This window comes from Oryctolagus cuniculus, chromosome 5 (genome assembly GCF_964237555.1).
Source record: "Oryctolagus cuniculus chromosome 5, mOryCun1.1, whole genome shotgun sequence".
Lineage (NCBI taxonomy): Eukaryota > Metazoa > Chordata > Mammalia > Lagomorpha > Leporidae > Oryctolagus > Oryctolagus cuniculus.
The window spans coordinates 18,784,104-19,360,819 of NC_091436.1; the positions used below are offsets into that span (position 1 = coordinate 18,784,104).

General features: G+C 46.0%; 1 protein-coding gene and 1 pseudogene across 1 annotated transcript; one reads left to right on the forward strand and one right to left on the reverse strand.

Annotated features, from left to right (window-relative positions):
• The first annotated feature begins 118,932 nt into the window (after positions 1–118,932).
• LOC103345498 (trafficking protein particle complex subunit 13 pseudogene) lies at positions 118,933–119,528 on the forward strand (annotated as a pseudogene).
• A 36,755-nt stretch (positions 119,529–156,283) lies between these two features.
• Positions 156,284–468,800, reverse strand: UST (uronyl 2-sulfotransferase). The gene is made up of 8 exons (XM_051836817.2): positions 468,397–468,800; positions 344,313–344,356; positions 286,252–286,407; positions 265,404–265,483; positions 257,068–257,221; positions 209,138–209,235; positions 207,023–207,180; positions 156,284–159,156 (listed from the first exon to the last, which is right to left on the reverse strand). The coding sequence occupies exons 1-8, from the start codon at positions 468,662–468,664 to the stop codon at positions 158,873–158,875; spliced, it is 1,242 nt and encodes a 413-aa protein (XP_051692777.1). The 5' UTR covers positions 468,665–468,800; the 3' UTR covers positions 156,284–158,872.
• Positions 468,801–576,716: the final 107,916 nt, after the last annotated feature.

Below are 576,716 nucleotides of genomic sequence, written 5' to 3' on the forward strand. Positions count from 1 at the left end.
CAGCTTCCCCGAAGGCCTCTGCCTATGGAAAGCTGGTGGGGCTCTAGCAGAGAGGGTCTAACGGAGCAGTCTCCCTGCAGGTGCAGCGAAGTCCTCAATGTTGCATTGCCCCCAGGAATCCTGCCACCTGTCAGGAAGTGTGAGCTGGAAGACAACTGCTTAAGGGATAGCGAGACTGAATTCGGAGTCCCCTTCCCCCTCCTCCTGAGTTAGGCAGGAAGATCCCTGTAAGACAGATAAGCAAGGTCACTGCCCTACCCAGGGTGGGTCCTTGGGGTTCTTAGCCCAAGGCCTGGTCCCTAGGGAACCTTAAAAAAGATGCAGCTATTAGAATTAATAGCAATAACAGAACCAGCACAGTAAGGCAGTTTGACACAAGCACAGGGAGGGTCTGACTGACCATTCTAGACCTCAAACTCCTGCTACGTCCTGCCACTTTCAGCCTTAGGGATGTTTGCACCTGAGCCTTCAGCCCCAGTCATGTGGGTCCTTTTTTAGCTTGGGCCTGCTTCTAGTCCTGTGACTGATGATGGGAGTAAAATGGCCTTGATCTGGTACAGCGAAGCCTGGTTCACAGGCTGGGTTTACCTGTTGGACACACTGTCCTCAGCCTGTGAGGACAGGAGACACCCCTGCTAGGTCCAGCGTGGTGTCCCTAGCAGAGCTCTGGCACATAATAAGTGCTCAATACACGTTCATTGAACGAAGACTCATACTTCGCAGTTGTGAGCTGCGAGGAGACAGCCACGTGCCAAGCTGGGGAGACAACACGCCCCTCGTGAATGCAATTAGAAAAAATAATAATAGGGGCCATCACTGTGGTGTAGTGGGTAAAGCTGCCGCCTGTAGTGCCAGCATCCCATATGGGTGCCGGTTCGAGACCCAGCTGCTCTACTTCCGATCCAGCTCTCTGCTATGGCCTGGGAAAGCAGTAGAAGATGGCCCAAGGCCTTGGGCCCCTGCAGCCATGTGGGAGACCTGGAGGAGACTCCTGGCTCCTGGCTGCAGATGGGCACAGCTCTAGCGTTGCGGCCAATGGGGAGTGAACCAACGGATGGAAGACCTCTCTCTCTCTCTCTGCCTCTCCTTCTCTCTCTGCATAACTGTGACTTTCAAGTAAAATAAATAAATCTTTAAAATAATAATAATAATAAAAATAAATAGCAGTGAGCCAAATTAAGAAGTCTGGAGAAACAGCTTGAATGAGATGCAGCTGGGTTTTTCTCGCCAGCACCCAAGCTCACTAAGTGTAAGTGAACTGTCCCAGGCCCAGGTCCACACATTTACAGACGCTTCTCTAATTGAAAGCCTGGGATTGTGGCAGAGCCTTAGCATGCTCGGAGCACCTTTTGATCACAAATTCCAGGCATGTCCGTGACGTTGTTTTGACGGTGATGTTGCGGCTGGAGCCATGGGCTGCCCAGCAGATGGCTTAGTCTCTGCTTCCTGGATCAGTTCCTGGCTCAGGTGACCTCAGCACATAATCCCAGTAAACTTTGGCCGTGGCAATGCCCGGGTGAGGTCTAAAGTCTCAGAGTGACCAAGAGGCGAGGCCCGCCGTTAGCCTGATCTTGTCTATCAAGCAATCATATGACCATTGCGTTGATAACAGTCAGACATGCCAGTCTCCCCGGATACACAACCGCTCTGTGTGTGTGCTCTCTGCTGTGACCCCTTTCTAAGAGTCACTTGAGTTCGAGACGGAGAAATGCGTTCGGAGCTGGCTCTCAGTGGCAAGGCTCTGACATTCCACAGTCGGTTGAGTTAATCCCTTGAAGAGGTCCCCGAGATATTTCCACTGCTGCTGTCTTCTCTTCTAAACTGGTCATCTGCATATGATAAATGTGAATTTTCCTGCTAAGATTAGACATTCCCTCAGCCCCAGCTCAGGCAAGTGGGCTGCTTTTGAACGTGAACCTTGAAGACAGAAAAGGAAGGCAACTTCTGGCTGTGTCCCTGAAATGGGACCCGGGGAAGTCCAGTTCCCTTGAACAGGAGACGAACCCGTGCTCACAGCGCCCTCACTAGGCTGCAAGGTCAAGAGGACAGGAGCTTGTGGCCCTGGCAGCCTCAGACAGTTCCCGCATGTGTCCGTTTTGCCCTTCAAGGTCTTCTTAGTGAGGAGTCCTCAGAGCACAGAGGGTGGGTGGGGGCTGCTGGGCGCGAGGCTCCACTGCGCTCGGAGGGGCAGGGGCTGTGAGAGTATCTGGGGTGACACGCATCCGTCTGAGCAGTGTCCCTGCTCAGCACTGGGCCCGCTGGGCTGGGCCATGTCGCGTGCATCTCATCTACACTGAGTTCGGACTCAGTCACTTAGCAGTGCCTTGCGCACAGGCACCCAGGTTTGGAGTCCTGGAGGAGCACAGGCCGGAAACCAAGCACATCTGTGACTCCCCTTCAGGGTGAAAGGAAGCGAGAAAGGAAGTGGAGAGCAGAAGCCAGATGCCTCTAACATAGGAGAAAAGAAACGGCAGCGTTAGAGACCCGAGGAGCCTTGGAGACCCAAAGTTTCAGTGCAGACAGAGGCTTAGGGCTGCTCAGCTGCACCTGTGTCTGAGCCCGGCACCCTGCTGGGAGTGGGCAATGCCAAGGTAGGGGGAGAGGAGAAGGGCCCTGCCCCCAAGGAGCTCCCTTGTTAGCAAAGGAGGCGGACAAGCAAACATAAGCCAACGCTCAGAGGCAGCCCTGAATGTGGGGCTGGCACACTGCGGGGCGAGGAGGAGCATGCAAGTGGCATGGAGAGAAATCTTTGAGCTGAGTTTTAGGGAACTGGACATGTGTCAGGCAGACGGCTTTTGGGGGGAGGAGCTCAAGGCAAAAGGACCAGCAGGGGCCCAGAGAATGGGTGGGGCCGCTCACCCCGAGGCCTCCAGGCGGCTGGCATTCGGCTGGGCTCCTGCAGTGTGAGGCTCTTCGGTTTGGCACCCCCTGGGGTGGTTCCAGGAGAGAGTGGTCTCTGTAGCCTGGGTCAAAGGGAGTCTTCGAAGGCTCCTCCCCATCCTGGCACAGGATGTGGTCCGATTCAGCATCAGCCGCAGCTCCATTGCATCTCCAGGAAGCAGGTGGTAGCCCCGGCCATCAGCAGGGGTGCGGGGTGGCTGTAGTGCCTCTCAGAGGGGGCCTGAGCTGGAGTGACAGGGATCTGGTGGTATCATCAGGGCCTCCAGAAATCCATCACGGAAGACTTTGTCACATTAGCAAGTGGGATGAGCACCATAGAGTAAGAAAAAAAGGAATTTCTGTATACATTTACAAAAGAAAGAAAAGGAAGATCACGTATTATGCATGCCTTTGTATGGGACTCTGTTCTCTAAGCCTTGAATGCTTTTCTACTAGGAGTCTTCAAAAAGTCCCTGAAAAGCATGCATTATGAAAAAAACTGCAAAGATTTCAAAAGGTTTTTGCACTGGGGTAAACTTATCTTTTACTTGTAATTTTTAATACACTTTTGGAAGTCCCCCCTTACGTATCATTATTTCCTGCTAAGTTGCAAGGGATTCTTGATGTTCAGAAATTATACCTCAAAGTGCCTAACACGTTCAGCAGATGGGATCTCCATGCAAATAAATTGCAATATTTAACTTAGGTCAACTTAAAAAAACAAAGAGAGTTGGGAAGAGAAATTATTTGGCTCTGCAGTGGCATGTCGGATCAAGTATAACACAGCAAAATATCAGTCGCACAAAAAAAGTCAAAAGAAAAGATTATACTCGGAATTGCTCCTGGCTGACCGGCCTCCTGGTTATTAATTCAAATGTCCCTCCTCTTGGTGTTGTTAATGGCTTCCAACAGCTCTTGTCTCCTTTTATGCAAGGGGAAAGTTGGACCCAGTCCAACCAAAACAGCAGTAGCAGAAGGAAGCCAACATTTGCAGCATTGTTAGATAACTGCAGCTATTAATTTTCTTCCACCAAGTCACTTTTCATTTTTTACAGATATGTCTTACACTACCCAAATCTACAAGTTAGACATTTCTAAAACTTAAAAGGATTTTTCAATAAAAAAAAGAAGTTCCCATTTGATTAGCATCATGTGTCTCTTTCTAAGCTGTTTCACCAACGTAAGGCACTGCAGTGAGACCTCAGATGCAGGGCGGCTCTGATTCTTAGTTGGAGAACTTAGGCAATGAGAGAGGCAAAAGGGCACTGCAACCTTTGGGAACATGGAAGAGAGCCAGACAGGAACAGGTATGTGAGCCCCTCCCATGACACGTCCCCGGGGGTGAAGATTACTTATATGAGTTATATAGTATCTTAGCATTTAAGAGTTCTGCAAATCCAGGGTGGGACCTCTTCTGTTGGATCCCGTGACCTGCGCTTGACTGTCTTGAATGAGGCTGACCTCCGTGGACATCAATCCTGCGAGATGTTAGTGTTTGGGAAGTAGCTCTTCACCTTGAACTCTGTGTAGGGGTTGCTTTTCGTGTGCATTAAATCCATTCTCTCTTCCTGGGAGGATCAGGATTTCTGCTGGGGAGATGACCTGCTTTTCACCGGAGCAGCCTGGGTCGGACAAATAAATCCTGGTGGATGTCATGCCTCTGTGGCAGTCAGAGGCTCTCTGGAAATTTCTCTCTGATAGACTGACTGTTCCTCCCGCTTCCCTGGCACAGTTAAGGGGTCGACATGTGAGCAAGCATGTCTAACAGAACTCACGCTCCTGGGAGTCTTCAGCAGACTGGCAGAAGGACCAAGGACACGGATGGGATTCTCTTATTCTAGGGACGGCGCCAGGCAAGGCGGAGAAGAAGTTCCTCACACCGAGACCTCCGGGGGTCACCTGCTCCTTGGGCTGCTTCTTGTGCATCCTTGTCTGGTCCGTCAGCCTTTCCAGGAGCTGGTGAGCTCTCATGTACATCTAACAGAGTTATCTTTTCCCTCAAGCAGATCAGATGGTTTTTGGTGCTCACAACTGAAGAACGGTGATGGATGCCACCTGCCACCTGCAACTATATGCTGAGGATCAGAGTGCTGGCTGCTGTTACCCAAAGTTCAGCCTACCCCCCCTCAACACGACCCCCCAAAGTTTTAAAGACATCTGTCATGTTCCTCCTAAGATTTCTCTTCCTCGATTGAATATCCCCGCTTCCTTTAACACTTTCTCACTACTATGGTTTATGGAGCCTTCACCATGCTATTTTCCTTGGCACAGAGCCCAGTTTGTCAAGGTCCCTCTTACAGTGTGTCATCTGAGATTGAAACCATAATCTCCACTTCGTGCTTTGACCGGTTCACATTATGGCCAGATGTTTCCTTGCCTTGACCTGAACATTCTGTCGGTACGATTACAAAAAGAATTTGTCCTAGCTTTGAGCAACTTTACATTGCAGCCTTGATTTGGATTGGGTGATAGGGAAGGGGCATTGACATTTTTTGAAAACAATTTATTTGAGAGGGGAGCGAGAGAGAGACGGAGAGAAGCACACAGAGAGAAAGCGAGACTGTTCTCATCCACTGGTTCATTCCACAAATGCCACAACAACTGGGGCTGGGCTGAAGCCAGGAGCTGGGAATTCAATCCAGGTCTTCCACATGGGAGGCAGGAACCCAGCCATTTGAGCCACCGCTGCTGCCTCCCAGGGTCTGTATTAGCAGAAAGCTGGAGCTGGATGTTGAACCCAGGCCCTCTGATGCAGGGTGTCGGTACCTTCCCGCATGGTGGGTACTCAAAAAGTTGTAGTTATTAATAATAATAATAATATACCTCCTGGCTTTTTCTTAAGAATCAGATCTCCCCATTTTGGATTTTTGTCCTTGTTCTTGATCATCTAAGAGTGATACTTTGTATTTATTCCTGTTTGATGTTGTGTCTTTTTTTTTTTTTTTTTTTTGGTCTATTCCTAGGACAATGCCATTAAACAGGTTTTTGGACACTTTTTTTTTTCTTTTTTGACAGGCAGAGTGGACAGTGAGAGAGAGAGACAGAGAGAAAGGTCCTCCTTTTGCCATTGGTTCACCCTCCAATGGCCGCCATGGCCAGCGTGCTGCGGCTGGCACATGGCGCTGATCCAAAGGCAGGAGCCAGGTGTTTCTCCTGGTCTCCCATGTGGGTGCAGGGCCCAAGCACTTGGGCCATCCTCCACTGCCCTCCCGGGCCACAGCAGAGAGCTGGCCTGGAAGAGGTGCAACCGGGACAGAATCTGGCGCCCCGACCGGGACTAGAACCTGGTGTGCCAGCGCTGCAAGGCGGAGGATTAGCCTATTGAGCCACGGCGCCGGCCGGGACACTTTCTAATCTTAGTAGTTCCTCAGATCTTGTTAATCATCTCCTCATTTGCTGAACGTGACTCTGATGCTTCCTTCTAGTCACTAGGGAAACTCAGAGTTCTGTGACAGAACCAGAGACCTCTTTCCAGGTTGAAGTAAATCTGTTCATCATCTCAGCACGGGATAATGTCTCTTAAGAATCCATTAACTACAGCCAGTCCTTGATTTACTATAGTTCTGACCTGTGATTTTCAACTTTATGGTGGTGTGAAAGCAATGCACATTCAGAAGGAATTCAAATTTTGAGTTTTAAGCTTTTCTTGGTCTAGCCTTCTACAGTATAGTACTCTGTCTACTGCAGGCTAATGCAAGCGTCCTGAGAACATTTAAAGTGCTCTAGGCTAAGCTAGGAGGTTTGGGATGTTGGATAGGTTAAGTGTGTCAAAGGCATTTTCCACTTGAGGTTTTCCAACTCAGGATGCAACCCTGGGAATCATCAGTAGAGGACCACTACACTGCATTTGTCCCTTTCGTCCATGGGAGAGGGATGAGTGGCTCTGTGGGACGCCTGGCTGATAGTGCCAACCACGGCGCACACGTGGCAGGTGGGGTAGACATCAGTGAAAAGAGGAGGTTGATTTTTTCCACCTTCTTTTTTTGAACAGGGCATTTCTACTCTCTCCCCCAAATACATAAAACCCCAACACATAAAAGATAGCAGTGGGTAACTCAGGGCTTAGAGGTGGTGTGGGGGGGTCATGGTTGTTCAGGGGCCTGCCAGCTGACTCATCTCCCATCCCTGCCTGGAGCCCCTTAGTAGAAGGGCAATCTCCAGGGACGTACAGTTTCAACATTCGGATTTCAAAGAGCACACAGAGCAAGATTTCCCTTTATTATTTCTTGTGTCTTCAAGTCTCCAACTGTCAGCAGGGCAAGCCAAGACTTTATCAGGTTCTCTGCTCTTATTAAGCTTCCATTTTATCTGAAAATTGTTATTGAAAACGTCCTATGTGAAAAGCTTCATGCTAGGAGCTGTCATTGACTCAGGATCTTGTTCAACATGCTTATTAAAGACTTGGATGAAAGCATACCTGACAAAAGTATGAGTGATTATTATGGTTAAAAGAAAGAACAAAAAAACTTCAAAAGCAGAAGTGAAGATGGGGTGGGATTTCAGGGAGATAAATGTAAAAATTTAGATTTTGTTATTTATTTAATTTTTAAAATATCTATTTATTTGAAAGGAGGGGGAGGGAGAGGAGGAGAGAGATCTTGGGGTTCGCGCTCCCCAAGTGTCAACCACAGCCAGGGCTGGGCCAGCCTGGAGTCAGCAGCTGGGAACTCTGTCTGTGTCTTCCAAGTGGCTCCAGGGACCCGAACACTTGAGCCATCACCTTCGGACTCCCAGTTTGCATATTAGCAGGAAGCTGCAGTGAAAGTAGAACCAGGCCTCAAACCTAGGGACTCTGATATGGGATACAGGTGTCCCAAGGGGGTATCCTAACCAGCATGTCAAATGCCTGCACCCACATTTCGATTTTTAAAATGTTTTAAAAATGCCTTATGCCAAGTATAGGACCGAGAGATCAAACTTAATGGCACGTTGGCTTTTGCCTTTCAGGCAAGGTGCTGGAAGATGGGGTTACCATCCATGAGAGTATTTGTGGATCAAGCATTTGACATGGACAAGGTTAGCTTCAGGCTTTGAGACATTTATAACATTTACATTGTGGTAGTGCAAAGGAAAGTGGAGCTGAGTAGCTGCGGAAGCCTTCTGGAGGGGGTTTTCGTCCAGAGAGCATCGGCGCTGCAGGTCCTCTGGGGAGTGATCACTTCAGTGTGGGACCACAGCTTCACGGTGGTGATTCAGGATTAAACTCCCAGTTCTGGGGGCTGGTGCTGTGGCATAGCGGGTAAAGCTGCCGCCTGCAGTGCCGGCATCCCATATGGGTGCTGGTTCTAGTCCCGGCTGCTCCACTTCCAATCCAGCTCTCTGCTGTGGCCTGGGAAAGCAGCAGAAGATGGCCCAAGTGCTTTGGGCTCATGCACCTGCATAGAAGATCCAGAAGAAGCTCCTGGCTCCTGTACGGCCAACTGGGGAGTGAACCAGCCGATGGAAGACCTCTCTCTCTCTCTCTCTCTCTCTCTCTCTCTCTCTCTGCCTCTCCTTCTTTCTCTGTGTAACTCTTTCAAATAAATAAATAAATAAATCTTAAAACAAAACAAAACAAAACCAAACCCAGTTCTGGACTTTAAGAAGCTCACAGTGCAATGGAGGAGACAGGTAAGTGGCCCAAATGTGAGATTTACCTCCCACTGAGGTAAGAGCAGGCTGCTGGGCTCTGGGCAGCTCTAGGCCAAGGCAGGGGAGAGGGTTCATTTGCTACCCCCTGGGGTGGAACTCCAGGGGAGGTTCCTTGACACAGGGTCTCCCGGTGGAGAAGCAGAACTGGGGGTGGGAGGAATGACACTTGCCGTGGATACCGGGATGACGGTGACACTGCGACACTGTGCTCCGTGGCTCTAATTGTCATTTATGCTGGAAACACTCGGTTGCCACCCCCTGCAAGGGCGTCACTGTTGCAGTCCCTGGGCTCCCTGCTGGGAGCTGCACCGTGACTCCCTTTTGGGCTTCAACTTCCACACAGGTGCAGTGGAGGCTTCTGGAGGCCCTCGGGTGACAGGTGTTCCGTGCTGGTGCCCACCTGGGCCGATGTCTCAGGAGGAAGATTAGTAAAGAAGCAAAAGCAAGGGTGTTTGTTGCAAGGGTTATCAACGGAGTGACCCGGGGCTAGCCCGCTGTTCCAAGCCTCCATTTCCTCACCTGCAAAATGGAATCTATTTCAGTGGATTAAAGAGTTAAGAGAAAGCAACAAGCAGAATGCTTGATGCAGAGTGAGCGCTCAGTGCAGTGGGTTCTTTCTGTAACTGACACGGTGATGCCTCCCACCATGCCAGCTGTTTGAACCAGGCCCATCTTCCCCTAACCATGCTCCCATCAGGGACCTGCTCCCTGGCTCCGAGACCCTGGTGAGGCCCTAATTTGGCGCCAGGGCACGGATGCAGCTCCGTTTGCTTCAGAGTCTGTGCATTGGCGCCCAGGTCTCTGAGGTCAGCCTTGTGTGGTTTCTACTGCACAAACACAGGCTCCTCGCTAGCACACTTCCTGCTCCCTGGGCTGTGGCGCTCACGGCTGCGTTTGGTAGTTTCTCCCTCCGCCTGCTCGGGTCCCTGAGCACCTGCAGACCCTGTCCTTGTCCTTTAGAGGAGCCACTGTTCTGGGGGGGTTCTGGGGTTGCAGAAACCCAAGCCCTGCCCCTTGATACTCCATAGAAGCCAGCTCTCCCCTCCCATCTCTTCTCCTCAAAGTTGGGAAGCTGCAGCTGGAGAGAGATGTAAATTCCTCCCCAAGCCCCCCTCCCCCCAACATTTGCTCTTCCTGTTGGGGACTAGAGAGACACCTGCCAAGGACACCTTGATGTCTGTGATTCGGTGTCACCTTCTAGATGTCTTCCCAACTGTGCGCTTTCCAAAAGACAACTTCACACTCATTTTAAAAATTTAAGTTGTTTTAATATAGGGGCTCCAACTTTGGTTACTTAAAACTTTTTCAAGAGAAATCAGACTCATTTATGATATACACTGATTGTCTTCAGTGTTTTTTCTCCAGATTGTCAGTATTACATAGGAAAGATAATGAATGGATATTCAACTTGCTTTGAATATCATCCTTGCATCAAGTTTAGAATTTAATTTGTAGAGCAATTAGATGAAACAAACCACAAAAGAATGTTAAGCAAATGATTACCACCTTCATACAGGCAATTTACAGAGTGCAATTAAGCACCTCATTGTGTAAGCGTATAACCACAGACGCATGCCTGTTTTCTTACTGCTTTTCCCAGCAATTTCTGTGGAAGAGAAAAGAAAAGTCTTTGGCATTCCCGTTCACAAAGCTCGTGGTAGTTAATCATCGGCTCCATTGCCCTTTTCATATGTAATAAAAAGGGATCATTGTCTACATTTCAGCTCCCCTTCTTAATGTTCCCCGGTTCAGAAGTACAAGAACTGAACTGTGACGTCAAGGCTCCGAGTGCAGCGGGGCAGCCCAGGATTAGGACGTAGGTGTCCGGAGGGTAGCCTGGCCTGCCTCCTGTTCCTCGCAGAAGGCTTTCCTTCCGTGAGCGCCCATGGGCAGTGGACTGACATGCTCAGTGGGTGCCATGGCCCGATTTCTTGCCCAGGGCACTTCTCTTGCAGCAAAACCAAGCACTGCGAGTGCACAAGGATCCCGGGAGCTAAGTGGTCTGTTTTCAGTTGTCCCAAGATGCCAGAGCCCCGGCCCGGCCGTAGCAAACCTCTTCCCATAATTCCCTAGCCAATTATTGTGCTGCATGCCAGTGTGTCAAAAGTGGGCTTGAGTGGCTAGGATGAAAACAGCCTTTCCTTTTCACTACAGCTCACTCTTGTGGCCTCAGCGGGCAAAGAGGCTCTGCCAGCTACTCAGTTTGTAGACTTCCCTGTGCTGTATGGATTATGATGGCTAGAACAGTGGATTAGTTTATCATCTAGAAAATGGAGCCAACCATTGCACGGATCAGTGAGCTTTGCTGTGATCCCTGGCTAGAGAACTTGGTACATCTATTTTTAAACTGTGTATTCCTTGCCCCAGGCACTTGAACTAGCAAATATCTACTATTGATCTACATTGGCTCAGAGGTCATTTATTAGACCCTTTAAGGTAGAATAACTCAAACCCCAATTGGGGGAGCAGGAGGGTAAGAAGTGTGGCCTCACTGGGCAAAAAATACCCAGCTGCAAGGCTTGCCAAGCTTTGGTTTCCAACGTCAATGCTGATAAGATGAGGGCAGAGGGAAATTCACCAGGGTGGATGGCAGGATCCTCTCGCTCTACGTCATGACTAACGAGGGTGGGGCTCCGCATGTGAACACATGCAGAGGTGAATTAATGAATGACTGTGGTCCTTCACACGGGTGATGAAGATATACCTACTGATGCCTGTCAATAGACAATGGCAATGAACACGACAGACCGCAGTCCCTCGGTTTGTCTGCTTCCATCAGTCTCCCCCAGCATGCATTGAGCCTGGAGGAGCAGACAATAAAGCTGGGATTTCATTATGCAAAGTCCATTGAGCCAAAGTGGGGCCTTTTGACATTCAGTTCTGAACTCTGAGCCAAGCCTTTCCGTTACTCTAACTTCTTACCCACGTCTGGGAGAGGTGTTCAAATATATTTCCAGAACTTGAAACCAGCCAATGTCCTGAACAACTGCAATTAGAATTGGGGAAATTCAAAACTCGGGTCCAGATAATAACGGGTCCACTCAAAGAACAAATAAAGCAACGCGACAGCATTCGGCTGGATGCGATGAGAACTTAACCTATAAGGGCCGCCACCCCAGGCCAAGTGTGGCATTTTTGGTCCCCCGTGGTACAGACAAGAAACCTAAGAACCCTGAAGGGCTCCGGACAGCGCCCGACTCAATAGGGGAGGGTGCAGGAAGAGACTATCCCCAGCGGCCACCAAGTCCCTGGACCCGCGCGGCTCCTGAGAGCCGCCCCTCGCCAGGCCTCCTCCCCGTGCCCTGCTGACTCTGTGCGGGCTCCAGTTTCCCTCATGGAACGAAGCCCATGCAGCATTGATGTGGTTCCCGGAGTCCTGGGCAACAAAACAAAGTCTCTGCGTGGGGATGGCCTGCCTGACTCTGCACGGGGCGGCTCTGCAGACTCCAGGGGCAAACGGTTTGCCGGGATCCGGGATCCCTAGGGGCAGAGGCTGCCTGCGGTTGTCAGCAGCCCCGCCCCAACCCCAACACACGTAGAAATACACACTCACGTCTTTCTTCGGAAGCCGGCCCTTCAGAGGCCTGCAGAAGCACACGTTTTCCTTGCTGGCCCGAGCACACGGCCAAGGGCAGGGTTTGCCCTTGGGCCGTGCACAGTCGCATCCTAAGGCTTGAGCTGGGCTCCTGACGCCATGTGCTTTTGCTTCCTGCGCTCGCGGCGTCTCCCGGGTTTCCCTCTTTGCTTGCAATCCCCGCCCGCCCGCGCACACGGCCTCCCCTGAGGATTCGGACAGCTGGCCGGCTGCCTCTGCTGGTGGATTGTGTTCAGAATACCGCCTGAGTGTCATACTTTTGAAGATCCTCCTTTTTGTCACCCTTGACTGTCATCTTTCTAATTGCTGTTTCCCTCTTTATTTTTTTCCGGCCTCTCAAACAAGGAAAACATAGCTCCGTTTGGGGGTCTCTGTGCCCTCCCTTCAAGGGTGCAGCATCTGTGGTCTCTCTCTCTCACACACTCTCTCTCTCTCTCTCTTGCTGGACTAATTGGCCATGGCTATCCTGGGGTTTCTGTGGCTCTTACAGGCCAGTGCGATTGAATTGGCACTTGGGGACTGTTAAAGTGAGTACATTTAAAAGGTTGATTTAGTGGGAGCTTTGACAAAGGCTCTTTTAATGATTTTTTCTTCTGCTTTGCCAATGCACACTGCACTGCTGTAGCCGGTCAGAGGCCGGTCCCTGAGTCGTTAGGGGCCAAGCCATTAGATGTTCCTGCTTACTCTGCAAATATTACAGGCTTATCACGTACAACTCTGTCTCCAGCTGGTTTAAAATGTAGGTGGTGCCAGTGGGCAGCAGCTGTTAGAGGCTGGGGAGCCAGGAGCCAGTGGGGACGTTTTATGGTGCGAAGACGTCAGGGTTGAGAGCTCTGTACAGTACGCTACCCCTCTCTATGGCCAAGGGCGCTGAAGGGCAATCTGCCTCCCCAGGGTCCTCAGATGGCACCCGCGCCCTGCCAGCCAGGGCCCCAGCGAGCTCAGTGCTGCTTTTCAACACGTGGGGCCAACACACTTAGTCACATTGCAAATAGTGAATAATTCATGCATTTGTAATTCAAATAGTCGCGGAGATGCATAATTCAAGGGAAAAGTTGTTATTGCAAATGAGGGGGAAATGGATTCGTTTCAGAGAATTTTTTTAAAATTTCAAATGATTATTTTGCTCAGGTTTCAGAGTTGGGGCAGCTTCTATTTTTGCAGCTGTTTTATCTGAATTGGCCCTGGGCTTAATGGCTTTGCGGTGGGGTGGATCAGATAGGGCAGAGCCACGGTTGGGGCGTTTCACTCAATAACAGGCACTGATTTGCTTTCTTCAACCTGAGAAATGAGCTTAGTATAGACATTCTATTTGTTCTCCCTCTGTGGCTCTGCTGGCTTCCTGCCCCGACTACGTGAGCAGACTTTTAGAAAACACTTTATTATGCAGAGTTTCAAGTATACACACAAATATAGGAAGAGCCCTACGGAGGAGTTTTTGTTCCCATCTTTCCTATAACAAGAGCTATCACGCCTGACAGCCCTGCCCATCCCATCCGCTACCTGCAGAGCAAGCCTCACATTTGAACAAGTTCAAGTGGAAGTACTTTCGCGTGCTAGCAGCTCTCCTTGACTTTTAAGGAAGGATGGCTCCTATCTTACCCACGGCCCAGACAAGACTCCTCATCGGGAATGTGCTTGGGGGGCAGTTGTCGATTCATGGAAGTTGGTGGCGGGGAGCAAATTCCAAGCTGGGCCTTCCCCCAGTGACATCACATAGGAAACCAATCTCTTGAAGGAATGCCCTGAAGTGCCTGCCCTCCCCTTCAGCGGCCTGGCATCATGGGAATTTGCCTTGTCTGCTTGTTGATGGTAACATGATGCGCTTTCTCTTGGAGCCCATATCAAGTGTTTTGGTCTCCGAGACGAGCCTACGGCTGGGACATCCAGGAGCCAGATTTTTCACAAGCGAGCTCCACTCATTTGTCATATTTTCAATGCAGAGTAAACCATGAAAGCTGTAGTTAGGGGGAGTCAGAGTTCACTGAAAAATAAAACTTTGATTTTTATAAATGACCCTAGATGTAATCGCCAGCTGCCCATGGGTGGAAGTTGACGAATTTGTTTACCATTTCTACTTTGTGTAGTTTGGGTAGCATGGCAAGAAAAAAAAAACTTGCATTCTAATATTAAAGGTATTTATTAAAGATGAGCTTGCCTTCTATAATACATATGTTCCTGCAAAAACAATGCATATGCTACACACTTTCATAGCTTTTGTTTTTGTTTTGAGAGGGAGTATAAATAAATTTCTCCACAGGATTTTGAAATAAGTCTGCTTTAGAAGCAAGCAATCCTTTAAACAGTGACTAAATGCCATCTTCACTCCTATAGTCATTCATTTATGAACTCTAAACACTTCATCTATTTGTGCATTTTATACATGGGGGTTTGAGGGCATCCAGCATTGCCTAGAAGGTATTCTGCTTTTCTAAATAGTGGCCTCGTGACAGTCAATAACTGAAACCAATCACGCTGGGATGAAAGTCCATTGGTATCAGGGACACACAAGTGTGTTACATGTAATTTCGCACTTACAGCTTTGTAAGGAAACAGTGTGAAGTGAGCCTACCAGCTCTGTGGCAGGATGCGAAGGGGCCAAACTTCTGTCTGTCTTCCTCTCTGTTTTCTGACTTGTTCCAGCAATGGCTCAATTAAGATAAAACCATAGCAAATATTAGAGATTTCTAGAGGAAAGTCACCAGAGGTGAGCGCGTGAGGGACTGAGGGGAGCCACGGACGTCAGTGAAGTGTTTATGCACGGACACACCCCCGAGCAGTCGGAGGACCCCATTTCTGAGTCACTGAGGAGTGGGAGCGGATGGGGTCTCACACGTCCCCTACCCCCCGGTTCCCTCTCAGCTCACTGCCATGCCTTTGTCCAGTGTCTGGTAAATGGGAGCCCTACTCCAGAGCCGCATGCCTTCACTGTACCAAACAATGGCCTTAACCTTGGATGGCTACAACTTGGGCCCCTCTTTATCCAGCCTGCTGTATCTAAGCCTGATTTAATTAGAACCCCTGTACTCCCCTGCTGGTTGCTGTTCTGCATTCTGGTCAACTGCTTTTGTCCTTTCTGGCAGCTTTCTCGCTTGTTTCAGTTTGGAGCTTTGGAGAGGAAAGGCCTCCGTAGGACCTGAGTCCCATCCGCTTCATCAGCCACCCTGGGCCTCGCGCCTACTTATTGTCCCTGCTTATCCTCCTTGAACTTCTAAAGCTTTGGTCTTGGATTCTTCCCTGTTGATATTCTGCTTCTCAAATTCTGGTTGTTTTTGGAATACTTGAAATGTTATGGTCTATTTTCTCTCAATTCTTAAGCAGTGGGACTAACCTAACACCAAAACATGCCTTTTCATTCATAGACTCCCACAGGAAGAGTGCTTTTTCTGAGTGCGTGGTGACGCCAACAGTAGATCGAGTTCAGCTGGAGTCTGTCCACTTTAACCTCCATATCTCCTGTTGTCAGCTCTGGGACAAGTAAGATTCCCATGAGCGATGTAGCAGGGTGATGGCCCCACAGGGGAGGAGACGCCCAGTGGGAGGCCCCTGCCACCTTGCAGCCCTGCTCTGAGACTGCTTGATGTTTGCCTGGTGTCTTGTTCTGCTTGGCATCCCATGGGTCACATCAGTGAACTCGGGGCCACCTTTAGAATCTGGCAAATTCTGAAAAATTTCCCTTAGATCTTGAATTCCACTTTTTATTCATAGAGCCGTCTTCTTTTCCCTTCTAGTTTGCTGATGCACAGATTGGATTTAATTATTATAACACTTTAAAGCACACATGGATTTTGATGGCCTGTAAGCAATTTCTCACGTTAGTATCTCTGACTTTTCCAAATATTTGTGTCCCTGTTGCCTCCTTTTGGAATAATAACAAATGCTCCATTTCCATTGTCTGGCACAGAAACCCCTGAAAGCAATGACAGTGTCTTTGTCTTCTTGTTATTCTAGTTGGCACTCATGTACGTAGCACATTGCTGTGCCAAATATATTGTAGTTGAAAAGACCAGCTTAAAAAAAGTTTTAAGAGAAATTACAAGCACTTGACCAAAACACAAATTCCAGAAAGAACTGAATTAGCCCCAATATCATATATATGTATATATATACATATATATATATATATGTATATATATAAAACTGAAAATTGGCCAAAGAGCAACATACGCTATCAATTACACTGACACTTGCTAAAAAAATATGCATGTAGGAGAAAATACCTTAATTCCTTTGTCAGCTCTCCTTTTCTTTTTCAAGAGGCGGCTTAACTCCCACACAAAGGTATTCAGGGCAGCATTAATCTATGTATCAACCTGTCCATGGTTTAAAAGGCAAAGCGAAGAATATCCCCGCCCTGCCATTTTAGGACGGGTCGCTTCCTGTCGCTCTTTTGTTCTTGGAGACGTCTGTGTTCTCTCTTACCCCCGTGGCCCTGCAAGCTGGCACGCGTCCCTGGCTCAGCACCAGACTCCTGCAGGATGGATATTTCCTTCGTGTAATCTGAGTGGGAACCACCGTAAGTGGTGCCGCAAGTTACCCTAAACCAAGGATTACCAGGCGCAAGAGGCAAACAGGATCCTCGCTTCAGGGTTCAGCCCGGGAGCCGCTGATACGCATGTCAGTGCTTGGCAGCTCAGATAGGAATATTTACGGGCAACGTCACGCAATTCGACCTGATCCAGGAAAAATTCGCTGGAGTCTCAGAAGGGCAAAATTAGTGAATTTTTTGCTAAAACACAAAAGGCATCCCTTCTCAAAACGGAAACTTTGGTTATCTTCCAAAATGATTGGGTCACCATATTGGAAGATAATACTTAAATGCAATTAGCTCCTTGTACGATCCGAAGTGTGTGCCAGAAATACATGATTGCGTCTCGTTCATTATCACCTTTCCCAGCTCACAGGCTGCTAGAAGCAGCGTTTTCCTCCAAGGTCAGCTGTAGTGACTGCATGGAGGACTGTCTAGGTATATTTAACTTTGGGGATGGGTCCAACATGCCACTTTAAAAGATGGTCGTATTGTTTTTCCTGCTTTCCATTTCTGAAAAGGCAAGACTTTGGCCAGTGACTACTTCACATATCTGGCTGCAAATAGGTTATGAGGAGCCAAGCAATGTGGTGCCTAATTTCAGCATTCACTTGAGTAAAATTATTTATGACAGTCTCTGCAGGTTTTTTTTTTCTTTCTCTTCCTTTTCCTATGGGGAGAGATGTATAGCCTGAGCCAGATTCAAAGAATATTTGCATTCAGTCCCAGCTACTGATGCACTTGAAATATGACCTTGAAGGTTTAAAGTGCGTAGGGTATATAAAAATTGAATTAAGTGCCCAGAAAATGGCAAGCAGTCATTGAAAACATCACTAAATCAAGCTCTCAGATGCTAACCCGGCTTCACTTTTTTCACACTAGCAGCTGAAATAACATCAAAAGTCTCTAAATGATAGGGGCCACCCGTCTGCGCCAGGCTCTTAAGCACCTACTCTGCAGAGAAGCGGCAGAACCTGGGTCTGAGACGAGAGGATTATCCGTCCTGTTCATCCAGGTCTGTGTTACAAAAGAAAGTGTTTTCCCATGGCCTAGCACGGGCCAGGAGTCTGGATCAGACCTGATGAAATGATGAGTTGATAACAGCGAGAGCACAGGCTCCAATTGGGAGATGAAGGGGGTTCTGAGGCCATCACGTGTCAGGGCTGCATGGGACGCACAGAGCAATTGCTTTAAAGTCTCTTCAGCTGCACAGAGTCTGCCGACTCCAACAGACGAAAGGAGGTCCCCCAAAAGGCCGTCTAAGACGTTGTCCTCACGCCCAGGCCAGGAAGCTGTGAGAACCTTGGGATTGTCAAACAGACTCTGTTATCTCCAGTAACACACAGCTGATGAGTTCTCATTTTCTTACCTCAAAAGTTTGTTTGTGAAGAAATACGCCTTTTTGATGAATGAAGCAGCCTTTTGAGTTTATAGTGCCTGTTGCATGCTTGCTGCTACTCGACAAAAAAGAATTTGCTTTTAATTAGACTGACCTTGGGTCAGAGTTTGATATAAGAAATAACGAACCTAAAGGGGCCATGGCCACAGTCTTGCAGCAAGATGGATTTATCCTTTTGTTCACTGTGCTCATTAATTAGTAATTCTTAACAGATGTGATAGGGCTTACTTGGGGAAAAAATGATTCTAAGCAAAATAGCTTTCTAACTGCACAGAAATCTGAGATGAGATAGCAATAGAGAGAGAGGAAAGAGAAAGGGGGGGGGGAACAAGAGCATTGCATTACTGTTTGCAGGAAACTATAGGTTATACCTTCTAATCACCTTGCACTAAGGTCTGGGTTGGCAAAATAGCCCCCAGTTGTCTCAGGTAGCATTTTTAAATTTTTTTTTATTTGAAAGACAGATTACAGAGAGATGTAGAGACACAGAGAGAGGTCTTCCATGCACTGTTTCACTCCCCAGATGGCCACAATGGCTGGAGCTGCTCCGATCCGAAGCCAGGAGCCAGGAGCTTCCTCTAGGTCTCCCATGTGAGTGTAGGGGCTCAAGGACCTGAGCCATCCTCTACTGCTTTCCCAGGCCATATCAGAGAGCTGGATCGGAAGTGGAACATCCAGGACTAGAACTGGCACCCACATGGGATGCCGGTGCTTCAGGCCAGGGTTTTAACCCCCTGTGCCACAGTGCCGGCCCCCAGGTAGGGTTTTAATTGCAAACTAATTTTTCACATTTATTCCTCAACATTCATTTTTTGTCTGCCAAAACCATGTATTAACAACTTTACAAGTGAATTGACACAAAGATGTCTCAACTGTGAGATTACTCAGTTCCTGTGCGTACTTTGAAACTGTTGGCAACCCTAAGAGGGCCACTCCAGATACATCATCATCTTCTCATTTGGTGTGCCAAAGTGTTCCCGGGGACCATTGCAGGGGACATCCATTGGATCGCCTGGCACACGCTCCTCTTCTTTTTCTCATCATAGCTAACAGGAAGCAACCATTGTGTATAACAGAACTCGGTGATTCTGGCCTTGGCTGATTGACCGGACCAGTGACAAACCTTCTCTGAAGTCTCTCATTTTCAAAGGAGGTAACCATTCCATGCTGTATCAGGTTCTCTGGAAATAAAAGCCATTTTATATATATATATATATATATATATATATATATATAGAGAGAGAGAGAGAGAGAGAGAGAGAGAGAGATATTTAGGAAGAGATTTCTAAAAAAGATTTGTTTATTTGAAAGGCAGAGTGATAGAGAGAGGGGGAGAGAGAGAGAGAGAGATGGGTCTTCCACCCAGTGGTTCACTCCACAATTGGCTGCAACAGCTGGGGCTGGGCCAGGGTGAGGCCACATGGGTCTCCCATGCTGGGGGCAGGAACTCAAGTCTGTGAACCATCATCACCCACTGCCTCCTAGATGCATTCACAAGGGCATGGCGCAGAAGCAGAATAGCTAAGACTTTTGAATGAGCACCCCAGTATGGGATGCGGGTGCCCCAAGCAGCAGCTTAACCTGCTGTGCCACAACACTCACCCCACAGGAGGTTTATTACGAGGATCGACTCTTGTGTGCTTTTGAAGGCTGAAGAGCCAGCCGTCTGTTGATGATAGGATGCAGGCCCAGAAAAGTCACCTGTGTAAGTTCCAGCCCAAACCCAAAGGCCCGAGAGCCAGGGCAGCCAGGGTTTAAGTTCCAAACCAGCTTTGGAGGCTGAGAATTGGAGTGCTGCTTTCAGCTCCAGAGAAAGGGATCAGGGCTGGCGCTGTGGCGGAATGGGTTAAGCCACCGCCTACAGCACCGGCATCCCATATGGCGATGATTCGAGTCCTGGCTGCTCCACTTCCACTGCAGCTCCCTGCTAATAACGCCTATGACAGCAGTGGAGGGTGGCCCAAGTGCTTGGGCCCCTGTAACCGTGTGGCAGACTTGAAAGAAGCTCCAGGTGCCTGGTTTTGAATTGGCCCAGCTCTGGTCATTGTGGCCATCTGGGGACTAAACCAGCAGAGGGAAGACCTCTCTCTCTCTTTCCCTCTGCCTTTCTGTAACTCTACCTTTCAAATAAATAAATCTTTAAAAAGAAAAAAAAAAAAAAAGGAAAAGAAAGAGAGAAAAGGAGCACATTGACCCTCCCTCCACCTTTTTGTGTCTGCAGTGGGTTGACAGATGCCACCCCTATCGGTGAGGGTGAGCTTTAGTCAGTCTGCTGATTTGAATGCTAATCCATTCGGGAAAACCCTCACGGACACACCCAGAAATATGTTCTACAAATATCTGAGCATCCCTCAGTCCAGTGAGGTTGACACATGAAATTAACCACCACATATATGCTCATGTGGTCAAGAATGGCTCAGGAACTTTCCCCACGTCTGGGACTGAGAATGGAAACCAGGAATTGTAATCCTGGCTGTTCCGAATGGCAGACCTGGGTTCAGGTAATCTCTCCTGCTTTCACTCTCTCCTGCCTTCACCCAGCAAAGCCCATTCTGCTGGGCCGCATGCAGAGGGGTCTTCCCCAGTTCTTTCTAGAACAAAGGAGAGACTTTCCCACCCAGTAAGGTAAATGCTTCAATCACAGAGTGTGGGAGGGGCAGCGCCAGGAGTCTGGGCTTGGCGGCAGCAGTGTCTCCACCGAGTGTCCCTAAGCCTTTTGACAGGAAACCGTGAGGGCAAAACTATTGTTATAATAACACAGCGATGCGATTTGCCACTTTCACTGGATTGACTTTTTTTTATTTTTATTCATTTATTTATTTGAGAGGCGCACACAGAGAGAAACAACGAAGTGCTGTTCTCTGCTTCTCTACTGGCTCACTTCCAGATGTCTGCAATCGCAGCGGAGGGGACCTGCAGCCAGGAGCCAGGAATTCAGTCCAGGTCTCCCACGTGGAGGACAGGGGTCCAGCCATCCCTGCTGCCTCCCAGGGTCTGCATTAAGAGGAAGCTGGAGTCAGGAGCTGAGCTGGGGATCAGACCCAGGTACTCCCAAGTGGGCCATGTGTGTCCTCACTGATGTTGTAACTGCGAGGCCAAACGTGCGCCACTCTCTGGGCTGGTGTTTGTGCAGATGACCCAACAGCAATGGAAGGCAAAACAGGGAGTGGCTGAGGGCTGGACCAGGCATGGCACCAAACGGCGCTCACAGGCATTGGATTTGTCACTGTTACACACCTGCTTGGAAGATACTGCTCCTGTCACTTAAGAACACCCTTGTAAAGCAGTAACAATTAGGTTACCAGTCGTTTGAATATTTTGATGAAATGAGAAGTGCATACATAGAGTACTTCTCTGGGTCTATGAAGACACTTCAAATGAAGTTCGTGGAAACGAAAACTAAAGCCTTTGCTTATTGTGGTGCAAAAAAGTCTTAAATCCACGCATAGCGTTTTAATACAACGTGTTTCCACGAAGCTTTTGAAAACCCCCTGCATACAAGGATTTCAAATTATTTGCATTCAAATAAACTTATCTTTCAATTCCTTTTTCCATGGACTTTTGGTGGTTACCCCTCCCCTATAGGCTTCAAGGTGGCCCTGAGGAAAAAAAGCACATGCAATGTTGAGTTGTGAGCCTAACCAGCTGTTTTTTCCTTCATTTTGCTTGAAGGAGTGACTGACAGGTGAACTGTAGTTCTTCAGACTTGGGTGCCTGGCAGATGTTATACTGAAAATGAACCAGGTGAGCTTGTTATTTCAAGGGAAATAACTGACAATATTTGTTGCCAGTGATAAAAAGTTTAACTTTGTAGTGCAAGTTAGATGTTTTAAAAACTTGAATTTTCTGCTGTGGGCTTGATAGCTTCTCTCACCACCAGAACTTTTCTGATGAGATTTGTAGCAATAATAACAAATGTAATGGGGGGGGGGTGATGTTATATGATGAAATGTGCCACTTGGGAGATCTGAATAACTCCATAGAGCTTCCAAATGACCAGTACATGATGTTGCAGAACCTTGTATGTGTTCATGGTGAAATATAATCTAAAGGAATTTAAAGTGATGGAGTATGAGAAGCTCATTGATAAGTAGATTCAGATTCCATTTGCAATTAACTTTTAAAAAATGACATTACCCCTTGTTGAGTCTTGGTATGGTGTTAGACAAGACATGCCTATCAGGACAGATTTTGAAAATATTTCTCCTTTACAGCCATCAAGGAGATTTGTAAAAATGCGCATGTCTTAACTAATGTTCAAAAACACCCTTACTATTTGTGAAGACCTTGCTTACGCGAATAAAATAATGTGGTAATTTTTTAAATGAATTGCTCAATTGTTTAAAAATATCTCAGTTTTACATTTAAAAAAGATAAATACCAATAGCTATGACTCATAAAAAGAAAAGCCCTTGGAAGCTCTTAATAATTTTTAAGAGCACAAGGAGGTCCTGAGGTTTTAAAAAATGAAGACTGCTGTTCCGCAGCTAGCAGTGGGGGTCACTGGTCCCTTGGATCTGTTAGAAGCTCATTTTATTGGGTAGCTATCAAAAGTAATGGGAGAGTTTGTGGAGCAGGGAGATAAGGAGGAGCTACTCTGAAACAAGGGTAAACAGCTCCTAGGACCCCACAGCAACGTGTGAGATGCAGGGTGTGAAGCAGCCACTGCTTGAAATCAAAGGCAACATAAAGTAGCGGGTAACTTAAAAAGTCACAGCACTGTTTGTACAGGCTCCTCTCCCCCTAAAGGTTCTGGAAACTTTTTCCTACTCTTCATTTTAAAGACGCAGTGTGGAGTGGGCATTTAGCTTGGCGGTTAAAACCTCAGTTAAGGTGACTGTGTCCCCTGTCAGAACACCTGGGGCTGATTCCTGGCTCTGGCTCCTGATTCCCGCTTAGTGCTAATGCAGACGCTGGGAGGCAGTGATCATGGTTTAAGTACTTGTGATTCTGCCACCTAGGTGGGTACTTTATTGAATTCTTGGTTCTCAGCTCTGGCTGTGGCCTAGCCCTCACCCAGTCCTGGCCCAGCTCTGGCCTTTATGGGTATTTAGGGAGTGAACCAGCAGATGGGGAGAGGGTCTCTCTCTCTCTCTATCTGTGTCTGTCTCTGTGCTTATCAAATAAATAAACAAAAATTTACAAAATAAAATAATAAGGAGTGGTGATTTAAAGAGATGCTTAAAAATTTATTTGAAAGACAAAATGTGGGGGGGGGAGGGAGAGGAAGAGAGAGAAGGAAGGAGAGAAAGAGAAAGAGAGAGAGGGAGGGAAAGAGAAAGAGAGAGAGGGAGGGAGAGGGAAAGAGAGAGAGAGAATGTCTTCTAGTTGCTGGTTAATTCCCCAAATGGCCACAACAGCTGAGGCTGGACCACGGTGGAGCCCGCAGCCAGGAACTCCATCCAGGCCTCCTGTGTGGGTGGCAGAGACTCAAGCACTTGAACCATCATCTGCTGCCTCCCAGGTGCATTAGCAGGAAGCTGAGTCTGAAGCAGAGCAGCTGCGACTCAGACAGGCACTGTTAAGGGATGTGGGCCCGCCAAGTAGTGGCTTCACCCATTGCACCACAATGCGTGCCCTAAAAACAGTTTTAAATGAACAATGTGTCAAATGGGACAATGACACAGAGTTTTTAGGTGCAGAGTGTGGTACTGCATACTTATGTGCTTGTCCCAGTGCCTGGCACATGGTAAGTGATCAATGGATGTTAACAGATTAATTAAACACATGTGTGCATGTGCACACACACACAGACACAGACACACACACAATAGCATCCTAATATCACATTTTGGAAACCGTATGTTAGCTTGGGAAATAGATCTGTCACAGCTAGGGTGAGTGGTGGCCCTGTGTCGTCTAAAACAGACATTTCCCACCATAGAGCTTACGGATCCGAGCGGTTTGAGTTCTGGAAGGGTTCTGGGTGGCCTCTGCCCCTCTGGCTGTCACTGGCAGCCTCCCTCAGAGCTCCCCGGGGACCCCTGTCATTAGTAACTGAGTAAGTGACAATGAAGGATGGTTTATAAAGGAAAGATGTGCGAACCAAGAAGAAAGTTCACAAGTTTCCTGGACGCAGGCTTTCTTTGCTGAATCTGGTTTTTGCTGGCAGGGTGCTAGCGGTCTCTTTCCTTCGCAGTCAGGGATTTTAATGGCATTTTAAAAAGTACTAGGTTTCCCTTCTCTACGCACGAGAGTGCATTTCCCAGGCTCTCTGCTGAAGTGCACCAAAGAGCCTTAGCCCAGGAGATCGCAGAAGGTCCGTTCCACAGGCAAACTGGCTGTTACCTGCCTTCCACGCCTTTCCGGTCGGTGTGCTCTGGAGAAGTAAACTCCGCTGGACCAGACAGGCGGAGGTCTTCTCTGCTGTGTGAGCGCACTTGAGCTAACCTCTTTGAGCATCAGTCTTCGGGAGTGTCCTTCCATCCCTACCCTGACCCTGACGGCGAGGAGGGCTTGTGTGTAAGGCACAGCCCCTTCTGGGGTCACAGCCAGAGACCCAGCTGGAAACGGTGCCAGCCCCAAACTGGGCTGCTCCCTTCATGCTTCACGCCCTCTTCTTTTGTTTGTTCTTTCATCTTTTGAACCTTTATTGAAATTAATTTTGCTTTTCCTGAATAAGCATTTTGATAAATCTTTTTTTCCTTGAATGAGTATGGATCCTTTTTCCTGAATAAATATAAAACTTGTGCTGTGTTATTTTGACTTTCTGTAGGATTAAGTGGTCCTGTGTTGCCAAGAACTAATTTATTCAAGGACCAAATTTACTACCAAGACTTTTAGGTAAAAGCATCCAACAGGAGCCATTGGGGGCTCACGGGGAACTTTCTGGTCGTTTACATAGGCTTGTCTAGTATATTAGTTAGGAGTAATTTAATCGTGGAGTGAAGAAAAGCTGAAATCAGTGATGCAGACAAGATGCATACCAGGTGAGCACCCAGTTCTGCAGCTTGGGGGTCTAGGTTCCTTTGTCTCCCAGCTCTGCTGCCAAAGGCCTCCACCCTCAAGCTCACGTCTCTAGCCCAGCTTCTGCCTGCACACCTAGAGTTTAGGTTCCAGGAAAGAGGCGAAGGAAGAGCTATGGCTTGAATTTGTGTCCTGAACTCAAGAGTTCAGCACTGAGAGTTTGGTTCCCAGAAGGTGGAAACTTAACACAGTTATGGTGTCTAGATTTGGCTAAGTCATGATTTGATGAAGTCAATCAAGTGGGGTCCCCATGATTGAGTCCTGGTAGTTTTATAAGGAAAAGGAAAAAGGCCACATAGACAAAGGGTTAGAGACAGAGAGACAGCCCTGCGATGCCCTGTGCACCTTCAGACTCCTCCAGTGGGAAGGCCGCCACCAGATGAGGTCCCTAGATGTGCCTTTCCAGGGTCAAGAGCCAAAGCAACACTTTTCACAAAATCAACTCACTTCAGGTACTTTGTTATAGTAGCAAAAAGCTGACAAATACAGGAAATCCTGTAAGAACTCTTCCCATGAGTTGAATAAAGCACTTCAAATTACATCCCATTGGCCAGGACTCAGTCACATGATTGCAGCCAGTAACAAGGAAACACAACCTTTGTTGCAATTATGTGCAGGCTAAAAATGGGAGAGGATTCCATTACTCAGGAACAGAGACAAGCAGGTATTGGGAAGGACAATTGGCAGCCTTGGTCACGATTGTTTCTCCATTGGTCTCCTCACCAGGTGAAACCAAGCGTGGCGAACTTGCTCTGTACAGGGCCGGGTAGTCAATATCTCAGGTGATGTGTCCAGACTGTCTCTGTTGCCTTGACCCAACTCCACTATATAGGGAAAACATAAATAGATGACATGCAAATGAGTATGTATGGCTGGATTTGGCATTTGGGCCTTAGTTACCTATTCCTGGGTGAGCAATAATCCAAATATTAAAATTAATGTTTATTTTCCACCTGCTTCTTGTGTGCTAAGCCCTGTGCTGAGCACCACACAGACATTTTCTTAATTCCCTATAGAAACACTGCCACGTAGGTATTTTCATATCATCATCATCGTAATCGTCATTTTCTATGTTGGAAGCTGAGGTTTGGGAAAACTGACTCCATAACGCATAGCGTGAAAGTAGCAGGCAGGTTTTGATGGAGAATGATTCTTTGTGGGTTCTATTCTGTAACAAAGTCTGAGCAAGAAGGTAACCAGAGACTGGTGACCAAGGAATTGCACCAGAACAGTGAATTTAGAGGGCACAAAAATGACAGCAAAGCTTGGCACCTAGTTAGAAAGAGCAGTTGGTTAAAATGGGAAGATGTTGTTACGCAGAGAACATGGGTAAGCAGACTTGCTGTGAGCCACAGCAGGAACCAGGTTGTGGTTTAAGGGCTCCATTAAGTGTCTTGTGGGCACCTGGATTTCCCTGGATCCAGGTAATTGGGGTGGAATCCTGGAACAAGAATGCAGCTGCAGGAGGGTGTGAGCTGCTATACACCACCCCACGACCAGGAGGAGCACGTGTGAGACTGTAGGGGTGGGTGGAGGCAGGAGATGGGATTTCAGGGGCTGGGAAAGGTCTGACTGAGGCAGGGGGGTGAGCAGATGAAGTAAGAGGAGGCCAGAGCCCAGGTGAGCTCTGTTTCAAATGGAGAGAGGGAGCGAGGGGTAGAAAGGCAAGAGAAAATGGGAAAACACTTGAGCCCAGCACCCACCGGTCTTCCCTGCTCTGTAGGTAAGCAGCCAGTCTATGATTCAGCATCCAGCAGATTTGCAAGACACATAAACAGATTTCCCTGGAACAATGCAGTCTCCCGGGAGAGCCCTTCAGCTCCGCAGAGCACGGGCCTCCTTGGCTGGAGCACTGGTGTTGCCAACACAAGGCCTAGAGCTCCCTTCCAGCTCCACTACAACTCCTGGGAAGCCAGCTGGTTTCTCAGGTCAGGGCTCATTTATTATCGATGGAACATCCCCGCTCTGAATCATACACACGATGTACAGAGCAGCTGCCTGTGCCTTATCTCATCTGATCTGCACAGAAACGCCCACGGGAAAGGGTGAGCAAGGCGACCCTGACTTACTGACCTTGGACGCTGAGTGTCGCTGGCTGGATATTTTGCCAGGCACTGTCCTGAGCAGCCCTGTGACCGTCCTGTGTGATGGCTCATCATCATTTGCTGTTTTGCAGAAAGGGAAGACTCAAAGACATTAAACAATATGCCTAGGACCTGGCAACTCACAGCTCTATCATGTGATGTCGCCTGCATTTGAACTCAGCCTGAAATCAGTTTCAGTGCCCCTCTTGGTGGTGGAGTCAGGCATTTTGGAGGAAAAGAGTTTCTACCCAAATCCCAGTGCTACAAGTCCAAGTAACATTGAAAAACAAAGTTCCCAAAGAGAATTAAGCTGGAGAAGAAACCCAAGGGGTCTCATGAGGTGTACAACCTGGACATGTGGCGGTTGCTCAAAAATCTTTCTCGGTACCGTAGATCCGCGTTCATGGTGGAATAGCGAAATCTACCAAGGGACGTTTGTGGATGTCTTCACTTAGACATTCAACTCACATTGATTGAGAGCCCTCTGTTGGAATGCTGGGGACAGGATGGCTTCCTTTTCAGTAAGATCTCTTGAGGTTTAAAGATTGGCAATTAACGTTGAATGAATAGATTCCTGCCCTTCTGGATGAAGGGAGAGAGTCAGTTGAAAACATTTATCTGAGAAGCAAACAATGTGGGTCTTAGACACCATCGTGCAAATAAGCAAGGTGATATGGTGGAGCTTGCTCAGGAAAGGCTATGGGGAGGAGACACAGTGTGGAGAGAACAGCAGCCCACGGAGAAGGGGCAGCCACGTGATGAAGCCTCTGAGGTAGGAAGAAGGTCGATACAGCCCGATAAGGGGCCCAGAGAGAAGGCTGGGGTGGCTGGAGCCCAGTGGGAGGGGGGAGACAGGTGCACACAGGAAGTCAGAAAGGGAGGACAGGGCTGACTGACACAGGGCTCTGGCGAGCGCCCAGGGAGCCGCTGGAGCGTCTTACCCGGGTAGCGACATTCTCTGACCTGTGTTCTGGAAACATGACTCGAGGTATGGTGTCAGAACGGAGTCTTAGGAGATTTAGGGGGGCCTGCTGGGCAGCTGTTTACAGAAGAGTGGAGAATGGTGATGTGGACGATGGGGAGAGCCGTAGAGAAGGAGGGAAGTGCATTGCTTTGGGTCACATCTTGAACATGGACTTGAAAGATAATTGTTAGCCTGCTGCAACAGAGCAGCAGAGATGGAGAATGGCAGCCATACTGGCTGGCCTGCCATCACTATAATGGAATACCTGAGACAGTTGAGCTTTATAAAGAAAAGAGGTTTATTTGAGCTCATAATTCTGGAGGTCCACAGTCCACACAGCATGACACAGGCTGTTTGGAGGACTTCCCTCCCTGCTGCCCTTTGATGACATCACACCCTGGTGTGCCCATCTCTAGCTGTGCGGGCTCTTTCCTTCTCATTACAAAGCCGCAAGGATTCAATAATGGGGGCTCCACTCTAACAAGCTGATTTGATCTCATCACTTTCTAATGACACCCCCCTGCCCCCCGCCACAATAGGTAGATTAAGTTTCTGCTATCTGAATCTCATTAACTCATGACTTTGGGGCTTACACTTCCACATGAGTGTGTGGGCAAACTCATATTGAAGCCATAGCACCCGGGAAGAGGTGACCTTTCTGTTTTAGACAGGGTGTTGAGATGCTTGCTGGGCAGGTCGGTCCATATGCTTTTATGTACAAGGCCCATGGTGTAAAACGCTACCCAGCCCACGGAGAACCAAAGGTGGAAGACAGAATGGGTTTCTCAAGGCTGCTGCTCCAGGAATGCATGCTCAAGGACTCTCAGACATGATGACTAATTTTGGATCCTCAGTTTTGGGTGTGGGAGCCGGGGATGTCTAGGTGAGTCAGGCAAGAGTGAGCTCATGAAAAGCCCTGTCAAGAGGATGGGGAACTATTGAAAGGGCTTAAATGGAGAGCAGTGTGACCACATTGAGTTTTTCAAGGTCAATTCTGGAAGCAATATGCAGGAGCGATTGGAGGGGAGTGAGGCTGGAATCAGGGTGAACAATGAAGATTTATGACCGACAGTCTAGGAGAGAGATGACGAGAGTTGGAACTCAGCCAGCGACCAGGTAGAAGAAGAGGAGGCAGTAGATTCAAACAATTTTCAACAGATAGGGGGGACTGTGGTTGGTGTTCTTTGGCTGGGAGTGTGAGAGGGGAGTCTTCACTAACTCAATTCTTTGTCCTGGGTGCCTGGGTAGGTGTTGGGGTCCTTAACTGAGATGCAGAGCAAGACGTAGGTGCAGGTAAGGGTGGGTCTTGTTCTATCCTGTTCTTCCAGTCCAACTCCAGTGCCTGTTTTCAATCTGAGGAGCTGATTGGCTTTAGAATTTTCACTAAGGGATTTCTCATTCAAGAAGGGTTTGTTCAGTGGGCGAGCAGAGAGCCAAGGGTGGTACATGGGGGGAAGGTGATATTTAGGAGGTAGGCATTCAAGAGCCTTGGCAGGTGGCAGGCGAAGCAGAAATCAGAGGAATCAGAAAGCAGCAGAGTGGAAAGTGAAATAATGCTCACCAGTCATGCTAAATATTACAGGAAAGTGCAGGGAGGTGAGGACCTACAACTGTTAATTGATGGGGGAATCAACATGGGCACTGCCCAGAGCAGCTCCCGTGGTGTGGGGAACGTGGGAGCCAGGGACAAACAGGACAGGAGGTGGAGGGTACTTGGCTGGAAAACTTGTGGGTGGCGCCGACAGAGCTGAGGGATTTCTCACCCATTTCTCAGTGTTCCTTGCGAATCACAAGGAGGAGGAGGATTTGCTGACATGGAGGGAGACCTTGCGGAAGATTTGAAATCAGTACTTAACTGACAAGAGAGAGTTTCAAAAAACTCAGCTTTGAGAAACCGAAGATTTTGATCCTCATCTGTGTGTCATCCTAACTTCTAGAATCGTCCTTCATGGACAAGCTCTCTGCTCAGGAGACTTGACTGACCTCGAGTTGACTGAAGTGTGGAAACATGAACTCTTCTACCCAAGGTCAGAGCAATTCTCTGTCCAAAGTCAGAATTAATCCTTCGAGGGTAGCCCTGCCGGTGTCTGCTTTGGCTTCTTAGCTCAGCGCCACCAGACTTCAGTTCCTGGTAGTGTTCCAGGTCAGGCCAGTGGTTGCTCTCCCTTTGTGGGGAGTTGGTTTGCTATGGCACGTGCATCAGATACAAAAGTGCTTGCACTTGGACTTCTACCCACTGCCGACACTGGAGAGAACTGGGAGGGCTACTAGGCACCCTAAGTGCTGGCCCTTCAGAAAGAGATGTTCGACTCTGGTTTCTTCTGCTAAGTGCTGGTAGCTGTCCAGAGGAAAGTTAAAGTTCCCATTGCTTTTTCCAGAAAGAGTAATGGGGAGCCCTTGTGTTCCAGCCAACAATCCCTCTTCTCAATAAAACAAATAGGTTCTCATGTTGGCAGCTCTCACTGCTGAGGACATAAAGGCTCTCTGTCTTTTCCCGTGGTAAACATACAGCAAGTCTTTAACTCATTACTAGATAAGCCACACTGAGATGCCTCCAAAGAAGATGTGTCTGGTACCAGACTGTAACACGTTTTCTAACCTTGAGTCCTACATTTCTCCCTTCTCAGCTAATTCATTCCCTGAGACATAGGTTGTTAATGTGTTTAACTATAGCAATTTAAACAAGGCAACTAAATCCAGAAAGGGACTGTTTAAAGAAAAGTCGTGGCAGTGATTCCTAACTCTCACCACAGGGCAAGGGCTTCCTTATGGTTTCCAGCCTGCCTGGGCCTGGTGAGGGGTGCTGGACTCATTCCAGCCATGGGAAAGTGGACAGAGGTCAGATGGGCCATTGCACTTAAAACAACCCCATAGATTGTCTAGCTCTCCTTTTCCCTCTGTGATGGCCATGGAGGCCACGTTTTCCTGTTGACACACATTTAAGATGGAGCAGGGCTCCCAATCCACATCAGACATGAGGTGATCAAGAGATAAACTTTGACTGTGTTAAGCCACTGAGATCACTGCATTTTACTGTTATTGTCAAGGTCTATCTTAACCCAACTAACGCACAAATCAAATGATGCCAGCTTCAACAGAGCAGGCTGTGAAATGAGGCAGAAGAGTTTCCTACCTCAGAGCTGTCTAGACAAAGGTGTGCTTTTGGCCTTAACACTCTAGCCAATGTTTCTGCATAAATTTCCAGATGGATTGCATTTAGGCTTTTATTGTGGACTATGGAGTACTCCTTTAAGGCTACAACCTCATGGTAGTCAAAGGAATAACCAGTGGCAAGTGTTTGGCTCAGTGGTTAGAAGATGCCCATCTCTCACATTGGAGTACTTGGAATTAATGCCTGGGTCCAGCTCCCAATTCCAGCTTCCTCTTAATGCGGGTCCTGGGAGCAGTGGTAGTGGCTCAACCAGCTGGGTCTCTGCCAACTGGCTTGCTGTCCCTGTTCCTGGCATTGGCCTGGCCCAATCCCAGCCGTTGTAGGCCTTTGGGGGAGTAAACCAGCAGGTGGGAGAGTTCTGTCTGTCTGTCTGCCTCTCATAATAAAAAGGAATAACTATTTATGTTTAATCTACTCATGTGTTAGAGTTTCCTAAAGCCACACTTGCTTTGTGATCAAAGCCCTCTCCCATTTCTCTTCTTGATGACCCTGTGCAAATCTCTCCTGGTGTTACTGGCAGGTCCCTAGAAGCTACTTCCCGTGAGACAATGAGCACGTCAGATGATCACTAGCTATCAAATGGCACGGCCTGTTTCTTCCTTCTTTCTCACCAGCCCCTCTGTTGTGCAGCACCATTCCTGCCAAGGATTTCTGCCTGCTCATCTTGGGCAGTGCTGCCATCAGGGATCACCTGTGGCAGGGTGTCAGGGATCACCTGTGGCAGGGTGTCACTTCTGTTTTTGTGGGCACAACCAGGGACAATCCTGGTGAGAAAAAAGTTCTGCACCAGAGTCAGCTCCCCGCTTCGATGATTATGGCAAGCAGTCTGTCTCATTTCTCAGCTCACAATAAATGTTACACCGGAGACTACTGCTGGGCCCACCTCTCCGGTTTTCCAGCTGACATGCCAGACACATTGAATTTAGCAGCACTCCCAGGAACCTGTGACACCATAATTATCCTTGCCTTACACATCTTGTTAATGTTGACGTTGAGCGTTTGCTAGGCTGCTCAAGGCAATCTCACTCATTTTTCTTCCCTCACCCCCTTGCCTGCTCACTCACTCTCTGCGTCCTGGGCCCCTCCCGTTTTGCATGGCTCCAGGAGGGTCGGGGTAATGTAGAAATTAGGACGCAGTCTAGGAATGTTGGATCCCCTTATAGGACCACATGTCTTCCCTTCAGATTTATATTACTAATTTATTGGCCAAGAAGATTTCCAAAAGTTCATGGAAAGATGGAATTAAAAGATAAGCTTATTTTGGTGAGAAAAAAATTGTTGAAATCCATGCAAACTTTTCCATAGTATGCATTTCCATGAGCTTCTAACAGTAGCCTCCTGGTTCCTTGTTGATGTGTTTGAGAGCAATATTATTTGGTGTCCCTTGTAAACAATCACTGTTGGATAAAATCTTCTGCTCCTCCTAACTGCTCATCAAACTGGTTTTCTAGAACTTCTGAGAAACAAAAAAAAACAAACCAAACAACAGTAACAAGAGCAGCAGCGAACAATAGGCATTCACGTGGCGCAAACTGCCTGCGACACCAGCACTGGCATTGAGAATGACTGTTATTTGCCTAGGCTCCGAGGGGCTACAGAGGCATACAACCTCTACAACCCTTGCACACTCTTATCATGGGCCCCCAATCAGATATTTAGTAATTGCTCAGGACAATCTTGTTAACCCAGGCTTGTAGTGTTAAAGTTCATGGTTTTTAAGATCTGGAAGAAAAGAGTTTTATCTGTTTTAAATTAGTTTTCTCTCCCTCCAAAGCAGTAAAATGATTTCCAATGGGAACCGTCCTTGCGGGGGTCCCTGCTGCTTCTTTTGCGTGTGGAATCAGGAGAAGCAGGGTCATGGTCTGAGGATGCTCCCAAGAACACTTCATACTCTGGCCCCAGAGAGCTCGCTGTGAATTTGCTCGTCTTCCTCGTCCCATGCGAAATGGACTGGGCCTACTGAGATAATTCCACGCACTTCTCAAGTTGAAGCTGGCAAGATGTGTTGATTTTATTGGAAAGTTGTGATCTTTACAATACTTGGGCGTTTCCTGGGAATGGGAATTATTGTGTGGCTTCTGCAGTGTCTGTCCCTTAAGGCCTGTAATATTTTGGAAATGAGAGCTCTGAGCAGACTTGGCGGTGGGAGGTCCCCAAACAGAGAACTGGTCCCAGTACTGCTGAGGTCACTTTCTAGTTCTTGGAACAAGAGCAGAGATGCAGTGCTCCGTGTGTTCCCTGCGTGTTCTTACAATTGTCCCCAGGTCCCCTTCCCAGGCTGCTAACCTGCTGCGGGAGGGAGGGCTCCAGGTTGCCCTACAGCCCCGTACATGTGCTGATGACAATGCTCTGAACTCGAGTTCCAGAGTGCTGGGACTCTGGCATCAGACTCTCGCTAGCTGAGCCTAGAGGTCAGATCCAGTTTCCCTGGGCTCTGTCCGCACCACCTCCACGACAAGGCGCTGCAGCTGACTCACCTTTGGCTCTAAAGCTTTCTTCACCATTTTCACTTTTTGAAGCTTCAGTGAGTGCTTATCCTGTGTGTTGCTCTTTGCTAAGGCACAGTGAGCGTTGCCAAGAAATATGCGACATGGTCCCTGTGTTGGCACTTATTTGGCTAACCCAGCTTTCCACATCCTTCTTTCATTCTCTGTATCTACTCTGGATACTAGAGAAGCCAAATATTTGCTTCCTTAGCCTCTTTTGCAGCTAACAGTGGCCACGTGACCCAGTTTTAATTGACACAGAAGTACAACCAGGTCATCATTTCTGTAATGCTCCCAGGTCAGACAATATGAACTCGTTCTTTTTTTTAATGTTCACATGATATTTATTAATCTGCATGCACTATGTGTATCCAACCCTTTCCCAAATGATTGCTACATTATTTCTTATTTTTCACTATTCAACCATGCAGCAATAGCTCATCTCAATAACCACTGGGATCTTATATACTGGTGCTTTTATTTCTTTCAGAATAGGGTCCCAAATACTGTATTATTTGGTCAAAATGTACATGTATTTAAATTCCAAAAGATATTGACATATACTTTTTAAAAATTGTAGTAGGTTTCATTCTTAGTAACTATTTATCTCCCTATATTTTTATCAACACTGGAAGTTATTTCTGTTTTCAATTTATTTATTTATTTATTTATTTTTTGACAGGCAGAGTGGGCAGTGAGAGAGAGAGACAGAGAGAAAGGTCTTCCTTTTCCGTTGGTTCACCCCTCAATGGCCGCTGCGGCTGGCGTACCGCACTGCGAAGGCAGGAGCCAGGTGCTTCTCCTGGTCTCCCATGCAGGTGCAGGGCCCAAGGACGTGGGCCATCCTCCACTGCACTCCTGGGCCATAGCAGAGAGCTGGATTAGAAGAAGAGCAGCTGGGACTAGAACCGGCGTCCATATGGGATGTCGGTGCTTCAGGCCAGGGTGTTAACCCTCTGCGCCACAGTGCCAGCCCCAGTATTGTTTTAATATTCATTTCCTTAACTCCTAATGAGATTGTTCATCTTTTTACAGGTTTATTGGCCAGTTGGCTATCCTCTTTCGCATATTGCTTTTTTAATACTCTTTGTTTTTCTAATCTATTTTTAGGAGTTTTTTGCACATTAAAGATGTTACCCAATGACTAGCCTATGTATAACAAACATTTCTTTTTTAGTCTACTATGTGCCCTTTGAATGGCAAGGACATAAATTATATTTAACAATTTTTATGATCAAATATGTTTAATCTTTTTGTTGACTTCTGGACTTCTTGTTTTGCTTAGACAAGTCTGCTCCATTCAAGGAATTTGTTTTCTGAACTTGGTACAACACTTTGGGGCATATTCTTTAGGGAGCCTGTAGCACTACACACACCAACCTTAAATGAATATTTGCAAAAAAAATCTAGTGAAGGTGGGGAACAGTACAGAGTATGCAATTGAAGAGCTCTGCTGTCAGAAGGTCTTGGGTGTGAGATGCATTTCCTGGATATGAATTTGAGTGAGGAAGTATGGAGACTTTCAGCATATTTATAGACTGAATATTTATGTCCCTGTCAATATGCATATGTTGATGACCCAACTCCCTGTTTCAGTCAGCTTCTCATTACTTTCATTGAGAGGAGTATCTTAGGAGGGAGGGTTTATTTTGGTTTACAGTTTTGGAGGCTCACAGTCCAATATCAATCAGCCCCAGTAATCTGATGAGGACAGAGAGCATGTGAAGAGAGGGTCACGTGATGAGCCAGGATGCAGAGGGAAGCTCAGCTGAACTATGCTTCAATACCATCCTCCTTGTGAAAACTCCCTTCCAAGTGAAAGTCCTCAATGACTTAAAAACTTCCCCTGGGCTCACCTCCTAAGCACTATAATGGTCAAGTCTTCACTTTTAATCATCTACCATCATTAATCTATTAACCATAACATAAGACTTTGGGAACCAAACCCTCAATACACACAATCTATTATCTGAATCATAAAATCCCCAATTTGGAGATAGAGCCTTTAAGGAAGTAATTAAGGTTAAAAGAGGTCATAAGGGTGGGGTCCTGAAATATTAGGGTTAGGGACACACTCCTCCCATCCCTCTCTCCCAGCATGCATAGAGGCAAAGCCACATGAGCACACTGAGAAGTGGTGTCCACCTATAAGCCCAGAGAAGAGGCCTCAGAATGAAACTGAATTTGCCAGCACCTGCCATTCAGCGTCAGGAACTGTGTGAAAACAAACATCTGTTGTTTAAGACACTCAGCCTGTGGCATTTGGCCAGGGCAGCCAAAACAGACCAATACGGCGTAGGGTCACACTCTCATTACACATACGGATAACTAGAGCTGTTTCAATCCAAGTCAAAGTTATTGGAACGATGAGATTTCCATTGATCCATTCCTCCCAAACCGAGGTTGTCATTGGCTCTGTGGAGCCCAGGCATAAGGGAATGAGAGAGGAACATTATTCTTACACAGTAGGGTGGTAGGTGGGTCCCAACTGCATGAAACGTGGGAGAAGGCCACATGGTAAGTAAACCAAATACTCATGAGAGTCATACAACACAGGGAAAAACAGATCTAAACCTTAATCCATATTCATGAAATCTCAATCATAGTGTCTTATTAGGACAAACCATGGCTTGACTCACAAGCTGCTGGTCCCCTTGTTTGAGGGTGCTGCTAAGAGGTTGAATATACACATTGAGAATGGCCAGATCATACACAAAAGTAGAACCCTGACCCACAGCCTTCCCAGGAAATCCACCTCTATCCATATAAGGAACCCCGGAAGTCAGGCTGTTTTGAATGAGACTTGCAGGAAGCCACATTGCCATCTCTAGTGGCAATCCAGGAAGAGGCTAACCCAGCAACAATGGACTCCCAGGACCAGGACTTGACTAGTAGCTAGCATCTTCCCGAATCTTTGTTCCTGCTTTCATTTTAGGATCAACCAGAGGAGCCAGCGAAGCTTCCAGTCAGCCCCACAGGGTGCCCTGCTTCCAGGTTGCTGCCTCCAGCTTCTCCATGCCAGTGCCCTTGAACTGGGACACACCTGACGTCTTCCCCTTCTTTCCACTAAAAACTTGCCCATTCCTCTGCCTACTTTTGAGTTTCTGCCAAAATGCAAGCTATGGGGGTTGACTCCCTTGCAATATGAAGCTCTGAATAAATAGCCTTTGTGCTTCTCATCTGCTTGGTTTTCACTCATTTCCACACTGTCTTTTCATCTATCCCCTAGAAGATCTGAGAGATTCTTTTCAACCTTAATTGCTTTCTGAAACATTTTCTCTCATATTTTTGATGAAGAGATAATTTTATTCCGTGATTATCAATTGGTAAGGGGCACACCACATGGTGCAAAAAAAATGATGCCTAAATTTTATGAAAACAGAAAGTTAACTCTTAGCACGAGGAAGAGGCACTTCCAAGCCTCAAAAGGAGAAAATTACCCCCTTCTGTTGGCAAATGTAATCTTTGAATATAGAGTACAAGATCCAGGTCCCAAGAGTAAGTTGTTCCAGGCCAGTGATGTGCTGCAAACAGGGCCCCTGGTCACCTGTTCCTGTTCCCTTTCACCCCTATATCATTTTCTCAAAAGTACTCAGAGTGAGGCGCCTCTGGCTGTGTCTTGAGTTCCTGGATCTGACCGCTGGCAGCCCACATCTCCCTGTCTTCACTGGGGCATTGTTCGTTAAGCCACACTGGTTGCCTGGTCTCCTGGGCATCCCCTGAGGGACTGGGCAGGCAGTCTAGGTGCTTGTTTTGCTCAAGCCAGTGAAAGAGGCATGAGGAACACTTCAAAGGAAGCGTTCCAACTGCTGATATTGGCAATTCTGCTGTTTTGAAAGACAACAGAGCAGTGGGAAGGAGGAAGATTTCATTCCCTGGGAGCTTCTCTGCTTGGCTCCGGAAACAATAGAAGCAGAGTGCATTATGGGAGATTCATTTGAACCAGGTCCTTATCTGTGTTGGTTGGAATACAATTTCAAAAAACCACAAACATCAGCCAAAAAACTCACCACTTAATTCACACTGATTCAACACTCACTGTGGTCTGGTTGGTTTCTCATGGATATAAATGAATGATGAGCTCTGTAAAGTTAGATATTGTTAATAGATAGAAGTCCATTTCAATCAGTTTGGAACCTGTGAGGTTTTCGATTTAATCCTATAATCTACTTCATTGACACAGTTTAAATGACTCAATGGAAAATGGAAGTCCCAAGCTGCCATTTGGTGGTCAGTAGCTTTTTTCTTTGGATGGCAGGCCGGAAGGTAGACTTATCGGGGTTAATCAGTACAGACAAAAGCACCCAACATGGGGTCAACAAAGCACTGTATTTCATTAGTGGTTTTCTAGAACGATATTGCCAATGTTTAAATACCTTAAAGCCATAGAGGGTTGGCCAGAGATGAGTAGACCCAGGCACAATCTACCCACTTATTCTTGTCCATCTGTAGATATGGACTAGGGAACAACTGGGGCCTGGAGAATTTGGGTCATTTGCCAATGACAGTGTGGATTGGATGCCGCGGTTTCTTGTTTTGTGGGCACTTATCTCCTCTGACTCAACGAGGCTGTTTAAAGCTGTCCGCATAGTAGCTTGAAACAGCTGGCAAACTTGTAAGGCAAGGGGTCTGGAGAAAAAGTCTGGAAGTGTAACTAATGGGAAAAAGCAAACAACCTTCCAGGGTCCTACTCCACCACAACACCCAGGGGCAGACGAGAGAGAGCAAAGGATGCCCCTCTGTGGCCCACTGGGAGCCTGTCAGGTATGTGCAGAGCACAAAGTGCGCAAAGCAGGCCTTTCACACTTGCATTGTCTATCCTGCTCCAAGTGTTCCCCCAGCCCATTCCAGCTGTCTTCCCCAGTTTTTCACTGGATTTTCTGGGTGTCCATGTCTCCCCTCTTGGAGCCAGCCACCCCCTCTGACTTTCACCTTCCACCCCTCCCTCCTTTCTTACATCCCTGAGACGTTGGAATCTCCTGTTCCTGACAAGGACTCTCTCTTTGACCACATCTTAGGCTCCTCCAAGTCCTCTTTTCAACTGGGACTTGTCCTAAGCCCTGTACTTGGCCTGCAGAGTGCAGAGAATCTGACCAAGCCAGTCTATCTGGAATCCCCTCACCCTCACTATCCATCTCCCCACCCAGCCTTGATATCTAACCAAGTTCTCCTCAATAGTTTCTCTCTCTCTTTCTTTCTTTCTTTCTTTCTTTCTTTCTTTCTTTCTTTCTTTCTTTCTTTCTTTCTTTCTTTCTTTCTTTCTTTCTTTCTTTCTTTCTTTCTTTCTTTCTTTCACAGGCAGAGTGGACAGTGAGAGAGAGAGAGAGACAGAGAGAAAGGTCTTCCTTTTGCCTTTCACCCTCCAATGGCCGCTGCCGCCGGTGTGCTGCGGCTGGCGCACCGCGCTGATCTGATGGCAGGAGCCAGGTGCTTCTCCTGGTCTCCCATGGGGTGCAGGGCCCAAGTACTTGGGCCATCCTCCACTGTCTTCCTGGGCCACAGCAGAGAGCTGGCCTGGAAGAGGGGAAACCGGGACAGAATCCGGCACCCCGACCAGGACTAGAACCCAGTGTGCCGGTGCCGCAGGTGGAGGATTAGCCTAGTGAGCCGCGATGCTGGTCCCTCAATAGTTTCTTTAGCCACTCTCACCTGGCCGGTGGTTCTAACTCCCTGCTTGTCCCTGTTGTATTTGGAATTGGGTTCAAGCTCTCTTCCTTGTTGCAGTTGTCTTAAGTCTGGCTTTTTAAACCACTGTCAGAATAATTTAACATTCCCCAAACCCAGGGTTCCACCTCTTTGGCGCTGGCACCGGGCGGCATGGAGGGTCAGGTTCTTAATCTCTTCGTCTGCTTCCTCAGATGAGCCTGGTGTCCCACTCTTGGGTGCTGGGGTGTGGACCCTGAGGGGAAAAGAAATAGTCTCCGTGATGTGTTCTCAGGGCCCACTGGGTGGGATAACCAGAGCTTTCCCACTGCTCAGGCTAAGAGTTCTATGGCATCTCTCTCCTTCATTCCCTCGGCTATAAGAAACTTGGGTTCTGAGGAGGGAGAGAAAAAAAGAAGGAAAAAAGAAAACCTCAAATTCTTCATTTGTGATGTTAAAAAGAATTCATCTTGCAACACTGAAAAACCCCATTGTGCCACGAAAGAATGACCCACTGTATGGAATTATAGATAATTAATTTGATTTGAAGTTGCTACAAGGCAAACAACCAAAAGGGTCTGCTGAGTTACTGGTGAGATGAAAATTAGGAGGCTAGGGTCCAGTGGACCTAGATTTTACACCTTGCTCCCCATTGACCTTGCTGGGACATTAAGCAAGCAGGTTAAGAGATCCTGTAAAAATCTCTCCCTCACAATGTCTGTGAATGAACACCTGACAGCTGTGCTTGGCATATGATCCTTTCTCAAAGGCTTACGCCCACTTCCTAGCCCTCATTCTGTTGGATGGACTACAGATTCTATAGGACCCATTTTGGAGAATAGAAAAATACCTGAAACCCTAAACAGTTCAAAAGTGTTCTTGTTATTATAATTTTTTAGCCCAAACAGATTTGAGACAAGATATTGACCTGTGGGACCATGGGTAATGTCGCTCCCCCTCTTCGTGGAGGAACGACACTAAACCCTGCCTAGGCTTCCTATCTGAGTCACGGCACCATTATGTCGCTCCCCCTCTTCATGGAGGAACAACACAGGACCCTGCGCTGTTCTTTCATCTGCTCGGCCCTCCCCGGGTTTGCTGCTGGTTCTTCCCGGGTTGGCTACCTCCCTTCCACCTCCGTGGAAGGGCGGTTCCCCCTGCCACTTTCCCCACTTCCGCGGGGGAGCGGCACACCACCGGCCGGCTCTCTCGGGGGCTGCACAGGTGTTCCTTCAGATAGATGTTCCTGGTGCATGTTGTCTCTCTCCTCCTTTATAGTCCTCTTCCACCAATCCCAACTCGGCTACCCACACGCCAAGTACGCTGCTCTCCTCCAATCAGGAGCAGGTCCTGCTGTTTATTGGTTGAACTGGAGGCAGCTGTGTAGAAGCTGTTTCCTCCTCTCCCAGCGCCATATTGTGGGAGAGCAGATGCATAGAATAAGTCTTAATCCGAGTAACAGTCTAGTCTGAGTTGCTCCCCACAGGTAAGGCATTGTGCGTTATTTTTTCTTGTTGGGTGCTGAATGTTTTTGTTTTCCCATACATATTCTCAAGCCTTGTTCTGGAATCAGCTCAACTACTTGGAGACAGCTTGACCCTTTGGGTCTCATTTTCAGGATTGTTTGATGGGCCCAGAATGGCATTAGTCTAGGGATACTTTAGTGCTGAAGTTCTATTCCCAGCACCCACACATGATGAGGACCTCCCGTCTGGCTGGTGGCCACCGTGGGCACCAGCACCCTCTCATCCTTTAGGGTGATTCTGTGCCCAGCCTCAGGCAGCTTTTCCCACAAATGCACCAATCAGCTGTCTACTGAATTCTCTCTCTGTGAAGCTCTTTCTTCTCTTGTCCTCTACCCTGTAATTTCAAGCTGCCTTGAGTTTCTCAGACTCCTGGTTTTATCTCCTCAATTTAAGGAGTCTTCCTAGATTATCTTTTCCTGTGCAATGGTCTAACCACACAAAGCCATATGCAGGGCAGTCAAAGGACTCCTTTCACTTCCCACCCTCTCCCTCCTCCCATTTCTTAGGAATTGTTTTTATTCATTCCCTGACACTCAACTATCTTGAAAACTATTGTTTCATGTATTTCGCGTCACTTTTAGTTGTTTCCATTTGGAAGAAAATGCTTTCCTAGCTTGGCCAGAAGTGGAGGCTGCCAAATGGACTGATTATATAGTCTGCCAATCCATGAACATGGAATATATCTTCATTTAGTTTAGCTTTGTTTAATTTTTTATAGCAAATCTTTTTCCAGTTTTCAGTACAGAGGCCTTCCAAGTATTTTTTTAGTTTTAATGCTAGGTATTTGAGTTTTAAAACATTTTAAAATTGGTTTTCTGTTGTCTGTTATTTTTTCTAACAGATCTATGCTTCTGTCTGATATCAATTCTGTTAGACCTGGAGACCTTCTTTTTTTTTTAAGATTTTGTTTATTTATTTGAAAGGAAGAGTTATAGAGAGCAAGAGGGAGAGATATATGCAGGGAGATCTTACATTCGCTGATTCATTCCCCAGATGGCTGCAATGGCCAGACCTGGGCCAAGCTGAAGCCAGGAGCCAGAAGCTTCTTCAGAGTCTTCCACGTAGATGTAGGGGCCCAAGCACTTGGGCTGTCTTCCACTGCTTTACTGGGTACATTAGCAAGAAGCTGGATCAGAAGTGGAGCAGCTGGGACTCAAATCGGTGCCCCTATGGAATGTTGGTGCTGCAGGCAGTGGCTTAACCCACTAAGCTACAACACCAACCCCCTGAAGAACTTCTTTTAATGTTTCTTTCTGTGCTGACCATGAATTAATTCAACATTTGTTGGTCTGTGAATGTTCGGCTGTTAGAAACTACGATTTTGTAACCTGTCCTGCTTGTTCTCATTGTTATAGTCAAAATATTAAAAAAAATTTGTTTAGCAACTTGTTCTAAGTTGAAGTCTGATTTGGAACCAGAATGCATAGAACAGATCAGAGTCTTCTAGTTAAAATATATGTTGGTGGGGTGGTGGGTAAAGGGCTGGTGTGCAGAAGACTGTTCCACAGGTTTCTTATAATCCTCTTTGCCATATTCACTTGGAGAAATATTTGAGGTTTTTGAAAATCACTGGCCTGATCATAAAGTATGAATTTCTTGCTTGGGGCTCTGTTGTTTACTGTATGAGTTGATTTTTTCAGTATTTTCAAGGCCAGTCCTCTTTTCCTTTTTCAAGCTACTTGTAATGTTTCCTCTCCATAGTATAACTTCCTCTCTCCTACTTTAAACCCCATACTTGAGGGTCCAGCTCACCCTCAAGGATTCCCTGCACTGTGACTGTACTTTCTGTTCAGCCCACAGAATTTAGACATGCCTACTCTGGGGTGTAGGAACCGTGGTCCTGGCTTGGTGAGTGTTACTCTTGTTTCTCTATCTTTCCAGATACAGACCCTGCTTGAACTTTTTTTTACATTGCATTTGGGGGTGGGGTGATAGGCAAGCTGTGAATATTTGCTCTATGACCACTCTTGAAGTGGAAAAACTGTGCTTTGGTTGATGACTCTGTGTTAGCCAAGATTACCCTGTGTTTATGACTTAACGTCTTTGTCTTAAAGCCCACGCGACTTTCACTTAAAATGAGCCTATTTCAGGTCACGTCACTATCAGTCCTTCTGGGCCAATTGTCTGCCTTTGTTTCCCCAGCTGAGCTATGGGATGCTGTCTCCTTGTGTCTTTGTAGTACCAGTGATGCCTGAAAATGCATCATACAGATATTTTAACTGCCTTACTTCCTCCAGGTCCAGCCACGCTAGCCTGTGCTCCATCAAGTCTTGCCTCAGTGGGGTAGAGTGGCTGTGTTCCAGAACCACACTTCAGTTGGATTAATGTGGCTGCAAGAGGCGCCAACTGAGAGTGTGTCTTTTGCCTGATATGCACTGAGCTGTCAGCGACACAGCTGGCCTGGTACAAGGTGGCACCCAGAGTATCTAGGCAGGCTCTCAGGGTGCAATTGCGAGGATTTAGAATTTGTATGTCACTCTTGATTTAGCCTGATTGCCTTTCCCAGAGGCAGCCATTTCTAGGCACCTCAGATCAGACAGATTTCTGGGAGATGCGATGTTTTCCTCTATCCCTAGGGAAACTGGAGAAGTTTTGCCTTTTCCTTCTCTGGGGTGACTCAGCCGCCTCTTTTCCTCAAGTATTTTCCTTTTGAACCTTCGTGGAGCTGCTATGAAGACTTTTTAATAAGGCATCAGCATGGTTTAAGTTCTACACACGCAATAGGCAATGTTTCAGGCCTTTGGTACACACTGCATGTTTTCTTCATGCATGATCTATGCATGTCTGTCAAGCCTTTTTTATGAGATAATAAGGGGAGGTAAAGCAATAAAGGGAATACATAAAAATCACCGAACAGGCTGCTTTCTTTGGAAGATCCAGACTTTGGGGTGTTCAGCTCCAAGTTCAAGGCCCACAGGCTGACTCTGCCTTCCAGCCTTCACATCAGACCTGTGGCCTGGCATGTCAGGGGCAGGGAGGGACCCTGGCCTGAAGCTGCAGGTGTGCAAAAGCTATGGCGAAAGACCCCAATGTGTGTGCCTCCAACTTGGGAGGCACTTTTCACTACATATTTTTTTAGAAGCCTACAATTGTCTTACAGAGAATTTTCTTCTGTCATATTTGCCTATCTTCCTTCAAGAACAAATCTCCATTGCATCTTTGCGTAGCCTGCACGCCCATGCATTCATTTTGCTTTCATTAAATTGTTTTCCCAGTGAGCATTTGGTACCTCTGAGCTACAGACTGATAAAAGCTGCCATGTAAAATCTGCCCAGTAATCAGGTGGTAGATTGGGGCTGTAGTCAACAACTCAAAATGTAACGTGTTTTGGGATTTGTGGGACTTTAAATCCAGTTTTCATGAACCTGATGAATCCCGTCTTCCGGTGACACGTCTGGGTGCAGATAGTCAACGATTGTGTGGGTCTCCAGGAAGATTACAGCAGGAACTTGTAGTCTCTTCCTTGCTTTGCAAACACGATGGCTGTTGTTAAATTCCCACGGGCTGGGGATTGTGCCATTGGAGCACTTTATCATCTGAGTTCTGAAACGAACCCTCTTGGGGTGAGGAAGAACTCAAGGCTTGGCTAGCAGCAATGGTGGAGCAAACTGGCCCCGTGCCCTGCTCGATGGGTGAGGGGATTTGCTGCTTGTGCAGATAAGATTCCACGCAGTTCGACGTTGTCAACATGCCCTGGTGTGAAAGCAGTGCCCTTCCGTGACTTTCCCAAGGGAAAAGCAGGTCTCATGACACAGATTCCCATTTTTTTCAGCTGCAGCGTCCAAAGCATCTTTTATCATAAAGGGCTCTGAGCCATCGCTCTAAGGCCTCTGTTAGGAACTTCTTGTGATGTGCAGTTTAATCTACATATGAGGAAATGTTTACAAGCACAGGCGTTGTCTTAAATGTAGATTTCCATACAGAGGATTTGGGGTGTATCTGCAGGGTATCAATATTTACTGCTTGATGGTATTTGAGTCAGCTTAGATTATAATGACGGTGGGTCCTGGCAATCTGAAAGGAAGGAGAAAACTTTGCCCCCTCTAGCCATCTTTGTGCCTGGTTTTATTGTCTTTTAGTTGGTTGTTTATTCATTTGATTCTTCATTCATACATCATTTTGTGCAGGCTCTGTGCCGGATGCTGAAGGTGTAGCTTGAACGGCATAGATTTACGAGATTACAGCAGAGTAAGAGAGGCGAAATGAGTGAATAATTGCTATATAGCAGGAAAGGGAGGAGGTGAAGAAGCCCAGTAGAGGGTCTTAGTCTCAGAGCAGGTGGCCTGGGAAGAAGAGAGAGTTTTGGAAGAAATCATGCAGTTAAGATTGCAATATTTGATAGCATAGCACAAGACTCGCTCATGGACCCAACAGCCATTCCTATACTTGAAAACAAAGTCCTGGTTTTTTGTGTGTTTATTCTTCTACATGAACTTTGTATTATTTTTATTAAATTCTAAATTTGGAATACATTGGGTTTATAATTTAGGGAGAATGACTAACTTCATCAGGATTGCATCTTTTTTTTTTAACACAAGAACAAAATCCTTCCCTCCATTTTCCACACCTTTTTAAATGACTGTAGTAGAGTTTCATTGATATGTGTCCTACACTTGTCTTGTTTAGGTTATTCCCAAGTATTTTCCCTGTGTATGCTTTGCTTTTGGGACTGGGATTTTTTTCATTTATTTTTCATCAATCAGTTTTCTATATGATTAATTGTGGTAAATAGGAAGGTTAATGACTTAGATATTTCTTTCTTACCTGTATATGGAGATCCCACTGGAGACAGGTGATCGACCTCTGGTTCACTTGTTGTCTTTTGGGAGAGGGAGAAATTGAGTCACAGAGAGGTTGTAACAGGGACCTCAGCTGCTCCCCTAGGGAACCCCAGAGCCGGGATGGCCCTTCAGGGATGTCCTGAGTTGGGGCAAGGGGCTAGGTCTTTGTACCCCCCACAATGGATGAGGGCTGTCCTTGAAGAGAACGCATAGCATTGGGCCAGGCAGTTCCCTTCTGCAGCGGACAATTCCAGCAACCCTAAGAAGCCAGCCCTACAAGCTTCTGGGGGATTGGGTGCTTCGGCCCTGTGAGGGAGAGCTGGGCCCAACCCCACAGCATCCACTACTCTGCTGTGGAGGTGGTTTGGATCCCCAGTGTCTACTTTCAGGGACACTGACAACCTGGGTAAGTCCCAGAGTTCACAAACACCCAACCTCGGGAGCCACTCCTCCATGGCTACCGGACTTCTCCTTATAAAGACTTGTAAAGGCATTTCACCCTTGAGGATTCTATGGATACTGAAGATGTTTGCAAAGAGGTGACTACTTTGATGTTCCCTGGAGTACTAAATAATCTTTGATATTCCTTAGAGTAGGTGCTGAATAACATTCATGCTTGATACATAGAAATGTACCAAGAATAGGATAGTCGTCCTTTGGGCCAAACACTATTGGACAGAATGTTAAAGTGTCTTGACTAATTTAGACCTGTAGGAAAAAAAAAAAATCCCAATACACACTCAAGGAAGACTTAAATACAGCCCTTATTGGTTTTTCTCCCCTCAGCTGTATTGAGGTATATTTACATTAAATAAGATGTATCTATTTTACGTGTAGAGCTCAACAGTATTGAGAGACGTGTTCACTGCCAGGAAAGCACAGAGAATTTCCACGACTCCCTTCCCTGACCGCCCCCTGCCCTTCCCTACTTCCCAGGCCACCACTGAGCTACTTCCCATCACTGTAGAGTCAGTGTAGGAGTTTCATGTATGTAGACTCATGTAGGACATACTCTTCCTCTTGTTTTATATTTTTTTTTAATTCTGAAAGCAGTTTTATTGATGTATGACTTGTGCACTGTATAACTCACTTTTCTTAAGTGTAGAGTTTAGTGACTTGACAAACATATACAACCTTGTAGTCACTACTACCACTAAGAAAAGGCATAAAACCTTCTTGCCTCTTCCCCAGATTCTCCCACTCTCCTCTGCAGCTAATCCCTTATCTGAACTACCTAACCTGTTGTTAATCTCAGCACATTATATTTTTCATGTCAGATCTTATTTTCTCATCTCCATAAGTTCTCTTTGGATCTTTTTCATTTCACCCACTTCTTTCATCATCAAGTTTATGCTTTCATTTATATCTTTGCATATAAATTTTTAATCTTATAAGGCATTTGCCTATTAACACCATTATGTCTTTAATTTCTGGGTATGTTCCCATGGATTGGTATCTCTCCTGGCTATGGGTCATCATTTCCTGTTTCGTTTTGTGAATTTTGGTTGAACACTGGACACAGTGAATGTGACAATGTTGAGTGCTCATTTTATCGTTTTCCTGTAATGAATGTTCTCCCCTTAGCAGGCAGTTAAGTTACGTGGTATCAGTGATATCTTTTGAAGACTTTCTTGTGAGCTTGTTATGGTGGACCCATCGCAGCCCTTCCTCAGGGCTGATGGAGCCCACAACTCTGGCATCAGGATTCATTGCCACACAGCGTCATTAACTTCACTTTGAAGACTTAGGTTTTTAAAAATTTAAACGTAAGGAAACATTTTTAGTTATTTTTAATAACACACTCACTCTTTCTTATTCTTCATTTTGAGGTGTAGATACAAATTTCCTTCTGATATCAGCTGTTTCCTACTTGAACAATTTCCTTTAACATTTCTTGTATTAAAGATCTTTCAACCTTTGTTTGTCTAAAAAAGCCTTCAATATGCTCTCATTTTTGAAAGGTATTTTTTTCTGGATATATGATTCTAGAATGATGGCTTTTAAGGTGCTGTTTTGTTCTTTTGTGACTTGTCTTTTTTTTTCCGATGAGAAGTCTGCTGTCATTTTAATCCTTGTTCCTAGTCTACACAATGCATATAGTTTTTCAGTAGCTACTTGAAAAATCTTTGGTTGAGAAGGAAAGAGAGACAGATAGAGAATGAGAGGAAGCTCCCCTCTGATAGCTCATCCCCGAACACCTGCAATGGTTGAGACTGAAGCCAGGAGCTGAGAATTCAACCCAGGACTCCCATGTGGATGGCAGAAACCCAATTACTTGAGCCACCACTGTTACCTATCGGGCTGTGTGTTAGCAGGGAGCTGAGATCAGGAGCCAGAGCCAGGAACGAACTGGGGTTCTGCACTGTGAGATTCCGGTGTCTTAAACACTATGCTAAGTGCTTGCCTCTTTTTGTTAATTTTAAGATGCCTTTCTTTATCACCAGTTTTGAGCAGTTTGATTATGATGATGTTTATGTAGTTTTCTTTAGCAGCTGCTGCTGCTGCTTCTTTATCTTCTTTTTCTTTTGAGAGATTTATTTATTTGTTTGAAAGGCAGAGTTACAGAGAGACGGAGAGACAGAGAAAGATCTTTTATCCACTGGCTCACTCCCCAAATGGCCGCAATGGCTGTTTGACTGGGCCAAACCAAAGCCAGGAGTCCAGAGCCTCACCTGGGTCTCCCAGTGGGTGCAGAGGCCCAAGCTCTTGAACCATCTTCCACTGCTGTCCCAGGGACATCAGTAGGGAGCTGGATTGGAAATGGAGCAACTGGGACTCGAACCAGTGCCCGTAGGGGATGCTGGGTCATAGTGCAGCAGCTTAAGCTGGCCCTCTCGTTGCGCTTCTTGAATCTATGGTTTCTAGTTTTTGCTAAATTTGGAAAATTCTTTTTTTTCCTCAAAAATTTTTTCTATTTCTCTTTCTCTGGGACCCTGATCACATATGTTTAAGTCAAGTACATTGTCCAGCTCTGTTCAATTTTTTAAAAAAATTTTCCACTGGGTGCTTCATTTTGAAGAATTTCTACTGCTATATCCAAGTTTACTAAATTTCCACCTGGTATATTTTTTCACTTGAAATTTCATATTGCTGGAATTTTCATAACCTCTATTTATCACTTCATCATGTTATGTTTTCCTTACATCGTGGCCACAATTATACTATTTGTATTCGTAGTTTTAAAATCCTCCACTGCTAATCCCATTTCTGTCTTTTCTCGGTTACTTTCTACAGGTTTGCTGTTTTCCTTAGTTACGAGCTATATTTGCCTCCTTTTCTGCATGCCTGGTAATTTTGGACTAAGAATATGCCTTATGAATTTCACATTGTTAAGGTTTGGCTTCATCATATTCCTTTAAACAGTGTTGCGCTCTCTATGGCGGGCAGCTAAGTTCCTTGCAGTTTGGTCTAATCCCTTTTGGCACAGGCTAAATTAGCCTTTACACTGAGTTGGTCCTATTTTGAATGAGTGTTTACTAAGTGCCTGTGTACTAGTGAGGTCTCTACTGTGTCTCATGAGAACCTAAACTCTTACCAACCCTGTGTGGACCCTGGGAATTGTCTGGGTATAGTTCCTGATGATTGCTTTTCCTTGGAAACTCTTTTCCCTTGCCTTGTGGTTCTCACCTCACACATGCTGCTATTCTGTTAAAAGCTCCAGAGAACCCTACGCAGCTCTCCCGAGTTTTGACTTTGCTGGCTCCCTCCCTTCTGCTACTGCCCCACAGTGTTGCCTTGGGATCCCCTCTCTCTGCATCCCACCATCTTGCACTGAAGTCTGGAAAGTTCCTCTGGACAGAGAGCCTTGCCCACCATAGGGCTCAGGTCACTGGGCTTCCTTTTATCAGGAAGAACAGCCTTTCACTGCTTGCCTTACAATGTCTGGAAATAGTTGTTTCCCACATTTTGTCCAGTTTTCTAATTGGTTATGACTGGGTGGTAGTATTGGATCCTCCCAATATTATACTTTTAAAAGTGTATATAAAGTAGGGGCTGGTGCCGTGGCTCACTTGGTTAATCCTCCGCTTGCGGTACCAGCATCCCATATGGGCGCCGTGTTCTAGTCCTGGTTGCTCCTCTTCCAGTCCAGCTCTCTGCTGTGGCCCGGGAAGGCAATGGAGGATGGCCCAAGTGTTAGGCCTCTGCACCCTCATGGGAGACCAGGAGGAAGCACCTGGCTCCTGGCTTCGGATTGGCACAGCGTGCCAGCCGTAGCGGCCATTTGGAGAATGAACCAACGGAAGGAAGACCTTTCTCTCTGTCTCTGTCTCTCATTGTCTAACTCTATCTGTCAAATAAAAAAAAGTGTATATAAAGTAAGCATTGGTAGGATTTTAAATTCATTTTGTGTGATCAACTTTCTTTTATTATGCTATGAATTTGATGTCAATTATGATAGTCACAATTGCACTTAAGATCATTAGCTTTTGAAAAATATGTATTTATTTATTTGCAAGGCAGAGCAACACAGAAAGAAGGAGAGACAGAGAGAAGAGAGATCTTCCATCCACTGGTTTATTTCCTAAATGGCCACAATAGCCAGGTCTGGGCCAGGCTGAAGCTAGAAGCCATCAAGGTCTTGCACCTGGGTGGTAGGGGCCTGAGTACTTGGACCATCTTCCACTGCCTTCCCAGGCACACTAGCAGGCAGCTGGATCAGAAACAGAGCAGCTGGGACTTGAGCTAGCACTCCAATTTGGGATGCTGGTTGGCAAGTAGCGGCTAAACCCATTGTGTTGTAACACCAGCCTAAAGGTCATTGGCTTTTTTCAGTTTAAAACATACAGCCAGTTAGGTTTTAATTCAGTGGTTAACAGTATGCTTATAATACATTCTGCACCTTGATAGGAATAGCAGTAATTTCAGCATTATTGTGAAAAAGACATTTTGTTTATAACAGTAAATCCAAAGCTTACAGAACAGACCATGGGGCAGGTTTTAGTCATAATTAGAAATCGAACTATGCACGTATTAGAATCTGATTAAGGAAGCTGCTGTTTCTGTTCTTCCTGTCTTTGTGCCTTGGTAGACCTGGTTTGCTTGCTTTACTGACTGGCACACGTGAGCAGTCTCCAGCAAAGGCTCAAGGCAAAGTATGTCCCAGCTGTGTGTAATATACACTCGGTGTCTAAAAAGAAATCAGGCAGCGAGTCTACGTCAGGACAGACATCCAGGCAGCGCTGGGTTCCTGGCACCTCTGGGCAGGAAGGGGCTCTGTCAGGTTTCCTAGCAATGCACATGGCTGCCCCTTTCTTCTTCTTCTTTTTTTAAAAGGATTTATTTATTTATTTGAAAGTTGGAGTTACACAGAGAGAGGAAGACACCCACCCACCCACACACAGATCTTCCGTTCGTTGGTTCACTCCCCAAATGGCTGCAATGGCCAGAGCTGGGAGGATCCAAAGCCTGGAGCCTGGAGCTTCTTCCGGGTCGCTCCTGTGGGTACAGGGGCCCAAGCACTTGAGTGTCTTCCATTGCTTTCCTAGGTGCATTATCAGGGAGCTGGATGGGAAGTAGAGGAGCTGGGTCTTGAACCGGCGCCTATATGGGATGCTGGTGCCACACAGATGGTAGCTTTACCCACTGCACCACAATGCTGGCCCCACTTTCAGTCACCTGGAATGATCCTTAGAGAAGTGCCTTTTGTGGTATAGGTAAGTCACCGGGCCAAGAACCTTTAGGGTAGGGGGAGTTTATCAACAGTGCCTGCATTCATTGATATGTTGTAGAATATACATTTTCAGTTCCTAGGAGGTAGCTGGTGCCTGGGAGGTAGCAGACGCAGCTGTGGCTTTCTGGCTACCAGGCAAGGGACATTCCTGGTACACTCACAACCCAGGATGCGGTTTTCAACAAAGTCATGTGGGTGAAGCACAGACGAGAATGCAGTACAGCTGCTTCCTGGATGTATTAGGCTGGCTTTTGGGCTGGATGAGAAACTGAATTTCTGAGACAATAGGAATTTCAAATTCTAGGGGGTCCTTGTTATCCGCAAATTCATTAGAGGAGTCCCTACAGCTATAAGGTTTCACAATGCACAGGGAAGCCAAAAGTCTGAGACAAACAAAATCATGAAGGCCTGGAAATATTCACTAATGACCTGCGCACTGAGACGCACAACCCTCCCAGCTCAACACTGCAATATTTCTCAGCTCCTAACGTCCAGGCCTTTTGGGGCCGGTCTCTTGCTGACGGTCAGATGTTGTTAAAATTCAACGACAAACCACAAATACAAAAGAGTTAGGAATTCATAAAATTGATGAAAGTATCATTGGAATCATACTCAACGTTTTGGCAAATGAGAGTCTGGCAAAGTTAACCCGAGAGACAGCTGAGGCATAGAGTTTAGTAAAGGAAAATCCAGGACCTGGTCCTAGACAGGAAATGCTTGGACTATCAAAGGATTAAGGGAAGCACTGGGAAAATCAATGAAGTCCTGAAATTTTTTTCCCCAATTATTTTCTTCATGACCATTCTGCAAAAGCCAAATATAGGTGTTAAATGACCTATTTTTCATTGGGCTATCAGGCAGTTTTTTAAAAAAATAATAATCCCCCCCAAAAAAACCCTCTTGTACAATTTGTCTTTTTGAAAGTTAAGGGACAATTGCAATTTAGTCTAGTTTACTAAATATAAACTTATCTTTTATAAATTATAATTTTAATATTTAAGATAAAGTTCCTATCAGATGTTTTTAGATTTTGTATCAGATTTGGTCTCCATTTTAAGAGGATTTATTGTATTTGACATTGATTTTTTCCAATTGACAAGTAAAATTTTGTATATTTATGAGGTACAACACGATGTTTTCATACATTTGTACACATTGTGAAGTGCATTGTTCCATATTTACCTTTTTTTGGTTGTGAGACTACTTAAACTCTGCTCTCAAAGCAATTTTCAAGAATATAATAATAAATAATTATAGGCCGGCACCGCAGCTCACTAGGCTAATCCTCCACCTTGCGGCGCGGGCACACTGGGTTCTAGTCCCAGTCGGGGCGCCGGATTCTGTCCTGGTTGCCCCTCTTCCAGGCCAGCTCTCTGCTGTGGCCAGGGAGTGCAGTGGAGGATGGCCCAGGTGCTTGGGCCCTGCACCCCATGGGAGACCAGGAGAAGCACCTGGCTCCTGCCATCAGATCAGCGCGGTGCGCCGGCCGCGGCGGCCATTGGAGGGTGAACCAACGGCAAAGGAAGACCTTTCTCTCTGTCTCTCTCTCTCACTGTCCACTCTGCCTGTCAAAACAAGTAATTATTAATAGTCATATAATATATAATTAATAAATTATTAAACCTGGGCTGATCAATAACCACTCTTATTACCATAGCCAATTACAAAAGGAACTTGCTGTTACAGTCCTTTAGTAAATGGCAGACTGAAAGGAAACACCCTTGGGTGACTTGTACAGAGGCTTTGACATAACTATCTTTCTGGATCCTACAGAAATGTGTTACCACCAGAGATCACTGCACGGATGCACACTCTTTATAACAGCACTTTCAGGCCCTCCTGGTGGCAAAGAAGCTGGACCGGCGATCCTAGGATGGAGACGGTCTCCCTGCTCTGCCCTGCACACCACACCTGTGTCTCCTTCTGCCTCCCTGGCCAGCCTCTCCTCCCCTCTCTCACTTCCTTTCCTGCCACACAGCACTCTCTTTCCTCCTCCCATCAACAGACTGCTGGGTCCCTGTTGGGGTGCGTCCTCCAGCTTCGGATGTCGACAACCAGCTGAGACTTGCCATGCCATGCTCTTGGGGTACAGAGAGGGCCCCATGCCTTTCCCCCCATTTCTCCAGGTACATGCTACTGCCCCCATTTCCCTCCCTTAGTGGGAGGTTCATAGTTCTCCCCATCCCCACTCCCATGATTAAGCACCCTGGAGCCTTTTTCAGTACGAAGGGTCCGTCTTCACCCCAAAGGCCAGCGGGTGCAGGACTCAGAAGTGTGATAGACTGCCGGTGGCCCTTGTTCATTCCTGGCCTTACCACGGCATCTCTGCTGAAAATGGTCCCTCGTGGGCCAAGGTGTCTTCATCCAGTGCTTTATGGATGCTCTTCCTCATCTTAACCTGCCAGGCCTTGACTGATGGCACCACTGGCATGGACTTCTTATTTTTTGTCTTACGGATTTATTTATTTATTTGAAAGGCAGAGTGACAGACAGAGAGGGAGACAGACAGAAAGAGCTCCTCCATCCACTGGTTCACTCCCCAAATGGCTTCAACAGGCAGTGCCAGGCCAGGCCAAAGCCAGGAGCTTGGAACTCCATCCAGTCTCCCACATGAGTGGCAGGGGCCTAAGCACTTGGACCACCTTCTGTCTCCTTCCCAGGCACCTTAGCAGGGAGCTGGATTGGAAGCAGAGCAGCTGGGAGTGAACTGGAGCTCCAAAATGGAATGCTGGTGTTGCAAGTGGCAGCTTAACCCACTGCACCACAACGCCGGCCCCCCAGCGATTTTGGTTGGTTTGCTCATGTTCACATGCACAATCAGGTGATCGCAGACCATACTCCCTACGCAAGAAGCGCTGCACCATACACTGTGCCAAGACCTCCCCCTGCCCCTCTACCTCCTGTCCCCCACTGATTTGGCACTGAATTTGAACCTGGCCCATCAGTCCAGACTCTCCACTCCTTTGTGGTAAGGGTCCCCTGGGGCTCCTGTCCTACCTTTTTGGTAACTCCCAATAAAATAGATTTTCTAAAAAGGAAAAGGAACCAGGGACACTTGTGCAGACTTGCCTGTTTGTCTCCCTGTGAGGCAGACGTGCACCCCAGTGAGATCTGGCACTGCTCTCCTCCTGTTCTTGAAGCCTCATGCCTTACATTGGCCTAACCAGGGTCCGTAAAGAGCAGGCCATTTAAATGATGTCCCCTCTCTCCGGAAAGCTTGTGCAATCTCTCACCTGCCCTGGTCGGTCACCCTCGACTCTCTTGCTAAAAACTGTCAGGGCAGCTTCACTGTGTACCCTGTTCTCTGATACTTTTTTTTTTTTTTTTTTTTTTAGACTCAGCTCAGTGCCTGGCTTATAACAGGCATTCAGGGAATATTTGTTAACTTAAAAAAAATAATAATAAAATGACCCAGTTGGATGGAGAATTCTGCCTGGGGCAAAAAGGAAAAAAAAAAAAACCAAACAAACCAGGAGGTGGGAGAGGGGGTGGGGAGTAGCAAGGGCTGGGCAGGCCCTGGGTAAATATGAGTGTTGGGAGTGGTTCATGTTGATTTCACAGATGAATTAAAACATTTGATAACCCTGTAAATAGACTACTGTACATTTATATAAATGGTGCACTTAGCTTGTAGTTATAAGGTGCTAAAATTAATGCATGAAAAATGAAAGAGCCCGTGAGCCCAATGGTTGTTTTGCCGACGTGAAAGTCAAGCAAGCAGTTGGGCTGCTTTTTTTCTGCTCTGAATTGACCCTTTGTTTTGTGACCCAGCACAGCGGCACAAGCTGCCAGTTTAAGGCACTGCTGACTGTAGCACTGAGTGCAGAGTTCTGCGGGCTCCGGTGTGGGAAATGGAGCAAAGCAAACTTGCAAAGCCACGGGACCGGCTCGGTAAACATCTACTAAAGTGAGTGATTGCGGTTGTTTAATCACTGAGGTTGTCAGTTATTAGTTCTCCTTCCAGGGCACTAGACAGGCGATTGAAGGAGGGAAAATGTGCAGAGTAAGTTTGCAAAGCAGGTTTCATGTTATGATCTTTCTAATTCAAAGGCACTTCTATGAGGGAACTTCAAGAAATGTATGGGAAATGGAACTTAAAAGATAGGTTTATGTCGGTGCAAAAAAACATTTTTGAAATCCATGCATTTTTTTTCCTACATAAGGATTGCCCATGAACTTTTTGAGGACTTTCCATATTTTCTTGCATAGTAGTAAGGAAATGCACATTTACATACCCATGTGGTAGACTGAATATAATGGCTCCAAAGATACCCAAATTTGAATTGCAGGCACATGTGAATATGCCACACTTCAGAAAAGAAACCTTGCAGATGTGATTAGATTAAGGACTTGGGGGAAGCAGGGCCTGGGTTATCCGTCTGGGCCCAGTGCAGTCACAAGGATCCCTAGGAGAGTCACAGAAGGAGATGTAACAATAGGAGTAGGGGTCACAGTCCCAGAGGAAGAGTGGAAGGAACTACACCGATGCCTCTGAAGACAGAGGCAAAACCCAAGGCCAGGGAACGGTGGCAGCGTCTAAAGGCAGGAGAAGAAGGGAAACAGATTTTCCTCTAGACCTCATGCAAGGAATGCAGGCTACTCACACCCTGGTGCTGGGCTTTCTGTAAGAGAACACATTTGCATGCTTTGAAGCCACTGAGTTAGTATAGCAACTGGTAGAAAATGAATACAGGCCCCTATACCCTGTTTGCTAAGCAGAAAATTCTCGCAACTTTCTTAATATTCTATCCAACATGAACATATTTCATTTCAATGGTCAACTACTAAAAAAAAAAAAAAAGAAAGCAAAGAAAAAAATTAACCCAATCTTATTCAGTTAAAATGCTCCCACAAATATCTCACATTTGCCCTTGTTGGTGTGGGTGTTTGGTTTTGAGCCGAAGAGGAGCCGGAACAACAGGAAGAAGGAACAGCTCTTCTGTCCCTTTGGAATGGACTTGACTTTGCATTATTCATTGTCGTCCATCTGTCCAAGCTGCTCGTCTGTCCTGAGCGGGCTTGCTTAGTTCAGCTTAGGCATGGTCTTCATAGGCATATCTAACTGGATGGAAGTACAGCACCCAATGTCAGATCCAGGAATGCAGCTAGTAAGAGCAGGGGCCGCCCTTAAACCTTCCCTGGAGACACTGCAGGGGAAGTCTCTGGCCTGGGTGACAGATGGAGATTCAGAGGGACGGGGTGGCCCAGATTTGCCGTCTAAACCCTAGAGAAAGCACTTCTAAAGCTGAGAAAAATCTCAAACTTGACCTACAGAAACCCAGAAGGCAGAACTTGCTTCTGAGGTAATATTATTTTAGAGCCGTTCTGAAGCCTTGTCATGCGTGAAAATTCGTGTATGGGAACATTTATCAAAACCATTTGAAGGCGCTGTCAGAATCTCCATTTGGCGTGCAAGGAAGAAATTGCAAACAGGTAGAAGTCTGCTAGGCTGATACTACGTGAGGGCCCAGTGGGAGCATAGGAAGTGGAATTGCTTTGCACCGAGTAAGAAAGCAGGAACATTGTATAAAACAGATCGCGGATTGGTGACTTCAGGTGGACGGCCTTTGCAGAGGTGTCAAGGACTCAAAGGGCACAGCTGTCAGTTTCTTCCAGCAAGGTGGGAGCTTTGTGGACGCTCGGAGGGAGACTCTGAGATGACGTCATGTGCGCCAGTTCCAGGCTGTTGCACTGGCTGCCAGCTCTGCTGTTTCCCCTTCCCTGGTGTGGGTCCAAGCCCCTCACCTCCCACTGGCAATCTCTTTCCTGGCCAATCTCCACGGCTTCCTCAGGACTCAGTTTACCTCTTCCATTCCGTAGAATCTGCCCTGCAAACTCCAGCAGCCAAAGGTTGGCGTGCGAGCCCCTTCCAGCTGCAAGGACTGAACCCCCATTTGCCCTGTGATGCTACGTCTGTTAGATTGACTCGACTGGTTCCTTACTCAGATGGTAATCCGCTTCACGGGAGGGATGGCATCTTGTCTACCTTGGATTCTCTGTGCTGGGTAAGACACGGCACACAGTAGGCATTCAACTGAACTGCGAGCAGTCTCTCTACACATTTGGAGCAAAGAATTCTCCGCCTCGCCATCCTCCCTCTTCTCTTCTTCCCACTTTCTCCTTTGCCTCCGGTATTCACTCATGGAACATTCTGGAAGTTCAGGGGAGGCTCATCAGATGCAGCTCTTGCTCTGAAGCCTCCACTTCCCTCTTTCCTTTGCCTCCCTCACCCAGGCCGGCAAAGCGCATCTTTACAACATTTCTGCATGCAAAATCCCCAGCTACGGAAACTGCACACAGGTCAGTCAACTGGGCGAATTCTGCGTCCACCTGCTTTTTGGGGTGCAAAACCCAGGGCTCAGGGACTCCCCTGAACTCCCTCTCTATGAACACCTACGTCCCTGTGCTCGGTTCTTAGGACTATTGTAGAAATTTACCCAAAACTGGCTGGCTTAAGATACTGATTCTTTCAGGCCAGAAGTCTGAAACCAAGCCACCAGCGGGGCCGTGCGTGCTCTCTCTCTGAAGGCTCTGGGAGAGTCACTTCCATGGCTTTCTCTGTGCTTTGGTGTTTCCCAACAAGCCTTGCTGTTCCTTGGGTTGCAGCGGCATCCCACTATGCCCTCTGCCTTCGTCTTCTTGTGATGGCTTCCCTGCGTCTCTTGTCCTCCTCTTATAAGGATCCCAGTCCCATTGGATGAAGGGCCCACCCTACCCCAGCGTGACTTCTTTTGAACTTCTCTCTCCTTTGCACGTGTACTGTGGTTTGGACTTTAGTTGGAGTGCTCCTTCAAGGCCCGGGCCCCAGGGCTTTGCTATCGGCAGGTGGTGGAACCTTGGGAGATTGGAGGCGGCTCCTAGGAAGGTAGCTGCCTTTTGACTCTGTGAGTCCTTGTGAGAGAGTGGTTACCAAAGTCTGAGTGTGTGTGTGTGTGGGGGGGTCCTACTGATTTTCTGCTTCCTGGCTTGCCACGTGACCCTTCCTCGCATATATGTCCCCATTGTCATCCACTGCCCTCATCAGAGGCCACACCGGTGGGCCATCAGGTCACGAACATACCACAACGGTGAAGTAAATGCACCCTTGCTCTTTTTAGTCAGTTGCCTCCTGTGTTTCATAGCTGACTAATAGAATCTGCAAAGACCATATTTCCCACGAAGGTCCCATTCAACCCTTTGCACAGGGTCCTGGTCTCAGCTTATTCACTCTGGGACAGCTCTGGAGACGTTCTGCTCGGACTTGACTCAGCTGAACTCCGGGAAGGGGAAGATTCTAGTCGGAATACGCCCTGAAAATAAGTCCTTCACCGACATCCTGGGCCTGGAGCCTACTAATGCCAGCCCTCCAGGGGCCTAAAGTAGAGGAGACGCCTGACCTTGGGAGGTGTGGGAGCCTCAGCAGCTGCAGGGCTGGAGATCCTGGAGCAGAGCGCACGCAGCCTGCCTCAGTGGTACCTTTCTCCTGCCTCACAGCAAAATCTCCACTCACCTGTTCTGCAGCCCTCCCCCACCCTGCACCTGCTGTTTCTTTCTAACTTGGCTTTTCCCAGCCTGATTCTGCCTCATGAACTCTCAGCTGTAGACATATTTTTCTTCCTTTTTTTTTTTTTGTCTCCCAAGACCTTTAGTTGAGCTCACACCCAAGGCCTGCCCTGGGTGGCCCGGATGTTACACCCAGGGAGAGGGAGCACAGCCCACACAGATGTTCCTCTTGCTGAACGCTGGCCTGGCTGCCTGGCCCAGCAGACTTGCACCATCACAGAGTCCCCTTGTTATCGAAGGCCCTAGACTGGATACTGACCCTGGGCTTCCCCTCTGTGTAGAGTCTTGAACCTTTTGGAACATGTTGCTGTCACGTATTGGCTGTGGAGCTACTTCTCCTGGTCTGCTGATTTGTTGCTCAGTACAGATGTAAGGAGAAAAGTCCCAGAGACAGTGCAAGAGCAAACGCCAAGTTTATTTGCAGTAAGCCTCAGAAGCCATGGGGCTGGTCTCTTTCATGCTGTTTCTTTTCTCCCTCCTCCTTTATCCCTGATGTACCAGCCCCTCATTGGTGCACATAACAGGGGTTGTATTTGGATTGGCCCTTTCACGTCCGTCCATGAGCCCAGGGGTCAGTTATTGAATCTGCCACCTCTGTTCATGAGCGTGAGGAGGGGGTGGGTAATTGCCTCTGTCCATATGTGAGAAAGGTTGGTAGTTGGTTAATATTTCCCACACCTCTGTCTTGGGCGCCGTATCACCCCTCTTCCTCCCTGTGGTCTATTCTAAATTGTGTTTTCTTGCATTTTGTTTTTCCCTGGAGGGGTGGCATTTTCCAGGAATTTGCCCAAAACCCACTCTTTTCCCTCTGACCCTGCCCTGAGAATCTCGTCTTAAAGGGCTGTGTTGGAAGAGTTGACCACCATGACAAATGTCATCTTGGAGCTGGTCATGGGGCTGTACACCTTATAGTCCCTCCATGGGGTGGAGCAGGCCCAGGAAGAGCCCTCTGGTCCAACAGGGCCTCCCTCACGTGGAGATCTTCATGGAACGGGTATGCCATGTAGCGGAACTTCACCTCATAGTCTGTGGGGGTTCTGAGGGTGTATGGAGGGTAATTCTCCTTAGCAATTGCCACAATGCACGCTGCCATCTTGGAGGCCAGTTCTCGCGTGGTTACAGATGCAGTACAGTGAGCAGGTGGTCACCAGCAAGCCAGGAAGTGGCCCCGAGGCTGACACTGTCATTTTGACCTCCAGCCTCCTGCACGTGAGAGATGACTGCCTGCTGTTGAAGCCACCCAGTTGGCGGTGTTCTGCTATAACCGCCAGAGCTAGGACGCATGTCTACGGAGCGATTCTGGGCGGCTCGGGCCCTCCGAGGCGGGCTCCAGGGCAGCCCTTTTGAAGGTCGGGCCTGGGGTGTCTGCTCAGGCTGCTAATCTCCCCTGGTACCAGGTGGCATTTGTGTTTGTCTGGCATTTAGATAGGAAGCCAAGCTCTTGCCCTTGGGCCCTGCCTCGCCAGTGGTGACATTTGAAGCAGTAGTTAATATTGTTAATATTGTTGACTTTCCAAGGCCTCGCCAAACACAGCAAAATGGCTGCTCTCGCTTCTCCTGGTAGGGAGCACCCACCAGACTAGGGACCGAGTGGGCTCAGAGGAGGTCTTGGCACCCTTCCTGGCAGCTGGCAGCCCTTGCACCGGCACGACCCTCCTGTATACTGCGGGAGAGAGGTTTGTATCGGTCATTGTAGGGTTGGTGCAATTCTGGAGGGAGAGAGTCCTGGATTGGATGAATTCCTGTTTGTCTGTCTGTGAGCTCTGCTTCCAGAGGAGCTGTGGCTACCGATGTGCAGCACACAGACCTCTGCTGCACCTGCCCCCACGCAGGAGGAGCCCCTCCTCCTCAGATGTAAAGAAACCCCGCTGCCCGTGTAACTGAACTTGAACTGTTAAGTACCACTCAGGTCTGGTTTCAAGTCTGGCAAGGAAGCAAAAACCTTTCTTAGCATTTCACAGGTTGGGTCTCCTTGGTATATTTCAAGTTAGGGCGGTGAGCCGGCCCCTCGGATGTTTCTGGCTGTGAAATGGTGAGAGGGAGTCAGCCTCCACCAGCCCAGGAGCTGCTCCCTCACCTTCGTTTAACCACCGCTTTCAGCTTCTCTCAGTTGCGAAGGGAAGCGGAGATAGAAGCTCCCCGGGTTTGAGAAGACCGATTGACTGAGCTGTAACATTCAGCCTTTTCCATTCGCTAAGGTTATCAACGGGGAAGAACCCGCTGACTCAAATCTTCTAACCTGCCCGTTGTACAGAAGGCGGTTCCCAGCACTGGTTGTGTGTGTTCCCGGCTGCAGAACAAACAGAACTCAGGTGACCAGAAAGAAGCAGAGCCCATGGCTTTCACGGTGTTTACGAGGACGCACGGAAGACAGACAGCGCAGGGTGACGTCGTCTCCAGGGGGACTTGGCTGAGGTTCTGGAGGGGCACAACAGATAGAAGTGGTAGAATTAGCTCTCTGGGAGTCTCTGGTCCAGTTGGGGAGATGAGATGTAACTCAGGTAAAATTCCAGTTCCCCCTGTCTACAGGAAATACTTTCCAAGACCCCCTCACTGGATGCCTGAAACCGGATAGCACTAAACCTGATATATCCTGTCTTTTTCCTATTTGTGCATAATTTACAATTCAGGCATAGTAACTGATTCACAATAATAACTAAAGAGAGTAACACTAACAATTATAATAAACACTATAGTATAATAAATATTATGTGAGCGTGACCTCTCAAAATATCTTATTGTACCATTCTCCCCCTTCCCCTGTGGTGCTGTGAAATGATACGACACCCACGTGATGGGAGATGTAGGCATTGTGATGCTGTGTTAGGCTGCTTTGTAAGGGTGACTTCAGCTCAAGCACTGTGACACCATGACAGTTGGTCTCTAACCCAGAGACTGGGGTGACTTAAGGGGCAGGTGGTGTATGCAGCATGGGTACACTGGACAAAGAGCTGGCTCCCATCCTGCCGCGGGATGGCTTGAGAGTTCATCACATTATATAAGATGGCGTGTTGTTTACACCTTATGGGTTGCCTAGTTCTGGAATGTTCAATGTGATATTTCCAGAACATGGTTGACCAGAGGTAACCGAATCTTTGGAAAGTGAAACCAAGGATGGGGCGGGGGCAGTACCATACACAGCACTAAAATGTTTCAGTGTTATTTAGAAGGGAGCGATGGGTGAGCTGTCTCATGGCAATCCCGGGCTGATTGCCAAAGTCGCCCTATCAGCAGGAACTGCCCTGCACTGGAGGGGGACACTGCTTTATGTGTGAGGGTCAAAGGGGCAGAGCTTGACCAAGGGGGTGGGCGGGTGGTTGACAGGAGAAAGAACAGGGATCCTTCTAGGCTGGCAGAATGAGGGCGTGGGCAAAGCTAGGGCATTTGCATTTCATGTTTTACAAATACTTGACAGAAACAAGAGGGCAAGGTCTCTCCTGCAAAGTCTGGATTTTGTAGTAACTGTTGACAATCTGAGCTTACCGCGCAAGTGTTCAAACGCATGCTTCATTGTGAAACTTAATAGAATATTCTACATAGCTGTGCTGAGATAAAACTATAAAAGCCATCAGCTTTTTAAAACAAAGATTTATTTATTTATTTGAAAGACAGAGAGAGAGAGAGAGAGAGAATCTTTCACCTACTGGTTCACTCCCCAAATTGTCACAACCGCCGGGCCTGGGGCCAGGCCAAAGCCGAGAGCCTGGAACTCCATCCTGCTATCCAACATGGATGGCAGGGTCCCAAGGACCGGGGCATCCTCTGGTGCTTTTCCAGGCGTATCAGCAAGGAGCTCATATGAAATGCCTGCGTGGCAGACGGCAGCTTAACCCCCTGTGCCACAAGACCCCCCCCCCCCCCACAAAGAGCAGAATTTTAAGGGTTACTTCTCCTGTAATTTCTGATAGGTCTTTTTTTTTTTTTTTTAAAGTCACAGAAGGAAATGTCGTTGTACTCAAAGCGGCTTGCATGATCTCGCTCGGGAAGACTTCTCGATGGGAAAGCAATTCTGTAATCGCACTTGTGTCCGCTTCACTTTGGCACACGAATTAACGCAGTAGAAGGAAAGCTTCCAGTTGAGGGAACTTCCTCAAACCTCCTCAGTCCTAAGAGGGGACTTCAGAGTGGCACCTTCAGCTAAGCAAGCTGGCGGTTTTACGACAACTTAGGAAGGGTCGCGTGTAGCTGACTTCTAGTATTCGACCCTAGGAAGCTTCCAGAATCTGCAGAACCCGCTTGCTGTCCTGACTTCCCAGGAAACCTTGCTTCCCCTGCAGCCTACCGGCACCACAAAGCGAGGACTACAAATGGTTTTCACAGTTCACACGGCGCAGACATGGCTCAGTGGGGCTCAAGTACACCCAGAAGGCATTTGGGCTATTTGCCCGAAAGCGGAGCCTGGCAGGCTTCCGAGCTCTGCCCTGGCCCTGACCTTGAAGGAGGGCACAGATCACTGGTTTACAAAGTCCATTGAAATAGAAGCCCCTCCCCAGAAGTCCACTTTCCACTGCTGAATGCAGCCCGTTGTGCGTGTGGTATACGTCTTCGCTGCCCGTGGGACTCTGTAAAAGGCCTGTTTGTATATGCTAATTGAAAGGATTTGAGTGTGACACAGTTACTGGGTTCTGGGAACGCAGAGATCAAGAAGCAAGGTTTCCCGGGGCCCAGCCAGAGATGCCTACTGGATAGTCAGTCAGGTGTGTGTGGCAGAAGATGTGAAGAAGTGAGCAGGAGTAGTGAGAGACTGGCCATGGAGGAAGGAGGGCTGGGTGAGTGGACCCACCAGTCCATGGCAATAGAGGGATGTGGGGGCAGGGAGGACATGAGTAAGCCCCTGGGACTGACACAGGTGCTGCCCCCGGACCGACATGGCTGCCTCTGGGGCAGTGGTTCATCTGCGTGCCTTTCTGGATTCTTCCCCTTTTCTCCCACAGGTACCGTTGCACCTGCTTCAGCATTCTAATCCTGTCTTCCATAGTCTAAGGCTTTGACCTCTGGGGGCCTTGCTAACCCTGAAAGACTGAGCCTTGCAGGAACGGCGGATTCCAGGAGATCCAGACTGTCACCTGAACTCGCCCAGGGCCACTGTTTCCAAATCCAAACCAAGCAATCCAGAGTCCACAGCCCCAAGCACCACCTTTATCAAACCCTCATCTTCTGGGCTACTGTGCATCTGCCCGGGCCTCTAGGTGCTAGCTAACTGGGGACAGCGCCTCTAGCCCAGAACCTGCGGACACGGTGCAAACGGTGCAGTCCTGACTTGGTTATCCTGCCTTGCCCATTCCTTCCCTTAGAAACCAGTCCAGGCTCTTGACCACAGCCCTTCCCTCCCAACCTGCCCTGCTGTGTCCCTGGGTGATGCTTGCTCTAGAGGTCTGTGAGACACAAGCTATCTTTTCAGTCTCCTGATCTGTGGGCCTCACCATACCCACCTAATAATACGCCTGGTGAAGTGGCCTGCATTGTGGCGTACTGAGTTAAGCGCTGCCTGTGATGCCGGCATTCTATATCAGCGCCAGCTGGAGTCCCGGCTGCTCCGCTTCTGATCCAGCTCCCTGCGAATGCGCCTGGGAAGGCTGCAAAGGACGGCCCAAGTGCTCGGGCCCCTGACACCCACTGGCCCAACCCTGGTTGTTGTGGTCATCTGGGGAGTGAACCAGCAGATGGAAGATTTCTCTCTCTCTCTCTCCCTTTCTCTCTGTAACTCTACCTTTCAAATAAATTTTTAAGAAACAAAAAACCTGGTAAAACATTCGGTTCTAAAGACTCACAAGCCACTGCCCTACCCAGGCAGGTGCCCCTACTCCATAATCACCCCTCCTACCAGTTCCGTCCTCTCTGTTAGCATTAAAGAGTCATCTAGCTGATAAGCTAGTGAATCAAGTGAAATCCAAGCAAAGTGTAACTTAGAGTTAGCAGATAGCAAAGAACTTAATATTGCCTCTGGAATTTTGTATTTAAGGCTCCAGTAGGCAATATTTGGCCTGGGAGTAGAAATATGTGACATTAAGAAGTAGATTTGAAATCTATTGACCTAGAAAAATTCGGGTCGTGAATTGGTGGGACCTGGGTGGCAGTCCTGAGAGATGGAAGGCCAAAGGCAGTCTAGCCTAGAGCAAGTGCCAAGAGCAGTTCAAGGACGAGAATCATTGAATTCTGAAAAAAAAAATTATGAGCAAAATACCATTGCTTCCATTGTAAACATAGGGAAACTGAGGCACACAGCAGGCACAGGTCCTGGCAGTGTAGCCTCAGTGCCCGTGCTTACCCCCTGCACCATCAAGCACAGGAGACAGAGCCCTTCCTGGGGAGCCAGGCAGACCCGAAGGTGAACTTGGGTTCTGCCAATAACTAGAGGCCAAACAGAAACATAGCTGTGTGACTTTGCACTAGCCCCTTAACCATTTATGAAATAAGAGTCCACATAGGATCAGGACATTTGTCCATTGTGTGTCTCTCTACTGCCCGTATGCAGATACTTCGCCATTAGGGTGGTTCCAAGCGTTAAATACGACGAGGATTAAAACGATGCTGAGCAGCATATTTGGTAAATAAAAATGAAGGCCAGATCAACTTCAGGGTCCCTTTTTATTCCTAAGCAAGGCATAGTGGCTCATGGTATATTTTCTCTGCTTTGGGAGTTCCACAGCTGCCCACACCTGAATTATTCTCCACGGAAACTGGGAAACGTGTCATCAGCAAAGCCTTACTTCAGAGGGGTAAGGAAAGTGGGGCTGATCTTCAGGCAGTCTTAGCCCATTTTGTGTTGCTCCACAGGTACCTCAACAAGCTCATGGAAGATAAGTTTCTGTCATTGCAAAGAAAAAAAAATTGCAATCCATATATAAGAAGTGAACTTCAAAAAGTTTGAGAAAAAATGTGTGTTGTGAAAAAAACCAGACATGGATTTCAAAAAAAGGCTTTGGTTCCAAAACACCTTTTTATTCCATTTCCCGTGACCTTTGGGAAGTTCCTTTGTGTAAGAAAATACCTGAGACTGAGTGCTTTGTGAAGAAAAGAGTGAGTGAGCTCTGAGCTTTTGAAGGCTGACTTCTCCAATGCTGGGCAGCCTCACAGCTGTATCACAACATGGCTGATGGCATCACATAGCTGTGGGCATGCAAGAGGGGTAGGTTCCATGTGCAAGAGAGAGAGACCGAGGAGGGGTAGCGTGCCTGATATCAGCCTGCCCTCCTGCAACCAATCCAGTCCCATGGAACCTAACCCACTCTTGTGAAACGGGCATTCAGCCCTTCCCAGGTGGCGCCCGTGTGACCTAATTACCTTCCACTTGGAGCCCCTCTTCAATGTTCCCCCATCGCCCTCGAAACACCTGTGTGCTGGGGCCCAAGCTCCCAGCACGTGAACCTCTGGGGAACACCCTGAAGCCATACCTGAACCATCACGGCCAGCATGCTCTGGTGTGCTCACAGCCCTTGCTGAAGTACAGAACTAAGTCCACATAGCTTCATAATGAGATTCCATCCTTGGCCTACCCCTGGGTCTCTTGTCACTCTAAGCCCCCAGCCTTCTTGGCAGGGACCCCTGTCCCAGGTGAGCCTCCATGATGTTACTGGACGACGATGGTGGGCTCCCTTCTGGTCAGTCACTGCCTGGGCTGCTTTGTTTGTGAAACATGCAGAATCCCCCCAGTGTAGGCAAAGCAGAGGGGCCGCACTGGGGCTCTCCGCTGACGACCCCACACCCTTGGGTGGTGGCCAGCAAAGGCAGGAAGCATGTGCCGGGCACTTTGCCATCCTTTTACGTGCAGAGGGATCAAAGAGAGAACAAGGACAAGCCGTAGTTTTTCCTCCTTCCTCTCCTCCTCTCTCTTCACCCTCACCTTTGAAAAACGACCTCCTAAGAGGCAGGTTAACATTTCCAGACCTGTAGCAAAAATGAAAACATCCATGTTTATGAAAATATTATTCCAAAGTGGATCTGTGTCACATTAGGCTGGCCCAAGAGATAAAATCGCCTTTCTCTGGGCTTCAGTCAAATTGCCTGTGGACTCTGAACCATAACTGCCTGCAATTACAAAGACCACTTCTTAAAAATACCCTACTACAAATTCCATCTGCATCGGGGACCACCCAGCCTCATTCGCATTTGCTATCAGTCTGGATACAATTGGCTCCGATTAGATCTTTTGCAAACATTGCTACAGTTTCCTTTGAGTTTGGCCATGAAACCGGGCCGGCATCTTAACCATCACGTTGGAGCTGTCACTACGGAGCATGGTTAGGTTACTTTGGAGTTTGAGCCAAGGCTTTATCCACTTTGCTACGGGCATTTGGGAGAAAGCTTCAGAGATCTGGCAAACTCAGCGAAAGACTGTTTATGAATCATATTTATCACACCACTTTCAGAGAGAAGTAACCAAACTGTATTTCCCTTTATACATAAAAACGGCACAGCTAGCCAAGGAATTCCCCATGGATAATCTTAGTCTGCTCTCTCAAAAAATCCTGTAATTATTCCATCTTACAGATAGAGAAAATGAAATTTAAAAAAATATTATTTTTTTTTTCATTTGATTCAAAAGGCAGGGAGACACGAAGAGAGAAAGAGATAGAGAGAAAGAGAGGACTCCTTTATTCACTGATTCACACACCCCACCAAATGCCCACAACGCCAGGACTGACACCAGGAGCTGGGAACTCAGTCCTGGTCTACTACGTGGGTGACGTCACCACCTGCTGCCTCCCAGGAGGCATTAGCAGGAAGCTGGAGTTGGAAGTGAAGCTGAGACTCAGCTCCAAGCACCCCAATACAGGATGCCTCAAGCGCCATCTTAAGCATTGCACCAAAAACCCACTCCAGGGGCCGGTGCTGTGGCACAGTGGGTTAACGCCCTGGCCTGAAGCGCTGGCATTCCATATGGGTGCTGGTTCAAGACTCAGCTGCTCCACTTCCGACCCAGCTCTCTGCTATGGCCTGGGAAAGCAGTAGAAGATGGCCCTAGTCCTTGGGCCCCTGAACCCACGTGGAAGACCTGGAAGAAGCTCCTGGCTCCTGGCTTTGGATGGGCACAGCTCCGGCCATTGTGGCCAACTGGGGAGTGAACTATTGGATGGAAGACCTCTCTCTCTTTCTGCTTCTCCTCTCTCTGTGTAATTCTGACTTTCAAATAAATAAATAAATAAATCTTTAAAAAAAAAACCCACCCCAAAAATGAGAGTTAGAGGCATTGATTTCATTGCTCTAGAATCGAATATTCTATACAATATTCTGCCCTTAACCAAACTGCTTGGAATGCAAGAATCATAAACAGATCAGGCAACAGTTCCCAAGAGGTAGAAATCCTTTTAAATTGTTTTGACTGTTTTTCAAGGGAAGGCTGATTAACCTTATTCACATCTCCAATAAAGAGAAAATCTAAGAAGTGGGGCTGGTAAGTTTGAATGTGAAGGCTGATCATTTATATACGAAGGATTTCCAAAATTTCATGGAAAGTAGAATTAGAAGGTAAATTTATCCTGGTGCAGAGGATTCTAAAATCTGTGCGTGGTCTTTTCCTAATCTGCATTTTCCATAAACGCAGTCAGCTTCATGTGTTATAAGAATTGGAAAGACCCCAGTGAATAGCTAGTCCAGTTTTCCCCAAAGTGTGTTGTGGAGTGTTAATAGATTTTATGCCTGAAAAAGGAATTTGTGTTCAAATAAAGCTGAACGTAGGGACTTAGACCATCACACAGGTAAATTGTAGGGCTATCAGGGGTTTCAATAGGGTGATGTGTTTGTGACCAGGAGTGTGATACTAAATGCTTAACACACACTTCTCCAGAGAAAAAGCCCTGGTTTTCATGGTGTGAATATTCCCACTGTGGTCCAGTTCCCACTGCCAACGTGCTGCCTGTGATGTGGAGTTCAGAACATACATGTAGGCACACATGCTTACACAGCGCTGTCGTTCCATGGGTACAAGGGCACGGTTGTCTTCAGCAATGATCACCTTTGCTCTGAACAGAACAGATTTAATCTTCTATAATTTGATTTTTAATAATGACTGTGTTTAACAATTGGCTCGGGAAATTCCTAAAACTTTAATGCTTGACTTTTGCAAGCTGGAACGAGCTGGCTCTGACACACCAGTGCTTATGTTCCCCCAAAGGGTTGAGTGGGTGGGATTCTATTATGCGGCGCTCTACGAAGTTTTGCCCAGGTCCCTTTCTTCAGGTAGTATTTAATAGGATCTCTGCTGTGCAGAGAACATGTCAGAAACTGCTGATCTAGTTCAACTTTGTCTTATTTCCCCCTCTCATTTTTCTTCATTTTCCAAACTCCTATGGTTTCCTCACTTCTCGCTGGGTGCTTAGCATACCACACCTCCACTAAATCCAATTCAATAAATATTTATTGGGCTCCTGTTATGTAGAAAACATTGTGTTAGCACAGCAGAGATTTCTAGATGCCTAAGACTTAATTCCTGCCCTTTGGGGACAAGCTGTAGGACAAACACACAAAGAACCATGGTGGAAGGCAACGTGAGGCTAGTGCTATATAGAAATACAAGCCGTAAGTTTCAGAGGTCTAAGAAGTGAGGTCACATCCAGGCGTTGATGTGATGGTGGGAGATACTCGAGTCCAGGGGAGCCTAAGAGTCAGCTGTGCCTCTTGCCTGGCACTTCCAGAAGTGCAGAGAGGGAACGCGGCCAACGCGTGCTCCTGCTCCAAGTGTAACTGTTCTCTCATTCATTTCTTCACTCAGCAGACAAGAACCGGGAGGTTTTGGTGCAAGGCCAATCAAGCTTTCCTTTCAAAAACATGTGCATATTTTTATTACCAGCTAAACTGAACATCTATTTACATACTAGTTAGTTATTTTGTTTTTCTCTTCTGTGAATTTCCTATTTGTTTCCTGTGCCCACTTTTCTATAAGATTTCTTTTTTCTTCCCTTGCCAATTTTTACAATGACATTTATTTATTTATTTAAGTAAAAGGCAAAGTGATTGAAAGGGAAAGAGGACATAGAGAAAAAGATAGATGGTAGATAGATAGATAGACAGATAGATAGATAGATAGATAGATAGATAGATAGATAGATAGAAAATCTTCCATCCATTGGTTCACTTCCCAAATAGCCACAACAGCCAAAGCCAAGAACCAGGTACTCCATTTTGATCTCCACGGGTGGTAGGGGTCCAAGTACTTGGACCATCTTCTGCTGCCTTCCCAGGCCCGTTAACAGGAAGCTGGGTCAGAAACAGAGCAGATGGGACTCAAACTGGCACTCTGATATGGGATGTCATTGTCACAAGTGGTGGCTTAACCAACTGTTCCAGAATGCCAGCTCCTTTCCTTTGCCAGTGTGCAGGGATTCCTTGCATACTTGTTTTTCATCATGTAAGTGCAGATATCTTAATCACTTTCTCTCATCTGTTTAATGTGTCTGTGTTGTCTACCAGAAGCAAGGTAGTGTAGTGGTTAAAAACAAGGGCTCTCTGTAGCCCCTATACTCCTGGTGTGACATTGAACAAATGATTTAGCCAATCTGTGCCTGCTTCCTCATCTGTAAAATGGGATAATAATAGGGGTCATAGGAAGTTTACACATTGAATGAATACACTTTAAAAACATAGTTCCAGTAATAAATAGGCTTTATTAGTTGAACCACATTCCTTAATATTTTTTAAGATTTATTTATTTATTTGAAAGTCAGAGTTACTCAGAGAGAGGAGAGGCAGAGAGAGAAAGAGACAGGTCTTCTGTTCGCTGGTTCACTCCCCAGTTGGCCACAATGGCTGGAGCTGTGCAGATCCAAAGCCAGGAGCCAGGAGCTTCTTCTGGGTCTCCCACGCAGGTGCAGTGGCCCAAGCACTTGGGCCATCTTCTACTACTTTCCCAGGCCATAGCAGAGAGCTGGATTGGAAGTGGAGTAGCTGGGACTCAAACCGGCGCCCATATGGGATGCCTTACCTGCTACGCCACAGCGTCGGTCCCTCCATGAACTTTTTTAAATCCTGTCATACCTGTTGGAATTTTGAAAGGCTTGTACCTTTTGACCCAACAGTTCCACTTCCAGGACTATATCCATTGGTTAAGGGTTTTTATTGTAATGTTGTTATAGTAAAAACCCATATTCTTTTCAACCTTCTGTTTCAATTTCTTACTGTATCTATTACTTTTATCATTATAAATGTGCTATATATTAATCCATACACACTTGAAAGGAGTGAAATATGATGTCACAAAGTCAAACAAAGAGTTGCTAATATCAGAAGTTTGGGAATCTCGGGTCTAATGAATCATTTCAATTATTTTCTAAACAATATTGTATTTCCATGAAATAAAAATGAGTTTTTCTCCACGCATATCACATTTCATCTGATTAGTTCACAAATTCAATATGATTTTCCTAATCTGTTTTTGTAGGTGGGTTATCTAAGCAATGGAGAAGTTAAAAGAGCTTGACTAGATTTCCATAGTGAGTTAACAGAGCTGCAAGTAGGGCCTTGAGCCCTGATTCACCGCTGTGATCCCGGGGAGCCAAATTCATCTGGGAGGTGAGAATGATTTTCCTTCTCCAGTGGCCACTCAGCTCTTTGTGTATCTGCCAAGGACCGGAAGGGGGACATCTGACCTTTGAAATCAGTGCACTTATTTTCACTTTAGTAGAAATTTCTTTGTCTGTTTTAGGCAGCTATAACAAAATACCCAGCACCATGGAATCTATAAAGAACAGGAGTTAATTTTTCATATTCTCTAGGTGGGACAGGAGCAGGATTACTGTCTGGTGAGAACCACTCTCTGCTTCCGAGGTGGCGATTCGGGGTTGGCTCCTGCAGAGCAAGGAGCCCTGTGTGGTCACACCGGAGAATCGATGGAGGGCAAGAGATGACTCCTTTAACCTCGATGAAAGTGACGCATAAGGGTGCTAATGCCATTGATGACCCAGGGGCTCTTGTGACTTAATTACATCCTGGAAGCCACACTTCTTTGTGCCACCACAATGGGAATTAAGTTTCTCTTTTTTTTTCTTTCTTTCTTTCTTCCTTTCTTCCTTTCTTCCTTTCTTCCTTTCTTCCTTTCTTCCTTTCTTTCTTTCTTTCTTTCTTTCTTTCTTTCTTTCTTTCTTTCTTTCTTTCTTTCTTTCTTTCTTTCTTTCTTTTTTAAAGATTTATTTATTTATGTGAAAGGCAGAGTTACAGAGAGAAGACTTCCATCCACTAGTTCACTCCCCAAATGGCCACAACAGCTGGAGCTGGGCCGATCTGAAGCCAGGAACCAGGAGCTTCTTCTGGATCTCCCATATGGGTGTGGTGGCCAAAGCACCTGGACCATCCTCCACTGCCTTCCTAGGAGCATTAGCAAGGAGCTGCACTGGAAGTGGAGCAGTCAGGGATACCGTATGGGATGCCAGCACCGCAAGTGCTTCACCAAAACACCCATAGTGCTGGTCCTTAGGGAATTCAGTTTCAACATGAATTTTGGAGGTTATTCAAATATGAAACCATAGAAAAGATCACTCACACTGTAGCCATTGGCTAATCACATGCACGACTTGGTAATCAATGAAATTTGACAATTTTACTGATCTTCTATTAGAAAAAAATTGCATAATATTCCATGAAATTCTAATTCTGCATTGCGTTCTTGACACAGGCCTAGAAGCCACAGAATGAAAGCAATGGGAAACGTGGGTTTGGAATAGGCAGACCTGTTGCAGCAGCCATGTCCTTGAGGTCTGGAAGTAGGGATTTGGAGAGAGAATTCACAGAGCAGGAACCCTTGTTAGCCTCCATTTCTCGCTTTGATTTGTGTTCTGTTCAAACAAAACACCTTGCTTCCTGAATGCTGCTTTAGCTTAATTTCACCAGAGTAGCAATTCTTCATCCAAAGAAATCAAGAGGAATTTGTTCGGTGGTGAAACAGCAGTTTTCAGACTGCTTGGACGTCACGAAGCTCCACTGTTGCACAATATTCGTCAGCAAGCAGGGCAGCCGTGTCTCAGGAAAGGAGAAAGCCAAGTAATGCCCTGGGGCCAGGGTCAGCACAATTCATTTGCAGTCCTTCCAGCCTAGTGCAAAGGTGGCAGATCCGACTTCAGCTAATTCTCCATTTTGCAAGAATATATTGTCCTCTGCCTCTTTCATGCCTTCACAGCATCTTATCCGCATTTCCATCGATGCTCCGCCTCACTGATCATTGATCCACCTAGATTCACAGGTAGACTTTAAATTCTTGACGGTACGCACTGGGTCTTCATCTTTATTTTCAAAGCAAAATGCGATTCCCAGCAAAGGAGGGCACTTCAAAATGTTCATGGAAAACTCCAATTATAAGATGAGTTTGTGTTGGTGCAAAGAATTTTTGGAATCTCTGCATAGTTTTTTTAATGTGCATTTTTCTATGAACTTTCTGAAGTACTTTCTTCTATTAGGCTCTTTATGTTATCTAAACAGTAAATGTATAGAAGTCATGGTACACTTACTCCCCATATAGGACCTCTGTCCCTAATGAGTTGTACCATGAGAATCAACTGCAAATTTTGTTCCCAAACTACTCTATATGTTGTGTGTGTGCATGGGTGCAAACTGTTGAAGTCTATGCTTAACATGGAATTGGTCCTCTGTATATAAAATCAAACTAAAATTGAACCATAATGAAGGAGGAGGTGGGAGAGGGGGAGGGAAGTGGGGTGGGCGTTGTGGGGGGAGGATGGGTATGGGAGAAAGAAGCAGTGTATTCCTAAAGTTGTAGCTATGCAAAAATGCATTCATTAAATTAAAAAAAAAGGAGTAAATGTATAAACCAGTGACTGAAATCTACTTACACATACAATTACAGATACTTTGGGGGGCCGGCGCTGTGGCATAGTGGGTAAAGCTGCCACCTGCAGTGCCTGCATCTCATATGGGCCTCAGTTCCAGCCCCGGCTGCTCCTCTTCCAATCCAGCTCTCTGCTATGGCCTGGGAAAGCAGTAAAAAATATCCCAAGTCCTTGGGCTCCTGCACCCACATGGGAGACCCGGAGGAAGCTTCAGGCTCCTGGCTTCGGATTGGCACAACTCCGGCCATTGTGGCCACTTGGGGAGTGAACCAGTGGGTGGAAGACCTCTCTCTCTCTGTGTCTGCCTCTGTCTTTCTGTAACTCTTTCAAATAAATAAATAAATAAATCTTTAAAAAAAAAAAGATACTTCATAAGAATAAATGTATCATTCACCAACACAAAGATTCAAACAATTGTGTGCTGTAATGCTAAAAGATAAGGTACAGCCAGGGTCTCTTTCTTAAATAGCAAAAGGAAAGAATGTACATTATCATCTTTAGTTGTGAACAGATCAAGGGCAGTTTCCAGTCATTGCCCAATTCCTGGCCAGTAAGGTGGCAGAAATGTTGATGACAGTACAAGTTTTCATTATTTATAAATATATTCCTAAAGCTTGGAGGGATGTTAGTAAGGTCACATAAAAAGCCAGTGTCACCAGTCAAGTTTAATTCCCTCTCAGATTTATTTATTTATTTCAAAGTCAGAGTTAGAGAGAGAGAGAGAGAGAGAGAGAAAGAGAGAGAGCACTTCTATCTGTAGCTTCACTCCCCAGATGGCTGCAATGGCCAGGCCTGGGCCAGGCTGAAGCCAGGAGCCAGGGTCCAGGAGCTCCATCTGGGTCTCCCATGTGGGTAGCAGGGGCCCAGACACTTGGATCATCTTTCCCTGCTTTTCCCAGTCCATTATTGGTGAGTTGGATCGGAAGTGAAGCAGCCAGGACATGAACGAACACCCATATGGGATGCCGGTGTGGCAGGTGGCTTTACCCACTACACCACAATGCTGACCCGTAATTCTCTCTTCTAATTCACAAATTTTTTCAATATGCAAGGAAACTACTTGGATTCTTACCTAGCTGGAACCATTAACCCCAGTAAATTCAGTTTGCTGATTGTACACTTCTTATTTCAAATTATAGCAAACAGAATAGGCAATGCCAATTGTTACCCTAAATTTCAGTTATTTCCACTTTTCATTTGTATAATGGTAACTTACCATCTTGGAAGGTCAAGATGAAGACCTGAGAGAAGTACGTGTAATTGAGATCTTGCTGAGTAAGGGCAGGTATTTCTATTTCTTAGATGCAATGATGGCGTGATTGAAGAGACTGTGTAAGCTTATTCTTTGATACGGACCAGTCCTTGAGGACTCATCAGAGAGGATGTTCTGGCTTGGGAGAATGTGCAGGGAAAAGGAAGCTGTTTCTAGATCAAACGACTGCTCCTCATCCCCAGAGCTGGGGTGGCTTGCTTGAACAGTGGGCTATTCCTGGGAATTCTCAGGAGGGACCAAGGGCCTCAGTGAACAGGAGATGATGCCTGGGGGTACGGTAGGGACTTTGACATTCCCACCACAGTGCCACTCTGTTAAGACGCTTGTCGTCTTTGGCATGGGAACCTCAAGCTGTCTTTCTAGAGTTTGCCTAAAAGATTTCTGTCATTCCATGAGCAAGATGCTGTCCAGCCCAAGACACCATGAAATGTAGGAAACCAACCTCCAGATGTCTAGACAGTTGGAAGAGGAGGGATAAGCCTCCAGGACCTCCTAGCTGGGCACTGGGCTATAACGTGTCCTCACCACAGCCATGGCAAGACCCCAACACCGGGGTATCTAGGATGAGCTCCTTGCAACTGAAGAAATCACAACAAGCATTGTAGTAGGTGGCACATTCCTGTGATCCAAATGACTATTGTTGACTGCAACTTAATTGTCTCTAATGGACTGCCTTTCCTCAAAGGGATGGAACCTACCAGGGAACGTTGCTGCTGCCGCCGGACTACAAGATCCTCTAATTACACAGCTTTTACAAATTGAGTCTTTGCTTTCGCACAACCCACTGTGAGAGAAGGAGGGGGCTCCAGGTGTGTATTTCTGCTTGAACTAACTCCCCAATTCTCAGGAGTTATTTTGGCACTCAAATGAAATTGGGGTGAATGCAAATACACATCTCTGCCATGCTTCGAAGTCCTGCATAGAAAAAAAACTAAAAAGGAAATGAAAGGACTTTTTTTTTTTTTTTTTTTTGACAGGCAGAGTTAGACAGTGAGAGAGAGAGACACAGAGAAAGGTCTTCCTTCCATTGGTTCACTCCCCAAATGGCCGCTATGGCCGACACTACGCCGATCAGATGCCAGGAGCCAGGTGCTTCCTCCTGGTCTCCCATGCAGGTGCAGGGCCCAAGCACTTGGGCCATCCTCCACTGCCTTCCCTTTCCAACTTTCACAGGCTCGTATTCTATACATATCTCTCTGATTTGGGTTCATTCAAGCTAGCAGATTCTTAAATAGCATTTTAGATTACTTCTTGAAATTGACTTTTAAGGTTGGTATTGGTCTAGAACAGAGGCTAACCCTAATTTATGTTTCCCCTGCTCCCGCTGGAGCACAGCCTAGTACCCTCTCACTGTTGGTTGGATGAAAGAATGTTAGCTTTTTTTTTTTTTTTTTTAATGTGCCTGACCTCACAGATCCAAGTGTCCGGTTCAGAGTTGTTAGGCTGGAAGGCAATGCACTTATTCCAGTGACTCTGCCATCATTCTAATCCCTTTTGGAATTCTCTTATTGGAATTCCTGCCTTCGACCAAGGCATGTGGTTTTGAAGGATTTATTGGCAGTAAACTTTGGTTTTGTGAGAGGATCTACTATTTAGAAAATGCAAAAGGCAGCTGGAGCCGAGTCCTGTAAATAAATTGGGTAATCTAGCTTTGTAATCTCATTCACTTGTGATTAGGAAACTAATGAGACTTCTTTTCTGATGCGTTTCATACGTCAACTCCGAGAGCCACTCAGAATAAGTGCATGACCTAGATGGACAGCCACCTTAAACTGGACTCTGTTCCTTTTATGTTTCTGTAAAGGGAAATCATGAAATTTCGTTTCAAAAATTTCCAAATTCCAAGTGGTTTTCATTCTGTATTCATGGGCAATGCTGGTGGGTCATTTGGGGTGTATCCCTTGGAGTAGGGGTGCTGATGGCTATGATGAGCTTGAGTTTGCGGCTATCCGTGCCTGTCCTTCAGGGTAGTGGAGAGGTTGGGGCTGGTAGCCCGACTTCCTTAGCCAATTATGTTTTTACTGGAATTAGAGTAATAAGCTTCTGTCCTACCCATTAACTTCCTCCATGCTGAGAAAAGAATGACTTGAAGCTGTGGAAAAATGCTGATATATTTAAAATAAAGAACCAAAATAGCCATATAAACAAACCTCAGGGAATTTTAACCAAGAAATTACTGCCAAATAAATCTTCAGCCAGTCAAAATGCTGAATATTTTATTTTGAAAAGGAACTATATTTTTAGTCTGTGCCATGCTTGTCAACACTCTACTATAATAATAAATTTGACTGTTCATTAAGAAAAAAGAGGGAAGTGACCATTTTCACAAACACTCTGGGCCATCCAGGCATCAGTAGAGGCAGAAATGCAGAAGCCACTATTGATGACGGCAAGCATAGGCCAGGGCCATATGCAGTTCATATCACCGAACAAACAGCACCTACTGTCAGGTTTCAGTTCCATGAAAAGTACTGGCTCCCGTGAGGTCCTTCCCACAAGAACAGAAAATGAGCTGGTAAATAAAAGCAAGTCACGGTCATGTTTCATGGTAATTCAGTCATCTTCTCTCTCCTCTTTAGTGGTTACTTTATATTGGGCCCACTGCTGTGAGGTAAGAGGCCATTAGAATATGTATTTTTTATAAGAGTAATTTATTTACTTATTTGAAAGGCAGAGAGAGAGAGAGAGAGAGAGAGAGAGAGAGACTTTCATCCCTTGGTTTACTCCTCAAATGGTTGCAAGAACCAGGGCTCCACCAGGCTGGTCTCTCACATGGGTGGCAAGACCCCAAGTACTTGGGGCATCTCCTGCTGCCTTCCCAGTCACATCAGCAGGAAGCTGGATAGTTACTGGAAGAGCTGGGACTCTGTCTGGCACTTCCATAGGTGACGCTGGCATAGGTGGCTTAACCCGCATGGCTACAATGCCAGCCCCTTGGAGCAGGTATTTTAAACATATTCCATGTTATAATGCCATTGCAGACAATTTGGAAGACAAGTCAAGAATAGAGAAGAAAATAGAAGAAACTACCCCTGTGCCCCACCATTCAGGAAAAAGGTAACTGCTCAAATTCGGAAGCATTTCTCCTCGTCTTCTAAGTTTTCCTGTCTTCCTCGTGATTTGAAAATGTCTTCTCTATAATCATGAACAATAAAACACTTCATCCATAAAGCTTGAAAATAAAACATTTTCAAGGACTCATCCTGGCCTAAAGAATGTGGTATACATAAATAACTAAAGGTAAACTTGAGAGTTTATGTATTATAATATATATATTTTATATATATAATTATGTGTTTGCTTTTTTCCTTTATAGTATGAGCCTTTTCCCGTGCTAATAAATAGTCATCAAAAATATGACCTGTAAGGGCTGCATGATAGCCAACTGTATGCATGGAATATAAATTTGTCATTGAAATTGCCTTTGATGGGCATATACCCTTTTTCCTAGCTATACACATCTATAATCAATACCTTTCTCTATGATGCTTTGGAGTCCTGTTATGACTATTTTCTTAGTAGATATTCTGAGAAATGGAATTTTCAGGTCAAAAGAATTTTTCATACTTTTCATTCATGTATTTTGATTTAAAAATAAATGTTGCCCTATTAATATGTTGAAAAAATGCCACAATCATGATCTCTCCCCCATTTATTTTCCTTCAAAAATAAACATTGTGCACCTGACCCTTTGGCTTACTGCTCCCATACCTGTCGGACACTTCCACCTAAGTCCAATCATGGTGCACAAGTTCAGAGAGAAGAATGGTTTGCCTTTCACTTCAGTGACTACCAGAGAGAAGGGAGTAAAGTGGAATTTACCAAGAGGCTCAGATGTTTACCCAAGAATGTGTTGAATGTGTTTGAGGAGCCTGAATAAGACAACCCTCATTCTTCCAGGTGTCTACACGGGCTTTGCTGAAGGGTGAGCTTGGACAACTTTTTTTTTTTTTTAAAGATTTACTTTATTTAATTGAAAGGCAGAGTTACAGGCAGGGGGGAGAGGCAGAGAGAGAGAGAGAGAGAGAAAGAGAGGTCCTTCACCTGTTGATTCACTACCCAATTGGCCACAATGGCTAGGGCTGGACCAGGCCAAAGCCAAGATCCAGGAGCTTCATCTGGGTCTCCCAGATGGGTGCAGGGGCCCAAGCACTTGGGTTATCCTCCACTGCTTTCCCAGGCTCACCAGCCGGGAGCTAGATTGGAAGTGCAGCAGCCAGGACTCAGCTGGGTCCATATGGGATGCTGGCACTGCGGATGGCTGCCCAACCCACTACTATTGTAACAGGTAGCAAGGGGGTATCGGACTCATCCTGGCCCAGATGGAAATCACATACTTTGATTCAAGAGGCAAGAGATGATGTGAGTCCACGGGGGTGATTTCAGCTGTTGCAGTAGCCTTTCTGAGGCATGCGGACCAGTGAGTGAACAGAGTCTGAAAACAGGGGCCAGAGGAAGGAGCAAAGGAACAGAGGAAAGCAGAGAGGGAAGGCATTGGGGTGGTGTGGGGAAGGCAGAGGGAAACAGGTGGCAGGCCTGTGTTCACGTACGGGCGGGCTGGGATGCCCCACGTGCTGGAGACCTTCCAAGTTTCAGGAGCTACCCTTCTTGCAGTAAGCCCGCTTTTACTCAAGCTGACTGAGAGGAGTTTCTCTTTCCTGCTAAAGGAACTATCCCAACTGCCACAGTGGGACTCGTGTAGCTCATCTTCCTCCTGCCATGACAGTCCCAGGCATGTACTCTTTGCTTAAGTAACTACTCCATACGTTGGCTGTCTGCTGGTCCACCCGTTTTTTAAAATAAGGAAAAAGCAAAGCAAGGATGTATATACCTTAATTTGAAATTATGGTTTTTTTCTTTCCTATGGGTAGACCATATTGGTCAGACCACATGCTGACATGTGAATTTGTTCCCATCAATTGAGTCAATTGAGATTAAACACACACACACACACACACACACACACACGAAAACCAATTAAAAAAAAAAAACTCTGAATTGTTCAGAATTAAAAAAAAAAAGATCTAGTGAGTCTTATTGGCTTTAACTAACAAAAAATAACTGAAGAAACCTGGCTTCAATATATTTAAACCAATAATATTAGCTGTTTGTGCTACCCCAGTGGGAGCAGGGTTGCAATAAACTTCACGCTGTCTGGATTGGTGTGATTTTAATTTGGAAGACGGTGAAAAAGAAGTGTTATATAACCCAAAGTTGGAAAGATAGAGTCAAGTTCTCTTTGATTCGCATTTCCCTGAGGCCGTCTCTGTGCACACAGGGGAGCAAACCCATGCGGCAGGTGAGACGCACTTTGGAAGGATGGCAGCCCCTGTTCACTGCTATCTGTGTCATGTGTTTTCTAAAATGAAGGCAAAACTCTGGGGAGACTGGAGTGCCTTTGGTTTTTGCTTCTATATTGGTTCTCCCTCTATCTGGGGTATCACTTTCCATGGTTTCCATCACCCAACTTCCACCATAGTCTGAAAATATTAAACTGAAAATTTCTGAAATTGACAGCTCCTATTTTTTTAACGGTGTGCTGTTCCCATTAGAGTGAGGAAATCTCACTGTGTCCTGCCCCGGATGCAAATCATTGCTTTGCCCAGCATATCCACCCTGGGTATGCTACCTACCCGTAAGCCACTTAGTAGCTGTCTTGGTGATCAGATGGATCATTGAGGGTTTGCAGTGCTTGTAGGTAAGGTTCAGTGTTATACACAACTTGAGGCATCTGCTGGGGGTCTTGGAACATAACCCTGCAGATAAGGGGTGGGGGGCTACAATGTTTTGGAATAGACAAGATATAGGTGAGGAGAGGCTGATGTGAGGAGAGAGTGCAAGGAATTAAGTATAGCCGCCCCTTCTCTCCTATCTGCTCCCCAAACTGCAGTACTGAATGACTTAGCTCTGCTTTCCTTGGGAGAGACAGAGATGGCAACACTCACGTGGGGAGTTTATTAGGGAGGGCTCCTGGAAACCACTTCTGGGAGGGACTGGGAAAGGGAGAAGTCAGGTTTCAATGCAGTTGCAGGAGAGATCGCAGCTGACCCCACAGGGGTCCGGAGCTGGGATGTCCCCATACAGTTATCCCAGATTGAGACAAGGAGAGTGGGTCTGTATACCCCTGCCCCATCAGCTACTCATTGCACGCCGTTTGCTGCTGTGCTGGGGGCCGGGCATAACCTTGGCAAGGCAGCTTTCTTCTGCAGAGGAACTTCCCCAGGGGAGTGTTGGCTGCCAACACTCAGGACAGCTGAGGAATGAACGCCTCAGCCCTCCAGGCGACTTGGGTGGTGTGTGGTGCTATCTATCACGATCCCCCCTTGCACTGTCTGGATTCACTCGCTTCCTGAGGTAAGGTCACCTCAACTGGAACAAGCTTCTCCAGGATTCGGCTTGGGCTCAATTCCTGGACAACAGGGTAAACTATAACTCCTGCTGCTGCTCCTGGTCCCGAGGCTTCAAATCATACACACCGTCCTCCTACCATTCTTACGTTCCCTCATCTAGCCAGCATCTGTCCTGGTCTTTGTGGCTCCTCCGGTGAGGTACCCAGGCTTCGAGGTATTCCAGAAGAGTCGGACCCCTTGGTCACAATACCTCTCTCAAGCTATGGCTGCTGCATTTGCTCATTTGCCATCAAACTGGGCAGGGAAATATATAGAAATGCCTCCATGTATATTCCTTCCTGCTCTTCTGTGTCACTTGTTCCTACCTCTGTGGTCTGGCTCAGTTTCCCCAGATGATTTACCAGGACGATGACACTTTCCTTGCCTGCAGGTCTCACAGGGATCCTGAAGCAGTGGGGTGGCAGCTGGAGTTTAGACTTCAATGTGACTCTTACTGTGTGTTACCTGGTGGAGGCGCTAGCCCTCTGGGGGTCAGGACCTCAGACCTCTGACCCTAATATTGCAGGAATGGGGGCGTCTGGATTTCCCCAACAGGAGTTGTGACTCACAAGGCTGTTCCTGCCTCCACCTCTTGCTTCCTGAACCTGAGTCATGGAATCCAACTGGAGCACAGCCCAATGTCAAGGTTAACTTAAGACGTGTACAATATCCTGGTGACAAGGAATCTTTTCTTGCAGGTTGTCATCTCTAAGCTGATGCTTCAGCTGCATCTTTAAAAGGCTGTCGACCGAGTGGGAGTTCAGCTTAGTACTCGAGATGCCCACGTGCCATTCCGAGTGCCCGGGTCTGGGTGCCCGACTCTGCTTGCGATTCCAGCTTCCTGTTGGTACACTCCCTGTGAGGTAGTGAGAGGTAACTCAAGTGGTTGGGTCCCTCCCATCCATATGGAAGACCTGGATTGCATTCCCAGTTCCCTGCCTCAGCCTGGCCCAGTTCTGGCCATTGCGGGTGTTTGGGAGAGAGCACCAGTGAATGGGAGCCTTGTGTGTTTGTTGCTCTGTCTCTCCTGTTTCTGCCACTAAGTTGAAAAAAAGAGAAAAGAAAAAAAAAACTGTTGGCATCACTTTGTCATGCTGGAAGTTTCTAGGTGGTATGCAATATGATAGGACCAGTGGATCTCATGGTCGTATGACCACTGCTGTACCCCTTTGGCTGTATAAGGGCAGCCTTGTCCAAGATGTTAACTGGGATCCATGTCAGTTGACAGAGCACTCGGTAGGCCTCAGCAGGCAGGAAAGCAGCCTCACTCTTGGAATCCGTCTTTGCTAGCTGTCAGGATGCACCACTGCTCCTTCCTGGATGGACGCGATCCAGCGTCATCAACTTGTCACCAAGTGGCTGATCTCTTTGAGAGATGGTGCCAAAATGGGGGCTCAGTGCTGGCTCGCTCCTGCAAGGTTGGCCGCGGCAGCAGCTGACACAGCCTCATGAGTGGGAGCCTTGCTGTGGGCCTCTGTGTGGCTGCCACGGCTGCCTCCACCGCTGATCGGCTGTGAGCTCATTGTGCCGGCACCAGGGAGGCCGACAACAAGCTGGCTGTTGTCAATGGGTCAACTCTCTCTGGCCCCTTGATTTTTAGTGAGTCTTTGGCAGTTGGAGGTTCTTGGGTGGACATTTACATGGGAAACTAAATCCCTCACACACCCACTCCCAAGTCGTCCACAGGCCCCTCCCCCAGACCTGTCTCTGATGTTCCGACTTTCCTTAGAGATCCAACCAGCCAGTCATGGCATTTACACCGCCCGTGGATAACTAAGAGTCCTACCTAAGGCTATGTCCACCGTCTCTTCTCACTGCCGCTTCTTGGTGTCATTTCTGAGTGAGGCTGTGATGTAGTAACCACCTGTTTTTGGCTCCCTTCTGTGAACCATGCTTGGCCTTTTTCTTCTTCCTTCAGCTGCTCATACGGGATCCCCACCGCCGTGTGGGGAGAGAGTAGTGGACCACTGTTGATGTCCTGGGGAGTTGAGTCATGTTTCCACAGTTTATCTAAGGACTCTGATCCTGGATGTACCACTTCTGTCTTAAGACAGGCTGCTGCTGGGCCTGCCCGACTTTCTGACTGACAGGCTCAGATCACGAGGGGAAGCACTGTGGCCTGGGTACTTGCTAGCTCACCGTCAGGCCTCTGATTCTCCCAGGGTCCAGTGGCGTGTTAGTACCCCTGATCTGATCTGAGTGTTGAATCCTTTGATGCAGAGGTCATGGCTTTGCTCTGGGTCCTTGATGGCTCCACTTTGTAAGCCTCCTCCTGGGACTTGCCATAAGCTCCAACAGCAACTTTTCTCACCCTGGATACCTTCACCTACCCCAAGCTCTGCCTGATCCCACTGCTCAAGCTCAGGGCTGCTTGCCCGGCAGCCTTCAGGAGTTGCATAGCCTCTTCTTCTCCTCTTGGTCTTATTCACCTCTGACAGTCTCCATGTGACCCAGCCAATGACTTTGAGCAGTGTTCCCCAGTGGGCAATACATTGCTTCTGGAATCCAAACTAGGTGTTACGCGTGTGGTGGGAGCTAGAAAATGAATTTGTTTTCTTCCTCCTCCTCCTCCTCCTCCTTCTTCCTTCCCCTCCCCCTGCTTCTGTTTTCTCTTCTTTTTTACATTGAAAATATCCTTGACATGCAGTAGACCACGAAACATGAATATTTTTAGGATTATTCTTTCCCCTCTCTCTCTCTCTCTTTCCCTCTTTCCTTCTTTCCCTTTGACAAGAGCCTTACCAGGGCCTCCAATACCCCAGCCACTTCTTGTCCATCTCACTCATAGTTTCATTGATACAGTTGACCAGTCTGATGTTGTCTAGAATTTTCAGATGTCCCAGGTGACTTTGGGCTATAGTGTAAGAGAGGAGAGTTTACAGCACCCTGGAGTAAATCTGTAAATGCTGTCGTCAGCCCCGTGTGAATGGGAGCTGCGTCTGAGTCTCCTACGTGGTCAGGATGGAAAAGGCTTCGTTCTCCAGACGAATCAATACGTATCTTGTGCCCAAGCCTTTGTCCATTTGTCCATTTGCTCTAACAAAATGCTGCATCTGGCCTAGCAGCTGGATTGCAGGCCACTACTTGGTTGAGTTTGTGGTAGTCTACTGTTGTTCTCCAGGGTTTGTCTGTGTGTGTGTGTGTGTGTGTGTGTGTTTTCCGGTGGGGACCAGAGTAACAAAAAGAATGAGAATATGCTAGAGACCACTGGTCTTGCGTCTGCTAGGTCTTTAATGGAGTACTCATCGCTGACATTTCCCCAGGTGATGCTGCTTTTTATTTACGTCTTGGGCCAGGGTGGAGTGGGCTTGGGAGGCGGTTTGAGAGACTTCCACCTGCCTTTTTCACTATAACGGCTTTCACTGCACATTCCAACGTGCTGACCTGGGCATTATGCCAACTCCCTGGAATGCTCCCCTTCAGTGATTTATTTTGAGACCCAGTGGATTGGTCAGGGTTCTCCAGAGAGACAGACCCAACAGGATGTGTATATTGATAGATGATGGGGGCATTTATTAGAAAATCGACTCACATGATTATGATGGCTAAGAAGTCCCACAGCAGGCTGTCTGCGGGCTGGCGACCTTGTGATGCCGGTAACTTGGCTTGGTACAGTTCTGAAGAGCTCAGACCAGAGAAGCTGATGATGTAGCTCAAGCACTGGGAAGAGTGTGGGTGCACAGGTAAGTCCTAGAGTCCAAGGGCCAGAGTCTCAACTTCTGATGTCCATGGCAAAGGACGGTTGGGTCCCACCTAGTTCTCAGGCGAAGAGACCAATTTGCTTTCTGTGTTGTCGCTCCCCGTCTTCGTGGAGGAGTGACACTGAACCCTGCCTAGGTTTCCTATCCGAGTCACGGCACCATTATGTCGCTCCCCCTCTTCATGGAGGAACGACACAGGACCCTGCGCTGTTCTTTTGTCTGCTCGGCCCTCCCCGGGTTTGCTGCTGGTTCTTCCCGGGTTGGCTACTGTCCCTTCCACCTCCGTGGAAGGGCAGTTCCCCCTGCCACTTTCCCCACTTCCGCAGGGGAGCAGCACACCGCCGGCCGGCTCTCTCGGGGGCTGCTCAGGTGTTCCTTCAGATGTTCCTGGTGCATGTTGTCTCTCTCCTCCTTTATAGTCCTCTTCCACCAATCCCAACTCTGCTACCCACACGCCGAGTACGCTGCTCTCCTCCAATCAGGAGCAGCTCCCACAGCTTGTCAAGTTGGTGAAAGGCAGCTGTGTAGAAGCTGTTTACTCCTCTCCCAGCGCCATATTGTGGGAGAGCAGATGCATAGAATAAGTCTTAATTTCAGTAACAGTCCAGTCCAAGTTGCTCCCCACAGATCCCCCTTTCTTTTTATTTTTTGGCGTTGATACGCGCCTGTCTTCGGTGCCCCGCGGCACACACTCTGCTCTGCTCTGCTAGAACTGCCTGCAGGTGCTTACAAGCCCTACCAATCAGGCAAACCGAATCCGAGCCTTCTCATTGCCGTATTGTGGGGAGACTTATTGATGTTGATAACGTGCCTGTCTTCGGTGACCTGCAGCCGCCCACAGGTGCTTATCGTCTTACTAATCAGGCAGACCAAATCCAAGCTCTCTCATTGCCGTGTTGTGGGGAGGCCTTATTTTTCTCTATTTCTCTATCTCCGGGCATTCCTATTTCTCCTATTTTACTTCTATCTACCAGCATTCCTATTTCTCTCATTTTACTTCTAAACTTCTGTTTCTCTTATCCCCTCAGCTTCCCGGCGCCCGCCCCGAGGCTGCTTCTCGGCGCCTCGCCCCGCGGCGGCTTCCCGGCTCTGCGCGGCTTCCCGGTTTCACGCGCTCCGCGGTCTCCGCGCCCTTTGCGCCCGCACCACGGCCTTCGCGCTAGCCCCACGTTCCCTATCTATTCGCGCCCCGTGCGCTCTCCCTGCTCGTGCCCCGCGCACTCTCTCTGCATGCGGCAGCTTCCGCGAATCACACAGCCTAGCTCACGTTTCTGCCACTGGTTGGTTTAGTTTTCAGTCTAAGTTCCCCGGGCTAACCTGGCGAATTCAACCTAGCTTATGCATCTTCGCCTCTGGTTTTTGCTTTTCGCCTTTAGTTCCCCAGGCTGACTTGAAGAATTCCAACCTGGCTTACGTCTCCGCCTCAGCCTGCCCCCGTGGCTTCAATTTCCCTAACATTTTTCTCTACCCGGTATGTTTCCTAACTTTTCTTCCAACAATATTCCCCTCTCATTTCTCCTGGCTTCTCCCCACAGTCCATATCCAAGTCTAAGTTTCTTCTAGGTTTCACTTTCGCTTTTAATCTCCTAGCTTTTCTCCCACAGTCCGTATCCGAGTCTATGCCTAGGCTTTCGATAGCTTCTTCCGGCACCTTTTCTGTCCAGCTTTTCCCTAGGCTCTTTGCTAGTCTCTCTCTCCGGTATTTTCCCACTTCTTCCCGTTTCTTCCCTCCTAAGTTTCCTATCCGAGTCACGGCACCATTATGTCGCTCCCCCTCTTCGCGGAGGAACGACACAGGACCCTGCGCTGTTCTTTCGTCTGCTCGGCCCTCCCCGGGTTTGCTGCTGGTTCTTCCCGGGTTGGCTACCGACCCTTCCACCTCCGTGGAAGGGCGGTTCCCCCTAGCCACTTTCCCCACTTCCGCAGGGGAGCAGCACACCGCCGGCCGGCTCTCTCGGGGGCTGCACAGGTGTTCCTCTTAGATGTTCCTGGTGCATGTTGTCTCTCTCCTCCTTTATAGTCCTCTTCCACCAATCCCACTCTGCTACCCACACGCCGAGCATGCTGCTCTCCTCCAATCAGGAGCAGGTCCTGCTGTTTATTGGTTGAACTGGAGGCAGCTGTGTAGAAGCTATTTCCTCCTCTCCCAGCGCCATATTGTGGGAGAGCAGATGCATAGAATAAGTCTTAATTCCAGTAACAGTCTAGTCCGAGTTGCTCCCCACACTGTGTTTGTTCTTTCTGGGCCTCTGGTGCCTTCTCATATTGAGTAGAGAGCTTCCCCACCTAGTCCACCAAGACTTGTGGGCTAACCTCCTCTGAACATGCCCTTACAGACACACCTCAAACAATACTTCCCCAGGTTGCTAGGTATTTCTTAATCCTGTCAACTTGACACCTGCATATCACATCCAGGAAGTGACCACTGAGTGGGTCTATGGACCCAGAGAACTAGACCTGGGTGAGGGATGCAGGTATCACCTGACTCCTATGTGCCTACTTTACAAAGGAATCATGATGACATACTGGAGCTTGGCAGGGAATGCCAACTTGGACCCTGTGTCACATAGCTCTCAAAATGTCTGATTATATGTCTTTCTCAGCACAGAGCTACCTACATACAAGAACTGGAGAAATCACTACTAGTATCACTTGTCATGGTGCTGTAGGGTCCTTCTTCCTGGGGACCTAGCCTCACCTCTACCCGATGGGCTCTGGGTCATACCTGGCTCAGCTCTGGAAACTAGGTCCAAGATCATGACTTTTCGTGGGAGTAACTGCCCTCTGTCTCTTGATCAGCCATCTTTGATGCACTCTTGATGGGCAGTTTGAGCGATATCCTTACTGGCTGCCCATCTACTTTGGCCTTTGTGAGCCAGGTTCCGTTACTCACCGCCACTGCTCTAAGTCAGGTCCTCCCGGATGCTTGTTGTAAGAGTTGTGTTCACCTTTCTCCTGATGGGAGACATCACCACCTGACCTCTATTACTGTGATATTCTATCCATGCTGTTGCTCGGAGGAGCCCCGTTATGTAACAGCATTTCCTACTGTCAGTCCTGGCCAACACAGGACAGCTCCCACTGAGCTCTCGAGGAGGCTAACTTCCTTTTAACTACCCTTTCCTCGCTGCTCTGGGGAACAGGCTGCCCAGCTGTGTCGGATCTCCATTCTGGCGTGCGCATGTCCATGAGCTGTGTGATTTTTCTTACCGTTTGCCCCAGCTGCTCTGACGTTTCTCCTACGCTTATTATAAACACATTTCCAAGTGCCTGTGAGGCATCCTTGCAGCCTGGTACCATCCTCTTCTGGGTGCAAGGGTGTTGACTTACAAATGACCAGTGAGTGCTCCCCTATTGATAAATCTTGCCTCCTTTATCCAAGTTTATATTTAGTTTCTCTCTCAATCTAGCCCCGGAGGATCCAGTCCCACAGTTGCCTTCCTAGCTCCTGCCAGCACAGGGTGGTGAGTCCTGTAACTATTTTTGCATGGAAACTGTTGTCTGCCTTAGCAGGTTCAGCACTTCCCGCTCTGGTTTGTGTGACTCGATTCTGGTCAATGCTGTGATGTCCAAGAGGGCAGATGGGAGTGGCCCCTGAGAGGCTCCTGTCTTGGTTTTTAAATTAGAGGATTCAAGAAAGAGACAATTTTAATCTTGGTAGAGAACAGTAGGCCATTCTGCGATCCTAGAAGGCCCAAAGACCTTGGAGTTTTAAGGCTTTGGGTGCAACAAGACAGATGTCCCTATTCCAAGTTTCCAAGTCCCACAAATACTTTCCATTTTTTTTTTTTTTTGGTAAATAGAGTCATATGATTCATGTTATTTCACAACTTCCTTTTTCATGAAAAAATTTCCTTTTAAAAGCTTTTATTTGAAAAGCAGAGAGAGAGAGAGAGAGAGAGATGAACAGTCAGAGACAGAAAAAGAGAGGTCTTCCACCCACTGGTTCTTTCTCCAAATGCCTGCAAAAACAGCTGTAGCTGTGCAAGATCAAAGCCAGGAGCCAGAACTCAATCCAGGTCTCCCACATGGGCGGCAGGTGCTTAAGCCATCACCTGCTGCCTTCCAAGGTGTGCATTAGATGGAGCTGGAATCAAAAACAGAGCTGGGATTTGACCCCAGGCACTCTGCTACGGAATACAGGCAGCAAGTGCTGTCTTAATGGCTCTGCTAAATGCCTGCCCCCCATACAAATGTTTCTAGGATATCTTTCTACATCAATGCAAATGAGAGTCTTCATAAAGTTCACGAAAAATTGAATTAAGGTAAGTTGATTTGGATATAAAAATTTTTGAAATCAGTGCTCAGGCCCAAACCCTTGCAATCCTTTCCACCCTCTCACATTCTACATCTAATATATCGGCGAATTCCATCTATTTTACCTTTCAAGTGTATCTAGACTCTTGTCATATGCTGTCACTTCCACGATCATCACCCTGAGTCACCACTTCTCAGCTGAGAAGTTACAAAAATCTCCTGATGGGCTCCCTTCTTCCACCCTTATCTCCCTTCTATCCACTTTTTTTTTTTTAAAGATTTGTTTATTTATTTGGGAGAAAGAGTTACAGAGAGAGGGAGGGAGAGAAAAGAGAAAGATCTTCCATCTGCTCGTTCACTACCCAAAAGGCTGCAATGACCCAGGCAGAACTACAGCTCCATCGGGGTCTCCCACATGGTGGCAGAGGCCCAAGCACTGGGCCATCCTCTGCTGCTTTACCAGATGCATCAGCAGGGAGCTGGATCAGAAGTGGAGCAGCCGGGACATGAACCCACTCCCGTACCAGATGCTGGTGTCAGGTGGCGGCTTAACCCACTGTGCCACAATGCCAGCCTCGTCTACCCACGCTTAACAAAGGAGCCAGAGTGATCCTGTGCCTCTTAGCTGCTCAAGATCCTCTGGTCATCTCCCACATCACCTAGAACAAAGCCACTTTACAACAAGCTCTGCAAGACCGTGCCTCTCGGATCTCTGTGGTCCTCCAGTTTACAGTCTGTCCCTCATTCTTTCTTCCCCCATCTGACTAGCCTCATTCTTTCTTCTGCCATCTGACTAGCCTCCTTTCTGTGCATTGAACACTTTAGACCTATAAACTTGCTCCTGCCTCGGGCCCTTTGCATCTACTGTTTCATGAGCCCACCCTCGAGGGCTGTTTACTTGGCCACGCACGTGGCTGTCTCTTACCCTGTTTGAGTTTTTACTCAAAGGTCACCTTCTTCCTCCTCTGCCCCTTTCCCCTCCCTGACTTATTTTTGTCCAAAGTGCTTCTCAACATCTAACACCTCCTTTCCTTATTTTGTTTACTGTCTGTCTTTCCCAACTGGAACATAAGCATAGAGAGAGGGCAGAACGTTTTGTCAGCTTTGTTTATTTCTGAAGAAATTAAAGTGGTGCCTGACACTTCGTAATCATGCAAAAATATTTGTCGAATGAAGGATGAATGGTTCATTCACAACCGCTTCCTCATGGTCCGGGGCAGACACTGGCTTCCATTTGTGTCCATAATGAACCATGCCTCCGAGAACTTGGGAAAACCTTTCTGGGGACAACCTAGTAATGCGCTCCACATTGCCCAGAAGAGAAAATGGAATTAAGTAATTGCAACAGCACTGAACAGCAGAATTTCTCTGTTGTGACGTTATCTTAGGGCAACAAAACTTGCTAACAAACCTGGGGAAAGAGGTGTTAACTGAAGAACCACAGATAAATTTTCTTTTCAACAGTAGAGGGGAGGTGTGTGCGTAGGTGCACTGAAGGACCTGAAGGAAGTTAAGAAAAGAACTCTTTTTAAAAAAAGAATTATTTATTGGAAAGGTAGAGTTGCAGAGAGGCAGAGAGAGAGAGGTCTTCCATCCAATGGTTCACTCCCCAATTTGCCACAACAGCTGGAGCTGGGCTGATTCAAAGCCAGGAGTCAGGAGCTTCTTCCGGGTCTCCCATGCGGGTGCAGGGGCCCAAAGGACTTGGGCCATCTTCTACAGCTTTCCCAGGCCATAGCAGAGAGCTGGATCAGAAGTGGAGCAGCCGGGACTTGAACCGGCGCCCATGTGGGATGCCAGCACTGCTGGCAGCGGCTTTACCTGCTAGGCCACAGTGCCGGCTCCAACAAAAAAGTTTTTATCTTTCTCCTGGACTCCATCCACCTCCTCTCATCCTTCTTTAGTATCTTGGCAATGGCTGCAAATGTCCAAGTTGACTTGGTCTTCTCTTCAAGCTCCATCGCTGCCCTCTATAAGGTGTCACCAAGGCTGTGAATTCAGTGCTTATCATTTCTTCCATGTTTTTTCTTTTGTATATTTCCCTTCTCAGCCCCTGGGCTATTCAGGCCTCATCTTGCCTGGATCCTCCAAAAACTCAATGAAAAGTTTACCATTTCCCCAGATTCAATGATCAGAGGGATTCTGACCCGTTGGTGGTGGGGTCCTTCTTGCAGAGTGACACCCATTCATTTGAGGAAGCTAGGGCTGGGTCATTTGGAAATATTTGAATTAGGGGGCAGGTGGTTGGCTCTGCTTCAGGGTGCAGCTTCTCTCCTGCTAAGGCACACCCTGGGAGGCAGCGGGTGATGGCTCCAGTACAGGGGCTTTTGCCACCTACGTGGGAGTTGTGGGTTGAGTTCTGGGCTCCCAGCTTCATCCTGATCCAGCCTTGACTGTTGCAGGCATTGGGGAAGCGACCAACGGATGGAAAATCTCTTTTATCTTTTTCTTTTTGCCTTTCAAATAATAACTTTAAAAAGCTTAAATTAATATTATCTCAGCTGTATGAGAGAATTTGCTTATGAGATCATCTGAGATCTTTGTGGGGGACCCCAAAAATATTTGAGAGGCATTTAGGGGCACTCAGCTCCTGCACTAGCAGGTAGGGGCAATGGCTGGCTATGTTTAGGTGACTGCTGTTAATGTAAGGGCAAGTATGTCCACATAGACACAAGGCCAGCTACCTATCTTAAGCTAATAATGATGGAGTGCTGAAGTATTTCTTATTTACCAACCTCTGCTTATTGTAAACAGTTGGAAACTCCCTAACACATAGTACCAACATTTTCTAATTTTTCTTTCTTTTAGACACTTTATATTCTAAGAATGATTTTTATCTCCAGCTTGCCTTCTGGCCAAGTGCCTGATGCCTTTCTGAATTTATGATTTGGACTGTTAATTCTTCCCTCTGGGTTAGCCTGGGGTAAATAAGTGATTTTCAAAAATGATAAAACAGATGACAAAGTTGAGTGTTAAAAGGGTGCAGAATTTCACAAGTGAAAAGACATAAAAATGTTGCAATCTGGGTGGGGCAGGGAGTTGGAGGGGAGTGTGGGTATGAAGAAAAATATGAAAAGAGCCTTTCAGTTAGTGACTGGGTCAGCAGACAGAGCCTAAGCTTAAACCAGGGCTCAGCTCGTGGGCTGACCTGAGTGGATGGTCCAGGCAGTAGTGGCCAGCCAATGGCAAGAGCTGTAGACTCTAGGACTTTACCTTGCTGGCCAGAGGTTGCCAGTGCTGACCTTTACTGGAGAAGTCTGTGAATCCAGGATAAAAAAGGTTAATGAGATATTAATGCTATGAAAGGTATGTGTTTATAGGAATCCTGTGAATGCAATGTTTTGTCTTTACCATGCTACAGAGTGTGCTTTATCTGATTGTAGGATACTCGTACGTGTGAAATAACAGATTTGGTGTATTTTAAAGTTTATTAAAGTTGGAATACTTGACTAAATACTGGGGGAATATGTACTTCTTAAACTTGCTGAATCGACTTGACAGGTATTTGAGGTATGTGAGAAATCTGGATGTATGAAATATGAAATTGTGGTATGAAATGTCTAAGTCCTCATTTAAGAGAGGAGAATTTAGTCTTTTAACTTATAAGTTAATTTAAACATCACAGAATGTGAAAAATGGCTCTTCTTATTTTTAGACAATTGTATTTCTAAATAAAAAAGAAAATTTGGGTACTAAATTGAAAGTTATAAAAGCTGAAGTTCTTAATGTATGGCTTTAATAAATTGAACACAAATTTTAAGTCCCACTTCAGTAAGCCTTTCTTTCTTCGCACAAAAACACATTTTTTTTTTGTTTTTGACAGGCAGAATGGACAGTGAGAGAGAGAGACAGAGAGAAAGGCCGGCGCACCGTGCTGATCCGAAGGCAGGAGCCAGGTGCTTCTCCTGGTCTCCCATGAGGTGCAGGACCCAAGGACTTGGGCCATCCTCCACTGCACTCCCTGGCCACAGCAGAGAGCTGGCCTGGAAGAGGGGCAACCGGGACAGAATCCGGCGCCCTGACCGGGACTAGAACCCGGTGTGCCGGTGCCGCAAGGCGGAGGATTAGCCTAGTGAGCCGCGGTGCCGGCCTACAAAAACGCATTTTTAAAAACTCAGTTGCTCATTCCCACTGTGATCTCAGGGACATGGAATAACGTTAGCATAGGGGATGTAAAAAGCTCAGGGAAAAGCTCACAAGTTGGTTTGCTGTTGCTGTCCAGGTCAGCACAGTCTTCATCCTGCCTCTAAGATCTTCACTTGGGAATCTGGGGAGGTCGAGGGGGGGAAGCCCATGTCTTTGCCCCTTTGCTCCTTAGGGAAGCTGAGGGCCTGGACATACCCGGCCCACCTGGCTTCCCAGAGAGAGGCGCAACGTAAACATGTCTGTCTCCTTCCATGTCTTTTTTAAATTTTTTTATTTTTATTTATTTATTTTTTGACAGGCAGAGTGGACAGTGAGAGAGAGAGACAGAGAGAAAGGTCTTCCTTTGCCATTGGTTCACCCTCCAGGGCCGCCGTGGCCAGCGCACTGTGGCCAGTGCACCGCGCTGATCCGAGGGCAGGAGCCAGGTGCTTATCCTGGTCTCCCATGAGGTGCAGGGACCCAAGCACTTGGGCCATCCTCCACTGCACTCCCTGGCCACAGCAGAGAGCTGGCCTGGAAGAGGGGCAACCGGGACAGAATCTGGCGCCCCAACCGGGACTAGAACCCGGTGTGCCGGTGCCGCAAGGCGGAGGATTAGCCTAGTGAGCCGCGGCGCTGGCTCCTTCCATGTCTTTTCCCTTTTTATGTTTCACAATGTTTCCCCTTTCTCATTTCACAATTTTCCCCAAAAAGTAATCCGGTAAGCAGAATTTCTCCTCTTTCGTCAAAAGGTGTCCAGAAGTGAATTTAGAGCCAGAGCTCCACACCGGGGCAACATTAGGGAGGGGCCGTGCATTCCCTAAAAGGGTTGCGCTATTCTCGTCTCCAGGATTTCAACGTCCTTTCTTTTCTCACTCCTTCCTCCTTTTTCAGAATCTGACCTTTACAGGAGTGCTTGAATTATTTTTCAGGGAGTTAGGTTTTGTTCCTTTGACATTGTTATTGAGGTTCTTGGATTTTGCTGTACATAGCTGTTTGGTGTTCAGTTCTATGGATATACCACTGTTATTATTCTTTGCACTGTTGATGGGGATTTCAGTCTGTTAAATTTTTGCATATTTATGTAAAGACTGAATGGCTAGAGAGAGACAGAGACAGGAATAGAGACAGACAGAGAGATGGAGATACACACACACACACACAGAGAGAGAGAGAGAGAGAGAGAGAATCTTCCATCCCTTGCTTCACTCTCCAAATGCCTGCAACACCCTAGGGTTGGGCCAGGCTGAAGCCCAGATCCCGGAACTCAATCTGAGCCTCCCACATGGGTGGCAGGGACCCAGCTAACTGAGCAATGACCTGCTGCTTCCCAGGGAGCACATTAGCAGGAAGCTGGACTGGAAGTGGAAGTGGGACTTCATCCCAGGCACTCGGGTATGGGATGCAGGCAAGCATCGTCCCTGTTTTCAGCCTTTTTTTTTTTTTTTTTTTTTTTTTTAATAATCTTGTACTTGTCTCCTGGATACATGTGCCAGACATTTGTTAACATCTCTAAGTCTTCGGGAATGGAGTTGATGGGTCAGCTTTAATAAGTGATGGTGAGGCTATGCTGATTTCCACTGTGCTGCACCACAGGAGGCAGCCTTGTTGTTCCTCGTCTTTACGATCACTTGATACTGCCACGATGTGTAATATTTGCTAGTCACAGAAGCCTGAAGTTATGGACCATTGAGGTTTTATTTTGCATTTTTTTGATTACAAATGAGTTGAAAATCTTTTCATGTTTTTTAATATTTGGTTTTCTTTCTTTGTGAAATATTTAATTTTATGCCCATTTTTCCATTGGGTTACTTGTTATATTTTTAATAGGCATTGGGACATAGGAATGTATGTAACTGATTTATAGGAGTTTATTTACATTCATTCCTGGTCCTGGTCCTTTGTCAGTTTCATGTGTGGTAAATAACTTCTCCAAGTTAATGGCAGGTATTGGTCACCTTCTTACAGTATCTTCTAAAAATGTATTTTTATCTTATAAAAATAAAAAATTTTATTGTAATTGATATTGTCACTATTTCCCTTTATGATTTTTCACCCTTCCATCTGTGTTTAAGAATGGCTTCTGGACCCTGCAGTGATCATTGGTTCTCCTATATTTTTTTCTAAATTTTTTTGTGAAAAATCTTTTGATTTTTTATTTTGAAATAGCTTTAAGTATATGGATAAATTGAAAAGCACAAAAGGCACCCAACACCCAGATGCACTATATTATGACCATCTCACCCCTATTTCCTCTGCCATTCTTTCTGTCTTATTTCCCCTCCCCTCTCTTTCTCCCTTGAAATATTCAAAGATAAGATAAAGTCATGGTCCTGGCGGATTTCCTAAGAATAGGGCTATTCCTCTAAGAGTTTAACATTTTTTCTTTCCTCCTTTAAGTCCTTGCCCTGTTTGAAGGTAATTTTTGAGTAAGTTATGAAGTAGCCATCTGGAAGAATGTTTATGGAGAGAACTCCGGGGCTGGCACTCCCCATGACCTGTGCAACCTTCTCTCGATGTCCCGTGGGCCTGTGGGTCTGGGTCTGGGTCTGTGCTCTTCACCTTGCCCCGGGGGGCTGTGGGTTTGCCGTGTTCGGCTGGACCACACCATGTTTGGCACTCGTCACAGAACGTTGCCGGTAGCCGCGACATCTGGCTGGGGATGACTCTCTACTTTGACTTCTTCCAGACTATTCTGACTACGATGGGCTCTTTGCCCTGTCCATATACATTTGATTTGTTTGCTAATTTCCAAGAGAAAAATCACTTGGGGGTTTTGATTGGAAATTCATTAACCTGTAAATCAATGACATAAGAATTGACATTTTAATAAAATTGACCCTTGTCGTCTATGAAGTAAGTATTTCCCTGGTTTATTTAGATGCTGTTAAATGACTTTTAATACTTGTATTATATATACAGAGAAGATTTTTTAAAAGACTTTTGTGCTTATTGGCAGAGTTATACAGTGAGAGAGATAGATCTTCCGTCCACTAGTTCACTCCCCAAATGGCCAAAGCCAAGAACTAGGAGCTTCATACAGGGCTCGCATGTGGGTACAGGGGCCCAAGCACTTGGACCATCTTCCACTGTTTCTCCAGGCTCATTGGCAGGGAGCTGGATTGGAAGGGGAGCATCCAAGAATCAAACCAGCGCCCATATGGGGTGCTGGTGTTGCAGGCAGAGCCTTCATCCACTGTGTCACAATGTCTGCTCCCAGAGAGAAATTTTTGCAGGACTTTGCACATTTTTTGGGGACTTACTCCTGGCATCTTAACTATTTCTTGATGCTGTAATTGGTAACTTTTTCGAATTTTATACTGTAAAATGTCTGTTATTGGTTTAGAGAATACAATTGACTTATAGATTGGTAACATATCTAGTAACCTTGCTGGAAGCTCTAGTGTTAATAATTTGTAGATTATTTTAGGTTTTCTGTGGAGGCAATCATGTAATTTGCATATATTTAGAAATAATCATTTCTTCCTTTCAATCCTGTATCTTTTATGTATTTTTCTCATTCATCTAAGATGACTGAGGCCTCTAGAAGAATAATGATTCAAAGTGAGAGCAGATGTCCTAAAAATATTCCTGAATAATGTTCAACAGTTCAACCTTAAATACGATATTTGTGCCATTTTAAGGATAATTTTTTCAAATTAAGGAAGCTTTCATCTATTCTTGGTCTATTGCATACTGAACTTCATTAAATGCTTTTTCTGAATCTATTCAGATGATCAAGTTCCCTTTTAATCTTTTATGTCAATTACATTAATAAATTTTCTAAACATGAATTAACTCTGCATTCCCAGACTAAACACAACTTCACTATCATGTAATATATATTTATGTTACAGAATTCAGTTTGTCAATATTTTGTTTAGGATTTTTGCTTCTATTTTCATGGCTGAGATCTTTTCTGGCTTAAGAAAATGGATTCTAAAACTTTGTAAAATTCATTGAGATATTGTTCCCTTTTTTTCTGTTTTCTGAGCGAGCTTGGTAAGATTAAAGTGTCTTTTCATGAGTTTGGCAAGAACTCACCTGAAAGATCATCTGGGCTTGGAGTTTATTGTAGATTATAAAGCGCTGACTTTAGTTACCAAAAATTTAGATTTTCTCTTACTGCTCGGGTCATTTTGGTAATTTATGTTTTTCTAAGAATTTTTTCATTTCATCTTATGTTTTCAAATTTACTTTTATGAGCTTGTTCAGAAATTTTAAATGTTTTTCATCTCTGCTACATCTATAGTTTTGTCCTCTTTCTATCACAGGCCTTAAATTACTTAGTTATACCTTCTCTCTTTTTCTTGATCAGATATGATAGAAATTTATTTGTTTATTAGTCTCTTTAAATAAAGATAGAGCTCTTAAGTGTTGGTGTTTGGCACAGTGAGCAGTTAAGACACTGCTTGGGACATCCACAGAGTCCCTGGGTTCCGGTCTTGGGTTCCAGTGTCCTGCTAATACGCACCCTGGGAGGCAATAGCCATGGCTTAGCGCTCGAGGCCCCGCCTACTACCAAGTGCCCACCTTCTGACTTCAGTCAGGACCACACCTGGCAGGCACTTGGCGGTGAGCAGGCTGCCTCTCTCTGTTTCTCTCGCCTTCAAATTTTATTTTTCTTATTTCCTTTCTTCTTTTGTCTTTATTAATTCTTCTTCCCCATTTTCTTTAGGTGGATTCTGTCATGTTTTTAAAAGTTAACTCCTTGAATTGGATGCGTACTTTGATAATTTTCAATCTTCCTTTTATCAAGCAATACCTTGGTTTTATAGGCTTCTAAAATAACTTTCGTCCTCTGTATTGCTGTTGCTAACTTGGAATGTCTATGCTCTACTTCTGCTCTTCCGGGGATTCTTCAGACATTGTATCACGTACATTTAATGAACAAGTCTGATGTTAATCAGTGCTCCATTTGAGGAATCCAAAGACACCTGTATCACTTACCCCAGTCATCTCTCATAATTCACTCATTTTCACTTTCATTACCAGGTATTTGACTCTGTCTTGTTTTTATTTTCCAAGCCGCCCCCACTAGACATTGTAGGCCCTTACGCTATTCCCTGAGAGGGAAGTCACGACCCCTTTGGATTCCAAGTGCCTGCTTTCACATCCTGAGACCGTCTGCACTCACCCTGGCTTTCAGAACCCTAACGGGTGTGCCCTGTTCATCCAGCTCTGCCTTGGAAGACAGCAGAAAAATCAGATTCACGAAACTATCGCTGTTTCTGAGAACTGTTTACCTACCTCACACAAACTTCCCCTCGACTGAGATGATCAAAAACGGCCACTCTCAGCCTTTCCTGTTTTCTGCGCCGACACATCCTGCGTTTTCTCTCTAATGAAACCGTGTGGGGGAGTTTTCTGCTACCCTTGCAAATCTACTTTTAAAAGTGAAGTTAATGAACTATTTCCCCTCTTCCTGGGATTTCACTAATTCCCATTGGCTCCCTCATCCTTCCCTGTGGCTAAGGTCTTTTTCAAAATTAATTAATTTTATTTGTATTTATTTATTTTTTAGTTTGGTTCACTATAGCCCATAGATTGCAGTTCTGAGAATATAATGAAATCCCCTTTCTCCCTCCCTCACTCCCTCTCCTTTTCCCTTTCTTTCCTTCGCTTTTGATAAAAGTGTAGATGATGTAGATAAACATATCTTTAACCTACATCACAGTCAAGGGCTTAATGCTCCAGTAAATAAAAAGTTTGACAAGTGAAAAACAAAAAGACCCTAGTTTAGCAGAAATCTAGGCAAGGGCTATAAACAACACTCAAATGGAAAAAATGATGATTTCACCCATATACAGTACATTTCAAAGTAATCACAGATCATTAAAACTATAGTAGTATAACATGCTTAATGGTTAGTTTGACAATACAAAACAAAGTTTGACAAAACTACATTTGCAGCAACACTGATAAACACAGACATTTCTTGTTTTGTTCTTGTTTTTTATATTTTTGCTCCAACATATAAGGGAGAACCTGTGGTATTTGCTTTTCTGTGTCCAGCATCCATTTTGCTGCAAATGTGGAATTTCATTCTTTTTTTAGGAGCTGAGTAATATTCCACTGTGCATATACACCTGTAGCTGAAGTTTGAGCCTGTATGGGCAAACAGAGCCGCTAGCTAAGGCGGGAGCCCCTTGGTGCATGAAGCAAGGAGCCTTAGTGCACCCCAGTGCTGGCAACGTGGGCTTTGCTTGTCAGCAGGTGTCTATGTGCTTCCTCAGGGAACATCTCAGAAAGAGCCTTTGGGACAAGGGGCTGCGATCGGGCCAGCCCCGCACAAGAAGGGCTTCATGAAAGCTTAGGATGAGAGGGAAGGATGACTCTTTTCTCCCACAAGAATGTGGCGTTTCTGCAATGATCCCCAGGGTCAAAGCCATCGAATGTCTTTGTCCTCACCACCCTGCTGTGAGGTGAGGAACCACTTGGTTTCTGATCTGGGGCAGGCACAGGGACTCCCGCGGCTTGCTCCATGGACTCCCAGCGCAGGAACTCCTGGGCTCTCTAGGATGTGGGCGGGGTTCTCAAAGCCCATTGTGTGCTGGTTCAGAACGAGGTGTGAGGGAAAGGCAATCTGTGACCAGCTCCCACGGCCGGCCGTGACATCAGTGGCCCACGTGTGGAGGTGCCCAGGAGCAGGGGAGCGGGGCTGGGGTAGGGGAGCTGACTCCACTCTGGACGATGGAACAATCCAGGCATGCAGTTGCCATGATGTCTTCTGGCTGGGAGATAGAAGACTGGCATTTTGAGAAAAGTCGGTATGTGGACAAGAAATTTCATTTACAGAATCTACAGCCAGTAGGGTTTTTCAGTTTTCTAGGAACCGTACAATGGGCTTTCCCAAGATAGCGGGGATGGGTAACGGGGATGGGCTTTCCCATTGATAACGGGGAAATTTCTTCCACAGCTCTGCAGTTACACAGGATTTTTTTCCTCTTTGAGAGTTCACTGCTTGCGCTATCTTCCGAGCTCAATCTCCGAAGATCAGTGCTATTGCAATATTTTGCGTCATCATGAATGTTTTCAGTTTGACTTTTCACATCTTGCACCAGACCTGGTTCACCCTCCCTTCTGGCAGTGCTGTCCGTGAAGTGGAGCCTTCTCAGAATGCTTTTAGAGCTCCACGTGGAGGTTTTAATTTAAATTTGAATTTGAATTTTAAACATACAGGCTTTAATTTTTTTTTTCATTTCCAGTAGAAAATTCACAACTCCTCCCCAAGTACATAGAAGGCATTCTCTTTGAGAGTGGACTTTTTTGCTGTCTTGACACTAATCACCTGGAAAATATTTGTTTTGGGGGCCAGCACTTGCAATGCCATCATTCCCTATCAAAGTGCCGGTTCCGGTCCTAGGTGCTCTCCACGAATGCGCGTAGGGAGGCAGCAGAGGGCGGCCCACATGCTTGGGCCTCTGCTAGCTGTGTGGGGTGACCTGGATGGAGTTCTGGGGTCCTCATTGCTGCCTGGCCATCCCCAGCCATTGCTGTCATTTGGGGAGTGGGCCAGTAGTTGGAAAATATCTTTCTCTTTCCGTCTCTCCCTCTCTCTGTCACTCTGCCTTCCAAATAAATAAAATAAATTCTTAAAAACTATTTGTTTTATAAGCATGTAAACTTTGCAGGCTTACATTTAGATGTATGTTTTTGTATGTCCAGTGCCAGTGGTGTCCCAGGTTTTGTTGTGGTTCGCATACATTAATTTATTATTCTTCACCATAGCCCCACAGGTACAGGCTGTCCCTGTTTCCATTATAGATGTAGGAAACCCAGGCACAGAGAGGTTAGGTGACTTGCCTCCAATCACACAGCTTACATTGCTGGATCCAGGTTTCCAACCCAGGCAGCCTGGCCCAGTGCTGCCTCTCACCATGCCCCTCTGTAATAACTCTCTTAGCCTGATCCCTGTGGAAGCTGCCCTAACTGCTAAACCCCCCTGCACATGATGCCAAAGGCAGATACTGTTAGAGTCCAGTTGCAGGACATACCTAGCACCCTCAGAGCCACAGAGACAGGAAGTGGGCTGGGTTGTGCGGGGTTGGGTGGAGAAGGCGTGGGGAGTTGCTGAGGGTGGTCAGTTTCTTTCTTGCAGGCTGCAGAGAGGTCTGGGAAAGGAGACGGACTCAACACCGCTGCACTGCATGCTTAAAAATGGTCAATTTTATTTTATATGCTTTGACCACAATTTAAAAAAAAATGGACCAAGGGCTCAGTGAACACAGGGAGTCTATTTGTCTCCAGGAATTGCCAAATCACAGAAAAGTTGTGTTCAGTGACTTCAGACCTGGGGCTGTGGGTGAGCTGCTGCCTGGGGTGCTGGCATCCCGTCTGAGCACCGGTTCAAGTCCCAACTGCTCCACTTCTGATTCAGCTCCCTGCTAATGCACCTGAGAAAACAGCAGATGATGATCCAAGCACCTGCGCCTCTGTTAGCCACGTAGGAGACCAGAATGGAGCTCCAGGCTCCTGGTTTGGGCCTGGCCCAGCTGTGGATGTTGCAGCCATTTGAGGGAGTGAAATAAAAAGCAAAAAGAAAACAAAACGAGGCAGAACAAAATTGACTTTTGGTATCTCAGGACCTGACCCGAGATATACTTATGGTTTGGAAAAGTACTCGTGGGCCAGATCCTGCCATGCATGTCTAACGTTGCGGTGTCACAATGGGGCTGTGTGCTGGTGTCAGAGAGACCCGTGCTGTCTGGTGGGGACATCTGGAGAACTGGCCAGCACCACCTCCGCTCCTGGCACTCAGAGGACAGAACTGGCCACTGGCTTGGTGGGTTACCCCCGCTCGGCCCTGTGCCTGCTCCTCCCTGTTCAGGGCTCCAGCTCTTAGATGCTTTTCCTCCTGAGCAAAGCGGTCACCTGGGGAGGCTCCCAGTCTACCTGGGACAGCATGCTCCTCCTCTGTTTTGTTTCTCCTAGCAGAGACAGAGATACAGAGATATAGACTAGACGGCGGACACTGAGAGCCCCTCTCTGCTGGTTCATTCTGTAAATGCCCACGATGACTGGAGCTTGGGCAGGCAGAGACCAAGAGCCAAGATACAAGGCAAGAAAAGGAGAAAAGCAGAAGCAAAAGAACTGCATTTTCCTAAGGGAGGAAGCGTGCAGGGGTAAAGGGCAGCCTTCCGTGCCAGGTCAGAGGTCAGAGAGACTCAGTGCCAGAGGCTCGGCTCCCCGGAAAGGAGCAGAGGCCCTCAGACTGGCAGCCCGCCCTCTCCTGAGCTGTGTCCCGAGTCAGGTTCAACTCTTGTCCAATGTCAGAGCCCACCAAGTGCCCACTGTGTGAAGCTCAGCTCCCCCTTCCCCACTACTACCGCCCCACCCCATTCATACACCCCTGCACAGTGCACATACCCACCTGTGCAGGCTCACACATTAGTTCACATGCTCAGACACATAACTCTCACATGGACCTGCACACACACACACACACATTACACATATGCACTTGCAGACATCAACATACACACCCACACAGATCCACAAGCCACACTCACAGGTGTCTGCACTTATACACACACTGTGATACTCACACCTAGGCACACATACACTACACACACACACACACACACAGAGTCACACACACACTTGCACACGTGTGAGTCAGAATGCAGTGCAAGTTCCCCACATTCCCCAGCCTTTCCCGCTCCCCCGTGCCTCTACCGTCCCCTCTGAAGGGGCAAGTAGGCTCCCAGCCTCCATTCCACTGCTTGCCAAGGAGGCTTGAGCTGGGGCTTGGGCTGGGAACCATCTTTGCTGGTCCACACTGTGTAGGCCTCCCTTTACAGGTACATTCCTGAGAGCTGGCCAACGGCATCAGCCTCCTGTTCACACCTTTGGCAAGCTCACCCAAGCTTTTCTTAATCCACCTGAAGCCTCCCGAACATACGTGTTGAGCCCTCCAACAGCGTGAACCCTTCCAAGCCCTGGTATACCTCCCTTCTGCACATGCCAGCCACATATTAAAGTATCTTACTTACTTCCCTCAGTAAGTTTTTTTTTTAAATGTTATTATTTGAAAAGCAGAGCCAGAGAGAGAAGTAGCTTTTGTCCAGCGATTCACTCCTCAAATGCCTGTGACAGCCAGGGCTGGGCCATGCCAAAGCCAGGGGCTAGAAACTCAATCCAGGTCTCCCATGCGGGTGGCAGGAACTGAGCACCTGAGCCATCATCTTGTCCCCCCACCCCTCATAATGGGCATTAGTGGGAAGCTGGGCTGGCGACAAAGACAGGACTTGAGCCCAGACACTGACATTGGGCTGGGGGTGCCCCAAACAGTGGCCTAATCGTTACACCACAGCGCCTGTCCCACTCCCCCACAGTAAGTCACAAATCCTCAGATGGAGCCTGGGTCCATGTTGTGTTTGTGTGGTTTCAAAGTTCAGCAGGATACCTCACTCGAATCAGGAGCTCAAAAAAAATCACTCAGATCTCTACAATACGAAGGGCTATTACATTTTTCGATCAGTGAATTCTTCAAACTCATAGTTTATTGGTTCCATTGAGGACAGAGTGTGTTGAAATACATCTAAGGCAACCATTTCAGTGTAAACATCTGATAGGGATAAAGCACTAAGCCAGTAATTCCTGCCTGAGGTTGGGTAAGTAGAGTAGCTCTTTTCCCCAGTGCTTTTTTTTTTTTTTTTTTTTTTTTGACAGGCAGAGTGGACAGTGAGAGAGAGAGACAGAGAGAAAGGTCTTCCTTTGCCGTTGGTTCACCCTGCATTGGCTGGCACGCTGCGGCCGGCGCACCGCGCTGATCCGATGGCAGGAGCCAGGTGCTTCTCCTGGTCTCCCATGCGGTTGCAGGGCCCAAGCACTTGGGCCATCCTCCACTGCACTCCGGGGCCACAGCAGAGAGCTGGACTGGAAGAGGGGCAACCGGGACAGAATCCGGTGCCCCGACCGGGACTGGAACCCGGGGTGCCAGTGCCACTAGGCGGAGGATTAGCCTATTGAGCCACGGTGCTGGCCCCAGTGCTTTTAAGTGGACAGTGTCCTGGGGAGACCAGCTGGGCAAGACCAGAGGGCCAGTTTATGGGATCATGTTCTTTGTGGGAAGCAGGAAAAGCCAGCTGGGTCACAAGAGAAAAGTGAGAAAATTCTAGAAAAGGAATGCAGAGAAGGAAGGGGACTGAGAGCAAGAAATAAGCATTTAAAAGACCCATTTTTCTTTTCTTTTTTAATATTTATTTTTTACTTGAAAGTCAGAGTTACACAGAGAGAGAAGGAGAGGCAGAGAGAGAAAGAGGTCTTCCATCTTCTGGTTCATTCCCCAGCTGGCCGCAATGGCTGGAGCTGGGCCAATCCGAAGCCAGGAGCCAGGAGCTTCTTCTGGGTCTCCCACATGGGTGCAGGAACCCAAGGACTTAGGCCATCTTCCACTGCTTTCCCAGACCATAGCATAGAGCTGGATCGGAAGAGGAGCAGCTGGGACTCGAACCAGCACCCACATGGGATGCCAGCCCTTCAGGCAGTGGCTTCACCCGCTAGGCCACAGCGCTGGCCCAAGACCCATTTTTCTTGGTTAAAATTTTTTTGCCTTGGCTCGGCACATCAAGCCAAAGGATTGAAATTGAATTAAGAGTTCACGTACAAGGATTCCCATCACACTTTGGTGCATTTGTTGAAGTGCTACATTCCTCATTGCCACGGTTCAGTGGCTTGACCTTCCACAAGTGCTCATTACTGTTACCATTAGGCTCCCCTATGGCTGGCCTATCAGTTTTATATAAGCTACCAATGAGAGGGAAATGTCTATCGAAGTGGAAAAATATTATTATTGCTACTTTATTGCTTTTGAATTCTACCATAGCTTGACACGGGGGCCCCGGGGACATCTTCCAGGCGCTGCTTTGATCTCTACAGTATTTATTTCCGTATCAGCGTGAGTGCTTTTCCTGGGGAATCTCTTGTTTCTGGCTCAGGGATTCTTTGGCAGCGCAGATAATGTGTCAGAAAGAGCGAGCCCTGGGATTTGCCGTTTCTATCCAACATGAAGATTTACCTTTGACGGCTTAAGAGCTAACTGAAGGGGGGTTGGGGAAGAAAAGCGTGGTGTTTTCCCCCTCCTCCTACCTCTGAGTCCAATTACCTAATAAAGATTCATCATTCCTTTTGTCGGAGGAGCTCTGTGACCTAATTTTGCTCCTTGCCTAGTTTCAGATATCACAACCCATTTTTATGCGTTCGGCTTCCCTAATGAAATCCACATGTCTTAAATCAATAAAGCCATTGTTTAGCTTTCTTTCCTCTTTCTGCCGTGCCTTTTGCCTGGTCTGTTTTGTTTGCGTACTTGTTTGTAGGAAATATGGCTCTTTATCTAGAATTTTCTCCTGGCCCCTCTCCCTCTCCCCTCATTGGGATCTTTTTTCTTATCACTCCTTTTAAAAATTATCAGTTCATTGATGTGTGGCTATGAAGTGCTTTTTAATGGACTGGTCTGAGGGACATGTTGTTTATTCAAGTTTTCTTTCTCCTTAGCTGTTTGTCTTAGATAGGTTAAGAAATTAACAGTAGAAAACCCAATGTCTTTGCTTACTATCTTTGTATATATGTAGGAGAACAGAGCCCCTGTGTAACCTCAGAAACTTGGTTTTTATTGCCTGACCCCAGACTCCCTCGTCTGCCCCTTTTCCCACTTAAAAGCCACCACTAAGCATTACCAAGTGGGAGATGTTGGTATATTGTGTGGCCCCAGATCATGGCAAGGCCCTCTGTTTCGTGGCTTTCAGCTCCTAAGGAACCAAAGATCCGTGAACATTGCCCAGTGCATATTCAGGCTGTTTAATAAAAATAAAATGACTTATCTCAAAATGCAGGCCTTCAAAAGAGAGACCTGCCCCATCCACCCCCTTCCCTCTCCCATTTATCACAGGCAAAATGCCGGGGCAAGCAAGGAGGTGCCTAAACACAGAGAATGGGGAGTGGGTGGGACAGCAGGCCCCTCCGTCAGCCGAAACGCTAGTTAGTGTCTGGGTGTTTCACCCACCGGGGTTTCTTGGCGTCAACCTTGCCACGTGGGAGAGACAGAAGAAGGAATCCGCCAACGGCAGGTCCTAATGTTCTGACATTCGTCGTGGTCCTACTCCTGTTCCCTCTCCATCAACTTCCTGGGCCGTCCTGTGGGCTGCTTATTTCTTGTCCTCATTTTATTTTATTTTATTTATTTTTTTGACAGGCAGAGTGGACAGTGAGAGAGAGACAGAGAGAAAGGTCTTCCTTTGCCGTTGGTTCACCCTCCAATGGCCGCCGCGGCCAGCGAGTTGCAGCTGGCGCACCGCGCTGATCCGATGGCAGGAGCCAGGTACTTCTCCTGGTCTCCCATGGGGTGCAGGGCCCAAGGACCTGTGCCATCCTCCACTGCACTCCCTGGCCACAGCAGAGAGCTGGCCTGGAAGAGGGGCAACCGGGACAGAATCCGGTGCCCCAACCGGGACTAGAACCTGGTGTGCTGGCGCCGCAAGGCGGAGGATTAGCCTAGTGAGCTGCGGCGCCGGCCTCTTGTCCTCATTTTAAGAATCTTGCCAGTCATGGCACTGTTCTCTTCCTACATCACCTTCTTTCTCTGTAGGTTTCTTTAAATCATATCCTGGGGCAGAGGGGAAGTGCCTTTTGTTACCTGAAAAGCTCTATTGTTAGCATCTGGGGTTTCCTGGAAGAGGTGCCCTCAGAATGAAATCCCCACATGCAGCACCCAGAGCCAGCCACTTAGACTCAAACCCACCCACAGCTGCTTCCTCACCATCTTTCCTTGAGGGAAGATAGTCAAAAAGGCAAAGAGCTACACACAAATGCCCAGAAATACCATCGACTCCCAGGGCACCGCTTGTTCTGCAATGCAGACAACAGAAAGAGAGAATCCTGCCATGTTTGGCTTGCTCAGGGGCCTTTGCTCCCTTGGTGCCCGACTGCCACACTCTTCTCCCCATTCTTCTGAGACGTTTCGTCTTCCAGGTCGCGGATTCCTCCTCTCTCACTTCTGCAAACTCGGGCTGCAAATCAGCCTCTGATCTAGGTGCCAGTCACGTGTTTCCAGAGGGCAGGCTGCCTGGGCACTGTGCAATTCCTTTCTTTCGTTGATCCAGGGAGGTAAGACGAAGGCACATCAGGAAGTGGGGAAGCCAAGCTTGGTTTCTTGGTTCCCAGGGTCCCCGCAAAGGGGGGAGCACGGAGCTTGAAAAGTCCAGAGAGTTCTGTGGGGTACAGTTGCAGACATTCTGCCCTCTGGCTGCTGGCAGGACCCTCGGGCTGGCCTGTGGGCTGGGAGTAAGGCTGGGGTGGATGAGTTAGCAACTGTCCCTCAGCTCTAGAATTGGGATAATGAGGTGCATGAAGATGAAATAAGATAAGACATGAAAGACACTGGGCTTCATGAACGTCAGCTGTTGTTATTAAATGATATAGAATGTCTTTATTGTCCCTTGAAAATCTCCTCTTTCCCTGGCGGCTCTGTACTATGTATTCCTGATGATTCCAATGTGTCCTTATCCACATGCAGCCGCCTCCTCTTTGGGGCTGTATGAGTTGCTGTGGGAGGGGCAGTGTGTGGCTTTGGGGGAAATAAAGGCACATGATCAGGGCAGAAATCTAGAAGGAATCTTGACGGACTTCTAATCTGTACCTTAGGCATTCAGAACGCAGAGCCGGAGAGGGCTGGGAGGGGGTCTCTCTGCATTCCTTATAGTTGCTGGGTGATAGAAACCTTGATAACACCATGAAGAGGATGATGAGTGATGGGGTGTGTGTGTGTGTGTGTGTGCCTTCGTGCCCCTCGGCTGCCCTTCTGTCTGGAACAAAGTCCACCCCAGTTGTTTCCAGGATGAGCCAGGGCCTTTCAACCTGAGGTCATTAAACCTTCATCGTGGAGTTGGGGAAATGATCTGATTCTGCTGATGAAGGTGACCACTTGGCTGTAGTTACATTGTTTTTTTTTTTTTTTTTAAGATTTATTTATTTGTTTGAAAGTCAGAGCTACACACAGAGAGAAGGAGAAGCAGAGAGAGAGAGAGGTCTTCCATCTCCTGGTTCACTCCCCAGATGATTGCAATGGCTGGAGCTGCGCCAGTGTGAAGCCAGGAGGCAGGAGCCTCCTCTGGGTCTTCCCACGTGGGTGCAGGGACCCAAGGACTTGGGCCATCTCCTACTGCTGTCCCAGACCATAGCAGAGAGCTGGATCAGAAGTAGAACAGCCAGAACTGGAACCAGTGCCCATATGGGATGCTGGCACTGCAGGCAGCGGCTTTACCTGCTATGCCACAGCGTCAGCTACATTTTTAAGAGTATAGGAGAATGTGGTATATTTAAAAATTTCACTTATTATAGAGGGAGACACACACACACACACATACATGAACTCCCATCTGCTGGCTCACCTCCCGCCCACAACGATGGGATGAGGGTGTAAAGACAGGAACCAGGAACTCAGTCCAGGCCTCCCAGGGGGGTGGCAGGAACCGAACTATTTGAGCCGTCACTGCAGACTCCCCAGGTCTGCATCAGCAGGAAGGTGGAGACAGGAGCCGAAGCCAAGTATCAGACCTTGGACCTTGGCTGTGGAACGTGGGCTCTCAGCTGCGAGGCCAAATCCCTGCCCTATAGTACGTTTTTTTAAAAAAATTTTTTTGACAGGCAGAGTGGACAGTGAGAGAGAGAGACAGAGAGAAAGGTCTTCCTTTGCAGTTGGTTCACCCTCCAATGGCCGCCGCGGCCGGCGCACTGCGGCTGGCGCACCACACTGATCCGATGGCAGGAGCCAGGTACTTCTCCTGGTCTCCCATGGGGTGCAGGGCCCAAGTACTTGGGCCATCCTCCACTGCACTCCCTGGCCACAGCAGAGAGCTGGCCTGGAAGAGGGGCAACCGGGACAGAATCCGGTGCCCCGACCGGGACTAGAACCCGGTGTGCCGGCGCCACAGGCGGAGGATTAGCCTAGTGAGCCGTGGCGCCTGCCCCTATAGTACATTTTTGAGCTTCCTTTTCCATCAATATTTCAGAAATTGAGGCGTTAGGAATCCAGTACTCCTTTTTGGCACCTTTGGCCGCTCATCGCTGGTTCCGAGAGCGAGCGAGCCTTATGCTCCTAAGGCTATGTTGGGGTTTTTGGAAAAGACATCCAGAGACAGGGATGTTAGTGTTCCCCACGCAGCTCTCCTCACTGGTCAGCAATCCTCCCCACCAGGATGTTTTCCCTTTTATCTAAGCTAAATCCCATCTGTGCTGTCTGAGCCATTTTATTTCCCCTGTCCTGCCCTCGGCGGAAACAGAAAACATGTGGTGACTGCTCGTTGCACACAGCGATGGGTTGTGGCTTCTCAGGGTATCTGATGAACGGTAACTCACTAGAGCTGCCGCCCAGGGCAGAGCTGCCAGGCCCTGACTCTGAGGGCTGGGAGGGGCCCTGCACTCCGACCAGGAGCACCATCCTACACCGGCTTCACCGCATGGCCATGTGCGCAACAAATCCTGTGATCAGCTTGGGCGAGCTTCAGATGGTTCTCGTTGCACCACGTCCAACAGAGAGCCTGCCACACAAGGCTCAGGTCTGAACCCTGTTAACCATGGCCATACCTTTCCTGGCTGCCCAATGGGAGCCAATGAAGCAGCCACGGCAGGAGGACATGGGTGGTGTCATCATCGTCGAAACGGAGTATTTACCTACTTCTCCACGAGGGCATGGAGGGTTAACCCCACGGAGCTCCCGGGCCGCCAGCTCGGCATGTTCCCACATTCATCAGTGTTTCATGGAGCCTGAGCCCCCACCCAGCATGGTGCAAACAGGGAGGCAGGCGTGCCTTCAGAATGGATTCTAGATTGTCACTTTAAAGTGTCACGGTACAAGTTGCTGCCAAAACATTCTTGCCACAACAACAGGATCCTTGATCTATCTCTAAATTTGCTATTCTGACGTAGGAATTGTTTCTCAGAGTTTATCCACCTGACAAGTTTATCTCTGCCATGCTAGCCAGTGCTCTCCAAGCAGGCCCTGTGCACGGGGAGTGGCATCATAATAAACACTAACGATATGGAGCAGGTGTGCCAAGTAGTTGAGGCATATTAACTCTTAAACCTCTCAGCGATGTAGGCACTGCTGTGATCTCCATCTCTGTTATATAGGTAAAGAAACTGAGGCACAGAAAGACTAGAACTTGCTCAAGGTTGGCTAGCTAGCAAGTGGCATAGACGCAACTTGAATCCCGATGGTTTGTTTGCAGAGCCTAGACCCTCAGCCTCAGAACAAGATGTCTATGCCCAAGGCTGGGAGTTGACTATGACTACCTGGGCTGGCACTGTGCTGTGACACTGAGGGTAAAGCTGGCATATCATATGGGCACCGGTTCAAGTCCCAGCTGCTCCACTTCCGGTCCAGCTCCCTGCTAATGCCCCTGAGAAAGCAGCAGAATATGGCCTAAGCACTTGGGCCCCTGAACCCACGTTGGAGACCCAGAAGAAGCTCCCAGGATCCAGGCTTCAGCTGTTGTGGCCATCTGGGGGGTGAACCAGTGGAGGGAAGATCTCTCTGCCTACCCCCCACCTTTCTCTGTAACTCTTTCAAATAAATAAATAAATCTTTAAAAAAGGGAGAATATGACTATTTTTCTGAAAGATCAGGAGGTTGCTTAGCCATGAGTGACCCAACACATTGTTTCTTTATTGTTTTATAATGATAAAACAAATATATATGAATTCTTAGGCACACATGCAACCTCAAAGAAATTTTTAGTATGTAGTGGATTGCTTCAGGCTGTCCCATGAGGTCCCCAGGGGACCAAAACCTGGGATGGGCAGCCCTTGGTGAACACTTTAAGAGCTGCAGTGCTGTGCCTTATCTGATTCTCAGTTCACTTCCCCTGTTGTGGAATTGGAGGTCAGACACTAGGTGCTAATTATTATAGGATCGCTCATCATTTATTAGACCCTTGTTCTATCTGCCTCCTTGCCCCTTGTCACAGTCAAGGTTAGTCATGCCAAAAGCCTTACCTTAGCACATTTCCTTAGACTCTGAGGCCAGGATCCCAGAAGTACAGTCTGTGTACTGCCACTTACCAGTCTCCTTGTGCCCCTTCAGGGTCTGAAGCCCTGGGTGCTTTGCCCTTCTTCCCCAGTGCTCTAGACAGCGAGGGGTGGAGTTATTCTGCATATGTAGTCAACTGCATTTCACCTGTCTGCCAACGATGCCATGAAACAGGGCAGAAGTCAAAAAGAAAAGCTCTTTCCAAAATTTGCTAAAGCAAAGTTGGACTCACTGATGGTATAAATGGAATTGTATCTGGTATTGGTCTTTTGCATCCAAAATAATTCTCTGGAGGTCACGGGTATCAATAGTTCCTTCTTTTTTTGTTGTTGCTGAGGAGTTTTCCTTGGTAAGAATGTTCCAGAACTTGTTTTTTAACCATTCACCCAGTGAAAGACATCTAGGTTGTTTGTTTGCAGTTTTTGGCTATCATGAATAAAACTGCTGTAAGAGTTTGTGCTCAGGTTTTGGTGTGAGCATAAATTTTGTTTCTCTGGGATAAACGCCCAGGAATGCAATTGCTGAGTCATATGGTAGTTGTGAGTTTATTTTTTTTTAAGAAATTGACAAATTATTTTCCAAAGTGGCTGTACCAATTTATATTCCCACCAGCAATGTATGCATAATGCAGTTTCTCTGCATCCTGAGGTAGTGTACTGATATCTCGTTGGCATTTTAATTTGTATTTCTCTAATGGCCAAAGATGTTTAACACCTTACTTACATGCTTAGCTTTCATCTGTGTATCTTCTCCTGTAAAATGTCTCTTATATGTTTAGCTCATTTTTTTTTTTTTTTTTTTGGACAGGCAGCATTAGACAGAGAGAGAGAGAGACAGAGAGAAAGGTCTTCCTTCCATTGGTTCACCCCCCAAATGGCCGCTACAGCCGGCACGTTGCGTCAATCTGCAACCAGGAGCCAGGTGCTTCCTCCTGGTCTCCCATGTGGCTGCAGGGGCCAAGCACTTGGGCCATCCTCCACTGCCTTCCTGGGCCACAGCAGAGAGCTGGACTGGAAGAGGAGCAACCAGGACAGAATCCATCGCCCCAACTGGGACTAGAACCTGGGGTACCGGCGCCACAGGTGGAGGATTAGCCTAGTGAGCCGCGGCGCCGGCCTAGCTCATTTTCTAATGGGATTTTTTGCTATTGTTGAGTTTTGAGAATCCTCTATATATTCTAGATACTAGTCCTTTGTCAGATATGTGGTGCTGTGGTTTGAGATTGTCCAACCACAATTCATGTGTTGGCAACTTGACCCCTCAATGCAACAGTGTGGAGAGATGGGGCTTCTTAAAGGAGGTCAGGTCATGAGGGCTATGGAGGGGTGGGTTAGTTAGGGCAGGAGAGGATTCTTGATTAAAGGATGAATTCAGCCTTCTCCTCCCAGCCCCTACCTCTCATGCATATGGGTCTCCTCCCACCCTTATCCCTTCCACCATGGGATGAGGCAGTGTGAGGACCCTCACCAGTGCCAGCGCCATTCTCTTGGGCTCCCCAGTTTCCAGAATTGCAATCCAAATAAACTTCTGTTCTTTATGACTTACCCAGTCCTGGGTATTCTGTTAGAACAGCACAAAACGGATCAAGATACATGGTTTGCAAATATTTTCTCTCAGTCTGTAGTTTGTCTTGCCTTCCTTGTAACAAGGTCTTTTATAGAGCAAAGGGCTTTAATTTTGATAATGTCAAATCTATAAGTTTTTCTTTTCTGAATCATGATTTGGTGCCAAGCCTAAAAGTCTTTATGTAGCCTAGAATCCAAAGGTATTTTTCATACATTTCCTCTAAAAGACTTACTGCTTTATATTGATTTGAGTTGAATTTTTTTTTGTTCTTTATGGATGTCCAAATGGTCCATTACTGTTTGTTGGAAATGGCTAACTTTACTCCATTGAACTGTGTTTCCATCATAATTTGGAGCTATTTGTGTGAGTTTATCTCTGGGCTATCTATCCAGCTCCATGAATATTTGTGTCTAACCTTCTGCTAATACCACAGTCTTCATTAGTTATTATATAATATTACTTATCTCAAAAGTAACATTTAGCATTAATTTATTATATGATGAGTCTTGAATCAGAGGGACTGATTCCTCCCACTTGGTTCTTCTTTTCCAATTTTTAAAGCTATTCTATTGCCTTTAACTTTTCATATGCATTTTAGAATAATATTTTGTCTCTATGTAACAATACCTTGGGGCAGGTATTTGGTATAGAGGTTAAGATGCTGCTTGGGATGCCTACAGCCTAATCAGAGGGCCTGGGTTCAAGTCCTGGCTCTGCTTCCAATTCTAGCTTCCTGCTAACACACACCCTGGAAAGCAGCAGGTGATGGCTCAAGTACCTGGGTACCTGCCAGCTATGTGGGGGACCTGGATTGACTCTTTTTTTTTTTTTTTTCTTTTTTTTTTTTTCTTTTTTTTTTTTTTTTTTGACAGGCAGAATGGACAGTGAGAGAGAGAGACAGAGAGAAAGGTCTTCCTTTGCCGTTGGTTCACCCTCCAATGGCCGCCGCGGCCGGCGCGCTGCGGCCGGCACACCGCGCTGATCCGATGGCAGGAGCCAGGAGCCAGGTGCTTTTCCTGGTCTCCCATGGGGTGCAGGGCCCAAGCACCTGGGCCATCCTCCACTGCACTCCCTGGCCACAGCAGAGAGCTGGCCTGGAAGAGGGCAACCGGGACAGAATCCGGCGCCCCAACCGGGACTAGAACCCGGTGTGCCGGCGCCGCTAGGCGGAGGATTAGCCTAGTGAGCCGCGGCGCCGGCCCTGGATTGACTCTTGACTGCTGGGTTCTGACCAGCCCAGCCCTGACTCCTGTGACATTCGGAAGTGAACCAGGTATGGAAGATGCCTCTCTGTTACCGTCTCTTTGCCTTTCTAATAAAAATAAACAGATAAATAAATTCAATTAATTAAAAAACTCCTGCTAGAATTTTGACAGAAATTGTACTAAACCTGTATATCAGTGAAGAAGGGGAGGAACTTACATATTTACTAAATTGAGTTTTCCAACCCATGAACAAGCATCTCTTCATTCTTTGGATGCAGCATTATTGTAGTTTTCAGCATTCAGCTCCTATACATGGTTTACTAGATTTACAACTAAGTATTTCACTTTTTAGTAATGTTATTATATATCTTTAGAATAAATTTATTGTGCATATTTGAAGTTTACAACATGATATTATGGAAACATATAGATGTTAAAAAGGTTACTATAGAGCAGGCACTGTGGTGCTGTGGGTTAAAGCCCTGTCCTGAACTGCCGGCATCCCGTATGGGCACCGGTTCTAGTCCTGTCTGCTCCTCTTCCCATTTAGCTCTCTGCTATGGCCTGTGATAGCAGTAGAAGATGGCCCAAGTGCTTGGGCCCCTGCACCCATGTGGGAGACCTGGAAGAAGCTCCTGGCTCCTGGTTTCAGATCAGCGCAGCTCTGGCTGTTGCGGCCACCTGGGGAATGAACCAGCAGATGGAAGACCTCTCTCTCTCTCTCTCTGCCACTCTGTAACTCTGTCTTTAAAAAAAAAAGGAGAAAAAAAAGGTTACTATAGTAAAACAAACTAATATATCTATCATCTCACAGGTTTACCATTTTAAAAAGATTTATTATTTGTTTGAAGGTCAGAATTACTGACAAAGAGAAAGACAAACACACACACACACACACACAGAGTGAGATCTTCCATCTGTTGGTTCACTCCCTACATGGCTGCAATGGCTAGGGCTTGGCCAGCCCAAAGCCGGAAGCCAGGAGCTCTGAGTCTCCCATGTGGGTGGCAGGGGCCCAAACACTTGGCTGTCTTCCAGCTGCTTTTCTCAGGTTATTAAGGCGCTGGATCACAAGTGGAGCAGTCAGGAAATAAACCAGCACCCATATGGGATGCTAGAGTTGCAGGCGGTGGCTTTATGTCAGCCCCAGGTGTTCACCCTTTCTATGATAAGAGTAGCTGAAGTCTATGTATTTAACAAAAATCCCTCATACAATTTTTACTGACTATAATCCTCATAGTCTACAGTAGCTCTCTAGTTTTGTTCATTTTATTTATCTGCTACTTTATATCACTTGACCTACATTTCCCCAACTCTTCTTCCCTTGCCACCTGCCCAGGTAACCACTACTTCAGTCTGTCTGTGTGTTTGATCTTTTTTTTCTTGAAGATTTTACCTACAAGTGAGATCATGTAATATTGATCTCTCTGTGCCTGGCTTATCTTACTTAGCATAATGTCCTCACAGTCCATCCATGTTGTGGCAAATGGCAAGACTGTCCTCCTCCTTCTTCTTCTTCTTCTTCTTCTTCTTCTTTTGACAGGCAGAGTTAGACAGTGAGAGAGAGACAGAGAGAAAGGTCTTCCTTCCATTGGTTCACTCCCCTAATGCCGCTACAGCTGGCGCTGTGCCAATCTGAAGCCAGGAGCCAGGTGCTTCCTCCTGGTCTTCCATGTGGGTGCAGGGACCCAAGGACCTGGGCCATCCTCCACTGCCCTCCCGGGCCACAGCAGAGAGCTGGACTGGAAGAAGAGCAACCGGGACAGACTCCAGTGCCCCAGCTGGGACTAGAACCCAGTGTGCTGGCACCGCAGGAGGAGGATTAGCCAAGTGTGCCATGGTGCCGGCCCAAGACTGCCTTCTTTTTTAAGGTTTGATAATATTCAGATGGATAGATAGATAATAGTTGATAGATATATAGAAAGATGATAGATATAGATAGAAGGATAGAGATAACAGGTAGGTAGGTAGGTAGATGATAGATAGATAGATAGATAGATAGATAGATAAATACGTATGGATAGACAGAAGTGGAGCAACCAGAACTTGAACCAGTGCTCACATGGAATGCTGGCACCACAGGCAGAGGCTTAACCTGCTATGGCACAGCGTCAGCCCTGTACCTGGCTTCTATTACTCAATGGAAAATCTATGATATTCATGCATGTTGTGAACATCAGTAGTTCATTGCCAGGTTCATTGTAAGGATGAAGCACACGTTCTTTATCCAGTCTCCTGTTGGTGGACACGTGGGCTAGTTCCATTTTTGGGTTGTTATGAATGAATAAAGTGGCTGCAAACATTCCTGTTTGGTGGCTTTTTGCACAAATTACTCTCAGATATATAAACCCATCAGTAGGATTGCTGGGTCATATCAAAGCTACTTATGAAATTAAATTTGATAAACAGATACAAACAGGTTTAGGTCACCTATTTTTGTTAGATTATTTTTAGGATTGGTTCTATGGCTCCTGTTCACAGCCATCACATACTCTTGTAATATCTAGTTAAATCATAAAATTAATTGAAGGTGCAATGAATTGTGATACATAAGTCTACTTTAGCATATACTGACTGATATTTCACATTATATGTGAGGTCGTAATAAAGGTGAGGGTTATGCGAAACAAAATAGAAGATGTGTCTTGAGCCCTTTACATGGATGTCATAAATTAAAATAAAAACCTTTTTGCCGAAGGCTTCATGAAAGCAGGAGATGAAGTACAAATGCATGCCCAGTGACGGCATGCGTCAGACTAACTGTGCCTTCAGATACTTTCTCTGGCTGTTTGATGGAAACAGAAGTGATCATGTGAGGTCAAAATGACCCTCATGTGCCATCAGAAGTCTGGTGGTGCTGGGGAATTAGACCAAGGTGGGGTTAAGGTGCAGAGAGAGAGGGGTTTAGGAAGCTGTCCCACACACCAAATAGTTGTGTTGGTTTGAGCTGCCCAAGAGAAAGACACACAAGTCAGTACTAACAGGATTGGGCTCTTGTGACCTTTTATCAGACCGTGCTGTTGGCTAGGTCACAGGTTCCCAGTGGAAATACACCTGTATTTCTCAGGTGGATGAGTGGGACCAAAGTTCTAGAGCTTCAGGCCTGATGTATGTTCCATTGTGTGCCTCAGACAGGATCATATTCTCTGTTCACATGACTATATTGGATCCCATTCCAAACTCTTCTGGGATGAGTTCCTAATGATGGCTGGGAGTGGTTACAAGGAGGACTGGAAGATCCCACCTTCCTTTCTTAGAGTAGAGCACTAAGACCACGTGGAAGTCCTTGGCTGGAGAGGATGTTTGGGGTGCAGCCTGCAGACTCTCCCTGCCCCGGTGCCATGTGCAAAGGTGTTGATGTATTCCCCTCTCTGCTGCAATTGCTCCATTTCATTGGCTTCTGATGATTCAACTGAAGTCATTTGAAAAGGAAAAATCTGGAGTAACTTAACGATTAATGACAGTTTCTGATGAGCCCAGGATAACCATGGCAACCACCTGGAGCTGTTGTAACTCTTGCAAGGAGCAAAGCAAGTCAACATTTTTAACCTTATCTACCTAACCTCAGTGCAGATGTAGCTATGATTTCTCCTGGCCCTTATCAGCCATCTAAGGAGTCCTCCATCACGGCCAGCATGGACACAAGCCCTCTGGGGGACTGTTAGCTGTTGAGTAACCACCCCAGCGGTCTGGGTCACAAACAGGCTCCAACAGGTTCCTGGGCAATTCCTTTCGTTAGTATCCAGCCCCTGGCGTCCTGGCCCGATCCCAGGTGCACTTAGGTTAGTGTCTGCTCTGTCTTTTCCTCTCCACCCTGCCCTACCTGTGATGGGAGTATCTAAGGAATGCAGGACACCCTGGAACTTCCAGGACACAGCACAGTATGACTGGAAAGACCGCAGGGTCTTGAACTGGGCCGACCCTTCCTGGCCATATATAAGCTTGTCACTTACCTTTTTGGAAACTGTGTCCTTGGATACTCACTGGCAAGGATAATAGGGCCCAATTCCTGGGTTCTTCTGAGACTTCAAAGAGAAAGTGGGTCAAAAGCGCCAGGATTTCAATAAAGTCCTGTTCTCATGTTCCAGTTTCTCGATGTTCTCATAAGAACCTAGGCCAAGGGGGTATTAGTGCTCCACTGAGGCCAACTTAGAACTAGCCCTGGACCCACACCCTGAACCACTGCCTGTACAGCAGCTTCCCAAGGAAGTTCTTGGTTGGCCGAAAAATGGCCTCAATCCAGTGTGATTAGAATGAACCCAGGCCAGCTAGAGGGAACAAGGTAACTAGAAAAATTGTCTGCCTGTTATGAAAACCAGGCCTTCTCTAGGACAAAAAAATCACAATCTTGGCCAGCACAGTGGCATAGTGAGCTAAGCCACTGCCTGCAGTGCTGGCATCCTATATGGGCGCTGGTTCATGTCCTGGCTGCTCCTCTTCTGATCCAGTTCTCTGCTATGGCCTAGGAAAGCAATAGAAGATGGCCCAAGTGCTTGGGCCCCTGCACACACGTGGGAGACCTGAAAGAAGCTCCTGGCTCCTGGCTTTGGATCAGCCCAGCTCCAGCCAATGAGGCTATTTGGGGAATGAACCAGCGGATGGAGAACCTTTCTCTCTGTCCCTCTCTCTCAGTAACTTTACCTCTCAAATAAATCTTTTCAAAAATATCCTTGAGGCCAAAGGCTGCATTAAATATCCTTCCAGCTAAAGAAGCAATTTATTGATATAATCAACATTTTCACAGTCATGCCAATACTAGCAACTGTCATTAAGAAAATCAAACTGTTTGGGTCGAGAGCATATTTGCAGCCAATGGATACACGCCAGTACTTATACTGCCTAAAGCCAAAAAGGAGTTTGCAGAAAAAGCAGGCATCATTAAAGGAGTAACAGTAATCGGGAAATTGGATATAGTATGGAAAACAAATCTAGGTGAGAGGGGAAGGTTACAGACCAGCCAACTTCAGAGAATGGCTCCAGGTTATGGAGATGTTAGGTTGTCTTTGGAGGCGATCCCAGATACCGTGAACCTAGAAGAACCCTTTCACATTACCTGTAAAATAACAAACTGCAGCAGTGAAAGGACTATGGACCTGGTTTTGGAAATGTGCAATACCGATTCTTTCCACTGGTGTGGGATTTCAGGAAGACAGCTTGGAAAGCTGCATCCAAGTTCCTCTCTCTGCCTCGCCCTTACTCTACTATCTTCGGTACAGGGACTACAAAGCGTCTCTGGCTTAAGACTAACAGACACATTCTTAAAGAGAACATATGAATATGATGACATTGCACGAGTCTGTGTGGTATCTTTGGCCATTAAAGTAGAAAGCTGAAGAAAATTACACTTTTTGTTTCTATATTTCCATCATCTCTGTAAAATAATCAAGTCAATGGCAAAAATAAGTATATTATTTAAATTTCTTGTAAGAAAATATTAAATACTTGTTTTGAACAGAACTATCTACCGATTTTATCTTGTGAGTTACATGCTCAGTGAACATTTGTACATTTTCTACTCCTATTTTGTTTCATTGTAGATATCACTTGGACTTTGTTCTCCAAAATCTCTGTATTTGACGCCATTTGTCTCAAGTTTCTAGAGCTGCAGTCAGTGAAGTTTTTATGTGAAAGAATGGTTTCTACCGCAAATACTAAACTTTGCAGTTGTAGTGCAAGAGCGGCAGTAGGCAGAAAAGTGTACCGGTGTTTACAAGCCAGGAGGCTGGCAGGACTTGGCCTGTAAGCCATGGTTTGCTGACCTCGGCATAGAAGACACAATTGTTTCTTACAACTTTAGAACTCTCTCAGTACCTTATTTAGAAATAGGGAGCTCCAGGTTTTTTTCTTAGGTCCTTAGTCAGCATAAAAGGTTTGTTTACAACTGGGGTAGTCCTCCTGGTACTGGCTAACACAGTATGAGGTTTGCTAATTATTTTCAAAATTATTATATTGGTATGTATGTGTCACCTGCTCATCTAACTTTAAGGTACTAAACAGCAGATCAGAATTGGTTTTCTCTTCTAGGCTGTTGATTATTCAATTAATTTTTAACTGACAGGCCTAGTAATCTTACAATTCAAAGCCAAAAACTACTGGTTTTTTTCCCATTGAAAAATAAGACATTTCTTTTCATAAGGCATATTTGAAGGCCTCCCAGCATCTGATATTTGATTGTAAACTTTAAATCATGTTTTAGTAGTTTGTAGCTTTGTGTCTTTCCATTGAATCACACTAATTTACATATGCTATGAGCAAAACAATGGGAAAGTTAGGTTGTAGCAATGTGAATGTAACAACAAGTTTCAATAGTTTGTGAAGTAAACAAAAGATTATGCTGTTAGATAAAAGCTATCCTGTTTGGTAAGTTGAAATTCAAGAATGTATATATAATTTCTTAAATGTAAAAGCACATCAAGTCAAATACAAAGATTTTTTTCTTAACTGCATAATTATTTATTGCTGTGACAAACTGGTCCCAAATGAAAGCTATGATCAGAAGGGTTGCCCTTCAAATTTGAGTAATAAAGAAATATCTGTGCAAAATAAATTATAAGCAGTGTAAAACTGAAGTCTTTCTTCCAAAATGATTAAGGTTGATCAAATAATGAAATAAGACTTTATAGCCAAAAAAAAAAAAAAGAAAAGAAAATCAAACTTTCTGATTGGCTGAGGCTACTATTTGGTCAGTTTTTCTGTCACCCGGAGGTGAACATAAATCCAGTGGGCCCAGGTTGGGCTGATGGTGAAGAAAGTCCTAGAAAAGGAGGAGCAAAACCAATCCAAGAATCAGGTGGGAAAAGCTAGTTTGGAAGATCTGTAACAGGTGGCAATTTGCATTGGGGGTGGGTGTGTAGGAAGGGGGCAGATCTTATTATAAACAGGACTTATTTGCATAAGACCCTGGGCCAAAGGGCTATCTCAAGGAAAGAGAAGGCCCAGGTAATCTGATTCTCTCAGAGAATCAACCTTGTCTTTGGCCTTATCATTCCATTGATAGTGAATTTAATTTGCCTGAGTTGATTTAGGTTTGATCATACCTAGGGACACATAACGTTGCCAGTTTCCTAATACTTAATTTTAAACATATGACTTATCATTCGGAAGGTAACAACACGCTCTTAGATTTTCTTCCACAATTTCCTGGATGAGTTCCTAAATTAGCCTTCTTGGAACTGAGCCCCAGGAGGGCAGTGGAAAAAACAAGCTCGGAGCCACACCCACTTGCTTAGCCCAGCTTCAGGGCTCAGCAGCTTCGGGATCCTGACCGAGTCACTCCCGAGCTCCGAGCTCCAGGTTCCTTGTTTGTCAAAAGGCGGGAGTAACTCTGCCTTCTCTGGGCTGTCACAAGGTGCTTAGTGCAGTGCTGGGTGTAGTGCAAGCAAAGAGCCAGTGTGGCATCGGCTCTTGCCCTGCCAATCGCCCCGCCCTCCCCCTGTGGCTCGTACTTTTCGCTTTCCCAATTCTGACGTCGAATCAGAATCACCTTGAAACTCTTCCACATGTAGTCTCTGGCTGAACCAGGGCCTGAGATTGCTTTCTTATGGGTCCAATGCCAGAGTGTGGGTCTCTTTCTTCCAACTCCTTGAGTTCCCTGAGCCATTGCTTATGTAGGCCCGGGCTCCCCTATTCTGAGACAGCCTGGAGTTAGGAGCCTGGTCTATTCACAGCCCCAGGAAGGAGTCAGGAGCCTGGTGCATTCACAGCCCCCGGAACGCTTCCTGGGCCATCATCAGTGCTCGCAAATTTGTGAAGGAATGAACTCCGTGAGCATCACGTGCATCCTTGCAGCACAGAAAGAGCCCGCTAAGGCGCTTTGTGCTCGCAAAGGCTCAGCAGTTTTCGTGGAAGCAAAGCCTTCCAGCCCCGCCTCCCCAGCTTTTGGTGACTCGCAAATGGCTCTTAATTCCCATTCCTCTTCCTCACTGTTTGGTAACCAGGGCAGCGCCGCAGCCCGCTGGAGCTATACAGCTCTGTAACTATGGCGTCTAACAGCTCTGTTCTTTTATCGACCTTTCCCTCCTACCCCACTGATGGGACGGAAACTGGGACCCTTGGCAAAATATCATGAGCTTGCTTTTAAAAAAGCCAATTTTTTTTCCACCCCTGAAAAAAAAAAACCCACAATTTTCCCCAGTCCATCAAATTGAGCTTAGCTAGGTACATTTAAGAAATTACAACAGAGCTTGGCATCACACCTTGTGACAGTGACAAGACCACCACAACTGACGTGACAGGCGCTACAGTATGCCAGGCACTGTTCTAAACATTTTCTTTCTCAACTGTTGTCAGCAACCCAGCGGCACAGGCAACACAACAGATGAGGATATCGAGTCGCAAAGTGGCGAAGAAACCTGCCGAAGGTTACTAGCAACTGATGAAGCCGGCATTTTTTTTTTTAAAGATTTATTTATTTATTTGAAAGGTAGTTGCCTCGAGAGAGGCAGAGGCAGAGACAGAGAGAGAGGTCTTCCATCTGTTGGTTCACTCCCCAAGTGGCCGATCTGAAATCAGGAATCAGGAGCTTCTTCCGGGTGTCCTATGCGGGTGCAGGGGCCCAAGGACCTGGGCCATCTTCCGGTGCTTTCCCAGGCCACAGCAGAGAGCTTGGATCGGAAGTGGAGCAGCCGGGACTCGAACCGTTGCCCACATGGGACGCTGGCACTGTAGGCAGCGGCTTTACCCGCTATGCCACAGCGCTGGCCCCGAAGCCGGGATTTGAATCAAGGCTTTCTGAGCCAGAACTGGAACTCCTAACCACAGAGCTATACTTAAATTTATTGCAATTCTTTCAAAGAATTTGGTGACATTGATCCAATCCAAAGACCTCTCAGCTTTGGACTTGTTAAATATAACTCCTGAAAGTACAATCTCACATCCTCATCCCTCTGCTCTCTCCCCCCAAACCCAGTTGGGTCATAAAGATAATATCAAAGCAAAACCCCATATCAGCTTGCCTGATCCCATTATGGCCTCGTCAGCGTTTTCCTATTTCACTTAGAAGAATCTGCAGTCTGGCTGCCTCTCTTCTCTCCCTGCATATTTAGTAGCACGCCTCTTGCTTGCTCTCTAGCACAAACCACACCAGTCTCTTGTTGCACCCACGGTGCCGTGAGCACAGTGCTGCAGTTGGGCCAGGAATGAAAACAACTACACCACAGGAACAATCCGTCATTCTGTCCATCTGCTGCCCAAGAGGGATCTGAAAATAGTTTCAATTCACCTTTAAAATCCACGGCTCTATGAAGGGCTTGTAACACTTGGCGGCCCTGGAAGCCTGCCCGAGAAACAGGATGGCTATTCGGACTACTGGTGTCCAGCTGCAAGCCTCCTTGCAGCGAAACAAGCCGTCCATTCATCAGGGTTGTTGTGAAATTTTCCTTCTCCATGGCCCTTCCAGCCAAGGAGGAGGATACCTGCTCCAGCGGATTCTGGATTCTTGTTCTCCCTGCTGTGGGCCTTGGGTTTTTATTATTCTTTTTTTTTTTTAATTGCCTACTCTTCCTCCCTCCCCCTCCCCTGCCCCCGCTTAGCCCTCTGTTGCTCCAGCTCTCCTATCCTGCAACTTCTCCAGCTGTTTGCTTTTCTTTCTTTAGCCCCAGAGCTGGGGGGCCTGGGCCTGAGATAAGGCTTGCCATCTAGAATTTTAAAATCAGTTAGTGAGCATAGCCATTTCTAATCTTTCACCCAGACCAGGAGACTTTGGAGAATAAGTGCTATTCGCAATGGGAATAGGGATAGAGTGGACCTTCCTACGTGTCACTGCTTATATATTTGTCCCCTTACCCTCAACTCAGGAGTTTAGTCCCCGGGTATTATGGTAGTGATACTGGGAGGGAGGGAAGTGATCAGATTAGACTGAGTCATTGGGTGGAGCCCCGTGATTGCATCCTGGTGGTTTTCTAAGGAGACAGAGACCACATAGGCAGAGACAGACACATGTGTTCCCCCGTCTCTTACCACGTGATGCCCTGCGCCCCCTCAGGACTCCACCAGCATGCACACCATCACCAGAGATGGAACCAATGGGGCCACCCAGCACTGGGGCGTGAACCTCTGGAAACTATTGGCCAAAGTAAACCTTTGTTCTTTATGGCCGGCGCCATGGCTCACTAGGCTAATCCTCTACCTGCGGTGCCGGCACACGGGGTTCTAGTCCCGGTCGGGACGCTGGATTCTGTCCTGGTTGCTCCTCTTCCGGGCCAGCTCTCTGCTGTGGCCTGGGAGGGCAGTGGAGGATGGCCCAGGTCCTTGGGCCCTGCACCCACATGGAAGACCGGGAGGAAGCACCTGGCTCCTGGCTTCGGATCAGCACAGCATGCCAGCTGCAGCGCTGGCTGCAGCGGCCATTGGAGGGTGAACCAAGGAAAAAGGAAGACCTTTCTCTCTGTCTCTCTCTCTCACTGTCCACTCTGCCTGTCAAAAAATAAATAAATAAAAGAAACTTCTGTTCTTTGCAAAGTAACCTACATTGGGCATTTTGTTACAGTGATGAGAAGCAGATACACTTTTCCCTGGGCAAACCCAGACATGCAGTCACCCAGGTTGGCTCTGGCTCCACTGGGCCGCACCAGCATGGGTCGAGATGGTCAACTTGAGCCTCTGGACATAACAGCATCACCTTCTGTTGGCTCTGGGTACTTGTTCTAGACCTGGAACAGAGCTTGGTCAATGGAGCTTATAACAGGACACAGGTTTCCTGCCTGGCTGGACGCATCTTCAGTCCATGAGGATTCCTCTTTGTTCCATTATTATTTTTTAAGACCCCAGTCTCATGATTCAAGTAGCTTAGCTTATTACATCTCTAGTTCGAATTTAAAGTTATATTATAAAATATAAGTCTCATGCAAATTCTCTCCCCTTTTAAATTCCCATTAAGTCTGTGAAAAATGGTTTAAAACGAATTCCCAAGTCTGCGCCTTGAGTATTCTTCAGGAAAGACGTTCTCAGGTTGTGAATGTGCTGTTTGGAGGGTTTTGTGTAACTGCGTATATTCTCACTTAGAACCCACACCAAAGCAGTGAGGCAGGCAGCAGAGCTGAATGTTTTTGAACACTGAACATGTCACTTAGAGCAGCAATTAAGTTAAGGAAACTAGAAACAAAAAGGCGTGGAGAATCGATACTGTCAAATAGATCCTAACCGCCTAGCCCTTTTCATACTTTTGGTTAAAGTATAAACATAAATACATCATTCTAACATCTACCATGTGCTTCGGCTGTTTTTTGTTCTGAATGATTGTGCTATAGTAATTAGTAAGTATTTATTTAAACTGTAGGATTAACATGTGATACCTGTTCATTTTTATGGGTTACCACGTAATATTTCAAAACATGTATATAACATTTACTGATCAAATCGGGCAAGTGGCTTTTCCATTCCTCTTTTCTTCATGTTTGGGGTCTAGCAGCTGCTTTCTCACCATTCTCTCTGCAGCATGTAATGAAGTATCGGGACTCTGTATCACCCCACTGTGCTCAGAGCGCTTCATGGTCCTGGGACAGGGGCTACGCTTACGTCTGTGTCATTCTGATCTTGGAATCTGTGCTGCCCCAGTGAGCACCATAGTAAACAGCTTTGTTTGCAACCAACAGCCATCTCCACCCCCTCTCCCCAACACCTTACCCACATCCTTGTTAGCAGGGCTCACCTGTACCCACCTAAACATGCTGGCTTGTCCGGCTTCCTTCCAGCTGTTGGCAACTAATGAGATCTCAGTGAATTAACGCCAAAGGAAACCTTCCCTGGAGCTTCTAGAAAAAGGTCTTCCTCCGCTAAAAAGATCGATGCAAGGAACAATGACTCTGTGTTGGATACAGACTGAGGGACAGCAGTCCTCTTGCAACCGTGCTGGGATGAGCGTGAGGATAAAGGCCAGCACACTGCAGGTAGCTGCACAGAAAGGTGGAAGCCACCTGGGGTGTTGTCCTTCTCATTAGGCCACACAGCAATCAATGGAACTACGTACCTTGGGCTTCTTGTTATATGAAAAAAGGAATCATTTTTTAAACTGTATTTAGCACGCCAGTCCTTGCAGCTAGAAGCATCATTAATGATCCCACATAAAAACGGTAGTACCAGGTGACATGGCTTCAATAGGGTACGGCTCCTGAGCTCACGCAGATGAGTCACTGGTTGATGACACTGAGAAGGCAGAGGATTGGACCAATCAGAATGTCTAGGAGGTGGGCCCAGTGGGAGGTCCTTAGGTCGTAGCAGGTGTATTCTTGGAAGGTAGTCCTTGGGAAAGCGTTCGTTAGAAAAGCCAAGTTAGGCCTACCATTCTCTCCATTTTCTGGCTTGCCATGAGATCCTTCTTCCACACAATCTCTGCCATTGTGATCCTCCGGCCTCACCAGACAGGTGCCTACCCGGGGGCTCACCCTATCTTGGAATGGGACCCTCCAAAATGGTACATTCATAAGTAGTTTGTCTTGGGTATTTTGTCACAGTAACAAAAGGCTAATATACCATAGTGCAATGTTAGACCTGACACCTCCTTTATTGGCATCACAAACATTTTGTAACTTTACTTTTTTTTCTTTTGAGATTAAATAATAAAACTTACTTATAAACTTAATTTTGAAAATTCAGTAGAATGTCCTTACTTTCTATGTCTTAGACATGTCAAGAACTAATTCAAAAGAGAATGTGCATTTAAATGTGCAAATGCTAGGGCATAACTCTGCTAGAAGACGTGATGAGGTAGTCGGAGCTCACCCGTGCGTGTGGAGTCATCAGTACATAATAGCTCTCACATGCAGGCTGGTGCAGGTGTGCTGCACTGGGGACTCAAAGCCCATCAGAGGTGTAGACAGTGATACTGTGATTTTTTTTTTAAAGCTGAACAAATCTTGGTAAAGTTCCAAACCAAACAATGTACACTCTCCCATGGACTTATTTGGTAGCTGCATTCTTGGAAAATTCAGGGTACATTGTAAGTCATGCCAAAAACACGACTTAGTGATCATTTGTAAAAAATTGAGTTGGGATGTAGGATTGTGGAATTAAAAACATGTTTTCATCTGTGTGAATATGTGGTGGTATGTTTGGAGGTCATGTGAGACTTTGGACAATTCTTGGCAGAATTAACCTGCACATTGCAAAATCTCTGATGGCTCAATGGATACACATTGATGGTGACTCTTAATTATTGTGACAACCAAAGAATGTCTCCGTAGGTTTTCAAAGCGTCCCCTGGAGAGAGGCCTGCAGCATCTCCCCTCAGCATGGAGGACACTGTACTGAGGTCAGACTGGGCCAGGGCTGGTGCTCTGTGCTGTTTGCTGTGCCTGGGTTTCAGGAGCACCCCTTATTCCCTGCTCCCATTTCCTTGGGGCATGGGTGGACAGGTGGAGAGAACGGACAGAAGCTAGTGGTGGGTTGCTTATAATAGATGTTCTCCCTGTCTCAGGCGCCAATGGTTCATTGCTTTCTCACCTAGTGTGCATTTTTCTCACTGTCAGGAACTGTGTTCACGCCCAGTGGGCACTGAGTTGACTGAGATTTCATTTCTGCCCCCAGAGAGGTCGAAGTTTAAAAGAAAAGTGGAGAGGTGGGCAGGGCAGGTGCTTGGGATTTCTACATCCCATACTGGAACGCCTGGGTTTGCATTCCCTACCCTGCTTTCTGCCTAGCTCCCTGCTGATGCACACCTCAGGAAGCAGCAGGTGAATGGCTCAAGTATCTAGGTCCCTGCCACCCATGTGGGAGACCCGGATTGAATTCCTGGGTCTTGGCTTTGCCCTAGACCAGCCCCAGCTATTGCAGGCATTTGGACAGTAAACCAGGGCATGGAAGCTTCTCTCTCTCTCTCTCTCTCTCTCTCTCTCTCTTGCTTTCTCACTTTCTCTCTCTTTGTTGGCCTGTCTTTCAAAGAATTAAGTAAATAAAACTTTAAAATAAGAAATGGAGAGAAGAATGGATTGAAGATGAATCCAAGGATCTTAGCCTGGTGACCCAGGAATGTGCTTGAATGATCCCTTCAACCCCTTGACATTGGAGAAAACATCACGTGTGTGTGTGTGTGTGTGTGTGTGTGTACATGTGGGTGGTGGTGCAGATCTTTCTGTGTCAGGAGTATACAGATTTAATCCCCTTGTCAAATAGCTGCAGGACCCAATAAAGGTCACAAGTAGTGCCCAGGGCAGGCCTGCTCCGTGGGTGGTAGGATATTTGATGGGTTTTCAGAAGCCGCCATCTGCTCCAAACACCTATTTACTCAGGCACGGTTTCCGCTGACATTCTAAGACGCACTCCGCATGTCATGATGGCTAACAGCACGAGTCTCTGTGAGCATTGTCTTTCCAACAGCTTTCGGGCAAAGTCTCTTGGGCCTCTGCAGAAAGCTCGGAACCAAGGACAGGCGCCCAGCAGTGAACAGAGCAGAGCCATCTCCTGGTAGAGGACTGGAGCAGGAATCAGGCAGGCATGGGGGCACCTGGGATGAGTAAGGAACACAGCGGGGTAACTTGGCCTGTTCTGGGGCAGCGGGGTTTTCAGGAGAAGCTAATAAGCCATTCTGGGCTGTGCTGATGTGGCTTTGTGAATCAGCCAGTTGTCTCACGTACACAGAGTGTGCTGGTGCATGAGAACCCTGGGCTGCAGGCATGGAGGGGGCTGCCAAGGCAGGCTGGTGGAAGCTCCCTCCAGAGTCAGGGCTCCGGGTCTCACAGTGCAACTTGGATCAGTGTCTGGGCGAACAGACAGAGGCCTTGCAGGACAGAAGGCTCTGATACCATCGCAGGCATTTTGGTGCATGTCTACAATTCTAATGTATTCGTTCTATTGCTATTTGGTTACAGTGAGGGTATGCTTTTAAAAGTTCATGGATATAGAGCCGGCGCCGCGGCTCACTAGGCTAATCCTCCGCCTTGCGGCGCCGGCACACCGGGTTCTAGTCCCGGTTGGGGCACCGGATTCTGTCCCGGTTGCCCCTCTTCCAGGCCAGCTCTCTGCTGTGGCCAGGGAGTGCAGTGGAGGATGGCCCAAGTGGTTGGGCCCTGCACCCCATGGGAGACCAGGAGAAGCACCTGGCTCCTGCCATCGGATCAGTGTGCTGCGGCGGCCATTGGAGGGTGAACCAACGGCAAAGAAGACCTTTCTCTCTGTCTCTCTCTCTCACTGTCCACTCTGCCTGTCAAAAAAAAAAAAAAAAGTTCATGGATATAGAAAAGCTAAGTTTATTTTGGTGCACAGAAAGGTTGAAATCAATGCACAGTTTTGTCATAACACAGTTTTCCATGAACTTCTTGAAGACCCCTCATATTTGGAAAGTCGACCGCGGACTCTTTGGAACTGGAGAATGAGGGGGAGCGGGTGGTTTATAACCAGGAAACTATGTGCTGACTATCACCACGCTGTGGAGCCGTGTGGTTTCCACGGGGTTCATTCTGGAGCAAGAACATTTCAGCTTCCCCCTGGAACAGGACTCGGCCGAAAAAGAAAACATACCTTGGCTGTGAACATGCGAACACAGTCTCCTCCCACAGCTCTGTGCAGCTCTGCCCGCTGAGGGTTAACTTGTCCGAAGGCCATCTTGTCTTTGGAAACCCCGAAGTAGCAAAGCCTAGCTTCTTTCATGCTTCCCTTCCATTGCACAGAGGCTTGCTAAAAAAGAGAGAGAACAATTGCCAATTCAGTAGGCTCCTTGCTCTTTTGTCCAGTTTAAAGGCATTTGCTGTTTGGGATTTGGAAGCAAATCATGAGAAATGAGAATCTCTCGCAGCCTTGGCTGGAAGCAGGCTCATTGTTTGCGGAGAGAGCTGGTTTCCATGGTTTTGGACTACAGACAGCTGCATTTTTTTAACCAAGTCCTTTCTGTGTCCAGTAGGCTCTCATAAACAGCCAGCGTAGCCCGGCTCGCAGCAGCAGAAGGCCTTTAAGTTAGGTGGAAACACCCCAGTGCGTTATCATTCACCACCAACTCTACATGTTTTTTAGCCATTAGAAGCCACAGGTTCTCTCAGGACAGGCTCTCTGGCCTCAATTCTGCTCTTAGGATGGGGCGGCCAATCAGGTTTCAGGCCTACGGTCCTAGTCTTAAGAGTAAGCACATTCCTCTTCTTTCATCTTCTGGAGACTTGGGGTGGGCTGAGGGAGGAGAGCCTGGGACCTGCCCTATTCGAAGCCTGAGCCACGGGTGCCAGAGTAGCCCCTTGCGGCTGAGACCCTCACCACTGCACTGCGGTCACATGGTCTCCCTACTCCCACCCAGCCACCTCGCAGGAACCATGGGCTGCGCTGTCCATGACCCCACAGGTGCACACTGGCTCTTTTCCCTTCTGTTCCCCAAGCAGGGCATAGGACAAACTTCCTTTCTTCCATGAAAGAAGAACAAGCGTGCCACAATGACAAAAGTACAAAAAGAGTTCTGTCTTGTTGCGACGACGGCTTGGAACTAAGGAGGATCAGGCAAAGCAACTTCCGCGGTCAGTGGCAATACGCAAGCGCTCTGTAGGGTCCCCTGAATCGGGAGCAGTGGCCTTGGCCTTGACTCAGACAGAACAGGGCAACCATGTCAGCAAAACCTGCCGTCCTCATGACCCTTCAGCAAAAATCTGCAGGCTCGTTAAACTACATGGTTGCCATTGAGACTGCTAACATTGCCACAACATTTTTGCTGGATATTATGGTCTTTTCTCCCTTTCCTGAACTTAACTGGGATTCTGGGCAGTACCTGACCCATTTTCCACTTTGGTTGGCTTTCTTGTCATTTGACCCCTGTGTTGTTGTTTGAGTTTCCTTCTGTTTAGATCTTGCCTTCCCAGCTAGGTTTAGTTCTTTGCCATCAGGCACAATTAGATCTTCAATTTTCCAGTGTGTTCTGTTTGCCCAGCTACAGTGGATTTCTGGGTCTCATACAAGACACGGGCTTTCTTTCCAGTGGTATTTTCATCCAATAAAACCAGAACCAACCCTTCCCCCAGGTCCCTGCTCCTTCTCTTAGTGTCACAGTGGCTGTGAGCGGGTTTTGGGGCATCCTTGAAACACACACATCGGATGTACACCAGACAGAATGGGATCCACTGGTAGTTACACTGAAACCAACTAAGCAGTGTTTAGAGAGGGGCTCAGCAAGGTGAGAAAAAGGTGTACTTGGATCTGCGGGGCAAGCATGGCAGTCTCTCCCATAAAGCTATTTTGGGTTCAAGAACACGATTTCTCCCCTAAGCAGCTGTAATGTCCTCACAGCTGAAGACACATCTTGTTCGGGAGCCATTCCTTCCCTTCCCTGGGGACCAGCCTGAGAGTAATAAGTATTTCCTTTCGTGTAACAGAGCACCAGATAGATGCATGCAGAGAAATCTGACTCATGTGCAAAAGAGAATTCCTAGGTGTGGGAGAGACTCAAGGGTGAACGCTTCCCACGCCCCTGGACGTGGGTCCAGGGGCCTCAGGCCCAAGGCCACCCTTGCCCCTACCCCAGCCTCTCTGGTAGAGTTGGCTGATGTGAACCAACCTCAGGAACAGCTTCTCTAACTTAATTTAATCTTATAAAATGAAATAAAAGTCACTCCTCTCCTCTCAAGTATACTTTCAGCTAATCAACACTATTTTCCAAAAAACCATTGAAAATTTCATGGTATCACTTTAAAATGACAGTATTCATATGAAGGTACTTCAACGAGCTTGTGGAAAAATGAGAGTAAAAGGTAAATTTACTTTGGGTGCAGAAATGCTTGTAAATCCACATAAAGCTTTTTCATAATACACATTTTCCATGTACTTTTTTTTTTTTTTTGACAGAGTGGACAGTGAGAGACAGAGACAGGGAGAAATGTCTTCCTTTTTGCTGTTGGTTCACCCTCCAATGGCCGCCGCGGCCGGCGCGCTGTGGCCGGCGCGGCGCGCTGTGGCCAGCGCACTACGTTGATCCGATGGCAGGAGCCAGGTGCTTCTCCTGGTCTCCCATGGGGTGCAGGGTCCAAGCACTTGGGCCATCCTCCACTGTACTCTCGGGCCACAGCAGAGAGCTGGCCTGAAAGAGGGGCAACCGGGACAGAATCCGGCACCCCGACCAGGACTAGAACCCGGTGTGCCAGCGCCGCAAGGCGGAGGACTAGCCTAGTGAGCCGCGGTGCCGGCTTCCATGTACTTTTTGAAGATCTCTCCCCACCCCCACCCCCATATTTTGCTCTCACAAGGAAACTTCCGGCTGTGAGCAATCTGGATAATTGCTATTCTGAACTAGAAGCTTCCCCCTCTGGGGGTGGGCATTTAGCCTATTGGTTAACACGCAGGTTACATATCCCAATTGGAGCATCTGGGTTCAATTCCTGGCTCCAGCTCCTAACTCCAACTTCCTGCCAGTGTACACCCTGAGAGGCAGCAGTGGCGGCTCAAGAAAGTGAGTTCCTGTCACCCACGTGGGAGCCCTGGGTTGAGTTCCTGACTCCTGGTGTCAATAAAGGGTCCAGCTCCAGCCTGGCCAAGCGCCTGCCCAGCCCAGCCTGGCCCAGGCCCTGCAGTTGTAGGCACTTGGGGAATGACCCAGTGGCTGGGAGCTCTCTTTCTCTGCCTTTCAAATACATAAATAAACAAAGACCTCTCCCCCCTGTTGTGTTGTGTCCCCATAGTCTATTCACATTAATAAGAGCAGACAGAGACCGGAGGCAGGAGTGGGAAGAGGAGTGGAGGACTGAGAGCAGAGGGGAAGAGGAAGACAAAGGGGAGATGGAGCAGGTGGGTGCACCCATCTGTGGGACTGGTTGGTGAAAAGCAGCTTCTACCCCATGCTTGGACTTGGGAATTGTTTTAGTCCCCCCTCTTCTGATGTTTGATGTCTTCTGTGCTTCAGGCAGTGAGGAGGAATTATGGTGTTTGGGGTGCAGAATCAGAGGATCTGGGTGGAACTCTAACTCGGCTTCTTTCTAAGCAGCGTGACTTCAGGTAACCCCCTTCACCTCTTGAGCCTGTGTGACCACCATGTGAAATACAGACAATGTCCTCCCCCTTAGAACACTGTGAGGAAGAAGTTAGACAGGGCTCCTTGCAACCATCTGGTTAATACCACATAGAGATTCAGAGCTCTTAAAAGAATCTTGTTGCTTTATAAGCATTTAGCAGCTTTGAACACAAATAATTGACATAGGTACTTTTCAATGTGTGATTAACTCTACAGAGAAACCTGAATACCTGGAAATACCCTGAATAAGCAATTATAGGGGAAAACGTATTTTGAAAAATTTAAACATAAATGTTTTTCTGTGTAATGTGAAAAAACATGTATTCCTTCAATATGGAGGTTTTTTTTTTTTTTTTTTGACTGTTTCCTAATACAAGGGCCCCGTAGCCCTGGAAAGAACATGAAGAACGCGGTGTTGCAGGAGCAGCCAGGCTAACTGGGGGAACCAGACGTGAGCACAGACTCCGAGAGCGTTATTCATGGAGCTGAGGAAGTATCTTCTAGGAGGAGTAGACAATTAGCTAAACCCCTTCTTTCCCCAGTCCTCTCGGATCCGTGGGGATGTGTTATCGGTAGCGTCTGGGCTCTTCACACTGACGCTGTACAGACACCTGGGTGGACACTGGGAGATCTTCAGTTAAGCCACGTATAGCTGAGTCCCCAGCCGGCAGAAATCCTCAGTCGCACTTGGACTTCCACTGGAGCATGCCTTGTTTCTGTGATCTCGGCGAGAGATCTAGCTGTTTCCCCACTGTGTCCTTCAGTCTGGTCAGTCCCTTTCGCTTGCCTGGGAGGTGAATATATCATGAGAAGGTCTCCCGTGTGAGGGCACAGGCAGTTGGGAGAGCATGGGTGGAGGAAGGGAAGATGCCTCCTAAGCCTGGCGGGGACCACACAGACCTAACCCAGCGTGTTTTCAGCCCTCTCCACACTGGGAGCCACCAGCTTTACTCAAAAAGCACCAGCCAGGCTAATCTTGCTGTTTTATAAACTCTTACATATACATCAATAGTCAGCATGCATCTGCTGTAATGAACTCTACTAGGTCTGTCAGGGAACAACAGGAAATCTTTAATCTTCCCATACAACATCTCCAAGCATACAATCGTTGACACTTGGTCCAAAATGGTTCAATCAATTTTCGAACAAATCCTTTTCTCCTTTGTTGGCTTACAATCCAAACAATTTCCAATGAAGTGAAAGCAACCTAAGTCACAGCAGTTTTGCTAGGCAGCTTTCTCTCCTTCTATGGTAACTGGGGTTGGCAACGTGTGGATTCATCGGACTCCCATGGCCTCAATCCTGGAGTAGTGGGGGCTACTCAAGCTGGTATATGTGGGTTTAATGTTCAATTTCCTTTATAGTCTCTTAGCAAGTGGTATTGATCAATGAAGCCCAACAAAACACTTAGGTTCTTGCTTGAGGGTGTCTACATTGTATGTTATTTAGAAATCATAAGTGTTATATGCTTTACACACACACACCCACACAACATGGTTGAGTACTGAGTAACTGATTTAGCTGTCACTCAAAGGGAAGAAGTGTGTTCCTTGGGTCATTTTTCAGGCAGAAAACTAGGTTCCTGAGTTCTGTGCTGTGTTAGTGTTCATTTCAGATTCAGAGCCTTGGGTCTGCCACCAGCCTCACAGCAGTGACATTGCTGGGATATTGGCTTCTTTCCAAGGATTGCTCAGTATGGGCACAAAAAAGTTGAGTTAGCCAACCTTGAAAGGGTAGATGAGGAAGTAGTGCTTTTCAACTTCCGTAACTGCTGCTTGCCTATCAAGGAGATCTAGATTTCCAGCCCTCAGATACTCAGTGGTCTTCAGCTCACTCCAGGAGACAGAATACTGTGTGTGCTGAAGACGGAATATTTCGGTAGTTACCTGCCATGTGACCAGCATAACTGCTTGGGCTTGTTCTGTGCATCCCATGGAATCATGCTTCTGTTTTATTTCTTTAAAATAACCGTGTGGAAGCACTGCCATGAATTACTGATTGTACATTTCACTCGCCACTGCTGCGTTCCACCCATCACTGCCCTCTGTGCCTAAATCTGTGATGATGTCTCCCACAGATAAGATCCACTGACAGTCTAGGTTGTTTGCAGTAATCTCAACTTCAGTTACTGTTTTCTTTTGCAGGCTAGTTTAGGTTATCAGCTTAGTAGATAGAAATACTGTATTTATCTTTAGCAAAAATTCTAATAAAGTTACTTACTAACAATTTTGCAGGGCCCTCCAGAGCTTACAAAGCTATAGTACTGCTGAAAGAGGACCTTTAATGGTGCATGAATGTGTCACCTGCAACTTCTTGGAAAACTCTATAGCTTTCCAACTTCTTGGAAAGCTCTTTTTCTTTCCTTCTTATTCACTGATTTATCACTTATTTATTTATTTGTCAGATTTTGCTGATGGAGGTTTGGTCATAAATGTCACTTTTGGGCTTTATTCTGCCATAGGTTGAATGTTAGTCATTCTTTTCAGAACTGGCCACTTTCACATTCTTTTCCAGGGACTCCCCACATGTTCCAGAGTGCACTTTCTTTGAGGGGGATTGTCCAGGTCTCACTTGGCTTTTTCGCTCCTCCTTGCTCCTACAGGCACACCGCAGGTATAGACTCAAGTCCAAGAGTCCAAGGCTGTGACTTCTTAGAGGGCCCTTTGCTGGCAGTGACACAGAGCTCTGGGTGGGGGATCTTTAACTCAAAGAAATGGGCAAGCTTTGTTGCTGCTGCTGCCCATATCTCCAGGGAGGGATGGACAAGAGAAAGGGGTGGACGTGCCAGAGCAGAGAGCAATGAGAAAGCCAAGAGGCACGTGTGGGTGAAGAGAGAGGGAAACGTCCTTCCCGTTGCCTGAGTGGCAGGGCCAGAGGGACCAGGCACCTGCAGTAGGTCACCCGTGTCACAAGCTAGGCCTGGGTACTGCCAGCACCTTGGCATGGCTGGGTGACTCTGGCTTCCTGCTCTGGGCAAATACAAGTTTAACCTGTGGCTACTAAACAGCTTCCTGCACGTTTCTCTCCCCCATGCCTTGGAGTGTTACCAAGACTGGAAAAGCAAACCCCATAAATCTCTGTTCATCCAGATCTCTCCTGTTCTTCAAAGGGGCCCAGCATCAGCTCCTCAACTCCCCCAACCCACGCTGAGTTCTCCCTGTGAGCCTTAAGAATCAATCATTCATCATCGTCCGCCCCAGAGAGATGTGAGCTGGGAAATCCCAGGGCATCCAGAGGTCTCAGCGCTGGGCGCCGGACCAGCTCTGCTCCCACAAACCTTGGTCAGCTTGTACAGTCTTGGTTTCCTCAACTGCATTATCAGAAACACAGGCTACTCATCTGCAAATGGACTTGTCACTCTAAGACTTCAAGTTCATGTGTTGTTTTTCTCCTTGTTGCTTGTTTCAAGCCATAGGAGCAGAATTTGTATTGTGCTTCTTTCCTTTCTCTGTCACATGGCATCAGGAGTTTGTCCACTCATTTACTGAGCGAGTGTTTGTGGAACCTTCGCTGTCCACCAGGCACTACGCCAGCGTTGCGGGACTGGTAGCAGGGCAGCCAAGCTGCTCATCGGTGAGCCCCACACCACAGCCGGCATCAGAACCTCCTGGGAGCCTGTGTTACAATGCAGACTGCTGCACTGATTCAGTAGGTCTGTGGCTTCTACATTTGCATTTTTTCTTTTACATCTTTTCTTTTTATTTTATTGGAAAGACAGAGACACACAAAGAAACAGAGAAGAGAGAGAGAGAGAGAGAGAGAAGAAGGGAGAGAGAGAGAAAATCTCCCACCTGCTGGTTTACTTCCCAAATGCCCACAACAGCTAGGGCTGGGCCAGGCTGAATGCAGGAACCCGGATTTCAATCTGGGTCTCCTGTGTAGGTGGTAGGGACCAGTGGCTTGAACCATCACCTGCTGCTTCTCAAGAAGTGCATGAACAGAAAGCGAGAGTCGAGTTCCGAGCCTGGACTCAACTCCTGGCTCTCCGGTCAGGGATGCAGATGTCCTTGGTGGCATCTTCTCAGCTGCACCAAGTGTCCTCCCCACACATTCATATTTCTAACCAGTTGCCAGGGCTGCTTACGCTGTTGGTGTGGGGCTGCGGGCCACGTTTCGAGAGCCACCGACCGGTTAGCTCCCGGAGCAGTCAGGGGCAGGGCCGTTTCACTCGGGTGCAATTGCCCCAACAGCTGGCATCGGAGCGCCTCTTGAGGAGGGAGCTGCCCTGGGTTGACCAAACGCCTTGAAGAGCCTGCTTGAGCTGGGTGACACCTTTGGACATCAGCCAGCACCAAGACAGCAGGAAGGGAAAGCCACTCCTCACAGGCAACCGGAGGAGTGGGAGGGGTTTGTACCTGACTAGAAGCAGGGGAGATGGAAGAAGTGGGGGAGAAGCAGGCGGGAGAGAAAGGGAGCAGGTGCAATGAAGGGGCAGCCGCTCAGGGGAAGGCTCTTTCGTAGTGTGCGGTGAAACCTGCCTTTGTGCCTTCCCTGTCTTCTGCCAGGTCCCCAAAACCTCGACACAGAGAAGCAGGAGCCAGGGGAGCCCAGCCCACGAGAAGGCAAGGCTCTCTGGGGAAAGCCAAGAGCCCTGCTGCGGGTCTGGAGCACAAGCAGACTCCACGGGCGCAGGGCCAGCTTTCCAAGGGCGGGCACCTATGAGGGCGTTTGGGGCCACCCTGGCTGGAAGCCAAGGACTCGGTGGACCTGGACTAGGGTTCATTTGGAGTGTTTGACTTTAGACTTAAGACCTTCAGAGCAAGAATGAAGCCGAGACTCTATGAATATTACTCAAAGCAAATAAAAATGATGCCCTGTGGGGCGCCAGCTAAGAGTCCACCATGGGCCACGTTTCTTAAATGAGTAGATTTCTTGGCTCTCTCCCACAGTCTCAGCAGAGAGAAAGGTTGGTATTAGTCGTGTAGTCCCACTGGGAGACAAAAGCTAAATGGATCCACCACGAAGCTGCGCAGGTGCCTGACAGGGGTCTTTGCTCAAGAAGATCCCAGGAAAACCCTTTGTTCTTAGGGTTCTATTTTTCTCTCAAATTAGGGAGCTTCGGTGCTGTAAAAATCTGAGCAACTTGACATCTGCGAGCGTGTTTCAGGATATCCCAGGGAAGAGGCGGAATCATTTGGTCCCTGACTTAGCACCGGACTCTCAAACCCAGAGTCTTAGCTTTTTCCCGTAAAATCTGCACAGCACTCCTGGCAGGAGGGAAACAGGGCGGAGTGTAAGCACATGCACTCGCCTTACATTTCACAGCCCCTCGTTACACTCTGACATAAATCTTGTAACCCAGAAGGTCGGTCTAACATAAGAACCACTCCCAGCCAAATCCTCTGGTTTTTGGCAGCACCTACCCCATCTGTCTTTATGGCTGACAAACAAATCAATTTCATTCTAAATCAAAATGATGGGGTTCCTGGCACTTTTAAGGGGCTTCCAGCACGGGGCCCAGGACACTTCCAGAATGGGCAGAACACAGAGGGTCTCCTGCCCAGGTAACCCATCCTGACAGGTGTCATCATTAGGCAGGTGCGATGGTGTTTAAATAAGACTCCTTAACAGGGAGGAAAAGAAAAAGACCCCACAAAACCCAGGCCTGCAGGGAGTTTGTAGGCTGCAAGGGACAGCCTTCATGTTGGGGTTGGGGGCTCACCGAATGACCTTTGCTCTCCGGCCTTGGGCCAACACCCATGCGTACCCATTCTCCCTCTTCCAAATGATACAAGAAGAAATCATTACCATTTAGTAAGCCCTACCGAGCCTGGCTCATTTTCTTCTTGCAGTGAGAGTGGAAGGAGGCGTTCCTGTTCCAGAGAGGAGTGGCTAAGCCTCAGGGCCCTGCAGGAAATGGCCCCAGTTAGTAGGCAGCAGAGCCGGGACTTGAACCTGTGTTACTACCAAGCCAGCTTTGTCCTCTACTCCATCCAGTGCTTCCCAAAGCCAGCCTGCGAGGAAATGAAAATGAGTGACTCTTCCCACGAATACAAATTCATGCCTTTTAAAATGTGGAGCTTGTGGTCTTTGCTTTCTGGTGTTAAACTGTCCACTCTTCACTCAAAATCATGGTGGCGTAGCAGCCTCTCCCCTACCTCCACCACCCTCCCCCCGCCTCCTCCCTGCCCCTTCTTTGGCTTCTTCAGGTTGTTCCTTCACCGAGGCACAGGCTCAGGGTAAAGCGGACCATCCTGTTTTGGTTCCACATTTCCAGTGAAATTTTCCTCCGGGTCCATAAATCCCAAAGTCTGGGATCTTTGCTTTAACCCAAGTAGCTCCTCATAGGACAGCAATATAGCTGGGGACTCCAGGGTCCTGACCACTTGCTAGGGAACAAGCTGAAAATGTCACGTGGGGTTCACTAGCAGACACGGCACATGGGTTCCAGTTTGAGGATAGACTTTAAGTAGGACCACTAGGGACTTGGTAATAAAGTATCCCCTCTTCTCTCACTGCGCCTTTCCCCCATTCAGAATTTCACTTTCCTTCCAGAATGTGTCCCACATCTGGGTTCCGGTTTCTTGGATCAATGCAATGTGCTAATCCGTTCATGTCCTCCTGAAACTTTTCCTTTTGTGTTCTATCCAGTTGTTTGCTTGATACGGTGCAGCTTGAAGCCGCGCCTTGCTATTTTACTTTGCAGACAGGGTGCAACCGCCGAGCTCTGCTGAGCTTGAGGGCCGCCTGAGCGAAGCCGCCAGCTCGCTCCCCTGCAGACTCTGCATTCCAGCGTGTTAATCAGCCATGCCCCACGGCCGCCCTGAGTCCCTGCTCTTTGGAAGGCCGTCACCGTGGACGCGGGGGCAGCCACAACCCCCGCCCCCCGCTCCCTCAGAGCCACGTCTTCAAATGCAGCTCTGTGTCCACGCCGTCCCGGCCTGCGGCGCGAGGTCCTCTCCTCTCCTTCACGACTGTGCTAAGCCATCCCACACCTCCCACCGCGGAGCCAGGGACCGGCTGACTTAGGAGGCTTCTTTCGCAGGAAGATTCCCATCGCGAAGGAGTTTCCTCTGCAAATCTCTCCCTTTTCACATTTTTAGAAAGCATTTCAATGAAACAGTGTCCCTTAGAAGCTCTTCTGTGGGACTCCAGTCCCAGTGGGGATGCTTTCTGAGGGGTGGCAAGTCCCTGTCACTTTCTTTTCCTCTTTGTCTCCTCTGGTTGCATCACCCTCCTCTTCCTCGCCACCTTCCTTCGCTCAGTGAGACAGAATTCCCTTCATTCATTCAGCCATTCATTCATTTGCACACTCCTTTGCTCTGACTGCCAACATGGCAGAAGGGAACACAGACAAGGTGTCGGCCCCCACAGAGGTGTGGTTCAAGTCTAAGGGAATGGGCGAACGGACTATTGGGCCCGTGCTGCGTAGGGTGAGGGGTACTGCACCAGCCTGGGCCAGGGTCAGGCAGGGCTTCCTGGAGGCCGGACCAAGCCTGAGGCTGAGTGCTGGGCACGGGAAGGGAGCCAGGCAACCAGGCAAATGCTAGTGTGGTTGGCCCTGTGGGACTGACCAGTTGGCCTATGGCTGCCATTTTAAAATGACTTTCACCTGGTTAACTGAGCCACTAGGAGGCAGATGTGATAAGTCGAGCAAAAGTGAGCAGAGCAGAAGCTGGAAGACAATTCCTTCAAGCTGCAGAGGTCCCTGGTTTGAATACAGTTTAAGTCGGTCAAAATGCAAATGGTGAAGGGAGTTGTGTGTGTATGTTTCTGTGCTGTGTGCTCTGTGTGTGTGTGTGTGTGTATGCTCTTTCCTTATTTCTTATAACTAATCAATGCAGTTTTAATCCAAATGAACTCACTCTCATGAATTATAAAGGTCACCTCCTAAAATGAGACTTTCCCAAAAGCCAAAAAAGTGTTTGATTAAGAGTTTAAGAATTTAGGATTCTAGGGGCTGGTGCTGTTGGCGTAATGAGTAAAGCTACCGCTTGTAGTGCCAGCATCCCATATGGGCGCTTGTTCAAGTCCTGGATGCTCCACTTCCCATCCAGCTCTCTGCTACGGCCTAGAAAAGCAGTGGAAGATGGCCCAAGTGCTTGGGTCCCTGCGCCTATGTGGGAGACCCAGAAGAAGCTCCACACTCCTGGCTTTGGATTGTCCAAGCTCTGGCCATTGCAGCTATTTGGGGAGTGAACCAGAGGATGGAAGACTGATTCTCTCTCTCTCTCTCTCTCTCTCTGCCACTCTGTAACTCTGCCTTTCAAATAAATTAATTAATTAAAAAAAGAATTGACTTAATAGATGCTAAACTGATATTCTGTATATAAAGAGAATTGAAAATGAATCTTGATGTGAATGGAAGGGGGAAGGGAGAGGGAAAGGGGAGGGTTGCAGGTGGGAGGGAAGTTATGGGGGGGAAGCCATTGTAATCCATAAGCTGTACTTTGGAAATTTATATTCATTAAATAAAAGTTAAAAAAAATTTAGGATTCTGTGGTTTCCAAATCAAGACCAATAATATCTCCTTCCCTTTGATTTATATTTACTTATCTGAAATGCAGAGTGATGGGGGTAGGGGTGCAGAGAGAGAGAGAGAGAGAGAATCTTTCTTATGGTAGTTCACTCTCCAAAGGGCCACAACAGCCTGGGCTGGGCCATGCTAAAGCCTGGATCCAGGAGCTCCATCCAGATCTCCCACGTGGGTGGCAGGAATCTAAGTACTTGGGCCACCATCTGCTGCCTCTCTGGCACATTAGCAGGAAGTTGGATTGGAAGCCTTGGTGGGGCTGCATCCCAGGCACTGCAGCATGGTAAACTGGCATCCCAAATGCAGCTTAAACCTCTGTGCCACAATACCCACCTCTTGATTTTTCTAATTCTCTTGGGAGGAGCATTATTTTGGTATATTTGCACCACTCAAGTGTTGGTGAGAGACCTCTTGGAAGGCATAAATAAGCCCTTTGAATGAAAGCATAAATTCAGATCAAATTTGCTTTGTTTTGTACTTTCTTTTTCATTCCTTGCACTCATTTTCACAGTGAGGCAGTACAAGGCTGCCCAGGCAAGGTGAAGGGAGACTTCCTAGGACGTGATGAGCACCCATGATCTACGGGAGCTGAGAGCTCCTTCTACTCATGATGGCGTTTATTTAATGGAAGTGAGGCCATTTGAATGAAGAACGGTATTTGAGACTTTGTTCTCCTGGAGGCTGAGTCAGAAAGAGGCTGCGTATCCATCGGTAGCTACTCGGTATAGATGCAATGATCTCTGCTCAAAGATCTTGGTTTTCCTTCATCTCCATAAAGAAATGAATGGGAGTGGGGAGGAAGAGGAGTCTGTCCTCCAGTTAAGTTATGAAAAGCATTAAAATTGCTGTTGGGGGGCTGACACTGTGGTGCAGTGGGCTAAGCCTCCACCTCAGCGCTGGCATCCCATATGGGTGCTAGTTCGAGTCCCGGCAGCTCCTCTTCCCTTCCAGCTCTCTGCTATGCTTATGGCCTGTGAATGCAGTGGAAGATGGTCCAAGTGCCTGGGCCCCTGCTCTTGTATGGAAAACCCAGAAGAAGCTCTTGGCTCCTGGCTTCAGATGGGCTCAGCTCTGGCTGTTGTGGGCCCATTGGAAATCAGTGATTCAAAATCTAACCAAAAAAAGACTTTAAGAATAGCTTAATTGAAACTTATTTTGAAATTTTAAGAATTGCTTTTTAAGATCTATTTATTTATTTATTTAAAAGGCAGAGAGAGAGAGAGAGAGAGAGAGAGAAATCTCTTTGCTGATTTACTTGTCAAATGGCTGCAACAGCCAGGGCTGGGCTAAGTGGAAACCGGGAGTCAGGAACTCCATCCAGGTCTCCCGTGTGAGTGGCAGGGGCCCAAGTACTTGGGCCATCTTCCTCTATGTTGTCAGACACTTTAGCAGGAAGCTGCATTGGACATAGAGCAGCCAGAACTTGAACGGACACTTCAATAAGAGATGGCCTCATGGGAATTGTGCGAATTAGCTGACTAACCAAAACCTACTGAATCCAATAAGCTCTAGTCATGTCGCTTTATTTTCCTTATGCTGTTTTTATTGTCAAAGTATCTTGCTGGTTTGCTTATTATTAGTTTTTTCACCTAGAGTGTTAGCTTCTGAACATCAGAGACTTCTGGTCACTACTGAATCTTTAGCTTCTAGCACAGGTCTTGGCACGGGGTAGAGCCTTCATTGGTGTATGCTGAAGAAATGAATGAATGAATCCTTCTCCATGCAACAGCTTCCCAGGGCAATGATAACTTTTTGCTGTTGTACAATTGAGCTTGCACAGATGATTTGGGCGCTGTGGATACAAGTGGAAGTTGAAGTCCAGTAGGCCCAGAGCTCAGGAGCTCAGCTTAATGACAGCATTTATGAGTAAACACCCACAGTTCTTGCCGAAGGTGAAAGGATGTCCCCGTGGGAAGTCAGAAGGGAGCTGGAAATGAACTCCTAACGTGACTTCCGCAGGTGGAGAGAACTAGGCTGCAGCAGGTGAGCAGGAAGGAGTGCTGCCATCACGTAAGTGTAGCCAGAGCAGCTTCAACAGCGAGCTCTGGGGGGCAAACGCCACTGAAGCCGTGAACACGGACGCACCCAGGAAAGTGGATGGGAGTGGTGGTCGGCTTCTTATTTTAATTTGCATAGCTGAACCTGATAATTTGTCTGAAAAACCCACTTCGAGGATTGCGTGATCTTGCCCTGAAGTCATTGTTTCAAGTTCACTGCTCCTGTCCAATTCCAGGAGCCCCAGTAATCAGACAGTGAAAGAGCCCTCCCCAGTAAAACATGCGCTGTTATGCTTCCATGTAGATGATTTTGCACACACTCATGATGTTTGCAGATCTTCTGATGTGTCCTGGATCTGGTGATCTAAGGGGACTTCCAAGTACAAGATGCTACGATGAGGGGGCGGTGCTGTGGTGTAACAGGTAAAGCTGCTGCCTGCAGCGCTAGCGTCCCATTTGGGGGCTGATTCGAGTCCCGGCTGCTCCACTTCCAATCCAGCTCTCTGCTGTGGCCTGGGAAAGCAGTAGAAGATGGCCCAAGTCCTTGGATCCCTGCATGCACATGGGAGACCTGGAAGAAGCTCTGGGCTGCTGGCTTCAGCCTGGCTTAGGCCTGGCTGTTGCAGCCATTTGGGGAGTGAACCAGTGGATGGAGGACTTTTTCTCTGCCTCTGTAACTTTCTGTCTCCCTCTCTGTAACTCTGACTTTCAAATAAATAAATACATCCTTTTTTTAAAAAAAGAAAAAAGTAAAAATGTTTTAGGAGTATTCTTTTTACATATTAAGTGAACAGTAGCATCTAGAATTGCATATTTAACACAACCTCAAGATACACTAGATACAGAAAAGGATGCAAGCACACACAAAAGACCGCACTAAAATGTAAGTCATGCTTATAATGTGGTGACACGATTGTGGGCAAATTTAATTTTCTTCCCTGATTTTTGTTACATTTTTCCTAACTTAAAAATGATACTATCACCAATTTATCCCCAAAAGTAGCTGTGCCTTCTGACAGGTCATAGAACTGCTGGGCAGAGCTTTTAAAATCAAATCTAAAAACCACCATAGTGGACCCTCTCTGAGTGGCCGATGTGTTTGTGGTGTTTACCAGTGTCTGGGCATCAGGAGAGTCATTCCATGAGGGCCAGACTCTGCCTAAACCAATCAGTATCTTTTCCTGAGATTTTTGTGAGCTCTGACTAGCAAGGAGCCAGTTCCACTGTGGTGACAGAAGTCATCGTGAGGTTTGGGAGCTATTTTTGGGTGGATGTGTTGTGGGGGAGGGAGGCACACTTTCTGCTGATCTACGCAGGAGAGACCAGTCTCTCCGGCGGGATTGGGTTTCCAGTGGCCCTTGAGCCCAGCTACCCCTCATCCGCCCTGCATTTTGGTTCCTCAAGTCCTCCCTACCTTTCCACTGTTAACAATAAATTTCCTTTTTGTGGGAATGAGATTTCTGGCACCTGAAACCAGCAAGAATACACAGTACACAAAATATAAGTAGTCAAGTATGAAATTTAATACTAGCTGTGAAAAACACAAAATCGCTTATATTTTTTGGCACAAAAAAAAAATGGCCAGTTTTGTGTGTCTGGCCGTGTACAGGATGGAGAGAGGATACAAAACAGAGACAAGTCAGTATGATTGGTTACATCTTTAAATCCTCTCTTAAGGACATGGAACTTGTCTTCTTGGCTCCTTGTAGAAACAGACAACCACGGGATTGTTCAAATCCAGGTTATGGCCATAAAAATTACAAGTGTCTTCTCTCATTGATGAAAGTGATGTGCAGGATAACAAAGGTATTTTCTAACTCAGTGAGTTAGAAAACGATGCTTGCATTCATCTGGCTAGGTGGAGCCTTCTGAACCCCACTGGAGAGCAATGCCTCAGCCATCAGTAGAGAAACTTCGCAAGAATTATTCTACATGTGGGTTTGTGCTCTTGATAGCCAAGTCCATTTCAGCAGATGTTCAACTGCAATGAATTTAGTTGGAAGTACTGAGACATGGCTCAATTACTCTAGGAATATTTGACATGGTGAATTTCATCAGAACCTTCTTAATTAAAACATAATACATCCAAGTGAAAAGCTCCAACTTCAAATCCAGTTCTATCTGTATCCATACAGAAAATGTGGACAAATACAACCATTCTAGCAAATGTGTGTTTCTATTGAGCTTAGAAATGGTCTTCCCAGGATAACCTGGTAAGCAGAACAGGGTAGAGCCACTTCTACCGCTGGAGTCTGTTAGGGTAGCACAACTAAGAAAGAGTTGGGGAAATTTACATCCAGAGTAACTACGAATAATGAGACTAGCTCAGATTTTTCTTTTAACAAAACACTGTCACTTTCACCTACTTATTCTAATTCAAATAAAAGCTTCTCATTCACATTTCTTGGAACTTGAGATATTATGATTGCAATATTTTAGATTGCGACTTTGAGTCATTTGATCTTACATGCCCGATATCATTAGATGATTCTAGATTTTGGATTTGACAAAATCAGCAAGTTGGGTGGGACTTTCAAACTAGTTAGAATCTCTTTGTTTGCCGTGGGTTTTGATATGAATGACCAACTAGCTTTTCAGAAATGTACCAATGTTACTCTCCTCACCAGAAATGGACCAATGTTTCCCAAGTGAAAGATGCACTGTTAGCATATACGTAGATGATTCCACACACACACGCTCATCATGTTTGTACCCCACGGCCTGCTAAATACGTTTGCCCTAAAATATCACCAGCAGTGTCACATAGCTTCAATCCAGACGTCTGTGACTGTTAATGATGAACATTTTTCCTGTTTCTACTTCAGAGCACTGATATGTCCTTCGCCCCCTTGTTTTATTGTTTTTACTTATTTCTGTAAATTCCTGACAGGTCAGTAATTCCAGTCTTTCATTTGCTGTATCTTCTGCAAACACTCACCTTATTTGTTTATTTTTTGCTACCCTCTCTCTTTTTTGAAACTTGGAGAGTATATTATTATTTTCTTTGTGATTTTTCCCACTGTGCCTGTGTTAAAAATTTTCTTTCCCTACTTCCAAATCCAATTTGTGCTCACTTGTGTGGGTATAAATAAATCTTGTCTATTCACTGGTGCGTGGAAGCTTATTTAAGGTGGTACGTTTTAGTTGTGCTCTTTAAAAACGAAGAAAAAGACAAGACAAGAAAGCACACAGAGGGCAAATGTCCACACCCCTGAGATGCGAGTGCTCGCTGCGGGGCTCTGTGTACAGGAAGTAGCCCGCAGTGATTGACCCTGACCTTGCAGCATGTATCCTTCTGGGTTTCATATAAGTGTTCTGACAAACAGCTGGAGGCTTGGATTTGCAAAGCACAGGCCAGCGCAAGTTACAATTGAAACAGGATCTCGCCTCTCTCACCTAACCATCCCTGGGATTAAGACAATCCGGAAACCCAGAGATGAAATGAAAGTGAGTCTTCTGGGGAAATGAAGTGAGGAGAGGCTGATTCCAGCCCCACCCATCTTCCCTTCTCACTCAACACCCAGCCCCCAAGCATTGGACGATGCTTTACAACGAGTGGGCATTTTTAGGTTTCCACTCAACCACGCATCTGCCTTCGTCTTAGCCCCACTGCCATTTTTCTATTTCCTTGACTGTGAAATTCTGTGCTAAAAGTGATAGGCAGAAGAGTGTAGCAAGGCTCAAACCAGGTAAAATAGAGGGCTTAGTCCAGTAGAGCCAATATTCCCAGGTCAGGTTTGTGTCTGGAATTAGAGCTTCAAAAAATGTCCTGGGGATGGGTTTTAGCCTAGTGGTTAAGCTGCCAGCTATAAACCCATGTGTCATACTGGAGTGCCTGGCTTTGACTCCTGGCTCTGACTCCTGACTCCAGCTTCCCACTAAAGCAGACCTGGTTGGGGAGTGGGGGTGGGCAGGAGCAGAGATGGCTCAAGTCATTGAGTTCTTGCCATTCATATGGGAGATCTGGTTGAATTTCTGGGTCCTGGCTTATTTCTGGCCCATCCCCAGCCACTACAGGAACTAGAAAGAGTGAGCCAAAGGTTGGGAACTCTTTTCTCTGCCTGTCTCTCTGCCTCAAAAATAAAGAAAACAAAAAAAATGAAAAAACATGTTCTGAATGAGGAGCTGCTGTTTCGATTACATTTAATCAAACTCTCAGGCCAAGACATCAATGACTGAACTCCCATCGGCTCACAGGGAACCCCTGGAGCTAGTATGTGATGACACATGTCCACTGAATAAATAAAAGCAAAAATGATTTCCCGTACATGGGCAATGGCAGCACTAGACAAAGAATTAGAAGGTTCTAGAATCAATTCTGCTACCAGCCATGTGACCGTGAGTACATTGATTTGCTTCTTTTCAGCCTCTGTGTCCCAAGCCACACGACCACCTACATGCAGGGCTGATAAAATGTCTGGGACAGCATTTTAAACCACGAAATGGAGTTGTCCAAATGTGCAGCATAATTATGTGAAACTGAAATAAGAATTTATCTGATTCCTCATCGACCCCATCAAATGAACTACACTTTAGATTTTAATTGATAAATTCTAAGATATTAATTTTAGAATATATGTTTCAGTGCCAAATCTTGCACAGAAAACTCTCTTTGGGGATGAATAGTAAGATTGCATATTGATGTTTGATATCAGGATTTAGTGGTCAGTATTAAAATTTTATTTGTTAATACTATAATTTAAAATTACAGAAATATTTTACTTAAAAAATTAACTTATGTTTATTTTAGTTGACAGGCAATGAGACAAGTGACAGAGAAAGTCTTCCATGTGTTGGTTCACTACCCAAATGTCCATACTACCCAATGCTGAGTCAGGCTGACGCCAGAAGGCAGGAACTCAATCCAGGTCTCCCATATGAATCTGCTCCCTCACCCCACAATATTGTTTAAACCACAGGCATTGCACCCCAGCTGGAAATACTGAGTTAACGTTGCTGATTCCTGTAGTTCCTTTTGGCCCATTCAACTCAACAAATATTTACAAACACTGTTTCCTACTGATTGAAGTCAGTTATGCAGCATCTTCCATTGCTGGCTCCTGCCCTTCAAGTTCTCTGCAACACCCCTGGCCACCCCTAGGGCACGTGCAGCAATGACTGTTGGAGCTGGTCTTGTGTTCCCTCACCCGTTATATCAGTCAGAGGCACAGTTCCACTCAGGTGTGTGCCATCTCCTGAGCACTGGTCATCAGCCAAACCCAGCTGAGAGGCACAGCATGCGGCCCCAGGCATTCGGCCCACAGGGCTCTACCTGTCAAGATACAGCAACTGCAAAGGGAGGGAGAGAAGGTGGGGGTTCATAGGGAGAGTAATCAGCTCACCTACTCCCTAATTTAGAAAATGCTTTCCTTCTATTTCTTTCCTGTTCTGAAATGTCCGTGGGCTCTTCTTCACTCTTAGAACAAAATAAAAATTTCTTCTAAATCCGTAGCAACTGGGCTGCATCTTATCTTGCCTCTTAAAGGCATGGAAAAAGCATAGGTATTAGATTTAGAGATGCCTCCTGGCCATGCCACTTACTGTGCTAAGCCGGTTCATTATTTAGCTCTGTGAAACCAGTGTTTCCTGTTGTGCAAACTGGGACAATGTGCATTTGGAGCAGACCTACTGGGAGGATGGACTGGTGCTTCTGTTTGATAAGATTTGCCCTGCGAATTCCACTGTCCTCCACGTGCAGCCGGAATCCCACCTGAAACCTCCTTGCCAAGGTCTTGAGGATCTGTCAGCTTCTCCTTATTTAGCCCTTGAGGTGTGCCAACAAATTTCTGCATTTTTTTTTTAAATGTAAGCTGAAAGTTTTCGGACTCCATCTGGTTTGTCCTGCCTCCATGGTGTGCAGTCATCAGGGCAAGGTCATCAGACCTTCTTGACATCGCCTACATTCTTGTTTTTTTCCATTGTACTCACTTTCTACTTACCCTCTGGCTGTGGCCTGGGGGTTATCTGGGAGGTCATCACAGGGGTCACCTTCTTGATGAGCAAACCAGAATTTCAAGGGTATTGTGTAATTCTACAACACACTTAAGGTATCTGCTAAAGACTGATTTGTATAATACTAGGGTAATCTAACAATAACAAAACCAATTCAGGTTGCATGGCTTGGGGGCTTGGAGGGGAGAGAATCACCAACTGATCAAATGACAGTGTAGACACACCCAGGAGGAGTGTAGACACACTCAGGAGGAGCTCCTCTGGGCTAGAGCAGTGCAGGAAAACAGCAGTATGGGAGAGAAATGAGGCTGGGAAAGACCTCAGGCTCTCTGGAGGAAAATGTTGTGGACACGGCTCCCCCTAGTGTACATGCGCACTGGCTTAACCCACTTGCTAGCAGTTTCCCCACGGCCTGGTTCCTCCTTGCACAACCAGCCACAGGTCAGGGAGGAGAGAGGAAAAGGACCTTCACGCCACTGGATTTGAGCTCTGGTCATCACGGGAGTAATAAATTGACTTGAGGTACCCTAATGTTTTAAAAGTATTTAAAAATGACTTTAAAAGGAGTTTCTGGCGCTGTGGCTCACTGGGCTAATCCTCCGCCAGTGGCGCCCACACCCTGGGTTCTAGTCCTGGTTGGGGCTCCAGATTCTGTCCCGGTTGCTCCTCTTCCAGTCCAGCTCTCTGCTGTGGCCCAGGAGTGCAGTGGAGGACGGCCCAAGTCCTTGTGCACCTGCACCCGCATGGGAGACCAGGAGGAAGCACCTGGCTCCTGGCTTCGGATCGGTGCAGTGCGTAGGCAGTGGCAGCCATCTGGGGGGTGAACCAACGGAAAGGAGGACCTTTCTCTCTGTTTCTCTCTCTCACTGTCCAACTCTGCCTGTCCAAAAAAAAAAAAAAAAAAAAAAGTTTCTGCATTGTCCTGAGATAGGACACTTTGCAAAGTATGTGGCAAATGGAACTCAAAGATATGTTTATTTTAGTGCCTTTTTGAAATTTGTGCACACAAAGGCTCTTCAAAGAGCTCATAGAAAATGTGTTTTCAAAAAAAACCTTCATGGGTTTCAAATTTTTTTGCACAAAAACAAACTTATCTTTTAAGTATATCTTTCCACGAAGTTTTTGATGTTCCCTTGTGATTAGGGAGAACAAACATATCTGAAAGATGATTCTTCATTATTTGAACAAAAACTGTGATTTCCTGCATCTGCAAATATATCTTCATCAACCAGGACCCATGGGTCCTTTTGAAGCCCTCCACTCCCCACAAACTGCTCTCTTAGTAGAGAGAAAGCAACTCTTGGGGCCGGTGCTGTGCCTTAGCCGGTAAAGCCACCACCTGCCATGCCAGCATCCCATATGGGCGCCGGTTCCAGTCCTGACTGCTCTACTTCTGATCCAGCTCCATGCTAATGGCCTGGGAAAGCAGTGGAAGATGGCCCAAGTGCCTGGGCCCCTGCAACCCATGCAGGAGATCTAGAAGAAGCTCCTGGCTTCTGGCTTAAGCCTGGCCCAGCCTTGGCCATTGAGACCACCTGGGAGTGAACCAGGGAATGGAAGATCTCTATCTCTCTATCTCTCTCTGTCTCTCTCTCTCTCTGTAACTCTACTTCAAACAAACGAACAAAATCTTTAGAAAGCAAGCAAGCAAGCAACAACTCTTGCAACGGAGGGAAATGTAATGAGATGACTCAGAGCAGTGCAATGTTTCTCAAAGTCTGACCTCCAGAACGCCAGTTCCACAGGATATTAATGAGTCTTAGTCAAATAAGAGTTCTGTGACAAATCATTTTGGGAAGAGTGGAGTTTGATCAAGATAAACTGATTTCTTTTTATATTCCAATATGGCTCAAAGCCCTTGGGATGCTCTTACTATATCATTCTTCAGTATGACATCATGGTGTAGACTGCAGCATTTCCCAAATTATTTAATACAATGATTTGTTTTCTTGCCTATGCTGCATGCCTGGTTTGTGAATTATTCTTTGGGAATGGGCATGGGATTAGAATTTCAGTAACTTCCAATCAAAAATAAAGGACAAATAGGAAAGGATGCCCCAAAGAGAAAAGATGATAAATTCGATATGGGTGGCACACAGGGTGACTATCAGAGTTAGACCAGTGTCCTCTCTTCTACATGCGAAAAAATGAGTAACGCGGCAAACTAAAGTCTGAACCCATGGCACTCCTATAGTGGGCTCAGGAGGATCGACCATGCTGAGAGCATTGTCAGCCCACAAAGTCACTACTGTGGGGAGCAACTCAGACTAGACTGTTACTGGAATTCAGACTTATTCTATGCATCTGCTCTCCCACAATATGGCGCTGGGAGAGGAGGAAACAGCTTCTACACAGCTGCCTCCAGTTCAACCAATAAACAGCAGGACCTGCTCCTGATTGGAGGAGAGCAGCGTACTCGGCGTGTGGGCAGCCGAGTTGGAATTGGTGGAAGAGGACTATAAAGGAGGAGAGAGACAACATGCACCAGGAACATCTATCTGAAGGAACACCTGTTCAGCCCCCGAGAGAGCCGGCCGGCGGTGTGCCGCTCCCCCGCGGAAGTGGGGAAAGTGGCAGGGGGAACCGCCCTTCCACGGAGGTGGAAGGGACAGTAGCCAACCCGGGAAGAACCAGCAGCAAACCCGGGGAGGGCCGAGCCGACGAAAGAACAGCGCAGGGTCCTGTGTCGTTCCTCCACGAAGAGGGGGAGCGACAACTACAGTTTTCTCAGGACTGTGATGCTTCCGGGTCCAGTAAGGACAGTCTCCCATCCTGCCAGGTAGTCAGTGCTTTGGGAATTGTCCCTTGTACACAGGGATTCACATGGATGTGTGAGGATCATGATGAACAGGATCTCAGATGCACAGGGGACTTTACAAGGAGCTAAAGGAAGCCTGTATTTAGTGCAGGCTGTAAATTAGAGATGAAGCCTGGAACTCTAACAAAATCCTCCTAAAGAACATTCAAGAAAGATGGAAATCCACAAGCTATTTTTTCTTGGATAGCGCTAGAGCAGAAGCGCAGAAGCTCGGCCAGCAGGTGAAGGGCAGCTGGTTCCCAGGTCAGAGCCTGTGTGATTACTGCAGCTCGGGCTCCTGTTCTGATTGGTGCACTTCACAAGTCGAAGCACTGCCTCCCACGGACCCTTGCGCGTGATGGGAACATTTGCAGACACGAGGGAACAGGGACAACAGACCTGGAATTATGTACCCATTCATGATCCCTGGCTGAGGAGAGAGTGTTTTGTGGAGAGAACAAACCCTTTATGAGCTTAGGAGGGGCTGTGGCTCTTAGTTTCTTAGCATTTTGGGGTGGAGGAGACGGGATATGGTTCATTCCAGAAGCAGCTCTTGGTTCGCAGTGGACGTCCTCTTTCCTCCCTAATGCTTTCCAGCTGGGTTGACTTGAGCCACGGGGAGGTCAAGTGATTTATTCTAACGCCTGGTGAGATGGACCAGCTGGGACTTGAACTCGGGGACTCTGCTATGCACAGCCCTTGCCCTCGTCAGTCAACCGCCCTGCCTCTCTAGCTGCACCAGCAGCCTGCCGCATCTGGCAAGGCCGGCCTCTGGACTATCTCTGCTCAAGACTGGACTCAGAGACGCATTACAGGTCAAGTCTGAATGTTCTGGCAGCACAGCCTAGGGCAGACTGCTCTATGCCTGCTCAAAGCATCCAGCGTCTGCGGAAAGCCAGATTGAACATAGCTGCCTTCGCCCGCCAAGATTCCAAGAGGAAAAACTGAGCTCACATTTTTCCTTTGCAGGGTCATTTTTCTTCCCTTCGCTCTTTCTCTTTCTCTCTCTCCTCTCTCTCTCTCTCTCTCTCTCTCTTTTTTTTCATAAAAGGGAATCCCCATGTTTACAAGTTAAAATCCAAAATGCACAAGTGGTCAGTTCCCAATTCTATGACCCATGGACATCTGTGGGCCTGGGTGTTCCTGGGGAATCGGCAGAGCTGGGAGCAGTGAGCCAAGCCTGCCCTAGGCAGAAAGGAATTCTCCAGTGAGGGAACAGCCCGCGAGCAGGCCTGCGTAGCCTCCAGTGCTGCTCTGCCCGGGCCGCCAGCACTCGACTTCCCCTGGTTTTATGAGCTGCATTTTGACTGCATTGCTTTGAGGCGGGTCCACTGGAAATGTCTCATAAAAATGGGATATGAATCTTCTTCATTTTGTCTTTAAGAGAAATAAGTCTGTTATCTGAGATGGGCAAACCCAGCCCAAACCTGTTCATCAAGAAACAAGAAATTCTCTGTGTCCTTAGAGTAGGGAGAAAGGCCTAGAATAACATACAGCTTTGGCATCTGACCCAGAGAACTTAAGTGAAGGGGTGGATCCAGCGGCCCTGACTCCCAGGTCAGTCTCCAGGTGGCAGGTGGTACTGGGCGGGGCTAGATGTGTCCTCATTTCCGCTCCAGGTGCCAGATCAGTAGATGGACTTTTTCTGTCTCCTTGTCATTTGGAAGTTTTAATTTGGTAGAAGCTCCAAAGTTAAGTGAACCTTCGATGGAAAAAGTTCGCACATGAGATGTGTGTGTCTTCCCTCTGGCTTTTGCCATGACCGCTGAGTTGGCTGCAGCTCCAGGGGTCTGATGGGAGGCTTGCTTTATTCCCAGCTGGAGTTGTCTTTCTTCTGTCACCTGGGTATTATGGGCCGCATCATGTTGCCCCAAATTCGTATACTGAAGTCTCAACCAGTCCCTCAGAATGTGTCTTTGCAGAGAGGAACTCTAATGAGATAATTAAGCTAAAATGAGGTCTTTAGGGTGGGCCCTAATGCTTTTAAGAAGAGTAGGTGGGGCAGAGACAGGTAGACACCCGGAGGAGAGAACCCTGGGAAGACATAGGGAGAAGGCGCCATCCATCGGCAAGCCAAGGAGACTCCACCTGCCAGCAACTTGATCTTGGACTTATAGGGTCAGAAGGGTGAGAACCCAGGTTACTGTTGGTTAAGCGCCCACTCTGTGGTGCCTTGTTACAGCAGCCTGAGTCCCACGACAGCGACTTTTCTGCACTGTGAAACACATGCCCTGTGTTTCTCTTAGTAGACTCTTCATATTGGTTTTAGTTGAAAACAGACTTTTCTGGAGGAAGATATTCAAAATGCTTTTATTTTGTTTTGCAAGTTTCTTTACCATCAGATGTGCAGTCAGTCACTTTCCTGAAATAAACCCTGTGTATGCTGAAGGGCATTGCACAGCTCTGACCCAGGAGGCCGCTGTTCCCTGTGGCTGTGGGCTAACCAGTCTGTCTGGGAGGAAATACTGCCCTAGTCTGTGAAGTTCATCTAGGGCCTGCGGGTCCAACACATTCTTAAAGAGCTTCCAGCCAGACAAACAACATCCTATGTGGGACAGTTTTCGTTTAGGTCTTTTGCCTTTTAAGTTCATTCACAAATATCATTTGATTGGGTCATGGAAGAATAAACTGGATTTTTTTTTTTTTTTTTTTTGACAGGCAGAGTAGACAGTGAGAGAGAGAGACAGAGAGAAACGTCTTCCTTTACTGTTGGTTCACCCCCCAATGGCCGCTGCAGCCGGTGTGCTTTGGCCAGCGCACGGCACTGATCTGAAGCCAGGAGCCAGGTGCTTCTGGTCTCCCATGCGGGTGCAGGGCCCAAGGACATGGGCCATCCTCCACTGTACTCCCAGGCCACAGCAGGGAGCTGGACAGGAAGAGGGGCAACCGGGACAGAATCCGGCGCCCCGATGGGGACTAGGACCCGGTGTGCCGGCACCGCCGCGGCGCCAGCACAAACTGGATCTTAAAAAAGGGCAGCCTCCTGTGGGTGTTTGGTCTGGAGGTGAAGACGTTGCTTGGCAAGCCCACATCCCATCTTGGAGTGCTTGGGATCGAGTCCCGCCTCTGCTCCTGACCCCAGCTTCCTGCCAATGTGCAACCTGGGAGGCAGTGCACAATGGTCCGTGTACTTGGGTCCTTGCCACCCACAAGGGAGGCTCAGACTCAGTTCCTGTCTCCCAGCTCTGGGGCTTGGCCCACGCTGGACTGTTGTGGGTATTGGGCACATCAGGAGATAGGAAATCAATCAATCAATCTCCCCCTCTCAAATAAATAAAATAAAAAAAAAAGAGTCACTAGTCACCACCTGCTGTTTAAGGTTCTCAGATTCTTATGGGGTTTTTCTTTAATATTAAGATTCTGATTGTCTTTCTCACAGTTGCAGGGGGTTGGAATATGGTGTCTGACATCTAGAAAGGGCGGGGATGTGAGTTCCATTTGGCCACAGCAGTGGACTCTCCGAGGGAGGGCTTTTCTGGATCAAGGGCACACACTTGAGGGGTGAGAGTCTTGGAGCCTTTGGGGCTCTCCATGTGCGGGAAGCAGAGCAGCTTACACAGTCAACCCCGTGGCACAGCCTGTGTCTCCTACACTGCTGCCGCCATGGAGTGTGGACCCCTGGTATCACAGACGGGTGACCATCACCCCAAACCAACCCATGGAGCCAACCCAGCGGCAGTTGGCTGCTTGCCATCCCACAGCCACAACAAGAGGAATGAATGAGTAGCTCGTTTTTCCCATCAACTTTGTTGGGTGTCATGTATGTGAAGGAATCAAGGTCAGTGGATGTTTAATCACCCATCTTTTCAAAACCACGTCTGGACCAGAAAAGCCTGGCCAGTTAAGAAGATTCCCAGTTAAGGGGCTCCCAGGCACTGCAGGCACTTTTCGTTCCGGCTATCAATACAATGGAGAGGTTTTCAACTTCTCTGCATTCACTTATTTATATGGGTAAGGAATAAGTTAAGGAACACTTCACCTCAAACACAGATTGTTTTTATTTTAGCTAAGCAAATGTTTCAGTTCCATATATATTTTTGAATTTCCATCAATGTCAAACACGATTTTTTCTTTCTTCTTAAAAAAAAAAAAGGGTTTACAAGCACTTTTACAGCACTCAAGGAAAAGTAGGCTGAGGGCTCCTAATAATAATTTTCCTTTTCAAAAACATCCATCAGACCAAAATAAAATCATTTTAATTAACTCCTTCCTGAGTAACTAAAACCTTGGAATGTGCTGAAAGGTTATAATAAATAAGGCAGTCAGAGATCAACTAGCTTACAATGCATTTTTTTTTAAATTAAACTATGTAAAATGTACAATATATTTCATGAAGTACAAACTGGGTTGGGCTCAGGGCCAAAGCAATGCTGTCACGTGTGCCACAGAAACGGATGAGGTGCCTCGCCTCTCAGGACCTCGAGGCTGCTTGCTGGGACACATCGACCGCCGTCCCCACCAGTCAGTCACTGAGCGCATCTTCTGCTGTGGGGAGGCGTCGATCGCTGCTGGAAAGGAGCAGCTCTGAACACACAGGAGAAAGGGCGCGGCCGGACCTGCAACGGGGGAAGGCGTTTTGGAAGGACCGACCGTCCCGATGTCCTGACAGCAGTGGAGAACGCTTGGCCAACTCTGCGTCCGGTGGGACCGCACGCGAGTCACCGAATCCTCATGCTGTATATGACGTTTCCTGGGAACGACTCACAAGGTACCAGGCAGCAGTTCTTGCATTTGTTTCAAAGGTGACAGCTGTTCTCCAGGTTGTCTTTCAAAGGGTGCCTAAGGATAGGGCCCTGGTCTCCATGAACGGGACAAAGGACTTTGCTCCTCTAGGAACCTTTCCCCTGCTCACTTCCCCACCCCAGGCTGCTGAGGCAACATGGAGGCCCACAAGGGCCCAGGCGCTGGACCTTGTGTCCCTGCGGCCCCAGCCTTCCTGGGACCCCCGAGGGCTGCAGCCGTCCTAACGCATCGCGTGACAAAGGAGCTCTGGCACACATTTGACCGGTTCCAAAGGTCTTGCCTTCTATCTTGGCTACAGTCCCATTTTAGCAAAAGAAGAAAAGATCCTAGAGAGACTTACTGGTATCTGAAAAGTGGCACCTGCGTGGTTTGTGTAAAGCCAATGTCTTCTTTACTATGGGGTGCCCCAACTCAACTCCGCCAGTGCCATAGAAGGGCTGCTTCTAGGGGAAAAACACAGAGTAGACAAAACTGGTTGCCAGTGACTCTCCTGCTGCTGCCATGGCACCACAGCCCCTCAGCTGGCTGCTAAGGAGAACACTTGTTTTCAGGATTTTGTTTTTAAGGTAAAAATCTTTCAGAACGCAAACAAATAGGTTTCTGATGATTGGATCAAGGCATCATTGACCGGTAGAGACAAGAGATATTTTGGGGCAATGGAACTGCCCAACTGCTACTTGGCTTGCACCAGGGGCAGCTTCGGTTTCTTACTTTTGCCCTTCCTCTTTGATGGCCCTGCTCAGGGTTCCTGGGAGTGGGCAGTTTGCATACAGAGGGACTGCGGTTTTGCTGCTTGCACAGAACTCAGGACTGCTGTTTACATAAAGCAGGTGCCTCGTAGGGGACTAGCAGGTACTATAGTCCCCAGTGGCAGTACTGGCCAGGGGTGGCACTGATGGTTTGTGCACCGTTGGTGCTTGCACATCAGACTTCTGCCACAGGTGTCAGATGCCAGAGCTAAACTGGTTCCGGAACTCCCCCTTAAAGCAATGTTGGGGAGGAAGATGTTTTGGATTGAGCACAAAGGTCAAGACCACACCCTTTTCCTGAAGCCACATGCCCCCAGAGTTTATCTGTCTTGCCTACTTTCTTCCTCAACCAGCAAATAAATGCTTTCCACTGCTGTGCTATTTTGATGCCTGTCAGAACGGTGCTTGCAAATGGAAGGTCTCAAGGAGCTTGCCATACACTGACTTTGACCTTGATCGGTCGGGGACACAGCACAAGCCAACTGGCTCTTGTTGAGACAAGAACACTGCTCTTGCTGCGAATGTCCTCTATAGAGGCAAATTCCACCCAGGTCGGGCAACCACTTAACCAGGGCTATCCCCCCTCTTGGTGTCCTTATCTGTCTTACCTTCTCCTCCTAGATCCTTCTAGAATAGACCCCCTGGTCTCTGGAGTGGTTTTGTGGTTCTGCTGAAATATACTAGGCTGGGTGCATCCTATGACCGAGGGAATATTTTTCCAAGTTGTTTTACAAATGCTAAGTTTTAGGGCCCTGGACTGTGAGCTGCATTTGTTCCCCTTCTCACATCAAACTGGGGTAGGGTGGGAAGCTATTCAATGACAAGATGCCTGTGACGGAGCCTTCTAATGTACCCGGGAAAGATCCAAGGAACCAAGGAAAAAAACACAGAATAAAATTAAACAAATAAAACCCGCAAAACCGGGCATCTCCCAATGAGCCCCACAAGTGGGAATGATCTGCTCTGAGAAATGCAGATGAGCAGTAATTTAGTCCCAAGGACTTTTCTTCCCCTAACAAAAGACCTTCTGGAATAGGGAGATGCAACCACGGAGGCCACGCGGTGCTGGCGTCACCTCTTATAAATATCTTCTAGCCACTTCTCATCGTCTTGCTCCTCATCGTCAATCGGCTCCTCGGTTTCCAGTGGAGATGGGATAAAGAACTGTGGTCTCAGAGCGGGCTTGCTGACGTGAGACTTGAGTCCAAACTTGCGCTTCAGCAGGTGGAACTGCTCTTTGATGTAATGGTAGAACTCGTACTCGTATCTCATTCGCTGGTAGAGGATCTGCACAGCCTCGGGAGAGGGCACGGTCTTCTTCACGGTCACAGTCATGTTGCCAAGTTTCCTATGTTCTGGAAAAGAACCAGGGTTGCATATCAGCCATCGTCCGCAATGCTTTAGCTTGGAAGGAATAAGCTGCATTACCTGCACGGTGCTGGCAGCACCCACGAAACAAAACAAGTATCTGAGCAAGAAGGGGAAAGAGAGGGTCTCTGGGAATATTTGGAAAGCTCGGTCCACAGTTTAGGTGTTAATATCGATGTCCATTGACCAAACCTAAACAACCTATTTTTCTTTTTCATGGGGTGTGGACCATGTGATTTGATCATAACTCACTTGCTAACTCTAAGTTATATAAGCTTTTGAATTGCAAAAATATATCCATTTTCCCTCTTTTTTCAGTATCTCTAGTTAGATGAACAAAAGGGTCTTATCTTCAGAAGGGGGAACACAGCACTGTGTCACTACTTTCTAGTGGTCATGGTGTTTGTAAAAAATTTAAAATACTTCACAGAAAGTGTAATTCACTATGCATTTGTCAACAGATAGAGGAAAGATTGTTAGATTTCTTAAATATAATTTTGACTATTGTAAATTTTACAATGTTTTATTTTGTGGTAAAATATATATAATTAAAGCCTGCTAAATTTTATACTAATGCTTAGTCACCTAAAATATTATGTTTTTATATTCAATGCTTATTAACATAAAGTTATATAGATAACATTAACTTACAAGCAAGGGGTGCTAATGACATTCACAATGTTGAACAATCATCACCATCATTTCCAAACCCTTTTTATCAGGGCAAAGACTATGAACCTATTAAATAATAATGCAGTCTTTCCCCTCTCTCCCCAAGTAATGTGTAATACACTTGGTGTCTATGAATTTGCCTACTGTAAGTACCTCCTATAAGTGGAATCATACAATATTTGTCCTTACTGGTCTAGTTTATTTCATTATGCACTGGGTTTTTAATGCCCATCTATGTTATATCAGGACATCATTCCTTTTTATGGCTTGGCCTGTTTCACTTTTTGGCTGTTATGATGGACACTTGCATACAAGTATCTGTTTGCATTCTTATTACCAATTCCTTTGGTATAAGTGGAGGAGTAGAATTGCTCGGTCATAGGATGACTGTATTTAAGAACTTTTTGAGGAACTGCAAACTGTTTTCCATAGTGGTTGCACTATTTTATATTCCTAGCTACAATGCATGAGGATTCCTACTTCTCTACATCTTCTCCTACAACTGTTACTTTCCTCTGTGTGTAGTTACTGCTATCCCAGTGAGTGTGAAGTAATGTCTCCTTCTGGTTTTGATTTGCATTTCCCTAATGACTAATGGTCTTTTTACATGCTTGTTGGCCATGTCTACACGTTCTCTGAGAAATGTCTATTCAGGTCCTTGCCCACTTTTGAATTAGGTTCTTTGCTTTGTGGTAGTTGAGTTGTAGAGGTTCTTTATACATTCTGGAGACTTTGTAAATCTATCAGGAATATGATTTGCTAGTATTTTCCCCACTCCATAGGTGTCTTTGCACTCTGATAGTCTTCTCTGATAGACAAAAGTTTTTAATTTTAATGAAGATAATTTCATCTATTTTCTTCTCTTGCCACTTGCCTTATGGTGTTATTATATAAGAAACCACTGCCAAAGCCAAGACCATGATTTGCCCCTTTATTTTTTTAACTAAAGCTTTTGCCATCAAATTTGAGTAGGTGCATAATTTACGAAATATAGCTCCAAACGGCTGTTTCAAAAATCAGATTCACAAGAAAGTACAAAGAATTTCCTTTTTGAAGATATTTCATACACTTTCTGAAGGCTCCAGTAGCAATTTTAAAGAAGGAATTAAACAAATTGTCTGGGTGGCAGCCTCACTGAAATAAGGGTGCTGGTTTTCAAACTGACTCTCTTGAAAGGCGTAACACACACTTGGTTATACCAGTTCTAGAATTTTTGTTAAGGAACTTGGCAGAGACTCTTCTAAAATGGGTTCACAATGGAACATTTAATCCTGTCTGTCGTCTCTGCAGATATAACCCTTGCTAATCTGGGGTGGGTCACGTTCATGGCCTTAAGTATAGACATTCCTTTGTGTTTTTCTATGAGAGCAAACAAAATCTTTTGAAAGACAAGTCATAAACAGTATCAAGCTAAACACTGAGAGGCAGAGGAAAAATAATTCACTAACTTCCAGTTTTCTACCATCTCTTCCTCTCCAAGCACTGTAAAATATGTGGAGTTTTATCATCTCATACCCCACCCCCCTACCACAAAGAATTTAAGATTCCTGTGATTTTAAAATAAATCCATTCATTAAATTATTTGGCCCTATCTGCTCCAAAAAGATTCTATAGAATTTGACAAAATCTATATGCCACTATTAACTACGAAGCTGGAGAACCGAGCAAAGGGAGGATGTGGGCAGAAAAAGGAGGAGAATGGTCAGTGTTGGGGGGTAATTATTTCTCTCTCCCCACGTGGAAGGATCTCCGTGGGGCTGCACTCTTGGCCTTTTGCCCCAGTCCCTCTTAAGCCAAGCACCAGGGATTGAGCATTTGAGTGTGTCTCTGGGACTGGGGCTGAGAAGGTGTCCCCTCTAGGTGCATGCACCTGTTCTCAGGGAGGGGGCTTACCTAACTCAGGAAGGTGAATTACCAGTGCAGCTCTCCTCACACCCAGGCTGCATCCTCCCACCTCACTTGTTCTGGGGGCGAGGCTCACATTCAGATCTCCATGTCTATGTGTGTATTTCTCAATGGGTTTGGAACCCAGGCAGAGAAAAATGGGTGTTATTTATTAGCCCCCAGACCCTAGAGGCAATAACACAAAACATATGTTGGATGTCCTACCTACTTGGGCAGGAGGTAGGTCAAGAGTTTGACTCCAGCTCTAAAATGTGATGTATTGGAGAGAAATGGACATTGTGAGAGTCGATGATTGTTTATAGCCCTTGTCTCTTCTGTTGAAGAACAGTGGTTTTTTTTTTTTCCTTCATATTATTTGTTGACCATTGTACTTAGTGTAAGGTTAACTATATGATCATTAAGTAAACTGAAAATAGACCTTTGTAAAAATTAAGAGTGGGAATGTGAGAGGGAGGAGAAAGAAGGGTTGGAGCTTGGGTGGGAGGGAGAGTAGAGGGGCAGTTATGTTCTTAAATCTGTACACAGGAAACACATGCAACTTGTATAAAATTTTTAAAAAAATAGTTTGACTCTAGACCTTCTAGAAGCAAAAAAAAAAAAAGGATTTAACAATTTACATGGCTCTTAATGGAAAATAATGTATTCACAAATATTCCTACTTAGGAAATCATAAAGAAATGTCTTGCATTTGTTTTCATAAGAAAAAGCCATGAAACAATGAGAAGCATTTAAATAGCCTCTTTAGAGTAAATTCAGCCATGACTTTCAGGGTGGTAGGCTAATCCTCCACCTGCTGCACTGGCATCCCACACAGGCTCTTATTCATGTCTCGGCCACTCCACTTCGGACCCAGCTCCCTGCTAATGAACCCGGAAAAGCAGTGGAAGATGGCCCAAGTACTTGGGCCTCTGCACTCACATGAGAGACCCAGAAGACGCTCCTGGCTCCTGGCTTTGGCCTGGCCCAGTTTCAGCTGTTGTGGCTATTTGGGGAGTGAATCAGTGGATGGAAGATCTCTCTCTCTCTCTCTCTTTTTCTCTCTCTGTAACTCTGTCTTTCAAATAAACAAATCTTTTAAAAAATGGAATTAAAGGACAAACTTATTTTGGTGTAAAAAATCTTACAATTTAGACATAGTGTTTTTCACAGTATGCATTTCCACAAACTTTTTTTTTAAAGATTTATTTTATTTATTTGAAAGACAGAGTTACAGAGAGAGGTAGAGACAGAGAGTCTTCTATCCACTGGTTCACTCCTTAGATGGCTACAATGGCCTGAGCTGAGCAGATCCGAAGCAGGAGCCAGGAACCAGGAAACTCCCTCTGGGTTCCCCATGTGGGTGCAGGGGTCCAAGGACCCGGGCCATCCTCTACTACCTTCCCAGGCCATAGCAGAGAGCTGGATTGAAGAGGCGCAGCTAGGACTTGAACCGGTGCCCAGATGGGATGTCCGCGCTTCAGGCCAGGGCTTTAACCCACTGTGCCACAGTGCCGGCCCCTCCGCAGACTTTTGAAAGTCCCTGCATACTTTGTTTATTCTGAAAAGGATTGGTCCCAGTGTAATGAGTGAATTCTGGAGTTATTTTATGTGCTGGCCAGGTATGGAGTCACAAAAATTGCAGCAGTGAGAGGGAAGGACTTGGATTTATGTTTTATGAAAGAGAAGGGGCCTAATAGGGCCTGGAACTTCGATGGAATTCCATTCAAACAAGTTATGGAGATGGCCCAAGGGGGCAAGTATAGGGAGCCTGGGTCTTTGAAAAGAAGTCATTTGGTATTGATTGCTTCTACTGCGGGCCTAAGGGCCTGTTGTTTTTAGGTTGCAACAATAATTTCCTAAAAATATAAAAACATACAGCAAGTATAATCAAATAAATGCCATGAACACAAAGCCATCCAAGAAATCGCCATTGACTTTTTAACCCACAGCAAAGTAACCTCCTAAACTAGTCTTCAAGGTAAACAGGTTGAAAATGTTGGTCTATATGATGGGTTATTAGCTTTAAGACAGGTAGGACTTTGAGTAAGATTTTTTAAAGTAAATGCATGACGGACTTATGCATTTTGTTTGATCGTGATTTGGTAATTGGGTCAACTGCTATAAAGCTTTTCCTAGTACACAATAAAACTCTCTTCTGTGCATTGTTCTCTACGGCTGAGGGAGGGGTGTTGGGAGAGGGACAAAGCAAATACTGGGCTCTGTTAAAAGGGATAGCATGTCCTCAAGTACAAGTGCAAGGAACCAGGACATATTTACATGATTAACTGATTTGTCAAGAGGTGGCAACAGTCCCAGCTGAGCCTGACCCTTATCATGTGCTGTACAGTGTCAGCCACGTTTGGTGAGGACTAAGGCGTAGCAAGCAATGAGCTAAGCATTTATACACTGACTCCTCATGACAGCCCCTTGACTGATGGAAGAGCCATCTTACAGATGAGGAAGCTGAGGCTGAGCAGGACGGTGACTGGTTCAAGGTCATGCAGCTAGGATATGGCAGAGGCAGCTGACTGTGGTGCCTGTGCTGTGTTGTTTTTATTTTAAGAAAGGTCAGCAACCTTATTACTGTTCCTTACAGTTGTCTCCACAAGGCAATAGAGCAGCAAGGTCAAGAGCTGGGCCTAGAGCCTCCTCGTTCTTCCTCACGTCCACCAGGAAGCCCTGGCTTACAGCAGATATCACAGGAAATGGGAATACTTCAGAGGTTTACAATCTGGAAGAAGTAAAGGGTTGACTAAAATATTATCAGACTTGACCATCGCAGGGTCAAAGGCCCATCCATACCCCTGGGGCCAAGGCTGAAAACCATTGCTTGGAGAGTTTCTCAGAAGTTCCACCTCAGAGCTGGGTGCTGTGTTTAGTGTGAACCTATGTGTTTCCAATAGGAAACATTATTCCAGTTTGGTTGGAAATTGAGCCAGGACCTACTGAGTTTGGGAAAGTCGGCCTTCTCATGATGACCAGCACTGACACTGCAGTGTCCCCAGGAAGCCTGTCCCTGGACAGCACCGGGAGGGTCCACTCTGGCGATTCCACTCAGACCTTCTTGCATGAACTCAATGCAGCTGAAGTCTATCAAGTTCAAGGTCTCTAGTGACATTTATATTGATAAGCTACTGAGTGGCCTTCCCAGTCACGTTTTAATTACATGCTACCCCAGTTTGCTGCTGCAAGTGTTTCGGCTATTTGATGTCAAAACAAACACCAAAAGGTTGACCCCCACGTTGGCTAGAAAACTATACAGAGAGGACGAACTTTTCAGGTAAGAGGTAGAAAGAAACTTTTCAATTCTGGCTATAAGATGAATGTTTTAAAAAATGCTTTCTTGGAACGCAACATACTGCCAAGTGTATTTCTGTTATTTCAATCCACCTTATTCTTTTTAGTCCCTTCACTAAATCCCTATGTAACAAGGAGAGGGTGGCACTTGGTACAGTGGCTGAGACGCTGCTTGGGTTTGAGAGAAAGAGCCTGGGTTTGAGTCCCGGCTCTGCTCCTGAGTCCAGCTTCCTGCGAATGTGCACCCTGGGAGGCGGCAGGTGACGACTCCAGGAGATGGGCCGCTGCCATCCGCACAGGAGACCTGGATTGAGTTCCTGGCTCCCAGTTTCAGTTTATACCAGCCCCAGCTGTTCTGGAAATTGGGGGGGGGGGGGGGCAGTGGATGGGAGTTGGAATCTCTCTCTTAAATAAATTAAATAATTACATAAGATTATTAAACATGAAGAATAGCACCAGCTGGTTCTGCAGAATCTCATGAGAGCTTTTATTTATTTATTTATTTTTTACCATATTTCTATTCTTGCTTCATCTATCTACCTCCTTCATCCCTTCCTCCACCCTGGTCCTACCTTCTCTTCTTCATGGTCAACCTCTTTCTTGACTGGCACCTTCTCATAAATTCACAAGTGATCCAGCCTTTCTCTTAAAACAAAACAAAACAAAACAACCCTCTCCCTTTTTTCTCATCTTTTTTTTTTTTCTCTCCATCACAGCCAAACTTCTTCAAGAATTGCCTATTCTCTACACTTGTCATCAAACTTTCAACTTACACACACAAGCCTGGATTCTTTCCCTACTGAAATCGCTCTGGCTTCCCTGTGGATGAGTCAGTGGGCACTTCGCAGGCCTTCCCGTGACCTCTGACCTCACCCACGTTTGGCCACACACTCCATCGTGAAGCCCTCCACGGTGAACCTCTCACCTCCCCCGGCGTCTGGAATAGCATTTTCCTGGCTGCCCCTGCTTCTCTGATCCCTCTCTTCTCCCCATTCTCTCCACCCCTCCTCTTTCCCAGCCTGTTATTTAAATGTCAGTGCCTCCCAGGGCTCTGTCCTAGCCCTTCCCTTCTCCCTGATCATCTGGGTGGCATCTTCCAACCCTCCACCTTTAGTTCCCACACCACGGTGGACGACAGAAGCACTGATTTGTGCGAAATGCTTACAGTGTTTCTGCTCTCGTTTTCCACAGAGCTGCCAAATCTAATAAGAAGACTGATGACATCGCCAGGGGTTTTCATGGGCAGAAATAGGAGTGCTCTGTTGTGACAGCTGAAGCAGAGATTCCTATTCAGCCAACACAGGTGGTGAACACCTATGATGGGCTTGGGTTGTGCTCGAATTCATATTATTTCATTTAAATGCTCAACAACCCTGCGAAGTACGTTCACGACCTCTGTTACAGAGAAGTGGACATTCTGGAGGTTAAATGACTTACCCAAGGCTGCACAGTTGGAAAATAAGTGACAGAGCTGGAATTTGAACCTGGGTCCCCACTGAGGTTTTCCCTTACCAAGTACTTGGCCATAACCAACGATGCTTCCATGAACCTGTAGAAAATTATCACCTTCATATGGAAAGACAAGAGGGCAGACTGCCTTGCACAGTAAGTTGAGAATTTTTAAAATCACATTTCAAAGACATAGTTATGTGTCGTGCTGTACAATCATCAGTGCTATGGAAAAGTCATTCCATCACTAAGCGTTCCACATTTTTTGTCAATGCCAGACTTTCCCTCCAAACAAAACAAAGCTACATGAACTATGGAATCAGCTTCTTGCCAGATTGCCATAATAGAAGTTCTAGAGGAAGTTGTTAGGATTCCTTGCTGACTGTTCTGATTTCAGCCACCAAACAGTTACGCTGTAAGAATCCGTCCTTATTATCAGCATCTTTTGCTAAGTGAGGCAGCCTTTGTTAGGTGGGCATGCGCTATAGAATCTATCAGGAAGTGAAGGCCTCCTTGCAACCTTCCAGGATCAGAAGGACAAATTCAAGGGGCTCCTGTCTCTTGAGCCCACCAACACATATTTCAAATGAAGAGACAAAACCAGAATTCTTCCAGGAAGGCAGGGGTGGCAGGAAGGCAGCCTGGGATGGGACTGGCAGGCACTGTGTTGCTTGGCTCATGGGGTGTTTCTTTTAGAAATGGACTTAGCTGGCGTTAGACTTGGTCTATTTCACGTCAAAATCTGGATTTCTGGCTCCTCTTGAAGGAAGGCTACAGAGCTGAGCGTGACCGCCCCCCTGGGAGGCTGGCATTCTCTAGTTTGTCTCGGACCCTAGATGCTGGCTCATTCTTTCATGTTCCTTGGCTGGCTGCTACAGAAATTCAGAATTCCTGTTTCTGTTTCAAGGTTTTGAAATTCTGGGTTTCACAAACCTAGGAAGCAAGTGCTTCAGGTCACAATTAAGGTTTCAATTAGGTCTGCGTATCCACCTTCCTTCCCTCTTTCGGCAAATACTTAGTAACTATTCTGCACCAGGCATAGGCGGTATAAGCAACCACCACCATCATCATCTTCATCATCAGGCACTTTGAGAACTTTTCCTCTGCCAAGTATTGCCAGATCCCTGTACAGGAACTCAATGCTTTCAAACGCCCAGTGCTGTAGGTCTCTTATTATCACCATTTACACTTTAATGTAGTAGCTTGCCCAAATTTGCATAGCTGGTAAGTGGAGAATAAGTTGGGTGAGGGAAGCTCTTAACTTTTCCCATTATGGTGGGATGGAGCTCATAGTCTCTGGGGAGATCTCCCCGCCCAGGACAGAGGCAGAGAGCACATTTCACTCTGCTCTGTTTGCTTTCTTATGTGCGCTCCTAGGTCAGAAACACCCAGTGGAGAGTCCAGGCCCATTAGGTCTGTCTTAAATACTCTAGATGGGTTAGGTCTTTTTTAACTACTGTGAGGATACTTCAAAAGTTTGTGGACAGTAGAACTACAAGATAAGTTTATTTTGGTATACACAATATTTATGAAAAATGTCTATTATGGAGGACAATGCATGGATTTCAAAATTTGGGGGACCCAAATAAATTTAAATTCTATTTTTTCACATGCTTTTTGAATGCCCTTATGTTTGATCATGAAGGTTTGCTGCGTGTGTGTGTGTGTGTGTATGTGTGGGTGTGTGTGCGTCTCCACCAAAAGATGTTATCTGGGGCACTTTCCACCCCTCTGAATCATTTCCCCTGGATTTTGCTCTCAACACCCCCAGCAGGCTTCATTTGGTGCTTCTTCTAAAAGAGGGAGCTCTTTCTGCTGCGTGTGATCAGGATAAGGGTGATGGCCTATTTATCTTTCCATCCACGGCTTAGCACCTGCGCCCCTCTGGGCACGCTCCAACCATCAGAAGGAAGACTTGTCAGACTAGAAGGAGGCTTGGCTGTGTCTGTGGAGTGTGGAGATGCGGCCAGGTGGGGACAAAGGCCGCATCTGAATGTGCTTCACAGAAATTTGCAAGAGACCCGTGCGTGCTGGGTCCTTAGCAGGAAGCAGTCAACCCTCACATCCTGGATTTCGCAGGTCCCACTGGGGTCTGTAAACTCCAGCGCTCAGCTTGTGGTCCGGTTGCCTTCTTGGAACGATCATGCTGTCTGTGTCATGTTTTCTCTCCCTATCCTTTAATTAATAAATGCTGGCAGAGGGAAGCTGTGGTTTCAGGATGCTTTTGATGTTTTCCGTCATTTTTCTTCTTGACCTTTAGGGATTGACCAATTCCTCCCCTTCGCTATGTTCAGGATAATTGCAGGAAACTTCCTCAAAATAGGCACTGGGGATGAGCTGTGACATATTCAGAAGGGAAAAAAGAAAACTATCAACAATGCTTGAGCCCTTTATTTGAACAGCAGAAGAGAATTTCTTTAGAGATGTGTCCAGTCAGCCACAGTCAAGACTAAGTGGGAACAGGTCTTTCCAGGCTCTGTGCCTTCCCCGAGAAGGTCAGGTAGGGGCCCCCCGGAGAAGTCACGGTCCTGAGTGGGTATAAAGTCTGTGGTTGGTCACCCAGTGCTGGAGGAGGAAAGCACCAAGAATAGAACGAGGCCAGCAGGGAGGCTGCTTCACCGACAGTGAGCCGAACCGCTCAAGCCCCAACCACTTCCTCCCAGCCCCTGGGACTAGCAGCTTCTTCATTTCCAGGGCTCCGAGGATTAATGGACCTCCCTATGACTCTGTGTTGCCTTGCCCAGCCTTCACACAAACTCATTTTCCCCACAGGTGCCAGGGGCCTAAGAAGTCTCAAAATAGGCTCAAAGGGGCTGGTGCTGTGGCGCAGCAGGTTAAAGCCCTGGCCTGTAGCACCGGCAAACCCTATGGGTACAGTTCAATCCCCGGTTGCTCCACTTCTGATCCAGCTCTCTGCTATGGTCTGGGAAAGCAGAAGAAAATAGCCCAAGTCCTTGGGTCCCTACCTCCACATGGGAGACCGGAAGAAGCTCCTAGCTTTGGATCAGTGCAGCTCTGGCCATTGCAGCTATTTGGGGAGTGATTTAGCAGATGGAAGACCTTACCCTCCTCCTCCCCATGTCTCTACCTCTCTATGTAACTCTTTCAAATAAATAAATATTTACAAAAGACAAAAAGAAGATAGGCTCAAGGTTGTAAGACAGCGATAGTCCTGAGACTAGAAAGCCACCTCTCTCATTCCCAGTCCAGCACTTGTCCTGCGCCATCACAGGCTGTTAATTTCCAAATTGAGTGGAAATCTATAACCACCCTCTTCTCCTTGCCTGTGTGTATTCTGGCATTAAGGGGATCGGTTGTGAAGAAGGGCTGGAGCATTCTAACCCGAGGGGACTGCTCTGGTAAGTCTGGGGAAAAGCCTGCCAGCCAGAAAAAATGTTTGCACACTGAAAGGGGCTGTGTCTTTTTAATGGTTGGGTCCTCCGCATCCGGCACCATGCCTGGCATGTAACAGTCCTCCATAAATGTGTGTGGATGTGGAACTTGTATGTTAAATCCATCCAGAGGTTGGATTGGCCCAAAGGGCAACTTTCAGTGTTGATGATATATGTGATGTTTTTTTCTAAATTTTGTCCTTAGCGGAGGGTTCTTCTAAGCAAAGCTTCCATTTCAACACATCAGATTTGTTGAAGGTAGGTGGACAGAGAAGGTTTGCATCACAGGTTGGTCTGGGGGGCGTGGCTTTGCTCTTCTTAGGCCCTCCCTGTCTGTTATGTGACAGATTGCTCTTAGTAATTTAGCAAAGCTTAAGAAATACCATAAGGGACAGTCCACCACAACCATAAAGACCTACTAGGAAAACATACGCCATTGCCCACTTGTAGCTCATGAATTTGTGTCAGGTGTGTAATTTACCAGAGCTATAACTAAAGAGATCCACACAGTACTGGGGTAAAAAGATACCTATGTGACCTAACTTTGTTGTATTAATGCTGTTTGATGACTTAATTTGCCATCATTTCTGGTTGCAACTGTTGTGTCTCCATTGACTAGAGGACAATGTTATATTTAGAAGTGAAACATGCATTCAGATCACATCCACCAGACCCAGGTGCCAAGGGCTTTGCCACGGCTGTAATCGTAAGGGTGGCTTTTTGCCCAGTCTTGACCGTCTTTTGGTGGAAGCTCTTAGGCTAGGCAGCTAGGGGTGTTCTCAGAAGGCTGGTGTCTCAGGGAAAGGATTGCCCAGGAGAAGTTCTGCAGGACCTGTGGGGATGTCTGTGTGCTCAGCACCATGCACACTTGCTTGCAGGGGACGCCTAGGCCAGCCGAACACAGGAAGACTGGTTTGCTAATGCACGGGCTCCTCCCAACACACTGCCAAACAACACTGGGACTTCAGCTTTGGAATATGAGGGTGAACATCACCCAACAGTAACCTGTTTGTACACGAGACTGTGCAGTGGTAAGCAAGACCTGAGGCCATGCATGGGTTTTGCTTCCCTGCCCAAGGTCCTGGCACCTCTGCTACCTTGGCTGGTTCGTAATCTTCAGGACTGGTACAAGCCCCTCTCCAGTAAATAAAGAGGACAGCACAGACCTGTCCCTTGGAGGTCCACTCCCCCCCACTTCGTCAGTCAAACACGCTTAATGGAAAAACGATGTTGCCCTGGCTCAGCGCCAGAATAAACAATCTGGAAAGTCTGTGTAAACCCAGCTGCTGCGCCCAAGGATAGAGGCCCCGCTTTATGACCTCGGAGCTGGTTAACCATATGCAAAAGAACCAAACCTCACTGCCTACGTTTTGACGCTGGGCTGGCTTCGGCATGCCTTTCTCTATCGGAGAAACTGCACTGTCCACACTGCCTGGAGCCCCTTCCCCTAAAATCTGCACTTGTTTTAACCTGGGCCAGCACAGAGTACAAGAGACGTTTCATAACAACCAACATGGGACCAAATTTTACCACCAAAAAAAAAAAATAGGGCTGGCATAGTGGCTTGATGGGTTAAGCCTCTGCTAGCAACACTGGCATCCCATGTGGGAGCGGCAGTTCCAGTCCTGGCTTCTCTGTCTCTCATGCAGCTCCCAGAGAATGAGCTTGGTCCAGGTGCTTGGGTTCCTGCCACCCACATGGGAGACCCAGATGAAGCTTCTGGCTCCTGATGTCAGCCTGGCCCAGTCCAGGGCACCGAGGCCATTTGGAGAGTGACCCAGAGGATGGAAGATCTCTCTCTCTCTCTCTCAGCCTCTCTGTGTTACTCCACAGTTTAAGTAAATAATGTAAACAATGTTTAAACAACAAGAGTGGCATAATTCTTCAGCCTGGAGAGAACAGCTGAGTGGTGATCAGCCCAGATGTCTGCTCTTTGAACTGCTCTTCTCTCAAGAACCACGGTTTGCTCATCTCCAGCGCACAGGGAGAGATGAGGCGTACTCTTCAGGTCACAGGTGCGGCGCAGGTCACCCGGTCAGCTGGAGCAGGCAGGGCGGCCGGCAGAGCTGTGCAGGGGGCCGGCTGCTCCCCGAGGCTGTGAACACGATGCTTGTCACATAGAGTAAACTCATTTCCTGAATGAAACAGGGAGGCCACACAGCTTAAACACCCCCTCACCACACACACACACACACACCCCGCCCCCGGCTCCCCTGCAGCTGCCCTGGCGGAAATGAATGTGTGTCACTGAGGCTCGCAGCGATGTGCGGGGCCACGTTTGATGTGCCCCGCGGATGATGGATGGCACGTTCAGACCAGCTTCTCGGAGGTAGGGCAATTAAGGGAGAAAAGAACAAAAAGCGCTTCATGGCGGCCTCAGTGCTTTGGGTTGGTTAAATAAACAGAGTTTCGATTTTTTTTATTCTTTTGCAGTTTTCTTTTTAGATCTGCAAATATACATAATTAAATAATCCACGATCATTCTGCATTTCAAGAGGAACTTTTCTCTCTGCAGCCAAGTGAAAGCTACATGCTGTACTTTTTTTTGCGGGGGTGGGGGGGACTGTCTGGAAGTGCAAGGCTGCTCTGATGAAAGAGAATGAAGGATTCTGATCGCCTCCCCTCTGCTGGACAAACTCCATGTGCAACAAATCCCTGGGGGCCCAGGGCCCTGCAGAGAGGGCGTCACAGGGGCTTGAAGCCCTGTGATGCTGGTGGGCACCCAGCTGGCACAGGGGCGTTCAGCCGTACTCTGAGGTCCCAGGGCTCAGAAGGGAGGCTGTCAGGGTTGGAAGAGGTCGGGGAGCTCCACCCTCCTGGCCCACACACCTGAACTGACAGTGATCAGCCTCAGGACCACCAGGGCCGGCCGAGGTCAGCGGCTCCCGCTCCCTGGCCTTCCCTGCTGTCCCAGGATGGAGGACGGAGGACCACTGGCTCCTGTGTCTACCCCATCACATTTGGCATCACGATCCAACTCCTCAAAAAGCGGATGCAGCTCTTTGAAAGTGCGTCCTACCCTGAACAGACCCCCCTGCTCTCCTAACACAGCAGCGTTCTGCGGTTAAAGTACTGGTGATAAGTAAGGGTTTGTTTACATAGCAACAGCTGAAGCAGACATTTCTCTTTAAAAGATCCCCATTTCTGAGAAAGAAAAAACCAGCTTATTGGAAGACTTACTTAGGCTTTATGGATGAAATGTCTGTTTGGTGGGAAGATATCTTTTATTTAAATTCGTCATTGAGAAATGTGGTTTTGTTTCTTTATTTGGAAACATGGAGACCCAAATCAGTGACTGATGAGGACATTGTGAGCAGATGGATTTCCTACTGGAAGAGTGAAGATCCAGGGGCCGGCGCTGTGGTGTGGTGGGTAAAGCCATCGCCTGCAGTACTGGCATCCCATATGGGTGCTGGTTCGAGTCCTGGCTGCTCCACTTCTGATCCAGCTCTCTGCTATGGCCTGGGAAAGCAGCAGAAGATAGCCCAAGTCCTTGGGTCCCTGCATCCGCGTGGGAGACCCAGAAGAAGCTCCTGGCTCCTGGCTTCAGATTGGCACAGCTCTGGCCATTGTAGCCATCTGGGAAGTGAACCAGTGGATGGAAGACCTCTCTTTCTGCCTGCGCCTCTGCCTTTCTCTAACTCTGCCTTTCAAATTAAATAAATCTTAAAAAAAAAGTGAAGATCCAGAGAAATACTGACACAGTAGTTCTGTCCAAATTCCTTCGCATTTGACAATTTTGTCAGCTCTGTTTTTCCTTCGTATACAAGAATCTTCTCTCTGTTCCTTGTAGTGTGGTATTAGCAGGCCTAGGCTGCCATCTTTGTCTCTCTCTCTCTCTCTCTCTCTCTCTCTCACACACACATACACACACACACTCCTTTGATGGGGAGATGGCTCTCAGCTGTCTCTACCACACCTCACAGTCTGAACCTATCACTGATGATGTAGCCACTCACTGTCACCCTGGGCACTCCACACATGGGGACACCGACACAGGGCAGTTCTTTGTCTCATTTGCCTGGGGGTCTGTTTGTTATTCTCAGCACTGTTTGTGTTCTCAGGTACTTCAAGCTACCTGTCTAGTTATGTATAATATTGTCAGAAAGCAGTTGGGGGAATTTATAGACCTTTAGCTTTAAATCTTAGTTCTTAATTGGAAAGTAATTCACAATTTAAAAATTCATTTTTTGGTTATGATGAACACATACTGTACACATATACGTGAAGTACATTTATACATATATACTCACATATATGTACACATGCATGCAAATATGTGAATGGCAACGTTTTGGGGGAACAAGGAAAAAATCAAGAAAACAAAAAGGCAAGCCACAACTGTTATCATATTTAATATAATTCCTTCTATTCTTTTTATGTATGTGAATCGTAAAGTGAATTATAAAATGTATCTCTGCTGTATTGCTTATTTTTATAGTCTTTTAAGGCATAACTGATCATATGCATTTTCCCATATCATTAATTATTCTGAGTCATATTTGGTAATGTGTTCCATTTTATGGATGCCTTCAGGGTCATATAACCCATCTACTACAGTTAGATAACTCTTTTTCCATTTCTGTGACTATCAATGACATGATACACATCCCTGTCCGCAAGTGATCTTATGCCTTTTTGGCTTGTTTCCCTAAGATATATGGCAACCCAACATTGAGTGTAAATTTTCTCCTTGTGGCTGATCCAGTCTTCAATTCTGCTTGCTCTAAGATACCATGTACTTTCTTTTTTTTTTTTTTTTTAGAGATTCATTTTTATTTATTTGAAAGTCAGAGTTACACAGAGAGGAGAGGCAGAAAGAGAGAGAGAGAGAGAGAGAGAGAGAAAGAGAGAGAGGTCTTACATCCAATGGTTCACTCCCCATATGGCTGCAATGGTCGGAGCTGTGCCGATCCGAAGCTAGGAGCCAGGAGCTTCTTATGGGTCTCCCATGTGGGAGCAGGGGCCCAAGGACTTGGGCCATCCTCTACTGCTTTCCCAGGCCATAGCAGAGAGCTGGATCAGAAGTGGAGCAGCCAGGACTCGAACCAGCACCCATACGGGATGCTGGCGCTTCAGGTCAGGGCATTAACCCACTGTGCCGCAGCGCCGGCCCCCATGTACTTTCTTTTGTCAGAGACCTTGAAAAATCCTCTGCCTACCGACGGTGAGAACAGACAGTACTGCAGCAGTGCCTTGTTCTGGGAGGATGACAGTTTCAAGAACATCTAGTGCACAGGAAATTCTCAGCAAATTATACCATGTGCTGACCACCATGACAAATATTTCATTTTAAAAATTCTATGAACTGGAGACTCACACAGAGTTATCACAGAAGTTTGGGCTTTCTTTTCTTGTTCTTCTAAGTGCATTTTCTTGAATTGCACTATGGTTTTGTTTTAACATTATATTTCTCCCAATCATCAGCCTCAGTGAGTGAATCATGGTGCATCTCAGGAGACAGCAGCCTGGATGTTCTCTCTGGAATTCTAAACGTGGGGAGATTTTGATAAACCTTTGAAGGGCTGCAAATGAAGTAGCTGTTTGTGGTGGCTGAGCCTGTAGATAAGTGAGATATTTAACCTGCTGTCCATGCTTTAAGTAGTTAGGTTAATAAGAGGTGCTACTCAAAATAACCACCCCAAGCCAGGAAGGTGTGAAATAAAGTTGCAAGGATGCTGTCAATTCTCCTGGGAATCTTTGCAATGCTACTTTAAAAATTTTTTTGAAACTTTTTTAAAGCTTTATTTATTTATTTGAAAGGCAGAGTTACACACACACACACACACACACACACAGAGATTCGCCATCTGCTGGCTCACTCCCCAAATGGCCTCAATGGCTGGGGCTGGGCGAGGCTGAAACCAGGAGCCCAAGTACTTGAGCCATCTTTTGCTGCTTTTCCCAGGCGCTTTAATAGGGAGAGGGATCGGAAGAGGAGCAGCCAGGTATTGAAATGGCGTTCATATAGGATGCCGGTGCATCAGGCAGAGACTTAACCTGCAATGCATAATGCTGGCCCTGCAATGTTACTTTAAAATTAAATTCACATTAGCTGGGCAACCTGTAGCATGCTGATATTACCAGGTCTTATGGGGATATAAATGAACAGCCCTCCTTCTCCTTCTCTCCCTGCTAGGTATCAGATGTGCAATTGTACACTGCATAGGCGACTTCAAAGGGTTCAGGGAGAAATGGAATTAAAAGAGAAGTTCATTTTGGTGCAATAAAGTCCTTGAACTTCATGCATAAGTTTATTTATCATAATATTCATGTCCCATGAACTTTCTGAAAATTTTTCTAAGACAATGTGTATATTTAAAAGCCTATTCTGGCAGCTCTCTGCTGTGGCCAGGGAAGGCAGTGGAGGATGGCCCAAGTACTTGGGCCCTGCACCCCATGGGAGACCAGGAGAACTACCTGGCTCCTGTCATCGGATCAGCGCGGTGCGCCGGTCGTAGCGCGCCGGCTGCGGCGGCCATTGGAGGGTGAACCAACGGCAAAAAGGAAGACCTTTCTCTCTGTCTCTCTCTCTCACTGTCCACTCTGCCTGTCAAAAACAAACAAACAAACAAACAAACAAAAAACCCTATTCCAACAGGTTTAACTTCAAGCAAAACTCTAAGAAAGAACAAGATGAAACTGCAACCTGTTTGGTTACCGAAGAAACATCTGAATTTAACACCAAACGACAAGAGATGCCAGAACCATCTAAGGGGCCAGAGCCTGAATGACACAGCTATGACATTGGACAACTGTAGTAAATGTTTGACATTAATGTTGAAGTACTGTAGAAATGTTACAGCCTGAGATTAGCACTGTGGCACAGCAGGTTAAGCTGCTGCCTGTGATGCTGGCACCTCAGATCTAAGCCCCAGTTTGAGCCCTGACTGCTGCCTTCATATCCAGTTCCCTGTCAGTGCACCTGCAGGGGCAGCAGAAGATGGCCCAAGTGCTTCGGCCCCTGACACCCATGTGGAAGATCCAGATGGAGTCCTGGGCTCCTGGCTTTGGCCTGGCTCGGTCCCAGCCATTGAGGCCATTTGGGGGAGTGAACTAGTAGATGGAAGATCTCTCTCTGTCTCTCCCTCTGTCTCTGTCATTCTAGCTTTCAAGTTAATACATTTTTTTTTTTTTTTGACAGGCAGAGTTAGATAGTGAGAGAGACAGAAAGGTCTTTCCTCCGTTGGTTCACCCCCCCAAATGGCCACTACGGCCAGCGCGCTGTGCCAATCTGAAGCCAGGAGCCAGGTGCTTCTCCTGGTCTCCCATGGGGTGCAGGGCCCAAGCACTTGGGCCATCCTCCACTGCACTCCCGGGCCACAGCAGAGAGCTGGACTGAAGAAGAGCAACAGGGACAGAACCGGCGCCCTGACCGGGACTAGAACCCGGAGTGCCAGCGCCGCAGGTGGAGGATTAGCCTAGTGAGCCACGGCACCGGCCCAATACAATAAATCTTAAAGTTATGGACCTATTAAACTTGCAAATGCAATCTGAATAGCAACTATTTTATAAGCTTTCCTAAGATGTTTTTAAAAGGTCTGGTCATAGCACAAACTTGCATTTGTAATAAGAACTTCATCCTAATGAGAGAAATTAGGCTCTTTCAGTGTTCTGACATAGGAAAGAAAAAGATGGGGTGCAGTGCTGATGTGTTGGACGTTAGGTCAACAGCAGGCTCTACATGAGGGCAATCAGGGAGAGTTTTTTGAATTAACCTTTCACGGCCAGCGTCTGGGAGAAGTGCAGAAACCTATGATGTTGGAAGGGAGGGGAAGGCTGCTGTGGCTCCGTGTTTCTCTTAGATAAGAAACAACTTACCAAAGCTAGATGGCCATGCGGGGATTAGAGACAGCCAAGAATGAGCTGTGCGCACTTCTGCAAGAGGTGCTCATAGCAATCACCAGGACTGCCTCACTTTCGAAACTGCTTGCAAGACAGGTGGGGGAGGGGACAGGAGAACTGGATAACTTGAAGGCATTCTTTAAAAATCTCTTCAAAGGATGGAAAATCAAAGATGTCTGAAGGAGCAAAGTCAACAAATGGAAAAGCTGTAACCCATTACATTTGAGTTCTATTGGGGCATGAAATGAAATTTCATGATGTTCTCAAAACAACGACTTAACTGCACAAGACTGAATAAGTCAATTGGCATTAAATCCCTACCATATTTTTATCTCATTTTGATAGTGTAATAATAGGAACTGGTTCGTTATGTCTTCTTGAAATTGTGCACAGTTGAAGAAACATTTAAAACTTTTTCTAATTGCTCCTCCATGCTAGCAAAACCCTACCCAGACATGCTGGGCTGATTTATGAGTTTTCAGTAACCTTTCCTCTCGAATGGCTTTCACCAAATGATTTATTTACTTGGTCTATGCTGAGGTAACCTCCTGGCTGGACCGTCTGCAATCTTTGCAGCTTGAAGTGTAAGGGACTGGATCCCGTTCTAACACGTGGCTGGAGTTTCCACAAGGCCTGCAGGTTCTCTCGCAGGTAAATTGGGAGCCTTGGGTTTGAGATTTTTTTTTCCAATTTTTATTTATTTGAAAGGCAGACAGATACACACACACACGCACACACACACAGAAAGAGACAGATACAGACAAAGAGAGAGAAAGAAAGAGATCTCCAAGTGCTGGTTCACTCTCCAGATGTTTGCAACAGCTGGCGTTGGACCAGGAGCCAGGGACTCAAGCCAGGGCTCCCAAGGGGGTGACAGGGACTCAGCTGGTTGAATCTACTGCCTCTTAGGGTACACATGAGCAAGAAGCTGGAATCAGGAGAGGAGCTGGGACTTGAACCCAGGCACTCTGATATGGGGTGTGGGTATCCCAAGCAGTATCTAGCCACTGTGCCAAATGTCTGTTCTCGGGGTTCTATTGAAAAATCTCTTCTTCCCTGCCATTCCTCTTTGGAAAAAGACAAAATCATTGATAATTTCTGACCCAGTAAATCATGTAAAGTAGCAAAGTTCCATGTCTTATTCCAAGCCTTTGTGAGACCCACAGTGCCGCCTCACCTAGCTTCTTTCTTTCTTTTTCTCTTTTTAAATTTATTTATTTATTTGAAAGGCAGAGTTACAAGAAGAGAGAGAGAGACAGACAGACAGACAGAGGGACAGCGAGGTCTTCCATCTGCTGGTTCACTCCCCAAATGGCTGCAACAGCTGCTGGAGATGGGCCAGGCTGAAGCCAGGAGCGAGGAGCTTCGTCTGGGTCTCCCATGTGGGTGGAGGGGCCCAAGCGCCTGGGCCATTGTCTGCTGCTTTCCCTGGTGCATTAGCAGGGAGATAGGTCAGAGGTGGAGCAGCTGGGATTCTAATCGGCGGCACTCATATGGGATGCTGGCACTGCAGGTGGTGGCTTTACCTGCTATGCCACAGCACTGGCCCCCCTCACCTAGTTCTTGTCTTTACCTGCTAGCTTCCTCTCTGATTCAAAAACCAATGTACCAAATAGCACATAAATTAGAAGAGTTTTTTAAAAATTAGACCTATAGGAAGCCATTAGCTTTCCCAATGAGTATTATTGTTCCTCCTGACCCCAGCATGTGAGACGTCCACACGCAATGGAATCCCAAGCGATGGCCAAGGCAGTGCTGGTGTGCGTACGACCTCTAACTATGAGCTCAAGGCGAGTGGGTTGAACATCAAAGGCTGGGGAACACGCAGCCAGGAACACAAAGTCCTCATTTAAACTTTCACATTCCTGCTACCAAAGCGGATTAGCTTCTGCTTTAATGCTACTTAATCAGCACTCCCCAGGGGGACACGCAAGGCTGAAATGAAGACCCAGCTCACTGGCTAGAAGTGAAAGCTCTCCGGTCCTCCTTCTCCTGGGAGACCTAATCCCACCCTTCATGAACATTGCAAAACCCTCCAGAGCCCGAGAACGGCTTTCTCTAGGGAGGAAGCAGCTATGGAGGGCGGGGGTGAACACAGGCAAGGGACAGCTCTGGTCTCAGATTGTGCGGATGCCTCGCACAGGGGTGACAGACGGCAGCGCGACAGCTACTATTCCTGCTTTTCACTCAGCCCGTGACAGATGTCTCTCAGAGGTCACAGCCAGGCCCGGGCTGACGATTTTTGTGCCAGTGTTTAGGCCCCTCACGATGAATCGTCTAGAGTGGCATTGGAGATGAGCTCCACTCTTGCACTGCGGGCCTAGAGAATGCTGGGGACCATCATGCCTCTGGGTGCCCCCGAGGCATTCAGATGCGGTTCCTTGATAAGTTAATGGTCGAAATCGAGCACAGAATTCTTATTTCCACTTATTTATGAGGGAATTAATTTTAATTTGCATGCAACAACATTAGTTCATCTCTTGATCAAATACACGAGTGATTCTATTTTCCCTAAGGTGTGATAAGTAGGGCTGGAGTTAACTGACATCCATGCTGTTATCCGAGAGCTGCAGGTAGGAAACAAGTCATTTCCAAAACTGCCCTGGAAAACCACAGAACACAGGAGCTCCGGCCTAGAGACAGAAGATGAACAAGCAAGAATGCTAAAACTCCAAGGGAGAAACAGGAGTCTGAGCTTTTGCGTGAAATACATTTAAGCCTACTGACACTCAGGGGCTTTGATCCTAGCATCTCAGTGTCATTCACGGGCAACCAAGGCTTTTGCGAAACATACCTGAATGCCAGTGATTCTTCTGAACAGACCAACAAAACTGAATCACTGTTAAATTGATTTTACTAGCTGGTGGCCATCCTTATTTTTGCTAGACTATATATTTCAATAAACAACTTTCAAAATAAATGCTACCAATTGTCAACTCACTATAAATTCAACCATGAATGCACCATAGGATATTTTTCTGTCTCAACAACCAGAAAAATGATAGGACCTTAGAAATACTTTTTAAAAGTGCTCATTAGTCAACTTTTTGTTCTATACTATAAATTATGTATTCTAAGAATTTTTTAAGACTCCAACATTTGCAGCAGCTAACCTGGAAAGGGTTCCCACTTTGGCTTTGCTTTTTTAGAAAAATAAACAGTTTTCCTTGGATTGCTTGCTTTTTAAATTCCACTCCCTGATTCATTAAAATCCTATGAAAGCCAAAGTTGTTGACATGACTGAAACAAATATCTTCGCTGTTAACCAGACTGAGCCTCTGCAAGTACTTTGTTACAGCAGCCAATTTTAGTACTTTCAACTATTAAAATGTTTCCACCAGGAAAAACACAGAACATAGTAACACATCTAGAATATCAGTGAACAGCGTCTTAACAGAATCGCTCAGCTTTCCGAAAACATTGGCTTCTGAAGAACATGGCAGACGAAAGGTCCCTAGAATCCTATGTTTTCTAACTACCCCTCTCCCTTGCTTGCCATTTTGCTCTTTCCATCAAGAGGGAGTACAGGGGTGAAACTGGGTGGGAGTCACCCAGGCCTGGGTGTCAGTGCTGACCTTGCCAACTCCCTGCTTGGTGAACAAGGAAAGTTAGGAATCTTCTCTGGGTTGGCAGTTTCCTTTTCTATGAAATGGGCATAATAAAAGTATCTACCTCATAGGGCGGTTCCTAGGATTAAATGGCATAATACAACTAAAGGGATTAACAATGTCCCTGGGACAGGGTTAAGTTCACAATGAGCATTAACTACAACACCACAAGTTGTCATTATTATTGTCCATCTCAAAATATGTTCCCTTGAAACATCAATTTTGTGGCACGAAAACAGAAATATGCTGATTTTCCTAGTTGAAATAGAAGGATTTCAGTTGAAATTTAAAAAACTTAGTGGATAAATGACACTTCATGGAATTACAACATTAAGACTTCTAGAAAGTTCTGCCCCTTCACAGTTTTACGAGCTGGTAGTTCAGTGAAAGTAAGCACTCACTGCTACACGGTGGTCATGTGCATTTACGGATAGACTTTCCCCATCCCCCCATTCATTAGCTTCATGAACTTCTCAAAGTGCCCTTTGCTTACTGATACCACAAACCTATAACTGATTATATAATTCTTTAAAAAGGTCAAATACGTTTTGGATGTTTCATGTCTTTTTCTTTCCCTAAAGTTCCATTTGGGTGGGTCTATTCATTTTCTATCTATTTCATCTTCTGCTGCAGCTTGCCTCTAGTAGGCAAACAGTAAGGTTTCAAAACAATAACTCATGACTGCAGAATTTGAAACACTTAAAAAGAAAAAAAATCAAGTTTTATAAGACAGCCCTTCCCCTCACCATTTCTATAACTGGATGGCTTAGGGCAGAGGAAAGGACAATGAAATGATTGAGATTCAAAGGACGCATTAGGAGTGGAGATGAGGTGCTGTATCATTCAACCCAATACTCAGTTCCCTGGGCTATGCAATGTGGTCAAAATCAACCGAGAGTTGCCTTCTAACGGCATGAGAATCTACCAAACTAAGTGGTGAACTACACAGAGGACCAATTTTAGATTGCAGGACAAATGACCCAGTGATGCCCACGAATTGGTCCACTCGCAAGCCCTTCCCTTGTCTGTGTTGGCCTTACCATTTTTTCCCAGAATGCACACCACCATTTGCTGGAGACCCCCAAGTGGTACGGAGGCCTGCCTGACTTTCTAGGTCTTTCCTGGTCAGCTGCATCTACCACAGGGCTGGCTACTGTGTAGCTGTTAGTGATTATGTAGTTCTCTACTCTTGAACGTGGGTGCTTCCCCACGAACACAACTTGCGAGACCTTGCAAGACACAAGAAGAGTCTTGGCTGCAGAGTGTCAGCTGGCAGAATCCATTTTCCACCATGGAGGCTTCTGGTTTATGCTGATCTATGGTCCTCACCCTTACTCATACCCTCCAACCCCACCATCTTTCCCTGGGATGCCTGTGCCTTCTGTCCCAGCCACCATCCCAGCCTGGCTAAATCACCTGCTCAGTAAGCATGTAGGGTTTCATGTAGTGCAGGCTCTGGCTCCTTGACTAGCGCTGATGTGTGGACCCTCACAAACATCCCACATCAAGTGAAAAAGAACTCGGGAGAGACATTCAACCAGTCACACCATGGTCCCAATCAAATGGGAGAGAAGACATACCAAGTCACCTCTCCATTTTCTCACCTCTCTCAACTCCCAACATTTTTGTACAATGAATCATGCATTTAGTAAAAACTCAGAATCCACTTATATTTACCAGGGGTGTGATGCTTATGGCTAATGCATATCCCAAAGAAAAGTCCGTAGCATTTATTTTTGTCCCCTAATTTTGAAGGAGTTTTGAAAAATATACTTTGTTGAAACAATATTAACAGAGCCCAGATTTCACTGCTGAATAATGCTGGTGTTTACTCTCAGAAACAGTCCTCATCCGTCACCAGGAAAAGTAAATAGGCAAATGTCATTCTCACATTCCTTTAGGAGTGTGCTATGGAATGTGAAGTAGGCTGGGCAGATTTTGGAGTGTCCACACCTACCGAACCTAATAAATCAATGATCTCTGGATTATCACAGCATGAGCACTTTACTAGCTGCCAGCTGTGATCACTCAATTAAAAACAAATATGGGACGCATATTTAAACCTCAGTCCCTGACGCGCAGAGAGGTACACAGTGCACATCTGCTTTGGTTAAACTGTGGCCCTGGCATCTATCTTCACACTGAAGTGACCTGCGGGGAGGAGAACGTGGCAGCTACTGCAGTTCAGACAATGTGCTTTCGGATTAAGGGACAGTTATGCTGCAATGGAGAAGATCTTGGGGCTATCCTCATCTTAAATAGTTGCCCCAAACAGTCAAGCATTTCAGGTCTAGGAAGCCAATTCCTGCCTTTAAGAGGGTTTATATCATAGTTCATATGGCAAAATAAAATGTTGATATTATTAAAGAGTTAAGGCCAGAAATCACAGAATTTTAGTATTGCAGGGTTGCAAACCTACACATTCTGTAACTCCCATATACACCCAGAAAGGGTTGTACATGTGTATCTTGAAGGACCTCTGGCTAGAATTTGCCAGGTCAGTTGGTAAAGTTCAAAGGCAAGCTGTTGAAAAGAGGTTGAAGTCTACAGAGGGAGGGGCCGGCACAGTGACAGAGTTGAACCCAGGATTCCATCTGCAAGAATCTGTGCTGCCCCTTAGGGAGGCGTGTTCTTTGTGTGCCCTTCTCAGTCAAGGTTCTTGTGTATGCAGAGTTTAAAGTGCAGGAGAAAGGGCTTACTTACCATTGCTGTGTAGCCCTCACAATGACAAAGTCGTCCAGGGGGCTTTTCTTCTGCTTCCTCTGACCATTCAATTATTTTCCTAAAGTTAATACCCTCTTTCCAAAATTTGAAACCCTACATGCTTACAATATGAATATAATAATGGGGACTTAAAGAAAAAAACATCACCAGTAATTCCACCACCCAGAAATATGACTAATATCATGAAACACTTGAGGCATTTTAATATAATCCTTCTCCATGCTTTTACAGGTTTTCTCATAAAATTGGTATCGTATTGTGAATACTGCTAGCAATTCTTTTACCTTCTATTTCACATCATATCTTCGGCAATCACCTCCCTCATTAAATGTTTTTGGAAACACAATCCTACTAGATCAGCTGTCTGACGTTCACAGTGATGTCCCATTCTCCTCGTTTTAGACAGCTGAGACTGCTCTTGCTCTCCAACTGTAAATTACACTTTGAAGAACATCCTTATAATATTTTATGCACCTGTCTGAGTTTTTTCTGGAGTTGGAATGTATCAAAGGCTATGGACATTTTTTCCTATCAAGAAATAAAGAGGGGCCTGCTGTGGTACAGCAGGTTAAAGTCCTGTCCTGAAGTGCCGGCATCCCATATGGGTGCTGGTTCATGTCCTGGCTGCTCCTCTTCTGATCCAGCTCTCTGCTGTGGCCTGGGAAAGCAGTAGAAGATGGTTCAAGTCCTTGGGCCCCTGCACCCACATGGGAGACCCAGAGGAGGCTCCTGGCTCCTGGCTTCGGATTGGTGCAGCTCCGGCCATTGTGGCCATCTGGGGAGTGAACCAGCAGATGGAGGACCTCTCTCTCTGTCTCTCCCTCTCTCTGTAACCCTGTCTTTCAAATAAATAAAATAAATCTTTAAAAAAATCAAGAAATAACTTGTAATTCACGAACACATCCATTTAAAGTATACAGTCTGAGGGATTCTGACAGTTGTGTATTCTTGTGAAATTATTGCCACAATCAAGATACAGGATTTTCACACCAGTTCCCCAGATGTGGGTGTTTTGAAGGCCCACGTTAGGTTTCATTAAATTACCTTTCTCCGGCTTGCACCCCTTGCTCTCCCTCTAGCTGTGGGCATCTTCTCATCACCAGGAGCTAACACACTGTGTAGTGTTTTTCCATAGGACAGTAATAATTGAATTGAAAATACAGTCTCAACATATATTTCCGAGTTTATTGGTGAAGTTGGGCTTATTTTTTAATGCATTTATTGGCTTGTACTTCATTTTCTCCACATTTTTCTACTAGTGCTTTTCTTATGTATTTATAAAAACTCTTCATCCACCAGTAATTTTATATGAATCATGATATTGTCATTGTGAATATTTTTGTCAACTTACATATATTCTAAGCATGATGGCTTTCTAGTTAAAGTTAGATATATCTATTCTTGACTCTTTCTTTGGATGTGCACATGTTTTATTGCTTTTATATCAAGTAAATCCTTTGCAAAATCCCATCATGACAAAGTCACCTATATTTCCCTCTATTTCTTTTATGTTTTCATTTTTAAGAAATAGACTTTTTAGACCATCTGGAATTTATTAAGGCCTGTGATATAAACTTGAGATTCTATTTTTTCTCTAAATATTTAAGCAACTATTTTACACTATTATTTACCCTTTCTTCCTAATAATGTCTACCACGGAGCACACTGCCTTTTTCACTAGCGCCTCTCTCAGGTCCAGTGATTTGTCTATCAGAACTTGTGCCTCAACACCACTATTTTAAGCCCAAGAGCTTTCCAGTAATTTAGAATCTTGGGGACAAGTCAGTCCCCTCTCATTTCTTTACAAATAAAAAAAGTCACTGTCATCTTCTATGTTTACTTTCCTCTATGAGCTTCAGAATCATTTTAAGTACAAATAAACAAACTGCTGAATTATGTACTCATTTGAGAAAAATGTCATTTTGACAATATTCCATATTGCCATACACGAACATGGGCTGTCTCTTGGTTTGCTCTTGTGTGGCTGTTGTTCCCTCAGTAATGTTTGGTGACCACATTTCAAGTAGAAATTTGGGCTAGAATCTCTCTCCAGGCCCAGAACTATTAAAGAAAGCTTCTGAGCTCATTTAAAGCATACTACTGCAAAAATGGGTTAGGGGTGGGGAGAGCATAAATGATTCGATTTCAGAAAGCCAAGAGGATTTTTAAATTTTGAAATGCTCCGTCAATGATTATGAAAACATGTTTCCCTGACTCTCACGAGCCTCAGTGTGAAAAACCCGAAGGTTACAAGCACAGCACTACCTGCACATGCTCCTTACATCTTCTAAAAACCCTCGTGAACTTGGCATCAGCAGCTACTAGCGAAATATGCCCCAGTATTAGACACCTTTTTTTTTTTTCCATTTGCTTACTTGTGCGATTTCACAGATATGTGAAAACCAAGTCTGGCTTCAATTTGCATCTGAGAAGGGGTGGGGATGTATTTTTACTCTTAGTTTATAGTAAAAATAAACTAGAGCAAGTGGGAAATGGGCCACAGGATGTGGCCGGTCAACTTCATGTGACCTCAACATTTGCATTAGAAAACAACTCCTACCCTTGGCTTCAAAGGTGATTTTCAAAATCGGGTAGAAAGAAAATAATTCCTCCTGAACTCCTAAGAGAGACACATCCAAGAAGTCAAGTCCACTCAGAGCAGTAGGCCGAGATGGGCAGTGGCACTCCCACCGGGGGAGCTGAAGCCAGCTGGGACTTCATGCCACACACCACAGAGAACGACGCCAGGGCATACTGGAACTCACACCGTAGCAAACAGGCTCCCTTGGACTCTGTGACACTGGCCTCACTGGAGCACTTGATGGAAACTTGGCCCTACCAGAGGCTGAAAGGGAATAATCAAATGAGATGATTTGGGAAGCGCCCTGCAAACTTGATCCTCAGCACAGCTCTGTGGGGTTCTACACCATTTTCACAGCTCGGAGAGGAAGAAAATTTTACGAAGAAAATTTTACTAATAGTAAAGAAGTTTTTTGATACAGAGCATCTTTTTAGCTCCCTAGTAGACATCCAGGATAAGGTAAAACAGAGTCGGACCTCAGCGTATCACTGCCAAAGGACAGTGGAGACCCTGGTTGCAGTCAGGGGACTGATTAGGGGACCATCCAATAATGTGAACTGTGTATGACCTGTGCATTCTAAGGCTAATTTTGTTAAACTTCTAGAATGGGGCTAAAGCCATTCTTCTTCTTCTTTTTTTTTTTTTTTTTTTGACAGGCAGAGTAGACAGTGAGAGAGAGAGAAAGGTCTTCCTTTTGCCGCTGGTTCACCCTCCAATGGCCACTGTGGCTGGCGCATCTGGCTGATCCGAAGCCAGGAGCCAGGTGCTTCCTCCTGGTCTCCCATGGGGTGCAGGGCCCAAGCACTTGGGCCATCCTCCATTGCACTCCCTGGCCACAGCAGAGAGCTGGCCTGGAAGAGGGGCAACTGGGACAGAATCCGGTGCCCCGACTGGGACTAGAACCAGGGTGCTGGCGCTGCAGGTGGAGGATTAGCCTATTGAGCCACAGCGCCGGCCTGAAGCCATTCTTGCTCACTAGATTTCCTACCTAAGTCTCCAGGCTCCATAAATGGGGTTGCAATGTTGTACTCCAGACACATGCATGTTCTAAATACATTAAAGGGATGCACAGATTTGAGAGGAAAATCTCTTCCCAATTCTCCGTTGAATAGTTCTTGACTGCAGTTGGGAGAAAATAACAGTTGCGACAGACACATGTCTGGCACCCAGCAATCTGGCATCTGTGCTTGCTATGGTGCCTGGGAAAATTTCCAGAATGTTCTCAAGCAGAATTTTCTAGGGGATGGTTCTTTTTAGGTATAATTGAAAGGATTTCAAGTTTCCAAACTTGGGTGACTTGGCAAAATGGTGGTGTTGTAGGATAATCTGTCTCTCTTTAAATAAATCAAACATGAAATCCAGAATTTAAGTAAACAGAGAACTAGAAGGGGTTGGTTGTCTTGTTCCTGATCTCCCAGTACTTTTTCTCAAAGATTTCTGCTGGCTTTAAGCTCAAGAGAGAGTTGGGCAATGTGTAAGGTGGTGATATTGTGTTAGAATCATCTGGGGCTTATTGGCACCTCCCTGGTACCTCCCTTGTGTAGACAACAGAATCAGAGTCCCACAAACACTTCCTGTTGAGTAACGTCCCCCTCCTCTTTGTCTTTCCTGTGCCTACAGGGCTGGGCACATCACCTTTGCTCAGACACATGTTGACTATGCTAAATGGAGTTTGTAGATTGAATCAATTTCTTTCTCCTTTCTTCTAGGTAGCACTACATCTTCCATAGAAATGGAAGTCACTAAAACATTAGGGAATTTTTTTTTTTTTTTGAAAAATAAGGAACACAGGAGCATCTCTCCAAAGAAACCAGCTTCATACAAAACAATGAACTTCAAATACACAGATTGTTGAGCCACACATGGTGAATGATATCCTTGATCAGCCAGGAACGCCGTCCACGCAGCCACATTTTGGGGACTCAAGTGCAGAATGCTGAAACCTCTCCAGATCTGAAAGCAGTGCTAGGTTATGCAAACAGTGCTAGATTCCTGCACCCCTAGTAAGAAATGGTACTTCAACTCACAGGATCTGGCACATAGTTGAAACATTGATTATTTCAGCAAAGTGTGCTCGCTGTGGGGTAAGATACTTTTCAGTTCCACAGAACAGAACAAAACAAAACACAACACTAAGCCTTTGATGCTGGCATTTTGGCCCTCTTCTTGTGGGTGGATTCCTTTGTGCAAGTGTTTCCTGCCCCAGAATAATCTGATATCCAAAGCACGTGTTATTGGAAGAGGTTTGAGTTATTTGTGCCCAAAAACTTAGACTACTGAGCATATTCTTAAGTAAACTTGAAAATGACTTGGATCTTTCTTAGGAACTCTACAGATGTGTTACTGCCTTTCAAGGTGGGGGGCAGGGGGGCAAGCATTCTTGTATCTGGTGATATTAGCTGGAGCCACAGGCATGTAGCAAATGCCATTTCACCAGTAAATCCACAGCTGAATGAGACGTGGATGGCACCAGTTGTACCAAGTATTCAGTTTGGCCTAGGAGGTGGACATCTGAGTGGCACTCCCTCTGACCCTCACCCCCTTGAGAAAGCAAAAAGTACAAACGATGGAAACTACCCATGGGGATACCATCAACACACACCAGGTTGTTCAGATCACTGTTTGGACACAGCATTCCCTCACTGAAGCTAAGAGCAAAGAGAACGAGAGGGAACGGGAGACCAGGGCCGCAATGCCATAACTGAGGTCACGAGTGAGCTATGTATGTCAGCACAAGTCTCACACTAACAGCAGAATGTTGGTTTTTTTTTTTTTTTTGAATGGAGAAAAACATTGATCTTTAAAAAGAAGATGCTGATATTTAAGGATTAGGAACTAGCACAACCAGGCTGAACAGAGCAAACTGCTTAGCAGAACCCTCATGAAATTGACTTAAGTTTTACGAGGAATTATGTTACAGTTTTTGACTCCGGACCATTAAAACCAACCATTCAGCCAAAAATGTATTTGGGATTTAACATTTTCTTTTGGAAAAACATCTTGAAAGTGACGTACTCTAGTCACTGAAAGGCTGTGAAACTCTATTTTAACAATATGATGGGGCCCATTTTCAACCAAAGCAAAGTTAATAATAATATGGTCTAAGATCAAGACTAATAACATATGTGGTTCAGCATCTACTTATAGACACTCTGGGAGTTGTGTGGTCTTTAGTGATAGCCATTGGGGCTGATTCTGGGTTGGTGAGAGTAAGCTAATCTTCCATGGCTGGTGCCAGGAACCAAGTCATATGCCCTATTATACTTAGGCAAACAATATTCTCTGCTATAATGTGGAAATCTAGAAGTGTGGCAAGGCCAAAAACTCACCCTGAATAAACACAAGACTTCATCCTCATTTGGAGCGTCAGCACTCTAGGCTGGCCCTAAAGAAGATGGCGGACCTCAGTCTACTGGGCCAGTTCTAATGACTGAGGACCAGTTCGAGGCTCCGTCTCTGCTGGGCATTCTCCCCCAGGCCACACCTGTCCATGGCAAGGCTCACACCCAGGGAGCTCTCTCGTCTGCAATGGGGCTCGCTGTCCAGCTGGCTGGGTGTGGTGCCAGTGAGAGGGATTCTTCCAGAAACCAGCCTCAGAAAGGGAGGGCAGATACCGGGCGAGGGTGGGAGGCCTGCAGAGGGGCCTTAAGTATACGCTGTGCTGCTTCCTGTTCTGGGAGCTGCCAATGCCCCTGCAAATCTTGGAGTTCTTTGCTTTCTGGAAAATAAGCAGCCACACAACATTTTTTCCTGCAATTTTTGGGGCAGTCTAAGGAGTCCCTAAAAACCACGTGGTAGACTTTAGGTTAAGAACTTCTGCTGCACGTAGAGCAGATCATTGTATAAATGGAAAAAGTCGTAGCCAGAGGAAAGGACTACCGAGCACCCACTCTTGCACAAACAGTGCTTGCTCTTAGCAGCACGTCTGGACGTCCGCAATTCAGAATTTCTCTTCTTGAAGTGAAGGGCCAGAATGCGGTAGATGGTGAGTAGGTGGCAAGTTGGGGCAATGGCTACACCTGGCGCCAACTCCTGACACTATGTGGCCTAGGGTAAGCTGCTGAGGCACAGGGCGCATCACCGTAGCTCAAGGCAGTCAAGAGTCCACCCCCCGCACAACCGTTAACCTGATGAATGCAAGGGAGCGCCAAGGATGTAGAACGATGCACTCGCTTAAAGGTCAACAGAAATCCACACCACCTCCTTGTGTTTTTAGTGCACCAAATGTAAATGAACAAAGTCGCATATTTCTCCTAAAAATATTCTTTAAAATAATTACAAGTGCACATGTAATACAAAGGACAAAAAATGTTTCTGTTTTTCTGAGGAATGTCATAGAATACAGATGTGTCATACATGTAGTCACCCCCTTAGTACCCACATGGGCGGGGAGTCAGGATCCCCTGCACACACCAAAATCTGTGGACGCTCAGGTTCCTTATACAAGGGGCCGGAGCTGTGGCATAGCGGGTGAAGCCACCGCCTGCAGTGTCAGCATCCCATGTGGGCACTGGCTCGTGTCTCTGCTGCTCCACTTCCAATCCAGCTCTCTGCTATGGCCTGGGAAGGCAGTAGAAGATGGTCCAAATGTTTGGGCCCCTGCACCCACATGGGAGACCCAGAAGAAGCTCCTGGCTCCTGGCTTCGGATCAGCACAGCTCTGGACATTGCAGCCAATTGGGGAGTGAACCACTGGATGGAAGACCTCTCTCTCTCTCTTTCTCTCTCTCTGCCTCTTCCTCTTTGTAACTCTGCCTTTCAAATGAACAAATACATTTTTTTTAACAAAGTTCCTTATGCAAAATGGGGTGGAATTTGCATACAGGCCATGCACATCCTTCTGTATGCCATCCCTAACCACAGGGATGTGGTTTGGGAAATGAGTGGTTGGGTGTTTGTCATCATGTGAACACCCTAGAGCATGCCTATGCCAGCCTGGACTGGACAGACTCAGACACACCGGGGCCATGTGGTATTCCATGGTGGAAGTGTGGTCTGCCATGTTAGTATGCAGCACATGCTGGGAAGTTCAAATCCTCTCTAGATTTCCTACAATATCAATAATCTGACGTACAATAGTTGTTACACTGTATTGTCTAGAGAATAATGACAAGGGAAAAAGGTTGAAGGTGTTCAGTGCACAGGAAATTTTTTCAAAGCTTTTTGATCCATGGTTGGTTGAATCTGTGGATGCAGAACCTGTGGCTACAGAGAGCCAATGTTGTCACTTTAAACTTCCTCACTTGCGAAATGTGAATGATAACAGTATCTACGACATTGGGTTGTTCTGAAGATTGAATTAAGGAGTCAACCAAAAACACTTATCACAGTATACACACTCAATATAAATTGTATATACCCACTAAGTACAAAGCACTATTCTAGGGTTACTATTGTTATTATTAGCAATTGCTGTGGACAAGGCAAATTGCACTGTTACCAGCTGTTAATAACTTCATTGTTCTAGAATGATCGATTAGGGCAAAGGAGTAGACAATTAAATTTAGGGGGATGATGGCTATGATGCCAGGGGCTGATCGCATGGAGAGGGGGGTCCAGGGTATGGAGAAGTCACACAGGGCCATGGACGCTGGAGGCAGAGCTGAACTGGAACAGTCTATCCAGAGAAATGCAGGAGGGAGATACAGAAGAGAAATATTGATTCCAGACAAGTCTGTCCTGGTCATGAGGTCCAGTCGTGGGAGAGAACACACAATGCAGAAGGACCTGAAGCATGGCGTGTGCACGTCACCATGACTAGACACTGCCATCACCTTCTCTGTCATCACAGAAAGAACTGAGGGCCTGGAACAGCGGGACCCCGAGAAGAGAGGGACAAAAGGCAGGGAAGCCCCAGCTCCTCAGCTGTGATCTCAGGCGGGCAGGGGGCACCTGCAGCCAGACTGTGGCTCTGTACTTCTACCTCAGTGCCTTCTCACAGAACATCAGATATTTAAATGAAAATTAAATTCCCTGGTGAAACTAATTATGATATACTAATGGAATAGAACTAGTTTCAATATTCTATGTATTTATTCATTACTTTTTATTTATTTATGAGACAGAGAGAGAAGGAGGGGAGGGAGAGGAAGAGGGAGAAGGAGAGGGAGAGAGAAAGCTCTACTTTGTGTGTTAGGATGTAGATGGGAGCTGGGAATTCAATCCAGGTCTTCCATGTGAGTGGCAGGAATTAATCCTGGTGCCATCACCACTGCCTCCCAGGGTCTGGGTGAGAAACTGGAGTGAGGAGTGGAGCTGGGTTTCGAACCCTGATCCCCTGAAATGGGACATGGGCATTTTCACCGCTAGGCCAAATGCCTGCCCCTCACTACTCCATTAAAGAAGCTACTTAGCTTTGCTACAGCTAAGGTTTGCGTCATTTGATTTGGAAGGACTCAGGGTTGCATAGAAAAGACAACTGTGGCAATTCTTTTTCATGCCCAGCTGGTCTTCAGAGCTGGGGACTGCAGGAACAGGACACCTGGTCACCCAGGCAGGCATCTGCAGGTACCTGTCCCAGGCCTGCTCAGGGAGCAGCTGTGCCTTACATGGCGTCTCCAGTCTCTGCCAGGCAGGGGAGTCAGAAAGGAGAAAGGGTGGGCCGAGAGCCAGCCACAGCTTCTGGTTGAATAGTGTTCTATGGCAGGTGCTGTGGGCATCAGCCAGGATTCCTGTTTCCCAGAAGCCTCTGCGCCAAAAATGATGACTCTTATTTCACAGGCATAGTGGGGAGAGCCAGCCCTACCCATGCAGGTCACAGCAGCAGTTTCTTACTGCCTCGCTGTCACCCTTCCCAGGGGCTTCTTTTTGTTTTGTTTTGTTTTGTTTTTTCCTTCTTCTTTAAATGATGACAAAATAGGAGAAGCCACAAAACATGATGGAAAACACAGAGGGTTTGCAGCAGAATAGCTCTGCCTCTCACTGCCTGTGAGATCCCGGCGGGGACAGACCCCAGCCTCCCCTCTCCTTGTGGAACAGGAATATGCACAGTTGGGGGCGCAACTGGAAACCAAGTGTATTTTGATGCAAAAAAACCCTGAAATCCAAGCATACAAAGGGTCTTCAACATGTTCATGAAAAATACAAACTAGGAAAGCATGGAATTCAAAAGGTTTTTTTTGCACGAAAAATAAACTTGGCTTTTAATTCATTTTCCATGAGTGCCGGAAGTATCCCCATACAGTACAGAGTGTGGTGCCTGGCCATAGCTAGCATTTACTGCCATGTGGCCATGTGCAGCATGTTCATTACAGCAGGGGCAGAAAAATAGAAAAGTCTAAAGGAGAACACAAAATGAGAAGAGTCCACATCTGCAATTAACGGCTGCTATTGCTTCATGTTTTTCCTTCCAGTTTGCTCTTCTAATTGTTTGCGTGTATGTAGATGACAAACACATCTTGGATCTGATTTGTCATTTTCTTTAGTGTTTTCCAATGTCATTAACTTCTTCAGAATGAAACTCCAGGGGCCTCAGATGTCTTTGCATCGCTGTACAATCACTCAGCTTTCCCTGGTGTCGGTCACCTCTTGCCCCAGTTCCTGCCTCTAACAAGACAGGCACAGAGGATGCTGTGGGCCTGTCTTCTGCTCCCAGCCAGCCTCGGCCACTGTGAACACGGCGGAGAGGCTCGGTTGTCCTTGAGCCCCCGCATCTCTGCACATAGGGAGGAAGCGGATTTCCTCCTGCCCACGCTTCCTTGGGCTGCGTGACCACACACTGATGCTCACAGTTCTGGGGATCACAAGGCCAAAATCAGAGAGCGGGCAGGGCCTTGCACCTCTGTAGAGAAGCCCCTGCCTGCCTGGCCCAGCTGTGGGTGGCTGGTGTTCCCTGGCCCGTGGCAGCATCGCTCCAGTCTCTGTCTTCCCGTGGCTTCCTTGTGTCCCCCCAAGGTTCTCACTCCCTAGAAAGCCACTGGTCATTGGTTTAAGATCCACCCTAGACTGGCATGGCCTCATCTTCACATGATGACATCCGTAAAGACCTTATTCCCAGATAAGGTCATGTTCATGGCCACAGGGAATTTCAACTTATTTTGGGGGAAGGGACACAACTCAACCACAACAGCACCTAACAGAGTGGTCAGATTGTGAAGAAGTGAGTTAGGATATGTCTCAGGCACTCTGCTGACTGCCAGCGGGCTCAAGGTCTGGGCAGGAAAGATTCAGGCTTAGGAAGGTACCCCATCTTCACTGTTTGGGGGTTCAGCCAGTGCCACAGAGGAGCCTATGGCTGAGCCTTGAAGCCAAGAAGGCAAAACCACATGGAAGAATCCAGACTCCACCAGGGCCCCACAGGCCTGAGGGGTGCCCTTGGCCTCTGGATGCCGTCGGGCTCACAGCAGGCCCGGTGGGGAGACACTTCAGCAGGCCGGCACCCGTCTGGGGACCACGTACGCGTGGAGTAGCGGTACGCAGCTACGGCCTGGGCCTCCGCAGATACAGGGACCCCTCTCCCCGTCCCCCGCCAGGCTGTGCCTCAGTGTTTTGAGTTTGTTCCTCCCCACCCCCCCGACTTACTCTCCTTTCGGCCTGGGCTTTGGAAACAGTTTTCAGAGCAAACGCGGGCGATCCCAGCGGCCCCAACCCTGCGGCTCATATGGAATGTATTTAGAAAGGGGAAAAACTCAAGCAGAGGGTTATACGATTGTGAACTGGCTTGGACATGGCGCGGCTGGAATTTCAGAGCTGGCTTTTGTTTGCATTCGTCACGAAACATTTGTTATGTAAGCCGCTGCTACTGCTACTAAAGCAGCTGCTGCTTTCAGTGGCGCATCAGTGGACAGGCCACGCTCTCCCGATCCACCACACGCTGCCTTCGCCACTCTGCACGGCTTAGGGAAGACACTTCCCCAGAAGTGAGCCCTGAGAGCCAGGAGAGGGGGATGCCCAGCCCACCAAGTCCATGACCATCTTTAGCTGTCTTTTTTTTTTTTTTTTTTTTTTTTGACAGGCAGAGTGGACAGTGAGAGAGAGAGCAGAGAGAAAGGTCTTCCTTTGCCGTTGGTTCACCCTCCAATGGCCACCACGGCTGGCACGCTGCGGCCGGTGCACCGCACTGATCCGATGGCAGGAGCCAGGTACTTCTCCTGGTCTCCCATGGGGTGCAGGGCCCAAGCACTTGGGCCATCCTCCACTGCACTCCCGGGTCATAGCAGAGAGCTGGCCTGGAAGAGGGGCAAACGGGACAGGATCCGATGCCCCGACCGGGACTAGAACCTGGTGTGCCGGCGTCACTAGGCGGAGGATTAGCCTAGTGAGCCGCGGCGCCGGCCTCTTTAGCTGTCTTTTTAAGCACTGCGCAGCATTTAAATTCTGTCCTGCAAAAGATAGCTCCCGTATAGACAGCCTTCATTTGTGTTCTGGGTAATTAAAAAAAAATTGTAATTTGGAACCCCATCATAACGACAACATCCAGTGAGAATCCACAGGGGTTTCATTGACAAGGTACCCTTTTTGAAGCGTCACCAGTCCTGTAATCCTGTGATATGGATCTGGAGGCAGTGCCAGCGGTTGTTTGAGTCTCCTGATATCCACATGATGGTCATGCAGATATCACATGGAAGCAATGTGTGCGATGGAGCCAGCTAAGAGCTGAAGACACAAAACTGAACCTCAAGTTCAGGCAGTTAGGACATTCTCAGTTAAATGTAGGGAGTTGATCTCATGCCTTCAACTGTGTCTGTCCTTTAAAAACTGTCATTAAAATGACCATAAAGGAATCACAGTTTTATAAAAGATTGCAAAATCCAACAGGATAAAGAGCCAGACAATGTTTGTGGAAGAAAGAGCTCACCCAGAAGGAAGATAAAAAGCAGTTGGAGGTGCCTGACTTAGAGCTATGGAAGTACCCGCAGGAGGAATGTGGATCAGGAGTGCGCCCCCAAGAGGCAGAGAGGTGGCAGCACCAGCCGTCCCTGGTGGAGAGCTGGGCGGGAGGCCGGCAGTCTGGGGAGTTGGGTCCGGACTCCCTCCCCAGCTGCCCGCAGCCAAGGATCAGGGTGAGGCTTCTCCTCCTGTTCCAGGGGGCTCCTCCATTGCCTGAGGCAGCAATGCTAGGCTCCGTTCCCAGATCCTAGGGGGCGAAGGTTCCAGGCCGATTTGCTAACCCAAAGGAGAAAAAGGGGGCAGCACAAGCTACAAGGTGAGCTACTCAGTGACTGCGCACGGAGGGCACTGGACATGGCCCTTCAGCTCCTGTTCCCACACCACAGCCTGATGCGTGCTCCACTCTCCTACCCCACTTCACCTCCCATCCCCAGAGCAGACGTTTGAAGAATTTTCCAGTGGGAAAACTGAATAAGCTCCAGAGAGAAAAAAAAATCGACAGTCATTAACCAATGTTCTTCCCCAGCAAAACTTTTGCTCGATCATTCTGAAGTGACGTCCGCTGGTCAGTGAGCCTCCCAGACCACAGGGTCGCACTTTGGACATCTCTCAGGCTCTGACCCTGAAGTCTAAAGACACACAAAGGCCCCAGGGGGAAAGACTTCAGACCAAAAGAGAAGGGCCCAAGCCAACCAAAACAGCCCAGAGGAGCCTGAGCAAACAGAGATAAGGCAGGGAACAGATAAAAACACTTTTTTAAAATGCATAAATTTTAGGAGATTTAAGGTGATGCTGTATTTAATAACCAAGAACAAGATGTTAGGTGAAAAGGAAAAAAAAAAGACTAGAAAAGAGTTCTTGGGAATAAAAAAAGGACGTTCAATCGAAGGATTGGAATATAAACTGAGAAAGTCTTCCAGAGGGAAAAAGTTGAAGAGATGGACATTAAGAGAGGAAAAAAACGATAAAGCACTCAGAAAGGGAGGACCTGGGGCTCAAACATCTGACCACTGAACACAGTCCACCAATGAGACGGAGAAGATGGCAGCAGAAAAATCACCAACCAAGAAATAAAAACCAGAAAAGTTCCAGGAATGGAAGATGAGAGAGAGGAAATGCAAGCATGGATGAGAAAACTCTGACCGGGCCAACGTTGCTGCCACAAGACAGAACACTGAGCTTTGCAAACACTCAGTGACTCTGAAGAATTCACTTGCTGTGCACCTTGCATCAGAAACTCACCCGGGGCATCCTCAGGAAAAATGGGCTATGTATTCCAGAAATAGGGCCCGTGGGAAGCCAGAGATGCAACACAGACACTGGCAAAGGAGGGCACAGGAGAGCTGTGTGCAGAGCTGCAGCAAGGAATGCAGGTTGGTGTAGGGGGTTGCAGAGCTCCCGGTGGGAAGGAGGGAGCATCCTAGAGAGAGGAGATGGGACTGACTTCTAACGCGGTGATACTAGCAAAGGTAATATATTTTTAAAGATTTTATTTATGTATTTGACAGGTAGATTTACAGACAGTGAGAGAGAGAGACAGAGAGAAAGGTCTTCCTTCCGTTGGTTCACCCTCCAAAGGGCCGCTATGGCCGGCGCTGCACCGATCCGAAGCCAGGAGCCAGGTGCTTCCTCCTGGTCTCCCACGCGGGTGCAGGGCCCAAGCACTTGGGCCATCCTCCACTGCACTCCTGGGCCACAGCAGAGAGCTGGACTGGAAGAGGAGCAACTGGGACTAGAACCTGGTGCCCATATGGGATGCTGGCGCTGCAGGCGGAGGATTAACCTAGTATGTCACTGCGCCGGCCCCAGGCAAAGGTAATAATTGATGTAACTTTGGGGCCGGTGCTGTGGCGCAGTGGGTTACCGCCGTGGCCTGAAGTGTCGGCATCCCATATAGGCGCCGGGTAGTGTCTTGGCTGCTCTACTTCCGATCCAGCTCTCTGCTATGGCCTGGGAAAGCAGTAGAAGATGGCCCAAGTCTTTGGGCCTCTGTATCCATGTGAGAGACCCAGAGGAAGCTCCTGGCTTCTGGCTTCAGATTGACGCAGCCCTGGCCGTTGCAGCCAATTGGGGAATGAACTATCGGATGGAAGACCTTTCTCTCTCTGCCTCTCCTCTCTCTGTGTAACTCTGACTTTCAAATAAATACAATAAAAAAAAATTGATGTCACAGCTCTAATGCCACATAATTTTTAAAATGTATTTGAAAGGAAGAGAGAGACCGAGCTCTTTCATTTGCTGGCTTACTTCCCAAATGCTTGCAACAGCCAGGGCCAAACCCCAGGAGTAGGGGGGGACCTTAACCTGGATCTCGTAGGTGGGTGGCAGAGACTCAGCCACTTGAGCCATCACCATTGTTATCTAGATGGAGCATTAGTAGCAAGTTGTGATCAGAAGCAGAGCTGGGACTTCAACCCAGGCACTCTGATATGGGATAGGGACAACCAAATCAAGAAAACTTAAAAAAAAAAAAAAGGCAATATTTAATTCCAGGAAAAACAATAAGTTGTGCAAGACGTGAGTCAAAACCACAATGAACCACTTGGATCACAATGAATAAAACATATATAGTTATAGTAATGTAAACAGGGACTATATGTCTAAAATGTGGCTGTAATCATGTTAGGGGGCCGAGGGGAGAGGTAGAGGTAAGGGTGATAATAGGACTAAACAGTATCTCAAATAAATTACTCAAGGAACAGTAGTCCATGTACACAGTTATGGATATTACGGTGATTATTGGAAGAAACATTTAACGATGCCAAAAGTGATTGGTTCTGCACAACCAGACTTCATCACAGGCAGGGCTGGAATGGGAGACTGCTGCTTCTTATTACACAACTCTTGGTACTACTTGATTTTAATTATATCTAGCTGTTGCTATAATAAATAGAGTAAAAAACAAGGAGGTCCAGTTCTGGGAGCACATGTTTTGCAAAACAGTTCCAGTGGTCATGTCTGACAAGGCAAATATCTTGAGATCCATGTGAAGATGGGGGAGGTGAGATTTCAACTCCCATTCAACGTGCAAAATCCTCCTCTCCTCATCCGTGGGGAATCATGTTGGATTCCTCCATGGGTTTGTGGGCAACGAAATGAATGTGCTTAATATAGTCCACCAGAAACCACAAAAAAGCCACCATGGTATGAGCCTAGGTATGTTTCAGCTTCTCACTGTATTTTTTCGCCATCTGGCACCATTTGCAAGATGTGAAAAGCTAGGACATTGTTCGCTGATGAAAATGTCTGAGCCATTAAAAAATACAGACTAAGAAATGATATTTTTATTTGAAGAAGATTTAGCATGGCAGAAATAGAAGTTTCCCTGGTAAAATGCTGAATCACGCACAATGGGTAAGGCTTGCACTTCACCCAGCGGGGGGTCCGTTTTATAAGCAAAGAATGTTCACAAGGCAAGGCTATGAGTCAAGGACACACACACAGTCCTGAAACCTGCTGTCCAGCGCTCTTTCCACATCAGCTCATCAATCCCTGGGGTCCAGACCTTGTCGGTACGGGCATGGAAGAGTCGGAAGGCTACAAGTCCTTTTATATAAAGATGAACCTCAGGGGTCAGGTCTCTACTCTTTCCCTAAGTTGTAGAAGCATTTCGGTTTTGTGGAGTTACAGGAAAGTCCAAAGCTTGAAATCTCTGATGACTAATTCCACCCCCTCGTCATATTCTTACTCAGTACCAAGCACATTCCTGTCAATGCAACCGGAAAGTGCGCAGAGGAGTAGTGATGGGATTCTAAAGCAGCAGCAGCCCACAGCTCACCACAGAGGGACGCTGGTACCTGCAGCACTCGGCTAGCTTTCCTTCTGGGAAAGGAACTGTAAGTGAGGAAACCTACAGCCCCCAAGGCTGGCCATGATGTGAAACTCAGGCAGACACCAAGGTGGGGTAGGCGGGGCCCAGGTCCTCACACAGAGGGCAAGGTTGAGATCCAGGAGAGAGGGTCCTTGGGCTTGAGAGGTGGAGCCTGAAGAAGCCATACTGGGCCGCACCCAGAGGGCAGCATCAGGGCACGTGGGCAGTGCCCGACAGCAGGAGGGGAGTCCACCCTGCTGGGCAGGGGCAATCTAGGAGGTCAGGCAGGCATCTAGAGAAGTGGGTGGGACCACGCAGGAGCCAGTGGTCGTCCTGCACAAGGGTGGTGGGATCCTAGAGGGGAGACGGGGAGCAAGAAGGGACCCAGGCTGGAGGAACATGCGGATCTGACACTGCTGGGCAGAGAGGAGGGCTGGGGAGGCAGACGGAGTGAGAGGAGGGCCAGGAAACAGGAGAACTGACACCTGGTCCCCGGGCAGCTGCGGCGTGGCCACTGGTCTGGGATCGGTCTGAGTGGCTCCATGGCAGGCTGTACCATAGATAGCAGAGGTTCTGCCGTGGGCAGGGCCATCTGAGCAGCAGGGACTGGAGCCTAGGAGGAATCTCTGAAAGAAAGGCTAGGGGTCCATGTGAGCTGAACCAGCCCTCAGGCCTCACACCCCCAAGGCCGTATGTGTGTCATCCTTTTGTGCCTACTATGCCCTTTCGCCTGGCCATCTGCAAAGTCCTGTGCACTCTTCAAGGCCCAGCACAAATGTCTCCATTGCCTTCCAGCCACTCTTTCTGGCACCTTTTTAATTTAATTATTATTATTTTTTTATTTTAGGAAAAAACTTAAGAGGCAGACACAGAGAACTCCCACCTGCCTGCAAAGGTCCAGGCTCAAACGGGGAGACGGGAACTCAGTCCAGGTCTCCCAGGAGGGTAGCAAGGATCCACTTGTTTGAGCCATCACCTGCTGCCTCCTACCGATACACTAGTAGGAATTGAGAGTAGAGTTGCAACTTGATCCAAGTGTTGTTTTTTTTTTTTTTTTTGACAGGCAGAGTTAGACAGTGAGAGAGTGAGAGAGTGAGAGAGTGAGAGAGTGAGAGAGAGAGAGAGAGAGAGAGACAGAGACAAAGGTCTTCCTTCCGTTGATTCACCCCTCTAATGGCCGCCATGGCCAGCGCACTGCGCTGACCTGAAGCCAGGAGCCAGGAGCTTCCTCCTCGTCTTCCATTCTGGTGCAGGGCCCAAGGACCTGGGCCATCCTCCACTACCTTCCTGGGCCACAGCAGAGAGCTGGACTGGAAGAGGAGCAACCGGGACAGAATCTGGCACCCCAACCGGGACTGGAACCCCGGGTGCTGGCATCGCAGGTGGAGGATTAGCCTAGTGAGCCGAGGCGCTGGCCAATCCAAGTGTTCTGATACGGGACATGGGTATCCCACACGGTGATTTAATGGCTACGTCAGACTCCTGCCCCGTTTTCTTCATCTTTACACCTCCTTTCCCCAGCCCTGGAGCAGTGCATACACCCACAGAGTTGCTGAATATTTTTTGATTTTTTCTGGTATTTCCAGATCAAACCTGTGACTTAAACATTCATTTTCACAGAAGAGAAATATGTTTGCAAAGTTAGTTTTCCGAAAATTGATGTCTGTGAATTAAGTCCTTTTTTCCCCTCTCTGTTTTAATTGTACATAATAAAATTAGAGAAACTGTCTCTTGGAGGAAGAAGGGTTCCCTAGGCAGTAGCAAATTTATAAGCAAGTAAAAAGTGGGTTTAAAAATAGTACAATTCAAGGCAATTATTATTTCCAATAAAACAAACAGTAAAAGCCGAAGTGGGGCAAAAGCATATGTTTTATGCTGCAATTTAAGCTTCCATAAAATACATTTCACATGTCCAGAGGCTCCGGCCGTGTGAAAAGGTGATGCTTCCGGAAGCTGAGCAGAGCTGTCAGCCGGTGGTTACAAATGTTCTCGAAAACCCCGAGGCGTTCAGGAGTTCACTTACAGGGGTGTTTGCATTATGCCCAACAGCTCTTCTCTAAACAGCTATTTACCTTCAGCTTGCAGTTTCTGACACCTTTCTTTAAAGATCTGGTGCCCCGTTTTGCACCTCCCCTTTTCTGACCAGGTGTTGTCAAGCAGCTCCATGGGCAGAAGCGTGTTCTTCTGTGTGGGTGACCACACACTGGCCTAGGTCAGTGCACCGAGGATCTATGATGATTCTGAATCGTGTTTCTTGGTGAGAAGGCCAGACACTGAATAGAGATAATCTACAGACATTGTTTTTTTAAGCTTTTAGCTTCACCTATGTTACAAGCATATGCCTGCTTATAACGAAGTCTTTATGGAGAATACTGATGGTACACGAACCAATAGTTTAGTGAGGGCGTGATTTTAACAAACAACGAGTGAGTCACTTAACCAGATTCACTGCTTTCTGTAGACAGACACTTCAATTGAATTGCTCCTGCCCATGATGAAATCTTTGAGGTTCCTGAAGACTTCTGAGTTTGTAGCACAAAAGCAATGGGAAGTGGGAAAAAAAACGGGAATGAAAAATCAAAGGCGGCACTTGCTGAATTCAGGCTTTGTAGGATGGACTTTTTTAAATGTGAAAGCAGAGTTAGTAGTTTACATAGCTATATATTTTAACTCACGTAAACTCACTAGGCTGTAAAACTGCCTTGCATCCCCCCATCACAGGGGCACTTGCAAAATGCAGTTTGGACCACGGCAATCAACAGAACTCGGACTCCTTATGACCCTCAACATTCCATTTTTAGGCCCCAGATTGGACATAATTGTACATCTGTGTTCAAATATCGCATAAACTCCTAACTCCAGTCGCAAACTTTTATTTGGAAACCAGTCACTTCCTCGAAAAAATGGAGGGATGCTGCCACCTGCTGGACAGAGGTTAAGTTGGTAACAGCGCTCTGCCTATGGAAAACAAACTGTATTTCAAGAACTGAGTCTCTGGGGTCTTATAAACACTTCATTTCATCTTTGGGCACCCCTGGACATTCTGCAACAATTCAGCACTAGTTAAGGGTAACTGGCCCCAATCACATTTCAATAGTGAGTTTCATTTAAAGTCTCAACGCCCTGATCTGTGTGATAGGAATTCAGGCATAAAAACATGACTTAATAAAGCCCACAGGCTTGTGTTATGTGCGATTTTCAGCTTTTGAGTGTGTCAGGGTCATAATATCCCCAGTTAACTCACTGACCAGAACAGCGCCCTCGTCCTCCAAATCAATAATGCAGATATATTATTTCTCAAAGGTGCACAAAATCGAGTTGAGCATCAGCCTTTACTTATGAAACCAGCTAAAGTTCTCCCCTCCCTCTCTTCTGTTCCTCCCACAGAGGCTGCATAGCCCTGAGGTCCTAGGTGCATCTGCCGGCCCTGGAGAGAGAGGGCTGGCAGTCGTGACCTGAGGGTGAGAGCCCAACGTGAACACAGTCATGGCAGCGTCAGCAGCCATAGAGATGGGGGAGTTCTGAGCAATGAACTCTCTCCCCGGCTCTCTCTGTCCTCCAGGTGGCAACAGCCGTCCAGGCTTACTGGGGGGGGGGGAATGCACCCCATAACTGTTTTGGTTATCCACAAATGGGGCAAGTGGTCCTGATAACCTTCTGTGTGACCCTTTAGGGTCAAAAATACTTCAGAACTTAAAGATCATCCACCAAAGCCTGCATCTTCCCTGGTCCATGGCGGGACCACAGCAGAACTAGGTTCTCAAGGGAGCCCACAAACTTCTAGAAAATTCCCAGGCATGGCTCTAGTGTTTACATGTGAGATGGAAAGAAAGTTGGGAATGATTACTAATACACTGCTAGCTATGGCAAGTATTTGAAGTATAGTAGGTCACACAGTTCCACGTTTGGCTGCTAGGTGGTGCAATTGAACCAGAACAGCTTGGTTATTTGCCAAGTCAAGGTGTATATGATGGTGGGAGGTTCTTAACGGCTGTTCCTATCACAAATATTCACTGTTCTTCATCCTTGATTAATTTGCTTATTTATTTAGGCTTTTAACAAACACTGCAACTTTAGCTCCTAAACATTCAACGTTTTGCTAACTCACAGTCTGGCAGTTTTTAAGAGTGAGGGAGAAAAAGCATTCATGAACCCATCAAGGCTCACGGCTCAGCAGTGTGGGCCTCTTGCCCCGCCCACATTTTGGGGGATGCCTGTGGACTGGACTTTCTACTTCTCTGAGCTGGTTTCCGCTTCTCATCTTTAAAAGGTGATAAGTCATGAGAAAATGTGATAGAGATGAATCATTTCACAAAACAATGAGACTATGTGTTTTAGCAGCAAGGGTGCTCTGACTGCTTGAAGCCTGTTTGGGCCTTGGTTCTCACACTTGGAATTCAAACTTGTACCCAGGGTTGGGTGCGGTTTGCTGTGCACTCACTTCCAAGTTCTTGTCCCCATATCAGCAATAACCAGCCCAGTGAGCACCAGGCCACATCACCAGTCAACGCCTCTCATATGTTAGTCATCAAAGCCCCAAACCGGGAAGCAAGGGTGCCACGTGCTCTCTCCACTGGCCCGTTCCTCCCGTGGAATGTACTGTAACATACTTTGGCTTTGCCATCCCTGCTTTTGTCTCCCTAAACTATAATTCATTACTCTATTGGCGAGAGAGAATCGAGGCCAGCTGGTGACTGCCGGTGACACCGTGGCATTAGTTCCTGATCCCAGGAAGGGTGATGATGTGAGATGTGGCCCCACCTACCGGATTCCTGAATGTGGGGGGCAAGAGTCTGTTTGATTTCTGGGATGACAGCGTGTCACTGGGATTCAAGTGGCTCTTCATCTCACAGTGTGTGTCACACACACACATGCACACGCATGCACAACAGGACAAAGCCATGGGAGAGAAGACGGCAATGAATAATGTGGCCTTAGAGCAGAACTGACACTGATGGACCGACAGTCCTTCGGGGCGGGGCTGTGAGAGTCTTCAGTGCGAATTCTGCTGATTCTTTCAATCGCCTGCACTGGAAAGGGCAAAGGAAGCTCTAGTTTCAAAAACCAACTATTTCAGGTTTATTATGCTCTGAGCTCCTCAAACCACACTTCCTGCCCAGGAGCGGCACCTGCAGGGCCCGCTCTGGGTTTCCGGGCTGGCTCCTGCTGGTAGGGAAGTCGGTTTTATCCTCCAGCACATCCCTGATGGGGGCAGGGCCCCCTGAGAAAGCAGAGCCAGGCTCCCCTGGGCTAAGAGCAGCTCCCTGGGCTCCAGGACCTGCCAATGCACAGATGTGGCTCCAGGTCCCTGGCTAGCTGTTGGCTGTAATCGTCTTTCGTCTGTCCTTTATTTCTATTTTTTTAAACTAATTTTCATTCATTTCATGTGTTTGAAGGGGTGCAGAGAGAGACAAAGATCTCCCACGTGCTAGTTCACTCCCCAAATACCAGCAACAGCTGGGGCTGGGCCAAGCTGAAGCCTGAAGCCGGAACTTGAGCCAGGTCTTCCGTATGGCTGGCTCGGCCACCTGCTGCCTTCCAGGGTGCCCATTAGCAGAAAGCTGGAAGTGGGAGCAGAGCTGAGACTTGAACTGGGGCACCCCGATTTGGGATGCGAGCACCCCAAGTGACATTTTAACCACTGTACCCATTGCCTGCCCCCTGCCCCTTATGTCTGCGAGGCAGAGTGCTCTCCTCCTTCTCTTTTTTTTTTTTTTGACAGGCAGAGTGGACAGTGAGAGAGAGAGAGACAGAGAGAAAGGTCTTCCTTTGCCGTTGGTTCACCCTCCAATGGCCACCACGGCTGGTGCGCTGCGGCCGGCGCACCGTGCCGATCCGAAGCCAGGAGCCAGGTACTTATCCTGGTCTCCCATGGGGTGCAGGGCCCAAGCACTTGGGCCATCCTCCACTGCACTCCCTGGCCACAGCAGAGAGCTGGCCTGGAAGAGGGGCAACCGGGACAGAATCCAGCACCCTGACCAGGACTAGAACCCGGTATGCCAGCGCCGCTAGGTGGAGGATTAGCCTAGTGAGCCGGCTCTCCTCCTTCTCTAAACAACAACAAAAACCCAGTCATAGATGCGTGAGTAAGTACGCAGGCCTGTTAGGGCAGCAGGACATTAGAGGATGTTGCAAAGAAATAAGCAATATTGCTTTACCCTCAAGATAAAATAATAACACGAAGGAATAGACGCAGACTTCTGAAAGCAGTGATGGGTGCCATGGGGTGACGGGCAGCCCGTGTCACTGCTTCCCCGCCTTGTAAGCCTTGCTTCTAACTCAGGTCGTTGCAATGAAACCGCAATCGTGTTTTCCATTTGCGGCTCCAATCTATTATGCTGCTGGAATTTTACACCAGGTGCTTTTCTCGAGTGGTGTGCCAGCCAGGCCAGAGCTCCCTGTCCACGCAGGTAGATCTCACGCACACTCACAGACATTTCCATCAAGGGACTCGCGTGCAGAGCACGTGGGCATTCGGTCACCCCAGCAACACGCCCAGGACAAGGAAGGCAGGGAACACTGACAATTTCAGTCTCTCTGGAGAGAAACCAAAGCATCACGCCTTCACCGCCCGGAGGTTTGTGTTGGGCTCCAAGTTCAAGGTGTTGAAATTCACACCTGGCGCCTCTCACCTTCCTCTCTAAGCTGAGTTCGGGAACAGAAGACATCGGTTCACTCCTGTCATTCCTGAGTGTGTCTGGAGGGAGGCCAGCCCCGAGACACACCTGCCTTGGAGCAGAGCTCGCCGCCAACGGCACTTACCTGGGTCTTTGTAGATGCTGAGCACACCCTTGAAGTAATGAGGTAAAAATCTTTCCAGTAAAAGCAGCACATCTTCCAACTCTTCGAGGATCCCCACGAGCAGGAAGTTTTCATTCACGTTCAGCTTCGCGCGTTCAAGGGCCCACTCGCCAGGCTCCCTTTGTGGAGACAAAAATTATTTCAAACCGGCGATTCACTTTTGAAATGCAGCTGCAGCAGGCACTGCCGAGTTTATCCCTCTGCCCTCCCACAGTGACTGTGCCAGTCCACCTCCGAGTTCCTTCAGGGACAAAGGCAGGTATGGCCTTGTCCAGAGCCATCCCTGGTTCCTCTAGCTCAGGTCTCCTCTTGTCACCCTCACCTGTGCATAGCGCCCCGTCCAGGGCCTTGAACTTGGGGAGCCCTGCCTCAGTATTTGCTGAAAGATGAACACAGGCCGAGGCTGTTAGGACCTAATAGGCATGGATCAAAGGGTGGTTACAGAAGGGCTATTTTTTTTTTTTTTTTTGACAGGCAGAGTTAGACAGTGAGCGAGCAAGAGACAGAGAGAAAAGTCTTCCTTCTGTTGGTTCACCCCCCGAATGGCTGCCACGGCCGGCACACTGCGCCTATCTGAAGCCAGGAGCCAGGTGCTTCCTCCTGGTCTCCCATGTGGGTGCAGGGCCCAAGCACTTGGGCCATCCTCCACTGCCTTCCTGGGCCACAGCAGAGAGCTGGCCTGGAAGAGGAGCAACCGGAAAGAATCCAGCGCCCCGACCAGGACTAGAACCTGGGGTGCCGGCGCCGCAGGCAGAGGATTAGCCTAGTGAGCCGTGGCGCTGGCCAGAAGGGCTATTTAATTACAGGAGGATCAGACCACGCCATCAAATAGGTAAGGTCTGAAATCTGCAACTCAGTGCAGAGCAGTGCTGTGGAGATCAACTCGGCTGGTCATGCCTGCTGATCATATTAGGAGAGATCATATAAAGAGAAGTCTTTTTTTGCCACAATTTATTGAATTACAGAAGGGAGCAGTGTAATCGCCTTCTCTCAATCTCAATCTCTTAGCCAACATTCTGTGAGTGAGAACCAGAACCTCAGGAGCGGGGCTCCCGGCTGGGCAGCCTTTTACCGTCTGGTAGAATTTGGCTCAGCCAAGGTTCTTTTTTTGGGAAATGGTAGGAATCACCCTTGCCAGGCTCAAAGCACTGTTGCAAAGGCTGAACCAGGTGACATTTGGGAAGAGTTCTGAAAATCACCGTAGGGGATCCGAGCTCCGGCATCACGAGTGGGCATGTAAGATTCCAGAAATACTTCAGGGAGTTAGAATCAGGCTTCTTAGAATAAATCTCTTCATTGTGATTGGCAAGAGTCATCTGGCTTCATACCTTTCCAGTATCTGACGCACTGAACGTGAACCAGGAGGTATTTATTAGGGGCCAAGGGTAGGGAGGGGGGAAGCTGCCTGAACTCAGGAAGTCTGTGATGAAGCAGAAGACTGATCGCCCCTGTCCCAGAGTTGGGGCCACAAGCAAGCTCTTGTGTTCGGGTAAGCGAAACAAAACAGCACTGGCCACAGCGCACCTGATCATGAACTGAGCTCACGGCGCAGAGAAGCACGCACAGCGGGTGCTGCAGCTTACACAGCTGCGCCCCGGCCTCTTCAGCACACAACCACCCGCTAATCAACGTTTCCCTAGGAGAAAATGTACTTCTGGAACATTCTTTGTTTTCCACCATGCAAAGCTAGCGATGTGTTGTTGCTGCCATTTCTTGTCTGGGTTTCAGACATTTGTCTAACACAGGGGATTTCAACTGCAGCCACGTGGGACCCCTGGGAGGTTGCCCCAAATGCCCGTGCCCATCTCAGAGACTTAGGGGCCCCCAACATGTTCCGCAGGGATGGTGATGCAGGAGGTGAGCAGACCACACCCTGAGGGCCCCAACGACCCACGTAAGCTACTTCCTGATGAAGGTCATGCACTGAACCAAAGCCGACAGGTGACCCCTGGAAAGCACGTGCCTCTCTTTCTGCTAGGGATGTCTCAGGAGCACCACACAGTGGAATGCTGGGTATGAATTTCCTGTGTCAGACCCAGTGAGAAGAGGGCAGGGCTGAGCCTGCTCAGTCCTTACCTGCACCTGGGATGCTGTCCACAGAAGTATGGGATGATGTAAAATAACCTGGGGTTGGAACATTCCGGATAGTTTTCAAGAATACACTCGTTGATATCCTAGAAGAGAAGGCAGAGCAGTGAGATGCCTGTGGTTGCTGCAGTGTGCTGTCAGGTGCCTACGGTTTAGGCAGACGTAGAACACTTGCTTATGTCCTCCCAACATCCTGGTCCCCTGGCCACGTGCACATGGACCGAGCCCCTTGAGAGCGACTGCTTTGTGGAGTGAGCTGCGTCTCTGCTCCGGCCCACGACACCAAGTTCAATCACAATCAGTTCAATCACAAGAGCAGTTCTGACACTGGGCCTGGTGCTGGCCCCAGCAGCAACCAGCCAGCCCTTGATAAACGTTTGTTGAATGAATTCAGTGTGAGTTACGCTTGTTTTTAAATATTTTACTTGAGAGGCAGAGAATCAGACAGACACACACACACATACACACAGCAAGTGAGCACCAGAGAAATCTATTTATTGATTCACTCCCCCAAAGCCTGCAACAACTGGGGCTGGGCCAGGCTAAAGCCAGGAGCCAGGACTCAATCCAGTCTCCCAGGTTGGAGATAGGGACTCAACGACCGGAATCACTACTTGCTTCTCAGGTCTGGCTTCTCAGGGCGCATTAGCCGGAAGCTAGAATTGGGAAGGGAGCTGGGACTCAAAACCAGGCATTCTGGTGCGGTGTGTGGGCATCCCAGGTGGCTCCTTAGCTACTGCACCCAAATGTCCACCTCTGAGTTCATTCTTAATGAATTCTGACTTCATCAGACACCTGTACGGCCAAGCTGCAGTAATGCCATCCCCCGTGCATCCAGTCACCCAACAGTTATCAAGTACCCACGATGGTCTCATAGAGGGCTGTGCATCTCAGAGGGGCTGCAGCATCCTTTCTAACATGCGACTAGGTTAGAAAGTGGCCAGACGCTTCCCAGGCAGAGCTGTGCTTTCCAGAGGTCCTCTTGCTCTAAGATGAGGCTGAGCAGGGCGTGTCTGTGGTGGGTGGGGCTTTGCAAGGGCTTGCAGTGGTGGGTGGGGCTGAGAGGAGGGCTCAGAACCAACCTGTATTCATGTAGATTACACTGGACAGGCCTCGCTCTGAGGTCATCCCAAGGAGAAAAGACAACCCAACGGACAAACCACCCAAGCCTCTGTGGGATGCTTTCCCAGAGCTGATACTGGCAAGGAGGATCAAGAGTGGCTATAACTCCCAAACATGCTGTATGAAGTTTAGAGGCTGGGGGAAGCCAGTGTAACTGGTATCACTAGGATAGGTTGTCAGCCATTACAATGTTTTTAACTCAAGTTAAGAATGAGAAAAAAATATACCTTGAACTTTTTTTTTTATAATTTTTGCATACTTCTTCAACTCTGTATGCCAACTACATCGCACAATTGAAATAATGAGTTCAACTGCAACCAGAGGAATCAGCAACAGACACACCTGAGGACTGAGTTTCCCGCAGGAGCAGAGGTGCGGTTTCCAGGGGGGGCACACCCAGTGAGGGACACTGGTCCCTGCGGGCTTGTGTTTCCATGAAGGATGGCTAAGGGCACCTTGCTGTATACAGAAACGCATTAAAAATGGAAGATGTTAGGTCGGCGCCACGACTAAATAGGCTAATCCTCCACCTGCAGCGCCAGCACCCCGGGTTCTAGTCCTGGTCGGGGCGACGGATTCTGTCCCAGTTGCCCCTCTTCCAGGCCAGCTCTCTGCTGTGGCCCGGGAAGGCAGTGGAGGATGGCCCAAGTGCTTGGGCCCTGCACCCCATGGGAGACCAGGAGAAGCATCTGGCTCCTGCCTTTGGCTCAGCGCAGTGTGCCGGCTGCAGCGCGCCAGCCGTGGCGGCCATTGGAGGGTGAACCAACGGCAAAAGGAAGACCTTTCTCTCTCTCTCATTGTCTACTCTGCCTGTCAAAAAAAAAAAAAAGGAAGATGTTAGGCCCCAAATACCGTTCTAGGAACAATTTGACACAGGGAGGTGTATGTAGGGATGTGCACTGCAGAAAAGTGCACTGCTGTCACAGCAGCTCCATGTCTTCATTTTGCTGAACTGAAGGTAAATGCTGGCTTTGCCAATAATCAGACTAATTTAAAAAAATGTTTTATTAATGGCACACCCTACTTTATTTGCATTGCACTTGTCTTACTTGTTCTTTCTTTATTTTTAAAGTAAGCCCCTTTAAACAGAATGTTCTGTATGGGCAATTGTAAAGATACATGATGGAGACTTTAATGGTATTCTGATACATGAGTAGAAATTGCATAAGTCAGCTCTTTTCATATATATTTAAAATTTTTTAACTGACACACAAAAATTGTGCACACATATGGGGCACCATGTTAAGCGTTGATAAATGTATATATTGTGTGAAATCCAATCACAGTAAACATATGTATCTCCTGAAATATTTATCATTGATGGTAGAAACATTAAAATCCTTTCTTTTGGCTCTTTTTTTCTCCAATTCTTTTCAGACTAATGTATAACTTAACAGATAACACTTGCATGAAAATTCTAGAAACTGGCCCAGAGCAGGCCAGCTAAAGCTGCAAAGTAGTCTGGTCCCAGTCAGCATGAACAGAGGCCTGGAGTCATGACTACAAACTGGAGACAATGACCGTGACTCTGATCAGCCCCCTCTCGCCTGGCCAGAGGCCAACATACAGCTGGTCCTGTTCTTTGTCCCCCTGTTCCTGATCTCCCTAAATCTCCCGTTTCTGCACCTTTCAAGAGCTCTCCTGCTCTCCTGAAAACCTGAGGTGCTCGTGGGGACAGCTGAGTTCCCCATCTCCCAAGATTTTCAGCATCTTGAATAAATCTGATTTCCTGGCGCCACCTCTTGCCTTGCTTGAGCGTCGGCTTTCAAGGGACAGCATCCTGACCTTGTTTTCCTGATCACTACAACAAACTACAGCAGAACTCTGATGTCCACTGGTTGGGGGCTGGCTGGAAGAGAAGGGATGTGCACTCATACGATGGGCCCTGGATACCCAGAGAGGTTGAGAAGGATTTCTGTGCTGTCCTGAAAGGTGTCTTTGATCAATATTCAAATAAAAACACAGGAGGCTGGTGTTGTAGCATAGCGGGCAAAGCTGCTGCCTGTGACGCTGGCATCCCATATGGGTGCTGGTTTGTGTCCGTGCTGCTCCACTTCTGATCTGCCTTCCTGCTAATGGCCTGGGAGAGCAGAGGAAGATGGCTCAAGTGTGTGGGCCCCTGCCCTGATGTGGGGGACCCAGATGAAGCTACCGGCTCCTGGTTTTAGCTTGGCCCTGCCCTGGCTATTGTAGTCATATGGGGAGTGAACCACTAGATGTAAGACACACAACCCCACTCTGCAAGTCTGTCTTTTAAATAAATAAATAAATAAATAAATGAATAAATAAATCTATATTTTAAAACAAAGTAGACTGGTGCTGTGGTATAGTGGGTTTAGGCGCAGCCTGCAGTGCTGGCATCCCATTTGGGCCCTTGTTCAAGTACCAGCTGCTCTACTTCCTATCCAGCTTCCTGCTGATGGCCTGGGAAAGCAGTGGAGGATGGCCCAAGTGCTTGGGCCTCTGTACCCATATGGGAGACCTGGATGAAGCTCCTGGTTCCTGGCTTTGGTCTGGCCTTGCTCCAGCTGTTGAGGCCATTTGGGAGTGGAAGCAGATGGAAGACCTTTTTCCCCTCTCTCTGTAACTCTGCCTTTCAAGTAAAATAAATAAATCTTAAAAAAAAAGCAGATTATAGGACAACATGAATGTGTCGGACAACATAAAAATAAACATGTTTAAATACAAAAATATCAGGAAGGACACACACCAAACTGTTAACAGTGATTCTTTCTTGTGATAGGCATAATGCGAGCTAGGAATACTTTGAGCTTTCACTTTATTCATTTCTGAAACATTAGTTTTTACTATCATGTGTGCATTTACTTTCTCCATGAGGAAACCAGAGAGACTTCTATACTGGAAACCAATCCCAGCTGTGTGGAAGGGAGGCTGGGCATGGCCATGAGGATCCACTGACCTCCCTCCTCTCCCAGGCGGTCCTATGGCAGGTGGCCTCTCCCCCTCACCACCTGACCTGTTGGTCCAAGGACTCGGGCACCTCCCCATGCAGCCATAGAGCATCCATACGTAAGCAAGAGATTGAGTGGACACAGGGCAGAAGGAAAGAGCCAGGACACATAGCCCCTGGAGCAAGAAAGGAAGCAGCCCTCTTGCCCCTGCTCAGCATGCCAGTATCTGTTCCCAGGACGTCAGCTGCAGCGGGAGCAGAGGAGGTGTGGGGACAGGACAGGAACATTTCCCTACTGGAATCCACAAACACCCTCACAAGGTCAGTTAAAAGGAAGACATAAATTTCTAGTGTAAAATGTGCAGCTGTAGGATTGAAAGTTCTGTAGATATCTGTTAGATCCATTTGGGCAATAGTGTCGATTAAATCTGCTGTTTCCTTGTTGATCTTCTGTCCGGATGATCTATTTCTGAGAGTGGAGTATTGAAGCCCCAAAGTACTATTGTATTGGGGTCTAAGTCTCCCTTTAAGTCCCTTAACATATCTTTTAAATAAACTGGTGCCCTGTAATTAGGTGCATATACATTTATAATAGTTACATCTTCCTGTTGAATTGAACACTTAATCATTATATAGTGTCCCTCTTTGTCTCTCTTAACAGTTTTTGTGTTAAAGTTTATTTTGTATGATATTAATATGGCTACACCTGCTTTTTTTTTGGTTTCTGTTGGTATGGATGCTGGCACTGCAGGCAGCGGCTTTACCTCCTATGCCACAACACCGGCTCCTACAATCACCTTGAATACTTCTCTTTGCACATAAAAAATATATATATATAATGCAAAATAGATATAGAAATGATTGTGCAATATCCTTTTTGCTGTATGCAATGCTTGCAGGGCAAGATTTCATTAAACAGAAAGCTTTAATATGATTTTCAAACTTTTCCCTAAGATCATTACCACAGTGATGACTTGAGCCAAGCCAAGCCACTTGCTTGCATTTGACCTAGGACTTGCCCATCTGTGCACCCTCTTCTTGCCTGAGCCTAGCCCTGTTTGAAGACTGGGTCTTTTTTTTTTTTTTTTTTTCAACAGATAGAGTTAGACAGAGAGAGAGACAGATCTTCCTTCTGCTGGTTCACTCCCCAAATGGCCGCTACTGCCAGTGCTGCGCCGATCCAAAGCCAGGAGCCAGGTGCTTTCTCCTGGTCTCCCATATGGGTGCAGGTCCCAAACACTTGGGACATCCTCCACTGCCTTCCCAAACCACAGCAGGGAGCTGGACTGGAAGAGGAGCAACCGGAACTAGAACCCGGCGCCCACATGGGATGCTGGTGCCACAGGCGGAGGATTAACCTAGTGAGCCACAGTGCTGGCCCTGAAGACTGGGTCTTAGCGGAAGACCCCACTCTGGTCATGGGCTCCTACCAGTAGGCTGATGAGACAGTCTCTCAGTGAGCATTCCAGGTAACTCTGAAAACCCGTTTAAAGACCCAAACTATAAACGAATGAGAGCGCTCGGGCTAGAATTTGTTCTGGCCTGTCCTAGTCGTAAAAGCATGCACTTACTCCTCCTAGCTGTTCTCTGTGGGCTCGTTTTTCACTCTGATCTGACAGGAGAAATCATCTTCATTGATTTATTCCTGCAGCATCTCATGGGCACACTCATCGCACTAAGGGGTGCTGGGGAGCCGCGAGGCTCCAAGCCAATGCCAGTCACCCTCGCAGCTCCCGGAGTTGTGCCTGACTCCTCCTCACTCTGCTGTCCATGCCCAGTCCTGAAATGAAACCAAAACCCTACCATCTCAGAACTGAACCATAAAAATCTGTCTATGAAACTGTGAACGCACGTGTCTCACTTCCTAAACCAGCCAGCTCTCAAGGAGAGTTTTGGGAGCTTCAGACCCAGAAAAGGTGCTGATTTCTTTGATTGCAAAACTTGCAAGTTGCTAGAAGGCTTTTGCTCAGCCTTTACCACTTAAAGTTTTTTCCCCCTTTCAACAGAAGGCGGATGGGGAAAAGCACCAAGGCGGCAACAGACAGATCTCAGCTCAACTCCTGTCTGCACCACCTGCTGGTTGTGGGGGCCCTGACAAGTGTCCATTCTCAGAGGCTCACTCTCGTCCCCTGTAGAGTGGGGACAGTAATACTTGCCTCCTAGACCCGTAACTGAGATTAGAGATCACATATGCCAATTACTTTACCAGCCACTCCAATCCTGATTATACCTTTGTTATCCCTTTAGCATTTTCATTCCTTTTCTTTTGCTTTTATTTTCTACATCAATTCCAATGATTTCCCTAGTTTTCTAACTCATAGAGAAAACAGAGGTGAAAACAATTATGGAAATATGAAATGTGTTCTTCATATTGTTTAAAAAAATCGAATAGAATTTGGTAGGAAATTAACAAATGGTATCTTGCAAAAACAATCAAAATATACCAGTGTGGAATTTTAGACTTATTGTATCTCTTCTTAATCTCCATACAAAACAATGCAATTTTATGACGCAAAAAAAGCCTTCTTTTTCATTGTTCACGTAACCTGCTTGAGAGCCAGTTTTCACACTCAGAATACAGACACTAGGAGGAAGCAGATGAGGGTAAAGGAAGTGGTGAAGAACAGTCCGCTGTGCTGGCTCCAACTCGCGCACCACAGCCGTGACAGAAGTGGGGGAGAGAAAACAAGCATCATTCCCCATCAAGGCAGCGCTTGAGTCCTTGACCTGCAGACGGAGCCTGGTCATCGGAGTGCAACTTTAATGGGCTAGTCGATTTAGACAAGTGGAGTGGAGGTGGCTTAAGTTAGCTTTTATTGCATCACGCTCACCCTCGTAAGCCTTTTGAAAGCCTTGTAAAAAACTTGGAGCCAAAACGGGAAGAGCCAAGCAGGATGTTCCAGAGAGGCCAAGTGGACTTGCAAACGGCAGATGGCCAGACACCACCGTCCTCCCATCCCACGTGCGTCAGGCCTGCATCACGGATGACACATTCTTTCTCGTAAAGATGGAAAGCGCCCTTCAGAATCCTTCCCAACACAGTCCTGCAGGAGGCAGAGTGGCACAGTGCGTGCCGCTGGATGCTAACAAGTATGGCTGTGTGGCCCCTCACACCACAGCTGGATTCATGGCTGTGTGCCCCACAGCAGGAATTTCCGGATAAGTGAGGGATCATTCTAAACCCATTCTGCCCAACATCCTTATTCACTGGGAACCATCCTCCAAAGGAGCATTTAAATCATGAAACAGAAACACACAAGACCAAGTATCTTTTTAAGTTCTTCACTAGGTTTCCAAGATTGTGAATTTCAAATTTCTACTGCGTTAAATAAAATAAAGAAAAAAAGAAGTAGCCACAGTTTGGTCCTGAAATGTCACATCATAAAATGAGGATCAACGTGGTTGCTAGCTCAGTTTTTGTTAGATTTCCGCAGGCCTTTTGTAATGACCTACAACACAGCTCATGGAGCATTCAAGATGACTGTGGGCAGATCCCTTGCAATGGAAGCTGCAAATGTTGCCACCCAGAAGTGTCCTTGGCCTTCTCCTGTAAAACAGTGTTACTAAAAGAAGGAACCATGGTCATTGAGATTAAGGGTTTTTGGTGCTTTTCAGGGACGTGGAGACTGAAACGACAATGATTTGATAGAGAGCTTGGAAAATTTGGGGAGTCTAACCAATAACTAATAACAAATAAAAATAATATCCAGGTGGGGTTGAGCTGGTTAACAGGTTACTTCTATGTTTCTAGCACAATATTTATGAGTATGCTTATAAGATAAAAATTACAAATAATTATACATAATAATAAATTAATAACATTTGATAAATAAAAATTATGCAGAATAATATATCTGATTATAAATACAGTCATTTAAAATGTTCACAGAGGATATGTAAGTTTAAGAAAAATGCATTTTTAAAAACAATGGTAAATGACATATATGTGTATATATAATAATGACTATAACCTATTGGTTATTCTTTTTAAAAGATCAGTGTTTTAAAAGTAGACTGGAAGAAAATAGACCAAAAACCTCAGCAATGGTTTGGTTTAAGAATGGTGGAATTATGGATTTCCCACCCCATTTTCTTTTTAATCTCAAAATCTGATTTGATGTTTCAATGATGCTTGGGGGAAAAAAGCAATTCAAACATTTTTGTCAAAGTAACACATACACATGTCAAAAAGAAAAGGAAGCAACCAAGAGCAAATGTTATAAAGGGGGTCATAATGAAAAACAGCTCTGTCCTGTTCTATTCTCTTCCTCCTCTTGGTGGTGTTTCTCAAAGGTAAGACCCTCATGTAACTGTATTCTATGCCTTACTATTTTGTTTGCTTTACTTCTTTGTTTTGTTGGAGTGCTTCCTCAAGTATCTTTTCACTCTACTCTTTTTTGGCTTACAGTATGACTGACAGGGAGTTTGTGGCCAGTAACATTCTCAATACTTTGAAGGGTGTGTGTGTGTGTGTGTGTGTGTGTTTAAATAGTTTTCTGTTTAAACTGTGCTGTGGCATAGTAGGCTAAGCAAGCCTCCACCTGCAGCACTGGTATCCCATATGGGTCCCGGTTCATAGCCTGGCTGCTCCTCTTCCAACCCAGCTCTCCACTATGGCCTGGGAAATCAGTGGAGGATGACCTGGGTGCTTGGGCCCTTGCACCCATGTGGGAGACCTGGAGATTACTGCCTTCAGATTGGCCCAGCTCCAACCATTGCAGCCATTTGGGGAGTGAATCAACAGGTGGAAGAGCTTTCTCTCTGTCTCACTGCCTTCTCTCTGTAGCTCTCTCTCTCTCAGATAAATAGATAAATCTTTTAAAAAAAAGTTTTCTTTATTCTTTAATTCTAGATTCCCTCGTAATTGGATTTTGGACTTTGATCTGATTCTTATTCTTTCATCGTTTTTTACTCCTCGTCTTTTTGCTCTTTTTCTAAGAGAATTTTTAGTGTCTCCTCCATTGTATTGCATTTTTATCGAGACAATCCTGTTTAAATGTCTAAGGATTCTTTGACACATATGATATCCTTTTCATAGCACCCTGCTGCTTTTATAGATGCAAGGTTCTCTCAAGTCTCTGAGGAAGCTAGCAGAGCTCCTTCTTCCAGTTTCTTCTTTTTCCTGAGATTTCTGCTTCCCTCAGGAACACAGTTTCCATTTGCTTGTTTCAAGCCTTCTCTTTCCAAGTGTAGTCTTCCTTCAAATATTGGCAGACATTTGCTTCTCCATTCATTTGTATTTCATGAGTCAGTGAAAACAGAGGGGGAGCCATACTGGGAGGGCAGGGTTTATCAGCCAGTGGGCTTCAGCATTCTGCTGGTGATTATTTAATCAATAGATTGGGACGTCTTTTCTCTGGGGACATGCAAATGCTTTGGGAATGAACCAATTTTCTATCTGGGAGCCGGCCGCTGGGTGCTGGTTCCACAAAGCGAGCTCTGGTCAATCCTTCCACTATGGGCTTCTTGCCTGATCCCGGCCCTCCAGCCCAAACAACCCCACCCAGCGTGCAGGCAGACGGCATTCTTGTTCACTTGTCCATCCTGGGCTTCTTGGGCTCCCCAGGCTGTGTCTTCTTGGACCTCCTTTATCAATGACCAGCATTCTACTCCTTCTCCCTGGTATTTATTCCGGCAGGTTTGGTCCCTTTGTTGTCCTCACTGCTTTGTGTCTGTGTGAAATTCCTTTATCATCATCGTCACGTGAATGGGGTCTGGATCCCCTGTCTTCGTGCACTGAGATCTGTTCAGCACAGGCTGGCTTTCCCAACCCTCCAAGCACAAGCAGCTTGGCTAATGCCCGGATGAAGCAGTACATAAAACTGATGCAAAAGCAAGCTCAACAGCAGATATATAAGCCCTCGGAAATACCAATTTCAAATCCTTGTTACTTCAATGCTGTGTCTTATGTTTTAACTCAAATGTTAATGCAACACTAATAGGCATGTTAACATGTCCATCAGTGTTAAACATGCTTTTTTATTTACAACATAAACTCCTGGCTTCTGGGAGCTTTTTTTTTTTTTTTTCTCCTTGAAACCTATGGCAACTCGATAAGATAATTCCTCTCACTACTTAAGTCAGTTCATCAACTGCACAGCAAGGCAGCCTAACCAGCAGGAACCTTACTGCATAACCACCTGATCACTTACAGAAGTCAGGAGGCAAAGAGAAACAGAAATTTCTGAGTAAGGCCAAGACGGGAAACAGCAACCAAACAAATGGCCCTGGGTTCTCGCTGGGCCTTCAAAGGGAATGTTAAATACAAAAATGCAAGAAAGCAATGAGGAAGCACCTGGCCTCTGTGTCTTGCCAGTTCCTCTGCTCCAGAGGGCTAGGGACAGATGGACATTTCTCCCCGACAGCCAAGAGAAACCTTCCCGTCTCCCAGGAGACTGGTCATCTTGACTATTTTTTGAAACGGTGACTGCACGAATGCAGCTGAATGTGTGACACCATCATTTTGCAGTAGAACTCCGGTGAGGAGAAATCACTGTCTTCTCTGGGACTTGGAGTCCCTAACAATCACTGAGGAAAAGTGGTAGGAGAATGTTCAAGAAAGACGACCACAGACAAAAGAAGGCGAGCATGCCATAGCAAGACAGATGATGCTGACAGTGGTTATGGAGCCTGGGGAAAGATGGGAGACAGAGGGTTGGTTCAATGCGCACATCTTGGGGTGAGGCAAGACACTCACTGTGAGTGGGCCAGGGGCAGTGGTCTGGACCAGTTGTTTTCAGGTGGTCACAAGGATCTTGTGGGCCACAGCAGGGCTCCTCATAGAGGCAATCCTCTCCAGTGTCTGGCAATGATCAGGTTCAGACAGGGAGACACGCAGGTGCCATGTCACAGGATCCCAGCTGTTTTCAGGTCTGTCTGCTCCCTCCTCCAATTTGCCCCCTTCCTGTGTGTGACCCTGAAGGTTTGTCACTTGCTGTTACTGCCCTCCCAGTTCCTTTGAGACTCCTCCCCTCCCCACAGCCATGCAGAGTTCTCTGGCTCCCCCCTGAGCACTATCCATCAAAATGGACTCTCAACTCAGGGTCTGGTGGAAATGATCTCATAAATTAATGCTCACAGATAGAAATATGCGATGAAGTTACATGTGTTCCTGGAAATGTTTGCATTTTAATAGGGGCCAGTCCTCTAACCCAAAGAGTGAGTTTCTAATGGTGGGGGGAGAGAGAGGAGGCAGGGAAAGACTAACCTTTATTGAACTTCTACCACTTTCTTCCATAAAAGCTTGTGGGATGATGAATAAGGAGTACACTGGAGATGTCACTTATTTTATCTTATCACATGGACAATGTTCAGAGGCCACTGTCAATCTGGTGACAGAGAACATGGCTGCTGTGGAGGCCACAGACCATGCTGTTCAGGTCCTTGCCCTTGGTCTACTAGGAAATCACCTTGAACTTGCTGTCAGATCTTGAATCTTTCTCTCTCTCTCTCTCTTTTTTGACAGGCAGAGTGGACAGTGAGAGAGAGAGACAGAGAGAAAGGTCTTCCTTTTGCCGTTGGTTCACCTTCCAATGGCCGCCGCGGCCGGCATGCTGCGGCTGGCGCACCGTGCTGATCCGAAGGCAGGAGCCAGGTGCTTCTCCTGGTCTCCCATGGGTGCAGGGCCCAAGCACTTGGGCCATCCTCCACTGCACTCCCGGGCCACAGCAGAGAGTTGGCCTGGAAGAGGGGCAACCGGGACAGAATCCGGCGCCCCGACCGGGACTAGAACCCAGTGTGCCGGCACCGCTAGGTGGAGGATTAGCCTATTGAGCCGCGGTGCTGGCCATGAATCTTTCTCCATCATCTGGAGACTTCTCTGCTCAACAGTCGGGGTCACTCAACTCTCTCAACCCTAAAGCCAATCCTGGGCCCAGAAAGGGGAGATTCTAGGAATTCCAGGAAAAGGAGCAGTCGAGGTTCACAGAGGGTCTATGATGGGGGAAGGCGGCACCCGATGGGCAGGGCTCCAGGGTTCCCTGCCTTCCCAAAACCAGAAGAGCTCTGCTTTGCATGGCTTCACACACTGGGCTTTGAATAAAAGTTCACTTGATCAAAGGACTCTCAATCTGAAAATCGTTGCTCATGGCCAGCATGCTGGGGTTCAAGGCTGTGAACAGCTAGCACGACCCACTCCTGTTCCCAAGTCTGGCCATCTTCCTTGCTTTAGAATGACGGGCCCTCTTGTATGTTCACATCTGGTGAGTTATGTGAGTAACAGGGTGTTTTGCTGCCTGTGTCTGGGCCTCTGTCTTAGCAGCTTCCTTAGCACCTTCCCCTGGTTGCTCCCGATTCCAGGAGAAGCTGCTCAGTTTGCTATTGCTAAGTCCTCCTGGGGAACAGTCCTGCTCCTGAGTATGAAGTCAGTTACCGGGCTCACTCATGAGCCTGCATTTTTAACATCTACTCCTAGATTCTGGGCCATTTACTGGGGCATCACTGGCACTTTGTCATGTCATTCCACTTCAGCTTGCCCACTGCCACTCTGGGTTCTGCCCACTCCAACATGGGCATCACGGTCTTGCACTCTATCACTTGGCTTCTCCCCCAGCCCTGTGTAAGCAGGCCCTCATTGTAGTGCCCAGGAAGTCTGATCTCAGTAATGGGTCATGCCTGCTTACTCCCAGCATTAAACAGAGCCTTATGGGGAAAAATGTGAGAAAACCATTTTCCTCTCTCTCTCCTTCAGGCCGTGAACACTTCTGTTCCTCTGCCCACTGTACCTTCAAAGAGGAGACTGGCAAAGCCACGTTAACCAAGGGAAGAGTAGATTTCTAATGAATGTAGTAGTGTTGAATGCTGTACATATTATCCATATTCTAAGTGCCAATGTTATCTGTTAAAACACATGGTAGCTTTTATTGAAATGACATTTAAGTAGCTAATTTTGGTTTATAGTGTCAAGGTCAAGCATTTTTAACAAAGCATGTCAACTCCTTGGTTATTCTGGCTGTCATTCTCCACTGCGAATGAATGGAGTCCCTTTAAGGCTACAAAAAAATTGTGGACATCTGCCTGGCCTTCAGGAAGGCACTGCACAAAGGCGGGGTGCTGGGCTGGCTTCCCTACTTCAACTCCGAGAGCCTCCTGAAAGCCACACCTGCTGGATCCAGCGCTATCCTGGCTGCAGGGCACAGAGGACTGCCAAGTATGCAGAATTTTGCCAGACCGTATGGGCAGTTTATTAGGTGAATAAATGTCTACAGATCCTAGTCTCAAACCACTGGGCCCAACACACTTTTGTCCAAACATTTTCAGCGGCAAAAGTGGAATACATTATCACTCACTGGTTCTTATAATTATAGTTTTCTTGGCTAACAATCATTTTACTTCTGTATATTATGTCTGGAACACTAGTACAAAGGATGCCTTTAAACAGAGGTTAACCTTGGGGCTGGTGCTGTGGGACAGCTGGTTAACGCCCTGGCCTGAAGCGTCGGCATCCCGTATGGGCATCGGTTCAAGTCCTGGCTGCTCCATTTCCGATCCAGCTCTCTGCTATGGCTTGGGAAAGCAATAGAAGATGGCCCAAGTCCTTGGGCCCCTGCACCCATGTAGGAGAGCCGGAAGAATCTTCTGGCTCCTGGCTTCAGATCTGTGTAGCTCTGGCTGTTGCAGCCAACTGGGGAGTGAACCATTGGATAGAAGACCTCTCTCTCTCTCTCTCTCTCTCTCTCTCTCTCTGCCTAGCTCCTCTCTCTGTGTAATTCTGACTTTCAAATAAATAAATAAATCTTAAAAAAAGAGGTTAACCTCACTGGGAGTTACTTACTAAACCAATGGCTACCCTAAATTTTGCACCAAGTGGGACATTAAAATGAAGGGACTTTCTCAGTGAAGGTCCATCTTACAAAAAAATTGGGGACATAAATTTATAGAATCATAATTTGAAAGGATTAAATTCAGTGATTAGTTGAAGGAGCCCAGGAAAAAGAGGTTGAGGAAAGCTGGTATTTCTTTAATGCCATTGATTGGAAATAAAACCCAAGAAAAATTTCATCTGGAATTCTTACTGCATTTCCAACCACAATTTTCTAATGCACCTTATATCTCTAATGTCACAATAAGGTCTAATGCATGTTTACTTCAGAGATTCTTAATTTAGGGTAACAGAAAATCATTTGCTTATTGTGTTTAAAGAATTCAAGCTGAAATCTTAAACTACTGCCAAGATTCTTTAGTTATATTATGATGAATTAGGGCATCTGCTGTACAAAAGATATCACACGAAGTGCCTTGGCCACAAGTCACTGATAAACAACTGTGTCTGTCTTCACTTGTAGTTTATAATATATAATAACACTAACATTTAAATAGAGTATATTCTTTGTAGTTAGTACCTCTTTTCAATATTTTAAAATTTATTTATTTAAAGGAGGTGGGTCAGGTCTATCAGCTGCTGGTTCACTCTGCAAACTACTTGAATCATCACTTGCTGCCTCTAGGGTGTGTATCAGCAGGAGGCTGGAACTGGAGGTGGAGCCAGGACTTGAATCCTGTTGCTCTGCCATGAGACACAGGGTGTCCCACATGCTGTCTTAGTCCCAGGCCAAATGTCCATTCCAGACCTCTTTATTTTTATGTGGTGCTTCCTTCAATGAATGATTTTGCCTTATATTAAAATGCATGTCACATTAATATTCCTACACTAACTTTCTGAGAAGTATCCTGAAGATGTCACTATTTATATACACTAATATTGTCTAATTTTAATCAATTTTAAATACAAAACTTTCAATACTCAACATATTTTAACCAATGGCTCTGTTCACTGTTGCTTCTTAGACCCAATGCCTTCCCTATTTTTCCCAATAATTTATCTTTAAATAGAACTTTTATTGAAATTAATAAGTGGCAAACTCTATCTTCCCATGTTTGAAGGGGTTCTATGGAGTGACTGTTTAGCTGGATATAAAATTCTAGGTTGATAATTATTTTCTCTCAGCACTTTGAGCATATTGCTCTATGTTTATCTGGGATCTGTTTTAGCTGATGGAAAGTCAGCTATCAGCCTAATGATGGTTTTCATTAGCCATCTTATTTTTTTCTTTTTATTTTATAGCCAAAAGCTTCATTCAAAAGTATCTAAGGGCTTATTTATCTTGGTTTATTCTCTTCAGTACTCCTGGAGTATTGTCAGTTTGAAGAACCACATATCCAGTATTCTATCATTAATTACTTCAAATATTGGTTCCTTGTCATTTCTCCATTCTTACATTGAGTCTCTTATGGATGACTGTTGGAACCTTACCATCTCTTTTCTACATCTGCTTGCTCTATTTGCCTGCCATCTAGCTTTGATTCTGAATTGCATTCTTAGTGAATTCTTCATAAATTCACAAATTTTCTCTGTAACTGTTTAGAGTTTATTTCTTAGATTTTTATTTCAATGGTATTTTCACTTCATAATTTATAATTCATTCTTGCAAAATATCTTTATGTTGTTGCTTCACATCTCTGTTTAATAGTTTTCTGCCTTTTTTAAAAAAGATTTATTTTATTTATTTGAAAGAGTTACAGAGAGAGGTGGAGGCAGAGACAAAAGTCTTCCATCTGCTGGTTCACTCCTCAGATGGCCAAAACAGCTGGAGCTGCACCGATCCAAAGTCAGGAGCCAGGAGTTTCTTCCGGGTCTCCCACGCAGGTGCAGGGACCCAAGGACTTGGGCTGTCTTCTACTACTATTCCAGGCCATAGCAGAGAGCTGGATTGGAAGAGGAGCAGCCAGGACTAGAACCGGCGCCCATATGGGATGCTAGCACCGCAGGCCAGGGTGTTAACCTGCTGAGCCACAGTGCTGGCCCTGAGTTTTCTGCTCTTTTTAAGTAGAAGTTAGTCATTCTTTCACCCTTTCATAAATCTTAGGCATACTTAATTTAAGGATTCTGTCAGACTGTTAACACCAGCTGGAGAGAATTTATATTTTGATAGTAGATTCTGCTGCCTGTCTTCCTTGGTATGGGACATTTTCATGTGTCTTAGAATGCTGTTCTGTGACCTCATTTTGAGAGAGATTCACTCTCTCTCCCTGTTTCCCTGGCCTCCTTCTTCTCCTGTCTCTCCCCCTCCCTCTTTCCTTCAGATCTGTCCTAGTGGCTTTGCATGTCTGGGCCCTTAGTCCAGAACCAGGTCTCATTTGTACTTACCCTATAAGAGCAATCAGCATATTATAGATCTGGTAACAAATCAGGAAGTAGCCTGGGTCACTTCCTAGTTGTGAGTGTACTTCTCTAGGCCTTGCCTCTTATCAGGCTGCAGACCCAGGTAGCAGGTGAGCGCTGTTGCTTTCGGCTTCCTTGGTCCGACAGCAGGGGACGTGTGGCTCCTCTGGTCTGGCCCTTGTCATGGGAGGGGCACTTCTAGCCTCCTTTACCTTGCGGGAACCCAGTTCCTGGCTTCCGCCACCTGGTTCTGGACCACAGCCCAGCTGGCCTGCAGCTTCCCCACTGCTCACTAAGCATGGAAATGTTGCTTTTTATTTTCTATCAGTACAGAATGTCTAGGGCAGAGAGAGCTGAAGTCACCACACCATCTTGACTGGGAGTCCTGCATGGCTGTTTAGGCCTCTTTGCTAGAGTGAGCTCCATGAGAAGGAATGCTGAGGGCAGAGGCATGGAAGACCTAGGGTCTGGGGACAGCAATTTGTCAACTCAGAGCAAAGAAGCTCGCTAACAAGTCCAGTCTGTGCCAAAGCAAGGTCACGCGTTTGTTGAAATCTGATCGTTTTTGCTTCGTGAGTGTGTCAGAGAGCAAAGGGCGATGCACTGTATGAGTCAAACATCAAACAGTGTGATCCTAAGAACTCTGTTTACTGATCCAGCAGAACACTGCGACAGCACAGTGGTGACCTTGCCACAGTGATGTTGCTTTGAATCTTTTTGTTATTTATTTGAGAAGCAGAGTGACAGAGTGTGAGACAGGGAGGGAGGGAGAGGGACAGAGAGAGAAGAGTGACTCCCATCCATCACTGTTTCACTCCACAAGTGCTTACAACAGTCAGGACTGGGCAGGCAGAAGCTGGAGCCTGGAACTCAGCAGGATCTCCTGTGTGGGTGGCAGGGAGCCCCTGACTCGAGCCATCACTTGATGCCTCCCGGGGTCTGCATTGGCAGGAAGCTGGAATCAGGAGCCAGAGCCAGGAATTGAATCCAGGCACCTCTTAACCAGGCCTCTTGACTCACAGAGCAAACATCCACCCCATTTTGAATCTTAAAATTGCCTGAAGTGTGTTACCCAAAGTTCTAATATGACAAGTACACCATAATCTTTACATATTTCTTATCAGTAGTACATTCTCAAATTCTGGAAGACTCTCCTCCCTATGCTATGGGACCCACTCACTGCCGGGCAGGTACTCTATTAAAGCTCATAAAAGTGGCTTTCAAAGATCATGAAATTTTTATTTGAGCTGTGCTATGCTTAGCAAATTGCCGTGGGAATCTGGGCTGCTGATAAAAGCTTTCAGATGACTGTACTGTTTTTCAATAAACAACATCATAAAAAATTCACCAGAGAGTGAAGTCCAGAATGTAAGTACTAACACATTTTAAATTAAAAGGACTTAAATGATAATGTAGATGAAGACGCACCCTTGTTGGTGCCTTTTGAAAGGAGCTGTCTGCCCACTGAAATACCATTAAATGACCTATAACCCCTTCCCTACTGGAAGAGCTACATTGCAGAGGAGGGCTCCACTTAGAGGAATAATAAATTCAGGATTTTGCCTCTTGGTATCTGTGATTCTGGTCTCCAAGGCCCAGAAAGGGCCACGTGGCCAGACTTCTGCCACTACCCATCTGCTATGGGCGCAGCAAGTACTGTACTGGTTAGGTGGGGGTACCCACCAGCACCCTGGGCTCCAGTGCTGCACTGTCTGGGACATTCAGACAAGTGGTTGACAGCACCCACAGCTATGCGGCCTGTGCTAATCACATTTGGAAGTGAACAGTGAATGGGACTATCTGTGCTTTGAATATTGACTCATATTGCAATGCTGATTAATAAGCAGGGGCCTGGTTTACAGAGGAGCCCACCTCCCTGGATGCCTCTCCAGTCACCTAGAAAATGAACAAGGTCACTGCTCTGTGGGCTTTGAGTAGGCGCAGCTGTGTGATTGCACTTGAATGCATTGCTCCTGTATCACATGGGCTGTATAGTTTTACCCTTCTCAATCTGACCACGAAGCTGGAAATACATTTTCAGTTTGAACCGCTCTCTACTTAGTACCAGAAAGAGAAGGTGCTCATACAGCTAAGGCCAGACAGCAGAAGACCACCGCGGATCTGACTTCTCAGTTGAATTAAGAAGCAGAGAGGAGTGAAACATTCATCTCAAGTCTGTTCATTTCACCTGTCAAAAGAAGCCCAAGGGGTAGGCCAAGTCTCTACACAAGCTATTATGTCCTGGAAGCAGGACTATCAAGAAAGTCAAGTTCAAATGCATCTTCCCAATCAGGATGGAACCCTGTGAGTGCAAGAATGGCAGGAATTCCTGGAAAACCAAGAAGTTCTTTAAGAGTTTTATACTGTAAAATTTATTTATAACTCCTCTGGGCCATACAAGTTTTTGAAAACCACAGAAACTGTCTTAGTCTCAAATTTTGATGATTTGACCTCTCTGGCTGAAGAGGCTCAGAATTCTCTTCTCTTTATTTCACATCCAGTAGTCTAATAGTTTTGGCCTAAGAATCCAAAACAAACCACAAAAGTCACACTTTTAACTTCTGGGCATCCAGGGTATAAACAGCAGGCTTGTGGACTGTTTTAGGGTCATGGCCTCTCCACTCTATGGTCAGTCCCATAATCCCAACCCAGAAAGTCATTAAGGTCCCATCATAAGTTTCATAAAGAGATGTTGAAACTGGGAATCTCACAGCCCAAGACCATGAGTGACTAAGATTAGCCATCTGTGCAATGGATCTTCACAAAATTATTCTCTTCTAGGAATAATTGAAGTTTTCCATCACACACAGTAAAAAACAAGCAAAAAACAGCTCAGGACAAATGTTGAACACAAACATTAATTGTGCCCACAGACACACGCCTCAGTGTTTTCTTGGTTTTTCCTGGATCCTACCTTTTTTTTTTGAAGCTCATTCATTCACTGGGTAGTGGTCTTTCTCCCATCACTTTAAAGCCTCTTGGACTAGTCCCAGGGGGGAGGTCACCTGCCTAAGTCCTCAGGCTTTCACCCTTTAGAACTCTCCATCCTGAGATTGTTGGGGGACCTCATGTCCAACCCCTATGTTGGCCCTGCTCTCTGGATTCTTTCTGCTTGAGAGAAATAGGACCACGTATGACGTAAGGACAAAAGAGTACAAAATCAAACCCGTTCATCACACTGGTATTGGGACTTTGCTCACAGCTTCTCTATAGGATGTTCTCTCACATGTTCATTGCACATTGCTACGTATGAGGGTGCACACATCTAGATAACGAATGTAAACCCTTAAACGCTGTGTTAGAACAGTGTCTTTTTTGTTGTTTATAGCCTTTACTTTCTCTGTTGAAATTACCTCCCCCTTTAGACAAACTGCCCATGGGCAGCATGGATTGAAACAAGCCCCCATAAATAAATAAAAAATCCAAGTCACTGTAATCATGTCTACATATATAAGTATGGTATTTTTTGAAGACAATGAAACATTAAAGTAGTACCTCAGGCCTTTTTTTTTTTTTTTGTCTCACAAATTAGGAACCAAAGGAAAAGAAAAGCTAAACTTTTTTTGGGCTCAATTTAAAATATTCCCCTGCTGATGAAGAGGTCAGCTCCACGGATGCAGTGTAGAACTGTTCATCACTTCCACACACGCATGGAAGACTCCGGAGGAAGAAAATCAGTCTTCTTTATGAAAAACTGGATTAAGCAGACTTGCTCTTCCTGTTTCTCTGTCTTGTTATGAACAGCTTTCAAGGCCATGGCGGTGGTGGGGTAGGGGGGAACCAATCATTTGTAAGGGCTGGAGAGACTCTTTCTAACACTCAAAATGTATGCCTCACGGCTGTAACAAGATACAGAGCCATCTCTCCACACTGCTCTGCCTGGGCTCCCAGCACTTGTTGGGCGCTGTGTCCTGCGTAGTCCATTCCCTGCCCTGCCCCCAGGAATGCATGACCACAGCCAGGCTAGTAAACACCAAAGCCCACAAGTGTCTGGGGCCCCGTCCTGCACCAGTGTGCCGCAGAGAATCCCGGGGTACCCTGGGAAAGCGCAGTCCACTCTCAGCTGATCAGACATGCTAGCTGCAGCCAATCCCTGCCATGTGCCACCTGTGCTGGCTTGCCTGCTTTTCTGAAATTTTTTTTCCAAGAGAAATTAGAATTTTTTTTTTGAGTGAAATCTAATTTCTCAATGTTCATAGTAACACCAAACAAAACGTGTGAGTCAAACAAAACAAGTCTGCAGGTGAACCTGACCCCAGTGGACCAGTTTATGCCCCACTGGGCTGCCATAAGCATTTCAAATTTGGGCACACACTGAAAAGATTTAATCATTTTCTTACCATGTTTCTGACAATAATAACACCAGGAAGTAAAAAGTAGAGTTTGTGATGAGACCAGAACGCATCAGAGCTGTCTGCAGACTGGCGGAGAAGGCACTGGATTTGTCCTTGGACAATCGAGATTGGATGGAGCCCTGGGCTCTCACCCCTTGCCAGTCCCCCTGGCTGAGGGTCAGGTCTTCCCTCGAAGATGAGGGCAGTGACACCTCTCTCACAAGGCAGCTGTGGGCACCAGGAGAGCACATCCGGAAATGCTTAATGACCTGCAGAGAGTGCTGTGCAGATGGAAGCAGGGATCAGGCAATCTGAGTTTTGAACCCATTGATCAGGGGCTTGGAAGGACCGGGCAACGCTGGACAAGGTGTTTGTGGAAGCCTGAACTGGATGATTCCGCTCAGCCCCAGCAGAAAAACTGCAGTGAGAGGGTGAGGAAACACACTCGGAAGGAAGAGGCTGCTGGTGCGACAGGAAGGAGAGCTGTGGTTTCCTTCGAGAGCAAACTTAGGAGAACTGGAAAGACTAGAAAGACAAGGAGCGCTGTGAGTGCCTGCCTGGCCCATTATTCGTGGCAAATTTAAAATCACAGGTTGGCTTCCTACACTTGGAATATTTTCAAACCACCAACCTGCTTCCCCATCCTGGAGGCACGGAATAAGAATTCCTTTCGATACTAGCTCAAGAAAAACACAATCAGGAAAGATCATGACGCCAGAATACTTTGATTAATCCCAAGACTAAATACAGATGATTTGGGCATCATCAGTGGTTTTCTCCTGCAAAAGTGTAAATAAATAGTTTCCCAATAATTTACAAACCTTTTGCTAGAGCAGTAGAAAGTTTTACTATGGGGTTGTTACTGGCCTTTAGGAAGCCACACTACTCTGCAAACTCTTTGTTTCTTAGTTTGTAGCTCTGAGAGTTCATTTCTCCAAGTGTAAGAAGCCCAAGAAACAGAAAAAGGCAGGCAGGGGTCAGGGGAGGAGGGTGTTTTGGCACAGGGGTTATAATACGACCTGGATACTCAAATCATATAGGAAGTGCCTGGGTTCAAATCCCACTTCTGCTTCCTGCTAATGTGCACCCTGGGAGGCAACAGATAACGGGACCTGGGTTCCTGCTACCCACTGAGAGGCCTAGACTGAGTCCCAGCCTCCTGGCCTCAACCTGGCCCAGCACTGGCTGTTTGGGCATCTGGGGAGCGAACCAACCAGTGGATGGAATGGCTCTCTATCTCTTCCTCTCTCTGCCTTTCAAAGATGAATGAATGAATGAATAAATGAATAAATATTTAAAAATAAACAGGAAAAAAAGTAAATTACTGATGTAATTTGTTTTAGTGAAAAAGTAACCAAAATTTGAGGAAGTCACAGTAGAGAATTCTGGACAGTTCTGACCATCAGGCAACGGTGCTCACCATCTTCCTAATATCTTGCCCAGCCATCCTCTCTCTCTCTCTTTTTCTTTCTTTCTCTCTCTCTCTTTCCCTCCCTCCCTTCCTTCTTTCTTTGAAAGTCATAGTTACCCAGAGAGTGAAGGAGAGGCAGAGAGAGAGAGAGAGACAGAGAGAGAGAGAGGTCTTCCATCCACTGGTTCACTCCCCAATTGACTGCAATGGCCGGACCTGCGCCGATCTGAAGCCAGGAGCCAGGAGCTTCCTCCAGGTCTCTCAAGCAGGTGCAGGTGTCTAACAGCTTGGGCCATCTTCTACTGTTTTCCCAGGCTATAGCAGAGAGTGAGAATGGAAGTGGAGCAGCTGGGACTTGAACCGGCGCCCATATGGAATGCCAGCACTGCAGGTGGTGGCTTTACCCATTATGCCACAGCACCAGCCCTGATCCTCCTTTCTGAGGATTCCGTATTTAGCAAGAGACATGGGTCACTCATTCTTACAGAAGATTTGCCTTGTCAGGTCTAGAAAACTATGCCCCTGACATTCAGAATTTGGGGATTTAAGATGTTAACTGATTTGGAAACACAAACATTAAAAACAAATGCCACCTCCCTTGGTGATTCTATTTGCCAATAGGGATTGAGGGAAACACGTGTTCATTAATCTGGATTGCTGAGCTCCCCAAAGGTAGTTAGAACCGTACTTCAATATAATTTGTTTTCACTGTAATCCAAAGTGTTTGATTATGCGCATCTAGTCTGTAGGTTTCACTAGACTGCTAAGGGCATGCACGCATGATGTAAAAGAAGTTAAGGCTCCTCAGTGTGGAATAATTTTTTTTCTTGCGCAGGAGCCAGAGGTCTGTACCATGTAGTATCATTCCTGACCTGTGCTCCGGGGCTGGGACTCTTCCGAGCCACCAAAAAATGTCAACAGAAGACTGCTTTTTGACTGAGACCTCAAAAATCCTCCTGTACAAGCTCCAGTAAAACTTGCATTTCAAAGAGCTGGACAGCAAACTATAGCAACCACCCACAAAATTTCTATGCAAACAGAGTCCCCTAGATGGTTCCAGTGCCTAAAGGAATTTCTATATTTGCCACTTAAGCTAGCACAGTGGCTTGACAGGCCCCTGGCAGGACCCTGAAACCCTTTCAGACATCCACAAGATGAAAACTATCCTCTTAAGGACTGTGTTGACATTTGTGCTGAAGGAGCGAAGTGAGAGGCGGGGAAATCAGCTCATTCATGGGGGTCAAGACGGGGAGTAAACTTCCCTGCCAGTCATGGTCGTTCTCACTGCCACACCACAGCAGTGAAACAGTTCCAGCTTATTCTGAGAATGCCCTTGATGCAGCAAGACGAACTACTGATGGTGCTAAACCTCAACCCTTGAGTACGCGTGTCTCTCAAGTACGCTATACAGAGAGAGGGAGCGTTTGCATGAAGCATTTCTGCTGTTGACTCCACTGCTTTGATGTAGTCTCAGGGCTTCTGTCTCAGAACAAGACTGCTTAAATATACAAAATAAAATATGCAAGATTACAAAGGAAGCCAGCCCTCTTGAATTATCAAGATGCTCAAAAGTTGTCGTAAGTAACATATCTGTTTATTGAATGTATTGAATAACATTCCTCAATGGTTCTATTACCTACCATAATAACGACCAGGGAATATGCTAGTATGAATAACTATTTTGAGACATCTCCAATAATAGTAATTGATAAGACTGATAAAATTGGGGGCCAGGGCTGTGGCACAGTGCTTGGGCCCCTGCACCCATGTAGGAGACCTGGAATAAGCTCCTGGCTTTAGATTGGCTCCATTCTGCCTGTTGTGGCCATTTGAGGAGTGAACCACGGGTAGAAGACCTCTCGTCTTTGTCTCTGTCTCTGTCTCTACCTTTCTCTGTAACTCTTTCAAAAAAAAAATTGATGAAGTCTATAGGCGACATGATAGGTGCTGCTGCTACAGCTGTGGCTTGCTGAAAACGAAGAAAATGCTAAGTTGGTCAAACAATGATGCCTTTTGTTTCCTCTTTTCCGAGTTCACAGGTCCCTGGAATTTACCCATGGGCCTCTGGGGGAGGGAGGGGATCTGTGGGCACCATCTGAAGAATACCTAAGAACAACTCTGGATTCAGTACCTAACAAAGACTCTCAGCTCCTTGCTGCCCTCTTACTTCACTCTATTTTCCTTCTTAGCTCTCTGTCACCCCTGTATATGGCCTGTCTGTTCGCTCTCTGTCAACTCTCAAGCACATCAGCTCCAGGGGGTTGGTTTTGTCTCCCATGTTCACTGCTGTCCCAGGGCTTAGAGGAGTCCCCAGCCACAGCAGACTCTTGGGTAGTGCTTCCTGAGCTCAAAGAATAGAGAAGATCAGCTTCCAAGTCCTGGAGAGTCTACAGGGAACCCTCTCTCCTCTTCCCACATCTTAATATGCTTAATAGAGCATTGAACATATCTTCCAAAATTTATGGCTCTTATAAATATTGTAGCTTGCAGCTATCTCATTACTCAATCTGAGATGCTTTAGAAAGAAACTGGTGCTTTAAGGGAGCTTCTCAGTCAATGACTACGCAGCCTCAGTGCTGTCTTGGAAGGTCTGGGGGTTGCAGTGCCAACTGCTGTTCCCTACTGGCTACCATGGAGAAATGACAAATGACTGAAGCACAGGCTAGAATCTTCTACACAATCCTTAAAGTAAAGCTTTGGGGACTAAGATGGAAAATAGGAATCGGAAAGTCTAGATATCTGAAAGTCTGTAATTTTACCCAGGAATACATCCTGCCGTCTTGTGAGAGAGGTGGACCAGCTTCCTGGAAACCCACTCTTCATTTAACAGATCTCTGCCTGCATGCCCTCCCTTCTCTGTCTGGACTGAAAAGTAAGAATGATCCCATTGGCTTCAAATTACAGTCTTCTTTCTCTTCAAATCATTTTATTACAAAACCAGTTCATGTATACTATATAGAATATAATTAAACAAAAAAGAAGAAAGTAAATAGCAACTTTAAATCTAACAGAGAATAAATATTTTAAGGAAAAAATATTAAAAATGTAGCAGCTATAAAAATATGCCAGTATAGAACCCCTTTCAGTGTCTTTTAGAGAAAGGCCTGCTTTTCTTACTGTGGGTTGCCTTGATCCTAACGCCAGTTCCAAGTAAAATATTAAAAAGAACCAAAGTAACAGAAAGTCTGGGAACTTTCTTACCCTATACACTTGTCTGGGGTATTTAAATGTGAGATTTCATCACAATGGGGTCGGGGTATTTAAATGTGAGATTTTATCACAGTGGGGTCAGTGTTTTCCTAGCTGGACTTTGATTGATTGAGATGCTCTGGCCTTCGACTTATAAACGGGGAGGGATGGAATTGGCAAAGCAAAACTCATCCAGTTTCTAGGACTCTCAGGCAAGTCTGTTATTTGCTATACCAAAAGGCAACTTCTTATTAACCCTTTCATTACAGGAAGAGGCTTGAAGAGCCACGTGTCCTTCAGATCCTCAAACCCCAAGGGCTATGGACCTGGATTGGCTTTGGTCTCTTGGTTTTGCAGGGCCCCTTCTTGGAAGACTGAATGAGGACGTCTGAATTTACCTGGGGCTCTGCCCACCTGGAGGGGCATATGACGTCCTTGGGAACTCACTGGGCCTCTCTCATCTCTCTCCACTCAGCAGAATAGATTGCTTCTGCTAACTCAATCCAAGTTATTTTCAGTTTATCTGAACGTGGATAAAGGCCAGCCCCTTTTGTTTTCCGTTTATTTTGGTAACAGTCTCATGGGTTACTTTCATTCTTTAAGGTCCTAGCCTCCGTGGGTTCCTTTTTATTTAGTGTCCTAGCCTTCCGTCAAGCTGTGTTGGCAACACACTAATGCAGTCTGTGAACAGTAAATAGAGACCCAGAACCTGGATGTCTGTTGGGCCTTAGCCGCCTCCTTTCCAACCTCTTAATAATCCTCTCTCAGTCCTTGCCTCCTTTTTGAACGCTTTAAACATTTTAACCAAGGTTTTTATCCAGGAGTGGTTGGGGTCAAAGAATTCCACTTTTATGAAGTTCCCACAAAGCCAGAAACAGCTTCGTTCAAGACCCATAGGCCTCAGATGCTAGTAACAAAAACACTATGAATTATACGCTTCTTGCCTTTTCAATGTCTTTGGACATCTATCATTCCATTTTTGCTGGCTGACGGAGGACTGATGAGGTTCCCACATGTCCAGGCAGGGCCATTCCAAAGCAGCAGGTGCAGGGTGTCAAGCTCACTGCTGACTCACTGCTGAGACAACTCCGAACTGCTGCCTGGTGGGGCTGTGAATCACCAGGCACAGGGCAAGGCGGAGGGGCAGCAGAGGAAGGGGTTTGGGAGTGGAAAGCAGTGAAGTCGGATGGCCTCGGGTACGGCTGCGAGGCGGTGGGGAGCACGGGCAGGATTAGGCGTTCTAGGTGTCTCCAGCTTGGGATCAGACACCCAGGAAGGATTCCCCTCTGGCTCCCTGCTGTCTCCCAGAGGAACAGTGGTTGTGGCTGTGGGTGTTGCAGTTGCTGCTTTTTAAACAAATGGAGCAAGCCAGGGGATCGACACATGATGTGGGCCCTGCCCAGCTGTCCAATCTCACGCTTCAGTTCCAGCCACTTCTGCCTCACACGTTCTGCCCTAGCAATGCTCCTGCCTTCGCATCTTTCTCTGCATCAAGCTTTGTAAGTGATGCTTCCTCTGCCTGGTTGCCTTCCACTCACCCTGCCAGGAAACTTAGGGGCCACCTCCTCTAGGAAGTCTCACGGACACGACCCCCTCCCCACCTCCACTGGATCTCCTGCCTAAGGCCCTGATGTTAGAAGCCTGGTTCCATAGCTGCCTCACTGAGCTCCTGGAGGGCAGAGATTATATAGAGTAGACGCCCAATGCCTGCTTGGCTGCATGGATGCACACTGGATGATCAAGAGGTGTAGGTGAGAGACGTGGCTCAAATGTAAGCTGTGCTGCAGTGGCAATTTGTATTCTGGTCACTGATGGCTCCCCAATGCTGAGAAAAGCACCGGCCCCTGGTAGGCCCCCAAAAGGAATTTTAAAAATAAACTAATAGGGAAGAAACAGTTTTGACAGTAGCAATTTGCACATTCCTTGGCCAAGCCAAAACACTTCAAAGGCCCGTTCTTGAGGGCAAGGGGTCCTTTTGTGGGAGGTTTGCTTTCTCATCTGGAAGTAGATGCCCTGGCACAAGTGAGTTATTTACAGCTTGCCCATGAGCAGTAGAAGTAGTGTTAGAAGTTCACAGACTGCAGTTTGAAGTGACCCTAAGTTTCCTAATATCTCGTGGTCACTTGAGCACACCACTTTGGATGGTGGCCACAGTCCCCTGGGCAGCTTCTTTCTATCCTGGTCCTTCCTGGGTTGCTCCCTGCACAGCTGGGCTCGTAGGCACTGGAGGCCATGATGCCACAGAGAAGGGGCTGGATGCTGAAAGTTCTGGGGTGCCTCCTGCTGACAGTAGGATGCATATTTCATTTCTCAGGCTGGGAGCGCTCAGGAAGGCAGGTAATTAATGCATCTCCTGGTTCGTGGGTAGGAGCAGGCAGGAAACAAATTCACCACACTGCTGGGCTATAATGGATATTACAGTTCTTTTAAAAGGTCATGGTAGGGGCCAGCGCTGTGGCATGGCAGGTAAAGCCACCACCTATGGTGCCAGCATCCCATATGGCCGCTGGTTCAAGGCCCAGCTGCTCCACTTCCAATCCAGCTCTCTGCTATGGCCTGGGAAAGCAGCAGAAGATGGCCCAAGTCCTTGGGCCCCTGCACCCATGTGGGAGACCTGGAAGAAGCTCCTGGCTCCTGGCTTTGGATTGGCACAGCTCTGGCCATTGAGGCCAGTTGGGGGAGTGAACCAGAGGATGGAAGATCTCTCTCTCTCTCTGCCTCTCCTCTCTCTCTCTGTAACTCTGACTTTCAAATAAATAAATAAATAAATAAATAAATCTTTTTAAAAAAGGTTATGGTTATATTGAAACATATTTTCCAATAGTGTTTGCCTTTATAAATGTAAGATTCAGGAATAGATACATTGTATCAAGCATAACCTTCCATATTATTCTATTGAGGTTAGTTAGCCCTTATCACTAATTAGATGAGGATCTATACCAATATCACCTTTGACAATGAATATTTTTTGGAGCAGTGTGATGTGCAGGAGCCCAGGAACACAGGGAGAGAAGGACTATTGCTCTCCTCATCCTTAGTTTAGAACATTTCCATCTGGATAGGAAGACAGACCCACAGTGATGGTGGAATGCAAAGAAGGGCAAAACACAGGGCATGACAACCTCTGCTACAGGGATCCCGAGGAAGGGGGTGACTTCAGGAGTTCTGTGAATCAGAAAAACATCAGGGAACATAAAACTACTTGCAAGTAGCAGAGAGGTTGTGTGGCTCTGGGGTCAGATGACTTAGGTTTAAATCAGTGACGTGAGGTCAATACACACACACACACACACACATGCCTGAGTTGCAGCATTTGCAGATCCTGTGTTGTAAATACTCCTATCATGGCCAAAATCAAGCTACCATCTGATGTCACACGGGTTGGATATGGTCTGTCCCTGCCAAAACTCACGTTGAAATTTTACTATCAGGTCGGGCATTTAGCCTAAAGGTTAAGAAACTCATATCCCATACTGATTCCCAGCACTGGCCCCTGACTCCAGCTCCCTACTAATGCAGACCCCAGGAGGCACTGGTGATGATTCAAGTGACTGGGTCTCTGCCACTCACAGAGGAGATCTGGACTGTGTTTCCAGCTCCTGGCTTTGGCCCTGGCCTTGTCCTGGCCACTGCAGGCATTTGAGGAGTGAACCGGTAGATGGGAGATGTCTCTGTTCCTCTGCCTCTCAAAGAAATAAATAAAACTTAAAAAGATTTTGTTTTTCATTGCCAATGTGACAGCACAGAGAGGCATTGTGGATTTTGAGAGGTATTTGGGTTTTGAAGAGATTAATGCTGTTCTTGCCAGACTGGGTTAGTTCTTATAAGAGGGGGTTGATATAAAGCAGCAGTCCCCCTGTCTCCTCTCTTCACATGCACCTGCTTGTAAATCCGACAGTCACATTTCTGTTCTTATTTTGTGTGTCCCTCCTGGAAGCTTCTGTTAAGGAAGAACGGTCTCCGCTTCTCAAACCCTCATCCTCTGGCTCTGTGACACCACATCTCCACACTGTCTCCTTCTTGGGACTCCTGTACTTTCCACTGCTCATTGAGCAGTAAATAATGAGTGACCCCCCAAGTCCTTTAAGCCTCAACCTTGATACACATCCCATGGCTTCAACAACTTCACCCAATCATTACTGATCACCGACACTCTTCCAGACATGACCTCAACCCTCGGGGAATGGAAGAATAAAACACTCCAGTAGATTAATTACCCTCTCTTGGGATTCCGACAATTTCCAGTCCCATATGTCCAGTCTGCTCTCATCTGCTGGCTGTCTCCATTTATATGTACTTCAGGCACCAGAAACTCAGCACATTCAAAGCAGAACTTAGGTTTCCTGTCCCTTCATTCCCGATCCTCCACAGTGCCACCTGTGGACCTGTTCCAACCAGAAAGCTGGAACCGTCCTTAGCTCCTCCTCCTTCAGTCACTCAGGAAGCAACTGTGGATTCAATGTGCCCAGGTGTCTGACCACCTCTGCCAGGTGCTTGTTTAGTGTCTGTTTCCCTGAGAGTTTATCTACTCCATGATAGCTGAACTGCATCTGTGTTTCCCGTTTAGTGCGTCCTCAGTGACTGCTAACGGGCTGGCTACAGAGTAGGTGCTGAGCGCTTGCTTAAAGAAGGCGTGAATGAACTTACCATATCAGAATATAAATCATCCAAACAGTTATGCGCACTATGTACATAACCTGCTGTAGATGGGTAGGTTCATTCAGGACATTGATGACAAATGTCTAGATCTTCCAAGTTTATTTACATTTAAAGAAACTAGGAAGGAGAGTGTTATTTTAAAAAAAGCACCTCGAATTTCAGCCACGGCATCCATGTTAGTGTGAGTGTGTGTGTGTGTGTGTGTGTGTGTGGTGGGGTGGTGGTGACACAGGCCGATCTATGGAGATTCGGTCACTGGAAGTGAGTGCGTCTTCCTTTTCTTGACTGGCATGAGACTGAACTTGAGGCTGAACTTGGCAGACTGAGTAAGTAGTAAGAGTCTGGGAACGTTCAGGAAACAGCCATCACTTCTGGGTTTCATTACTTTTGTTTCAGATGTTAACATCCACCCTTTTTAGGCCTTCTTGAACTGCAAAAATGTATTTGTGACATTTTGTTTCCCAAATCCACTTTCTCTGTTCAGTGCCCAGTGGGCTATGTCAACGGTGTTGGGAGGGTTAATTATCTCCATGTGGAGTTTCCAACCTCAGACTCTGGGTCTAACCACTCACAGAAGCCCTACAGAGGAGAGAACCCCTGTGTTTCTTTTCTGTCCGTGAGTAGTACGGTGGCCAATGTGACTGCATTCAGAGATGAGTCCTGTAAAAGGTGACCAGGCCATGAGGGCTCCTTCCTTATGAATGGCATTGGTGCCCTTATAAAAGGCATTGGCTGGGGCCAGTGCTGTGGCATAGTGGGTAAAGCTGCTGCCTGCAGTGCTGGCATCCCCTATGGGCACCAGTTTGCATCCCTGCTGCTCCACTTCCCATCCAGCTCTCTGCTATGGCCTGGGAAACCAATGGAAGATGGCCCAAGTCCTTGGACCTCTGCACCCACGTGGGAATTGGGGAGTGAACCGGCGGATAGAAGACCTTTTTTTCTTTCTGCCTCTCCTTCTCTCTCTGTGTAACTCTGCCTTTCAAATAAATCTTAAAAAGAATAAATAAAAGGATTGGCAGAAAATGCACATGCGTCCTTCTGCCTTCCACCATGTGGACCATGGGGTCCCTCCCCTCCAGGAGGGCCATCTTGGAAGCAGACAGCTGAACCTGATGGCACCTTATAAACCACACAGTCTCAGGCACTTTGGCATAGCAGCACAAGCAGACTAAGATGCTGACTTTTTCGTCTAGAAAAAGGTCCAGCTTAATCACGTGCAGTGGGCTGGGGACAAATGAGAAGTCTACACTTAAGATACAGACACAGGCCGGTGCCGTGGCTCACTAGGCTAATCCTCCGCCTTGTGGCGCTGGCACACCGGGTTCTAGTCCCGGTCAGGGCACCAGATTCTGTCCCGGTTGCCCCTCTTCCAGGCCAGCTCTCTGCTGTGGCCAGGGAGTGCAGTGGAGGATGGACCAAGTGCTTGGGCCCTGCACCCCATGGGAGACCAGGAGAAGTACCTGGCTCCTGCCATCAGATCAGCGCGGTGCGCCAGCCGCCGCGTACTGGCCGCGGCAGCCATTGGAGGGTGAACCAACGGCAAAGGAAGACCTTTCTCTCTGTCTCTCTCTCTCACTGTCCACTCTGCCTGTCAAAAAAAAAAAAAAAAAAAAAAAAAGATACAGACACAGAACTCTATGTTCTCTCTGTTTTTCAAACCGTGAATCAAATATTCATTCAGTTATTTATTTAACAAATGATCTTTGAACACTTACCCTGTGTCAGACCCTGTTTTTGTTTTGTCTTAGGTGATGTGTTAGTGAGACAGATAGAGTTCCCGGCCACAGGTGAATTCCAGTACCTTCCTATGTGAGCTCCATGGAGGCAACACTGCACAGACAAAGCAATGAGGATGGTACCTGCCCTTGAGGGCAGTGAGGCTGGGAAGGACCAAGAAAACAACCAGAGTCGCACCGGACAAAATGAAGCCACTTTACAAAGTAGTTGAGAACACGGCCCGTGAAGTGGCAGCCTGGGTTTGCGTCCCAGTTCTATTACGTAATGCATGCAGCTCAATACTGAGAGAGTCAGTCAGCCTCCCTGAGCCCCGGGCTTCTCATCTCCACAATGAGATCATAACGATACCTTCCACACAAGGTTGCTAGGAGCATCACAGGAAGGAGTCGGATGCGGAACAGCAGCTCAGAGGCAGGGCAAACTCGAGAGGACGGGACAGGGCAGAGCACAGGAGCCAGTGGGATTCCAGCGCCCCAAAGTGGGGTTATCAAGAGAGAATGGAAGAGGGACAGGACGTGGACAGAGAGAGAGAGCAGCTTGGGACGGCAGCGTAAGGAGACAGATGGCAACAGGAAGGAGCTTTTCTGGGAAGAGGGTGGGAGAAGCTGGTTCGATTAGCAGTTACCTGGGAAAGCAGTACGTCACAGCTAGCAGGTGATTAAGCACCTTGAAGGCCTCAGGAAGGATCAGGATGCATCCCATGGAGCAGGAGTCATCCAGCTCCTGGAACAAGGAAGCAAGTGGCAGGATGCAAAGTGATGCTTTGGAAAACCAATGTGGCAGCGCTGTGCAAGGTGACAAGGAGGGACAGGGACTGGGACATGGGCAGAGGAGTTGGGAGGCAGCTGCAGAGTTGAAGAAAGCTCAAGATTGGGGTGTCAGTGGCACTGGTGGAAGGAGGGCAAGGGAATCCAAGGGAGTTTCTGGGGAAAACAAACAAACAAACAGGGTTTCAGCAGACTGGACAAAGTGGGTGAGGGAGGAGAACTTTCAAGATGAATCAAGATAATGGTAAATAGATGAGGCCTGTGTATATCTCAAAATTTTGAGTAATTATATCAGACAGAATGAGTTGAGGCAGGATGTTTAGGGTTGGCGCTGTGGCATAGTGGGTAAAGCTGCCTGCAGTGCCGGCATCCCATATGTGTGCCAGTTTGAGACCTGGCTGCTCCACTTCCGATCCAGCTCTCTGCCGTAGCCTGGGAAAGCAGTAGAAGATGGCCCAAGTCCTGGGAGACCCAGAAACAGCTCCTGGATCCTGGCTTGGGATTGGCACAGCTCCAACCATTGCGGCCAATTGGGGAGTGAATCAGAGGATAAAAGACCTCTCTCTCTCTCTCTTTCTCTGCCTCTCCTTCTCTCTCTGTGTAACTCTGACTTTCAAATAAATAAATAAATCTTTAAAAAAAAATGTTTGAAATGGACTGCACAAAACTCTTCCAGGCAGCTCAAGAAAGACTGACCATGAGTACTGGATGAGACACGAGGCCAAAGTATTCACAGAAGGAAAGAAACACTGGGAGGAGGGCGGAGCCGGTCAGGGAGGAGCCAGGCACAGAACTCGGCATTTGAAACTAAGTGCACAGGATGTAACACCGGAGCTTGCACATGACGGCAAGAGGCATATTCTAACATATGACAGTAATAATCTAAACGGAATGAGGGGAGCAGCAGGAAGCGACAGAGCTGCAATCTCAGGTATACGTTGTCAAAACAATTCAAGGGTTTATTCTCACACCTCAACTTAGTTTCCAAAGGAACAGGAAAAAGCAGTGGTGACTTGCTAACCACACAGGCTGAGTGTGTACGAGGCAGGAAGTGGGGTGTCACTTTGGAGTGCTCCCCTGTGACTCCCAGGTTCCAAACTTCAAATGTCCACAGGCCTCTGGGGGATCCTGGCTCATCTGCTTCCATACTTGTAGCTAAACGGATGGACCGACAACTGCTCCAAGGTCAGGCCCAAGTGAAAGACTCCTCACCTTTCTAACATCAGGTGCGCTCAGGGTCATCCTGAAGACTTTCCAGCCCTGAGGCAGCAGCCCCCAGGAAGTCGGAGGACAGGGGCCGGCACTGTGCTGCAGCATGTTAAGCCATCGCCTGTGACCCCGGCATCCCTTAACAGGAGTGTCAATTCAAGTCCCAGTTGTTCTACTTCTGAACAAGATCCCTGCTAATGCACCCGGGAAAGCAGCACGAGATGACCCAAGTGCTTGGGTGCACCCACATGGGAGACCTGGATGGAGTTCCGAGCTCCCGGCTTTGGTCTGGCCTAACCCCAGCCATTGTGACCATTTGAGGAGTGAATCAGAGGTGGAAGTTTGAGCTTTCTTGCTCTCGCTCTCTCTCTCTCTCTCTCTCTCTCTCCCTCTCTGTCATTGCATCTTTCAGATAAATAAATAATTTTTTTAAAGAAGGGGGAGGCACGAGGTCTGGTGTCAGAGGTGAGCCCAAGTGCACCTGGACTGGGAGCAAAGCATTTTAATCTGTTCTCTAAGCAAAGTAAAAAGTAAGCCAACCCCAACCTGCCCTTCGGCCTCCAGGTGTTTCTTACCTTCCCTTTGTGTCACAAAACTCGTGAATGATGACTCTATTCTGCACCTGTTAAAATCCACTAAACACCCTCACCAAGGAGCTGACCTCCAGGACAACCACACCCACAGGAATGGAAACAAGATAACACCCAGCCCAGACACCTCGCAGTGGGACCCTGGCACTGAATTTGCTCTGGCCCGTAGCCACTCTGGAGTGGCAGGACCGCAGAAGTGACAGCTAAGGTCCAGGCGGGTGTGGGCAGAGGGGTTTCATGAGATTGTCTCTTTCTCCAGGTTTTTCTGTCATTAGATCTTCATAGGTATGCTGTTTACATTCTCCCTGAAATGAAATTCCCAGAGGTCTGGATCCTAGCCGCTACTTGTACAAAAACGGCTGAAATGAACAAAAGTTTACAACTAGCAGCTTAATTCTACTTCACTCCTTTGACTTCTGAAAGAAACGGATTCCTTCATCATTGCATCCAACTCTATTCTAGAGCTATTAACCAAAGACAGTGTTCTCAACATTGAAGACGGTTACTAAGGACCTGGGGGAGCTCCCAGCTCACTCGGTGGCTGATGGGACACGTCTGTGCCCGGACTCTCATCGGCCTGGCCACTCCTCCCTCTGGCACTGCCACAGCCAGCGGCCTCACACAGAAGGAACTGGACAGCCCCGTGCCTCAGGGGTCTGACGCATCCCTTGCTCTCTCTCTGTCCTCAGTGTGACAGGCACAGAACCCATGTGGCACCTGTGTTGAGTGACACCAAGGCTTCCTGGGAGAACTGGACCAGCAGCGGATGGGAAAGTGGATCCCTGCCTCCCCCTCTGCTCGCCGGGGCACACACATTCTGGGCCACTTTCTTCCGTTCTGCCCTCACATCGCCCACCTGGGACAGCTGCCAGCCTTGCCTCGGCTTCTACTCAATCCCTGCTTTTCCCTCTCTGGTCTCCCATTCCTGCTTCCCTCGATTACTGGCCCCGGCTCCAGCGCCTTCCCACCAGCCTGGCCTCAGGCTCTGCTCTCAGGAAGATCCCAGGCTGAGATGGTGGTGAATATGGTATTGCCCCTTGGAATCATGGGTGAAATTGCCTGCCCGTGGGGCACTGTTGAGAGGCAGGCCTAGGAGAAGGAGTTCAGGTTGTGTGGGTGGAGCCCTCATGAGCGCATTCACGCTTCTCTTGCAGGAACAGGCTGGCTATCACGGGAGAGTGGCTGCTTTTTCTCCTTCCACATGTTTCTCCTCGCTCTCCTGCTCTGCACTGTGGACTGAAGCCGTGGGGACCCTTGGCAGAAGCTGAGCAGAGATCAGCACACACTCCTGCACTGCCCAGTCTCCTGATCCCTGAGCCTGGGAAGCCTTTGCACTTTGTAAGTTACCCTGTGTCGGCATTAGAATAGAAGATGGATTATAAGAGCTGCCAATTGCATCCGGGTTAGAGGGTGGGGGAGAGAAGGCAGGCAGGGAAGACTCCAGAGTATCTCATTTGGGTGCTGAGCAGATGGGGGCGCCATTCATGGATAATGGAATACAGGAGGAATACATGTGAGTGGTAGAGGCAAGAAACAGGAATGTGCCCATCAACCCACAGGTTTCTCTGAGACAGTGCCAGCACACAGCGTGTGCTCACCATCTATTGAGACTGCATAAGCCAGTGCAGCGAGCAGTGTCACTGTTACGCCACCCACACTTGCATCTGGTATTGGGTGTTTAACAGGGACTGGTGATGAGAGCTGAGGTTTAAAAAGATAATTTTCTATCATCAAGTTACGTATTAGCTGAAAACCCAAGACACAAACACAAAATAATCCCAAGGATTTCAGAAGTGACATACACAGAGCAGGTGCTTGGTGCATGGTTAAGCAATCACTTAGGGCGCTGCCATCCCATGGTGGAAAGCCTGGGTTTGCGTCCTGCCTCCACTCTCCCTTCCAGCTTCCTACTAATGTGCAGTCTGGGAGGCAGCAGGTGATGACCCAAGTGCTCAGGTCCCTGCCACCGACATGGGAGATTTTGGTTGAGTTGCCAGTTTCTGGCTTGGCCTGGGCCAGGTTTAGGAGCTACAATGAAGCAGTAGATGGGAGATTTATGTCTGTCTCTCTGCCTTTCAAATAAATAAAATAAATACATTTTAAAAAGAAGGATATATGAGCAAGTAAAAAGAGAAGTATAATCCATGCTAAGTAATGATTACCTAGAGCAATGACGATTGGCAGTAATTAAAGTTGGTTCAAGCTAATCTTACTGTCTTGGTTTAGGTCCATCTTCCTAACCTCACAGATTTTCATTAATAGTGGCCACATATGGGATGCCATCAGCTATATCTGACATCATTTGTCATCAGAGTTCCCTCCTTTTCTTGTTGAACTTGATAATATTCTTTTTTATTATATAGAAAAGATTTATTTTTATTTGAAAGTCAGAGTTACAGAGATACAGGGACAGATAGAGACCGTCCATCCTCTGGTTCACTCCCCAGATGACCACAATGGCCAGAACTGGGCCAGGCTGAAGCTAGGAGCAAGGAGTTTCATCTGGGTCTCTCACGTGGGTGCAGGGTCCCAAACACTTGGGCATCTTCCTCTGCTTTCCCAGGCTATTATCAGGGAGCTGGATTGGAAGTGGAGCAGACAGGATTTGAACTGGTGCCCGTATGGGATACTGGTATCACGGGCAGTGGCTTTATCTGCTACACCACAGCGTCGGCCCCATGATAATATTCTTTTACATAAGTGCTGACTCTATAAGATTCATCCAGGAGGTTAGTTACTTTATAAAATTGTCTAAAACTCTATGGGGTGACAAAGGGGCAGTCATCATACTATAAAGTCACACCAGGGAGACTCTCTTCTTTAATGCAAAAGGAGATGAACACAGGAACCTGCAGCTGAATGCCTGTACAGCTCCATTTAGTTTTACCTACAAAATGAAATGCAGAGCCCTGTGGGGAGGCCAGTGCACACCTGGTTTTAAAATGTTTTGCTTATTATTAGATTATGCAGGCTTTGGTTCAAATTCTGTCATTCAGCCAGGACTATCTGCATGGACTTAAGGTCTGAGAAAATATGGTCTGTTCCTATCAGCTGCATGATTTTGTAGCCAGTGAAGCTCCCACCTGTTCCATTCATTCCTGGCCGCTGTCCAGTAAGAGGAATGAAAACCTCTCTGGGGATAAAAATCAAACTTTCCATTAAAATCCCCACCAAAGCATACTTTGTGGTATCATTTCTACTCAGTCCATGACACTAGTCAATCCAAAAAGGGACTCAAAATGGTCTGTTCAATGTGCTTCGCATCTCTTTTGTGGGGATCCAGGCCATGGCAGTCTCCAGGCTGGACCATGTAAGCAAGGAAGGCACATTTGACTTTTCAGTTGCATTTCAGGAGATCAGGCACCCATCATAGGCATTTCCATAGGAGACTGCCCCGGAGCTCCCGTGCACCTGGCGTGCCGTTAGCCCCCTACCCTAATTGAAGCCACCACCTAGCACCTCCTTTGGAATATGGGGGTAACAACATCTACATCGTGCATCACACTTTGGGGGGAGGCCCTTGTGGTGGCAATGATCAGTCATTCCCTCTTCTTTGCTTCTGTCCTTGTAGTCAAAAGTGTTTGGCCTTGCCCTTCAATTTCCAGCCATTAGAGGGCAAGGCTGCTATAGCAAACGGATGCTGAGACTGGTTTTTGAGTGAGCGGAGCACATATTTTTCCAATTACACACTATCTAATTCAATTTACATTTATTAGAAAGACTGCCAGATATTTCATGTTAATATTGACATTTTCATAAGCACTTGCAATTAGAATTCAAGCTGAGATTCCAATAAATCTCTTAGATGTTTGACACTTATTTTTCCTGCCTTCAAGACTTCACAAAATATTTTTTAAGAACACTTCTGGAGGTCATTCAGCCTTTGGGGAATTTCTACTGTGCACGTAAAACAGTTGGGCAGAGAAAAAAAATGTCACAAGTGGCAAAGCAAATTGAGGACAACTCTAGAGGTGTGCCAATTTGTGTTGAAGAGTGTAGGGTACAAAATTCAAAGTCTTGACACAAGAAGTGGAGCCATTAGTTTTTCACTATATATAGCACATCATCCCACAGCTCCCTGGTTATCTTAAAGAACATTTGTTGCCTGCATTTCAAATAGTGAAATAGAGTTACAGTAACTTTTTCTAAAAAAACTTAGCATGAGTATGTCTCTATGAATTGGCCTGAATTGAAAGAGTGTCACGTGTCTCTTTGAAGAGACAGCAATGAATTCCAAGCACATTGTCAACCTAAATTAAAAAAGTCTGCATGCTAAAATATTTTATTCATCAAAGTGTTCACTCTCTCTGTTTTTTTGTTTTTGTTTTTGTTTTTGCCTACAGCATGGCTCCCTAAAGTAAGCCCCACACTGTAAGCATAACAGGCTTTCTGGATAATAGGTATTATCCACTTGAATGTTTGAAGACTGCCTGATGGAGGACACAGAGTATTCATGAATACCACAAACTCTACACAGCATTGTCAAACGTCTTTAATGGCATTTACTTGCTTGTGCCAATTAAAAGCCTAATGAACATTTTTAAGGGGAAGGCAAATATGGCTTTTTCCGAATGGACAAAGGGATAAAGGGACGCTTCCATGAGATACTCAGGGAGTGTTTCAATGGAAACAGCTCCTGCTCATTCCCTCAAGAAGGGGTGTGGGATTCATTTCAGTTCTCAGCCTTACGTACACGTTGGCATCACTTGTGGAGCTGAAAAAAAAGATCCCAAAGCGCAGGTTGCAGTTAAACTTGACTCCCTGGGAGGGGGAACCCAGGCACGGGAGGTTTTTTAAACAGGTGACTCCCCGGCGTTGTAAGGGTTGAGAAGCACTGTCTCGCTGACCCCTAGCCACCTGCCTCAGCAGAGAGCAGCCCGGAGCGCAGCGAAGGATACAGCTGTGCTGATCCAGCTGGCTCACAGGGGCCTCCCGGAGCACAGGCGCCCAGCTGACAGGTGGCCTGCGGCCGCACCTGGCTGTGCTCAGACAGCCCCAGTCCTTGCAGCTGATGTAGGGTCCTGACGGGACCTTGCGAAGAGTGCCGCTCAGCAGAGCGGCCTCGGCTGCTATCCAATGCACGCTGGATCCCCAGGGGCCATGTGGAGAAAGACTTTCCAGCCTCCAAGCTCCTCTCCTCCCTTATCGCTCCCTCGTGCCAGACGGGTGCTTCACCATGGAGCAAGCTTTGCGCCCAGCCTTCTCATCACGTGAAACAGCCCCTGCTGACGGCCCCTCAGCCTTACCCCACCATATCCGTTTGCACCCTGAAGACCCAGCGCCCACCCTAGCAACGCAACTCCTGCTGCTTTCTTTCTCCGCCTCATTTCTCAGGCTGCTAAGGGCTTTCACGCTTCCTTGGCTGATCGATCCTGCTCCTGCCAATGACAACGCCTGTGTCGCTATGCTGAGCTATGATCGCTGGTAGCTGGTGTTAAGCTTTTCAAGTTTGGTTCTTCTGTCGCTCGCTGGACAGCAGCAACTGGATGGTCAGCGCTGTGTGTTATACTTCTGTGACTGCTCCCCCATCGCCACCCCGCACATGGTACATGGTCCACAAACACCTGCTCCTGGGTTTGTGGCACTCTTGGATCACTGCAGTAGCCTCTGATCAACTGGTCTACCCACATCTACTTGGAGCCCTTCTCCATTCCGTATGTTGTAGCCAAAGTGATACGTTTTTCTTCCAAAATGTAGAAGTTTCAGGATTCCATGTAAACATGTCTCCCTTTAAATCCTTAGTGCTCCCCACCCCCAGGGGCTCTTTACCAGGGTCTTGGAGACTCTCTGGGGGACTCAGCTCTCTGCTTCCCCCCTCAGCTTACCCAGCTCCAGGCAGCCCAGTTCTCCCACTTTGTTCCTGGTGTCCCCTCTTGCTAGAGGACCTTTGCACACGCTGCTCCCATCATCTCCTCTTTCCCTGTGGACCTCAGTTCAACTGCCACTTCTCTGACTTTCAGACTTGCCAATGGCCTCATTCTTGGCATGGACAGCGCCATGTCTATCTGCACTGTAGGGTGTGACACAGTTGCTATCTCACATTCACCTGTGTGGGCCTGGGATTAACACCTGTCTTCCCTGTAGGACTGTGAGCTCCACGAGGGCAGACCCAGTGTCTGTCTTTGCTCAACATTTTGTCTCCCTTTCCTACTGTAGTGCCTATCCCATAAAGGGCACCAAGTCAGTGTTTATGGAACGAAGGACTGCAAATGAGTGAGTGAACGGATGGACGGATGGATGAGTCACTAACAGGAGAAAGACAAACTCTGTGCCTGGTCACTTGCTTTGCAGACCAGGGACAGGAAAGCCAAACATGGATGGCTGCACAGCACAGTGTAGAGCAGACAGGTCAAGTTCAAGGATGCCTGTCCCACCACATCCCCCTCCCCAGTCCTCTGCCCCAATATGGGCCTTGGATCTCAGGCAAGGTAATGGACCCTGAAAACAGCCACACCCCAATTCTTAGCACCTCTGAATATGCTCTCTTACAGGGCAAATGGACCACTGCAAATGGAATTAGGGTTACAGACTTTGAGACGGGGAGAGATGATCCTGGATTACCAGGGTGGGCCAACCTAACGACACAGCAGTGTAAATGTGGAGAACCAGGGGTCAGCGCTGTGGGGGAAGCTGCTGTGTGTTATACCGACATCCCATATCGGAGTGCTGGTTCAATCCTGGCTGCTCCCCTTCCAAACCAGCTCTCAGCTAATGTGCCTGGGAAAGCAGCAGATAATGGCCCAAGTACCGGGGCCCCTGTCAACCGTGTGCGAGACCCAGCTGCTGTTCCGGGTTCCTGGCTTTGGTAAACCAGTGGATGAAAGACCCCTTTCTCTCTCTCGTCTCTCCCTCTTTCTCTGTCACTCTGCCTTGAAAATAAATAAATAAAATGGGTTAGGGAAATGAGAAAAAAAGGAGAGATCTGAAGCATACGAGGGCTGACCCACCACTGGAGGTTTTAAAGATCAAGAAAGGGGGCCACCGTCCAAGGTATGCAGGTAGCCTCCAGAAAAATGGGAATGGCCAGCGAGGACACAGGAGCTCAGGCCTGCACCCCTAAGTGAATGCGGAATGCATCTCCCTTCCTTCTGAGCCTGAGCGAAGGACACAGCCCTGCCAACCCTGATGCTGGCCTGCGGAGACCGAGGTGAGATGCCGACCTGCAGGTTTGGCTGTGCCGTGGCTTACTCTTGCTACGTGGCCTTGTGGCTCCTCACCTTGCTAGAGGGTCGTGGTCTGTCTGTCCTTGTAGCCATACACCTCGTTCTGCTCACTCACATTTCAGCCTCTCCCGGCGCTGTGATGGGAGGCACTCTGAGGGAAGCATAGAACCTTGGGGCTCAGGGAGCCAATACGCCTCCCCTTTGACCTTGTTTGGTCTCAATCAGCCATCTCAGGCCCCCAGAGCCCATGCTGGGAGCAGGGGTGGAAGCGGGGTGCTGAGACCTCCACCAGCAGACGCTGGGCTGGGCCGACGCCTGCATGCAGCACGCGGGCCTGCCGCCATGGCTGCTGCACGCTGGTGGCCTTCCAATCTTTGCTCATGCGAGGGCTGCAAGCTGGCTGCTCCTGTGGCCTCTCCTTTTCTCTAAAATCCCTTTGTGGATTTCTCCTCTCCTCCTTCCCTCTTCACTCGCTCAAACCCTGCAGGGATAAGCATAGGCCTTGCTAACTTGCCTGTGACCTGGCCCAATGCAAACACATCTCCGAGACTGTCCCTGAAGTCGGGGCTCCTCCACCCCCCATCTGCAGCGCAGGGTTCCTCACCCTCCCACCCCCCAACCTCCAGGGAGGGGAGGTGCTGCTTATAGGACTCTGAAACCCCAGGGCAGACGTGAGCTTAGGTTCCCAAGTAAATAAACACGGGGCCAATGTCTGCCAGCAGGCTGGGATCCAAACACATCTCCAGCTGTGGGGAACACAAAGAGAAGCAGTTTCCTTAGAAACGTGCTCCAGGGGAGGGGGAAGGGTTGCATGAGGCCATCTGAGACCTCAGCAGAGGCAGCCCTGACTTTCCGGGCCTGGCCCAGCGTGTCCCGGAGCCCCAGGAAAACAGCAGCCCCTGCTGACTGCCCGAGTTTGTAGGAAAACAGTCCCTTCAGGTCACAGGAAGCTGCTCACTGAGCCCGCGATGCAACCTGGAGATGTGCAGCAGACGAAGCGCTTCTCTGTAGGATGATGTTGTCCCGGGCCATCTCCCATGGCTGCAGCAAAAGATCTGAGGCGGGGGAACTTCCTGGGAAAAGGCGGCTCGCTGAGCTCACGGTTCCAGAGGTTCAAAGGCACGGTAGCAGCGCCTGCTCGGCTTTGGCAGGACGCTTCTTGGCTGCATTACAACTCGGCCAGGGCATCATCATCAGGGCGTAGGAGTGCGTATGAAAGACAGAGTTCCTGGCAAGGTGGGAAGCCACAGGCATTCAGGGCCAGGCCTGCTCTTTTTAACAGCTTTCACTGGAACTAACCAGGCTTCCGTGAGAATTACATTAATCCCTTCCCAGGGCAGTGCCCCGCCCCACCATGACCTAGCCACTTCCCACTAGGCTCCACCTCTGACAGGTTCCAGTGACCTTTGGGGATACACTCAAGCCACACGCAAACCCTAACAACAACGGCGTGAAGCAGGCAAGTTCAGGAACGTGGCCCTATCGTATGCACGAGTCGGGGACAGCTCCCCAAGGCTACATCACCAGCTGAGGCTCCCAGGTCGGGCAACAGAGAAGGGAGCGTAAGTACACTGTGTCCTGTGTCCCCACTAGGGCCTGCACTTGGAAGCCAAACTAGAACTAGAAAGAGAAAAAGAGCATCGCTCTCTAACCTTCGAAGAGTCGGAAAACATAAAGACTTGCTGAACCGCTTAAAAACAATCCAAATCCCATATTCACGTTATTTCTGTAAGAATCAGGCTGCATTAGGGATGGAGGCTGAGTCTGAGTTTTCAGGAGAGTTCCAGCCGGTCGGGACGGAGTGGAAATTTCCACACGCCAGGATTTCACGTGTATACTTGCCGAGCAAAAGGACTTGAGCATCCGAAACTCTCCCGCAGACTCAAATGCACAGCTTTCTGAAACTCCCTGCTCGCCGCGGCCAATATTCAGCCTCCTCCAGCATTCAACCGGGTCAAATGATTCACTGAATTCTTCATGAACTGAGAAGCTGTAAATTACGCGTCTTTTCTTTGAAACATGCATTACTTTCCAGCGCCACAGCCAAGGCGAAGAAATGGGATGGAAGAGGCAGTTTTCTCCCTGGGAACGTGTTCTCCCCTCTCCTCCTGCTCCTCCGAGGGAGGCTGCAGTGAGGTTGGGGAAGGAGCCCACTTGGACGTCTTCTGGAGCGCGGACATGCAAAGTGCTACGGATGCGTGAACGTGTCAAAGCCCAGGTTTTAGGCAAACAGCTCGGGTCACATGTGGAACCACACAGCAAAAAGTACACACAGTGTGCGAGATCCGCTTTCACGGACACGCGGAGACTGGGAAAGGAAATGGCTTCGGCAGGCGTAGGACGCTTGCCCTTGTTGCTTTTCATCAGAAGTCATTCATGCTCTCGGTCAGCGCGTGCGTGTGCCGGGTACTTCCCTGCTCTGGAATTCACGGAGGCGCCTGCACTCCAGTGGGGGCAGAGCCTCGAGTGAGGGGGCGGCTCCGAGTGCGCCTGGGCTCAGCCGACTCAGGAAGCAGCCACCTCTGCCCCTCCTGGCTCTGGGCCAAGAGGCATTTCAAGCTCAAGGTCCGGGATGGCCGCTGATGGTGGAATGTGTATCTATACTGGCAGTAATTTATTTAAAAACCATCTTCTGGGAAATGCAAATAGAAGAGTGGTAAGGATGGGAACAGAGAGGTGGAGACAGCTTGTTCCTAGAAAACACAGGGACCAGCTTTAAGATGCATGCCTGTTAGACAATACATTGTGGTAGCTCTGTAGAGACCCGGATGATGGGACAAAATGATTCTGCTCGAACAGCATGGAAGTGGGGTCAGTGTCGTGGCACAGCAGGGAAAGCTGCTGCAACTGTGATGCCAGCATCCCATATGGACACCGATTTGAGTCCCTGCTGCTCCACTTTCAATCCCGCTCCCTGCCAGTGTGCCTGGGAAAGTAGCAGAAGACGGCCCAGTGCTTGGGCCCCTGCCACCCACATGGGAGACAGAGATGTTGTTCTAGGCTCATGGCTTCAGTCTGGCACGGCCTTTGGCTGTCGTGGCCATTTGGGGAGTGAACCAGTGGATGGAAAATCTCTCCCTTACTCTATCTGGCACTCCACCTTTCAAATAAATTAAATAAATCTTACTCCCCCCCCCCCCCAAAAAAAAAAAACTAGCATGGAACTTGGATAAGCCCTCTTTTCCCTTCGTCATGTGGGAAGTAAATCGGAAGATCTGAGGGGGCAGATGGCACCGCTGGGGGTCCAGGAAGCCTGGCACCTTGAAGCCGAATCTTTCCCCACACCTGTAAAACCCGTGTGCCTCGTCACCTGCAGTGTCCCTTGGTTCCTTCTTCCCTTCCCGATCTCTGGAGAGGCTCCCAACATCCCAGCACTGAATCCCTTCACCTGCAGAGCGAGCTCGGAGGCTGGCTGGGCTCACTCAGCTGTGTGCTAAGCAGCTGTGCCGGGCGTGGAGCCAAGAGCAGAACTGCATGGGGATAAAGCAGGGGTTTTGGGCAGCTGGGATCAGGCCTGCAGCCATGCCCTCGTGCGCCTGGGCGATGCGGGGGTGGGGGGCCTGGCACGTTGCACCCTCAGGCCTGCCCCCTGCAGGGCCTTGCTGCGGGCACAATGTCTCCTCACAGCTGCCGAGGCCCCACGGAGACACAGACAACAGCCTCTTTGGAGCCACACAACCGGCCAGCCAGGCTTGCCAAATTGGGGACAGGCTCTGACAGGGGACAATTTTATTTCAAGGGTCTAATGGGACCAAGGAGATAGAATGAAAAGTTTCAGCGTTAAAAAAAAAAATCCACAGAACATCTTCTTCCAGATAAACAAACCGTCCTTTGAACGGGAAAGCAGCCTCTTAACTGTATCAGGCCAGGGCAGGCTTGTGCAGGAGTCACGCCCCCTCCAGGGCCTTCCCTCCTCCATCCCAGGCCCAGGAGCCTTACCAAGAGATGACCCAAGAGCTCGTGGGGCATGGACCCTTCTGGAACACGGCGCTTACATTTGGAAAAGGTAGAAAATAGAACCCTCAACTGACCTCATTACCAGCTTTAAGCATTTGATGCACTTTGAACAATCTGAAGCATAATGGTTTTTTTCTCTCTTGCGGTCACAATTCGTCTGTCTAATAAGTGCAGGTTACCCTGTGTGCATGTGTGAAGAGTCTGCTGCAGGAATTATCTACAGGACGGCCAGGCCAACACAATCCGGATGAGCAGAAAACCCAGGGATTTCCCATCCTCTCTGAGGAGCTGTATTTATACAACAGGTTTTTGTATTTTTAGTTTTTTTTTTCGCTTTCCCTGATACCATTTGATTCTGATTTCCTTAGCAGCAAGATCGGGTCAGAATTTGAAACTATTATTTAGATTAAATGGAATGTACTCTAAAATATAAAATATGTCTTAACTGGGATGCAATACAAATAAAGATAATCTGAGAAGGCATTATTCCTCTTATAAGTGCTTCTATCCTCAAAATATACTTGTCACACAGTAAAAAACATACAGCCGTATTCATATCAAAGACAAAAGCTAGAGTTTTTGACATCAAAACTTTAAAAAAAAGGTCAAAGTCACTTTGAAAACACATCATTGAAATACTTCACAGAAAGGAACAGTGAGTAGAAAGCCTTGGGTCTGGACTGGGCCTATCTACTAACCAGCCGCATACCTACTAACTAGCTGCATACCTACTAGCTAATTATGTACCTACTAACTAGTTGTGTATCTACTAACTAGCTCCATACCTAACTGTACCTACTAACTAGCTGCATACCTACTAACTAGTTGTGTACCTATTAACTAGCTGTATACCTACTAGCTAATTATGTACCTACTAAGTAGGGGTGTACCTAACTAGTTGCATACCTACTAACTAGCTGCATACTTACTAACTAGTTGTTTACCTACTTACTAGTTGCATACCTACTGTGTACCTATTAACTAGCTGCATAGCTGCATACCTACTAACTAGCTGTGTACCTACTAACTAGTTGTATACACTAGATGAGACACTTTCTGTATCAGCTTTCTCAACTCAAATCATGAATTTGAAGACATGAAAGGGACACAGATCATCCAAAAATGTCCCATACTCACTTTTTTTTTTTTTTTTTTTTGGACAGGCAGAGTTAGATAGAGAGACAAAGAGAAGGGTCTTCCTTCCATTGGTTCACCCCCAAAATGGCCACTACAGCCGGCACGTTGCGCCAATCCGAAGCCAGGAGCCAGGTGCTTCTCCTGGTCTCCCATGCGGGTGCAGGGTCCAAGGACCTGGGCCATCCCCCACTGCCCTCCCAGGCCACAGCAGAGAGCTAGACTGGAAGAGGGGCAACTGGGACTAGAACCTGGCACCCCAACCGGGACTAGAACCGGGGGTACTGGTGCTGCAGGTGGAGGATTAGCCAAGTGAGCCACGGCACTGGCTGCCCCACACCTACTTTCATGACAGTGTTAGAAGACTGCCCGAGACGACAGTAGTGTGGGCTGTGCTGGGGCTGAGGCTGGGCACCCAGCAGCAGCGGGCATGGGGGCTGTGCTACTTCCCAGCCACTGGGGGCCATTGGCAGGGACCTTTCAGAACTTTCTCCTCTTCCTGCCTGTGCCCAAAGGCACAGCATGGGCCTGGGAGGACACAGCGGGCCCTGGCAGACCCAGAAACTTTGATTTCCTCCTTTTGAACATAGGGCTCTCAACTCTTTGCAGGCTTTTGTTACTGTAAGTCATACAGGGGTGGCAACCATACCTTTTATTCTGAGGTTAAAGAAGCACAACTCTGCCCTCCATTTCTGCTGACAACTTTGGTGCTTCTGTCATAATTACTGGGGTCAAGATGAAAAGCCCTTATGGAGCTGGGGGTCATACAACAAGGTCTAGAAAAGTTAGCAATCGGGGCTGGCACTGTGACATAGTAGGCTAAGCTTCTGCCTGCGGCACCAGTATTCCCTGTGGATGCCAGTTCAAATCCCGGGTACTCCTCTTTTGATCCAGCTCTCTGCTAAAGGCCTGGGAAAGCCGTGGAAGATGATCCAAGTGCTTGGACCCCTGCACTCACGTGGGAGACCTGGAAGAAACTCCTGGCTCCTGACTTCGGATCCGCCCAGCTCTGGTTGTTGCGGCCATTTAGGGAGCAAACCAGCATTTGGAAAACCTCTCTCTCTCTGTCTCTCTCTCTGTCTGTAACTCTACCTCTCAAATATATAATAGATAAATCTTTACCAAAGTGAGCAGGTATTGCCATGTGGCATGGTCCTGAGGTGCTGTGGTGCTGAGAATCCTGGGTCATCTCCCGCCCTTGTTGGAGGTGGGATTCCAGCACATCCCACATCCCCATGGCATCTCAGGGTCCTCAGCTGAAATGCCCCGCTTTCATGTGTTGCCATGGGAACTGAGTGGCGTGAGCGATGAGACAGGCGCCCCGCCACCCTCTCAGAGAAGTTCCCAAGCACCTGTGCTCCTCGTCACCACAGCGCTGCCCAGGACCCTGAGATCCGGGACTTAAATCTGACACTGAGAACCCTGGGCAAGGTACACTCAGGAAATCGCTTGAGAAACCGCTAGGATGTGGGGTCTTCTGGAAGCAGCTGTTCCCGCACAAGCTTCCGTGAAGGTGGCACGGACCCGGCCGCGAGGCGGGGGTGAGACTGCAGGCTGCAGTGGCTCACGACTCACCAGGTAGCGCTCCTCCTGCCTCATGCTGGGGGTTCGGATCATGTGATTCTGTTCTCCTCTCCAGTCTCCAAAGCGACGGAAAAAATAGTTGGATAAAAACCGGCTGACGGGGTCTCGGATGATGTTGATGTAGACGGGCTGGTCTCCTCCAAACCTAACAACCGCACACAGACAGGGAGCTCGTTACAAGCGTGCTTGTGGAGTGGCCTTCTGCTATTACCCAGCAGGTGGGGATGAACACCTGCTCCAGGCACCTGTTGAGGGTCTGGGAGGACTGTCCCATAAGGAGTGCTGAAGGACAGATGCTACCTGGTTGTCTCACTGGACAGTGGATACTGTGAGCATGGGGACCACGCTATATTGGGCTTTGTCTCTCCCACTGGCTGGTGCAGAACCCAGTGGTGTGCAGTTGGCCCTCAGTGAATTGGCTGGCCAATCCTGGCTGCCCAGGGGACGAGCTGGTACTTATTACCTTGTCATTCAGACAATCCCAGGAGGGTGTGGATTAACAAGAGCACTTGTTATCTACCTTGTTCCAAACACTTCTGTGTGGCCAGCTTACTGAAACTCCACCACAAAGCGTCATTACCCCCAGGTGTGCCAGGGGAAACTGAGGCAGGAGAGGAGTGAGAACTTGTGCCAGGGTATGAACCCGTGAGCTCTGGATCCAGAATCTGTGCTTTTAACCATGGAAAGAAAGCCCCAGACAAAAGTAATAAAGTCAGGGCTCTCGAGTAAAACAAAAATCAGTGTAATTATCCTCAAGTCATGGCAAGTGGTTCAGTTAAAAGTCAAACAAGTGGCTACATGTTCCATTGTCATTCCTTCCACAAAAGGATTTAGACAACTGCACTGAATGCTGGCTCAAGAGCCAGGCCTCCCCAAGACAAAATGATTGGCTTGGCTGACATTTTCTTAAGGAGCCCTCCCCCTTCTCTTTGAACTCTTTGAAAGCAGTGGCCCTGAATGGTCAGGGGAGAGAGACCCAGGCTCTCAGTAGAAATCAAACCCGGTGAGCTCCCGAAGGGCCCTGTGACCCTGTGACCTTCTGATGAGCAACCCTAGCATTCTGTCAGGGGTCAGAGAGAGGTCACAGGAGACAGACAGGAAGCACCCTGCTTATGGACAATGTCCCTGGGCACAGTGCAGAGCACACAGTAGGTGCTCAACAAGTGCTGACTGAGTGAAGAAATGGACGCTCTGAGCTGCTGTTTCTGCCACTGTCACTGGGCTCTGCTGTCAGGAGAGCAGACATCACAAGCTACAAACCATTTATTATGGATGAGGTCCATAATGTCCCTAGTTCATTTGGATTTGTTCAAAAAGATCTTTAGAGAGAAGAAGCCAATGGAACCGGAAGGACTGACTCCCCAGCCGCGGGACTGCAGGCACCGGGAAGCATGAATTATGTTCTGGACTTCTCAGGTATGGCTGCCTTGGAAAACCTGTGGGTCATGAGAAAGATTAGCCCCGTGGGAATCTGCTGGGCTCCTAGATGTACATAAGGTGACATTCATACAACTGAATGTACCACTAACTGTAGGCGCAGGCGTTTAACTGTGCCAGCTGCCATCTAACACACACACACACACACACACATTCTGGATTTAATATCTTCTTTTAATTAAACTGGATTTCATATTTATTGGCAATGTCTTACATTCTTACAACAAAAGCCATCATGCTAGGAACTAGGAAAACGAAGCATGCCTACCACAGATGAATCCAGTTTGACCCTCAAAAGTCGCATCTGCTTTTCTAAGCCTCAGCCGCACTCTCCATGTGAAAACAACTGTTATGCTCTGGAGCGGGGCCGCCCAGTCATCAGGACACAGTTCTCAGCCTGACCACTGCCAGCTTCCATCAGTGGCCACAGATGGGAAGACTGGCATGGCCTGCTCAGCATGGGTGCCGTGCTCTTCATGGTACCAGGATAATTCCCCCAAACAGATGTTTTAGATGGCATTAAGCATCAGATAATATCACAGCCTCTCTAACTATGAGAGGTGTCTGGTATCTATCCTCCCCTTTCCAAAAGCCAAGAGAAATAATAGTTTCAGGCTGCCAACCCAGATTCCTCGCAAAATGGCAAAGTCTGGGCAGCACTGTCCGTTCTACTAGAAGCCAGAACACCCCTGTGATGGCACCATATGTCCTGGTGCGGGAGAAGGGGAACACATTTCCCCACCCTCATTCCATCCTCCTCCATGATCAGTTTCTCTGAGTATTTTTAATCTCAGGCCATACTTACAAGGGTACAGGTCACTGTCACCTACACATGACTCCATTCCAGGGCTGACAATGGCTTGTCCCCCACCTGAACCCATGCAGCACAACACCAGGCCTTGTCACTGAAGCCCTCGAGATTCCACAACCTCTCTATGGATCCATCCTACTGATCATCCTGACCACTGAGGTGGCTTTGTTAGGCCCAGGCAATAGGCCTTGTCTTCCTTACGCATTCCCTTCTAGTTCACTCCTTAGACAGTAAGGATGCCGTTCTCATGGGCTCTGAAAACTGGGCCTTTTCAGCTTCATTTTAATTTTTTAAAGTTTTTTTTTTGTGTTCTTAAAAAATTCCTCTGGCTTTTGTGATAATTGATAGCTCTAATTTTGTCTTTACTGAGCTTTAAAAAAGCTGTGATGAAGACAGTTGCCCCTAGGTTCACTCTGTGCATACCCAAGCAAGTGGAAGAGTCAGGCCACATTTTGTTGCTTGCTTAACGCACCCTTCTGTGTCTTGGTCACCACAATGACTACTGCATATGTGGAGCTAAGTCATCCTAAACTACTTGGCACTGCCAACTTCTTTGTGACATAGGCCTAGTGTGTTCATAGGTCCTACTGTCAACTCTGTGATCATTCCCTGATTCTCCTTCTAGCTCATCATATTCTTTTCATTTTTATTTATTGTGAGAAAACGATCTTGCAAAATAGGATGTAATTCACTGAGAATATTCACTGAGTGGTTCTCATTTGGGGAGGCATTTCTAGATACCTCATTCTAAGCACTTTCTTCACATCTGCCTCACACTGCTACCTGAATCAACTTATCAACCCAGCAACAGGATCAGTCACTTCTTCAATGGCAACAGAGAGCAATAGGCTAAGACATTCAGGGATACACTCATCAAAATGCTAAAGGTAGTCTTCCTGTAGCAAAAGAATATTGCATATGGGCCAGACAGCAAACTCATTAGAATGAAAAGCGCCCTAAACAGCATTCTGGCCTCAGAATCAGCCGTTAAGGCATTCAGATCTGGATAAAAAGCCCATGAGAGCATTTCAGGCATGGAAAGCCAAGACACTGTGGCAAAAAATGACCTACATGAAAAATCTCTGTGAGTGAGATCCCAGTGGAGAGAAGGGACCATCATAGAAGAAGGTACCCTTACTCTGAAGGGAGGAGAGAACTTCAACTTTGATTATGGCCTTGTCTAAATAAGGTCGGAGTTTGTGGACTTAAAAGGCTTCCATAGTCTTGGCAGCTCATGACAAGAGCCTCGGGTGATCACTGGTGTCATAAAAAAGAGTGTCAATTGTTAAATCAACAACAGGAGTCACTGAGCACCTGCTCCCCATGTAGGATCTTTGTCTTTAATGAGTTGTACTATGAGAATTAATGGTAACACTTGTCTTCAAACAGTACTTTATACTTTGTGCATCTGTGTGGGTGCAAACTGTTTAAATCTTTACTTGGTATAGAGTTGATCTTCTGTATTTAAGAAAATTAAAAATTAAAACTCTGTCCTCAGTTAAACAAAATTCTTCTCCTTCTAAAGTCCTGGTTTGGAGGTGGGGGCTATGTCTGTGCTGCTGCCTACAGTAGAAGACAGTGCAGACTGTAGACCCCAGGCTTGGATCTTTGCCAGGGAGGGAAGGGGTAACTAAGGGCAGGAAGCAACCTGGTGGCAAAGGATGTGGCAGGGCAGGGTGAGGGCTGCAGAGGCAGAAGGGGAGAGGCAGCTGGTCATTGCTTCTTGGCTGGAAGCCGACTGCAGGTACAAGATTCCTTGGCAGTTACTGAACCTCAGCTGGGGGCTGGGCGTGCCCTCCATCTGCAGATCCCATGCAGCGGGCACTGCAGTGTCTGCTGCCCAGGACAGGACCCTATTAGAAAGCAAAGGCAGGAGAAACTGAACCATGCTCTGTCCTCTGGCGAGTCCAAGAGAAGAGATGGGGAAGTGTCCCTGTGAGAAGCTGAGACAAAGGGGCCATGGGGACAGCTGGGGCACTGGAGCCGGGGTTCCTGCTTAGAGAGGAAGATACACAGGTGGTGATGAACAGCAGGGAACCATCAGGAAGTGAGGGGAGTGGGGGCAAGTCCACTTCTTGCCCTCCGCAGGCCCAGGAGTCACTGGAGAGAAGTCAGAGATGGGATGAAGAGAGCTTCAGGGCTGGAGGACGGGTCTTGCCGCAGTCAAGCCAGATAAACGGGGGAGGACTCAGGATAAAATGGAACATGTGGGCTGTCTGAACAAGTGGAGGCAGAACTAGCTGCTCATATCAATCTCTGTGTTGGGGTTCTCTTCCAGGTTGGAGGCTTTTGTTATCAGAAGACTTGAAAGACATGAAGGGTACATAACTAAAGTGGACCACACTGCTAATGGGTATAAAAAGCAAAGGCAACATCTAGGAACAAGATGTGGAAACCAAGCTGGATTATGCAAATAGCTGGATCTGCTTTGTTTTGTTAGATGGTGCCATCAGAGGGCAGGCTCTGTTCACGAAATCTGATATGGAAAACATGGTTCACGTCAATTGAAGGGAAGAGAGAAAATGTCCAAAATATCCCTCTATCCCTACACATCACACCCCACCTGCTTCTCTGGTGGCTGATTGATTTTTAATTTTTTTGTTTTTGCCATTAGTTGGTGTTGGTATTGGAGCCATCCTCTGAGATGAGGACACGGAAATGAAAGTAAAGGAAGCTGAGGGTGAGAAAGGAAGAAGGACATGAAGGCAAGGCCGGGAGAAGAGGGCATCTGAAAGGATTTGGCAAACTGACAGCTCTTCTAATCCCCTTGCACTGTTTTGATAGCAATGGGCTTTGCTACAAGACTCCCTAAGGTCTTCCCTGCAACCATCCAATTGGGGCTCGGGATTTTAGATTGAATAAAAGGATCCTCCCACCCAAAGCTTAGAAAACAGTAAGTGGGGGCCGGCACTGTAGTGTAGTAGGTTGAACAGCCACCTGCAGCACCAGCATCCCTTATGGATTCTGGTTCAGGTTCCGGCTGCTCCTTTTCCGATCTAGCTCCCTGCTGATGGCCTGGGAGAGCAGTAGAAGATGGCCCAAGTGCCTGGGGCCCTGCACCCATGTGGCAGTCCCAGAGGAAGCTCCTGACTCCTGGCTTTGGATTGGCCCAGTTCCAGCCATTGTGGCCATTTGGGGAGTGAACCAGCGAATGGAAGACCTCTCTATCTCTCCCTCTTTCTGCAACTCTGCCTCTCAAGTAAATAAATAAATATATTTTTAAATGAACACAGTAAGTAGAGGCCACGGAAAGACAAATTCAATTGTATCTCTCACAGTGTGTGGATCTAAGACACATGTGGAGGCATACTGTGAAGGCGGGGAAGTGGAAATTTTGAAAATTCTAACTTAAAGGTACTCCAGCAAGTGTGAAGAGGCACACAAACGCACAATGCACAAACGCCAAACATCCTAATGGAACATCATCATCCGGAGTAGTATCTTGTAGGCTCCCATGGTTCTGACTCAATTCTCCAGGTGGTCCAAAGGGAAACACTTGTCTGGCCTGGATTTCCAGGGAATTCCAAGAACAGCTGCAAGAGCCCAGTGCGAATTCCACAAATGCAAACTGAAGCCTGAAGTCTCTGCTGAGCTGGCTGGGGCCTGGTGCTCTGGGAGGAGACCTCCCCAGGGAGCCGCAACACCTGCTTGGCATCACCTTACTGCTTCCCAGAGCTGGATCAACAAAACTGGAAATGGCCAAATTATTCCTTCTGGATAGTGTTATACATCAGCTGTGGAATCACCAAAAACTCATGGAGAATAGTTTTCACCACTCAGAGTGTCTACATTCCATGGTAAAAATACTAGATCTAATGGGAACAAAGAAATTAAGGGCAATTTGTTTGGATATCATCCCACAGCCTTTGAAAGTTCAGCTTGTTCTATGTGCATAAAGGGATTATGGAGAAACAAGCTGGTCTTCTTCTTTAGTTGTTGTTGTTAAGATTTATTTATTTGAAAGGCAAAGTGTGTGTGTGGTCGGAGAGAGAGATAGAGAGAGAATGAGATCTTCTGTCTGCTGGTTCACTCCTCAAAAGGCTGCAATGGCCTTAGGCTGGATCAGACCAAAGTCAAGAGCCAGGAACTCCATCCTGGTCTTCCACATGGCTGGTGTGGGCCCAAGTGCTGGGGCCATCATCATCCGCTGCTTTCCCAGGTGCATTAGCAGGGAGCTGGATAGGAAGCAGAGCAGCTGAGACTCAAACCAGACTCAATCCAATATGGGTGCCAGCGTTGCAAGAGGCAGCTTAACCCGCCGCACCACTGGCCTTTCATTCTTACAGTCTGCTCAGCAGCAGGTGTCTTGCTGCTTGTTAGCCACACTTGGAAGATCAGAAAGATCAACAAAGAAGAGGAGGCTGTAGCACCCACCTCGTGATAACCCCCCTGCTGTGGGACAAGCACCCTCCTCGTCAGGAATTACAGGGAAGTAATTTCAGGGTTGCTCCTCACCTAGGAACACATGGGGCTAACCACACTCAGGAGCCCAACAGCGGGCTCAGAGCGAGGCATCCCCACAAATGCCTGCTCACATGTCACTCTGAGTTTCTACAACACCACCCTTCTCTCACAGAGCCTCCCTGACAAGGTAGCAGTGGGCAGGATTTGCCTTTTGCTTTACAGATGGGAAAATGGAATCCACCCCAGCTCCCGCCTCCAGAGAAGCTGAGAGACTTGCCCAGAACCACGGTCCTGACAGCCAGGACAACACTGTTTTCACAGCCGTGGTGTCTTCCAAAAGGCATTCATCAACTTATTTGTTTGAAAGTGAAAGCAATCAAGATTAAACTCTTGCACATGAACTTGATGGCAGAGGCCACCACGCTGTGTCCCAATGATCCAATTAAGATATCGCCTTGGGCTTCTCATTAGAGTTTTGCGCTGTCCTGAGATAATTATTAAAATTTGTTGCATTGCAGCTTGTTTGGTTGTGATGAGTTGACCTTGGAAGCAAGACGAGTTAATGAGTGAGGGCTAAGGATGTCGGGGTGAAGCAGAAGGAAGCACCCGAGAACACGAGGCTCAGAAGCTCTGTCATAAAACACAATCCTGAAGTCGCTAAGTCCCCCTTGTCTGAGTACATCACATATGTTCGTTCTTAGTCTCCGGCGAGGCATACATCCTGGCCCATCCAGTAAGCAGCCACTATAAGCCTAGCTGGAAACACACTTGAAGCTGCCCAGCACCTGGGCTCGGCCCTGTGGATAACTTGCAGTTGTCCTTGTCACCTCCCGGGGCACCTGCACGCTGGTTATCAAGCAGGAAGGGAGAACTTCAGGGGCAGCTCACTTTGAAAGATACGGCAGTAGCTCCTCTTCTCTGCTTGCTCACCTGCTTTGCTGAATCTCATTCTCTGAACAGTTCATTTGCACAGGGCCTATTCCACAGTGGGGAAGTCCTCAGAAGGCTAAAATCTGTTCCCAGGCAGGTGGGCTGTCAGGACAGAGTCCCGGCTTCCCCCCTGAGCCAGCCTCCCTGGGGCCTGGCTCTCAGCAGCCACTAAGCACCAACTGGAGGAGTCTTCTGGCTCAGGGCTGGGTGCTCTGGTGCTCCCATGTGGACCTGTAAACCCCATGTTAAAATGAGGGACATAGCCCTAGCCTGACCAGGGAGACTGGGGGTTTCCTGGAGGGTCAGCAGATCTGTCCCCAGGACCGGCGATCTGTCAGCCAATAGACACCAACTATGAGAGCAGTGAGGGCCAGATGTGGGGCTTCCAACTTTACAAATATGTACAATAAAATGTTTATGTTAAAATGCCCTCTCTTACCTTCTTATTTGTTTCCATTCAAAAACTGATTTTTTTTAAAAAAAGAACTGTCAAATAAAATGGCTTCTCAGTAAAAATAATTCCAAGTTTTGCTAAGATTGAAGATTCTAGGAAGTAAGGAAGCTTTCTCACCGAGTATTTCTAATTTTGAGCCCTCTTCAGCAAAAATGAATGGATTAAAATGGTCTTTTCAAGGGCAATTGTGCTACCTTGCAAATAAAGGTGGCTTGCAGAAGTTAATTGTTCACTAGGAGGAATCCAAGGACTAGACAGAAACAGAAGAGCCATTAAACTGGGAAATCTTACCTTGAGAAGTTGAGGAAATGAACGTGTCGAGTGAATAAATAGGGTTGTTCGGCAGTACTTATATTTTTAATCAGTTCCATCTATTAAAAAAAAAGTACAAAATTAGCATATATAGGATCTAATTTCCCAGACCATATTAAGCTAAAGGTTACCCATCCAACTCCTTCCCCTTCCGCACCCCTCTCATTGCTCCTGGACCAGGACCAAACAGCTGTGCTTCATGCAACATTTATGGCCTTCACATAAGGGTCCTTAGTGAATAAAATAGCACTATCCAAACTTAGAGCGCCGTATCTAATTTAGTTGATTGGAACCATGAAACAATGTGACAGATTAAGTAATTTCAACAGGGGAAGTCAGTGTGTTGCCATACCGAAACGCAAGTAAGACAATGTCTTCCTACACTCTTGAAAGTTTAAATCACAAAACAAAGTCTTTATTTTGTATTTCCATAATGATAGCATTGGGATATACAGAAATATTTGAAACCAGTGTGGCAGAATTTAAAAGTTGGAATAAAATGAGACATAACCTCATTATTTTTCTCTTTTGATTATAAAACTTTGTCAGGACAATATTTCATGAGAAAGCCAACTTCTGAATTCTTGAAGTTTTGGTGGGTTGTCATCTGGATTATTTATTTGCAGTTATCAGCAAGGCATAAAGCAGTTTATGTTCATATAAACTAACTTTTATGTCTTCTAGAACATGACATGATACAGAAAATGTTTAGGAAAAATCCATTAGAAATTCCAAGCATTCTCAGGACTCCCCGCCTTCCTGAATTTCACTTTCCCCAAGTTTTCTAATTGGCCCATCAACATGGATGCACTGCAGAATTTCAACACACACACACACACACTCACACACACACAAACACACATACTGAATGTTGCTTCTTTTGATGAACGTCCGAAGGGAAGCATTTCACATTTTCTGAAATAGCTCAAGTTGAAAACTAGAAACAAAAGCAGTCATTCACATGTTAACCACAGTAGCAACAGCACATGGAGTCTGGATTTCTAGGTTTGTCCCACACACACGACAGACATCCTGGGCCTGCCTTGCTCCCTGGTGTCTCACCTGGGGGCTGAACAGGCTCAGTACATATTTGTTCAAGGAATTAACTGTGACTAGTGCATACTTCAGAGAGTACAGATTTATAGCCCAGGAGCTTGGTGTCTAAACCTTTTAATTAGATATTTCACAATGGTTGTTTGAAGAAATGAAATTGAATTTTAAAAGTAGATGGCTTGCAGTTCATAAACCTGGGGCTTCTGGTAGGCCGTGGCAGGCACGGGTGAACAATGGTGTGGCTGTACCCAGGCTTGCGCATAAAAGGAAATTGGATCCTGCGTCTTTCCTGTTTATCCTTTACGCACCCCTTGTAGGTGCTGGTTTGGAGCTGCAAAGCTTTGTGCTTGGCCACATTGTTAATTGTGATTTTTGATGGGTGTACCAACAGAATTATTGATTGGGAAGTGTAACCATTTGTTATATCTCTGGGAACAAATGCTTAGAAAAACCAAACTTGACTGTGATATGTCCATACAATATATAAAATAGATCACACCGCCTTGGCCTGTGAACTATTTTAATGCAGATGTTTCTCTGCACACAGAAGAAGTCAGGCAAGGAAGCCCCCGGAGAATTGCCCAAGAAAACTAGAAGAAGAGGTCAGAGGAAAAAAATGCTCTCCCCTCTGCATAGTCAGTATTACATTACATTCTCTAAACACACGTCAACGTGTTAAACTTAATGGAAGAACAGTAGTGGTTAGATTTTGAGAACAGTGTCATAATAGTCATAAAGCTGTCTCTTTCCCAGGGAAAAATAGAACAGCGGTGACAATGCGTAACTCTTTCTAGACGTATCTTTCGACAGAATAAAGGTGCTAATGCTCATGTTTATTGCATTAGTGCAGTGAAGGCAGAGAGTACGTGTCGGCTCTTACACAAGTTGTCACTGCCCACACGGTCGTGTCACTTGGGATGTACGCTAGGCATAGGCATCATGTTCCAGGTGTTGTTCGATCTACATGATCATGCAGACCTCCCCCACTGGTAGTGATAAGTAAGGGGCTCCTGAACTGCTGCTCCCCACCACCTGGGTCCCCCACCTGGTCTTCCCACTGTCGCCAGCAGCTACCTCGTCCCTCACTTTCCTGTATTTCCATGGGGGGTTTCACGACAGCGATGGCACCACCTACCATCACCACCACATCCTCTTCTCCGTTCCCTGGCACCTACAGGACACTCCTGGCCTTTATTCTGCTATGGGTGCAGAGACCTCCACACCAACCACTCAGGAGGCACAGCAGTGAAAACCTGCACCAGGTGAGTGGAGAGACACACGCAGAAGACAACGCCAAGCATCCTACTGGCGCCTCCAAACCTCTATGGGGAGAACTGGATCCTCACCCATCTGCACTCAGGCTGCCCAGGATGCACAGCACTCCCCACAGTCCCGCCTCGGGTCCAGGTTTTTCCTGCACTCCTATTTCCAATCACTGGCTGAGTCTCTCAGCTGGCTCTCAGGCTGCCGTGGCCAGAAAACTACGGCTCTCCTTGCTCCTTCCTCAAACCAAAGTTCAAGCTCCTGCTTCTGTTACTGGAACGTCCTTCCACTATTCTCTGCAAGTGCAAATCCTAACCTCTGTTTCCATTGGCTAAGCTGCCTGACTTCCAAGTAGCCTTCCTGGATCTCCTCTTTCATTCGGCATCCATTGATCTCCAATCCTGGTCCAGGCAGTATACTGCTCAGGGCTGCGGCAACAGAGAGAAACAGATTTGGTTCTTGCTCTCAGAAACTGAGGTCTTGAGGCTAGTAGGCAGCTACAAACATTTGATAACTGCGGGAGACAGAAGACAGATGGGTGAGGCATCCTTGCCTGGAGAGGGGCATCCCCTCAAGGAGATAGTCCTGAGTGTTCTGGAAGGGCCCACAGGTGTTAGCCAGCAAAGGGACTCATGGCATTGCAGAGAGGGAATGGCAGATGCACTGGACAAACCATACAATGACACAGATATTAAGAAATGGCAAGGGCTGGCATTGTGGTGCTGCCTGTGAAACTGGCATCCTATGTGGGCACCGGTTCCTGTCCTGGCTGCTCCACTTCTGATGCAGCTCCCTGCTAATGGCCTTGGAGGAGCAGCCGAAGATGGCCCAAGACTATCTCCTTGGGGGGATGCCCCTCTCCAGGCAAGTGGCTGAGCCCCTGCCACCCACGTAGGAGACCCAGATGAAGCTCCTGGCCTGGTCCTGGCCCAGTCCCAGCTGTTGCGGCCATTTGGGGAGAGAACCAGCAGATGGAACATCTCTCTGTTCCTTCCTCTCACTCTGTGTGACTCTGCCTTTCAAATCAATCAACCTTTAAAAAAATAAATAAATCGGCCAGCGCCATGGCTCACGAGGCTAATCCTCCGCCTTGCGGCGCCGGCACACTGGTTCTAGTCCCGGTCGGGGCGCCAGATTCTTTCCCGGTTGCCCTTCTTCCAGGCCAGCTCTCTGCTGTGGCCAGGGAGTGCAGTGGAGGAAGGCCTAAGTCCTTGGGCCCTGCACCCCATGGGAGACCAGGAGAAGCACCTGGCTCCTGCCATCGGATCAGCGCGGTGTGCCGGCCACGGCGGCCATTGGAGGGTGAACCAATGGCAAAGGAAGACCTTTCTCTCTGTCTCTCTCTCTCACTGTCCACTCTGCCTGTCAGAAAAAAAAAAATAAATCTTTAAAAAAAAAAAAAAAAAGAAATGCAAATTCTCAGGCCCTTCCACAGACCTATGGGAGCAGAAGGAACTCTGCAGTGCGGCCCGGCAGTCTGTGCTGCGAGATGAATGGCAGGAGCTGCTGCGGCACAATGGCCTGAGAAGCACCCAACAAAGCCAATAGAAGGGAAAAGCTTCATGGAGGGTGCGGAGGGGGAACCAGCCGAGCCCCATGACGCCCAGCAGGAGAAGGCTAGGAGAGACGGGGTTCATGAGAGCTTCCTCCTCTGGTTCCTAGATAGGATCCCACACCTGTGGTCGCGTCCATTTGTGGCAAGATGACCTTGATTTTGCACATCATTGCACCCAGGTGTCACAGCTTCTCTGAGCTTTGCAGCCCGTGCTATGAGGACTTTTCAGGTGATGCCTTTTCCACCTCAGCTGTGGCCGAGTTCGTGTGCTGGCTCTGAACAGGTGTGGCTACCTTTGAACCCTGAGGGTTGGGGCTTAACGAGTACTTAACGAGTACAAATTGCAGTCTAGCAACCTGAGGGATGCCCCATAAATGTTTATGGGATGAAGTTTCCAATCACTGAGGCCTCTCTGGGACAGTGCATTGTCCTGGTCTCACACAGAGCTAGCAGGCACCTCACGACAATGCCCAGAACACAGCCACACCAACAACACCCCATCATCTCCCGAGTGCATCCTGGGGGTGCCATGCTGTCCCCAGGAGCTCTCTGCACACACGCTGATCCTCTGCCCTGACAAGGACCCCACGAGGAGAACGTCACCATTCATACTTCCCAGGTTAGGAAACCAAGACTGAGGAAAGCCCCGTGGATTGCTGGCCGTCTCCCCAGAGCCAGGATTCAAATCAAAGTCTATTAAATCCCTGAACCCTGTTCTTCACGCTAGAGCAGCCAAGTGCTCACCGTGCCCACTGTTACTTGGTCTTGGCGCGGGAGGAAGGCATGGGTTTGCACAGTAATGCTGGAGAGTAAGGAAAGTTTATGGGATATAAATTTTCTCCCTTTCGTGTGATGTACTGCAAAACTGAACATGCACAAAAGCATCAACAAACAGTAAAAACAAAAAAACATTAAAACACCCGAGGAAACTTTGTTAAAGTCCTCAGTAGGAAAACAGATTGTTTCCTAAAAGAACTGGAATTAATTTGAAATACTTAAAAAATGTAGTAGGTACTGAAAGACTAACAGAATGGAAGGTAGACCTGTGAGGTGATGTGTCTGTAGGAGGAAGTTTTATGGTGCATCTGAGAGCGCGATGGAATTGAGGTTACAAAAGAAAAAAAGGCAAGAATCAACCCGAAGTGCTCATGCGGAGGTAAGGCAGGAAGTGGCTTCTCTGCACTCTCGAGCCCACCGGCTGCGATGGCGGGGCAGAGGCGGCTCTCCACAGGCCTGTGGGAAACAGCTGGCAGTGCTGCCCAGCCCTACTTCCGTCTGAATTCTTGTGATCCTTGAACAGCTAGATGGCCCTCATTTTGCAAAAATGTTCTAGGTCAAAGAAAGGACATGTCTTTAACTCATCAAAGCAAAATAAGGTGCAGCACAGAGAATTCATTGACTCTAATCTCAGAGGCTAGGAAGATGGCTCGGGGGCTCGGGTTGCCTTTCTCTTTTTCCTGGGTTGTATGTAGAAAAGCCCTCCCTCCATTCTCCCACCTTTAGCTCCAGGCAGAATGTATGCCTGCAGTGCAAAAGAAGTCCACCAGGGGGAGCAATGGCATGCCCCAGGACAGGAGGTTGGGTCCCAACTGCAGAGAAAATCATACAGCCACAAATGCAAAGAGAAAAGAAAGATTTTTTTTTTCAAGCTTTGTTGCTTCCTTCTCTTTGTTTCCTTTTCTTTCTTCCAAGTTTCCATTAGTGGCCTCAGTTTTTGTCTCCAGGACTCCAAGACAAGGCCTTATTTGCAGAGCTGGGAGAACTAACCCCTGTGGCTTACGCTTGGATGGGGCTGAAGTTTCAAGTTTGCTGCCCAGGTCTGGTGGAGCTCCTCAGGCCTGGGCAATGACCCTCCTGTAAAGTCACGAGCCTCTGAGGGTCATTCTACAGGACATGTCCAAGCAAGGGTGAGGTTCCTGGCATAAATGCCCTCTTCAGGAGCCCGGGCGGCTGCCCACTGGGAGGTTCTCCAGTGATATGAGACTTGACCTTGTATAGTGGAGGAGCCCTTTTAATAAAAGAGGAACTTTCTAACTGTTAGAGCTTTTCAGTCGGGTTCTGCAGGGGTCACTTCCTTCCGAGAGACAGGTGCCCTGGGCCCCACCCTCATAGGTCTGAACTCTTTGATTTTGGAAAGCTTTTATTTAATAAATATAAATTTCATAGGTACAGCTTTAGGAATATAGCAGTTCTTTGGGGCCATCAAAGAAGGAGGTACCTTTCTCTGAAGGGAGGAGAGAACTTCCACTTTGACTATGACCCTGTCTGATTAAGATCGAAGTCGGCAAACCCAAAAGGCTTCCATAGCCTTGGCAACTCATGACTAGAGCCTAGGGAGATTACTGATGCCATAAGCAAGAGTGTCAAATTGGTAAGTCAACAACAGGAGTCATTGTGCACTTACTTCTCATGTGGGATCTGTCCTTAATGTCTTGTCCAATGTGAAGTAATGCTATAACTAGTACTGAAACAGTATTTTACACTTTGTGTTTCTGTGTGGGTGCAAACTGATGAAATCTTTACTTAATATATACTAAATCAGTCTTCTGTATATAAGGATAATTGAAAATGAATCTTGGCCGGCGCTGTGGCTCAACAGGCTAATCCTCCGCCTTTTGGCGCTGACACACTGGGTTCTAGTCCCGGTTGGGGCACTGGATTCTGTTCTGGTTGCCCCTCTTCCAGGCCAGCTCTCTGCTGTGGCCCGGGAGTGCAGTGGAGGATGGCCCAAGTCCTTGGGCCCTGCACCCGCATGGGAGACCAGGAAAAACACCTGGCTCCTGGCTACGGATCAGTGCGATGCGCCGGCTGCAGCGCGCCGGCCGCAGCGGCCATTGGAGGGTGAACCAACGGGAAAGGAAGACCTTTCTCTTTGTCTCTCTCTCTCACTGTCCACTCTGCCTGTCAAAAAAAAGTTAAAAAAAAAAAAAAGAAAATGAATCTTGATGTGAATGGAATGGGACAGGGAGCGGGAGATGGGAGGGGTGCGAGTGGGAGGGAAGTTATGGGGGGGGAGCCATTGTAATCCATAAACTGTACTTTGGAAATTTATATTTACTAAATAAAAGTTAAAAAAAAAGGAATATAGTGGTTCTTTACCCCATGCCCACCCTCCCACCCCCACTCACATCCCATTCTTCATTAAAATTCATTTTTAATTATCTTTATATACATAAGATCAATTCTATACTAAGTGAAGATTGAAACAGTTTGCACCCACACAGACGCACAAAGTATAAAGTACTGTTTGAAGACAAGTGTTACTGTTAATTCTCATAGTACAACTCATTAAGGAAAGAGATCCTACATGGGAAGCAAGTGCACAGTGACTCCTGTTGTTGATTTAGCAATTGATCACCCGAGGCTCTTGTAATGAGCTGCCAAGGCTATGAAAGCCTTTTGAGTCCACAAACTCTGACATTATTTAGACCAGGCCATAAGCAAAGTGGAAGTTCTCTCCTCCCCTCGCAGTAAGGTACCTCCTTCTTTGATGGACCCTTCTTTCCACCGGGATCTCACTCACAGAGATTTTTCATGTAGGTATTTTTTGCCACAGTGTCTTGGCTTTCCATGCCTGAAATGCTCTCATGGGCTTTTTATTCAGACCCAAATGCCTTAACGGCTGATTCTGAGGCCAGAGTGCTGTTGAGGGCATTTGTCGTTCCATGAGTCTGCTGTGTGGTTTCCTTCCCATGTTGGATCATTCTCTCTCTTTTAATTCTATCTATTGTTATTAGCAGACACTTGTTCTTATTTATGTGATCCCTTTGACACTTATTCCTATATATATGATCGTTATACACTTAAAATGATCACTTTAACTAGTACGATGGCATTAGTACCTACCAATTTAAGGGGATTTGGAGTCCCATGGCAAGTTTTTAGCTTTACCCTTAGGGGTAAGTCCATGGGAATGTGTGCTGAACTATACATTTCCTCCCTCTCTTATATCCACTCTTATTTTTTTTACAGGGATCAATTTTCAATTGGATTTAAACACCTAAGATTAATTCTGTGTTAAGTAAAGAGTTCAACCAATGGTATTAAGTAGAAAAAGAAAATACTAAAGAGAATAAAATAGTAAGGTGTTCCTCAACAGTCAGGACAAGGGCTGACCAAGTCATTGCTTCTCATAGTGTCCATTTCACTTCTACAGGTTTCCTTTTAGGTGCTCAGTTAGTTGTCATTGATTAGGGAGAACATATGATATTTATCCCTTTGGGACTGGCTTATTTCACTCAGTATGATGTTTTCCATATTCCTCCATTTTGTTGCAAATGATTAGATTTCATTTTTTTTTACTGCTGTGTAGTATTCCATAGGGTACATATCCCATAATTCCTTGATCGAGTCTTCCGTTGATGGACATTTAGGTTGATTCCATATCTTAGCTATTGTGAATTGAGCTGCAACAAACATGGAGGTGCAGACAGCTCTTTTATTTGCCAATTTAATTTCTCTTGGGTAAATTCTGAGGAATGGGATGGCTTGGTTGAATGGTAGGGCTATAATCAGATTTCTGAGGTATGTCCAAACTGTCTTCCATAGTGGCTTTACCAGTTTACATTCCCAACAACAATGGATTAGTGTGCCTTTTCCCCACATCCTCGCCAGCATTTGGTGTTTGTTCATTTCTGTATGAAAGTCATTCTAGCCGGGGTGAGGTAAAACCTTATTGTGGTTTTGATTTGCATTTCCCTTAAGGCTAGTGATCATGAACATTTTTTCATGTGTCTATTAGCCATTTGGATTTCCTCTTTAGAAAAGTGTCTGTTTAAGTCCTTGGCCCATCTCTTAAGTGGGTTTTTGTTTTGTTGTTGTGGAGTTTCTTGATCTCTTTGTAGATTCTGGTTATTAATCCTTTATCAGTTGCATAGTTTGCAAATAATTTCTCCCATCCTGTCAGCTACCTCTTCACTTTCCTGACTGTTTCTTTTGCCATAGAGAAACTTCTCAATTTGATGTAACCCCAGTTGTTAATTTTTGATTTGGCTGCCTGCGCCTCTGGGGTCTTTTCCAAGAAGTCTTTGCCTGTGCTAATATCTTGCAGGGTTTCTCCTATGTTCTCTAATAATTTGATAGTGCTGGGTCATAGGTTTAGATCTTTAATCCATGTTGAGTAGATTTTTGTGTAAGGTAGGTGTCTTGCTTCATACTTCTACATGTGAAAATCCAATTTTCTCAGCACCATTTGTTGAATAGACTGTCCTTGCTCCAGGAATTAGTTTTAGCTCCTTGATCAAATATAAGTTGGCTGAAGATGTTTGGATTCATTTCTGGTGTTTCTATTCTGTTCCATTGGTCTATCCACCTGTTTTTGTACCAGTACCAGGCTATTTTGATTATAACTACCCAGTAATATGTCTTGAAATTTGGTATTGTGATGCCTCCCGCTTTGTTTATGTTGTATAATATTGCTTCAGCTATTCGAGGTCTCCTGTGCCTGCATATGAATTTCAGCATCATTTTTTCCAGATCTGAGAAGAATGTTTTTGGAATTTTGATTGGTAACACATTGAATCTATAAATTACTTTTGGAAGAATGGACATTTTGATGGTATTGATTCTTCCAATCCATGAACATGGAAGATTTTTCCAATTTTTTGTATCTTCTTCTATTTCTTTAATGTTTTGTAATTCTCATCTTTGAGATCTTTGACATCCTTGGCTAAATTTATTCCAAGGTATTTGATTTTTTTTTTGTAGCTAATGTGAATGGGATTGATCTTAGAGGTTCTTTTTCATCCATGGCATTGTCTGTGTATACAAAGGGTGTTGATTTTTGTGTATTGATTTTATATCCTGCTACTTTACCTAGCTCTTCTATGAGTTCCAATAGCCTTTTAGTAGAGTTCTTTGGACCCCCTATATATAGGAATCATGTCATCTGCAAATAGGGATAGTTTGACTTCTTCCTTCCCAATTTTTATCCCTTTCACTTCTTTTTCTTGCCTAATGGCTCTGGCTAAAACTTCCAGTATTATATTGAATAGAAATGGTGAGAATGGGCATCACTGTCTCATACCAGATCTCAGTGGGAATGCTTCCAACTTTTTCATATTCAATATGATGCTGGCTGTGGGTCTGTCATAAATTGCCTTGATTGTGTTGAGGAATGTCCTTCTATACTCAATTTGCTTAGAGTTTTCATCATGAAAGGGTATTGTATTTTATCAAATGCTTTCTCAGCATCTATTGAGATAATTATATGGATTTTCTTCTGCAGTTTGTTAATGTGGTGTATCACATTGTTTGATTTGTAAATGTTGAACCATATCTGCATACCAGGGATAGATCCCATTTGGTCTGGGTAGATGATCTTTCTGATGTGTTGTTGGATTTGATTGGCTAGAATTTTGTTGAGGATTTTTATGTCTATGTTCATTAGGGAGATTGGTCTTTAATTCTGTCTCTGTTTTATCTTTTTCAGGTTTAGGAATTAAGTTGATGCTGCCTTCATAGAAAGAATTTGGTATGATTCCCTCTCTTTCAACTGTTTTGAATAACTTGAGAATAATTTGAGTTAGTTCTTTAAATGTCTGGTAGAATTCAACAGTGAATCCAACCGGTCCTGGGCTTTTCTTTGTTGGGAGGAGCTTTATTACTGATTCAATTTCTGTCTTGGTTATGGGTCTGTTTAGGTTTTCTATGTCTTTATGGCTCAATTTAGATAGGTTGTATGTGTCCAGGAATCTATCCATTTCTGATAGATTTCCCTGTTTGCTGGCATACAACTCTAAGTAGTAATTTTTGATGATTCTTTTTATTTATGTGGTGTCTGTTGTTACATTTCCTTTTTTATCTCTAATTTTATTGATTTGGGTTTGGTTAGTTGGGACAATAACAATGGTGTGTCAATTTTGTTTATTTTTTCAAAAAAAAACAGCTCTTTTTTTGCTGATCTTTTGTAATTTTTTATTCAATTTTTTTGATTTCTTCTCTAATTTTAATTATTTCTTTTCTACTATTAGTTTTGGGTTTGGTTTGCTGTTCGTTTTCTAAAACCTTGAGATGCATTGATAGCTCATTTATTTGGTGCCTTTCCAACTTCTTGATATGGTCACCTATTGCTATAAAATTTCTTCTTAATGCTGAATTTGAAGTATTCCATAAGATTTGATATGTTGTCTTTTCATTTGTTTCCAAGAAGATTTTGATTTCTCCTTTGATTTCTTCTATGACCCACTGTTAATTCAGGAGCATGTTATTCACCTTCCATGTGTTTGCATATGCTCTAGAGATTCCTGAGTTGCTGATTTCCAGCTTCATTCCATCGTGGTCTAAGAAGATGCATGGTATGATTTCAATTTTTTGAATTTGCTGAGACTTGCTTTATGGCTTAGTATGTGGTCAATCCTAGAGAAAGTTACATTTACTGCTGAGAAGAATGTCTGTTCTGCAACTGCAGGATGAAATGTTCTCTAGCTATCTGTTAGGTTCATTTGGTCTAGAGTGTCAACTAAATCTGCTGTTTCCTTGTTGATTTTCTGTCTGGTTGATCTGTCCATTCCTGAAATTGGAGTATTGAAGTCCTCCAATATTGTATTGGAGTCTAAGTCACCTTTAACTCCCTTAACATTTCTTTTAAATATCCAGGTGCCCTGTAATTAGGTGCATATACTTTTATGCACCTAATTATATACATCTTCCTGTTGAGTAAATCCCTTATTCATTATAATGCCCTTATTTGTCTCTTTTTACAGTTTTTGTGTTAAAGTCTATTTCGTCTGATATTAAGATGGCTACACCATGGCCAGCGCCATGGCTCACTAGGCTAATCCTCCGCCTAGTGGCGCTGGCACACTGGGTTCTAGTCCTGGTCGGGGCGCCGGATTCTGTCCCGGTTGCCCCTCTTCCAGGCCAGCTCTCTGCTGTGGCCAGGGAGTAAAGTGGAGGATGGCCCAAGTGCTTGGGTCCTGCACCCCACGGGAGACCAGGATAAGTACCTGGCTCCTGCCATCGGATCAGCGCGGTGCGCTGGCCGCGGCGGCCACTGGAGGGTGAACCAACGGCAAAGGAAGACCTTTCTGTCTGTCTCTCTCTCTCACTGTCCACTCTGCCTGTCAGAAAAAAAAAAAAAAAGATGGCTACACCAGCTCTTATTTGGTATCTGTTGGCATGGAATATCTTTTCTGTCCTTTCACTTTCAGTCTGTGTGTGTCTTTGTTGGTGTGATATGTTTCTTACAGGCAGTAAATAGATGCATTTTGTTTTTAATCCATTCAGCCAGTCTGTGTCTTTTTAACTGGGGAGCTGAGGCCATTTATATTCAATGTGACTATTGATAAGCAATGATCTTGTCTTGCCATTTTTTCCAAAACTAGTCTTAATTTATACTTTGAACTTCCTTTGATCTTTCACTGAGAGATTTTATTCCTTTACCTTCTTTCATATTGATGACCATGTTTCTGTGTTTCTGTGTAGCACATTAAGCATTTTTTGTAGGGCTGGATGGGTGGTGACAAATTCTTACAATTTCTGTTTGTTATGGAAGGTCTTTATTTCACTATCATTCACAAATGAGAGCTTTGCACGGTATAATATTCTGAGATGACAGTTTTTTTCTCTTAAGACTTGGACTATATCTCACCATTCTCTCCTAGCCTGTAGGTTTTCTGATGAGAAGTCTGCTGTGATTCTAATTTGAGATCCTCTGAAATTAATCTGGCATTTCTCTCTTGCACATTTTAGAATCTTCTCTTTATGTTTTACTGTGATGAGTTTGATTAAAATGTGTTGTGGTGAGGATCTTTTCTGGTCATGTCTATTGGGAGTTCTGTATGCTTTCTGTACTTGGATGCCACTTTCTTTTTCCAAACCTGGGAAGTTTTCTGCTATTATTTCACTAATAAGGCCTTCTAATCCTTTCTCTGTGCTGTCAGGAACTCCTAAAATCCATAATTAATGTTTTTTTATAATATCCAGTAGATTCCCAGCAGTATTTTTTAGTTTTCTAATTTCCTCTTCTTGTCTTTGGTTTGAGTGTATACTTTCCTGTGCTTTGTCTTCTAAGTCTGATATTCTTTCTTCTGCTTCACTGATTCTGTTTTTAAGGCTCTCCACTGAATTTTTTATTTGTTCCACTGAATTCTTCATTTCATTTTTATTCTTAAGATCTCAATTTCATGGAAGAAATTTTCTTTCATGTCCTGCATGGATTTCAGTAGTTCGTGCATTTGCTTTTGATTACTTCTATGTATTCTATGATCAATTTTTTGAGTTCCATTTCTTGCATTTCTTCTATTTCCTTGTCTTCACAATCTAGTATTAAGTGTCATGTTCTTTTGGGGATATCATATTGTCTTCCTTATTCTTGTTTCTTGGATTGGTACATTTGTTGTTCAGCATTTGTGGAGATAGCTGTTAGTTTCTTCTTCTTTTTTGCTGTGGTGGCTTTATCATTGTTCTATGACTGTAGATAAGTGGAATGTATGTTTTCAGTGAATCTCTAGAGGCTTGTAGTAGGTATAGCCAGGGAGCTCTGTTCAGTTCTCCAGGGTTAAGGATGTGCTTAAGGTGACACACTCAGGTTTGGCATGGCAAATCTCTCTCTCTCTCTCTCATCAGAAGGGAGGTATATTCTGCTCAGCTGTTCTCTCCTAAATGGAGACCAGAGCCTGAGCACTAGCCTCAGTGGGTATAATATTCATCCACTCCGTCCCAAGGACCACACAAAGGATCTGTGCAGTCCTCAGTGTAAGTTTCGATTCCCCAGCAATGTCTCTCACCAGGTAACCAGGAACCCCTGAGTTTATGGCATCTTCCACTGAGACTGCTCAAAGTCCCAGCCACACTGTGAGTCCTCCCACACACCCTCAGTTTTTCTCACATTCCCAGTTCAGAAGCTTCACACAGTCACAAGCTCCTAGCTCCCTGTTAGTTCTCCCTACCAGAGTCAGGAGTCTGTTCAGCTGGTTGCTGGGTGCAGACACAAGCTGGCACAGCTGCTACGTATGTCCAAAATGGCGCCTGCTCTATCGGTTTGTTATAGTATGCCATTGTAAAGTGATCAGAGAGAGAGAAATGTGTCTGTCCCATCTTTTTTTCCCCCTCTAGTTTGGCTGGTACACTTTCCCCCATGGGGCTCCAAGCCTGGTTCCCTCTAGGCTCTTCCTGCTGTTTTTGCACCAATGGCTCAGGCTGTTGCCATCTGGCCTCACCTATGTAGGTTTTCAGCTGTTGGAGTTCCAAGCCATGGGTGCCCACGTCCTCCACGTAGATCCACTGTGTACTTCTAATTTCAGTAGAGTTTCCTCTGCCGTTTCTTCCCTAACTCTTCTCTGAGACTACACTATCTCCACTTTTTTTTAAACTATCTTCTGGGCTAGAGCAGCAAGCTCCCTCCCTACTCCGCCATCTTGGAATGCCCCTGATTTCTGTCTTCTGTAGTGGGACCCTGAGTGATGCACTGTGACGATGCAATCATGGCTAAGGGCTGGCTTTCAATAAATGTTATGCTTATTTATTTGAAAGGGAGAGAGAGAGAGAGAGAGAGAGAGAGTGAGAGAGAGAAATATGATGTTCCATCTGCTGCTGGTTCATTTCCCAAATACCTGCAACAGCCCAGACTGGGCCAGGCAGAGGATAGATGCTAGAAGCACAATCCAGGCTCCGACATGGGTGACAGTGACCTAAGTACTTGAGCCATCATCTGATAACTTCCCAGATTTCATTAGGAGGAAGCTGGGTTGGGACTGGAGCTGAGACCACATCAGAGGGACTCTGACAGAGGATTTGTGTGCCCCAAGCACTGACTTAAGAGCCCAATGCCCACCCAAGGAACATTTTGTAAATGGCTCCTCCAGTGTCTATAAATAAAGTTCCAGCTCTTAAGCCTGGCACTCACACCTCTCCAGGATTTGACCCCAATTCACTTTTAAGGCTCATTCGTTCATATTCCTCTTGATTTACCTTACATTTGATTCAGTTTCCCGAAAAATTTATTTCTCCCTACAAAATGGGCTGACAATACTTGGAGAAATGGGTTTCAAAGATGAGTGAGTGAAACTGCTGCTGAAACAGAGACCAGGTGACCAGGCCACTGGGAAGCCTTGGAAGGATCCTTGCGGCTTCGAGACGTATTCCAGAAGGGACATGGTTTCTACAGGTGAGGTTGTTTTTGTTTTTGAATCTCATTCCTTTGTGTCACAGTTCAGAGCTTGCAGTGGGCCAGAGCAATGGGAAGGGAAAATTAATAGTTATAGACTACTGCACTGGCTTGCTTTTGACCAAGTGACTAAGGCAACCTAGCTAGGGCTCTTGGGCCCTCTGAATGCCTCCCAAGGCTCAGGTGATTTGAATGGCTGCTGCCCACAGAGCAGATGTGAAGTTTATAGTGAAACAGCAGCCTGTGTTGGTAGGACTGATGGAAGGCAGTCAGGCGAGGCCAGATTTTCCCAAACTGTGACCTGGAATTCTGCAGGACACCAAGGAAGAGGCACAGACGCTCAAAAGGGGTCTCCTGGCCAAGGCAGCCTGCGGAAACCCAGTTAAACAGATTCTTTAATTTTGCTTTCAATTTGCAGAGTCGTTAAAATGCCAATAATTACATGGAGGGAGAGGTGGGCAAAGCAAGCAGCATTTCCCCAATTTATTGAGCCATGGTATCCTCTTGCTGTTATTGTCCTGGGGACTAGGATTTGCAGGAGCATCATTAGGGAAATGCTGACCTGATGGGTTTGACAGGGCTTCTTAACACTGGCTGTGAGGTAGAATCTCCTGTGGTGCTTCATTTAAGAAAAACAAACAAGAAAGTGATTTGCTGGACCCCATGCCAGGACAAGCACTGCATTGAGAGGATGTCTTCTGGATTCTGTAGGGCCTAGGATCAATTACACACAGATGGTGTGTAATTTTTCTTATTTATTTAATCTTGCTGTCTTAACAGTGTCATCCATAAAATAGGGAATCGGACATACATGCTGCTAGATGTTCGGGTCTCAAAGAGTTAAATAAAATTACAAAGTAAAACAATCACAAGCAGAAGGTGTGATTTCTAATTTATAATCTGCGGCAGCTTCAATATAAATGCAAATAGTACAATTACTTGCTTCCTCAATCTTTTAAGCTCATATGCCAATAACTTTTGCTCTCTTCTGACAAGAAAGAAATAGTTGAACATTCTATGTTTCTGATATGTTTGTGAAAGGCACTTTGACCTCTGCTGCACTTTGAACAGAGTTTTGAAAGATACAGCCACACCATCAGCCAAGATGTTACGTCTTTCTGGCAGTCACAGTCCGTGTATTCTGGAAAAAAGTGCTTTATCTTACAAGCTGTATACAATCTCCATTTTCCAAGAGATGGCTGAGCCAGCCAAGGAACTGCAATCTGGCTTCAGAGCATAAACGAAGTGATGTCATCAAGGGTTTGCATGATTCGTTGTGCAATGGGCCAACATTTGGCCAGCAGCAGTTCCACACTCTTCTGTGGAGCAGGAGGTCTTGCAAATAAAAACATCAAAGGTGTTTCCATTTCCATAAGAGCAGATGTAATGGGATTTTTCTAGGCACGCTAACATTTGGTGTCTTCATGCTCCTTTTCCTTTTTTAATAATCCTTTCAGTGTCTTGTTCCATTAAATAGATTTTTAAAATTCACTGCTGAGTGCATGTGAGACTGTGTGTGTGTGTGTGTATGTGTGTGTGTGTGTGTGTGTGTGTGTGTGATGACAGCTACCCTCTAGGGAGAAGGGTGTGTGTGAATTTGACTCTGGACCAGGGAAGCACCTTTGTGTATGAATGAAATGCTATAGGAAGTTCTGGTCGTATAAATGGATAGCATTCCAAAGTTCATTTGTGAGTCAGTAGTTTGGAACTTGGAACACATTTTTCATAAAAGAAATGCTCTACACAGTGGATAGACTCTGAGGCCAGCCCTCGAGAGCCTGTTTAACTCATCCTGCATCTGAAACAGAATTGTTATTAGGTCTAGAAAACAACGTCTCCATGGGAACAAATGTTCATCAGTCTACTGTTTAAGGTGGAAGCCACTGACTACACAATTTTAACTAGTCTCCTAAATCACTTCGCTCTTACTCCTCTAATGAATTACCAAGAAGACAAGCTATTCAAACCACAAATTGTTTCTTAAAGATCATTTTTTCCTCTGCTGGTTTCAGGCACTTTGAAATTTTAGTAAAAGGAATACAGAGAATGAGGGAAAGAATTTCTCTAAACACTGCTGAACCACTTCAAGCTGGGTGTCTTGCCCTGTCCTTTCCCACTGGACTCTCTGCATCCCAGGGCTACCGAGCTGCCTGCAGAGACGACACAGTCAGAGTCACTAGGTTGATTTTCACATCAAAATCGGGTATTTCTTTTTTCTACCTTATCCTTACTTTTTTTTCGGTAGGATTTTACAATTTGCCTTATAATTTGCTAGGGGTCTGCTGTAACTAAGTAACGAACATTTTCGAGGTCACACTGACCACAGGAATCAGAGCTACGGAGTACAGATCCCGCTAGAAGCTGTACACATGGATCACAGAAACACAAGGCTGGGAAGAACCTCAAAGCATCGTCTCGTCTGCTCTCTGGCTTCCCGGCAGGCCGACCATTCCGAGGAGACGAGCACTAACCTATATTTTAGTGGAGGAGGATGACTTTTCCTTTAACCCTTTCTGGATCTAACAGTGTACAGATACCATTAGTGAACGAGGAGAATTGCATTTCACTTCCTCATGTTTGCTCCTACAGAAATCAAAGTATGTTGATGGGGTCGGATTCCTCGGCACATATAAATGTTGTATTTTCTGTTCCCTCTCTTCTAGGACACGCCTGAACATGCCAATGTCTAATCCTTTGGGCATTTGTCTTGTGCAGTGTGCACTGCTTGCACCCTCATCACCAGTGAAAACTCAAATCTAGTAAATGTGTTTTTTTTTTTTTTTGACAGGTAGAGTTAGACAGTGAGAGAGAGAGAGAGAGAGAGAGAGAGAGAAAGGTCTTCACTCCGATGGTTCACTCCCCAAATGGCCACCATGGCCAGCACAGCACCGATCTGAAGCCAGGAGCCAGGTGCTTCCTCCTGGTCTCCCACACGGGTACAGGGGCCCAAGGACCTGGGCCATCCTCCACTGCCTTCCCGAGCCACAGCAGAGAGCTGGACTGGAAGAGGAGCAACAGGGACTAGAACCTTGCACCTACATGGGATGCCAGTGCAGCGCAGTGAGCCATGGTGCCTGCCCCCTTAGCAAATGTGGTTTATAAGGCATCTCAGAAACTGAGCTTGGTAGCATACTAAGGCATTACATAGGCATACTGAAGTGTAATCTAAGAACTAGCCCCTAAAATGTAGACTTAAAGGAAAGCCAGATTTAAGAACCATAGTAAAATAGACTTTTAAAAAATTTTTTTTATTTAGTAAATATAAATTTCCAAAGTACAGTTTATGGATTACAATGGACCCCCCCTTAATTTCCCTCCCACTCGCACCCCTCCCATCTCCCGCTCCCTCTCCCTTTCCATTCATATCAAGAGTCATTTTCAATTATCTTTCTATACAGAAGATCGATTTAGTATATATTAAGTAAAGATTTCATCAGTTTGCACCCACACAGAAACACAAAGTGTAAAATACTGTTTCAGTACTAGTTATAGCATTACTTCACCTTGGACAACACATTAAGGACAGATCCCACATGAGAAGTAAGTACACAGTGACTCCTGTTGTTGACTTAACAATTTGACACTCTTGTTTATGGCATCAGTAATCTCCCTAGGCTCTAGTCATGAGTTGCCAAGGCTATGGAAGCCTTTTGAGTTTGCCGACTTCGATCTTAATCAGACAGGGTCATAGTCAAAGTGGAAGTTCTCTCCTCCTTTCAGAGAAAGGTACCTCCTCCTTCTTTGATGGCCCTGTTCTTTCCCTGGGATCTCACTCACAGAGATCTTTCATTTAGTTGTTTTTTTTTTTTTTTTTTTTTTTTTTTTTTTTGCCAGAGTGTCTTGGCTTTCCATGCCTAAAATACTCTCATGGGCTCTTCAGCCACATCCAAATGCCTTAACGGCTGATTCTGAGGCCAGAGTGGTAGTAAAATAGACTTTATTTATACTTTCTTTCAGGTAGTTAAAAGGGCATAAGCGCCTAATAATACTAGCTTTTCAACCAAGGAAGGAAATCAAACAGAATCAGCCTCTAAGAATTATGAATAAAATGGAATATCTTACATCTTACCAGATATAATTTGTTTGTTTGTTTGTTTGTTTTTCCCTTATGGGAACCTCACTACAGAACTTTCAACAGGTAACTTCAAGATGTTTTTTCCTGGGGCTGTCGCTTGGCCTGGAAGTTAGGATGCCAGCATTCTACTTCAGGGTGCTGGGTTTGCCATGTGGCTCCTCCCCCAGCTCCAGCATCTTGCAAATGCAAACCTTGGAAGGCAAGGCCACAGGTGATGGCTCAAGTAATTGGGTTCCTGACACCCACGTGGGAGACCTGAATTTAGTTCCTGGCTCCTGGCTTCACTTCAGTCTGGCTCTGCAGGCATCAGGGGAGTGGATTAACAGATGGGGGCAGGTGACAGCCCACTCTTTCTCAAACAGACAAATAAACTTTTCAGAGGAATTTCCAAGGGAATGAGTATTTGGATCTTTATAATGTATCTTTATAACATACTAACTGTTTACAACAAACATTGTTGGCTGTGTCATTGTCCAATTTTTTTAAGCATTTATTTATTTGAAAGGCAGAGTGACAGTGGCTAGGGAGAGAGAAAAAGAAACCTCCCATTCATTGATTCACTTCTCAAATGACCACTGTGGCTGGGCTAGGCTAAAGCCAGGAGCCAGGAGCCAGGAACTCCAGGTGGGTGGCAGGAACTCAAAGACTTGGGCCATCTTCTCCTGCCTTCCCAGGCGTGTTAGCAGGGAGCTGGATCAGAAGCAAAGCAGCTGGGACTCGAAATGTGGCTCCCTGGATCTAACTTCAGGGATCCTGGCATTGCAAATGGCGGCTTAACCAACTGCACCACAATGCCAGCTGTTGCGTTGTTCTCTTTAAACAGTTTTACTTTATCTCAAGATAAAAAGAGAAATGTGGGATAAGTAAGTTAGGACTGAGTTCCCTCTGTGTGTGAGGTTCTGAATACCTCCAAGGTGAGGATTTTATCTGAAAGAAATGGTTGTGGCTGGAAACTCTCATAATTATGATCTCAATCCGAGAACAAACCGTGAGCCTTCTTTGCCACACTCATGTCTCATTCGTTGGGTGGCAGTCATTGGTTGCTGCTCACCCTAAGTGTCCAAGGGGACAGAAGTGACTTTTTGAGACCAGCCTGATGAACTTGACCCTGAGGACACTAAACCCAGCTCTTCGACATCAGCAACACCCCTCCATGGAGACTGCTGCCCCATCTCTACATAGCTCCTGGAGGGACTGAGCTCCTACCCTGCCACCAGCATGTCCACTTGCATGACTCAGCTGTACTAGGGTACAACTGTCCCCGTGAAACAGACTAATTCTTTGGGAACCATGAATACTCTACATGCTGCTTCCGAACTCCAAGTTCCTCTGAGTTATCATAGCAGGAAGCAGGTCCCCCATCAACCAGTTTCCTCATCCAAAGAGGATTTCCTTTTACTATAACTGAAGATTTAACGCACAGGTGCAACAATACAAAGAAATATTAGAAGAAACTTTTCTTTGAACATCAGTGTTCCAGTTCAGTGGCATAACTGAGATTGACGTGTTGTTAATTTTAGCTGATGAGATGATGGCAAAGTGTACAACTGACTTCATTGTTCCTAATAAAAGTATGCTTTCTGGAAAACTTCCTGGTTTATAGAGCTCCCATGAGCGTTAACTCAAACTCCCTTCCATCCTCTGGCAAAAATACAGCATCAATGTCACTCTGATACTCATTCACAGGAGTTTGCAGGATGTCCTGGAAGACACCCACAGATTACACAGATGCACTGAAGCGAAATGCAATTAAAGATTGGAAAAGTGAACTTACCTGTTCATTTTTAGTGAGCCTGGTTTTGTTGTGGATGTCTGACGTAACGAGGTTGAACCCATGCTTCTCTGACAAGATTCGCAGAAGCAGGACCACAGTGCGGCTCCCACATTTGCCTACTCTGTTGTACACCACCTGGCTCGGGAATGGCAGCACCTGGGAGAAGCAGAAGAAGCGTGAAACACATGCGTTCAAGTTCTCAGGATTCTTCCCTCAATCCACAAGAACAAATGGTCAACACATCCAGATGAAAAGGACCCGCATCACGTTAAAGAGACAGCAGAAGCAATGAGCTAGTGTTTCTCCTCACAGCTTCCCTTGAGGGAGAATCCCCATCTGCTGACACTTACGATTGGGAAATGTCATGCTGTCTAATTACAAAGCTTCTTTTGATTCTTGCAAATCACAAAATAGATAAGTATGTGCTTTAAAGAAAACTTTTTCATAAATTATGTCTTATAAAACTTAATTTGTAGAGTGATCCAGGAAGCTGGAGTTAGGAGCTGGAGCAGGATGTCAAATCCAGCTTGGTATCACACTCTGATATGAGATGCACGTATTTAACTGCTAGGGTAACCACCAGCTACTGTCACCGTTTCTACAAGTACAATTCAGGGGGTCTTAGTATGTTACAAAATTCTGCAATCATCACCACTAACTCCAGAACACTCTCATCACCACCAAATGGAACCCAAAACTGTTAGCAATCACTTTCCATCTTCTCCTTTACTCCCAACCTCTAGTCCCTGAAGACCACTGATCCGCTGTCTGCCTCACGTTTCAGCCTATCCAATTCCAGATAATTATATAAACTGAATCACAAAACATGTGACATTCTGTGTCTAGCTTCTTTTAGTATAATGTTTCCTAGGTTCATCCATGTTGTAAATATGAATCAATACTACATTACTTTATATGGCTGACAAATATTGCATTCTATGGATGCATTCTGTTTTATCTATACATTCATCAGTGAACATATATGTAGATTATTTCTACTTTTTGGCTATTATGAATAATGTTGCCATGAATGTTTGTGTACAAAATTTTGCAGAGACATGTGTTTTTAATTATCTTATGTATATATTCAGGAGTAGAATTGCTGGATTGAATAGTAATCCAATATTTAATTTTTTGAAGAGCTGCCAAATTGTTTTCAATACAGCTGCACCATTCTACATTCCCACCAGCAATGATTCAGAGCTCCAATTTCTCCACATCCTTGCCAACACTTGCTATTGCCTCTTTTTTGTTTTTTATTATAGCCATCCTGATATTATGAAATGGTATCTCATCATGGCTATGATTTGCATTTCCCTAATGACTAATGTTGTTGAGTAACTTTTATGTGTGTTTTGACCATTTGGGTATTTACTTTAAGCATATGTCTATATAAGTCCTTTGCTCATTTTTAAATTAGGTCTTTTTATTATTGAATTTTATGAGCTGTATACATATGTATTCTGGATTTTCAAGTAAGTAATATTCAAATGTTTTTCTCCAATTCTCTGTGTTGTCTTTTTGTTTTCTTATGTCCTTAGAAGCACAGAAGTTTTCTATTTTGATATAGTTCTATTTACCTAATTTTTCTCTGGTTGCTTGTGCCTTTGTTGTCATATTTAAGAAACCATTGCCTAATTATAAAATAATAAATAATAAAATCTATGTTTTATATGAAGAGTTTTAACAGTTTTAGTTCTCACCCGTAGGTCTTTGAACTATTTTGAGTCAGTTTCAAGTGGGGTGTGAGATAATGGTTTAACTTCATTCTTTTGCATAAGGATACCCAACTGTCCCAGCACTATCTGTTACAGTGACTATTCTTTCCACATTTAACTGTTTGGCACACTCATTGGAAGTCTTAACTTACTTCTGTACTCTCAATTCTATTCCAATGATGTCTCTGGTTATCCTTATATTAATACTACAAAGTCTTTGGTTATTATAGTTTTGTTGTAAGTTTTGAAATCAGAAAGGCGAATCCTTCCAACTTTGATCTCCCTGATTATTCAAGGGTATTTTGGCTATTCTGATTCCCTTGCATTTTCATAGGAATTCTTGTATCAGGTTGTCAATTTCTAAAAAAAAGATAGTTGATATTTTGATAGGGATTGCATTCAATGCATAGATCAATTTGGGGACTATCATTTTAACAATATTAAGGTCTCTAATCCATGAACATGGGATATCTTTGTACTTACATAATTCTCCTTTGTTTTACTGATGTTTTGTACTTTTCAATGCATAAGTCTTTATACACTTTGCACTCCTTTTGTTTAATGTGTTCTTTTTAAAAAAAATTATTTATTTATTTGAAAGATAGAGAGAGAGAGACGGAGAGAGGGAGAGACAGAGAGAAAGGTCTTCTATTCACTGGTTCACTCCCCAAATGGCTGTTATGGCCAGAGCTGGGCTGATCTGAAGCCAGGAGCCAGGAGCTTTCTCTGGGTCTCCCACATGGGTTCAGGGACCCAAGGACTTGGGCCATCTTTCACTGCTTTCCCAGGCCATAGCCAAGAGCCGGATCAGGATAGGAGCAGCCAGGACATGAACCGTCGCCCATATGGGATACTGGTGCTGCAGGCGAAGGCTTAGCCTAGTATGCCACAGCACCAGCCTTGACTGTATTCTTTTTGATGTTATCATAGATGGAACTGTATTCTTAATTTTATTTTTTGATTAATTATTTATAGAAATGCAACTGATTTTTGTATATTGATCATATGTTCTGCAATCTTGTTGAACCATAACAGTTTTTTTAAAAAAATTATTTATGTATTTGAAAGGCCTAGTTACAGAGAAATAGAGAGAGAGAGAGAGAGAGAGAGAGAGAGAGATCTTCCATCCATTGGTTCACTTCCCAAATGGCTGCAACGGTGGGGACTCTTCTAGGCCAAAGCCAGGAGCATGGGTGGAATTCCATCCCTGTCTCCTATGTGGGTGACAGGGATCCAAGCACCTGGGCCATCTTCCGTTGCTCTCCCAGGGCATTAGCAGCAATTGCATCAGAAGTGGAGCAGCTGGGACTCAAACAACTGCTCATATGGGATGCCAGTGTTGAAGGTGGTGGCTTAACCCACTGAGCCACTATGCTGCCCCAGCTCTAACAGATTTTTGTGTGTGGATTCTTTAAGACTTTTTATATACAAGGTCATGTCATCTGGAAATAAAGATAGTTTTATTTCTTCCTTTCCAATACAGATCCCTTTTATTTCTTCCCTAATCACTCAGTGATAATTATTTTGATAGACTAAGAAGCCATTATGAAAAGCATCTATGATTAAACATTTATATTCCAATCAAGATATAATTTCCATTTTGAATGCTCAGCATTGAGCAACAACTGACAAATGATAACTAAAGGATTCTTTCATTTATCACATACCAGTAACAGAAGATTATAAAAAGGCCCAAAGCTAAAGAGTATAATACAGTATAAAAACATATATCTAAAACTTACCTATGGTATGCCTTTTGGATTTTTGCCTTTGTAATTATAGGTTAACTTATTTTCCAGCAATCTTTTATATACAGAGTAGCATTTCACAAATTTGGATCTTGAAAGCTAATCACCATTGGAGTAAAACACAATATCTATACCATTTATTGTACAACCAGCCATGTGCCATTGTGATATATAATTTTTGTATAGGGTGTGTGTGTGTGTGTGTGTGTGCTTTATCTTCAATTATGTATCTTTGTCATGCCTAGAATGTGCATTGGACATAAAAAGCCTCAACAGATACTGATTGGTTCTTGGCTGTTCTCAAAGATCTAATACACTGTTTACCACCAATTAATACAATGATTCTGCCAACATGTGAAGCCAAGAGGATTTTTAAACTCAATTAATCTTTCTGACCAAATGCTAATAAAAGACACCAGGGTAAAAAAATAGCGCTATAAGAGATCACTTTTATTGTGGTTTACTCAGCAAGTACCGCCCAAAAAGTATGTTCTCTGGCAACCTTGGCAAGTCAGACAGACATCAATTTGTTTTCAGTGGAGTTACCAGGGAGGTTGAACTAGCTTCGTGTTTAATGGAATGACATTAACAGTGTTGGTAAGTGGACTTTCTATTACTACCAGGCTAGGTATACAGACTATAGTTATAACAGAACTGCCAACATAAACACAGTTTAATTCCTTCGTAGAAGTAAATTGCTCAATAACTGGAGTGAACACATTTTTTGTTGTCTTGTAGTCTAGCAATGAACATCAAGGGAGAATTTATTTCAACTGAACTGACCTAGAAATGTTGAGTTACCACCTAGGTAAATACTTTATTCTGTAAGTGGAGTGTATCTTAGAAGATTTAAGTGAAGGACTAAGGCAGTAAGGAAACTTAGGTGAAAACACTTGATTTCTCTTGAATTGCTTGGATAACTGATGCATTTGCAGGCTTGGAATTTTCTATATCCTTCTGTTAAAAACCAAGGGTGTTATTTACCTTTAAGTTATTGGCTAATTAGATTGTTAAAATCTTAATTCCAACTCTTCCATTAGTTTTATGGGAAGCTCCCAAATAATAGTTATAAACATTTTAAATTTTAAAAGAACTCTTATATAAGAACAAAGTCCCTGTGTTACACCTGCAGTGGCACCTAGAACAATAATTGGAAAGAAAAGGAGAATGTGACTCCATTTGTACAGTTTCTGTGAACACCAATATACAGCTCCATGGTAGGAATGCAGAGTTAGGGGATGTGCTGTCAAACGCTGCTGCTGGAACCAGACTGACTTTAGACACAGCACACACCACCACAAACAACCCCCCTGGAATTGAGTGTGCAACTTTTAAATGATTTTCTAAACTTACATAATAGCACTGCAAAGTGGCAATTTAGGCTAAGTCAATGGTGTCGATGAAATAGCAGCAAGTGGATTCAGCAATGCTTTTGGTAAAACTATAGATTTGCTTCTCATAGTCTACTTTAAAAATCATTGCCATCTTTTGTTTGAGGTATATTTTCTGGGAAGCAAGCAAAAAATAGGGCTACATTCAATGGAGGGCTGACTCTGTCCTAGGCTCTCTGCTGTGTAAATCCTTTTAACTTTGGTTAATAATAGTGAATCAAACAGTATAATTGTCTTTTGTTTTAGCAGTGCATTTCTCTAAGGTTTAAAGGATCTGATGAGTTCAGCATCATTAATGGAACCCAAGAGACTCTCCTGTCTGCCCCTCCCTTTCCCACAGATTCACAGGACAATGGGGTTTCCAGTCCAGCAGCAACCGAGACTCCTCCAGGCTCTCCAGCGCTCACCCGAGAGAACCACCCTCTATCACCTCCATCCATGTTTCCCACTTGACATCATGTCACCTCATCCTCTCTAAAGCCCTCTGAAGTCAACACCGTGATTACTTACATGAGTACACTGATCTGTTGGTCTTCGCAAGGTCACAGATCTAGAGTGACATGTGATGACGACAGCCCAGCTCTTCACTCTCCCGACACTGTCTTCAGTGCACAGGAAGTCTGACTTCGGTGACAGAGCTACCCTTCCCTTTTTTGTATCTTGCATGTATGCAACCTCATCAAGTATGCTATTTTTTTTAAGATTTATTTGAAAATTAGAGTTACACAGAGAGAGGAGAGAGGTCTTCCATCCAATGGTTCACTTCTCAATTGACTGCAACAGCTGGAGCTGCGTGGATCCAAACCCAGGAGCCAGGAGCTTCTTCTGGGTCTCCCATGCAGCTGCAGGGGCCCAAGGACCTGGACCATCCTCTACTGCCTTCCCAGGCCATAGTAGAGAGCTGGATCAGAAGTAGAGCAGCTGGGACTAGAACCGGCGTGCATATGGGATGCCAGCACTGTAGGCCAGGGCGTTAACCCACTGTGCCACAGTGCCAGCCCCAAGTACGCTATTTTTCAACAGTCAACTACCACAACCAGTATCACCAGCCATTGCTCAGCCATTACCCCAGCTTCTGGAAGGCTTAAGTGGATCCAACAGGAGCTGACGAGCCTCTCTCCCTTCCTGAGGGCGCATGCAAGGCCAGAGTGTAACTCAGCTACTGGGAGAAGAAGGTAGCAAGGCAGACTCTTCCCTCTGCCCCTTCCCTTACTACACCAGAGGTCATCACGGTAGACCAGGTAGGGGGAGCCACTTCCAGGAAGAAAGAGAAAAAAGCAGCAGTGGCTATCTTCTAGGAAATGGACATGGAATCCTATATCCACCTGAATGTCTATAGAGTTGGACAAATGCCCACAGATGCTAAACTTAACAACAGTGAAGAGACTTCTACAGCCCTCGTCTCCCAAGTCTCCCTTTTCTTTGCTAGATATTTGCCAGTGGTAGGCAGAGAGCTTCATCCCCCACTATCACCATTTCTGCAAGAAGTCTGAACACTTTTTTCTTTGGGTGCCCTACAGACACAAACACGCCAGCAGCTCTCCTCCCCCACACCCCGAATGATTCTCCATTCTTGGCAACTATGGCTCTATCAATGTTATGTCTGTGGTTTCTATTTTATGGCCAATTTGTAAAAGTGAAAGGGCCTCCAAAACATTTCACTCTATGAATTATATATTTTTATGTTGCCTGCCTTGTAAGTTCTGCAAATGCCGCAAATCCCCCGAGCCTGACAGGCCTGTGCGGAGCATGCCAAATAAACAGAAGTCTTTCCAAAATCCTGAGTACAACAGTAACCACCACCAGATGACACATACAAGTTCAATAGCACTGCCCTTGTTTGCTGTGGGGAGGGGAGAAGGGCGACTTTCTAGGTAAAAAGCAAACTTGGTCTGGATCAAGGCTCTCACAGTCTACGATTTTAGGACTCTGTTGGGACTAAGGCTGATGGAAGATTGCACATCAGTGCTGCTTTTGAGTTTCTGCAAAATGATATTTAAGGCAGCGCACTACAAGCTATGGTGCCCAAATGAGTGTCAGTTCCAACTCCCGTGGGACTAGAATGCTGAGTGCTAGGCTCCACTCCGTGAGACCTGAATCAGAAGGTCCAGGCTCAGAGTCAGGGTTTATCACTCCAAAGCTCTCCGTGGGTCTCTGCTTCCCAAGACCTCTTCTGAGGCAGTGCTGCAGTGTGAAACTGTCAGCTTTGGGAGTTAAGCAGCTAAGTGGCACCTTGCAGCCTTCGGAGGGGTTAAGGTGGGGAGAGGGCTGCCTGAATGATTTTGGAAGCGAGTCCGGAGGGAGAAGAGTCCTGTCGTGCCTTCCTTGGTGTGCTGATGGCTTCCCGGACAGTTAATAGTTAAGGATAAGCTGTGCTCACACTGTGTGAAGGTCCACTCATCCAGATTGCTTAGAGAACAGTGTGCTGGCTAACAGATTGTGCAGGCCAGCTGAAATTGATACCAAACATCGTTGAAGCATTAGGCCCTTAGCAGTAACATCATGCTGAATATGAACTGACTTTCCTTGATGCATAAAATTGTATTTTGTGACTTTACATCACCTCCATGTCCTGGTTAATTATACAAAGACAGAGGCACTGTTGGGGGCTCTGTGAGACCTGAATTCAGAGATGTTCCTGCTACACTGTCCATACGACTTGGAGCAGGCCAAACCCACCGAGCTGGTCCTCATTCTAAAGCTTCCCAGGGCACTGCAGTGCTAGGGGTCAGTCCCTGCACACCCCTGAGCCTCAGTCTCCTTACCTGTAAAAGGGGAGGGTTGGTGGGGCTGGCGCTGTGGAGTAGCGGGTTAAGGCACTATCTGCAGTGCCGGTATCCCATATGAGTGCCAGTTGAGTCCCAGTTGCTCTGCTTCTGATCCAGATCCCTGCTAATGTGCCTGGGAAAGCAGCAGAGGATGGATCCCTACACCTACATGGGAGACCTTCAGGAAGCTCCTGGCTCCTGGCTTCAGACCTGCTAGCTCTGTCTGTTGTAGCCATTTGGGGATTAAACCAGTGGATGGAGGATTCTCTCTCTCTCTCTCTCCTCTATCTCTCTGTGACTCTTACTTTTAAATAAATAAATAATTTGTTTTTAAAAAAAGCTCATTAGGTGATCAATTTTATTTTAAAAAGGGGAGAGGGATGGGATATAACAAATAAATGATATTATTTTCTGAAACTATTGTTACCAAGATGTAGCAAATGTCTTAAAAATTAAAATCCTATTTTACTAAGTTTCCCTGTGAAATAAAAAGAAACAGAAAAAAAGTAAAATCCCAGTAATCTGTGCTAACAACATGGGATGCAGCACCAGAGGCAAGCACAGTTCTATGCTGGAATTTTGCCATTGCTACTGCAGTCCTATTCTTGTTTGGGCTTTTCATGTAATACGTCTTCCTTTGCCTTCCTTTTAGCTCTCTTCTGTTCCACAGTTTTAATCACTTTGAACTTCCGGAAGTCTTTTTTTTTTTTTTTTTTTTTTTTAAAGAAACCATCACCAAAGCCTGTGGAACCAGGCGTTGATCCTCACTGGCCTTAGCCCATGGCCTCCACCACCTATTTTCTCATCATGGCCTCCACCTCTCCTTTGCCTGGACGCCTTTCTTCCGTTAGTAGACCAGATCCATTCAGGAATTCTCTTGTCTCTTACTGCAGTACCCCTGAATCCAAAGCTCTTCCTGTCTACAATTTGTGAGTGATCTCCTTGCGTTCTTCCAGCTGTTCCCAGCCCATCCTCTCCTAGCTCCTGTGCCAGACCTCATCTTGTGCTTTCTCCTCCCCCTACTTCTACCTGAAGCAGCTCCCTATCTAATGCTATCTACAGACACAAATATGGCCATAAATAATTTTCAAGGCCACATGGGGATATCTGTATTGTGCATTGTGTAAAATTAATAAAGAGTATCTATTAGTAGATAGACCATTGAGGTAAAAATATGTTGTTTTAGAACTGATACGGTCTTATTCACCATTCTATAGGATGCTCTTTGGATTGTCCCCTAAAACTATAGGGAGTTATAACAATTTTTTTCTTACTATTCATTCTTATTTGAAACCCTTTATTTGCTATGTTACATGAGACAAAGTCAGTAGAAGGTTATCTGGAATGCAAGTCACGAAATATTAGCATTCCTCTTGGCTTTATCACTCTAAGTAGTTGAGTGACTTGAACAAATGACCCTGAACAACTTCTCTGGGTCAAAGCTTCCTCGAGTGTGAAATGAAAGTATAGAATCGGATGACTCAAAAGGCTCCTTCCTGTTCCCCTCCCATGGTTTCCAGGGACGGCTACCCAATACTCGCAGATACTCAGGGGGTTATCTGAATGGCACCTGGCACTTCTAAGTATTCATTCCATCCTGATAACTCTAATCCCTTATCTCTGTTCTGTACAACATCATTATGCTATTCCCAGGAACGTAATACCCTGCCCACTGCGCTGGCATCCTCTTATAAAGAAGCAATTTTCACAAGGAGTCAGAAGTAATTTTTTGAATGTGATGATTAAGCTATCATTGTTGTAACTTTTTAAAGTATTCTTTAGGAAAAAAAAGACTTCTGTTTTGATTAAAAACTCTAATTTCAAGTGACCATGGACAAAAGTTGTCAACACTAAGGAAATAAGATGGACATTTTCAAATTTCAAATTTCAAATTAACTGATGTGAAAAAATATACATATTAAGAAAAATCATTGAAAAGTGATCGCTGTTAAATGTAAGAGTGGGAATAAGAGAGGGAAGAGATGTGCAATTCGGGACATGCTCAAGCTGACTTACCTCAAATGGTAGAGTTAGAAACATACCAGGGTGTGGGGAGCAACTCGGACTAGACTGTTACTCGAATTAAGACTTATTCTATGCATCTGCTCTCCCACAATATGGCGCTGGGAGAGGAGGAAACAGCTTCTACACAGCTGCCTCCAGTTCAACCAATAAACAGCAGGACCTGCTCCTGATTGGAGGAGAGCAGAGTGCTCAGCGTGTGGGTAGCAGAGCACGGATTGGTGGAGAGGACTATAAAGGAGGAGAGAGACAACATGCACCAGGAACATCTATCTGAAGGAACACCTGTGCAGCCCCCGAGAGAGCCGGCCGGCGGTGTGCCGCTCCCCCGCGGAAGTGGGAAATGTGGCAGGGGGAACCGCCCTTCCACGGAGGTGGAAGGGACGGTAGCCAACCCGGGAAAAACCAGCAGCAAACCCGGGGAGGGCCGAGCAGACAAAAGAACAGCGCAGGGTCCTGTGTCGTTCCTCCACGAAGAGGGGGAGCGACATAATGGTGCCGTGACTCGGATATGAAGCCTAGGCAGGGTTTAGTGTCGTTCCTCCACGAAGACGGGGAGCGACACCAGGGCACTCCAATTCAATCCAATCAAGGTGGCATGTACCAATGCCATCTCACTAGTCCCAGTGATCAATTTCTGTTCACAATTGATCATCATGATAGGACTAAGAACCAAAGGGATCAAATAAACAAGAATAGTGTCTGCAAATACTAGCTGATAGAATAAAAAAGGGAGAGAATGATCCAACATGGGAAGTGAGATACACAGCAGACTCATAGAATGGCAGATGTCCTAAACAGTACTCTGGCCTCAGAATCAGCCCTTAAGGCATTTGGATGTGGCTGAAAAGCCCATGAGACTATTTCAGGCATGGAAAGCCAAGAGACTCTGGGGGAACAAAAAAAAAAACCTAAATGAAAGATCTCTGCGAGTGAGATCCCAGTGGAAAGAACGGGTCATCAAAGAAGGAGGTACCTTTCTCTGAAGGGAGGAGAGAACTTCCACTTTGACCATGGCCTTGTCTAAATATGATCAGAGTCAGTGAACTCAGGGGGCTTCCATAGCCTTGGCAGCTCATGACAAGAGCCTAGGGTGATTACTGATACCATAAACAAGAGTGTCAATTTGTTAAGTCAACAACAGGAGTCACTGTGCACTTACTCCTCATGTAGGATCTCTGTCCTTAGTGTGCTGTACATTGAGATTTAATGCTATAACTAGTACTCAAACAGTATTTTTCACTTTATGTTTCTGTGTGGGAGCAAACTGTTGAAATCTTTACTTAATGTATGCTAAACTGATCTTCTGTATATAAAGAGAATCGAAAATGAATCTTGTTGTAAATGGAAGGGGAGAGGGTGTGGGAAAGGGGAGGGTTGCGGGTGGGAGGGACGTTATGGGGGGGAAGCCATTGTAATACATAAGCTGTACTTTGGAAATTTATATTCATTAAATGAAAGTTTAAAAAAAAAAGAAAAATCAGATTCATCTTAATTCTGTAACACACTTTATGCTTCTTTCTCTGGTCAGTGTCACAGACAAAAGAAGTCCATGAACTGGTTATCTCATTACCACAGACTGTTACATTTTCTTTCTTTTTTTTTTTTTTTTTTTTGACAGAGTTAGACAGTGAGAGAGAGAGAGACAGAGACAGAGAGAAAGGTCTTTACCCCCCAAATGGCTGCCACCGCCAGCGCACTGCGCCAATCCAAAGCCAGGAACCAGGTACTTCCTCCTGGTCTCCCATGCAGGTGCAGGACCCAAGCACTTGGGCCATCCTCCACTGCACTCCCGGGCCACAGCAGAGAGCTGGCCTGGAAGAGGAGCAACTGGGACAGAATCCGGAGCCCGGACCAGGACTAGATCCAGGAGTACCGGTGCCGCTAGGTGGAGGATTAGCCAAGTGAGCTGTTGCCGGCCACAGACTGTTACATTTTCTCAAATTTAAACTTCAATCCACAGGAAACTGAGTCCATAAAGTACTTTGATATTTAGCATAAAAAAAGAAATGAAGTTCACATACCACATATATGAAACAGGAACAAGAAGAGGAGAATGTATGGGGCTGGCACTGTGGCATAGCAGGTAAAGCCGCCACCTGCAGTGCCAGCATCCCATATGGGCACCAATTCAAGGCCCAGCTGCTCCACTTCCAATCCAGCTCTCTATTATGAAACAGGAATGCAGTGAAAGATGGCCCAAGTCCTTGGGCCCCTGCACCCACGCGGGAGACCTGGAAGAAGCTCCTGGCTCCTGGCTTGAGATCGGATCGTCTTCCCTGTCTCTCTTCTCTGCCTCTCTGTATTTCTGTCTTTCCAATAAATGAATCTTTAAAAATAAAAAAGAAGAGATTATAGAAGTTTGAGAGGCTTAGTCCATTTTGTTTTGCTAAAACAAAATAACTGAGGTCAGGTACTTTATAAAGAAAAGAGATTTCTACAGTACACAGTCTGAATATCGAAAAGCATGTCACCAGCATCTGCTAGGCTCTGGTGAGGGCCTCATGGTCAACAGCATCATAGCATCACAATAGTGGGAATGCAGGCAAAAAATCAGTTGGGGAGATAGAAAGCAAGAAGAGGGAGCTGAGGCAGCTGATCTCACCTAATAACAATACATTCTCAATGGAATAATTTAATCATCTTCCACCAGGCACTACCTCTTAAAGATTCACCAACTCTTGAAACTACCACACTGGGGGCCAAGTCTCTGGAATATAAAGCTTTGGAAGACAAACTACATGCAAATCATAGCACAAGCTAAGTCAGCCACAAGGAGTATTTCCAATACTTCCCCAGGGCTTAGTCTTGCTTCTGCATAGTATGGTAGCCCTACTGCACTTGTGCTTGGCAGTTTCTTCCCACTCTTCTGAGCCTTTTAAATCTTTCATGCAGCTCTTACAATCAAAATTAAGTTCTTAAGCACATATGAGTTTGGCAGTTCTGTTTCATCTCATCCTCCTGTGTGTGTATCCATGTGTCTGTCCTATGTTCTGATGAGCTCAAGGACATTGTAAGTAACGTTGCAGGAAAGCTGGATTGTAGCCATTTCTGTCACTTTCTTAGGTGCCATGCATTCAGTGATCCATAGGCCCTCATTAAACAAAACTCTGAGGATGAATATTGTAGATTGCCTAATAAAAGTAAGAAGGGCTCAGGGTTGTCAATTAGTTCTAGACTTGGGGTTGTTCCATTTTTTACTATTAACTCAATAGGCTTTTTACATGGACTTTTGGAGCAGAATACAGAATTATGAAAATGCTTTTGGATAATCTTCTCACCAGACCCACACACTCAGTTTCACTCTCCAGCTCTGTAACACATCTTCTCTTAATCACACACATCTCCAAATAAGACATGCAAGGGCACTTCAGTTTATATAAACTTCTAAAATTTAAGAGTGTGCTCTAAAGTTAAGCTTTATTTCTTTATATTTGTCCAATTTTGCTTTAGCTAAGAATTTATATTCTGAGCCTAATCTAAGAATTCATTTACTATCATGCCAATGGAAATGTGTTGATTACGAATTGGAGGTTTTATAATCCATAGGGGATATTATTGGCATGGGCCATTCAATATTAGAATGGTCTCCTTTGAATGACCATTGGCAGCCACACTTCTCTGCCAATACTGCCCTTTTTCATCAAAACAATGCATAAAGATGTTAAGACCAAAAGCTTACATGCATTATTCATTATCAACATCATTATTTCCCGTTGGAAGTGCTGGAATCAAAGCTTAGTTTCTGAAGTGTGAACTTGTAGCAAGAAACTCATTCTAGGACTCAAAGTGACAGATCATTGTTTCAATCTCTTAGCTGAGCTTAAGATTTTTATACCATAACCCACAATTCAATACAGCATGGCAGATCACTACAGTAATGGCTCCAAACCTATCACGCTTGCTGTAACGATACATGGCATAACCTCCATCCTGGCCATGGGACTTGTATAGTCAACAGGACATTAGTAAATGCAACGCAAGCAGAGGCTATAAAACAGCTGCACACTGCGACTTCTCTTGCCTCCAACAGCCTTTCTACCACCAGTTAAATTTAGGTAGCCTCTGGGAGGATAGGAGAGCATGTGGAATACTAAAAATGACGTGGCTAAATTCAACCAATAGTTTTCAAGATCCTATTGAGTAGCAGCCATCTAGTTAGTGGCAAGAAAGTAGTTGATTATTGTGATTATTTCATTGTCTATCTTCATTAGACTCAATCCCATGACTATAGGGCACATCTGCTTTTCCTTACTGCTACATCTTCAGTGCCAGCTCCATGCCTGGCACATAGTAGACACTCAACAAATAGCTACTGATAAAGTGAATACAGCTAAGGTTATAAGTCCCCCCTACCTTTATGAGTTCACAGTCCAACAAGGAAACCAAACACTGACACCAACATCACTTGCTCTGATACCCTGTGCTCAGACCTGATGAGAGACCTGGTGAGAACAGACAGGGATGAACTAGAGACCTGGTGAGAACAGGAGGGATGAACTAGAGACCTGACGAGAACAGGAGGGATGAACTCGGCCTCAGGAACTCAGAGACGTTTCCACAAAGAACATGGCATTTGAACTGGGCCTTGGAATCAGTAAGACTTAAACAGCCTCAAAAGGGTAGTTATTCTCCCTTGGCTAAAGGTAGGCTAAATGCCTACCCTGAGCTGGGCATTTGGTAGAGTGGTTAAGTTGCTGTTTTATACTTGCATCCCACATTTGAGGGCCTGGTTCAAGTCCCAGCTCTTCCACTTCCAATCTAGCTTCTCGCTAATGCACACCCTTCGAACAGCAGATAACGTCTCACATGCTTGAGCCCCCGCCACCCACTTGAGAGATATAGATTGAGTTCCAGGCTATGGCTTTGGGATGGCCCAGCCCTGACTATTGTGGGCATCTGGGGAAGTGAACCAGAAGATGGGAGATCTCTCTCTCTCTCTCTCTCTTTCTCAAATAAAATGAAAAGATAAATAAAATTTTTAAAGAGATATTAAAATAAAGTATACCTATGCTGTTCTAGTTGGTTTGCATTAGTAAGGAATGTTTTGGTCCTCCATGTTTGATCTGGCTATGTGGAACTGGCTTCTTGGCATCTCTCATGTTCATGCATGTGTTGCATGGGTTATGCAAGGAAAATGCACCACGTGAAATTCATCAACTCTCTGGGCTACTGTTGCTCCTCATACACACTGGGCATAGAAAGAAGGCAGGAAGACCAAGAAGCTGAAGCATCTGAGAACTACTGGCATAAACATGGCTAAGCACTCCCCTGATTGCTTTATGCCATATCTCCACACAGCGGGAAGAAGATGCTTCCCAACTCAAACCACAGGGACAACAAAAAGAAAGAAAAGGAAAATATAGTCTGGTACAAAACAGAGGTCCTTAGGTATGGCAGTTTTAGGATTCATTCCATATTTGTGTTCCATCTTACTCTGCCATCATAGCACGTCAACTTTGTCCTTGGAATAGCTTTCCTCGTATTCCACAATGGCTGCTGCATTTCTGGTCATCACATGGAGAGAGTCCAAGATCTACCACCTCTCTTTCCTGGGTTCTTCCTTTTAGATATGAAAACCTTACCTAGAAACAATGAGAAAAATCTCTCCTCATGTTCCCTTGGCCTAGTCTAACCTATCAGCACACATTTCAACTAACCATTAGCAAAGGAAATGAGACAACCATGAAAGGCATAAATTAATCAGGATTAGCCCCTGAGCTGGGGCTGGGATTGCTTGCTCCTGAGGGTAAACCTTGAACAAAGTCAGATTTCTGCTAAAGAGGTGGAGGCTGTGGGAGAATGGCTATGGCGCAAGTATTCAATAGATTTTCTCTACCATCCCACTCAGGGCTGCTGCTCTTGAGTCTTTAAATGCCTGTTTGTGAAAACCCAGTCCTTATCTACAGGAAAAGGAGTAAGAGCGGCAGACAACGAGCGTGCTCCAACCATGTGACAAGGATCTATTTGCTGGTGGTGTCCTCTGTGTATCCCCATGGCCTCCCTGTGCCCTAGGCATAGATTTGTCGATAGCTGGAGAAGCAGAGAGTCCGACACCTCCTCCTCCACAAAATGACATTACCTCCCACACGCTGAAATGAGATGGAGAATTAGCAACAAGGTGAACTTGAGCTGGAAGATTAACTCCACACAAGAATCCAGATCCCTAAGATATTTTTAGCTACACATGGTAATAAGGTATTTAAATTGCTTTCAGATGAAAAAATGTCACAGTGCCTACACAGGGGGAGGGGCTTTTTGGAAGCACATATTTTTTATAAATGAATTAATTCCCAACAAATGTGGCATGAAATCTAGTCCGCGAGCATGGATCTGAACTTGAAAAGTCCTTTTCCATAGTATCTGAAGGCTGGTTTTTTGTTTGTTTTCATTTGTTACTTGGTGCTGGGAAAACAGACTTGGCAGAAATCACTACAAGAGAGATAAAGGCTTTCACTTCCTACAGGGGACTCGGCTTGTTAAGGCTACCAAAAGGCACTAAATAAAGGGATCGGTGTTAGAAAAATATTTGTATGGAACTGCCACAAAACATGTGCCCTCCCTCAACATTTTGCAGCCTCAGAGAAAGAAGAAAAGAGGGTGACAGCTGGCAGGGCAACCTCGGCTAGAGCTAAAGAGCCCCGTGGATGGAAGTACAACTTCTCTTTCTCCCTTTATTGTCAAGGAGATGGACCTGATGAAGCAAGAGAAAACCCTCATGAGGAAAGTTTACATTAATACTGGGAAACGTGGCAAAACAAAGGAAACTGAAGTTGAAAAAGAGGGGAAGAGCCACAGGTTTTAAGAGGCTGCTCCTGATCCTAGAATGGAGTTGGCTTGGGGTATCCGTGATTTCAATTTTTAAAAAGGCTTTATTTGTATTTTAAAATGATCATGGATGTTATCTTACCGAGAATCCCCAGCAATCATGGTGGAGAGAACGCCGGGTCTGAAGTCCTTGTGACCCTGGGATCCACTCACATCCTAGTAGCAGCACCGCTTGCTTAAAATGTCTACATCTGGCCGGCGCCGCAGCTCACTTGGCTAATCCTCCACCTGCAGCGCCAGCACCCCGGGTTCTAGTCCCGGTTGGGGCGCTGGATTCTGTCCTGGTTGCTCCTCTTCCAGCCCAGCTCTCTGCTGTGGCCCGGGAAGGCAGTGGAGGAGGGCCCAAGTGCTTGGGCCCTGCACCTGCATGGGAGACCAGGAGGAAGTACCTGGCTCCTGGCTTAGGATTGGCATAGCACGCCAGCTGTGGCTACTTAAAAATACAGACACAACACTGATTTGTTCAGAAGTAAAACTAAAGAGTCCTTCAGTTCTTGTGTACCTCCCTAATTTGGTGTAAGTGTATTAAATATAAACTCTACATAACTTGCACCTGGAAAGTATGTGCTCAATAAACACCTTTTGACCTAACGCTGTTGAGCTGAGCTGTTGTTGAGGCCAGACTATGTGCTTCTCTTCATCTGTCACAGGGAGTGATTTCAGTGAGAGGCCCACTCGCTTCCGGGAGTAGAAATGCAACTTTATTTTTCAAGAATTTATAAACAGTTCCTTTGAAGCTTCGGGGGAGTGAGACTTAGTAAGCTTTGACACCCACTGTTAGAAGTGGGACTTGGAAATACTCCTCCATTCTGTCTGTTGGCCAGTATGTTTGCCAGTAACCCACACGTTAGAGACTTTCAGAGAAGAACAATTATAACTATAGTGATTTTTTTTAGAAAATTAAAAAATCATGGATTATAAATCCTTCATTTATACTGTCACTTTGTTTTAATTTTTTCCTTACCTGTTGAAAAGTCTGTGCCTATATTTGCCCAAAGACTATAAAGTGTCAGCTCAGCTTGTGAGAGCTCTCATTCTTGGTCCTGCTTTCCCCCACAGACCCTCTGGGCTTTCTACAGGACTAAGTAGGCAAATACCAGGCTCTCTTTCTCTCACATACACAGAGTTCAATCTCATGGGAACAAATTTTAAAATCCTGTTTGGTATATAAAGAACCAAAATATAAGGGCATATCATGTCAACACAGATTGTACAGCTAATTCCACCCAAAGCAGAGAAAGCTCCAGGGTAAAAGCAAAGCACTCGTTTTTGCAGGAGAATTCAACATAAACACGAATGTTAGAAAAATAAGTGGAGACTTAAGAAATTCTTTGAAAATGCCCCAAAGTAATAGCATGAAGCAGGTACAGTCATGCCTGCTTCTCTTACTTAAGACTCTCAAAAACACTCATTATTCCTTCTTTCAGACCATCCCTGTACGGGAAAATGCAACTCCTCAATTCACACAGCCTGGTGCAGGGAAAGCCATGGTCACATCTCTCTGGCTGGATCTGGGCTGTGGAGAGGAGCTGGCTGTCCCTGAGAGATGTGTTCCGGGAATGGCGACTTGGAAGAATTTCAGGGTGTCCCTCTGTACTAACGCATCTGGGATACAACTGGGGCAAGGGCCCTGCTCAGCTAAAGTGCACTGCACGGGCAGATAGCCACATGTCAGTGTCATCTCTTCTCATAGGAGGAAATGGGCAAAATGGGGACCTTGGCAAGACGGGTCTTGACTGCTCGCTCTCTTTTGCATGCGTTGAACCAGCATGCGTTGAACCAGCATCTGCCAATTTCCCATTATACACTGCAGGATTCAGCGGAGAACAGGGGCTGATGCGCTTGCAGGAGTTTCTAAGACAGAGGCAGGTACAAGGTGACAAGGGCGCGAGGAGTCGGTTCATCTGGCCCTGAAGTGGGAGTCAGCAGAAAAAGCTCCATCTGTACTAGCTGTGGGTAAACTCACGCCACAAAAGGCCAGGAAGTAAGTATTTTAGGCCCAAGAGGCCACATGCTTTCTATGTAACATGTTCATCTGTTTTTTTTTTTTTCCCCCGCAATATATATAAAAAGCATCTTTAGCTCATGAGCAGTACATGACCAGGCTGACCTGGCCTAGAGGAAGCGGCCTAAGTCAAGTCCTTACTGTTTAATAAGCACTTTGATCTGTTGGGGTCTGGCCTAGTTGCTTTTTTTAAGATGTATTTACTTATTTGAAAAGCAGAGTTACAGAGAGACAGAGGCAGAGGCAGAGAGAGAGGTCTTCCATCTGCTGATGCACACCCCAGATGGCTGCAACGGCCAGAGCTACACCAATCCAAAGCCAGGGACCAGGAGCTTTTTCTGGGTCTCCCATGTGGGTGCAGGGGCCCAAGGACTTGGGCCATTTTCAATTGTTTTTCTAGGCCATTGCAATAAGGACTTGAACCGGCACCCATATGGGATGCCAGCACTGCAAACCGGGGCTTTAACCCACTATGCCACAACACCAGCCCCTAGACTAGTTGCTATATAAAGTTTATTTAACCATCAGCTTACCATAAGAAGGTGATGGCATTAACAGAGGAAGTGTTATTGTTGGTATCATTTACTGAGAAAGAGACATCCCAGGCACATTAAATCCCCTGTCTCAAGTCAGAGCCCTGAGACCAAACTCAAGTCTACCTGGTTTCAAAGTGTTCATGTGCAGTTGTGTGGGTCGTGCCCTGATCAAAGGCACCCAAAGTTCTCAAATGCAGACTGCACCCCACTGGCTGAATACTCATCGTGGTGAGGAGCTGCATCCAGCCCGATAATGCAGAAGGGGGCCCGTTCCTTGGCAGAGAAGTGCCCCATGCAGATCCAGCCACACACACACACGAGATCATGTCAGGTGTGACCTCTTTGTACCTCCTCCCAAGACGATTATTCTTAGAATTGTAACCAAGAACAATTAGGAAAGGACTCCAGGGTCTAATACTTCACTTATTTTAACAAATTGTATATTCACAGTTGGGATTTCACTTTATGCCCACTGGAAGGACTAAAATAAGAGATGGACAGTAACAAGTGTTGGCAAGGAGGCAGACACTGCAATCTCCCTACATTGTAGGCAGAAGATAAAACGGTGCAGCTGCTTCAGAATGAAGTTTGGCAGTCCCTCAAAGGGCTAAACACAGGTTAGTATGTGACTCCAAAATGCCACTCTGAGATATAAAGATCTGTCCTACAAATTCCTGTACACAAATGTTCATAGCAGCTTTATATGTAATGGTCAAAAAGTGGAAGCAATCCAAATGTCCGTAGTGAGAAGAGTAGATAAATAAAAACCGGTGGTGTCGCTCCCCCTCTTCACGGAGGAACGACACAGGACCCTGCGCTGTTCTTTTGTCTGCTCGGCCCTTCCCGGGTTTGCTGCTGGTTCTTCCCGGGTTGGCTACCGTCCCTCCACCTCCGTGGAGGGGCGGGCCCCCTGCCACTTTCCCCACTTCCGCAGGGGAGCGGCACACCGCCGGCCGGCTCTCTCGGGGGCTGCTCAGGTGTTCCTTCAGATAGATGTTCCCTGGTGCATGTTGTCTCTCTCCTCCTCTCCCAGCGCCATATTGTGGGAGAGCAGATGCATAGAATAAGTCTGAATTCCAGTAACAGTCTAGTCCGAGTTGCTCCCCACAGGTATATTCATACAGTTCATACAGTAGGATAGGATTCTACCAAATAAAGGTGTGTTATCTGAAACATGAGGCTGGGTAAAAAAATTCAAACACAAAAGGCCATATATTGTATGATTCCATTCCAGTGAAATTCCCAGAATCCTACAGGCAAAATCATAGGCAGGTGGTAAATTGTGGCTGCCAAAGGAAATAAGTAGGAGGGAAATGGGGGAGTGACTGCAATGGGCACAGAGCTTCCTTCAGGAGTAAGGACAATGTTCTCAAATTAGTGGTATTCATCACACAGCTTTGTGAATATATAAAAAACCACTGGATTGTACACCTTAAAGGTTTATTTACTTACTTTTGAAAGGTAGAGTTACAGAGAGAGAGAGAGAGAGAGAGATATCTCCCATCTGCTGGTTCACTCCCTAAATGGCTGCAACAGCCAGGGCTGGGCCAGGCGAAGTCTGGAGCCTGCAACACTATCTGGGTCTCTCATGTGGGTACAGGGGCCCAAACACTTGGGCCAGCTCCCGCTGCTTTCCCGGGCACATTAACAGGGAGCTGCATGGAAAGTGGAGCAGCCAGGACTTGAACTAGAGCCCATAAGGGATGTTGGCATTGCAGATGGTGGCTTAGTCTGCTGTGCCACAGCGCCGACTCCTGGATTGTACACTTTAAAGGGGAATTTCCAGATATGTGGAAAAAAATCTCACAGAGAACATGATGTCATTTTCTCCCTCCTACCTGCTCCCTATCGTGCCTTGACTGACTTTGGTGTGCTTTCTGTGGCCAGGGTCCACGTCACAAGCCCTGGGTCGGATGATGCTGAGTGTGGGAAGAGGGGGAAGGTGCCAGCACCCTGCTCTGGGTGAAGGTGGCGGCCACAGGGCTGCAGCTCAGAGGCGTGGGAACACTGGGGGGTGGGGGATATGTACAGAAGATCAGGCAGCAGACCGTGAGGACTGAGTGGCCCTGCAGGACACAGACTGGTGCTGCAGGTCTTCCTCTACCCTGAGCTTCCAGGACCCACAGTGCTGCTGCCCCTCCTGCTCAGAGGAAGCTCCGACAGCCACCCATTGGAGTGCTGAGGCTCAGCAGGTCCCTCCTCCAGAGAGGTGTGTTCCAAAGGGCCATCCAAGGGGTGCAATGACAACTGTGACAGGATCCCTAGCTCTTGGGAAGAGGAGGCACCGACAACTCCTAGAGAGCAAGCACTTCAGCGGGCGGAGTCTGTCTAGATGCATCTCGGAGTTCAATGTCTTTTCACAACAAGCTCCAAAATATCATGCAACGGGGCCTGTGTTGTGGTGCAGTGGGTTTAGCTGCTGTCTGGGGCCGGAGGTCTGCTTGTGATCCAGCTCCTTGCTATGGCCTGGGAAAGCAGCAGAAGAAGGCCCAAGTGCTTGGGCCCCTGCCAACCTGGTGAGAAACAGATGGAAGTGTAGGCTCCTGGATTCAGCTGGGCCCAGCCCTGGCTGTTATGGCCATCTGGGGAGTGAACCAGTGGATAGAAAGTCTCTCTCTCTCTCTCTCTCCAACTCTCCCTCTCTGTGTTACTCTACCTTTCAGATAAAATAAAATAAACCTTATACAAGTCAGTGTGTGAGCCATGTAACACACAAAATCATTGAAGAAAAGCAAGTTCTGACAAGGACTAGGCCCAAACGCTCACATCCTCTCCAGCTCTTGGGGATTTCCCTGTTCACCTGCTGGATTTACAATCATTAGGACGGAGCTGTGTATTAAATTATTCTCGGCTCCTTAATCCACATGCACTTCATCTCCTGCAGGCTCCCTGAGGGCTGCAGCTCTGTCTTCACACCTCTCCTCCACACCCTACATTGGTCAAAAGAGGGTACTCAGCCCTAGGGGGCCTCCTTCTGCCTGCCTGGTTGCCACCAGCAATTGGCCATTAACTGACATTATTTAAACCTTCCTTGTTAGAAATAATTAATAGAGTCGTCTTGTGTACTATCAAGAACATGCCTCTGAGGCTTCTGGAGTCACGGCATCTGATTAACTCTCCAGCCATCTACTTTAGGTGTCAGACAAGCCTAATGAGGACAGCTCAGAGAGCACACAGAGCACCTGCCAGCGTGGGCCTCAGCACCTGTGTGAATTGTGGCTGCCAAAGGAAATAAGTAGGAGGGAAATGGGGGAGTGACTGCCAATGGGCACAGAGCTTCCTTCGGGAGTAATGACAATGTTCTCAAATTAGTGGTATTCATCGCACAGCTTTGTGAATATGTAAAAAACCACTGGATTGTACACCTTAAAGGTTTATGTATTTACTTTTGAGAGGTAGAGTTACCTGTGTGTCCATCCCACGCACCTGATGGGAGCACGTCAAGATACTCAAGGAGATCTGCTGCCAATCACCAGCCTCGTCTTGCTTTTGAAAAGAACAGGCAAGAAATCCTCATGACTTTTTAAAAAGCCAAAGCAAACAGGTAAACCTCTGGGGCTGGTGTTGTGCACAGCAGGTTAAGCTGCCTGTGACACAGGCATCCATAGGGGTGCCAATCTGACTTCTGGCTGTTCCACTTCCGATCCAGCTCCCTGCTAATGCACCTGGAAAAGCAATGGAGGGTGGTCCATGTGCTTGAGCCCCTGCACCCATGTGGGAGACCCGGACGGAGTTCCAGGCTCTTGGCTTTGGCCTGAATCAGATCAGGGTGTTGTTGCCATTTGGGAAGTGTACCAGTCGATGGGAGATATCGCTCTGTGTCTCTCCCTCTTTCTCTGTAACTCTGCCTTTCAAATAAATAAATAAATATAGAAAAACAAAACCCTCCCACGGTGGAGTCAGAGGTTGGAAGGGGTGTGGGGGGAGATCAGGCTCTGCAGCTCCTCCCCCGTCATCCTGAGAGACCTCGGGGGAAGCTGAAGTTGGAGGTGCCTGGAGCACACCTGTGCCCAGGGAGCCCACACTGGTGACCATGCAGAGAACAGGCTGGAGCAGGCAAGGCTAGAACCAAGGAGATCAGCAAGACCGCTCTCAAAAATCCACAGCAACCAGGGCCAAGGGGCTCACAACACTAATGCATCCTCCAAAGAGATCATTTAGCACCAGAACACTTAAAGCTAAACAGTACACTGAATCTTTCAGCACTGGAGGGTCCTCTCCATAAACGTTTCCCAAGGGGTCCCATGGTGGTGTGTGGGCAAGGCTGGGGTGGGCACAGGGACCTCTGTGTCTCTTCTGTGGTGGGCCTAAGACCATGGATTTGAGATCCTGGGCATTGGCTGAGCCCGTGGCATGTGGCAGAGCTGAGCTGTGGACCTGCAGGCCTGAGTCACTTGCTCCTGACCCTTGCCCTCTGAGGTGGTGGCTATTACTGCCCTCAGCATGTGGGAAAGGGAACTTTGAAGAAGTTAAGAACTAGCCAGATTCATGTGGTTCAATTAAACAGGCAAGAGGCCATTGGCCTGCAGCTTTCTCAGTACTTGAGTTCCCACGTAATGAAGCACAACCTAACCTAGCATGTGAAAGAAACAACATCTAATTAGGGTCTAATATCTGCAACAGATAGCCGGGTCCCTGCCAATCACATCACTGAGCATCAACCAATCAGAGGCTGCCAACTGATCGGCAAAGGCCTGCAGTAACCAATCAAGCTATTCCTGTGCTTCACTTCCTCGTCCTGTCAATGAATGTCCTGTCAATGCATGCGTAGAGGGGAGCGCTTCGCTCTGCTAGTTCTGAATTCTGCCCTTTTCGAGAATTATTATTTTGCTCAAATAAACTGTTAAACTTTATGCTCTTCTAAGTAATTCAGTCCTTAAACCTGTATCTGCCTGCTTCTAGCCTTCAAACCCATTTTATTATTTATTTATTTATTTATTTGAAAGCCAGAGAGACAGAATCAGAGATTTTTCCATCCATTGGCTCACTCTCAAAATGCCTGCAACAGCTGGGGCTGTCCCAGGCCGAAGCCAGGGGCCCAGAACTCAACCCAGGTCTCCCATGTGGGTGGCACAGATGCAACTGCTTGAGCCGTCACCTGCTGCCTCCTAGGGTGTGCATTAGTGGAAAACTGGACTTGGTTGTGAAGGTGGGACTTGAACAGACACCCAGATATGCATGCAAGCATCTCAAGTGACGCCTTAACCATTAGGGCAAATGCTCATCCCAAATGAAGGCATCGGAACATGAGGTGGCAGCGGCCCCAACTCAAAATCAAGGAAAACACTGCACTGAATAACTGGTTTCGGAAGACAACCACTTTGACAACCTCTGGGCCCTGCATTTTGCCATGACCACCGCAGTCTCTGTGGGACAATGTTATTACCATGCTTTTTTTCACCACTGTTAGAAAAATCTTACCCATCCCTTCTTCCCTGCGGGATTGTGAGTGACAGAAGCAGGTACCTGGTGCTATCTATTAGTAACCCCCATCACCACCAGCAATGGTCTCTCTCTTTCCTCTACACTAAGTGCACTGTGGAGACGGGAGAGGAACAGGTCTGGGGGAGCAGGAGCTATTCCATGAGGAGCCAGCAACATCTTTGGTGGCAGCAGCCAAGCTGCATGAAGCTCTGACATGGTGAGGAGGCCCGGGGCCCTGGACAGCAGCATCCCGGCTCCCCCGGAAGGAGCATCCGGAGGACAAAGCCACATCCTCACTGCTGGAGAATGCATTCGTATCTTGTATGGAATTGGAGAGTGGGTGTTCACGGGGCTGAATTGCATTTTTGTCTGGAGGGGAATCAGAATACAGCGTCGACAAATCACAACCTGATAGCAACGTCCATGCAAAAATAATGGCGTCAATCAAGACAAACCAAAGAGTGGATGAACATCTTGGTTTCCTCTACTTATGCTCGTTGAAGATATTTATTGACATCATCCTTGTATATTCCAGAAAGGATGCAAGGGAGCTACTAAGATATCTTACACACAGCAAGTACAAGTTAAAAATAGGACTCCATATTTTTAAATTAATAAGAAAAATAAAGTAAGTGGCTTGGGACAAAAAAATGGAGCTAGGAGTTAGAATTAAAATGCACTCCATAAAGAGAGTGTTGATGTACTTCTGGTTTGCTATTCGGAAAGGCAGGAGCCACCTGTCTGAGCTTGTAATCATAAAGTCTTGCTGGGAGAGAGCAACTCAATGACATGCATTTCCTCTGACACTTCCGTCATCGTGTGGAAGCAAGGAAGAATGAAAAAGGGGGTATTTTGTTTGACACAGAAAAATCTGAAAACGATGGCCCTATAAAATTTATATCAAAAGCACCCTGCAGGCCAATTTTTTAAAAAGCACGCTGGCTGCAGACACATTGAGGTGTTGGCTGATTAAGAATCAGTGAGGAACAAGGGAGTCATTAGATGCTGTATTAAATCCAATGGCTGGAGGCAGCAGAGAAACATTGTGGGGGGGAACTTATTAATTTTGATCATGTGTGTGAGACAGGATAAAAAGGTTTCCTTCCAAGAACATTCTCCAAGAAAACAGACTCCATAAGCTTTTTACATGGAGATGGTATCTTGCAGCTCACCAACGAACAGCACAGGTGAGTCGGTGTGGGAGTGGGAGACCACTGAATCGGTCCCTCGTCCGTGCAGCCAGGGGATGTGCAATTCTATTTATGTATTTATGATTTATTTATTTATATTTTTTTGACAGGAGAGTTAGACAGTGAGAGAGAGAGACAGAGAGAAAGGTCTTCCTATTTCCATTAGTTCACCCCCCAAGTGGCCGCCACAGCTGGTGTGTTGCTGCCGGCGTGCTGCGCTGATCCAAAGCCAGGAGCCAGGTGCTTCTCCTGGGCTCCCATGGGGTGCAGGGCCCAAGCACTTGGGCCATCCTCCACTGCCTTCCTGGGCCACAGCAGAGAGCTGGACTGGAAGAGGAGCAACCGGGACAGAATTTGGCACCCAAACCGGGACTAGAACCTGGGGTGCTGGCGCCGCAGGCGGAGGATTAGCCTAGTGAGCTGTGGCGCCAGCCGATCTGCATTTCTAACAGCCACCTCCCACCCCTGGTAATTTTATGCTCGTGGATGTCTGAGCATCTGTGCTTTAGAGGATCATGGAGCAAAGCTCAGGAGATCTCAGCAGCTTGTGCATTTACGTGCAGTCAGTGGGCGACCTCAGCTGGCCTGAGTTCAAGGATTAAGATCACAAAGAACAAATCTGCTTCGTTAACGACTAGCTGAGGTCCCTGGCACACGTGTAGCCCTGCGCTCCACAGTGGGGTCGACGCAGACATGGAGATGAAGAGGACAGTCCCAGCTCTCAAGGGAGCATTCAAATGTTGGTAGAGGAGAGAGACGCTCACACCCAGACGCTGGGCAAAGCTTGGCAGAAGAGGAGCGGGTGGGGCACCTGCCAAGGAGCTGGCACACCGCTTGCTCCCTAGTACACTGCTGCAATCAAGGGCCCAGAGGGTGACAGGTGCCACCTCAGAGCCCTTCCAGGTCCCCTCCCCCTCTACTCTATGCACACTGTACAAGGTTGAACCACGTCCTCCTATCACATCAGAGGAACCTAGAACCGAGAAGTGGGGAGGGAGAACTGGAGGAATTAGCTGTAACCATGCAACCGATGAGCACAGCAGGGAGAAACTGCCCTCTGTCTTAGTCCACGGTAGCTGTCAAAGCTGGGCTCTGCCAGACAGCTAAAGCAGACTTAGCAGTGCGTTTCAGTGCAAATCACGGGCCAAATACAGATCACAATATTATACTCAGAATCTGAAGCCTGCAACATGTCAGAGGTGGTGAGCTCAAATGCGAGAGGCTCAAGGGTACGTGATGGTGGGAGCCAGCCTCAGGGCAGGGCTGCTGCAGCTCCTGGAAGGACACGTGACTGTGGAGGCTGCTCTCGGGGTGGAGCAGAGGAAGAAGCTGTGGAGGTGAGGAGCAGAGTCCAGGGAGGAGACAGAATTCTAGGGTCAAAGAGCTCCCATTCAGGGCCGGCACCGTGGCTCACTTGGTTAATCCTCCACCTGCGGCACCAGCATCCCATATGGGCGCCTGGTTCTAGTCCTAGTGGCTCCTCTTCCAGTCCAGTTCTCTGCTGTGGCCCGGGAGGGCAGTGGAGGATGGCCCAAGTGCTTGGGCCCTGCACCCGCATGGAGACCAGGAGGAAGCACCTGGCTCCTGGACCTGGCTTCGGATCGGTGCAGGGCGCCGGCTGTAGCGGCCATTTCGGGGGTGAACCAACGGAAAAGGAAGACCTTTCTCTCTGTCTCTCGCTCTCTGTCTATAACTCTACCTGTCAAAAAAAAAAAAAAAAAAAAAGAGCTCCCATTCAGCTTCTGGGCTGAGCCGCCACTGAGGGCAGTGGGGATGCTGGGCACCCAGGACCCAGGGTACATCTGTATTAAACTCAGGAACAAGCACCCAACACATTGTAGCTGTAGTTCATTCTCTGTTCAATTTCCTATCCAAAAAAAGAAGCCACAAAAAACCAGCAGCTTAAAAGACTATTCACTTTGAAAATCTGTATCTTCAAATATGAAACTTTGCCTGACAATTTCAGCTTCTGGAACAAGAGAAAAAGCCTTTTAAGCAATTTAAGTATCTAGAGAAGTGACAGTCCACTGGCTATAGTTACTGAAGCAAAGAGATTTGAGGCATACATACCCTCAGTGCAATATAGAAACATCACTGGATACTGACTTGTAAAAGTCAGCTTATAGGCTGGCGCCATGGCTCACTAGGTTAATCCTCCGCCTGCGGCACCAGCACCCCGGGTTCTAGTCCCAGATGGGGCGCCGGGTTCTGTCCCAGTTGCTCCTCTTCCATTCCAGCTCTCTGCTGTGGCCCGGGAGGGCAGTGGAGGATGGCCCAAGTGCTTGGGCCCTGCACCCGCATGGGAGACCAGGAGGAAGCACCTGGCTCCTGGCTTGGGATCAGTACAGCGCGCCGGCCGTAGCGGCCATTTGGGGGGTGAATCAACGGAAGGAAGACCTTTCTCTCTGTCTCTCTCTCTCTCACTGTCTAACTCTGCCTGTCAAAAAAAAAAAAAAAAGTCAGCTTATTAAAACAGCATTATGCAATGAGGAAATGTAGTACCATATGGGTATTTGATGATATTAAGGTATTACTGTTAAAACTGTAATAGTGGTATTAGAGCTATATATGTTTTAAAAATTCCTACATGTATGTTTGTAGCATTATATATTGGTTGTATGTTTATAGTTATAGATGAAATGACCTGGTATCTGGGATTGGATTCAAAATAATACAAAGACAGAGGCAGGGAGTAAGAATGTAAATGCAGTAGAATAGAACATGTGTCTTGGTCAGTTCAGTCTGCTATAACAAAAACACTACACATTGGCTGGCTTAGGCAACAGAAATCACTTCTCAGGCTAGAGGCTTGGAAAGGCCAAATCAGGTGCAGGCCAGTTGAGTTCTTGGTGAGGGCCCCTTTACCAGTGTGCAGACACTTTTGTACTGTGTCCTCACAATGCAAAACAAAGTCATATCTCTCATGCCTCTTCTGACAAAGGTGTCAATACCATTCTCCAGACTAATCCTCACAGACTAATCACCTCCCAATGGCCCCGCCTTCAGATACCATCCTATGAGGGATTAGGGCTTCCACACAAGAATTTGGGAAGACACAAACCTTCAGCCCTTAGCACCATGTGTTGGTGATCAGTGCACTTGAAGGACTCTCTACAGAGTTCTAACTAGTCTGATTCAAAAACAAATTTTTTTTTAAGATTTATTGATTTGAAAGGTAGAGTTACAGAGAGAGAGAGAGAGAAAGAGAGAAAGAGAGAGAGAAATCTTCCATCTGCTTGTTCATTCCTCCAAATGGCCACAATGGCCAGAGCTGAGCTGATCCCAGGCCAGGAGTCAGGAGCTTCTTCCGGGTCTCCCACATGAGTGCAAGGGCCCAAGGACTTGGGCCATTTTCTACCACTTTCCCAGGCCATAGCAGAGAGCTGGATTGGAAGTGGAGCAGCAGGGACTTGAACCAGCACCCATATGGGATGCTGGCACCGCAGGGAGAGGCCTAGCCCACTACACAACAGTGCTGGCCCCATAGTCTAATTTTTTTAAAGACTTAACAATTTTCCATAACAAAAAATATTTAAAGATCACATTCAACAAAACTCTCATATTCTTTGTTAGACTCTTAATTTTTTTTTTGTTTGATAAAAGAGTTTTCTTCTAATAAGGCAGATTCTTCTCTCAAGAATTAGCACTTAACAAAAGCAGAAGCTGATCAGACCTGGCCTAGGAGAACCAAAGCACTGGAATCAGATTCAGGTTAAGGAACCAAGCTCCGAGGAGAAAGACAAACTACCCACTCTCATGGCTTTCCCCTGAAACTCCTAGCTCTCATGTGTCCAAGATGTTTAGGAACATTCACTGCTGACAATGAAATTCTCTTTGGATGAATTAGCATCTAAGCCATCATTGTTGGTTTCCTGGGTTGTCCCAATCCTCATGGAAGATGGATTTCTGGTCCTTATCAAGATTGTAGAACTAGGGGCCGGTGCTGTGGCGCAGCAGGTAAACACCTAGGCTTCAAGTGCCGGCATTCCATATGGGCGCTGGTTCAAGTCCTGGCTACTCTATTTCTGATCCAGCTCTCTGCTGTGGCCTGGGAAAGTAGTGGAAGATGGCCCAAGACCTTGGGCCCCTGCACCCATGTGGGAGACCCGGAAGAGGCTCCTGGCTTCAGATGGGCACAGCTCAGGCCATTGTGTCCAACTGGGAAGTGAATCTCTCTGCCTCTCCTTCTCTCTCTGTGTAACTCTGACTTTCAAATAAATAGTAATAAAATTAAAAAAAAAAAAAAACAGAAATACGTAAGGACAGAGCACACTGTGACCTACCCATGGCTGCACTCCCTAGAGGGGAAAAAAAAGATTGTAGAACTATGTAGAAACAATGTTTTACACAGTTCTAGAAGACAGTCCTGTCACCTACAAGTGGAGAGATCTAGAACAAAGGCATTTTTCAAGCAACGCTTAAAATAGGAGAGTGAGAACATCAGAACCAACCCTGGATGGATGTTTGCTGAGGTGCTGTTTTGGCTATCAAAGCATACTTATGGATTCTCTTTGCTTAAACTATTAGTTTCCAGTTGAGCAACTTCTTTAATGATTGGCAAGCTGAGAAGCCGATAAAAGCTTACTGGTATTGCCAAGTCCCTACCAGGTCTACTCATCCCATAGGAAATTTCTGCACAAAGCCATTCAAAACATCTCAGTGTCTCTGAAAATTTACTACATAATAGTGAGAACCAGGGGCTGGTAGCAATAATGTAAGCTGGGAGCATGTCAGAAATGCAGAACCCCAGACCCACCCTAGACCCACTGCATTCTAACAAGTTTCCCAGGGGACCCATAGGCATGTCACCACTTGATTACCAACTTTTAAATAACCACTGAGATGATCCTGTGTCTATGCTATAATACCATGCATTAAACAGCTTATCATGAGGGATTAGTGTTGGGGCAGAGCAGGTTAAGCATTGCCTATGATGCCAGCATCCCATATGGGTTCCGGTTCAAGTCCTGCTGCTCCACTTCCAATCCCGCTCCATGCTAATGTGCCTGGGAAAGCAGTAGAAGATGGCCTCAGTGCCTGAGCCGCTGCACCCATGAGGGAGACCTGGATGAAGCTCCTGGCTCTTGGTTTTAGCCTGGCCCAGTCCTGGCTGTTGTGGTCATTGGGGGGAATAAACCAACAGATGGAAGATCTCTCTCTCTCTCCCTCCCTCCTCCATCCCCTCCCTTCTTCTCTTTCTGCAACTCCATCTTTCAAATAAATAAATTTTTTTAAAGAAAACAATTTATTGTGAAATGAGTATCTAGTTGGCATTCTGTAACAGAATTAAATACAGTCAGGCATTGCATAACACCATTTTGGCCAACGATGGACCATTTATACTGTGATGGTCCTATAAGATCTCGATGAGGCTGAACAATTTCTGCCGCCATGCTATGCCATCACAGCACAACACAGTCACATGTGTGTTTGTGCTGCTGCTAGTGTAGACAACCAACGGCAATGCCAGTCTTAGAAAAGTACCTCACATGCAGTTATGCACAAGTGTCACGTACAATAGTCCACTATGATAATACGTGACTCCTTCTGGTTTATACGTCTTTGTACTATACTTTCATCAATACTTTTGAATACTCTTAAAAGAGTTTTTGTCACCCTCGTGGGAGACCTGATTTGAATTCTCAGCTCCTGACTTTGGCCTGGCCAAGTCCCAAATGTTGGGGGCATCTGAGGTCTGAGCCAGAGAATGCGAGCTCTCTCTCACTCGCTCGCTCTTTGATAGTTTTTTCTTTAAAAAAGAAGCTCACCGTGAAACAGTACACTGTGTTATGCTGATGACAGCCTCCAGCATCTTGTGTTTATGCCCCTTTCTTATGCTTTTTCCAGAACGCTACCTGTCCTGACGGTACACATGACTGGACTTATTTTCCAAAGAGATTCTTGAAAAGTGCCTTCCTTTGTGCTTATCAGAGGATGATTCATCACAAGATAAAAATAAAACACAAGCTCTCAGGACAACCCTTCCCCACCTGATAACTCTTTATCTTCATTTCCTGCCAAACTAACTCTGGGCTCTCCGATTGCATGCTTCTCCTTGCGGGTAAGTTATGGAAGCCGTTATGCACAAAGGCAATGTAGATAAGACAGGCTTCTCCTTGGGCCTGTGTTCTCTTGAATTATACACCACAGGGCCAGAGTTATTGATTAACAACCACAAGGCCTGAAACTCACCCAAGTACAGCATTTCATGAAACCCAGCTCAGACAGAAGCAGTGATACGGGCAAGCTCTCCCTTTGTCCTTTGCTTCTGCCATAGATAAACATTCTATGTCTGCTCTGATAAGCGGCCTCGACAGGAGAAGAAACACTTGTGAACTGAGACGCACACTGAGATATTTTCCCCTGAGTTATATGAGCTTGGGAGAGGCACCCCAGCTGCCACATAAAAGACCTCTAGATGAAGGATCTGAATCTACTTCTAGCTATAAGCTTTTTGCTGCCAGGAAGGCGTTGAAGCAGTTCACCACGGTTTTCTCCATTCCTTCTCATCCACTACAAACAGTGCAGAATCAATAAAACAAGAACAAAACACAACAGACAAGAAAGGAGATGGGAGACGGTGTGGGGGAAAGCAGACAATTTAAAGTTTTGTGCCTCAATATTCTTGCTGACAATTCTTTTTTAATTGTATGTTTCTCTCTTGAGTGTCTAAGTTTTCAGTTGTGACTTTGGGAAGAGGTATTCATCTTAAAAGCCAAAATTTTCTGTTGCCTACTGATGGAGAGAGGGTGATTCGGAATTCTAAAAACACAAAGCCTGAAGGAAAAGGGCATCAAGTCTATCCACAAAACCAAAGATTGATGAAAGAATTACGTGCCAGCTGCCTCTCGACAGGAGATAAATGTTCAGCTGGCTGGCAGGGAAGGACTAGGGGCAAGAGGGAACTCAGGAGGTGTTTATGCCCCTAGGGAGAGGGCCATGGCTCTGGCCCCATGGGCTGAGTGACCTGAGGAGGGGCCCGTTGACAGAAAACTCCTAAGCATTTGCTGGGAATCTCAGAGACCAGTCCCAGAGACACACCCTTGGGTGCGTGCTCTGAGGCTCTAGGCCTCATTCCTGAACGGAGCTTGGGCTTCAAGTTGGTGATGGCTGGCATCCCCTTAGACACAAGGTCCTGGGGCTGTGCACAGGCGGAGGCTTCTGGGATTGTCGGAGGCCATGAGAAGGGGCTGGAGGGGGCTGGGGTCAGGTCAAGAAGGAGGCTGGGTCTCTGGGTCTGTGGACCAAGCTGAAAGCCAAGACCAAGCCTCGGAAACTGGAAAGAGCTGGAACAGAGGATAGCACTGGGCAAGGTGGTGCTCTCTGGAGGACACACCACAGTCTCCTGGGAGCGGGGACTGGCCCCAAAGAGGAGGAAAGAAAGCAAAGGGAGGCTCCTGAGAAGTTAAGATTTAACTGCAAGAAATGCGGAAGCCTTCAGAGCATCAGTGGAAATAGGATGCTCTGTGCTAGGCTAATTTACATTAGGGGAAATCTATAGTGTTACATTTTTGCATGCCCAACCTCATAATATTTTATAAATACAGACATGAGATCATTGTATCAAAGACACAGAATCTATTTTGATTGTGGAGTTTATCTGTATTTCCCCAGATAGTTGTGTTTTACTTTTCCCCAGTACATTCTACTAGCTCTTTCTGTATAACGAAGACGATAGTTCTTGGCCTATGACGCACTGTTTCTCCTGCCTAGTTAGCCACGGGAGCACACTGCATCTGCCATCCTGTCTGCGGGGGTCAAAGCGCTCGAGGGCTGATTGTCTAGAGAAGGTTCATCTGCATCCTGGGTCCGCTGCAAAGCAATCACGGAGAGTGCAGGCTGGCAGTCTTCGAAGTGAAGACGGAGCGGGGCTGCCAGCACACGTCCTCTCTGCTACCTCGGAGCGTCGGGAACAGCACTGACATTGACATGGCATGAATAACACAGATGCTAGAGCTGCTGACCCCAGAGACCCACAGGCTCCCACTCGAAGACAGAAACCGCCTGCCCAAAGCACAGCTCCTCTGGGCGTCCGTATCAATAGAACCATTTCAGAGTGGGATGCAAGAGTATTAAATCATACATTTAGAAAAGCAGAATCTACTGTCTGAGCCATTACCACAATCACTGGAAAACCATCCGGGCAATGGGAAGGACCCCTCTCCCTATGCCAATGGAACCTCGGGACACTGATGTTGACACAGTTCAGGGCCAAAAGTAAATGGTACTTCCCACCTCTATGCTTTCGCATCTGTAATTAAACTGTTAATTAAAATCAGTGTGTTTGGAAGTGGGTATTTAATGGTTAAGAACCTGTGTCCCACATCCAAGGACCTCAGTTTGACACCCAGCTCTGGCTACTGATAGAACGCAGCAGGTGGTGACCCGGGCAGTTGGGCCCCTGCCACCCACATGGGAGATCTGGATTTGGTTCCTGGCTCCTGGCTTCAGCCTGGCTCAGCCCTAGCTGTTGAGGGCATTTGGAGACTGTACCAGTGGATAGGAGCTCCCTATCTCTCAAATAACATTTTTTTATAAAAAAAAAATCAGTATTTTTTAAATAGGAAAAAGGTGAATACTTTCCATTATATTTGAATTTCTGACAAAATTAATAGAGAAAATTTACTAAAAATATACTTATTCTGAAATGGAACATTATAAGATAAATATAATTGGCCGGCACCGCGGCTCACTAGGCTAATCCTCTGCCTTGCGGCGCCGGTACACCAGGTTCTAGTCCCGGTCAGGGCACCGGATTCTGTCACGGTTGCCCCTCTTCCAGGCCAGCTCTCTGCTGTGGCCAGGGAGTGCAGTGGAGGATGGCCCAAGTGCTTGGGCCCTGCACCCCATGGGAGACCAGGAGAAGTACCTGGCTCCTGCCATCGGATCAGCGCAGTGCGCTGGCCGCAGCGTGCCAGCCGCGGCGGCCATTGGAGGGTGAACCAATGGCAAAGGAAGACCTTTCTCTCTGTCTCTCTCTCTCACTGTCCACTCTGCCTGTCAAAAAAAAAAAAAAAGATAAATATAATTTATAATATGATATTGCAAGCAATCCATTCACACATTATTTAAAGAAAAATTTTTAACTTCTAAGCCTTAAAGACATTTATTTATGTGAAATCCAGAGTTATATATAGAGAGAAATTGATGAACTGATCTTTCTTCCATCTGCTGGTTCACTCCCCAAATGGCTGCAACAACCAGGGCTGGTCCAGGCCGAAGCCAAGAGCCAGATTTCTCCAGGTCTCCCAGGTAGGTGCAGGGGTCCAAGCAGCTGGGCCATCTTCTGCTGCTTTCCCAGGCCATAAGCAGAGATGTGGATTGGAAGTGGAGCAGCCAGGATTTGAATCAGTGCCCATATGGGATGCCAACATCACAGACCACCACACTATGCCAATCCACTATGCCACAGTGCCAGCCCTGACTTCTAAGCTTTTAAAATTGTGAAATAGAGAATACATATACAAGAATGTATGAAAACACATCCTTTCAATAGTTAATTTTGAATATTACAATCTTTAATTTTGTATGAATTATAACTGAGCTATAACTCAAATGTTTGATGACCATACAACCATAAAATCAATGAAAATAATTAGGAGATTAAGAGCAAACTATTGAAAATACTTGTCAATGGGGCCAGCGCTGTGGCGCAGTGGGTAAAGCTACCACCTGCAGTGCCGGTATCCCAAGAGGTGCCAGTTCAAGTCCTGGCTGCTCCACTTCCAATCTAGCTCTCTGCTATGGGAAAAGCTCATGTGCCTGGGAAAGCAGAAGATGGCCCAAGTCCTTGGGCCCCTGCACCTGCATGAGAGACCCAGAAGAAGCTTCTGGCTCTTGGCTTCAGACCAGCCCAGCCCCGTTGCAGCCATATGGGGAGTGAACCAGCATATGGAAGACCTCTCTCTCTCTGCCTCTCTGTAGCTCTGCCTTTCAAATAAAAAATAAATAAATCTTTAAAAAAAAAAGAAAGAAAATACTTGTCATTAAGGTTTAAGAAACAGATTTGTGTGAACTGATAGGATAATTAAGTTCTTAGATCTCAAAAAATAGGGATCACAACATGGGAAGTGAGATACTCAGCAGACTCATAGAATGGCGGATGTCCTAAATAGCACTCTGGCCTCAGAATCAGCCCTAAAGGCACTCGGATCTGGCTGAAAAGCCCATGAGAGTATTTCAGGCATGGAAAGCCAAGACACTCTGGCAAAAAGATCTCTGTGAGTGAGATCCCAGTGGAAAGAACAGGTCTTCAAAGAGGGAGGTGCCTTTCTCTGAAGGGAGGAGAGAACCTCCACTTTGACTATGACCGTGTCTAAACAAGATAAGAGTCGGAGAACTCAAGGGGCTTCCATAGCCTTGGAAACTCATAACTGGTGCATAGGGAGATTACTGATGCCATAAACAGGAGTGTCAATTGGTAAAGTCAACAACAGGAGTCACTGTGCACTTACTCCTCATGTAGGATCTCGGTCCTTAACGTGCTGTACACTGAGGCTTAATGCTATAACGAGTACTCAAACAGTATATTTCACTTTGTGTTTCTATGGGGGTGCAAACGACTGAAATCTTTACTTAATGTACACTAAACTGATCTTCTGTTAAAAAAAAAAAAAAAAAAAAAAAAAAAAAGAAAGAAATTTTCAATTCCCAACTTGACTCTCACTGGGATTAAACATGACAATAGGTCTGATCTGATTTCATCATCATTTTAAAAAAATCATCTATTATTTTTCACTTTATGTTTCTGTGTGGGAGCAAACTGTTGAAATACTTACTTAAGGTATACTAAGCTGATCTTCTGTATATTAAGATAATCGAAAATGAATCTTGATGTGAATGGAAGGGGAGAGGGAGTGGGAAAGGGGAGGGTTCTGGGTGGGAGGGACGGTATGGGGGGGGAAGCCATTGTAACCCATGAGTCGTACTTTGGAAATTTATATTCATTAAATAAAAGATAAAAAAAAATATATATATATATGTAAAAAAAAAATAGGGATCATTCAGCTTTTTAAAAAAAAAAAGATTTATTTATTTATTTATTTATTTATTTATTTGAAAGCAGAGTTACAGAGAGGAGGAGGCAGAAGCAGAGAGAAAGAATGGTCTTCCATCCACTGGTTCACTCCCCAAATGTCTGCAACACCACAGTTGGGCCAATCTGAAGCCAGGAGATTCTTCCAGATCTCCTATGCAGGTGCAGGGGCCCAAGCACATGGGTCATCTTCTGCTACTTTCCCAGGCACATGAGCAGGGAGCTGGATCGGAAGTGGAGCAGCAGGGACTCAACTGGCACCCATATGGGATGCCAGCACTGCAGGAGGCAGCTTTACCCGCTACCCACAGCACCGGCCCTGAAGATTCAGGTTTTTCATCAGCAGTCTTGTTACACTGTAGAAAGATTTTCTTCTTGTGAACTGATCCTAGTTATAAAATCACTTGTAATAAAAATGAGGGAAAATTCAGTTTTCATTGACACTTTGTAAGTTTACTCATTTATATGTGAAAATATGCTATCTGCATAACTCAATTCAAATTAGTTATTAAAATATAAAAGCACAAATCTCAGAGTTTGTTGGAAATCTGTCCTAAATCACACAGTCAGCAAGAGGAAGTCTTAATCTGAGCACAGGCTCACTAAACCCTGGAAACTGAGCTCTCAACTACTACGTTATCCGATGGTAACCAGGTTACCATAACCCTTCCTTGGTGGCATCTTGTTTCTCATCAAATTCTGAAACGTCAGAAAAACCTACTGAATAATCAGCCTCCTAACTTGTCTACTAAGAAGACAGATGACAAGCCCGGGTCAGTTTATTTATGTCTATTCTGATATTCTACCCACAATGCAGTTAAAATGTAACACAAAATCCTATTCCACATCAAAGCACCCGAAATCCTCATAAAATCATATTCTGTACATTTCCCTGAACGTCTTGACATACTGCTTCAGTGGGCTCTGCTCTTTGGCCAAGAGAAAGGGAGCACCTGGTTGTGAAGAGAAAAGAAGAGGTGGGAGCGGGGTGAAGATCAAAGTCAGAAAGAACAGTAGCCCTGGGCTGGAAGCGTCCTCACTCCAGACCACCTCTGATCGCCAGCATCCTGCGGGACCGCACTGCCTGCCAGCACACTGTGGGATCACGCCAGGTAGGACTTACCTAACTGGCAAACGCATTTCGATACCTCCAACGGCCAGCGGAAGGGCTTCCTCTAGGTACATATAATTAGTACATATCCATCAAGCCAAAATTGATGTATGAAACATGTCCCATGCCCTTAAGAATTACAATATTGTTGAGGAGATAAAAAAACATACACACAGGTTAACAGAAGAGTGTATAAGGATACGTGCCAGCTATTGCTACAGCAGACCATTATAAGATCAGAAGTGATGTTTTCAGTGTTCTGTAGATTTGTACAGTACGATCTCTAACAGGAGCTCACGGCTACTTTCTTTTCTAAAGAGGAGGAGCCCTAGGGTCGTATATTCTTCCAGGAGACCACAGTGCTAGGAATAGCACCCCCAAGGGGCAGTCTCAAGGTTTGCAATACTGTCTTCCACTTGGCTTCCTCTCCTGATCTCCTCCTATTGTTGGCCTTCTTCATAGTTGCTCATTTTCCTTTCATGTCAGACACAGCGAATGCAGTAAATAAATACTGTTTCCTCTTATTCAGGGGAAAAATAAGAGCCAAGACAGCATCTTAGGTGTGGCTCAGGCAGAGGCAATGGGGAAGTCCAGCTGGTTTGGCTCAGCTCTGGGACTTTGGAAGAGAAAGGTACCATATCCTCACGGTGGACAAGGCAGGGTGGGTGGAGCAAAAGAGGGTGTGAATCTGCAAGAAAAATCATCAGGGGCCCCCTCAGCCTGCTCTGCACTGGAGTTTAGGCTCCAGAGGACAAGGAGGGTTAGGTCCAGGTGGCGAGGCCAGCTCCCCAAAGCAGCAGGCCACACTGCGGTTCTTCTGTATTGTGTTTTTTCAGGGGCTTTGGGGGGAAAGAGAGGACTTGGAGGTTAAGACAGAGGCACTACAATCTCCAGGCATCAGTGACACGGCCAGTACCCCACAGCCCCAAGCTCTCCTCCAAACATTCCTCCATTTCTTCTTTTCAAAAATGCAAATGTGAGTGAACCCGGGACATGACTGTCGCCTCCCATTGGGTAAATCAGGAAGACTTGGCTAACGCAGGCCTACAAATTAGGCAGAATGGGAGACAGGGCTCCATGTCTGGGTCATCAAACTTCTAGTGATGCAGTCATTGGACTGAGTTTCTCATCCAGGGGCCTGCAGAGGGTGCAGGATTGATTGAATGATTGATTTGTAAAAATTTATTTTATCTATTTGGAGGGCAGAATTACAGAGAGAGAGAGAGAGAGAGAGAGAGAGAGAGAGAGACACGGGGAGAGGGAGATACAGAGAGACAGCGAGAGAGACCTTTCACCAGCTGGTTCACTTCCCAGACACCAGAACTGGGGGCAGACTGAAGCCAGGAGCCAGGAGCTTCTTCCAGGTCTCCCATGTGGATTCAGGGGCCCGAGCACTTGGACCATCTTCCACTGCATTTCACAGGCCATCAGCAGGGATGCTGGATTGGAAGTGGAGCAGCTGGGTCTTGAACCAGTGCCTATACAGGATGCTCGCACTGCAGGCTGCGGCTGTACCCACCTGCAGGGGTAGTACGCCGGCCCCAAGGGAGCAGGATTTAAACTAAGCCCTACAGGATAGACAATGTGAACAGGAGTCCATGGAATGACTTGGAGACAAGTGTCAATGACTATGAAACTGTACATAAAAGTCAGTAGTTACTAAATAACATCCTTACAGGGAGAAAAAGAGGAATTGTATTCTTTATTGTATGAATGGTCATGCTGATCCCAGACCATCAGCTCTGAAACAAACAACCTTGCTCTCTTCCTAATCATTATGGATTCATCACCCCGAATACCTATACACATATAAACTTTTATGGGGAATGATTTATAGGTTTGGCCTGCTCTGTCATTTGCACAAATAAAGTCCAGCTGTTTACTGTCAACCCTAAGAAGCAGAACATCCTTCAGTTTGTCTCTGATACACCTTATTTAACATTTGAGGGACACTGAGTCTACTTAATTTCAGATGAGATGTGTTCAAGGCCTTTGAGAAGAGTTCTGTGTTCACTTCAAATGCACTGCTTTATAGATTCTGATCCTTTTTCCAAGCCAATGTCTTTTACAAGAAGAACTGTAATCAATTTAGTCTTTCCATCCACTTCCCGAGTCCCTGCAGTTGTTAGTTTCTGGATCCTTTCCAGCTCAGTCATGCCTTTCTTGGTCTTTGTTCACTGAAACGTGCACACAGTCTCTCAGAGGGAGATGTGTCACAGCTTGCCAGGGGTGCAGCTACCTGCTCACCTCAAGGATGCCCAGGGTATTGGCAGCCTCTTTGGGCTACAGCATCAAACTGGTTGGAGGGCCCTTGGTGACAGCTGCCATAGATGCCATGCTTAGCAAGTAAATGTGTGGTTTTTTTGTTTTGTTTTGTTTTGTTTTGTTTTTTTGACAGGCAGAGTGGACAGTGAGAGAGAGAGACAGAGAGAAAGGTCTTCCTTTGCCGTTGGTTCACCCTCCAATGGCCGCCGCGGCCGGCGCGCTGCGGCCGGCGCACCGCGCTGATCCGACGGCAGGAGCCAGGTACTTATCCTGGTCTCCCATGGGGTGCAGGGCCCAAGCACCTGGGCCATCCTCCACTGCACTCCCTAGCCACAGCAGAGAGCTGGCCTGGAAGAGGGGCAACCGGGACAGAATCCGGCGCCCCAACCGGGACTAGAACCCGGTGTGCCAGCGCCGCAAGGCGGAGGATTAGCCTAGTGAGCCGCGGCACCGGCTGAGCAAGTAAATGTTGTTTAGTACTGCCAAGTTCAAGGATCTTTCTGAGGATTTCCTCTTGCATGTCCTCAGTAAAAATGCTACGACAAATCAACCATGGCACTCTCTGCTCCCCACCGGTTTTTCCTCCCCTAATTATCTAAAATAAAGCTGAATCAAGCTAATTCCATTCTACTCAAGTTTCTAAGGACAAGATGACAAGCCACAAAGGGAACATGTTCTTTCAAATGATTGAATGTGTGCAGAAATTAGAAAACATTTCCTTAACATGACAAGGGATATTTACCTTAAACTAAAAATAAAGTTTTCACTTAATGGTAAAGCACTTGTAACTGTGTCCTTAAAACTGCAAGCAAAGCAAAAATACCACCTCTAATACCCAAGTCATTGACTTGACAATGTCTACCGAGCACCACTATGTGCAGGTACATGTTCAACATGTGAGTGCCATAAGGACAGTTAATGCACACTCCCCGACCATCGGCCTTATGTTACTTAGTGTTATTCTAGATAATGCTATAAAGCCTTGAACAGATTTAGGCAGGAAAATATAAAACGACTGTTTTTGTCAATTTTGTCATTCCCCATTAAGGAAAAGAAAAAGAACTGAAAAATCATTGAATTCAAAAGTTTAACAACAAAACACAAAAAATCAATCAGATTTCCATACTACAACAATCAATTTAAAATATAGTGGAAGACATGGATTCTACTCACACTAGCAACAAAAAAATTCTAAAATATCTAACAATAATCTTTTGTAAGAAATTCAAGGGCCCTCTCTGGAACCAAACAATACTATAATAAGGAACATTCAGAGAATAATAACAACAGAAAAGCTCTTGGAAATTAAAAATATGAGAACAACAAGAAAGAAACTTAACAGGAAGGTTGGAAGACAAAGTTGAGAAACTCTTCCAGATAGAGGAGCCAAAAGACAAAGGAAAAATAAGAGGTATAAAAATAGGAAATACATGGCCAGCACCGCGGCTCACTAAGCTAATCCTCTGCCTGCGGTGCCGGCACCCCGGGTTCTAGTCCCAGTTGGGGCGCTAGATTCTGTCCCAGCTGCCCCTCTTCCAGTCCAGCTCTCTACTGTGGCCCAGGAGTGCAGTGGAGGATGGCCCAAGTGCTTGGGCCCTGCACCCACACGGGAGACCTGGAGGAAGCACCTGGTTCCAGGCTTTGGATCAGCGCAGCGCGGCCGCTGTAGCGGCCATTTCGGGGGTGAATCAATGGAAGGAAGACCTTTCTCTCTGTCTTTCTCTCTCACTGTCTGACTCTGCCTGTCAAAAAATAAACAAAATAAAATACAATAAATACAGATTCGTTCTAGAGGGTCAACAGTGAAATCAGGGGTGGGCCAGAAAGACAGGAAATGAAAATAGGGGAAAAAACGCTAAATGAACATTTCCCAGTACACCAGCTTTCATGCTGAAAGGCCCAAAGAAAACTGACAAACACTAGGCACAAAACTGTAAAGTTTAGGACAGTAAGGATAAGAACTGGGGCCTGTGTTGTGGTGCGCCGGCTAAAGCTGCTGTCTGTGATGCCAGCATCCCATAAGGACACTGGTTCATGTCCTGGCTGCTCTATTTCTGATCCAGCTCCTTGCTAATGGCAGAGGAAAAGCAGCAGAAGGTGGCCCAGGTACTTGGGCCCCTGCCACCCACATGAGAAACTCAGATGAGACTCCTGGCTCCAGCCTGGCCCAGTCCTGGCAGTTAAGGACATCTAGGGAGTGACCCAGTGATGGAAGATCTCCCTCTCTCTCTTTCCCTCTCTGTCTCTCTCTGTAACTCTGACTTTCAAATAAACAAATAAACATTTAAAAAATAAAATAAGCAGCTTCCATAGAGACTAATTAGATTTTCAGCTAGACAGTCAAGCATTAGTCTTCTCAACAGAAATACTGGATGCTACAATAAAATGGACAACCACCTTGACATTCCCAAGGGAAATTGCTCTGTGACAGAGACATCTGAGGCTCAGGTACTCATGCATTCTACTTCCCGGCTCCTTGCAGGCGAGCAAGACCTTGTGACCAGGTCTGGACAACAGACTGCTCACAGAAGTGACACAGATCACTCCTAGGCTGAAGGAATGATAGATAAGTCTTGACATGCCCATCTAGCTCCTCTCCATCCGACCACAGAGACATGGAGGCCCTGTGTTGACATGGTGAAGCCACAAGATAGTGATAGCCTGATTCTGAACTAGCTTATAAAGGTAGCTCCCTAAGAGCCACTGGACCCACATGAGTTCTAATCGGAGAGTACTTGAGCAAGTTCATGGAGGGGCAGGAAGTTAGCCTACCAGTTAAGACACCCGTACCCTGTCATGGAGCGCCTGAGTTCAAGTCGCCACGCCAGGGTCCAGCTTCCTGTTAAGGCTGACCCTAGGACGTAGCAGTGATGGCTCAAGTGACTAAATTCTTGCCACTCACATGGAAGTTCTAGAATGAATTCTGGGCATCTGGCTTCAGCCCAGCCCAGCCCCAGTGGTGGTAGGCTTTTGAGAATAAATCAGAGGATGGGAGCTCTCTCATTCTTTCTCATACTCTTTCTGCCTCTCAGATAAATAAATAAAATGTTAAAAGTGTATAGGAAATGAAATTAAAAGTTCAAAAAGTGTGTGGAAAATGTGCATTATGAAAAAAAAACTATACACAGAATTTAATTTTTTACATGAAAATAACTTGAATTTTCATTTTATTTTTTCCATAAACTTCCAGAACTACCCTCTTTTAATCAAGAAATAAACCCGATGTGTGAAGTCACTGACATTTCAGAGTTTATGATAATTGCTTCACGCTAGCCTATTACGATTAACAGAGTTCCAATCTGGAATTCTAAATCCTGTCAAGCCATCAATCAAGGGCGAAATAAAGACATTTTTAGACATGTAACATTTCAGACAATGGCTATTCCAGGCAATTTTTCCTCAGGAAGCTACTGGAGGCTGAGGAAAGAGGAAATGCTGGGCACAAGGCAAAAGCATGGCCTCCAACAGATGTCCAGGTCTAAGCTCCAGAATGCTGCCAAAGAGACTTTGCAGATACGATTCAGTGATGACAAGGGAGGTGATCCTGGACTTGCCAGTTGGGCCCCAAATAATCGCAAGGGTCTTTGTAAGTGGAAGGAGAGAGGAGAGTCAGGGGAGAGTTGAAGGTGCAACAACACCAGCTTTGAAGAGAAAGGGGGCAAGGGCCAAGGAAAAGAAGTGGCTTCCAGAAGATAGGAAAGTCAAGGAATAAATTCTCCCCTGGAGCCTGCGACACCTGTGCCAGACTTCCTGGGGACCTCCAGAATTATACGATAATCAATACATGTTGTTGTAAGCCACTGGGCTTGTGGCAGGGAGTGGGAGCTAACATAGCAGAAAATGAAGAGTGACCTGGAGACACGCCTGCGTGGAGGGCGGAGGGGGGGCCGCCCGTCTAAACGGCAGCAGGTGTGAAGGCCTCAGGCGCCCTCAGCCCAACACTGATCTGATGCCTGGTCTGCGTGAAGATACCGAGAGGAGACTCACGCCACCACAGCAGAGCATGAAGGTTAGCTGGAGATCATGGAAAAGTACATCACTGAATTTACAAAACAAGGCAACTATTTGTTATAAAGAAAAGTAAAAACTGGGCAGGAAAGGAAATGGTAACCACCGTGGCTCAGTTGCTGGTATTATTCACCTAGCCTCACCAGTAAAACGCTGGGTAAGACCTGAAACTGCTAGAAAAAAACATAACGGAAATGCTTCAGGACGCTGCAAGGATTTTTTTTTAACCAGACCTCAAGAGCACAGGAAACAAAAGCAAAGCAGACAAATGGGATCTTATTGAACTAAAAGCTTCTGTACAGCAAAGGAACACCATCCACAGAGGGAAGAGACAGCCTAGGGCATGGGAGCAGACACCTGCAAGTCATCCAGCTGCCAAGAGGTGCATCGCTAGATTAGGTTAAGGAACTCAAAAAAAAACAGCCTCCCCTCCAAATAACCCTAACTGAAAAATGGGCACTAGATCTAAAAAGACATTTCTTGAAACCACAGTGAGGTATCTCCTCACTCCAGTTAGATTCACCGCTAATCAGAAAGACAAAAGATAACAAGTGCTGATGAGAAAAAAGGAACCCTCCTAACACTGTTGGTGGAAATATAAATCAATAAACCACTGTGAAAACCTGCATGGTGGTTCTTCAAAACCCAGAGTCAGAATAACCATATGATCTAACAATCCTGCTACTGAGACTACATCCACAGAAAGTGAAATCAGTCTGCCAGAGACATCTTCCCATGTTTATTGTAGCACCACTCATAACAGGCAACAAACACAAACAACCTAAGCGTCCATCCGCTGCTGAACGCATAAAGAAGACGTGGTACATCTACACAATGAACTAATGGCCATACAAAGGATGAAATCTTGTCATTAACAACCACCTGGATGGGACAGAAGGTCATTATGTTAAATAAAACAAGACAATCACAGAAAGACAAGTAACACGTGTTCTCACTCATATGTGAAGTCTACATAAAGGTGACTCCATGGAAGTTAAAAGCATAATGGTGCCAAGCAGAGGCTGAGTAGGGAGGGGAGATGAGAGGGATGGGGAAAGGTTGATTAATGGGTACTGAGTTAGCTCAATAGGCATAAGAAGTTCTGGGGAGGTGGGGGCAGTGTTGTGGCATAGTAGGTTTAGCCTCTACCTGTGGGGTTGGCATCCCATATGGGTGCTGATTCAAATCCTGGCTGCTCCACTTCCAATCCAGCTTCCTGCTAATGGCCGGGAAAAGCAGTGGAAGATGGGCCAAGTGCTTGGGCCCCTGCATCCACATGGGAGACCTGTAGAAAGCTCCTGGCTCCTGGCTTTGGATCGGCCCAGTTCCAGCCATTGTGGCCATTTGGAGTGTGAACCAGAAGTCGTAAGACCTCTGTCTCTGTTTGTAACTATGCCTCTCCAATAAATAAATAAATCTTTAAAAAGTAGTAGTAGTAGTAGTAGTAGTTCTGGGGCCAGTGGCACAGCAGGTTAAAAACCAGCCTGCAGTGCTGGCATCCCATGTGGGTGCTGGTTTGAGTCCTGGCTGCTCCACTTCCAAATCAGCTGCCTGCTAATGTACCTGGGAAAGCAGTGGAGGATGGCCCCAAGTCCTTGGGCCCCTGCACCCACATGGGAGACCTGGAGGAAGCTCTTGGCTCCTGGCTTTGGATCAACCCAGCTCCAGCCATTTCAACCATTTGGGGAGTGAACCAGTGAATGGAAGACATTCTCTCTCTCTCTCTCTCTCTCTCTCTCTCTCTCTCTCTCCCTCTCTTTGTAACGCTGTCTTTCAAAAAAAATTCTTTAAAAAAATTCTGGGGTTCTATAGCACATTAGGGTGACTATATGAATGTTAATGTAATGGTTTTTAAAATTTTCCTAATAACAAAACCTAGAAGATAGGATTTAGAATTTTGTACCATAAAGAAATACTAAATTTTGAAGAGAAGGATATATTTACCCTGATAATGTATATATATATATATGCATTGAAATATTAAATGGTACTCCATAGATATGTAAAATATGTAAAATTTCTGATAAAAATGTTTTTAAGTAATAATAATAATAAAAACACTGAATAGTCCCAGTAATACATTCAGGTTAGGATGACAAGGGAGTGATGAGAGATTCCTGGGTGCAGTGGGGATGGGTGGGCTGCAGCTATAGAGCTAAACCCTGTCTCCCTGAAGCTGACACCCTGGAACACACCCGTGTGTAGAATCAAGAAATGGCAACAAAAGCAGCTCATCCGGAGACATGAGATTTAACAGCGAAGAATCAGAAGGAGTACTGAGTGACTGTTCCTGAGGAGCAGGAAGTGACAAGGAGGGCTGTGGTCAGGAACCATCGTTTTACACACACCGCCTAGGATCCATGGGGTTCCTTACAATCTGTGCAGCTGGGGCTTTGACTAAACATACGCCTGGCAAAATATCAGCAACCAGTGAGACACAAAGGCTTAATATGCTGTCTGGACAATAAACACTGCACAGGATTGGGAAGAGCTGTTCATTTTGTTTGTCTATGCGATAATATTATAGGTGAACTACTTTGTAGTGCTCTGCACTTTCCAAATGAAAACAGAGGAGTGTGTATAATCTTTAAAACAAAACATATTGATCAGAAGGTCAAGGAAGAAATAAAACAAACAAGGAAAGGATTGAGTAACTCTATCAGGGGTGCTATGATAATTAAATTACTGCAACTTTGCATCCCTGAGGCGACTGTCACTCTGCCAAACAATGGTGGCATGGGTTTTTCTGAATTTACTGAAGCAATTTCTTGATTAAATGTGCTTTGCAACAACAATGTGCATTTTTAAAACTTCATGCTTCTTTTAAAGCCCTTGGTTTTTGTTAAAGGCAGCTCAACCCCAACCACCAGTGAGTTGATGATTGCAACTGGTGCTGGTTTGGAAAACATCTTATCAACGATAACTGGCCCTTGGGGAGTGGGGTGGGGACGATACTAAAAGAACAATTACATAAACCACATATTTTTAAACCTGTGGCTTCGCGGAATTTTTTAAAAATAATAATAAAGACAGAGTGGAAGATGTGTCTAAAAAAAAAACAACTGTTGAGGCGGAAATGGATTCGTCATGTTCTTCTGGGGAAGTGGTGGACACATTACATGCTCATAAAATTGATAAATTTAGAAGTTTTCTCTGAACTTGGACACAGATCTCTACTGAAAGTTGAATCTCAGAGGGCAGCTTAGCTGGGTCAAGCACTTGTGCGGTAAACGTTTAAGAGCTGTGATGGCTATGAAGTACGAGTGGAGCAAGAACACAGGCAATTTTGGGATAAGAAACTGTAACCCTATTATGTAAGGTGGATCTGTTTCCTTTTTGCAGATTCTTTTTCCTTCTAAGCTGATAATGCCCCCATCTCAAACAAAATACCAAAAAACAACATTCTTCATAGCACGCACTGGGCAAAGAGAAGCTCTTAGAATTATTTAAAAGTAAAATATGCAAGTCATTAATTTTCCCATTATTTGTCATGGTCAAAAAATAAAATGAGAAGGTGGAAGAGATTCCTTCAAGGTCATGCTCATCAGAGTGAAACTGATTCCTAACTCCCAGACTCATTCTGTCTAGCTATTTCTCTCTTTCTCTGAACCTAATATATTTATCATGAATCATTAAACACAAACCTATTACCCAGTGCAATTGATTCTTCCATAAAATGAAAAGCAGCTTCATTCTGTAGTCTTTTTTGAAAAGGACTTTGAGTAAAGTCAGGTTTGGACACAGAGAACAATAAGAGCTTAAGAAAAATGAAATGGCAGGGGATTGAGGGCCTTGCTTCGAGTGCTGAACTACCCCAAACCAATGGAAAAAAATAAAAAAAGGGAAGTGGGGAGAACCACAGGATCTCAACATTCTTATACATAGAGATGGTTTCTGTATGCCAACTGGCATGCAATTGCTTTTAAAAATCCAAAGAAAACAGGGTAGGGATGTGAAGTGTTGGGAGCAAGGCATACGTGAAGGTTATAGTAAATTGAATTACCAGAATCTGTTAAAAAAAAAAAAGCTGTAAAAAGGAAACCATACCACAGTACAGGACCTACTGCTGGGGGCCGCCTCTGTGCCTGGCATCATGACAAGTGCTTTCCAGTTACCCCATTTAAACCTCACAATCCTAATAAGGGGGCATTACGACCCTTTCAGCAACAGAAAATTGAAACTCAAAGAGGAAGTACTTAGGGTAACAAGTCACATAGCTGGGATCTGAACCAACATCTGAATCCAAAACCTGAGCTCCTCAGCTCCTGGGCAGCAAGAATGAAAATGAAAGTCAGGAAGAAGCATCTGTGTTTCAAATCCGAGGGTGACGACTTGGAGTGCACAGAGTGGGGGTGCGTTTATTAGTCCCACTAATTTTTTGGGTTTGGAATGATTCCTAATTTAAAAATAACTATAAGGATTAACTCTAAGGATTACATAAAAAATGAGAAGGTATCCATCAGAGGTCACTCATGGCAGGACCAGAAGGAACCATGAGGCCAGGAGGGCCCTTTTAGCAGCAGTATTGCAAGCATGCTACACAGGGCAGCACTACCCACAACCCAGTTCTGGGCCGAAGACTTATTTGTTTTGTGCAAGTCCTCAGAGATAGAAGGAAAACAAGGTGTTGGCCACGTCCGTACCCTAAAAGTATAGGTCTTGAGGTGTTAGGAGAGAGAGATCAGAAATTCATTTTTCCCTTGAATCCAAGCCCTACTCTTCCAAGTAGACAGTGACTCTGACCAAAGGATCCATTTATGCACGTAAAATCCAGTATTCCTGACCTCAGTGAAATGGGGATTTTAGATCTCCAACATGACAGATGCATAGCCCAGACATCTGAAAGTAATTGCATTCCTAATACCTTCCACAAAGCAAATCACCTGCTATGCTGACGAGATGTTTGGGTTCTTTTTAGGCTCAAACCAAGGAATGGAAATACTGGTTTCTCTATTACAGAATGCTAAAATTTTTTCAGCTAACAGGGTTGTCAAATTTAAAGAAGTTGTCAAAAGGGAAAAACAAAAAGAGAAACAGAAATGCAGTGTTTCTTATGAACTCAATGGTAGTGCTGTTAAAAGTTTGGCTGAGAAATCTTCTGTGGAAATGAGGATATAAAGGGCTGGCCTTGTGGCATAGTGGGTAAAGCCACCACCTGCAATGCCAGCATCCCAAATGAGTGCCGGTTCGAGTCAGGCTGCTCCACTTTTGATCCAGCTCCCCGCTAATGGCCTGGGAAAAGCACGAACAATGGCCAAAGCGCTTAGGCCCCTGCCATCCATATGGGAGACCTGGAAGAAGCTCTTGCCCTGGCTTCAGACTGGCTCAGCCCTGGCTGTGCAGCCATATGGGAGTGAACCAGTAGATGGAAGCATTCTCTCTCTCTCTCTCTCTCTCTCTCTCTCTCTCTCTCTCTCCCTTCCCTTCTCCCTCTCTCTGTGTAACTATGCTTTTCAAATAGATAATTACATCTTTTTTTGAAAAAATATGGGGCCATTAGAAAGGCCTTCAAAAAGTTCATGGGAAGAGTGTATTATGGAAAAACTGAGTGGATTTTATTTACATCAAAATAAACTTTTCTTTTAATTGGCATTTTTTTCCCACAAGCATTCTGAAGGACCCTGGTATTTCTTTAAAGGCAATGAACTTGAGGCTAGCACTATGGCATAGTAGGCTAAGCCTCTGCCTGTGGCATCAGCATCCCATATGGGTGCTGCTTCATGTCCCGGCTGCTTCTCTTCCAATCCAGCTCTCTACTATGGCCTGGGAAAGCTGTGGAAGATGGCCCAAGTGCTTGAGTCCCTGCACCCATGTGGAAGACCTGGAAAAAGCTCCTGGCTCCTGGCTTTGAATCGGCCCAGCTCCAGCTGTTGTGGTCATTTGGAGAGTGAACCAATGGATGGAAGAACTTTGTCTCTCCCTCTCTCTGTAACTCTACCTCTCAAATAAATAAAATCTTAAAAGAAAGGCAATGAACTATGATAGTAGGTTTTTTGTTTTGTGGCTCTCTCTTCCTGGGGCAATAGGGCACCTCACTTTAGTAACTTTCTCTTTTTTTATCTTTTTTTATTTTTATTTTTTGACAGGCAGAGTGGACAGTGAGAGAGAGAGAGAGACAGAGAGAAAGGTCTTCCTTTGCCATTGGTTCACCCTCCAATGGCCGCTGCGCTGTGGCCGGCGCACCGCGCTGATCCGATGGCAGGAGCCAGGTACTTCTCCTGGTCTCCCATGGGGTGCAGGGCCCAAGCACTTGGGCCATCCTCCACTGCACTCCCTGGCCACAGCAGAGAGCTGGCCTGGAAGAGGGGCAACCGGGACAGAATCCGGTGCCCCGACCAGGACTAGAACCCGGTGTGCTGGCGCCGCAAGGCGGAGGATTAGCCTAGTGAGCCGCGGCACCGGCCCAGTAACTTTCTCTTAAATAAATTGTCACTGACATCCTTGTCAGAGAAAAAATATGACGTCATCTGGTTTTTGCACATAAAGTAACTCAACTGGAACAGTAAAAGTGAATTTTAAATATACGAAATTGCAGAGGATGCTGGGAGTTGCTGAAGACATGAGAATCAGGAGGGAAAGTGAAAGTGGAGACTGGGAAACAGATCTGGCTGGTGTGGAAAGATGGAAAAACACAAACATGCACTTACATTATCCTAATCATAGGTCTAAGGACAGTTTCAAAGTTTATTAAATGAAGCCACATCATGCCTCATGGGCACAACACTCCGTATTATCCTGGCTAGTGAAGATAATAAACTCCAACCCATGTGTATTATTTCCCAGGGTGACTGCAGTAATGCACCATGAATGGGTGGCTCCCAATGACACAAAATTGTTCTGTCCTACGTCAGGAGACCTGGAGCCTGAAATCAAGGTGTGTACAGGGCTGGCTCCTTCCCGGAGGCTCAGAGAGAGACTCTGCTCCATGCCTCTCCCATAGATTCTGGCACCAAGCCTTGGTGTACCTTGGCATGTGGCAGCAGAACACCAATCTGCCTCTGTCATCACATGGCCTTGTGCCTGTTCAAATTCCCCTGCTCTTTTTTTTTCCCCCCACAGGCAGAGTGGACAGTGAGAGAGAGAGAGAGACAGAGAGAAAGGTCTTCCTTTGCCATTGGTTCACCCTCCAATGGCCGCCGCGGCCAGTGTGCTGTGGCCGGCGCACCGCGCTGATCCGATGGCAGGAGCCAGGTACTTCTCCTGGTCTCCCATGGGGTGCAGGGCCCAAGCACTTGGGCCATCCTCCACTGCACTCCCTTGCCACAGCAGAGAGCTAGCCTGGAAGTGGGGCAACCGGGACAGAACCCAGCGTCCCGACCGGGACTAGAACCCGGTGTGCCGGCGCCGCAAGGCGGAGGATTAGCCTAGTGAGCCACGGCGCCGGCCAAATTCCCCTGCTCTTATGAAGACAGCAGTCACACTGGATTAGGGTCACACACACACACACACACACACACTTCAAGATGATCCTGTTTTCACTGTGGCTGCAAGAAGCCTATTAACCAATAAGACTTCATTCACAGGCTCTGGGTCAGGCATCTACATCTCTCTTGTGGGGGCAGAATTCAGCCATAACCCCAGCCAACAATGAATTTGCAACTTATCATTCCTTTCCTACGATAGGGTTTTTCCTACTAAATATTAATGTCAATATGATCCGTGCCTCCTGGGCTAGCATCTTTCCTCTTTCCTGTTCGAGTGAAACTGCTCAAAGTAGCTCCTGCCTCCATGTCCCACAAATGGCTTTTCAATCTTTCCTCACCCCTCTGTCTCAGACCCTCTGAGCTAGTTTCTCTCTCCTCTCCAACCCAACTCAGGGTTCTCAACCTGAGAGGAGCTCAGGCTGTCTCCTGTGCTCCTCTTGTTCCTGCTGCTCACGCCTGGCACCTAGCAGCACACTGGGAGTTTGTATGGACCTGTTTGCCAGCCTGGCCCCGCCCAGGACTTTATGCTCCTTGAAGTCAGGAACTGTGCCCTCTGCTGTCTTACAGCTATGGCACCTGGCACAGGGCACATGTCTGATGCATAGTACATGCTCCAGCGAATGCATGGTTATCCGTATGGGGTCACTTAGACTTAAGGATATATCAGGAGTGGGTGTTGTGGTAGAGCGGGTTAAGCTGCTGTTTGGGATACCACATCCCATATTGGAGTGCCAGTTCGAGTCTCGGCTCCTTAGCTTCTGATCCAGCTTCCTGCTAATGCATCCTGGGAGGTAGTGAATGATGGTCTAAGTGCTTGAGTCCTTGCCATGCACATGGGAGACCCAGATGGAACTGCTGGCTCCAGGTTTTGGCCTGGCCCAGCCCTAGCTTTTGCAGGTATTTGGAAAGTGAAACAGCTGATGGAAGATTGACCTCCCTAAAAGATCAATTTCTCTCTCTCACTCTCACTCTTGGTTTCCCTTGGTCTGCTTTTCAAGTAGATAAATAAATAAATAAATATCTTTAAAAACAAAAAAATTCTCATTCTACCTGGCAACCACCATATGGGGCCATTAACCTCTTTAAAAACATCTAAGATCCATTAAAGAATTCTTGTGGTATGTTTTTCTATTTTTTGGAAACATTTTACTATTTTATCATCCTGGGGATAACTACACATTAACTATGGTCAGTCATTCCTAAGTCTATATTAAAAAAAGGCCAAAGCAGCAAAAAATGTACAAATAACACAATGGCTTAGAACACTGTCATTTAATAGAATTTTTGTCAATGATCAAAATGTTCTATTCTATGTCATTCAATACAATAGCCATTAGTCACATAGTCTACAAGGAATTTGAAATGCGGCAATTGCAACTGGGGGACTGAATTTTGTCTTTAATTAATTTAAACTTAAATAACTCTGTAAGCCTTATGGCGACTACAGAACAGTGTACACCCAGGAGAAATGATTCATTCATGAAATAAACTGTCACTGTTACATCATCCTTTGTATTTCTCATTCCATTGTCCAAAGTATTGCATAATCTTTCCTAGGGATGTAAAAGAAGACTGGAGAGACCATTCTTTGTAGTTTGCTTTAAGTTTCATTGGCTAGAATAGCGATTATTTTTTTTTTGACAGGTACAGTCATAGACAGTGAGAAAGACAGAGAGAAAGGTCTTCCCTCCATTGATTCACCCCTCAACGGCCGCTATGGCCGGTGCTGTGCCAATATGAAGCCAGGAGCCAGGTGCCTCTTCCTGGTCTCCCATGCGGGCGCAGGGCCCAAGCACTTGGGCCATCCTCCACTGCACTCCCAGCCACAGCAGAGAGCTGGCCTGGAAGAGGAGCGACTAGGACAGAACCGGTGCCTCAACCGGGACTAGAACCCAGAGCCCTAATGGGATTCCGGCACCACAGGCGGAGAATTAACCACATGAGCCATGGCGCCGGCCCCCGCTAAAACAGCAATTTTAAAATTTTTCATTTATGCCTAATGACAAAGAAAAATAGTTGGGAATGAGGCTTCACAAGCAGGAGGAGAATTATAGATGAAAGGGACAAACAACAGCCCTGAAGATACTGACGAGGGGGAGCTGGGTCATGGAAGTGAGACCTCAGCCTGTGCAGCCTTGGGATACAACATCCTGCCTCAATTCTCTGAGGAAACATTAGATTTCTAAGGACAAAAAGAAAATACACAGTCAAGAAAGACCTCCTCCAATGATGATTGTGTGAAAAGCACCTGCACCGCTCTGTTTTGCTAGATCAAGGTGGGAAGAGTATCCTTTTACCATTTGTACCCCCAAATTTTCTTTTCAACTTTTGTACACCAAAATTCACTTTTATAAAATTTGAAAACAGACAAATGCCGAGGCCAGGTATATATCCAAAGGTGAGTGGAAGGACACAGAGAAATTAGAAGTGAAGACATTCCACAGATTGTTTAAAAAAAGTTCAAGTGTCCAATGGATCCACATGGTAAATGGTGAGGACTATTTTTTGGGGTACACTGAGAGTTGAAATTTCTTTGGAGTACTAATCACTGTATCCGAAAACTTACTTAATGGTATAAACTCCAGAAATAAAATGAAAATGGTCTACTTCATGGGCCCTGGAGTCACCCGGACCTGAGCTGGGCTGGAATTTAAGACCTTTGGCAAGTTAGTCGGACTCTCCAAGACCCACGTTCCCTCGTCTGTAAAATAAAGATTAAAAAATTACTTCCTCTTTTACAGAGTTTTATAGAGAGTAAATTTTGCATGCAAAGTGCTTTGCATAGGGCTAAGCACATAGGAAAAGAGATCCATCAACTATGGAGAGTGATTTTATTATCCTCGCGTTGCTTAGAACAGCTTTTCTTGTTTATTGGGTTTGGGTCCGTCAGATACGTGAAATGATAACTACAGCCTATTTATTGCCAACTGCAGTCATCGCTGCTGATGCCTGCGGCTCACACCCGGTCCCCAGGTGACATGAACAAAGAGAAAGCATCGGACTCCCGGAGCTCAAGCTGCCCAGGGGGCTATGGACCCTGCAGCCTTCCTTCAGCTTCTCTTATCCTGGGAAATTTCTTTTCCTGGTCTCTTGATTGAGCAGGCATGACTTTAATGAACTCAGATTATACAGAAAATATAAAGAAAAGAGAAAACATCTCTTGAAATCTCACTGCCTGGAAAAAACATCATTGCTCTTCCAAGGCTTTTCTCTGTAGACCTTTCTACATGCAAGTTTACAAAAAGCGCTACCTCACTCTGCTTTCTGTTTTGTACCTGTTGTTGACTCAAGAGTATCTTTAATTTGCTTGCGAGGGAGCCACATGTTCCCTCTTTGCAGGGCTCGATCCTTGAGCAACCGCGTTTTGTGCACAGGCACAGTGCTAGTAAAACATGGTGGTCACAGGAAAACATTCACACCCACCTTTCAACAACAACTGTGCTCAAACACTGAGGTGAGCCGCAAGGTCCAACCGGATTTTAAAAACAAGGTGAAGCCAGAGGCACTTGTTTTTTCTTAGGAAAACACTGGAGAGAACGAAGGCTGGGCTCCAGTCTGTGCTGTGTGGCACACCCTATTCCCTAAATGGCTATTACTTGAGGAATGTGAAACTTGTGGAACTCAACTTTTAATAAAATGAGAACTCGCCGTAACCTCAGTATATTTTCAGGGTTTAAAACCTTATTTTATCTAGATCACAACTCTTTCAGTCTTGGCGTCAGAAGGTTATTTCTGAGTGCTAAACAAACATGAAAAATATGGCTCTGGACTCCGCGGTGCTGTCCCCTGCCAGGTTGGGGTTCACCCTGGAGGCAAGCATGTGTGAGTCCTTATCCTCTGGATAAGCCAGTGGTCTACAGACTCAAATCTCCAAGGCCCTAGCGCAGGGCACGCTCACAGGACCAAAGTCTGACCTCCAGGATTCACTTCCCCCTGCCAGAAGCCGTAGCCTTGGATGGAGTGATGTCAGCGCACCAGGACTGTCTTCACCCTTTTTATCGTCTTCTTCTTCCTATGCCCACTGCTTAAAAAGTCAAGGACGGTGTGGCTCCTCCACTTTCAGATAATGAGAATGCAGTTCTCCTGATAGAATCTGTATTAGGTAAACATCTGCTGATTCAAAGAGATTGTATTCATAATACTTAAACTTGGAAAAGATTTGATGGAATCAGATTTACTCTACAAGTGGTGTAAAATAATCTCATACAAATCTGATCATTTTTATGAATCAAGATGGTACTGAAAATCAGACTACAGGGGTCAAGGTTGAAGCATAACAGGGAGCAAAGAGAGTGACGTGGAATCTAGCACCTACCATGCTGCTGGACAGGTTAGCTGGGCTCCTCAGCTATGGTGAGGCCAGCAGGCAGACTAAAGGGATGGCTCAGGTTGGCTACCAAGGAAGAAGTTTAAAAAGACAAGTTCATTTCAGGTTAGCCTGGGTCTTCCCACCAGAGAATAAAACCCTGTTTAGCAACCTGGAACCCAAAGGAATTTCCCAAGAAGCTACGGCAGGAAATAGCTGAAACGTTCCACCAACAGGGCCACCGAATCCCTGCTCATGGCCATCAGGGCACAGGAAGGGGGGGGCTTCCCTGGGTCTTCGGTGGGAGACAAGAGAAGACAGGGGTGATGGAATCTACCAGGCTGTTTGTGTCTCATTCCTCCCGTTTTCCCTCCTGAGTAGGCAATGGCCAAAGAAAGTACATTTTCACCACCAGACAACGTAATATTCAAATATACTTTATGCACAAGGCTATCCCACTCTCTGTAGGCTATTTACAGTGAGAATAACACAGGAAAACTGCCCAGGGACCAGGTTTCATTGGAGTCCTGGCCTCTAGGGCAACATTTCTCAGATGTGGTCTGCAGACCCCCAGCACCAGCATCACATGCGGGTTTGTAGGAGTAAATGCTCTGGTCCTATCCCTAATCTACTGAGTTTTGGGCACTCTGGGGACAGGACCCGGCAATCTGTGCTTGAATATGCCTCTAGGTAATTCTGATGCAAGCTGAAGCTTGAGAATACCAGCCTAGTGGAAAGAACCTGGGAGGGGATCCAGGAGACCTAATTCAGGTGCCAGCTCTGGATTCCACGGTCTAATTCCATGAAACTCAATGAATGACTATGATGGGCCTCTTTGTGCATTGAAGCTAACATGAGGATATGAGGATCTGAGGCAAATTAAGCATGATTCTTAGTCTCATATGGCACAAAATCACCTACGTTCCATTGCTTCTCTAGGACAGGGACTATTTTTGTTGTTCATTTTGTGTTTCTGGTGCCTGCAGTATCATAGGCACTCAATAAGCCTCTGGTAGATCAAGTGTGACAGACAAGTGCTACTACACCATTCATCCGCAATCTTAATGATGCCCAAGTCTGGCAACCACCAGCCACCACTGATTCGATATTCATCATGTGGGTGCTGAGTGCGTATGATACATCAGCTCATCAATCCATTCAGACTCCTGTGTTGTGGCTGATAATTTTAGTCCCACTCTGCACATGAGAATTTTAAGTGAAGTGTCCCATGTCACACAGCTGGAACATCGCAGAACCAATGTGGAATCTAGAAACATCTTACCGTGAAGCTCATGATGGTCAACATGGTGCTGTAAAGTGACTCTGAGATAAATTTTCCCCAAAGCCCCTGTAGTTGGTGGCTGGGGACCTTCTTACCATGTTCTTACAACCACCCTTTGCACACATCATCACCTTCTAAGGCCAAAGCTAAGAAAACCACCAAGTACTAGGAGAGTTGCAGCACAGGTATCTATACTTTAGAATTTCATAGGTCTGTAAGACAAATCTTAAAGTGAAAGTGATAGATATGGGATCAGCAACTTTTCGTTTTGCCAAGCATAAACCTCTCCCCTTTCCAAGTAGAAATCAACTGCTACCATCATTTCCTCCCGGGAATAAAAAAAGTATTGTAAAAAAAATTACAAGGAATGCAAGTTAGGAAATAAAGGAGATCCTATTGCATTACATGTATTTTCTCATGTACAATGATCATTGGTTCTAGTTTTCTTGCTTTTCACTACATTGGCATTTGGTTTTTATTGATCTCAAGAAAATAGACAGTGGTGGGGAAAATATACTAAGGGAATATTGTTAAAAAGCCAGGCAGAACCGTTCTTAGGTAGAATGAAAGTGGGTGCATGGCCAGACCAGGCCAGCTTTCAAAGGGCAGTGGCTATGCTTGGGGAGTTGGGACAGAAGCAAGTCTAATCCCAAAGCCCAAATACATGGGGAAGCAGGGTGTGGGCAGCACATCATGGGCCAGTGTCAACACCAAGGTGAATGTGGCAATAAACAGGAGAAGCCACCCCAGGTCTGAAGCCAGTCTATAGCCTCAGCACCTGGGTAACTACAGCTACCAATGAAACAGAAGCTCGTTCGCACTTCTCCCTCTGGCTCTCTTCATGATCTTCCCTTCCTCCTTATTAGAAGCCAAAGATTAATTTAACATTTGCCACCTACTATTTTCTTGTAAGCAATTCAAGGCCAGGAGGGACCTAGTTGGGTGGAGTTGAGTCAGAAGCTGTTAAGGAAAAGGGGTTCACATCCCAAGCAAGTCTTACCCTACTAGGAGGTGGTCCATGGTCATCCAAATAAGTGGAATTTCCTAGAAAAAAAAAAAAGAAGAAGAAATTTTAAAACCCTGAAGGAATTTAATGCAAAACATTGAAAATAAGCATTATAGAGATTTCTCTTTTCCAACAACAGTACCAAAGAAGAATGGGTCATGAATCACCAGTTTGGCCAGGTTTTGCTGATATTACCATGCTTGGCGACAGTTTCAACAGCTGCATTCCACACATACAAGTATGCACAGACAGTTTCAACAGCTGCATTCCACACATACAAGTATGCACACAAACACACACACAGAAACATGTGCCATTGTTCCTCCCCCATTACAGCCATTTTCCTTATCCACAGTGTCAGTTATTATAGCCAATCGTACTCTGAAAATATCACAAGCAAACTTCCACAAGTAAACAACTGATAAGTTTTAAATTGTGAGCCATTCTGAGTAGGGTGATGAAATCTCCCACTGTCCTGCTCTCTCACCTGGGAAGTGAATCATTCCTTTGTCTAGCATGTCCATGCTGTATACTCTACTCACCCTTTTGTCATCTAGTAGTTGTCAATTCTCAATCATCTGTCACTGTATTGCAGTCCCTATGTTTAAGCTACTTTATTTTGTTTAATAATGGCCCCACAGTATCAATAGTGAAGCTGGAAATCCAGATATGCCAAAGAGAAGCTGCAAAGTGCTTTTGTTAAATGAAGGTGAAGGCTCTTGACTAAATAAAAAAAAAAGATTATACGCTCAACTTGCTAAAATGTATGATAAGAATGAATCTTCTATCCTTGAAATTGTGAAGAAGGAAAAAGTAAATTGTTGAAATTGTTTATCATTGGTGCTGTTAATCTCTTATTGTACCTAATTTATAAATTAAACTTTATCTTTGGTATGAGAAAAAAAATACTATCTATATAGGGTTCCACACTAGCTACAGTTTCAGGCATCCACTGGGGTCTTGGAACGTATACCCTGAGGGTAAGGAGGGACTGACTGGTCTGTAGAGTTTACCTTACACTATGAGTTCTCCAACTTCAGTCTACATCAGAATTAGCTGGACAAAGGTTCATTACAAACACAGAATGCCTGGCCCCAGACCCACTGTTCTGATTCAGTATCTCTGAGTATTTGCATTTCTAACCAGCTCCCCAGCGATGCTACACAGCTGGTCACAGGAAGCACATGATGAGAACCCCCTGTGCTCCACTTCTGCAGACTGCTTTGCAGGTGTCACCTCTCCATCAGCTTTTCAATCGAGCCCACTTCTGAAGCCTGATGTGTCTGCACTGACAGCCACGACTGCATGTGAACGTCCAGGGTGCACGATATTGTTTCCCAATGAATAAAAGACTCGGAGGCATTCGGAAAGCAGTGAAGCTTCAGATTTCCCTTTATGTGCCAGATAATCTAAAAAGTGTTTTGTAGGTATTCATATTCATTCATCGAATTCGAATATCTGAGGTGGGCTAGAATTGTCCTCATTGTACGGAGACCTGGAGAAAGTCCCTAACTCAGTCACCAGTCACAGAACTGTTACACCACAGGGAGAAGGGAAGCCTAGTTTTCCCAGGGTATGTCCAGGCAGCTGCCATTCTAAAAGGCCTACCTTGCATCTTGCCATCTCCAGCTTGTGTGCACCCAGACACTACAGATGTTACCATCTGACAATGTCTGATCAGAGGGGGTATCCAATAATGCAGTTGATACAATCTGAGGAACCCATCCAAGATGAGTAATGATCATTGAGTCTAGAGGAAATCACCTTTCCCCAGATGTAAAGATGACCAGACTTCCTCATAGAACTGAAGGCAGGAAATGTTGGAAGCATAAGAATATTTATAGAGGGCAGTAGATTAAGGGGCAAGATAAATGTCCTAGTTTGAGTGGATGAAAGGTGCTTTTGACAGTGGAGAGCAAAAGTGACTTAAGAAGTTGGAATAAAATGGGGAAGCAGAGCTTAAGCCAGGGACAGTTCAACTAAGTAAATGTATCCAAACATAATAAATAAGTGGGTTTGGCTTACAGGTTTTTCCACACTGAGTCATCACCCATTCCCTTTTCTTTGCAGTTTGTGATTTATAACCCACTCCATGTCCACAAGGACTGTACTCACCAGCCTTTTGTAGATGGCAAAGGGAAAATGGGACTCAAGTTTAGCACACAAGACATTCACTTTCCATGCTCATAATTGGACTATTTTCCAGGAACCTTTCAAATGTAAACACGATTAACAATTTGTTAGATCTTAATTGCTATGCTGAACTCCTCTAGGAATGCACCTAGACAGGATGTAAGATCTAGATCAGACTTAGTAAAGAGGACAGGTGTAACAGAACACAGAGAAAGAGCTGCCTGGGTCTGGAGAGCTGTTCAGAAATATTCCACCATCATGTCGCTGGTAGAGGGCCAGCATTTCCATCTGCTCATTGTGGGAATGCCTCTTCTCCAGGGGGGGTGTGGGAAACCCCCAAAACCCTCCACTGTGTCCTCCACATATCAATCTCTAGGACCAAAGAGGGCTCAAGTAACAAAATGTTTCTAAAATATAAAAGTTTCCATAAGAACAAGATCCTAAAATTTTCTAAAAGGGATGATTTCGATGCCCAATTGCTGCCCAGAGGATGTCTACAGGCATCTCCTGCTTTGCCTGTCCCAAAGGAAGCTCTTCATTTGCTCCAATTCCATCCTCCAAACTTCTGCTTCCCCTGTCTTCCTCACTGGGTTACACAACTTGTCCCTCCCCTCAAACATGTCCCCTTTTCAGGTCAAAGCCCAAGAGTCACCCTTGATCCATCTCTTCCCTACTCTGTACATAACCAACAAAATCACAAGTCCTGATGGCTCAGTCTTCAACATATCACTCAAAGCTGACCGCTTCTCACCATCCCCTGTGCCTTCTGTACCTCCCCTGGGTCTCTTCACTCATTGCAGTTTTCTTCCCTACCCATATGGAAACTAGTGCACGCTTCACCTAGTCAGATCAGATCAGCCTTTTGTTTCACATCTGCTTCTCTAAGCACATGCTAGTCAACATGGTCTGTAAGAACCTACACAATGTAGGTCCTTCCTCCCACCCAGCCTCCCCTGGCCACAGCATTCCTCTCTGAGCTCCAGGACACATCAGCCGGCAGCCAACCAAGGCTCATTGAGCTGGCTCTTTCCTCTTCCAGAACAGCTCTTCCCCACCCTCTTCATCCAGGCTCCGCTCAGTCACTTCCTTACAGATGTTCACATCTGGGGTGAGTGTCTGGCCTAGAGAGTAAGATGGTAGGTAAGATGCTGACAGCCCACACTGGAGCATGTGGGTTGGGTTCCTGATTCCAGTTGCCCATCAGTGTAGACCCTGGGAGGAAGCAGAGGATGGCTCAAGTTTCTGCCACCCACTCAGGAGACCTGGATTGAGTTACTAGCTGTCAGCTCCAGCCCTTGCCGGCATTCGGAAAGTGAACAAGCAGAAAGGAGCACTTATTCATTCTCTCTCTCTGCCTTTCAAAATGAATCAATCCATAATTGAAAAATAAAATAGTATGCTCACTGATTGGTTTACTCTCTTACTGTCTTTTTCAACTAGCATATAAGCTCCTTGCCAACTTGTCCATCGCTACAGTTCCTAGAAAGGAGCTTGGAACAGAGTAAGCACTCAGTGTTTGCTTACTGAGTAAAATCCTGGGTTAACCTGTTGTCTACACCAGAAATCTTACAGAGCACCTCTTCCCCTGTGGAAGGACCTGGAAACCAGTAAGTTCACAGAGGCCTGCATCATAACCTTTATTGAACGCTAATGATTTGCCAGGTGCTTCATGAAGAGTGCACGGATCCCACCAGGTGAAGTAAGCTAAGCGTCTCACCAAGCCACTCAGCCAACTAACAACAGTGTAGAACTGGAACCCACACATGTAGCTTGACTGCTCTGATTAGTTCTTGCTCTGGAAAATGCAAGGATCTTCTAAGATAATTCATTATTTTCTGACCATCTTCTCCCTCCATCCTCCACTCTGCTCCCTTCTTTACAGAGGACTCTCACCATCACATGCCATGGCGCGAGAACGAGTCAGCCCTCTTAACAGTTCTTTCTGCACACAGGAGGGACAGGGCTCACCACTGCTGGCCCTTGGACCCTGGGTGCCGTAATCTCACCAGCAGTTCCCCACATTGCTGTCAACAGTTATCAAAGCCCAGAGGCTGTACGGGCCTCACCCTGGTAACAGGTTCTGAAAAGAGCAAGCAGCTACCTGGACACAGGGTGTTCCATCAGCTGCAGACAGCCAGTTTCTCATTTCTAGGGCACAACTGTTATCACTCGGGATTTAGGTACAGCTTTTCATCCTAGGACTTGATGCTTTCACGGTGCAAAGTCAACGCAACTGACACAATTTCTGCAACTAGAGTTGGGAACGTATTCCCTGTGGAGGTCAAAGGGTGAACACTGCTATCCAGAGGGGCTGTCCTGAGTCGGCTTCCATGCAGCAAAGAAGCGCTGGCTGCTGGGCCTTGTGGAGGATTCTGGAGATGGTAAGTGGTGGGCAAAATCAGAGCCAAGCCCTCCCAGCCTTTGAGCACAGCTCAAGATCTAAAACCAGGAAAAGGAAGAAAAGGTACCGGAGGGATGGCAGTGGGTGGTGGCCCGGACACCCGCCCTCACCCGCGGCCCCCTCCACGTACCTGTGTATCTCCACCCTAGGCACTGCAGATTCAGACTGCAGCCTCCCAAGAGGCAGCACAGAGAACGCTACAGGCACATCCTTCTCCTCTTTCCAGAAAGCAAGCTGAACCCTTAGCATTGTGATTCGAGCCTCCTTGTCCTATCTCAAGTCCTTCCTTTGAGGATCCAGAAATACAGTATCAGATTGGGTATTGCGGCTCAGAAAGTTAAGCCACAGCTTGAGACACTTGTGTCCCAGACTGGACACCCCCAGCATTTCTGTTTCTGATCTGGCATCCTGCAATGCACCCTGGGAAAGAATGGCTCAAGTGTGTGGTCCCAAGCTACCCACAAGGAAGATCAAGATGGAGTTTCTGGTCTCTGGCTTCAACGTGCCAGCTCTGGCTATTGCAGACATCTTTCCATTCCTCCCTCCCTCCCTCCCTTCCACCCCGTCCCTCCCTTTGCGTATCACTCTGCCTTTCAAATAAATAAATCTTGTTTAAAAAGAAAGAAATATAGGGGCGGCACTTTGGCGCAGTAGGTTAATCCTCTGCGGGCAGTGCCATATGGGTGCCAGTTTAAGTCCTGGCTGTTCTTCCAATCCAGCTCTCTGCTGTAGCCTAGGAAAGCAGCAGAGATGGCCCAAGCACTTGGGCCCCTGCATCTGTGTGGGAGACCCGGAAGAAGCTCCTGACTCCTGGCTTTGGATTGACCCAGCTCCATCCGTAGTGGCCATTTGGGGAGTGAACCAGTGGATGGAAGACCTCTCTCTCTCTGTCTCTCCCTCTCACTGTCTGTAATTCTACCTCTCAAATAAATAATAATCTTAAAAAGAAAGAAAGAAAGAAAGAAAGACAGTAGTCTTCTCAAAGTGGAGAAAAAGAAGACACATACCCCGTGTTTCCACTCCTACCATTGGTCAAACTTCCAAGTAGAGCCTGTCTGAACTGCCAAGAATTCACCAGCAAGGCTGGCACAGAGACCACACTCTAACAGGAGATTCAGCTTATACAGGCTTCAGATGGGTGGAGGAGTCAGAGGTGGCTTCTGCCTCGAAGCCACACACCAGCCCATGGAGCTGTCCCACATGCTGCTGGCATGGTGCTTACATGATTCTATCAACATGATAACATTCATAGACCTTACACCAAAATAACACACTAGTGGTTTCACATGTTTTTGAAAATGCCCTGTAGAAGGCCAGTGATCTCAGATTTTGAAACCAGAAAATGCCAATAAGACCTAAATCTCACCCTAGCCCTAACTCTTCATGAAGGACACATCCCAGAGACAGTACAAATACAACATGTGAGGTCATGTGTCACTGTGACAAGGTGTTGACTCCAAGTACATGGGCGATGCAGCTTGCGTGTTGACCAGAGTCCTTGTAGGGTCATGCATGTGTCAAGGTCTCCATACTTACAAGCCATTTTTAGCAAAGATGTATTTCAGGAAACTCACGTGAAATCTGATGCCAGAAACTAGGAGGCCAAAATCTGTGCCCCAAAATCTGAAGATTTCTGGCTGTTTACCATAATATATCCATGTTTCCCGACAGAACCACGCTAACCATATAAGAATGCTCTAGTCTTCTATGACAAGACAATGAATCTGAAAAATTAGACGAAGTGTACTGAAACAGGCTAAATCTTGTTAGGAGAGAATGCCCCCAAGAAATGTTCATTCCACTGTGAATACACTGCTTACCCTTCTCAAAATTTTCCACATACACATCTGTAAAAATGGAATCAGCCTCTCAGTTACTGTATGGAATACATGAGGATAATTTCATCCTATGGAAAACACTCAGGAGAATATCTACTCATCAGAGGCACCAGCAAGTGTTTGCTAGCAGTGCTGGTTGCACGAGAGCCACCTTCTCTGCCTTGTGGGGAGCAACTGGGAGCAACTTGGACTAGACTGTTACTGGAATTCAGACTTATTCTATGCATCTGCTCTCCCACAATATGGCGCTGGGAGAGGAGGAAACAGCTTCTACACAGCTGCCTCCAGTTCAACCAATAAACTGTAGGACCTGCTCCTGATTGGAGGAGAGCAGCGTACTCGGCGTGTGGGTAGCAGAGTTGGGATTGGCGGAAGAGGACTATAAAGGAGGAGAGAGACAACATGCACCAGGAACATCTAAGAGGAACATCTATCTGAAGGAACACCTGTGCAGCCCCCGAGAGAGCCAGCCGGCGGTGTGCCGCTCCCCCGCGGAAGTGGGGAAAGTGGCAGGGGGAACCGCCCTTCCACAGAGGTGGAAGGGACGGTAGCCAACCCGGGAAGAACCAGCAGCAAACCTGTGGAGGGCCGAGCAGACAAAAGAACAGCGCAGGGTCCTGTGTCGTTCCTCCACGAAGAGGGGGAACGACACTGCTTCTCCCCTCTCTCACTCAGCTTTTATCCTCCACTGCACATTTCACTCATCTGCAATGCTTTTAAGAAATGTTGATGCCAAGCCCTAGCCTTAGCTACTCTGATTTAATTATTCTGGGACAAGTCCCAAGCATCTCACATTTTTTAAAGTTCCTCAGGTAATTCTAACGTCTAGCCAGAGTTGAGAACCATTGAGCTACCAAATACAAATGAACATACTTTGTGATTCAGGCTAAATCTCTTTTTCCAGAAGTTAAAAAATAAAAAAAAAAAAGGAGATTTTAATCAGACTTATGTCAATCACGGGTCACCTTCATCACTCCCCGGGGAGGTCACGGGTCACAGGACAACACAGATGCAGCATGGTTAATCACAGAACCACTGCCAAGGGAGGGCAGCACCAGGGGACTCTGGTCAGCACCTGTTCCAGGGCTGTGAAGAGACTGAAAAGGGCTGGGGCTGGTGCACAGGCTGCCTAGGAGTGTGCAGGCACAGGGTAGCTCTGGGCATGGAGCTCACCCTTCAAACTACATGGGTCCCCCTAAACCTTTCTGGGACTCCTAATATCTTTTCAAGGAGAATTGTTGGGGCTGGCACTATGGCATAGCAGGTTAAGCTTCCACCTGCAGCACCAGCATCTCGTATGGACACTGATTCGAGTCCCAGCTGCTCCACTTCTGATCCAGCTCTCTGCTATGGCCTAGGAAAGCAGTAGAAGGTGGCCCTAGTGCTTGGGCCCCTGCACCCCCATGGGAGATCCGAGGAAGCTCCTGGGTCTTGGCTACAGATGGGCCCAGCTCTGACCATTATGGCCATTTCGGGAGTGAACCAGCAGATGGAAGACCTCTCTCTCTGTGTCTCTCCCTCTCTCTGTCTGGAACTTTGCCTCTTAAATAAATTAATCTTAAAAAAAGAAAAAAAAAGAAAAGAATTATTGTTCCTGCAGTGTGTTGTTGTGTTGAACTTCTTGCTTCATGCATCAAGTGAGGAGGTAAAACCCAATCCTCCATCCGCCTGGAATTCCCCCAGCCCCTGCCTGACTTACACAACCAGGAACTATCCCACCAGTCCTGGAGAAGCCTTGTGATCCCGCGAACACAGTCAATGGGCCCACGGGATCTACAAGGAAGAGGCCCCTGGAAAAACGGAAGCGAAAACTCTGTGTTCCCAGCACAGAGGAGCATCCCTTCCTTCCCAGCATTGGGCCCGGCATGGAGAGGGGGTGAGGGAACTTGGTCTGCAGGGGCGCCCAACGCCCAGGAGAATCCAACAGAGACCAGCACAATGAATAAAGAAACTGCCAGGATCGCCAGCATGAGGGAGGACTACTGAATACAAGAGCCAGGGCTCCTAGTATTTTAAATAGCAACAGTCACTCTTAAATAAGAGAGTGTGGGAAGAAGCCCAGAACCACTTAACAGATTCAGTACCACTAAGTGAACTGACCAGTGACAACCAACAGTAGCTCCAGGGTCATGGAGGCATCCAGGTGGAAATCCTAGACCTGCCCTTCAGTTCTGTGACCTTGGAGACATCTTATAATTTTCCCGAGGTTCAATGGTCCCATCTGCGCCATAAGGCTACTAACTCATTGAGGTATCAGGAAAATTTAATGCATTAAAGATAAATTTGTTTTAAATTAAATGTAAAATTAAATCCAGCTTATATATAAACTTAGCACAGTGCCTATCAAATAGTAAATGCTCAATGAATGTCACTGGTCCTTTATCTTACATTACCCAATTGTATCAGTTGTGTCATCTCATTTGGGAGGGTGGAGAGACAGAGAGAAAACGCCTCCATCTACTGGTTCATTCCCCAAATGCCTGCAATAGCTGAGGTTGGACCAAAGCAAAAGCAGGAGCCAGGAGCTCAATCCAGGTCTCCCACGCAGGTAGCAGGGACTCAAGCAATTAAGTCTTCACCTGCTGCCTCGAAGGGTGAATAGTAGCAGGAAGCTGAATCGGGATCAGAGCGGGGACTCAAATCCAGGCATTTGACGTGGGAGGCAGGCGTCCCAACCAGGTCCTAACCACTAAGTCAGACGCCCACATCTCATGTTATAATTCTGTTTCTTATTCAGGAAATCAAAGGGAATCCTGAGTTCAGAAAAGTAATTTATTGTGTAAAGGGTGAATATTAATATAAAATAATTAGTAAATTCTATTACTTTCTGATAGTGAATTGAGATGTATTCTAAAATGCACAAACTTTTTTTCCCAATTATGTGAACTACATTTAGCGAAGTGCAAATGAACTTCCAGAGCCTCAGAAGATATAATTTATTCTTGACTCTGAAGTCATGCATTAGCAGATCTATTTTTGTCTGAATTGGTCCCTGAAGAACAAAAGTGTTTTAATGCTAATTCCCCTTATAGGAACCATAACATGCATTAGTGTCAATGTCAAAAAGCCACCTCGACACTGTCAGTTTTGATCAGACACAAGCAATTCTTTCCAAAGCCTTTCTTCACGGGTCCTTTAAAGTCATAATCATCAGTGACTGGGAACCTTCCGTGTCTTACTCAGAAGCTGTTTCACACTGGATCCTTGGTGGCACCACACAATCGTGCCCCGGCATCACCTCCTGGAGCTGGGGCCTCGGGAGAGAGGCTGGCGATGAAGGAGTCACTGTAGAAGGCGATGCTGCAACTCTGCCTTGTCCTTGCCAAAAAATTATGCTAATGCCACACTTTCCACCATCAGCACGGGTTGCATTTCTCTGAGAGGGAGCTGTCAGCACACACCAGCCATGGTGAACAATGAGGAGTTTGTATGCAGAGTAAATGCCTCCAATAGCCCCATTTCTTATAATTAACACGGTCCCCAAAACACTGTAATGAAGGAAAATTGCTGGCACAGCTTTATTTACGCTTTAATGAAATTATTTTCCACTGAATTAAAACAAATGGCTTCATTTTCTATCAATATTTAAATATTTTCACAAAGATATCTTTTTAAAAAGCCTTGGATGCTCACCCAACCAGTTAACACAGGCAAAAGTGTCCTGAAAACACAAGAGGGCCTCAAAAAGTTTGTACAAAGTGGAATTAAAAGATAAGCTTAGGGGCTGGCACTGTGGCACAGTAGGTTAATCCTCTGCCTGTGGCACCGCATCCCATATGGGTGCTGGTTCTAGTCTTGGCTGCTCTTCTTCCAATTCAGCTCTCTGCTATGGCCTGGGAAAGCAGTAGAAGATGGCCCAAGTCCTTGGGCCCCTGCACCCATGTGGGAGACCTGGAAGACCCAGAAGCTCCTGGCTCCTGGCTTCCAATCGGCTCAGCTCCAGCTGCTGTGGCCATCTGGGGAGTGAACCAGTGGATGGAAGACCTCTCTCTCTCCCTCTCCCTCTCACTGTCTGTAATTCTACATCTCAAATAAATAAATAAATAAATAAAATCTTTTAAAAAAGATAAGCTTATAGTGCAAATTGAAATCCTTGAGAAGAATGTTATGACAAAGCAAGTTAAACTGCCAATTGGAATGCCTACATCCCAAACAGGAGTGACTGGGATTGGGTCCTGCTTCTGCTTCCAATTCAGCTTCCTGCTAATGTGCCTGAGAGGTGGTGGAAAGCATGTGGGTCCTTCCTACCCATGTGAAAGACTCGATGGAGTTCTTGGCTCCTGGCTTCAACCTGGACCAGACCTGGCTATGGCAGGCATTTGGGGAGTGAACCAGTTGATGGAAAATCTCTCTCTGCCTTTCTGCCTTCCAAGTAAAACAGCAAAAAAAAAAAAAAATGATTTGCAGGGATTTTTGCACCAAAATAAACTCATTTTTTCTAGTTCCATTTTCTATAAACTTTTTCAGATACTCTCATATTTTCTTGAACTTAAGTGGAAAAATGAGCATTCCAGACACTGAAAAATAAGATCCACATTAAACTATCAATTATATTAGTTAGAAAATAGCTTCTATTTCTAATTCAACTTGAAAGCAGATGAATCCCCCCACCTCTTTCTAAAGATGTATTTATTTGAAAGGCATAGTTATAGAAAAAAGAGAGGGGGAGATAAAGTGAGAGAGAGGGAGAGAGAGAGAGAGAGATATTTTTCATCCACTACCTTCTGCCTTTCAAATAAAACAACAAGAATGATTTGCAGGAATTTTTACACCAAGAAAAACTGCACAACAGCCTGGGCTGGACCAAACAGAAACCAGGAACTAGCAGCTTCATCTAGGCCTCTTATGTGAGTGATAAGTGTACAAGCAATTGGACAATCTCTGCTGATATCTCGGGCATATTATCAGGGAGCTGGTTCAGAAGTGGAGCAGCTGGGACTTGAACTGGCGCCCACATGGGATGCTGCCATTATGGGCAGCAGCTTAACCTGCTACACCACAAGTGCCAGCCCCTTGAATTTCCTTTTCTTTTTATTTCAGTCTCAAAAATACAGATAGAGGAGAGACGGGGTGGAAGGGGGTCTTCCATCCACTGGTTCACTCCCCAGATGGCCGCAATGGTCAGAGCTGCGCCGATCCAAAGCCAGGAGCCAGGAGCTTCTTCTGGGTCTCCCACATGGGTTCAAGGGCCCAAGGACTTGGGCCATCTACTACTGCTTTCCCAGGCCACAGCAGAGAGCTGGATCGGAAGTGGAGCAGCTGGGACTAGAACTGGCGCCCATATGGGATGCCGGCGCTTCAGGTCAGGGCATTAACCCGCTGCACCACAGCGCCAGCCCCAGATATGCATTATTTCTAAACTCATGCAGGATTTCACTGTAACTATATGATCGTGCACAGGTAGGAATGGACTACCAAAGAAAGATGGGGGCCGGTGCTGTGGCGCAGCAGGTTAATGCCCTGGCCTGAAGCGCCAGTATCCCATATGGGCACCAGGTCAAGACCCGGCTGCTTCCCATCCAGCTCTCTGCTATGGCCTGGGAAAGCAGTAGAAGATGGCCCAGGTCCTTGGGCCCCTGCACCCATGTGGGAGACCTAGAGGAAGCTCCTGGCTCCTGGCTTTGGATCAGCGCAGCTCCGGATCAGCACAGCTCCAGCCGTTGCAATTGACTGGGGAGTGAACCATCGGAAGGAAGCACTTGCTCTCTCTCTCTTTCTTTCTCTGCCTCTCCTCCTCGCTCTGTGTAACTCTGATTTTCAAATAAATAAATAAATTTAAAAAAAAAGAAAGGTGGAATCACTTAGGGTTCTGTTTCCTTCCATTGGGGTCTTCCCCCAAGGTAATAAATACAATCAGTAGATCCCATCTGTGAAACTAGACTGCACCTACTAAAACAGCAGTGCAGCCCTGCATACCTCAAACCTCTACCAGAGGGTAAATCTTCTCTTGGGACCCAGACACCATGTGGCCACCATGAGACTGCCCATCCTATGCTGCCTTCATGAACCACACCTGATAGGGAAAGTGGAAGATGCCAGAGTAAGGTCAATTAAGAACCTATCCTAGTGGTGGCTCAAGTGATTCCCGCCACCCAGGTGGAAGCTCTGGAGCAAGGTGCTAGCTCTGGTTTCCACCCAGACCCAGCCCTGGGCATCGTGGGCATTTGGAGAGTGACCCAGCAGATGGAAGCTTTATTGTTTGTCCGTCTGTCTCTCTCTAATAAATTTTCAAAACATATCTACCCTTGGAATAATAATACCAAGTAATATTGGAAAAAAATCAGCGTCCTCATTGTCATTGTCAGTGGCTAGCACTTATGCTCTTCTAAGCACTGTAAAGCACTTGGTCCCATTTAGCTCCTCTGGCCAGTCCAGGAGGTGGGGATCGTATTTTACAACAGAGGGGGCCGGCGCCGCGGCTCCCCAGGCTAATCCTCCGCCTTGCGGCACCAGCACACCAGGATCTAGTCCCGGTCAGGGCACCGGATTCTGTCCCGGTTGTCCCTCTTCCAGGCCAGCTCTCTGCTATGGCCCGGGAGTGCAGTGGAGGATGGCCCAAGTGCTTGGGCCCTGCACCCGCATGGGAGACCAGGATAAGTACCTGGCTCCTGCCATCGGATCAGTGCGGTGCGCCGGCCGCAGTGCACCGGCCGCAGCGGCCATTGGAGGGTGAACCAATGGCAAAAGGAAGACCTTTCTCTCTGTCTCTCTCCTGTCCACTCTGCCTGTTAAAAAAAAAAAAAAAACAAAAACAAAAACAAAAACAAAAACAAAAAAACCAGAGGGAGCTGAGAATGAGGAAAAGCAAAGTGACTTGCCCAGGTCCGACCATGCTCATCAGCACATGCTCCTCGATGCTGTCCTGGTCTCTTGGCTCTGAAGCCATTCTGTGCACTGTACACTCCCTGCTTGCTCAGAGATCGCCATCTGGGAGCCACAGCACTCTCTTAAGAGACTGATCCTTTCTGGGGCAACGCAGGGGTAGCCTAGGCAAGTAGGGTCTGAGCTCTTCATGCAACACCCACACGTACCAGGTAGCTATGTAGCTCAGGCAGTGTCACCTGCCCATCAGGAAGAAATGCCTGCTGAAGAATCTGAAATCCCAGGAGCTCTGGGAGCTATCATAGGACTTCTGGGTGGCTAGCTGTGCACAGGGTCCTAATTCCAGAGGCAGCTCAGCACTTCTGGCTACCTCCTGCCCATTTCTAACCAATGGGCCATCAGCTACAGGATGGCTATGCTACACAAGAGGCCATTCTGCAGTCTTCATTATTTTGAAATGCTTGATACAGAAAGTTAGTTTGGGCCAGCGCCGTGGCTCACTTGGTTAATCCTCCGCCTGCAGTGCCGGCATCCCATATGGGCGCTGGGTTCTAGTCCCAGTTGTTCTTCTTCCAGTCCAGCTCTGCTGTGGCCTGGGAGTACAGTGGAGGATGGCCTGAGTGCTTGGGCCCCTGCACCTGCATGGGAGACCAGGAAGAAGCACCTGGCTCCTGGCTTTGGATTGGCACAGCTCTGGCCATTGCGGCCATTTGGGGGATGAACCAACAGAAGGAAGACCTTTCTCTCTGCCTCTCTCTCTCTCACTGTCTAACTCTATCTGTCAAATTTTTTAAAAAAAAGTTAGTTTGGACTAGAATCCATTCACATTACTGTAGGAAATTTCAGCATTACATTTGTCAACATCGCAAAAGGAACCTCTGCTTGACTTTTAGAAGAGAACTCCAATTGGTGTGAATTTTTGAAGGGCAGGCTGCAATACGTTGAACAATGCCCCTCCTCCCCAACGTGTCCTCACCCTAATCCCCAGAACCTGTGCCAGAGGGATGTTGTAGACCTGCTGGAGACTGGGACCCTGAGGTGGGCAGTTGTGCTGGATCACGAGTGAGCCCAGTGTCACTGTAGGGCCCCTTGCACGAGTGAGGCAGGAGGCTCAGACGAGACCAGGGAAGCGGAGGGTGCGGGGACGGCTTCAGTGATGGAGGGAAGGGCCGCAAGCTGGGGAATGCAGGCCGCCTCTAACAGCTGGGAAAGGCAAGGAAACAGCCACTTCCTCATTTCAGCCCATCAAAACCCCTTTCAAACAAAGGTAAGAGAGCGATTTTGTGTGCTCTTCAGCCACCACATTTTGTGGTAATTTGTTAGAGCTGCCATAGGAAATTCACACAGCTGTTAAAATGGCTTTGTTTGTGTCACCTCTTCACAGGAACTAAGCTTTCTGTTAATAGTGGCTCTCAAAAGTCTGAAATTTTTTATCCAAAAGGCTCACTCATGACCTAAATGATGCATTTCGAGTTTAACATCTGAATAAAGGTCATCATTCTCAATTATAAATTTGAATTTTTTCAGTATCTTCCCTAGTGGATTATACTTTGGTTTTCTAGTAATTGCATAATAAAAAAATGAAACAAATGTTTTCATTAAGACTCTTTTAGGTACCTCCATCCTCACCAGTTCACTTCAGTGCACCACAAAAAAAAATGTCATTTTCTAAATATTCTGTGATCTGAAAAGTTTTGACAAATTACAACATGTAAAACATCAGAAATGGAGTGTTGTCTTTAAAAAGAGCTTCAGCTCAACCAAGTGCCACTGCTCTAAGTCTGGAATTTCTCTCTGGCTTAGCTATCCCCTCCTCCACACGCATGTGTTCACACACACACACACACACACACACACATGTATGACCTTAAGAACAGGAAAAAATCCTCAAGTATTAGACAACCCAACCTATCAAATTACAAGGAAAATAACAGAAGCAAAGAGAAGTTAAGGAATTGGGCCACAACACGTGGCTGGTTAGCAGGAAAGGTTAAGAACAGACCTACATGTTCATTTTACAACATAATAATCTGACTACACAACACTTTTGACCCTAAATGGTCAAAAATGCAAGCTTGACCACCTAGCCTACTCTTTAATCTTAAATCGGAACAACTGCATTTTTCTTCCATAATCAAATTCTTTCTCTAAGGCTAGATAGATCATCGAGCAGATTTCTTTAAAAACGTACTTCAAAAACTGAAGACAATTCCCAAATAGAATATTCCATGCCTGCTGCACACGGCTGCTGTTCACAGCCTCCCACGGCTCCTACAGGAACTGAGATGTTCAAGTTTTAGCATGTTGATTGAAAAGAAGTAATCCTTGCGAATAGCAACTTCAGTAAATGAATCAAGTATCTGTGAGATTAGGATCTGTGTAGGGATGTGAGTGAAATGCTAAATATTTGGGAGGCTGCAAGGGGAAGAATTAGAAGCAGGACATCTGCTACTTCACCATCAAATATTTATCCAAGGCCTCCTCAATGCCAGATGCTGTACAGAGTCCTAGTTTTGGCTGATAGAGTAAATTACCAAAGACTGTGGCTTAAAAAACAAAAACAAAAACAAACCAACTTTTGCTTCTCATAGTTCCAGAGGCTAGAAGTCTGGGAGCAGAATGCCAGCATGGTAGGGTTCTGGTGAGGGCCCTCTTCCTGGTTGTATCTACACATGGTAGGGGGAGAGAGAGACAGAGAAACTATCTCTCAGGTCTCTTCCCCGCCCCCCCCCCTTTTAAGATTTATTTGATTATTTGAAAGGTGGAGTTACAGGGAGGCAGAGAGAGAGAGAGAGAGAGAGAGAGAGAGAGGTCTTCCATCCGTTGGTTCATTCCCCAAATGGCTGCAATGGCTGGAGCTGGGCAGATCAGAAGCCAGGAGCATGGAGCTTCTTCCAGGTCTCCCATGCAGGTGCAGGGATTCCAGGATCTAGGCCATTTTCTACTGCTTTCCCAGGCCATGGCAGAGAGTTGGATCAGAAGTGGAGTAGCCGGGACTTGAACTGGTGCCCATGTGGGATGCTGGAACTGCAGGCAGTGGCTTTACCTGCTATGCCAAAGCACCGTCCCCTCTTCTCCTTCTTCCAAGGACACTGATGCCACCATACGGGCTTCCTCAAGACTTCATCTAAACCTAATCACCTCCAAAAGTCCGACCTCCAAATATCCTTGGCATTAGGGTTCTAACCCTTGGGATTTGTGAAGACACAAACATTCGGTCCACAGCACTGTTCCTGTGAAGCCTGCAGTAAGAAGAGATGACAGATAGTGGGCAATGATTACAAAACAAATGCTCAGTTCTGCCTGGGATGGTGTGATGTGGAGTAGAGCATGGGGTGGTATCAGAAGAAACCACAGAGGCTTCTCAACTCCACAAAAAGCATGAAGGATGGATGCCACATCCCAGGTGATGGTGGGCAGCCTGTGTTGAGGCCACAGGGCAGAAAACAAGAGAGAGGAGGGAATGCACCCATGGCTCCAAGGACAGGGTGGCAGAAGAGAGGGTCAGGGACCACGAGAGATGGGCAGGTGCATTGCCAGGGGACAGGCTCCATCAGTGGGTGCAGCACCAGGAGATGAGATGGGGGAATCTGCATGTCCAGGGGACTGCAGGATGCTGTGACTAAAATAGCAATGTCCTCATGACCTTGAAACCCAGAGCAGAAGATGCAGCCTCATTTGACAGGTAAGGGGAGATCCTTGCAAAGATGTCGAGGGGCTTGCAGCCCATCCAAAACGCAGTGACGTGCACGTGCAGCTTTCATGTTGAGGTGCATCATCTCAGCGGCCCTCCCATCGACCCTGGAGGGGTGGCAGGGCACAGCAGCCGGTCTTCTTTCACAGAGAAGAAAGTTCAACCCAAGGTCATGTGGCTAGGTGACATCACAGCTGAGATTGGACTTGGGTTCCAAGTAGTGGGAATCCCATTCCACACCGCGTCAAGGCTCTATGCAATGGCATGTGCATGTGTGTGTGTGTCTGTGGTGTGGTGTATGTGTGTGTGTGTATGTGTATGTGGTGTGGTGTGGTGTGGTGTGTGTGTGTGTATGTGGTGTGGTGTGGTGTGTGTGTGTGTGTGTATGTGTATGTGCTGTGATGTGGTGTGTGTGTGTGTATGTGGTGTGGTGTGGTGTGTGTGTGTGTATGTGGTGTGGTGTGTGTGTGTGGTGTGGTGTGGTGTGGTGTGTGTGTGTATGTGGTGTGGTGTGGTGTGATGTGTGTATGTGGTGTGGTATGGTGTGTGTGTATGTGGTGTGGTGCAGTGTGTGTGTGTATGTGGTGTGTGTGTGTGTATGTGGTGTGGTGTGGTGTGTGTGTGTATATGCTGTGATGTGGTGTGTGTGTGTGTATGTGGTGTGGTGTGTGTGTGTGTATGTAGTGTGGTGTGGTGTGTGTATGTGGTGTGTGTGTGTATGTGGTAGGGTGTGGTGTGTGTGTATATGTGATGTGGTGTGTGTGTGTGTGTGTGGTGTGGTGTGTGTGTGTGTGTATGTGGTGTGGTGTGGTGGATGTGTGTGTGTATGTGGTATGGTGTGGTGTGTGTGTGTATGTGGTGTGGTGTGCTGTGTGTGTGTGGTGTTGTGTGTGTGTATATGTGGTGTGGTATGTGTGTGTATGTGGTGTGGTGTGTGTGTATGTGGTGTGGTGCGGTGTGTGTGTGTGTGTATGTGGTGTGGTGTGGTGTGTGTGTATGTGGTGTGGTGTGGTGTGTGTGTATGTGGTATGGTGTGGTGTGTGTGTATATGTGGTGTGGTGTGTGTGTGTGTGTATGTGGTGTGGTGTGTGTGTGTGTATGTGGTATGGTGTGGTGTGTGTGTGTGTGTGGTATGGTGTGGTGTGTGTGTGTATGTGGTGTGGTGTGGTGTGTGTGTATGTGGTATGGTGTGTGTGTGTATGTGGTGTGGTGTGGTGTGTGTGTATGTGGTGTGGTGCGGTGTGTGTGTGTGTGTATGTGGTGTGGTGTGGTGTGTGTGTGTGTATGTGGTGTGGTGTGGTGTGTGTGTGTATGTGGTGTGGTGTGGTGTGTGTGTGTGTGTGGTATGGTGTGGTGTGTGTGTGTATGTGGTGTGGTGTGGTGTGTGTGTGTGTGTGTGGTATGGTGTGGTGTGTGTGTGTATGTGGTGTGGTGTGGTGTGGTGTGTGTGTATGTGGTGTGGTGTGGTGTGTGTGTGGTGTTGTGTGTGTGTATGTGGTGTGGTGTGCTGTGTGTGTGTGGTGTTGTGTGTGTGTATGTGGTGTGGTGTGGTGTGTGTGTATGTGGTATGGTATGTGTGTGTATGTGGTGTGGTGTGGTGTGTGTGTATGTGGTGTGGTGCGGTGTGTGTGTGTGTGTATGTGGTGTGGTGTGGTGTGTGTGTGTATGTGGTGTGGTGTGGTGTGTGTGTATGTGGTATGGTGTGTGTGTGTATGTGGTGTGGTGTGGTGTGTGTGTATGTGGTGTGGTGCGGTGTGTGTGTGTGTGTGTATGTGGTGTGGTGTGGTGTGTGTGTATATGTGGTGTGGTGTGTGTGTATATGTGGTGTGGTGTGTGTGTGTATATGCTGTGATGTGGTGTGTGTGTGTGTATGTGGTGTGGTGTGTGTGTGTGTATGTAGTGTGGTGTGGTGTGTGTATGTGGTGTGTGTGTGTATGTGGTAGGGTGTGGTGTGTGTGTATATGTGATGTGGTGTGTGTGTGTGTATGTGGTATGGTGTGGTGTGTGTATGTGGTGTGGTGTGGGGTGTGTGTGTGTGTATGTGGTGTGGTGTGTGTGTGTATGTGGTGTGGTGTGTGTGTATGTGGTGCGGTGTGTGTGTGTGTGTATGTGGTGTGGTGTGTGTGTGTTTGTGGTGTGGTGTGTGTGTGTGTGAAGATCACTGCCGTGTACCTAGAGGAAGGCGGAACCCAGGATCCCAGCGGAAGACTGAGGACTAACTCGGGAAACCTCTCCAGTGACCTGGGTGAGTGCAGCCATTCGTGCTGGGTTATGGATCACAAGTTACACGGAAATCGGTGTCAAAGCAGACATACTTTTAAATGGATAACAAAGATTTTATGTTTCAGTCTCCTGCTTGATGGGTTTCACGGCCGTGGCCTAAGGCCCCTGGTAATGAGTGCCCTTGTCTTCTGTATTTTACATGAATTGCTGGTATGTTTGACAGTGAAATGACTTGTCACTTGCCAATTCTTCTCATGCGTTGAGGAAACGTACAAGGAGAAACATTTTACTGGGTGTTTCAAATAAAGGGCACTGAAATGAGATGCATGTGAGCGAGCAACACGAGGAGTTGCTCTGAGCGCTGAGGCCGATTCAGACAGCGTGCGGATGAAACGGCTTCGTGGCGAAGTCGGTCCCGTACAGACGCTGGGAGCTGCCCCATCTGGGATGCTGCTTTCATAGAAACCTTCACGCAACACAAGGAAGAGAGCCTCATTTTTTCTTTACTAGGTCTTCAGATGTAAAAGAGGGTTTTTAAGAGAGCAGCAGCAATTATTGAAATCATTCAGCCCAGTAATCCTCAGAAAATTAACTGGAATCTAACATCTGAGCCTGATGGTGTCTATTAAGAGTGAGTTTCAACAGAGTCATCCTCTCTCCTTTCCCTATCTGCTCTCTACTTCTATTCTGTGTCAGATTTAATGGGATTTAGGTGAGGTCTTGCATTCATGCAATTATACTATAGGATGATGAAAAGAATCTTTGACCTCCACACTACTCTGAATGCACAAATACCCAGCACCAAAAACAAAACAAAAGCAATGTACCACAGACAAATAGGTACCTAAAAGTCAGAAATTCCTTGCCACAGATGAGCTGAAGGCACACGGGAAAGAATGTAAGTAGCAGAGTAGTCTAAGATGGCAACCCGCTGACTGGCTGTGACCTTGGCCAAGGTCTAAGTTTCTGAACTTAACTTCCCCCAATAGGTAAAACAGGAAGAAAGAAACTTAATTCATAGGGTTGAGGAAATTAGAATGATCATTTGTAAACTGCTTGGCATAACTACAGTAAAGTATGGCTCTTACGATTATAGTTAAAATACAGCCAATTTTAAAACATGGTGTATTAAATAAAGCCTCTTCCCAGGAATCACATCCATAAACATCAGGCCTAGCACTGAGAGATGCATCTCTCATTATGTGCCGGAATGGCCTGTCACCGTCTTCCCTACATTTTTCAGGATTTACGATGAGAGGTTATACCTGGGCGTGAATGAAATGCGATTTTTTAAAACCCTGGCAAGGATTTGGCTATTCCTACACTGGTATTGTTATTCTAAAAGATAAAGTGTACCGTGGGTCATAAATACTCTTTAGCACTTTACTGGGTCGGTTTCTTTGCTAGCAAAGCCTTAATCCCACCTTTCAACAAAATGAGTTGGGGAACTGGGCTTTCTCATACCCAGCAAAAGGAGTCCTTTTAAAAAGCCTGCCTGCCTAGAATTCATCATAAATCTGGAAATATGAACGGTCTTTCAGGATGACAGTGAGTCACCCACTCCTGAATCACTAGAGTTGAGTCTGAGGGCGGAGGAAGCCAGAGGGCAGGGAAGCAGAGGCCCGCAGCAGCACCTCCACTGGGAGACACTGGAGTTTATCACTGCGTCCAAACAAACAGCAGGTCCCCTGGTTCTCAGGGCACTTGTGGGAAAACCACACTCGTGGATTCCAAATACACTCAAGCCTACTTTATGCCAGCTTGCTCACTGGAAAATACACCTTTCCAGCAACGGAAGGCATTCATCGAGGCATCTATGCCTATTCAAACAAACTTAATTATCATGATGCACAGGGCGCATCAGCTCATCAGAAGACAAGAGATTCAGGGTGATGAGTGCCCTGGCTTGGGAAGGGGCCTCAGGACTACGTCCCCTCAGAGGCAGTGATGAACTTGGCCTAAGCTGTCTCTAATGAAGCCTATGCTGGAGGGAACAGGGAAGGCAAACTATTCATACTTTAAAAATCACCTTGTTTTTCATGTAGATTTCCTTCATATACCGGTGTGATTAATATCAGCAGTAGGGCTACTGATGGTATCAGAAGACATTTTAACATAGCCATGACACTGTGTAGCACAGAACCCAACATATGAATGGATTTTTAAATATGAGGGTACTTCAAAAAGATCATGGGAAAAATGAATTGTAATTCTACCCTGGGGCCGGCACTTACTTCCCATGAACATTTTGAAGACCCCTTGTGTGCATGGATTCCCAAATTTTTTGCACCAAAATAAACTTTTCTTTTAATTCCATTTCCTGTGAATTTTTTGCAGTACCCTCATTATATTTATATATATATGCACAAACACACATATTTGTGTATATGCATATAGACTGGAACATATAACTTCCACAGTGCCAGAAAGAAAGGTAGGAATGGGAACAGAAAGCTGATGAATGCAAAGTTTGTTTTTCTTTCGAGAATGACTTTATGCCAGGCAAACAACCTAAGTATCAAAGACTTTGTGCTATTGTGAATAGCAGGCAAACAGGTCCTAGGTTACGCCCCCTGCAGCAGGAACTGGGGTTGCACAAGTATGAGGGAGTCTACTTTCAGGACACAGGCACTGATGTTAGAATTGAGCATGGAAGAATTGAAGGGTTCTTGCTGATGGTGTCAGGGCCAAGGTCTAAGACTCTGGTTGGCCTAGTGAAGACCTTGAGTATCTGAGAGAGAAGAAAAGCCATAACAAACCTGAAAACATCATGCGGATATAGGGGCCATGAAAAGATAAGTCATTGGAGAGTCGCTGAGTGCTTTCTGTACATCACAGAGAATGACTGAAGGAGCCACTCAGCAATGGAAGAAATACATTCATGATAGGACCGAGACGCACTGGAGCAAAAATAACTGGTATGGATTATTGAAATAATAATCCAGGGTTATAAACAATGGGAGAAATTGAATATGCTAATGAAACCACCATGATGAAGGCTGGAAATAGAGAATTAAATTATAGTAGCAAACAGAAATCCAATACAGTGGAAAAGGGACTTGTGAGGGGAGGGGCAACCCTTGGTGGTGTTCTGAGCCACAGGAATTGCTACTTAGCAGGTGCCTATTATGAATCATGCATTAGGAAACAGTAAACAGAGCTCTTTCATTCAATCTTCAGGTAGATGAGGGAACAAAGAAAGGTCAAACAGCTTTCCCAGGAAGGGGTGTCGAGTCGAGGGCAGAGGCATGACAGACTCAGAGCAATGTTCCCAGAGGCCACGGTAGCCAGCTTCCTTTCTACGCACACCTGGCCCCCTCTACAAATCAGTGTCAGCAATAAGTCTGGGGGATCCATCACAGGTTTTTAAAAGCATGCAATTATACCTTTTAGTTATAACACAAAATAATCCGATATGGCTATGGGCCAAATTAGGAAAGAATTTTCAAACTTTCTCTCCACCTGTCCGTGCATGAATACATACATACATACACTGAACACACAGAGACATATGCATACACTCTCTAAAGTTATAGAAATCATGCCACATAAAACTGAGCATATATGTAAAAGATATTTGTCTAAAAAAGCATGCTTTCTCAGTGTAAAAGACTCATTCCTTTTGTTTGTTTTGTTTTTTTTTTTAAAAAGATTTATTCATTTATTTGAAAGAGTTATAGAAAGAGGGAGAAAGAGAGAGATCTTCCATCTGCTGGTTCACTCCCCAGATGGCCATAATAGCCAGGGCAGCGCCAGGCCAAAGGCAGGAGCCAGGCGTTTCTTCCAGGTCTCCTACCATGGGTGCAGGGGCCCAAGCAGTTTGGGTCATCTTCTTCCGCGTTTCCCAGGCCATTAGCAGGGAGCTGGGTCAGACGCAGAGCAGCTGGGACATGAACCGGTGCCCATTTGGGATGCCAGCAACACAGGTGGCAGCTTTATCTGCTGTGCCACAGCGTCAGCCCCTGTTTCTGTTTTTGTTTTGTGAATCAGAGACAGACAGGAAGCTCTCATTTGCTGGACTGTTCTCCCAGTGTCCAGAGCATCCCCAGGCTGGGCCTGAAGCCGGGAGCTGGGAACTGAAGCTAGGAACCCTGTTGCATGAGCCATCAACTGCCGTCCTCCTGGGTTTGCATAGCAGGAAGCTGGAGTCAGAGGCAGTCAAATCCAAGCACTTCAATGCGGGACAGAGGCATCCTAACACCTACCCCTCATTCTGTTTTTAAATATGTTTGGCGCATATTCCAAAAAACATTTGCATTAAGTTTCCTAAAGCTCATTTCCTCACCTGAAGTCATTTTGTTCCCTCTTTCCACTTATCCAAATTTTTGTCATTCAGTGCTCAATTTACTTCTTTCATTAAATCTATTTTTCAAAACTCTGAGCCATGCAAGTCTTTTCTCTGAATTCCCACTCCTAGAGAGACCAACACGCCCACACACTGCGCACACAGACACACATGCATGCAGATGAGACATACGTGCATATGTCAGCAAGGAGAGAAGGGATCTACACGGGCCCTTGATTCTGACCTCATTGCATGGCCTTGAGTGCAGGTTCACCTTGGCATGGACCCAGCTCACTTACATACCAGGTTTTGCTCTTTCTTTATAGTCTCTATACTAAAGTAAAGAGTAAATGACAGGCCGGCACCATGGCTCAATAGGTTAATCCTCCGCCTGTGGCGCTGGCACACCAGGTTCTAGTCCCAGTCGGGGCACCAGATTCTGTCCCAGTTGCTCCTCTTCCAGGCCAGCTCTCTGCTGTGGCCAGGGAGTGCAGTGGAGGATGGCTCAAGTGCTTGGGCCCTGCACCTGTGTGGGAGACCAGGAGAAGCAACTGGCTCCTGGCTTCGGATCAGCGCAATGTGCCGGCCATAGCACGCCAGCCGCGGCGGCCATTGGAGGGTGAACCAATGGCAAAAGGAAGACCTTTCTCTCTGTCTCTCTCTCTCACTGTCTACTCTGCCTGTCAAAAAAAAAAAAAAAAAAAAAAAAAAAGTAAATGATTTTTCCTAAAAAGCCAAGGAATTTAAGAGAACATCTGACTTTTCCTTCCTTCCACCTCCGATCGCAGAATTCGACACCAACTGAAAAGTCCGTGCTTGATGTATTTCTATGGGGAGTGGCCCCAGAGCTTTAAATACCACAATTCCCCAAAGGGCACTTGAAAGGCCATTTCAAAAGTGGGTCCTGTGATGCTGCCCTCCAGGGAGTGTTTTGAGCATCTATTTGGATCACTAATGCCTCAAAAATGACCTAAATGCCAGGAAAGTGGGTTATTTTTTGAGCCAAGTTCCTGCAACAGCAGTCATCCTTGAACCTGCCACACCATCATTGAAGTACTGTATGTACCACCTGCGTTTTATCATGACATTCCTATTTGAGGCCAAAGTTATTTCCAAAGGTTTGAAGCCAACATATTGATCACAATCATGATCCCTTCGAGTTCTAAAAACTGTCAAATACAAAGGAACATCTTGGGTTTGGCTTAATCCACGTTTTGAATCTGTCATGAATGAATCAATGATATACGTAAGGCAGACCCAATTTATAAATACTCTAATTCCAGCTTCCAGATTACACTCATCAGCCTTTTTGAGCGCCGTCTGCTTTCCATGGAGGAGCACTGGTGAATGAGAGCAAAACAAGAGGAAGCAGAAAAACCACTCCTGATGCATTTCACAGCCTCAACTGTAAAACACTATTTTGCCAAGTTATGGTTCTGTCTTTTGTTACAATTATTGATCACTGTCAAGAACAGGCAAGGATAACTGCTAATTCTTACATCAATACCTAACATTCCCACTCAATTCTTTCACACTGCTTTTCTGGTCTTAGAAGTCAGTGTGAATGTCTGCTTTACCCAATAGCATTCCACAACATGGCTGCAAGTAAACACTACCCTCTGCAGTCAACACACACCCAGATTTTTCCATTTTTCCCCAGGTTCTGCTAAGTATCCCTCTGCACTGAGAGCAGAAACCAGTCTCCTGTGGTTTATCAACCACCAGCCACCTAGGCCTGGACCAGACAGAAAAGGTAAACAACGGTAGAGAAGCTCTCGCTACACTTCCTCTTCTGCAGACATCTGGACAGTCCTGTGAGGGGAAAGAGTCGGACAGGAACACCTGGACCCTGGGTCCCAGCATTGCGCTTAGCAAGCTCTGTAACATCAGACAAATCACTTAGCGCCTTTGGGTCTCACTTCCTGATATGCAAAGCTGGACTAAAGATGAATATAACCAAGTGTCCAAAGTCAGGTGCAGGCAGCCTGTGCTCCAAGCTCTGCACCCCTGCACCTGTGCACCACTCGCCAAGTTACATTGTCAGGTGGTGTTAACTGGCCATGCTGTTAGGGGAAGGCTGCAAATCAAGGTGGCAAAACTTACAGTGGAAGTAACATCTGAGCACTACCTTAAAGTTGGATGTCAACACAGCTGTGATAAGAAAAACGCATTTATAGCGAGGTGTGTGCCCATGAGGGACAGAAAGCACAAGGTCAGAGAGAAATTCATCCAGGAAGATGAGCACAACAGTCTCTCTGGCTCTCCCAAGGCCAGGCTGACAACCATGAAAGTGTGGTTGGCAATTTACGTTCTGCTCAAAGAACATGCTTACCAGGCCGGTGCCGCGGCTCACTAGGCTAATCCTCCGCCTTGCGGCGCCGACACACCGGGTTCTAGTCCCGGTCGGGGCGCCGGATTCTGTCCCGGTTGCCCCTCTTCCAGGCCAGCTCTCTGCTGTGGCCAGGGAGTGCAGTGGAGGATGGCCCAAGTCCTTGGGCCCTGCACCCCATGGGAGACCAGGATAAGTACCTGGCTCCTGCCATTGGATCAGTGCGGTGCGCCGGCCACAGTGCGCCGGCCGCGCCCATTGGAGGGTGAACCAACAGCAAAAGGAAGACCTTTCTCTCTGTCTCTCTCTCACTGTCCACTCTGCCTGTCAAAAAAAAAAAATTAAAAAAAAAGAACGTGCTTACCAATCCAGAGATGTCCCTCATAAAAATGATCAACAAAGCTCCCAAATCTAAAATGATTCAGTACTACATCTACATCCACCTGTCCAATTTTTATAGCTCCCACAAGGTTCTTACTGTGTTTCTCTAGTACTTCATAATTAGAGTATAAGAAATTATTTACATATTATAAAATGTTATCTCCGTGGTTCAAGGAGCAAAGCAGGAAAATTGGGGATTCAACCATGGTTAATACAATTTAGGTCCCAGTTCTCAATGAGCTAGGTATGCAGACCAACCAGAAATGTAACCAGGGCAAGTTTTTACCTGCCATTTTTCTCTTCTAGTCAGTTCCAAGGCAGCGCCCTCACCAAGGCAAACAGCTCACACATAAATATTCGATTTACCTAGATGATTCCTGATGTTACACAAGATGAAGGTGGGGGCGCTGAGTGCCATCTCTTATGGAGCTGGTGAATCTTTTTCCTATCAAGGGCCATTTGGATATTTGTAACATCATTCACAGGCCACACAAATAACAACTTAAAGATGAACCTGCGATTGATGGACTGAGTTTCAGATCCTGCCTGTGGTTGCCCTGGCAGGGTCAGACCAAATTATTTCATGTGGACGTTCCCCACCCTGGCAGGATGCCTACTGCTTTGTCACTGGCATTTACATTTTTTAGCTAAAGATATTTCAGGTAAAAACAAAAACAAAAACCCTTACAAGAACCAGCATAGTGGCTCAGTGTATTAAGCTGCTGCCTGCCACACTGGCATCCCATATGGGTGCTGGTTCAAGTCATGGCTGCTCCACTTCCAATCCAGCTCCCTGCCAATGGGTTTGGGAAGGCAGCTGAATATGGTCCAAGTCTTTGGGCCCCTACCCACCTATGTGGGAGCTCCAGATGGAGTTCCAGAATGCTGGCTTTGGCCTGGCCCAGCCCCAGCCTTTGCAGCCATTTAGAGAGTGAACCAGAGGGTAGAAGATCACTCTTTTCTGTCTCTTGTTCTCTCTCTGTAACTCTGCTTTTCAAATAAATATTATAAATCTAAAAAAAAGAAAGACTACCTTGTAGGTACATTCTCACCTGCAGCTGCTTCTATGAGCATCATTTAGTTCTACTAATAGGACAAATATATACCTGATAGGTAACATTATATTGCACAATGTTATTCTGCAAGGTTCAGTTCTGGTTCTCCGTATTTGTTTAGCACGAATCATTTTTTTGGTGACTGTTTACCACACACATCTTAAAATAATATGAATGCAAAGACATTTACCAAGGTCTGCAAAAGAAAAAAAAAAAAAGAGTCCAAGGCGTTTGGGAGGAAATGGAATAGGCTTTCCATAGGCATGTCATTGACCTCTTATGATAGCCTGAGTCACACATCTACACTCACGTCCACAGTCTAAACGCTGGCAATGACCAAGGCCATGGCCTGATCCTGAGATTCTTCACTGTGGGCTCAGCAGTTCAGAGAAGGGTGCCTGGTTCCAGGCTGGACAACGGCAGAGGAGTTGAACTTGGAATGCTCACTGCAAAATTTTCGTGTCGTATTTTAATAATTCAGTTGAAGTGATTTTATCCTGGAGACTGTGGAATTTTCTTTCAAGAATATTGCTTGTTTATTTTTCAATCAGCTATGTACCATGAGCTGTCAAACTTCATGGTGTGTAATATCTGTTAGGGAATAAAGAAGTCTGATACATGATAGAAAACTTGTCCTTGGGTATCGAGCGGCATGGGGATCTTCTCAAACATGTCCCCAAGGTTTCTGGTGCTCCAGGGATAGGGAAGTGAGGCCAGGAGCAGGAAGTGCTGGCCAGAATACAGCAGCTCCTAACCCAGAACGAACATCTGGGGGAAAGAGAGCTGTCCTCACTCATTCAACAGATACTGAGTGCAGCAGGCATTGTCCTCCGTGCGGGGGTGCACAGTGAAGACTTGAGGCTGTGGTTCAGAGCCCCACGGACCAGGAGCTGCTGGGGGCTGGGAGACAGGTGAGCTGGACACTTAAAGTGGGGGGCTGAGGAGCCCCAAGGAGTTACAGCCTTTCTGGCTTGGGGAGGGTCAGCAAAGGCTTCCTGGGTGAGATGCTGCTGGTGCTTCCATGAAACACATAAGAAGAAACCAAGAGACGGAGAGGGGGTTGCAGAGACAGAAGCACATTCCAGGCAGAAACATCAGGCAGGCAGCTCCCATTCTGCACATGCTCAAAGCGATTTCTTATGCTCCCTGGCTTTGATCGTTAGATTTCCTCAAACAAATGGACAAATCAAAAATGGGCTTGGCTGACATAGTGACACATGGGTATCTATGGTCCAGTAAAATCTGCAAGTTGAAAATCCTTGAGTTTGAGAACAGACGCTCCCGTGTAACCTAAACAAGGCTGGGCTCTTTTCCTGTCCTATATGAGTTTGCGCACACATCATACAACCAGACCCCGGACATGCACCACGGGTCTTGGCAACACGAGGGTAAACAAGAGATTAGCGTCCCACTGAACACAACATGTGTTTTTAATCAAGTCAGTGTAATTGATCTATTTACATGGACTGTCGCTTCTTCCCAAAGGAAAAATCAGTGGTCTTCATTCACGTCTGTTTCTAAACATTTTAAAAATGTTCCAGACTCTGCCTTGCGTTGGGCACTCTCTTAATGACAACACTGGAATTCTTCACAGATTCGTTAACTCTGAGTACAGTTCAAAACACCCTCTCTGGAGGGGGAAGAAAGAATCTGGTATCTGGTGGGCCCGATTCCCCTTGCTGCTAATTAAATCAGTTCCCAGCCACCATCCTAGGACTCCTTGCCTCTTGCATGGACGAAGGTAAAAAGTCATCTCCTCAAACTTCTCCCAGCCATCTGGAGTGTCTGCCTGGCCCACATGACCTTCCCAAGGCCAGTTCCTGAGGCAGCAGCCACAGCAAACACATAGGGCACCCCAGCCTCCAAATTCATCACATGCTACCCACAGATAGCAGGAGGGTTCCTCTCCGCTTCAGACATGCCGTGCACACAACTCCTCAACCCAGACACACATGATGTTTTCACAGATTCAAGGGAAGCTGAATGGACTCAGACACTCAGATCATTCTGTTCCCACCCTTCTCCTCATCCCACTAAAGTCCAGCCACAGCATGCTCATTTCTGTTAACTAAGTGACCATTTGGATCAGCACTTTCTGGCCATGAGAGATGACCTTGCTGAGTGGCAAAGCTCACCAACAGCCTACCTGCTAGGGTTAAATTCTCAACACTACCTGTGCATCATACGTGCATGAAGGGCTATTTAAAAGAGGAAGATGTACTCCTTTTCAGTCAATGATCCACTATCTGTGAGTGACTAGATTTTAGGGGGAATCTCACCTTTTTCCTTTATAATTTATATTGGTGATGTGCAACTTGTTTTTAAAATGAGAATGCTTTCTTTTTATCAGTAAACTATTAAAGTATTTATTTATATAAGTGTCTGTATAAATGTGTGTGTGTGTGTGTGTGTGTGTGTACACATTTTCTTTGCAAAGTAAAATAAGCCAGGGCAATCCAAAGGGGCAGCTGGCTGGATTATCCCTCAGGCTATGCCAGGGACAAGTGCTGCCAAGTATCTCCAACAAGAGTTGTTTGTTGTCCCAGACGTGCAGGAGAAGGGGTGAGCTCAGCTAACGGAGTCCACATGGGTGGCTGAGCCTCCCTCTGCTCTCACTCACATCCTCCCCATCGAGTCTCCACACAGGGGCAGGAGGTCTTGAGCCATCGGCTTCACGAAGGTTAAGCCATGGAGTGGTATGCACACCACTGGATGGCCACGGTTACCTGGTGAGTCTCTAAGGCAGAAAGAAGGGACCGGAGGCTGCTCCACTTGAACCCAGAGCCTCACAAGTCGCCTATAGTGGCCATGGATGGATCCAGTGGGAAAGTCCTCCCCAGGCTTCTGAGCGTGGCTCTGTTGAAGGCCCCCCTCTGAGTGGGACAATGGGGGTCGTGATGGACATAAGCATGGGGTTGAGTCCATCACCCCAGTGAGCTGATGCTCACTTCTCATTTTCCTGCCATTGTCTCGTTGAACCACAAACATCAACACGGAGGCTAATGTCAAGATGCCCAATGGACACCCTTCTCAGAGGTCCATTGAATCCCAGCATTGCAGACTGGTTTCTAACCCATTCAAGGGGCATCTGTGCTCCCCTTCAGAATGAGCCCGTCATCTCTTGGTGCTTATTTTCTATACAACAGTGAAGCCTGATCTTTCTTAGTTTGGTTTCCTAACCCACATGCTTGGGCCAGGCTGGAGGGAGTGTGCTGTTCTGCCTCACGTTTTTATCCATGAGATGGAATGTTCTAGTTTGTCTTGGACTCTTTGGTCAATTCTGTTTCTTTAGTGTCAGAGGAATGGCTGTGGCCCACATGCGCGTGGGAAGCGAATCCTTCAAGATTGGGTGTAGCACCATAGCTAAGGGCAGAGACTCTGCTGCAGGTTGAAGGCATTCATTCAAAAGCTGGCTCCACCATGGACAGGCTATGAGGCTCTGGACCAGCTACTCAGTGTCGTCATACAGTAGTAACAGTACTTGCATCTCAGGACTTAATAAGGCATCATCTTCAAAAGGGAAAAACACTACTCTCACATAAATCTAAAGTGAGCATGAATCAAACATTTAACTTATTTTTTTTTGACAGGCAGAGTTAGACAGTGAGAGAGAGAGAGAGAGAGAAAGAGGTCTTCCTTTTTCCGTTGGTTCACCCCTCAAGTGGCCGCTACGGCAAACACATCGCAGCCAGAGTGCTTCGCCAATCCGAAGGCAGGAGCCAGGTGCTTCTCCTGGTCTCCCATGCGGGTGCAGGGCCCAAGGACCTGGGCCATCCTCCACTGCACTCCCGGGCCACAGCAGAGAGCAGGACTGGAAGAGAAGCAACCAGGACAGAATCCGGCTCCCCAACTGGGACTAGAACCCAGGGTGCTGGCGCCACAGGCAGAGGATTAGCCTAGTGAGCCGCGGCGCTGGCAAACATTTAACTTATTAACAAGCGAATCCCCAGGATGAGAACCTGTGTGTGTGTGTGTCCCTCTACATACTTGCGTACACTCATAGGGGGTCTAGCAAAAAGTTTGTGCAAAAGTTCTTATCATGAAAACATTCTGCACAGATCTAAAATTGATCTTTAATGCTTTTATTGTATTTATTGAAGAAAGAAAGAGAATGTATCTGTTACCATCCACTGGTTCTCTCTCCAATTGTACACAACAGCTGTGTGGTTGGGATGGAATTCAAACCAAGTCACCCACATGGGTGACAGGAAGTCAGCTGCTGGAGCCATCACCCACTGCCTCCTGAGGACTGCATTTGCAGGAAGCTGCCATCAGGAGCCAGAGCCAGAGCTAGGAATCAAAGCCAGGCATTCCAGTGTGGGACGTGAGAGCCCTAACCACCGCCCCAACAGGCCAAATGCCTTCCCCTAAACGTATATTTTAATTCCATTTCCCCAAACTTTTGGAGATCCTTGTGTGTGTGAATGTAGGAGTCTTCAAAAACTTCATGGAAAATGTGTATTGCCTGTGAATTGCATTTTTCTATGAGTGTTTTGCAATACGCTTGGACATACGAGGAATATAAATACCAGATGAAACAGGGCATGATCCATAATAAACACCAAATACCTGGCACTACTATTATTTTGTCAACCAAAATAAGATTGCTTTCAATCTACATCCATCAAAAGAGGCCTTTTGTTATTGTTCTCAATATAAATGGTCTAAAATGGAATCTGAAATATGGCAAGAGAAATTTGGGAATACCTGTTCCTATTGTCTTTCTTTTTTAACCAGAAGGGATAACATGCTATTTCCATTTCTCTGAAATGATTAATTCCTGTACATGAAGAAGGATGTTCATGCAGCTTATTAAGGAGATGAATTTTTAAGTAAATTAATATTTTTTAAGTCCAGCTATGTGGTCTTTAGTTTTCAAAACTTTCTAAACTATTAAAAGATTATAATAATGCTGCCCTAAAACCTGGAAATGAACCTTTGTGCTTCGTTTAAATTTGGAAAAACAACACGAAGAGTGCTCAAAACCCTCACTTTCCAAGTCAGGCACAACAAAGAAATCCACCATGGTCAAGGTAGCAAGGACTTGGCAGCCTTTGATGACAATCTAAACTCAGAGCCAGGTCTGAAGCCTAAACACCACCAAGAGGTAAAACACTGCTGATTTTCACACTTGTGACTTCCATTGTTAATTAAAAAGACTCTCCCACAGGGCACAGACAACTGCATTGCAGATGGCTCTTGGGTTTTCTCTGTGTATGGTCTGGGCCAACCATCCCACTCCAGATAAGCAAGCTCATTGCCAGGGCATTTGGCTTCCCACACTTGGGTTACGGGGGGTCACTCTGCCAATCCCTCAACTTCTTTACTGCATGGCAAATTTCAGAGCAAAGGCTCTGTCCAGTAGCAGATTATAGAAAAGACCCAATTCATCGACACTGAATGAACCCACTGAGAAGTATTTGCCCAGAAATCCCTTCATGCTTTCCTATCAATCTTCTGTACCCATGGACATTAACTGCAGATAATTTACCCAGAACAGTGTCTCTGTGTTGGGGTAAAGTTGGAGCCTCTGAAACTATTCATTGGGATAGTGAAAAAAAATTTTGAATGCCCTCTTTGGGTCAAAACAACTACTTTCCTCATAGTATCTGTACTTCTCACTTTCTGAAAAGAATTTCAGTAGACATCTGTGGCAGACAGACCCCAAGGTACCCTCCAGTTTGCTCCTCTTGCTACTCCTGTCTTGTGTAGGAATAAGTGGGCCACCCTGCAAACAACCATACAGGGAGGAGAAGGCTTTACATACCCAAAGGTGATGGGGTACAACTGGGTATCAAACAACTTACATCAGGCTTAAAAATGGACGCCAAGGCAGCAGCTGTATAACACAAATTCATGACAGCACGGATCTGTGGGTGGTCTCTGGCCAACATCCAGCAAGACACTAAAGCCCTCAGTGCACCAACCCCCATGGATCTGAACCCTGCCAACAACTGTGTGAGCTTGGAGGCAGCTACTTCCCCCTGAAGCCCTGATCAGCCACAGCCCAGTTGCCACCATGATCCCAGTTGTGCAACACGAAGGACCCCTGACCCACAGGGCCATGAGATAAGAGACATGGGTTGTGCAACCTGCTAAGTGTGTGGTCACATTGTTCCGTGGCAACAGATAACTGAAACATCGTCCAAAAAGACAGTAGGTCACAGGCTGCCACGCTGAGGCCCTTTTGTTTCCATTGATATCCAGGTGGGCTTTCCTTGCCTGATGACCAGTCGTGCACTGTCTTCCAGCCATCGTGGGACTCACGAGCCCACCTCACTCAGGAAAGCCATGCCCAGCTGGCCACTCACTTCCTCACTGGCAAATCACCCATCCGCCACCCCACTTTTTTTTTTTTTTTTTCAAAAAAATTTATTTATTTATTTGAGAGGTAGGAGGGGAGAGAGCTTTCCCCGTCTGCTGGTTCACTCCCAAATGCCCACAATGGCCAAGACAGAGCCAGGAGCCTGGAACTGCATTCCTTTCTCTCAAATGGGTGGCAGGAATCCAGGAATCCAGGCAGCCACCACATGCTACCTCTCAGGACATGCAGTAGCAGGAAGCTGGAATCAAGAGCCAGAGCCAAAAATCAAACCCAGGCACTCTGACATGGGACGCGGGCACCTTAACCTCTAGGCTAATTGCCCACCTGCACTACCTCACTTTTGAAACTCTGCTACCCTCTAAAGCTCTTTGTTTAAAACTACCTGCACAACAGGTGGCTACAGTCCTAGATTTTCATTGTGAGAAGGGACATTGCCAATCATTTTTGCAAACCTCAAAATCAGTTTCATGCATATCATACTTACTGGGCTATACACTAAGGCAACTAACTCTACCAGTTGTCCATTTTTGGTTACTGTAACAAAATACCTGAGATGGGATAGCTTTACAAAGAAAAGAGGTTTGCTTAGCTCAGTTTTTTATGCTGAAAGCCCAGACGGCAGAACACAGGCTTTAGTGAGAGCCCCAAGGTGGGTGATGGGAGCACATGTGGGACTAGCAGATCCTATCACTAAATAGGAAGCCAGAGAGAGTCTGGAATCCCAAGTGCCCTCCTAAGGCTCACCCGCACCCTGCCCCACGCAGACCTAAGGACTCCTGCTAGGTCCCACCTTGCAACATCACCGCACTGAGCACTGGCCCCAACACATGAACCTTTTGAGGGACAAACCACAGCACCGAGCACAGTGGGAGCATAAATGAATGGTGTGTTTCCCGACCACGAGAGGCTCACGGTCAAGTGAGAAAGAGGACACTGAAAACGGCAACATAAGGGCTGGCATTGTGGCACAGCAGGTTAAGTCACTGTTTGCAATGCCAGCATCCCATATCAGAGCCCCAGTTCAAGTCCCAGCTGCTCTGCCACGGATCCAGCCCCTTGCTGAAGTGCCTGGGAAAGCAGCAGAGGATGGCCTAAATCCATGGGCTCCTGTCATTCACATGGGAGACCCAGACAGAGTTCCAGGCTCCTGGCTTCAGCCTGGCATGACTCTGGCTATTGAGACCATTTGAGTAGTGAACCAGTAGACGGAAGACCTCTTTCTCCCTATCTCTTCCTCTCTGTCACTCTGCCTTTCAAATAAGTAAACAAATCCTTAACAAAAATAAAGGCAACATAAAACTTTAAAAGACCAAAATCACCAAATGTGAGTGAAGATATGAACTAGAATGCGCATATATTGCTGATGAGAGTAGAAAATGGTACAGGCACATTAGCAAACTAGCAGTTTCTGATACAGCTAAATATGTTTCTACATTATGACCCGGTGATTGTATACTTAGGTATATGCCCAAGAGAAATAAAAATACATGTCCTCAAAAAAATCTGCACAGGAGAATGTGTGCAGTAGCCTTATTCACAATAGCCCAAACAGGAAACAAGGCAAAGTCACATCCACAGGAGAGTGAGTCTCCAAAATCAGTTTATCCATGGACTGGAAGCCTGCTCGTTGGCTCTGGGAGACAGTACCACCTTCAGCACATGAGTGAATCGCAGCGTGGGACACTCCCTGAAAGCCACGTGAGACTTCTCTGGAGTGTGATACATGCTCTGGAGTTTAATATCTCTGAAGTTCAAGAACAGACAGCCTTTATCCTGAGATTCTGGGACTGACAGAGAGGGTTAGGAAGGATGGTGGAAATGTTCTAGATCATAACTCGGTCAATGGTTAAGTGGGTGTGTGTTTGCATTCATCAAAACTCATCAAACTATACAGGCACTTCACACTGTAATTTTGATCTTATTTTTTTAAAAACAATAATAAATTGAATGTATGGGCTTTAGGAATCAGTTACATCTGGGTTTCTAATACATCTCTGAAGTCCAGTAACTGTGACCAGCAGAAATTACTTGATCTCTCTGCATCTCCCTCTCCTCATCTGTAACGTAGGACAATGGTACATGCCCCCCAAGGCTACTTTGAGGATTAAAAAAAGACAAAATTTGTAGAGAATAGGGCTGAGGGCCTGGTACAGTGCCAAGTAAATGTGAGTTATTATCTCTCTTACTTTTAAAAATCGATGTGGAAATCCATATAAAGTGTTGAGTTGTACATAGATAAAAAAGCAATTCTGTCTCAACGACAAAGTCAAAGAAGGCTACATATAGCAGATGATGGTAGGAACTAGCCCATGACATAGGACTTTACCAGGTGGACCAAAGGGTACAGATGACCCTTCCCTGCCCACTTTTCAACCTACGTTACTCTGAACCCTCAAAATCAAGCTGCTTCTATGGAACTTCATGCTATCTGAAACAGATCAATCCCACAAGTGTTCATTGATTCCATGCTATCTGCTGAACATCCACGCCTGGTACTGTCAATGATAGAAATAATAAAACATAAACCCAAACCACGAACATCTGGATTACACTGGCAGTGTGGTTACCTTCAGCTAAATGGGAAACCTAGTAAAATCACACATGCATTTGAACTGGCTTGGCATGGGGAGGGAGGAGTTTTAGGGAGACGCCCTGGTTTCAGGTGCACAGAGTAGGTTCAGGAATTTGGGATGAGCTACCAACCTGCCCCCAGCCATCTGTAAATTACTTCACTTTTTACAGTTTCTAAATGTCTATGAAAGTCATCTTCAGGATTAAATGGGATAACCTGTACAAAAGCATCTACTACAGGACAAAACGTAACATAAATAGCAGAGGCTATAAATAGAGCGTTCCCGTCTCAAGGACACGGCTACAGAAAAGTCCAAAGACTTTCATTAGAGAATAGCTTTGGAGGAGGGGAGCCCCTTGACTTTAAACTGTAACAGCATTGACTGAATCAGTGTCATTTAAGAAATCGATCCTTTTAGAAAGAAAAATCTTATCTTCAACATTTAAAGAGATCGATATCTTAAAATTGCAACAATACCACGGTGAAGGCCAGTATCTTCTAAATTGGCCAAAGTTCCTTGGTTGGGAATGAGTGACGTTGGCATGACTTCGCTGCCTTTGCGATCTGACACAAAGGTAAATTGAGTCATTCAGAAAAGCATAGCACTTTGGGGGGCACCTGTCTCACTCAGCATCTGCTCCCTGTCCTCCCTATGATAAGTCAAAACATTTCCAAAATATTTGAACTAAATAAGACACTTGATAGACATGGCTTTCCGGACATTTTAATCTAGGAAATGCCAGTTGTTTATCTACAGGAATCTTCAGGTGCCTACACCACACTCAAATTTAGGGTTTCAAAAGTTCGTTCCTGGCAGTAATTATATAGGTGTGTTCTTTATTTGATTTAATATCTCTTTCCTGTGTTTTATTTAGTTTCCAGAACCACACTGGGTATGTCATCACCGCGACGGCGTGGTTTGTAAACCCGCTAAGTGCCACTCACTTGGATGGCCACAGACCCGTCCTGTTATAAGAAACCTCTTAAAATACACATTCGAGAGCCACGCTGTGTTTGCTGCCTCCAAGGTACAAATTACGGCTAAGTGCAAGCACATGCCTACTGGGGAGCTAGGCTTACACTTTTAAAACATATCAGCTACTCCAGCAAAACGAAGAACAGGGTTTAAATAATATTCTCACTTTGCTAGGAAAACCACAGATGCAGGCTTGTGCAGAGAGAAAACGGCCCGAGCCTTCCTCGGGCTTCTCAGCACTTCATTCCCTTCTGGAAGGCTGCACCCATTGTCCTTAGCAAAGTCAGGTGCCCACAACTGCTGGTGATGAAGGCTGGGATCCTTCACGCCATTCCGTTTGAAACACAAGGAGCTGACAACCACAGTTCTTGCAGTGACCTCTCTCAAACAGCCCTATTTGAAATCCAATCACAGTTGGCTATGACAGTCACATCCTACAGGTGTGTGTGTGTGTGTGTGTGTGTGTGAGAGAGAGAGAGAGAGAGAGAGAGAGAGAGAGAGAGAGAGAGAGACTGACTATCTTTTACTCCAAACAGAAACCAAAAAGATGGGCTAGGAAGGTCTTTGTTGCCTCCATAATAAGCTAAGTAAAATTTAACTTACTTCTTCCTGGAAAGCAATTAAAACAAACCTTCAGGATCTCACTGGCAGTTTCTACACCCTAATGACAGGCCTGAAGCATCCCTGGATTATTGTGAGAACACCAAGCAATGCTTTGCAAAGCCCCCCGGATTGTCTGACTTGACTGGTGGTTAATCCACTGTTACGACAACCGTTTGAGGGTGGTAAGACGTTAGGTGGTCATTCCCCTGCCTGTAGATTGTCATTTGTTCCCAGGGGACCAATCAAAAGCATTCTGTAGAAACTGCCCAGATGCATGCAGAAGTACAGCAGAGCGGGCACGCTTCTTTCCAAGAAAGGCTAACAACAATTTGCTGTCAGTTCAAACAACTGAATAAATTATATCTTTGGGTAAATTATAAAGCACAGTCAGAGGGGAAGTGAGAAGTCCTTTACAACTTTTAAATAATAATTATCAAGTAGTAGTTAAATCAAATAAAACAGGAAGCAAGAAAACAAACACAGCTATCAACTTACTGGGATTTTCTCTCTCCCCAGCTCTAAGGAATACAACTACTTCTCAGAGATGGGAATTGGTGTTGCGTAGAATCCTGGCACACACACATAAGTTCAATCCTTTCTTATATCCTTAAGTGTTAAATTAATCATGAGAAGGAAAGTATGTAAATAGATGCAAGTGTGGGAATTTGTTTTATATTCCTGAATTAATTGCTGATGGCATAACATTTTCTTAACAGCACTTTTAAATGTGTTCACTTCAATAAGAATCAATCTTCTCCTGCTTTCTTTCAAAAACATTTTCTTCACAAGTAATATGAGAAACTAGTCTTGTTGTTTAATTTAAAAAATTTATTTGAAAGGTGCAGCAAGAGAGAGAGAGAGAGAGAGAGAGAGAGAGGGAGATATCTTCACCAGGAGGTTCACTCCCCAAATGCTAGCGCAGCCAAGGAGTCAGGAGCCAGGAATCCGATCCAGGTCTCCCACATGGGTGGCAGGGATCCAAGAACTGGAGCCATCACTGCAGCCTCCCAGGGTGTGCATTAGCAGGAAGCTGGGTCAGAAGCAGAGGCGGGGCTCACCCCCAGGCACTCCGATATGGGATGCAGGGATCCCGAGCCATGGCTCAGCCTGCTATGCCACAACACCTGCCTCCATCTTGCTCTATTTTAAAGCTTATCAGATTTTATTTTTTAAAACTCTATCAAAATATTAAGAAGGATGGTTATAATAATTTTACATTTTTGCTTTTGTTTTTCATCACAATACTCCCCTGGTCATTGAAGAAATAGAAGCTAAGGTTCAGAAGGTAGGGTGGGCAAGCACAAGGGCAGGTTCTCATTAATAAACACTGGAAGCCGCAGCACGGGATGGCCACACACGGAGCTGCAGGGAAGGTCTGACTCTGGCTGGGGACAAGGCAGTGAACACAGGGAGGGCTGGGGACCTGGGTGTCCAGAGCTGCATCCCAACAGGTGGTACTGCAGGCCACAGGATAACCTGCTGCACTACAGCAGCGGCACTCTTGGTACACGTTAGCAAATATGGCCTTACGTCCCACGGAATAAGGCAAAGTCCATTAATCCTTTCCAAATGATCGGGGCAGGGGGGTGGTCAAGTGAACCTGAGGGTCAAAGGAAAGCCTGGCTCTAGTGGCTCCAGGGTGGCCAGCAGAAGCAGCGGCTCCAGCATCGCAGGCCCAGATGCGAGCTTGCAGTTTCTAGCCCAGGATCTCTGGGGTTTCCTGGTCTGTGGCAATATACCTTCCTCCTGGTTCCTTCTACAGCTTTCCTTTCCTTTTGTTTCTGTAGTGTTCCCAACACCACTGCAACCAATCTCCCATGGCATGTCCCCTGCTTTTTCCTCCAATCTATGCCCTCATCAGTTATCAGAAGATGCTTCTGCTTCATGTGGTTTCATGTTAATTTTTTTTTCCATTTTTATGTGAGAGGTAGAGAGACACAGAGAGAGCTTCCATTTGCTGGTTCACTCCTCAAATGCTTGGTATTGCTGGGGCTAGGCCAAGCCTGAAGGTGGAGGCCAGGAACTCAATTAATTCCAATCATCACCTGCTGCTCCCAGCATGCACAGTAACAGGAAGGTGGAATCAGTACTGCAATGTAGGACATGAGCAACTTAACCACTAGGCCAAGTACCGCCCGCCCCCAGGACTTTTAAAGCAAACTGTGAATCCCTTCTTCATATCATAGTAACTCAGTACCCACTATCTAGGTGTCTGCAGAGGGTTTAGCTCTGCGGAGCCCCACCTGAAAGTGTCCTGCTTTCTCACCCACCTTGGGGAAACTTCTTGCCGCCTGTGGGATCACCTGTGCACCCCACCTCCGACTGTCTCCCCTGTCACTGAGTTCTTGGTGGTCCCCAAGTCCCCACAGGGTACCTCACTGTTTCCAGGACCTCCCAAATCAGTACCGAGTCTCAGAGAGCTGCAGACTCACTCTAGGAATAATGAGAAGATGCTCTACAAGTACAAAATATCTAAGGACCTTCAGAGCCCTACAGAACTTAAAGATTCCCTAAGCCAACCCCTGTTGCAAGAACCCAGTGTTCAGAGAAGTTCAGTGATTCTCCCCAAGGTGACCCAGCCTGAGTGTGGCAGCACCTGAATACCAGTTTCAGTTCAAGATAAACTGCATTTACTGTGAATTTCATTAAAGAAATTAGTGGTTGACTCAAACATTGCCAGATGCCAAGTAGGTCCTATGGAACTCAGATTTGTTTGGGTTTCTGGGAGATGGAGTTAACACACACTAACATGAGCCAGACATAAGGGGAAAGAAATGATAAAGGCTGCCAAGACATTACAGTCCCAATAACAACTATAGCTAAGAAAAGCAACTCATGACTCAGAATAAATAATTTCCATACACATTGAATCGGTGCTGGCTGCTGGCAAAGGCCTCCCAGAGCACTGCAGCCGGGCTGCAAACAGATGCCCTCTCCTTCTTCATGAGCATCCAAGCTCCGATGGCCCAAATCAGAGAGAAAATGAAACTCCCGAAGCTCCGCAGGCCGCACCCCAGCATGAGCACAGCGCTTGTCAGTAAGTTGCTGGCCAGACAACACAAAAGGTGGTTTCTTTTAGTCTTCGCCGAACAGAATTATGTGCCATCCCGAAAGGAAAACACAGACCCATCTTTCAACTAACCAAAGCTTCTAACACCCCTTTTACAAACATAGCCATACAACTGAAAAGGAAAATATTTTCCAAGGAAAGCTGATTGCTCTGAACTTCCCACCCCACACACTCTCAGAGTTTTACAGAAATGCCAATATTTAAGACTCAGAACTAAATCTGCCTGGGGTTGTCTTGGTCAACACTAACCACCCCACAAAATATGGGAGTTGACCATGCCTCTGGGGGTGTCAGTGAGATGCCTTGTTCAGTGCACACCGGGTGCCCACTTAGGAAATGATGGTACCCGAGCCCTTCAGCACAAGACCACTTCGCTGATAATCAGTTAAACCTTAATGAGCTGGGACAAGAGCTGACCAGACACGGACATTTAATGCCAAGGGACCAACAACCTGCCTAACTAAGGTCATCTTCCCAAGAAGATTTCCATGCCACTACCCTTCTCCCAACTGATCACCTACTATGTACTGCATAGGGATCATAAAATATTTTTAAAGATTTTATTTATTGGAGACGTAGAGGTACATACAGTGAGAGGGAGAGACAGTGTCAGAGATCTTCCATCTGCTGGTTCACCCCCAAATGGCCACAACATCTGGAGCTGTGCTGATCTGAAGCCAGGAGCCAGGAGCTTCTTCCGAGTCTCCCACGCAAGTGCAGGGGCCCAAGTGCTTGTGCCATCTTCTGCTGCTTTCCCAGGCCCTAGCAGAGAGCTGGACTGGAAGTGGAACAGCTGGGACTAGCACCGGCACCCATATGGGATGCCGGCGCTTCAAGCAGAGGATTAACCTACTGTGCCACTGCACCGGCCCTCATAAAATATGTTTTGTTCCTCTTTAATACAATTAAAAAAAAAACCCTTCAAGTTCTTGGGATGCAATTTAGAATTGATAGCATCATGTTGCCTTAGTGATTGACTATTGATGTGCATCCTTTGGGTATTACACCTCAGTCATGTTAAATGGCTGTTCAAATGAACTGTATCTTTGAAGGAATGTGAAATCTAGGACAACAAGATCCAGGTTATGAATCTCTGCGCACAGCATAGTGCCTGGCTCAAACATTTAAGAAAGTAAGGACTAAATGAATAAGTCACTTCCTTGTTGGAAATAACACTGTCTCACCAAACAGAATATGTTCTCACAATGGATTAATGGAAATTTAAAGGTTATCTACTATTTTCTTCTAAGAAGTGATTAAACTACTGTTGTGTTTTTTTTTTTAAATAGATGGTCAAGGAAGTAAGATTATTTTGACATCAGATTTTTTTCCTCTTAGTTTAAATGAATGCAAATATAAAGTGAAATGAATCTTATAACTTTAGATATTATTCCCCCCTGGGTGTATTAGGTTGGATCTTTTGAGATCTGTTTTAAAGCTGCTAAACGATGTAAAACCAAGGAGGCAATAGGTGAAAAACCATCTCAGGTCTGAAACAGACTCTTACGCATCTTGTTTCAGTAACAGTGTCAATATGTAAACAAAAAACAAGATGTGGAAAAGGCAGACACAGCAACTGCCTCCCTCAAAATCAGCCATTTCACACAAGTCTCACACTGATAAGAAAAAGACCCTGTTCCTAAGCCATCAAGATTCAGGAAGGCTCTTACGACTGTGCTTAGATCTTGACAAATGTTTTCCCTTTGACCTTTCTGAGGAAATGCTGGATTTTAAAGGTGCATTTTACACTATTAATATTGGGGTTTGTGCGTGTTGCATTTCAATCAGTCCCCTTCTCCGAGCTGGAGATCTGCACAGTGGACAGCTCTGTGAAGTTCATGGGCGGGCAGTTGGAAAAGTGACAACGTTTCCAGCAAGGCTGGAACCTCTATAGCCTGTTTGTCCTCCACCTAAATTTTCTAGACCACAAGGTATCCTTTTCATCTTGGATATACCCTTTCTCTCAATGGAACGTTCTTATTCAATTCCTCTATTTTCTTTCTGCAGCTCCCACAATTTTTAAAAAGCAAGCTTATAATGTTTTAAAATCAAAGCAAATAACTACTTTTTATTATAGCCACTGATACTGTTGAAGTAGCAGAGAGGAGGTCACCGAGAGGCTGGCATTTTTTCGGAGAAGGACACAGGGCCAGGAGTGATTTCATCAAGTGGTGCCAGGTAAAGGGAGCTCCCAGACCTTCTTGTTAAAGACTTGAGATGAAGGCCTTTGATTTTTTCCATCCTTTTCTACTGTTTGTTCTGACAGTTATGACACAGAAAAGACAGAAATGTAATGCTTGCTTGGAACTGCTTGCTAGCTTTAAGAAGCTTGAAAAAAAATCAAAGAACATAAATAGTTCAGAAGTTTAGAATTTTTGCCTAAATATGAAATAAAACTCGTCTGACAAAAGTTCAGATACAAATGAACTGCATTTGTGGGTTCGGGTTCATTTTCCCACACACATTCCTCTGACTTTTCCTTCTGAAACTACTTCCTCGACCTAGTAAATCACCAAAAGAGTTATTAACAACTCAGCAGTGAACTGTCCTCATGTCTTCTCTTCTCTTCCTTCTTCCCTTTTTAATTCTTCTTTTCTTTTTGATATGAAAATGTCCTTTCTTGGCAGCAACAGTGAGGAAAATAGATGTGGAATTCTTTATTGTGACAAAATAGATGTAACATTTACCACTGTCAATTCACAATGTCATTCACACGTTGTGCAACCCTCCCCACCATTCACCACCCAAACTGAAACTCCATATTCATTCAACAAGAAACTCACCATTCCCCCTCTCCCTAGTCTTATGGCAACCAACATCCTACTTTTGTGTCTGTAAATCTGACCACTCACATAGGCAGGATCACACAATTTCAGAGTACTTAAAAATGTTCATGGAAAATGGATTTTTAAAAAAAATTCATTTTGCTGCAAAAAAAACTGGTGTCTGCTCATAGTTTTTTCACATTTTGAAGACTCATTGTACTTATTTGTCCTTTTGTGTCTGGTTTATTTTGGCTGGCATAATGATAGGATTTTGTTTTCACTGTTCCTACTTAGTCATATTAGTTTCTACTCCCAAAGTCTAGGGATCACTAGACTAGGAAACCTCTCATAATCTCATTTAGCACTACTATTCTATAGTGCTATACCTAATGGCGATGGCCAGGTTTCCAACATACTGCAGCCCCGAACACATTAAGGATGGGTGCTTCCTGAACTTGAAATAATATGGACAGACCCTGAATCCCTGCTCCTCAGTCACTTCTGTAGTGATGGAAGGGACTGAATGTGTGTTGGGTACATCAATTTCCCTGTTACTGCCATATCTGTTTTATACTCTACAACTAGTTATGCTTTCTTTTCATAAAAATTAAAGGTTAGTGGAAATACTATTTTTAAACACAAACATCATGTAGCCAGACAAGAGCTGGCCCACTTGTCACAAGTTGGGAAGAAATCGGTGTGGGTGTGGTCCAGTTTCCAGCAAATTCTACAAAGCCCGTCCTCATGTCTGCCCTTTGAACAATTCAGTAAGTCACTTTACTACATGAATTATCTTAGAGAGGCACTGGATCTTCTATTTACCTTCAAAACCATAGATTTTGGGGGCTGGCACTGTGGCATAGCAGGTAAAGCCACCGCCTGCAGTGCTGGCATCCCACGTGGACACTGGTTCAAGTCCCAGCTGCCCCACTTCCAATCCAGCCCTCTGCTATGGCCTGGGAAAGCAGTGGAGATGGCCAAAGTCCTTGGGTTTGTTGTTTTCCACTCAAAGTTCTTGAATAACTACTCAATCTCGCAGACAATATGCTTCTGCACACACAGATGGTTATATGGAAGTTCATTTCTGTAAAGTGTAAGTGTAGTGTGTGTGGTTTTCCAATGTTTAGGGGATGGCATGCTGGTCTTTACTCCTGTTACTCATCCCAGGAAGTTCCTGAATTTTAGATCAAACTATGAAGTTACGGTTAAAAATCCTTCTAAAATATTCCCTAGATCATACCAAAGCAGGTAGAGAAATACTGAGTGATGGGTGTGGTAAAATTGCCTTTCATTTTTGGAATTGAAGCTATGAGTAATTATTGGAAAGGAGATGAATACAAAGAAAATATGGGAAAGAAATGCTTCTGAATTTATGAAAAAAACTAGCTCCAAATAATTCAAAACAAACTGAGAATAAAAATAACTGGTAAAGACAAGCAGAACATGAGTGACCATTAGAGAGAGGCTGTGCAGGGTCCAGCCAGGAGATGGTGGACTGGAAAGGGCAGGTGGAGATGGCGAGAACAAGGTGGATTCAATCTGAATTGTAAAAGCAGACTGGATGGAACAAAGAACAATTACCAATACTTGCATCTGGAATTTCACATAATACAATGTTCTCCTGTGTCTTCCAGCTTCTCCGTGATGCCCACAATAACTGTACTTTCCAGACAGGGAGCCCGGGCACAGAGATGGTTGGAATACACAGGTGTCCTGCTCAGATGGCTGTGCAGGAAGGGCAGCACCCCTGGGGTACCGGTGTGAGAGCACAGCTCACATGCCCATACAAAGGTCTACTCTGGGATTTCGTTCCTCCAGCACTGTGAAACACATGTGAGCTTAAACTTAACAACTAAAGTCCATCCATAAATTTATCCATGCATCCATTCCAGGACTTAACTTGAAATGTCCTCTTTGTCCTTGGGCACCTTCAACTAGGTCAGGGGCACACCACTTTCTAAGTGGATTTTCCACTTACTTTTCAAGGATTTGGTGTCTTTGGGATTCTGGTAGATGATGTAAGTGATCAGAAGTGGTGCAGGATTGTGGGTCTTTAAAAAGTTCATGAAAAATGCATATTATGAAAAATTGTGCATGGACCTCTAAACATTGTTGTACCAAAATAAATTTAACTTTTAGCTCCATTTCTCCATAAACTTTTAAAGTACTCTGATGTCTGCATGATTCCTGCTTATTTCCTCCCAAATAAACAGCATCTGCTAACTACTTTTTAATGAAGAGGCAAATCTGGTTTTGGTTGGCTTATTCAAATGGGATACTAATAAAAAGTTCACCACAATGTACTACTGGTTATGAAATGCTGTTGCAATATTAAATTGTTTCTATTGTTGGTCTGATTAATTTTATGATGTATTGAGCCTTGAAAAGTGGCTGGAACTTAGTAGGTACTCAATGACGAGTACTTCAGGTACTCCAAAGCTTAATAAAGCATCAATCATCATCATCATCATCATCATCACCATCATCATCATCATCTCACGAGGGCTCAGGAATCGCTCCAATACTTTATAGAAACGAGCTCATTTAGTTTGCGTCTCTGCTTCCAGATTAGAAAATGGAAACCAAGTAGGGTAAAGAAAAATTCTCACAGACATGTCTCTAGCAAGCAGTAGAGCCAGGAATTTTAACTCAGATTGTCTGAGTCTGGTTCTGGAGTCTGTGCTCTTGCTATATCACAATATCCTGCTCATCTTAAGCAAATAAAATATGTATTTTTAGTCCAAGGAATATAGGACAATTTAAATATTTTCCCAAGATATCGTATTTCTATAATAGTACTACAAGTTTCATTTTTCCAACAATATAATGACATTAGTAACTTACAACATGCTCTCTCTGAGCTCTTCCTGTGTATAATTCTTAAGCTTAAATCTAGCACTAAAAATCAGCACAATTACAGTGCTCTTTGTAAAAGCAAAACTAATCACACAGGCTGACATTATTTGGGAGTATTAACAATCAGATCCAAGCTGAACAGTGCCAAGAAGTCATATACCTACAGGATGCACAAAGGACAGAGTATCAGAAGTCAAATAGTTCAAACTCATTGCTAAACACATGGCAATATTTGACAGCTTCTATGAAGAAAACTTTTCTCCAAAAATAACAAGTGAACTGGATTATTATAGAAAGACTTTCCTAGTATCCTTAATACAGTGGTTTCAAAAAAAAAAGTTATAAAAACACAAAAATACTTTTACAAATATATGAGCATAAAAATTCCCATTGCCTATTTCAGAAATCCACCTATGTTCACCTAAAAATCAAGGTGTTTTTGTTTTGTTTTGTTTTGTTTTTGTTTTGTTTTGTTTGCAATAGCCAGGACTAGGCCAGGCCAAAGCTGGGAGTCCAGAACTCAGTCCAGGTCTCCCATGAGGGTAGCAGGGAGACAAATACTTGAGTCATCACCTGCCGCATCTCAGGATGCTCATTAGCAAGGAGCTGGTATCAGAGGCAGAGCCAGGACTTGAACCCAGGTCCTCCAACAACAGATGCAAGTATACCAAATGATGTCTCTACCACTGCCTCATGGTTATTTTTTCAATATATACAGAGTGAACCCTGTAATTCACAGCTGCTTTTTTTTTTTTTAACAATTAGAATAATTTTAAAGTTGAAAAAACGGCAAGGTGACCAGGGTCACGACTCATTCTTGCTGAGAGCTTGTCTTTTGAAGTTTAGACTCATATTTCTTTTTTTCAATAGGCAGCCATAGACTCTTCTCTTGGAATGAAAGAACAAATCTTATGTAATTCTTTTTATTCATAATCTAGTTCTATTCTACAAGCAGAATTAAATTAGTGAATCCATTTCGATGATAACTGCAATGTCATTTGCCAGGGTACCTAAAGTATGTCTCATACGTGAATCATTCACACTATAGAACAAGAAAAATCACCTGCATCTTAGTCAGATGCACCAATGTCCTTAGTCATTATCACCAATGATGGCTCTCAGTGATGTCCATGTCCTAATTCCCAGAACCATAAAATATCTTACCTTGCATGGCAAAGGGACTCAGGGGAATTATTCTGTATTATCTAGGTGGTCCCAAGGTTATCACAGAGACAGGACAGGTACCAGCAGAAGCAAGGTCAGAGAGATGCAATGTGAAAAAGACACAAGCAAGACAAAGCAACGGGGCAGTAGCCAAGGAACGTGGGTAGCCTTCAGAAGCTGGAGAAGGCAAGGAAACAGGTTTTCCCTGGAGCCTCCAGAAAGGAAGCAAGCCTGATGACTTCTGGATTTTAGTCCAGCGAGACCCAGATTGAACTTCTGACCTATAGAAGATAATAAAGGCATATTGTTTTTATTATTATTTGACAGAGTTATAGACAGTGAGAGAGAGACACGGAGAGAAAGGTCTTCCATTGGCTCACTCCCCAAATGGCCGCCACAGTCAGTGCTGCGCTGATCCGAAGCCAGGAGCCAGGTGCTTCTTCCTGGTCTCCCATGCAGATGCAGGAGCCCGAGCACTTGGGCCATCCTCCACTGCCCTCCCAGACCACAGCAGAGAGCCAGAGTGGAAGAGGAGCAACTGGGACTAGAACCTGACGCCCATATGGGATGCCAGCGCTGCAGGTGGAGGATTAATCAAGTGAGCCATGGTGCCAGCCCCAAGGCATATTGTTTTAAGTCACTAAGATTGTGGCAACTGGTTAGAGCAACACAAAACTAATACAGGCATGTAGAGATGAAAGCTAGGTCGACAGCCAGTGATTTCATAGAGAAGTGAAATGGTTCATGAAATTTAAATGTCTAGGATATATTCTATTCAAAGTACAGCAAAGTTGTAGGAAATCCAATAAAAAATGTCCTTTTTAAATTTTTAGATTTATTTATTTATTTGAAAGGCAGAAATACAGAAAGAGGAGAGAGAGATATATTCCATTCACTCCTCAAATGGCTGCAACAACTGGGGCTGGGCCAGGTCAAAGATAGGAACCTGGAGCTTCATCTGGGTCTCCCATGTGGGTAGGGGCCCAAAGACTTGGGCCATCGCCTACTGCTTCCCCAGGTGCATTAGCAGAGAGCAGGATCAGAAGTGGAGCAGCCAAGACTTGAACTGTCATCTATATGGGATGACAGCACTACAGGTGGAGGCTTTACCTTCTAAACTTCAGTGCCAGCCCCCAGATGTCCTATTTCAAACCAACAGTCCAGTGAATGCCTTAAAACCTATGAAGGCAATCAATTTAAAAATCATGATGAATAAAAGCAGGATACTCTTTGGCAGAACTCATTTCCCTCTACCCACAAATTCATGTTCTTGTCTCCGATTTCCATGTCTTAATCAAGGCTCGTGCCATAAAGGATACATCTCTGGACAACCTAGAAGTGACATCTCTTAGAAGCACTATTGTTCCCTTCCAACTCTATTCCCACAATACCTTGCCTACAGTCTTGCTTTTCCTAACCCAAATAAAGGAGGTATTTCCACATGGAGATACCTGCCCTTTCCTGCTTTCCCTCTTTTCCCAGATGCTCTACAGAACCATCCCTTTTTCCCCTAAAGGCAACGATGGAGAAAAGTTGGTCACCTCTGCAACTTACCAGCTGAACAACTTCCCCTGGGCATAAAGGCACCTGAGTCAATGTTAATGCCAGTGTCTTGCCCTCTTGAGTGTCTTGAACATGTGGATCATAGTAGGTCAGCAGACAGATGAATGGTCCCATAAGATACCACTAGGACCCTTTCTTATGAAATTTGGGATGGTTTAGGAGTTGCCTAAGACTCAGGAAAGTGAATAAACCGTGAAGTATTGGCTTGCCATGTCAAAGTATAGTGTTCTTCCTTAAGTGCCTCAATGGCTCACATCCTAGTTTAAAAATGTTTTACTATCTCATTTCAACTCGATATGGGATAAGTAGGCACCATCGCTTAAAACAAGCAATTTAAGAACACATTGTCCAACAAAATGACTTCAGGCTACAACCAGAGTAGCAGAATCAGCTGGCCTACCATTAGTGGATAAATCTGTCAGAACAACCTGCCAGTCCATATACGCACACTCCCAGTCTCCCACAGGCTACTTCTCAAGTCTGGAAAGGGGAAAAGGGATGTGTCACTGTTCCCAACCTTTCTACCAAGCTGCAATGATTAAAGTGCACTGGGAAACTCTATTGATCAGATTCTGATGCTTAAAATATAGGCTATTCTCATCTAATTTGATGCAGAGAGAGTGAACATAAATTATGAATGCACGGTCTAGCAAAAGCCATGCCCCAGGAGCCCACGCACCTTCAGTGTGTCACTGTGCTCTCCCGATGACGCTGCCCGAATGCTTCAAAACAGCATCCAGCCCACACACCCCGGAGAATAAGCAGACGTTCTCCAACAGCAGCCAAGCCAATGCCTATGTTGCACCACCCAAGTCTCCAAAGAAGACTCCTGCTTTGCTGATAGAGTACAGTAGCCCTGAATCATGCAGTAAGATGCCAAGGAACTGTCTCCTACATTTTCTGTGTCCCTCCAGGGACACAGATCTTGGCCTAGTTCATCTTCTTTTAAGGATAGGCAAGAGCCAGGTCCATCCAACACATTCCTGTGATTTCGTCCTCAAAACCTAACTTGTCTAGACCACAATGTGTCAACATAACATGAACTCAGAGCTCCAGAAATATAATCTGGAGGTCACAAAGCTAAGTATGCTCAGATGCAACAAGCCCCAGACCCAAGGTGAGTGGAAACATCAGATGAATAAGTCCACCTTCAGATTTCCCTGGAGTCAGTGTTCCTTCCCTCTCATTTCCTCCTTCTATTTCTGATCCTTTCTCTTATCTCTTTGTATCAGTCAAAAGGATCCTTAAATTTTTAAATTCTCTCTTCCAACATATCACACATTCCTTTTTTTGATCATTTATAAGTGATAGGAAAATTGCCTTCAGACAAAGAATGAAAGACTAGAAATCTACCTGGAAGAGAACAAACATCAAACACATGCCACATCCACACTTGGCAGGTGCATCTGTCAGGTTTTTTCCCCTTTCACCCATTCTGTATAACAATTCTGCAAAAATCCCTCTCATCTCAGAACAGAATGCATGAGACAGAATTGTCTGGCGTGTGGTGTTAACCGATAACTCTAAATGTAGGTGCTAATCTTTCTCACTAAGGAGGCAAGGTTGAAGAAAGCTTTTTCCTCCCTTCCATCCAAATGAAGGCACCCTGCTACCAATCCTAACATCGCATTTCTTGTGCTGTGCTATGAGCTGAATGAGGATAAGGGAGTGTGGGTAACTGGATGAGGCAGCACTGGTAGCTAATAAATTAAGGGAGAAAATAGAATCTTCCTCTAAACTGTGTTTATTACAAAAATGCACAGTTCCTCTGTAGCTTCAAACACAGGAAGGCAAGTGTTGTGTGCAGGCAATCAGATTACTGATTTCAAGAAGACCTGATGCTGGCTGCAGATAGAAAAGGTACCCGTGGAGCAAAGGGCTTTCAAATTAATGTATAGGTTACTTCACCCACTCTGCCCGCAAGAGTAATCTTCATACTGTCAGTGATAAACTTCCTTTTTTCCCCCCACAGTTTGCTTTATTTAGATAAAAACCTTTCTAACTCATTCTGTTAGACTCTGTCATCAGTCTTTACATAGTCTCAAAAGCATGCAGTTATGCAACAAAAAGGCTCCAAACATCAACATTCCAAGTGATCTTTTACATTTTTCAACTAAACGAATGGCCTCTCCCAACCCCCGCTTCTAAAACTAAAGGAAATTCTCTCTACCCCTCTAGTGGTGTAGGCAGATGTGGGGAAATTCACACCGTTCTCAGCCCTGGGCCACACACAAATACGAACACACTGGGTCATTTAAGAGCCAGGCAAGAGCCATGAATCCACTGCATCAGCTCTATTAGCACTTCTTAATGGCCAGGCTATTTCATTTGTTGATTAATTTAAAAGCAATTAAACTACTATTTACTCTTTACCAAAAGAAAATTACACTTCTCATATGGTTTGCCACTTCAAGTTCTTACAGTAAGATTTTTATTTTCAGTGCAAAAGTAATGCTTTGGGCTTACGAATTAATGTTTTAGCTTTGAGATTACAAACCCTTTCCCAATGTCAGGGAAATCAGGCTTATTTGCATCGTTGAATAAGTGGTAAATAAGTGTTTAACGCTCATGGTCAGTTACCTCTGGAAGTCAAACCCTGCCTTGAGACCACATACCAGGCTGTGTTTTGCAGACTGTTCAGAGAGCTGTATTCTCTCTCGCTCCTCTTTCTGTAGATCCTCTTTTCCTCCCTCTGGCTTTGGTTTCATCCATCTAGCCAGTTAAGAATTCTTACACCTTTTTTACTCCTGTGGGGTCCCAAGGTGGGGAGGGGGCAGGGCCAAGGAGGCAGCCCTTGGCCCATGAGGACTGGCTGCACACAGGGACAACTAAGTGAATATATTGAGGATAGTGGGGGTCAGTTTCTTCTTGATCACACAGGGTATTATACATACAGAAAGAGGGGAGGGGGCCAGCATTATGGCACAGCAGGCTAAGCCATAGCCTGTGATGTTGGCATCTCACATGAGTGCCAGTTTGACTCCTGGCTGCCCCACTTCCCATCCAGCTCCTTGCTAATGTGTGGGGGCAAACAGTGGAAGATGGCCCAAGTGTTTGGACCCCTGCACCTACATGGAAGACCTGGATAAAGCTTCTGGCTCCTGGATTCAGCCTGGCCCCAGCCCCAGCCCCAGCCCTAGCCATTGTGGCCATTTGGAAAGTGAACCAGCAAATGGAAGATATTCTCTCTCTCTCCCTCTCTCCCTCTCTCCCTCTCCATCTCTCCCTCTCTCCCTCTCCCTCTCTCCCTCTCTCCCTCTCTCCCTCTCTCCCTCTCCCTCTCCCTCCAACCCTGCCTTTCAAATAAATAAATAAATCTTGGGAAATACAAATGGAAGGACAGAAACAGAACAAACCCAGGAAAGAAGGAAGGAAGAGGGGAGAGGGAAGGAGAGAGGAAGGGGGGGGGGAGGGAGAGGGGGAAGGGAGGGAGGGAAGAAAGAAAGGGAAGGAAGGAAAGAAAGAAAAATAAATAAACCCAAGGTATTAGATTGGAGTAATTGAATGCAAGTACAAGGTTCTTGATAGATGTACAGACAGATATAAAAATCAGGGGCAGGTTTTGAGCAGTTAGTATACCCATATCCCGTATCTGGGTACCTAAGTTCAACTGTCAGCTTCACTCCTAACTTCAGCTTCCTGCTAACGCAGACCCTGGGAGGCAGCAGATGATGGCTCCAAGAATTGGGTTCTTGCCTCCCATGTGGAAGATGTGATTTGAGTTCCCACCACCCAGCTTCAGCCCCACCCAGGGGCTGTTGTGGGCATTTAAGCAGTGAACCAGCCAATGGGAGCTTGCTCACGCTCTTGCGTGCTCACTTATGTGTGCTTGCTCTCTCTCTCTCAAGTTACAAAAAATTTTTAACAATAAAGTTGTGAGTGTGTGTGTGTGTGTGTGTGTCTCTGTGTTCATTCACATAGTTTCTCTCAGTTCACTGCGAAATCCAAGAAGCACTGATCCTCCAGTAGCAATGAGTAACTTCACATCCAGATCTTGGTCTTGGTTTTAAAGTATTACTCTCTACTAAAAAGAACCAGATATCCTGGGAGAAATCAGCGAACAGGCAAGACGACAACTTGTTACACCGCAAAGTAAGGAAAGTGCTCAAAGAGTGATGAGGATGTGTCTAAAGGGCACATGAAATTCTCACTGGCCAAATCTGGGGAAGGAAATCTGAGTATCAGAAGAAATAACGAGAGTAAGGATTATAACTCATCACAGCAAGCAAAACTCCGTGAGCTGCACTGAGATAAGTGAGTATGAAGAAAATAGGAGAGAAATTTCCACTTTACAGTAGATTGCCAAGTAATAAACCTATATAGAATGAGAAAGTAAAAAGTCACCATTTGGCAACAATTTGGTAATCAATACAGCCATTTGGCAATAATGAAATCTGTCAAGAATCATCAGTGGATGCTAAATCTGAGTGGATTCAAGTCTGAAGAAGAGAAAATCTATAAAGTTTCCAGTGTCTCCTTATAAAACATCTGTTAGCTACCCATTAGTTACTAAGCACAAATGCTTGCTATTTATACCTATAGTGCAGACAAAGTCAGACAGAGATCTCCTATCTACTGGTTCATTTCCCAAATGAGACTTGGTAAGGGCTGGACCAGGTCCCAAACCCAGATCTGGAAACAATCCAGGTTTTCCGCATGGGTGGCAGGAACCCAACTGCTTGAGCCATCACCAGCTGTCTCCCCGGGTGTGCACTGGTGGGAAGCTGGAGCTGGGAAGCAAACCTAGGTCCTGGGAAATGGGATGTGCGCATCTTCAACACTGGGTAAATACCTGCCCCCCAAAATAATGCTGACCCCACAACATTATGCAAAAGATACAACTCCACTGTTTAACTTCTTCTAATGCATAGAAGACATTTTTATCCCACCTGGCCACTCTTCCATCAGAAAACCTACAAAGCCTGTCTATTTTGCCAGTAGTTAAGAAAAAGTAATTTGAGTGATTCCTAATGTCTTTCTATCTCCAAGTCAATAGATTTTCCAGTCCAGTTTGAGTCCCAGTCTTGATTACTTTTGCAAATGTGAGAAACTGTGAAGTGACACAGCTTAGTTTTCTGGCCCCAGAGTAACACCACAATGGACATTATGTCAAGTCCTATTTTGTTCTACTGAGTAATGTGAGGGAGTAAATGAAGAACCACAGAGGTATTCCTATAATCTCTTTTCATACTTAAACCTACTTGCCTTGCATTTCACTATTAGTGAAATCAGTGCTAGAATTCAGACAATTTCTCAGACAGAAAAGCAATCTGAATGGAAGTCTATGCCTTTCTTTTCAAATCTGCCCTACCTCTGTGTGAAGTTCACTAGGAACCCAGCTAAGATCAGCTTCAAATGCAGCCTCCCCAGGAAGATGAAGACTCCATAATCATTAACCCTTCATTTCTTGAGTGTGAACCCATTAACCCCACCTTTGCCAAAACAAGAGTCTTTCTTATACAGGGATTTCAAAAGAGGTGGCTCAGCAAAATTAACCTATCCTGTAATTCCATTTTAGGAATTCTTGTAGTGCCCCCATATATGGCTCAAGAGCCCATATTTTGATTATTCACAAAATAGAAAGCCAGACACCAGATATAAAGTACTCTATGGGTATGAACATATTGGCAGTCAGGCACTAGCGGATAGGAAAGTAGAATAAATCCACTTCTTTTCTTCTCATCTCTCTCCTTGGTGATAATCCTCGATGTATGACATTCAGGTCCAAATATACAAGGCCGAATGTTTGCAAATATATAACTTGAGTGGACTCAAGTGATGTTAACTTCCTATTTCAATCACATCCAATGAACAACATAATCTTGTCCTCAAATAACATCATATTGCTTAGAGGAGTTCACATTTTTTCTTAATATTTGGCAAAAACTCTTTGAACTTGGCTACCAGCCTAAAACTTCCTTACAATCACAGAATTTGCCCTGGGGTTAAAAGCCAGCCACCCACGTTTGAAATATTTATGTCTAAACCTGCAATTTGTTGGCCACCCACACTAGCTCATTAAAACATTGGAAACAAATTTGCTTTGCCAGCTTAATTATCAAAGCCAAGAAATCCATTTCTCACCAAATGAATTGGGAACAAAGTTCTCTCTCAATGGAAAAATGAAGACCTATGTTTTACCTCTCCTCCTCTGAATTACTTAATGCACCTGTCCACTTCCAATGAAAAATGAGATTAGAACAAGTCAGTGTGCACACTGAGGGTCTCACCCAGCACAGAGCCAGGTGTCTCCCTCACCCCAAATCACACTTTGGCAAATGAAATAGATGATTTCTGGGCCTTGAGACAAGTGTCTTTTGTTTCGGAATCTACGCCGTTTGATTTTCATCTTCTCTTTTGAACTTACTCTGTTCTGGGTCGTTTGATTGCTGTGGCTATTGGAAACACACTTCTGACTGTCTTGCTACACACCAGTCTTCTGCAGATGCTTTTACTTGTTTGCAGGAAAATTAATACATGAGGTAAATGGCCATCCCTTGAACAGGTGGTTGGCAAACCTTTTATAAAGGGTCAGAAAACAAATATTTTAGCTTTTGCAGGCCACAGAGCCTTTGTCTCAACCACTCTGCCATTGGAGAGGACAGTAGCCATAGGCTACACATAAACAAATGAGCCTGGCTGTGTCCCAATAAAACTTTATTTACAAAAAAACAGGAAGAAAGGCAGACTTGGCTTGCAGGGGGCAGTTTTCTAAGTCCAGCTTTTCATATTTTCTTGACTTTTCTTTCCAGCGACAGTATTTATTTGGAGAAAGAAAAAAACAAGGCAGAAATGCAAGGGCAGGGGTTCTGAAAGAGGAACCCACATGCCACCTGTGCTGTAATCTCCTAGCAGGCTTGAAGACAATTCATATTTCTGGGCTCCAATCCAAATTTACTTAATCAGTGCCCTCAGGAGTGGAACTCAAGAATCTATCTATATACAAGCATCCCAGTTAACTCTGACAGCACTAAATGTAAGGTCTTAAGGGCCTAACTTCAAGGTAAGATAGGATACACATTCCGTATTTGTCACAGGTGAAGACGTGATGGAACTCTATTACTCAAACCTAAGATGAACGAAAGATCCACTCTAATCTTAAGTACTATTTACCAATAGATGAGTGTAACATTTAGCTGTTTAAAAACTCAATTTAAATACAATAAAAAGGAAATGAATATACCATATCCTATTCCCTGTTTCTCCCATGTAATAATATGCAAACTCAACTTTGATTTTCTTGTATGAAAACAGTTGGATGTCTGTTTTCATTGCTTACTGATTTGCCATCCATTCATCACATGTCCATGTGCATGAACTTGAGAGCCTCCCTCTCTTGTTTGGCTCTGTTTGGTTTTTACCTCCCAGAAAACGTTCATTGTAATTGGAATCAGCCATATAACAGGTACAGGTAAGCCACAAAGAATTCTATCAACTCCCTTGAGCATCTGGCTTTATGGAAATGCCCTTGCCAGGGGTCACAAAGAACACTTGATTCTTCGAGGAACACACACTCAATTTGGAATTTAAGGATTCCTCTTCCATAGATGGGGAAAACACCTCTCAGGAAGGTGCAAGAGTCCCCCCTCGGGGTGCCATGCACTTGTCTGGCGGGGTGCCCCAGCACATTTCAGCATTCTCCACACATGTCTGGGATTTACCACTCAGGACAAATCAGGAGGTTATGGAGCGTTATACGTCATTGGTTTACATTTTTAGCCATCTTCTGAGAGTTTTAACTCAAGTGTGTAAATCCATGTGAACATAGCACAGCTAACAACTTCAAACACTCCATTTACAACACAGCTAACTCATGCAAGGTATCCAACAGAAACACGGTACCCTGTAGGTCATTGTCAATTCCCTTACCCCTTCAGACAGTTTGCACTTTAAAGACTTATTATTTTATTTGAAAGGCATAGTTAGAGAAGGAAGAGACAGAGAAATCGTCCATCTGCTAGTTCACTCCCCAGATAGCCACAACAGCCAAGGCTGGGACAGGCTGAAGTCAGGAACCTGGAACTCCATCCAGGTCTCCTACATGGGTGATGGGGGCTCTTGGGCCATCTTCCACTGCTTTCCCAGGCACATTAGCAGGCAGCTGGATCAGAAGAGAAGCAGCCAGGAATTAAACCAGCACCCATATGGGATGCTGGCATTGCAGGCAGCGGCTTAACCTGCTATGCCATAGAGCCAGCTCTAGCAGTTTATATTTCAACATGAGGCCCCTCAAGTCTGCAGCTCAAGCAATGAAGTGTCCCAGACAGAAAGAAGGAAGAGTGTGGGAGGTTGACTATAATGTAAAAAAAAAAAAAAAAAAAAAAAACAGACTCGGGACAGGCCTATGAGTATCCAATTAGCAATAAAACTATCTCATTCTGTAATTTGACTTCATATAGATAATTATGTAAATTGAAAGACAGGCTAACTAGCTTGATTTAGCCAGTCGTCAATGTATATCATAATATATAGAATTTTTGGTAATTACAATAATTAAAATTTTTAAGTCCTGCTCAAAAATAAATCGGTAAGCATAAACCAGAAGACAGGACTTTACACAGAACAGGAAAAGTGTTCAGAAACATTGATAAAAATAATGTATCCAAGCCCTGAATCTTTTTTTTTTCCAGACAACTTTTCATCCTGAATTCCTTTTGTTTGTTTGGTTTCGGTTTGAGCCAAGACAATCTTCCTTTTGGACGGCATCAGTTTATAAGTATAAAATATATACATTACAATAAAAAGGAAGAGCTATTTTAACAAATACTCACTGAGGAGCTACCACTTGGCAGCTACACAAAAAGGGAAGGGAAAGGCAAGGCCTTGGGTCTTTGCATTCTTGGGGTTCACTGTGCATTTTCAATCTGAAACCAAACAAATAAAAGGCTGTTTGGTGAACAGAATTCCTCCCACTCTATCCTCTAGCTACTCAGCTCCCACCCTAAACTCTACCAACAAATGTTACACTATTCAAGCTAACAAGTAACATATTCTTCTTTCCTTTTCCTTAAATACCATACATTATTGATGTGCTTTGTTTTGCAAGTTACTTTAACAAGTCTTGGAGTTTATTCCAAATGGGTACGTATTATTTACAGTTGCATAGTAGTCCATTGTGTGAATATACCTTTTATTATTATTATATTGACATACCATTCACGTAACATATTCTAATATATAAAGCATGCTATCATCACTAATGAAGCAACTTGCTACTTGGATGTGGATGTGGTTTGTCTCCAAGGTTTCCTTGGTCCCCGGGGTGGTTACGTTAACAGGGGATGGGATCTTGAACAGGTGGTCCCCTGTGGGAGGACTGTAGAGGTCCCTAGGGCACTGCCCTGAGAAGAGAGTAAGGTAGTTCTCATGGGACCCCTGGGTCTTGATATAGAAAGAGCAAGCCTGGCCCCTCCCCTGCTCTGGCTCCCTGTCTCACCGTGTGATGGCTCCTTCCCAGGGAGCTGGCATCCACCACAAGGTGACGCAGCCAGGAGAACCCTGCCAGAGCTGGCACTACACTGTGTGAACTTACTACCAAACTGTGACCCAAACCCATCTTTTTTCCTTATAAGTTGCCCAGCCTCAGGTATTTCTTTTTTCTTTTTCTCTCTCTTTCTTTTTCTCTTTTTCTCTCTTTCTCTCTTTCTTTCTTTCTTTGATAGGCAGAGTTAGACAGTGAGAGAGAGAGAGACAGACAGAGAGAGACAGAGAGAAAGGTTGGTTCACCCCCCAAATGGCCACTACGGCTGGTGTGCTGCATTGATCCGAAGCCAGGAGCCAGGTGCTTCCTCCTGGTCTTCCATGTGGGTGCAGGGCCCAAGCACTTGGGCCATGCTCCACTGCACTCCCAGGCCACAGCAGAGAGCTAGACTGGAAGAGGAGCAACCAGGATACAACTGGTGCCCCATCCGGGACTGGAACCCAGAGTACCGGCACCGCAGTCAGAGGATTAACCTAGTGAGCCACGGTGCCGGCCAAGTATTTCTTTATAGTGCTGGAAAACTGATGAATGTACTTGGCTTGGCTTATTCTTTGCACAGGCAGCAAGTCTCCAACTCATAAGCAGAACCAACAAGGGCTGACCCTGAGCCTCCAACAGCCGCAGAAAGCCCCACCTCACCTGAAGAAGAATGTGCAAGAGAACACACAGCCATTCCGATCCTATTGTGCTCTGCACCCTGGAAAGTCTCCTTGCGAGAAAGGGAAAGCCAGTGAAGGCTCTAGAAATCTGTCAACAATCATCTCGCTTATCTGAGGTCTACAAACAACTGCAGTAAATCATACCAGGCCCCGCCGTGGTGGAGCCGGAGCTGAGCAGATCACCTGCAGCGTTGAGAGCTCACAGAGCCGTCACCCTGGTGTCACACATGGGGCTGGGGCACCAGGCATCATAAATCTGAAAGAATTTCTTGCTCAAAGGCCCTGTTAGAAGGATTTTTTTTTCTTCCCAAAATGCTGTTAAATGCTCAGATTTTTTCTTTATCCTCCCACGCAGCTGCAGACTCTGCTTGCTTGCATGTCCCTACAAGAAGGCGTAACTGGAGTGTTTCCTTTTAAATCAAACACCTTCTACAGGTACTTTGGCAGCTCTTCGAAGTCTTTAAAAGCAGAAGGGGGCAGAGAGGGGACCACCCATGCACAGTCGGGTTTGTTCTGCAGCAGAATTCTTAAGGCAGAATGTAAAAGGCAGCCCTTCCCCCACACCCCCCGATACAGGTGGCTCTGCCTGGCCTTGGGGGCTGAGATTTTGTTATAAATGCAAGCCCTGTCTTTGGTGTGAACACCAGGGTCCTGTCCTTATTACCCCATCACTCACCTCTGTGATAGCAATGTATTGAGCATCCACAACATGGAAGGCACCAGAACCTTCTTTGAAGTTTGAGATGATGGAAAGTGCATCATGGAAATGGATCCAGAAGGATTTCTGGAAAGGCTGGGAAGATTTTTGCAGATGTGAAAATGAATCAGTTCTATTTTATCTCCCACAAATGGTGCCGGGGGTGGGGTGGGCGTAGACTCACAAGCGCGGGTGTGTATTCCTTTCTAGCACATTAAATTAGCTCACACATTGTAATAAAGGCTGTGAAAATCACCTGATGAAGAATGGTCCTCTCAGGGCCCTGGCGTAGTGCAGGTTTGCTTTACGTTACCTCAGAGATGGTGACGGTGGCACAGAGGTATCGTCATATAAACAGAGGCGGGTGCATTCTGCTCTGTGACAGTCTCAGTTCTGGCCAGTTAAAGCGTCTTTTGTTAGAGGAACTATGAGTGGCAGTGGCTTCCACGGGGAACTCCAAAAAGTTCATGGGAAATGGTCACTATCTTTTCATTTCATTTTCCACGAACTTTTTGCAGCCCTTAGCATTAGGATGAGGACAGTGTGGCCTCATTGAGAAAAAGCAGGCACTAAATTAAAGAAAATCACACCCATTGCTGGTTGGTGATGGGACTCAACAGTTTCCCTCTCCCTTCTTTCACCTTCTCCCAAACCATGGCCAGCAAAGGACACTTTTTAGACGCTTACCAGCAATGACGTGGCTTGTAACATGCACTGAAGTATTTTATGAACAAGTAAAAACCTAAGAATAACCATATGAGAGTATGATAAAAAAAATAGAAAGATATAAGAATATCTTACAAGGTAAAGATGGTGTGTATGAAATGAAATGAAAGGGAATGAGATAGTTGATCTCTATGATTTGGTGATACTGCTTAGGGGAATATGCTGAAAGTATACGTCCCTGCCCTTCACCAGAAAACAGCAATTGGTACAAAGATGTTTATAGCAACGAGTAGTGTCCAGGCTCCCAGATCACCCACAGAACGATCCCTTGTTCCTGGCATCCACACCAACGCAGTCCCCTCCCACACTGCACCATGGTTGGTCTCTATGACCAATAGAGTAAGTCAGAACTGAAGGTCATCACTCCCAAGATCAACTTAGAAAAACCCGTGGCTTCCATCTGAGCCCACTGCCTTCTTGCCCTTGCTCTCACTCTTTCTCTCATCACTCACTCTGCGACAAGTCAGCTGTCACGTCATCAGAAGTCTATAGAGAAACTGCGGTCCCTCCTAGCTGCCACGTGAGTGAAATTGAAATAGATCCTCCAGCCCCACTGAGGCCCTCAATGAGGCTTCAGTCCCAGGCAACAGCATGAATGCGACCTAAGAGAATCTTGATTAGGAGCCAAGCTATTCTTGGACCCTTGGGCCACAGAAACTGCCTAAGTGCTTATTGCTTTAAGATGCTAAGTATGGGGTTTTATTTGTTACATACCAAGAGATAACCAATACATGGCACCATCAAGTTGGTGGAATTGTAAGTAACTGAAATATCCAAACTAGGAAAGTGCTAAGCAAAATATATCTCTATTATCCCGATGGACCCTTAGATGCTTATTAGAAAATTAGAAGCATTGTGTTTTCCCTAGAAATGCATATATATAAAATGATCTGAAAAATCTAAGATGCAAATATAGATGCTACATATACTGAAACTACATAGAGAGTAAGCCTGTATGCATTTTCTCAATCTAGAATCTAGAATGAAATAAACAGCTACCCTAATCATTTCCTATATTAGTTTAAAAGATACAGGACTATTCAAAATAAGCAAAAAAATCTGCCTGTGTAAATGCCAAACACAGTATTTAATACGAATCCTGAGTGTTAAGACACAGATAACAGCAACGAGAAGACATCGGATCAGCGCGATGCGCCCGTCACAGCGCGCCGGCCACGGCAGCCATTGGAGGGTGAACCAACGGCAAAGGAAGACCTTTCTCTCTGTCTCTCTCACTGTCCACTCTGCCTGTCAAAAAAAAAAAAAAAAAAAAAGAAAGAAAGAAAGAAAGAACTTCAAGTTAAGGGGCTTGATGGACCTTTCTGCATGACTATGTTTGATTGGTGGAGATATTAAAGCATGTCTACAAATTCTGCAACACTCCTACACCAAGATGTGGAGTGCTGCCACTGGTGGCTTGTTTGTTATCCATGAAAGACACTCCAGGTGAAGATCTGTGACTTCCAAGGCCACCCCAGACAAGGCCAAACAGCATCTTCCTGGTTCACCTGAGACACTCTGAGGGACACCATCCCATCCTTAGGAGCCACGCATAGGCACCAGCCGCCAGCCGGGTGACCGAGCCCCTGGGGATGGCCTACTGAACAGCTCATCTGCAGATACTTCCCAGACGAGAACCTCCTAACACCTGAACTACAGAATCAGGAACAAATCGTTGAGTTCTGACTGATCATATAACTGGCGCCAATTCACACCCACCTTGCATTCACCATCTGTTATTTGATACTGCAGGTGCACCTCTGGAATCTGCTGCACGTGAGGCTCGCTTTGGACCACAGAACACAGAAGTAATGTGTTCTGTTTACAAGCTTTGGCCTCAAACTGCCTTTTGGCCTTCCACTCTCACAACACCCTGCCACGGCGATACAAAGGAGCTTAAGTCAGTCTGCTGGACAAGAAAGACCATGTGTGGGTGCACCTAGATGCCTCAGCTACTCCTACACGAAATACCTGGGGCGTGGGACACAGGAGTGAGCCCCTAGCTGAGAAGAATGACACAGCTGACGCACAGATCCTGAGCAACAACAAAAGTATCTTTGTTTGCTCATGAACTTTTGTGTTACACTGCATTATTGTGCCAATAGAGAACAGATAAAACAATCAGATAAAAACAATGTCTTTGTTATACTAATATACTTTTTGTACAAGTTGAGAAGCATGCCTTGCAAAAGCTCAATAATATTACATTCCCTACGTCAAAACTGCTTTTATGACTTGATGCAGACTAGTATAAACACGCCCAATTTTGCTTCAGGAACACTTTGTGATTTAGCTGATGATCTGTAACTCACGATGATACATACGAGGGGATACTAGCTGAAAAGGAGTTTAAGCTCAGAGCTCAGTTCTCTGGCAGTGCACAATATTAGGGGCAAAAATTTGATGTTTTTTTTTTTTTTTAATTGCTTCACTCTGGTGACACCTCCTACTGTAGCTTTGGGGACTATAGAGAGAAGACAGAGGTGAGCTCACCTACAGAAAGGCCAAGGTCAGAGCTATCCCACTACATATTCTGGCTCCACATTGCTTCGCAGATGGACAGTAAGATTCTGACATAATCAAACATCAGGGCTGATTTCATCCTCACAATTTTTCTAATAATAGCCACACAGTAATTATGTGAGTGGCAACTCTGTAACACTCTGCCACAGTGATCTATTTAAGTAATGGAAATGGAAATCCCTTACATACAATCCTTATTACTCATAGGAAAAGACAAGCTTAAATACTATTTATATCAATTCAGATAATGTACAACCACTAAAACCAACAGCAAACCATATAATGAAGTGTCGAAAGAACATTTTTTGGAACCATATTTTTGGCCTTTATTCTAACCCTGATCTCTGGCAGCTTATCAAAAATTTCCAAAGGCAACTATAATTCTAAGCAGGCTAAAAATACACCACTACTCTGTCTGCCCTCCTCCTAACCTTTCATCCCCAAGATGGTCAGCCATAATGTCCATTACTATGGTCAGAGTTCAAAACTTTCAATGTTCAGGTTACTTCTGGCTACTGGGTTTTCTCTTTAGCTACTACTTTAACTCAATTGCATCCTAAAATTGGCTGTGGCCACACAGTAGAAGTGTGGGGAAAACAGATGGCTGTGTCTCCTCCCTGTCTTGTAGTAGAGAATATTCTTTCCCAATCAACTGCCTTTCAAGTAAATGCATTCAATGAAATAAATCCTTTCCAAATGGAGGTTAATTTTTCTGCATGGGGGGGTTCTGTTGCAGCCACCAGTTATCTACAGCAGCAGAGTTGGGCTGAGGATGGGTATGTGCATATACACACACACACACACACATATATATATACACATATATACACACACATATAGATACACACACATATATACACACAAACACATATATATACACATATATACACACACATATATACACATATATACATACATATGTATATACACACACATATATATACACACACACATATATACACACATATATATAGGTATATATTGGATGGTGTATATATATGGGTATATATTGGATGGTATATATATATGAGCATATATTGGATGGTGTTTATATATATGGATATATATTGAATGATATATATGGTAAATATTGGATGGTATATATATGGTATATATATACATTTATATATAGTATACATTAGGTGGTATATATATATATGAGTATATATTGGGTGGTATTTATATGGTGTATATATTTATATATGAGTATATTGGATGGTACATACATGCATATACCTGGGCTACACAAAACTTAAATAAAAGACCACAAGACAATGGTTGCAAAGTCCCACCATTCCATGAGAATTTGAATCAAAAATCACATTTACTGTGGCTTCCAACCCTGAGGCCCGCTGAGGATCGCCCTTACACATGGTAAAGGTGGGGAAGCGAGAAAAAATTCAACCCAGCTAAGATGCTCCAGAAAAAGGTGACCCTGCTAGAAACCACCCCCAAAGCCACCAGCATGCATAGCCTCTGGCATTTGCTTTCTAAATATCATTTCCCATTTCCATATCTGCTAAGGACACAGGAAGCTGCGAGACAAAGTCCTTCCCACCCTCATAAGAAGAAAACCAGGTCGTTCAGGAGGTCATAATTTCTTGAGCCCATCAGAATGCTGATGCAGAGGGGCCGGTGTTATGGCACAGCAGGTTAAGCCATTGCTTAGGATGCTGGAATCCCATGTTGGAGAGCCAGTTTGAGTTCCTGCTGCTCCTCTTCCAATCCTGCTCCCTGCTAATATGCTTGGGAAAGCAGCTCAGGTACTTGGATCCCTGACACTCAAGTGGGAGACCCACATGGAGTTCTGGGTTCCTGGCTTTGGCCTGGCCCAGCACTGGCTGTTGTGGTCATTTGAGGAACAAATCAGAAGATGGACGATCTCTCTCTCTCTCTTTGTTTCTCTCTCTGCCCGTCAAATAAAGAAACAAATATAAAGAATATGGAAGTTGAAAGTCAGCTGAGTGAACTGAACTCCAAAGGGTGTCAGGAGCCCGTGAAGGAGAAAGGACACGCGCCCAGTTCCACATCGGACGGCAAATTGTGTGTGGTGGGGAGGGGGCAGGGCAGGTGGTGGGGAGGAGGGATGAGTCCAGCCAGAAAAGCAGAGGAGAGGAAAGAACCAAGATTTAAGATGATGGCTCATTCAGTGCGGGCTTATGTGATGGTTTAGGACCCTTGGGATCCTCATGCCCAAGGGACGTTTGCCCCCACCTGCCACCTCTTTTTCTGGAAGCCTCCACCGAGCAATCCGAGACACTCTGAGTGCAGATCCTGAGCTGGCTGAGCTGCCCTGGGAGCACAAGCCTGCCTGGTCTGAGGAGGGAGCAGGAGCCTGGATGACCCCTTTGGCACTGGGGGCCTGGCACAGGGGCCAGGCGGTGCCAGAACCTTTGTCTGCTCAGGCTGCACTCACCACACACTACAGCCCCAGGGGTCTCACCACCAGACATTCACTGCCCACAGTTCTGGAAGCTGAGAAGTCCAAGTTCAAGGAGCCAGAAATGCAGTTCCCAGTAAGGACGCTCTTCCAGTGACCACCATTCAGATGCTGTGTCTGCACAGGGTGGAGAGAAACAGCTCCACCGCCTCACTCCTCTCACCGGACACTAACTCCATCATGGGGCCCACACGCGTGGCCTCTTGTGACCCTAACCAACTCCCGATGTCCCACCTCCTACCATCATCACATTGGGGATAAAGGTCTTCCACAGAGGAGTGGGGTCGGGGAGCAGAGTCCCTCCAATTTCTGCCCACAACAAATGGCACACACCTGCCCATGCCCCAGCCCTCTCTAACAGCAAGCAGAAGCCAGCAGCTGCTGGAGACGGCCAGGAAACCTGCCATGGCCCCTCGCTCCACACCTGACCCTGCTTGGAATGTGAAACAAAGGCTGTTTGCCACTGAGGTGGCATAGGAAACCACTCTTGCTCCACTCACCAGTCCCCAGTCCCGCCCAGCCCAGCCCAGCCCAGCCCAGCCCAGGTGACTGTGCCCAGGGCAGAGGCAGAAAACTCACTCCTCTCTCCCTGGGGAGGGGCTCATACCCCTTGTATGCATGGACAGCCACCAAAAGGTCAACCAAACTCGGGATTCCCCTCTAATTTCAATTTGAGTAAACTTGTCCAGGTTGTAAACAATAAAGCATCCGTGTTTCCAAACTAAGCAGCAATTATGCCGTAAACACGGACAGGAGGAAAACTTGTCCCTTTGATCTCTCAAAATGTATATTTAGGCTAGTGAGCCAATTGCTCCTCAAAATTCCTATAAATGTGAAGCCCTTTTTCTTTCCTTTTTCTTGAATTCTAGCACATCTGTAAAGATAGCGGGACAAAAACAAGAACTGCGTACGATCACCTACGGAGAAATCCAAGGCTCCCGTCTCCGACCGCAGGCTCCAGAGCTTCCTTGTGGAGACAGGAACGTGAGCAATGCGTGGCAGTTACATAACGCGGGTTTGGGCCTCCTTCATGATCCACCGGCTCTGGGCACTCATCGCTTTTCAACACACAACAAAGCAAATTTGCAATTCTCAAAAGTGCCAAATGCCTTGAAGGAATACGAAAAGTTTAAGCAGATGAAACTTTGAAGCTGTATGCTGAACAGTGCTGGAAAATTGCATCAACTTTCAATTTTCTCTCCAAACATGAACAGCCTGGAAAAGAGAAGCTCTCCCTGCCCTGGGAAGTGGATTCCAGAAATTCTCACCATTTCATTGTCATTTCCCCTTACAATCAGAGGACTTTCAGGACACTGAGTTTTTTTAGATAGCCTCTTCCTCCCTTTTTCTCTCATGTCTTTTCTAGTAATCTTTTAGAAGAAAAGCAAAACAAGAAAACCAACCAAACAACAAATACCTCCACTAATTTTCTGATATCTTGGGCTTTTTCCGGTTGATTTGAGACAGTTGATTATGGAAGCAAATCTGTAAGGTTATTCATTCCCTATTCTTTTTCTAATTAACATGATTTATGAGCATTTCTATACAACATAAAAACACTGAGCTATTTCTTCAGAGTCCCTGGGAGACATCCACATAAACAACCAAATTGCCTAATTACTTGGGACATTGAAGAATACCCTTCAAAAGTGAAATAGGAAATAAACAAACTTATCTGGCAAGAACAATTCGAAGCCCTTAGTTACACAAAATGGTCTGTGGTATGTGTGTGTTTATACCAACAATCAGATGCAGAAATTTGGTCATGCAGGATTTTACAAAAAATGAACATACACAACTACATACATAAAGGGACAGCACACTGGGAAATACTGTGGCTAAAAACTAGAACTACATATATTTACAAGTATGTTTTCATTGCATGAACCATACAGATATGCATGACAGCACACTGGAAATGCACTGTAACTATATTTTCATGTATTTCTTACTAAATATTTGTTTTACAAATGAGACTCAGATTTCAAAATGGTATGAAATCACCTATGTTTCCAGTAGATATTATTTTCCTATGAACCTTAAAGACCAGTGTTGCTAACACTTATCAAGAAGCAAACGATAAAAGAGCTGCTGAAACACATTTCCAGAAAGCCTCACCATTCGGGGACGAAGTGCAATCACGGCACGGTATTATGCAGGCTGTTTACATGGGGTGTCCGTTAACTGGGCCTTGGAAACACTCAGAGCAGCTCCACTTCACCCCGCAGGTGGCAGTCACCAGAGAGAGGCAGGCGGGACGAGAGGGGCCCGCGATCCCACCACCACCACAGACCCACACCGTGCAGGAGGGCAGCGGAGGACAGGGAGTTGACTGGCAAAGGGAAAACAGTTAGAAGGGATCACCTTGCAGGAGGAGTTTTGTTTTGTTTTGTTTTAAGTTTATTTATTTATTTTTATTTATTTGAAAGGCAGAGAAAGAGAGACATATCTTATCTACCAGTTCATTCCCCAAATGCCCACACAGCCAGGGCTGGGCCAGGCAGCAGCCAGGAGCCAGGAACTCCACCCAGGTCTCCCATGTGTGTGACAGGGACCCAAATGTGTGGGCTACCATCTGCTGCCTCTCAGCGTGCACGTGGGCAGGAAGCGGGATTGGAAGCCGAGGCAGGACTCATTCCCAGGCACTCTGATATGGGATGCGGGTGACTCAAGCGGCACTTAACCCGGTGCGCCACAATGCCCGTGCTGCACATGGGACTTATAAGCTCGATAAACAAGATGTTGAGGAAAGCCTCCATCCCCCCCAGCTCCGAGGCTGCAGCCTCTGACTCCTGTTCACGTGCCAATGCCTCAGAGATCCAAAGAAGCCTTCTCCTGAGTTTCGGGAGTACCCAAGGAAGACCTTGCCTTCAGTTCCTATAATTCCCTTACGTCATGTATTCATTCAACACACATGGGGGTCTTCTGTGCCAGGCCATCACAGGCCCTAGGGATATGGTGGACCAAACCATGCATATTCTCTAGCCTCATAAAGCAGGTAATCAAATGGGGGAAAGAATGGGGTGCTAGGAAAGACGTACTTGGGGTCCTGTGACCAAGGCAAGAGGTTAGGGACGACGCTTCAGAGAGCTGAAGGAGAAGCAAGGGTTAGGTCAAGCAATGGGACCTTCCTACAATGTATACAACATGGGCAAAGGCACTGTGGCGGGACCGAGCAGGACGAAAAAATCAGGGAGCCGAGTGCGGCCAGAGTCAGGACACCAGAGTGAAGAATGATGTACAAGCAGGAGAGGTGAGTAGGCCCTCTGCAGCCATGTGAAGAACTTCTAAGAGTCTTAGGAAGCCATTACTCGGAGGTTTGGGATCAGGGCGGGGGTAGGGGGAGGCTCCATCTGAGTCACACTTAGAAAAATTCTTTCTGCCTCCAGCGTGTAGAACATTTGGCCAGAAACCTGAGAAGTTATCCGTGAACTAGTGAAAATACTACAGCAGCCTAGAGGGGAGACTATTGTGGCTTCTATTATGGTATCAACAGTGGAGTTAGACCAAAGTTGTAGTGCTTAAGGGGATTGCGTAAACATGTTTAGCAAAGGTGATGCCCAGACACGAGTCTGGACTCGGGCCAACACGGCAGGGACAGTCAGGCTGCTGCAACACAGCGATCATGTCACAGACACAGGAATGAAGGGCCTGGGCTCAGTCCACTTCTGCGCCTCACGCTGCTTTCTTCCCCTTCCAGGAAGGGAAGTAGAAATTCAATGAGAGAGAGGACAGCAGAAAGAAATACTCCTGCCTATGGATCTACAGACCACCAGGCTTCCCTGACATAAGATCCCATCATGAGACAAGTTAACAGTTTCAATAGTATCATCTCTTACCCACAGCCTTCTGAAACCAGAACTCCAGTTCCCACAACACACCCCACCAGGAGTACACGGTCTGCAGTGGGGATGACGATGGTGATACTCATGAAAATGTTCTTACTGCACCATCATCATCCATAACACAACGACCATGTACAGACAGTCCTGCGGCCGGCAATTCAACAGGCATGTTTTGTCCTTACACGATGAGTACCCTGTAGTAGATGAGGCAAGTGAAGCTCAGACACGCTAAGTCAAAACCACTCCTGACAAGGACCTGAAGCAACCTCCTGTAAGGTGCACGGTTCTGCTCAGAGCTCACGGAGCCCTTGCCCCATTTCTGTTCAAACTGTTCTTGCTTATTTGGCTAAAGAAACCTGTTCACTCCTGAACAGGCCTTTATCTCTTGGAATTTCTTTGTGCTTTCCAAGCACAAAACCTGGGATGACCTAGCAGCATCCCCGTCCATCCTGGCCTCAGTTCTCAATCTGGCTATCGTTAAAAGCCAAGGGAGTGAAATAAACATTACCATATATTATATGAGAGAGAGTTAGAATCAATGTGTCTGGAGCAGTTCCCTGTGACCCCTACTCCTTAATGTCAAACTGTGTTGGTCCTGCTCATCTTTCCTACACGTACTTTGACTACCACAGCACCAAAGCCTCATTTCATTGAAACTCAAATCATTCATTGTGTGCTCAAAGGTAAAAATTAAGAAGCAAGGGGCCGGCACTGTGGTGCAGTAGGTTAAACCATCACCTGAGATGCCGGCATCCCATATGGGTGCTGATTTGCATCCCTGCTACCCCACTTCCAACCAAGCTCCCTGCTAATGGCCTGGGAAAAGCAGGGGAATATGGCCCAAGTATTTGGGCCCCTGCCACCCACATGGGAGACTGGGATGAAGCCCCTGGATCCTGGCTTCAGCCCGGCCCAGTGCTGGCTACTGCAGCCATCTAGGGAGTGAACCAGCAGATAGAAGATCTTTTTCTCTCTCTCTGTTTCACCCTCTCTATAACTCTGACTTTTAAAAGGAATAAATATATTAAAAAAATAGATATTTTCAAAAACATGAAAGGGTCATTTGTTCTCAACTTGTTGGTTTACTCAATTCTATTTAAAGTTTTACAGTAAGTTATGCCTCTAAGAGCTATGATTGATTGGGGAGGGTGTAGGGAGGAAAAACATTGTGAAGATATCTTAAGTTAGGTTCCCTAGAAATGGAGATGGAGTCTGAGATAGGAATTCAATGCTGTTCTCCAGCAAAGGGGCAGCCCTGGGTCTCCACAGGCTACTCTCACACAAGCTGGGGAATGGGGTGTGGCCCAGCCAGGGGACCTCGGCAGGCTATCAGCAATATGGACTAGAGGCTATTTTTTTTTTTTTATGGGAAGGGGTTTATTGGAGAAAACCCAGCAGACCAGAGGGAAAGGGTGAAAGGGAAAAGGAGAGCATAAGAGAGAGAGAGAGAGAGAGACAGAGAGAAAGAGAGAGAAAGAGAGGGAGAGAGATAGAGAGAGAAAGTGATCAGGAGGTGGAGAAGAAGAGAGAGACGTGTTCAGGAGCAGGTCCTTTTAAAACTCTGCTGGAGAGGCCGGCGCCGTGGCTCACTAGGCTAATCCTCCGCCTTGCGGCGCTGGCACACCGGGTTCTAGTCCCAGTCAGGGCACCGGATTCTGTCCCGGTTGCCCCTCTTCCAGGCCAGCTCTCTGCTGTGGCCAGGGAGTGCAGTGGAGGATGGCCCAAGTGCTTGGGCCCTGCACCCCATGGGAGACCAGGAAAAGCACCTGGCTCCTGCCTTCGGATAGGCGCGGTGCCTCTTCCAGGCCAGCTCTCTGCTGTGACCAGGGAGTGCAGTGGAGGATGGCCCAAGTGCTTGGGCCCTGCACCCCATGGGAGACCAGGAGAAGTACCTGGCTCCTGCCTTCGGATAGGCGCGGTGCACCGGCCGCAGCACGCCGGCCGCGGCGGCCATTGGAGGGTGAACCAACGGCAAAAGGAAGACCTTTCTCTCTGTCTCTCTCTCACTCACTGTCCACTCTGCCTGTCAAAAAAGAAAAAGAAAAAAGAAAAAAAGAAAAAAAAAAAAAAAACCTCTGCTGGAGGGCAGGCCTGGAGGGCAGGCAGGGAAGTAGGAGCAGCAAATTCCATTAGGATGGGGGTGGGGCTGACACCGGTGGTTGGGCCATGTGGCTACCTGGCTTCCAGCAATGGCAGCGGGAGCTAGGCTCCTAGAGCCTAGAATGGTGTCAGGGTGTAGATCGCACCATAGATAAGACTGCATCATTTCACTAATGTTCCCTTTTGTTTTTTATAAAGCAGGAGTTGTATGGGATTATATTAGTCCCAAAAGTCCAGGAGGGGTAAAGGGACGATGATTTGTCTTTAGAGCTTCTTCCTGGTGGCATGGGGTGATGTCTCAATCCGCTGTCTCCTGGGTGGGGAGTAGAGGCTATTTTTACAATGTGAACTTGCTTTCTTCTAAAACTTTTAGTATAGGAAGTACCCGAGAAGTATTACACATATTTCCTTTTACAGAATGAAAACTAAAGCTTAGGGGTGGGCATTTGGCACAGAGGTTGTCACTGCTTGGACATCCACATCCCATCAGAGTGCCTGGCCCGTGCCCCGGCTCTACTTCCCATTCCAGCTTCTTGCTAATGCACAGTGCGGGAGGCAGCAGTGATGGCTCAACCACATGGGTCCCTGCCACCCACATGGGAGACCGGATGGAGTTCCTGGCTTCTGGCTTTGGCCTGGCCCACTCTGGCTGTTATGGGCACCTGGGAAGCAAACCAGTGGATGGCAGAGTTCTCCATCTGTCTCTGTTTCTCCACATTTCAAATACATGAAAATAACTAAGAAGTTAGAGAAAATAAAAAATTGAAGCTTAGAGAGGTAGAAGCACTCATGCAAACCCAAGAAACAATTAGCAGAGTTCGAGCCTTAACCCAAATCTTCCAACTTCAACTCCCATTCATGCCACCTGACAGATAGAACTCACTGGACAGTTTTTCAGCATAAGATATCTGGAAATGTTGGATGAAATATGATAAATCTCATCTTGTAAGCTTGGTTGAGCTCAGGGAGACAATAGGCTGTGCCCAAAGTCCAAGGAGAAAAAGGAAGCAGAGCCCTAAGCAAGTGCTGATCCCCAGGCAGCCCTTGGTGACAGGGGGACAAACACAGGACTTCGGTTTTTAAGGCCAAAGAAGCCTGAGGGTTTAATCATGGACCCAACAGTGGGGTGGAATGAGAGTCGAGTATCCCATGTATCTTATTTTATGCTACTATAACAAAATACCACAGACTGGGTAGTTTATAAACAACAGAAGTTTACTTGGCTCATCATCCTGACGGCTGGGTAGTCCAAGATCACGGGGTCACATCTGGTAAGGGCCCTCTTGCTGTGTCACAACATAGCGGAAACATCACATGGTGAGAACGTATGAGCAGGAGAGAGCGAAAGATTGAGCGTGCAGCCTAAGCCCTTTGATAATGGCGTGGATCCATTTATGAGCATGGAGCCCTCTGACCTGAACACCTCCCACTGGGCCCCTCACCTCCCAGTTCTGCTGCACTGAAGATTAAGTTTCCAACAAATGCTTTGGGAGGACACAAATAATAACATCATGTAAAACACAGACCTTCACAGACCTACTGCATCCTATATAAGGATGCTTGTCGCAGCATGGGCTCTAGGCAGAAAGAAAAGAGAAAGAAAAATATTAGTCTTGCAGAGAATTCATAATTGGGATATGACTTCCAGTTGGGTTTCAAAGTAAATTCTTCACGACCATCAGGTCTAAGACCCCTGGGCATGATCAACATGAGTAGTCTCAGAGCAAAGATATCCTGGAGCACTGGTCCAAAGCACACCCAAGTCCTTTCTGTAGAGAAACACCCTTAACCACAGCACCTCAGCAATCCACAGGTGAAGTCCATAGAAGATGAATCCACAAACCAAAACCACCAAATACCGAAGGCAGAAGACCCACCATGAACATATTAACAGACACAACGAACAGCCAAAGAGATCCTCACACTTTCAAAACCCAAGTGCTGCTTCTGGTGTGTACCCTCTAAGCGGTGAGGAGGCACCTCACTCCATGCACTCTATTCAGTTATTAAGCTAAAGATCTCTCCGGACTATTCACGGAAGTCTCCCCTTGGATTTGACTTTAGGGGGAAAATGAACATGACCTTCTAATTTCTAAAAAACGGAAGAAATTACCAAAATCTTTCTTAGATGACTTAATGATGGCATTAGCTGGAGGCAAACAAATGGAGTAGTTTCCCTCTTAAATTCCCGTAGGGTTTAGCACTCCTTGAGGATTCCTCTACAGCCACGTGGCACAGCCAGCTTTCCAAAAAATAAAGAAAAAAAATCTGATCTTCAAATGTTATGCAATCATTGGCTGTAATCAGAAAGAGGGTGGGTGAGGAGGCTGTACTGTTGGCCAACCCAAATAGCAACTAGACTAGAAAAACCCAATTCCTTTCTGTTTGGCAGTCTCTCTCATTGTGAATCACAGATACAAATAGCCCTTGAAGCAATCCAACGTGGCCTGTTGTAAACATACGTATCATCATTCCTCATAACCATTGACATGGGCCACAGACAGCAGCCCACGTCTCATACCATGAGACCAGGACACCTTCCAGCTCGCACGCAAAGCCAGATCCTTAAATGAATAAGGGGTAAGGGCTCTTCCCCTGCAGAAAATGGTCAGCCAACTGATTTGCAATGCTTTGCTTTCATTAAAGACAAATTAAGGGGGAAGCAGAACACTGAAGTGGAAATGTGGCATTGGGGACATAAGGGAACCTTCAGGGCTGATGGGACACTGGCCTTGTGCTAGGTGATTTGCATATGGTGTTCAGGACTCCTTGGGTAATCCCCACAGGGAGCCTCTGATGAGCAGGAACTGCCATGGGCACAGCCACAGGCCACTGAGAAGCAGCACCTCCTCCACCTCTTACTGATGCCCAAGCCCAGAATCTGCACCAGGCTCTGTCTAGGCTTGGCAGGGAAAGGAATCCCTCTCCAAGGTGTGGAAAGAGCTCATACTCACCTTAGGGTACTCAGTTTCTCTTTTTTTAAAGATTTATTTATTTGAAAGTCAGAGTTATACAGAGAGAGGTTCACTCTCCAATTGGCTGCAATGGCCAGAACTGTGCCAATCCAAAGCCAGGAGCTTCTTCCGGGTCTCCCACACAGGTGCAGGGGCCCAAGGACTTGGGCCATCTTCTACTGCTTTCCCAGGCCATAGCAGAGAGCTGGATTGGAAGTGAAGCTGCTGGGACTTGAACCGGTACCCATATGGGAAGCTGGCACTGCAGGTGGCAGCTTTATATGCTATGCCACAGCGCCGGCCCCAAGGATGTTCAGTTTTAAAGGCATGTGTTTTTCACACTGGAACCTAACAGATTTGAGAGCATTTATATTGGGGGGGGGGTGAGAGAGACAGACAGACAGAGACAGAGAGATACTGATACCTCCTTCCAATTCTACGTCCCATATAGGCCAAAGTGAGATGCAGAATATTTCACATTGAACACTACCACCACCAATCAAAAGGATGCCAGGTAAATTTTTGCAGAAGCGAGATGAAGCATTGAGTGCACACTCTGTGAGTGTCTAGGTGCTTCCTGACAAAACCAAGTACAAAAACATCAACTAGACTAAGAAGACAGTGAGATAGGAAACTGGGAAGCCAGCAAGGGAAGGAGGTGGAAGGGAAGCCATGGAGACAGGAGGGGAGGGAGGGGCTCAGGTAGAAAGAGGGAGATGCGAAAGAGGAGAGTGATGGAGGAAAGGAGACGGTGACGGAGTGAGGAGGACACAAAGTGCAGATAAAAGATGAGGCAACTGGAACAAACACCTGCTCGAATGCCTTCGGTAGGAATGGAGGCACCAGGAGGAATCCTCGTGAGAGTGGATGTTACAGCTCCCTGTTCCACCTGCTCTACCTGCTCCAGTCCTCAGCCTGCAGCTCTTCACAGACCGCTCTGGGCCACAGCTGTGCCACATGAGACACAGACATGAGGGAGAACACAGGACTGCCCAGGAACTGAGGGACCTTGTAAACAAGTAACTCAGTCCCAGGCAGAGCAGGAAGAAGCCCTAAGAGCAAGGTGAATGCAGAGCCCTGGGAAATGGGGAACAAGCAGTGGCTCCCAGCTGGAGTTGAGAAACAGTGAGGTGTGGATCACAGAAGACTTCACTTGACAGATGGGAAGGCAGCAGCCTTGGGGTCCCAAACAGGTCCCCCAACTCCTCCCAGAGAAGTCTCAGCATAAGACTATATATTGGGGCCAGCACTGTGGCATAACAGGTGAGGTCACCACTTGCAGTGCCAGCATCCCATATGGGCGCTAGTTCGAGTCCTGGCTGCTCCACTTCCAATCCAGCTCTCTGCTGTGGCCTGGGAAAGCAGTAGAGGATGGCCCAAGTCCTTGGGCCCCTGCACCCACATGGGAGACCCGGAAGAAGCTCCTGGCTCTGGATCAGCGCAGCTCCGGCCGTTGCGGCCAATGGGGAATGAACTAGCAGATGGAAGACCTCTCTCTCTCTCTCTCTCTCTCTCTCTCTGCCTCTCCTTCTCTCTGTGTATAATACTTCTTTTCAAATAAATAAATATTAAAAAAAGACTATATATTCCTGCCCTAGCTGCCCTCATTATCCAAATCCAACATCAGTTTAAAGTCTTCATGTAGATCCAGCTCCTCCTTCACTGCCTTTCGAGACCACTCAAGCCACAGCCATTTCCCTGTCTTCGCTCCGCACAGACAGGAGTGATGACTCCTGGGGAGCATTTCCTTGGCAGGGTTGGGCCCGTGGAGCACCTCTGCTTGAAACTCTCCCCTGCCCTGGCCCCCCAGCACCGCTGGCCTGGGTGTTTTCCTGACTTTACACGCTGGGGAGGCACCTCCTACCCAGCTGCTCACCACTTAAATGTGGGCGGTGCTAGCGCTTCTCAGTGTGCTCTCACGTTCTAGGCTCCTTCATCGTATCCTCTCACTTACAGGGCGATCATGCATGATCACTCCCCAGGCCACACATGCTCCTGAGCACCTGGCCTGACTCATCACCTCCACTCATCACCTCCCTTGGAGAATATCCACTTGCGTCTCCATGGTGCCACCAGATACAGCCCACTTGCTCCCTCCTCTTCCCCACCACCAAGTCTGCTCCTTACTGTGGAGCAAACAGGTAAACAAAACCAACAATTGAAATTCCTTCTTTCTCCTCTGTCCCCTTGGCTCTGAGCTGTGTGGGATGGACGTAGCCCACATGCCACCCGCCTACACAGGAGCCACTGCATCTCTAAGCTGCCAGCAGCTCTTCCCCTGGCCCTGCCTTGGTTCAGGTCTGGATCACTCCTGTATTCCTGATCTGTTCTCACCCTCTTGTACTCCATGTCCCACCTGGCTTCAAGGTGAATTCTCTAGAACTCCCATCAGACCATGCTGCCCACCTACTCAAATAGGTTTGCCAACCTTTAGGAGGATGGCCAAACTCCCCACTCCAGAATGGAGGATTTGGTGTGCTCCTCATAGCCTGGCCACTGCCTCCGTATCGAGCCTCCTCACTTGCGGTCCCGCCCAACCTCCTAACACCCATCTCCCCCAGGATCTGGTCATGTGAATGCTGCACAATCTTCCCAAACCATCATACTAACCTTCTCACACATCATTCCTCTTACCCAAATCTTCTTCCTCCCCTCCTTCCTCACCCTCCAAAACTTAGGATCAGGGCCAGCTGTCGTGGTGTAGCAGGTTAAGCCACCACCTGCAATACCATCATCCCATATGGACGCTGGCTCATGTCCTGGCTGTTCCATTCCCATCCAGCTCCCTGCTAATGGCCGGGTAAAAGTAGCAGAAGATGGCTCAAGTGCTTGGGCCCTGGCCACCTATGTGTGAGACCCGGATGAAGTTCCTGGCTTTGGCCACTGAGACCACTTGAGGAGTGAACCAGCAGATGGCAGATTCTCTCTCTCTCTCTCTGAAATAAACAAATCTTAAAAACAAAACAAAACAAGAATCCAGTCTTCTAGGAAGCCCTCCCTTCTTAGTTTCACAAAAGACCTCCGTCCCCTCTGTGTTCCCACAATGTCCCAAGGATACATTTCCCATCACGTGCCCTTCACCCTAGTCTCTAAGCTCTCATTTATCTCACTGTCTTCCCTGCAGAGCAGGAACTGAATTGTCTGAGAGACTGTATACTCTGTGTACACCACAATGCCTGGTACATACGAAGTGCTCAATGGGCTTGTTGGAAAAATTAAGAAAATATTAGGAGTTTTCTTCCTTTTTTTTTTTTGACAGGCAGAATTAGACAGAGAGAGAGAGAGAGAGAGGGAGAGAAAGGTCCTCCTTCCGTTGGTTCACTCCTCAAAATGGATGCTACAGCTGGCGCACTGTGCTGATCCGAAGCCAGGAGCCAGGTGCTTCTCCTGGTCTCCCATGCGGGTGCAGGGCCCAAGCACTTGGGCCATCCTCCACTGCCTTCTCAGGCCACAGCAGAGAGCTGGACTGGAAGAGGAGCAACCGGGACAGAATCCGGCACCCCGACTGGGACTAGAACCCAAGGTGTGGCGCCACAAGCGGACGATTAGCCTAGTGAGTCGCGGTGCCAGCCAGGAGTTTTCTTAAACATGATTCTTTGCTTTTACAACATATTAGCCTTTGAGTTCATTTACAAGGACTAAAGTACATAAAACAATTTATAAGACAGTGCTTTGCGAACTGTTAAGAATGATCAGAGGACACGGGTTTTAAGGAGCAAGCTCACATGCTGAAAGGAACCGCTGCTTTGGGGACAGCAGCCTGTGGGTTTCACTTCGGAGGCCTAATGGATTCACTTTCCGTCTTCCAGCTCTTAAATTATGATCTGATGTACAAAACTCCCATTTGTGTACAATTACCAAGAAGTGATTCTGTTTTATTAAAGCAAAATCCCTCCTCTCTCCCAGGTATATGGATAGATATACGGAGGAAAATGGCGAAGTCCCAGGTAGACTCTCAGCCTCATCTTCCTCATAGATAAGGTGATTTGAAGCCACTTTTCAGTGTCCTGTGTTTAGCCACCTGCCCATACACCTTGGTAGTATTAGTGCAACTTGCCACCCTACCATGCTGTCCTATCGTGTTTGTCATAAAACCAAGCCACTGGAGACCTACACAAGATAAATTGAACTATAAATATTTTCCTGATGATAGCATATGCAGGTGTAGGTAGTTAAGAGCCAACCTTTTGTTTTCCTTACAATAAACTACCTCTGCAAGCAAAACAAAGTTAATGGTTGTTTATCACTTTAGCCAGACCACAATGAATGGGCAGAATGAATGAATCAATATTATTACATTAACATTTATCACACCTGACATAACAGTTACACAAATCAAGCCCATGGCACTTGTTTTATAGCTCTATTAGAATGCAAGAAAAATACATAATTGGAGCCAACCACAGACCCGGGACCTGTACCCATTCCACAACACCACTTGAAGTTATTCTACCTGTGAGGACAGGTTTTGTTGTTTTTTTTTTTTTTTAAAGTCCCTGGGTAAAATATAGTAGGCATTGAGAGAATTATTATTTTTTTAGTATATTACAGAAAAAAAATTCTTAAGACTTAGTGCAGAGTTTTGAGTATGGCCCACAAGCTACTCTTTAAGAAAATGTATCACACTGGATCCAAGCAGCAAAACAAGGAGGCGCTTTGTGTCACAAATCAGAGGCACATCCACAATATAGAAGTGCCCAGGAGCGTGGCCCAGTCTGGCCCAGGGCAGCAGGGCAAGCTTCAAGGCTGCCTTCTGGGCGGACGATCTCCCTGGGGCTGTCGGAGCACACCCACGGAACGCAAGACCCAGGGATTGAGCCTCTCCCTCAACTCCATGCTGGCCCCTGGGCCAGGGACAGCCTCTGCCCCCCCCCCCCCATTCAGCTCACACCTCCAGGGCTCTCAAATGTTTCCAGGATCAAAAAGTATTACAAAGATGGGGCATTTGGCACAGGGATGAAGCTGCTGCTGAGGCACTGCTTCCCCCCATCGGAGTGCCTGAGTTTCGATCCTGGCTCCACTCTCCATTCCAGCTTCCTGCTAATGTGTGCCCTTCCTGAGAGCCAACAGGTGACAGCCCAAGTATCTGGGTGCCTGTCATCTGGGAGACCCGAACTGAGGTCCTGGCTCCTGGCTTCAGTCTGGCCCAGCCCAGTCTTTGGGAGCATCTGGGGAGTAAATCAGCAAATGGGAGAGGACTTTCTTTCTCTCTCCATCTATCTGCCTTTCAAATACATTAAATACACACACACAATTAATTAGGAATCAGTTACAGAAATTCGCAATTACAGATTCAGTGAAATTTAACCAAAAACAGAAGTCAAGAAACTGCAGACTGGTTAGGCACTGTATCAACAACCAGAGCCCTTTAATATTTAAAACCAGCATGAGTCAGCACTGAGTTTAGGATGACTGGTGGCCTTCCCTAGGCTATGGAAAAGACAGCACAGCCTTCCAAGACAGCCAGAGACCAGAGTTCTCAAACAGTGCATGCTTGGAGCCGGGTTTTTACTGTTGTTGTTTGTTTTAATTTATTCGAGGAGCACTTGGAGAAAGAAACAACAAGACAGAGAGAGCTCCCATCTGCTGGTCCACTCCCCAATGCTCCCAAGGGCCAGGGTTGGGCCATGCCAAAGCTAGGAGCCAGGAACCCAACCCAAGTCTCCCACATGGGTAGAAGGAACCCAGCCACCTGAGCCATCACCATTGCCTCCCAGGGTCTGAATTAACAGGAAGCTGGAACTGGCCCAAAGCCAAGAATCAAACTCAGGTACTCCAATGTGGGATGTCACATCTTGATCAGTGTTTTAATGACTGGGTCCAACACTTGCTCCCACAGAGAAACTCCTTTGCTTGTTTGCTTTTATATTTTTAAGAATGTCAGAAAGAGATGGAGAGAGGGGGGGAGGCTGAAAGAAGGAAGAGGGAGAGAGGGAGAGAGGGAGGGAAGGGACAGATCCATCTTCCATCCCCTGGCTCACTCCCCAAATGGCTACAGCAACCAGATCTGGGCCAGGCCAAATCCAGGATCCAGGAACTTCATATAGGTCTCCCACCTGGGTGACAAGGGCCCAAGTCCTTGGGCCCATCATCTGCTGCTTTCCCAGGTACAGTAGCAGAGACCTGGACAGGAAGTGGAGCAGCTGGGACAGGAAGTGGCACTCCAATATGGGATGCAGGCATCACAAGCAGTACCTTAACCACTGCACCACAATACCAGCCCCTATTTGTTTATTTAATTATTTTAAAAGGATAACAGAGAGAGTGGGAGAGGAAAGAGAGAGAGACCAATTTTCCATCCTCAGGTTCATGCCCCAAATGGTTGCTAAAGCTGGGACTGGACCAGGAAAAAGCCAAGAGCCTAGAACTCCATCCCAGTCTCCCCATGGATGGCAGGGACCCAAATATTTGGCCCATCATCTGCTGCCTCCCAAGTGCATTAGCTAGGAGTGGACTGGAAGCAGAGGCACAGACAGGAATAAATCTAAGGCACACAGATACAAGATGCAGGGTCCCAAATGTTAGCTTAATCCATGTGTCACAGTGCTCACCTCCAAAAGAAGTTTTAAGAGCACAAAGAGGGGCTGGCACTGTGGCATAGTGGGTAAAGCCACTGCCAGCAGTGCTGGCATCCCATATGGGCACTGGTTCGAGTACCGGCTGCTCCACTTCCAATCCAGCTCTCTTTTATGGCCTGAGAAAGCAGTGGAAGATGGCATAAGTCCTTGGGCCCCTGAACCCATATGGGGGACCCAGAAGATGCTCCTGGCTGCTGGCTTCAGATCAGCACAACTCTGGCTATTGGGGCCAGTTGGGGAGTGAACCAGCAGATGGAAGACCTCTCTCTCTTGCTCTCTCCCTCTCTCCCTCCCTCCCTCTTTGTAACACTGCCTTTCAAATAAATAAATACATCTTTTTTAAAAAGCACAAAGAGCACCATGGCAGTGTGGAGAATGCATTAGATGCAGATGGAGTAAACGCCCCAACCACTCACTCCATCAACAGCTCCGTGTGTTTATGGGCACCCAACAGAAGGCCTCCCACACTGAAGCTTTCCTGAGCTCATCTGAGGCCCCGCAGAGCTGCAGGGGAAGTTTTGGCTCTGGGTCCGAGCAAGCAACATAGGAATGGAATTTTCTTGCCACAGGCCTTGCCGGTCTTCCAGCAACTCCTCAAGTATTTCCACTTCTCAACAGAGCAACACCGACTGAAAACAACGCTGGTTGTCTTATAAGAGGAGTGTCTATTTTTAATCAAACCACTCTGCTGTTTAACTAAAAAAAAATCAACTTCATTAGAAATAAATTTCTGTTCAGTGGAACACTGGAATAGAAGAGTGTGGTACTCCCACAATGCAAGTACGCAGTTATTAGGGGAGAATCATTGATCACCTATTCTTCCACCACAGGAAGTACAAGAAATTAAAGTTGTTCTGAGGAGAGGGAAGGTTCACCCTGACCCATCAAGCACCATTCACCTGAAAGACGTAGACAACGACGCAGTGATCTCAAGAGCAGGATATTCAGATTACAGCCCTAACCACAGCAGGAAGTGGGGATTCGACAGCATCAAGTAATCCAAGAGAGTTCAAAGCATCTTGGGGGAAATCTTTTGATCAATATGAGAAAATACAGAGGAAAGAAGACAGAGGTGGACGTGTGAACGTGTGAAGGGCTGTCTGGTGTTGGCCACTAGACCTGAACAGAAACATACCACCTGAGGGTGGGTACTCAGCCCAGCACCAGTTGACAAGCCTGCACCCCACATCTGAGTACCTGAGTTCAATAACAGGCTCTGGCTCCTGACTCCAGTTTCCTGCTAATGCAGGCCCTGGAAGGCAAGAGGGATGGCTCAGCTAACAGGTTCCTGCCATTCACAGAGGAAACCTGGACTGAGTTCCCGTCTCCTGGCTTTGGCCCAGCCCAGCCCCAACCCTTGCAGGCTTCTGAGAAGTAAAGCAGCAGACAGGAGACCTTTCTCTCTTTAACTAAAAAAAAAGTAAAAACTTTTTTTTTTTTAAATACCATACAAATTAGTGCTTCCATTCCTAGGTACTTCCCAATAGACATGTGTACCGAGGTTAACCAAAACAATGCTCACAGCAGCACTATCTAGAATAGCTCCTAGTTATTCTACAACCCAATGTACACCCACAGCGGATCAATTACAAGTGGGAAATCATACAGTGGACTACTACATAGAAAGTGAATAAATGAGCCACCCACAGTAATATGAATATTGGCCAGAAAAAGCCAAGAACTCAAAAGGACATAGGCATACACTCTAGGGTTCCAATTACATAAAGTCCCAAATCCAAGCATTAACTTCTACAGCCATTGGGTGGAGGTGTTGGGGTAGAGGGCACTTATTAGTGACTAAGGGACAGCCCAAGGGGTTTCTTGGGGCTGGCACGGGCTCTTTGTGCTTGCTAGGGGTGGGACGGAGGGGGTCTTCAGAAAGTTCATGGAAGATGTGTAGCGTGAGGAAAACGACACCCAGATGTCAAAATTTGTTCATGTCAAAATAAACCTATCTTCTCATCCCATTTTCCACGAAATTTTTGAAGTCCCCTCATCCCTGCTGATGGATGCATTCACTCTATGGCCTTTGCACAGTTCTAAATTTGTTTCACATATACAACTTTCATCTTCAGTCACATTTCTTTTACTTATTACAAAAGGAACTCCTATTAGATACAGAACAAATAGAAATGACAAGTGTTTTAAGAAATCACCTCTTGCACTCCCCTCACCCAAGTAACCACAGGCCACTGTTTCAGAAATGCTCATTCTGGGGCCGACGCCATGGCACAGTAGGCAAAGCCTTCGCCTGCAGTGCCAGCATCCCATACGGGCATCAGTTTGTGTCCTTGTTCTCCTCTTCTGATCCAGCTCCCTGCTAATGTGCCTGGGAAAGCAAAAGAAGGCCCAAATGCTTGGGCCCCTGCACCCATGTGGGGGACCCAGGAGAAGCTCCTGGCTCCTGGCTCCTGGCTCTTGGCTTCAGATGCCAGCTCCGGCCGTTGCTGCCATTTGGGGGATGAACCAGTAGATGGAAGATCTCTCTCTCTCTCTCTCTCTTTCCTTCTCTCTCTGTCTGTAACTCTGCCTCTCAAATAAATAAAGCTTTAAAGAAAGAAACTATCATTCCTTGTCCCCATAATCTTGTTTAACATAGTATTAGAAGTCACTGCCAGTCTTTAAATGTAGTGGTCAGCTTCTCATTGCTGTGACAAATACCTGCAAGCAGCCACTTGGGCAGGGAGGAAGCTGCCCTGACATTCCTGGCTCACAGTCCAAGGTCAGGCAGCCCCTTGAACGCGGTGTCCAAGGAGGGCGGAGGCTGCCAGTGGCAGAGTGGTGTGTGGAGGGCGGACCTCAGGGGAGCCAGGAAGCAGAGAGCAACACGGAACACACTCATGTATGTGGTCTTTCCTTAGGAAGCCACAATGATTCCATCGTGGGCTCCACCCTGGCAACCTAATCCAAACCAATCACTTCCCTGAGGCCCGACCTTCAGACACCATAACTGGATTAAGTTCCCACCCTGTTAGCGCAGCAAACCTGAGGCTTTGGGGTTTAAACGCCTGCGTGTGTTGTGCATGCAAATCTTGTTCAAACTGTAGCACTACCCACTCCTCTGCACACCTTTTTCAACAGCTGTCTCGCAACCCACCCCACACAAGTATAGTGAATTATTTAATTGATACTTGCTTTGCTAGACATTTAGTTTGTTTACAGTTAGTCGTCATTATAATCAACACTGTACAAAACATGTCTGTAACTAGATCTTTAACCACATTTATCCCTCAGATAAATTCCCAAAACACTGTCTGGATCAAAGGAATGTAAAAAATGCACTACCCCCAGGAAGGAGTTTTGCTAATTTGCATTCACAACAGCTGTGTCTAAGACTTCCTATTCATATGATATTAATTTTTGAAGAGTACAGCCAAAGATAGTTCAAGCAATGTTGCATCAAACCTCAGATTTTTCCCCTCACATACTAGATTTTAAAAATAGGATCCAGAAAATGGAGCAAGAAGTTAATCCATACTACTTCCCATAACACTGAAAACGCCAGTGGATCGAGACACGTCAGCCTGAAGCGTGAGCCCAGGCAGTTTTGGACAGTGTCCTTGAGTCACAAGCTGACAGCAGAGAAGTGATGTCAGTGCAAGAGGCCCCTCAGGGTCAGACAGCCCTCCCACAGGCCCCAGAGTCGCCTTGACCCTTCAGTGGGAAGCGCCTGGGAATCTGAGAAGTTCACTCATTCCACAGGCCCAGGGCACTTCTGGGTTTGGCGGAACTCAGAAGCCGAGGCTTGGAGTGGGCAAGAAGATAGTGAGCTGGAACATCAGCCCAGGACCTGCGCTGGACAAGACAGCAGCCTCTTGTTGAAACCCACACAACTTGAACGGAGTTTGTTTGCATCATGCCAAGGATCATTTATTGAAGAGCAGAGAATATTTTAAAATCATCACTAATGGGAAACAGATTATTCTCTAGGTCATGAACAGCAATTACTCTGAATATCCAGAAATTCCTTAAGATTTGAAAGGAAGTGTGGAGAGATTGCCATGTTTTCCTTTGAGCAACCTCACGAGTCCCCTCGGCTCCTGTCATTCCTCTCACCACCTTTGTCCCCTTCCCTGGAGGATTTTCCAAGTTGTCTCCTCCTTGACACTGTTTTCCAACCAAAGGTCATTACACTCACTATTTGAGAATGGAGTTTCTTTCTTTCTTTTTTAATTTAAAAGGCAGAGTTACACACTGAGAGAGGGAGAGACAGAGAGAGCTAGAGGGAGCTCTTCAATCCCCTGGTTCACTCCCCACATGCCCACAACAGCCAGAGCTGTACCAGGCTGAAGCCAGGGGCCAGGAGCTTCTTCCTGGTCTCCTATGTAGGAGCAGGGATTCAAGTACTTGGAACATCTTCCACTACTTTCCCAGGCGCATCAGCAGGGAGCTGGGTTGAAGTGGAGCAGCGGGGACTCGAACCAGCGCCCATATGGGATGCTGGCATTGGCCCCCACCATGTCACAACATATGCTCCCAAGAATGGACTTTCCACTGACAATCTGAAAGCAAGCTTGGACACATAATTGTATGTCATGTGACTGATGTTTTGCTGCTGAGTTTTTTCTCAACAATCTTTTATTGAGTTTTGTGCTAACAGTTTTATGTGTTAAATGGGAATTTATATCTGTCAAGAGAAAGCAAAACAAGAAATCTGAACTCTAGGATCCTGGTATGGAATTACTGGATTCAAATTCCCTCTTTATTGTTACTCTAGAGTGAGGGTAGAGGAAGGATCTACTATTTCCACTCCCCAAAAGACAGAAAATCTAGGACAAACAGTCATAAGACCTAGGACAACGAGAGTGGTGTATTTAAGTATGTTTCTCCACAGGGCTGAGTGATCCGTACTGATACCAGCCTCAGGATTACAGGGTAGCAACCATGGCTCCCCTAGGGAGCAAAGGAGCGGAAAGATGGCTGTAAGTGGCATGCCCCCAACCCTCACATGCACGCCTCTGGTAACCATCAACTATGGAAAACACATGTGACAAAAATATATTTACCCACATAATAGTTTGAAGGTGGAAGATGTTTAAAACACTGAATCCACACCCTAGTAAAATATGATAGAAGTACAATGTTTAATTCTCTCTCTCTCTGTTGACCAAGGCTCATGCGTCCAGCGACCAGGGTCTCTCAGTCTCGGCATTAGCGACATTTCCAGATAATTCTTAGTTGTGGGCATCTGTCCTGTACATTGTACAACATCCAGTAGCATTCCTAGCCTTTTCCCACCTGATGTGAGCATCCCATCCCCAGGCACTGCCACACATCCCCCTGGGGACTTAAATTGCCCCTACTGATAACCACTGGGTTCAAGGGGATCAGAGACATGGGGTGATCAGTTTCTAGTTCAAGTCCAGCAGTCAGCAAACTGCAAGCTGGTCTTGGAGGTCCTCGAGGCTCAGCTAAACCATTTGTCTTGGGGCTGGCTCTGTGGCATAGCGGGTTAAGCTGCCATCTGCAGAGCTGGCATCCCATATGGACGCTGGCTCAAGTCCTGGCTGCCCCACTTCTGATCAAGCTCCCTGCAAATGTGCCTGGGAAATCAGTAGCCCCTGCACCCATGTGGGAGACCAGGAGGAAACTCCTGCTCCTGGCTTCAGATCAAGCTCAGTTGGGGAGTAAACCAGCGGATGGAAGATTGATCTCTCTTTCAAATAAATATATAAATCTTAAAAAAAAAAAAAAAAGCATCTGTCTTGAGCTGATGCACAGACCTAGAGGCAGAGATGGCACATGTGCTCAGGGACTGGGCAGAGGGAGAAGCTAAGCAACTGCCAGAGACCCCAGCTGGTCCTGCAGCCCCTCCGGGCCTGGTATGGTCCTTTGGAGTTGCCCCAAATTGAAGCCAGGGGATCTGGCCTTTGTGTCCCCACTCCAACCAGGCACCAGATGTGCAGTGTTCCAAGGCAAGATGCATGAACTTGGGCGAGGAAGGTCCCTTCAGTTTAGGGCACAGCCAGGCGGAAAGAGAGATCCAGCCGCGAGCGCCATCAGCGGCCAAGTCAGAGGCTGGCAGACCCAGTGCCTGCCTACCTGGTGGCCCTCGACACCATGCCCCAGCATCGGAATGAGGCAGGGCAGCGAGGCAAGAAGAGCGAGCACTCGAGAATCAGATGCGCAGGGTCGGCATCCCATCCACCTGGCGACATGCTGACCTGCCTTCACGTGCCTTGCTGGTTGCTGTGTTCAGACCCTGTGGTCTCCACTACTCCTAGGACAGTCAATGGGCAAATCCACATTGAGGGATTCTCCTGCGCTGGGTAGTGTTGGCGCCGGAGGCAGAGCAGAGCCCAGGAGGGTTTGGGAGGTCGCAGCGCAAGGCATGATGGGACCTCAGAGAGCTGCTCTATCCACTGGCCCTGAGACCTCTGCTGAGCCCAGGCCACAGTGCACAACAGCAGCTGAGGCCTGAAGCCACTTTTGGGATGAATGAGGTGCATTTAATAAAAGGACAAAACAGTGTGCTGTGGGAATCAGATTTCCCAGAGACCAACAGTAGGAATTGAAAGATGAAAATACCCTGCAAACTTGATGACTTGGGGAAAAAATAGCTAGCTTTAACTAATATATGTGATTGAGATATTTACTTATGAGTCTTCATTATCAAAATATTGCTGGTGCTACATTACATTGTTTTAATTCAACGATCAAAAACCCTTGCAAAGGACTTGAACACTGTGTGAGGGGGGTACACATTCGGGTCTTCAAAAAGTTCTTGGAAAACTATGAAAAGCCTATGCATGGATTCCAAAATTATTTTGCACCAAAACAAGCTTATCTCTTAGTTCCATTTTTTTTTTATAAACGTTTTGAAATAGTCTCGTATAATCGGAGACAGTTCTAGATCTTTGCTACTTGGCTGCGGCCTGACCAGTGTAGTCTCCACACAGCAGATTCTATTGAAATGCAGATTCTCACCCAGTACAGGGATGGACCAGAAAGTGTGCATTTCTGAAAGCACCCAGGTGACACCTGTTGCTGCTGCTTCACACACCACACAATGAGTTGCTACTTTCTAGAACGTTCAGCACACAAGTTCAAGTTCAGGCAGAGAAATGATTAAGCATCCTGCAAAGAAAAAGAAGTGTGGAAGCAAAATCGCACCAAGAGCCTACCAAAGACATATCACTCATTTCTGAAGATGACGCCGCCTAGGTCCCACTGGCTGGCAGACATGGGGAGCTACACGGACTCAGGATGTATTATTGACAGCATAAATACCACAAAACAAGACCCGAATAACATTACACCGTGTGAAAACGGGCCAGCGCTCAACCACAGCATTTGCCTGAACTGAGCCGGCGTTCATAACCGTTCACTTCAAATACCAGAGCTGAGCCCGTACGTAAGAGCGCTGTACTGCTGACTGCGCTCTGATGAGACAGCCGCCGAGCGTGTTTCATAAAGGAGTGACAGTTGCTCTTAAAATTACAGAGAAGCAAACGTGGGTGGATTTCTCCTCATCATTTTAGCCTGGATGCCTAGCATCATTTAAGGAGTTTAGAATTTTAAAAGGTTCTTAAGACATTACAAATTACCATCTTGGATCATAATTTTTCTCATACTCATCCAGACTGGATGTGTCAGAAAATCATTATATGAAGATGTTGAGTGATCTGTGGGAATGGTTTTGTTTTATGGACATGAGGACTTTATGAAGTGAGTAATGGCATAATAATAGTGGTTTCAAAATATATCTTGTGATCTTTTCAAATAATAAACTTTCCTCAAAGTGACTCATGTCTACATTATTTAAACACTCAGTGAGGCTTATCCTGATTAATAAATAAAAATAACTTTCACTAAATGTGTGTGTACATAACACACAAGTGTGTGTACATACAAGCTGAACACTTTGTAAAACTCATATAGGGGGCGATATTGTGGTGCAATGGGTTAAGCTGTGGCATGTGACACTGCCATCCCTGATGAAGTGACAGGGAGTCCCAGCTGCTCTGCTTCTAACCCAGCTCCCTGTGGATGCGCCAGGGAGGACAGTGGAAGATGGTCCAAATGCTTGGGCCCCTGCCACCCCTGCGGGAGAACCATCTGGAGTTCAAGGCTCCTGGCTCCAGCCTGGCCCATCCCTATTTGTTTTGGCCATTTGGAGAGTGTATTAGCAGGTGGGAGATCTCTCCCCCACCCCTTTCTCTCACTCTCTGCTTTTAAAATAATAATAATAACAATAAGCATTATCTAAAATTTAGGAAGGTAAGTTATTTTTTTAAAAACTGATCCAACAGGAAGAATGTATTCACAAAAATTTACAATATAATATTAGTAGATTTGATTCCTTTTATATTTTTGTTTATTTTTGTTCTATTTGAAAAGCAGAGAAACACAGAGACAGACAATGATTGACAGATCTTCCATCCCCTGGTTCATTCCCAAATTGCCCAAAACTGCCAGTGCTGGGCCTGGCCAAAGCTACATCTCCCGTGGGGGTGGCAGGGACACAAGGACTTGAGCCATGAACTGCTGCCTCCCATGAGGCAAGAGGCTGGAATCAGAAGCGGAGCCTATCTCGAACCTGGGCATTCCTATACAGTATGCAGGCAACCCAAAGAGTCTTAACCATGGCACCAAATGCCTGCCTGCCTTGATCAAAGAAAATTTTTAGCAACATACATTAAGCAAAAAGGCTTTGAGTTCTAATTTTACTGTTTCAAATAGGAAAACTTGACTGAACAGGACAAAATATTCTTGTTAAATTCCATTGTCAAAAAATAGCCATAAAAAAGCAAATTTTATAATTCTACTTTCCTACATCCTATGTCAGTTCCTTAGTTCACATATTTTTTATAATCAAAGGATGGATAATACACATGTACATTTTAAGGAACCACTTTGTAGAAGTATACCATTTAAGGCATCCAGTTAGAGGCAATACTTTTCTTACAAATTTCTACATCCTTAATACAATACAAATGTCCACATGTTGGTCAGGAAATGTAACAGCAATATCTTGAAACCTCATCCAAATGACTAACTATAAAGATTTTTGATAATAATGTTTTAGAACTAAAAAGACATTTACTAGACTTCTATTATCAAGAATATTCCAATAGCTCAAAACACCACACTCTTTGGCTCCCCTGAGGGAAGGCTACTGCTGAAAAGAATCAGCGCTAAGTCAGAAAAGGATCATTAGATGAAGGGCGGGGTGCCTGGGCCCCTCTGCTGGCTGCCCAGAAGCGCAGTCGCATTTCCCAGGCAGTTGCCTCCGTGAGAGCATATGGAGAGACAGCCCTGGGAGCAGCCCTGGACGTCAGAGTGTCAGATGAAGCCAGCACCCTCCGGACCCAGGAGGAGACACTAAACCTGAAGGACTCGCAACAGCAGGCGCTGGTGGACTCCATGTGCTGCTCCCAAGTGCGAGGCAGGGGTGGCATGGCACACTGTGCGGGTAGGTGCTCCTGAGAGCAGCTGCCAGTCTGCAGGGTGCAGTGGGGGAGAGTCCCAGGGCCACGCCTTCCATGCTGCTCACTGTGTGGGCCCCCCGAGCTGGGACTCCCCAATACGGGAAGGCAGCTATGCAGGCCCCAGGGTCTGCTTGGCTCTCTGTAGGTCACATCTTATTACTGCTCTCAGCATCCGGGGCCCAGGATTGGCCAGTGCGCCCTTCACTGTGAAGGCCACTCCCCTAAGTGACAGCCTCCCCAGGATGCCCCTCATGCTGGGTCTTCGCCCCCTGGCAGGGCTTCTCTGCTCTGTACTCACGCCAGGGCTCCCTGACTGGTGGGGTTGTGGCCAGATGTGGGGAGCAGTCTTTGCGGTAGCTGCCTGGGAGTATGCACGGGGAGCTGCCGGGATGAGGGTGGTATTTTGGAGGGGAAGCTCCGTGATGTCCATGCCATGCCCAGCCAGCCCAACCCCATCCAATCATGAGCACGATGGTCTTACGTTGGATTTTTGTATTAAAACAAAAAAATCCAAAAATAAATGGAGACTTTAAAAAAAAAAGAATATTCCAATAATCAGAAAGCCACATTCTCCAACCATTCTGTGGAAACGGCAGTTTGTTAGTCATTTTAATAGTGTGTAATTTCAATAAAGACAAATGAGAAGTACTTTAGTCTTTATAAAGTGATTTTCACATGCACTGCCTCATTTAACCCTCATAATTGTCTTTGAGAGAGGCATTAATATAATCCTCATTTTTAGATCTGAGGCGTCTCAAAGAGATTATGTAGTTCTCCCCAAATCATTTAGCCATTGGGTAGTAAAATTGAGATTCAAAACTCCATCTTTGCTGCTTCTCTCCTCCTGATGCATTAAGTGTGGTGTGACATAGCCTAGGAAAGGCAGTGGTCAAAAGTTGCTAAATGCTTAAATGCATCTATGCTCTTTCTAATAAGTGCACTGGGCCTCCACCTTCACATCCACTGCCAAGGTCTGTCTGTCTTTTTTTTTTTTTTTTTTTTTTTATTTGATGGTAGAGTTACAGACAGTGAAAGAGACAGAGAGAAAGGTCTTCCTTCCACTGGTTCACTCCCCAAATGGCCGCCATGGCCGGCACTGTGCCGATCCGAAACCAGGAGCCAGATGCTTCCTCCTGGTCTCCCATGCGGGTGCAGGGACCCAAGCACTTAGGCCATCCTCCACTGCCCTCCCGGGCCACAGCAGAGAGCTGGACTGAAAGAGGAGCAACCGGGACTAGAACCCGGTGCCCATATGGGATGCTGGCGCCTCAAGGCGGAGGATTAACATAGTGAGCCATGGCGCCAGCCCCCACTGCCAAGGTATTTCAAGATGCCTTACAACGAAATGCAGCAACTTGGTGTCACTCCTTCACTGAGTCACCAGACTTGACACAGCACCACCATTTGTCGCTCATTCATTCAACAACATGTACTGGTTGTGTACTATGCTTTCGGTGTTTCAGTGGGTACTTACACAACAGAGACGACGGAAACACATACAGCTTCCCAGTTGTTGTTCTTTCCAACGGTATGCCCGAATGGCAACCAAATGCACCACGTGCAAACAAGGTGTGATTTCTCTGACACAGCCTTCCACCGTGAGAGTGAGGGGCACACAAGATCACTTGCCAGTGGAATTGGAAAGCTTTTAGATGGTGGGGGGTGGGGTCATGGTGAAAACTGCCTGGACTGACGTTAGGAGAATGTTATTTCTTTCTCAATTCTCGTCCCATCTTTCTGATCAGATAGAAGGGGTTTGTGGTTTGGGCCTAGTATATCTTTAACATCTCAAATAACCTGGTCATCTCTATTTCTAGTGGGGAGAAAGTTTCAGGCTTAGAATCTAGAACAGCCAACTTGATCTGGTTAAAAATCCAATATACCTTCTCATTGCATTTCTTCTGAGTGGTGCCATTTTTTTTTTTTTTCATAGCAAGTAAAACTGGTTTTTAGGTTTCTGGTATATAAAAAAGTCAGTCTGTATTTTAAATTACAAAGCACACAATGGTATGTGATATGCGTAAGTTATGGAAGTCAGACAGAAATTGCTGACTTAGGGGAAAACTCACAGGTTAAAGAAGAAAACAAACTAGTAGATTGATAATCAGTAGCTTGCCGGTAGTCCAGGATGTACAGGCTTCACTGTACAGTCTGGGGTTGCACAAGATCTGTGCGGCATCATTTTTCTGGCCCCAGTGCCCTAGGGGTGTGGCACAGTCCCATTGCGCAGGGGGTCCCTACGACTGTGAAGACAGAGTGAGCCTAGAAGGAAATGTGTAACCTTCCCACGTTCCCAGCCTTCCAAGTGCATGCTTGGAAACTGAGACTCTTTGGGCAAGCTCATCTCAAAGGCCTCTCCCAGCTCTGAAACTCTAGGAAAGTCTGGTTTTGTAGAGATGTTCATACAAAGCTATCAAGGGTGTTTGGTAGCTGTGAAAAGAAAATATGCCCATGGTTTTTGCTAAGAAGGAAGAATTATTTTAAAACAATGATAGCTCTGCCTCTTTAAAAGGCCCACATAGGCAAGCTTCCAAGAGAATTATACCTTCTGCGGAGTAGGGCAAAACTTGGCCTCTGTTAGACAAGGATAGGACGTATTTGAATCTGGCAAAACACTGTTGCTTGGTTATGAAAATGTATTTGTGTGTATGTATACACACACACACAGAGTCTCTCTCTCTCTCTCTCTCTCTCTCTCAGGTGCTTCAAAGAGCTCATGAGGGCTGTAGCTGTGGCACAGTGGGTAAAGCAGCCACCTGCAGTGCCAGCATCCCCTAGAGGCACTGGTTCAAGTCCTAGCTGCTCTACTTCCAATCCAGCTCTCTGCTATAGCCTGGGAAAGCAGTAGAAGATGGTCCAAGTCCTTGAGCTCCTGCACCCACGTGGGAGACCCAAAAGAAGTTCCTGGCTCCTGGCTTTGGACTGGCACAGCCAACTGGGGAGTGAACCAGCAGATGGAAGATTCTCCCTCTCGCTCTGCCTCTACCTCTCTGTAACTCTGCCTTTCAAATGAATAAATAAATCTTAAAAAAAAAAAGAGTTCATGGAAATTCACATTAAAATTTAATTCTCTTTTTCCAAAAACTTTTGGAGACCTCCTCATATCTGCTTGTATTATTTCATATGTAAATACACATGTATATGATAAAATACAAGAAGGATAATGGGGACCTCTTGTTCTGGAACAAGCCTGAGAACCAGTGAGTGAGTCGAGATATGAGTCACAGAGCCTTGCCCTGGAGTGCACATGCCCTCCAAGAATCCTGCTCACCAGGTCACAGGAGGAAAACCACACTGGGAAACACTCAGTTCACAGAGCGAAGCAGCTCTTTCCAGCAGACCTCAGGGTTACAATGTCCGGTCAGAGTCCCCACCAAGAAGATAATTCACTACTTTCCTGCTCGTGTCTCCAAAGGTCCTCTTTAAGCTCAAATCCCAATATTTGCAGTCTGAAGACCCCCTATGTTTCTAGAGTCCCTCTGATTGTGACTTTCCCAAGTGCTTTCCCACATACTGGGTCTCACTGCCTCCCCAGATAGCCCACCAAGTACACTGTTATTTCCCCACGGTGGCGGAAGAAGCCAGGGCAGGGCCTCTTGCCCCTGCCCGACCCTCCAGACATCAGCCTCACAGCCGGCGTCCCCACTACAGACCCCTGGACTCTGTCGCTTTGCTTCTCCTGAGCTGGAGATTTTCTTGTAAATAGGAGGAACCCAGAGGAAGAACTAACGTCAAAGAGATTTCCTTGAAAAACACCCTGAATGGCTAAAAGTATCTATGAGAGAGTCGTGACGCAATTCGACATGATGCAATGCTTCCCTTCGGAATGACAAGAGTCTGAAATCCACCCTTGAACGGGCAGCACACGGACTAACCCTAACCCTAACCCTAACCCCAACCCCAACCCCAACCCTAACTCTAACCCGGGGGAAAAAATTCTCCACCAAGAACATTCTTTGGTAAAGTTAACTCTCAGTCATTCCAAAGAAAAAGAGAACTCACACACGGGCACCCACGCCAGTAAGGAAAGCCACAGCCATGGGGCTGGGGTGGGCCTTGCAGGAAAAGTCAGAGGGCTGAGATGCTGCTGCCCCATGAGGGTGGAGGAACAGGGAAGACAGCAGGAGACGTGCTGTGAACCATGCCTTCGAGACAGGACCGAGCACAGACAAGGCTATGGCCCAAGTCCCTGCTTCCCACCCACCAGTCCTGGCTTTATCATCCTCAACATGTCTCCTGAGGGGCCTGGGTTTCAGTCCTTTTTATATTTTTATAAGATAGATTTATTTATTTATTTGAAAGACAGAGTTACAGAGAGAGAAGGAGAGACAGCGAGAACATGATCTTCCACCCCCTGGTTCACTCCCCAGACAGCAGCCACCGCTGGAGACAGGCCAGCCTGAAGCCGGGGGCTGGGAGCTTCTTCTGGGTCTCCCTGTGGGTACAGGCACTCAAGGACTTGAGCCACTTTCTACTGTTTTTTCCCAGGCACATAAGCAGGGAGGTGGATCAGAAGTGGAGCAGCCGGGACTCAAACTGGTGCCCACGTAGGATGTCAGCATCCCAGGCAGCGCTTTACCCACTATGCCACAGCACCAGGCCCCAGGGTTTCAATTCTTAAGAGGATACAACATCAAGCGACTCTGCCTTACATCCCTATAGACGGCAGGTGCCCCAGATGAACTTTGAAAGCTTCAGGACTCAGGTCTGTGAGCCTGACCCAGAGGTCCTCAGAGGACACCACCCACACCAGTGCACCCTGCCTGCCATGGCCCGTGCAGAGCAGTCCCGAGCCAATTAGTCTCACACCGCTAAGGCAGGTCTGGCTGGACCTGGAGCTGCAGGAATTTCAATCCATCAGTCCAACTGATATAAAAGAAAATAAGACAAAAAATACCCCTGAGAGGCAAAAATCTCTTGGTTTTGTTTTGGAAATTCTTGTTTAAAGAGAAAATGAAGAAGTTTAACAAGCATGAGTGACCAGGGAACAAAAACAATTGGGGTCAGGGACTCTGTACCCAGGAAATCATGAGGAGAGAGAAGACCAGCCTCTTTTCTTCTAAGTCGAAATGTAAAGTGCAATTCATCATTATCATATTTTTATTTCATATATTTTACCTGCATTGATGTGTAATATCAAGAAGCCAATTAAAAATATCTGCACTGTGCCTTGGTTTAGAAAAGCAAATCTTTCATGCTGGTTTGCCTTCCTGTTTGTTTGATTCGGTATTATCTGAGGAAAATTATGCAGAAAACTGCATAATTCAAGCAAATCTGATTTATTTATACAGAGGTAGACATCAGGGTGGCCTCAGTAAACACAGCTGAATGGAGGAGCTAAGCAGAGAAAAAAATAGAGGCTTCTCATGAGTTATTGCTCAGAGTATAAGAGATAAAGATCCCGTGTGCAGCTGGTTTACTGACAGACAGGTGTTATGAAGGGCTGTACAGGCGCGGGCCCTGTGTGCAAGAGACAGACAGCAAAGCCAGACATGGCTGTGTCTGCAGTCAGCATGCACTCAGGGCTGCGTTACAAACACCCCCACCAAGTCGTGTCATTCGCTGTCTGGTTCACAACCTGTTAGCAACAGCCAGAGCAGACAGGAACTGATGCTGCCAGCCCCGAGAGTAGGGACAGGGGCCAGCAAGTCCCCGACAGATGCCAGAGCCCCTAGATACTGCCAGCCAGGGCAGGGCAGGGGAGGGGAGGGCGGAGGGCAGGGGGTGGGGTGCAGCCCACGCACCTGGGCAGGTGCAGACAGCGGAGCTGAGAGCCAGCCGAACTCCACAGCGATGCTTCATCACACCAGTGAGCCAGAGGAAGAACAAAACCGAACAGTGAGTGGCTGCTGCACTGAAGAAGAGTGGACTCCGTTTGAGAGAGATTTCCAACAAAATGGCCAAAGGAAAGGTGGGCTGCTCAGTGGTACAGGCCTTCGCTTTCTAGAAAACACTGTCCCCTGAGCTGCACTCACTCCCTGCTATTGCAACAACCATGCATTATAACCACGAGGGCTCATCACCTCTCAGCCAAAAGCCCAAGGCCCGCTGCCGTAGCCCGTTCACCTTTAAGTTTCGCCTCACAACTCGCCGCGTGCAGAAGAGAATCAGGTGATGCTGCACACATCTGGAGAGCACAGTAAAAACAGCTTCATGTCCAAGTCCCCGCGATGCGGTTACCTCACTGACCACATTCTCACCCTCAAAAATCCACCAACAACACATCTGCTGAGCACAGCGTTGAACGTGTTGGAAAATGTAAGCTAACAGTCACATTTTTTGGAAAAAAAAAAAAAAAAAAAGAACTTGGACAAAGATTTGCAAAGTGCATGGAAGAACCAGAAAGCCCTGCAGGGACACGACATCAGAAGCCAGAGTGACAACTGTCCTCACTCACTCCACTGTAGTTTCCTGCTGGTGTTAAATGGTAAGAGCTGTCTTTTTGGATGGTTTGTTTCTTCCCGATGAGGTGTGTTTGTGCCATGAATTTAGCCAAAATAAACAAGAGCGATTCCTTGAAACTGAAATATCCTCTGCAAAATGCAAACTATATAAGTAAGTAACAAAGGTTTCAGTGCAGAGCTCCTCCAAGTTAAAATAAACACACACAGTAAAGGGTGCAAGAGGGGATGTCCTAAGGTGCATGATAAAATGGAATTTAAAATGTTGGTCTGATGCAAATTTTTAACACCCATGCTTACCATAAGTCTTCAAAACTTAGGAAAATGCATCTTATCAGAAAAAGACACATGAATTTCAAAGAATTTGCACCAAAATAAACTTACCTTTTTCCCTCGAACCTTTTGAAGTACCTTCCTACATCCTGTTCTCCTACAGTCCCACATACGAACAGGTAGGTCATGCACTGTGACATCACAAAAACAACCCCCATACTTAGGGCTTGTATTAGGCTTTTTTTTTTAATGACTGTAATGAAATGCCTGATGGGCTAAGTTTACAAGGAAAAGAGGTTTATTTAGCTCAGAGTTTTGCAGGCTGAAGTCCCAGCAGCATAGCCCAGGCTGTGTCCTTTCCTGGCGGAGAGCAATGGTGGGAGCCATACAAGCACAAGCGATTATAGCTCATAACAGGAATCACACGCTGTGGGGAGGGGCCTCTTGACTGCTTCTAGAACAACTCTCAAGTGAGGATGACCGAGGGTTCGCCTGAGACGTCCCCACCCCCTTTGGAAAGCATGCACCCAATGACCTCAGGACCCCCCACCACTGCGACCCTGGAGGCCAACCTCCCAGCACACAGCCCCTTGGGGGGCACAGCAGGTTCTTACATAATAAGGTCAGAGCCTCTGCACCCCCGAGGCCAGGCAATGGAGCAGCCCAGAGTGTGTGGTCTGGAGTAAGACTGCCTGGTTCGGATCCTGCATCTCACCTAGCAGATGCCTTAACACCTTTCAGCCTCAGCTTGCCCATCAGGAAAATGGCAGTGCTAACAATGGCTGCAGCTCGTCCATCAGTAAACAGGAACACTATTAACTCACGGGATTTTGTGAAGATCCAATAAAATAAGTAATACACAGACTGAGCCCAGGGAAGGCAGGTAATAAACACTTGCTTTGTTTTCCCTCAACTAGAAGGTCCTTGAAGTCCCTTGGTACACTTTCTAAATAAATGAATCTATCAATACAAATTAAATTTAATACAATTTTAATTTAATTCTATCTGTATTATAGTTCTCTTGCTAAGTACTAACATGGCCCAGATGCCGTGACAATAAAAAGAGGTGTGCGAGACACTGTCCTCAGTTTATGCATGGGATTAAAATAAGGCCACGGCAGTAAAATAATACAGAATAAGGTGGAGACGATCAAGTCGTACCACTAGCAACCACAATCACCGCTGCCGAAGTGGAAGATGATGGTAACCATGGCAATAAAACCACAAATGCTGCATGCAACCAGGGCTGCCTCTAAGAAGCTGGCAACCAAAGCAGCTCCAGTTTGCTGAGTGAGACGACAGGCGTAGCAATGTCAAGTTTGGAAGGGCTCAGAGAGGGTTCAAACGCCCCAAAGAAGATCAAGCATGCCTGAAGACAGAGACTCGCATTATCTACTTTTTTCATCTTTTTTACATTTTCTATTTACCTGCTTTCATGTTATATGAAAGGCAGAGAGGCAAAGAGAGAGAGAGAGATCTTCCATCCACCAGTTCACTCTCCAAATGCCCACAACAGTTGGGGCTAGGCCATAGGCCAGATGAAAGATAGGAGCCTGGAACTCTATCCAAGCCCCCCACCTGGATGGAAGGGACCCCAGTACTTAAGCCATCACCTACTGCCTCCCAGGGTGTGCATCTGCAGGAAGCCAGACCCGAGGTGGAGGAGCTAGGACTTGAACCAGGCACTCAGATATGGGATTTAAGTGTTCTAAGCAGGGACCTAACCACTGCCACACGCCCGCCCCTAAATTTTGTTCTGAACCAAAGGTGTGACCCAGAGCAAGGCCAGGCTGGAGGAAGCAGAGAGGAGCACCGAGACAGGGCAGGGAGGGGTGAGTGAATGGAGGAGACTGGTTTCCCAGGCTGTCCTGGCAAGCAGAGGTGAAACCAGGTTGCAGCTCCACATGTTGTCTCGCTCTTGGGGTCCAAGACTTGCTCATAGACTGTGAAACCTGTGAACACAAGTATGGCATCCAGGTTCTCCCCCCGAGTCAGCTATGTGCTCTCACAACAGAATCCCAGGTGTTTAGGACAACAAGGCCTATTCTACACCATCACAGCCCTCAGAGTTCTGTGCTCTGGGGCGGGTGTTGGTGCAGCACTGCCTGGGACGCCTGCATGTCCTATCAGAGGGCCTAGGTTGATGCCCAGGCTCCACTTCAGAACCCAGCCTCCTGGAACAGCAGGTGATGGCTCAAATAGTTGAGTTCCTGTCACTCACGAGGGAGACCCAGGTGGAATTCTGGCTTTGGCCAGGTGGAGCCCTGGCTGTCACAGCAATTTGGAAAGTGAAACAGCAAACAAGAATCCTTTCTCTGGCTCTCTGTCTTTCAAATAAAATTAGAAAAATTTCTGTGCGTACATACCCATAGAAATTCTGAAAACCTCCATATGTCTTAGCATATTTTCAGTTAATAGCCAGAATTTTTCATCACACATTTAAAAAGCCACAAGGGATGCAATTTCCCATATAGTATATCAACATTTTAAAAGAAAACAATTATATCATTTTTATACATATATCCAACAGAATACCAGTGATATTACAGCTACTGTCATGAATATAAAAATTTATTTCATATAAAGTTAAAATCAATGAACGCTAACATGCTTTTCAGGGATATGTGTGTGTGTTTAAATAAACACATATAAACAAAAGAATATCAGTGATATTCTAGCTACTACCATGAATACGGAAAATTATTTCATATAAAATCAATCAGGGCCGGCGCCGCGGCTCACTAGGCTAATCCTCCACCTTGTGGCGCCGGCACACCGGGTTCTAGTCCTGGTCGGGGCACCGGATTCTGTCCCGGTTGCCCCTCTTCCAGGCCAGCTCTCTGCTGTGGCCAGGGGGTGCAGTGGAGGATGGCCCAGGTGCTTGGGCCCTGCACCCCATGGGAGACCAGGAGAAGCACCTGGCTCCTGCCATCGGATCAGCGCAGTGGGCTGGCCGCAGCGCGCCGGCTGCGGCAGCCATTGGAGGGTGAACCAACGGCAAAAGGAAGAGCTTTCTCTCTGTCTCTCTCTCACTGTCCACTCTGCCTGTCAAAAAAATAAATAAATAAAAAATAAAAAAATCAATCAGAGCGAACACGCCTTCCAGGGATGTGTGTGTGTGTATTTGTGTAATTTACACAGGCAAGTGTCCACACACACACACACACACACACTCACAGTGCAACTACCAAAGCTGAGATTTCAGGAGTCTTATTTGCAGGTGCCTCTTGCCACATCTCAGGAGGGACTCTCACCAACTCCCAGGGTCAGATGCCTTTCTGACATGGGCCAAGGTAAGCCATTTAACCAACACTAGCCGAGACCACTCTCTTCACTCTAACTTGTCGGTCCCCCAATGTTCTCACACTGGGTAATGCTGTACCAGAGTAAGCATTTTTTACTCACAGTTTTAAATTGTTTTTCTGAAAGAAAGCTCTGGAATGGGTATAATAGGCAAGGCCCACAAAACGTGGCAGGGAAGCCGAGCTGCCCCCTCAGGGAGCAGGGGAGCAGAAGAGGGTGGGAAGGGGCACTAGACACACACTTGAGAAGATTCCAAGAGCTGAGTCCATTACGAAGACATGGGGAGGGTGGGATTCACACCCTTTTCCTTCATTCACTCATTTTCTCCAAAATACACATCTCCTTTAAAAATGCAGAAAATAAAGTATAAGTAACACACTTTCCGGTTTGTATTTTCATCTGTCACAGATTTCATTCCAACAGAGCATATTTTAGATGACCATTGGCTCACAACTGATAGAAACAACGTAACATTCTACAAGTTTCACTAATAATTAAAAATCAGAAGTAAATCTGATCACAATGCATTGATTAGTTAAATGAACAGGGCTAAGTTTAACTACTGAATGCATTTGGTTGTTGAACTGATTTTTAATTCTATCAATTTTATTCCTGTTTTTCATTGTAATCAATATGGAGAAAGCACATTCACAGCAACAGTAGCGGGAAAAGGGTGCTTTGTAACAGCAACAACATTTACTCCTCTACCATCATTCTAAATCCCAAAGTGATCTATTAGTGATCCACCAGGTGAGGTAACCCAAGGAGATCCTCTTTCATTTTGATTCAAAGCAAAGAACGGAAACCACCTGACTTGCAAAAGAGTCGTCGGGGTCACTATGCATGGATGATATCAACACCAGCACTTTGCATTTTTCCTTTGGCCCAAAGTGTTGTCAGATGCCCAGCAAAACAAGAGTCAGGCCTCTTTCATGCAGCGGGGACTCTGGGAGGAGCGGGGGGGTGGGGCAGGAGGGACACAAGACAGGTTCTCAGGGAGCTCAAGTTTGGAAAAGAATAATTGGGCAGCCTGCAACAGGGAATCTGATCCCTCTAAGATAATCCCTACTCAACAGCCCTGCAAAGTCTCTGAGTGCATTGCACACAAAGGTACACAAACCGATTCTGAACCCTACACCTGGCATTTGGTGCAAATTCATATGCTGATTCCTACATCACTTATCCTAGGCCCTTAATTAAGGTAAAAGAAAAACATGGGTGCCCTATTGAAACTCCAACAAAATGTCACCCAACAGAAAGGTCTCAAACATTTATCTTGTGTGTAGATGTGTATACAACAGTCTTTTGGTGTAGCCATTTAGCTCATTTACACTTGAGAAGTACATTAGACTCTTTATATACCTGTCATCTGATTCCAAATATGAAAAAACACCCTTTTAAAATTCATGTAAATGCAGATGACATGAAAAGCTATGAAAAGAACTTTAAGTCCCGAATTATAACCGAGTCTCTTCAATAAATCACGATGTCCCTCTCTATGGTTTCAGTTACCCCAAGTCTAACACATTCTGAAAATAACATAATGGAAAATCCAGCAATAAACAAATCACAAGTTGTGAGTTGTACGCTGCTGTGAGGAGTGCGATGCAATCTTGCACTCTCCAACTCCATCCCACTCAGGATGTGGGTCACTTTGTCCAGCATATCCAGGCTGTATAGCCAACCCTCCAGTTAGGCAAGCAGCAACCTTCTTAGCAATGGTAACACCTGTCTAGGTGCTGAAGTGCTAGTGTTTAAGAGCTTTCGTTTTGTTTCATAATGGCCCCAAAGCATAAGCCAGTGATGCTGTCAATTAGAATATGCCAAACCAAAGCCATAAAGTGCTTCCCTTAAGTGCAAAGATAAAAAGTCGTGACTTAATAACTAAAGAAGAGAAATTGTATCCTGGGGTTGCTAAGATCTACAGCAAGAATCATCTCTCTGTGAAAAAGGGTGGAAGGAAAAAGAAATCAGGGTTAGTCTTTCTGTCACAGCTCAAACCGCAAAAGTTATGCCATGTTACACAGTGAGTGCCTAGGGAAGATGGAAAAGGGATCAGGGCTAGAAGCACGGTTCCTGGCATCCTCGGGGGATCTTGGAACACCTCCCCTGCAGGTAAGGGGACTTCTCTGACTTTACAATAGACCCATTTTCTGTAATTTTCTAAATAGTCCCTCGCATATTTTTGTTAGATCATGTACCCAAGAGTGTCTAGACTACGGTAAGACTTTCAAATTTCTGCTGAGTTGGGAAAAGGTTCTGAAAAAAATGTCATAAAGATGTAGAAGAAAAGCCAGAAACAGCAATTCCACTCTCTCATTGACAACTGCTATAAAACTGGAAGCACGTTTGAGCTTTTTTTTTTTTTTTTAAATCCTCCAATAGGTCATGTTTGAGACACTCAAAGTATGTTCATTCAAACTTTTTCCCTCTGTGAAAGACCCTGGCCCAGATCCCGGCAGCCAGAGCTCCTGTCTTGGAGAAGAGGAAGCAGGCTAAGGGGCCAGGAGGGCAGTGCAAGGAGACACCCCCCACCAGGCCCAGCAGATGCCAAGCACGCTACTGGGTGGGGGGTGGGAGGGGTGAAGGAGCCAGGACACTGCCCTGTTCCACACGCAGGTCATCCTGACGGTGCACCTCAGGGACTGAGTGCTCTCGCGCGTGCTCCACACCCACTGCCCTGTCTGTCCTGAACACAGACCCCCAGCCGGCAGGGCTCAGCTCTCCAGGGAACACTGCCCTGGGATTCCATATGACACTGACTACTTTATAAAGTGCCAGGGTATGGCCAGGTCTCATGAAGTACATGCCCCCACCTTCTGGGGGAAAAATTGCTGAAGATATCGTCCATGCTAAATGCTCTAAAGCTGAATACATTTCTCCTCTAAGATTTACTTATTTATTTATTTATTTGAAAGACAGAGGACAGAGAAGGAGAGACAAAGAGAAAGATCCTCCACCTATTAGTTTATTCCTCAAATCCCCACAACAGCCAGGGCTGGGCCAGGCTGAAGCCAGCAGCCTGGAACTCCATCCCAGTCTCCCCCATGAGTGGCAGGGGACTAAGTACTTGGGACCATCTTCTGCTGTTTGCCCAGGCACATTAGTAGGCAGCTGGATCAGAAGTGGAGCAGCCAGGACTTCAGCAGGCACTCATAGGGGATGCCAGCATCGCAGGCAGCCTAACCTGCTGCACCACAACACTGTCCTGGTTTCTCCTTTTCTTGGAGGTCGGAAGAGAAGCTACCATTTCCCAACAAGTATATCATAGGCTTCCCAGATGAGATCATGGCAACACGGAACGCATTTGATTCCCTTTTTGCCCTGGACTCATGAAACTCAGGTATAAATTTCATGTTCAGTTGCAAAAAATCCCTCATTCCAGGTACATGTTTTAATTGCCTTAGAAAACATATATCACCCTATAAATGCCAGACCTTGCGCAAGTTCAGACAGGTTCACCTGGGGCACTGAGCATCCATTTGAGCTTATTTTCCTCTCCCTCACTTCTCTAAAAAGACAGGATGCTTTAAATTCCAACAGTCAAATGATTATTTCAAGGACTATCCACCCACCTCCTGCATCATAGCACAGTTCAATTTTCTGTGACCTAGACTCACTCTCCTCCAACTGTGTTCTAACAAAATAAAATATTTTGAAACCTGTTTTTGGTTTAAAAAATATACCAAAACAACTGGAACATTTAGCTCTGCAGTAACCATGTTGCTGTGAGCAGCGCAGGTGCCGCAGCACAGGGAGGGGCTGGATGTCATCCAGCAGGGCCGGGGAGGACTGAACAGTTTTAGCAAAGCTACACTCAGAACGCAAGGTCATGGCAGGAATGCCTGGCTAGTGGCTAAGACACCTGCATCCCACACCACAGCACCTGGGCTCGACTCCCAGCTCCGGCTCCCAATTCCTGCTTCCTGCCAATGCAGACTTCAGGAGGCAACAGGAGGTGGCTCATGCAGTTGAGTCCCTGCCACACACAAGGGAGACTCACAGATCCAGCTCCTGGCTCCTGGCTTTGGTCTAGCCCACTCCTAAATGTTGCAGGCATTTGAGGAGTGAAACAGTGGATGGATCTCGTCCTTCGTTCCTTCTTTCCTCCCTCCTTTTTTCCTTCCTTCCTCCCCTCCCTCCCTTCCTTCTCTTCTCTTCTCTCTCTCTCTCCTCTCTCCCTCTTCCACTCAAATAAACTAAAAACTTTTAAATTTTTTTATAAAGAATGCAAGCTCAGCAGCCCCAGCACATGGGGCTTCAGGCACAACGTCAGTGGAACAACTTCTAAAGAATCTTCGGGAACACCACAGAGAAAGTGCACCAGCATACTCAGAAAGCAGTCGTTTTTTAAACAGCAAGAAATTATAACTCGATGCCAACTTAATCCATAACAAAATGCCATGATCAAAGTTGCTAAAATAACTGGAACATAAATTCAAGATACATTATGTCCTGACTTAATAAAAACGCAGTGGGGATTTCTCCTTTCCGCTTTTGCTAATCAGAAAAAATAAACCCTCGGCTTGTGGAACGCTATCATAACAGGAAAGCATCAAATTGACATGACTCTATTATACTAAATAAATGCCTGCAGGATAGGAGTTGTGGCTCCTGTCAAATTTTCGTTATCAAGATTCAAATTACTCTGAAAGTCAGTATCCATGAAAAGAGACGGAAAACTACTGACGTGCTGTTGTTGAACTACGCTTCCAGGCAGCATGGGTGAGAAGTCCTGAGAACCCCCTCTCCCCAGCCCCCGGAGGAGCCGCTCAGGGCTTGGGAGGCCTCTGGACTCAGCTGCGAGGGAGAGTGAGGCCAAGTCTAAGGATCACGCAGGACGCCTGTCCAGCCTCCTCCCCAGCCCCAGTTTTTCCTTTCTCTTTCCAAATCTCTCTTTATGACTAAAAAATACGCTGTATCACCCTGTGGTCCCAAAACATCGAGTGCTTTCCCCACTATGCACCGACCAGTATAGCACCACGTTCCTTCACAATCCATGCCTGCACCTGCGGGCCTCCCCGGCTGTGACCTTGTCTTCCCTGCACCGTTTTCTGGCTACTCTGTGCCGTCCAGCGTACCCAAAGGTGTCACAATTTCACCCAGCCTTTGCGTGAGCTGCTCCTTTCAGCTGGAATGCCTTGTACCCACATCTCCACCTGGAAAACTACCATTTATGTTCACACCCAGCTCAACTGTCACCTCTTCCATGAAGCCCTTAGTGCCCTAACGTGCTCCCTGTTCTTCTTCCCCGTGGCATGTAGTCAAATCTCTATAACCATGAGTAGCTGCATGAAAATGAGGCATTCACTCATCTGTAACAGTGACTAGACGGGTAGCAATTCCAAGAACCTTTAGGTCATCAGCTTACTCTGTTTTGGAAGAAAAATCTTGAAAGAAATGAAAATCTTTCAGTGATTTCAGAGTAAATGTTTTAGAGTTCTGAGTTCTCGAACTATACGTTGGCAACGTCAGGTGAAGCTGCAGAGGTCTTGGGACGCACACAGAAATCTTTAGTTAGTCCTCTGGGAAAGGCAAAAGGAGAGGGGTGAGCCCTGCCCAGGCTCCTACGTTCCTATACACCCCTCTGCCACCTGCTCCGGTCAGATTTCTGCATGGATGACTGCCATGAAGAGGTGTATTAGCAGACATTACAGAGGCAAATTTTCACACCATTCCAGGCAGGAGGGTACATTCTCTCTATAATCCCTTTAAAGCTCCAACAGAGCCTCAGAGAGGTTAAGTGAATTGCCCAAGGTCACACAACTGCATGGTGGCGATGCCAGGACTCAGAGGACTTCCGGTTGGAAGCCTAACGCTCTGTTAACTCTACACTGCCTCTTGTTCACATTAAATAGCCTGTTAAAGGCAAATTCCCAGGAAAAAGTGAATGGGATTTCCAGGAAAGAAAAGGCAGCTCTACTATACCACTGTGCTGGCCCTTAACTGTCCGTGTTTCCAAACTGTAGTCCCTTGTATGATATAAACATTAAAAATAACAACCCACAAGAACTAAATCACCCATTATCATCTAACTGCTTATAAAAATAGTGTGAAAGTCAGTGATGTCCCTGTTCCCAAGATGCCCCTAAGTGCACAGACTGGCAGAGCCAGGCTGTCACCAGGGAGCTCTCCCAAAAGACACAGGTACAGGCTGTGTACAAGGGGGGCTCAAAATTCAGTGAGAATCCAGGAAGCAGAGGCCAACACATCCACGCCATCTGCACTTGGGCAGAGAGTAGAGAGTGTGATCATCTCGCCTGGCCCCAGTGCCAGCTACTGGGATTCACCAAAGTTTGCTCCAGAAACACCAGCAGTGGGGGGTGAGGGGACTGGGGAGCTCAGTAAGGCGAGAGGCACAGATGAGAGAGATGGCAGAAGGGGCCCTGGGCAGGCGCCAGCACTCCAGAGAGGTACCCGCTGGCCACAGAATCACCCCCACCCAAAATTCAGGCTCAAAGAGCACCCAGGGCTTCCACGTTCTCTAAAGAGTTAAGTAACTCATTGCGACGTTTGAAAACAGAACTCATTGCCAAAGACCGATATTCAAGCATGATGACTTCTGTCTCCAGTTAAACTTGGAAAATCATTTACCTCACACCAAACTAAAGGCCAAAAGGATTTAAAAAGTCAACGGAAAAGCAAAACAATACAAGAACCTGAAGGAAATAGAGAGAACATGTATTTGTTGTCAGGAATGTAAGCTCTTCTCAGTATACAAGCGAATGAAAAAAGAAAACAATACATGGGAAAAAACCAATTAGTGCCTAGGAAAAATAAAATATGTAGACTTTAAAGACTAAAGGGCAGATGAAAAACCAGGAGTTTGTTATCTGCACCCAAGGCTAATCCCTTTCATTTCTAAAGAACTCCTACAATTGATAAGAGAAAGGAACAGGCAGACAAGGAAACAATGAGAAAGGGGTTTAAAACTGTAACTTCCATGAATGGTGTCTTGTAAACTGTTCACTTTCACTAATATTCAAATTCAAATTAATGTATAAGAACATTGAAGTATAATATTACTTTACCGTCTTTCTCCTGCTTCTTGTCTCTCTGCTTCTCAAATAAATAAAATGTTTAAAGGTAGGGGATAAGACTAACATGGGAAGTGAGATACTCAGCAGACTCATAGAATGGCGGATGTCCTAAATAGCACTCTGGCCTCAGAATCAGCCCTAAAGGCACTCGGATCTGGCTGAAAAGCCCATGAGAGTATTTCAGGCATGGAAAGCCAAGACACTCTGGCAAAAAGATCTCTGTGAGTGAGATCCCAGTGGAAAGAACACGTCTTCAAAGAGGGAGGTGCCTTTCTCTGAAGGGAGGAGAGAACCTCCACTTTGACTATGACCGTGTCTAAACAAGATAAGAGTCGGAGAACTCAAGGGGCTTCCATAGCCTTGGAAACTCATAACTGGTGCATAGGGAGATTACTGATGCCATAGACAGGAGTGTCAATTTGTAAAGTCAACAACAGGAGTCACTGTGCACTTACTCCTCATGTAGGATCTCTGTCCTTAACGTGCTGTACACTGAGGCTTAATGCTATAACGAGTACTCAAACAGTATATTTCACTTTGTGTTTCTATGGGGGTGCAAACGATTGAAATCTTTACTTAAGAGTGTTTAGTAACTGATCTTCTGTAAAAAAAAAAAAAAAAGAAAAAAAAAGAAATTATCAATTCCCAACTTGACTCTCACTGGGATTAAACATGACAATAGGTCTGATCTGATTTCATCATCATTTAAAAAAAATCATCTATTATTTTTCACTTTATGTTTCTGTGTGGGAGCAAACTGTTGAAATACTTACTTAAGGTATACTAAGCTGATCTTCTGTATATTAAGATAATCGAAAATGAATCTTGATGTGAATGGAAGGGGAGAGGGAGTGGGAAAGGGGAGGGTTGTGGGTGGGAGGGACGGTATGGGGGGGGAAGCCATTGTAACACATGAGTCGTACTTTGGAAATTTATATTCATTAAATAAAAGATAAAAAAAATAAATAAATAAAATAAAGGTAGGGGATAAGACTTTTGGACTGGGGCCGGCACCATGGTGCAGTAGGTTAATCCTCCGCCTGCAGTGCTGGCATCCCATATGGGTGTCGGTTCTAGTCCCGGCTGCTCCTCTTCCAATCTGGCTCTCTGCTGTGGCCTGGGAAAGCAGTAGAAGATGGCCCATGTCCTTGGGCCCCTGCACCTATGCGGCAGACCAGGAGAAAGCACCTGGCTCCTGGCTTCGGATCAGCACAGCCCCAGCCGTTTGCAGCCATTTGGGGAGTGAACCAACGGAAGACATTTCTCTCTGTTTCTCCCTCTCACTGTCTGTATCTCTACTTCTCAAATAAATAAATAAAATCTTAAAAAAAAAAAAAAGACTTTTGGGCTAGCAGTAAAGACACTCATATCTCACACATCAGAGTCCCTGGATTAACTGGGCAAAGCAGGTTACAAACCCAGGTGAAACAGTCAAGACTTGATCAATATGGCAATTTGTACTAAAATCAATTTGAAAACAGGTTACATGCTTCACCCCAGCCATTTCAAATCTAGGAATTTATTCCAGGGAAACAGAGAAGTCGCCAGGAATTTAACAATGTTCATCACGGCTTTATCTACGATGTTGCAAAAGAACTGGAAGCAGGCTACATATGGAAAAGGCCTTGCTAGGGAATGAATACATTCCACCAATGTCATGGAAGAACATGTGACACATGGCGTGGTACTGCAGGCTGTGTTACTGCTGCCACGGCGAGCAAGCAGTGAACGAAGCTCCTTATTTTCTATAGCGGGCATTGCTCCACTTCCCAATTTTCTATAGCGAGCATGAATTAATGGTTTTAATCATTTCTTAAAACTGTGTCTTTTAAAAGTTACATTGAGTCACTGCAATTGCTTGCCTTATGTATTTGCATCCAATTATTTGCTCTGCCCACAAAAATGGACTTGACTTGGGGGATTTGGATGCCTGGGACACATTCTGATTCTACATCTCAGCACCAAATTTCAAAACACGCAGGAATCTGCAGTAACTATTAAAAGAAACGTCATACCTAAGACCAGTTGTTTTGCTTCCTACCCTTATCAGTGAATTTGACGTTAGGTCAAAATCCATAGGCTCACATATTCCACATAGCCTGCATTTCAATACCGTGCATTGCAGAGATGGTTGTAAACCTGAATCATCTCAGTGTGTGATCCTCAGTAAAGAAAAACCTAATGTTCTTAAATTCAAACAACTAAATTGGTGAGTGAAAATTCACTTTAAAAGAAATGTATACAATGTTTACTAGACGGGCCAGCATTGTGGTGCAGTATATTAAGCCACGGACTGTCATGCCAGCATCCCTTAGGAGTGCAGGTTCGAGTCCCGGCTGCTCTACTTCCTATCCAGCTCCCTGCTAATGCACCTGGGAAAGCAGTGGAAAATGGCCCAAGTTCTTGGGTAATTGTCACCCATGTGGTGACAACCTGGATGGGGTTCCAGGCTCCAAGTTTTGACCTGGCCCAGTCTTGGCTGTTGCGGCCATTTGGGAAGTGAACAGATGAAATCTCTCTTGCTCTCTCTCTCGCTCACACACTCTGCCTTTTAAGCAAATGTATAAATAAATAAATCTTTTTAAAAAATGCTTACTAGCACAGCTCCTTAATGGGCTATGCTGAAGCCTCACCCATGTGTTGGTTGCAAGTATTAATTACTTCCCAGAAATGCTACCACAGGGACCCTTGCCACTCCAAGTGTGGTCATCTGACCAGCAACACCTGGGCACTTGCTGGAACAGCACCATCTCAGGCCAGAGCCCGGGGCCCCAGGGGATGTGAATGCACATCAAAGTGTGAGAAATGCTGGCACGGAGAAGCGGCAAGCTCAAGTGTTAGAAACCGCAGCCAAATGAAAGACTGTAGAGGAAGACGAAGCTGCCCTCCGTGGTACTGTAAGCAGACTTAAAGCACAAGCGCTCTGACCCTGCGGGTACAACAGTCCTGCTCTACCGTGGCTGCATGGTAGGACCACAAGGCAAGCTTTAAGCACTTACAGCCCCATCTTTGGCCAAGTGAATAAAAAAATCAGCATCGTCCAAAGCTGTCCAGCTTACTGGCTGTAGCCAGATCTCAGAACCTCTGACCTACTAGCATAAACAGGACCCTCTCCAAAGAGATCCTGGGTCTAACCATAGCCAGGCACAACCAGTCCCTGCTCCTGCTCTCCTGATGAACATTTGTTGGGGGAGTGCACGGGCAGACAAGGAGGAGGTGATACAGGAAAGGGAGGAAGACCCCAACCCAAATGGGAAGGAGAGCTATAGGGAAACACATGTGTCTGATCCTTGAAGACTCGGTGATGTGAGATTTGAGGAAGCATAAGCCTGATGAGCAAGACTTACTGTGAAATTGACAAGAAGTCACCCATCAAAGCCACAAAGTGGTGGGAGGCGGGGCTATACTTTGCCACTGCAATGCCTTATGTCATACAGAGGCACAAAGACAGAGGCCTCCTGAGCAAGCAAAGTATCTTCTAGCAGGTTCTCCCTGAACCCACACTCTGCACCAAGGCTTGGGTCAGAAGCAGGCGGCCCTCATCGTACTGCATACATTTCAACACACAGCCACATGGAAACCCCACACCCCTCCCTGGCTCTAAGGAGCAGGACAGCAAGATACAAGTCAACTAACGCATTCGAAAAAGCTCAGCACCACACTGTGAACTCCCAAGTCTCCAGGTGCCACCACCACGTGGGAACTCCAGATCGCATTTGCTCCGGTGAGCAGGGCAACAGAAAGATGCAAACAGTGGTTTCCTTCCTTGCCCTTCAGTTCCTGGGAACCTCCTTGTCTCACAGCACGTCCGCACGGACGTAACCACAAACATCTCAGACTCCGTAAGGCTGTTCAGTGGGCAAGCAGGAACAGCCTTTTGAGTTGGGAAGCGCATGCGCAAAGTCTCGCCATCTGGGAAAGCAAAACAAAGACCCTGCCATTCGAGTTCTCTATGCGTGTTGATTTCTGGAAGCTTCTTCCCCCTTTTCACCTCTGTGTCCCACGCAACTGGAACAGAGCTGCCTCCCAGGGCGGCCCGGGGGAACCCACGGCACATTTTGAGGAGCTAGCAGAGTTATCCCGACACTGGTGAGGCGGCTTCCCCCTGGCTGGAGGTTATGTCAACACTCTTCTCCTAGGGCAGCTCCCTAGGAGGCCAGCGCACCACAGTCCCGGCCAGGCTGGCAGGGCCGCAGGGCTGGTTGCACAGTCACCTCCCCGCCTTATTCAGCCCTGCCGCGGGCTTCCCCAGCAATCGCCACTTCGCTGCTGTGGCAAAAATAACTTCCCCTTGAGCGTCCGTCTGTGATTGCACACACGTTTTTGGCACGTCGCGGGACGCCTTCTGACACCGAAGCAGGATGAGATAGTACGGGATCTGCAGTCACACTTCTGTGACGCTCCCAGCGGATGAGTCAGCTGCACTGTTTGCTCGCATGTTGAGAAAACACTTCCAGGCAGGAGGGGCTGTGTTCAGGGCAGCACACAAGTGCCTCCCGGCCTGGGCTTCTCTCTAACCCAGAGAAGCCCGCAGGTGCTGTGCGCTGTCCCGCGCCGGGGTGGCTTGCTGACTGTGGTCTGAGCGGTCAGCTCACTCAACACTGATGTGGCCCCAAGTACTAACTGTACGATGCTTGTGCTAAGGGTGCTGGGATAGAGCTGCAGGCCACTAGCCCACACATCTGCACTGGCACAGAGCAGTGGAGGGTGGCACCGTCATTGTCAAAGGAGACAGTTCGGGGGGGGGGGGGTCACACATCAGCACACCGTGCAGGCTCACAAACCTAGGGAACTGGATCATTCCTCCGTGCTGCAGGCTACATTAACAGAGGAAGGTGACTGAGATATTTCACAGAATTAAAACCAGTTCATCTTTTTTACTATTATTAGTTGCATTCATAGACAGAAAGAGATCTTCCATCCACTTGTTCACTCCTCCCAATTCCTGTAACAGCCAGGGCTGGGCTAGGTCAAAGCCAGGAACCGGGAACTCCATCTGGGTGTTCCAAGTGGATGGCAGGGACCCACGTACTTGAGCCATCGCCTGCTGTCTCCCAGGGTGAGCATTCACAGGAAGCTAGAGCCGATGCAGTTGTCCCAAGTGGAGTCTTCACACTGCACCCAACACCCCCCATTACATCTTTCTGCATGCTCTTCGCCCAGCTGTGTGTCCTCCTCTGCCAGCTGCCTGCTCGCATGCTTTGCTGCCGTTGAGTTACCTTCTCCTAACCCATTTATTAATGTTTAAATATCTGTGTATTATCCTCTCCTCATTTGCTAGAGAAATGTCTGTTCCCAGTCTGGATCTCTCGGCTTCATTTACTGGCTGACTACGCAGAAGGTTTTGTGTTACTGTAGTTCTTCCCCTTCGCTGTTTCAACTTTCTGATCTGAAAAATGACCTCAGGTGAGAAACTACCAGAAGACAGACTTAATTTGTCTGGAGGAGACCTCTGTTGGGGTTTAAAGGGGACTGACCTGGTAGTCGCCTTCATATCACTTTGGTCTAGCATGCTTAAATGTATTCCACCTGCTTATATGTATTCCACTTGACCACTGCAGGCACTTAGCGGCAAATTGTTCTCAGTTGCCACAATTAAAAGACTTCTTGTCTTTTCCAACAGGGCTTCAGAAAGCAATGGCTTCAGTGATTCTCAAGAGGTTCCCTCCCCTGGGGCTGCAGATAAAAATCAACAAGTAGACTCTTCCTCCCCCTCTGCCACCTCCCCAAGCCCCGCCCTGTCTCCATCTCCTGGCCACTGGGACATATTCCCAGGCTGACAGTCAAGACCATGAGGAAACATTGCTACAATGAGGATCTGAGAGTAGAAAAGAGTTGAGAAGTACAGATCCAATCAAATGCCTTTGTTTCAGAGAGTAGGAAACAGAAGTGCAGGAGGCCCAGGTGACTTAACAACACTGACCACTGAGCTGCTGTTGGGAGCCTTTCCAGACTCCTGTATAGTGCCCCCCCCACTGACCCACACAGCATTGACTGACAGTTCTGCCTACCCAATGGGAAGGCAGTCATGTCCAACAGCTTTTGTGTCAAAGAAAGAAGCTCTGTGCTGGAATGGCACAGTTTTTAAGGGCTCTAAACAAGAGAGAGCTATCTCTATCAGATCATGTAAAATCACCATTTGCTTTCAACTGTGATCAACTTCTATCCCAAGTGGAGTGGCTCCCCCCAGCTCTGGCGGCCACCAGAGGCTGGGCAGAGAGTGGGAAACAGAAGCAAGGTCACCCGGTTCTTGGGAAAGACATGGTTCACTTTTGTGGCTCCCTGCTCTTGCCCTGACTTCTGATGCAAGACAAGAGGGAACTGAGAAAAGAACGTGGCCACACTGCTGGGTGGGGCTGCTCACCAAAGAGGCCAGGCTTCCAACAGCAGTCGGTCTTAGAGCTCAAAGTGTTTGAAAGAGTGCGACTCAGCGATCACTCCCAGCAGTCCATCCCATCCCAGAAGGAAAGCCACAGCACACTCCCTGCACATTGCAATTTCTATTCTGCGAATGCAGGAGGGAAAGAGAATATGGAGAAATTCATAACAGAGGAAAGCAGGCTGTGCAAAGAATGTGTTCCTTGCGAACTTTCTAGGAAGCAGGAGACACAAGAAGGTTCATGTGTATCTAATTAACAGGGAGAATGACTGGGGCTTGTCCCCTGTAGAGGAGCGCTCACCAATCCCAGGGGGACAAGATAAGCCACAAAAGTATCAGTGAAGTAGTTGCATATTCCTGGACTAGACTGGTTCCTTGAATTGGAAGCCAAGTCATAAGCAAGTCTGCATTCTTCCACTCAGGCATGTGGTTCTGTGTGTGTGTGTACATGTGCACCTGCAGGTGTGTGCATGCACTTGTATATGTAAACTAAATAAGGAGGAAGTCAGAAGCAAAGAATAAAGTGGGAAAGTTGATATATGTTGAATTCAGTGCCAAGCCTCGGGCTAGAGAAGCACCCTCTAAAACAACAATTATCAGTCCCATCCTTTAGATCAAAATGCTCAAGGTTCAGAGAATTTCAGGATATTGCTCCAGCCTTCCCTGCTACTAAGTGGTAACAGAGTGCTTTGCTCTCAGAATTCTACTCTACAAAATCTTTATTCTTTCTAGAGCCTGGTGTTGTTGACCTTGTAGAAGGCCTTCAATGAATATTTGCTGAAATATTAAACAAGTGAATTTATTTTTTAAAAAAGATTTATTTAGGGGTTGATGTTGTGGCCTAGTGATTAAAGCCACTGCCTGCAATGCTGGCATCCTATATGGGTGCTGGTTCAAGTCCTAGCGGTTTAGTTGTTGATCAGCTCCTTGCTAATGGTCTGGGGAAAGCAGTGAAAGATGGCCCAGGTGGCTGGGCACCTGCCACCCTCATCGGAGACCTAGAAGAAACTCCTGGCTTCAGTCTGGCCCAGCCCTAGCCATTGCTGCCATCTGGGAAGTGAACCATCAGATGGAAGATCAATCTCTTTTTTTTCTCCCTCTCTCTCTGTAACTCTGACTTTCAAAATAAATGGATAAATCTTTTTTTAAAAAAAGATTCGAACAACAGAGCAAGGGAGAGAAAGAAAGAGGGAGAGAGAGAAAGGGAGAGAGATCTTCCATTGTTACTTCAATACCCAAATGGTTGCAACAGCAAAGTGTGGGCAAGACCAAAACCAGGAGCCTGGAACTCCATCCTGGTTTCCCACATGGGAGACAGTGGCCCTGGGCCACTTGGGCCATCTTCCACTGCTCTCCCAGGCACATTATCAGAGAGCCGGATCAGAAGCAAAGCAGTTAGAGCTCTAACTGGCACTCTGATAAGGAATGCAGGTGTCAAAGATGGTGGCTTAACCTGCTATGCCACCATGCTGGTCCTACAAACAAATGAACTTATATGTTTCAGAATATTTCCAGTTTTCTTTTCATTGAGATTCTGAAAAATGTACCTCCTGAACTAGAAAGAAATCAATGGTGTTCCTGAAATGCACTAGAGTTAAATATGTTGGTTATTATCATCAATCACTGAGTAAACTAAGAATTATTTTGTCAAAGCCATAATTTAGGGTTATTTCAATATCTTTCACCAAACAAGAGTAAAAGAATTGGTGCACTAAAGCCTAGTTTTAATTTTTCTATGTATTCTCTCTCTCTCTCTCTCTTTTTTTTTTTTTTTGAAAGGGAGAGAGAGAGAAAGAGAAAGAGATGAGAAAGAGATTGATTCCATCATCCACTGATTCACTCCTCAAACATTTGCAACAGCCAGGGCTGGGCTAAAACCAGGAGCCCAGAAGTCAATCCAGGTCTCCCACATGGGTGGCAGGAACCCAAGTTCATGAGTCATCACCTCTTGCCTCCCAGCGTGTGCATTAGCAGAAAGGTGGGCAGGAGGCAGAAGAGCTGGGACTTGAAACGGGCACTCCAACAGGAAGTGCAGCCACTCCAAGTGGAGTCTGTACCAGCGCACTAAACACCCGCCCCCAAGCCCTAGTTTGATGGGTTGGTCATTTTTGCCATTTTAGGTTAAAATCTGTTCAGCCACTATTTCAAAAATCACATCATCCCATGGTCTCGCCTTTGTAAAGACCTAAAGTCATGCTTGCAATACACTGGCTAATTTAACACAAATTGCTACCAAGGGAAGACACCAACCCACAGAGAGAAATAACTGCTATTCTGCAAATTCCCAAAGTGAACGCTCTCGCAATGATAATGCGAGAAAATGATAAGAAAACAAGTGAAATTTGCTTTCTAGTTGTTTAAAGTTGCATGAGGCCAAATCTCTAGACTAACCTCAGTATTCTTAAAACTACAAAGAGGGCTCTACAAATTATTCCAACTCACTAAAGGTAGAAGGTGGACAACTCCTGTGCACCAAAGATGATGTTGATAGAGCCATACGTCACAGTGATTTCCGTATATTCCTTTGGTTCCTAGGCTTCTGATAGCAAGGAAGAAACTGGCTGAGGACATCAACTGAGCTGGAGTCCTTCCTGATATCCCTCCCCACATTCTTTACTTAAAATACCACACAAAGCAGAGTGAGTCCTAGCAAAGCCCAGTGTGCTTAGCAAACACACTGGACCAACAGCTCCTTCCAGAGGGGCTGTGAAGAGCACGCATGGCACAGTCAGGGTAGGGAGGGGAAGAACTGCACAAGCTCCCACACATCAGAGAGCTTACCCACAAACAATCACAAGGCAAGAGAGCAGGTCAAACTTTAGAAGTTCCAAGTTCTTCAAACCAGGTAGCATCCAACTGACTGAATCAATTCTAAAGCTTATTTTGATCATACAAGTAGATGCTTTTAAAGCCTGTTAAAAATGTCTAACACTTTCAGAAAAAGCAACTGACATTTCTTCCTAAAAACAAATCATTCCTTTTACTAGAGAAACAAATAGGAAATAGTGTTCCTGTATGTTTGTCCTGCTTATCACACCTCAATGTGAAGACAAAATGGATTGCATGTGAATTCCAATTTCATGAGACCACTCGCGATTTCCTTGGAAGCCTCGTGCTACACTGTATAAGGAACATCATGCACCCAAATGTTTTCTCCTGCTGAGCTCACTGGCTCCATTCCAGTAAGCAAATACAAAGATAAAATATTCATATCCGTGGTACTACAGTCTGTTATGCAAAATCCGCTACACTCTATTCCTCGTAGAAGCCACAATAATCTTTGGGACAACACTAAAAGAGGTTAAGTGCCAATTATCCATGAATTATTATACATTAGAACCAAATCAACTGTAGTGTTTAACACTCAAGATAATCCACAACTGTAAAACCAGACTCCAACATTATTCTGAGGAGGTCCTCATCCTCAGTCAATCATTGGAATTTATTTAGATGTTACTAGATACCCAGGCCTTGTACTCATCACTTTACACACACTAAAGTAGAACACTAATTCCTTGCTCCTTGAGAAGCTGCACAGCTTTGAGACAGAGAACAACACATACAGCATTGGGTTTAAGTCAGCAAATCCTATTCAACCACCAATTTAAAAGCAAAGCTATATATCTGGTAAGGGTCCAATGTACAGAATATATAAAGAATGCTTACAACTGGGCAGCAAAAACCATCCATTTCCAAAACAGGTAAAGGATGTGAGTAGACATTTTCCCAAAGAAAACATGCAAATAGACAAAAAGCACACACAAAGATGTTCAACATCACTAAATATTAGAGAAATGCAAAACACAATCATAATGATAAGCCACCTCACACCCATTAGGTTGATTATACAAATAATAAGTAAAGGAGAATAAGAAGTGTTGGTGAAGATGTAGGGAAACTGGAATTCTCATACATCGCTGGTGGGGATGTGCCATGGTGTAACCCCTGCAGAGGCAGCTTCAGCAACTGGAACAGAGTTATCCCCAGGACCCAACTACTCCACCTCTAGGTGTGCACTCAAAAGCACAGAGAAGGAGCTCACGCAAAAATGCATACAGCAGTGTGCACAGCAGCATTGGTCATAGTAGCCAGAAAGTGGAAAGAACCCAAATGTTCAGTAATGCATGAATGGCTAAACAAAATACGTTATTTCCTTCCATGGAAGGCTACACAGCATTTTATTCCATAATAAAAAGAAGCACTGTGGAATATCATGAAGCCATAAAAAGGAATAAAGTGCAATACACGCTATCAAATGCAAGAACCTTGAAAACGTTACGACAAATGAAAAAGTCAATGAAACACATCATGTATTATTACTCCATTTCTATGAAATATACAAAATAGGCAAATGTATACAGACTGGGGTTATAAATAAAGGTATGGGTTTCTCCTGGGATGAAATGCTCTAAAGTTGACTACAGTAACAACTCTACACCTCTGTGAACATACCAAAACTCACTGAAAACAATTACCCATTAAAAACTAAAAATGGGTACACTGTATAATATGTGAATTGTATCACAACAAAGCTATTTTCAAAATGCTAAATACACTTAACCTTGTAGAATAGTTACTCCATTCCTTTGATTGTGAAAATAAGAATTTTTGGTGAAATATTATTCATTTCTGGTAACTGAAAGGGTTTCTGCATATTAGTGTTTGTTAAAAGCCAGGTTTCTATAATACAAATATAGGTTAGACAGAATTTACTTGTGGTCAAGTCTTATTTCTTTAACAAGATAAAGCGGGGCTGGCACTGTGGTGTAGCAGGTGAGGCCGCTGCCTGCAGTGCCGGCATCCCATATGGGCACCCTTTTGAGTCTTGGCTGCTCCGCTTGTGATCCAGCTCCCTGCTGTGGCCTGGGAAAGCAGTGGAAGATGGCCTAAGTCCTTGGGCGCCTGCACCCATGTGGGAAACCCAGAAGAAGCTCCAGGCTCCTGGCTTCGGATCAGCGTAGCTCTGGCCATCATGACCATCCGGGGAAGTTAACCAGAGGATGACAGACCTCTCTCTCTCTGCCTCTGCCTCTAATTCTGCCTTTCAAATAATAAAATTAAAGAAAAAAAGAAGATAAAGTAAGTGGTAGCTCCCGATAATTCTATCAGCTACTATAATTCACCAACCAAGATGCCTTTTATTGCTAGCACTGCTCTCAGCAGCACAGCTGCAAGGCTAGCTACTGCTTCTACTCCTCCAGCTTCTTGCTGGGAAAGCAAAGGATACTATTTCTTTTGGGACTCAAAGAGCTTGACCAATTTCTAGTCTCTCCCAAACAAAACCAACTAGTGTCTTAAACCTGGATCAGTGACAGAGAATCTGAAGAAAGACGGTATCCAGATAATCCATATTTATATGTGTTTTTAACAATTCATACTGAGACCAGTCTACATTAAAAATAGTCTACAAGGCAGTGTGCTTTTCACCATCCCTGCCATGTGTTTGCAGAACAGATTGCCATAAATTCTATTTTCCATTCCTCCTCTATTGCAGTGCTACTGTGTCCCCAACCAACCCTACAAGAGAAATTTGCAGCCATAAACAAGAGTGTCATTTTTTCTATGTCAACAACTTCTATTGATAACATCACATTTTATACATTCATTTCCTAGATTACTGTTTGAAACCTGAAGTGCTATATTTAAACCATGCATGATATGCAGAAGAAAAATAAAATCTGGTTCTGAAGGTTGAGAGACTATTTGTAACAGATCTGGGCCTCTATTTTTACTTCTCCTTGAAACTCACTTAAACTTTAGAGAATTTCAAATTCAATAAAATGACATACTTTTCATTTCTTGACACTGGAGTGCCAGGCTCACATATAATACATGTAAAGATTGGTGACTCTGAGAACTAAGCCATTATACCCGCATTTAAAGTGGTAAAATTAAAAATGGAAAGGAAAGCATACTCACCCAAGTTCAATCCCAAAGATTTAACTCCCATAAAGGCTAAAGCACACACCCAAGGCTTGAGGATAAATCGTTAGAGTTTGCCAATTGTACAAGATCAATAGTAAGCCATCTGGCTGATTCTGTTTCTATCAATGTAATGAATGTTATTCCAAGTTTTTGATATTTCCACAGCTCATAAGCAATGAGACTACTGGCAGCAAGGCTGCATCACAAGCTAATTTCTGGGGGAGTTTCCATTTGATTGTTGTTGGTTTTCCATAGCAAGTCAAAGACTAAATGCCACTTCAATTAAAAAAAGTGGATTTCACCGAACTGGAAACAGCATGGCCTCCACGTTCAAGTGCAGCATTCACTCTCTTCCTCTGTCACCTCTGTTCACCCATTTTGAGGGGGGGAAACATGAGACAACAGTTATTCCTGCATAATTTTCATCCCCCAACTTCCTTTCATCTTTTCAAATTTGGTGCAGCTGAAAGATCTTGAAGACACATACTCTGCCCTTCTCCAAACAGATCTGAAGAAGGAGCTGCCTGGCACTGGCTGCTATAGTGGAGAGAAAGCTTGGTCATGACTCCTTTCTCTTGCTCCCCCAACACGTGACTCTCTGGTTGCCTCCCCTCACCCCATTCCATGCCTCTCCTAACCTAGAGAAGTCTAAAGCCAGCTGGGACTGCAGCTGTTGGCTGGTCTTTCCCTTGAAATAACGGGGCTTAAGTAGCAAAGCAGATGCATTTCTCAAAGTTAAAATTAAACAACGAAATCAATGTACCTGACCTTTAAAAATACTCCATAAATCTCCTCTCTCCCATCCCCCTTTCTCTTGAATCTGTGAGAGCCCTCCTGAAGGCAGCAGTTTCTTCTAGAACAATGGCTCTGGAACATTCTCCTGCAGCAGGGGCACCTGGAGCCCTGCTCAAGCAACGCTTGCTCAGGCCAGGCCAGGGCTTATGCAGTAGGTCTAGGATGTGACCTGAGAAACTACATGTAGAACAAACTCCCAGTGATGCTGATGCTGCAGGCCCCAGGAACCCCCATTGAGAACTGGCGCCTCAACACAGAACAGCTGCTGCAGGCAGCCAGGCAGCCCAGGTAGTTGCCATTCCAATTCACATCGCCTCCAGCTGCTGCAGCTCAGGGAGAGTCGAGTTCCCCAGTAACTGGAGGAAGCACAATGCAACAGCTGCTGGATTGTATTCCATTCTGCTGGCCCCCCAGGACCCCCAGAGTAAAAGTAAGAAAAGGGAAGGGAAATCATGTAGGTAATAATGATCATTTACAGCCAGTCAGCTCTCTAGATTGCCATGGGCATGTTGGCTATATTTCCAGTTTGTCTCTTGAGCAGCCTAGGGTGCTTGGCAATGGGCACTGGAATCAGAAGGACTTGGGTTTCAGTCCTGCCTTACTTGGGGTGTATCTTTCACACATCTTTAGCATCATGCCTCTCATATAAAACACGAGGATAACCACAGAACCTTCCACCAGTGTTGCTCCATGCGTTCAGTTTCTCTCTGCCTGTGCACTGGCGGGCACATGCGCACTGCATGGTAGCTTTCATCACAAATGCCTCCATCACCTTGGCTGTCCCATGAGAAGAGGTCATCTGTTAAACACAGTTACTCCCATTTGGTCATTAATTCAGCCAGTATTTACTGAGTGCCTACTTAGCCTCAGACATAGGATACTGTGCAAATATACTGAACTAGTACTCTGTAAAGAAAAAAGTCTTGCTATGAAATTGTTTTTATTTGGAAAATTTTGACTTGAAGTGAAGTCACCCTTAAGAAAAACACTTGCCTCTCAAACTGGCTGACCAAGAAAATCGCGAGAATGTGTTTACTGGCCGTGAATTTGTTTTGACAGACACTAAAATGATAGAATGGAGGAAGGGGGGTGTAATTCTACAGATCCCCTGGCCTGATATTATTCAGGGCATATTTTAGACCACCCTAAAGACCGCAAGCCCACTTTTCCTGAAAATCAAGATATTTATGTGACAAAACAACAGGAAACAAATTTGGCTAAGGAGGTCCTATTTTCAGTTCACAGTGAGGTCATGTTTTAACCCATCTCAGCGGTCAGTTGGTAGAGGGAGTAGCATTAACCTTTCTGGTTCCTGGCACGAGCGCTGCCCCATCCACTTCCCGTCCGCCGACCGCACACACTGCCCAGGCCTCCTCAGTGGTTGGAATCAGCAGTGAAAAGGTGATGGTGTATGCGATACAAACTCAAGCTGCCAGGCTTTCCTTCTTCCTCCCCTCCTGCTCTCGCTTCCCCAAGGAAGATCTCAGAACCCCAACCTCCTGGGAGCAAGCTAGGTAGAGGTTTTAGAAACCACCTATCGCCGGTGCCGCGGCTCACTAGGCTAATCCTCCGCCTCCCGGCGCTGGCACACCAGGTTCTAGTCCCGGTTGGGGCGCCAGATTCTGTCCCGGTTGCCCCTCTTCCAGGCCAGCTCTCTGTTGTGGCCAGGGAGTGCAGTGGAGGATGGCACAAGTGCTTGAGCCCTGCACCCCATGGGAGACTAGGAGAAGCACCTGGCTCCTGCCAACGGATCAGAGCAGTATGCTGGCCGCAGAACACCGGCCGCGGCAGCCATTGGAAGGTGAACCAACGGCAAAAGGAAGACCTTTCTCTCTGTCTCTCTCTCTCTCACTGTCCAATCTGCCTGTCAAAAAAGAAAAAAAAAAAAAAGAAAAGAAAAAAGAAACCACCTATCACCACGAACAGCCAAAACCTGGGAAGTTTCAGGGTCCTAACCAAGGTCAAGGGCTCTTGAAGAGTCCTTTTGCACCCTTGACCACTGTACTGTCCCCTACAACTCTGGCCTCTATGCCTTGCTTCTAGGAAGCTTCTGGGGAAAAAATTACCTGATTTTACAGAGAAAGGCTAATGCGCACCAACACCACTCACCTCCCCAAGCCAGTCAGTAATGATGGCTGTGGGCGGGGACAATCAGTCCTCTTCCTGACAGCAGTAGGTGACTGCGAAATGCCAAAATGTGGAACTTGCAGAAAAAAAAGAGATTTGAGTCCCTAATAAAAAGGCATATTATATCTCCAATGCTCTATGAAACCAGGTGCTAAGCATTAATACTTTGGAAAGCTACTCGGGCAGTATTTCCCTTTACTTTTCCCTAACTCATCTTGCAAAACCATGGCGTCCCACCATTTTTGCTGATATAAAAGTTGTAACTTCCAATCTGAGCTCCTCTACATGGGAAAAACTGTGCTTTCTCTGTGTTATTTCCAAACGCCCTCACACGTTTGTCACTTCGCAGGCGCGCGCGTGTGTGAGTGTGTGTGTGTGTGTGTGCGCGCGCGCGGGCTTGCTTTCCTGCCAAACGCTCTGTTCTCTAGACCCGTGGCTTCGGCGATGGCGAAGGCACACCTGGGGTCACAGCGGCGGCCTCCAGCCAGCCCATCCCGTTTCGGCGCTCGCTGTCCCGGTGCAGGTGCCGGATGCCGCTCGCGTTTGTCATCTACGAGGTTTGCAGCAGACTGGGGCTCTGCGCGGCTCTCCTGGCACCGCGTCTTCTGGCCACAAATCTGAGTGCTCTGCAAACTCGTCCCCGGGACCTGGCGTGCGCTCCCCGGGCCCAGGACGAGGGAGGCGCCATTCCTGCCTACTCGCTGAGCGACTCTGGTCTCCACCGCCGCGACCCCTCCCTTCCCTCTTCTTAAGACAGGAGGTCTCGCTCCCAAACCGCCACCAACCAACAACAAAAGTTCTCACTCGAGACGCACACAGCACGGCGCGCAGTCGGGTCACAGGCGGCGACCCTGCTGGCCTCGCTGATCCACACGCCCCCGGACGGCCCCAGTCCCAGGGGCTCAGCTCGCTCGGACACGCTCGCTGCGGAAGGCGAGGTGAGCAGGGGCTGTCAAGGGCCAGGCCAAGGAGCGGGACGGACCAGACCGAGGGCTACACCCACCCGCACACTGTGGAGCGCGGGACCCGACGCGATGGTGGTCCCCAACGCTGTCATGGAACGGACTGTCTCCCCCATGCTTGCTCCCGCATCGCCGGGCCTGAATACACACAACCACGCACGCATCCATCCTGCCCCAGTGCGGGGCGGGCGGGGGCAGGTGGACGGCGCCCCACCCGGGGTATCTGCCGGGTCCCCGCAACCCGCCGGCGCTGAAGGTGGCGGGTGTCACATCTGGGCAGCCTCAGAGCGGCGGCGGGCTGGGGGGCCGCTCGAGAGGTCCCCGGCGCGCCCCCTTACCCCGGGACACAACTTTGCGCGGCCGCCGCCCGCCGCGCGTCCTTACCCAAATACTGCCGCAGGTCGAGCAGGAATCGAGGGGGTCCCCCGCTGAGCTGGTAGAAGAGGGAGCCCAAGCAGAAGACCAGCAGCGTGGCCATGCAGAAGCCGTAGTCCCGGAGGGAGAAGCGCAGGAAAGGTAGCAGGGGGACCCGGCGCTTCCAGCTGCCCAGGCCCGGGGGGGCGCCCCCAAGAGGGGCCCCATGGGGCCAGGGATCCGCGCCGCCGCCGGGATGCTGCTGCTGCTGCGGCTGCGGCTGCTGCTTCTTCTTCATCGCCTGCTCCGCCGCCTCGCACAGCCGGCCCGGGCCAGGAAAAGGTCACCCATCCGCCGCCTGCAGAAGAGCCCGGCCGGCCGGCCGCGCATGGGGAGGGCCGCGCCGCGCCGCGGGCAGCCGGGTGGGGGTGGGGCGGGGCCGAAGTTGCCGGGCTCAGGAGACTTTCCTCGGCATGGTCCCCGCCGCCCGCCGCGGCCCGAGCGCCTGAGCTGCCCGGCCTCGGCTGCGGGCGCCGCCCGCGTCCGTCCCGCGCGCGCGCGCTCAGCGGCTCGGCGCCCCGTGCCCCGCCGCGCCTCGGGCTCGCTCGCGGCCGCCGGGGCTCGCCTTCAGCGCCAGCGTGGACCCCCGGCTTTGTGTGCGCGTGTGTGTGTGCGCGCGCGTCTGTGGGTCTCGGCGTGTTTTGTCCCGGCTCAGGCTCCTCTGAGGGACGGCAGGGAGGAACGGGAGGCGGACACCGTCCGCTCGCTCCACCTCCTGGACAGGGGTTTTCCTCCTCCGCCTCCTCCCCTTTCTCCCTCCGGCGCGGCGCCGCCGCCTCGACCCGCTCTCCCGCCCGCGCCGCGCGGTCCCCGGGGCGCGCTCGGTGTCACGTTACCGCGGCTGCGGGGGCCGGGGGCGGCGCGTCTCCGCCGCCGCGAGGAAGAAAGTTTCTGGGTGTGTTTTGTGTGTGCGTGCCTTCCCCCTTTCTCCAACCATCTGGCCTCGGTTCCTGCATCGCCAGCGACCTCTTGGGGCCCGCCGGCTTCCCTCTCCTAAAAACTGGACGGCAGGGAGGAGCGCCACGGAGCTCGCCGCTCTGTGCGCGCTCTGCGCTCCGAAACTTGTCCCTTGGACCTGCTTCCCAGAGGCCGCCGCGCCCTGCTGGCGTCTCGGTTCAAGACTTGGCTGTGTGACTTTGCAGAGAGCGCCGGTGGGGGGAGTTAGAAACTAAACGTGTCCCCCACCCCACCCCGTGGGGGGGGGGGGCGGCTCGGCGCCCCGGCCCCCTGGGAGAGAGAGGCCGAGAGGACCCTGTCTCCCTGCGCTCCCGCAGCTGCGCCCCGCCGCGCACGGAGAGGGCCCGCAGCGGTCGCCAAGGGGAAAGGGCAGGTCCCCTTCCGCACCTCCTTCCCCGGCCGCCTGGGTCGCCACTAGGAAGGCTCGGGGCGGGACGGAACCTGGGGCACCACAGCTGGTGCTTGGCCAGGCTCTCTGACGAACAGCTGGTTACCAATGTATCTGCAGAAGCTGTGCCACCTGGGGCGCCTGTGCCTTGCCCCAGGGTCCCAGAGCCAGGAGGAGTGGGGTTGGGAGCCGCGCTCAAATCTCTGACCCTCAAGCCCACGCAGCCGGGCCCTTTTCCTGGTCGTTGGCGTGGGGATGGCCCTTAGTGAGGGGCCATACTGAGACCCTAAACCTCGTTTGTGGAGCTTCTCTTCCCGGGCTCCCTTCTCATTCTCTGTGTTCCCGTAACACAAGATTAAAGGGAGAATCAGGAGCCGACAATTTCTGTGATTCCAAGCCTGCTCCGGAAAACCCTTACAGGGAGTAGGAAGAGATTACGATTTGAGAAAAGTACTCTGTGGTTTAATCTACAGATGAGTATCTCCCGTGCATGACTTGAAACCTGGGTGAAAGGACACCAAGTTCAAGAGCTGAAGCGAGTTACAGGTGAGCAGGTTACTTGAGATGTTACATTGTTCTGACCCACTTTCTAAGGGAAAAGGCTGCTGCGTGGGGGGCCCCTTGGTTCTGTTGCAAGAACTCCCAAATGGAGTGCTAATGGTGCGTCCCACATTTATCCCCTGAATCAGGGAGTATCTGGGTTAATATGCCTATTTCAGGAATGTGAATGCCAATCATCCGTCATTGCCCATTAGTTTCATGGGTAGCCCTGGATAGATGCCTGTTCCCATTTTCTGAGTCTATGCAGAGGGACCAGGAGACCCGAGGGGCAAAGCCCTGTTTCACGTGTCAGAGAGCACCTGGGACCCACAAGGACCAGGCCCTAAGGCCTGACCCAGTAATCTGAACACTGGCTGGATGCACAATACTGCACAAAACCCGCTGTCTCCCCAGGCCTGCTCTCACTGCCCACGCCTGGGATGGGGGAACCTTCCAATTCTTTCTCCTAAGGAGAGGAATCTGAGAAGCAGGGAGAAAGGAAGCAGCCATGTGACAAAGGAAGTAAATGTGGGGAGAAACGTTGAAGCAGAAACTGAAAAAGTTAAGAGGGGAGGACAAGGGGGCACCGTCCACCTTAAAAGAGTGGGTCAAGGACAGGAATTTTAGAGGGAAAAAAAGGGTCAGTGTTTAGAAGGCTGCGTGACTGGCCTGGCTGCCTAAAAACCCCAGAAGGAAAAGCCAAACCATCAAGACAGACAGCTGCACGTGGGAAAATGCCCTGTGCCTTACCCCAACAAAAGCTTGGACGTTTGGATAGAACTGTGTCCTCTGATGTCCCATAAATGTCCCTCCAAGTAATTGTTTAAATGCTTGTACTAATGAATGGTATCTTTATTTGAACCATGTAGTAGATCTACTAAGTATAGGACTTTATGAACAGCTTGTATTATTAGGTTTAAACTTTAATGAACCAGTACTTCATGCAACACCCAGAGCTCCACCCTCTAGGCTTCTCAATTGCTTCTCTTTCCAGTGACTTTTTAAAATATTGATTCTTTATTTATTTGATAGAGCAATATAGAGAAAGAGAGAGATTTTCTTTCCTTCTGCTGGTTCTCTCCCCAAATGTCCACTCCAGCCAGGGATGCCAGGAGCCCAAAATTCAATCCAGGTCTCCACTGTGGTGGCAGGAACTCAAGCACTGGAGCCATCATCTGCTGCTTTCCAGGGGCATCAGCAGGGAGTTCAGTTGAATTCAGGGTAGCTGGGACTCAAAGGGGCACTCAAAGGATGCGGGCATCCCGAGTAGCTTATCACACGGTACCACAATACTGGCCCCTCCAGCATCTTCTCATTTCTGCCCCCTGGGCCACCCACTCTGGTCCTTGGTGACTCGCTTGAATTTATCCTCACTGTCAACCTTCTCCACAATCTCTCTCTCTCTTTTAGAATGTATTTGACAGGCAGATGAACAGAGCTCTCTCCCATCCACTGATTCACTTCCCCGAATGCCTGCTACAGCCAGGGCTGGGCCAGGCCAAAGCCAGGAGCCCAGAACTCAAACCAGGTCTCCCAGGCAGGTTGCAGAAACCCAAGTACCGCTGCCTCTGCAGGAAGCTAGAATTGGGGATGAAACTGAGACCTGAACCCAGGCTCTCTGACACGGGATGTAGGGGTCCCAAGTGGTGTCTTTACCACCAGGCCAAACACTGGTCCCCAAAACCACTGTGGCCTCCAGCCATCACCCCTCCTATCCCTCCACCCAGGATCTCTGGTGGGCACACTCCAGGGCTTTTTGCATCTTTCCAAGGACCTTGAACTCCTTTATTCTTTACCCCCTCATGTGTTTAATTTCTTCCTGGCCCAGTGTTCTTCCTGATCCCTTGTTACGATCACTTTCTTGCATTCCCTTGTGTTTCTCATTGTCTATCCCACAGCACTTGCCTGGAGAAACCCAGGCTTGGTTAATCCCAACTGTGCAACTGGATTGGGTCAAAGGAAAGCGCACGGCTCTGCTCGCTGGCTTCTCTGGAGAGCGTAACTCTCCAGTGGATGCTCACTCACTGCTGCCCAGGAGTCCCACTCCCACGGCTTCTCTCTCCTCCAACCTCCCGTCTCCACTCTTCACTTCCACGCCTTCAGTCTCAGCTGATGACCTTGCCCTGCACTTCACTGAAAAATAGAAGCGGCAAGACAGGAGCTCACTCACTTCCCCGCCAGGCTGTGCCCACACTCTCTGCCATTCCTCCCGTCTCCATGAGGTCCTGCTTTGGTGAATGCCAAGTCTGTCACTGACTCTGTTTCCCACACCAACACCAACACCAACCTCACACCCAAGGCTGCTCCCTGCCTAGCCTGCTGCATCTCCACAAGCAACAGTATTATCTAGTCTCTTGGGCCCCAATCCCAGAACTCTCCCTTTCTCCTTCCTTCACTCCTATAGCTAGACCATCTGGAAATTCTTTATGCGCTACCTTCAAAAACAGTAACTAGGGCCAGCATTGTGGCATAGCGGGTAAAGCTACTGCCTGCGATGCCAGCATTCCATATGGGTACCGGTTCAAGTCTCAGCTGCTCTACTTATGATCCAGCTCCCTGCTAATCTGCCTGGGAAAGCAGTGGAGGATGGCCCAAGTGCTTGAGTCTTAGCACTCATGTGGGAGACTCGGAGAAAGCTCCCGGCTCCTGGCTTCAGTCTAGCTCTGCCCTGACTGTTGAGGCCACTTGGAGAGTGAACTAGCAGATGGAAGATATTTCTCTCTCTTTCTCTCTGTGTTTGTGTGTGTGTGTGTGTGTTTGTCCCCCTCTGCCAAATAAATAAATAAATATATTTTTTAAAAATGTCAGAATCTTAGCTCTTAGCTCTTTTGCCACCACCCTGATCCACACCACCATCATTTCTCATTTGGATTGTTATATCAGCTTCCTTTATCAGTGATGTTCAGGTTTAGCTATTCATAGTAGAAAAAAAAAAAAAAGACAGTGGATTAAACAAAAGAGAATGTTATTTCTCTCTCATATGAAACAAGTCCTATAATCGGCAGCCCAGAGTTGCTGTGGTGTCTCCGTGGTATCATCAGGGACCTGGATGAGTTTTCTTTCTATCTTATCATGCAGCTTCTATTTTAAAGGTCTCCCACTGAAGCACAGTTGCTGCTGGAGCTCCAGCCATTATTTTTATGTTCCAGACTAGCAGCATGAAGAAGCAAGAGAGAAAAGCCCTCTTCCTAACAGAGTCAGTTCTTTTTAAGCAGTTTCCCAAAAGTGCTAGAACTCTTTCTAACAGCCAGAACTAACTCACAGAGCTGTGTCTAGTTTTAAGGGCAGAGTGCTAGGGATCTACATTTCATGTGGGCACATTTCTTGAAAAAAACAAAGTCATTGTTCTATCACCAAAGAAAGAAAGGGTAGATGAGCAGCAAGGGCACCAGCAGTCTGTCATTCCTCCTAGCTGGTCTCCAGGCCCAGCCCTTTGCTCTGCTCCCCTACCGGGAGCAGTCAGAAGGGAACTTCCCTGCTCAGCACTTGCCCTTGGCTCCCAGTGAAATCAGAGGTACGGAGGCCCTCAAGGTCCTGCGCGGTCTGACCCCGTGGTCTCTCTGACCTCATCTGCTATCACTTCCCTACTCACCCTGAGCCATTGCTCTTCATCAGACAAACCAAACTTATCTCTTCCCAGGACGAGTGCCCTCTGCCTAGGAAGGTCTTTTCCTAACCCCCACCTGGCTTGCTCTGTGACTGCTTTCTGGTTTGGCTCAATGCACACACAGACACACACACCTAGAAGAGTGTTCACAGGGAGTAGCTACTCAGTAAATATTTGTGGAATGAAAATGTTAGTTTTTAATATGAAGAGTCTAAAGTTCAGCCGGCGCCGCGGCTCAATAGGCTAATCCTCTGCCTAGCGGCGCCGGCACACCGGGTTCTAGTCCCGGTTGGGGCGCCGGATTCTGTCCCGGTTGCCCCTCTTCCAGGCCAGCTCTCTGCTGTGGCCAGGGAGTGCAGTGGAGGATGGCCCAGGTGCTTGGGCCCTGCACCCCATGGGAGACCAGGAAAAGCACCTGGCTCCTGGCTCCTGCCATCGGATCAGCGTGGTGTGCCAGGCGCAGCGCGCCGGCCGCGGCGGCCATTGGAGGGTGAACCAACGGCAAAGGAAGACCTTTCTCTCTGTCTCTCTCTCTCACTGTCCACTCTGCCTGTCAAAAAAAAAGAGTCTAAAGTTCAGTGGGTCAGAGCTGACCGTCCCATGGCTGGCCACCTGGAGGTGAGAGATGGAGAGCAGCTCTACATCCTGCTGGAACTTTCAAATTATCATCAAAGGAATTGTTTGAGGTTAAACACGTATTTGTTGAGAGAACGAATGATTAGACGAATGAGTGAAACCCTCACCACCTCCACGATCCCTAGTCTAACTTGCAGTTCAGCCGTTCCCTGGATTATGGAGCCATGGGAGGAATGCGAAACCCCGGGCCTGTGCTGGGTGTCACCACTCACTTTGTACTGCTTATCTCGGCGATTGGCGTGGTCGGTCTCCTGGAGAATCAGCCTTTCTGAGCTCTGGCCTTAAACCAGCAGGACTCTGATCACATCCTCTCTGCTCGAAGTAGGGTTTTTGGAGAAAAGCTTTTGAATTTTGTCCCTATCGCAATAATGGCAGATCATAAGGTGGCTGATCAGGTTCTCAGTCTTGAGGTTGGGTATCAGCTTTTAATAACAAAGTCAAACCTCCTTGGTTTCTAGTCTTGGGGAGCACTTGGTCTTGGGCTGTGTGTGCTCCCCAATGCACCCACGTGAGAGACTCGGATAAAACTCCTAGCCCTTGACTTTGGTCTGATTCAGTCCTGGCCATTGTGGCCATCTGGGGAGTGAGCCAGTGGATGGAAAATTCCCTCTCTCACTCTCCCTCTCACTCTCCTTCTCTCTCCTTTCCCTCTCTCCTCTGTCTCTCCATCTCTTTGTTTGTTACTCTGCCTTTCAATTAAATAAAAAAATCTTTGAAAAGAAAGAGAGAGAGATAAAACCTCTAAGCAAACTCAAGTTTGCAGAACAGCTCACTCAGGCAACTTACTTAGTTGTTTCAGGATTTAAGACCTCTGTTCAACTGGCTGAATAAACTGATTCTGATTCTCCAGCCAGACTGATTCTTTCAGTCAACAGCACTTTTACGTGCCTACCTCAATGATAATTGCCACAAAGCAAAACAGAAAAGAAAGAGACAAGCTGTTCAGCCTTCCAGGAATCTGCAGTTTTGTCAGGATTGTCATCAATGGAGAAATGTGACAGTAATACAAGGCAATGTATAATTAAAAGCTAAATTGTTTCACACCATAAACACTAAAGCCATTAAAACCTTTGCAGAGGGCCAGCATTGAATTCATTTACAAAAGGAATCATTTTTCTTCAGTTTTTAAAAAATGGTCTTAAAAAGTCTGTCCTTTGAGTAGGGAAGGAGCTTTTTGATTGGAGAGTCACTCACAAGCAAATACCTTATATAAAGTAGGTGACCGATTGAGTCCCATCATGGCCCCAGGCCGTGTGACAAGTTCAGCTGATGGCCTCGTGTGGCTTTTCATCGACTGTTTCCGGGGCACATCACTGGTGAGAAGGAAGCAAGGTGACAGACTGCAGGGGCCAAGGTGTCTGGAAAAGTGAGAACTCAATGGGGCTTCTGAAGATGTGGCTGCATTTCCAGTAGCCAGTGGAATAATTCGTTCTGCAGATGAACTTCATGTGCCGCGGGGTTATTGGTCTATTCTGAAATATGCCTCCTGCTTTTCACACAGCTGGGTACAAATATCACACCTTCCAATACATTCATTTATCACAAGCGCTTTTCTTTGCCTTTTGTTAGTTAATTCACAATTTTGATTGGCTCATCTGCCTTGCTTAAAGGACATGAAAATAAATTAATTGGATTTTTTTAAAGTGTTCAACCAAATGAATGGTTTCCCCCTTCAGATTGTTTCAATCCCAACGTCACTGCTTAAAATGAGACACTTTCTTTATTTCCTGTGACTCATGGTGACTAAGCCCAGGTCCTATACCCTGTTGTGGTGGGGATTAGACATGGTGGGAATTCATCCAACTCAACATCTTCTGGCTGGAAGCAGCCTTTTTCAGGTCACATGTACTGTACTTGATCACTTTGGAGTCACAATTCCGTCACATTCTAGGGGCAAACCCCTGTTCAGGTGCCCGATTCTCAGGCAAGACGGCTCATTATAGGGGAAGTGTACGCGCCCCTCAGGGGGAGCCAAAGTTGCGATGGCCCAGGAACCTAGTCCCTGGGTGCCCTGCAGCTTGGGCCCCAGCAGCCCCTGACTGCAGTAACTGTCCATTTGCTCTCTGCTCCCCACTGGGGTGACTCCTAGTTTAGGGCCAGTTGCTGTCAAGTCCTGCCCTCCAGCCAGAAGTAATCCCCAGGTCTGAACACTCAGCCACCTTCTGTGCACTGCCCCACCCGGAGAGAATCCCAGACAGTGTCCCTTGTCCAAGGCTAGCTGGAGGGCATCTCAGACCTTCCCTGCTTAGGTTCCTTCCTCAACCACTTCCTTAGCCACTGGCCAGTTTACACTAGGCTAATCCAGTGATTCCTTAGAGGGACTTAATAAAATCACCATCTGTCCTAAGACAAAGCAAACAAATCCCACATTATGGGAATGCCTCTGTCTTAGTCAATTTCAGTGTCTACAAAAATATCACCAACTGGGTGGCTTAGACCACAAATATCTATTTCTCCCAGTTCTAGAGACTGGAAGTACAAGATCAAGGTGCTGCCATAACTGGAGTCTGGTGAAGTGCTGCTTCCCTGAATCATGTCCTCACATGGCAGAGAGAGGGGGTTGGGGAGAGAGAGAGAGAGCGCGAGTGAACAGATTCTGGTCTCCTCCTCTTCTTACAAGGAACTAACCCTTTTCAGTAGGGCTCTACTTTCATAACCTAATCACTTCCCAAATTCCCCACCTCCAAATACCATCTCATATGGATCATGACCTTGACTTATGAACTTGGTGGGGACACGGACATTCAGTCCGTGGCAATGTATGAACTAGTTATTTCCAAACTTCTTGTTTGGGGTTTGGACCTTGAGCGAGACATCCCAAACCAAAGTAGCTCATGGCTTATCCTTCTTTCTGTCTGTCTCTTTGTCCTCCAGCTCAGCCTCATCAACCAAAAGTGTTTTCTCTATGGGTATTAATAAAAGAGATAGAGATTTTTAAAAAAGACCAGAAAAACCATGAAGTAAGTCCAGGAAATAATTCAAGCTCTGTTTTATACATTAGCACATTTAGGCCATTGGTTCTGGGTTTCCTTGAAGGGAGATGATCTTCATCTTTTTGGAGACCCATTTGACTTTTGGAGATAGCCAAAATCACTCCTAGGCAAATTTGTCGAATACAGTAGATGAACTGTGTGGTCAGTGCATGAAGCCATTGATTGATAGAAGAGAGGGAAAACAATGCAAAATGGAAAGGGAGGGAGAGAAAGCAATTGGAGAGCTGCTCTGGTGTATGGGACAGAAGGACACTAAACACAGTCCGAGGACTATGGCTCTTGCCTTTCCTGAACAAGCACTTGAAAACATTCTGACCAGGGTAGGCTACATGTGGATGAAAGGACAACCGAAGCCAAATGCTTAGTGACTAGCAGGCTATTGCTTATATCCATGCTTCCATGCCATTATACAACTTTTGAACACTTCGCTTGTAACTTAATGACAAATGTATTTTAAATGAAAACTTGCCCTGCACAGCTGGTCTCTGAGACTGCTCTCTGTAACATGATTGGCCACCAAAAGAATCTGTTAGAAATTGTATCGAGGGCAACTGTTTGGTGTGCAGTTAAGACGTCACTGGGACGCCTGCCTCCCATATTGGAGTGCCTTGTTTGAGTCCTCCTAGATGCTCTGCTGCTGATCCAGCTTCCTGCTAATGCACACCCTGGGAGATAATGTCTCAAGTACTTAGGTCCCTGCTACCCACATGGAAGACCCCGATCAAGTTCTGACTGTTGCAGGCATTTGAGGAGTGACCCAATGAATGGAAGATCTCTGTCTCTCTGCCTTTCAAATAATTTTTTTTTTGACAGGCAGAGTGGACAGTGTGAGAGAGAGACAGAGAGAAAGCTCTTCCTTTGCTGTCAGTTCACCCTCTAATGGCTGCCGCGGCCAGCGCGCTGCGGCCGGCGCACTGCGCTGATCCGAAGGCAGGAGCCAGGTGCTTATCCTGGTCTCCCATGCGGGTGCAGGGCCCAAGTACTTGGACCATCCTTCACTGCACTCCTGGACCATAGCAGAGAGCTGGCCTGGAAGAGGGGCAACTGGGACAGAATCTGGCGCCCCGACCGGGACTAGAACCCGGTGTGCTGGCGCTGCTAGGTGGAGGATTAGCCTATTGAGCCGCGGTGCCGGCCCAAATAATTTTTAGATAAATAAAATTTAAAAGAAACTGTATCAGTATTCATTTTTATGATGTGTTGTAGATCACTGGTATAGTCAGAGTGGAAAAAAATTGTAAAGTCAAATATTTGTTATGCTTTCCTGTTATTTTCTGTTGCCTCCTAGACAAGCCATGTACCTGCAGAGCTGCATCTCTGACCAACTGTAATTCCTCACTTGCAGGATGCTTGTCAATGCACAGCATCAGCTAGTACTCCTCCCATTTTGGAGGTCACTGTCTGGTGTTAATGCTTAAGACCTGAAATCAATGGAGAAGTGATAGCCTTTTTCCTTCCTTCCTAACGATGTCATTAGCCTTTGTTCAATGGGTATGCCATATACCTTCCTGTCTCCTCAGAGAAAAATATTGCTCAGGCTTCACAAAGTACTTTAAAATAACTTTTGAAGAACAGCCAAATACTGAAACATGAAGATCAGAGTCAATTCTCCAGTCCAAAAAAAAAAAAAAAAAAAAAAACTCAATAGAATCAAGATTCCCAAGGTTATCTTCACAGGAAATTTAAGAAAATGTTAGTTTGAGGTATCATCTTCTAGCTCTGCAAATTGCTAGCCTTGTAACCTAAGGTCAATGACTTCAACTCTTTGCACTTCCGTTTTCACTTTTGTCAATAAGACCCACACTCCTGGTCTTTGGGATACTTACCTGGCAGGGAACCCATATAACTAGCTAGCTGCTTTTCTCTATGACACTTGTAGTGAAGTGATCCAAGAAATTACCCTACTGGGGAAACTGGACTGCAGAATGATGGTGGTATGAATTCTTTTTAAAGAGCAGGCAATTTGGAAGATAGGAGAAGTGAGGGTCTTGCTTCAGAATTTATCTGGGAGAAATGGGATGCTGGGCAAATGACCTGACTGTAACCTGAACCTCACTGTCAGGATTCAGGGAGTACAATAAAGCACCCTGCATTCAGTGATGATTAAATGCATCTTAACATTGTGGGTTCATGTCAGTTGGAATGTAAAGATTATTTTTAGAGATGGGACAATTAGAATCCAAATAAATTATATCATCTGTACCGATATGTATTTTCTAAAGATTTATTTTTATTTATTTGTTAAGCAGAGTTACAGAGAGAAAGGGAGAGACAGAGAAAGAGATATTCCATCTGCTTGTCCATTCCCCAAATGGCCACAACGGCTGGGTCTGAATCAGGCCCACGCCAGGAGCCTGGAACTCTATCTGGGTCTCCAATTGGATGACAGGGGCCCAAGCACTTGGGTCATCTTCCACTACTTTCCTAGGCACATCAGTAGACAGCTGGATTAGAAGCAGAGCAGCCAGGACTAGTACCAGTGCCCATATGGGATTGCAGCATTGCAAGTGGCAGCTTAACCGCTATTCCACAACTCCAGTTCAGTCAAAACCAGAACTCAAATACAGATTTTGCAAATCCATCTAGAAACTTTTCTACAATAACATGGATTTTATTTGGACTACTGGATCTGATGAAATTCTGAACTCACATAGGCAAATGCACATAGTTTTTACCTATGACTTCAGCCCAGCCATGGGCCTCCTAAGAGACCATGGACTCACACGAAGAGTCCCCAAAATAACTTTCCTGAATAGATATGAGTGCATCAGCCAAATGAGAATTTTATTTTTCACCCTTATGTCAGAAGAGAGGGGCAGACTTTATGGCATTGAAGTGGTTTGTCAAAGGTCTTCAGGCGATGTTGGAAATACAGAATCTTTCTTGTACTGTAGTGTTTTTTAGGACCTCTGGCGATGCTGAAGATGTTCTGGAACTGGAGCCATGTTTCAGCATTCATTCAGCAGCTCTTCACAGAGGGCCTGAGCTGCGCTTCGCTGTGCCCCTACACGGGGGCTCCAAACAAGCTCTGGTTTTGTGAAATGCACATTGGCTGCGAAGGGAGATAGACAACAAATAAATAGGTATATCATAGGAGGTCATGAAGTGCCACAGAGACAATAAGACACTGTGGGGAGCAACTCAGACTAGACTGTTACTTGAATTAAGACTTATTCTATGCATCTGCTCTCCCACAATATGGCGCTGGGAGAGGAGTAACAGCTTCTACACAGCTGCCTCCAGTTCAACCAATAAACTGTAGGACCTGCTCCTGATTGGAGGAGAGCAGCGTACTCGGCGTGTGGGTAGCAGAGTTGGGATTGGTGGAAGAGGACTATAAAGGAGGAGAGAGACAACATGTACCAGGAACATCTATCTTTAGGAACACCTGAGCAGCCCCCGAGAGAGCCGGCCGGCGGTGTGCCGCTCCCCTGCGGAAGTGGGGAAAGTGGCAGGGGGCCCGCCCCTCCACGGAGGTGGAGGGACGGTAGCCAACCCGGGAAGAACCAGCAGCAAACCCGGGGAGGGCCGAGCAGACAAAAGAACAACGCAGGGTCCTGTGTCGTTCCTCCGCGAAGACGGGGAGTGACATACTGGTGCCGTGACTCAGATATGAAGCCTAGGCAGGGTCCTGTGTCGTTCCTCCATGAAGAGGGGGAACGACAAGACACAGTGGTGTGGCAGAGAGGAGTAGGTTCAATGAGAGACTACCAAAGGCTATGTGGATGTGGACACATACAACCTTCTGAAACTGTGTCATGAAGACATAGAAAACCTAAACAGACCCATAACCACGCAAGAAATTGAATCAGTAATAAATGCACTACTGAAAAAGAAGAGCCCAGGACTGGATGGTTTCACTGCTGAATTCTACCAGACATTTAAAGAAAAACCAACCCCAGTTCTCTCAAATTATTCAAAACAATCGAAAGGAAGGGAATCCTCCCAAATTCTTTCTATGAAGCCAGTATCACCTTAATTCCTCAGCCTGGAAAAGATGCAACAGAGAAAGAAAACTATAGACCTATCTCCCTGATGAACATAGATACAAAAGTACTCAACAAAATCCTGGCCAACAGAATCCAACTACACATCAGAAAGATCATTCACCCGGACCAAGTGGGATTTATCCCTGGTATGCAGGGATGGTTCAACATTCAAAAATCAATCAATGTGATATATCATATTAACAAATTAAGAAACAAAAGTCATATGATTATCTCAATAGATGCAGAGAAAGCATTTGACAAAATACAACACCCTTTCATGATGAAAACTCTAAGCAAGTTGGGTTAAGAAGGAACATTCCTCAACACAATTAAAACAATTTATGACAAACCCATGAGCAGCATTATATTGAATGGGGAAAAGTTGGAGGCATTTCCATTGAAAACTGACACAAGACAGGGTTGTTCACTCTCACCATTGCTATTCAATATAGTCCTAGAAGTTTTAGCCACAGCCATCAGGAAAGAAAAAGAAATTAAAGGGATACAAATAGGAAAGGAGGAAGTCAAACTATCCCTATTTGCAGATGACATGATTCTATATATAGGGGATCCAAAAGATTCCTCTAAGAGACTATTGGAACTCATAGAAGAGTTTGGTAAAGTAGCAGGATACAAAGTCAATGCACAGAAATAAACAGCCTTTGTATACACAGACAATGCCATGGCCGAGGAAGAACTTCTAAGATCACTATCATTCACAATAGCCATAAAAACAATCAGGTACCTTGGAATAAATTTAACCAAGGATGTCAAAGATCTCTATGATGAAAATTACAAAACATTAAAGAAAGAAATAGAAGAAGACACAAAAAAAATGGAAAAATCTGCCATGTTCATGAATTGGAAGAATTAATATCATCAAAATGTCCATTCTTCCAAAAGCAATATACAGGTTCAATGCCATACCAATCAAAATACCAAAGACATTCTTCACAGACCTAGAAAAAATGATGCTGAAATTCATATGGAGGAATAGGAGACTGCAAATAGCTAAAGCAATCCTATACAATAGAAACAAAGCCAGAGGCATCACAATTCCAGACCTCAAGACATACTACAAGGCAGTTATAATCAAAACAGCCTGGTACTGGTATAAAAACAGATGGATAGACCAATGGAACAGAATAGAAACACTGGAAATCAATCCAAACACCTATAACCAATTCATATTCGACAAAGGAGCTAAGACCAACCTCTGGAACAGGGACAGCCTCTTCAACAAATGTTGCTGGGAAAACTGGATGTCCACATGTCAAAGTATGAAACAAGACCCCTATCACATACCATATACAAAAATCCACTCAACATGGATTACAGATCTAAATCTACACCACGACACCATCAAATTAATTGAGAGCATAGGGGAAACCCTTCAAGACATTGGAACAGGCAAAGAATTCCTGGAAAAGACCCCAGAGGCACGGGTAGTCAAAGCCAAAATGAGAATTGGGATTACCTCAAATTGAGAAGTTTCTTTACAGCAAAAGAAACAGTCAGGGAAGTGAAGAGGCAACCAACAGAATGGGACAAAATATTTGCAAACTACACAACTGATAAAGGATTAACAACTAGAATCTATAAAATGATCATGAAACTCCACAGCAACAAAACAAACAACCCAATAAAAAGATGGGCCAAAGACCTTAACAGACATTTTTCAAAAGAGGAAATCCAAATGGCCAGAAGATGCATGAAAAAATGCTCAGGATCACTAGCCATCAGGGAAATGCAAATCAAAACCAAAATGAGGTTTCACTTCACCCCAGTTAGAGTGGCCCTCATACAGAAATCAATGAACAACAAATGCTGGTGAAGATGTGGGGAAAAGGGCACCCTAGCCCACTGTTGGTGGGAATGCAAACTGGTAAAGCCACTGTGGAAAACAGTATGGAGATATCTCAAAAACCTGACTATAGACCTACCATGTGGCCCAGCCATTTCACTACTGGGAGTTTGCCCAAAGGAAATGAAATCAGTAAACAAAAGAGCTATCTGCACCTGCAAGTTTCTTGCAGCTCAGTTCACAATAGCTAAGACATGGAAGCAACCTAAATGTCCATCAACCAAAGACTGGATAAAGAAATTGTGGGACATGTACACTATGGAATACTACATGGCAGTAAAAGAGGATGAAATCTGGTCCTTTGTAACAAAATGGAGCAAACTGGAAAACCTCATACTCAGTGATAATAACCCAGTCCCAAAGAGATAAATACCATAAGTTCTCCCTGATTCAGGAGAATTAACAGCGCAGCTAAAATGAAAGCTATAGAAGTGAAATAGTCACCTTCAGAACTAATGTCCTCAAGAACCCTTGACCTGATTGTCCAGAGACAGTTAACTATTGTTACTTTTTACTGTGTATATCCCTTTGGTTTTGTTTCATCGGTTTTTTTCCTTTTTCCTCTGTTTTTTTTTTTTCTCTCTCTCTCATCTACCTCACTGAACTCTCTATGTAACACAGGTTAATTATATGTATTTTAAAGCAATTGGAAAAAGATACCAGCTGAAAAAAAAGGGAGGGAATAAGAGATGAGGAGTAGTCTAAAACTGTAAAAAAAAAAAAAAGGATAATTATGTATACAAGCATATAGGCTTACCTCTAAGGGTAAAGCCTAAGAACTAATCATGGGGCTCCAAACCCATAACAATCAGTGGTATAAATACCATCTTCAATGTTACAATGATCAACTTAAGTGTTAAAGGCAACAGATAGACTGGCCTAAGTTTAAAAGGGATGACATAAATAACATCAAATATCCAGTAAAATAATAGAATTAAAAAAGGAAGGAGGGACCAACATGGGAAGCAGTAAGCACAGTAGACTCCTAGAATGACTTTTGCAGTAAATAACACTCTGACCTCAGAATCAACCCTTAAGGCTTCCTAGTCAGGTTGAAAGGCCTGCAAGAGCATCTTAGGCATGGAAAGACAAGACTCTGCAGAAAAAAAAAACCCTACATGGAAGATCTCTGCAAGACCTCAGAGGAAAGGAAGGGTCATCAAAGGAGACACTCTTCTCTGAAAGGAGAGGAGAACATCCTCTTTGCTTATGGCCATGTCCAAATAATGATGGAGTCTATGGTCACAAAAGGCTTGCATAGCCTTGGCAGCTCACGACAAGAGCCTCGGGTGATCACTGATGTCATAAAAAAAGAGTTAATTGTTAAAGGAACAACGTAGTCAATGTGTACTTGCTCCCCAGGTAGGACCTCTGTCCCCATTGAATTGTAATATGAGAATCGACTGCAAATTCTCTCCCCAAACTGTACTCTATATATTGTGTGTGGGTGTGGGAGCAAATTGTTGAACTCTATGATTAGCATAGAGATGGTCTTCTATATATAAAGTCATACTAAAAATGATCCATAATGAAGAAGGAGATAGGAGAGGGAATGGGAGGTGGGAAGGGAGTGGGGTGGAGGGCATGAGGGAAAGAACCACTGTATTCCTAAAGTTGTATCTATGTAAAAATGCATTCATTAAATAAAAAAAGGCTATGTGGATGAAGAAGGCCACTCTGAAGGACTGACATTTGAAATGTGATCTAACACATGAGTCAAGGTGCCTGGGGACAAGCTGGGGCACAAGCAGAGAAAACAGTTCATATGAAGACCCTAAATGGAAATGAACTTGGCACGTGCCAATGTGCTGGGAGTGAGCTCACCAAGACAGCAGGTGGCATGAGATGAGGCTGGAGCCATACATAGGTGGTGACTGTCCCTGTAGGGTCTCATAGACCAAGGTAAAGAGTTTGGGCTTTGTTGTATGTGAGATGGGTAACATGGAGGAGGTTAGGGGATTGAGGAGACCTTATTCATATTTTTCAGGATCACTTAAGCTTCCATGTGGAATTGGATTTTTGCAGATGGGGGAGAGTATAAAATTAACAGTAGGAGAATGAGTCATCCTGAAAAAGAGGTGACACTGGCTTAGCTGAGGGCAGTAGTGAGGAAGTCATACAAAGGCTAACAAATGTGGAACGGCAGGCTGTTGGCTCAGCAGTTACGTTGTCACTCGGACAGAAAACCCATATCCCATATCCAAGTGCCTAGGTTTGTATCCTAGTTATTCTGCTTCTGCTCCAGCTTCCTGCTAATGTGCACCAGGGGAGGCAGCAGGTGGTGGCTCAAGGGCTTAGGTCCCTGCAAACCACAAAGGAGACCCAGATGAACTTGTGTTGTCCTGGCTTTGGCTTGGTCTAGCCCTGGCTGTGGCAGACATTTAGGAAGTAGAAACAAATGGAAATAAATAAATAATTAAAGAAGGGCCAGTTTCATGGCACAGCAGGTTAAGCCACTGCCTGAGATGCTGGCATCCCTTACAAACATCAGTTCAATCTTAGCTGCTCCACTTCCAGTTCAGCTCCCTCCTGATGAGTCTGGAAAAACAGTGGAAGATGGCCCAAGTACTGGGGCTTTTACCACTCATGGGGGAGATCTGGATAGAGTTCCTGGCTCCTGGCTTCAGCCTGGCTCAGTCCTGACTGTTGTGGTCATTTGGGGAGTGAACCAGTGCATGGAAGGTCTCTCGTTCTCTGTCTCTCCCCCTCTCTCCATAACTCTGTCTTTCAAATAAATAAATATCTATTTAAAAAAGAAAGGAAAGAAATGTGGGCTGTGATTTTGGGGATTGGGAGTATAGGAACTGTCAATGTTCTGGCTGAGGGGGCATGAAGAGAACATTAGACTAAGGATGACACCTAGGGTTTTGCCAGGGGAACTGGGATGATGGTGATGCTATTTCCTAAGGTACAGAAAAGCAGAGCAAGGACAGGCTTGGGTGAGAATGAGAGTGACACACACAGCCAGGAGTTGTGATCAGATGTGCAAGTAGCCAGCTGGAAATATGAGTGTGGGACCCAGGGATGGTCCTGGCCACAGGCACAATTCAGAAGCTGTTTCCATCTACAATTAGGGCTGCAGAATGTCCCGTCCACTGGCCATATGAGACCTGCAAAATCATCTGGGCTGGCCCTGCCAAGGCAGTACATGCAATTCAATAAATCTGTAGCAGGCTAACTTTCAAGTTGTGGCCCACAAATGATGTTATAAATATCCAAACGGCTTTTGGCAGAAAAACAGTTCCCCACCCCCTGAATGGTGTGTGAAATGATACAACTGAATAACCTGAACCAGAGAAGCACATGGGAAGAAGGAGTAGAAGAGGGCCCAGAGCAAGCCATGGAAAAGTCCAGCACATCCAGGGCAAACCGCGTAACTGTAGCCAGCAGAAGATACTGAACGAGGGGGCCACGGAGTAGGAGGAGAAGCAGGAGGGTGCCACCCAATGGAAGCAAGGGCACAAATGCATTTCAAAGAGAGGATGACCCTTTGTGACAAATGTTCTGTGTAGTGTAGCCGACACTGCTGACCGTCCTTTGTACCCATGTTCTCCCTTTTGCTCTTAGTAATAGAAACCACTGAATTCAAGCTGTCACATGGCCACTGTGAGAGCTGACATTCCCCATGCACCTCTGCAGGTGGCCATGGTCCTGCACCTGAGGTCCGACCATTGCATTGTGAGAAAAAGGGACTGAGGCACTCAGCTGGAGTCTGCCTTAAAATACTGACCGTGCATTCCCCTCTTCTCCTTTCCTAATTCCCATAAGCTGGAATGCGGATCAAAAAAAGTGACCCCATCCCAATGATACACATGAGGACATTACTGTGAGGAACATTCTAGAAACTAGTGAAAGGAACCAGGGTCCCTGAATGCTGTTATGGAGCAGAGCTTCCCAATTCCTCTAGATTGCCCACCTCCTTCCAGACTCCTTTGAGAAAGAAAACAATTAAATTCTCTAGAATCACTACATTTTGGGGGTCTTGGTTATAACAGTATAGCCTAGACCATAATTAATCCACATGTCAAGAGAGATGGCAGAGAACCAGCATGGCGCTGACTGGTGACTGATAACTTCAGAAGTATTAATGGGACAGAAACTTGATAGGAGTATATGGGAGTCCACTCATTGCTCTTTCATTCATTCAAAGTAACTATTGCATGTGTAATATTGCTTGTACTTTCCTAGGCCCTCATGTGCTGTGGGAAGAGGCAGCAGATGAAACTGGAGAAACAGGAGGAAGCCAGACCCTAAAGTCCTTGTAGACAGGGAGAGGGGCTTTAATGTTTGTTGTAGGGAATCACAGAGTACTAGAGAGGGTAACCAGAATTTGCATTTTAAAATAGCAATGTTGCTGCTATTTGAAGAACAGATATGGCTGGCGCCGCGGCTCAATAGGCTAATCCTCTGCCTGCGGTGCTGGCACACCGGGTTCTAGTCCTGGTCAGGGCGCCGGATTCTGTCCCAGTTGCCCCTCTTCCAGTCCAGCTCTCTGCTGTGGCCCGGGAGTGCAGTGGAGGATGGCCCAAGTCACTGGGCCCTGCACCCGCATGGGAGACCAGGAGAGGCACCTGGCTCCTGGCTTCGGATCAGTGCGATGTGCCAGCTGCAGCGCGCCGGCCGCACTGGCCATTGGAGGGTGAACCAATGGCAAAGGAAGACCTTTCTCTCTGTCTCTCTGTCTCTCTGTCTCTGTCTCTCTCTCTCTCTGAAAGGTAGAAGGCATCAGAGTTAATAGCAATGGGAATGATCCAGCAGAAAGGGATACACAGATGATGCAGGAAACACAAATGGTGTTTGCAGAAGGCTGGGTGCAGGATTAAATGAGCAGCTCAGTCTTTAACAAGAATAAGAACACTTAAGCCATTGAAAATGGGCATTTGGAAATTTATTGGTGAGGAAGTGGAGAAATTCTTATGTGGGTATCTGTTTTATCAATGAAATATGAACAACTGAGAGAAGATGTGGGCAAGAGGAGAGGCAGAGGTTTGATGAAGAGAATACGCTATGGCATGACCACTTCAGAAGGTGAGAAGCATATTAAGACAGTGCCGTGGGACTGGGGAAGAGTGCTAGGTTTATTGGAACTTGGTGGTCTGAACTTGAAGTGAGTCTGGTAGGTTAAAGACAAGAATACAAAACCATGAATACAGAATTAGGTACAGAGTTATCAACTTAGAAAGGCAAAAATAACTACAACAAATTATGAGTTACAAAGCTGACATACACCATAAACAGCACAATTCAGAAAATTTACATAATTTTTTTATCAATTAACTGCTTGCAATGCCTCTGTTGAATTATTTTCCTGTTGTATGAGGGTACTGCAAGAAGTTCATGGGGAAAAAATGAAGTAAAAGATACATTTGGCACAAAAAACTTTGAAATCTGCGGCAGGAATTTCTACCACTTGGGATACCTACACCCCATATCAGAGTGCCGGGTTCTAGTCCTGACTCCTTTGTCTCTGATCCAGGTTTCCGCTGATATGCATGCTGGTAGGAGCAGTAGATGATGGCGCAAAGGCTGCCACCAAGGTGGGAGACCCTGATGAGTTCCAGACCCCTGGCTTTGGGCTGGTCCAGCCGCAGCTGTTGTGAGCATCCGAGGAGACAGCCAGAGAATGAAGGCATGTGCTCTCTCCCACCCTTGCCTCTCTGCCTTTCAAATAAAGATGAAAATGGATACTATTGTGAGGAAAGATATTGAAATTCATGAAATTTTTTCCCAATACATAAAATTCCATGAGCTCTGACAGTGCCTCCTATGTTGGCTGCAAAAATTTGCTCAAGTCCACAGGATAACAATTGTGTAGTAATTTTTTTAAATACAGAGACTAGACAATTCAGTCCTTTCTCTAACATGGACGACTAAACACTATTGAATTATTGAAACCTGGGGTATAAATATGGCGCTACTTCACACATACCTGCTCTCAACAGCTACAATTTCTGCTACCCTTCTACAAGAATTTCAGTGGCTTACATTTGACATAATTGCCATCCTAACAGGAAACAAAGTTGCAACAATACGTTCACTGCATTCTTCAGACTGTTCATGGCGGGGAGACCTTCTGTTTTGTCAGGCATCATTATGAACCAGAGACACCCCCAAGATGATGTCACAGGACTGGCCTCCTCACCCTGTTCACCTTGCATCTTGTCCACTTCCAACCGATGCTCAAGACCCTGCAGCACCAAGTCCTCCAGCACTGCACTTTGGATTCCTGACACAGGGGAGGGGGATTAGTAGGAGGGAGAAGGAATCCTGAAGGCATCACTCCCCCAGCACAGCCAGCAGGGATGTGACTGAACACGGGTGCACTCGTGAGCTCTCCATCCCAGCCAAACCCAACCCAAATGTATTCCCCAGCTAAACTTTCCCTTTGCTGTGTGCCCCAATGCCTCCCTTCTGAAGGGGAGGTGTCACGGAAGGGGCGTTCTCTTAACTCTCACTGTTCAATATCTTTGAGCTTCTGTTGAAGTCTCTCAGTGTTTGTGCTTTGTCCATTTTCCTCCTAAAGTAACTCTTTTTCTCTTGGGGCTTTTAAGCACTATCAGCCTTAAAGGTTTGGCTTGCTATCTTAAGGCATAATTGAATGGCCCCAAAAGTTGCTATGGGAATGTATTGGCTGCAAAGCCGGCACCGCAGCTCACTAGGCTAATCCTCCACCTTGTGGCACCAGCACACCAGGTTCTAGTCCCGGTCGGGGTGCCGGATTCTGTCCTGGTTGCCCCTCTTCCAGGCCAGCTCTCTGCTGTGGCCAGGGAGTGTAGTGGAGGATGGCCCAGGTGCTTGGGCCCTGCACCCCATGGGAGACCAGGAGAAGCACCTGGCTCCTGCCTTCAGATCAGCGTGGTGTGCCGGCTGCAGTGCACCAGCCGCGGCAGCCATTGGAGGGTGAACCAACAGCAAAGGAAGACCTTTCTCTCTGTCTCTCTCTCTCTCTCACTATCCACTCTGCCTGTCCAAACAAAAAAGAGAGAGAGAGAGAGAGAGACAGAGAGAGAGAATGTATTGGGTGCAAAAACACACCTGACAAGGAGTTGCAAAGCCCTCCGGGGGAGGGGCATTGTGGGAAATCTGGCTAGGGAGCACAGATCAGGGCGCACCCAGGCCATCGTAAAGATGGCTTCTCTTATAGAGAACTCTGATCCTCCCACGGCTGCCTCTGTGTCCTGCTTGAGCCTTCCTTACCTTTACCTTCCTGCTCCAGGAGCTCTCAAGGGCATGAGGTGGATAAGGACTGACAGCAAAGCAGAGATTCAAATCTTCGGATCTGACATTGGGGTCAGCAGTGTCTGCCTCACTTGGACTTCTCATTGCAGGATGTGGACAAAGGAGCAGAGGAGAAGAGAAACCCATGCAAGGCCATATTCTGCAACACAAACCTGCTACAACTGAAGAAATCCACTCAGCTTCCTAAAGTCGGTTTCTCAAAACACAAAGCCCCTTGCAGCTCTTCTTGCTGGTGATGTTGAGGCCGTCACCAAATCTCTCTGGGACCTGCCTTGTCAGAGGACCTCCCCCCCACCACATTCAATTTTGTTTTAGGAGGACCAGCAAAAGAGCTGCCTCCCCAGAAACACCTGTACCACACACCCTACTGAAACCCACACACACCACCACCACCCTTCCCCCACTATCGGAATATCCCCTTACATCCTTCCAGGAGGCTCCGTAACACAGAACTGCTTTATCAGAAACACATTGACATGGCTGAGTTTCTCAAATCAGCTTAGTAAACAATCTACTTGGGAACTAAGGAAATAAGAGAAAATGGGTCTGTTGTGAAGACAAAGTCAAACCTGGAAGATAAGACCAAGGAGCTAGGAGAGAGTCAAGTATATAGCACAGGTCGGAGCACCAGTTCGAGTCCTGGCTGCTTTGCCTGGGAAGGCAGCAGAAGATGGCCCAAGTATTTGGACCACTGCCACCCACCTGGGAGATCCACGTGGAGTTTCTGGCTCCTGATTTCCACCTGACCCATTCCCTGCCCTTGCAGCTTTTGGGGAATGAACCAGTAAGTGGAAGATTGATCCCTCTCTCTATCACTCTGTTTTTTTTTTTTTTTCAGTCCACAGCACAGGCTAGACAGTAAATTATATGTCATCAATTAACCTAGGTCTAAATACGACTGTTCGGGGGCAGGGTTGTGACACAAGAGGTTAAGCCACCGCCTGGGACATGGGCGTCCCATAGAAGCGCTGATCTGAGTCCCAGCTGCTCCGCTTGAGAACTAGCTCCCTGCTAATGCACCTGGGAAAGCAGCAGAAGGTGGCTCTAATACTTGGCCTCTGCTACCCACATGGGAGTCCAGAATGGAGTTCCTGGGTCCTGACTTTGGCCTGGCCCAGCCCCAGCTGTTGAGGCCATTTGGGAAGTGAACCAGGGATTAGAAGATCTGTTTCCCCCTTTGTCTCTCCCTCTCTCTCTGTTGCTCTCCCTTCAGATAAGTGTTTCTTAAAAACATGGACATTCATATTTTATTTTTGCCCTGTTACCTGCTGGGGAAGTGCAATTCCTCATGAAACAGTTAGGAATTGGAGGGGAATGTTTTTTCAGTCTGAAAATTGAGATTGTTCCACTAAGATAAAGTAATATTTAAATAGGATATTCCTTCTTTTGTTTGGAAAAATAAAGAAACATCTAGGAATTCCTACTATCAAGTTAACATTTGTAGGAATATCATATAGCAGACCCTACAGTATATTCTCAACTATAAGGCAAAGTTGCCCTGGACTTGAAATTACCCTTCCCCAAATGGATCTATTCCAGTCCTTACAGAGCTGCTCCTGCCATGGGATTCTCTAGGAATGATGTAATTGAAAACCACAAAATATTTTGAGGACGTCATAGTTTGGAAATCAGCTCAATCAATGCTAATTTTCAAGTGCTAACAGAATAGGTGGGAGGCCAGAGGAGTTTTTCCAGATTAATTGGGGTATAATTTACATACTATACATTGGCCTATCTTAATTGTAGGTTTCGAGAAGGTTTGCTAACAGCACACAGCCGTGCAACCCATCATTACGATCATATTTTAGGCCAGTTTCATCATTCCAGAATGTGACTAAGCCCTGCTGCCAGCCCAGTACCAGGCAACCACTGATTTGCTTTCTGCTGCTGAGTTCTGTGTCTAGATTTGCAGATGGAGCCCTACAGCACACTCTCTTGCTGTGCTTCTTTCAACCCAATAAGGTTTTGAGATCCACCACCTTATGCATGCATTCTTTTTTTTTATTTTACTTAAATTTTTATGGCAGTAAAATAAAGTAACAAAATGTACCATTTTAACTCTGTGTAAATACAAAATTCAGTGGCATGAAGTGTATGCAAAATGCGGGCAACCAGCACCACCGTCCATTTCCAGATTTTTTTTTAATTTCACAAAAGGAAAACTGATACTCACAAAGCAGTAACTTGTCATTCTCGCCTCCCCTTAGCTCCTTGCAGCCATCCTACTACGTGTCATGAGGAATTTATCTGTTTTATCCGTGTAGCTGGAATCACAATATTTGTCCTTTCAGGTATCCCTTTTTTCACTCAGCAAAGTGTTGTTGAGATTTAATCACGTTGTAGCATGCATCAGAATTTCATTCCTTTTTGAGACTTATAATAGTAGTCTACAGCGTGGATACCTCACATTTTATTTTTTTAAAGATTTATTTATTTATGTGAAAGGCAGATTTATAGAGAGGCAGAGACAAAGAGAAAAAGAAATGTCTTCCATATACTGGTTCACTCCCCAAATGGCCAGAGCTGAGCTGATCCAAAGCCAGGAGCCAGGAGCTTCTTTCGGGTCTCCCATGTGGGTGCAGGGGCCCAAGGACTTGGACCATTTTCCACTGCTTTCCCAGGCCATAGCAGAGAGCTGGATCGGAAGAGGAGCATATGGGACTCGAAACAGAGCCTGCTGGCACTGCAGGCAACAGCTTTGCCTGCTACACCACAGCACCAACCCCCACCTCCCCCCATTTTCTTTATCCATTCACCTGTTGGTGCACTTGTGGGTTATTTCTTCCTTTTGGTCAATGTGAATAATACTGTTATGAACAAGGCAAGCAAGTATTTGTTTGAGTTCCTGTTTTTAATTGATTTGAGTATGTTCTAGGAGTTGAATTACAGGATAATATGGTAATTATATTTTTCATTTTCTGAGGGATCATCATGAAGTTTCTAAAATTTATTTATTTGAGAGGCAGAAGAGAGAAAAGGAGGGAGACGGGGTGGGGGTGGGGAGAGGCAGAGGCAGAGGCAGGGATTGTATCCACTAGTTCATGGCCCAGATGCTCACAAAACTCAATCCAGGTCGGCCACACTGATGGCTGGAACATTGTGACATGAGTCATCAGTGACTGCTCTCTCCCAGGGTCTGTATTATCAGGAAACTGGAATTAGGAGCACATGCAGGTGTCTAACTCAGACACTCTAACGTGGAACACAGGCATCCTAACAGCATCTTCACTGCTCGGTCAAACTGCTAGCCCCAGTTTTTTCAATTTTTTATTGGCTTTTCTAGTGATTGTGTAAGGGCATCTTGTGATAGTTTTAATGTACGTGTCCTTAACATCCCGTGATGCTGAACCCCAATCCAAATGTTTGCTTTGGGCTCTTATACATCTTCTACTATGAAATAGCTATCGAAATCTTTTACTTAATTTTTAAATTGAGTTAATATTTACTTATTTTACTTATTTATACAAAGAGAACAGATTAAATGTATTTTAGATATACAATGTTAAGCCCATAATGATACTTCCCACCCTCCCTCCTCCTTCCTTCCTCTCTCTTTTTTTCTTTTAATTTTTGTAAGAACATACTTTGAATTTGCTTTATGGTCACAGGCTTAAATCTTCCACTAAATAAAGAATTCAACAAGTAGAAAGAAAGACCACTGTGTTGCAGGAGTAGAGACAGGACTTTAAATCATAATGAAATCTCAAGAGATCGATTTCACTTATGTGCATCTCATTTTTGTACTTTACATATTAGCTACCACAAATCAAAGAAAACATGATATTTGTCTTTGGGGGTCTGGCTTATTTCACTAGGTACAATGGTCCCTAGTTTCATCCATTCCATTGCAAAAGACAGAATGTCATTCTTTTTTATGAATGAGTAGCAGTCCATCATGTATAGATACCACATTTTCTTTATCCAGTCATCAGCTGATGGACATCTGGGTTGATTCCATGTCTTAGTTGTTGTGAATTGAGCTGCTATTAACATGGGGTACAAATAACTCTTTCATATGCTGATTTAATTTTCTTTGCACAAATGCCCAGGAGTGGGATGGCTGAGTCATATGGTAGATCAATTTTCAGGTTTCTGAGGAATTCCCATACTGTCTTCCATCAAGGCTGTACTAGTTCACATTCCCAAAAACAGTGTTTCAAGTTACCTTGTTCTCCACATCCTCTCCACAAACTAGTATTTGCTAGTTTTTGATTTTTGGATGACAGCCATTCTAACAGAGGTGAGGTAAAACCTCACTGCGGCTTTCATTTGCATTTCCCTGATGGCTAGTGGTCCTGAGCATTTGTTCATGTGTCTGATGACCATTTGTAGTTCATCCTTTGAGAAGTGCCTGTATATTTCCTCAGCTCATTTCTTAACTGCATTGCTTGTTTTGTTGTTGAGTTTCTTGAGCTCCTTATACATTTTAAATCTCAATACTTTATCAGATGAATGGTTTGCAAATATTTTCTCCCATTCTGTTGGTTGCCTCTTCAGTTTGTTGAGTGTTTCCTTTGCTGTGTGGAAGCTTGTTAGCTTTATATATTCTCATTTGTCTATTTTTTATTTTATTTCCTTTACTTCTGGGGTCTTATCCAAGAAGTCTTTGCCTTGGCCAATGTCTTGCAGAGTTTCCCCCAATGTTCTCCTATAGTAATCTGATGGTTTTAAGTCCTGGGTTTAGATTTTGATCCATTGTGAGTTGATTTTGTACAGGGTCTACGGTAAGGGTCTTATTTCACACCTCTGCATGTGGAGATCCAATTTTCCCAACACCATTTGCTAAAGAGATTGTCTTTTCTCCAGGGAGTGACTTTAGTTCATTTGTCAAAGATTAGTTGGTTTTATATGCGTGGATTAATTTCTGTGGTTTCTAACCTATTCCACTGGTCAACGTGTCTATTTAAGTACCAGTACCAGGCAGGCTGTTTTGATTGTAACTACCCTGTAACATGTCTTGAAATCTGGTATTGTGACACCTCTGTCTTTGTTTTTAGTAGATGCTTTAGCTATTTGGGGGTCTCTTGTTTTTCCATTAAATTTTAGGGGTCCTTTTTTATAGATTTGAGAAGAATGGCCTTGGTATCTTGCCTGGAATCACATTGAATCTATAAATTGCATTGGGCAGCATGAAAATTTTGATGACACTAATTCTTCCAATGCATGAACGTGGGTGATTTTTCCATATTTTGTTTCTTCTTCTGTTTCTTTACTTAATGTTTTATAATTTTAATTGTAGAGATTTTTATGTTCTTGGTTAAATTTAATCCCAAAGTTAAAATTTTTTTGTAGATATTGTGAATGAGACTGATCTTACAAGTTCTTTTTCAGTCATGGCATTTTTTATGTATACAAATACCATTGATCTTTGTGTGTTGATTTTATGTCCTGCCACTTTGCTAAACCCTAAACTCTCTTATGAGTTCCAACAATCTCTTAGTGCAGTCTTTTGGTTCCCCTATATATAGGATCATGTCATCTGCAAACAGGGATAATTTGACTTCTTTCTTTCCAATTTGTATTCTTTTGATTTCTTTTTCTTGCCTAATGGCTTTGGCTAAAATTTCCAGGACTATACTGAATAGTAATGGTGAGGGTAGGCATCCTTGTCTGGTTCTGGATCTTAGTTGAGATGTTTCCAGCTTTTCACTATTCAATATAATGTTGATTGTGGGTTTTTGTCATACATAGCCTTGATTATGTTGAGGTATGTTCCTTCTATACCCAATTTTCTCAAGGCTTTCTTTTTTCATAAAAGGATGTTGTATTTTATCAAATGCTTTCTCTGCATCTGTTGAGGCAATCATATGGTTTTTTCTTCAATTTGTTAATGTAATGCATGACATTTATTGATTTGCATATGCTGAATTATTCCTGCATCCCTGGGATGAATCTGACTTGGTCCAAGTGGATTAATTTTTGGTGTGTTGTTGGATTCAGTTAGCTAGTATTTTGTTGAGGATTTTTGCATTTATGTTCATCAGAGATGTTTCTCTACAGTTCTCTTTCTTTGTTGTATCTTTTCTGACTTTGGAATTAAGGTATGCTGGCCTCATAGAAAGAAGGAATTTGGGAGGATTCGCCCCCTTCCAATTGTTTTGAATAACTTTGGAAGAATTGAGATTAGTTCATCTTTAAAAGTCTGGTAAAATTCATTAGTGAAGCCATCCAATCCTAGGTTCTTTTTTTGTTGGAAGAGTCTTTATTACTGATTCAATCTCCATCTTGGTAATTGATCTATTTAGGTTTTCTTTGCCTTTTTATTATTGAATGCTAAGATTTATTTTGAAATACATATTTCCCAAATATTTTCTTCCAGTCTATGGGTTATCGCTCTCATTTTCTTAACTATGTTTTTTGTCAAATATACATTTAATTTGTTTTTATTTGGGAGATAGAGACACAGACACAAATGCACATACACACACATGCAGAGTAAGAAGGCGAGCAAGCAACAGATATCTTTCATCTGCTGGTTCACTCCCCAAGTGCCCACAATAGGTGGGACTGGGCAAAGTCAAAGGCAGGTGCTTGGAAGTTAATCTGGGTCTCCCACGTGGGTGGCAGGAACCCAGCTACTTGAATTATCATCTTCTGCCTCCCAGAATGCACATTAGCAGGAAGCTATAACAGGGAACAGAGCTATGACTAAAACCTAGGCATTCTGAAACGTAATGCAGGCATTGTAAGCAATGTCTTAACCATAAGGTCCAATGCCTGTCCCCATTTTTTATTTCTATGCCACCCAATATTCACATTTTTCATTTACAATTCATGCCTTTTATAGACTATCTAGAAAATATGTCTAATCCAAAATCACAAGGATTTTTTTTATTTTCTTCTAGCAGTTTCATAGCTTCTATCATTTATCTGAGACCCTACCCCATTTTGAATTAACTGTTGTGTATATCATAAAAATTTTCAGTTATCCAAGTTTGATTTATGGAAGGAAAAAAAATTCCTTCCCCTACTGAATTACTTTAACAAGTTTATCATATTGAGGGATCTTAAAAAATTCCATGGAATATGCATATCACGAAAAAACTGCATGGATTTCAAAACTCTCCTGCACTAAAATAAACTTCTAATTTCATTTTCCATGAAATCTTGAAGTCCCCTCAGTTATGGCAGTTTCTTTTTGGACTCTTAGTTCAGCCCCGTTGATCTCCATGTCTAATACTACCCAATGCTTTTTTAAAAGAGAAAAAGTCTGTGCTTTAACAGTTACCATCAATTATAATTGCACTAATCTTCAAGACAGAATGAAAATATGTATAGGCCATGTTCAAGATGGCACAAGAATCTGGGGAGGGGAGAAGAGGAAACCACCTGTGAGGGTGAAGTCTTGTTCTTACCTGATGCAGTAGCAATTTTTCGTAAGTACACTTTCCTCAATTTGTTGTCTGGCCTTGAAAACAAATTTGAGTTCTTCATGATGGTTCTTTTTAATAATTTTGTACTGAAAGTCGGTTCAATGCACAGATTCATGAAAAAGTTTATCAGAGACTTTGTCATGGTACCTAGGAACTTACAAGCATCACTACATGACAGCAAAGCACCGTACTTTTAGAGAACAATACTGAAAGTGGTTGCTATGTAGATGTCCTACCAAGATGAAAAGCAACAGCAGTAAAAGTCAGTTCTAATATTTTGCACATAGTGCCATTGGTGGTCTACAGAGAAGCCCTTCTCTCCAGTTCTTTTCTAATGGAATCAGAATGTGTTCACATTTTCTAAGCTTGATGTTCCATGTACCCTCTCCCAATCTCAAGGCTTATAGTAATTCTTCTTAGTCAACCATAGTCAATCACACCCCCTGAGAGTCATCATTTTAGGCATGAGCTTTTGCCACAATGGAGATGAAAGGTGAAATCTACCAGATGGCTTGTAGGAAGAGTTTTTTTTCTCTTTCTTCCTCCCTCCCTCCCTCCTTCCTTTCCTCCCTCCCTCCCTCCCTCCCTCCCTCCCTCCCTCCCTCCCTCCCTCCCTCCTTTCTTTCTTTCTTTCTTTCTTTCTTTCTTTCTTTCTTTCTTTCTTTCTTTCTTTCTTTCTTTCTTTTATAAAGGGATGCAAGATAGAAATTCACTCACTGTCCTGTTTTCAGTAGTTTTTCAATGAAGATATACTTGGAGCTGCTCCAAGTTGACTAAAGCTAAGGACTGGCCTGGTGAGATGATAGAGTTACCAACCATCCCGGTTTGCCTGAGACTGTCCCAGTTTTAGCACTGAAAGTCTTCTGTCCTAGGAAACCCCTCAGCCCTGAGATAGCTGGGACGGTTTGTCTCCCTACATTGCTGTGCTACTGAATTGATCAATGCTGACACAACCCTGCCATCAGACCTTCTGAGATATATATATATATATATTAATTCTTTAGAGTTTAAGTTATCCTTAGTTAGATAGTCCCTAATTTATAGTTAAAGGATCCTATTTATTTTTAAAATATTTACTTTAAAATATTTATTTGAAAGGCAGAGCAAGAGTGACAGAGAGAGAGAGAGAGAGAGAGAGAGAGAGAGAGAGAGAATCTTCCATATATTTCAGTTTCCAAATGGCCACAACAGCACAACAGCCAGGGCTGAACCAGGGCAAAGCCAGGAGCCAGGAACTCCATCCTGGTCTTCTACTTGGGTGGCAGGGTCTCCAAGTATTCAACTTATCTTCTGCTACCTTCCCAGGCACATTAGCAGGGAGCTGGATTAGAAGCAGAGCAGCTGGGGGCCAGTGCTGTGGTGCAGCGAGCTGAAGCCCCGGCCTGCAGCACTGGCACTGTTCACTTCTAATCCAGCTCCCTGTGAATGCCCTGAGAAAGCAGCAGAGGACGGCCCAAGTCCTTGGGCCCCTGCATCCAGCTGAGAGATCCAGTAGAAGCTCCTGGCTCCTGGCTTCGGATTGGCTCAGATCTGGCCATGTGGCTATCTGGGCAGTGAAGCAGCAGATGGAAGACCTCCTTTCTCTTCCTCTCTCTGTAAGTCTGTCTTTCAAATAAATACAATACATCTTTAAAAAAAGAAGAAGAAGCAGAGCAGCTGGAACTCAAATTGGGACTCCAAAATCTCACGTTGGCATTGCAAGCAGCAGCTTAACCCTTTGAGCCACAAGGTTTGCCCTGGACCCGACTTTTTATATACATTTTTCAATTGTTAATTTTAAATTTGTAAAACAAAAATTGGGAGGTAGTAATACAACAAGTCTCCATATGCCTTTATCCCGTTTCCACTATTAACACCAGTGCTGAAGCCAGGACACCAGAACTCAGTCTGGGTCTCCATGTGGGTGGCAAGGACCCAAGCACTGAGCCATCACCTGCTGCCTCCAGGGTGCACATTAACAGGAAGTTGGCATCAGAAGCAGAGCTGCGACTCAAATCCACACACTCCAGTGGAGTCTGTGGCACCCCAGGCAACATCTTAAATGCCTACCCCAAAGCTTCCTAGCTATTATAGTACCCCAGTCTGAGGAGTTAATCAGACTCGCCGTTGTTCACCCATTCTGAATACATGCCAGTTCTAGAAGTGACGTCACAGTTGCAACGGAGGGAGAACTTCAGGCCCTCCTGAAGGGGGAAGGGCAAAGCAAGCCCTGTGAGGTCAGAGGCTGTGTTCACCTTGCAAGGAGCCATTTCCACATCGTCCTCCAGGCAGGGCACAGGGTGAGCTCTCAGGAAGTTCTTGCTGGCTGAATAGTACTCATTGCTTCTACTAAAAATTCTCAAATAGAAGAAGTGTCCCCAGGTACAAGCAGAATGAATTCAACTGTGAAGTAAAAAGTCTCTTAAAATATCTATTTCTATATCCCCTTTAGACCTATCTGGAATATCGCAAGTCAGAACAAGCCAGAGGCCCTGATACCTTTTGGGGAAGGGGATCCCAGGAGAGGGACAGGGGAAAAGCTTGCTAAGGGTCTGGAGTGTTGGGGTGAGAGAAGAGGACCTTGCACTCAAATAATTAGGTGAAATGTACTGGAAGGTATACATGTAAGTGGTAACACTTGTGAGTAATTGCAAATCAGATTATGTGTCATTTAAAATACCATGGAAGGTTATGACAGGACCTGAAAGAGGCAGATTTGCTTTTGGCTGAGTACTGTAGAAGTTGAAGAGAGAGCTGGTGGGCTAACCAGGGGGTCTGCTGGGCCAGGGCCAGGTGGCCCTGCAGCAAAGTTTGGGAGTGGACAGCCAGCCTGGCAATGGCTGGTGGTGTGCAGCCAGCAGAAGCTGAGTCAGCAGGTGGAGGGGTGCTGGGAGCAGGGCCCCCGCCAGAGGGGCATCATGAGTTCAACAGCTACAGGCCTCGGCTGCCAGGGCAAAGGCTGTCGGTCCAGCGGCTATGGGACTCAAGGACCCAGGTTCCCCTCCTCTGCTCACACCCTTCACTATCATAAGGAAAGGAGCAGGGGAGGGCCCGTCCCTCAGAGACACAGAACGATTTGACTCAATAGAGAGGCAGCATCAAATATCAGATTAGACTAAGCTTTAAACCAGGTGGGTCATTTCTTTCCTCTTTTACTGCTGGTCAGTGATCAGAAGCTTATGAGGAAGATGGCATTGGTTATAGGCCTAATAGAGATATCTTACTCTCGGCTTCCATAGCCTTGGAAACTCATGACTGGAGCATAGGGAGATTACTGATGCCATAGACAGGAGTGTCAATTTGTAAAGTCAACAACAGGAGTCACTGTGCACTTACTCCTCATGTAGGATCTCTGTTCTTAATGTGCTGTACATTGAGATTTAATGCTATAACGAGTACTCACACAGTATATTTCACTTTGTGTTTCTATGGGGGTGCAAACTGTTGAAATCTTTACTTAATGCATACTAAACTGATCTTCTGTATATTAAGATAATCGAAAATGAATCTTGATGTGAATGGAAGGGGAGAGGGAGTGGGAAAGGGGAGGGTTGCGGGTGGGAGGGACGGTATGGGGGGAAGCCATTGTAATCCATAAGTCGTACTTTGGAAATTTATATTCATTAAATAAAAGTTAAAAAAAAAAAGATATCTTACTCTCCCTGTGGCTGAGCTATTGTGACCCACCTCCACCACAGATGTCCGTGTGGACCATCAGGGAAAAAGAAGGAGCCTGGTTTTCCAGCAAAGGCATCGCCATGACTCAGACGAGTTGAATCAAAGACTCCCTGGCTCACTCCAAGGCCTCCGTGGTGGGTGTTCTGATCCCAGAAGACACTGCGGCAAACCTGAGTCTGCTTTGGGGATTCAACCACTTGTGTTGGTCTGTGTTGTTCAGCCCCTCTGCTGCTAAACTCTTCTCTTTATTACTTATTATCCTGCACCACTGACTCGGTATAGATTTTCTGTGAGGGTGGCTCCCTGGGTAGGGACTCACCGGTTACGTAGTCCAGTTCCCTCTCCAACTTTGGCTTCTCTTAGGGCCTCATCTCCTTTTGTGGTTGTAAAGTGCACAGTAAGTTCATTTGTGCAATCTTCCCTCAGTATCCACAGAGGATTGGTGGTTCTAGGACTCCCAGGAAACCAGAATCCCCTGATGCTCAAGTCCCTGATAGAAAATGGCACAGCGAGGGGCGGGCGCTGGGGCTCACTTGGTTAATCCTCCACCTGCGGTGCCAGCATCCCATATGGGCGCCAGGTTCTAGTACAGGTTGCTCTTCTTCCAGTCCAGCTCTCTGCTGTGGCCTGGGAGTGCAGTGGAGGATGGCCCAAGTGCTTGGGCCCTGTGTCCACATGGGAGACCAGGAGGAGGCACCTGGCTCTTGGCTTTGGATCTGCATAGTTAATGCCATAGCGGCCATTTGGGGGGGTGAACCAATGGAAGGAAGACCTTTCTCTCTGTCTCTCTCTCTCTCACTGTCTAATTTTATCTGTCAAATAAATTAAAAAAAAAATAGAAAGAAAGAAAATGGCATGCTTGTAAATAACCTATAATCTGCTTATTTTAGGTCATGTCTTGATTATTTATAGTTCTTAATGCAATGCCAAAGCCATGTAAATAGTTGCTAGACTGTATTGTTTCAGGAATAAAGACCAGGAAAAAAATCTGTACATGTTCAGCACAGACACAAACCATCAGAGGCCTAACTACATTTTCCATCCATGGATACACAATGTTGATTGTACTGAGGTGTCTGATAGTAATAATGTTTTATTTTCCAAGATATTTAAGTGTAAACTTGTAAAAATTATCAAAATCTGGAGTCATGCTTCTCTCCATAGGGCAACTATTTACATGGTGTTTCTTATGTGTCCACATGAGTTTCTTGGGAAATGAGTTTTTAAAAATGCAGATTCCCTGGTCAGTTGTGCTGCCCTGGCTCTGAGATCCTGGTCCAGTAGGGTCAAGAGTGGGCTGTGGCAAAGTCAGAGAGAGAAAGTGCACTAGAGCCTGCCAGGGTGGGAAGAGAGGAGTGTGGAACTGTCGTTCAATGGGGGTGGTGTATCTAAAGGTTCTGGAAATGGATAGTGGTGATGGCCGTACAAATTGTGAATGTTCTTAGTGCAACTAAGTTGAACACTTGAAAATGGTCAAAATGATAAATTTTATGTTACGTGTACTTAACCACAGTAAACTGGAAGACGGAAAGCAGGGAGGAAAGGATGGAGGGAAAGAGAAAACGTGGACCACAATGTGCAATTGAAACAGGTGTCCCCAGTGACTCCGGTGCCCATGCCAAGAAACCCCAAGAACTGTGATCTCCAGGTCTGGTCTACCCCTCTTCTACTAGCTGTGCTTCCTCATTCCTTTTCCTGGTGCCTTATAAATCGCTGGGTTCCACCAGGTTCCCACTGGCTTCACAACTTCTGAAGTGGCTGTGACTTGCAAAGCCAAGTGCTCCAAATGCATCAGGAGCTTGGTGCTGCTTTGGGTCCTTGCTCTCACCACAGCCCCAGTGGATGCTCCCGCCCTGCCCATCTCAGAGTCATATCTTCCCTAGTCAGGGAGGCATGGCAGTGTCAGGTTATTTCATTTGCCCTTTGATGGGCCCAGCAAACTACAAAAAATCTAGGGCTCCAGCCTTGGCCCCAAAGCAATAGAACTGTCCGTGATAACAACACATATTCAACAGTCCCTTGGTGGTGGCTCTAAAATGTTTCCCCGCACTCTGCGCCCTCCTCCACTTGGCATACTCTGTTGGAGACAAAGCTGCCTCTGGTTTCTCAGGGGCCAAAAGGTCTTAGGAGTATTACCCACTAAGTGTTCAGGCTTCAAGCATCAGGTCTTCTCCTTACATCTGGTGTACCATGGGGTTCTGTGTCAGTCCCTCCCTGCCCGACAAGTGACCACGTCTACATCTCACCTTTGAGGCTCACAGTTTGGATTCGAGTCGCAAATGAATTCAAGAATCGTGACTGTAAATGCAGCTTTAGACACACAGAGTGCTTTCAAAAGGCACATGGAAAATGGGATTAAGAGATGTTTATTTCTGCAGAGCAGGCTCTGTGGCATAGTGGGTAAAGCCGCCACCTGCAGTGCCAGCATCCCATATGTGCGTCGGTTTGAGTCCCAGCTGCTCTACTTCCAATCCAGCTCTCTGCTGTGGCCTGGGAAAGCAGTAGAAGATGGCCTAAGTCCTTGGGCCCCTGCATCCACATATGGGAGACCTGGAAGGAGCTCCTGGCTCCTGGCTTTTAGCTATGGCCATGTGGCCATTTAGGGAGTGGGCCAGCGAATGGAAGACCTCTCTTTCTCTCTCTCTCTCTCTGCCTTTGCCTCTCTGTAACTTCGTCTTTCAAATAAATAATAAATATTTTTTAAAAATCTTTAAAAAATGTTTATTTTTAGTGAAAAATTTGAAATCCATGCCTATAAGAAGTCTTCAAAAAATTCATAAAATGCATATTATGAAAAAAGTATGCTTGGATTTCAATTTTTTGCCCCAAAATCAGCGTCTTTTAATTTCACTTTCCATAAACTTGACAGTATCCTCATAATGGGAATTTGCTTTCAAACTGATGTTTAGAAAGCTATTGACATCTTTTACAAAGTAGCAGGCATTTCCCTAAGTTTTTAACATACTTTAATTTTATGGTTTCGAATTTGAACTTGGTTTTTAAAAATCCTTCCAGGGTTAAGTACGCCAAAATGTGAATTCAACTTCCTGTGATTCAATGCTAATTGCTTATAAAATTGATTTTTCCTTGGATGTGAACTGAATCTTACAAAACTGAATTCTGATGAATGGTGTTTAAATTATTTAAAAGCAGACAAATTTAATTCCCACTGAATTACATGGGGATTTTAAAATTAAAAGTGCTTGCTTGGATGTTTTTAAACTTTGAGTAACTGAGCACAGGGGTTAGTACAAAATATTTTCAAGTTTCCTCGTGTCTCTGCCTATTTTTCCCAAACACAAACCCAGTTTTTAAAGGATATATAATTTGCATTTTGATGGACTATTGCCAAATCTGATTTTCTCAATATTTTGATTTCTCTTTGTCCTGCTTTTTGAGGTATCAGGAAGAGATAGAGATAGAGCAAGTTGGGGTGAGAGGAGGAAAGAAGAAAAGGAGGGAAGAGAAAAGAAGATGGGATGAAAGACAGGGAGTGATGTGACATTACAGATACTATTTGTTCATTACATGCAAATGCTCAGAGTTTATTTCTAAGATTTTTTTTCCGGGATTCTTCCTGAAGCGGGCACTTTTCTCCAGCATTCCGTGGATCTTATGAAGGCAGGAGCCATGACTGAGACATTTTTGTATTGTCCTCAACCAGGACAGATGTTGGTCGCTGAAGGAACTGGAAACACGATGGCTATTAGATGATGCTAATCTTACTGCAAAAGCAAAATTTTAGCTTAGCTTTCCTCCTAATCCAGAAGAAGACCTTATTATTCCTTAGTTAACAGGAACTCAAATGTGAGAAAGAAGAGAGGTAAGCACATAACCTAAGTCACAGCCTTGTACAGCAGACTCAAAGTAAAGATGCTCATTGCTTAACTAGACGTCCTCTTCTTTTCCCTTAGTAATTTGTCTATGTATGTATGTATGAGAGGTAGGGAGACAGAGAGCTCTTCCATGTGCTGGTTTCATCCTCAAATGTCTCTAATGGCCAGGGCTGAGCCAAGCAGAAACCAAGAGTCAGGAATTCAATCCAAGTCTCCCATGTTGGTGGCAGGGACCCAAGTACTAGAGTCATTACCAATGTCTCCCAGTGTGCAAATTAGCAGAAAGTTGGAACTGGAGTGGAGCCAAGACATGAATCCAGGCACTTTAATATGGACATGGGCCTCTTAACCAGTTTCTTAACTTCCAGACCAAATGTCTACCCCTCAACTCTTGTTTTTTATATCAATAGAACAATATATAAAGATTATAAAGAAATCTTAGAATTTCTTTAAAAAAAAAGATTTTCTTTTCATTCAATAATCAAAAAGGGGGCCAGCACTGTGGCATAGTGGGTTAAAGCCTTGGCCTGCAGTGCTAGCATTCCACATGGATGCTGGTTCAAGTCCCAGCTGCTCCACTTTTGATCCAGCTCCTTGTTAATGTACCTAGGAAAGCAGCAAAGGATGGCCTAAGTGCTTGGGCCCCTGCACCCATGTGGGAGACCAGAAGAAGCTCCTGGCTCCTGGCTTTGGCCTGGTCTAGCCCCAGTTGTTGCTGCCATTTGGGGAGTGAACCAGCAGATGGAAGACCTCTCTTTCTCTACCTCTCTCTGTAACTCTGTCTTTCAAACAAATATAATACATATTCTCTTAAGAAAAAGAATGACAAAAGACCAATTAAACACCTTAGAATTTTCTGGGCCTATCCAGAGGAAATTTTAAACTTTGATTTCTATGTAGAGCATCCATTTCCTCTTTCCTAGTCAAACCACACTCTCCTCTGATGATTATATTTTCAATGTGATGTAGTAATACAAAATAAATCCTTATCATAGTGAAAGTGACACCATCATTTATTCATGAACAACTTCTTCTTCTTCTTCTTCTTCTTCTTCTTCTTCTTCTTCTTCTTCTTCTTCTTCTTCTTCTTTTTTGACAGGCAGAGTTAGTGAGAGAGAGAGACAGAGAGGAAGGTCTTCCTTCCATTGGTTCACTCCCCAAATGGCCACTACGGCCAGCACTGTGCCGATCTGAAGCCAGGAGCCAGGTGCTTCTCCTGGTCTCCCATGCAGGTGCAGGGTCCAAGCACTTGGGCCATCCTCCACTGCCTTCCCGGGCTACAGCAGAGAGCTGGACTGGAAGAGGAGCAACCGGGACAGAACCAGTGCCCCGAACCGGGACTAGAACCCAGAGTGCTGGCACCACAGGGAGAGGATTAGCCTAGTGAGCCACAGCGCTGGCCTATTCATGAACTTCTTGCTTACTATTTGGGGACAAGCATTGTGATACAGTAGAGATAAAGACAGGTAAGACCCCAGCAGTTCAGGAATTTATATGCTAGGAAGAGAAGCTGACACCACTATTTGCCTGCCCAGAAACCTTATTCTGCCTTTAGCTTTACTATTAGAGTCCCAGTGCAATTTGGGGGCAACAATGTGCCCAGCTGAAAATATCGCCCAGTCTTCCATGTAGTGAAGTATGACATTGGCCCATTCTGGCATAAGCTTAAGTAATCATGGGAGAGGTCTTTAAAAGTCCCCCAGGCATGCACTTTTGCCTCTTGCTCTTCCCACTCCACCCTTCTTCTTGTCCCGAAAATGGATGTGATGCCTGAGAGTGAAGCAACCACCTTCTTACATGGAAGTGCAAGCTGCACTTGACTAATGATGGGGCAGGAGGCCAGAAGGAGCCTGGTTTCTTGTTGCCATCATAGAGACGATGTATTGCATCTTCAAAGGTTGGGTAAAGATGGTGGTGGGGCTTCCGTTATGTGAAGCCATGGGCAATACTACAATTCTCAATGCTGATTGTGCATGTTGGGTTCCCTGGAAGTAGATTCTGAGGCAGGGGTCTTTGCAGGAACTGTATTAGAGTGTGTCCTTGGGATCTACCTTGTTGGTTTGCAGCACAAAGAGAAGTTGGACTATGTGGAGCTCTGAGCCAAGAGTGACTCTTCAGACTTGTGCCAACTTGGGCAGAGATGGTTACTATGGGAAGGGTGTATGTCTTTATGTAAAACAGTTCTGTTTAGTTCAGTGAATTCCCTAAGAGGGCTGACAATGGGACATTGTCTGCTGGTAGCATTCTCAGAAACTGGAGGAATCAGGAAATTCTGGGAAAGACATCATAGCATCCATAGCTGTCCATTCCATATGCGCCTTCAATGTACTTAATATGTGTGCCATGGGCAGCCACTTTGGATTTCAACAGGCCTTTTTGCCCATAAGAAGCAGGAAAGCAGAAGGAAAAAGGGTGAACTACAATTCCCCCACATACTTAATACAAAGGAAGAGTTACATCTGGCTTTGTAGTTGCAACTGTGGCCCACTGAATACTTCCTCTGTTATCCATGTTACATTCTTCTCAGAAATAAGCATGGCCTCCTTGGCTTACCTGGCAGTGTGACCCAGACCCTCATCACTGAAGCATCTGAGCTGCTGGCCACCATACATTTCTCAGGCCAGCACTGCTGTCACTTGTCATGGACAATCAGCTTGACAAAGAACTATCAAGAGATGCTCAAGTGGGTCACTAAATGCCAGGTATTTCTCCCCCTTCCCCCCTCATTGTACAAGAGCAACCTACTTTCTACTAATTATCAGAGTCCCTTGTCCCTAGCAAAACAATAACTTCTTTTCTTTTCTGCTGGCCTCTTTGCCTAGGAAGCCCCAAGTGCCTAGACAATAGCCATAGCTCGTAGGTCAGCGGGACTGCTGATGGTCTCTTTAACAGAAGCACTTCTCTTTGTGATCAGGATTTCCTAACCCACAGAGCGCAGGATTAGAGAGATCAGAAGCATAGATTCCCCGAGTAGGTCCCTGAGAGTGATGTAAGCCAGCACCACACAAAGCTCTGATTTAGCAAATAAATGGCATTCTGGGAGACAATGTACTGGAAAGTGGGTGTTAGTTTCTGTTACTGTTAAGGGTGACAATTGGCCATTATAGCAGTGAGACCAGACTCAATGAATGGGAGGCCATGCTGTTGGGTTTTTGCAGATTGTCTGCCACTGTGCCCATCTTTCTTCTATTCAAGCAGTAGAATGGCTGCTGACAGAGGCTGGCTAGGTGGGGCTGCGATGCTGCATCAGTGCAGAGTCCACCGAGATGACTCCAGAGCGAGTTCTGAAGCTGAGATGAAGCTTTAGAATTGAGGCTACAGGACTGAAGAAACACTTCGTAAAGAGGGCTACAGCTGAGACCTGTGGCAAGAAGTCCTGCATTTCTAAACAGGGTCCTGGGAGGAACGTCTCAGCACCACACAGCAGTGCAGTAAGGAGGATATTAAGTACCTAAATAAGTAAAGATAATGTTTCTGAAGTGCCTTGATAGGATAGAGACTCACTGAGGGAAGAGCAATTATCCCGAGAGCTAAAGGATGGCAATGTTCAGTCGCCAAAAGATCGAGTTATTAAGGGGAAAGGTGTGTGTGTGTGTGTGTGTGTGTAAACATTTGGCATTACAGTTAAGACACCCATGTGGGATGCCTGCATCTCATACCAAAAATACCTGGGTTTGAGTCCTAGTTCTACTCTTGATCCCAGCTTCCTCCTAATGAAAACCCTAGGAGGTAGCACTATGGCTCAAGTAATTAGGTCACTGCCCCTCACTTGGGAGATGTGAATCATGCTTCACGCTCCTGTCTACAGTCCAGCTGAAGCCAACAGGCACTCAGGGAGTGAGCCAGCCAATAGGAGCTCTCACTGTCTCTTTGCCTTTCAGAAAAATGAAACAAATAAGTAAAAAAGAATTCATCAGCTCCTCTACAACTTTTTTGAATGTGGCCTCTCTAAAAGTAATGAAAGCAAGCTAGAAAGATATGACTTCAAAATAGATAAAAATATAAACTAATATTCAAAACAATATAAAAGATATTAAGAAAATGAGACAATATCTAAAATAACAGTATAGATTAGAAGAAAACCCTACACATCATTCAAGGAACAGTAGAAAACAAAAGAATTAATTGCTTTCTGAAATCATATCTAAGCTAAAAGAAACACAGGAATGAATAAGTGAAACAGATGATCCTTTAAAAAATTGGAGAGTAAAAATATTACACAAAATACAGATATGTAAAAAGGGTTAGAAAGTGGCAAATATAGGAGGCTGGCAAAGAAGATCTGACATACATATAATAGGTAGCTCTGAGAAGCAAACCATAACAAGGGAAAAGAATAAACAATAAAAACTATGAAAATAAAAAGAAGAAACTCTTTAAAGCTTCCTTATTCTAAATAACAATAATAAATAATTGGACTTTTAAAAATAAAATCAGATTCTCTGCAAATTTTTTGACAGCAATGCTTTATGCCAAAAGAAAAGTATTTAAGAGGCTTAATGAAAGGAAATGTGGTCCAAGGATATTACATTTTTTAGCCAGAGTTACAGACAGAGGGAGAGACAGAAAGAGATATTTTCTATCTGCTGCTTCACTCCCTAAATGGCCACAATGGCAGGAGCTGGGCCAATCCAGTCAGGAGCCAAGAGCTTCTTCTGGGTCCCTCATGTTGATGCAGGAACGCAAGCACTTGGGTCATCCTCCACTGCTTTCCCAGGCCATTAGCAGACAGCTGGATCAGAAGAGGAGCAGCGGGGACATGAATTGGCACCCATATGGGATTCTGACAATGCAGGTGGAAGCTTAGCCTAGGGCACCACAGTGCCAGCCCCAATCATGTGAAATTCTAATTCATCACTTGCATTGTTCTTGACAACCAGGATTTGTAGTGTGGGTAAAAAGAGAAACACATTTCATATGGGGAAGATTAAGGAAGCACCCTTTAGTCTTGAGTGTTGAGGTCCTGAAATCTTTTAGTGAGAAACACTGTATCTGCATCAGAAGTTCTGCTAGGCTGGTCATTTCTTCAAGGGCTTTTCCACATTTGGAGCTTGAATCTCTGCCTCTTATTCATTACTCTTTTTAAAGCCCCAGGACCTCAAGTTCCACTTTGGTAAGAACCAAGGGAAGACAACAGTCCAGGGGTCTAATGCGCTGAGTCTCAAGTACTGGGACCACTGGAAATGACTGAAGAACATAAGCGCAATATTCTGCCACCTGTGGAATGAGAGTTACCTGTAAAACTCACTTCAGTTACAGAGAAGTAAGTGTATTTTCTCATGCCGGCCTTTATCACGGTGACATTTACTCCTACTATGTAAGGGGGCTTGCATGGGTTTGTGGAAAATGGAATTAATGGATATGTTTATTTGGTGCAAAAACTTTCATTTATTATTTTTTAAGATTTTATTTATTTATTTGACAGGTAGAGTTACAGAGAGAGGGGGAGACAGAGAGAAAGGTTTTCCATCCACTGGTTTACTCCCCAAATGGCTATAACAGCTGGAGCAGGATGAATCTGAAGCCAGGACCCAGAAGCTTCTTCTGGGTCTCTCACTCAGGTGCAGGGATGCAAGCACTTGAACCATCTTCCAGTGCTTCCCGAGATGCATTAGCAGGGAGCTGGATCAGAAGAGCAGCAGCCGGGACATGAACCAGTGCCCATATGGGATGCTGGCGCTGCAGGTGGAGGCTTAGCCTGTCACACCACAGCGCCAACCCCGGGTGCAAAAACTTTTAAATTCATAAATGCAAGGGCTCTTCTAAATTTCCTAATGGATGCTATTTTCTAAAAATAGCCACTGTATTTATTGCAGAAGTATTGTGAACAAAAATGGGGAAAATTATTACCTCTAATCTGTAATTTTAAAAACAAATGTGTTTTAAGTTTATGTATGAGTTCTCAGTGTGAATTAAAGAACATACTTTGGAGTTCATTATGTTTACTGGGATTAAAAACTCAATGGTGCAGTTTAACCAATTTGATTTATTACCAGGGAACAATGTAACTAGAGTGAGTTTATCTATTTCTCAGATAGAAAAAACAAAACAGCTGGCGCTGTGGCTCACTAGGCTAATCCTCCACCTGCGGCTCTGGCACCCTGGGTTCTAGTCCCGGTTGGGGTGCCAGTTCTGTCTGGTTGTTCCTCTTCCAGTCCAGCTCTCTGCTGTGGCCTGGGAAGGCAGTGGAGGATGGCCCAAGTGCTTGGACCCTGCACCCACTTGGGAGACCAGGAGGAAGCACCTGGCTCCTGGCTTCGCACAGGCCGTAGCAGCCATTTGGGGGAGGTGAACCAATGGAAAAAGGAAGACCTTTCTCCCTCTCTCTCTCTCTCTCACTGTCTAACTCTGCCTGTCCAAAAAAAAAAAAAAAATCTATGGAACAATGCATGGCTATGGACTGAAATGTTTTGTGTCCTCCCACGATCCATCTGTTGATGCCCTAATTCTCAACATGGAAATGGGCCCTTGGAGGCAATTGGGTTGAGATGAGGTCATCAGGGCAGAGCTACCAGGAAGACATTGCTGTAACATGGAGTGAAAAGACCGGAGCTCCCCCTCACTCTGCCGCCCTATGAGGATACAGCTAGAAGACCGCCATCTATCAGCCAGGAAGAGGGCCCGCACTAAGAACCTGACCGTGCTGCACCTTGGTCTGGGGTTTCCAGCCTCTAGAACTGTGAGGAGGACACATTTATTGCTTAAACCACCCAATCTGTGATATTTTTAATGGCAACCTGAACTCAGAAAGGGATGTGAAGTTGTCTGGACTGTTGGAATCAGGAATAGCTTTTCTGCTGTGAAAAACAAAGTTTTCAATTTTGGAATCTGATATATGGTAGCCCCCAGCCCCCACTGTCTTCATCCGTGGTTTTGCTTTCTGCAGCTTCAGGTAACTACAGTCAACCATGGCCTGAAAACATGACATGGAAAATTCTAGAAATAACTCCTTCAGTTTAAACTGTAGGTGGTTCTGAGTAGCCTGATGAAATCTTGTGCTGTCCCACTTCATCCCACCTCAGATGTGACCCGTCCTTTTGTCCTGTATCTACACTGCATGTGGTACCTGCTCACTGCCACTTAGTAGCCATCTGAGTTATCAGACAAGCTGCAGGGGCCACCCAGTGCTTGTGTTGAATTAATCCTTATCTTACTTCATTATGCCCTAAAGTTCAAGAGTAGCGATGCAAAGGAGCCGTCAGGGCATAGACCATGAAAGGACACGTAGCTTTAATATATGTGGCAATGCTGTAGGGTAGGTAGGAAAACACATAGATACTCATATGCGTGGATTTTTAAAGAATTTTGCACCAAAATAAACTCATACTTTAATTACATTCTCCACATACTTTTGGAAGTACCTGCTGGAGGTCTCCGAATGTATCCCCCATGGATAAGGAGGGACACTGTATTTTCACACTGCCTGTCAAAAGAAAGCAAACGATTACAGGACATTAGAAATTGTGATTGTGCTTTATTTATTCATTTTAAAGCCATTCAAAGTGCAAAATGGTCCACTGGATTTTTTTAAATTAATATTTTGAAAGGTAGGGAGACAGAAAGATAGACATTGAGAGAGAGAGACAAAAATATTTTCCATTTGCTGGTTTACTCCCCAAGTGCCGACAGCTGCCAGGGTTGGGCCAGGCCAAACCCAGGAGCTGGGAACTCAATCCAGGTCTCCTGTATGGGTCTCCTGCAGGGACCAAATCAGCTGAGCTGCCATCCAACAGTGTGCATCAGCAGGAGAGTGGAATCGGGACCAGAGTCAGGACTCAAACTCAGGCATGCCAAGCTGGGATGTGGGCACCCCAATTGCTGGGCCAAATGCCTGCCTTGATCGTCTCTTTAAAAAGAGCCATAAGCAAATCCAAGCGTTTTATTGTTTAATTCCATACCGTTCCACAAGCATATTTCAGAAGAACACCATTCTTCACCAGGCTAACTCTTGTTTCTTGTGCACGTCTCTGCGAAACGTCATCTCCTCTGGGAATCCTTGCCTGCTCCTCTGAGTCTGGGTTAGGTGCCCCTCTGCTGTGCTCTCAGAGCACCATGAATTTACCCTTGGTCAAGGGTGTGGGAACTGCCCGTTCCTGTGTCTCTTGCTACTCAATCATGAACTCTTTGAGGATGGGGTCCTGGCTTGTTCCAGACATTCCTGGCACCCACGCCAGGCCTGCTCAAGGTAAGGGCTCTGTGTTTATTTGTTGAATGAGTAAACAAATTGACTGGAGAAAAGCCATCAGCCATGTTGGTCATCACGAAGTGTGCTTTGGAAAATGCATGGGATTCCCCCATCTTATTTCTGTTGAATCAAAAGAAACTGGAGAAAAAAAGTAAAAGCAAAAGGCTAGAATTATTTAAATTGCCCGTGTGTTAGAAATGTTGGAAACATTTTTTTAAAAATTCAGAACACTACAGCAAAACAATGAAGTTTGCCAAGAAGGAAACAAGAATGTGACATTGAGATTAGCATGGCCATTCCAGAATTTGAAAAAGCAAACATCAGAGGAATTTTCAAGAGGGATGATAAAAGGTTTTTATTAACATGAATCAAATAAGTACACACCTAGTACAAACAGAGATTTTGTTCAAATCATTTCATTTTATGCAAACCAGCGAGGGAGCCCATTCTGGCACTTTTGTTGGTTGTTGTTTTTGCCCTAAATCATGTGCTCTGAGGAAAACTATGAATTGCTTTAAACATTAACAGATGCTGGATTTAAAGAGTGATCAACTTCTGAACTGCTGATTGCCATGGAAAAACTAAATACATTTTCTGTGTTCTGTACCAAGTCTGAAGCTGTTATCCTATGAAGAGGTTTCTTAAGCTTGAGAAAATGCAAAATATGTGCCATAAAAAGTGATGATGGCTCAGTGGCTGTGGGTTTCTCTTTTGTATTTGGGATTGATTGATGTCAACAATTTCTGCTGAAATGTTCTCGGGCGTGATGACAATAACCAATACTTCCTATGTGCTAGGCACCATGTGATGGGATTTGTGTGTATTAATTCATTTAATGGGATGAGAGAGGGAGTAGGAGGTGGGACAGTAGTGGGGGGGCAGGTATGGGGGAAGAACTACTGTATTCCAAAAGTTGTACTTATGAAATTTATATTTATTAAATAAAAGCTTTCTAAAAAGTTAATTTATTTGGGGCTGGCGCCTTGGCACCATGGGCTAATCTGTCTTGGGCGTCGGCATCCCATATGGGCACCGGTTCTAGCCCTGGCTCCTCCTCTTCTGATCCAGCTCTCTGCTGTGGCCTGTGAAAGCAGTGGAAAATGGCCCAAGTGCTTGGGCCCCTGCACCTGCATGGGAAACTGAGAAGAAGCGCCTGACTCCTGGCTTTGGACTGGTACAGCTCCAACCATTGTGGCCATTTGGGGAGTGAACCAAGGGAAGAAAGACCTTTCTTTCTGTCTCTCCCTCTCACTGTCTGTAACTGTCTGTAACTCTACCTCTCAAATAAATAAATAAAATCTTTAAAAAAATTAATTCATTTAAGCCTCATGATCACTCCAGGAGAAACATGAGGGTACTTCAAAAATGGAGTGAGACAATAAGTTTATTTTGGGGCAAGCATGGAAATCAATGCATGGTTTTTCCATAATACACATTTTTCATGAACTTTTTGAAGCTCCCCCTCACTTCGGCCATGTTACTTCCCTTTTACAGATGAGGAAACTGAGTCGTGGAGAGGCATTTGTCTAAGGACACAAGCTAGTTGCTGGAGCAGCTGGCATTTGAACAGAACTGTCCAGCCCTGGAGCTGTGGGTTGCAAGCCAGAGCCAACGACACTCAACTGAGCCGAAGAGGAGTTTTCCAAAGGAGAGTGGGCAGCCCACAGAGCTTTCAGGAATTCTGGAAAGCTAGGCATGAGGCTCGATGGCCAGGAACAATCCATGAAACCACAGTGCAGAGCTGCTCTGGGGAGAAAAACCATCATTCCCACCTTGCTCCTGGCCACCCGACACGCCGCACACTTCACGTGAGAAACACTATTCTCATGGCTGACAGTGGCAGCAATAAATGGCAGAAGCCTCTTATTTTGTAGAAACCAACTTAAATATATATATATATATATATTCATATATATTCACCAATGTTATTCCACTTGCCACTGGGAAGGAACAGGGTGTTGTCAGGGCTTAGTGAGTAAAGTGGATCATATAGACAAGTGGAAATCGCTTCTTATGGTGAACTACAAAAATACTTTAAAAAGTTCATAGGGGGCTGGTGCTGTGGCATAGCAGGTAAAGCTGCCACCTGCAGTGCCAGTATTTCATATACTGGTTCAAGTCCCGGCTGCTCCACTTCCCATCCAGCTCTCTGCTATGGCCTGGGATAGCAGTAGAAGATGGCCCAAATCTTTGGGTCCCTGCACCCACATAGGAGACCAGAAGAAGTGCCTGGCTCCTGGCTTCGATTCAGTGCAACTCTGGCTGTTGCGACCATCTGGGAAGTGAACCAACAGATGGAAGACTTTCTCTCTCTCTCTCTCTCTCTCTCTCTCTGCCTCTGCTTCTCTGTAACTCTGCCATTCAAATAAATAAATAAATAAAAAGTTCATGGAATATGGAATTAAAAGGTAATTTTATTGCAAAATCCAGGTATATTGTGGGTCTTCATAAAATTCATGGAAAAAGCATATTATGAAAAATTATGAATGAATTTCAAAAATTTTTCACACCAAAATGTACCATTTATTTCAATTTTCCATGAACTTTTTGAAGTACCTTCATTTGGATGTTCCATGAATTACAGTGGGGTTACGCCCTAGAAGGCCCCGCTGTCGGTTGGAAATAGCCCTGACCCCAACACCCTAGCTCAGCAGCATAGCATGCTGGGAGTGGGGGTTGTTTCTGTCATGACCACAGGACTGAGCGAGAGCTACAGTCCCTGCTGCTTCCCAGCACCACCCAAGAAGACCAGACCTCACATTACTAGCCCAAGAAAAGATCCAAATTTGAAACTCCAAGTGGAGTTTGCTGGTCATTTGTGCATCATCGTAAACTGGAAAAATAGTAAGGCAAACTATTATAAGTTGAGGCCAGTTGAATTGTGCTTGAGCTAAGGAGGAGGAAATGTTGAATAAGACTCAGATTTTGCTGTCCAACAGTCCTTGTTATAGTCTCTCCATCATGCTGAGTGCATAGAGTAGGGATGCAGGGGCAGGTCACCTAGGCTGATTTGAAGGACTCTTATCAGAGAGTAGGTGGCAAGGGTTACTTCTTCCTTTTTGTGAACTATCTAGACCTAATGTGCCCAGGATGGAGAGCTAACTGCATGTGTCTCTTCCTAACTCCACACTCAGTGACGCCATATTGGTGGGTCCACTGAGGTCCTGTGTGAGTGTTAATACCATGGAAACTGGCGAACACCTCCAGAGCACCAATGGTCAAGCTCACCAGAGCATCACTGTCAGGTGCATCAGCAGCAGAACCGTGAGAGTGGGAGCTGAAGGGCCCAGGCAAGGTGTTTCCTTCACTCACAACCTGAGGCTGTCTTCCAAAACAGGACACATGCTACCCTTGTCCATTTAACACTGGAAAAGTCATCAAGGAGAATGAGCTTCAAGCTCTCTAGAGAAATTAAATTTAAAAATACATAGCTACATGCAGGTAGCTGGTTTAGTGGTTAAGACACCAAAATCCCTATCAGAGTGCCTGAGTTCAAATTTCAACTCCATTCCTGATTCCAGCTTTTTATTTTTTCTAATGCACAGTGAGGGGAGGCAGCAGTGAGGGCTCAAGTACTTGGGTCCCTGCCACCCACAGGATAGGCTCAGGTTGAGTTCTTGGCTCCTGGGCATTTGAGGAGTGAACCAGTGAATGGAAGTGTGTTCTCTCTCTCCTCTGCCTTTCAAGTAAATAAATAAATTCTAAAAATTAAGTTCAAATAGTGTCACCATTGATATACTTGAACAGGACAACTACTTAGATTTCAAATGAACTTCATAAACCATAGTTAATGAGCTCTAAATATTACCAGGGTCCAAGGTGTCTTTGAGAATGTTCATTTGGAGGATGGAAGGCAGGAAAGAGACGAACATCAAAGAAAAGGATATTATCAGGAAGCAGTAACAGCCAGAACACTAGGATGAGAACAAATCAATCAGGATGTCGTCGACTATTTTGAGAAAATCACAACAGTCAGCTCCATGCACACAGAGGCCCCTCCCCTTAGTGATTTGCAAATTCTCCCACTGAGCTGCTCCTAATGGGAAGAGGCCAATCAGCCACAACTTGCTAAAGAAATGAGGTTGGGGGAGGGGGCGGGGGGCGGAGACACAGGTGCCTTGGCCAGGGTAAGGAAGTCAAAATGAATTCTCGGCCGGCGCCTTGGCTCACTAGGCTAATCCTCTGCCTTGTGGCGCCGGCACACCAGGTTCTAGTCCCGGTCGGGGCGCCGGATTCTGTCCCGGTTGCCCCTCTTCCAGGCCAGCTCTCTGCTGTGGCCCGGGAGTGCAGTGGAGGATGGCCCAAGTCCTTGGGCCCTGCACCCCATGGGAGACCAAGATAAGTACCTGGCTCCTGCCATCGGATCAGCGTGGTATGCCGGCTGCAGCACGCCAGCCACAGCGGCCACTGGAGGGTGAACCAACGGCAAAGGAAGACCTTTCTCTCTGTCTCTCTCTCACTGTCCACTCTGCCTGTCAAAAAAAAAAAAAAAAAAAGAATTCTCACCTTTGTTGCTGTCGCTCCCCCTCTTCGTGGAGGAACGACACAGGACCCTGCACTGTTCTTTTGTCTGCTCGGCCCTCCCCGGGTTTGCTGCTGGTTCTTCCCGGGTTGGCTACCATCCCTTCCACCTCCGTGGAAGGGCGGTTCCCCCTGCCACTTTCCCCACTTCCGCGGGGGAGCGGCACACCGCCGGCCGGCTCTCTAGGGGGCTGCTCAGATGTTCCTCAGGTGTTCCTCTAGATAGATGTTCCCCAGTGCATGTTGTCTCTCTCCTCCTTTATAGTCCTCTTCCACCAATCCCAACTCTGCTACCCACACGCCGAGTACGCTGCTCTCCTCCAATCAGGAGCAGGTCCTGCTGTTTATTGGTTGAACTGGAGGCAGCTGTGTAGAAGCTGTTTCCTCCTCTCCCAGCGCCATATTGTGGGAGAGCAGATGCATAGAATAAATCTTAATTCCAGTAACTTAGTCTAGTCCAAGTTGCTCCCAGTTGCTCCCCACAGTTGCCAAACAGGGCACCCCACCCCAGGGTCAGGGAGAAACTCAAAGATGGACGTCAGGGCCCTGCAGCTGCCTCCCAATCACCCCCAGGTTGCCTCACTGTAGTGCAGGCGCTGAACATCTGTGCCCCATCTGTAGATGTTATGACAATGCTCAATCTGTCCAGCGTTGTGTCCGGAGCCCAGAGCAGCCTTGTCACACCAGCTAAGCAGCAGATCCAAGGGCAGCCGTCCCCCACAAGCGCCCAAAACCAGTGTCTGGCTTTGGCATTTTCAGGTGCATTAGTACATATGGGAGAAAAATACTGTCACTCCAAACAGGAAAGCGGGGCGACTTTTAGCTTAGGTTTCTAGACAGCCGGGACCACCAGAGCCCCCTCCCTCCCTTCCATCCTTTTAGGGATCATGGGTTGTCATGACAAAATAGCACCGACTGGTTGGCTTGAACAACACAAATTCATTCTCTCACAGTTCTGCAGGCTCAAGCGACTGGGGTTTTGGGTAAGGGGCGTCTTCCCAGCTCACAGATGGCAACGTATCGCTGTGTCCTCACACCCACGAGGGTAAGCCGAAGGCGCCCTGGCATCCCATCTTTTAAGGACACGATCAAGGACGGCTGTGTGACCTTATTTAACCTTATTTCCCTAGACGCCCACCTCCAAGTGTGGGCTCAGTGTGGTCAGGACTTCAGAACGTGACTCTGGGAGGTGGGCACGCACAGCTTGTCTGCAGCAGCCGCTGACCACGCATGTCACCATGGAAGACCAGGGCTCCGGGAGAGTTCCATCGAATTTTCGTTCAGAAAGAGGAAAGAAGCCGAAGACTGGGACCAGGTGCACCATCTCCCAATGAAGGGGCTTTGCGCCAGAACTCACTGATGCCCGTGGGGCCTGTGGCTGGGGCTTGGGGTCTCGGCCAGTCCTGTGTGAAATCTGTTCTCAAACACCTGACTACAGAATGGAATTGGGAACTTGCCACTCCCAGCCATGGGACCACAGTCAATGAGGCTGGGAAGAACTCACAGGTTTTAAAGATGAGGTGTACTTTTCAAAATTAGGGTTGCAATTTTGGAAGAATTAATTTGATTAAAATAACATTTTATATTTTGAAACTCATCAAATGAAATTAGAGATTACAAAATATTTCATTTTAGGGGCCCGCACAGCGGCACAGTGGGTTAACGCCCTGGCCTAAAACGCTGGCATCCCATATGGGCACTGGTTCAAGACCCGGCTGCTCTGCTTCCTGTCCAGCTCTCTGCTGTGGCCCAGGAAAGCAGTAGAAGATGGCCCAAGTCCTTGGGCCCCTGCACAGCTATGTGGGAGACCCAGAGGAAGCTCCTGGCTCCTGGCTTCGGATCGGCACAATTCTGGCCGTTGTGGCCAATTGGGGAATGAACCATCGGATGGGAAGACCTCTCTCTCTCTCTCTCTCTCTCTCTCTCTTCTCTGCCTCTCCTCTCTCTCTGTAACTCTGACTTTCAAATAAATAAATAAATCTTTAAAAAAATATTTCATTTAAAAAAATTCTTATTTCCCTTACCAGAGCAACCCCAGGGACAGGTCCCAGGCAGGACCTCGTGTTGTCATGGAAACCTTCACAGCGCCCATCCTCCAGTCCCTGAGCCTGGCTCTGGGTGTTTTCACTGAGGGGCTGAGCGGAGACCACCTCTGTGGGGCTTCAGCAGCTCTTTAATTTTCTCCCAGCAGCCTGATGTTTTGTGTTGCTGTTTGCTAACGTTTAGGCTGTGCCCACTATCTAATTATTACATTCCATCACTACAGAGGGTGAGCCTGAACCAGCTATTTCAATGAAAGGCAATGTTTTATTCTGACATTCTAATTAGTGGAACTGACTCTCATAAAATCTCTCTGAGACAGTACTGATTTGCAAAACCTAATATTACATCTTTTATAGAGCCTGCTATCTGTGTATAATTGACCGATTTATTAGAAACTTGTGGCTCATTGATTTTCTAGACAGAAAAAAAAAACCGGGATCACGGTTTCTAGCTGCTATTTTTCTCAAATGGATCATGCTGGCCCTCATAAATGTTCCCTTTGTACTCGTGCTCGCTCTTTTGCACAAAGAAACTGTATTATATACAGTGTGGTGTCACTGGTCTTGGAATTAGAGGATTTTTTTGTTTATTGTGTTGTTGTTTTCCTGGAGAAATCCTTTCTGTTGTTGTTGCCACAAAGTAATTTGAAGGCAGCTTTATTCAGAGGGATTCTCCTTACAAAAAGCTGTTTATTTCCTGAATATACTTTTCTTCAGGCTAGCATTCTCCCTACAAGGAAAATCTTCCGGAGACCACTTCGCTTGATTGACAACGATGCCTAACAAAGAGACACGCGCTTGTTGGACGACCTCAGGACCCTTTCCAAGGCAAAGACGACTTTTGGATTTTGTTCTTTATGCTATTGCTGATAATAAGACATTTCTGGCTCCAACAGGAGCTTTCTGAAAAGATGCCCGTGTTGAAGCTTAAGGCTACACAAAGGCTAGTTGTTGCCTTTGGACCCTTACATAAAATGTAATGTAGCATATGATCCATGGTTAGTATACACTAATTTAGGACTTTTGACCATTTTTGGACTCACCAAAAAAGCTAGAAGTAAAAAGATAAGGAGAAGGTAAAAACAGAGGGAATATTTTCTAACTCAGACCAGCATAATCTTAATACCAAAACCAGACAAAGAAAGAAAAAATTGACCAATATCTATTATGAAAATAGTTGCAGAAATCCTCAGCAAAATATTATCAAGTCAAATCCAACAAAATATAAAACAAATTATATACCACAATCAAATGGGATTTATTTCAGGAATGCAAGACTGCTTTAGCATTTGGCACTCAATTCAGCATTATTAAGCACAGCAGGCTAAAGAAGAAAAAATACATGCCTATACTGGCAAGTGTAGAAAAGGTATTTGATAAAATCCAACAACTACTATGATAAAAATTCTCAGCACATTAGGGATAGATGGAAACTTCCTGAAACATACACAAAGAACCTACAGCTAAATCATATTTAATGATGGGAAATGAGGATTTCCAATAGGAACAAGGAAAGGATATCTGCTCTCAGTAATCTTACTCCATATCACACTGGAAGCCCCATATAAGGTAATACCACAAGAGAAGGAAATAAAAGCTACACAAGTTGGGAAGGAATAAGTAAAACTGTCTTTGTAGATAAAATGATTATCTGTGAAGAAAATCCCAATGAATTAACAGCAAAATCTCCTCCTGCAACAAGCAGTCATGACAAGGTTGCAGGACACAAGGTTAATACACAAGTTAACGTCTCTCTATACCTGCAAAGAGAAATTGGAATTGGAAGCTTAAAATGTAATACCATTTACATTAACATGAAAAAATGGAAACATCTAGGTATAATCTAACAAAATACATATAAGATCTACATAAGGAAGCTACAAACCTCAATGAAAGAAACCAAGAAAGGAAAAAAAATGCAGAGACATTGCATGTACATGGATAGGAAATTTTAATGTTATCATTTATCAGTTCTTCTTAACTTGACCTATAGATTCAATGCCATCCCACTCAAAATACTAGCAAGCTTTTTCATTTGTTTTGTTCACTTTTTATTAACAAACTGGTTCTATAATTTGCATGGAAAGGCAAAAGACTAGGAATAGGCAAACTAATATTGAGGGAAAAGAACAAAGCCAGAGGACTGCTATTATCCAATTTCAGGACTCATCACAAAGCTGCAATTGTCAAGTCAGTGTGATATTGGTGAAAAATAAACAGATAAATAGATGTAACAGAATGGAGAGCTTTGAAATCCACAAAACTAAAGTCCACTGATCTTTGACCAAAAGCAGTTCAATAGAAAAAAAATCAGCTTTCCAACAAATGATGTGTGCCATTAGGGACAGATCTGGGAAGCCCATACTTTCCACTGAGTTTTTCTTCTGTAAGAGAAAAACTACTGAAAAGAAATAGTCAATTCATAGTAAAATACTAAACTTTTTAAAATATATTCCAAAACCATGGCAAAGAGGGAAGTCTAGCCATATAAGCATAAACTTTGGGACAAAAAGAAAGTTTGGGTATTAAACACACCAAAAGGAACCTAACTATATGAAAAAAAAAAAAAGGTCTAGGAACATCTATATTTTATAGCAAATTGGACCAAAACAGCAAATATAAGAAGCAACCAGAAAGAAAAATAACACATTCACTAAAAAGGAAAGAAAATAACAGGCCCCATTAGGAAAAAAAAAAATATTCTAAAAGGTCATGATCCAGGCACAAATAACTGGCCCTGGCACCCCAGTCACCTTCATGGAGACTGTGTGTACAAGCTGGGTCAGTGGCCCACTCTATGGATGCCCTATAAAATATTGACTGCAGCAGTGCCTTGCCACTCAGGGCCAGTTCCTGGGGTCTTTATCTCAGCTTCAAGAGAGTGCAAATGTGCAAGACTGTGGAGCCAGCAGAGTGTGCTGCCAGCCCGGATGCCCCTGGACCATGGATGAGCCAGGGCAGGTGAGCAGATCTCAAATACTCGGAGCCAAGGCAGTGGAGCACAGACTTGGTGCACAGGCTCTCTGGTACCCGTTACAGGTCGCATTTCAGTTCTGCCTCTTCCTCCAGGTGATACCGTGGGAATCAAATGAGAAAGTGGATGTACTTGTTAGCTGTTTTTATTGTCTGGTTCTTACTCCACTACCTACTGCTCTGGTTTAAGTCCTGCCCACTCCAAAACTCATGTTGAAAAATAATTGCTATTGTGATGGTGTTGGGAGATGGGGCCTTCAAGGGTCTTTAGGTCCTGAGGGCTGTACCTTCCTGAGTGGATTGATGCAACAGCTTCAATCATTCCTGCTTTCTCTCTTCCTCTCCCTCTCTCTTTTCCCTTTCTTTCAGTTATGACCCAGCAAGAAGCCCCACATCAGGTGTCAGAACCTTAATATTGGACTTCCCAGCCTTCTAAATGTGAGCCAATAATTTCTTGTTTTGAAAGATTGTTTTTGAAAGGTAGAGTTACAGAAAGAGAAGCAGAGGCAGAGAGAGATTTACCATCTGTTGGTCCACTCCCTAAATCGCCACAAGAACAGGGGCTGGGTACTACTAAAGCTAGGAGCCCAGATTTCCATCCAGGTCTCCCATGTTGGTGGCAGGCAGGGGCCCAAGCACCTGGGCCATCCTCCACTGCTTTTCCAGGTGCATTCGCAGGGAGCTGGATTGGCAGTGAAGCAGCTGGGACTCAAACTGGGCTCAAATGGGATGCAGCATCTCAGGTGGCAGCTTAACCTGCTGCACCACGATGCTGGGCTGGAGACAGTAATATCTGTTAGTTGTAAATTACCCATCCTTGGCATTCCGTTAGAACTGCACAAAAGGCAGTGAGACCCATTACCTAGATGCCTTCTCTGCTTAGACCTCTTGCACGGTCAACTGAACTGCACAAGAGAATGACTTCCTTGTTATTTTCCTACCCAGGGTGCTATCTCTTCTATTTCTCTCCTTTGCATGGAATGCTGCTCCTATGTCCTGCCCAGGTGCTGGGTATCTAAGTCCCAGCCAAGACCCGGCACACTGAGGCTGCTTGTTTGGAAAGGGAGAGTGGCTCCTGCAGACCCAACATGACAAAGCATAAAAGGCATTGTTGGACCTGAGGGAATAGGATAATCATTTTATCCTAATTAAATTAATACGATTAGTCAATAAAGTTAATTACTGGGTTAAAATTAATAGACAAAATTATTGCAGTATCTTAATTGGTAATATATCTCCAAGTATCATCTTAATTGGTAGAATTATTAATTTTAAATAATTATTTAAGAATCAAGGAAAAAGACAAAAAATTCTCTATGTAGTGGTAATATGGAAGTGCAAAGAAAATGAAAGTGAGTGGTAGGTTTAGGCCTGGTGGATGAGACACGACTTAGGATGCCTGCATCCCCCACTGGAGTGCCTGTGTCTGAGTCCTCCGTCTGTTCCCAATTCTAGCTTCATGCTGATGGGTGCCCCATGTGGCAGGAGGTCCCTGTCACTCATGGGGGAGACCTGGTATGAATTCCTGGCTCCTGACTTCAGCTTGTCCCAGTTAACTACTGCAGGTAATTGGGAAGTGAACTAGCAGATGGGAGATTTCTCTCTCTCTCTCTCTCTCTCTCTCTCTCTCTGTTTTTAAATAAATAATTCTTAAAGTGAATATATTTAAAAAAAAAAGACAATGAAAGTGAAACTCCTGTCTTCAGTAAAGCAGGGGCCCTGGATGGTTGTGGACACTGTCAGGCGGGCTGTCCCAGGGCGGCACATACTAAGCAGGCTCCTTAATCTAAGTGGGGGGGAGGCGGGGCTGTGCCTCCTCTGACTCAGGCTGCACAGCTGGGCTGTGGGGCCACAGGAGCAATTTTGCATCTGCTTTTTCACAGCTCAGCGACTGGGCAGAATTTTATGGTCAATAGCAGTAAAAAATCTGGCAACCATACCTGTAGAGCCTAGAAATTAAATCACCAACAACAATCCAGGGGAAAAAACAGAGAGGAAAATGATAGAAACAAAACCCATCCAACCACTGGAAATGAAACAAAGAAAGAAGACTAGAAATACAGAGGTTTGGGCTAGGGCCACATTTTAGGTCAAAACCAGAAAGGAACTCTGAAAATAAATAAATAAGTAAAGACTTGAGAGAGGGGAGCATGGTGGAGAAATTGCTTCCAAGGCTTCAGGAAATGAATGAGGCATATTTCAGAGGAACCTGAAATTGCACAATTGTTCTTTGGAATTAGTACAAGATTAAATGAGAGATGTAAAGAGAAGGGAACATAGAGAACAGAATGAGTAATTTCTCTGTATCTGAAACAAATCTTGCTTTGTTAAGGAAAGAAAAAAAGAGAAGAAAAATGCATAAGCATTCAGGGAGATGACTTTTCACTTAAGAAAATATACTTGAGGCACTAACAATTATCCCAGTAGTTGCTGACATCCAATTAATTAAAGTTAACGAGGAGAAGACACCAGAAGTCAGCACACCTAATTCGGAAAATGTTATGTTGACTGTATTAGCATATCAGTGGGTTTATAAGCAGGTCGATAAAGTTACTGCCGTCATTATTTTAAATCTTGGTAATAATGGCAGCAGAGGCTGCTGGGTAACAAAGAGCTTGTTCAGCACAGCTGAGGAGCCAACTTGGATTCTCCAAAATGTTAAGTGTCAAGACTGCTCATGTCAGAAGAATTTTTAACATCTACATACTTTTAAATAATTTATTTATTTGAAAGGCAGAGTTACACAGAGTGAGAAGAGACAGAGAGAGATCTTCCATGCACTGGTTCTCTCCCCAAATGACCACAACAGCCAGGGCTGGGCTGAAGCCAGGAGTCAGGAGTCAGGAGTTTCTTCTGGGTCTCCCACATGGGTACAGGGACCCAAGGACTTGGACCATCCTCTGCCACTTTTCCCAGGCACATTAGCAGGGAGCTGCATTGGAAGTGGAACAGCCAGAATACAAATTAGCACCCATATGGGATGTCAGTGTCGCAGGCAGCAGCTTAACCTGCTGTGCCACAGCGCTGGCCCCAAAATCATTTTTTCAGAAGAGAGACATCTTGTTGAATAATGATGCTGTGTTGGCCTATGCCCAACATCTAGCACTTTGTCCCTGTACCTCGGTTCATGAAGAATATAGTCTCTGGGACAGGGCTTCCTGGGATCAGCTCCTGCTCTGTCCCTTATTTGTTGGGTAACCTCAGGCAAATTACTTAGTCTCTGTGCCAGCTTCTTCAGCCATAACTGTGTGTGTGTGTACCTATTCTATAAAGATGCTGAGAAAATTAAGAGTTAAATTGGATACATCCCCAAAAACAGTGAACTAAGTAACTGATGGGGCCAGAAGAGAATAGTGCAGGTTGAACAAACTGAGAAGGAACATGCTCCCATCCCCCCTTCCCCCGAGCCCCTGGGTTGTACCTGAGTCCATGTAGTCTCCTGTGCTCTGGCAGGTTGGCAGAACTCCATCGCCGGTCCATCTGCCAGAAGTACCCAGAAGAAGTCAGGGGCCCTGAAGCAAGGCTGAGAATTGAAGCCTCTGGAGCTGGTCTGATTCTAAATAGAAGGGGATCTAGGGGAGTGGCAACCTTTTGGGAGCCAGGCTGGGGTCTACATCCCGGGGTGGAGAACCACAGGAGCTGAGAATAAAATGGGAAGTACTCCACTGTGATGGGGGTACTCCACTGTGATGGGGGTACTGCACTGTGATGGGGGTATTCCACTGTCATGGGAGGTATTCCACAGTGATGGGGGGTACTTCACAGTGATAGGAGGTACTCCACAGTGATGGGGGTGCTCCACTGTCATGGGGGTATTCCACTGTAATGGGAGGTATTCCACAGTGATGGGGGGGTACTCCACTGTGATGGGGGGTACTCCACAGTGATGGGGGGTACTCCACAGTGATGGGGGGGGTACTCCACTGTCATGGGAGGTACTCCACAGTGATGGGGGGTACTCCACTGTGATGGGAGGTACTCCACTGTGATGGATGGTACTCCACTGTGATGGGAGGTATTCCACTGGATGGAGGGTACTCCACTGTGATGGGGGGTACTCCACTGTGATTGGGGTACTCCACTGTGATGGGGGTACTGCACTGTGATGGGGGTACTCCATTGTCATGGGAGGCACTCCAAAGTGATGGGGGGTACTTCACAGTGATAGGAGGTACTCCACAGTGATGGGAGGTACTCCACTGTGATGGATGGTACTCCACTGTGATGGGAGGTATCCCACTGGATGGAGGGTACTCCACTGTGATTGGGGTACTCCATTGTGATGGAGGGTATGCCATTGTGACCACTTGTGTCACAGATACAGCAAGGGTAAAGTTCCATGCTGATGATGGGGGTACTCCATTGTGACAGAGGGTACTCCACCGTGATGGGGTGTACTCTACCATGATGGGGGTACTCCACTGTGATGGGGTACTCCACTGTGATGGGGGTACTCCACTGTGATGGAAAGTACTCCACAGTGATGGGGGGTACTCCACTGTGATGGGGGTATGCCATTGTGACCACTTGTGTCACAGATACAGCAAGGGTAGAGTTCCATGCTGATGATGGGGGTACTCCATTGTGACAGAGGGTACTCCACCATGATGGGGTGTACTCTACCATGATGGGGGTACTACACTGTGATGGGGGTACTACACTGTGACCACTTGTGTCACAGATACAGCGAGGGCAGAGTCCCATGTCTGATGATGTAGGGCCTTGCACTGCCCCGCAGATGAAGCAGCAGGGAGAAGGACTGCCAGACAACCCTTGGCCACATGGTCCTCACTTCACAATCTCAGAAGGTCCCCAGCACCTGCATGTGGCCAGGAGAAGGGAACGGGGAGAGAAGGGGACTGAGAGCTTAAGCATCTATCTCTACAGAGACCGGCTTAAACTTCAAATTTGCATCAAGTTATTCTTAAATGACAAGATTAAGGCTTTTCTCAACCATCAGCAGAAATAGAGGCTAAGGGAAAGTTGAGTCCAGTCTTTAAAAAGATGAAGAAAACAAAAGGAAAAAAAAATGAATACAGCCACAGTAGAACTCAGATCATCTGGCATCACTAACGTGGCCACATTGCAATCTGTCTAAGAAGATCCTGCTGGCCTCTTTTTTATTTTTAAGAATTTTATTTATTTATTTGAAAGGCAGAGAGAGAGAGAGAGAGAGAGAGAGACCGATCTTCCATCTGCTGGTTCACTCCCCAAGTGGCTATGATGACTGGGGATGGGCAGGGCTGAAGCCAGGAGCCAGGAGCTTCTTCTAGGTCTCCCACATGGGTGCAGGGGCCCAAGTAGTTGAGCGGCCCTCCTCTGCTTTCCCAAGTACATTAGCAAGGAGCTCAATCAGAAAAGGAGCAGCCAGGACTGGAACTGGTGTCCATATCGGATGTTGGCTTCAAACAGGTGGCGGCTTAAACTGCTGGGCCACAATGCCAGCCCCTTGAGTCTTTGTTGTTGTTGTTTTTGATAAGATTTATTTATTTATTTGAAAGGCACAATTACTGAAAGGGAGAGGGAAAGACAAGGGACTGAGAGAGAGATCTTCCATTTGCTGGTTCACTTCCCAAATATCCACAACAGCTGGCACTGGGCCAGGCCAAAGCCAGGAGCCTGGAATTCTCCTTTTTTCAGGTCTGTGATGTGGCTGGCAGTGGCCCAAGTACTTGGACCATCTCCCACTGCCTTCCCAGGGGCATTAGCAGGGAGCTGAATTGGAAGTGGAACAGCTGGTGCCCATACGGGATGCTGGCATTGCAGGCGGCGGCTTCACGTGCTGTGCCACAATGCCGGCCCCATGACTCTTGTTCAAGTATAATCGGTAGCATTTCACTCTCAACACAGCTCCATGCTGGACGATGTGCAAAGCCACCCTAGTCATAACCTGCCAAGTCCAGGATTTCTGAAGGGTGTCGTACAGGTTTATAGCACTGAATGACAAACAACCCTAAACACAGATATGAGCCTGAGTCAGCGAGAAGCGGGGTGCAGAGCAGAGGTTGGCGCTTAGAAGCAAGAAAGGCGCTGCAAACAAAGCTGTAGTGTCTCCTGGCAGGTGGCTGGAGAAGCGGTTCGTGTAGTGCTATGGTTTAAAGGTTTCCCCCCAAGTTCATGTGCTGGAAATTCAATCCTCCATGCAACAGTCTTAGGAGGTGAGACCTAGGAAGAGGTGATTAACGTATTTATCTCAGGAGTGGGTTAGTTATTGAAAGCAGGGTTTTACAAACATGAGCTTCGCCTCTTGTTCTCCTGTATTCTCTTGTGTATCTCACCTTCCACCGTTGGATGAGGCCTTGTAAATTTAGGTCCTCATCAAACGTGGGCTTCTCAACTTTGGGTTCCCCTGAAATTTCTCCAGAAATATAAGAAATATACTTTTCTTTATAAATTACCCAGTCTGCAATATTCTGTTACAGCAACACACAACAGGCTGATATCTAGTGTGTAGCTCAAGGTGAAGAAGACAAACTGGCCTAAATATTTAACCATCTCTATGAGTGGCTTTGCATGGATAGGATGCATAGAATTTTCCATGGGATGAGTATGGCAGGGATGCCTGTGGCAACAGCCAAGCTATTCAGAGACAGTCTGAGACCAGCCATGGGCCAGTAGGTAAGCAACTCAGTGGCCCTCACTGCCTCTGCCCAGAGATGGATGCCAGCTAGATCCTTGAAAGGAGGAGAGCCAGAGGGTGACGTGATAGGGCTTGAGCAGGGACTGGAAGTCCTGGGATGAAACGCTCACCTGGCCAGTGACTGGAAGGGCACTTGGCTTCGCCTGCGGTATGTATTGCTCCTGGATGTGTGAAAAGGACTCCTCAAACTTGCCGGGAGCAGTAGCCTTGGATGGGGTCCAGGAATGAGCACTGGCTGATTCTGCAGACATTTGATCTTTAGGCCCATCCTCAAAGGAACACTGGATTCTGTAGGAATTGCTTTTTGAAGCCAAAAATTAAATATCAAAGATTCGTGTTTGAATTGAGGAGTAAAATCCAGCAGTCACATTAACACAGTCTTTGTCAGGAAGCTGAGGTCAGGTTAAATCAAAGGAACTCTGTTTTTAATATTGGACAGCAATAACTCTTTTATGCCTCCATTTTATATCCTTCATTAATCCTCTTATTCATTGCATTCTTTCGGCATTTTTGTGCTTCTTATTGTTTATCTAATAAGCCACATAATAAATGGGAATTATTAAGATATATTATAATTGACTTTTCCTGTTTATTAGCATTTTTGCTCTTTTCTAAAAGAGATAAGTCTTTAGGATTTCCTTCCTAGGGGAGTTCATATTTCAAAGTCAAGTGGGAGTTATCTAAGGACCATCTCCCTTCCTGGCTTTTTCCTTTGTAAACAAAATAATTGAGAGATCTTGACAAAGAAACAGAGATAGGTACAGATAAACAGAGATAGAGGATACAGATGTGGGAGAATGACTAATTTAGACAAAAAGAGAACAGTAGTTGGATTTTGTTTTGTTTTGTTTTGTTTTTTAATCTTTTATTTAATGAATATAAATTTCCAAAGTACGACTCATGTGTTACAATGGCTTCCCCCCCCCATACCGTCCCTCCCACCCACAACCCTCCCCTTTCCCACTCCCTCTCCCCTTCCATTCACATCAAGATTCATTTTCGATTATCTTAATATACAGAAGATCAGCTTAGTATACCTTAAGTAAGGATTTCAACAGTTTGCTCCCACACAGAAACATAAAGTGAAAAATAATAGATGATTTTTTTTTTAAATGATGATGAAATCAGATCAGACCTATTGTCATGTTTAATCCCAGTGAGAGTCAAGTTGGGAATTGATAATTTCTTTCTTTCTTTTTTTTTTTTTTTTACAGAAGATCAGTTTAGTGTACATTAAGTAAAGATTTCAGTCGTTTGCACCCCCATAGAAACACAAAGTGAAATATACTGTTTGAGTACTCGTTATAGCATTAAGCCTCAGTGTACAGCACGTTAAGGACAGAGATCCTACATGAGGAGTAAGTGCACAGTGACTCCTGTTGTTGACTTTACCAATTGACACTCCTGTTTATGGCATCAGTAATCTCCCTATGCACCAGTTATGAGTTTCCAAGGCTATGGAAGCCCCTTGAGTTCTCCGACTCTTATCTTGACTGAAATGTGATCCCTGTTAAACATAAGAGTGGGAATAAGAGAGGGAAGAGATGTATAATTTGGGGCATGCTCGGGCTGACTTGCCCCAATTGGTAGAGTTGGAAACATACCAGGGGATTCCAATTCAATCCCATCAAGGTGGCATGTGCCAATGCCATCTCACTACTCCAAGTGATCAATTTCAGTTCACAATTGATCATAATGAAAGGACTAAGAGTCAAAGGGAGCACATAAACAAGTCTAGTATCTGCTAACACCAACCGATAGAATAAATAAAGGGGAGAGTGATCCAACATGGGAAGTGAGATACTCAGCAGACTCATAGAATGGCGGATGTCCTAAATAGCACTCTGGCCTCAGAATCAGCCCTAAAGGCACTCGGATCTGGCTGAAAAGCCCATGAGAGTATTTCAGGCATGGAAAGCCAAGACACTCTGGCAAAAGATCTCTGTGAGTGAGATCCCAGTGGAAAGAACAGGTCTTCAAAGAGGAGGTGCCTTTCTCTGAAGGGAGGAGAGAACCTCCACTTTGACTATGACCGTGTCTAAACAGTAGTTGGATTTTTACTTTTAGAAACTGAGGGTAGGGACAGATCCTCAGCAGAGTAGGACTAAGGGATCACCTCTGGCAGCTGGTCCCTGTCCCGCAGTGGTCCCAACAGCCAGGGGGCAGCTTCCAAGGCCCGCGAAGGCTTAGACGATTGTAATCTCAAGGCTGGCCATGGAGCAGGGGAGCTTTCTGAATGTTCTATGCTCTGTAAGATCACAGAAGCCCCCAAAGGACCCTGGCTGGCAGTGGGGGAAGAGAGTGGGAAATAGAGAATGGAGTCCCATAATGACAACTGTTGAGTTTTCTGTGAGAGCTCTGATTTTTGGTTTTTGGTTTTTGAAAACATAAAGTTCATAGTATATTTCATTTCTTAACATTCGGTGCAAGAGCGTGCACACGGATCATATAAAAAGGAAATTCACTAGAAATGGTGGCAAATAATTCAAGTGCATAAAAACATTCCAGAACCTACCAATATTTTTAATTCAGCTCTCCAAACTGGAGTGGCGAACAGCTACTGAAACTGAGCAGTTCAAGTTCACTTCCTCCTTGTTCTAGCCTCCTCTAGTGAATGTTCCAGTGGACCATGTACTCAGAGAGGAGGGACACCAAGGTAAAACAGATGGGCACCGGGACAAGCAAATTGTCAGACCGGCAAACCAGCACCTACCTGGATTGGGAAGAAACTGATATTAAGACACTTTAATGCTAGCATTACTAATATGGGATGAGTGAACATTTCGTCATGTCTTTTTTTTTTTTTATCTTTTATTTAATGAATATAAATTTCCAAAGTACGACTCATGGATTACAATGGCTTCCCCCCCCCATACCGTCCCTCCCACCCACACCCCTCCCCTTTCCCACTCCCTCTCCCCTTCCATTCACATCAAGATTCATTTTCGATTATCTTAATATACAGAAGATCAGCTTAGTATACCTTAAGTAAGGATTTCAACAGTTTGCTCCCACACAGAGACATAAAGTGAAAAATAATAGATGATTTTTTTTTTAAATGATGATCGTCACGTCTTAATAGGCTTGACTTTTGTGCTCTCTCTTTTTTTTTCCTTGGTTTTGGCTTGTAAAATTTTGTTTCCTGAGTTAAGGATTCCGAGAGTTCATGGTCAGCAGAAATGAAGATCGCATTTGTGCTTATGACCTTTCAGGAAAGGTGCTATCGACGTCTTAGTCACATGACATTCTAGCAGCCCAAGGGGGACGACTGACAAAGCAGGAAGTTAGTTGCTCATGCAGGGGTGAGAACTCTGGCTTCTCCGCTAGTAGGCTGACTATCTAAACATAGTTTTCTCTCTTTTTAGAGATATTTGTTCCATTTCAATGGGATTTTCTCCAAGTAAGAAATGGCCCAAATTAATCTTTAGCCACTGTCATTTTCCTCATTACCTCATCAACTAAGATAATTCTACAGTTTACTCAAGAAAAAAATTAAACAATCTACAAGGAGGTTTAGTTGTTGAGGCAGAGTTCTTAGTAACCGAATGTGTTTATAATGAGTCATTTTGGGGAAATAGTTAAAGAAATAATTACTTGTTATTAAGTCATTTGCAAGAAAGTAACTCCATGACACATATGTAAGTGAGTAAAACATCCAAGTTTGGCCACGATATCACATCACCCACATTTTCAGTAATACCCGGAGTATATAAGAACTTGATAGGAGTATTTCTAGGACAGAGAAAAAGATGAGATTTTTTTTTCATGTGCTGGCTTAATGAATATTTCTCTGTATGGGGCAATGAAGGTTATTTAATTTTAGGAGAATTTTCCAGGGAAAGGCATTTGCAAACGGAGGGTCCAACTTCAATCAGGGTTGAAGAGCTGAGTCTTTTCTGAGTCTCTGCTAAATTCAGGAGCACCCACACCAACCTATGTCTGCAGCCCTTAAGGCCTTTCTCAAAGCTGAAGTCATGAGGAGACAAATCTTGATTGTGAAGCAAAGTGCAAAGTGAGTCCACTCAATGCATTCCGGTCCCCAGAGTCCTTAGAATCGTTTTGTTTTTCTTTTTTCTTCTGAGATGATGTTGAAGATGAACTTGCAAATGTATCCTTGCTAGCCTCATTTAGCCTCTGCTCTGTCAGCATAAAATGAAGAAAGTTATCATTATGCAAGAATAATTGGCACCAGGAAAAGAACCACTTAAGAAAGAATCTGCAGAAAACAGGAACCAATATTTAATAGTAAATAGAAAACAAAAGGAAAGTTTCACTAGGATCTTACCATGACAAGCAAAGCTAAAACTCTTTAAACATTAGCCTTATATTGATTAGTTCAGGCTATAATGCCATATATTGTGATCATTCTTGGGATAAAATTGGAATTAAGTCTTGCTTCCTGTGGGATGTTTAATTTTTCTGGATAAGTTATCTGATGGCATAGTTAGACATTCTCCACATTTGACTTGCAGTGGAAACGGAGGGAGGTATTCTTCCTTTCTAAATATATTCAAAGATTTCATCATATTTTATAAAGCCTTTCTTTTAAAGGATTTATTTTTAAAAAATTATTTTTATCTATTTGGAAGAAATAGTTACAGAGTGGGGGGGGAGAGGGAGGGGAGAGAGAGATCTGCCTGCTGATTCACCCCCTAAATGGCTGCAACAGCCAGAGCTAGGTCAGGCTGAAGCCAGGATCCAGGAGCTTCTTCCAGATCTCCCACGTGGGTGCAGGGGCCCATGGACTTGGGGCATCTTCTACTGATTTCCCAGGCACATTAGCAGGGATCGGGATCGGAAGTGGAGCAGCCAGGACTTGAACCCGTGCCCATATGGGATGCCGGCATCACAGGCAGCGGCTTTACCAGCCACACCATGATGCTGGCCTGTGAAGCCTTTTCTTGGTCCTTTGATATTAAAGTCGTTCTTTGCCCAGGATCATTATCCTTGTCAAGGCCCCTTTTCTGTAGTCACCAGCTCTTCCTTCCTCCGCCAAATTCTTATTTGCCAGTGGCTCTGGGAGTGAGCAGAACAGTCCTTTAAGCTGTCTCTTCAATGACTTATGAAATCCCATCTGTTTGGCAAGATTTCCAGTTTTTCTTTTTGAGATTATTTGCATTGTATGGCAGAATGTTTATAACATGAAATCATCACCAGTATTCAGATTACTAAAGAGTTTCAAGCATGACGGGAGAGTTTAAGTGAGAACTCATAAATGGAACCAGTTAATTGTGAAAATTTTTCAGCTTGTAACATCTTTTACAATTTATAAAATCAGGGACTCAATAATGAAAGCTAGGACAATGGGAATACCTCTGCACAAGGTAGAAGTTGAGAGGAGTGGAGGTCCATGGGAAAAGACCTGTGGCCAGTTGGTAGTTTCAAAAACAAACCAACACCTTTATCTCTCTACTAAAAATCAATTTTAGGGGCTGGCATTGTGGTGTGGTGGGTTAAAACCCTGGCCTGCAGTGCTGGCATCCCATATGGGCGCCAGTTTGTGTTCCAGTTGCATTTCTGGTCCAGCTCACTGCTAATGTACATGGGAAAGCAGTGGAGATTGGCCCAAGTCCTTGGGCTCCTGCACCACAGTGGGAGACCCTGAGGAAGCTCTGGCTCCTGGCTTCAGATTGGCTCAGCTCTGTCCATTGTGGCCATTTGGGGAGTGAACCAATGGATAGAAGACCTCTCTCTATGTGTCTCTACCTCTCTCTGTAACTCTTTCAAATAAAAAAAAAAAACATAAAAAATTTAATTTTAAAGTCCCAGTCTTTACATTCTTGCTATTTTGTTCACATTATCAAATAATTCAACTGACATCATGGAAAAGCAACACCTTTCTGTACCACCATGGACAGAGACAGCCCAGGAAATGACAACATGCATTTGCACCTGCTTTGTCACATGCAGCCAGATACTCTTTTATTTTGATTGTCTCTACTGAGATCCCCATTGTGGCTATTTTACTTGAACTAGCATTACCCCAAACATTTTGAGACCCCTGAAATAAACAGTAATTTTATAAAGTAGAAATGTAAAGGTGTTTTGGAACTGATGGACATCAGTATTTCTCTTTGGCAGGTACTTGCAGAGAGAAAAGATGGCCGTGCACTGGCAAGGACTTTGGGAGGGCATCTTGGGAGGACAGCGCTCTGTACACGTGGCTTGGGCAGGGGTCAAGTGCCGGCACTGTCTCATCTGGCTCCCAACTCCACCTCTTGCTAGCTGTGTAATTTTGAGCAAGTTGTTTCATTCTGTTGTATCTCATTTTCCTCAACAAACAGCAACAATAACAGTGGCCATGAAACAGAGTTGTTATGAAAAACTAAACAAATTAATATTTGTGAAGCAATTAAAATCATGATGGTCATCATAAGTGCACGAATCATTTTTATTTAAAATAAATCCACAAACATTCAGATAGCACAGGCCATCATCTCCTGATGAAACCATAGCATCAAAGACAAGTGCACCGGAAGGGATGGCTCAGAAGACTTCTGGCAGTTTCCACTCTACCTACCTGGTGGTGTCTCTGAAGATTTTTAGCAAATGGAATAAAGTATGCATGAGGTACTCAAATTTCATAAGCTTGTGGCATAATGAAAAGGTTTATTATCTATTTTAAGATTGAGCTCTGTTACTCACTTCAGACACAGGACAAGTTCAGGACTCCAGATCTGATGGTCACTGCAGATCTAGGACCTGCCCTTGGCATTGAATGCTCTGTGGGCACCTGCGTCACTTCTCCTGTGTCTGTGCCAATCGCAGAGCCACCATGGGTTGATAACATTCAAGGGCAGTGGGGTGATGGCAGGACTCCTTTATCCTGATCATCTCCTGCTCTACCCAAGTAGATTGTCCAGCCAAGTCCAGCGCCAGCCTTTGAGGGACTCAGTGGAAGCCAGTTTACATGGACAAAGATGCGATGCCACATCAGGAGTAACGATGCAACCAGCCTAAGACCTGCAGAGGCAACAAGGGCCATGTCATTTCAGTGTGAAGGGCTATGGCATTGTGTGTAACAGCAGCAGCATCCTTTCTTCTCATGGGAAAAGACATGACGAAATGAGCCTGGAATGGAACTTCAACGATAAACTATGGAAAGATGTTCCTTGTATCTGTGCAGGACGAGATGGCACCTGGCCACTAGGAAGAACCCTCTTCTGGCTGGATTGATTGGAGAGTAAACGAACATGGAGGCCCTTCCTTCTATCCACTGTTCTAAAATTTCATTGGTAAATCGCTCTACCTTATGTGGGCCTGTGAATTTTGTAATTCATTTTTATAAAATTGTTCCTATAGACACAGCCCCCACCGACACACACACAAAAGCTGACCCAGTGTTTGCACACCTTGAGGATTGCCCTGGTGAGGAGTCCTGGCTTCCGAGACAGACTTCTAGTGTTCAAATTACAGCTGTGTGCTCTTGAGCAAGCTACATAATTTCTCTGTTCTTCAATTTCCTTGTGTACAAAATGGGACAAAATATCACACATTGTTGCAAAGATGAAATAAATTGATCTGTGGAAAGCCAGCTCTTGGTCTGTGACCAGAAATCAATAAATATCATTATTTATTATCATCTATGATTATTTCCTTAAGATAAATTTCCAGAGGCAGAAGTACTAATTCAAAGACTGAATATTCATGAGGATTTTGATGTCATGAAACAATTTCCTGATAGTTTGGCCACACATCTTTAACGTATGTGATTTCCTCACACTGAAAACAGGGGCCAGTGCTATGGCCTAGCAGGCTAAACCTCTGCCTGCAGCACCAGCAGCCCATTTGGGTGCTGGTTTGAGTCCTGGCTGCTCCACTTCTGATCCAGCTCCCTGCTTACGGCCTGGGGAAGCAGCAGAAGATGGCCCAAGTGCTTGGGCCCCTGAACCCACATAGAAGACTTGGAAGAAGCTCCTGGCTCCTGGCTTCAGATCAGCTCAGCTCCGCCCATTGCAACTATTTGGGGGTGAACCAGCGGATGGAAGACCTTTCTCTCTGTCTCTCCTTCTCTCTGTCTGTAACTCTATCTCTCAAATAAATAAATAAAATCTTTAAAAAAGAAAGAAAGAAAAGGGAAAAAAGGAGAAAAAAACCCTAATTGAGCCAGGAATGAAAAAGTGTAAGTGAATAGGAGGGAGATAAAGAAAATATAGGGGCCAGCACTGTGCACAGCAGGTAAAGCCCTGGCCTGTGACGCTGGAATCCCAAATGGGTGTTAGTTCAAGTCCTGGATACTCCACTTCTGATCCAGATTCCTGCTAATGTGCCTGGGAAAGCAGCAGAGGATGGCCCTAATCCTTGGGCCCCTGCACCCACATGGGAGATCTGGAAAAAGCTCCTGGCTCCTGGCTTCAGATCAGCTCAACTCTGGCTATTGCAGCCATTTGGGGAGTGAATCAGCAGATGGAAGACATCTCTCTCTGTGTCTCTACCTTTCTCCGTAACTCTATCTTCCAAACAAATAAAATAAATCTTTAAAAAAGAAAATATGAATATGATAACCTATCCTTAAAATTTTAAATAGTCTATGAGAACAAGTTTGTGTATATTGGCCCATGTTGACTGGAGTCTGGACCTTAAAGATGGGTTTGTCTGTGTTCTTTCTCTCTTTTTCACTACCCTCCCCAACACACCTCAAAAACAAACAATAAAAGCAACTATTGTGGTTCATCAGATAAAAATTGTGGTTACTGGAATCTCATATTGGAGCTCTGGTTGGAGTCCTGGCTGGTTCATTTCCCATTTCCCTTCTAATGTGCCTAGGGAGGCAATGGAAGATGGCCCAAGTGCTTGGGCCCCTGCTACCCACATGGGAGACCCAGATGGAGTTCCTGGTTCCTGGCTTCAGCCTGGCCCAGACCTTGATGTTGCAGGCATTTGGGGAGTGAACCAGCAGATGGAAATCCCCCCCTCTGCCTTTCAAATAAATAAAATAAATCTTTTTTTAAAATTCACACAGAGGGACACAGATTTTGGGAATGATGTTTCTGCTGATTTCTTTGCAGTGATGGTGTCACAGGTCTGTGTTTATGTCCAAACTCATCCAATTAATTAAATGAACAGGGTTTTTTTTTTTTTTTTTGTAAGTTAAATATACCTCAATAAAGGTGTTTTTTAATTAAAAAAAAAAGTTTGTTTCTTTTGCTCTTCCATCTCTCTCAACCTCACCCATGAAAGACTTCTTTGAAAATCAGAAGTATCTCAACCAGATCCCGGGTTCCAATATCTACTTGTGATTTAATAATTAGAAGCAATTGTTTACTCAAAGTAGCTGTAAGACATAAACATTACCTTGAGAGCTCTCAAATTCTGCACCATCAAACTCTGAGTGAGATTTCATGAGAAAATGTATGAACATTTACTGTTTGTGATGTATCCTAGTTCATGACCTTTTTGAGGTCATCATTTTCCCAGGTTCTCTTCTAATGAAGGAGCTACGGCAGGGACCTTCACTGCTGTGAGGATCGTTGATAAGCATAGCTAAATCTAAGGGACTTACTCACTTTCCATAAGAGGAACATGACGTCTTTATTTATATATTATTGGGCAATGCTTAACTCAGTGCAATTAGTGCTAAGGAGCAGCTGGAACTTTTAATATTATTTTTATTTCTGGAAGATAAACAAACCAAGAGCAAGCCACAGTTCCCTCTAACGCTGCCCTTCCCTCTCTCAGGCCCTTCCAAGGACATGAGACTCCCCCATTGCAGAACGGGATGAATTCAGCGGAGCCTATGGAAAGAGGACCCCTTCAGACAGGAGGGACAAACACTCATTTCCACCATTTGCAAAGCTCTTAGGCCACAGGACTATCCATCGCCTACCTCACCCCTGCCCAACCTGCACATTCGGGGTTGAACACATCACTTTAAATTCCGTAAATGGACACATAGGTTCCGTTAGTTTCTGCCATCGAATGTGTTTTCCGATTACAAACACAGTTTAATCCTTGACAGTTTCTCTCCCTCTCTCTCACTGCCACTGTTTGTAGGTGAGTACAGATGTTCCTGTTTTCAAGATGCGTGGTGACTGGTATGATTCTTGGTTTAATGAAATGAGCGCCTACCTCCTCAGGCAGGCTCCAGCTGCCACCAAGCCTCCTGCTGCAGATTCCCCATGGGAGTGTCCCGTGCACTTCGAAACACAACCAGCCAGCTTGCAGATCAGCCCCCACCCACCCACCCACACGAATACCTGGGACAGTAAAGGGAGGGCATAGGGAACTCCTCTCTTTTCTTCAACTCTGTTTTCTGCTTCTCTTTGTTGGGCTCCATCCTGTCTGGCTCTCTGGAAGTTTGGAGCCAAATGTCTGGATTGAAAGTATGATGAGGAAGTAGCCCAGTATGATGAGGAAGTACACCATTCCCCAAACCCAGGGTCCCTGAGAGTGCGCTGCTGTCTTGACACTGGCTCTGCCTCTGCAGGTTCACCCCCACCACCACCACCACCACCAAGCAGATTCTGCAGAGCCTGCCACGCCTTCCAGTCCTGGTCGTCTCCTGCATGCACAGACATCGGTCAGGGACCATGCCATGGCCTGGGGGCCACCAAGCTTCTGCCAGTGCTGCATGGAAGCTTCAAGTCTCCAAGACTGTCTAGTGTCTGCTGTCTCTCTCCTTGCCTAACTCTCTCAAATCACACCCTCGGAAAGGGAGAAATATGCAAGCAAAGCTAATATATCTCAGTGTGAATGAAAGATCTTCCCATCATTCCTCGCAGTCCTTTCTTTTCTCACTGCCCAGGGAGGCATCCTTGGATTCCGATGGAGGGCTCCAGGAGCACCATGCTCCAGAATGCCCCCCAACTTGACCACAAGGGCCTCTGGCGGCATCAGGCAGATGGGCCTGGCTCCTGCCTCCCAGGCAGCTCCTTCCTCTCTGCACATTGGCATTCATGAGCCCACCCTGCCTTCACCAGACCCGACTGCAAGTCTCTGAACTCCAGCAGGGACCACAGCTGTGTCTCAGGTGAGAGCCCCCTTTCTGAGAAAAGCGCAGGCTCTGTTTGGGACTGAGGATGGGATGGCATGGCTCAGGAGTTTGCCAAGCGGCACCAGAGCACCTCATGGTGTTTGGAGATCTGAGGCATACAGCGGGGCAGAGGGGATGAAGCCTGAGCCAGTTCCTAAATTAAAACAAAACAACAACCACACTCACTCTCTATGAGCTAAGTGAGTTCCATCTCAATGGGATTGCCCTCACCTCAACGAGCTTGGTGGTTTTAAATTATATCTGAATGGCTCTTACCCAGCTTCTAATTTTGCTCAATTTTATACTGAAGTTATAGGTCAGCTTTGACACAGTTGTAAATTAGTTTTCTGAGCTATTCTAGGAAATTTAATTATGGAATCCTAAAGGAAGTGGAAACAGCTTTGTGCAAATTGGAAAATGTACTTGCAATCCAAATTCTGAGAAATAACGTATACTTAAAGCATCACACACACTCCACATGTGCATATTATACAACACAGAGTGTATTCTATAGCGATCATTCTGGAGGTTTGGGATGCTGACTAATCATACTCTTGCTCCCCTCTGGGTATTCTAACTGGTTTTCCAGGTAACAGGAGACAGATGGGAGGCCACACAGCACAGAGGAGAGTCTTTGTCACAGAAAGCAAAGACAGGCAGGCCAGGATCAGATGCCTCTATGACAAGCTAGTGGCCGGCGCTGGGGTCAGTAACCAGTAGAAGACATGGCTCCCAGAAGGTTCCAGGCAGGAAGCGGCCAGCAGGAGTGGCTCTAGTGGAAGCAGCAGATGTCAACCCGACCCACTGGCCAGCGCGCCTGGAGGATGTGACACTGACGTCAGCTGGGTTTGCGACGGCAGCAATGGCACAAACCGCTGGCAGATGCTCCCCCAGGTCTCGTGCGCATTTATCATGTAGACACTGTCGCTTTGCTTTCCGTACACGTGTTTCATTTGGAAGTTAAGGTTTGTGCCACCTAGGTGGGAGGCCTTCGGATTCTGCAGTCTTCATTTGCAGGATATCAAGGGCTCTAAACATGTGAAAATTTCCCTGTTCGTTATGCCAGGAATCCAGAGAAAAACTATAGGGACCCTTCCCTGGGTAGCAGAGAAAGGCTCAACAGTCCTTTACATTGTGAGCAGAATTATTGTTTATTTCCTCCACTATAAAAAGGCACATTGTCAAGTTTCACTTTCTATGCATTATTAAAGATTGTTAATTAATTAATTAATTTGAAGGGCAGAGTGACAGAGAGGAAGAGGGAGCAGCAGGAGGAGAGGGAAAAGGAGGGAGGAGAGAGAGGGGGAGAGAGAGAGAGAGAATCTCCCACCCGATGGTTCACTCCCCAGATACATGCAACACCCAGGGCTGCACCTGGACAAACTCAGAAAACAGCAACTCCACCTGGGCCTCTCCCTTGGATAGCAGAAACCTAAGTATTAAGCCATCATCTACTGCCTTCTAGGCATTAGCAGGAAGTTGGATTAGAAGCAGAGGTGGGAGTTGATCCCAAATACCCTGATAGGGAATTTGGGTGTTCCAAAAAGCAGCTTAATTCATTACACCACAATGCCTGTCCTTCATTTTATATTTAGACAGAGACATCCTCTTTTAATTTGGAAATCTTTTTGTAATTTAACATTCTGTCCAGTTTCTTATGTCCATGTGTGCCCAAACACACACACAAATAGGGAAAGGAAAGGAAGGACATACACAAATGTATATCTGATGATGACATTAAGTGCGGTATGGTTTTCATCTTTTGGTTTAACTATTGTTTTTGTTTTCCTAAGGTTTCTCAAATGTTACTTTGGTACTAAGAGGGGGAAAATGTGCGTGCATGTGCGTGTGCGTGTGTGTGTTTAAAGAAACAGTGTACTTGGAGACTTCTGAGTATAATCTGATCTAATACTTAAATGCAGGAGAAAGCAAAGCCAAGCCATCTCTGTCCTGGGGAAACCTTGGAGGCGGATGAAGAACAGGGAAGGAAGGAAGGTCAACGCCAGCAAGATTAAGCAAGAAGAACCCTTGAAATCTAGAGAATGAGAGCCTAGCATTAGTCACATGCCCCCACCAAACACATGGAAGGACATGCAAGGCTGTGAAAGAAATTAAATCAAGTAAGTGATGACAGCTAAATTCATTCTGATTATTGACATTCTGGGATGTTTACAAGCTAGGGTTTTATAGTCAGTGGATTTTCCTCAAATTTTCTTACATCACAAATAGTTCCTTTAATATTTTGTTTTTCAGATTGAAGAAGTATTTTTAATTAAAAAGAATAGATGGGCATATTAGTCAGCTAGTCATTTTTGTGGGGAGCAATTCGGACTAGACTAAGTTACTGGAATTAAGACTTATTCTATGCATCTGCTCTCCCACAATATGGCGCTGGGAGAGGAGAAAACAGCTTCTACACAGCTGCCTCCAGTTCAGCCAATAAACTGTGGGACTTGCTCCTGATTGGAGGAGAGCAGCGTACTCAGCGTGTGGGTAGCAGAGTTGGGATTGGCAGAGGAGGACTATAAAGGAGGAGAGAGACGGCATGCACCAGGAAACATCTGAGGGAACACCTGTGCAGCCCCCGAGAGAGCCGGCCGGCGGTGTGCCACTCCCCCGCGGAAGTGGGGAATGTGGCAGGGGGAACCGCCCTTCCACGGAGGTGGAAGGACCAGCAGCCAACCCGGGAAGGACCAGCAGCCAACCCGGGAAGAACCAGCAGCAAACCCGGGGAGGGCCGAGCAGACGAAAGAACAGTGCAGGGTCCTGTGTTGCTCCTCCACGAAGACGGGGAGCGACATAATGGTGCCGTGACTCGAATAGGAAACCTAGGACGGATAGGAAACTTAGGAGGGAAGAAACGGGAAGAAGTGGAAAATATCGGAGAGAGAGACTAGCAAACAGCCTAGGGAAAAGCCGGATGAAAAAGGTGCCGGAAGAAGCTATTGAAAGCCTAGGCATAGACTCGGATACGGACTACGGGGGGAAGCTGGGAGAAATCTCTAAGGTCGAAAGCGAAAGTGAAAGCTAGAACAAACAGACTCAGATACGGACTGTGGGGAGAAGCCAGGAGAAATGAGGAAGGAGTATTGTTGGAGGAAAGCTTGGGGAAACATACCGGGTAGAGAAAAATGTTAGGGAAATTGAAGCCGCGGGGGGCAGGCCGAGGCGGAAACGTAAGCCAGTTTGGAATTCGCCAGGTTAGTCCGGGGAACTTGGATTGAATGCTAGTGGCAGAGACGTAAGCTACGCTGTGTGACTCGCGGAAGCCGCCGCGTGCAGAGATAGCACGGGGCGTGAATAGATAGGGGAACGGGGCTGGCGCGAGGCCGTGGTGCAGACGCGAAGGGCGTGGAGGCCACGGAGCGCGCGAAGCCAAGCCGCGCAAAGCCGGGAAGCCGCGCAGATGAGAGAGGCGCGGGCTGAAGCGGCTCAGAGCCGGGAAGCAGCCTCGGGGCGGGCGCTGGGAAGCTGCGGGGATAAGAGAAACAGAAGTTTAGAAGTAAAATGAGAGAAATAGGAATGCTGGAAGATAGAAGTAAAATGGGAGAAATAGGAATGCCCGGAGATAGAGAAATAGAGAAATAGAAAGGCCTCCCCACAATACTGCAATGAGAAGGCTTGGATTCGGTCTGCCTGATTAGTGAGGCGATGAGCACCTGCGGGCGGCTAGCAGCTTATGCACCGCAGGTCACCGAAGACAGGCACGAATTAACATCAATAAGGCCTCCCCACAACACAGCAATGAGAGAGCTTGGATTCGGTCTGCCTGATTAGTAAGGCGGTAAGCACCAGCAGGCAGCTCGACCAGAGTATGAGCTGCAGGTCACCGAAGATAGGCACGAATCAACACCAATAGGCCTCCCCACAATATGGCAATGAGAAGGCTTGAATTCGGTCTGCCTGATTAGTAAGGCGGTAAGCACCAGCAGGCGGCTCGACCAGAGTATGAGCCGCAGGTCACCGAACACAGGCACACATCAGCGCCTAAAAACCTCCTCATAACATGGCAAAGAGAGGACCCGGATTCGGTTTGCCTGATTGATAGGACTTGTAAGAACCTGTGGCAACTCTAGCAAGTAGAGCAGAGTGTGTGCCGCGGGACACCGAAGACAGGTGCGTATCAATGCTAAAAAATAAAAAGAAAGGGGGATCTGTGGGGAGCAATTCGGACTAGACTAAGTTACTGGAATTAAGACTTATTCTATGCATCTGCTCTCCCACAATATGGCACTGGGAGAGGAGGAAACAGCTTCTACACAGCTGCCTCCAGTTCAGCCAATAAACTGTGGGACTTGCTCCTGATTGGAGGAGAGCAGCGTACTCGGCGTGTGGGCAGCCGAGTTGGGATTGGCAGAGGAGGACTATAAAGGAGGAGAGAGACGGCATGCACCGGGAAACATCTGAGGGAACACCTGTGCAGCCCCCGAGAGAGCCGGCCGGCGGTGTGCCACTCCCCCGCGGAAGTGGGGAATGTGGCAGGGGGAACCGCCCTTCCACGGAGGTGGAAGGACCAGCAGCCAACCCGGGAAGGACCAGCAGCCAACCCGGGAAGAACCAGCAGCAAACCCGGGGAGGGCCGAGCAGACGAAAGAACAGTGCAGGGTCCTGTGTTGCTCCTCCACGAAGATGGGGAGTGACAATTTTTATAAAAAATACAAGAAGAAGCTATTTCTGAAAGAAGGTGTTTTATGTTTTGGAGGTTCACAGTCCAAGGTCAGGTGGTTGACCAGCTGGCCACTGAGGCCAGAGGACAGTGATGGTGAAACGTGTGCAGAAGAGTAGTTACATGGTGAGCCAGACAGCAGAGGAGGCAGCTTTTATTTGTTTACCCAGAAGCCTTTTATTTAAGGTAGACAAACTTCATGCATTTCATAAATACAAATTTAGGAACATAGTGATTCTTCCCATTTCACCTGCCCTCTCACCCTCCTTCTGCCTCCCTCTCCTATTCCCATTCTTATATTTTTACTAAGACCTATTTTCAACTAACTTTACACACGTAAGATTAACCTTATACTAAGTAAAGTGTTCAACTAATATTAGGAAAAGCAGCATACAATTCAGCCTTATATAACCAACACTCTTATAAGAAATACTGACCAGGGGCACAGCCCCAATGACTGAAGGACTTCCCATGAGGCCACTTTCTTTTTTTTTTTTTAAGCTTTTTATTCAGTGAGAGAAATGCATAGAAGAGTGAGGGTCCTATCTAAAAGAGAGAAATCTGGATTCATACCAAGTACCAGGAGCCAGCCACATGGAGGAACATGTAGGCCACGAAGCATGAGGTCAGTGACCCAAAGGCCATGTGCCCTGGAGGCACAGGGACAGCAAGGGCCCTGAGGCCACTTTCTAATCACCACAATTGAATTAAATTTCTAGCCACTTAGCACTATTAACTTATGACTTTGGAGTTTAACCATCTCCATGAGTTCAGGAGCCAAATATTCTTTAAACTATAGCAAAGGGACTTGGGAGATGATGATCAAAGAATAGCCAAAATAAATTTAGTTTGGTAAAATATTATTCATTTTTATGTTTCCACTGCTTCTGTTTAATTATCACATAAACTTTAAAACAGGAGACTTCTGCTTGATTTCGAAAGAAAGAATTGATATTCTCAAGATGACTCAGCAGTCTTCCACTAAATTATGTATTTTTGGGCCATAGAGAAACTCTCTATGAGGTGATGACTCAAGTACTTAGGTTCCTGCCATTAACTTGAAAGACCCAAATTGAGTTCCTGGTTCCTGGCTTCCGCCTGGTGCAGACCCAGCTGTTGTGAACATTTAGGGAGTAAATCAGTGGATGGAAGGGTCTTGTCTGTCTATCTCGTTGTCTGCCTTCCAAACATAAATAAAAACAGGAAATAAAGGCACACTTAAAAAAATAAAATGTTTGATCATGTAGGCTAATTCAACATGAAGTGATGTGCTAAGGTGAATTTATTAATCCAGTGATCTACAATGAAGAGTGCACTAAGGAATGCAAGATAGAACAGAGGGAGATGGCTGGCAAGCTCAGGAACAAAGTTGCTGCCGTTGATTTCTCTACAATGTTGCAGTGGATTCGTTTCTGAGAGGAGCATGGTGGGGGCAAGAGGCGCCGAGTCACCACACAGACCCCGGGAGTCAGGTGAAAGCAGGCCTGAGGCAAGCAGCCCGCAGACTTGTTTATTACAGTTGGAACAACATCTTATATAGCCAAGACCAGCCAATCTGGTCAAGGGGCGGTCTATGCCCCAACCAATCACAGCCTGTTGCCAGGCAGGCTCCGTTGCCAGGTGGGTTTCAAAGCCATTCCTGAGTAACTGACACTCGCTTGCCAGTGGCCACCTTGGCATGGCCTTCTCATTCCACCACACAAAGTCCACGATAAGAGAAGAAAGCTCAGTAAGCATAGATCTGTGAAGAAAAACTGTTCAAGAAAAGCATGATATCCCCAATTCAGAATGCCCCATGTCTCAGGGACTTCTCTGTCATATTATTGGTCTTACCTTCAGAACCGTTCACTCAGCACAAGCATTCAGAAGTTCTTCATTAGCTCTTTTCAACAAATGGGCTAAATTCCTTTAAGCCAGTAAGAGTCTCCTGTTGGTTGCCTCTTTCCTCATATAGCATAATTCTTGCCTTTGAAGATGGATTTGAACTGAACCTTTTTAAAATATTTATTTATCTGATAGAAAGCCAGAGAGATATAGAGGGGAGGAGAGAGAGAGGTAGAGAGAGAGGGGGAGACAGAGAGAGAGAGAGAGGGAGGGAGAGAGAGAGAGCGAGAGAGAGAGAATGAGAGAATATCTTGACCTTCCAGTTCACTCTGCAAATGGCCATAATGGCTAGGGCTGGGCCATGCTGAAGCCAGGAACTCCATCCCAGTCTCCTACATGGATGGCAGGGGCCCAAACATTTGGGCCGGGCCATCTTCTGCTGCTTTCCCAGGTGCATTAATGGAAATGGAGCAGCCAGGACATGAACTGGCACCCCTATGGGAAGCTGGCATCATAGGTGGTGGTTTAACCTGCTACACCACAACACTTGTACCTGGGCTGAAGTTTCTTAATGCCGCTGTACCATTTGCCTTTTGTACTCCTTCTGCCATTCTTCCTTCCCCATTATGCATGGTCTTGACATTCACAATGCCAAGGGCAACTGTGAATGAAATGAGCATTCAGCACATTAGTTTCCAATGCTATTAAGACCATTAAGCACATTAGCAGGCCCATTGCTTCATCTCCCTACAGCTGTGTCAGTAAAGGAGCCCACTGTCTAGTAATGATGTCTCAGCATCAAAGCACGAAGCCTTCCCAAGCAGAAGCACAGGATAAAGGCAGAAACCAACCTGTGCCTGCTTTGCCATCCACCTGCTTGAATACAACTCATCAATTTGACAACCCAAAGAAGGACATGCAATTCAGAATTCCAACCTGGATATACCTTTCCAATGCCCTTCAAGGGGCAGCTACAGAAGCCGAATAGCCTGAAAGTCCAGAAAAACATAAGCAGGACATCATTTAAATTTTGAAAAGAGAACCAGAAAGCCTGAGCAAGCCAGGAATAAAGAGCTTCTCTTGGAAACATCTAGCATAGTCTATAGTCTTTTAATGAATTTATTCTAAGGACATTTCTGACAATGTACCTGTCCACCTTGTAGCAGAGGGGAAAGTTTTGCCCTTTACTGAAATGGCCAGTGCAATTATCATAGGAAAAGCACCAGACTAAAGGTCTTGTGGGAAGTAATGAATTCAAGAGAAACAGTAGCAAAAGTGGTATCATGAGCATTGTGGTAGAATATTTAAAATGTATGCAAGGAACTGGTGGGAACAGTTAAACTTGGTATGAAAATTTAAACACTAGCCTCAGATTCAAAATCTCTAGCTTCCTGGTATTTCATTTGCAACAGAGAGGAACGCTAATTTTAGGGCAAGTAACTAAAGATCTGTTCTCAGCCATGATGACATTTGTTGTTTATTTACACAGTCCAAGGCCTCAGTGTTGGTGCAGCAACCCAGTAATGCCATCAGCAACCTGATTCTTTCTGTATTTCCACTCTGCCATTCTAAGCGTGTGGCTTTTTGTCCTTCCCACCTGCAGCCTCATTGTCATAACATGGCTACCAAAGCACAAGGCATCACATCCATGGGCAAAGCCAAAGGGAGGACAGAGAAGCCCAGCAGATGAGACCCATCCTAACCACTAACTTGCAAAGTGTTCAGAATAGAGACTGCATCGATTTCATCTTTTTTTTTTGGGGGGGGGCAGGTAGAGTGGACAGTGAGAGAGAGAGAGAGAGACAGAGAGAAAGGTCTTCCTTTGCCATTGGTTCACCCTCCAATGGCCGTGGCGGCCGGCGCACCGTGCTGATCCGAAGGCAGAAGCCAGGTGCTTCTCCTGGTCTCCCATGGCGTGCAGGGCCCAAGCACCTGGGTCATCCTCCACTGCACTCCTGGGCCACAGCAGAGAGCTGGACTGGAAGAGGGGCAACCGGGACAGAATCTGGCACTCCGACCGGGACCGGGACTAGAACCCAGTGTGCCAGTGCCGCTAGGCGGAGGATTAGCCTATTGAGCCGCGGCGCTGGCCTCGATTTCATCTTTGTAGCTTCCACTTTCCCTGGTCCACATGCAGGGAAACACAGCAGATGCTGGAAACTGGTGGAAATAAGGAGAAAAGCATGTGCTGTACCCTAATTACGCTTGTCACCAATGACATATCAGTGGATTTTTTGGTAGGGTGTTGAGGGTCACTCCTTGAGTGCTCTGACCAGTGTGTAGATGTTCACATCAGAACAGACCCCTATAAAACATGATTTTATAGGGCAGACAAAACTGCAAATTACAGATCTTCTAAAAGGAAAATACCTCCTGAAGCAAATTCAGCTCGCTTGAAAAGTAAAAACGTGGAGCTGGTGCTGTGGTGTAGTGAGTAAAGCCGCCACCTGCAAGGCCAGCATCCCATATGGGCACCGGTTTGAGTCCCAGTTGCTCCTCTTCCAATCCAGCTCCCTGCTAGTGCACCTGGGAAGGCAGCAGAAGACAGTCCAAGTCCTTGGGCCCCTGCACCCATGTGGGAAACTCAGAGGAAGCTCCTGACTCTTGGCTTCAGATCTGCCCAGCTCCAGCCATTGCGGCCTTTAGGGAAGAGAACCAGTGGATGGAAATCAATCAATCAATCAATCTCTCTCTCTCTCTCTCTCTCTCTCTCTCTGCCTCTGCCTTTCTGTAGCTCTGCCTTTCAAATAAATAAATACATCTTTAAAAAAGACAAAAAAAAGTAAAAATGAATGAACACCGAGCATGGTTGACCTTGTACCACAGCTTAGAACTAAATCTTATTCACTCACCACAGAGCATAACAAAAATGTCTTCTCTTGCAACTTTTCTTTTTAATCCTCAAGGAGTTAAAAATGAACAGAACCAACCCTATGCTGAAGTGTGAAAATGCGCATGTTTTGCTCCTTTTCTCTATTTCTAGGCAATTATTTTCAGATAGCACACACTTTTATATGGCTTTGAATTCCTTCCACAAAGCTCTCTGTAAGCACACATGAGAATGTCTCTATAAGAGAAAGTTGTGTTACTGATCCTTTATTCCTGTGTTCGGTGTCCCTACTCTTCTTCTTTAACAGGATAGATTAGAAAAAGTGAGTCCCGGAAAGGCCTGACCACAGTTGATAAATTCTTGCTGCTGAGACCTTGTGGTGGGTAAGTGTTGTTTTAGCTTTCTGGACTCCTACTCCCCACATCCGTCACCTACCAGAATTCCAAGCCCTGCCTTCAGAAGAAATCCTCGATTTACATAGCTTTGCTCCTAAATAGGAGTCCCTGTCTCTCTGTCTCTTTCTCTGTCTGTCTCTGACACTCTCTGTCTCTCTCTCTCTTTCTGTCTCTCTCTCTCTCAAGGGCCAACCTCCAGGTGTTGTCTCTTGAATTCTGACTTTCATGTGATCCCTGCAAACTGAATGGGTGCTACTGCTATCAATTTGTCCAATAAGGAGGCTTTGCTGTCAGATGTACAGGTGTTTATAATCACCCTATCTTACTGATGGATGGACACTATTATCATTATAAAGTGTCCCTCTTTGCCTCTAGTCACATTTTTTCTTTGGGTCTTATTTAGTAGAGTCACACTCCAGCTTTCTTGTGGTAACTGTTTACATGGCATATCATTTTTGTCACTTTCAAACTATGTGTGCACTTGGATCTCAATGTGTGTTCCATAGACAGCGTAACTGCACCTTTTCTGCTGTTTTTGTCTTTGTCATAGTTGATAATCTCTCTTGATTGGATAGCTTGATCCAGTATTCATTTTTTTAAAAGATTTATTTTATTTATTTGAAAGACAGAGTTACAGAGGGAGGTAGAGACAGAGAGAGAGGTCTTCCATCCACTGGTTCACTCCCCAGTTGGCCACAACAGCCAGAGCTGTGCCAATCCAAAGCCAGGAGCCAGGAGCCAGGAGCTTCTTCCGGGTCTCCCAGGTGGGTGCAGGGGCCCAAGGACTTGGGCCATCTTCTACTGCTTTCCCAGGCCAGAGCAGAGAGCTGGATCGGAAGAGGAGTAGCCAAGACTAGAACCGGCGCCTATATGGGATGCCGGCACTCCAGGCCAGGGCTTTAACCCACTGCGCCACAGCGCTGGCCCCAATCCAGTATTTACATTTAATGTGAGAACTGAAAAGATAGAATTTGCACATGCCATTTTCTTGCTGTTTCTTATGTCTCTCATTTTAGTTTCTGTATTTTTATATTATAGTGAGCATTTTCTAGTGAGACATTTTAATAAATTTAGTAATTTTCAAATTACACATATTGAATTATTTCCTTTGTGTTTCTCTAGGACTCACAATGTATATCTTAATTTATCAGAATCTGCATCAGGTCTTCATAACTTAATCCCAGTGAAAGCAGAAACTTACACTTAAATAGCCCTCGTGTCTCCCCAGCACTCTTGAATTCTCTTTTCATTATTCATATGCCAGGTATAGTTGTTAAAACACAAGGTTCTAATTTTGTGATTATTACTATGTGTCATCACATGTCTTTTAAGGAGAATGAAGCATTTATTTATAGAATTTTCTATACTGAACTTCATATTTACCACTTCTGATCCTCTTCCTTCCCTCTTACAGATTCAGGTTACCATCTGGCATCATTTTCTTACTGCAATAAAGCTCCATCCCCAACTGTCTCCTTTTTCTCTTATTGCCAAATATATTGCCTTTCTGTATGTTCCAAGCCCTACAAGATGATTACATACACATAGTTTTATATGCTCACTTTTAAATCAGTGAAGAGTAGAAAGGAGAAGAAATATGAAGTTACTTTGTCTTGTATAATTACCTATGTAATTATCTTACTGGCATTCTTTGTCTATTTACGCCTATTCAAATTACAATTTGATATCACTTGCTCTCAGCCTAAAGAATTATACTTGGTATTTCCTATAAAAATATCTGCTAGTTTTTAGTGTTGGGCAGCACATCAGAGAGAGGACTAGGGCTGGGCCAGGCCAAAGTCAGGATCCAGGAACTCCAGCTGCTGTCCCACATGAGTGGCAGAGGCCCAAGGTGCATTAGCAGGAGCTGGATCAGAAGCAGAGCACCCAGGAATCAAACCAGCACGGTGACACAGGATGCCAGCAACACAAGTGGTGGCTTAACCCACTGCGCCACAACAGTTGTCCCTCTGCAAGGAACATTTACAAAACATTTAATGAATTAATTTGAAATGCAGAGCAACAGAGAAAGACAGAGACAGAGACAGAGAGAGACAGAGAGAGAACTCATCTACTAGTTCTCTCTTCAAATGGCCACAACAGCCAGGTTTGGGCCAGGCCATAGCCAGAAGGCACAAACCCCATCAGGATCTCCCATGTGGGTGGCAGGGACTCAACCAAGAAAATGGGCCATCTTCCTGCTGGTGATGATGTGGGGGGAAAGGCACACTAATCCACTGTTGGTGGGAATGCAAACTGGTAAAGCCACATGGAAGTCAGTTTGGAGATTCCTCAGAAACCTGAATATAACCCTACTATACAACCCAGCCATCCCACGCCTCAGAATTTTTTTTTTATTTTTTTAAAACTTTTATTTAATGAATATAAATTTCCAAAGTACAGCTTATGGATTACAATGGCTTCCCCCCCATAACGTCCCTCCCACCCGCAACCCTCCCCTTTCCCACTCCCTCTCCCTTCCATTCACATCAAGATTCATTTTCGTTTCTCTTTATATACAGAAGATCAGTTTAGCATACATTAAGTAAAGTTTCAACAGTTTGCTCCCACACAGAAACATAAAGTGAAAAATACTGTCTGAGTACTAGTTATAGCATTAAATCTCAATGTACAGCACACTAAGGACAGAGATCCTACATGAGGAGTAAGTGCACAGTGACTCCTGTTGTTGACTTAACAAATTGACACTCTTGTTTATGGCATGAGTAATCACCCTAGGCTCTTGTCATGACCTGCCAAGGCTATGGAAGCCCCCTGAGTTCACTGACTCTGATAATTTTTAGACAAGGCCATGGTCAAAGTGGAAGTTCTTTCCTCCCTTCAGAGAAAGGTACCTCCTTCTTTGATGACCCGTTCTTTCCACTGGGATCTCACTCGCGGAGATCTTTTATTTAGTTTTTTTTTTTTTCCCCCAGAGTGTCTTGTCTTTCCATGCCTGAAATACTCTCATGGGCTTTTCAGCCAGATCCGCATGACTTAAGGGCTGATTATGAGGCCAGAGTGCTGTTTAGGACCTCTGCCATTCTATGGGTCTGCTGTGTATCTCACTTACCATGTTGGATCATTCTCTCCCTTTTTTATTCTATCAGCTAGTATTTGCAGACATGATTCTTGTTTATGTGATCCCTTTGGTTCTTAGTCCTATCATTATGATCAATTGTGAAGAGAAATTGATCACTGGGACTAGTGAGATGGCATTGGTACATGCCACCTTGATGGAATTGAATTGGAATCCCCTGGTATGTTTCTAACTTTACTGTTTGAGGTAAGTCAGCTTGAGCATGTCCCGAATTGCACATCTCTTCCCTCTCTTATTCCCACTCTTATATTTAACAGCGATCACTTTTCAGTTAAGTTTCAACACTTAAGAAGAATTGTGTATTGATTACAGTATTCAACCAAAAGTATTAAGTAGAACAGACAAACAAAAATACTAAGAGGGATAACATATCAAGTTGCTCATCAACAGTCAGGGTGAGGGCTGATCAAGTCACCGTTTCTCATAGTGTTCATTTCACGTTAACAGGTTTCCTTTTTGGTGCTCAGTTAGTTGTCACCTATCAAGCAGAACAGTGGTATTTGTCCCTTTGGGATTGGCTTATTTCACTCAACATAATGTTTTCCAAATTCCTAACAGGGATCACTTTTCAGTTAAAATTTAAACACCTAAGAATAATTGTGTGTTGATTACAGAGTTCAACCAACGGTACTAGAACAACAACAAAAAAAAACTAAAATGGATAAAGTATTACATTGTACATCAACCGTCAGGACAAGAGCTGATCAAGTCACTGTTTCTCATAGTGTCCATTTCACTTCAACAAGTTTCCCCTTTGGTACTCAGTTAGCTGTCGCCGATCAGGGAGAACATATGATATTTGTCCCTTTGGGACTGGCTTAATTCACTCAGAATGATGTTTTCCAAATTCCTCCATCTTGTTGCAAATTACCGGGTTTCCTTGTTTTTGACTGCTGTATAGTATTCTATAGAGTACATGTCCCATAATTTCTTTATCCAGTCTACTGTTGATGGGCATTTGGGTTGGTTCCAGGTCTTAACTATTGTGAATTGAGCTGCAATAAACATTAATGTGCAGACAGCTTGTTTGTTTGCCAATTTCATTTCCTTTGGGTAAATTCCAAGTAGTGGGATGGCTGGGTTGAATGGTAGGGTTATATTCAGGTTTCTGAGGAATCTCCAGACTGACTTCCATAGTGGCTTCACCAGTTTGCATTCCCACCAACAGTGGGTTAGTGTCCCTTTTTCCCCACATCCTCTCCAGCATCTATTGTTGGTAGATTTCTGAATGTGAGCCATTGTAACTGGGGTGAGGTGAAACCTCATTGTGGTTTTGATTTGCATTTCCCTGATTGCTAGTGACCTTGAACATTTTTTCATGTGTCTGTTGGCCATTTGGATTTCCTCTTTTGAAAAATGTCTATTGAGGTCCTTGGCCCATCTCTTAAGTGGGTTGTTTGTTTTGATGTTGTGGAGTTTCTTGATTTCTTTGCAGATTCTGGTGATCAACCCTTTATCAGCTGCATAGTTTACAAATATATTTTCCCATTCTGTTGGTTGTCTCTTCACTTTCCTGACTGTTTCTTTTGCAGTACAGAAACTTCTCAATTTGATGCAATCCCAAATGTTAATGTTGGCTTTGACTGCCTGTGCTTCTGGGGTGTTTTCCAAGAAGTCATTGCTGGTACCTATATCTTGCAGGGTTTTTCCAATGCTCTCTAATAATTTGATGGTGTCAGGTCGTAGATTTAAGTCTTTAATCCATGTTGAGTGAATTTTTGTATAAGGTGAAAGGTAGGGGTTTTGCTTCATGATTCTGCACGTGGAAATCCAATTTTCCCAGCACCATTTATTGAATAGACTGTCCTTACTCCAGGGACTGGTTTTGGATCCTTGATCAAATATGAGTTGGCTGTAGATGTTTGGATTGATTTCTGGTGCTTCAATTCTGTTCCATTGGTCTATCCATCTGTTTCTGTACCAGTACCATGCTGTTTTGATTACAACTGCCCTGTAGTATGTCCTAAAATCTGGTATTGTGATGCCTCCGGCTTTGTTTTTGTTGTACAAGATTGCTTTGGCTATTCGAGGTCTCCTGTGTCTCCATATGAATTTCAGCATCATTTTTTCCAGATCTGAGAAGAAGGTCTTCGGTATCTTGATTGGTATTGCATTGAATCTATAAATTGCTTTTGGGAGAATGGACATTTTGATGATATTGATTCTTCCAATCCATGAGCATGGAAGATTTTTCCATTTTTTGGTATCCTCTTCTATTTCTTTCTTTAAGCTTTTGTAATTTTCATCGTAGAGATCTTTAACGTCCTTGGTTAAGTTTATTCCAAGGTATTTGATTGTTTTTGTAGCTATTGTGAATGGGATTGATCTTAGAAGTTCTTCCTCAGCCATGGCATTGCCTGTGTATACAAAGGCTGTTGATTTTTGTGCATTGATTTTATACCTGCTACTTTGCCAAAATCTTCTATGAGTTCCAATAGTCTCTTAGTAGAGTTCTTTGGGTTCCCTAAATAAAGAATCATATCATCTACAAAGAGGGATAGTTTGAGTTCTTCCTTCCCAATTTGTATCCCTTTAATTTCTTTTTCTTGCTAATAGCTCTGGCTAGAACTTCCAGAACTATATTGAATAGCAGTGGTGAGAGTGGGCATCCCTGTCTGGTACCAGATCTCAGTGGGAATGCTTCCAACTTTTCCCCATTCAATAGGATGTTGGCTGTGGGTTTTTCATAGATTGCTTTGATTGTATTGAGGAATGTTCCTTCCAAACCCAGTTTGCGTAGTTTTCATCATGAAAGGGTGTTGTATTTTATCAAATGCTTTCTCGGCGTCTATTGAGATAATCATATGGTTTTTCTTCTGCAGTCTGTTAATGTGGTGTATCACATTGATTGTTTTGCGCACATTAAACCATCCCTGCATACCAGGGATAAATCTCACTTGGTCTGGGTGGATAATCTTTCTGATGTGTTGTTGCATTCTATTGGCGAGAATTTTATTGAGGATTTTTGCATCTATGTTCATCAGGGATATTGGCCTGTAATTCTCTTTCAATGCTGCATTTTTTTCCGGCTTAGGAATTAAGGTGATGCTGGCTTCATAGAAAGAATTTGGGAGGATTCCATCTTTTTCGATTGTTCTGAATAGTTTGAGAAGAATTGGAGTCAGTTCTTCTTTAAATGTCTGGTAGAATTCAGCAGTGAATCCATCTGGTCCTGGGCTTTTCTTTGTTGGGAGGGCCTTTATTACTGTTTCAATTTCTGTCTCAGTTATGGGTCTGTTTAGGTTTTCGATGTCTTCCTGGTTCAATTTAGGTAGGTTGCATGTGTCCAGGAATCTATCCATTTCTGATAGGTTTCCCTGTTTGCTGGCATACAAGTCCTTGTAGTAATTTCTGATGATTCTTTTTATTTCTGTGGTGTCTGTTGTTACGTTTCCTTTTTCATCTCTGATTTTATTGATTTGGGTCTTTTCTCTTCTTTTTTAGTTAGTTGGGCCAATGGGGTGTCAATTTTGTTTATTTTTTCAAAAAACCAGCTCCTCGTTTGGCTGATTTTTTGTAATGTTTTTTTAGATTCAATCCTGTTGATTTCTACTCTGATTTTAATTATTTCTCTTCTCCTACTAGATTTGGGTCTGGTTTGCTGTAGGTTTTCTAAATCCTTGAGGTGAATTGAAAGCTCATCTATTTGGTACCTTTCCAATTTCTTGATGTAGGCACCTATTGATATAAACTTTCCTCTTAACACTGCTTTTGCTGCGTCCCATAAGTTTTGGTATGTTGTGCTGTTATCCTCATTTACTTCCAGAAAGTTTTTGATTTCTCGTTTAATTTCTTCTATGACCCATTGTTCATTCAGGAGAATGTTGTTCAATCTCCATGTGTTTGCATATGCTCTAGGGATTCCTGAGTTGCTAATTTCCAACTTCATTCCTTTATGGTCTGAGAAGCTGCATGGTATGATTCTAATTCTTTTGAATTTGCTGAGACTTGCTTTATGGCCTAGTATGTGGTCAATCCTAGAGAAAGTTCCATGTACTGCTGAGAAGAATGTAAAATCTTTAGCTGTAGGATTGAAAGTTCTGTAGATATCTGTTAGATCCATTTGGGCTATAGTGTCGTTTAAATCTACTGTCTCCTTGTTGATTTTCTGTCCTGTTGATCTGTCTATTTCTGAGAGTGGAGTATTGAAGTCCCCCAGTACTATTGTATTGGGGTCTAAGTCTCCCTTTAAGTCCGTTAACAAATCTTTTAGATAAACCGGTGCCCTGTAGTTAGGTGCATATACATTGATAATTGTTATATCTTCCTGTTGAATTGATCCCTTAATCATTATATAGTGTCCCTCTTTGTCTCTCTTAACAGTTTTTATGGTAAAGTTTATGTTGTCCGATATTAAGATGGCTACGCCTGCTCTTTTTTCATTTCTGTTGGCATGGTATATCTTTTTCCAGCCTTTCAATTTCAGTCTGTATGGATCTTTGTTGGAAAGATGTGTTTCTTGTAAGCAGCAAATAGATGGGTTTTGTTCCTTAACCCAATCAGCCAATCTGTGTCTTTTAACTGGACAGTTCAGGCCATTAACGTTCAATGTGACTATTGATAAGTGGTAGCTTTGCCCTGCCATTTGCCAAAGATTAGTTCTAATATATGCTTTGAATTCCCTGTGATCTTTTGCTGTGAGGTTTCCTTCCTTTATCTTCTTTCATATTGATGACCGTGTTTCTGTGTTACTGTGTGCAACACATCTTTAAGCATCTTTTGCAGGGTTGGATGAGTGGCGACAAATTCTTTCAATTTCTGTTTGCTATGAAAAGTCTTTATTTCACCTTCATTCACAAATGAGAGCTTTGCAGGATATAATATTCTGGGCTGGCAGTTTTTCTTAGTACCAGGGCTATATCTCGCCATTCCCTCCTAGCTTGTAGGGTTTCTGATGAGAAGTCAGCTGTGAGTCTGATTGGAGATCCTCTGAGAGTAATCTGATGTTTCTCTCTTGCACATTTTAGGATCTTTTCTTTATGTTTCACCATGGAGAGTTTAATTACAATGTGTCATGGTGAGGATCTCTTTTGGTCGTGTTTATTAGGGGTTCTGTGAGCTTCCTGTACTAGGATTTCTCTGTCCTTCTCCAAACCTGGGAAATTTTCTGCTAATATCTCACTAAAAAGGTCTTCTAATCCTTTATCTCTCTCCGTGACTTCAGGAACTCCTAGAACCCGAATGTTGGGTTTTTTAATAGTATCTTGAGCCGGCGCCGCGGCTCACTAGGCTAATCCTCCGCCTAGCGGCGCCGGCACACCGGGTTCTAGTCCCGGTCGGGGCGCCGGATTCTGTCCCGGTTGTCCCTCTTCCAAGCCAGCCCTCTGCTGTGGCCAGGGAGTGCAGTGGAGGATGGCCCAGGTGCTTGGGCCCTGCACCCCATGGGAGACCAGGAAAAGCACCTGGCTCCTGGCTCCTGCCATCGGATCAGCGCGGTGCGCCGGCCGCAGCGCGCCGGCCGCGGCGGCCATTGGAGGGTGAACCAACGGCAAAGGAAGACCTTTCTCTCTGTCTCTCTCTCTCACTGTCCACTCTGCCTGTCAAAAAAAAAAAAATAGTATCTTGAAGATTCCCGACAATATGTTTTAGATTTCTAATTTCCTCTTCTTTTCTTTGGTCTGACTGTATCCTTTCCTGTTCCCTGTCTTCTAAGTCTGATATTCTCTCTTCTGCTTCACCCATTCTGTTTGTAAGGCTCTCTAATGTGTTTTTCATTTGATCTATTGAATTCTTCACTTCATTATGATTTCTCGTCACTATCACAGTTTCCTGTTGTACTAGTTGTTTCATTTCATTTTGATTCCTCCTTAATACTTCATTTTCACAAGAGAGATGTTCTATCTTGTCCATTAAGGATTTCTGTAGTTCAAGAATTTGTTTTTGAGAACTTCTTAATGTTCTTATCAATTTTTTGAGATCTGCTTCTTGCATTTCGTCTATCTCATCATCTTCATAATCTTGAATTGGGGTGTCTTTTTCATTTGGAGGCGTCATAGTGACTTCCTTGTTTTTATTACCTCAGTTTTCGCGTTTGTTATTTGGCATATTGGAGATATTTGGTATCTCCACTGTGGTTCTTTTTCTTGTTATACTATGACTCTAGATTAAGTGGACTATCTGTTTTTGATGGAGCCTTAGAGGCTTGAGATGGGTGTGGCCTGAGAGCTCTGTTTGGTGTGCCAAAGGTGACACTCCCAGGTTAGGCGTGGTAGATCTCTCTCTCTTTCTTTCTTTTTTTGATTCAAAAGGGAAGTAATTCCACACAGCTGAACGAAGTTGGAGGTAGTTATCAGGCAAATGATATACCCACAGGAGCCAGAGATCGGAAGCTCTTTCCCAAGGACCACACAGGGAATCTGTTCGGCCCTCAGAGTGGGCTCAAATTCTCCTTCAGTCTCCCACTGGGTTGCCAAAGTTACGGAATTGTAGTGTCTCTGGAGAGTACTCACGTGAATTCCATGAGTTCTCTCCCCCACCGTCTCTTTTTTCACAGTCTCAGTTCAGTAGCACCACAAATTTACTAAGTCCTAATCTCCTGTTAATTCGCCCTGCCCAGAGTCAGGTTTTTCTGCTAGGCTCAGGGCCGGTGCAGACCTGAGGTCACTCTGCTTATGACGTATGTCCAAGATGGTGCCTGCTCTTTGTCTTGCTCGCCTTTGAGAGGTGAGCAGAGAAAGAGAAACCCGTGTCCGTATCAGTCACTCTTTTTCTCTCTCTCTCTCTCTTCTAGTTTAGCCTGGTAAACTCTTCCCCCCGGGGTCGTTCCCTCTAGTCTCCTCTTTCCGCTTGCCTGCCGGTGTCTCAGGCTATTGAGGTTCGGCTCACCTCGCGTTCCAACGCTGACGTGTGTTGAGTCTGCTGCTGGTGTCCCGAACCGTGGGCTCCCACGCTCTCCATGCAGGTCCACTGTGAATCACTCGTTCCGCAAGAGTTTCTTCTGCTGTTTCTTCCCCTACTCTTCCTTGAACCTGCAGTATCTCCACTTTTATTAAACTGTCTCTCCCCGGACTATCAGTGTGCTCCCTTCCTATTCCACCATCTTGCCTCGAATCCACGCCTCAGAATTTACCCAAGGGAAATTAATTTGGCAAATAAAAGAACTGTCTGCACCTAAATGTTTATTGCAGCTCAATTCACAATAGCTAAGACCTGGAATCAACCTAAATGCCCATCAACAGAAGACTGGATAAAGAAATTATGGGATATCTATTCTATAGAATACTATACAGCAGTAAAAAAAAATGAAATCTGGTCATTTACAACAAAATGGAGGAATCTGGAAAACATCATGCTGAGTGAAATAAGCCAGTCCCAAAGGGACAAATATCATATGTTCTCCCTGATCGGTGACAACTAACTGGGCACCTAAAAGGAAACCTGTAGAAGTGAAATGGACACTATGAGATACAATGATCAGTCCTTGTCCTGACTGCCAAGGAACAAATTACTACTTTATTCCTTTTAATATTTTTTTTTGTTCTCCTTAATACCATTGGTTGAACTCTTTAATTAACACACAACTATTCTTAGATGTTTAAATTTAACTGAAGAGTTATCCCTGTTAAATATAAGAGTGGGAATAAGAGAGGGAGGAAAAATACAGTTTGGACAGGCTCAATCAGACTTGCCCCAAACGGTAGAGTTAGAAACATGCCAGGGGATCCCAATTCAATCCCATCAAGGTGGCATGTACCAATGCCATCTCATTAGTCAAAGTGAACAGTTTCAGTTCATAATTGATTATAATGATAGGATTAAGAGTCAAAGGGATCACATAAACAAGACTAGTGTCTGCTAATACTAACTGATAGAATTAAGAAGCAGAGAATGATCCAACATGGGAAGCAGGATACACAGCAGACTCATAGAATGGCAGATGTGTTAAACAGCACTTGGCCTCAGAATCAGCCCTTAATGCATTCAGATAGCCCATGAGAGTATTTCAGGCATGGAAAGCCAAGACACTATGGCAAAAAAAAATTTAATGAAAGATCTCTGTGAGTGAGATCCCAGCAGAAAGAACGAGCCATCAAAGGAGGTACCTTTCTCTGAAGGGAGGAGAGAACTTCCACTTTGACTATGACCTTGTCTAATAAGATCGGAGTTGGTGAGCTCAAAAGGCTTCCATAGCCTTGGCAGCTCATGACAAGAGCCTATGGTGATTATTGATGCCATAAACAAGAGTGTCAATGGTTAAATCAACAACAGGAGTCACTGTGCACTTACTCCCCATGTAGGATCTCTGTCCTTAATGTGTTGTACAATGTGAATTAATGCTATAGCTAGTACTCAAACAGTACTTTACACTTTGTGTTTCTGTGTGGGTGCAAACTGTTGAAAGCTTTACTTAATATATACTAAATTGATCTTCTATATATAAAGATAATTGAAAAATGAATCTTGATGTGGATGGGATGGGAAAGGGAGTGGGAGATGGGAGGGTTGTGGGTGGGAGGGAAACTATGGGGAGGAGAAATCCACTATAATCCAAAATCTGTACTTTGGAAATTTATATTTATTAAATAAAAGTTAAGGCCGGCGCCACGGCTCAACAAGCTAATCCTCCGCCTAGCGGCGCTGGCTAGAACCCGGTGTGCCGGTGCCACTGGATTCTGTCCCGGTTGCCCCTCTTCCAGGCCAGCTCTCTGCTGTGGCCCGGGAGTGCAGTGGAGGATGGCCCAAGTGCTTGGGCCCTGCACCCCATGGGAGACCAGGATAAGTACCTGGCTCCTGCCTTCGGATCAGTGCGCCAGCCGTGGCGGCCATTGGAGGGTGAACCAACAGCAAAGGAAGACCTTTCTCTCTGTCTCTCGCTCTCACTATCCACTCTGCCTGTCAAAAAAATAAATAAAAAAAATTAAATAAAAGTTAAAAAAAAAAGAAAAAATTCAGTCTGTGATGACTTTTAATGGAGGAATTTAGAACTCATCATATTTATTACCATAAAGATATACCATTGGTTGAACTCTTTAACACACAATTATTCTTAGGTATTTAAATTTAACTGAAAATTGATCCCTGTTATAAATAAGAGTGGGGATAAGAGAGGGAGGAGATGTACAGTTCAGCACATGCTCCCTCGGACTTACCCCTAAGCGTAAAGCTAAAAACTTGTGATGGGACTCCAAATCCCATGAAGTTGGCAGGTAGTTAAAATGATCAGTTTAATTCATAACTGATTGTAAAGATAGGATTAAGTTTCAAAGGGATCACATAAACAAGACCAGTGTCTGCTAATAATAATTGATAGAATTAAAATGGAGAGAACGGTCCAACATGGGAAGTGGGATACACAGTAGACTCAAAGAATGACAAAGGCCCTAAACAGCACTCTGGCCTCAGAATCATTTGGATCCGGCTAAAAATCCCATAAGAGTTTCTCAGGCATGGAAAGCCAAGACACTCTGGCAAAAAATGACCTAAATGAAAGATCTCTGTGAGTGAGATCCCAGCAGAAAGAACGAGCCATCAAAGGAGGTACCTTTCTCTGAAGGGAGGAGAGAACTTCCACTTTGATTATGGCCTTGTCTAAATAAGGTCAGAGTTTGTGAACTCAGGAGGCTTCCATAGCCTTGGCAGCTCATGACAGCTCATGACTTGGCAGCTCAAGTCAGTTGATCACTGACTTCATAAATAAGAGTGACGATTGTTAAGTCAACAACAGGAGTCACTGTGCACTTGCTCCCCATGTAGCACCTGTCTTTAATGTGTTGCAGTAAGAGAATTAAGGGTAAAACTTGTCTTCAAACAGTACTTTATACTTCGTGTGTCTGTGTGGGTGCAAACTGTTGAAACCTTTACTCAATACAGAGTTGATCTTCTGTACATAAAGATAATTAAAAATGAATCTTAGTGGGCCGGCACCACGGCTCAATAGGCTAATCCTCTGCCTGCAGCGCCAGCACACCAGGTTCTAGTGCCAGTTGGGGCGTAGATTCTGTCCCAGTTGCTCCTCTTCCAGGCCAGCTCTCTGCTGTGGCCCAGGAGGGCAGTGGAAGATGGCCCAAGTCCTCGCACCCGCATGGGAGACCAGGAGAAGCACCTGACTCCTGGCTTCGGATCAGCACAGTGCACCGGCCGCAGTGCGCTGACCGCAGCGGCCACTGGGGGATGAACCAACAGAAAAGGAAGACCTTTCTCTCTCTCTCTCTCTCTCTCACTGTCCACTCTGCCTGTCAAAAAAATAAAAAGGAAAAAAAATGAATCTTAATGAAGAATATGATGAGAGAGGGAGTAGGAGATGAGATGGTTTGTGGGTGGGTGGGTTGTTATGGGGGAAAGAACCGCTATAATCCAAAAGTTGTACTTTGGAAATTGATATTTATTAAATAAATGTTTTCTATTAAAAAAAAAAGAAAATACACCATCTTCTGCTGACTTCCTAGACACATTAACAGGAAGGGAAATCAGAAGCCGAGCATCTAGTACTTGAACCAACACTTTGATATGGGAGGCTGGTGTCGCAAGTGGTGGCTTAACCTGGTGTGCCACTACCCTGGCTCTCATTTATCCTAATTTCACTTCCATTGTTGAAATGGTCTCCTGGCCTCTATTGTTTTTGAGGAGAATCAGTTGTTAATTTTAGTGGGGTTCCTTTGTGCATAAGTCAGTTTCTCTTGACTTTCAAATTTCAACTATGTTGTTTCTATGTGTATCTCTGCATTTCCCATTTGAAGAACTTTGTTGGGCTTGTTGAGTGTGAGAATTAGTGCTTTCTTTCAAACTGGAGAAATATTCAGCCATTTTTATTTTCAAATTGACACATAAAATTGTATACATTTATCATGTACATGTTTTGAAATATGTATAAATTATGGGATGGCTCAGTTAAGAATGACTATAAGTATCACTTCAATATTTATATTTTGTGATTAAAACACTTAAAATATACTCTTATGATAATTTTTTAAAGATTTACTTGAGAGGCAGAGTTACAGACACAACAGTTACAGACTGTTCCACTCCTCAAATGGTCACAATGGCCAGAGCTGGGCCGATCCGAAGCCAGGAGCCAGGAGCTTCGTCCTGGTCTCCCACATAGGTGTAGGGACTTGGGCCATCTTCTACTGCTTTCCTAGGCCACAGCAGAGAGCTGGATAGGAAGTGGAGCTGCTGGGACTCAAACTGGCGCCCATATGGGATGTCGGCACTTCAGGCAGCGGCTCCATCCGCTACGTCTCGGCACCGGCCCCTGAAACAGTATTCTTTGACCAACAAGTCCTCAGTCCCACCCCCAGCACTTGATAACCACTATTTTACTGTCTATGAGCTCAATTTTTATCTTCCTGTAGGTGGCTTATTTCACTTAACAGCATGTCCCCCAGGTTTTTCTATGCGGTCAAAAATGCCAAGATTTCCTTCCTTTCTAAGGCTGGATAGTACTGTGTTGTGTATCCTTATGTGTCATATTCTCTTTATCCACCAACTGATGGGCACTTCCATTGATTCCATATCACGATTATATGCTGTGATGAACATGGCTGTAAAGATCTCTTTAACATTACAGATTCAATTTCCTGTGTGTATATACCTAGTGCGGCAGAGCCTTTGTCTTTTAACTAAACTTGTTTCTGACCAACACAATTAAAGTTGTGGTAGAGGCCTTCCAAAGGTCAGAAGAAGAAAAAGGGAGGAGCCCGTCCTGGGAATGAAATTGCTTGTTAACCGCTTGTCTGTGAAGTTACTATCTGCTTGGGTGCCTGCTGGTTAGCACCGAGGGATGGTGTTAACCCTTGTCAGACAACGTAGAGTTCAGTATATATGTAAAAAAAACAAATCGGTAACTATGTAGGCATGCATGACCAGTAGTGTATGGATTCCTGTGGCCCCCATGTCACATTAGAATAGCCAATCAAATATATGCAAATAGCCATACAAGGGTGACAAAGAAGCTACAACCATATATAAGGAAATACCCCCTCTTTATTCAGGCCTCAACTGATGTGAATCCAACTGAGACCTATGCCGGCATAAATAATAAGAGAGTACTTCCTGTTAAGGGCCGTGGTGTCTCGACTCTACACGAATCCCACTACACTAGCAGTAGGATAGCTGGATCACATAGTAGCTTCATTTTTAATTTTTTGAAGAATCTCCAAAACATTTGTAGAAACAGCTATCCTAATCTGTCTTCCCACCAAGGTATGCAATCTGCCCCTGTTCTGCACATCCTTTCCAACACTCTATCTCTCCGATAACAGTCATTCTAACAGGTGTGAAATACTTCGTTGTGATTCGATCTGCATTTCCCTAATGATTAGCAATTTTGAGCATTTTTTGTCTATCTGTTGGCTGCTTCTATGTTCTGTATTGATGAAAGCGACTGTGAAAGGTTGAAAAGGAATTTCAGTCGTGCTGGATGTGTTCTATGTGATGATTGCCATGGTTATCACAAAACTGCACACACTTATCAAGACTCATCAGACCTCTCACCTACAGTGGATTATTTTATATGTAAACTACACCTTAATATAGTTGGTAATGCTTAGTAATTCATCTATAGAAAGTCTTAAAGCACCAAAACAACACTATATGCCTTTTCTAAAGATATGCATATATGTTGGATTCCAAATGTAAAATGATGCATGGGAAAATACACCGACTTTAAAACCATGGGTAACTCAGGAGAGAAGGTTGGACTTTGGGTTCCTTATTTCTATCGCAAATGCTTTGTCACTCCCTCTTTCCTTTTTGTCTTTATTTCTTCTTTTTTTCTTTCTTCCTTTAAGAGACTCTGTTTTACTGCAGTTTTAGATTTATAGGAAAATTGAACAGCTACTTCCCATCAAACCCACCCCCACAGTTGCTGTAGTGTTTTACATCCTCCCTGACAATGAATAAGAATTTCTGTTCCTCTGTATCTTTGCCAGCATGTGGTGCTGTCAATGTTTTGGATTTTAGCTGTTACAGCAAGCGTGCAGCAGTAGTTCATTGCTTTAATTTGCAGTTCCCTGAAGAAAGATGGTGATGAGCATCTTTGTCTATGTTTATTTTCCACCTGCATGTCTTCATTGCTAAGGTCTTGTCCATATCTCTGGCCCATTTTTAAATTGGGTTGGTTGTTTTCTCATTATTGAATTTTAAGAATTTCTGGGGATGGCGCTGTGGCGCAGCGGGTAAAGCTGCCTCCTGCAGTGCCAGCATCCCATATGGGCGCCAGTTCAAGTCCCGGCTGCTCCACTTGACTCTTGTGTCTTGACTCTCTGTGTCTCATCCCATCGTGTCCCTAATTGAGTGACTTGTACTCCCGGCACCTTCACCACTCTCCAACCAAGGCAACAACCAACAGATCTGGGGGAGTTAGATGTCTTGTCATCAGAACACCAAGACTCAGCCCTTCCTCACAACCTCCAAGTCAGCACAGATTCAGTACCTTGAGCGCTATGTTTGCTGGGGCAGTTTCCCCAGCTCTTGCCAGCTCAGGGTGCCCCAGGCATTACTTAAAACGAACCAGTCCTCAGGACTTGGGCTCCAAGCTCTGATTCTACTAGGTGGAAATGTCCTAGGACATTCTCCACAGTCAGCACATTCCCTGAACCGGGACTTAATAGCAAAAAGTCCTTTAGCACACGCCTATCAAGTGCTATCAACGTACAAGAAACACTTGCATTGCTTCTTTGCAAACTTACAAAGGCAACCAGGCTTGAGCAGAGGCAGGGGACAGATAGCTCTGTGAGATGGTCTCAAGCTACCCCAGGGAAAGTCCTCGCTGTAAGAACTTGATCTCCTGCTGGACGGGGCTTCTGTGTTTCCTGGGGTTCATTTCTCTCCGAAGTTGCCTAGATTGTCCCCTCTCCTCCTGTGAGGGCACTCACTTTGTGTTACTGAGCAGTTAACTCACACTCTATTCGCAGCTCTCAGACTAAACACCATGCAATTACTTCCTCAGAATTTCCCCACTTGCAAATGAAGTTGATTTGCAAAGGCTTCAGAGTCAGCTCAGCTGTTTGATTAACACAGATGCTGACCCCAGGGCCTTCAGGGAGAACACGGCTGATCTCACAGATCTGTGTAAGCAGCTCAGTCCCCACGGCTAACCTGCCTTTTTTTTTTTTTTTTTTTTTTTTTGACAGGCAGAGAGAGTGGACAGTGAGAGAGAGAGACAGAGAGAAAGGTCTTCCTTTGCCATTGGTTCACCCTCCAATGGCTGCTGCGGCCAGCGCACCGCGCTGATCCCCGAAGGCAGGAGCCAGGTACTTATCCTGGTCTCCCATGGGGTGCAGGGCCCAAGCACTTGGGCCATCCTCCACTGCACTCCCTGGCCACAGCAGAGAGCTGGCCTGGAAGAGGGGCAACCGGGACAGAATCCGGCACTCCGACTGGGACCGGGACTAGAACCCAGTGTGCCAGTGCCGCAAGGCGGAGGATTAGCCTAGTGAGCCGGGGCGCCAGCCTAACCTGCTTCTATTTGCATAGACTGCCACATTTTCACCGTCTGTAAAATCTTGGGTGTTTTCCACTACGGAGAATAAAGGATAAATATAGAAAAAATTATTAGAACTTGAAGAAGATTCAGTAATCATTTATTCAATGCCCTCATTTTGTGGCTGAGAAAATTCAAGTTTAGTTCAACTAAGAAATTCATCCAAGGCTTCACAATTAGTGGTGGAGCTGGATATTAATTCCAAGTCTTTGGAGACTGTGGATTCAAAAGGCTTCCACAGCCTTGGCAGCTCATGTCAAGAGCCTCGGGTGATGACTGACATCATACATAAGATTGTTAATTGTTAAATTAACAACAGGAGTCATGGCACACTAACTCCCCATGCAGGACCTCTGTCCTCAATGAGTTGTATTATGAGAGTTAACTGTGATACTTGGTCTCAAACAGTTTGTGTGTGTGTGTGCAAATTGTTAAAATCTTTACTTAGTATAGAGTTGGTATTCTGTGTATAAAATTAATTGAAAATAAATCTTGGCGGGCGCCACAGCTCAATAGGCTAATCCTCCGCCTGCGGCGCTGGCACCCCGGGTTCTAGTCCCGGTCGGGGCGCCAGATTTTGTCCCAGTTGCTCCTCTTCCAGGCCAGCTCTCTGCTGTGGCCCGGGAGGGCAGTGGAGGATGGCCCAAGTCCTTGGGCCTGCACCTGCATGGGAGACCAGGAGAAGCACCTGGCTCCTAGCTTCGGATTGACGCAGCACGCCGGCCGCAGCGGCCATTGTGGGGTGAACCAACAGCAAAAGGAAGACCTTTCTCTCTGTCTCTCTCTCTCACTGTCACTGTCAAAAAAATAAAAATAAAAAAATAAGAAAATGAATCTTAATGGAGCATGGGGCTGGGAATGGGAGAGGGAGGAGGAGGTGGGGAGGGAGGGCGGGTATGGTGGGAAGAATCACTATATTCCTAAAGTTTACTTATGAAATTTGTAATCATTAAATAAAAAGTTTCTTTGGGAAAAAAAATTCCCAGTCTTGTCCTCCGGTTGACAGCGCCATTTCCTGTGGCACACATGATTCAGGTAAGCTCCTACACTTGCTTGTTACAACTTGTCTCTGTCTGCTTTCAAAATGGAATGTAAAAACAATCACTGTTTTTTAAGGCTAAAAATAACTGGGGAGAAAACTATGTCTAAGATATTCAAGTAAGTTATAATTTATGCCTGCCTAAAAAAGAGGAAATGTGATCTTTAAAATGGCATACAAAAATATCATCTATTTCCGAAGTTTGATTCCAACGTACAGTAAATATTTTTAAACCCTATGTGTAGTTCCTGTACTTGTATGATGTAGCTCCCAGTCTAAGCTAACAGCTGGGAAAGAAAATACTAGGCAGTAGATGCCGTGCCAAGATCAGGGTCATTTACAGAAAACGCCCTGAAACATTCTAAGGAACCCTGTCAAGGATTCTGGACCTCAAGTGAAATCTGTTTGGGTTCTTGGGCTCACACTGACACAAGTTATGTTGCTGTTCTTCTGCCAAGTTGCTCTAACCTTCAGCTCATCTGAGTCAGTCTTGGGAGCAGGTGCGTATTGAAAGGCAAAGGAGCTGGCTCGAATCCTGCCTTCTGGGGTCTTCCTCATCATATGTGGAAATGATTACTCCCTCCTTTGCGGTCTGTAGTGGTGATTCTCTGTGAATCTGCTACCCTATTGAGCATACACACCAACTAATGACATGCTCGATTTTATTCCTCTGCTATCTCTCTTAGCAGATCAAAGATGACCACTTTGAGGTGTCTTTGCCCATGATGGGACCCAGGGCATATAATAGGTGGCCCAGAAATATCTATTGAATAAATAAATGACTAAGTGTATGTTGCCCAAGGCAAAAACTCACACCTGTTACAAATGGGTTGCAAAAGAAAATATATTTAATGTGTTTTAAGAAGCTAAAAACTTTAGGGCCAGCGCCGCGGCTCACTAGGCTAATCCTCCACCTGCGGCGCTGGCACCCCATGGTTCTAGTCCTGGTTGGAGCGCCGGTTCTGTCCCGGTTGTTCCTCTTCCAGTCCAGCTCTCTGCTGTGGCCTGGGAAGGCAGTGGAGGATGGCCCAAGTGCTTGGGCCCTGCACCCATGTGGGAGACCAGGAGGAAGCACCTGGATCCTGGCTTCCGATTGGCGCATCGCGCCGGCCACAGTGGCCATTTTGGGGGGGGTGAACCAACAGAAAAAGGAAGACCTTTCTCTCTCTCTCTCTTTCACTAACTCTGCCTGTCAAAAAATAAATAAATAAATAAAATTAAATTTAAAAAGATGCGTGGATGACCATGAATCTTATTAGCCATACTTTCTGGCTGTGGGTAGATTTATCTTTTCTCTTAGGCATTGAATCATATTATAGAATATAATTGACAATGATGATGTCTTTGAGAATGCCTAAAGAGGCTTGCATCTATTGCAGTCAATGAAACTTAGAATAGTTCAAATTTTTTAATGTACAGGCAAGACAAACAAGGCCTTGGAAACTGTTCAAAGTTAAGAAACAAGGAAATGGCAGACATCTATATTTGTTACTTGTAACTCTGACTTTCAAATAAATAAATAAATTTTTTTAAAAATAGGGCTTTAAAAAATGTTTGTGGGGGCTGGTACTGTGGCATAGGTTAAACCTCCACCTGGAGTGCTGGCATCCTCTAAGTGTACCTGTTCGAGTCCTGGCTGCTCCACTTGTGATCCAGCTCCCTGCTTATGGTCTGGGAAAGCAGTAGAAGATGGCTCAAGTCCTTGAGCCTCTGCACCCATGTACGAGACCCGGAAGAGGCTCCTGGCTTTGGTTCCGCCCAGCTCTGGCCATTGTGACCTTTTGGGGAGTGAACTAGTGGATCAAAGACCTCTCTCTGTGTCTCTCCTTCTCTTCATCTGTAATGTTGCCTCTCAAATAAATAAATCTCTAAAAAATGTTTGTGAGCCCTAAAACCCATGCATCTTCGATTTTTAAAAACCTCTTTGCTTAAAATGAACCTTTATAAGAGAATTCAAATTATAACTGGAGTAAAGATCCTACATGAAGTGCCACCAGCTTAGCTGGTGAAGAACGTCATAGTGTTATAGAGGGTAAATGTTGACATGGGTTACTTGGATAAGGAAAGGACACTACAAAGGGCAGTCTTGGTGTTCTAATTTCTCATGATGCTGGAAAAAAATAAGAAAAAATAAAAGTGTGGATAGTTTGTCATTATGGGAAATTAACATAAAATGATTATCACTTGGGAAAAGGTGAGTCAACACAAATTTTGAAGGACTGAATAGTGAACAAATAAGATTTTCCCATACATATTATGTATTTAGTATATTTATATAAAACATTAATTTAATTATTTTTAGTCAGACTTCTACATAGATGATGATTGGTTTGCTTGGTTAGGTGGTGAGACCCAAGCAAGGTTTTGGGTTGAAAAACCTCAAACCTCAACTTCCTTCATTACTGGAATTTTCATCCCAGTTGACTTAGTTTTCTCTCCTCTCACACCATAATGGGGTGGTGGCTCTTTCCTGCCCCGCCCCCTCCCTGATATTCTTTTATTTTTTTAAAAGATTTTATTTATTTATTTGACAGGTAGAGTTACAGACAGTGAGAAAGAGAGAGACAGAGAGAAAGGTCTTCCTTCCATTGGTTCACTCCCCAAATGGCCACAATGGCCGGAGCTGCGCTGATCCAAAGCCAGGAAGTTCTTCTCGGTCTCCCACATGGGTGCAGGGGCCCAAGGACTTGGGCCATCTTCTACTGCCTTCCTGGGCCATAGCAGAGAGCTGGACTGGAAGAGGAGCAACCGGGACCAGAACCAGCACCCATAAGGGATGTCGGCGCTGCAGGCAGAGGATTAAACTAGTGTTCCATGGCACCAGCCCCCACCTATTCCTTTGTATACCTCTGATCTTCCCTCAAGTAAAGTGCCTCCCTCCCCATGATGTCAGATAAATCCTTCAAACCCAACTCAGGTTCTGTCCATTGGAAGAATTTACCCTACCCTCCACGATAGAATCACATACTCTGCTCATTGCATGTTAACAGGCTTCTTTCATTCATGGATAGATACTGTTATCAAGAGCCCAAGTCCTCCAACATTATAAGACCTTCTCCATTTCATTTCACTACTGGATCATTGTCCCTTTATTCCTTTAAATTTTATTTAGGGTATACAAGTGTCATGTATTTCATGTATACAGATTTAGGAACATAATGATACCTCCCAACCCACCCTCCCTCCCACCCTTGCTCCAAACCTTCTTCCTCCTCCCTCTCCTATTCCCACTCTTAATTCTTACAAAGATCTATTTTCAGTATACTTTATACTCATAAGGTTAACTCTACACTAAGAGTTCAACAAATAGAAGAAAAAAAAACACTGTTTCTCAATTGGTCATTGTCCTTGATGTAAGAGCTGGCTCTGGGCTTCCTCTGTCGTGGCCATTGCTACCAATGGCTCCCTACCTTCTCCTATTCTTCCTTTCCAAGTCTCTGCATTGTACATTCTGCAAACAATAATGAAGTAGCTTAAAAGATATTTAATCACAAAACAACAAAACATATCCTTTTCTTTATCACAACTTAGAAACATGTGGAATATCAAGTTTTGTAAAACAATGTAAAATGCACTCTAGTATCTCTCTCTCTCTTTTACACACACACACACACACACACACACACACAGTGCTGGCTGTGGGAAATTGCATAACCACATGCTAAAAAATGAAGTTATACCAAATTCAAAGTGACTCATAAATGTAGAAGTTAAAACTATAAAACTTCTTTACTAGAATATAGGAGAAAATCTTTGTAATCTTGAGTTGAGAAAAGAATTCTTAGGTAAATACTAAAATAGAACCTCATAAAGAAAAAACTGATAAATTAGACTCCATCAAAATTAAAAATTCCTGCTCTGACACTGTGGTGTAGTGAGTATAGCCACTGCCTACAGCACCAGTATCCCATATGGTTGCCAGTTTGAATCCTGGCTGCTCCACTTCTGATCCAGCTCCCTGCTAATGCACCTGGGAAAGCAGAAGATGGCCCAAGTGCATGTGGGAGACCCAGAAGTTCCTGGCTCCTGGCTTCTTTGGTCTGGCCCAGTCCCGGCTGTTGCATTCATTTGGGGAGTGAACCAGCAGATGGAAGATTTCACTCTCTCTTTCTCTCTCTCTATCTCTTTGTGACCCTGCATTTCAAATAAATATATAAATCTTTTGAAAAATTAAAAAGTTCTGTGCTTCAAAATACACCATTAAGAAAACAGAGACTTGTCACATAATCATTTAATATAATAAGGAATAGATAAAGGATTCTCTTAATTCAATAAGAAGAAAAATTGTCCAACTACAAAATGCACATAAGATTTAGAAATATATGAATGGCCAATAAGCACATGAAAATGTGCTTAACTACATTAGCCATAAGAGAAATTAAAGCTATAAGAGATACTACTACATACCCACAAGAAGAACAATGGTCAGAAAGACTAATAACACAACTAGTGGACATGTAGTGGATGAAACTCTCACATGTTTTTCTTGGGAATGGAATATGGTCCAACCACTTTGAAAATTAAGCTTCTTAAAAAGTTAAATGTAAATTTTTCATAGGACATAGCAATTTCACTTCTAGGGATATATCCAATACAAATAAAATATACATCTACCCAAAGAGTTGTACACAAATGCTCATAATAGTATTATTTTATTAGCCCCAAACTGGAAAGAACCCAAATGTCCATCAATTAGTAGTTGGACCACATAATGTAGTATACCCTTACAATGGAAATTCAGCTTCAAAAAGTACAAGTTACTGATGCCTGCTCAATGTGGATGAACCTTAAAGCATCATGTTAAGTGGAAGAAACCAGGCATAAAAGAGTTCCATTTATATAAATGTCCAGAAAAGGCAGTTAAGAAAACAGCAAATCAGTGGTTGTCTGAGGCTGGGATAAAGGTAGACATGAACTGTAAGCGGGCATGAGGAAATCTTTTGGGATGTTAGAAATGTTCTAGCTCTGGATTGTGAAAATGGTCTTAGAACCAGATCTACTGATTACCACTGGATTGTACACTTACAATGGGTGAGTGATATTAAGTGTAAATTTACCTCAACAACACTGCTTAAAAATTAACTAATGCTGGTCAAGATCCACTAAAGTGATTTTCTGCCCTACTACTGGATTGCAATCCATTGTGGAAAACACTGTCTAACTGCGGAATAAGCAAGCGCCCTGAGTCTTTAAACTTCTTTCCACTTCCTGCCTTAACTAGAACTAGGAGACTCATTCTCCAGTGCTATGTGCAGATCTCCTGCAAATATGGGCTTTATCCCCTTCTGCGAAGTCCCTGCCAGGGTTTTTTCCCCATCTATCCCATCCCAACTCCCAATTAACGACCAAGTTGTCTAGTGGTATGTCCTCTCACCTGTTGACTTCTCTCCATTTCTACTCTGCCTTTGTTCAACATCAGCATCTCTTGCTTTGATCAATGAAACAACCTCTATTGTGTTGCTTTGACTCTAATCTTTCCACATTACAACATACAGGTCCTTCCAAGGCACAACCTTGTCATGCTGGTCTTTGCTTAAACATGTTAATGCCTTCCAAGGCTTACAACATGGAGTCTCAACTCCCTAACTAGGCAAGCAAAGTGTCTGACTGACAGTATGTGATTCATAAAATTTTCTGAACCATAGAATGAATATATCTCATGTCATTGTTTTTAACTTTCATTAAAAGTATTTGTATGTTCATGTGTCTCCCCTGCAAATTAAACTCTCCTCCAAGACAAGGATTTGTGGGTTGATGCTCATTTGTCTGCCCTGGACCCCAGCACAGAGTGCTTCACACACAGTAGGAATCAGATTTGCAGATATGTGAATGAATGAATGAATGAATAAAGGAGGAATCTCAAAGAGCTGTGTTAGGACCCAAGAGTTGTTGGCTCCCCACATGGTTCCTGGCTTTTGGCTAACATGCAGAGCAATCAAGAAGCTCTTAGTACAACACGCAAATCCACCAAGTGTTCCACGTTCCTGAAATCTGCCTGGGGACCCATCATTCAGGCAATGTTTTGACTTAGGAGAGTTGATTAACTCGGTTCTGGACTTAATTCAGCAGTCTCCTCTTGCCAGCACTCCTAGATTCTTCCTGAGAAGAGGAAGAACTCTTTGAACATTCATACTGAGAACAGAGGTTTGAAGGCGACTTTCAACATGTGCGGTAACAGTTTATATCCCAGATGTCACGTGGAGGGCTCAGTCCATCTCCTTTATCAAGCCTGGCAAAGTGACAGATTTGCTCTGCGAGAAGTAGAAAAGGAAATCATCTCACTGTCCTTTCATTCTACCACCTTGAAAATAAACCCTGTCAAAGTATGTCTTCTTGGTTCATTGTTAAAACAGAGCTAGGCACCTTCATCAATTATTTGGCTGCCTGTATCTAAAAGGTCATTTTCATTTGATTCTGAAAGCTTAGCCAGGGCATTTTTCAAAAGAAGAACAGGATAACTGTTTTCTACTGAAAACTATTGAAAGGAAAAAAATTACCATTACATTCTGCCAAATTAAGGCTGCCTTGTGTTGGGAAAGAATACTCATGGAAGACTTCGCATGAGGCCATTTTGACTTTTATCTGTCCTTCAAACAGTCTTAATTAAATCCTGTTCTTCAGAAGGCTAGGGCGTAAAGCAAACCAGCCAGGATTCATGAGGAACAATGATCTTCATTGAGCTGGCTTTTAAGAAAGAACCATTTTTCAGTGTTAAATTATCTATTATATTTTTAAACAGTCTTACGATATTTTCATGGCTAGATTTCCCTGTACACTGTTTTTGTCATCTCCTTGTGTTTGCGTATGCTGTTGCCACATTCTGGAAGCCTCTCTGCCCATCTGAAGTGCCATTTTCTCCAGGATGCCTGTCCCTTAAGCTCCAGCTGTCACTGAGCCCTCTTCTCAACAACTATTTATTGCATTTGAGGTGGGGAGGAGCGACCACACACATCAGAATCTCAGGTGTAATTTGAAAAGGATATTACATATTTTGAGATAAAAGCAAAAACGCTTATGATTTACTGTTAGGCATAAGCAAGAAAAACAATCTTTTTGAGGCAAAGAAAGGGAGCCTGTCTTGTCCCTCACCCCTCTTCCTATCAGAATCTCTAGAAGTAATTTTTTTATTGAAAGAAACTAACATCGAGTCTACACCACACAGTTAACTTTATAATACTCAACATGTGTGAAGTTCTTAACAGTTCACTGAGCTCTCATACACATTCTTCAACGGTTCTTACCACGATCTGGTAGGTAGGGTCAAATCATCATTATCCTTAGGTGAGGCGGCAGAGTGTCCGGAGATGCGGCTCTGCAGCGGTGCAGAGCCAGGAGAAGACTCAGGCTGGCATCTGTATTTATCCCTGATCCCTAGTTTTGCAAGTCTGGTATCTCCAAGTTTCCTGAGAGCTTTTTTTTTTCTCACCCTCGTCACTGTGTCTGGTATAATGATGGGTGAATGGGTGTGGATGGATTATTATGAAGAGACACTTCAGCTTAACAGATAGTTGGTAAAGGACTGAAATTAGAGGGTAAACATTTTTGGGTTCCCAAACTCTGCATTAAGAAATATGCAGAAACCCTAAAGCTATTTAGATGTTA

Excerpts from the sequence above, each read along its gene's own strand:
- UST (XM_051836817.2), bottom strand. The coding sequence starts at position 468,664 with ATGAAGAAGAAGCAGCAGCCGCAGCCGCAGCAGCAGCAGCATCCCGGC. Across the intron at positions 344,357-468,396 it reads CGACCTGCGGCAGTATTTGG|GAAATTCCACTTATTTGGAT; the intron begins GTAAGGACGCGC and ends TTTTTTTTCTAG. Across the intron at positions 159,157-207,022 it reads CAGCATCTACAAAGACCCAG|AACATAGGAAACTTGGCAAC; the intron begins GTAAGTGCCGTT and ends GTTCTTTTCCAG.